Source organism: Loxodonta africana, chromosome 18 (assembly GCF_030014295.1).
Source record: "Loxodonta africana isolate mLoxAfr1 chromosome 18, mLoxAfr1.hap2, whole genome shotgun sequence".
Classification (NCBI taxonomy): domain Eukaryota; kingdom Metazoa; phylum Chordata; class Mammalia; order Proboscidea; family Elephantidae; genus Loxodonta; species Loxodonta africana.
Genome location: NC_087359.1, coordinates 61,808,686 through 62,352,659, shown reverse-complemented (window position 1 = coordinate 62,352,659; position 543,974 = coordinate 61,808,686). Strand labels below are relative to the sequence as shown.

Sequence of the window (543,974 nt, the reverse complement as noted above, 5' to 3'; positions counted from 1 at the left end):
CTATAGCCTGGCTCGGAATTGTGGGCATGTTCTCTGGGAGGGGGCAAATATTGGACATAGGCTTGAACGGTTGGCCTTTCATTGTGGCCACTGATCTACTGCTGAGTTATTACAGGTAGGTAGGCCTCACAGTGGTGTACTGGACTTTACCTCATGTTTTATTTTTATTTATTAACTGCACCCCCTCTTCTTTTAGCCAGTAAGTTGAGTAGAGAGGTACAAGGACTATGGGTAACCCTTGTCCTACATGCAAAGGGGAGTGTGAACAAATGCAGCGATTGTTAGCTCATGCAGTATGGTTTACAGCTACGTGGTACAACCTATTAAGAACAATGAAATCCCATCCAGCATTTACACATAGGGCAACTCCTAGGAATGACCACATCACCCTGTTCATAGTTAATTCTGCTCACTCAAAGGTCTACAGCGGTCTAACCTGTTCAAGTAGAGTATATAGATATATAACACAGAATACTAACACCAAGGTTAATGGCAGCGTTAAGAATCTTTGGGGGATAACATCCATGCAGGAGGGTGTCAGGAAAACAAGCACTTAAGGTCCTCGACTGGCTTACAAGTCCAGTGTGACGAGTTTGTTCCTTGGCATCCAGTGGGTTGGTTTTCTTTACTCGAGTATGGTGGATCCAAGTTTGACAGCCACTGGAGTAGCCAAGAGGACTTTAAAGGAGCTGATCTACTTCTGCTGAAGGGGGTTGGCTTTCCACACCTTGAGAAAATCCAAATCACCTGGCTGAAATGCATGGAGAGGCACCTCTGTAATATCTCAGGCAGACTCCTCAGGTGAGCATATCTGTGGAGAGAAGACTGAGCTGCCCAAACAGACTGCAAGTATTTAGTAACTTGAACATCTCCAACCTTGTGCAGGGTGGGAGGTTGGTCATTATTAAGGCAAGCTACATTTGTCATATTGGGGTTCTCTAATAACAAATGCCTGTATAATAGCTCAAATGGACTAAGTTTAAGTTTGCCTGTAGGGGTAGACCAAACTCTCAAGGAGGGCCATAGGCAGTGCCTTTGTCCATACCAACTTGGTCTCTTGGCACAGCTTTGCTAGGTGTCTGTTCAGAGTCTGGTTAGCCTGCTCTACTTTACCACTCGAATGGGGTCCCCAGGCTGTGTATAAGTCCCAATTAACGTCCAAGGTGATTGCCAGTGATTGCACCACCAAGGCCACAAAATGGAGCCCATTGCTCCTGCCAATGGAGATGGGAAGCCTGAATCAATGGATGATTTCATTCAGGAGGTGCTTCACAACCTCAATGGCCTTTTCAGTCCTGCAATGAAAAGCTTCAACCTACTTAGTGAAGGTGTCTATAAAGACTAGCAGATACTTGTAATTGCCAAGAACTAGAAACTTCTCAGTGAAATCCACCTGCCAGTCATTTCCAGGCATTCTGGACCCCTGGGGCTGCTTCAGCAGTGTTCTTGGGATTATTTTTCGCACAGGTGGGGTAGCTCTTTACCGCTGCCAGAATAGTGGCATGGATCTTTGGTCCAATTAAATGTCTCTTAACCCAATCATATAGTCCGTCGCATCCATAATGTGTGGAGTGGTGGTCTCTGTGTAGGATAGGGTGCCTGAGTTTTGATGGAATGAAAGTCTTTCCATGGGGGTTGTATTCCCATCCATCCTTGTTTACAGTGCCCCCCCCCCTCAGGTCTTGGCAATGTCTTTATCTTGTTAGGAATAGTCCGGGTGAAGGTCAGGTGGCGGTAACTCCAAGTAGGGAATTAGCGGAGCTACTATGATAGGTTTCTGTTGGATTGCAGCTTTCTTTGCTGCTGCATCTTCTTTGTAATTACCCATGGCCACTGTGGTGTCCCCTTTCTGATGCCATCTGCAGTGTACTACTGCTACTTGGGTGGGTAGGAGAATGGCTTGTACAAGTTGTAAGATCTCTTGAAAATATTTAATGTCCTTACCTCCTGCTGTTAGGAGCCATCTTTCCTTCCAGATTGCCCCATGTGCATGCAATACCCCAAATGTGTACTTGGAATCAATATAAATAGTTGCTCACTTACCTTTGGTGATTTTAAGGGCCTGCAGCATGGCAACGAGCTCAGCCTTCTGGGTGGAGGTAACTGGGGGAGGCACGTTAGCCTCTAGAACCTCCTCCAAAGTGACCACTGCATATCCAGCTTTCCTTTCTCCTTGTTTCATGGAACTGCTCCATCGGTAAACAGTTCACGGTTGAGGTTTTGGAGCAGCTGCTCAGCGAGGCCAGGCTGACTGGCATACACCAAGTCAATGGTCTTTAGGCAATCATGTTCCTTTTCTTGCTTTGGCAAGGTGGGCGGTAGGGTTGCCGGGTTTAAGCCAGTGGTTTCTTGTAGGGTGATGGCTGGGTCATCTAACACCACCACTTGGTACTGGGTGATGCCCCAAGGAGATCCAATGTGACCCTCTCTGCTCTAAGATGGTCAGAACCAAGTGGGGCATGGCCAGTTGGAGAGGTTGGCCAAGGATGAGTTTCCCAGCTTCCTTGATGAGTATGATGCTGCCACTACTGCCTGAGGGTACACTAGCCATCCTCCAGTGACCAGGTCTAGCTTCTTTGAGAGGTACGCCACCAGTCACTTCCAAGTCCCGAGAGTCTGGGTAAGTACCCTGGCTACCATTCTGGTGGGCTCATGTACAAACATGTCAAAGGGTTTGCTCATATCTGGGAGTCCTAAGGCTGGAGCCTTTATCAACTTTGTTTTAAAGGCATCAAAAGCCTGTTGCTCCATCTTGGTCCATTCAAAGGGGACTGTGTCTTCTCCATCTAAGGCACAATATAGAGGCTTGGCAATAAGTCCGAAATTTGGGATCCAGAGGGAGCAAAAACCACCCATTCCCAAAAAATCTCGGCACTGTCTTTGGTTGGTAGGGGCCACCAATCTGCAGATAGCAACTTTTCAAGCAAGGAGGAGCTTTTGCTGTCCCTGTCTGATTTTAAAATCCAGATAAATCACCTCTGTTTGGTTGATCTGAGCTTTTTTCTCCCAAGACCTGATACCCTGTGTTTTCCAGGAAGTTCAAAACTTCTGTGTTGATTTTGACTGAGTCATACTCACTGTGACTGGTGATGAACAGGTTGTCCACATATTGGAGGACACCATTGATCAGGGTCGGTTATCTCAGTTTTCAGCCAAAGCTGATCCAAAAAGAGTAGGACTGTTTTTAAAGCCCTGTGGGAGGACTTACAAGCACAACTGCTGTTTCTGTTGTGTTCCTGGGTCCTCCCACCTGAAGACAAAGATTTCCTGACTTTTCTCATCCACTGGGATGCAAAAGAAGGCATCCTTCAGGTCTAGCACAGAGAACCTGGAAAAGGTGGGTGACAAGGTCGACAACAGGGTAGATGGGTTGGAAACTAAAGAGTGGACCGTTGACTGTTACCTGGTTGACAGCTTGCAGATCTGAACAAACCAGTATTCTCCGTTTTTCTTCTTCACTGGCAGAGTAGGAGTGTTGAACTGACTGACACCATCTGAGCAATCCATGTTTCAGGTATCTGGCGATGATTTTGCCGAGTGCCTGTTGGGCCTCTGCCTGGATGGGGTATTGCTTAAGTCAGGATCGGGGAGACAGTGCTGGGTGGGAACTCAGCCGCCACCAGGCGAGCATTTTTGGCACATCCTGGCACCTTGTTGGCCCATAGCCACAGGACCCCTGCGTTCTTGATATCTGGCCCTACTGATCCCTGGTAGTATCCCCGCTATAACCGGTGAATGACTCAGTGGTAAGGGCCATCTGCAGTCACCATCCTTTCTATGGTGGTTCCTGCATCTGCATGGTCCCTTTATCAAAAGAAATTTGTGCTTGCAGTTTGCACAAGTCTCTTCCCAGCAAGGGAATGGGACAGTCAAACATGTAGAGAAAAGAATGTGTTAATGACATCCCTTGTATGGAGCAGGTTAGAAGCTGGAAGAAGGAAGGGTTCTCCCTCTTACCTGAGACTCCCATGACCCACACAGTTTGTTTCTTTGGGGCTGTCTTTTTTCTGGGTCAGGACAGAGTGGGTTGCCCCAGTACCCACTAGAAACTGTACAGGTCCCCCCTGCCCCCCACTTTCATTATAACCAAAGGCTCAGGTGGGTTACTTGCCTCCAGTCTTCCTCAATCTGAGTCTTCCACCATTGTCATCATGTGGCACTTGGCAGCCTCAGGCTCTTTCTTACCTCTGAGTAGGAATTTAGGGCACTTTCTCGTCCAATGTTCTCTCTCCTTGCACCAGGCACACTAATCTTGGCTTAATGGGGGTCGGAGCCTCCCACCTCCCTCTCTCCTCAGGGGCCTTCCTTTTCTTGGGCCACTGTGAGACGGATCATTTCCCCACAAGGCAGTGGCCAGGAATGTGCCCGTCTCTTCTAATTGGTGATATTTCTCTTTTCCTGTTCCTGGTCCCAGTTGGAATATACCTGGTAGGCAAGCTCAACAAGCTGTGAGAGCCCCAACTGTATACCTTCCTCAAGGTTCTGGAGTTTTCTCTGTATGTCCAGGGCACTATTCCCAAAAAAAAAAAAGAAATATTCACCATGCAAGCATTTTTGGGACTCTTAGTGTCCATGTCTGTCTAAAAGCCTTATAAATTCTTTCCAGAAACTTAGAGGGATCTTCAGTTGGTTCTTGCTTGATCTCATATATTTTGCTAAGGGTTTCTGTTTAGGCACCCCTTTCTTCAACCCTTCTAAAAGGTACTCCTTATGATAAGCAAGGTGGGTCCATCCCTCAGCCAAATTCTGATCCCAGTTGGAGTCCCTCATGGGAAAAGCCTCTACTCCTGATTGATTTACTGCCTGCACTTTGTGGTGCCTGTAGGCCTTGGCCCTAGCCTTTCCTAGGACCGTGCACCCTTTTTCTGGGATCAAGAGCACATCTAGCACCACCTGACAATCTGCCCAGTTAGGGTTATGAGTACAGAAGAGGGAGGCAAAAAGATCCTGCATTCTCTTAGGGTCTTGGTTTTTCCCGTTATAAAGATCACTTGTTGAGAAGAGTTGGTGAACCCAGACCATGCCAGCATCTCCTGCCGGGACTTGTTGGAGGCGGTGCATGCCCCTAGGTTCTGCTGTGCTATGGCTCTCCTGAGAACTGGTTGCTCTCGTGTTACTATCTTTCTCCCTAGTCAGTGAATTGGGGCACCCAAAGGCTGTTCTGCTCCTTGTATGGGGCAGCGAGCCCAATGCTGGAGTGGAAGGGCTTCGGAGGGGTGCATACAAAGGTGCTTAAAAGTTGGGGCTGGTGGCTCTATTGGGTAGAGGCAGGGTGTAGGGAAGGATCGGTGCTGGCACCAAAGCAGAAGGCAAGGGCAACAAGGATTCTTCCTCGGGGTCAGAGAGGAGGACTGACGGTCGCGATCCACTGACCTCCTTCTGGACTAGAATTTTACATTTCTTCTGCAATCCCTTGTCCTGAATCAGTCATGAAAGCTTCCACATAATACTTCTCATTCCACTGTCCCAATACCTCTCATTCCACTGTCCCTTGTGAGTACAGAAAAGGTCTAACTGAAGGATAGTGTTATAATTTAGGGACCCATTCTCTAGCCATTCCTCTCCATCTGCTGATTTATATTGTGGTGTGGCCAGGCAGTGTTGCAAAGGAAGATCATTCTGTTCTTTTTTCATGGGGCTTGGCCTGAAATATTTCCAATTCATAAGGATGCATCCTAAGGGGCTGCAATCAGGGGTCCCTTGAACGTTCCCCATTTTCCAGACACACACACACCTTACACACTCATACAGCACCATTTGGTGCACCAACTTGATAACAGATGCCTAGAGCCTTTAACGCCCTCAGTGGTCAATTCTTCCTGCTTCTTGGAACTCTTCTAAGACCTTACTTAGGAATTACCTTGTTATTTACTAAATAACCCCAGATGCCTAGAGCCTTTAATGACTTCAATGGTCAATTCTTCTTGCTTCTTGGGACCCTTCTAAGGCCCTACCTAGATACTTACCAAATAACCCAGGCATGTTTCATGTATCCCACAAAGACACCATTGGGTCTGAGTTGAATCAGCTTCTAGGGCTGCTCCAAGGTCTCTGGGAGAAATCTCCTGGTGGCGCCAGACATCAGGGCCAGTCTATTGTCTGACCTGCCTCTGAAACCAAGCAGATGTCTCCTAGCTGGCTCACCAGAAATGCTGAGTGAAAACCTCAGGTTTTGCTCCTTGGGACTTGTCTCAGTCAATAAATGAGAGATGGAGGTGGGAGATTAGAAAGGTGCCTTTATTTCGTTGCATAAGGAAAGGAACAGTTGGTGTTCCTTCCCTTACGCCTCCAAGACGGCTCATCTAGGGTGAGAGGAAAGGTTACTTTTATGGGATTTACAAGCAGGAAGTTCATACAAGTTACATCGGCAACATTCTTAAGCGTATTATGCAGGCACAATGGGGTTTACATATAACTTCATGCAACGTATGTTCGGAAAATGGTGGTTAAACTCCACACAGAGGTGGGGAAGGTACTACATATGAAGTACCTGAAGAGCTAAAAGGTTACGCAGAATGTCAACATGTCACCTAAACCAGTTTCTGCTGATTTCCTTTAGTTTTGGGCAGCAGTTAAGGAAATGGGAACCAGCATATTAGTGTGAAGCTACAGGGCATGTCAAGCAAGCTGCCTGAGGCAGAGGAATTTTCCACAGCCTGGGGACCTCTGTCTTAACCGTGTCAATCCTTCTCTTTGACGGTCTTCATATTTTTTGCTGACCCTCAACTTTACTACGCATGATGTCCTTCTCCAGGGACTGGTACCTCCTGACAACATGTCCAAAGTATGTGAGACAAAGTCTCACCATCTTGCTTCTGTGATCATTCTGGCTGTACTTCTTCCAAGACAGATTTGTTTGTTCATCTGGCAGTCCACAGTATATTCAATCTTCTCCACCTAAAGCCACAATTCAAAGGCAGCAGTTCTTCTTCCCTGTTCACTGCCCAGCTTTCATATGCATATGAGGTCATTGAAAATACCATAGCTTAGATCAGGTGTACCTTAGTCCTTAAAGTGACATCTTTGCTTTTCAACACTTTAAAGAGGTCTTTTTCAGAGATTTGCCCAATGTTCTAATTTTCTTCAACTTCAACTTGAACTTGCATATGAGCAATTGATGATTTGTTCTACAGTCAGCCCCTGGTCCTGTTCTGATTGATGATATTTCCATGGTCTCTTTCCACAGATGTAAGTTGATTTGATTCCTGGGTATTCCATCTGCCAAGGTCCATGTGTATAGTCACTGTTTACATTGTTGAAAAAAACGGTATTTGCAATGAAGTCCTTGGTCTTGCAAAATTCTATCATGTGATCTCCGGTGTCATTTCTATCACCCAGGCCATATTTTCCAACTACCAATCCTTCTTTGTTTCTAACTTTCATGTTCCCCTCTCCAGTAATTATTAATGCATCTTGGTTGCATGTTTGATCAATTTCAGACTGCAGAAGTTGGTAAAAATTCTTCAATTCATTTATCTTTGGCCTTAGTGGTTGGTGCGTAAATTTTAATAATAGTTGTTGTCTTAGGCTGGATTCTTTACAGAAGTAAACCAGTAAAGCATATAAATATATACATAGAGAGAGATTTATATCAAGGACTTGGTTCACACAGTTGTGGAAGCTGGAATGTCCCAAGTCCGTGGGTCAGGATAGAAGCTTCTCCTGATTCAAGTAGCTGAAGAGGCTGGCAAACCCAAGATCAGCAAGTCAGAGAGCATGACTCTTGCTCACAGCCTGTGAAGATCGACAAATCCCAATATAGGCAGGCAAGACCATAGGTAAGCTACTAGCTCAAGTCCCAAGAACTGGAGGTCAGACAAACAGGATCTAGAGCAAGCAAAAGCCCAGGAGCTTTGCTAGAATATCCGCTTATATTCAATGCAGGCCCACCCTCAAGGAAACTTCCTTTCAACTGATTGGTTACTCACAGCAGATCCCATCATGGAGGTGATCACATTATATCAAATCTCATTATGGAAGCGATCACAACATCATACCACTGCCAAACCACCTAGAATCATGGCCTAGCCAAGTTGACATATAATCTTAACCATCACAGTCATATTAATTTGTCTTACTTGCAGGCATATTGATATTATCCTATCATCAACAGGGAGGTACTTCAGGAAAGATCTTGAAATGTTCTTTTTGACAATGAATGCAAGGCCATTCCTTTTCAATTTGTCATTCCTGTGATAGTAGACCATATGATTGATTCAAAATGGCTAATACCAGCTCCATCTGCCACAGCCCTGCCACTTCATGTTCCCTGACCCCGTGCTCACCTGCCCATCTGCCTGCCCAACATCCCCATGGCACCTGGAGTCCCAACTGCATGGGGCCACTAGCTCCCTCAGCGTCCCCTCCCTGCCCTGGCTTGCCCCTTCTCCCGCAGTGCACACCCCAAGGGTTCCAGGTGCCCAGTTTTGGAGCTGGTGCCCCAGGCTGGTGGGGGGAGGGGAAGAGAGGTGACTGCAGGATCCCCTCCCGCCCACCAGGCCACCCCCAGGGACCCGGAGAAGATGTCTTCGCAGATAGTGCTGGCTCCAGGCAACCATCGGACTTCTGACAGGGAAGTCTTGGCCTCAAACTTCCCAAGCCCCACAGCCCAGTCACAGATTTCTAGGCTCTGGTCTACCTGACTCAAGGCCTCAGATTCCCTGTAGTGATTTTTCAGCTTCAGCATGGCATCTTGGGCAGTGGTTGCTCCTTAGACAAAGGGCTACCCTGGTCCAGTCACTCCCTGGGTGCCTCCTACCAGAACTCCATCACCTCCTGTCCCATGTGGGCAACTACTGCCTGCTGAGGATCATTGAGAAGGGCAACTTTGCCAAAGTCAAGCTGGCTTGGAACATCCTCACCAGCTGGGAAGTAGCCATCCAGATCATTGATAAAACCCAGCTGAACCTCAATAGCCTTTAGAAGCTGTTACAAGAAGTCTGTATCATGAAGGGTCTAAACCATCCCAACATCATGAAGCTCTTCGAGGTGATCAGAGACCGAGAAGATGCTATATCTGGTGATAGAATATGCAAGTGCGGGAAAAGTGTTTGACAATCTCAAGTTGCACAGCCCCATGAAGGAGAAGGAAGCTTCCCAGATTGTATCGGCTCTGTACTATTGTCACCAAAAAAACAATGCACGCAGGGACCTGAAGGTGCCCAATTCTGACTCATAGTAACCCTATGTACAACAGAAAGAAACCCTGCCTGGTCCTGCACCATCCTCACAATTGTTGCTATGTTTGAGCCCATTGTTGCAGCCACTGCATCAATCCTTCTAGTTGAGGGTCTTCCTCTTTTTCCCTGACCCTCTACTTTATGAAGCATGATGTCCTCCAGGGAATGGTCCCTCCTGACAACATATCCAAAGTGCGTGAGATGAATTCTCGCCATCCTTGCTTCTAAGGAGCATTCTGGCTGTACTTTTTCCAAGACGGATTTGCTTGTTCTTCCGGCAGTTCGTGGTATATTCAATATTCTTCACCAACACCGTAATTTAAGGGCATCAGTTTTTCTTCTCTCTTCCTTATTCATTGTCCAGCTTTCTCATGCGTACGAGGAAATTGAGACTGTCATGGCTTGAGTCAGGCACACCTTGGTCCTCAGGGTGACATCTTTGCTTTTCAACATTTTAAAGAGGTCTTCTGCAGCATACTTGCCCAGTGTAATATGTTGTTTTATTTCTTGACTGCTGCTTCCATGAACATTGATTGTGGATCCAAGCAGAATGAAATCCTTGACAATTTTAGTCTTTTCTCCATTTATCATGGTATTGCTTATTGGTCCAGTTATGAGGATTTATGTTTTCTTTATGTTGAGGTGTTATCCATATTGAAGGCTGTAGTCTTTGATCTTCCACAGATATAGGAGTGAGGATTTACAAACCATATCTACAAAAAACAAGTCAATCCATAAGAAGGAAAAACGACCATGGCTAATGCTTGCTAGAGGCCAGCCACCTATTGGGGTGTCTCCCGCCACCCAATTCAGGAGAACAGTACCTCTCAGGACTTCTTTTATACCAGAGAGGTAAACATTTGGTTCAAATAAAATTGGACTGTCATTTCTTGAGCGCCTACTGTGTACCAGGTCCTCTGCTAAGGACTTTAAGGAAGTGCTTCTCAAACTATCTGTAGTGAAGAACTAGGTTTATTTTATTGTTTTTGTTTTCCAGCCCATTGTGGACAGGCTGTTTTTAAAAATACAAACAAAAATGAATTGCAGGAAACGGGAGTCATTGTTTAGGAAGCACTGAGTTTCTGTTTACAGTGATGGGAACTGTGGCAATGAATATTGGTGATGGTTGTACAACACACTTAATGTAATTGGTGTCACTAAATTTTACACATGAGAAATGTTGAATTGGCAAATTTGTGTTATGTGTATATTTACAACAATTTTTAAAAGATATTTAAAAACTAAATTTCAGGAAAAATTAAATTAAAAAAAAAAAAAACCCGCTTCAGTCGAGTTGATTCCAGAAAAGACATAGAAAATATGAGCTCCATCAAATGGGCAACACCTGCCCAAAAGCAAAGACAAGAAGGCAAGGCAGGAAGGGACAGAAAACCTGGACAAATGGACATGGGGAACCTGGGGTGGAAAGGAAAAGGGGGAAAGTGCTGACACATTGCGGGGATTGTAACCAATGTCACAAAATAATTTGTGTATAAATTTTTGAAGGAGAAACTAATTTCCACTGTAAACTTTTACCTAAATCACAGTTTTTAAAAAAGCCAAAAGTAATAAGTCCAAATCTCTGAAGGAGAAAAAATGAAAAAGAAATGACCAATACAACTCCATTTCACCTAACTCATGCCTAAGGATATCAATGTTTATGCGTTCCATTTCATTTTTTTTTAATAATTTTTATTGAGCTTTAAGTGAACGTTTACAAATTAAGTCAGTCTCTCACACAAAAACCCATATACACCTTGCTACACACTCCCAATTACTCTCCCCCTAATGAGACAGCCTGCTCTCTCCCTCCACTCTCTCTTTTCATGTCCATTTCATCAGCTTCTAACCCACTCTACCCTCTCATCTCCCCTCCAGGCAGGAGATGCCAACACAGCCTCAAGTGTCCACCTGATCCAAGAAGTTCACTCCTCACCAGCATCCCTCTCCAACCCATTGTCCAGTCCAATCCACGTCTGAAGAGTTGGCTTTGGGAATGTTTCCTGTCCTGGGGCAACAGAAGGTCTAGGGGCCTTGACCACTGGGGTCCTTCCAGCCTCAGTCAGACCATTAAGTCTGGTCTTATGAGAATTTGGAGTCTGCATCCCACTGCTCTCCTGCTCCCTCAGGGATTCTCTGTTGTGTTCCCTGTCAGGGCAGTCATTAGTTGTAGCTGGGCACCATCTAGTTCTTCTGGTCTCAGGATGATGTAGTCGCTGGTTCATGTGGCCCTTTCTGTCTCTTGGGCTCGTAACCACCTTGTGTCCGTGGTGTTCTTCATTCTCCTTTGATCCAGGTGGTTTGAGACCAATTGATGCATCTGAGATGGCTGCTTACTAGCGTTTAAGACCCCAGATGCCACTCTTCAAAGTGGGATGCAGAATGTTTTGTTAATAGATTTTATTATGCCAATTGACTTAGATGTCCCCTGAAACCATGGTCCCCAGACCCCTGCCTCTGCTATGCTGGCCTTTGAAGCATTCAGTTCATTCAGGAAACTTCTTTGCTTTTGGTTTAGTCCAGTTGTGCTGACCTCCCCTGTATTGTGTGCTGTCTTTCCCATCACCTAAAGCAGTTCTTATCTACTATCTAATTAGTGAATACCTCTCTCCCACCTTCCCTCCCTCCCCACTCTCGTAACCACAAAAGAATGTTTTCTTCTCAGTTTCAACTATTTCTCAAGTTCTTTTAATAGTGGTCTTATACAATATTTGTCCTTTTGCAACTGACTAATTTCACTCAGCATAATGGCTTCCAGGTTCCTCCATGTGATGAAATGCTTCACAGATTCCTCACTATTCTTTATTGATGTGTATTATTCCATTGTGTGAATATACCATAATTTATTTATCCATTCATCAGTTAATGGGCACCTTGGTTGCTTCCACGTTTTTGCTATTGTAAACAGTGTTGCAATAAACATGGGCGTGCATGTATCTGTTCGTGTAAAGGCTCTTATTTCTCTAGGATATATTCCAAGGAGTGGGATTGCTGGATCCTATGGTAGTTCTATTTCTAACTTTTTAAGGAAACGCCAAATCGATTTCCAAAGTGGTTGTACCATTTTACATTCCCACCAGCAGTGTGGAAGTGTTCCAATCTCTCCACAGCCTCTCCAACATTTATTATTTTGTGTTTTTTGGATTAATGCCAGCCTTGTTGGAGTGAGATGAAATCTCATTGTAGTTTTGATCTGCATTTCTCTAATGGCTAATGATCGTGAACATTTCCTCATATATCTGTTAGCTACCTGAATGTCTTCTTTAGTGAAGTGTCTATTCATATCTTTTGCCCATTTTTTAGTTGGGTTATTTGTCTTTCTGCAGTTGAGTTTTTGCAGTATCATGTAGATTTTAGAGATCAGGCGCTGATCGGAAATGTCATAGCTAAAAACTTTTTCCCAGTCTGTAGGTAGTCTTTTACTCTTTTGGTGAAGTCTTTGGGTGAGCATAAGTGTTTGATTTTTAGGAGCTCCCAGTTATCTAGTTTTTCTTCTACGTTCCTTATGTTTTCTATAGTGTTTATGCCATGTATTAGGGCTCCTAACGTTGTCCCTATTTTTTCTTCCATGATCTTTATTGTTTTAGATTTTATATTTAGGTCTTTGATCCATTTTGAGTTAGTTTTTGTGCATGGAGTGAGGTATGGGTCTTGTTTCATTTTTTTTGCAGATGGATATCCAGTATGCCAGCACCATGTATTAAAAAGACTGTCTTTTCCCCCATTAAACTGTTTTGGGGCCTTTGTCAAATATCAGCTGCTCATATGTGGATGGATTTATGTCTGGATTCTCAATTCTGTTCCATTGGTCTATGTATCTGTTGTTGTACCAGTACCAGGCTGTTCTGACTACTGTGGCAGTATAATAGGTTCTAAAATCAGGTAAAGTAAGGCCTCCCACTTTGTTCTTCTTTTTCAGTAATGCCTTATTTATCCGGGGCCTCTTTCCCTTCCATAGGAAATTGGTGATTTGTTTCTCCATCTCATTAAAGAATGTCGTTGGGATTTGGATTGGAATTGCATTAAACGTATAGATCGCTTTTGGTAGAATAGACGTTTTTATAATGTTAAGTCTTCCTATCCATGAGCAAGGTATGTTCTTCCACTTATGTAAGTCTCTTTTGGTTTCTTGCAGAAGTGTACTGTAGTTTTCTTTGTATAAGTTTTACATCTGTGTTAAGATTTATTCCTAAGTGTTTTATCTTCGTGGGGGCTACTATAAATGGCATTGATTTGGTGATTTCCTCTTCTATGTTCTTTTTTTGGTGTAGAGGAATCCGACTGATTTTTGTATGTTTATCTTGTATCCTGATACTCTGCTGAACTCTTCTATTAGTTTCAGTAGTTTTCTGGAGGATTCCTTAGGGTTTTCTGTGTATAAGATCATGTCATCTGCAAATAGAGATACTTTTACTTCTTCCTTGCCAATCTGGATGCGCTTTATTTCTTTATCTAGCCTAATTGCTCTGGCTAGGACTTCCAGCACAATGTTGAATAAGAGTGGTGATAAAGGGCATCCTTGTCTGGTTCCCGATCTCAATGGGAATGCTTTCAGGCTCTCTCCATTTAGGGCTGTTGGCTTTGTATAAATGCCCTTTACTATGTTGAGAAATTTTCCTTCTATTCCTATTTTGCTGAGAGTTTTTATCATGAATGAATATTGAACTTTGTCAAATGCCTTTTCTGCATCAATTGATAAAATCATGTGATTCTTGTCTTTTATTTATGTGGTGGATTACATTAATTGTTTTTCTAATGTCGAACGATCCCTGCATACCTGGTACGAATCCCACTTGGTCATGGTGAATTATTTTTTTGATATGTTGTTGAATTCTTTTGGCTAGAACTTTGTTGAGGATTTTTGCATCTACATTCATGAGGGATATAGGTCTATAATTTTCTTTTCTTGTGGTGTCTTTACCTGGTTTTGATATCAGGGATATGGTGGCTTCATAGAAAGAATTTGGTAGTATTCCGTCCTTTTCTATGCTCTGAATTACCTTTAGTAGTAGTGGTGTTAACTCTTCTCTGAAAGTTTGGTAGAACTCTGCAGTGAAGCCATCCAGACCAGGGCTTTTTTTTTGGGGGGGGGGGTTTTGATTACCTTTTCAATCTCTTCTTTTGTTATGGGTCTATTTAGCTGTTCTACCTCTGTTTGTGTTAGTTTAGGTAGATAGCGTGTTTCTAGGAATTCATCCATTTCTTCTAGGTTTTCAAATTTGTTTGAGTATGGTTTTTCATAGTAATCTGATATGATTCTTTTAATTTCAGTTGGGTCTGTTGTAATATCGCCCATCTCATTTCTTATCCGGGTTATTTGCTTCCTCTCCTGTTTTTCTTTTGTCACTTTGGGCAATGGTTTATCAATTTTGTTGAGTTTTTCAAAAAAACAGCTTTTGGTCTTGTTAATTCTTTCAATTGTTTTTCTGTTTTCTATTTAGTTCAGCTCTAATTATTATTATTTTTTTTTCTTCTGGTGCCTGTGGGTTTCTTTCGTTGCTCCCTTTCTATTTGTTCAAGTTGTAGGGATAATTCTTTGATTTTGGCCCTTTCTTCTTTTTGGATGTGTGCATTTATTGATATAAATTGGCCTCTGAGCACCGCTTTTGCTGAGTCCCAAAGGTTCTAATAGGAAGTGTTTTCATCTCATTGGATTCTAAGAATTTCTTTATTCCATCCTTAATGTCTTCTATAATCCAGTCTTTTTTGAGCAGGGTATTGTTCAGTTTCCAAGTGTTTGATTTGTTTTCTCTGCTTTTCCTGTTACTGATTTCTGCTTTTATGGCCTTATGGTCAGAGAAGATGCTTTGTAATATTTCTATGTTTTGGATTCTGCTAAGGCTTGCTTTATGACCTAATATGTGGTCTGTTCTAGAGAATGTTCCATGTGCACTAGAAAAGAAAGTACAGTTGGTTGCTGTTGGGTGGAGTGTTCTGTATATGTCTATGAGGTCAAGTTGGTTGATTGTGGCATTTAGATCTTCTGTGTCTTTATTGAGCTTCTTTCTGGATGTCCTGTCCTTCACTGAAAGTGGTGTGTTGAAGTCTCCTACTATTGTTGTGGAGCTGTCTATCTCACTTTTCAATGCTGAGTTTGTTTTATGTATCTTGCAGCCCTGTCATTGGGTGCATAAATATTTAATATGGTTATATCTTCTTGGCGTATTGTCCCTTTAATCATTATATAGTGTTCTTCCTTATCCTTTCTGATGTAAATAGACTTTAAAGTCTATTTTGTTAGAAATTAATATTGCCACTCCTGCTCTTTTTTGATTGTTGTTTGCTTGATACATTTTTTTCCATTCTTTGAGTTTTAGTTTGTTTGTGTCTCTAAGTCTAAGGTGTGTCTCTTGTAGGCAGCATGTAGACAGATCTTGTTTTTTAATCCATTCTGCCACTCTCTGTCTCTTTGTTGGTGCATTTAGTCCATTTACATTCAGGGTAATTATGGATAGGTATGAATTTAGTGCTATCATTTTGATGTCTTTTTTTGTGTGTTGACAGCTTCTTTTTCCCACTTGATTTTATGTGCTGAGTAGATTTTCTTTATATATTGTCCTTTCCTCATATTTGTTGTTGTTGATTTTGTTTCTGCTGAGTCTGTATTTTTCCCTTGTATTTTATTTTGTTGAGTAAGATAGTTTGTCTCCTTTGTGGTTACCTTATTATTTACCCTTATTTTTCTAAATTTATAACTAACTTTTATTTCTTTGTACTGCCTTATCTTCCTCTCCGTATGGAAGGTGTATGATTACATTTCTTAGTCCCTGTTTATTATTTTAATGTTGTCTTCTTTTATATAATAACATCGCCGTTACCCTGTGTTGGGCTTTTTTTTTTTTTTTAGTCTTGCTTTGTTTTTTGTTTTTTTTTTTTGGATTTCCCTATCTGGGTTGACTTCTGGTTGCTCTGCCCAGTGTTCTAGTCTTGGGTCGATACCTGATATTATTGATTTTCTAGCCAAAGAACTCCCTTTAGTATTTCTTGTAGTTTTAGTTTGGTTTTTGCAAATTCCCTCAACTTGTGTTTATCTGGAAATGTCTTAATTTCACCTTCATATTTAAGAGACAGTTTTGCTGGATATATGTTTCTTGGCAGGCAATTTTTTCCTTCAATTTTTTAAATATGTCATCCCATTGCCTTCTTGCCTGCATGGTTTCTGCCAAGTAGTCCGAGCTTATTCTTATTGGGTCTCCCTTGTAGGTGACTTTTCTTTTATCCCTAGCTGCTCTTATAATTGTCTCTTTATCTTTGGTTTTGGCAAGCTTGATTATAATATGTCTTGGTGACTTTCTTTTAAGATCTACCTTATGTGGAGTTCGATGAGCATCTTGGATAGATATCTTCTCATCTTTCATAATATCTGGGAAGTTTTCTGCCAACAAATCCTCAACAATTTTCTCTGCATTTTCTGTTATCCCTCCCTGTTCTGGTACTCCAATCACTCGTAGGTTATTTCTCTTGATAGAGTCCCACATGATTCTTAAGTTTTCTTCATTTTTTAAAAAATTCTTTTACCTCATTTTTCTTCAAATATATTAGTGCCAAGTGATTTATCTTCAAGTTCAGAAATTCTAGCTTCTACTTGCTCAATTCTGCTCCTCTGGCTTTCTATTGAGTTATCTAATTCTGTAATTTTATTGTTAATCTTCTGAATTTCTGATTGCTGTCTGTCTATGGATTTTTCCAGCTTATTAAACTTTTCATTATGTTCCTGAATAATCTTTCTGAGTTCTTCAGTTGCTTTATCTGTGTGTTCCTTGGCTTGTTCTGCGTATTGCCTGATTTCCTTCCTGATGTCTTGAAGGGTTCTGTATATTAAACTTATGTATTCTGCATCTGGTAATCCAGGAGTGCACTTTCATCTAAAAGATCCCTGGATTCTTTGTTTTCAGAACCTGTTGAGGTGATCATGGCCTGTTTCTTTATGTGACTTGATATTCACTGTTGTCTCCGAGCCATCTGTAAGTTATTGTATTAGTTTATGCTTGCTTACTGTGTCATAGCTGCTTGCTTTGTTTTGTTTTGGTATACCCCTATGGGTTGCTTGAGTGAGCTAGCTTGATTATTTTCGCCTTTGGAGCTCTGGTGTCCTGTCTCCAGCTGGCTAGAGCTGTTATCAGGTATATCAGTCTAGGAGTCCATTCAGTTTTCTTGTATGAATTCAGCTCAGGTGTCCAGGTAGCTGATATTAAGTGTGTGGTACAGGCTCTGTCCTACAGTCTTAGAGGGGCAGGGGTGATTGGTATATATACCCGTATCTGATTACAGCAGGGGGTCATGCTCTGAACAAGCCAGGGGGCTGAGAACTGACCCCCAAGTGTCTCTGAGGAAAACGTGTCTCTGTTCCCTAGAGCATGCTGGTGGGTGGGCTCTGCAGAGGGACCATGGGCGCCCAAAGATTTTGTTGTAAGGACTGGGAGGTACGAGTTATCCCTGGGCCCCTGTCACAGGTGGCTGGGTGACCCAAGTGGAGCCACCAGACCATAGGTCCCTGTTGTGGGTAGGTGAGGACCTTGTTTAATAGGCAAACCAATGTCAAACGTCAAACACCCACCTCTCCACCGCACTGCTGAAATGGTTGCAGTTTGCCAACAAGGGCATATTCTCCCGAAATAGGCTCACACAGGTCCATGCAGAAGGGAAAGTTGCTCAAGGTCCACGGATGGTTTATGCCTGGACAGGAGCCACTTCTGTCCTGAGCTCCCCCTGTTAATAGAGCTAGCAAATTATCTTTTCCCCCCAGTTGGAAATTTTTTTCTTCCCCAAGGCTGGGAGGACGGCTCCAGGTGCTCACCAGGGTCTATCTCAGGCCTAGGGACTCAGCCGCTGAAGCTGGCTTGGGGGTGGGGGGGAGTGTGGCAAAATATATGGGAGTACTTAGCTTTTGCCCAGAGCACCCTTCTCCTCAGGTCCCGGAAGTGTGAGTGGGCTGTGTAGCTGCTGCTTCCCCCTGAGGAAACTGCGGCCGAGCGCTAGGACCAGCCCACCGCCACCGCCACAGCCGCTCTGGGAATGGTGCCTGAGGGCTCCCCACGATTCAGGTCCGGCAACTCCTCTCCGCTTCTGAACGGTCTCTTCCTTCCCCTGCCCCTCAGTTCATTGTCTAAGCTTCCCTTTGATGCTCAGGGCTCCCAGCTTGTCACAAATAACCTTGTTTCACTTGTTTTTTCAGGTCTTTGTTGTAAAGAGGGCTCGATGGAAGCGTCTGTCTATTCCGCCATCTTGGCTCTGCCTCTCCATTTTGTTTTTGACGACTTCCAATTTTCCTACATTCATGCTTCGTACATTCCACATTCTGATTATTAATGGATGTTTGCAGCCGTTTCTTCTCATTTTGAGTTGTACCACCTCAGCAAATGAAAGTCCCGAGAGCTTAGCTTCATTCATGTCATTAAGGTCTACTCTACTTTGAGGAGGCAGCTCTTCCCCAGTCGTTTTATATAATATATACCCTGGCCAGGGTTTTCAAAAGTCCCCCCTACCTCCTCATCTTCCATTTATGCTTCAAGCTACTATAGTCTGGTCTCTGTCTTACCATGATACCGTTTTTATAAGCGCAACATACACACGCATGCATACACACACGTATATATCGATGTAGATCTGTATATGTGTATATTTTGTGCCTATAAAAATGATAGCAAGGAAGAAATACTACTTTCCTTGTAAGGGAATATGCATTCTTTATACATTTCCCCCACCATGTGTCTGTCAGTTTGTCGTACTGTGGTGGCTTGTGTGTTGCAGCAGTATATTGACAGGGAACTACCAGAAATTCAAGCCAGATTCAGAAGAGGGTTTGGGACAAGGAGTATCATTTCTAATGCCAGATGGATCTTGGCTGAAAGCAGGAAATACTGAAAGATGTTTACTTGTGTTTTATTGACTATGCAAAGTCATTCGGCTGTGTGGCTCATAACAAAATATGGACAATATTGAGAAGAATGGGAATTCCAGAAAACTTAATTGTGCTCCTGCGGAACCTGTATGTAGACCAAAAGGCAGTTGTTCGAAGAGAACAAAGGAGTGCTGTGTGGTTTAAAATCCGGAAAGGTGTTCATCAGGGTTATATTCTTCCTGTATGCTGAGCAAATAATCCGAGAAGCTGGACTATATGAAGAAAAATGTGGCATCAGGATTGGAGGAAGACTCATTAACAACCTGCGATATACAGATGACACAACCTTGCTTGCTGAAAGCAAAGAGGACCTGAAGCACGCCTTCAGTATGGATTACACTTCAACATAAAGAAAACAAACATCCTCACAACTGGACCAATAAGAAACATCATGATAAAAGGAGAAAAGATTGAATTTGTCAAAAGTTTCATTTCACTTGGATACACAATCAACACCCTTGGAAGCAGCAGTCAAGAAATCAAAAGATGTATTGCATTGGGCAAACCTGCTGAAAAAGGCCTCTTTCAAGTGTTAAAAAGCAAAGATGTCACTTTGAGGACTAAGGTGTGCCTGACCCAAGCCATGATATTTTCAATCGCCTCATATGCATGCAAAAGCTGAACAATGAATAAGAAAGACTGAAGAATTGATGCCTTTGAATTATGGCATTGGCAAAGAATACTGAATACACTATGGACTGCCAGAAGAGCGAACAAGTCTGTCTTCGAAGAAATACAGAGTGCTCCTTGGAAGAGAGGATGGTGAGACTTCATCTCCTGTACTTTGGATGTTTTATCAGGAGACACCCAAAAACCAAACCCATTGCCGTCGAGTCAATTCCGACTCATACCAACTCTACAGGACAGAGTAGAACTGCCCCATAGAGTTTCCAAGGGGCGCCTGGTGGGTTTGAACTGCCAAACCTTTGGTTAGCTGCTGTAGCTCTTAACCACTACGTCACCAGCGTCCCTGGAAAAGGACATCATCCTTTGTAAAGTAGAGGGTCAGTGAAAAACAGGAAGACCCTTAACAAGAAGGACTGACACAGTGGCTACAACAATGGACTCAGACATAGCAATGATTTTGAGGATTGTTCTGTTGTACATAGGGTTGCTATGAGTCGGAACCAACTCGACGGCACCTAACAACAACAACACAACTTTATAAGGATGATTGTACTAGCTAGTTAATGTCAATTTTATAAAACAAATGTTTTTATATTGCCGTGGGTAAGACTTGCAAAAGAGGACTTATGGTTTTTGGCCTATGTATTTATCATTTTGTTGAGTAAGTGAAGGTATTACTGAATACATACCCAGTGTAGCTAAAGGGAAGAGTTTTAACTTAGAGCATCTGGGAGCTAGCATATACACATGACTGAGTGTCTGAGCTATGACTGTGGGAACAGGGGAGTTGCCGAGGCTAGCTGGAGATTATGATCTGTTTAGCAAGACTGGGCACGCGGAGAACCAGAGTACCAATCAAAACAAAACCAGCGCCTAGATTATAGGGCATTTTTAGAACCATCTGAGTATCAATCAGGTATAAATGCCTCAGAAATTTCAGGAATCAGGACAACAAATGAACCTGCTATCACGAAAAGCCGTGAACTAAAAACAGCCCCTTAAAAAAAAAAAACTGATTGTCACTAAGTGGATTCTGACTCATGGTGACCCCATGTATTGTAGGGTAGAACTATACTCCATAGGGTTTTCAAGGCTGTGTGAACTTTTGGAAGCAGATCACCAGAACTTGGCTTCTGAGGTGTCTCTGGGTGGGTTTCAACTGCCAACCTTTTGGTTAGTAATTGAGTGCTTAACTGTTTGCTCCACCCAGGGACTCCTAAAAAACAGTCCATAAAGGAACATCAAAAGAACAGTTCGAACAAGATTTCACATAGAAAATGAGCTACATTCCTCTACTACATGTTGGCCTGGGAGCTTTTGCCACCCATAGCCCTGCTGGCACAGTGGTTAAGAGCTCAGGCTGTTAATTAAAAGGTCAGCAGTTCAAATCTACCAGCCACTCCTTGGGAACCCTATGGGGCAGTTGTGTTCTGCCTATAGGGTCACTATGAGTCAGAATCGACTGGATGGCAAGGAATTTTTTGGTTTTTAAGTGACAATATGATCTAAGTGTGATTATGCTAGAGAGCCCTAGCGGGGATTTTGGGAAGTTTGTGGGGGTTGGTTAAGAGCTAGCTGCTAAGCAAAAGGCTGGCAGTTCGAATCCACCAGCAGCTCCTTCGAAACATTATGAGACAGTCCTACTCTGTCCTATAGGGTTGCTATGAGTCAGAATGGACTCACGGCAACGAGTTTGTTTTTGTTAATATTGGGGGAGAGGCCGTGCCGCTTGCATTTAGTGGTAAGAACCAGATAATTCAGACATCCTGCATCGTGCCAGGCAGTCCCCTACCACAAAGAAGTGTTTGCTGGGCATAAGCCACTTCAAGCATGTATTTGGTTTAGTACATAATTTTTATCTACCAAAAAGTTTTTACAAGAAGTTTCACAAAAAGCTCAGCTATTTAGGAGAAGGTCGTTATGGAGAGGGATGCTTAAATGGAATAAAGATTATCTGATCTTATAAAATAACACACTCTGTACTATGTCTACTCGATAGAACCATTCCCTCAAAATCAGTGAAACTGGACGCAAATATAACAGGATATTTGAGACTCCTTTTAACAGAGTTAGACAGAAATACTAAATTGACAGAGGCACGTGAAATTTAGACATCTCACTGGATTTCATTAACGAAGTCTCCTTTAAAATATATTTAATATTTCCATCCTATAGGCTCACAAAAAAAAAAAAAAACTTTTTTTTTTATTGGCTCACTTTTTTTTTTTTCACACAATGAGAAACTTTATGGAAATTCCTCATTGTGGGGTTACTGTTATGTTTCCATCTTACTCTGATGCTATTCTCAGAGATATACCACACAACTCCCCTACCACTTGCCTCATTTCCCAATCCATTGTTTTCCCATCATCTATTAAAGGGTATGGAGCCCTGGTGGTGCAGTGGTTGAGAACTCAGCTGCTAACCAAAAAGTCAGCAGTTCAAATTCACCAGCCGCTCCCTGGAAACCCTATGGAGCAATTCTACTCTGTCCTATAGGGTTGCTATGAGTTGGAATCAACTCCCCTGCGATGGCTTTGGTTTTGGGTTTATCAAAGGGTATAGAATCCCTAAGTGGTGCAAATGGTTTGCTCTCCCCTACTAACCTAAAGGTTGGTGATTCAAACCCACCTTTGGATACCACAGAAAAAAGGCCTGGCAATATCCTTCCTTTAAAATAACAGTCAAGAAAACCCTAGGGAGTAGTTCTACCCTTTAAGACATGGGGTCACCATGAGCCAGAATTGACTCAACAGCAACGGGTTTGATTTTGGATTATTAAAGGATATGGTCTCCAAGGGTTTTGTTTGTTTTTAGTATTAGAGACTGAATTTATGCCTCATGTGGGGAAATTTCAAGGTAGAAAATATATTTTCTGTGATACTTTATCATCATCTGTACAACATTCAACAGTATAACAGGAAATTATTTTTTAAAAGAAGCCCAGGTCATTTATGAAAATACCACGTTCTCGTTTTCATACCCAAATTTCTCATATCCACAAATGTCCATGTTTTATTCATCTTAAAAGTATCTAATCTGTTTTTCCATGTTTCTTCCCTTTATTAAGGGTATTTCCCTCTTTTGCTTATTATAAACAAATCAGTCTAGTCCGTAATTAGTTACCCTGGGTAGTACAAATGCTTAAGTGCTCAACAACTAACAAAAAGATTTGGTGGTTCGAAACCACCCAGAGATGCCTTGGAAGAAAGTCCTGGCATCCTGGTTCTGAACGGTCATAGCCTTGAAAACCCAATGGGATGGTTCTACTCTGCACACATGGGGTTGCCATGAGTTGGAATTGACTCATCTGCTATGTATATAACCAAACCCTTTGCCGTCGGGTTGCGTGTGTATATATATATATGGAAACCCTGGAGGCATAGTGGTTAAGTACTATGGCTGCTAATCAAAAGGTCAGCAGTTTGAACCTACCAGGTGCTCCTTGGAAACCCTGTGGGGCAGTTCTACTCTGTCCTATAGGGTTGCTGTGAGTCGGCATCGACTCGATGGCAACAGGTTTGGTTTTCTGGTTTATATATATATGTGTGTGTATATATATATATAAAACCAAACCCATTGCCGTTGAGCCGATTCCGATCCATAGCCCTTACAGGGCAGAGTAGAACTGTCCCATAGGGTTTCCAAGGAGCAGCTGGTGGATATATATATATATATGTGTATATATATATATATATGAAATATGCCGGTCTTGGTTATCTAGTGCTGCTAAAACAGAAATACCACAAGTGAATGGCTTTAACAAAGAAAAATGCATTCTTTTACAGTCTAGGAGGATTTAAGTCTGAATTCAGGGTGCCAGTTCCAGGGGAAGGCTTTCTCTCTGTGTCAGCTCTGGGGGAAAGTTCTTGGTATCAATGTTCCCCTGGTCTAGGAGCATCTTAGTGCAGGGACTCCAGGTCCAAAGGACATGATCCCCTCCTAGTTAATTCTTGGTGGTATGAGGTCCCCCTGTTTCTCTACTAAATTCTCTCCTTTATATCTCAAAACAGATTGACTCAAGATACAATCTAATCTTGTAGATTGAGTCCTGCTTCATTAACATAGCTGCCTCTAATCTTGCCTCATTAACATCACAAAGGCAGGATTCACAACACACAAGAAAATCACATCAGATGACAAAATTGTGGACAATCACACAATACTGGGAATCATGGCCTAGCCAAGTTGACACACATTTTGGGGGGACAAAATTCAATCCACAACAGTGTGGATACATGTATTACACAATCCTTCAAAGGTTTCCCATTCCTTCACGTGGCCTCCCAGACTCTGCACCTCTGGCACTTCCTATTTCTCTGGCCTCACCCTGTGTCATTCTCCACTTGGTTTTCAACGCTCCATCGCTCCAGACAATTTCTTTCTGCTTCATGGTCTTTGTACATACTGTACCTTTCATCTGTCATCCCGCTATCCCTATCCACTCTTTGTTTCTGCTTAAGAACATTTTTTTTCATTCTTTTAATTTTAAAATTGTTGTATGTGTGTAGGTGTGGGTGTGTGTATCTGCGCTTTAATTAGATGGGGGAGGGGGGTAAGAAATTGTAACAGGAGACAGGATTAATATTCCTAGGTAAAAACCAATTTTTTTGAGAGAAGCTTTTCCTGCCCCTCAGATCCAATCAGAACATTCTCTTAATACAGTCTCTAAACCTACACTTTACTGTCTTTCATCGGACCCGTCACAATTACATATTTATTTGTACAAACACTCTTTTCATGTCTGTATCTGTGGAGGCAGGGGCTTTGTCGATTTTGTTCAGTGCTGAATTTCCCAGCCCTAGCCTATTGCCTGTCACCAACAAGAACAGGTTTTTGACAGGCTTATTGAATGAGAATGGCAGGAAGATTTAGTTATAGGACCTCAGGCAAGTTTTTTATCCCCCCCCAATTAAATCTCTATTTCCTCATCTGTTAAATGGGGATAATAATAATACCTACTGTCTTAGTTATCCAGTGCTACTATCGCAGAAATACCACAACCTGATGGCTCTAACAAACAGAAATTTATTCTCTCACGTCTAGTAGGCTTTAAGTCTAAGCTCAAGGCATCAGCTTCAGGGCAAGGCTTTCTCTCTGTTGGCTCTTTCTCATCAATCTTCTCCTGTCCGAGGAGCTTCTTAGCGCACAGACCCTGGGTCCAAAGGACGGGCTATTCTCCTGGCTCTTGTTTCTTGGTCGTATGAGGTTCCCATGTGTCTCTGCTCAATTCTGTCTTTTATATCTCAAAAAAGATTGGTTTAAAGCACAACCTAATCTTTTAGGTTCAGTCCTGCCTCTAATCCTGCCTCATTAACATCATAGAGGTAGCATTTACAACGCAAAGGAAAATCACATCTGATGACAAAATGGTGAACAATCACACAATACTGGGAATCGTGGCTTAGCCAAGTTGACACACATTTTGGGGGACACAATTCAATCCATAACACCATGTCTGAGGCCATTTTTACAGCCACTGTGTCAGTTCATCTTTTTGAGGGTCTTCCTTTTTTTGGTGACCCTGTGCCAAACATGATGTCCTTCTCCAGGGACTGGTCCCTCCTGATAACATGTCTAAAGTACGGGAGATGAAATTTTGCCATCCTCGCTTCTAAGGAGCCTTCTGACTGCACTTCTTCTAAGACATCTCAGGATCTTTCCAATTCTTTTACTAATGTAATTATTCTCTTAGACCTCCAGAGTGGAAACCTTTAATTTATTCTCCATTTCTCTCTTTCTTTGCCCTCACTGCCCTTGCCTAAGCACAGTTATATGTTGGGCTTAAAGTTTAACATTTTATGGGCATATGTAGTAATCTACTACACTACATTATAGTGAATGGTCTTAGGGACAAATGACAACACAGCGCATTTAACTAGTACTTTATGCACGGTATAAGATTTTTCATACATTATTTCTTAGTCTTCACCATAGTGGTGCAAATGGTTAAGTGCTCAGCTACTAGCCAAAAGGTTGGTGGTTAGAACCCACCTAGAGGTGCCTCAGAATACAGGCCTGACAATCTGCCTCTGAAAGGTCATAGACTTGAAAATCCTCTGGAGAAGTTCTACTCTGCACACATGTGGTTCCCATGAGTTGGAATCGACTGGATGGCAGCTAACAACAACATAACATTCTTTACCGCAATTCTTAAAGTAGGTAGGACACTGGGTGAGGAGCCAAGGTCACATAGCCAAGTATCGTCCTGCTAGACTGATACCAAAGTCTCTTAAGTTCTAGTCCAGTGCTTTTGCTCTTATGCCTATCTATCTCCCCACGCTAGGGCCTGTTACAGTGTTACTTGAAAAATCCCAGCCATTGCTTTCTAAGACTTATGTGATGCTTTGACATTTTACAAGATGATGACACCAAAAGCGTGCTATGTGTATATTATCTTTTTAAAAATATTCATGTATCTTTCCAGGCAATATTCTTTTCTTGCTTCGCCATCAAATTTCTAACTATATTTCAAAATATTCACATGTTCATGGTACTGAGAAATGTACCACAGTGTGCAAAGAAGTTTAACAATTTAATGTGATCATTGTGTTTTTTTCTTTCTTTTATATTTATTTAATAAGCAATGAATTGTGATTGGAAAAACTCATACAAGACAGAAGTAAATAGAGGAAAATGTAAATGAGTTTTTAGTCAGCCCTCCCTATGTTCACATTTACAAAACCAATATACACACATATGCACACATGCACCCTTCTCCCCAGAGGTAACACTATTAGCACTTTGATGTTTTTCCTTCCAAACCTTTTCTTGTGTGATTATATAGCTACAAATGTGCCAATGAATTTTATGGCTTTTTTAATAATCATAAATTATGTCTCACTGTATTTATTGTTCAGTGATTTTTTTTTTCCCTTTAACAGTATGTTCTAGAGATCTTTCCCTGTGAATATGTCAACCTTTCTCCTTTTAATGGCTGTATGGTATTCCACAGTTTGAACATAACCTAAAATATTTACTTTATTACTGGATGTCTTAAGAGAGAAAAAGCTTTACCTCAAGGAAATGGCTCATGTGGTTGTAGAGGCTATCAAGTCCCAAGTCTGTGGGTCAGAATTCTCCTAACTCACGTATTCACAGGGGCTGACTAACCCAAGATTGGCAGATCAAATGGCAGGCCAGTGGCTCGTGGGCCTGACAAATCTAAGATTGGTGGTAAGATAGCAGGCTGCTGGCTCACAGGCTGCAGAGGCCAACAAATCCCAATATCAACAGGCAGTACAGCAGACTATTGGCTCAAATCACAAGAACCAGTGGCCAGAAATGACAAGCTGGGTGCAAGTTCCAGAGCAAGCAAAAGCCAGCAAGCTTTGCCAGAACATTCATATATACTGAATGCAGGCCACACGCTTGAGGAAACTCCCCTTACAACTGATTGGCTGATCGCATCAGATCACATCATGGAGGTGAGTACATTATATCACAAAATGGATGATAACTACATCATTACATAACTGCCAAATTACATCATAACATAACTCCAAACTACATCATTACATAAGTGCCAAACCACTGAGAATCATGGCTCAGCCAAGTTGACACACAACCTTAACCATCATAGTCCACTCCTTGTCAACTTGGCACCTGTACACATCTCCTTAAACCATACATAATCACTAAATAAAGACAATTACAAAGCTATACTTGTGCTTAATATGATACAACTAATGTGTGCAACAAAAACGCACTAGCCCCATTTACATCTTATATTTTATAAGTGAAGAAAATGAAAACATTTGATGCTTACCTACAAGGAAGGAATACTCACAGCAATCACAGTCCTCATTTCTGGAACTGGCCATGTGCTCGTAACTGGTATTTAGAACTACCTTCTTCCACTACCCATTCCGTATTCCCTTTGCCCTTGGGAAGCAACTCAGCTGGTTGTGATTCTTGGCCTGGTGGGGGTTAACCAAACCTTCATTCCTGAAGGGTCTGGGACATTAGCAGTCATGTTGGAATAGGGTTGCTGTAGTTTTTCATTGACTTTAATCACAGGGCATGGTAGTGCTTAGAGACATCCTAAGGGATCTCCTGTATTCCAGACATACGCTTCTTTGCCTCCATCATGTAATATCAATCCAGTTTCCTCTTGGTAATCAGGATCAATCACACCAGCCAATACAGTAACTCCCATCCTTTGCCTGTTGATCCACAGGCATGATGAGCCCAAAGTGGCCAGGTGGTATTTTTACCTTCTAGTTCAACGGAATCATTGTTGGGTCTCCTAGCGGGAACATTCCTTCCATTGAGACTAAGACCTCTAGACTCATGAAACATAGGGTTGAGGGACAGGAAGCAAAAATTGAGTGAGTGGGTTACTAGGGGTTATAGGAGTGGTGCCACTCCCATTTCCAACCCTTGATTCCTGGACCCATGAATTCTGGCTATGGGAGAAACAGCATCATATATTGGACACTGGTTTAGAGCACATACAGCCTCCTGGAGAACACTGCCACAACCCTGCAAGGTATTGCCACCTAGCTGGTACTCTAGTGGTGTCTTTAGATGGCCATTCCATCATTCTATCAAGCCGGCTACTTCAGGATGATGGGGAACATTGTAAGACCAGTGAATTCCATGAGCATAGGCCCATAGCCACACTTTTTTTGCTGTGAAGTGAGGTCCTTGATCTGAAGTGATGCTGTGTGGGACACCGTGATGGTGGATAAGGCATCATGTAAGTCCACAGATGGTGGTTTTGGGAGAATCACTGCATGCAGGGAAGGCAAATCTGTATCTGGAGTTAGTATCTATTCCAGTAAGAAAAAAATGCTGCTCTTTCCATGATGGAAGTGGTCCAATGTAATCAACATGCCATGAGGTTGTTGGCTGATGATCATCTTGAGGAATGGTACCATACCAGGGACTCAGTGTTGGTCTCTGCTGCTGATAGATTGGGCACTCAGCAGTGGCTGTAGCCAAGTTGGCCTTGGTGAGTGGAAGTTCATGTTGCTGAGCCCATGTATAACCTCCATCCCTGCCACCATGGCTACTTTGTTCATGAGCCCATTGAGAAGTGACAGGAGAGGCTGGGGAAAGAGAATGACTGGTTCCCAAAAAATGCATCACCCTATCCACTTAATTGTTAAAATTCTCCTCTGCCGAGGTTACCATTTCGTGAGAATTCACATGAAACACAAATATCTTTACTTCCGTGGCCCATTCAAAAAGGTTTATCCACATATCTCTTCCCCATACCTCCTTGTCTCCAATTTTCCAATCATGCTCCTTCAAAGTCCCCGACTATCCAGCCAAATCATTGGCCACAACCCATGAATCATTACACAATCACACATCTGGCCATTTTTCCTTCCATGCAAAGTAAACAACCAGGTGCACTGCTCAAAGTTCTGCCCATTGGGAGGATTTCCCTTCACCACTGTCCTTCAGGGAGGATCCAGAAAGGGGCTGTAGTGCTGCTGCTGTCTACTTTCGAGTGGTGTCTGCATATTGCACAGAACCATCTGTAAACCAGGCATGAGTTTTCTCTTCCTCAGTCAACTGATCATACAGAATTCCCTATGAGGCCATAGCTGCAGACTGGGAGAAGGCAGGTAATATGACAGGAGTGGAGACCATGGGCATTTGGACCACTTCCACATGCAACTTACTTTTGCTTTCATGTCCTGCTCAGGCCCGATCTCATGTATACCACTTCCATTTAATGATGAAGTGCTGCTGTGCACATTCAACTTTATGGCTCTGTGGGTCAGACAACAGTTCATGATGGGCAGCTGAGGCTGAATGGTGACTTGGTGTCTCATGATTAAGTGTTCGGTCTCTACTAAGGCCCAGCAACAAGCCAAAAGCTGTTCCTCAAAAGGAGTGTAGTTATCTGCAGAGGATGGCAGGGCTTTGCTCCAAAATACTAAGGGTCTGTGCTGTGATTCACCAACAGTGGCCCGCCAAAGAATCCAAATAGGATCTCTGCTTTCCTAGGTAGCATCTATCTTCCTAGGTAGGAGCAGTTCTAATGGCTTCCATTTTGCTTCTCCTACCATATTTCCCACCATAATAGCCCTTGCTCCCATTTGTCAGGGATGCAAAGTGTGGATTCTGCCAGTTGCTGAATATATCTATTCCAAATATGCATTCTGCAACTAGACCTACTGTGAGATGAACCTGAGCTAAGATTCCATTAATAACATGACCTCCATATGCCCCCACTGTGACTGGTGGGCCACAGTGATGTTTTGGGTCTTCTGGAATTAGTGTGAGTTCAGAGCTAGTATTCAGTAATCCCCAAAAGTCTGATTATTTCCTTTCCCCCATTGAACAGTCACTCTCATAAAAGGCCATAGATTCCTTTGGGTAAGGCTGGGAAAAAGATTAACAGTATAAATTTTTGACAGTGTAGTGGGATCCTTCTTCAAGGGGATCCAGTCTCCCTTCATTCAAGGGGTTGTGGGTCTGTAAACTGGCTCAAGTCTAGGAATTGATTGAGGAGCCATTACTCTCTATTCCGGCAATTTGAGTTAGACTGCCATTCACTTGACCTAGAATTCTTCTGCTTGTAGAGATCAAGCAAATATTTAGCAGATTTCCCATCTATTTAACTCCTAAGGACACCATGTCTAAGTAGCCAGTGCCATAAGTCCATACTAGTCAGACTATTCTGATTACTGCTTTGACTCTGCTGTCCATTATACTAACCACACCCACCTTGATTTCACTGATTGAGCTCTGTCACTTGGCACCTACCACTATGGTGTCCAATCAGCCCCATTACAGTTAGAGGTCTTAATTCAGTTAGGGCAGTTCCCACTGTCCAATCTGACTTACATAAAATAGCAATCACAGCAGTCTTCAAGGACGCTGGATTTCCCTTCACAAATCTGTTCCTCACTGTTGTGGTAAACAGTGTGTCCTCTGGGGACTCCATGTGTGCATCTATGGTTCCAACCTGATAAATCCACTCTAACATGCCAATTTCCCTAAATCTTCGGATATCTTCTACAGTATACCAAAGCAGATCTGGTACATCAACTTGACAGTGTAGGCCACATGTAATCCATACTTTAGCGACCCAACTGAATAAACTACTAGATCCTTTCGTAACCTCTTGAGCTCTGACATTGAATGAAGAATCTGTGCTTAGTGAGCCCATATCAATAAATGCAGACTGATCCAACTTTATGTTCCTTGCCCCATTATCCCACACTCTTAACAGCCATTTCCACACACATTCCCCAGGTTTCTGTTTGGACATATTAGAAAAGTCAAGCAGCTTTTTTGGAGTGTAGTGTACCTCCTCCTGGGTAACACTTTGTACTTCACCTTCTGGGGCTCACTGGGACTTAAGTCTAGTTATATGTCTAGAAGTAAAAATGGGTGGTGGGGATGTGTTCTGAGAACATTCAGCATTGTCTTTGAAGGCATCTGCCTCAGGCGATGCCCCAGGCAATAACTCAGACACTACCCCAGACAACAACTCAGACACAGGCTCTTCAGAAACAGCTGGGTTAATCTCACCAGATGGGGGTGGAGGGGCTAATGGTTTTACTGGGGAGGGTGGCTTAGTAGACAAAGATGGAGTAATCTTTTCAGATAGGAGTGAGAGGGCTGGTTCTGTTGGCAGGAGTGATTCAACGGAATATAGGCGCTCAGTGTTCCCAGTTTCCTGGTTATCGACCCATATGTCACCATCCCAAGTTTCAGGGTCCCATTTCTTCCCAAGCAGTGCCCTCACTTTAACTTCAGACACCATTTGAGGTTGGGAATTCAATTGTTGTAATTCAACCACTCTTACGATAAGTCTCTGGGTTTGGTTTTTGGCAATATTAGCTCTGTTATTACAAGAAATAAAGCTTGGAAAAAGTTTTTAGCTATGACATTTCTGATCAGCACCTGATCTCTAAAATCTACATGATACTGCAAAAACTCAACTGCAGTAAGACAAATAACCCAATTAAAAAAAGGGCAAAAGATATGAACAGACACTAAAGAAGATGTTCGGGTAGCTAACAGATACATAAGGAAATGCTTATGATCGTTAACCCTCAGAGAAATGCAAATCAAAACTACAATGAAAGTTCATCTCACTTCAACAAGGTTGGCATTAATCCGAAAAATACAAAACAATAAATATTGGAGAGGCTGTGGAGAGACTGGAACACTTCTACACTGCTGGTGGGAATGTCAAATGGTACAACCACTTTGGAAATCGATCTGGCAAAAAAAAAAAAAATTTTTTTTTTCACTTCCTTAAAAAGTTAGAAATAGAACTACCATACAATCCAGCAATCCCACTCCTTGGAATATATCCTAGAGAAATAAGAGCCTTTACACAAACAGATATATGCACACCCACGTTCATTGCAGCACTGTTTACAATAGCAAAAAGATGGAAGCAACCAAGGTGCCCATCAATGGATGAATGGATAAATAAATTATGGTATATTCACACAGTGGAATACTGCGCATCGATAAAGAACAGGGATGAATTTGTGAACCATTTCAAAACATGGAGGAATCTGGAAGGCATTATGCTGAGTGAAATTAGTCAGTTGCAAAAGGACAAATATTGTATAAGACCACTATTCTTAAGAACTTGAGAAATAGTTTAAACAGAGAAGAAAATATTCTTTGATGGTTATGAGAGGGGGAGGGGGTGGAAGAGGGGTATTCACTAACTAGATAGTAGATAAGAACTATTTTAGGTGACTGGAAAGACAACACACAATACAGGCGAGGTCAGCACAACTGGGTTAAACCAAAAGCAAAGAAGTTTCCTGAATAAACTGAATGCTTCGAAGGCTGGCGTAGCAGGGGCAGGGGTTTGGGGACCATGGTTTCAGGGGACATCTAAGTCAATTGGCATAATAAAATCTATTAACAAAACATTCTGCATCCCACTTTGAAGAGTGGCGTCTGGGGTCTTAAACGCTAGCAAGCAGCCATCTCAGATGCATCAATTGGTCTCAACCCACCTGGATCAAAGGAGAATGAAGAAAACCAAGGACACAAGGCGATTACGAGCCCAAGAGACAGAAAGGGCCACATGAACCAGAGACGACATCAGCCTGAGACCAGAAGAACTAGTTGGTGCCCGGCTACAACTGATGACTGCCCTGACAGGGAACACAACAGAGAACCCCTGAGGGAACAGGAGAGCAGTGGGATAGAAAATCCCAAATTCTCATAAAAAGACCAGACTTAATGGTCTGACTGAGACTAGAAGGACCCCGGTGGTCATGGCCCCCAGACCTTCTGTTGGCCCAGGACAGGAACCATTCCCAAAGCCAACTCTTCAGGCAGGGACTGGACTGGGCAATGGGTTGGAGAGGCATGCTGGTGAGGAGTGAGCTTCTTGGATCAGGTGGACACTTGAGACTATGTTGGCATCTCCTGCCTGGAGGGGAGATGAGAGGGGAAAGACGGTTAGAAACCGACGAAATGGACACAAAAAGAGAGAGTGGAGGGAGGGAATGGGCTGCCTCATTCGGGGGAGAGCAATTGGGAGTATGTAGCAAGGTGCATATAAGTTTTTGTGTGAGACACTGACTTGATTTGTAAACTTTCACTTAAAGCACACACACACAAAAAAAACCCTGCCACTGCAGAGTATAAAACAAAAAAACAAAAGAAACAAGGCTTTATTTCAGGGCACAAATCACAACTTTGAGGTCATTTATGTGGAGCTTGAGCTGTGACTCTGAAGCCCTGAGCTCATCTCCTTCTTTCACATCTTTGTCTAGTGAAAGTAGGAGTGTGATGGTTAAGATTGTGTATCAACTTGGCTGGGCCATGATTCTCAGTGTTTTGGCAGTTGTATAAAGTTGTGATCACTTTCCTGTTGAAATTTGATGTGTGATCACCCCCATGATGGAATCTGCTGAGTGGTACCGGCAGGGTGGGCCCTGTGGCAGCTCACCGCCCCCTTAGCCTTCATCTCTCTGTTTTCCACTGCCTACTTCCTTCCTGCTCACTTTGCAAAGGTTTTTGGCTTGTTCTGGATCCAGTAGCTCTCTCTTGTCTGACCTCTGGTTCTTGGGACTTGAGCTAGGAGCTTACTTGTCCATCTTGGAATTCACCAATTTTCACGGCCTCTGAGCAGAAGTCCTGCTTCCACACCTGCCTATCTTAGGTTCATGAGCCCCTGCAGCTAAGTGACTCAGGCGAAAACTTGTGGTCTTGCCTGCCGACCTTGGGGATTCCTCGACCGTCACAGCCTCTGAGCAGGATCCCTCCCCTCCAACCTGCTCATCTTGGGTTCACCAGCTTCTGTGGCTCTGTGAATTGGGAAAGGACTCTATGCTGATCCGAGGACTTGGGACGTTCCAACACCTACAATCATATGAGCTTTTTCCTTAATACAAATCACTCTCCATATATTTATGTACATTACTGGTTTTGCTTCCCTAGAGAACCCAGCCTAAGACAATTGGTACTTAGAGTGGTTCTAGGGAAACAAAATTGTAAGGATGAATATTCTAAATTGGTTCTCAAGTCTGGGTAGCCTTAAAGATGTTGATGACTCTGCCTCCAACAGTAAAGAGGGTACTGCTAATCGACGGGCTAAGGTGGCGATACATATAAGCAAAATATCACCACCAGCAGATCAGGCATTAGTGAAAGGCGAGGCTCTGGGTGAACACATGCGTGATATTTTTCTAAGAGTTTTGTCAGAATGAGAAGTATAAGGAAGCTGGTTGGTGGGTCCTACTTTCGCTAGACAAAGTGGTAAAAGAAGGAGATGTGCTCAGGGCTTCAGAATCAAAACTCAAGTGCCGCATAAATGACCTCAATGCTTCCACTTGTGCTTTGAAAGAAAGCCTTATTTCTTGTAGTGACAGAGCTGATATTGTCGAAAGCTAAACCCAGACTTTTATTGAAAGAGTGGCTGAATTTACAATACCAGGTCAATTGCCAACCTAGAGAGGTGTCTGAAGTTAAAGTGAGGGCATTGATTAGGAAGAAATAGGATCCTGAAACTTGGAATGGGGACATATGGGCAGATAATCAGGAAGCTGGAAACAGGGAGCCCCTAAATTCCATCGAAGTAGAATCACTCCTGCCAACAGAACCACTCCCATCTGAAGAGATTACTTCATGTTTGTCTGCTACACCACCCTGCCCAAAAAAACTGTCAGCCTCTCCACTCCCATCTAATGAGATTGGTGCTAGCCCAGCTGCCTCTAAAGAGTCCTTGCCGAAGTCATTGCCTGTGGCATCTCCTGAGGTAGATGTTTTAAAAGAGAATGCTGCATGTTCTCAAAACAATTCCACACTACTGATTCTGGCTTCTAGACCTATAACTAGACTTAAGTCCCAGCAAGCTCCAAAAGGTGAACTACAAAGTGTGACCCAGGAGGAGGTACACTACACTCCAAAAGAACTACTTGACTTTTCTAATATGTGCAAACAGAAACCTGGGGAATATGTGTGGGAATGGCTATTAAGGGTGTGAGATAATGGTGCAAGGAACATAAAGATGGATGAGTCTGAGTTTATTGATATGGGTCCACTAATCACAGATCCTTCATTCAATGTTTCAGCGCAAGAAGTTAGGAAAGGACCTAATTGTTTGGCTGGGTTGCTGAAGCATGGATTATACAGTGGCCTACACTAAACCAAGTTGAAGTACCAGACCTGCCTTGGTGTACCGTAGAAGAAGGTATCCAAAGGCTTAGAGAATTGGCATGCTAGAGTGGATTTATCAGGTTAGTCCCACAGACCCACACATGGAATGCCCAGAGGATGCTCCTTTTACCACAATTGTGAGGAACAAATTTGTGAAGGGAGATCCAGCATCCTTGAAGACTGCTGTTTTATGAAATCAGATTTGACAGAGGGAAAAGCCCTAACTGAACTAAAACACCTAGCTACAATGAGGCTGATTGGACCCCATAGTAGTAGTGGCCAAGTGGCTACACTCAATCAACAAAGACAAGGTGGGTGTGGTTACGGCAATAGCGAAGTCAAAACAGTAATCAGAATATTCTGACTCATATGGACTTACAGCTTTGGCTACTTAGTCATGATGTCCCTAGGAGTGAAATAGTTGGGAAACCTACTAAATATTTACTTGATTTGTACAAACAGATGAATTCTAGGTCAGGCAAACAGCAGTCTAATACAAATCACCAGAATAGAGAGTCATAGTCTCTCAATCAATTCCTAGACTCGAGAGAGTTTAAAGACCCACAACCCCTTGAACGAAGGTGAAGCCAGGTCCCCTTGAGGAAGGACTCCAATACTTTGCCAAAAGTTTATACTGTTGTTCCCTCTCCCAGCCTTCCTCAAAGGGATCTATGGCCGTTTACGAGAGTGACTGTTCATTGGGGAAAGGGAAATAATCAGACTTTTTGGGGATTACTGGATACTGGCTCTGAACTGACATTAATTCCGAGAGAACCAAAACACCACCAGAGTGGGGGTGTATGGGGGTCAGGTTATTAATGGAGTCTTGGCTCATGTCTGTCTCTCAGTAGGTCTAGTGGGTCCCTGAAGCCATCCTGTAGTGATTTCCCCAGTTTCAGAATGCATAATTTGAATATATATACTCAGCAACTGGCAGAACCCCCATATTGGATCCCTGACAAATGTAGTAAGGACTATTATGGTAGGAAAAGCCAAGTGGAAGCCATTAGAACTGCCCCTACCCAAGAAAATAGTAAACTAGAAGCAATATGGCATTCCTGGAGTGACCGCAGACATTACCGCCACCATCAAGGACTTGAAGGATGCAGGGGTGGTCATTCCCATCACATCCCCATTTAACTCTCCTATTTGGCCTGTGCAAAAAACAGATGGACAGTAGATTATTGAAAACTTATCCAGGTGGTGACTCTGATTGCAGCTGCTGTTCCAGGTTTGTTTCACTGCTTGAGCAAATGAATACATCACCTGGTACCTGGTAGGCAGCTATTGATCTGGCGAATGCCTTTTTCTCCATACCTGGTTCAAAGGACCACCAGAAGAAGTTTGCCTTCAGCTGGCAAGGCCAGCAATACACTTTCACTTGCCTCAGGGCTACATCAATTCTGCACCCCTACATCATAATTTAGTCTTCAGGGACCTAGATTGCCTCTCCCTTCCACAAAATGTCACACCGGTCCATTACATTGATGACATTATGCTTATTGGACCTAGTAAGGAAGAAGTGTCAATGACTCTGGACTTATTGGTAAAACATTTACGTGCTAGAGGGTGGGAAATTAATCCCACAAAAATTCAAGTGCCTTCTACCTCAGTGAAATTTCCAGGGGTCCACTGGTGTGGGGCATGTCAAGATATTCCTTCTAAAGTGAAGGATAAGTTATTGCATCTGGCTGCTCCCACAACTAAAAAGGAGGCATAGCGCCTATTGGGCCTCTTTGGATTTTGGAGGTAACATATTCCTCATTTGGGTGTGCTCCCCCGGCCTATTTATCAAGTTACTCGAAAAGCTGCTAGTTTTGAGTGGGGCCCAGAATGAGAGAAGACTCTACAACAGGCTCAGGCTGCTGTGCAAGCCACTCTGCCACTTGCGCCATATGACCCAGCTGATCCAATGGTGCTTGAAGTGTCCGTGGCAGATACAGATGCTGTTTGGAGTCTTTGGCAGGCCCCTATTGGTGAAGCACAGCATAGGCCCTTAGGGTTTTGGAGCAAAGCCCTCCCATCCTCTGCGGATAAGTACTCTCCTTTTGAGAAAGAGCTTTAAGCTTGTTATTGGGGCTTAGTATGGACTGAACATTTAACCATGGGCCACCAAGTCACCATGTGGCCTGAGCTGCCCATCATGAACTGGGTGTTGTCTGACCCACAGAGTCATAAAGTTGGACATGCACAGCGGCACTCCATCATTAAATGGAAGTGGTATATATGAGATCGGGCTCGAGCAGGACCTGAAGGCACAAGTAGGTTGTGTGAGGAAGTGGCCCAAATGCCTATGGTCTCCACTCCTGTCACATTACCTTCCATCTCCCAGTCTGCATCTATGGCCTCATGGGGAGTTCCTCATGACCAGTTGACTGAAGAAGAGAAAACTTGTACCTGGTTTACAGATGGTTCTGCGTGATATGTGGGCACCACTCGAAAGTGGACAGCAGCAGCACTACAGCCCCTTTCTGGGACCTCCCTGAAGGACAGTGGTGAAAGGAAATCCTCCCAATTGGCAGAACTTAGAGCAGTGCACGTGGTTGTTCATTTTGCTTGGAAGGAGAAATGGCCAGAAGTGCGATTGTATACTGATTCATGGGCTGTGGCCAATGGTTTGGCTGGATGGTCAGGGACTTGGAAGGAACATGATTGGAAAATTGGAGACAAGGATTTATGTGGAAGAGGTATGTGGATAGACCTCTCCGAATGGGCCAAAGATGTGAAGATATTTGTGTCTCATGGGAATGCTCACCAAAAGGTGACCCCAGCAGAGGATGATTTCAACAATCAAGTGGATTGGATGATGCATTCTGTGGAAACCACTAATCCTCTTTCCCCAGATACTCCCATCATTGCCCAATGGGCTCATGAACAAAGTGGCCATGGTGGCAGGGATGGAGGTTATGCATGGGCCCAGCAACATGGACTTCCACTCACCCAGGCCAACTTGGCTACAGCCGCTGCTGAGTGCCCAATCTGCCAGCAGCAGAGACTAACACGGAGTCCCCAATATGAAACCATCCCTCGAGGTGACCAGCCAGCAACCTAATGGCAGGTTGATCACATTGGACCACTTCCATCATGGAAAGGACAGCGTTTTGTCCCTACTGGAATAGACACTTACTTTGGATATGGATTTGCCTTCCCTGGATGCCATGCTTCTGCCAAAACTACCATTCATGGACTTATAGAATGCCTTATCCAGCGTCATAGTACCCCATACGGCATTGCCTCCGATCAAGGGACTCACTTCACAGCAAACAAGGTGTGGCAGTGGGCCCATGCTCATGGAATTCACTGGTCTTACAATGTTCCCTGTCATCCTGTAGCAGCTGGTTTGATAGAATGATGGAATGGTCTCCTAAAGACACAATTACGGTGCCAGCTAGGTGGCAATACCTTGCAGGGTTGAGGCAATGTTCTCCAGGAGGCTATATATACTCTAAACCAGCAACCAATATATGGTGTTGTTTCTCCCATAGCAATGATTCATGGGTCCAGGAATCAAGGGTTGGAAATGGGAGTGGCACCACTCATTATTACCCCTAGTGACCCACTTGCAAGGTTTTTGCTTCCTGCTCCTGTGACCTTATGCTCTGAAGGTCTAGAGGTCTTAGATCCAAAGGGAGTAATGCTTCCACCTGGAGACCATCACTGATTCCACTGAACTGGAAGCTAAGAATGCCACCTGGCCACTTTGGGCTCCTTATGCCTCTGGATCAACAGGCAAAGAAGGGAGTTACCATTCTGGTTGGTGTGATTGATCCAGACTACCAAGAGGAAATCAGATTGATATTACATAATGGAGGTAAAGAAGAGTATTCTGGAATGCAGGAGATCCTTTAGGGCATCTCTTAGTACCATGTTCTGTGATTAAAGTCAATGGAAAACTACACCAATCCAATTCTGACATGACTACTAATGGCCTGGACCCTTCGGAAATGAAGGTTTGGGTTACCCCACCAGGCAAAGAACCACGACCAGCTGAGGTGCTTGCTGAGGACAAAGGGAATACAGAATGGGTGGTGGAAGAAGGTAGTTCTAAATATCAGTTACACCCATGTGATTGGTTGCAGAAGCAAGGACTGTAACTGTTATTTCTGCTTTGTATGTGTGCATCAGGTACTTTTGTTTTCTTCACTTATAAAATATAAGATGTAAATGGGGTTAGTGCATTTTTGGTTTACATCTGTTAGTTGTATCATGTTAGGAGCGAGTATAACTTTGTAATTGTGTTTATTCAGAGATTATGTATGGTTTCGTGGGAGATGTGTACAGATGCCAGGTTGACAAGCGGTGGACTGTGATGGTTCAGATTGCGTGTCAACTTGGCTAGGCCATGATTCTCAGTGTTTTGGCAGATGTATAAAGTTGCGATCACTTTCCTGTTGAAATTTGATATGTGATCACCCCCATGATGGAATCTGCTGAGTGGTACTGGCAGGGTGGGCCCTGTGGCAGCTCACCGCCCCCTTAGCCTTCATCTCTCTGCTTTCCACACCCTACTTCCTTCCTGCTCACTTTGCAAAGGTTTTTGGCTTGTTCTGGATCCAGTAGCTCTCTCTTGTCTGACCTCTGGTTCTTGGGACTTGAGCTAGGAGCTTACTTGTCCATCTTGGAATTCACCAATTTTCACGGCCTCTGAGCAGAAGTCCTGCTTCCACACCTGGCTATCTTGGGTTCATGAGCCCCTGTAGCTAAGTGACTCAGGCGAAAACTTGTGGTCTTGCCTGCCGACCTTGGGGATTCCTCGACCGTCACAACCTCTGAGCAGGATCCCTCCCCTGCAACCTGTTCATCTTGGGTTCACCAGCTTCTGTGGCTCTGTGAATTGGGAAAGGACTCTCCTTGATCCAAGGACTTGGGATGTTCCAATGCCTACAATCGTGAGAGCTGTGTCCTTAATATAAATCTCTCTCTATGTATTTATACACATTACTGGTTTTGCTTCTCTAGAGAACCCAGCCTAAGACAAGGAGCAACCAACCAGCTTCCTTATACTTCTCATTATGACAAAACCATAGAAAAATATCAAACATGCGATCACCCAGAACCTTGGCTCTCACCAATATTTGACCTGTTGGTGATGATATTTTGTGTATTTCTATTGCCACCTCACACCATGGATTAGCAGTGCCCTCTTTACTACTGGAGGCAGAGTCATCGACATCTTTAAGACTAACCAGACTTGAGAACCAATTTAGGAAACTCATTCTTACAATTTTGTTTCTCTAGAACCACTCTTGGTACCAAATGTCTTAGGCTGGGTTCTCTAGAGAAGCAAAATCACGAGATGTACACACACACACACATACATAGACAGAGAGATTTATCTCAAGAAAATGGCTCATATGGTTATAAAAAAAACTAGTTTATAAAAAAAAAAAAATTATAGAGGCTGGCAAATCCCAAGTTCGTGGGTCAGTGTCAGGCTGGAGGCTTCTTTTGACTTATGTAGCTGCAGGAGCTGATGAACCCAAGATCAGCACATCAGATGGCAGGCCGCTGGCTCACAGACTGCGATGGCAGACAAATCCTAAAATTGGCAGGCAACATAGCAGGTCACTGGCTCAAGTCCCAAGAATCGGTAGTCAGATGATGATAAGCTGGATGCAGGATCCAGAGCAAGCAAATGCCAGCGAGCTTTGCCAGATTATCCATATATATTGGACACAATCCACACCCCCAAGTAAACTTCCCTTACAACTGATTGGCTGATCACATCAAATCACATCATGGAAGTGATTACTTATATCACAAAATGGAGGGTAACTACATCATTATGTAACTGCCAAATTACATCATTACATAATTGCCAAACTACATCATTACATAACTGCCCACCTACATCATTACATAACTGACAAACCACTGAGAATCATGGCCCAGCCAAGTTGACACACAACCTTAACCATCACACTGGATATTTAGATTGTTCCTACTGTTTTGCTATTACAAGCAAACAATACTATATCTTTGTCGATATGTATATCAGCACTTCTACAGCACTGTACAAAAGTGGCTATATCCTTGTATACACTGGGTATTACCAATCTTTTAAACATTTACTAGGCCATTACATTTCTTCTTCGTATTGCCAGTTTATATAATCTGATTCATTCTTTGGGGTCATTTGTGTACTTCTTAATTTATAGGTGCTCTTTTTTTTTTTCTTTGAATATACTGGATGTTAACCCTTTCTCTATTATATATACAACAAGTATTTCCTTCTAATCGATTACTGTCCTTTAACTTGTTAATAGTGCCTTTTGATGAGCAGGGATTCTGTTACATTTTAATGTACACAAATATGGTTTTATGCCTGCTAGACACTACACGTGGCCCTGGACAAATAGAATACAAAAGAATCAGATGGACTGCATCAGTGGAAAGAGATGATGGAAAAACTCAAAAAACTACCCCCACACATCTGTCAGTTTGTCATACTGTGGGGGCTTGCGTGTTGCAGTCATGCTGGAAGCTGTGCCACTGGTATTCAAATACCAGCAGCGTCACTCATGATGAACAGGTTTCAGCTGAGCTTCCAGACTAAGACAGACTAGGAAGAAGGGCCCAGCTAATTCTTCTGAAAAGAATTATTCAGTGGAAAGCTTAGGAACACCAGTGGAACATTGTCTGATATAGTGCTGGAAGATGAGCCCCTCAGGTTGGATGGCACTGAAAATACGACTGGGGAAGAGCTGCTTCCTCAAAATGGAGTCAGCCTTAATGACGTGGATACAGTCAAGCTTTTGGGACCTTCATTTGTTGATGTGGCAAGACTCAAAAGGAGAAGAAACAGCTGCAAACATCCATTAATAATTGAAACGTGGAATGTCTAAAGTGTGAATCTAGAAAAACTGGAAATTGTCAAAAATGAAATGGAACGCATAAACATCAATATCCTTGGCACTGGTGAGCTGAAATGACTGGTATTGGCCATTTTGAATTGGACAATTACATGGTCCACTCTGCCGGGAATGAAAACTTGAAGAGGAATGGCGTTGCATTCATCATCAAAAAAAGAATACTTTGAGATCTATCCTGAAGTACAATGCTGTCAGTGATAGGATAATATCCATACACGAACAAAGAAGACCAGTTAATATGATTATTATTCAAATTTACACATTAACCAGTAAGGCCAAAGATGAAAAAAATGAAGATTTTTACCAACTTCTGCAGTCTTAAATTGATTGAACATGCAATCAGAATGCACTGATGATTACTGGTGATTGGAATTCGAAAGTTAGAAATAAAGAAGGACTGTTAGTTGGAAAATATGATGATAGGAATGATGCTGGAGATTGCATGATAGAATTTTTCAAGACAAACAACTTATTCATTGCAAATACCTTTTTTCACCAACATAAATGGTGGCTATACACGTGGCCCTGGACAGATGGAATACAAAAGAATCAGATGGACTACACCAGTGGAAAGAGATGATGGAAAAACTCAATATCATCAATCAGAACAAGGCCAGAGGCCGACTGAGGAACAGACCATCAATTGCTCATATACAAGTTGAAGCTGCAACTGAAGAAAATTAGAACAAGTACATAAGAGCCAACCTACGTCCTTCAGTATATCTCACCTGGACTTAGACACCGTCTCAGAATAGATTTGATGGGTTGAACACTAATGACCAAAGATCAGAAGAGTTGTGGAATGATATCAAGGACATCATACGTGAAGAAAGCAAGGGGTCTTTAAAAAGACAGTAAAGAAAGAAAAGACCAAAATAGATGTCAAAAGAGACTCTGAAACTTGCTCTTGAACATCAAGTAGCTAAAGCTAATGGAAGAAACGATGAAGTAAAAGAGCTGAACAGACGATTTCAAAGGGTGACTCCAGAAGACAAAGTAAAGTATTATAATGACATGCAAAGATCTGGAGACAGAAAACCAAAAGGGAGGAACACGTTTGGTATTTCTCTAGCTGAAAAAACTTAGGAAAAAATGGAAGCCTCGAGTTGCAATATTGAAGGAGTCTATGGGGAAAGTATTAAATGATGCAGTAAGCATCTAAAAGAAGATGGAAGGAATACAGAGTCACAATACCAAAAAGAATTGGTCAATGTTCAACCATTTCTGGAGCTAGGATAGGATCTGGAACTGACGGTACTGAAGGAAGAAGTACGAGCCACACTGAAGGCACTGGTGAAAAACAAGGCTCCAGGAATTGATGGAATACAAATGGGTGCAGTGCTGGAAGTGCTCACTTGTCTCTACGCCAAGAAATTTGGAAGACAGCTATCTGGCCAACCAACTGGAAGAGATCCGTATTTATGCCTATTCCCAAGAAAGGTGATTCAAATGAATGTGAGAGGAAATTATTGAACAGTATCATTAAATTCACACTCAAGTAAAATTTTGCTGAAGCTCATTCAAAAGCAGCTGCAGCAGTACATGGAGACAGGGAACTGCCAGAAATTTAAGCTGGATTCAGAATAAGACATGGAACCAGGGATATCATTGCTGATGTTAAATGGAGCCTGGCTGAAAGCAGAGAATACCAGAAAGATGTTTACCTGTGTTTTGTTGACTATGCAAAGGCATTTGTGTGGATCCTAAAAAATTATGGATAACATTTCAAAGAATGGAAATTCCACAACACTTAATTGTACTGATGAGGAACCTTACATAGATCAAGAGACAGTCATTCAAACAGAACAAGGGGATACTGCATGGTTTAAAGTCAGGAAAGCTGTGCGTCAGGGTTGTATTCTTTCACCAAACCTATTCAATCTGTATGGTGAGCAAATAATCAGAGAAGCTGGACTATATGAAGAGGAGTGTGGCATCAGGATTGGAGGAAGACTCATTAACAACCTGAGTTATGCAATGACACAGCCTTGCTTGCCGAAAGCGAAGAGGACTTGAGGCACTCACTGATGAAGATCAAAGACCACAGCCTTCAGTGTAGATTACACCTCAGCATAAAGAAAACAAAAATCCTCACAACTGGACCAATAGGCAGCATCATGATAAACGGAGAAAAGATTGAAGTTGTCAAGGATTTCATTTTCCTTGGGATCCACAATCAACATCCATGTAAGCAGCAGTGAAGAAATCAAAAGACACATTGCATTGGGCAAATCTGCCGCAAAGGATCTCTTTATTTTACTTATTTTTTATTATTGTGGTTTTGATGAAGGGTTACAGAACTAGCTTCGCATTAAAAAATTAGTACACGTATTGTTTTGTGACATTGGTTGCCTTCCCAAGAAATGTCAACACTCTCCCTTTCTTGACCTTGGATCCTATTATCAGCTTTCCTGTCCTCTCCTACCTTCTAGTCCTTGCCCCTGGGCTGGTGTGCCCCTTTAGTCTCATTTTATGGGCCTGTCTAATCTTTGGCTGAAGGTTGAACTTCTGGAGTGACTTCAGTACTGAGCTAAAAGGGTGTCCAGGGGCCATACTCTTGGGCTTTCTTCAGTCTCTGTCAGGCCAGTAAGTCTGGTCTTGTGAGTTAGAATTTTATTCTACATTTTTCTCCAGCTTTGTCCAGGACCCTCTATTGTGATCCCTGTCAGAGCAGTCAGTGGTGGTACCTGGGCACCATCTAGTTGGGCTGGAGTCAGTCCGGTGGAGGCCATGGTAGTTGAGGTCCATTAGTTCTTTGGACTAATCTTTCCCTTGTGTGTTTGGTTTTCTTCATTCTCCCTTGCTCCCGAAGGGGTGAGACCAGTGGAGCAGCTTAGACAGTCACTCAGGAGCTTTTAAGAACCTAGATGCTACTCACCAAGGTAGAATGTAGAACATTTTCTTTATAATCTATGTTATGACAAGTGAACTAGATGTTCCCCGAGACCATGGTCCCCACAGCCCTCAGCCCAGTAATTTGGTCCCTCAGGGAGTTTGGATGTGTCTATGGAGCTCCCCTGACCTTACCTTGGTCAAGTTGTGCTAGCTTCCCCAGTATCGCGTGCTGTCTTACCTTTCACCGAAGTTACCACTTGTGTGTTGTCTATTTAGTGTTTTACCATCCCCTCCCCTCCCTTGTAACCATCAAAGCTTGTTTCTTTTTGTATGTAAACCTTTTCACGAGTTTTTATACTAGTGGTCTCATATAATACTTGTCCTTTTGTGATTGATGTATTTCACTCAGCATAATGCCCTCCAGATTCAACCATGTTGTGAGATGCTTCAAAGATTCATCATTGTTCTTTATCTTTGTGGAGTACTCCACTATGTATATGTACTATAATTTCTTTATGCATTCATCTGTTGATGGGCATCTAGGTTGTTTCCATCTTTTTGCTATTGTGAACAATGCTGCAATGAACATTGGTGTACATATGTCTATTCGTGTGACGGCTCTCATTTCACTAGGATATATTCCTAGGAGTAGAATTGCTGGATCATATGGTATTTCTATTTCTAGCTTTCTAAGGAAGTGCCACATCATTTTCCAAAATGGTTGTACCATTTTGCATTCCCATTAGCAGTGCATAAGAGTTTCAATCTCCTCACAGCCTCTCCAACATTTGTTATTTTCTGTTTTGATTTTTTTTTTTTAATTTTGATTTGTGCCAGTAATGCTGGGGTGAGATGGTATCTCATTGTGGTTTTGATTTGTATTTCTCTAATGGCTAGTGATCACAAGCATTTCCTCACATTTCTGTTAGCTGCTTGGATGTCTTCCTTGGTGAAGTGTCTGTTCATTTCCTTTGCCCATTTTTTTCTTTTTACAAAAGATCTCTTTAAAATGTTGAAAATCAAAGATGTCACCTTGAAGACTAAAGTGTGCCTGACCCAAGCTATGGTGTTTTCAATTGCCTTATATGCATGAGAAAGCTGGATGATGAATAAGAAAGACTGAAGAAAAATTGATGCCTCTGAATTGTGGTATTGGTGAAGAATATTGAATATACCATGGACTCCCAAAAGAATGAACAAATCTGTCTTGGAGGAAGTACAATCAGAATGCTCCTTAGAAGCAAGGATGGTGAGACTATGTCTCACACACTTTGGACATGTTATCAGGAGGGACCAGTCCCTGGAGAAGGACATCACACTTGGTAAAGTAGAGGGTTAATGTAAAAAAGGAAAACCCTCAACAAGATGGAATGACACAGTGACAGCAACAATAGGCTCAAGCATAACAACGATTTTGAGGATGGCACAGGACTGAGCAGTGTTTTGTTCTGTTGTACATAGGGTTGCTATGAGTCCGAACCAACTCGATGGCACCTAATCACAACAGAGGACACCAAGGTCTCTTAAGTTTCAGTCCAGTGCTTTTGATCTTAGGCCTAATTATCTCCCTAAGTCAGGTCCTGTTAGACTTTCTTCGGCCTATGCATTATAAAAATATTTTCCAAAATTTTCTTTTAATACATTTATAGTGTTGCTTTCTATGTTTCGATTTTGATATATCTGAGATTTATTTTCATGTTCAGTGTGTGGTAGGGCATAAAACTTCATGTTTTCCAAATGGAAGCCTAATGGTTTCTGCAGTTTTCTTAGATAGCCTTTCTTTTCCCCACAAATATGACACATTTGCCATAGTGATTCTGCTTCTGAACTCCATGTATCATTTCTTGATCTATTTGTTTCTTTAACACTGTTTAAATTACAATAGTTTATAGGATGTTTTGGTATATTATAGAGTAAATCTACCTTCACCCCCTCTCTCGGTGTTTTCTTTAAAAAAAAAAAATTCTTAGCCTTTTTTGCATGCTTCGTATAATTACATTAGCTTTAGAAAGAGCTTATCAAGTCCATTAAAAACATGTTGAGATTTTGATTGGGTTTGCATTAAATTTATAGATCAATGTAGATAAAATTAACGTTTATAATATTGAATCTTCCCTTCTAAGGCCATGTTCTCCATTTATTTGGGATTTTATATCTTTCAGTAAAGTTTATAGCTTTCTTCTCATAGGTCTTTTGTGTTTCTTGTTAGGCATAAATCTAGTAATTTTATAATTATTTTGTATTGTAAATTGTCCTTTTTTCTATTACATCTTCTAACCACTATATATTTACTGGGAACCCTGGCGGCATAGTGGTTAAAAGCCGCAGCTGCTAACCAAAAGGTTAGCAGTTTGAATCCACCAGGGGCTCCTTGGAAACCCTATGGGGCAGTTCTACTCTGTCCTATAGGGTCACTATGCATCAGAATCAACTCGACGGCAACAGGTTTTTTTTTTTTATGTATTTACTAGCTTATAGGAAAGTCATTTATTTTTGTATGCTGATCTTGTATCCATCCACCTTACCTAAATTATTTTATTCTGCTCTATTTCAGTTCATTTTCTTAGTTTTTTCTTGGTAAATTATTATGTTGTATAAAAATAGTAATACTTATTTTCTTTTCCAATGTTACCATCTCTTTTGGGGACTTATGTGTGTACTGTTGTCTTAGGATGGGTTATCTAGAGAAGCAAAATCAGTAAAGTGTATAAAGAGTGTATATATATATATAGAGAGAGAGAGATATTTATATCAAGGAAATGGCTCACTTGATTATAGAGGCTGGAACAACCCAAGTCTGTGGGTTGAGATAGAGGCTTCTCCTGATTCACTCAGCTGCAGGGGCTGGAGAACCCAAGATCAGCAGGTCAGACAGCAGGGTTCTTGCTCACAGGCTGCAAAGATCAATGAATCCTAAGATCAGCAGGCAAGATGGCAGATGGTCAGATGAACAGGAGCCATCTGCAGGATCCAGAGTGAGCAAAAGCCCATGAACCTTGCCAGAAAGTCATCTTATATTCAATCCATGCCACACCCCCAAGGAAACTCCATTTCAACTGACTGGGCACTCACAGTACAGACCCCGTCATGGAGGTGATCACATTATATCAAATCTCACCACGGAAGTAACCACATCATCATATGACTGCCAGGCTACATCATAACTGCCAAACTACTGAGAATCATGGCCCAGCCAAGTTGACACACAACCTTAACTATCACAATTGTTATATCGGCCAGAACCCCAAGAGTAGATTGTTAAACAGCAACAGAGAGAGTTGGCATGGTATTCACAACTTAAATAGAAGAAAGCTTATATAGCACATACCATTCAAGCCACAGATGATGCTACGTTTAATAATGGATCTGTAACACGTAAAAGAAGGAAGGTGGCAGCATCTGGACTAGTAAATATCCCTGTCCTTTATCCTTCTCTAAGATCATTTAAAACCTTCCAAATCCTCATAAGACCTATGCCAGGCAGCTCTATCGTGTTACCCGGCAATGTGGGAATTTGCTCTGTCTGCAGGGAAAAAAATCTTTCAGCTTGACTCATGACTCAAGAGTTCATTCAATCTTTAGACTGACCATCAATAGTCCCTGAGGTCCATCCAGAGTTTGTGCATGGTGCAACGTGCTAGGCTGCTAACCAGAGGCACCTCAAAAGAAAGCCCTGGCCATATACTTCCAAAATGTCAGCCATTAAAAACCCTATGGAGCACAGTTCTACTCTGATACACATGGGTCGCCATGAGTCAGAATCAACTTGTTGGCAAATGGTTTAGTTTTTTGGTTTTTGAGGTCCATCACAGACAAATAGTGACATTCGGCTGCCACACAAGCATGCACCAGTATGCTTGGAGCTGAGATTTTGTTGCCATGTATATATATATATTTTGTATATGTATGTATGTATATGTGTGTGTGTATATATATATATACACACACACATAGAAAATTTCCGCTGATCAAGGCATCAGAACAAGACTTTTAAGTTCTTATAAATAGTCTGCTTTCTCTGCATTGTATTTCAGTTTCTGGCCATTTGAGTTTTTACCTACAATCTTGTTGAGAAGTAATTAACTCTTGGGGTTGAAACTGGCTTTCTGTAGTAAAACCCACTACAAAGTTAACTTCACCAAGAATGGCTTTTCCTTCCTTCCTTTCTTCAACAAATAACAAGCACCTACATAAATGTGCTATTTACTAAAGAGATGGATAGAGCTCAGCCTCCATAAAGCAAAAACTAGATACTTAAATTGGAACTTGGGTTTCTATAGATATTAATTATGATGTCTACTTTAAAAACTGAAAAATTGAGTGCTAATAAGGGCAGGACTTGTGTTTTTAAAGTCGCCAGAAAAAGATGAAGGCCTTGGCTATGTTTGTGTGCCAAGGTGTGCCTACGAACACACAGAAGCCTACTCTTCCCCCAGTTAAAAATGTCTTTCAAGGCGGGGCCAAGATGGTGGAATAGCCAGACGCTTCTGGCAAGCCCTCATACAACAATGACCCAAAAAAACAAGTGAAACGAGTATATTTATGACAAGCTAGGAGCCCTTTTTTTTGGGGGGGGGGTTTAGGAGCCCTGAACATCAAAGGGAAGGTTGGAAAATGAACTGAGGGGCAGGGGGAGGAAGAGACAGTTCAGAAGCAGAGAGGACCTGAATTGCCGGGAATCCTCAGGCACCACTCCGGGGAGCAGCTGTGGCAGGCCGGTACTAGCGTTCGGCTGCAGTTTCATCACGGAGAAGCAGCCAGCCACACAGCGTACTCATACCTCTGGAACCAGAGAAGAACGGTGCTCTCGGCAAAAGCTAAGTACTTGCGTATATTTAACACCTCCTTCTGCCCCCTCCCCACTCCCAAGCCAGCTTCAGTGGCTGATTTCCCTGGGCCTGAGATAGGCCCTGTTGAGTGCCTAGAGCCATCCTCCCAGCCTTGGAGAAGGAATAAATTTGCAATTGGGGGAAAAGACAGTTTGCCAGCTCCACTAACTGGGGGAGCTCAGGACAGAAGCAGCTCCTGTCCAGGCATAAACTGTCGTGGACTTTGAGTACCTTTCCCCTCTGCAGGACCTGTGTGGGCCTATTTCAGAATAGGCCCTTGTTGGCTGACTGCAACTGTTTCAGCTGTGCAGTGGAGAGGTGGGTGTTTGATGTTTGACATTGCTTTGCCTATTAAACAGGATCCTCACCTACCCACACCAGGGGCCTAAGGACTGGTGGCTGCACTCAGGTCATCCAGCCACCTGCAACAGGGGTCCAAGGATAACTGGTATCTCCCACTCTTTACAACCAAAGACATTGGGTGTCCATGATCTGTCTGCAGAGTCCACCCACCTGTATCCTCTAGGGAACAGGGACACGCTTTCCTCACAGACACTTGGGGGATGATTCTCAGCCCCTTGCCTTGTTCAGAGCACGACCCCCTGCTGCAACCAGATACAGGTACCTACACCAATCACCCCCGCCCCTCTAAGACTATAGGACAGAGCCTGTACCACACACTTGATGATCACCTACCTGGGCACCTGAGCTGATGCATACAAGAAAAGTGAATGGACTCTTAGACTGATATACCTGATAACAGCTCTAGACATCTCAGGACAGGACGTCAGAGCTCCAAAGGCAAAAATAATCAAGCTACCTCACTCAAGCAACCCATTTGAGCATATCAAAACAAAACAAAGGAAGAAGCTATGACACAGTAAGCAAACATAAAATAAACTAATACAATAACTTATAGATGGCTCGGAGACAACAGTCAACATCAAGTCACATAAAGAAACAGACCATGATTACCTCAACAAGCTCTCAGAACAAAGAATCAATGGGATCTTCTAGATGAAAGTGCATTCCTGGAATTACCAGATGCAGAATACAAAAGATTAATATACAGAACCCTTCAAGACATCAGGAAGGAAATCAGGCAATATGCAGAACAAGCCAAGGAACACACAAATAAAGCAATTAAAGAAATTAAAAAGATTATTCAGGAACATAATCAAAAATTTAATAAGCTGGAAAAATCTATAGACAGACAGCAATCAGAAATTCAGAAGATTAACAATAAAATTACAGAAGTAGACAACTCAATAGAAAGTCAGAAGAACAGAACTGAGCAAGTTGAAGGCAGAATTTCTGAACTTGAAGATAAAGCACTAGGCACCAATATATTTAAAGAAAAATCAGATAAAAGAATTTAAAAAAATGAAGAAACCTTAAGAATCATGTGGGACTCTATCAAGAGAAATAACCTACGAGTGATTGCAGTACCAGAACAGGGAGGGATAACAGAAAATACAGAGAGAATTGTTGAAGATTTGTTGGCAGAAAACTTCCCTGATATTGTGAAAGATGAGAAGATATCTATCCAAGATGCTCATTGAACTCCACATAAGGTAGATCTTAAAAGAAAGTCCCCAAGACATATTACAATCAAACTTGCCAAAACCAAAGATAAATATAGAATTTTAGGAGCAGCTAGGGATAACAAAAAGTCACCTATAAAGGAAAGTCAGTAAGAATAAGCTTGGACTGCTCGGCAGAAACCATGCAGGCAAGAGGGCAATGGCAAGACTTATATGAAGTACTGAAGGAAAAAAATTGCCTGCCAAGAATCATATATCCAGCAAAACTGTCTCTCAGATATGAAGGTGAAATTAGGACATTTCCAGACAAACACAAGTTGAGGGAATTTGTAAAAACCAAACCAAAACTACCAGAAATACTAAAGGGAGTTCTTTGGTTAGAAAATCAATAATATCAGGTATCAATCCAAGACTAGAACACTGGGCAGAGCAATCAGAAGTCAACCCAGACAGGGGAATCACAAAAATAAGATTAAAAACCTCTCGAAACAGGGAAACAGGAATGTTATTACATAAAGGAAGACAACATTAAAACAATAAAGAAGGACTAAGAAATGTAGTCATAGATCTTTCATATGGAGAGGAAGACAAGGCGACACAAAGAAATGAAAGACAACAGTAGCAGCAGCAGCTGCCTTCTTGGACACCTTTCAAAAAAGTGGCTGACGTGGCTACCAACACACGTGCTGACTCTGCCTTTAATGACACATGTGCCGAAAAGAAGGGAAAACATCTTCCTGTTCTCATTTCGGTGGCTTCACTTTTTAGATGGTTCATTATAGAAAGTTTGCAGCACACAGGAAAGGAGACAGACTAGAATGATGCGTCCCATTTATCCATTGCCCAGCTTCAGCAACATCAGCTTTCTGCTATTCTTATCGTTTCATATGGCCCCGACCCCTTTTTTGTGTGCTGCAGTATTACAGAGCAAGCTGCAGGCATTATGTATTTCCACCCATATACACTTCAGCATGTGTTAGGAGTTTAAAAACAAAACAAACAAACAAAAAATCCCGTAGCTGGGAAGCCAACATAGCCTTGTACAAGGCAGGGCCATGGTAACTCCATAGACACATCCAAACTCCCTGAGGGACTGAATTGCTGGGTTGAGGGCTGTGGAGTCCATGGTCTCAGGGAACATCTGGCATAACAGAGTTTATAAAGAAAATGTTCTACGTTCTACTTTGGCGAGTAGCGTCTGGGGTCTTAAAAGCCTGTGAGTGGCCATCTAGGACACTCCACTGTTGTCACCCCTTTGGAAGCAAGGAAGAATGAAGAAAACTAAAGACACAAGGGAAAGATTAGTCCAAAGGGCTAATGGACCACATCTACCATGGCCTCCACCAAACTGAGTCCAGTACAACGAGATGGTGCCTGGCTACCACGACTGACTGCTCTGACAGGGATCACAACAGGGGGTCCTGGACATAGGTAGAGAAAAATGTAGAATAAAATTCTAACTCAGAAAGAAAGACCAGACTTGCTAACCTGACAGAGACTGGAGAAGCCCTGGGAGTATGGACCCCAGACACCCTTTTAGCTCAGTAATGAGGCCACTCCTGAGGTTCAGCCAAAGATTGAACAGGCCCATGGAACAAAACAAGACTAAAGGAACACACCAATCCTGGAGCAGGGACTGGAAAGTAGGAAGGAGCAGGACAGCTGGTAATCGGGAACCCAGGGTTGAGAAGGGAGAGTGTTGACATGTTGTGGGGTTGTTAACCAATGTCATACAACAATAGGTATACTAACTGTTTGATGAGAAACTAGTTCTGTAAACCTTTATCTAAAGTTCAATAATAGTAAAAAAAAAAAAACGTAAGAAAAATGTCTTCCCAAACCAGTGATAACCCACTTTGAAAGATAATCTGTAATGATGCAAATATCAAATTACTTCCAACTTATTAAAAGAAGTTTTTAAAAACATTGACAATGGGTGTAATATGGTCAAGTGAAATATTGGTATTCAAAATTTAATTTACAAATGCATAGAAAAAGGACCGGGAAGAATTAAAGCAAAATGTTAATAGTAGTATCTCTCAGTGATGGAATTACTTGGGATTATTATTGTCCCCGGCGGGCATGTTTTACTTTTTAATATGTTACTCTCATGATCAAAAAACTAAAAATCAAAAAGAATCATTCCAATTTTATTTGAGTAAGCAAAATAAACCCTTCAGGGAATTACTTCAGCCATGAAAATATTGAAAATTATTGATCTGATAACGAGGAAGGCAGTTAAGTTTGCTCACGGGGATTTGCTGGTTCCACCTAACTCATTTCCAAGGTAATTTCCTTTATAGTTTCTAAGGTCCTTGAATATTTTTTTAAGCTTGAGTTTAGAGCTGCTTACTTTTTAGTTAGTTGTGACTATCTGCAAAAAGGCCAGTTTTCACATTTATAGTAAAAGAAATGTCTATGTAAAAATGCTCTGAAAAATATAAAGCAAAACTGAAAAGCAGGCACTACAGAATCAGTTCTTTGTGTAAATTATGGCTTTTATTGACAGGGCTCATTATCAGTGTGTACAAGAGCAAAGGCTTCCCTGTGGTGTGCAGCTGTGGTCACTGTTTGTAGAAACCATGTGCTCGGGGTGTGACTGTGCCTCCTGGACTCACAGTCAGCTTTTGCAAACAGTCTAGGGTAAAACTGAGGAAGCTCTAGCCTGAAGGCTGGCAAAGGCTAGGCCTATAGTATCTTCAATCCAACAGACGCTTATTGAGAAACTTAACAGCAAGGAACTGTGCTGCAGGGATACTAAGACAAAGAATAATCCTTTGCCTGCACCCAGCATGTAGTTTACTGTGTATTTGCGCGTGTGTGTGTGCATGCGCGCACGCACCTGGGCTGGGACGTTCAGGAGGCGGGTTTGCAATGCTTTGAAGACGTGTAGTGTGAGGATTATAGTGCTGCCCTTTGTCTAAACTGTCTTTCTGTGTCTCCATCAGTGCACTTGCTTGTTTTTTTCTTTTTAATTGTGATGAAATTATACACATCCTGACATTTGCCAATTCAACAGTTTCTACATAGGAAATTCTGTGACATTGATTACAGTCTTCATATTGTCCAACATTATTATGATCTTTTTCCAAATTACTCCATCACCACTAACTCAAGGCCTCCTAAGCAAAGCCTCTCCTGTTCCCTCCCCCCTTCCCATCCCTGGTAACCACTAATAATCGTTATTTTCTATACACTTATCTACCTCACGTAAGTGGTATCATACAGTATTTGTCGTTCTGTGAACGATTTATTTCATTCCCTGCCATGTATTTGCGAAAATATTCTCTCACCTAATTCTCACAACCACCCTGTGAAATAGATGGAGGAATCCCAGTTTTACAGAGGAGGTTAAGTACTTTTTTCCATGTGTTATGGATTGAATTGTGTTCCCCCAAATATCTGTCAACTTGGCTAGGTCATGATTCCCAGTATTGAATGATTGTCTACCATTTTGTCATGTGATTTCCCTATGTGTTATGAATCCTATCACTATGATGTAATAAGATGGATTAGTGGCAGTTATATTGATGAGATCTACAAGATCAATACCCTAAGCCAGTCTCTTTTGAGATACAAGAGAAGTGAGCAGAGAAACATGGGGACCTCATGCCACCAAGAAAGCATTGCCAGGGGCAGAGAGCCTCCTTTGGACCTGAGGTTCCTGTGCTGAGATGTTCCCAGACCAAGGGAAGACTGATGCACCACAAGGAGCTTCCTCCAGAGCCGACAGAGGAAGAAAGCCTTCCCCTGGAGCCTGCACCCTGAATTCAGACTTCTAGCCTACTGGACTGTGAGAGAATAAACTCTCTTTATTAAAGCCATCCACGTGTGGTATTTCTGTTACAGCAGCACTAGATGACTAAGACACTGTGTCAGAATAGCAGGGCCAGGACTGGAATTCAGGTTCTCTGATCCTAATTCCAGTGCTGCCTGTCATGGCTGCTTCCCTAACAGACAGTGCCAACCCCTCGGGGGCATGCTGTCTAGTGGAGAAGCAAATATAGAGATAATAGTACAAGGCTGCATTGGACAAGTGTTCTTATAGTGTGCAATGTGGAGGAAAAATGAAGAGGAAGGCGAATAGCTGCTTCCTGGCCACACTATCATTCCTAAGAGCAAATCACCTCCTTATCTGCGCCATATTTCTTCAAATGCAACATGGCGTTTGTTGGCTGTACCTTAAAAGGAACGATGTATGAAATGCCTCACTTGCTTTTGCTTTGCCTTGGTATGCCTCATTCCATCTCTCCCTAGGTCTTCCGATCCTTTTTCTTTCCAGTTGTTGTGAATGCCACTCTCTGGATGTGAATTTCTATTTTCCTGTGTCTAAGGCGTTTCTTACAACTCGTTGCCATCGAGTCAATTCTGACTCACTCACACAAAACAAATCTGTCTTGGAAGAAGTACAACCAGAATGCTCCTTAGAAGCAAGGATGGCGAGACTACGCCTTACGTACTTAGGACATGTTGTCAGGAGAGATCAGTCCCTGGAGAAGGACATCATGCTTGGTAGATAGAGTACAGGGTCAATGAAAAAGAGGAAGACCATCAACGAGATGGATTGACACAGTGGCTGCAACAATGGGCTCACGCACAACACCAACCGTGGGCACGGTGCAGCACCAGGCACTGTTTCGTTCTGTTGTATGTGGGATCGCTATGAGTTGGAACCAACTTGATGGCACCTAACAATAACAACAAGAAGGTGTATCTTGCAGACCTGGTGGCAAAGTGTTTAAGCGCTCAGGCTGCTAACCAAAAAGTCGGCAGTTTGAATTTACCAGCTGCTCCTTAGAAACCCTGCGGGGCAGTTCTATGGTTTTATTTCTTTTTAAAGGTGTATCTGGACAGGTCCCTGGGTAGTGCAAAGGGCTGGCAGTTTGAACCTACCCAGTGGTGCTGCAGAAGAAAGTCCTGGCCCTCTGCTTCTGTAAAGATTATACCCAAGAAAATCCTTCGGAGCTCAGTTCTACTCTGTTACACGTGGGGGTCGCCATGGCTTAGAACCGACTTGATGGCAACTGGTTAAGGGGTGTCTTGGCCCTTTTACTCCTGTAACTGGATCTCTCTGTTTCTTCTGATGGATCTTTTTCCTGTGTTCTATCTTTCTCTGTCTCTTCTCATCACTTCATCTCTCCTTTTGTCCTTCTTCCTTCCCTGTCTCTGCTTCAACTGTCCCTAATGCAGAAATGAAGTGTGATTCTAAACCAAGTAACTTTTCAGGATAGAGTTTCATTTTCTCTGTTATAATGTTTAAAGCAGAGGTGTGGATGGAGACCTTCGGGTTCTCTTTCAATTCTGGGATTCAATATGAAGCTGTCTTATGTGTAAATCTCAATGGTTCTTCCTGTGGATTCATTTTCCTGGATAAGAAGAAAATATCCTTGATCAAGGGTAGTTGCCCACACATCACATATCTTATTGACATTCACTCTGCAATCTCAAAGTAGTCACAAGTAAATACGGTATTCTTAATTTAAGGCTGAGAAGTCCATTATCTCACAGTCCAGCAGGCTAGAAGTCTAAAATCAGGGAGACAATGACCAGGATTAGCCCAAACAGATTCCTGTTGGCTCCGGAGGAAGGTCCTTGTCATCAGTCTTCCCCTGGTCTGGAAGCATCCTAGACCAGGAACCTCAAGTCCAAAGGACACGCCCTATTCCATGCACTGCCTCTCTTGGTGGTATGAGGTCCCCAAGTCTCTCTGCTCCCTGCTCTCTTTTACATCTCTAAAGAGATTGGCTTAAGACACTATCTAATCTTGTAGATCTCATCAATATAACTGCCACTAATCCATCTCATTACATCATAGTGATAGGACTTACAACACATAGGAAAATCACATCAGATGACAAATGGTAGACAATCATACAATACTGGAAATCATGGCCTAACCAAGTTAACACATACTTCTGGGGGGCACAATTCAATCCATGACACCCTCCCATTAGGACCACGAACTGACCAATCCCCTCTCAGTAGGCCACAGTTACGTCATTTAAGTATATTGACCAGTCCCTGCAAGATGCATAAAATAGACCAATAACAGGGCAGGCTGCAGCCCAGGACCAGACAAAAAGTATCAAACCACCAAGTTGTTTATAGCTTACCCAGGAAATATCAACCAACCTAGACGAAATTAACAAACCCTCTAGGGTAGAAAACTAGGGTAAAGGTAACACCTCAGGGCTTAGGGGAGAAATTTCTCAAGCTGTATTTCCAAAGAATCCAGGCAAAAGGCCACATAAAGGAACTCATTTCACCACAGCCTGTATCCTACCCGTTATTGGCATCCAGAGTGGGGCCTAGGGACATGGGAGAGGATTGGGGTGGGGGAGGCGACAAAAAATGTTGGATCATATACCTCAGTGGCAGAAGAAACCACAGAGAAATCCCTTCCCATCTTTCCAAGATTGGGGGCTATCTTAGTTATCTAGTGTTGCTGTAACACGAATACTACAAGTGGGTGGCTTTAACAAACAGAGATTTATTCTCTCACAGACTAAGAGGCTAGAAGGGAAAGTCTTTTACTCTGTTAGCTCTGGAGGAAGGTCCTCATCATCAGTCTTACCCTGGTCTAGGAGCTTCTCAGTGCTGGAACCCGGGGTCCAAATGACACGAGCTCCCACTCTTCTTACTTGGTGGTATGAGGTCCTCCTGTCTCTCTGCTCCCTTCTCTCTTTTATATCTCAAAAGAGATTGACTCAAAATATAACCTAATCTTATATATCAAGTCCTGCCTCATTAACATAACTGCCTCTAATCCTGCCTCATTAACATCATAGAGGTAGGATTTACAACACATAGAAAAATCATATCAGATGACAAAATGGTGAACAATCACACAATACTGGGAATCATGGTCTAGCTAAGTTGACACACATTTCGGGGGGGACACAATTCGATCCATAACATTCTACCATTTTGCCCCCCAAAATTCATGTCATTGCCAAATGTAAAACACATTCACCCCTATCATATCACAGCAAAAGTCTTAAATCAACTCCAAGTCCAAAATCCCAAAATTCCTCTTCATCTCTGAAACCTAGAATACAAGTTATTGGCTTCCAAAGTACAATGGTGGAACAGGCACAAGGTAGACATTTCCATTACAAATGGGAGAAAATGGAGAGAAAGAAGGGATAACAGGGACCAAGCAAGTCATCAGAACATATTACATTAGCTCTCAATGTTTGAAAATAAACCTCTGTTCCCTGAGACCACTTAGGCAATGGCCCTGCACTCCAGACTCTGGGTGTTGGCCACACCCTCTGGATTCTGGGTGAAGGCCCCTCTGCCCCGGGCTTCAGCTCCACCTCCCAGGCCCATTGGGAGGGCAACTCTGCTCCCTTGGCTTTGGGTGGCCCCATTCTCCTAGTCCATCTGAGCAGCAACCCACTGCTTCGGCCCTGGTAGGCCATTATTCTGCCCATTGGGCATGGCAGCTCCATACCCTCAGCTGCTTGGGCAGCGGATCCAGCCCCATACTGCTGGCACTCATGAAAGGTAGCCCCACACTCCAGAACTGAGTTGGTGAAGATCTGACTCTCTGAACCCTAGGAGGCTGTGGCTCCACCCTTTGAAGCCCCAGAGGCCATGACTCCATGCTTTCAGACCCCAGAGGTCCGTGGCCCTACCCTTTGAGACTGAGGCAGCTCTGCTTCCTGTATTCCTTGTCCCTTCAGATTCTGCTTCCTGGTTCCTTGGCCTCTCTGCCCATGTCTGCCCTTCTGGGGCAAGTGTTCCAAAATTCTGTAGCTCCACCAATAAGTGTCCAGAGGCACGGCATCTGCCAGGAAACCTCCTGTGCAAAGGTACTCAGCTCTCTTGCTCTGAGTGTCGGCTCCAGTGCTCTCTCACACTGGTCGCCTGGTTCTGCTGCTGCCATTTCTGTGCTGCTGCTTCTTGCTGTCTGCTCTGTCTCCAGTATAACAGCTTTCCTCACTTCCCTCTGAGTCCTCACCAGAATTGTCCTTGACGTCCATAATTCCACCAAGTCTCTTCAAGGCAATCTAGGCTTTTACTATTAGCTACTTTAAAACTCTTCCAGCCTCCATCCATTCACAGTTTCAAAACTGCTTCCACATTTTAGGTATCTGTTAGAACAGCACCCCACTCCTGGTACCAAATTCTGTTTTAGTTATCTAGAGCTGTTATAACAGAAATACCACAAGTGGATGGCTTTAACAAACATATTTATTCTCTCACAGTTTAGGTGGCTAGAAGTCCAAATTCAGAGTGCCAGCTCCAGGGGAAGTCTTTCACTCTCTGTCAGTCTGGGGGAAGGTGCTTGTCATCAGTCTTCCTCTGGTATAGGGGCTTCTCAGTGCAGGAACCTCAGGTCCAAAGGACACGCACTCCCAGCTCTTATTCCTTGGTGGTAATGAGGTCCCTCTGTCTCTCTGCTCCCTTTTCTATCTCAAAAGAGATTGAGTCAAGATACAACCTAATCTTGTAGATTGAGTCCTACCTCATTAACATAACTGCCTCTTGCAGTTCGAATCCACCAGGCACTCCTGGGAAACTCTATGGGGCAGTTCTACTCTGTCCTATAGGGTCACTATGAGTGAGAATCAACTCAACGGCACTGGGTTTGGTTTTGTTTTTTTTTTTAATCCTACCTCATTAACATCAGAGAGGTAGGATTTACAACATATAGGAAAAAATGGTGGACAATTACCCAATACTGGGAATCACTGGTGGCGTAGTGGTGAAGTGCCACGGCTGCTAACCAAAAGGTCGGCAGTTCGGATCTACCAGGTGCTCCTTGGAAACTCTATAGAGCAGTTCTACTCTGTTGTATAGGGCCACTATGAGTCGGAATCGACTCGATGGTAGTGGGTTTAGTTTTTTTTTGCAGGTGGGAATCATGGACTAGCCAAGTTGACACACATTTTTGGGGGACACAATTCAATCCAGAACAGGGGTTTCATAAATTCCTCGTTCAAGGAGTGAGTCTCTGTTTTGGTCAATGAGTCTTACCTTGACATCTAGTAATCTAAGCTTTACTCCTGAAACCCACACAAGAAGCATAATTAAAAACTCCTTAAATCCCAACTGTACAGCATGAAGTAGTTGCAATTCCCTGAAATACGAATCAGAGGCCTCAGTTTCTACCTGGAGCCTCATCACTTTACAAGGTGACTTTGGGCAAGTCAGTTTATCATTCTGAGCCTAAGTTTCTTCATCTGTAAATTAGAAATAATGTTTCAGCCTACCTCACTGGGTTGTATTTAGAATCACGTGAGATAATACACATGAAAGTGCTTTGAAAAATTATAAAGTTACATATAAATATAAAATGATGTTAATAATAATTAACTATTATTAATAATAGCAGCAGCAGAGCCCATAAATTCCACCCAACATGTTTATATTTGTGAGTAAACAATCAGGAACAGTGGTTATTATTGATCAGAAACTAAATTATGAAAAATTACTCTCCCCTTGGTTATCCAGTTTGAGGGCAGTAAAAGTATGGTCATTAAGCACACTGACCTTGAAGGCAGAAAGAAATGAGTTGAAATTTCAACTCTGCCACCAGCAATGTGACCATGGTCAAATTTTTAATCTCTCTGAACCTCATTTTGCTCAAATATATGCATATGTACAGTGAAGACAATAGATTTGTTATGAGGATTCAGTGAGATAATGCCTGCAAAATGTTTGGCATGGTGCCTAGCACATAGTAAGTGCCCAATAAATACTAGTTTTAAAAAAGTATCATACGTTTATTGAGGCTTTGCAATGTGCCAGGTATAACTTGGGATACCAAATGAAAAGATATGACCCTTTGGAGTACTATGCAACGATAAAGAACAATGGTGAATAATCTGTGAAGCATCTCACAACATGGATGGATCTGGAGGGCATTATGCAGAGTGAAATAGTCACAAAAGGACAAATATTGTATGAGGCCACTACTATAAAAACTCATGAATAGGTTTACACGCAAAAAGAAACAATCTTTGATGGTTCCAAGACAGGGGAGGGGTGGGAATGGAAAAACACTAAATACACGATAGGTAAGTGGTAACTTTGGTGAAGGGTAAAACAGTACACAATACTGGGGAAGCTAGCACTACTTGTCCAAGGCAAGCTCATGGAAGCTCCATAGACTCATCCAAACTCCCTGAGGGACCGAACTACTGAGTTGAGAGCTGTGGGGGCCGTGGTCTTGGGGAACATCTAGCTCAACTGGCATAGATTATAAAGAAAATGTTCTATATTCTCCTTTGGTGAGTAGCATCTGGGGTCTTAAAAGCTTGTGAGTGGCCATTCAAGACACTCCACTGGTCTTACTCCATTTGGAGCAAAAGAGAATGAAGAAAACCAAAGATACAAGGGAAAGGTTAGTCCGAATGACAGATGGACCACAAGTACTACAGCCTCCACCAGACTAAGTCCAGCACAACTAGATGGTGCCTGGGCTACCACCACTGACTGCTCTGACAGGGATCACAATAGAGGGTCCTGGACAGAGCTGGAGAAAAATGTAGAACAAAATTCTAACTCACACAAAAAAGACCCGACTTACTGACCTGACAGAGACTGGAGAAACCCCAGAGTATGGCCCCCAGATACCCTTTTTAGCTCAGTACTGAAGTCACTCCCGAGTTTCACTCTTCAGGCAAAGATTAGACAGGCCCATAAATTGAAACAAGGCTCAAGGGGGCACAGCAGTCCAGGGGCAAGGACTAGAAGGCAGGAGGAAACAGGAAAGCTGGTAATAGGGAACCTAAGGTTGAGAAGGGGAAGAGTGTTGACATGTCGGGGGGTTGTTAACCAATGTCACAGAACGTGTACTAATTGTCTAATGAGAAGCTAGTTCGTTCTATAAACCTTCATCTGAAGTACAATAAAGAAAAAAAAAAAAAAGAAAAAGACATGACCCTTGCTTTCAAGGAGCTAACAGTCTGGTAGGGAAACACATGCAAATAAAATACAAGCTCACTACTCAAATGCAAAAGCAGTAGGAAATAACTTGTAAATCTGCCCGGAAGAGACACACAAGCCTCCTTAGATGAGGAAATATTTGATTCAAGACTTAAAGGGTGTGTAGACGTTTGTGTAAAAAAAAAAAAAAAAAAAAAAGAGGCTTGGAGCTTATTTGGTCTTATCCTTTGCCCACAGGGGTTTGATGACTTGAAAAGTCAAGGCTCAAGTTCACACTTGTTGACCTAATGGTGATTCAACCTAAACATCCTGGTGAACTCACTGAGCATGGTGCTGGAAATTGATTTTATGTGCTATTTTCCACACACGAAGTATCTGTTGTTTTGCTTTATTTCGTAAAGACTCCTTAAGAGCTGTGCATCCAACTTCTTGGGCTGGGGAGAAATGAGTTCCCCCAACTTAAAAGCGTAGGCACCTTTGGTTCATGTTGCTGATAACTTTAAAGAAGAAAAGAGGGGAGGGCTTGTAACCACCTGTCCCTCTCTGGAAAAGCTGGAGCTGAAGATGGCCACGATAAAAGGACAGGCAATAGAAAGTGGATGCCCAAGGGTTTCTTCTTCTGGAAAAATGGAAAGTTTACAGATAGCTGTCCTTTGTCCACAGGCAAATATGAAAATACATAAAGCTTTGTATTAGTCAGATGCCAAATTCAAGTGTCTTTTTCATTTCGCCAAGTATACTAGCAGCGAATCTGGGAGTTAGAGACATTGCCCTAAGTGGATAAAATTTCAGACTTTTCTTTGGGCTTTCAAGTCAGTTCGGACTCACGATGATCCCATGTGTGTCAGAGCAGAACTGTGCTCCATAGGGTTTTCGATGGCTGATTTTTCAGAAGTAGGTCACTGTCTTCATCATCTAGTGCTGCTGTAACAGAAATACCACAAGTGGATGGCTTTAACGAAGAGAAATTTATTTCTTCACAGTAAAACCAAACCAAAACCAAACTCACTGCTGTCGAGTTGATTCCGACTCATAGCAACCCTGCAGGACAGGGTAGAAGTGCCCCATAGAGTTTCCAAGGAGCGCCTGGTGGATTTCAACTGCTGACCTTTTGGTTAGCAGCCGTAGCACTTAACCACTACACCACCAGGGTTTCCCTTTACAGTAAAGTAGGCTAAAAGTCCAAATTCAAGGTGTCAGCTCCAGAGGATATCTTTCTCTGTTGGCCTTCTCGTCAATCTCCCCCCTGGCCCCCCAGACTAGGAGCTTCTCCACACAGGCACCCAGTGTCCAAAGGACACTCTCTGCTCCTGACACTGCTTTCTTGGTGGTATGAGGTCTCAAATTCTCTGCTTGCTTCCCTTTCCTTTTATTTCATGTAGGATAAAAGGTGCGCAGGCCATACCCCAGGGAAACTTCCTTACTTTGGCTCAGTGATGTGAACTTGGTAAGGGTGTTACAACCCCACCCTAATCCTCTTTAACATAAAATTACAATCACGAAATGGAGGACAGCCACACAATAGTGGGAATCATGGCCCAACCAAGGTGATAGACACATTTTTGGGGAGACATAATTCAGTCCATGACAATCATCATGCCTCTCCTCCAAGGCACCTCTGGGTGGACTGAAACTTCCAACCTTTTAGTTAGTAGCCAAGTGTGTTACCCATTTGTACCACCCAGGGTCTCTGCTACCTTAATGTTGGCTAAATCCCTCATTAGCTCACTGGAAAATGTAACAACGTTTAAAAAAAAAAAAAAAAAGTTGCCATGGAGTAGATTCTGACTCACAGGAAGACATTAAAACCGGTGTTCACTCTTATAAATTTCTACACCAGTAACAGCCACATTAATTTAATTGGCATCTAACAAAAATTATCTGTTACCTTATGAAAGTCATAGAACTGTAAGAATTTAGAGCTGGAAGAGCCTTGAAGAGCTTGTAATCCAGGCTCCTCCTTTCACAAATGAGGAAACAGTGGCTGTGAGAGGCTGAGCCCAGAGCTGAGCCCTTTCAGTCTTCTCATGGGACTTTTGACAGCATTTTGTATGATGGTGATTTGAAGAGACCCATATAGTTAGCACCTTTCGATTGCAGTAAGCCACACTTGAATTGTATTTTTTCCCACTTTTGTGATCTGAGGAAGGTAGAGACCAAAGAAAGGAAAACGTCGGGAAGTCCCAAGAGGGTGAGATGCCAGGGATGTTGGAGTTACCGTATTGGCGCATGTGATTGGTGCAGAGCGAAAATGGGTCAGATTCCAATCCATTCAAGTTTGGGGCATCTGGCCTGACAACATTTAAATAAGAACACGTTGTCAACAACAATTAAAAAACAACAACAACAACAACAAATAGTCACCAAGGCTCTGGATAGTATCTTGAGTGAAGGCCAAGAGGCAGTACTCTGTGCACAGCAAGTCCGCAGACTTGATATTCCACCTCGTGGTGTAGGGATGGAGGGGGAGATTGCTGGATTCTGCCGCAGGATTTTATGTTTTCTGGGAGACCGCCCCCTCCGGAGAGAGTGCCGCAGTCGCCAGAACGTGGAAAAGACATGTCTGGTCTGCAGAGAGAAGACCTTAGGACTCCCATTTGGAAGCAAGAGTGCTTGGTAGATGAGCCAGGCGGACAGATGGCCACAAGCCCACCCACCCACTCCCTTCTCCCAAAGAGAGATGCCCATCGCAACATCTGCACCGGGCAGTGCCCCTGCCCCGGGAGTTCGCCCTACCCAGGTGTTAGGGGGTCCCCAAAGCCTGCTTCTTCCTACCTGGCTTTCTCTCCTCCCCACCCATCTCACTCCCTTCTCCCCACCCATCTCACTCCCTTCCCCCCTCCCCGGGCTGGGGAGGAGAGGACTGGGGGCTGGTGCCGACCACTTCATCTGCCAGGCGGGTCCGCGGGAGGGGGGGGGCGGAGGAGGCGTCCGCGGTGACGGAACAGAAGCCCACGCACCGACAGCCCCTTGGCCGGGGCGCCCCGAGCCTCGGCCCTTCCCGCCACCGGTTCGGCCCCGCGGCCGCTCGGCAGGCGGCGGCAGCCACTCGCGCTCCAGCTTCTCCGGGGCTCCGCGAGCTCCAGACCCACTCGGCCGCGGCCCGGGCCCGGCATTCGGACGCCCGCGGCCGTCGCCCACCCGCCGGCCGACCCAGGAGCCGGGGGAACCCTCGGGGCCCAGGGGCGGCGGCGCCGAGACCCCGCCCCGCCCGGCCGGCCCGCGCCTATCGCCGCGGCCGGGCCTGGTCACGCGGGGAGCCGCGCTGCGGGCTCGGGGCCAGCGGCCGGCGGCTCCGGAGTCGCGGCGGGCCGGGCGGGGGTGGAGGGTGGAGGGAGAAATCGGGACGGGCGGGCCGCGCCAGTCGCCGAGCCGAGCCGAGCCGACCTGAGCCACGCCGAGCGGCGCCGAGCGAGGCGGCCGGATCCCTGAGCGCCCATGCTGCTGACGCTGGCCTGGGGGTCGCTCTTCTTCCCGGGGCTCTTCGCGCTCTCCACCTGGTGGCTGCGCCGCTCGCGGACCGCATGGACGGACAGCGACTGCGTGATGATCAGCACCAGGTACCGGGGCGAGGCCGGGGGTGCCGGCCGGGAACAGGGCGCTGCCCACCCCAGCCCGCCGCGCGCAGGCTGCACCCGCCCCCGGCGCTGAATGAGGGCGGAAAAGGGGGGCGGCAGGAAGCGAGGGGGCTGCCTCTTTGGCTTCCTCGCCCCCTCTTGGCCCCGCTTGGCAGAGTGTTCCGAAGACCCTGTGCGTGCTCCCCGGAGAGAGGAGGAGGGTGGAGGCTGCCCACGCTGGTCAGGATGGGGAGGGAAGTGTCTGTGCATCCCTTGGGGCCTGTGACCGACATCTGCCAGCTGCTTTGGGGGTCAAGAGGGCGGCGGCGGCTCTACCATTTTCCTCAAAGCACTGGCAGCCTAGGGAAAGGTCGTTCAGGTTGAAGATTTTTGGCTTTATCCTGTCCAGAGGACTGGCTTGAGCGCACTTTTTGTTCTTTCTTCTTTTCTGCCCCACGTTAGGCTGGTTTCTTCAGTGCAGGCTGTGCTGGCCACCGGGTCAGGGATCATCATTATTCGCTCCTGCAAAGACGTGGTCACCGACAGGTAACATCGAATGCCAGGTGAAAGGAACGCAAATAACAGGGTTGAGAACTTTTTCGAAGGTCCTACGTTTTATTGGCTCACAGGCGGTAGTTCTTTATCAGCACATGCGTTAGGTAGGTGATTAGTGGGAAAAACTTGGACACCGTAATGAGTCCCTTCCACCTGTCCTTAACCTCTTTAAGCATCCCCAGCTTAGCAGAAGGTAAACTGAAAGTAAACAGAAAAAATGATAGAAAATAACATTCTGTGTCTAATTTAAGGTGGCAGGTTGGAGGACGGTGTGGAAGTGCTTTGTGAGATAGATTAAGTGTGAAAATCATTCAGAAGTGGGTGTGTGGCTTTTGGTTCCTTTAAAGGATCTCACTGGGTTCCCACCCTGGAGATTTCATTGGCCGAGATCTGTCCAGTGTGGTTAACAGTGCCCTCCTAGTAACAGGAACAAAACCACCACCTCCCTGTAGTCCCCCTTCCTCCCCATGCTGCCCTTGTGTTTCTTTTGGATTTGGTTAAGGTGATGAAGAGGCTTCTGGTGCATTCAGAAAACTGACTTGTATGTGTATTAGCGCTCAGCCCAGAGGCGGGTCAGGAAATGGGCATTAGTCTGCAATTTCAGTGAAACAAATCATAAATTAACACCAGGATGGTCTGCTTTGTATATAAAACCAAAAAGCCAAACCCGTTGCCTTCGAGTCAATTCCAACTCTTAGTGACCCTAAAGGACAGAGTAGAGCTACTCCATCGGGTTTCCAAGGAGCGCCTGGTGGATTTGAACTGCTGACCTTTTGTTTAGCAGCTGTAGCTCTTAACCACTATGCCACCAGGGTTTCCACTTTGTATATAGACCTGGGCAGTGATGGTGGTCTTATTTTTCTTTCATGCCATTTTTTCTTTTTTTAATCTGTCTTCCTGGAACAACTCTCACTTTCTCCCTATTAAGGTGGAGAACAATAGTCAAACGTACAGAGAAAGTTTAACAGCCTTCCCTGAACCTTTCCTTGTGTGGACTCTGCTGAGTATCCTGCTTGTCACCTGTTGGCACTGGAGTGCCAGGGGAGCCCGAGTAGGGCACCTGTCTCACTGAAGTCTGCACGTTTGGTGCCTGGATCTTACTGGGGATTAACCCTGCTGTCCGGCATTCATGCCCTTTTTGTGCTATCCTCCTTTTCAGATAAAATCAGTTATTGGCAATGAATCGTAGCTGCTGAGAGAACATAGATCAAGTGACCTTGGATGTATGCACTGAAGGCTAACAGCGTTTGCTTGGCAGAGTCCAATTTTTATTAGAATGAGCATTTTCTGATCATGCAGCAAGCTCCCTCCTTGCTCCCAGTTTGTCAGATCAAACTTGAAACCAGCCTCCTTTCAAGGATTAAAACAAGACAAATGAGAACCCCCAGGACTAGCAGAGCTCACCTGAGGGCAAGCTGCCGGTGACCACTGCATGTTTCAGAAAGAGCTATTTGCACACAATTAACTCTCAGTTCCACAGCAGCATGTGTTATCTCCCACACAAGTATTTTAGTGGCTAGAGCATGGTGACAAACCTGAGTCTGGTTTTCAGGTTCTTCCTTTTATCTCTTTAGGCCTTAGAGTCTCTGTTTGCAAAATGGAAGCAGACACCATATTTTCGTGCCCTTTGCCTTTACACTGGTGTGGAAAGATGCTCTAAAGGTACCTGGATCATCTCCAAACAGAAGGTCTTTAGGGCTCACACTGTGAATCCAAATTATTTTTCTATTTTATGCCTTCTCATTTTATGCTTTTATATAGAGCATCTATATAAAGATGGAAAGGGGTTTGTGTAAATCCCCCAAAATTATCTGCAGAATTTGGTGTGGGATCAAGGATTTCATCAGATTGTTTAAAAGGTCCGAGCCCCTAGAAAGGTTAAGAGCCTTAGCTCTAGGCAATTTTCTCAATTTTAGCACTTGTATTTGTTATTGTTAGCTGTTGTGAAGTCGGCCGGCTTGTGGTGACTCTGTGTGTTACAGAATAGAACTACTCCACAGGGTTTTCTTGGCTGTAATCTTTACAGAAGCAGTTTGCCAGGTCTTTCTTCCATGGAGACGCTGGGTGTGTTTGAACCATCAACTTTTGGATTAGCAGCTGATCCCAGACCTCTTGAGCTATATGGCTCCTTCACTTATATTTAGATAGAGCTTTTTACACTTAATGAGTCACTGAGTGGTACAAATGGTTAAGTGCACAGCTGCTAACAAACAGAAAGGTTGATGGTTCAAATTTACCCAGAGGTGCCTCGGAAGAAGGGCCTGGCAATCTCCTTCCCACAAAATCATAGCCATTTAAAACCCTATGAAGCAGAGTTCTACCCTGAAATACATGGGGTTACTGTGAGTCGGAATTGACTTGATGGCAGCTGGTTTGGTTTGTGTTTTTTTTTACATTTAAAAACACTGTCACATTTTTAGCTTTTTAATCCTCACAGGGAAGTAACACAAGAGTTATTGTCCTCATTTTATAAAGAAATCTAAATCCCTGGTTACTGGTAGTTAAGAGTATAATCTAGATCTTTTGCTAATAATAACAAGTTTTCAAAGAATTCTACCTAAGACCCACAATTTCTGATCTTATTGAATTGGTACCATGTGCAAAATATTAAATCCTAGGGCTCTACTCAAAGGGAGAGGCCACTTATATCTCAGCCAAGGTTTTGGTACCACTGTGATATTTTGCTTGGAACTGCTTTAAGAAAGCAACTGAGACCATAGATGGGTAGTAGAATAAGTATTGCCACCTTTTTACCTAAATAAAATCTGGTTAATTAATTCATCTGCAAGTATATTTGGCACTACGTACTTGTTTGCCTTTATTTCATTGCTTATTCATTACTTAATTATGCTACGGCAAATGTGAACAGCAACTTTTTGGGAATAGAAACAGGGATGGTACCATGTGTAGAGAGCATGTTTCCAGTGTTGCAGTTCAGTGGGCTGGCTCCTTAGGAAGGCACCTGAAACATAGTTAAAAATACAGATTCGGGGGTCCTAGGTATACGCATTTAGAATATCTGGAACATGCACTTCGTAACAAGCCCTGAAGGTGATTCTGATGGTCAGATAGTTTGGGAACCGTAAAACTAAACTCTTTCTTCTCCCTAACATGTGGATACTCAAAAACAAAAACAAAAGCAAACAAATTGCCAGTTGAGTGAATCCAGTCCTTCCCAACATGGTACATGATTTCGACTTGTACGTTGCAGTGCAATGAATTACTTAGTATGGCCCTTCTACCCATAGTCTTTGTAACTCCCCTCCAAATAACTGGGCAGGATGATGCAAATGAGGTGCTTGTGGCCCACCAAGGGGATTGGGTAGCTTGCCAATATGTAAATAAGGTGCATGGCATCCTTGTATGGATGGGACCATTCAAATAAAGCGTCTGGAACCCTAACAAGGGGATTGGTCAGTTTTGCCATCCCACTAGGCTTAAGATAGACATCCCAGAGGCGGGAAGGGAGGATCTCACCACCACCAAGAAAGAAGAGCCAAGAGTGGAGCGCCTCCTTTGGACCTGGGATCCTTGCACTGGGAAGCTCCTGGAACTAGGAGACCAAGAGAGAGGGGCTGTAACATGGAAGACGGTGAGAAACGGTGACAGAGAAGCAGTGACAAGAGACCAGCAGGAGACTGGCAGGAGATGGTGCAGCGGGCTTCCCAGCCCTCAGAGCAAGAAAGCTGAGTGCCTTCAGGCCAAGGCTTACTGGCGGAGTAGGGTGCCTCTGGGCACTTATCGGCAGAGCTAAAAGAGCTTTGTAATACTTGCCAGAGCAGGGCAGAGGCCAAGGGGCCAGAAAGAGGCATGGCTGCGGGTATGGATGAAATGAAGCTGTCCCAATCAAAGAACTGTATCCTGAGCATTCCTGAACCTGCATTGTAACCTGTTACTTCCCTAATAAACCCCATAATCATGAGTATTGTCTGTGAGTTCTGTGTGGCCATTGCAATGAATTATCAAACTCAGCAGAGAAGTAGAGAGTGCCATGAGAGTGGCAGTTGATGTCAGAATTGGTAAAAAGGTTGGCCAGTGGAGGTATGTCTGACCTCCACCTCATAGGAATCAGCCTTGGGCTGTTGATCTTGATTCTCCCTCCTCCTTGTGAAGTTAGAGGTCAGACGCCCCCACCACACCATTTTTACAGATGTTTTTTCACATAAACTTTCTATAGAAGGTTCAGGAATGCTCAGGATACAGTTCTTTGATTGGGACAGCTTCATTTCATCCATACCCACAGGCATGCCTCTTTCTGGCCCCTTGGCCTCTGCTCTGCTTTGGCAAGTATTACAAAGCTCTTTTAGCTTTTTTTTATAGAAAGTTTATCATTTGGGAACAAAATTATATTAATTGTAGAGACTTCTAATATCTTCTATGACAGTAATAAACTATCATTTCAATTTAGCAAATATTGAGTCAGTCCCTTTGGATAGGATTGACACAGAGTGTTCATGCTTGGGTTTGGGAAAACCCATTGTGACAAGTAAATGGGATCACTGTCTTTTGTCCCAACTTCTTTCTTGGTATCTAACTGCTGTAAGGTAGTCCTTAAGCCCGGGCTCAGAGACAGACTTTTTTCAGTGAGTGGAATTGGGATTAGCCATAGAATTAAAAAGATTACAAAGAAAGTGGTCAGGGTTACCCCCAGATACTCCCTAGAGTGGCATTGCATGCAGGTGCAAAAGGAAACTTGTAGGGTCAAGAATTTCAGTGAGTAGACTCCCAACTGTTGAGCAACTGAGGGGAGTTAAACTGGAAATATTGGATTTGGGATTTGGGACACCTTCCAAACCAGTAACTTGGTGGGGCTGTTGAGTCATTTGTGTATGTATCTGTATCAAAGTCAGCTTATATCACAAAATGCCAGAAATTCTATTGCAAATAAGCCGCTAAATCCAGCAGAAAATGAAACAATGACAGCAAGTCTCTTAAACTTTGGGACTGAGTGAATCCCTGGGTTTCTGCCTTTTGACGCTGATGAATTTTGCCTGTAATTTAGAGAAAGTTGTTCACTCTCCTTGTTGATCAGTTTCAGCATCTTCATTCTAAAGTATTTGGAATAAAAACTAAGCTGAAGGGAATGTGTTTGAGAAGACGTCATTGATATTCATAATTATTTCATGGACGATTCATATACTTTCTTTCAGGCACTGGCTTGCTCGAGAATATGTCTGGTTTTTGATTCCATACATGATCTACGACTACTACGCCATGTACCTCTGTGAATGGTACAAAACCAAGGACAAGAGCCACAGACACTCCCTCACCGTTTTCCAAAACTTCCTAAGTCAGAACCGTCTCATGATCACACACCATGCGGTCATTCTCTTCGCCCTTGTGCCTGTTGCGCAGGTAAGGCCTCCCGGGACCAGCAGCCTTGGTCGTTCATTTTCTCCCATTGAGCTGAATATCCTGACCATTACTTAGGATCAGGATCGCCCGGCTTTTCTTTCCCTTTCCTGGTGCACCTACTGTCCTTGTGCCAGCTGCTTCTGCGTTAAACCCCCATGCAAATAGTGTGGAAAAAGAACAGTCTGAAATGTTTGTGAGCCTCCTTCCCAACATTGTTCTTTTTTTCCCCTCTAAATTGTATTTATTTTGTTGTTATTGTTGAATATACATACACCAATTCAACAGTTTCTACATGTAAAATTTAGTGACATTGATTACATTCGAGTTGTGCAACCATTCTCACCCTCTTTTTCTGAGTTGTCCCTCCCGTATTGACATAAACTCACTGCCCCCTAAGGTTCCTATCTAATCTTTCGAGTTTCTGTTGTCAATTTGATCCCTTATAGGTCGTTTTTAAAAGAGTATAATGCTCAACTTTTTTACTAGTTAAGCTAAACTATTGTTTGGTTTTAATATTTCAGATTTAAAATTTAATAATCCCTCGGGGATATTTTTGGTTTAAAGTTTAAAGATTATCTCAGGGCAATAGTTTTAGAGGTTCATCCACCCTGCCTAGCTCCAGAAAGTCTAGAGTCCATGAGAATTGAAATTCTGTTGTGCATTTTCCCGCTTTTGATCAGGATTCTTCTATGGAATCTTTGATCAAAATGTTCAGTAATGGTAGCTAGGCATGATCTGGTTTTTAGGGTCTCAGGGCAAAGGAGGCAGTAGTTCTGGAGGCAGTTAGCCACACAGTCCATATCCTCCTCCCACTCCTGACTCTCCTTCTTCCTCTGTTGCTCCAGGTGAATAGAGGACAATTGTTGTGCCTTGGATGGTCGCTTGCAAGCTTTTAAGATCCCAGGCACTACATGACAAACTAGGAGGTAGAACAGGAACACTGAGCACATTATTAGCCCAGTTAACTGGGATGTCCCAGGAAACCATGACCCTAAACCTCCAAACCAAGGAACCAAATCCCATGAGGTGTTTGGTTGTACATAAGCAGCCTCAGCAACTACTCTTTCTTTTTGTTGTTATAATCAACATCATTCTTTTTAGTAATCCCACAAACTCGTTGAAAAAAAACCCGTTGCCGTCAAGTCAGTTCTGACTCATAGCATTTGTTAAATGTTCTGTCTTTAGTTCATACAGTATAACATACAGAACAATATTTAAAAAAATGAGAGTAACTCAATCAACTGGCTATTTGCTCTAACAGTGCCAGAGAGTATTGTATGCATTATTTTGATGTCACAGAAAACATGCCCTCAAAGCAAATAGCCTCTTAATTTCTCACCAGACCCATTTTCCCATGAAAACCGACTCAACAAATCCCAAGAAATGGGAATGCAGAAGGGAAACGGATAATTTCTGAGTGTCTGCCATATGGCAGGTCCTCGATTTAAAAGCTCATAGCTTTCTAAATAGTAGAAATTATCAGCCCTATACCATAGATGAGGTCCCTGGGTGGCCCAAACAGTTTGCATTCAACTACTAGCCTAAAGGTTGGTGGTTCAGACCCACCCAGTGGCACCAAGGACGAAAGCCCTGGCGATCGGCTTCGGTAAAGATTATAGCCAAGGAAACCCTGTGGAGCAGTTCTACTGTGTGACACGTGGGGCTGCCGTGGGTCAGGATCCACTTGGCGGCAACAGGCTTGGTTCTTTGTTTTACAACACAGATGGAGAAATGGGGGTTCCATAAATTTATTTATCTCACTTAGTGGTAGTAAGTGGCAGAGCTGATATTTTGTGCTTCGCTGCCTTCTGGAAAGAGACAAAGGAGAGGCAGAGTGCATTACATTTTTTCAGAAGACTCTCTTGATTACGTTGGCACCCTAAGATCTAGTTCAGGGCCTGGCACATATTTTGTTGAACTGAACTGGTCCAGTGCCCTTGGCCTAAGTTAGGTACTCAGAGTAGGCTAAACCTCCTTCCTGCTTTCACTGACATGCGGAGAAAGTTTGGGGTGTGATGCCATCATCAGCCTATGTGAATTTCCCTCTGGGTCCTGGGCATCCAACCATCAAAGTGCTATAGCGGTGGAAGCAGCAGAATATTAACTGGGTCTCCACTTGCGCATTTAGTGTTTCCCTTGCTGTTCATGATCTCTCATGGTTACCCTTCTCAGTAGTCAGAATTTTCCTTCCGGTGGTCTCTTAACCTCCATTTCTTATTTCCCTTTTTCCTCTCTTCTTCTGCAGAGGCTTAGGGGAGACCTGGGGGACTTCTTTGTTGGCTGTATCTTTACGGCAGAGCTGAGTACTCCGTTTGTGTCGCTGGGCAGAGTTCTGATTCAGGCATGTATGAATGAAATGACAGGAATAGTTTGGGAGGGAACTGACTCTGCTTTTCCTTTGTGGTTTGTGGGTTTGGAGAAATCCCTAAGTGCTAGGAATAGTGGGATAGGAGAACTTTCAACAGACTGAAAGGTCGATAGGTCATCTGAGCCAGTGCGGAATGAAATCATAGGTTTAATCCAAGTTGCTACACCTCATTATATATTTTTTTCCTGGCCCCAGACTGTTTTCTCTAACCCACTGTTCTGTACTCCAGTTAGCTGAGTGGCTTAGGCAAATTCAGCATTACTGTTGGAAAAACTACAAGGCTATATGCCTGCATAAATATGGCAGTGCTCAGCAATCTTTTCCGCGAGTCTCAGAGAACTCAATGCATTTCGAGGTGTCAAAGAATTTAACGGTGGTAGAATGCTCACCGTCCATGCGGGAGACCTGGGTTCCATTCCTGGCCAGTGCACCTCACGTGCAGTCACCACCCGTAGGTCTGTGGAGGCTTGCATGTTGCTGTGATGCTGAACAGGTTTCAGCGGAGCTTGTACTCTAAGACAGACTAGGAGGAAAAGCCTGGCAGTCTACTACTGAAAATCAGCCAGTGAAAACTCTATGGATGACAATGGTCAGATACTGTTATGCATGGGGTCGCCATGAGTCAGGGTCAACTCAGCCACACCCTACAACCACAGGTCTTCATTAGTACTCGTTACCTGCTTGGCCTTGACTGTTGTGGAACTTGGGCAGAACAAGGAATGGCTAGTCGTTCCCCGATGCCCCAACCTTGTGGTGACTTTGCATCCTCCTTCCTTCTTCTTTTGCAGCTAAAGCAGCAGCACACCCTTCTGTACAAGGTGAATGGCGTCCTCACCCTGGCCACCTTCCTTTCCTGTCGGATCCTTCTTTTCCCCTTCATGTACTGGTCGTATGGCCAACAGCGGGGACTAAGCCTGTTCCAAGTGCCATTCCATATCCCTTTCCACTGCAATGTGGCCAATGCCTTCCTCATCGCTCCCCAGATCTACTGGTTCTCCTTGCTGTGCAGGAAGGCAGCCCGGCTCTTTGGTGCTCCCCAAGCCAAAAAGGATGGTTAAGTGCTCCCAGGAGTCAGGCAGTGACAGTGCCTCCTCACATTAGCTGCCTTCTCCACCCAGTATTCTGTGGACCAAATCGTGCCCTGGATGGCCTCAGCCTTTTGGTTATTCATAAGCAGATCGTTTGAGTTTTTCTAAGGAATGTTCATATTACTCCCCTGCTCTAACCTGCCCCTTTTGCAAGAGCACTTTCTTCTTAGTAACAACTATTAGATCCTGTCAGACCTCGACTGGCAGCAAGGTGGTTTTAGTGCAAACCTGAGGATTCTTCCTTGGGTCCTATCTCAAGGGCTCTGGGAGGCAGAAGCATGGAGCGTGGAGTAAGGGGACCAGGGTGTTAAGGATGTGGGCACCCACCTGGCCCTACATATTGGTGCCAGCCTCCCACCTATACGATCAACCTCTCAGGGCAAGGATCCACACATACTTACTAGGCCAGCAGAAGCAGCGATAACTTGGTTCTCGAAGTAATGTCTTCTTGCGACGTTGGCCTGGAAAAATCATAGTGGGTAGGTAGTTTTTATTGTTTACTACGGTGATGACCCATTGGTTCTTTGCCTAATCCTCTCATCCATGTGCCAACATTAGTCTCATGTCTACTGACTTCTAGTCAGAAGTCTTACTTGGGTGGAGGCGGTGGGTAGGCAGGCAGGGATGGGAACCTGAAGCACTTGATAGGTATAGATTCCAAATGGTCAGCACTACCTTTATGGGCTGACTTGGTAAGACGACCAGTGTCAAACTTGTGAGCTTGTTACAGTCACAAATACTCCTTTTTCAGCATGTCCCCTCAGGCCTGTTCTCCCCATATCCACGAGATTCATAAAAACGTCAGGGGCAGTGGAATGATGGCTTCAGTAGCTCCTTACTGAGTAATGCTACTCTTTGACACTGTCCTTTTCATATGAAATGGAAACAGACTTCTATACTCGACAATGAGATGTCTCATCAAGACTGCAGCGTGCTTTCCACGGTCTCCTGATAACCCAGAGCTTGTGATCCAAAGCCCATTCCTCTATGAGTGTACCTGCCTTCTTAACCACAGAAGGCTGGAGAGCAAGAGTGCACACAGCCCTGGCCAAAGTATGTCCTGTAGACAGACTCCTTCTTCCTAAGGGGTCACCTGTTGCCCTTCACCCACCATTTGCCAATAGGATTCTCTGGTGCCAACACTAATCATTCCTTATCAACTAGGATGGGTTTTAGAAACTGCTACCATGAAGTTTTTCAAGTAGAAGCGAAAACTAGAATTTTTAAACTGTCTTTTAATTCATTGTTGTCCATGAACTTTTAAAGTACTGAATATGTAACTGTCTCAGATTTTGACTTTCAGTTGTTAATGGGTGCCATTTAAAAAATGTAAAATGCTGTCATTTTTGTTTACTATCAGATCTTCATAAATCACCCCATGGTGATTAAATTGCACTAATTATTTCTGAACTTCCATTTGTCAAATACATCAATACCAGCCTCCTCTGAGAACCATCCTGTGACCTGACACAACCAGCTGCTCTATCTTCTGGTCTGTGTTTATGTCCATGAAACTGGCAGAGGTGGGGGAAGAGGAGGGTGCTTTCAGACTCTAGAAGGGCCAGACTCATAATCGAATGTTTTCAGTTCACGGTTCCAAGATTATACTGAAGGTCTGCAAAATTTAAGGCCAGGAGTTGGAAGGGTGAAAACCCAATAGTTGGCCATAGTCAGTCCACTTTAGGTGGGAGAGGGAACCTGAGTAATGCCCCATTTCAGATGAAGGTGTGAATTTGAAGAAGGTGATGGGGCATATCCTTTTCCCTCTCGTCTCCCAAAATAAACATCTTGCCAACGAGTTCTCAGAGTTCTGTAATCTACCCTGAATACCTTAAATTCATTTTTATGGTTCTGCAAACACCATTCTGTATTCCCACTTTCTTCAAAACCATGACAACCCCACCCAAGGCAGAGGATAATTACACCCATCCCTTAAACACATCTCAACTGTGTTTATCAGACCTAGTTTTAGGACAGCCCCTTCTGGATCTACAGAGTTAGACAGTATGCAGTTAGAAGTCCTCAATTCAGAAGACACCCATTTTCTAGAGGTTATTAATCTACCTCCTTAAGGCTCAGTTTTTCTTGGTCCAATCCTTATTTTACAATGGTGTTGGCCTCTTGGGTACAAAAATCACATGGCCAGTTGGTGCCAGAGCCAGGGCTAGAATAGAGCTCTTTTCCAAGTTGCTGCCGTTTCCAAGATACCGCATGAAAAATATTAAAATGTTGAAATGACCCTTGAAGGATTCAATGTACAAGAACACACATTCCCAGTAATTTTTTTCCCACTTGGGTGGTTTCACCTTTAGGCTTATTTGTCATATTCTAGGGTGCAAAAAGGTCCGGTGGTAGTGCAGATGATTTGCACTTGACAAAGTTTGATGGTTCAAACCCACCCAGTGGCACTGCAGAAGAAGGGCCTGGCAATCTGCTTCCATAAAGATTACAGCCAAAAAAACCCTATGGAGCAGTTCTACTCTGGAACACATGGGGTTGCCATGAGTTGGGATCGACTTGATAGCAAGGGGTAGGGCGAGACAAGATGAAACTCAAGAGAATTTTATTATAATTTGTATGTTACAAATCCCTAAGAAACTATTTTCTTTACACTGTTATTGCCATATACTTTTTATCTCGTATACAACGTCACACTGTAAAGTTTGTGCTTCTCAGCTCTAGCCCCTACAGACCCACCCTGTTGAGGCCCAGCTTTTTTCTGATCTGCAAAGATCAGAAGTTGTTGATTTTCTGTAGCAGGGTGTGACGCCGTTCCTCCGGGCTAATGTTCTCAGCGATGGACTTTAAGAAGCGCTGCTCATTCACCTTCTGGAGCAAAGAACTAATAGAAGGATTGGCCTTGCACAGGGTTTCATAGCAAGTGAGGATCTCCAAGGCTAGAACATAGAGTGGTTCACACACCTCTTGGTGGAGCATGGCCATGATGTGCAGAACATGACAGAATATCTGGGTATAAACAAACAAGGCTTCCTGGGTCAGGTCCTGTTCTTGTCCTTGGGTCCAAGGGCTCACTGACTGTATCAACCTAACCGAGTCCAGGAGGTTGGTCAGACTGCTACAGAGGAGCTTGACCACATGGCTCCAGCCGTCTAAAGGAAGCCAATTACGACAACTCTGGCTGCAGAGAAACTGGAAAACTCTCAGGAAGAGTACGGAGAGTTGGAGCTCCTGGGCGAAGGGCTTCAGGTTGAGCAGGGGGACAAACTGAATATATTCCAGGCTGTACGGGACATGTAGGAGCTGTTTCTCCAACAGTTTCCTGGTCAGCTGGTGAAGGTACTGCCACTCCTGGGGGCTGCACCAAGGCATGACTTGCACAAGGGCTACCAGAAAGCCCTTGCTGAACAGTCTGACCTCCTCTGGATTGCCCACATCTACCACCAAGAGGGAGAGCATCTGCTCACAGATGCTGCTGGAGATACAGCAGCACTCCATCCAAGCCAGAAGTCCTGTGCCTGGCCCGTACCCTGGGTGGGCCTGGGAGGTCCACTCACCCTCGGAAAGCTTACAGATCTCGAAAAGTGTGGCTGGCACCTCACACTTGAAGTGGCCCTCAAAGAAATTCTTCAGTCTCAGGCCCACAGTCCAGTCTAGCTGTTCCAACTTCCGGTGGAGCCAGGACAGGGACTTGGTCCAGGTGTCAGGGGAGAAGGTCTCTGCATTAGCTAACACAATCTCACAAAGGCGTGCCAGGATATGGATCACCAGATCCTTCCCCTCCAAAGAGAGGTACCGCTTTTCCTTGGGGAGCTGCCAGTATTTGCCGTAGCAATCCAGGAGCTGGCATAAGCTGAAAACCAGGGGGAACGGAGAGCAAGTCTGGAGCCAGTACTCGTCTAAGCCTGCGTTTGCTTCTAGAGTCTGGATGAAGATCTTCAGGCTGAGGTCGACCTCTTCAACATCCAGCATCAAGAAAGGCAGGACAAATTCCTTGAGCACCTCATCTGGCTCAAGAAGAGCAGCAACTGGAATCCCCTGGGGCTTCACAGGACTCATCAGGCAGCTGAGGAACTCCAAAAACTGCTTTTCTTCCTTGGATGTCGAGAACTTTCCCCACACAGTTTCTTTGAGGCATGACACCATGAATGTGGTGGCTGGGTTTGGCCCCTGCTCTTCTGCGAACCTGAGGGCGGGGAAGGCACTGAGAATCTGAGCCAGGAACTTGTGGGTGCCGAGATTGATGACAGCCATGCCACACATTTTCTTGACCGTGATTTCTGGGTGCAGTATCACCAGCCGGGCCACAGAAGCCACCGCTTTGGCCAAGCCCTGTTCAGAGGCACTCTGTGTGAGCTGGTTAAAAGTGGTATTGAGGTCTTCTTGGAAACCCTCTAAGTAAGCCAGCAACTTCTCTGAGAGGCCCTTTCGCCCCCAGGAATGCAGGATGCCTGAGAGGACTTTATTTTTATCTGGCAGCGAGAGGTCTGCATAGCATTCCAGGATCAAGTCAACCACTTGTTTGATCTGAGACTCGGGGATGACTCTGTCAGATGTGCTGACTTCCATCACTGTCTCCAACAGCTTTAACACCAAGCCTGGCTCTCGGAAGAGAGCCCTGTTATTAACCAGGCAGGCGAGCCACTCATCTGAGAAGGCCCACTTCTTCTCAGAGGCAAAAACATAGCACATTTCCATATGCCGGTCCATCTTCTTCTCAATAATGGCCATGGCAATGGAGGCAGTGATGTCCTTCTCCAGACCTCTGTTCTTCAGCACCCTGCTCGTTTTCTTCAGGAAGTCCTTGACACACTCTGCCAAGTCAGAGACCACCTCGCTCTCTTCCTTAGACAAGGTTGTGGTATCCAGGTAGAGCTTCAAGTTCTGGCTGAAGGAAGTCAGACTGTCACACAGCCGGTAGCTATCATAGCTTGTCCCCTGGCTGCTGTTGAGCATGGCCTGCAGCTCTTCTCCCCACTCCCGCAGCAGGCTGAGCATGTACTCAAACCCAACAAACAGCGTCTCAGTTGGGAGCCTGGCCAGCGAGTTCAGGCTGACATCCCGCTCTGCCTCCTTTACCTTCTCTGTCAGCGCCTGTTGGTGGTATGGCTTCTGGGTGTCTGAATTCCACACGGAAATGACGGTTGCCAGTTTGTCCAGATACACGGTGGCAGACACTTCCTGGGGGTCCTCCTCCACAAGGGCAAACACCGTCAGCATGTCGGCCAAGTTGGCCAATGCGCAGCACTTCATTCCAGGACACAGGATTTTATTCTGGATTTGCTTCAGCCCGTTGAGCAGCATGGCCAACAGGGGCATGGTGGGACACACATCTGGGTCTGACTTGAACCTCTTTGGAGGATGGCAGAAGTCATCTGAAGAAGACAAATACTTATGGGCCATTGTCCTAAACTGCGAGAGCAGAGGGTCCTGCTGATTGCCCTTGTGCTTCATCATTTCCCACCAGATGTCTAGGAAGAAGGCCACATCCTTTGAAGAAGTGTTAACAGTCATGTGTTCCAAAAAGCGCTCTAGCTCTACGCGGCAGATGGTGGTGGGCAGGGCCATCAGGAGCTGGATAAAGAGTCCAGAAGCTTCCAGGGACTTGAGCAGCTCAAAAAGGATTGTGTGATTGATAGTGGGAAGCATGTTGCCTACTGAGAAAAACACATCCTCCTGCCACCGGGTTTCAGTGTCAGAAGGGGTGGCAGGGTAGGGCTGAAGAACCTTGGCCCAGATAATGATCAGAGCTTTCTTCTTCCAGGCAAAGGGCTGGGAGCACGCTGTGGCCGAGATCTCTTTCAAGGCCTCCACAATGGGCTGCCCAACATGTTCCCAGTCAGACTTGGTCAATTCTGCCAGTGCTTTGGGGCGGAAAAGCTGCTCGGCCAGCAAGAAGCCCCCATGCAGAATAGTCATTTCTTCACAGATGTTCAAGGGGCCTGCGTGGAGAGAAGCCAAAGAAAGTGGTGAAAATTTTTCAATAAGTAAGCAGAAGTTAGAGGGAGAGACAGCACTTAGGCTGGCTGTCACTATCAGGGTTAGAGAGGACAAGGTTTTAGATGAGATCAGTGAGAAGGGGAGAGGAGGGATAGTTACAAAAGCCACTGCAGAGCTGGAGTGAGACTTAGCTGAGGAATAAAAAATGACTCACAAGTTCTCTAGCCTGGGAACTGGGAGGCTAAGGAGCACCATTAGAAACAGGTAACAGAGGAGAAGACAAGTTTGGTTTTGGTTGTTTGAAGTCTGAGGTAAAATGTTAAGATAGAGGTGTCCTCCAGCAACAGGAAATGCAGGTCTAAGGCTCAAGAAGAAAGTCAGCGCTGAAATGTGACTTTGGTAGCTGTCTGACCGGGGGGAGCCCTGAAACCAAGGCTCAGGATGTTCCGCCAGGGTCCCAAAGTATGGTCCCTATGATTCTGTAAATTTAATTTCATTGCTCTTTGAATTTACTTAGAGCTGATGTCTGGCTCCCAACACTCCTGCCTTCCAGAGACAACAGTATGTACATGTGCTACTTGAAGTAATAAGCCCCCAAGCAGTTAATAGCTGGGTAACTTCCAAGTGCTTTATGGCTAGCTGGTACTTGGGGGTACGCACCGTTTATTAACTGCTTACTCTATGTCAGGCACTGTGCCAAGCACACATACCAAAAAAAAAAAAAAAAAACAACCACTGACATCGAGTCAATTCCGACTCATAGTGCCCCTATAGATCTTTTAATCTTCAAAACAACTTTCTGGGGACGATGATTCCTGTTTTAGACACGGGAACATTGAGGCCCAGGAACACTTAATATGCTCAGAGTGTCACAACTACAAAGTGGTGGGACTCGGACAGAAACCACCACAGCTCCAGGGCTCCAAACTCTTCAAGCTCTGCCATTCTACCACTGGAGGGCTGAGGGGACAGGGCCCAGGACATTTCTCTATAGCTGACTAGGGTACCACCCCCTTAACAGCATAGCCAGCGAGGTGGGAGGCTTGAGAACGGGGGAGCAATTTATATACACTTCTCCCTCCGTTTTTCCAACCATGCCTAAGAGGACTCTGAATCAAGATGCCCGCAGGTTCAAAGGCACCATCTCAGCTGCAATCATTCCCACCAAACCCCAAAACCAAACCTATTACCATCGAGTCGATTCTGACTCCTAGCGACGCTATAGGAGAGTAGAACTGCCCTATAGAGTTTCCAAGAAGAACCTGGTGGATTTGAACTACCAACCTTTTGGTTGGCAGCCGTAGAACGTAACCACTAAGCCACCAGGGTTTCCAACCACTCCAACAACCGCCACAAATTCGACGGGCTTGCTGTGCGGTAGGCGCTGTACCCGACCCTGTCTGTATACACGTGAACTCAAAACTCTCAAAAGCTCTATGAAGTAGATACATTATCATTGCCCCCATTTTCATCGATGAGGAAACCTGATGAGGGTAAGAAACTTGCCCAAGAACTTAGTTCAATAAATGTGCCAGTTCAAGGCACCCCTGAGTTCCCCGGGGCCTCCGAGCCAGCCTTTTCCAAACCACGTGCACTAACCCTTCCCACTTTCAGAAAACCTAACTCCACATCCGCCTGGCTTTTCACCGGGAAAGGGGCCGGGAGAGGGCAAGAGGCGGTCAAGTAACAGCCAGCCAGGGGCTAGAGCCCGGCCTCTGGATCCTGGGTTTCCAAGGACATCCCCGCCCGCCAAAACCTCTGCCCGACCGGGAGGTGCTTTTTGGCCGGGGCCCTCCCGAGCGTGCGCAGCGGGAGTGGGAGGGCCGGGCAGAACCGCTCTAGTTCCCCGTTGCGGGACGTGGTCCGGGCTGGCCCGGGACTCGGGGACCGCGACACCCACCTAGGTCCATGGCGGCGGCGCTGCCGGCGGCGTGGGGCCGCCCCTCCCCCTCAGAGGCGGCGAGTGCGGCGCAGGCGCCACGCCACAATGGGCGGGGCAGGGGGAGGTACAATGGGCCGCGCCTCAGTCCCCGCCCACAGCCTCAACACTCGCTCCCTCCGGGACCGCGGCCCCGCTCCGCCGCTCAGCGCGCACGCGCAGCTCCTACCAACTAGCCCGCGGCGCCGAGCCCGCAGCGCCCCCTATCGGCCAGAGCCCTCCCGCCAGCCAACCAGCAGGTACCTGCACCTCCCTCCCGCGGCTGCGTGCCCCGCCCCGGCCCTCCCGCTCTCTAGTCCCCGTCCCGGCCTTGGCTCCAACCCCGGCCGCGCTCCCTTTCAAGGCTCTACTCAGCCACCCATCTGCCCAGTACCATTCCCAGATCAGCTTCCTGAATACCAGTCGGCCTACCCATTAGCCCCGTCCCTGGCCCCACACTCACCCCCACACACAGTTCACCCAAACGGAATGCCCCTCCGCAGGCTGCCCACTAACCCGCATAAACAGACACAACACACTGAGGGGCTTCCTGCCCCAGAGCAGGTCTCCCCGTCTGTCTCAGAAACACACATAGGCCCCCAGCGCTTCTCATCCCACACCGCCTCCCGTCAAAACCAAACCCGTTGCCGTCGAGTCGATTCCGACTCATAGCGACCCTATAGGGCAGAGGAGAACTGCCCCATAACGATTTCCAAGCAGGGCCTGGTGGATTTGAACTGCTGACCTTTTGGTCAGCAGCCTCGCTCTTAACCACTGCACCACCAGGGTTTCCAATTTTAGGTCCGGATGCCTAAATTGGAAGCCTAGTCCTCCCCGCAAAATGACTGTGCAAGCCAAAACAAAACAAAAAAACAAACGTGGGGCGGATCCAACCCAACATGCCACCAGTTTGCAATCTGTACTTCATAAAGGCACACATTTGATTTTTCACTGAGAAAACACATGGAAATATCCTGTGTTCTCCCCACACACGCCCCGGCTCCCTTTTCCCCTCTCTTCTTCTTTGAGCTAATCATCAGCCTCAAGTTGTTTCTCTCTACCCTCTGAATTTCCTAGCGCCAGATACCACCTAGAAAGGACAGAGGGGCCCGGCCTTAGTTACACCAATGGGCCAAGTGGAGTTTGAGCTAGCTTGTGCTGCTGTCAAGGAGCTGAAGGGTCCTGTGAGTGATCAAGAGAAACTCTTGGTATACAGCTTCTACAAACAGGCCACCCAGGGCGACTGCAACATCCCTGCCCCACCCTCCACAGATGTGAAAGCCAAGGCCAAATGGGAGGCATGGAACGAGAACAAAGGGATGACCAAGTTGGATGCCATGAGGATCTATATTGCCAAAGTGGAAGAGCTAAAGAAAAAGGAGGGTGGTTAGGTAGGACAGATTGGTGGACAGAAGAAAGTAGCACAGTTCCTCTGGTAGAGAAAGGACTCCTTAAGACCTGGAAAGACCTCGATGGCTGAAATGTCCTGAAGCGGTACCAATTTTAGCTGAGACATCAATAAATGACTTAAGCTGCATGAGAGCGATTGTCTGCAGTTGGGAAAGAGATAAACTCCAAGTGACTGGGAAAGTGTCCAAAATTTATAAGAAACATCTCTCTAGGTAAAATTGCGTACTATTGCCAGAGCATATGCAGATATTTGGCAGGAATAGAGGGGTGGGAGGAAGAGCAGTACAACGAAAATGCACAAAATTTGAGGTCATTAAAGCCATTCTCCAGGAATTCGATGGTTCCTTCTCTCCCAGGGGTTGTTGATCCACTACTAACTCAACAGTACGGAAGGGAATGGGGCTGTCTTCCAAAAACCTAGAGTCAAGTCCCCATTACCCAAAGCCCCCACTGGAACAGATCCCATCAAGTTAATGTTTGGAGGGAAGTCAAACTCCTTGTGACAATGTGGTGAAGTAACTGATGCATCACAACACAGCAGTTGAGAAACACTAGAGAAGATGGTTTCAAAACACCAGCCTCTGGAAGCCTCATCTAAAACCCAGTAACCTAAACTTTCTTTGGACTACTCCCTAACCCTGGTTTCTGCTTGGGGATGTTTGTGGGACAAGACAGCTACGCACACATGAGTAGGAACCCTAGTGGTGCAGTGGTTAATTGCTCTGCTGCTAATGGAACGATCGGCAGTTTCTCCCTGGGATAAAGATGAGGCAGTCTGTTTCCATAACTATTACAGCCTTGGAAACCCTATGGGGCAGTTATACTCTGTCCTATAGGGCTGCTATGAGTCGGAATCGACTCACCAGCACACAAAACATGTATAAGTAGACTTTGTTTTAGGACACAAGACACCCCTCATACTGCTGTGCAAGGGCCAAAGTGCTTGACCTCACTTCCTACTCTTGTTGGTGATTATCCTGGAGGTATCAGTGCACAAAGCACTGTATCTAGTGACTGGCATATGGAGCACTAAATGGTATTATTAAAGACATTTCGGATAAACAGGTCTGCTGTGGCATGGGATTTCCCTCAAAAACTGTTTTTATACATCATGACATTAGGTGAGCCCCAGTTCACGAGAACCATTACACAATAGAAACAACCACCATAAAGACTTCAGGCAACAAAGAAAACCAAGTGTCACCAGGTATCTTCAAGATCTCTGTCCATATATTTGCAAGAAGCTGCTACAGACAAGTAAACTAAGAATGAAGTACACCCAGAAGTCCACAGTGGCCAAAAAATTACTTCTTATGGCCTGTAAATGGGCAAGAGCCACACTGCAGAACAGCAGTGCTGTTCTCTGGGGGAATTATGAATACAATTTGATGCTGTTAGGGACAGGCGTCACATCAAATAATAATAAGCTTCTTAATACAAAATATGGTGTCAATTTAGAAGCTCTTGTTGTAGCTGTACCATTCTGGAAATCATTATGAAACCTGATAAAGTAAAAAATTGCCATAATTAGGAGGGCAGAGAACACTTGTGGTTTATCCCATGACTATATAAAAATGAATGCCTAAAAACAAAAACCTAACCCATCCTCCTCAGGCAACTGTCCTTCACGTACCCTCCTCTTCACTTTTAAAAACAAAATCTTGTTTATCAATATCCACCAGATTAACTACTATCTCGGGATAATTAGATAGTTATCACAAAGTGGAAGTCATTGAAAATAATTCCAGGATGTCTCAGTTCCACAGATGATGAATGGAAGAAATGAATGAGTTGACCATCTGAATCTAGAAGGAAAAGCAGTGGCCTCTATTCTAAGATTGGGTGTGTGAGAAAGCAATTCTGAAAAATACACAATTTTAATATGAAAAGCACAATTAGCAGTAAGGAAAAGAGGTGTACAATTATTCACCGTAGCATTGTAGCTTTGTTTGAATAACAAGACTGGAAACATCTGAAGCTTGCATTTGTAAAATATGACATCAATTTCCATAGAAGAAATTTTCTATATACTGAGAGGCAAGATCTCTAGGATATATTACTTAAAAAAAAAAAAAAAAAGGCAAGGTATAGTATACATAGTATGTTAAATCTTCTCTGTGTGGAGAAATTAGAATATATTTTGATTACCTACGGGGGGTCATTACGAGTTGGAACTGACTCGATGGCAACGGTTTGGTTTTTTGGTATGGGGGCAGGGGAAATGGGGTCAATGGGGATGGGTAGGAGCAAGACTTTTCAATGTATACCTTCTTACATTGTTTTGATTTTTGAACCATGTGCCTCTATTACCTAATAAAGAGATCTGAGGTCAGGTCACTTCCTTAACTGATCATTAAAGTCAGAGTAAATGTCCTGTTGATTTCTCACAGGGTAATGGTAAGAAATCTTAGACCAAAATGGGGAAACTTCCCGTTAACTCTCATCACTTTCAGTGGACAGGCTGGAGCTCTCCTGAAAACTGGCTGTTAAACCGCAATGGCACGTGTGGCAGGAGAGATGGGTAAAAGTGTCACAGAAAGGCGCACTGAATGTCCATGGGCTTTGCCACTCCTACCAAGCTGTCGGGCAGACGTGGCCTTCAGACAGCTAACTCTCTCAGGCCACCCTAGAACCCCTGCACCACTGCCGTTCTACATCTCTGGATTTCAACTCAAGGCACGCTTGAACTTACACTTAATATACTAGGACTTCAAAACCTCTCAATTAAAGTAACAAAATTACTACTCTGAAAATGTAACTCTAGAGAAACAAAAGAGCTTTCCAACTTCATCGGCTTAGAACAGTAGCCTGGGCAAAACCATCTTCTTATAACCTTTTCTAATTGATTACACCATCCCCAGAAGTGGGAAAGTAATTGTAACTTTTGCTTTAATAGCAGACGAACTGTGCAGAAGTCAAACTTCTGGATTCTTTGGTAAAAGTCCCAAGCTGTACACTAAATGGTTTTAGGAAGAATAAAATACTAAAGATTGCAACAAGGGAAGAAAAGGTGGGCAACGAGCTAAATAAAAGGAGGCTGATATCAAAAGACCAAAATGTGCCAGGTGGACAGTGGCATTAACTTCTATCATGCATGGTGCCCTCTATCATGTGTGGCTGGATATTTAGGAGAAAAAATTTTTTGGTGTGTTAAAATAAAAGATACGACAGATACAGAATTTAGTATGTGTTCTTTAGTCATTCAGTACTTACATAAACCACTTATTTTAACAAACTTACAAGTCCACATGACACAGTAGCGTAGTACATTGGAAAAATTTGTTTCCTTTTTTTTTCCCCCCATAAGGACAGTATTACTAGAGGTAAACCTCCAGCATTACTTAATCTAATAGAAAATCTGAGAATTCACAAATCATAGTATAAAGGAACACCAAGAAGCTTACCCGATTAGCCAAAATTCATATAATTTGCCCACGTATACAAAAGTGAACTAATTACTTAGAGGAGGGGCATATATAACTGGGTTTGGCTTCCTCCGAAACTCCTAACTGCTTCCCTTAGAGAATTTAAATTGAAGTTGAATGAGAAGTGTTTTGGAGCAGGATGAAGATTCTTTTCTCTCAGTGAAGGTACGGTTACTGTTATAACAAGGTGTGCTGAAACTCACCCAGAAATTTCCACGCCCTACCCTGCCAGCAAGGGAGAACTGCTGAAGCTAGGAGTAATTTTATGTTAGTCTGAAAGTTGTATCCTCTGGGTCAATTCTCTTCAGTTTTTTCCCTAAAATTGGAACCTGTTACCACTTTAAACAATAAGTCTCAAATTCTCAAAGACTGGTGTAACAGCTTGATACCAGAAGCACATACACAAAAAAATTTAATAATGGATATACTCAATATAATTGTTTTCAGGGATTAAAACCTACTTGTTCTAAAGAACCAAAGAGAAAACTACAAGAAAACATTAAAAGAAACTAACACAGAGCCAGAATGTGGCAACACTCAGCACATTAAACCCTTCCTGTCTGTCTTCTCTGTTTCCTCAAAATTTAAAATAGCAAGGATGATGACGAGGGTGCCAAGTAACCAAATCTTTTGGTCCATCCAAGGAACATTAACACTGTTTAAATGTCAAGACCTGACAGAGTAAGACACTGGGATGGCGTAATAGTAATGATTCCTTATCAGGTGCAGGGAATATTACTGTTACAAACGATTGATTAGAGTTTATTTGAGTAGTTGTGCTTTCATAAATTTTACACCACTCATAGGTCATCAAAATTCCCTCTATCCCCAACCAAGGGTAATATCCCATACAGCTGTCCCATATTGGGAAAAGAATTTGTTATTAATACAGTTGCACACAGAATGTGTCATTCCCGTGACAGAGCAGATTACAGCAAGAGTTCACCTCTACTTGGACCAATAATAACAGGATTTCATATCTGTAACATATCAGAGCTCTCAAAGATTAGAAATCACAAATCTTCATCACGCTGGCCTCCTAGCCTGTACAGGAAACAACCAAGTTGCAAGGGCGTTTATCATGAATGGACGCATCAGGCTCACGGGTGCTGAAGTCACAAATGCTTGTTTCCAAGTGAGGTCTTCCGTTAACCTGAAGCCTTTGGTATATTTCGTTTAGCAAACCACTCATCACTTTTATCTGCCGCCATTGCCTATAGAAAGAGAATTGGAATATATATTCTAAGTCTGTAAAGCAAAAGAGAATAGCCCACTTTATACCCAACTGCACTGTTCACAAGCAAGAAATGAACATTTCAAGAGTTCAACTGCTCTGATTGGCTAGAGCAGGGGCTCAGCATGCCAGGCTGTGGGGTTGTTGGTAGAACAGAAAATGCTGCCACCTGGCATCTCGGCAGGCTCTCCAGAATCTTCAGTACTCCTGAGACTCAGCCTGATGACACCAAATATGAAAAGCTATTTGACCTTTTGGCTCTTCGGCCTCCTCCCACCCCATTCCACTGATGTAAATACTGTTTGGTTAGTTTGACCCCATAATTAAAAACGAAGCCTTGTTAATAATAATATTTATTTTCCCACAAGAGTTATGTTACCCTATTATCCCATAGGGTTGAGTCCATGGAGAGGAGCTTGCAGAGGGCCCAGGCTTGGAACCTATGTGTCTTAAAACTTTCTGTCCAACACAACCAAAAAAAAAGCATATACTAAATAGCTCTTTGGGAAGGATAGCCATTCATTTGCCAAGTCAAAAAGCAAGTATAGGTACACTTAAAAAAACGAAAGTTTCCGTTATGAGCTAGGTACTAAGCTGGGTGCAGGTGTGCAGTAAAGATGTAGGCTGAAGCTTTGAGAAGTATATAGAGTAGCTGAGGACTCAGATGTGGAAACCACTACTTTGTGTGAGCGTCTACGTGTGTGCATCTTTGAGCATGTGCAAAACTAGAGCCGTGAACAAAGTGACATCAGGCTGAAAGGAAAGGAGCAAGTGACTGGGTTGGAGGACTAGTGTCAGAACACTTATCTACTTCCAGCCTGAAGTCAACAATGATGTCTGCAACTGAAAATCAGATAATGGCAATACATGTATATTTTATTTAGAAACAGTAAGGGAAATACCAGAAGAGACAGAGGAGCATGGTTACCTCTGGGCAGTGGGACTCAAAGATAGAGCGAGACAATGTTGTATTTCATTTCTATAAAAACTTAGTACTATCTAATTTTTTATTTTGATGAAAATAAAAGGCCTTTAAAAATCAAAGATAAGCTTAAAAAAAAAACACAAAAAACCCACCAAGATACAGATGTTTCTGTCTTTCAGGAGCCATAAAAAGAACTCTGGTTTGGAGAATTCAAAAAAGCTCCTGAATCTTGAAAGACAAGTTGCAGAAGAGGGGAGGAAAAAAAAATTTGGGTGGAGGCAGAAAGACATATTTTAGTTAACATAAACAGTTCACTGTTTCTATCACAGGATGGGGTGTGGGTTAAGTAGGAGAGGCAGCACAGAAGACTGGAGAGGAGGGAAGGAATACACATTTTACACTGCTCTGTCAAAGAGTTTGGAATAGATCTTGGAGGCAGTACAGAGCTATCACAGGATTAAACAGTTCTGAAAATTTCTGGATTTATGCTCTGGAAACCTAATGCTGGCAGCAGGGAGGGGGGCTGACTGGAAGGCGGCAGGGTGCTTTGCCACAGTATTACAGTTGATGGTGAGGGTCTAAAGGAAAGTAGAGAGACAGAAGAGATCTCGGAGGGAGAGCTCATAGCTCTTGGTGACTAAAAGCTAACAGAATTTAAGGATGAGGAGAAACTGCCTGTGTAACTTTAATTAAAACTATTCTAAAATTTAGAAGTATATTCAATGTTTTTTTTAAAAAAAAAAACTGACTCTGAGGATTCTGGCTTGAATGACTGGGTAACAGACATACTGCTTCACTGACTGATTCATTCCTTTAATTATTCAATGAAGTACTCAATGAATGCTTGCTACATGTTACATCAGTGCTGGAAGCTGGGGAGACAATAATAATAATAGCTTTGAAAGCTGCTAAAAAATCCAATTTGAGGAAAACAGAAAAGCAGTGGCTGGATTTGGCAAGACTTGAACAAGAGCCATTACACTGAGTGGCAGGAGCCAGTTGAGAAAAGGATGGAATGTAAATAGGAGGTAAGAAGTGGAAACAGGTGTGGAGACTGTTTTTGTTTTTGTTTTGAGAAATCTGGCTTTAAAGGTGAATGGAAAGGGGATGTGAAGTCAATAACAGGGTTTTAAAAGATGGGGAGATACTAGAGCTTGCTTGTGTACTGATGAGAACAGCTCACTGGAATGGGAGAGACTGATGCTGCAGAATGGAGACGAGAAAACCAAAGAGCTAAGGAAGTGAGGGGGGTGGGATCTAGGCATTTCCATTCACTGAGCAGAATAATGGTATATACAGGGGCAGTGGCTCCCCAGTGCAGCCTGTTGTAATGGGAAGGCACAAATGCTGAGCCCAGATAAGGGATCATATAGGTGGCAATGGAGACATAGGTCCCTGGCTCAAAAGTCACCCCAACAGCAAAAGCACATGGATCTGACGAGAACCTAGAATCTGTTGCTCTGGCCCTTCCCTGATGTAAATTTGGAAATGAGACTTACATCATCCAACAATTTGCTTCCCTCTGGATCCATCTTGGAAAGTTCTCGAAATGCTTCATCCCCCACAAAGCAAATTTCATGTCCATCCTATACCAACAGAGAAAAAAAATTTGGCAAAAAGACACCTCAGAAAGAAAGTCCCAGGGCAGCCTGTACTGGTCCTGAGTAATACTTACAGGGTCTGCCAGAATGACCACTTGTACTGTTGCTTTCCCTGGGGTATCCAGGCTCACCAGGGGAGTCAGAATCTTCTGGTTCTCCCTTTTCATCAAGTCTTCTATGTCTGGCAACTTGAGGAAAACATAAAAGCAAAGTGAGCTAAGGTCAGGCATGGTCCTCATTAGCCCTGAAGGAGTTATCAGCTCAAACAGAAAGAACCAAGGCACCACTTGTTTGATTTTATTATCTCAGCCACTCTCGGGACAACTACTGAACTTGATCCAAAGCCACAATCAGAATGAACCTGAAGAAGGGAGGGCCAAGGCTCTGAGCTGGGTTGAACTAGCTAGTCACAAAACTTAAAACAAAAGATCTAGTGGTAAACGTTACCTCTTTTTTGGGGCAAGAAAAGGCAATTCTTCCAAAAGCTGCTGCGTGATCAACCGTACCCTTGATACCCTGTAGCTCCAGCTTACACTGAAAGGAAATAAAGTGGGTTTATTTATTTATTTTTAATTTATATTTTGGGACAGGTTATACATGCATGTGAAACCCTGGTGGTGTACTGGTTAAGAGCTACAGCTGCTAGCCAGGTCAGCAGTTTGAAATCACCAGGTACTCCTTGGAACCTCTATTGGGCAGTTCTACTCTGTCCTATAGGGTGGCTATGAGTCAGAATTGACTCAAGGCAATGGGTTTTTCTTTTTCTTTTTTGGTATACATGCATGTGGTAAAAAAAAAAATCCAAGCAGTACTAAAGAAATAAAGTAAGCACTAAATCTCCCTCCTACTCTCAGGCCAGAGGTGACCAGTTGACAGTGTGTGTACCCTTCAAGACACATTCATATTCTCACTATCTCTCTCTCTCACACACACACATCATTTGTACATTATTCTGTCCTTCGTTTTTCTCCACTTAACATTTCCATATCAGTGTATAAAGTCTTTTCTCATTCTTTCTGACAGCATTCTATGAATCAGCTATAAACTATTTCTCTAATCCACAGGACACTAGGTTGTTTCTAATACTTGCTGTTACAAACAGTGCTGCCACAGGTAACTTCTGTACACATTTCTCTGTGCAGCACATGTACGAGTACGTCCATAAATACATTCCTTAGCACATGTACGAGTACGTCCATAAATACATTCCTTAGCACATGTACGAGTACGTCCATAAATACATTCCTTAGCACATGTACGAGTACGTCCATAAATACATTCCTTAGCACATGTACGAGTACGTCCATAAATACATTCCTTAGCACATGTACGAGTACGTCCATAAATACATTCCTTACCACATGTATGAGTATGTCCATAAATACATTCCTACGAGTAGAAGGGCTGGGTCAAAGTGGAAAGGCTAAATTGTGCTCAAATGCCAGGTTACATTTTTTTTTTTTAAATGATGAAATCACTACAGCATTAAATTTTGTCTATATCTGACTCTACAATTCAACTTCTGAAAGGATATATTCCCAAATACCAGTAATTTTTTATCTTTTTCTGTTTATCTGTATAAATATTGAGTCACTGTGAACAAACTATGGGAACGACCTTCATGTTAAGCTTACTTGTAAGTCAAACTCAAACCCACTGCTGTTGAGTCGATTCTGACTTACAGCAACCCTGTAGGACAGAGTAGAACTGTGCCATAGGGTTTCCAAGGCCGTGAATCTTTAGGGAAGCAGGCTGGCATATCTTTCTCCCACAGAGCGGCTGGTGGATTTGAACTGCTGATCTTTCAGCTGGCAGCTGACTGCTTAACCACTTCGCCACCAGGACTCCTTGTCAAACTCAAAGTTAATGAGTTATTTCTCTATAAGATTGCTTACTTGGTTGTCAGCATAGCCCAGCAAAGCCCTCTGCTTCTGTTCATCTTTTTCATAAATTTTCATTCCCAGTAGATTAGACCAGTAGTTCAACGACTTCTGAAGATCAGACACTGCTAGAGTTACCTTTAATACAGGATCTGCAGGGTAGTAAGACAGTCAGCACAATAGACAAGGTAGTTCAATGGGACAGAATAGAAAGTTCAGAATAGACTCAAGTGCACGTAAGAGCTTAGCTATGACAAGAAGGGGATTTTAAACCCGTAGGAAAGGGCACATTATTCAATAAATGACACTACAATAACCAACTAATCATTTGGTGCAAAAAGTTACATAAAAGGATTAAATTAAAAAAATTAAAACATGAAAACACTAAATTAACAGGTGGTTATTGATGTAATTTTGGGGTGGGGGAAAATTTTTCACTAAACCTGATTCCAAAGATAGAAAAACCATAAAGGATAAAAGTTTGCTAGGTTAAGTATACAAAATTGGAAACTCCTAGAGAACAACAACAAAAATTCAATTTATGAACTACAATTAAGGAGCAAACAACAAGGCAGGAAAATTTTTTTGCAACATATATGACAAAAAGTGACTGTCCTTAATATGCCTTTAAACGTTAATAGGAAAAAGACGGCTATCCTAGGAAAATAGGAAAAAGGCACAAAACAGTAATTCACAAAAGAAGAAATCGCAATAGTCAATGAAATATGAGAAAACATTAAACTCACAAATAATGGAAGAAAATTAGAATTCAAATGAAATGTTTTGTTATCTGGCGGGCAAACAATTTTAACAGTAACACAGTGTTAATGACAGTGCAGGGGACAAATCACAATCATATATAATCTATACAGTAAACCCAGACACAGTAGTAAAGTGTAAATCAGGACATTTCTGGGTAACGATTTCACAAAATGTATCAAAAGCCTTAAAAATGAATATCCCATGAAATTAATCACAAAAACAGATATTATATGACCTCATTTATATAAAAAGACAAGAAAAGGGAAATGTATACAGAACAAAGTTTATTAGTGGCTACCAGGGGCAGGAAAGAAGAGAAAGAGGTTAACAGTGATAGAAAAATTGCGTTGATTACAGGTAGGGTTGCACAGCTGATTACTGTAGTTGCTGCCAATAAATTGTACACCTGTAAAAAGTTGAATTGTCAAAACTGTGTGATAGATGTATTTACAACAATGACCAACAACAACAACAAAAAAAAACAGTAGCTGCCGAGATTGCTCATGTACAACCAAAAACCTCATGGGATTTGGTTTCATGGTTTGGAGGTTTAGGATCAATGGTTTCATGGGACATCCCAGTTAACTGGCCTACTAACATGTTTAGTGCTTCTGTTCTACCTCCTAGTTCGTTGCATAGTGCCTGGGGTCTTAAAAGCTTGCAAGTGGCCATCCAAGGATAATAACTGGTCTCTATTCACCTGGAGCAACAGAGGAAGAAGGAGAGTCAGGAAGAGGAAGAGGGTATGGAATGTGTGGCTAATTGCCTCCATGAACAACTGCCTCCTTTGCCATGAGACCATAAAAACTGGAACGTGCCCAGCTACCATTACTGAACATTTTAATCAAAGGTTCTAAAGAATCCTGATCAAAAAGGGGGAAATGCAGGACAGAATTTCAAATTCTCATGGACTCCAGGCTTTCTGGATCCATGAAGGTTAGATGAACCCCTGAAACTATTGCCCTGGGATAATCTTTAAACCTTAAACTGAAAATATCCCCTGAAGTCTTCTTAGAACCAAACAGTAGTTTAGCTTAACTAGTAAAAATTATCTGCCTTGAGCATTATGCTCTTTTAAGATCTATCTATATGGGATCAAATTAACAACAGCAACTCAAGAGATCAGAATGCAACCTTAGGAAGCAGTGAGTTTATGTTAATGGGGGAGGAACAACCCCAAAAAAGGGGGGTGAGGATAGTTGCACAACTCAAAGAATACGACCAATGTAACTGAATTGTACATGTAGAACCTGTTGAACTGGTGTACGGTTTGTTGTATATATTCTCAGCAACAACAAATGAAACTAAAAAAAAAAAAGAACGTTGCTTTTCAAAGAACAGTTAAAGAAATAACTAAAGTAATTAATGAAATAATTGTGGATACAGGAAGGGCTTTCATCACAAAGACATTCGTCACAGTTTTGTTCATAATAATGAAATACTAGAAAAACAGAACTATGCAACATGAGAGAATTGTTTACACTCCTATAAGGCAATACAACAGAATCTCTACAATGGAATATGAATATATTTATGTATTTATTTCTTTTGATAAAAGACAGAATAGATACACTCGACAATGTTAGCAGTGGTTATCTCTGGATACATGGGTGCTATTTTCTTTGCTTATCTATCTAGAAAAAAAATTAATTTTGTAAAAAGAAACCAAAACCAAACCCATTGCCATTGAGTCAATTCCAACTCAAAGCAACCCTATAGGACAGAGCAGAGCTGCCCCATAGGGTTTCCAAGGCCTGTGGATTCAAACTGCTGACCTTTGGGTTAGCAGCCGAGCTCCCAGCCACTGCGCCACCAAGACTCTGAAAAGAATAAAAGTTATATTAAAAACCCTTAACATTCTTGGAAACTTTTTATATTGTAAAAAGACTTTCTGAAGGCCTGTTCCAAACTTAAATCTGACAATTTGATAAATCTGATCTATTCATTTTTGAAGTTTCATTGCCTTGGTCTGTTTGCTGGAATAGCAGTGCCATGACTGAGGCAAGGTATTCCTCACAGGTGCCTGTGCCTGGCAGACTCAATTTTAGTTTTTCCCATTTCTTCCAAAAGCAACACTGGAGTGAATGATTCAAAGGAAGAATAGATGACAGCTGGAATGAAAGACCTGACTATGTTATTACTATTAAGAGATTACTGCCCATATGAAAGTATCATTCCTAAGGATGATAAAAGACAAGTTTGTAGGGCTCACTACTGTTTTAAGTATTAAAAAAAAATTTTATTGTAGTAAAATATATATAACAAAAAAAATTTCCCATTTTTAAGGGTACAATTCAATGACGTTAATCACATTCACTATGTTTTGCAACCATCACCACTATCTGTTTGCCAAAGTTTTTCACACCCCAAACAAAAACTCAGTACCCCTTAAGCAGTAACTCCCATGCCCTCCTCCTCTTTTAAGTATTTAAACACCAACTAGGGGGAAAAAAATACAGTGGAGTTAGTTGTAGGAGTCAAGTCTTAAAGTCAATATATAAAGCAATTATTACCCATGAACAAAAATAACCATAAAAATCCCTCAAATCGCTGGCAGAGTACAGAAATACCACCTGTCAGTAAGTCCCATGAAGCTCCCATACCGGAATGGATTGCCGTTTCTTTCGTTGAGCGTCAGATGAAAAAGATGTAGCAATAAGTTGGACTCAGCATGAGGGCCATTTGGGGCCTAGGCCAACCAGTGAAGGAAAGAGAACATGCATCTTCCACTTCAGGTCCACTTAGGGGCATGTGTTCACTGAAGAAGAAGGTGGGGAGAACTGCCCTCGCTATTCACCAGTATTTTTTCCTCTTCTTTCATTTTTGTTTTGGCAGGGCAGGCGGCAGAATTTGCGGGAATTAAATACACCTATGGCGAGGGTCCCTTGCAGTAAATAAAGCATGCAATGCCAAGCTGCCCGTTACCTGTGGCAGCCAGTGAGGCCTCCTGACTTCCCTTCCATCTCTCACTCTCTGAGTACCAGCACTGTTATTTGGGAAACTGACCTCAGCTCCAGGGGTGTGACTGACCGGTCTCAGAAGAATCCTAATTCTCTTGCCAGGGGTTGGTTCAGATGCAGGAAAGTGAATTGAATCTCACCTGGAAGTCTGGTAGAAGATTCTGGAAAGTTCTGTTCTGCTTTTACAAAGAGAGCAACAGGAAGCCAGTCTCTCTCTCTCCTACCAGATGAGAACGTGAGAGCATGCAGCCCTAACTGCTACTGGCAGGCCTCCTACGCCCACAAGGAATTAGCTCTAGGAACGTAGAAAGAAGATAAGGGCTCTTCATGTCACTGCTGAGTCAACTAACCTTGAGACCTTCGTACCACAGAATTCCTGACCTATGAGCTAATAAATTTTCTTACTGTTTAAACTAGTTTGAGTTGGGTTTTCTGTCACTCACAGTAGAAAGTACCCTAAACAGATACATTACCAGTAGAACCGTCTAGATGCCCTATAGTTATACACCAAAGTTCTGAGATGAGAATATCATGTCTCAGAGAACAGACAGAAACGCTGGCATTGGAAAGACATGTCATTTCAATATAAAAAGACTCTACAGGAGAAAAAAATCTGGCTCCCTCTCTCCTTCCAACAAAAATGCCTTTAGGCAAGTCTTCTACTAGTCCCAGTATAATTACCTGACTGAGGGAGATCGCGATTCTGCAAATAGAACTTATATCCTCCTGGGGCCTCGGTTTCAAAAACACCTTCTGCAACTTCGCTGAGCGGCCACTCCATGTTCCTGGCATTGCTGACAGCCTGGCTAGAAGCCAGGGTGATACCCTATGGCAGACAATAACATCACCGAGTGTTAGTGCATATAATCAGAGCAAGATGATGAAGCAAAACCCCACTGCCTTCAGCTCAATTCACCTAAATTTTCACTGGCATTCAAAATTTTCTTCTAGCGATTTTAAAATATGTGTTACACATTTTTTTGCCCACAAAGATCCAAACATTCATAAATCGTAGAAGAGAAATTAAAATGTCAGGGAAGTTTAATTTTATATCAAAGACAATCCCTTATTTTTAAAGGTCCAGCCAGAGAAATTCTGATCTTACATTGTCCAACTAAAGTCCATACTGTGAGATGTTCTGTTTTTATTTTTAAACAATTTCTGCTATCAAAATATTCTTTAAATTTAATCAAAGTACCTAAAAATATGTACTTATGCTTTCAAGTGATAAGGCCAGACTCATCTCTAGCTTGGAAAACAGTCTTTGTGCCTCCAGTCTTGCCAAAACATCATCCATGCTGCAGCCTGAGTCAACTCTCCGAAGGACACATGTGATCGCTTTATACCAGGCTTAAAAGTGTTTGATAGCTCTTCACTGACCTCTAGATAAATTCCAAACTCAACATACAAGACTCCTACAGACGTGGCTCTTACATACTTCTCTTTAGCCTGATTTTATACATCTCCCCACTTCAAACTCTAGGCCCCAGCCAGATGAACAGTTTTCAGGTTCCCTGTTCTTTTGCTTCCAGCCTTTTATACATGGTACTCCTCCTGCATCAAATAGTTCCCCCTGCACCTAACTAACTTCCACTCATCATTTGGGTCTTATCTTAGACTTTGGTTCCTCTGGGAACCTTCTCCACCAAGTCTTGGTTGAATTCTATTTCTGAGAGTTACCACAGCATAGACTTCTCCATATCAAAGCAATTTTTAAAATTCTACTTTTTTGGGGGTGGGTGGGTGGGTCTCTTAAAACAACATCCATTTATTAATTCACAGTTCTGCAGGTCAGAAGTCCAATGTGGCTCAACTGAGTTCTCTACACAGGGTTTCACAAGGCCAGAATCAAGACATCAGCCAGGAGGCTTTGGGGAAGGACTTCTGCTATTCCTTCAAAACTCATTCAGATTGTTGCCTCCATTGCCATAAGACCAGAACTGGATGGTGCCCAGCTACCATTACTAAACATTTTGATCAAAGATTCTATAGACAAATCCTGACCAAAAGGGGTAAAAGGCAGAACGGAATTTAAAATTCTCATGGAATCCAGACTTTCTAGAGCCATGGAGGCTGGATGAACCCCTGAAACTACTGCCCTGAGATAATCTTTAAACCTTAAATGAAAATTATCCCCTGAAGTCGTCTTAAAACCAAACAATAGTTTAGCTTAACTAGTAAAGAATGTCTGCCTTGAATATCATGCTCTTTTAAGATCTATCTATATGGGACTGAATTGACAACAGCAACTTGAAAGATTAGATAAGGACCTTACGGTTTTTATCTCAGCTATTAAACATCTAAACAGACATGTCTATTCTACCCAAAGTGATCTATAGATATAAGGCGATCCCGATCCAAATTCCAGTGGCATTTTTTAATGAAATGGAGAAACAAATCACCAACTTCATATGGAAAGGAAAGAGGCCCTGGATAAGTAAAGCATTACTGAAGAAGAAGAACAAAGTGGGAGCCTCATACTACCTGATTTTAGAAGCTATTATATCACCACAGTGGTCAAAACAGCCTGGAATTAGCACGACAACAGATACATAGACCAATGGAATTGAATTGAGAATCTAGACATAAATTCATCTACCTATGAGCAACTGATATTTGACAACAGCCTAAAGTCCATTAACTGGAGAAAAGACAGTCTTTAACAAACGGTGCTGGCAGAACTGGATATCCATCTGCAAAAAAATGAAACAAGACCCATACCTCACACCACGCCCAAAAACTAACTCAAAATGGATCAAAGACCTAAATATAAAATCTAAAACGATAAAGACCATGGAGAAAAAATAGGGACAATGCTAGTAGCCCTAATACTTGGCATAAACAGAATATAAAACATCACTACCAACGCACAAACGCCAGAAGAGAAACTAGATAACGGGGAGCTCCTAAAAATCAAACACTTATGGCTCATCCAAAGACTTCACTAAAAGAGTAAAAAGACAACCTACAGACTGGGAAAAAGTTTGTGGCTATGACAAATCCAATCAGCATTTAATCTCTAAAATCCACAAGATACTGCAAAACCTCAACAACAAAAAGACAAACAACCCAATTAAAAAATGGGCAAAAGATATGAATAGGCGCTTCACCAAAGAAGATATTCAGGCAGCTAACAGATACATGAGGAAATGTTCATGATCATTAGGCATTAGAGAAATGCAAATAAAAACTACAATGAGATAATTATCTTACCAACAAGGCTAGTATTAATCAAAAAAGCACAATAAATGTTGGAGAGGTTGTAGGCAGACTAGAACACTTATACACCGCTAAAGGTAATGTAAAATGGGACAACCATTTTGGAAATCAATTTGGAGCTTCCTTAAAAAGCTAGAAATAAAAGTACCATACAATCCACCAATCCCACTCTTTGGCATATATCCTAGAGAAATAAGGCCCATCACATAATATGCACACTCATATTCATTGCAGCACTGTTCACAACAGCAAAAAGTTGGAAACAACCTAGGTGCCCATCAATGGATGAGTGGATAAACAAATTATGGTATATTCGCACGATGGAATACTACACAACGATAAAGAACAATGATAAATCCACGAAACATCTCATAACATGGATGAATCTGGAAGGCATTATGCTGAGTGAAATTAGTCGGTCACAAAAGGACAACTATGGTACGAGATCACTATTACAAGAACTCAATAAAAGGTTTAAACACGGAAGAAAACATTCTTTGATGGTTATGAGGGTGGGGAGGGAGGGAGAGGGATATTCACTAACTCGATAGTAGACAAGACTTATCTTAGGTGAAGGGAAGGACAACACACAATACAGGGGAAGTCAGCACAACTGGACTAAACCAAAAGCTAAGAAGTTTCCTGAATACAACCAGTCTGAGGGACAGAGTAGCTGGGGCAAGGGTCTGGGGACCATGGTTTCAGGGGACATCTAGGTCAATTGGCATAACAAAGTTTATTAAGATATTGTTTTGCAATCCATTTTAGTGAGTGGCATCTGGGGTCTTAAACACTAGCAAGTGGGCATCTAAGATACATCAATTGGTCCAACCCACCTGGAGCAAAGGAGAATGAAGAACACCAAAGACATAAGGAAAATATTAGCCTAAGAGACAGAAAGGGCCACATAAACCAGAGACTCCATCAGCCTGAGACCAGAAGAACTAGACGGAGCCTGGCTACCACCAATGATAGGGTAGGGAACACGACAGTCCCTGACACGGCAGGAGAAAAGTGGGGTGCAGAACTCAAATTCAAGTAAAAAGACCTGATTAAATGGTCAGACTGAGACTGGAGGGACCCCAGAAGATGTGGCCCCCAAACTCTGTTAGCCCCAAACAAAAACCATTCCTAAAGCCAACTCTTCAGATAAAGATTAGACTGGACAATAAGACATAAAATGATACTTACGAAGTGTGTGCTTCTTAGCTCAAGTAGATACATGAGACCAAATGGGCAGCTCCTGTCTAGAGGCGAGATGAGAAGGCAGAAAGGGACAGGAGCTGGTTGAATGAACACGAGAAATACAGGGTGGATAAGGAGGAGTGTGCTACCACAGTACAGGGAGAGCAACTAGGGTCACATAACAATTTGTGTATAAATTTTTATATGAGAAACTAACTTGAACTATAAACTTTCACTTAAAGCACAATTAAAAAAAAAAAACTCAAATCACATAAAGAGGTAGACCACGATGGCTTCAGCAAGCACCCAAAACAAAGAATCAAGAAACCTTCTAAAGGAAGATAAGTTTTTGAAAATACTGGAGGTAGAATCAAAAGATTAATATACAGAGCTCTTCGAGAGATCAGGAAGGAGATCAGGCAAAATGCAGAACCAAGGAACACACAGATAACGCAATGGAGGAACTTAAGAAGGTTCTACAAGACCATAAGGACAAATTTAACAGGTTGCAAGAATCCATACAGAGACAGCAAACAGGAATTCAAAAGATTAACAATAAAATTTCCAAGTTAGACAACTCAATAGAAAGTCATTAGAGCAGAATTGAGGCAATGGGAGTCAGAATAAGTGAGATTGAGGATAAAGCACTTGACACCAACTGATTTGAGGAAAAATCAGATAAAAGAATTAAAAAAAAATGAAGACACCCTAAGAACTATGTTGGATTCTATCAAGAGGAATAACCTATGAGTGGTTGGAGTACCAGAAAGGGGGGAGGGGGACAGGTGTAATAGAAAACACAGAGAGAATTGTTGAAGATTTATTGGCAGAAAACTTCCCTGATGTCATGAAAGATGAGAAGATATCTATCCAAGAAGCTCATCGAGCCCCACACAAGGTAGATCCCAGAAGAAAGTCACTAAGACATTATAATAAAACTTGCCAAAATCAATGATAAAGAGGGGATTTTATGAGTGGCTAGGGATAAATGAAAAGTGATTTACAAAGGAGAGTCAATAAGACTAAGCTCTGACTACTCAGCAGAAACCATGCAGGCAAGAAGGCAGCGGGATGACATATATAGAAAGCCCTCAAGGAAAAAAATTGCCAGCCAAGAATTATACATCCAGCAAAACTGTCTCTCAAACATGATGGTGAAATTAGGGCATTTCCAGATAGAAGTCATTATCATTTTATAGATGAGGTAACAGGTATAAAAAAAAAAAAAATTTTTTTTTTTTTTACAGGGATAGAGAGGTCCAAATCACCCAAAGTAAAACATCTAGCATGTAGCAGATTTTACTCAGTAGATTCTGAGTAAAAATTAGTTACTCCTATCTCGCTAAGTACTTGGGCCTGGTGACCTTATACCTAGCACACAGTAACTGCTCAATAAATGATATTATTATTATTATTATAGGTGTACAATAACTTTTTAATGAATGAGTGCAATGCATATAATACCTTCGACTACTTTTTAGCCTTAAAACCTTCACAGACTTTTCTCTGGATGGGATTAGTCATAACAGCCCAGCCCAGGCATGTCATAACAGTCCACTAGAGAGAAAATATTCTCTGGATGGTGATCAGGACCTGAACACACCAACATCTCTGCACCCACCCCGACCCCCTTCCCACCCCCAGGAGTTCAGCCATTCCCCAAGAGGAATCTCATGTCCCTCAGCACTGTCGCCAAGGCTTACGCTTGACTCCATACATTGGGAGAAGACATTTCACCCTGACGTACTGAGCAAGGGACGCCCAGCAGCTAGGGATGCCCAGCAGTCCTTTTTTTCTAAGAGAAAACATTATAAAAACAATCACTAAACTGCACCAAAACACCATCAATTCAGTTGTCATCACACCTAACACTGTACCCGTCATCTCCACAGAAGGTATAGTCAAAAATCTGCTAGGACAAAATGATAGTCACCATGAAGTCATTGCCAAGTCTGTAGCCTCCGATGCCATAATTGTAAGTCAGCTCTGCGACAAAATGACCATCCTCAGGCCCAAATCCCACCATGGTTTTACTCCATTTCCCATCGTAAGGCCTAGAAGAATGAAAGCACCGTAAACGAACCCTGTGGCCACAGGCAGAATGTGCCTCAGGCCTCCCCCAAACAACTCTTGGCCACACAAACAGGCAGCCCCCCCCCCCATCCTCTGAGTCCCTGTAAGGATGAGATGACCTCAAATGGTGCCCACGGCAGCTGTGGACAGCGCTTCCTCTTAGTGCTTGTGGGTCCCCTCACTACAAGCTTCAAAGACCACCTGAGGGAACTTACTCCAGGTTTAGTTTCATTTACCTTTTCTTTTAAAAGAGCAAGAGACAAAATCCTATCAAGACAGTTCTCCAAACTGACCTTCGTTTATTTTTTTGGCTTATCAGTCAACACACCTGCAATTGCCTGGGAATTTTCCAGCCTGCCATGGCTACAAAACTTAAGAGATATTCAATAGACATTGTTTCATCCACAGCATGTTTTGTGTTCTTGAAGCCACCGCCCTAATTTATTGCTCCTCAGGATTCTACTGCCTTATACTCACTCTGAGAAACTGCCTTCTGATTCTCCAGGGTTATTCAGAGCCTAAAGGGGATTTTAAGAAACCAGGTGTCATACCCATTACAGGAAGCTTTGCAGCCTTCTTCAAATTCCTCATGCCGCAGAATCTGGAAAGGGAATTAGAATAAATTGTAAAGTTTTACTAGTGTTGCACACAGCATGTTCAGCACAAACTGAAATGTAAAAAACAGAGATCATCACTTGTAAGCTTCACTTATAAAATAAACAAACCAAAAGAAAATTAGCTTTATACCTTTCCCAGGCTAGAGGCAATAGAGGTAAGGAAGAACAGCTTGACACCAAGGGTCAGGCAATCAAGCAAGCTGTAAAATCTGTTTAGATGGAAGGCAGTGCTGTGTAGTAGGTCAAGCGTGGCCTTCGGCATCACAGAAATCTGATTTGGAATTCTGGCTGTCATTTAGTAGCTGTGTAACCCTGAGTAAGCTGCTTAGGATCTCAGTCTCAGTCTCAGTAATACGTTATGAAAACGGATAACTTAGTAAACCATCTGGAAACCCTGGGGGGGGGGCGGGGGGGGGTGTAGTGGTTAAGAGCTACAATTGCTAACCTAAAGGTCAGCAGTTTGAATCCACCAGGGGCTCCCTGGAAACCCTATGGGGCAGTTCTAGTCTGTCCTATAGGGTCGCTAGGAGTTGGAATCAACTCGATGGCAATGGGTTTTGTTTTTTTTTAAAGCATCTAAAACAGAACCTAGTATATAGTAGGCCTCTCAGTGTGTTAATTTCTGTTTTACCTTTTGATTCCCTCAGCTACTGCTCCAGTTCAAGCTCCCATCATTTCTCTCATAGACCATAAAACATCATCTTAACTGATCTCCTTCCTTAATACCATCATAGAATTATGTCCCTAAAATACAGCTCTGATTATATCACTGCCCTATTCGAAAACGTGGGAGAGCTCCTACTATGACATGAAATTCAAATTCCTTTACGTAGTATTCAAAATACTATCAGAATCGGTCTCAAACTACTTGTCTTGAAAATTTCACCTCCTCAACTTCAACTATACATGACCTAAGCTAAACCCAAAAAAACCCAGTGTCAATTCCGACTCATAGCGACCCTACAGGACAGAGTAGAACTGCCCCATAGAGTTTCCAAGGAGCACCTGGCGGATTTGAACTGCTGACCCCTTGCTTAGCAGCCGTAGCACTTAATCACTACGCCACCAGGGTTTCTGATCCAAGCTAAAGGCATATAAAACCAGTGGTGTTTCCCAAACATGTCTTATCTTTGCCTTGGCTATTCAGTTTTTCCTGTATAACTTCTCCCTCTAATCTTGGCTCCTGGAAATCCTACCTATCTTCAGAGATCTCCATAAATTATTTCCTGACTCTCCAGGTCACCCAAAACAGCCCCAGTAGAAGCAAACTTTGAATATGCAGATATCTAAATGTCTCTGCTATGTTTTTTTTTTTTTTAATAACACATTATATAACACTTACATAACACATTAAAAAACAAAGTTGCCTCATGTAGGTTGTGACTCATGACCCCATGTGTTTCAGAGTAGAACTGCACTCCATTGGGTTTTCAATGGCAATAATCTTTGGGAAATGGACTGCCAGGCCTTTCTTCTGAGGTGCCTCTGGGTGGGTTCAAACCACCAACCTTTGGTTAGTAGCCAAGCTCTTAACCATTTGCGCCACCCAGGGGCTCCCATATAACACATGACATGTGTCAAATACTGACTTTACTAGCACTTTACATATAAGAACTTGTTTAATCTTCACAATAACCCTTTGAACAAGGAGGAAACTGTAAGGGAGTGCTTTGTGGGTTTCTGGGTATCATCTATCAAATTCTGCCTTCCATAATGGTTACATACAAATCCAACTCCCACACCCATTTCGTCCCAGGCCATGAGATCTAATTGAGGACAGATATTTATTTTCACCTAGTTACTTAAAGAAAAAACAAGACCGATGAATTCAGATAACCCCTTTTGCACTCTCGATCTTCTAAACTAACTTGCACTCCTGCGCCTCTAATGTCTTTCTTTGTTGGTATGTTCCCTATCTCCCACCTGACCAGGGGCTCCCCAGAAGCCTTCACTTGCATTTTCCAGCTCAGGGGTCCCTGCAGACTCACAACTGGAGAGAGGCCGCTTCGGGAGGCTGGAGAGTGGGAGGGTGAATGGGTTCTGACCTCGTACTTAGATCTGAACTTTTGAGAGTCTGAGCCTGAGCGAACCTGAGTCATCCAAAAGAGACCTTTCAAACCAGCCCTGATAGAAGCTGAACTTTGAATAGTGGATTTCTAAAACCAAAGGCTCCAAACAGGAAAAGACTGAGCTACTGTTACTTAGAAGAGCCTTATATAACTTTTTGTCTACTGTCTTTCCCACTAGACTGTAAGTTCATCAGGGGCAGGAGCTCAATACGTATCTGTGAATATACTTGAATGAAAGAACGTGGGCGGGCATACAGTTAGCACCTAATAAAGGTTAGCCCCCTTTCAAAGGCCATGGAACTCAACCAGCGACTCGCAACGCTTCCTGACGCTAAAAACTCAAGGGGGCCAGGGGGGCGTCCTGTGCTAGAGTTCGGCCACGCTCTCCACACTGAGGCTCACGACACACCCATCTCTCCGCTCGCTCAGACAGCGGCCGCTCAGCCGCCGGGTCCCCAGAACGCGCCAGCCGCTTCCCGGCCCCCGTCCGCACCTTCATCCCAAGGACATCACGGTAGAAACGCGTCGTCTGGAAGCGGTTTCCCACTTTGAACACGAAGTGCAGCGCCCGGCGACCAGCCATGACTCCCTCCACCACACGTACAGCGCCGCACCGCTGGCGGATGACGCAGCCGGGCCTGTGATGTCACTGTGCGCCGCTGGCGCGCTCACATGACGCAGCGCCGGACCCAGTGGAAGATGGCGGCGCTGGTGAAGGGCGTGGGATGCGCCGTGCGGCCACTGCTGCCAGTGGTCCAGGCTTGGGACGTCGACGCTAGGCGCTGGGTCCGGGCACTGCGGAGGAGCCCGGTGAGAGTGGTGCTTCCAGGCGGACAGGTTGTAGAGCGGAAGCCGGGTCGGGGGCAGCAGCCCCGGAAGGCGGCACCTGAGGCCAGTCCCCAGGAACGGCAACAGCAGCCGCTTCAGGTGCCCTCGCATCCTACGCCCGGCTCCTGGGAAGAGTCGGGCCTTCGCTACGACAAAGCTTTTCCCGGGGACAAGAGGCTGAGGTGATGTGTTCCCAAAGCTTGCCAAGTATTCCCATTTCTCTTCCCGGCTCGGGCCGGACGTTAACCTCCTTGTCTTACTGATGGAGGAAAGCAGAGGTGTCTCTCTTGGAATTCGTTTGTTTCTGTTTTTGTGAAACTCTTTGTGACTGTTAGAGCTAGGTGACCCTTGATAACAAGAGTTAGTAATTACCCGTCTTTTTGTTTCCACCTATAGCAGTGTCATGACAATAGTTAAGTCCAGGCCGTTTCGGGAAAAGAAAGGGAAGATACTGCTGGAGGGTCGCAGGTTGATTGCCGATGCTCTCAAGGCCGGTGCTGTGCCAAAGACTTTCTTCTTTAGCCGTCTGGAATACATAAAGGAGCTGCCCGTGGATAAGCTGAAAAGTGTCAGCCTCATTAAGGTGAAATTTGAGGATATCAAGGACTGGTCCGACCTGGTCACGCCACAAGGAATAATGGGTCAGTGGTTACGCAGTGTGTCACTAGGAGTTAATGTTGTTAGTTGCCATGGAATTGGTTCCTATTCGTGGTGACTGTGTATAACAGAATGAAACACTGCCTGGTGTTCACAGTCTTTGGTATGTTTGAGTCCATTGTTGACCTACAATTATTTGACCTTGTCTTAAAAAACCAAAACCAACCCATTGCCGCCAAGTTGATTCCAACTCATAGCAATCCTATAGGACAGAGTAGAGCTGCCCCATAGGGTTTCTAAGGTGCAGCTGGTGGATTCAAACTGCTGACCTTTTGGTTAGCAGCCAATCTCTTAACCACTGCACCCATCAGGGCCTCTGATCTTGCCTTAGGGCAACAAATTTTATTTAAACTGAATTCAAGATATTATTGCCTATCCTTTTCTTAAGATACCGCCCCCCCCCCCCCCAAAAAATACGGTTCTCAAACGTACGCATGTTACAATACTTCCACTGGAAACTGAAGCCAGGTTTTGCCACCATTTGTATAATGGCTCTTTACAGTCACTAGAAATAACCACTTTTCTTCAGACTTTATGTTTTTAGGTCACTTCTTCAATCCCTTTTTTTTTTTTTATGATTTTTATTGTGCTCTAAGTGAAAGTTTACAAATCAAGTCAGTCTCTCACACAAAAACTTATATACACCTTGTGACATATTCCCAATTACTCTCCCCCTAATGAGACAGTTCGCTCCCTCCCTCCACTCTCTTCATGTCCATTTTACCAGCTTCTAATGCCCTCAACCCTCTCATCTCCTCTCCAGGCAGGAGATGCCAACATAGTTTCAAGTGTCCACCCGATCCAAGAAGCTCACTCCTTACCAGCATCCCTCTCCATCCCATTGTCCAGTCCAAACCCTGTCTGAAGAGTTGGCTTTGGGAACGGTTCCTGTTCTGGGCCAACGGAAGGTCTGGGGGCCATGACCACCGGGGTCCTTCCAGTCTCAGTCAGACCATAAGTCTGGTCTTTTTATGAGAATCTGGGGTCTGCATCCCACTGTTCTCCTGCTCCCTCAGGGGTTCTCTGTTGTGTTCCGTCAGGGCAGTCATCGGTTATAGCCGGGCACCATCTAGTTCTTCTTTCTTCAATCTTTAATGTCAAACAAAATTAAGAAAATGTTTACCAAAAGATTTAGCTCTCCATTTCCTTAAAACTCCTGCCAGGATATATAAAGAATAATAAATAAACAAAAAGTCAAATTACTCCCCATGCCCACATGAGACAAGTGAACCTCCTGTTTTGTTTTCTCAGGGATTTTTGCCAAGCCTGACTATGTTAAGATGACATATCCAGAAACTCAGCTTCATCATTCACTGCCCTTATTGTTGATTTGTGACAATCTCCGTGACCCTGGGAACCTGGGGACGATTCTGAGATCTGCTGCTGGGGCAGGCTGCAGCAAAGTATTACTCACCAAAGGTAAGGGCGCCTATTACTGGGTGGACTAGTTGGCCATTTCTAAGTGAGCTAGGACTCTGGGCAGACACACGTGGGTTCGAATCTTAGATCTGCCCTTTACTAGCTGTATGTCCATGAGCAATATTCTCAGTGTCAGTTTCCTCATCTGTAAAGTGGGAATAATAATGGAATTGATCTCATAGGGTTGTTTAGAGAATTAAGTGAGATGATGAACATAAAGTACTTAGCACTGTGTCTGGCACACAATAAATAATTCAGTAAATAACTGGTTTTTAAAATATATATTTTGGCACTTGCAAGGTTATTAAAGAATTTTAAATGAATCAAGAGAAAGTGATAGATGTCAATTTTAACACTCGGTTTCAGGTCTTTTATTTAATGAGCTTGAGTTCCCAAATTGTTGGGTATGTGAGACCTGCCTAACTCTTGACATTCTGTGAACCCTGTGAAAGGGAGGGTGTCGACAGAGTATGATTATGCAATTATGATACATTTCCCTTAGCCTTGGGATGGGTTACACCCGCACACACAAATTAGCCTCATTACAGTTCTCACTCCTCTCATCATAAAGGGGGGTTAATAGGCTTGGTTCTAAACAGACTTGCCCAACAGTTGGGACATGCCTACAGTGCCTATTACAGCTTGTGGGGAGGCTGGGAGGGAGAGTATCGTTCATCAGAAACACCCAAGTTACCATTAAATGTAAACATAGTGGCACCCATTGCTGAGACTTGCCTAAATTGCTCCTTTCAACTCTTACTCCATAGTCACACCTTGTTGGAGTGCATTTCTTTGCCAGCATGATAGCTGGGTGCTGGGGTTCCATCATCAGTGCCCACTTACATGTGCCCCATCTCCCGTTGTTGAGTACTCTGAGAGCATATGTAGTTTTGGAAGTGTTTTTATAATCCAGACTGGTTTTCACATCCATACTGGTGACCGGTATATAAGAGATAAGGAAGAAAGAGTAGAAAATATTTGGGGCAGTGCTTAGTATCAAGGTCATGAAGGTAAATCTCATCTTGTCTTACTCCCCACTGCGGCAGGGTCAGACTGGATAGTTCCCTTCGTGAGTCTGGGTCCCTCTCTGGTCTCTCTCCCCCACCTCCTGGCATACAGCCCTACTCCCACCTCTGGTTCCGTACAGTGTTTGGGAGAAGCCATGGTTGTGGTATGTATGGGCACAGCTCCACCTCTTGTCTTGTTTTCCCTTTAAACCTGGTTTGCCTAAGTTAAGCTAGCCTGAAGTTTGACAAATTAATTTTTAAAATAACTTATAGTGAGGAGACTCGTGCTAACAAGTCAGGGGAGGATGGTAGGTATGTGGTGCGGTCAGGGCAAGGTGCCAGGTAGTGCCTTCTCTCCCAGTCTGCCCTTGGTGGGCCCTGGGAAAGGCCAAGTGTCTGCCATTCTGCTAGTGCATAGAAGTGCTTGGATTTAGTGCACGACTATACTGTAAAGTCATAGGCTCTTCCGTGCGCCATTTCTTTCTAGCCTTCCTACTGTGGTGTGGGAGAGTGGGTATGTATGTGAACCACAAGACTGGTGTCTTGACTGATTCTCATCATTTCTCCTAGATTACTGCAGTTGCCTCTTAATTAATTTCCCCGTCTCTGCTGTGTTCCCTGCACCAATTCAGATTCAACATTAAAGCCAGATGGGTCTTTCTAAAACATAAATCAGATTCTGTCACTCCTTTACTTAAAATCTTTCCATGGAATTATATTGTCTTCGGAATAAAATCCAAAACCTCTCGGCCTAACATCCCCAGTCTCCTTTAAGTTGATCCCTGCCTGCCTCTCATCTGATCTCTACCACACTCCCACCTATTAATTGGCTTGGTCACCTTACTTGTAGTTCTTGGACTGTGGCAAGCTTTCCCTTTCTTAACTTTGTCCCCTGCCTGGATCTTTCTCCAACAAGCTCTTGCTGTTCTTCAAGATCCAGCAGTGTCAGGTTCTTGTAGCTGTCTTTGCTGCTTTGTACAAGGATTTTCTATTATCCTGTTCATGCTTCTTTTACATCAGTTATTACTGCTATTGTAGTCACCTGTTTCAATATCATTCCAAGCCTCACCGCGCACTGTACCATAAGCTTCTTGAGATTGGAGGCTTTAATTCTCTTTGCATACAACATCTGGCACATGTGCGTGGTAAATGTTGGAGGTATGAATAAAATCTGTTCTTAGCACTGGCAGAAATGAATTATTTAGTCCCTTTGCTGGACACTGCCATCATCAGTGAAGCAGAAGGTCTCAGCTTTCAGGAAGGCTCTGACAATAACCTTTTGTTTTATCTCCTGTACACAGAATTATTCCGACTTATTCCAAAGCTCTCTAGTCTGGAACAGGTTGTGCAATCTTGATTTGATCCTGTGTTTTTATTTTCTAGGCTGTGTGGATGTCTGGGAGCCCAAAGTGCTGCGGGCAGGTATGGGTGCGCATTTCCAGGTGCCCATTATCAACAATCTGGAATGGGAAGCAATTCCTAACTACCTGCCCACTGACACCCGGGTCTTTGTGGCTGACAACTGTGGCCTTTATGCTCAGGCCCAGCTGTCTAATAAAGCCAGCAACCACGGCTGGGTATGTGACCGACGATTCCTGAAATTTCACAAGTATGAGGAGGAGGAAGAAGATGATCTAGAAACCGGAGCCAAGAAAGACTGGATTCCTGACCTTGAGGTCCAGAGCTACGACTTGGACTGGACAGAGGCCCCAGCGGCAGTGGTAATAGGTGGGGAGACTCACGGAGTGAGCCTGGAGTCCCTAGAGCTGGCCGAGAGCACTGGGGGCAAGAGGCTGCTGATCCCTGTTGTGCCTGGTATGGACAGCCTGAACTCGGCCATGGCTGCCAGCATCTTGCTTTTCGAAGGAAAAAGACAACTGCGGGTCAGGGAGGAACACTTGAGCAGGGGCAGGAGTTCCCACTGAGGCGGGGACATGGACATCCTTTCTCAGTCTAAGGGACTCTCTAGCTTCTCCTACCTCTGGGAGAGTTGTTAGGTACATGTGGGATTGTTTGTACCTGGAGAGCAGTGTGTGAGCTGGGGAAGCCATTTTCCTCTCTCTGAGTATTTTCTCTGGGCTTCCCAGGCCATATTCAGGAGGCAAGAAGTAGGCATGATACCAATATATGGCTACTGGAAAAATAAGAAAGTCCACGAATTTCTGCATATCTCCAAAAATAACAAAGGTCAAGATCCTTCCCAGGAGCTCCCATCTCACTACCAATTTGGTGGTCACTGTTTTTACGCTGTTTCAGTCATGCTTTTTTTTTTTTTTTGTGACACCACAAACATACTCACACAGCCTAAGTGTGCATTACATGCTTTTAAAAGTGGTCCCCCAAGGAGCTTACTTGTGCCCAGAAAGTTACTGAAGGCGTCGTCTTGGGGAGGGAGGCCCATTTCCGTGACAGCTACCGGACGAGTTGCAGTCATCGAGTGCGGCTCATATGCCATGGCTAAGGCTGTGGTGCTGGTGGCCGAGTCACTCATTCCCACCATTGGTCCTGTGTGGAGCCAGCACATTATATTACAGCGTGTTTCATGGAGTAAGTGTTGCTGGTGGTCTCAGTGCCTGTTTTTCAACCTTTGGCCTAGTGATGAGGACATTGCTAAGAGATTAATAACTCAGGAAGTAAAGGGCTACCAGCCATAACCTTCAACAGCTAGCTGTTCTTTTGGGTTGGATATACCAATCTCACATTGTTTAGGCCCTTGATGTAAACAACCACCGTTTACTACATGTAAGGCAGTTTTTCCCCTTTTTGATGATCAGTAAAAGTAGCTTAATTCATCAGGTGGGTCATACCCTCTTAGCACCTCCGCAGCTATCTTTTTGAGGACTCTTTGTGCAGAGAAGGAGGCAACAGAGTTTTAAAATCTTCAGCTGAACCTTGCACCCCTCAGGTAAGCCGCACCGTTTACTCGCTCCCTGCTGCTAGTCCTGCTTCGTGTAAGTTTTAGTTAAAGATGACTCAGGTTACTTACTGACATTTAATTCCCCCTCCTGCATAGAGGAATCAAAGTGCTTGGGAAAATTCCAGTGCTGCTGGATGCCATGTGAGCAGAGGCCTCAGAGTGCTCCTGCAGGAGAGGTTGTGAGGATGAGAGCCCAGGGTGCTCTGGCCCACAACGCTGGCGTCTTATTTGGGTTGTTCTTCACGGCAGTACTGTAGCAGGACCCTGCTGCTCTTTTCACAAGCCCCTGGGACCAGGGCAAGCTAGATCCTTACCTGGTGCCTGCCAGGAGATAGATGCAGGCAGTAATCACCTGGTTTGTAACTGTGGGAAGGGGGTGGGTGGAACTGGAATGTGGGATTCCTGTCAAGCACCGCTTTGGCAACCACAAAGAACACAAGGATGAGGATGACACAGGCAGTGTGGTTTGACCACATTCCTTCTGCACAGGGGATCTGGCCATGGTTGGGAGCCCTTCAGCTGCTCATTCCAGGAGTGCCCAGGAGTTCCCTTGCCATGCCTGAGGAAAATGATCATGACCCAATAAAACTTCCTCTCTGGGGAGCCGAGTGATCCAGTGTGATCTGCGCCCCAGGTGGCAGGGTAGAATTGCTTCGGTGTGTCTGAGGTGAGAGGTGTTGGCAGGAACAGCCCTGCTTCGTTGGTTGTGCCCGCTCCAGCTGACTAGCCTGGGCTGCTTCTCTCCTGTCCTGCTCTGGTCTGGGCCTGCCCAGGGCTCCACACAAATGCCCGGTGCAAATGGAGTGCTGATAACTGCTGGGAAGAAGGGTTTGATGTGACTCAGCTTCTCTTCCCAAAATAGATATATCTAGTTGTGGGTTCAGAAAGGAGCTGTGGTGGCGCAGTGGCTAAGTGCTTGGCTGGTAACTAAAATGTCAGTGGTTAGGACCCACCAGTGGCTCCGAGGGAGAAAAGATCTGGAGACCTGCTCCTGTAAAGATTACAGCCTAGAAAACCCTATAGGACAGCTCCACTCTGTCCTACGGGGTCCCTGTGAGTTGAAATCAACTTGACAGCATACAACAACAGCTGTGGGGTCAAGCCCATGGATGGTTCTTGAGCCCCTCGACTCCAGTCAACTTTCAGAAAGTAGAAGAGCCTTCATACTGCAGTGCTCCCAGAAAGGCTGCAGGGAGCACCTTGCATGATCAGCAAACTTTACAAGTTTACGTAAGAATCGAAAGGGGTGCGTAGTCTGTGGCACCAGCAGCTGAGTATGGAAGGGATCCCAGAGAGGCTGTACCTCTGGCTGCTGTTTACATCTGGTCTCCTGCAATACCTTAGAAAGTGCTTTTAAGGGAACAGAAGTCGCTAAAAGGAAACTCACATCTCTCCAGCATTTTGTGTCCCTGGGTTTTTGTTCCTGCTGATCTTGGTTACAAAATAAAAGGGAAAGAACAAACTCTATACTTTGGAAAAACAGCAATGCAAAACACTAAACATGGCAAATAATTTTAAGCCCATTTTATTCTGGGTGTATGAGGGAAAAGAAATTTGCAGTCCATTCACATTCTAGTCAATGGCTTATGTACAATGGCTTATGAGTTCTTTTGTGTATTTGTGGGCATAATTTAGCCCAGGAAGGGGAGGAGGTGGGGGGAGAGGCAAATTTTCCTTTCTTTAAAATGGCAACAGAGGAAGCAAATGGTCGTTAATGGACTGAAACATTGATAACAATGAAAGCTCTTGTTTGCTGAGTGATACTGGAAAATCTAGAATTCTTTTTAGTTTTGAGGCCAACATTTGTTCTGTTACCATTTCCCCAGGAAATGGGAATAAAAACTGAGCGATATATGACAAGAAAAACACATTGCTTGGCTGAAAGATAAATATTGTCACAAGATTGGCCAAGCTCCCCACCTTTGCCTTTGTGTGGAGGCACAGCTGTAGTAGTGATTTCTGCCACAAGGTGGCAGGCCACATCTCTGAAACCACTCCCAAAGCTGAAGGGAAGGGTTGGGTGTCTTTCCTGGTTTTAAATTGTTGAAAAGGGGAAAGAAGAATGAAGTCAAAAGTCTCCCTCCACCTACAGAGGGCATTTTGCAAGCTATTTACGCATAGAGCTGGTGCTGTTAGGGTTGGAGAACCATCCAGGTAGTCACACACTGGATCTTGGCAGAAGAAAGAATCTAAAGCACACAAGGGTATTGGGAACAAAAGCTAAGAGGGAAGTGTACAGGGACGCGGCAGCAGCAGAGAAAACTAGCAGTTTTCCCTCCTGAACGGACCGGGAAAACACTGATGTCCTGATACCTGGAACTCACACTGGGGCCCCCCTGCAGCACCATTCAGTTAGCACCTCAGGGCAGGGAGAAGGCAGCTACGGCTGCTTGCTCCTGGTTAGAATCCTGGTCTTCAAGGCCCAGAGGATAAACAGACCTCTGGGGACTGGTTTCCACCAGTTTCGCTTCGGACCGTCTACCGCTCGTCCCAGGGTTAATAGCAACATCAGATGTCACTACCTCTTAGCTCCACTTCTCTTGCCTTTCCACCACAGAGACCCTGGAGGGTGCCCTTATCCAAAGTTCCTGTGGCCTCAGGCTACCCTCTTGGCCAACCTGTCTGCAGAAACAGACATGGAGGTGGCTCACTTTTTTTTTTCAAGGGAACACCTATATGGTGGGTAGCCACCTTTAAACTCCAAGATATTTCCTCTCTTCATTAGTGAACGCACAAAGATTAAGCTAGAAGCCAAATTAATGATTAAATTGATATATTGCCCTGGATGACATTAAAAGGTCTCTGAACTAGCGAACCATGCATGTTACATTCGAGGAGTTGAGGTAGCAGCTGCAACCTGAGTCATCCCCGAAAGCTTCAGGATGCTGGTGCTCCTGCTCAGTGGCCAAGCAGGACTGAAAAATTCTGGTGCCTGATGGCCGATTATCAAACCAAACTCGTTGTCTAGAATGGATTCTGACTCATAGCGACCCTATCGGACAGAGTAGAAATACCCATAGGGTTTTCAAGGCTGTAATCTTCAAGGAAGCAGACTGCCACGTCTTTTTCCTGTGGAACAGCTCGTTTCAAACCGCTGACCTTTTGGTTAGTAGCAGAGCACTTAACCACCATGTCACCAGGGCTCCTTCCACTGAACATCAAGGTTTCCCGATTGAAGCCTCAGATTTGGAGCAGGTCATTACTAAGGTGGCTGCTGCTTCAAAAAGCAAGAAGGAAACAAAAGTTGGGGAGCAGATGGCTGCAGCAGGGTCTGGTCGCCTGCCTCCCTTGCACCTCTGATGGGAAGGAAGCACATATGGACTAGGCCTGCAGTGTTGCTCCTGATTGGCTGGGGACTTCCATATCTTCTGATGTCCAAAGATTTATTTTTGTGGCCCAAGGTCCCAAGGTCATGTCTCCTTCTGTATCCTGGTTCTGTCACGTGTGGGTGGCTTATTTGAGTGAGGCACCAGCACCCAGAAATCCAGACTTGAGGCTGCCTCTGCTGACTTTGGCTGCACACTGGCCTACAGACCCAGAGACAGGCTGTCATGAGTTAGCACATTGTCGTTAGTTGCCCTCAGGCTGATTCTGACTCATGGTGACCTCATATGTGCAGAGAACGGCACACAATAGGGGTTTCAAGGCTGCAACTGTTCAGAAGCAGATCGCCAGGCCTTACTTTCACGGCACCTCTGGCTGGGTTTGAACAGCTGACCTTTTGGGTAATAGTCCAGCACTTAACTGTTTGTGCCACCCAGGGACTCCCAGTTAACACATTATTTCCTGGGAATCCAATAATCCCTCAGAACAAGTTCTACCCAAATCTAACGTATTTCCTGGCTTGGGAGGTACTCCAAAACGTCAAGGTGGTGGCACACACTTATGCCCTAAAAAATGAAGCCTGCTTTCATCTTCACGTGTTCACATATAAACATACATAGAACATCCTTATGTCCTATTTTCCCCCATTAGAGAGAGAAATCCCAGCCAGAAGACTCAAAGCAGATCCAATATAAAACTTTCCTACATAGAGCCTTTTGTTTCCTAGAAAATATTTCGCCCTACTCACACAACTCACAGACCAGTAGCACCAACGACAGCAGCCATTTGTCTGGAAGAATTTCCCCTCGGCCTGTTTGAAGGAAAGCTGGACATACTCTTGTCCCTCCTGGGATCAGCAACTCACGTAGCCAAGTGCTCACTTCTTCAATACAGCTGCTTCAGGACAGGGGTGCAAGATTCTCCTGAGCTCAGGGCCTCCAGGTCCGTCCTTGGTTTACACAGCAACACCCTGAGAATCAGAGGGCACTCCTGAACTTCCTTTGTCCTGTGTGTGTGCAAGGCTGCCCCACAATTTGTTCCCCACTGGTGTTCCAGACCTAATGGGCAAGCACGGGCCTGCCCAGGCTGGCAGGGGAAGGTGACGTGAACACATTGTGTGCACGCTTGCGCCTGCATGACCGGTGGGGACTGGGCCAGACACTGCTCAGGCCCCTTTAGCACTACGTATCCCAGGGTACGGCGTCCCTGCGCATGTCTACTTGCAAACATCTGGACTCTTCTGAAGCTAACCTGCAACAACTTTATTAGTTCCCGGGCCATATCCTGCTATGTCGTGATATCACTGCAGACTTGGAACAGGGCAACGAGAGGGGAGAACAGCTTTTTAGTTCTTTAATTAGACAACAGGGAAAAATAAAGTCTGGCTGAAAACCAAGAATTACCACTTGAAACTTGGCTGATGGCAGAGAGCAGTGCTGGCTCCCTAGGCTCAGGTGAGAGCCATTGATTCCAAGGATACACTTGGAAAAAATAAAATCACAATTGCACTTGCAGGAAGCCACATCACTCCTGGAAAAGAAGCTGGTTTTTGTTCACCTCCTGTATCCACATCTGTTCACTGCACACACCAATCCCAAACACATAACCTTTTTCTTAAACAGATTTTTATTGTTGGGGACAGTTAAGAAAATCTTACCTCTGTTGTGAAAATACGGAGAATCAGATCTGGAAGTCATTGTGGTCAACGGAATCTGGGGACCCTATGGTGGCATTTTTTTAGTTACCTTCCTGCCTCCACCTGAAGGCATGGTTTCCCTTGCTGCTGGCGGAAGTCCTTGAATATGTCACAACTGGAGTTTTAACCTGCTTCCAGTTAGTGACAAGAATTTTAGGGTATTTTGGGGCTGCTTGGTGGGAATTACTCATGCCCCCCACTTCATTTGGATCAGTAACCTCTCTCTCCGTATCGAGAAAGGGATTTTTTACTGGCATTGGTGAAGTGATCCTTGTGTGTTTTTCCCCAAAGTAGTCACCACGTAAAGCTAAAGCACCTTTTAAGTAAACCTTCCTCACTGATTTTTAACTAACCTACATATCCACTCTAAAAGATGACTTCTGGTGTCCACGATCCATCAGCTGGTATTACTGGCAGGTAGTACAGAGTCAGCCCTGGACAGGCCATCAACGTATCAGAGATGACCTTGACTTAGAGATGGCAGCGACTTAGAGCAACTCCTCACTAGGCTGTGTTCCTGCTGCCCCAAGATGATAAGTAGCTGCAGAGGCACACTAGCAACCTTGGTGGTGCAGTGGTTAAGAACTCAGCTGCTAACCAAAAGGTCAGCAGTTCGAATCCATCAGCCACTCCTTGGAAACCCTATGGGGGTCCTATGGGATTGCTATGAGTCAGAATCCAATCGATAGCAATGGGTTTAATTTTGGTTTTAAGGGGCTCTACCTGTACTACTACAAGGTAATCCTGACAGAGTATTGGCAGAAATCCCAGTCCATCTTCCAACAGAGGTCAACCCCACCTAGTACGTTCACCCACATCCCACGGGAGACATTGGCAAGGTTCCCAGAGAAGTCCTTCACCCTAGAACAGAGCTAGAGTTAAGGGTTTCAAACCATTGCCCATTCTTCACAAGAACGGTGTGTGATTCCATCTGTTTCCTCAACCAGCCTTCTCAGGCTTCAGAGCACTTGGCTCCCCTACAAGGAGGAACGAGCATGTCTGCGATGATGCTTATGCTACGAGCACTTGGCCTCCATCAAGGGCCAAGTCAAACCAGGAGAGTGGTGGTCAGAGCTACACGTGGGATCTGACTCTACTGTTCTAATTGAAACAAGCTTCCTGGCTTCTGGACACCAGGAGAATCTGATAGATGACCACGTTAGAGGGTTCTTGAAAATCCTGCACACAGCTACCAAGTGTCCAACGAGTCAGGAGGGTATCTATGTCTCACCCCCAACTCCCCAATCCTAATAGAGCACAGCATCACAGCAGAAACATAGCTAACAAATGGTGTCTGTGATTAAGGACAGGAACAGCTACGTGGTTAGTAACGTCCAGAGATGCCTGCTTTATTTCTTACTAGGTATTGTAGTGACATCCAGGCTGGTGACAATAACAATCTAATAACCAACTATCTTTGTACCTCTGAGCTACAAATAAACAATCCAATTCAGCAAGGAACAACAGTGTCAACAGTTTATAGGGGGCAGGGGGCTGAGATTTCAAATAAGTGGTCTTGGTTGGTAAGTGCTGAGAGTGGAGCCAGGGGTAAGGTTTAAAGAACACTTGACTGAGGTGGGCTAAGCCCTTGTGAATTCCCAGGCCAAGGCCCTCCATCCAGAATCCTAAGAACATGGCTGTTGTTGTTTTCCTTTTTGTGGCCATTTTTCAGCTCAAATAAGGGGCCAAGCTACCCTGGGCCTAGCACAGGGGACCCACAGCATACTATCTGTTGACATACCCTCTGCCCTCACTCCTGCCCTCGGGCACAGCTCCTTCTGCAGGTTCTTAGGAAAAACCTAGGTTTCTGGTAATTTCTTGCCTCTCTTTAGTTCTGCTTTGAAAAGAAAAGGGCATGACGGGGTGAGCACAGGTTGGCCCAAGCACCTGCACAGAGCTCCAGGGACCCCAGGCACAGAGTTGTGCTTAGAGGTCTGTGCTGGCTAGCCACGCTCCTCTAAGAACTCGGGACTGAGTTTCTTGGGAAGATGTCCAAGGGGAAGAATTCATTAACAAAAAGTCCACGATAGTAGGGGCTGGTCGTATGAAAAGGCAGAAACTTGGAGAAGGTCAAGATCAAGGGTAGGAAGAACTATAAGGAAGGAACCAGAAGCTCTCATCAGATGGTAGGAGCTCAATGAAAGTAAGCAATTACTATATGAATCATTATCTTAGCTACTCTCTTCTCAGCAGAAAACACACACACACACACACACACACGCACGCACACAAGCTTCCTTTAAAATCTGGAGATCCCCTGCCCAAGAGCTCACTGATAAGCTGCTGTTTTTCCTCAGAACAAGATGGACTAAGTCACTTAGAAGATGAGGTTCTCATCAACAGCTCCAAGCTGAGGCCCAATGAGGACGCGGCCCTTTCTCTGCTGTACCTGCACAGACAGGTATCAGTGAACAGCTCGCTTCTGGGGGTCTTAGGTTTTGTGTGGGTGTGCTGACACAAAAGTCAGAACGAACCAGGAACTAAGCCCTGTCCCTTGATGCTTACTCTGGAGAACACCCTGGCAAACATTTCATCACAAGCTAGTGACCCTTATACAGAGTGATGCAGTCCCAGTTCTGGCTGGGTTATGCCATCCTCATGAGGCCCAAGAAGAGTCTCCAAACATGGTGGTTCTTCGGCTGTTTAAAGGGTGCGCACCCCAGGGTGCTAGCTGAGGCGTTAACGCAGAAAACAAGGCACCACAGAGAGGTTGGACACTTGGGTTGTGCGACTCAGGACACGCTGGAAAAGTCCAAGGGCGGAGAGAAGGAAGGGAAGGAGGAGGAGAAGACTGAGTTTTAAATAACGTCTCATGAGGCTGGAGCCCACTAGATGGGCTCTGGTTTGAGCTTTTCTGCTAGGAAGTCATTCACAAAGGCCTCCACGATGGCGGGGGTGATCTCTTCCACATCCATCACGTACTTGGCTCGGGCTGACATGTCCAGAATGGTGAGCAAAGGGGCCGCCTCGGGCAGGTTGGTGTAATCTCGCAGGGAGTCAGTCATGTCATCCTGGAAGTCACCAGAAGGGAGAGAGAAACCTGTAAGTTTTAAAGAAAGAGAATACAGAAGCTCCTTGGACCCAGGTTCCCCAGCTGCCATGGGAATGGAATCCCTCCATCACCTTAGGAGCAGGCTCTCATCAAAGAAAGATGGGCCCTTGAAACAGGGAGCAGTGGGCCTGCCCTTCTAGGAGTGGTGGGGGCTGGTTGCTAAACTTCTCTCTCTGCATTAGCCCAATCCACCTTTCTTCATTAGAATGAAAACAAATTTAACCATGTATTTCGCATGACTTGCTTTAAAAAAATTGATGTCCTCTGATGCCTTTTGCAGCCAACTCTCAGTTATTTGCAGCCCCACTGTGGCTTTCTCTGTGGTCACTCTGGACCTCGACTCTGGATGGTTAAAGTGAAACAGCTCAGCGTGCCCTCTGGTTTCAGGGAGGGTGGACTTGCACAGCCAGCCAGCTCAGAAGCCAGTTCTACTCATCTCAGAAGGAAGCTGACACTTGGTCATACATTCCCAGTGGCTGTCTAGGTGAATATCTCTCGTATCAGATATCACCTTGTTCAAATATAAAGGCAAACACAGAAATCCAAAGACAAGGCAAAGGATGTGTAAGGTAGCAACATTTGCGATTATCTTTCACACTGCTGACCCCCCAGGAGGTAGATCATGGAAGATGGACTTTATACCCCCCATCCTGAGGTTGTTTGACTATAAAATGCATGATATTCTAAGCCAATGAAAAAACCTGAGCCACTCTACACAGAAAGGGCTTGGGGTCTTCTTGGCCCTAAACGATGCTGGGCAAGAGACGTGAAATTTACAGCTCACTGGTTTCTGGGACCAAAACGTTCCTTTCTCAGAGGGTAAATCTTTAGGAAGATTCTTGATGATGGTCTTTTTGTTTTTTTCTTTCCAGAAACAACACATACTCCCAGCAATGATGGGTGTCTTAGTAATCTGGTGTTGCTATAACAAAAATACCACGAGTGGATGGCTTTAACAAATGGAAATCATTTTCTCATACTTTAGGAGGCGAGAAGTCCAAAGTCAGAGCACTGGCTCTAAGGGAAGGCTTTCTCCCTCTGTCAGCTCTAGAGGAAGGTCCTTGTTTTTTCAGTTTCTGTTTCCTGGCTCCTTGGAGATCTCTCTGTGTCTTGGGATCTGTCTTACCCCATCTCTCCTCTGCTTGCTTGTTTAATCTCTTTTATATCTCAAAAGAAATTGACTCAAGTTATACCCTACACTAATCCTGCCTCATTCACATAACAAAGACAACCCATTCCCAAATGGGATTATAACCACAGATGTAGAGCCTAGGATTTACAACACAGAAATCTGGGGGACACAATTCAATCCATAACACTGGGTGATTCAACATCTCTGGCACTGTTCACCCAATGCAGGCCCTCCACTTGGGTTAATAAAAAATCTTCATGATGAACAGGGGAGAACCCAACCCACCGCCGTCGGGAGACACCTGGACAAATACTGTACTTCCAGTTCTCACTGGGAGGCCGAGACCAAGCCAAGTACCATCCTGCCTCCCCCACCCCTTGCCCTCTGAGCAAGCCATGGGGAGATGAAATTTCAATGTCCATTTAGGCTTCAGAAGGATTAACTCTTCTACCTGCCAGAGGGGACAGGACTGAGACAGAAACAACGGTCCCCCTCGGTCCTGCGTAGAATGTGAGGGGACTTGGACCAGGGTCCTTGGCTCCAGGAGGCTCAGTCAATGCCTCCTGTTTCAGTTTCCTGTGCCCAGCCCATTCCCGAGTGGTTTTGCTTCTGAGCACAAGACAGGGAATTAGACTGAGAAAGCTGCCAAGGTTGTGAGCCCAGGTGGAGCACACATGAGAGATGGACAGATGAGGGATGGAAGCTCAGGTTCCTGCCTCTAGCTCCCTGTACAGCTTTCTGGTCTGGGGTCCTCCCTCCTTTCCCAGCCCCTCTGAGTGGGTCTATCTGCTGGAACACAAGGGCAGAGGAGTAAGGGCACAGCTTCTAGAGTCTCACTGGCCTCACATTCAGTCCCCTCCCTCTCTGCCACCTATTTTCTCTGTGATTTCAGAAAGTCACTGCTCTGAGTCTAGGTCTCTTTGTCTGCACAATGGATTTAATGATGGTTCCTAACACACAGGGCTGATGTGAGGAACCAATGAGCCTGCCGGCAGTCCCAGGCCAGCCTGGGTCTGGAGCCTGGTCTCCACCTCCCAGCTGAACAACCTTGGAGAAGCCTCTCACCCTCCCTGAGCCTTGCTGACCTGTCTGTGAAACAGGATAATCCTCACGTTTCCAGCCCTGAGCTGGGAGGAACAGACGACATAATGCAGGTGAAGCACTTGGCACGGTGCCTGGTCTGGAGCAAACTGTCAATGCTCCTTTTCAGTCACATTTCTAAAGCGGTCACTGGAGCGCTCCAGCCCCTCTTGCCCCACGCCCAGCCCTTTCTGTTCTGTACCCATCTTTTCTCTCAGCCATTCTGAAGGGGCTACAGTTGAATGCATTCAGAGCAGTCTCCATGAGTGCTTTGTGTAGCACAGGCTGCTGTGGCCCCCAGGCAGGGCCTTGTGAACCTGCTTTGTTCCCCTCCACCCCGGGGCTGCACAGGGTGACTTCAGCTGCCTACGAGGGGCCCAGCAGGGCTTAGCAGAGCGGCTATTGAGGAGGTGATGAATGGGTGATTCAGGGTGTTTGCTGCTGCTGCCTCGTCCCCTCCACACCTCTCCTGGGAGCCAAACACAGCATGAAATGAGCAGGGGGTTCTGACCAACTGGAGGTCCAGGCGGGTGGACTAAAGGCATGGCAGCTTCAAAAAGTGTGCTCATCGATAACTGGTTTACGGAAGTGAAGAGAGAGGGAGGAGGGGGCAGTAGAGCCTGCGTCAAGGAGCTCTGGGGGCTGTGGGGTGGGGTAAAGCGCCTGTGCAGACCGCAGCCATTTTGCAGAGATTTCCCAGTCTCTGCAGGGTGGAGGAGGTGGCTCTGCATATGGGATCTGGTGTTCTCACCCTGTGGGAAGTCCTCTGCTTGTCCAGCATGGCTGGAGACCTCAAGGGACAGGCCTTGGGTGAAAATGATACGGAATGTCTACCATTTCCCACCTCACACTCTGCGTGAGTGCAGGCCAAGCTATGGCCCCCAGCCAGGATCCCTGTGATGGGAAAAGCCACTTAGCAGGGCAGTGTGGAGGAACTAAACAAGGGGACACCTTAAAAAGCATCAAGGGTCTGGTTCTGACTAAGCACCAAGAGAATAAGTGCTGACCATATGTGTGGCTGCTGCTCTTCCCAGAAGGTACCGGGGCCAGCTTGTGTGCGAAACTTGGGGAGGGCTCTCCCGGGGAGGGGTCCTGCTGCATGAGAAAGATAGATGGAGGAAGTAGCAGGGTAGGAACACCTTCCACGACTAATGGCACATCTTCCTCGCCACATTTGTCAGTGGCTCTCCTAGAAGCAGGTCAACTTGGACCCCAGGGACCCTTCAAGCATCCCCGTGAGCAAAGTCACTCCTGGCCTAACAGTCCGCGAAGCCCTCCCTCAGCACGCACCTCCCCGGCCACAAAGAATAGAAGTGGTGCCTCCTCTTCTTTGGCTTTGTACTTGGCGATGATTTTCTCAGCGATTGGCTGGATCAGCTGCTTGGCTGCCTCAGACTCCCCGTCGTCTTCAGAGTCTGTGATGGGAGAGAGAGATGTGAAGAACCATTGACTGGTCAAACGGACGGAGTGACTCCCACTGGGAGAGCCTGGGTCCAGCTGCTGTGCTGCAGAAACGCCGATCTGAGCAGCCCCTGAATGGAAATGAGCTTCCCCATGAAGCACCAGTCTCTCCTGGGTGCACACACCCACACGTACATACACATATACATACACACGGGCTGGCAGCAGAGCACACTCACACAGCACCCTCCTGCACCATGGTCACCCAGAATGACTCACCTCACTGAGTAGCACTAATGTCCCTTTTCCCAAAACCACCCTGGAGCTGAGTGTCTCCTAAGTCAGGACCTTAGGTCCCAGTAGTTTTCCTCTCAGTCACTGAATGAGAGGCCAGACCTTGGATCGCTGACTTCCTAATGAAAATGGCAGAAGAACTGGGGGTAAAGGGTCAGGACCGGGGTCCAACCTGCAGCTCTGATGGCAGTGGGTAGGAGCAGGCACCAAGGCCAATCCACAGCTGGCAGCTAGACTCACTTAGGAGGGGGTAGGCTGACGGCATGGGAGAACCTCCTGAGCAGGCTCCCCAAGCCCCTTGCAGACACCTCTTGCCTCTAGTGAAAACGCAGTATGGTCTCGGAGCTCCTTCCTGCTGGAGGAGCAGGGAGGGGAGAACAGGTTCAGGCAGAGGAATCTCACTCCAAAATGCCAAAGAGGCCCACAGTGTACGAGACTCGGTAGGGTACCCGCTGGCTCCACATCTAATCAGTTCTGTGATGCTGGGCAACTTGCTTCGTCTCTCTGGGCCTGTTTCCACATCTGCGGGTGGCCAGTGAGTTCCTAACTGTCCCTGGTTTCAGAACTGTTTCCCAGGATTTGGGGTGTGAGCCCTACAGTAGGAGGCAGGTAGCCCCATGGTGAAGGCTACCCAAGGCTACCTCTCCCTGGGGCCTTTGTTCCCTAAGCAAAGAAGCAGCCTGCAAGCGCGTTTGTTGACGAGCTCCCTTGGGAGTGAATATTGGTTTCCCTCCTGAGAGAACCCCCAGAGTAGACTTCCAAAGAATGAGGGAAGATGTTGCTCATACTCCCCGGCCCCCCTCAATGGAGCAGGTCTGTCCGCATCTCAGCCATGATCCTCGTGTCCAAAATGATTTTGAGTTGGAGCACAGCAGCAAGTCCCAAGGCAGAGGGCAAGGTGGCTCTGGACCACCAGCTGCTCGGTTTCCAAAAGGAACCGCGGTCATCCCACAGGGCTGCAGGGAGCCTGGGGCACATGTTCCTATATTCTCGTGTCCAGGCTGAGCATGACTTACTGAGGATGGGGGTGGGGGGCCAGGCAGAGGTGGGGAGGGGCAGCTGGCCACAGGGTGGATGACCCAGGGCTGGGCAGCTGGAGTAGCTCTGGAGCAGTTCATCAGAGCGCAGATGATCCAGAAGCAGCCTGGGGTGAGCCACAGCCTGGGGGGACTCAGCCACCTGCAGCCCCAGTGCCTGCAGCCCAGCTCCCTCCAACCATGGCCTGGAGTCCCCGGGCATCCTCAGGCCTGACCTTTTCTTCCCAGCTGGCAGCCAGAAGCAGCCCGGAAGGAAAGCACAGCAGTCGCTCCCAGAACACCTCCCACAGGGCAGGGCCATGAATAAATCATTGGGGTCAAAAGCAAGGCTGCTGGGGAGAGACAAAGGCCTGGGCTCTGCATTGTTAGTGACAGAAAGCAGCTGTAGGAACTGACACCTCCCAAGCAAGGTCCATCCGCCCAATTTCCCCACAGGGGCCCGTGAGCATCATACCTACAAAAAGGACGAGGCAGGGGCCCTCGTTGAGCTGCACGGCATTGGAGTCGGAGAGCTCCAGCACGGGCTTGGGGTGCCACGGGAACTCCCTGCAGTCCTCGTCATTCAGCACCTCCACCCGCCCCTGCCGTGTGATCACCTCGCCCTGTGGGTCCAGCACGATCAGCGTGGGGATGCCTGCAAGACAGGGGGATGCTTGACATCAGCCTGTGAACAGGGCAGTCTACCCAGGACTTGCAGGACGGGGCTAGGACCTGATGAAGAGTCGTGACCAAGTTCCCAGACCTGGAGTCAGAAAGCCCTGGCTTAGAATCCAGGCCTGGCCACTGAGTAGCCGAGTCACCTCGAGCAAGTCACATCACCAGTCTGTGGCTCAGTATCCTCAGCTGCAAAATGGTTAACGCACTGTAATTCCTGCCTTATGCTGCCGCGTAAAGATCAAATGAGATGATGCCTTTAAAGAACTTGGCACAGGGTCCTGATACCTAGAAACAGTCCATAAAGGGAGGCTATTCGATGGCAGCTGGTTTTTTTGTTATGTTTTGTTTGTTTTTATTGTTATTGCAAGGAGCCCTGGTTGCACAATTGTTAAGTACTTGGCTGCTAGCCAAAAGGTCGGCAGTTCAAATCCATCCAGTGGCTCCACAGGAGAGAGACCTGGCGATTTGCTCCTGTAAAGATTACAGGCTAGGAAACTCTATGGGGCAGTCCTACCCTGTCACATACAGTCGCTGTGAGTTGGAAATTGACTCAATGGTACCCATCAACAGTTACCACACGGCATCCTAAAGAGACCACAAGGAGACAAGAGCTCTCTCCTCTCTATGCTATTGTTGTTAGCCCCCAACTCATGGGGATACCAGGCGCAATGGATCGAAACGCTGCCTAGCCCGGTGCCATCACCGTGATTAGTTGTGGATCGGACCACTGTGATCCACAGGGTTTTCACTGGCTGATTTTCAGAAGTAGATCGACGGGCGTTTCTTCCTAGTCCATCTTAGTCTTGGAAACGCCGCTGAAACCTGTTCAGCATCATAGCAACACACAAGCCCTCACTGATACATGGGTGGTAGCGATCTATCTGCAAAAAAAAAAAAGAAACCAAACCTGTTGCTGTTGAGTTAGTTCTGAAGCACAGCGACCCTATACAGAGTAGAACTGCCCCACAGGGTTTCCAAGGAGCAGCTGCAGGATCCGAAGTGCTGACTTTTTGGTTAGCAGCTGAGCTCTTAACCCCTGTACCACCAGGGCTCCAATCTATCTGTAGTCAGCCTAAAACCTAACAAGGTGGTATAAAAGCATGCAGGGACACTCACAAGCATATACTTGCTGTGCCACACAAACCAGCACCACAGACATGATCGGAGTCCTCACACAGGCTCGGAGGACTGACCACAGGGAGCACTCTGGGGTCTGCGAGGGAGAGCGGGGGGCTGAGGCTGCAGCAGGAGAAGAGGACAGAGAACTGCCACTGAGTGGGCATGGCTTTTCTGCAGCCTCCACCCGACTGCCTGGGGAGGTTCCAATACCTCCTCTGAGGGGGGCAGTGCTCCCTCCTCATAGTCCCTGGAGGAAGCAGACCTCAACACTACCTACCAGCATGTTACAGAGTGTGGGCTAGCATAAAAAATATGACACAGAGCACTCCCATCAACCACACACCCCAAACAAAGGCCTCAAATGAAAAATCAAGGAAAACCCCAGCCCAGATTCTAGTTTCCTTTGGGCTTTCCTCCCCCTGCCCTTCTCCTCCTCCAGCCAGGGTTACCCCACCTCAACCTCAGCCACACTCAGCCACAGGGTTAGCCTTTGGGGACGCTTGTCTCCGAGAGCAGCCAGTTCCCTCCCCCTCGCACTCTCAGACATCCTTTCTCCCAGAGTTGCCCAGCGCCTGAATTTTATATGGGCCAATGAAAGCCCGAGCCATTTAATATTTATAGATTCCAAATCATTCAGTCGGTAATTTGCTCCACTGACATTTTATTTCTCTGTGGGGGGGACGCTGCAGTACTAGAAATATGGCTCCGGTGTCTGGTAACCTGCCGTGGCAGCCGGCACAGCGAGTATGGCCGTTGTGGGACGGTCTTCAAAAGGAATAACGAGTCCATTATGTTCACACCTATTAGGAGAGGTGGCCTGATGTGTGAGGAAACTGGTCCAGAGAGAATAGGTTCCCAAGGACTGCGTGTCCACCCTATCACGCACAAACATGAGCAGCTGAGACTGCTGGTGGGCTGAGGGAGGGGGGCGTTTTAACACACACTCAGCGCGGAACAGGGGCTTGTGAGAAGTTACCTATGCACTGGGTGGACAGGAGATTCCAGACGTTTCGAGCCTTGTCCTAACAGCTGCACTTTATCCTTGGGAGGCCTGGGGCCCACGTCAAGGGTGTCCCCATCCCTGTGGCTGGGAACCTGGGCTTCAGTCCCAACCTGAAGGGGGCCCGTCTCAGGACCAGCCAGCTGGGGATGAGCCCCTTTACATGGCGATGCCCCATCGGAGAAAAGCTTTGGCAAAGTTCTTTAATCAGAGAGTTGGTGTGTTTCTGAAATTGGACAATTACAGCTGTTAAGTTAAACCAGAGCATGCCCACTGCTATGATGAGACACACCGGCAGGCCTGTTTAGAGCCAGGACCTTGGATGGGAAGTTAGTCCATGGGGGACAGGTAGGCACAGAGAGTACACAGAAGGAAAAGGAAAACGTGAAGGCAAAGAATCCCAATTCCTGGTTTGATGCCTCAGCTTCTCTGAGAGACTACTCTCAGCGGCCTTCTTTGGTACCACGGCTACAGCCTCTTTCAAGTTCATACCTGTGAGGAGCCCCCAGCTCGCTGCTGAAGTCATCAGCTGTGTCCACCAAGGAACAAGCTGCTCTCTGCCTCAGGTCTTCGCCACGGCTACTCGAAAGCAATGCCCCCTCTTTAGTTGGTACACTGAGCACCAAAGCCCAGTGTCTAAGAGCCCAAGACAACCAGGTACACAGGGACATAGCCATGTTGGCACGTGACTATGGTGCATAAACCGCGTAAAATAACCACATCAGACTCCTACCCAGTGACATTTAAAAAAAAATTACAATGGTACTTTATTTTAAATCGTCACAAGATTTGACACTTAAAAAAAAAAAAGATACCACTAATAAATAACAAAAGTGGAAATGCTTATCAGAGTTACAACAGACACAATGTTTAGCTGAGAGTCACTTCAGAATAAGGCTCTGAAGATACCAGACAAACCAATACCTATTTGGAATACAATGTGCAACCTCCTGTCTGGGTTCACAGGAGAGGCACTAGTTCTACGCGGTCAGGCTTCTTTCTGGTCATAAAACCAGTTTGGGCACGGCTGTGCTTCAGACTAAATTCTCTCTAGTTGTAAGAGTCTACACAAGGTATTCTGGAATGTCCCCTGGAAAAAAATTAAAATTTGAAGACTTCTTTCTATAATTACCAGTAGCCAACATAGTCTTCCAGAAAACGGCAGGACTAAATTTAACAGGATGCTGGTATACATATCTGATGTACTCAGGTTTACTGTATGTCTGACAAGTCTCACTCCTCCCGTACAATGGGGTGTGCAGGTTCTGGAGTAGTTTCAATTTGTTCAAATGAGCACAGGTTTCTGGACACTACGGGCTGTAACCCTCAATTAACTCTTCACAGGGAATGCTTAAGCCATCAGAACTAAACCAGTAGGTTTTGTATTCAAATACTTTCCCCTACTAGTAACACTTTAGTCACTAAAAACAAAACGTGTTACCTACCTTGTAGAGGTACTATACATAAGAATAAACTGACAAACAGAACAAAAACAAATTATGAAAAATGCTAATCCCCTCAATGTGTCCTTGCCCATCCTTTGTGTTGACTTCATACATTCCACCCACCCACCCCCATCCAAAAAGGTTCAAATCATGCCCCAAAGTGACCTATTCCTGAATTCCTTTCAAAGGGACAGGTTGCTTTGTAGTGTGGAAGCTACTCAGATCTATATACTCTCGGACAGTACACTTGTCATCTTGGCTGTCAAATTTGGAAATCTGCTCAAGTTCAGATTCCCTTTAAGACTTTTCCCAATAAACAATTTGTGACCCCTAGACTCAAAGACGGTACAAGTGACAACAGGCTAATACATGAAACCACCTTCTTTTAGATTAAATAAAAGCCCCAGCATTCTCTATGGCTAAAAACTCAATCTGAATTATTTGTGTCTGGCATTGTATAAATATGTTTTTAAGTTCACTTCGCTGGACTTCATTAACCGCTTCAGGTTCTGCAGAACTCTTCTGAACTTTTGTCACAGCCAAGTTTATCCCATGGGTTAATCCCACTTGGGGGGTTATATTAGCAACCTGGACCATGGAACTCCTGAGCTTTGCAAAGGGGCAAACTGCTGCGCTGCTACTGCCTTCTGAAGGAGAAGGAGTTACATGAAGCCCTGTTTCAAGTTCAAAGCACAGTGGATCCAGAGCCTGGGGTCTTCTGAGATATGACTGAATGTACTAATTTAACTGCTTGAAACTGTGGACCTTTTGCTGAAAAAGACACGTCTAACTGAGATGGTCAAGAAGGTGTCTGCTCCATTACTTCTGGTTGGGCTTCTTTGTTAGAAGCTTGATTCGTCGCTTGATTTCCATCCTCAGTAGCCTGCTGAGAAACAGACCTGGTTACAGATGGCTGGGTCATTTTATTTTGTGCATCTCTGTGGCAATACATATCCACAGGCTTGGCAAAGCCAGTCAATATGTGTATGTATGGTCAGCAGAAGGACTTTCTTTCAGAGAAGACTTATGGCCTTTTCCAAGCCGACTTCCATGAGTGGCAGTACTCTCTGAGTGAACACGAATACTAATATCAGTGCTGCTTATAGACTGGGATCGACTGCCTAACCAAAGTGCTGAAGCGATAATACCACAACTGGGAAGAACTTAGTCTACTGGCCCTACATTCTCTAAGGAATTAGCCAGCTGCCTGTCTTCATCAGACTTGGAATTTGTTAGGAATTCATTGGAGTGGTACGAGTCATTATCGAAGACATCTCCCCATCAGACTCTGCCTGGTCTTTACTATCCATCACGCCTCTATTTTCCATGGTTTCAAGACTATACTATCTGATTTCCAAGGATTTACTTTTAAGTTTGGTTTTAGAAAGTTAACTTTCATTTCAGGTTTTGTAAAGTTTCCTAGCTTTCGTAGATTGCCAATATTTACACTGGATCTTGTCTGTTTTACTTTTTGATTCAGAGATGAAAATTTGCTCATCAAAAAATTCCTTCCTTGGGCCAAAGAGCCTTCGTTTCGAGATCTGATATCGATGATGTCTTCATGAGGTTTACTGCTCTTCCTTTCAAGTTGTTTTTCAACTCTAGGTACGGCCAATCCCATGGCCTGCTTGGCGACCTGCGGCATCTCTGCACTGCACTCAAGGGCATCTTTTCCATCCTCTTCTGGCTTGTGTGTCACAGCTCTCAGTGTGTGGACAGAGCCACTTTTCTTTGCACTGGAGCGCAACCACATGCAGGGGACCTTTGGCTTACCAAAAAGAGTGGGTTCAGGTCCCATTTCTATTCTTTCCAGGTCTTCCAGACTTAGTCGTTGATGTTGGTTTACTTGATCAACTTCATCACTGTCACAGGCCACGTAGTAGGCAAGTCAGAAGGCAGTAACAGCACATCCGTGTCTCTGTGAGGAGCACCAATGACAGAGCACCCTGAAAACTGTTGCTTGAGCCAGGCCACCATAAAAATTACGTCAGGACACATCTCTTGGTAGGAAATAATTAAATTCTACTAATTACAATGTTACTTTCACAAAACTAAACTTCCTATTTTGGCATGAATATTTACATCAGTCAAAAACATTAAGTCCCTAACAAAACGCACTGGGCACATTAACAGGTGGTTGCAAAAGGTCAGCCCCCTTCCCCCCATCTTTACTGAAGTTTTAGCTGCAATAAATACTGATGTCCCCCCCCATCCACCCTTTCCCTTTTTAAAGTTTTTTAATATGAATAAGAAAAGAAAAGAAAGACAACCCTTTGAGCCCTCCCACGCCCCCATGCCTGCAGCTCGGAGAAGCTGCTCTGCTGGATGAGATTTTGGAAGTGGAGTAATTTACAGGAAAAATATAGCGCCACAGGAACTTTGACTGAAAGTCCTGCAAAAGGGAGGAAAATCTTGAAAGTCATCGCTAGCACGCCTGGGCTTGGGCTAGGCAGGATGCGGGGCTGCCCGCAGAGACCTGTGGGAGTGTGGCATCTCGTCAGGCTGTTGGTCTGTCTGTCTGTCGATCTGTTGAAGCTCAGTCTGGAAGCCGCCCACACCCTGCCTCACGCCTGCAGTGAATGTGGCGAATGCGGCAACTGCAACATGGTGGTGCCAAGTCACGCCCAGGGCACACACATCAGTGACATTTTGAGCATTCATCTTTTCTAGATTTTGAGAGAAAGGGTGAAAGGGATTCTTGGGCACTGCTGTGGCCTGGCCCAGCTCCCCAGGACAGGGAACCAGACAGAATTTGGAGCTGTGGGGGGGTCCATGTCCACTGTGTCAAGGCCCCTCCCCATCACCTGATCATGGGCAAGCTTGGCCCTGGAGCCCTAAGTGAATGCCTCCCTCCAGTGATGAACCAGGGGGCCAAAACAAGGAAATCGGCATCCACCGTGGTGGAGCTGCTCAGTGCCAGCACAGCATGGATGCTGTCTCATGCAATCCTCATAACACATGGCTGTGGGAAGTACGATTCTCCTCATTTTACAGATGAAGTCACTGAGGCTCCGAGGTAAAGTGACCTACCCAAGGTCACCCAGCCAGTAGGTGGTCAGCTGGGACAAGAACCCTCGGCCTGCCTATGGTAAATGCTGCTGCTCTTTCTACCAGCCACCGGCTTTGTTGGGGACTCTCTTAACCAGGGTGAGGGAAGGCCCACTTACAGCAGCTTCCTGCACCCTCAGCTCCCTCTTCTCTCTTTCCCCAAAGCTATGGGGCAGAAGGCTGAGACTACAATCACCCCTTCTCTCCTCCCCACTCCCCACGGTGCATTCCCTTCTCCCCACCACCCTGAAGAAGGTTTTCTAAAGGAGACTTCTATCAGGAAAAGACGGCCAAGCTGCTAATGGGAAACTGGAAGAGAATGGAAAATGTCTAATAGATGCCTTTATACAAAGTAACTTCCACACCAGCAAGGAGCTTCTCTGGAGGGAATGAAAAAGGAGCAGCTCATCTCTGCCTGGCTTGAACTCATCTTTGGTTTTCTGAGCTTGGATGACTGGGAGGGGGGATACAGTTAGAATTCTAAGGAAGGCCCAGGCAAATCACTTAACTTCTTTGAGTCTCAGTTCCCAAACAGCTGTAAAACAGGGATAATAATGGTTTCCTACCCCTGGTGGCGTAGTGGTTAAGAACTTGGCAGCTAACCAAAAGGTCAGCAGTTCAAATCTACCAGCTGTTCCTTGGAAACCCTATAGGATGGTTCTACTTTGTCCCATAGGGTTGCTATGGGTCAGAATTGACTTGACAGCACCTAACAACAATAATCTTCTATGGTTTTTGTGAGGAGAAAACAAGATAATAAATGTAAAATGCTTCTTAGCAGAGTGTCTGGTATATAGTAACCACACCCAAAATTAAACCCGTTGCCATAGAGTTGATTCCGACTCATGGTGACCCCAGGAGTTTCGGGGTAGAACTGTACTCCACGGTGATTTCAATGGGTGGCACGAGTAGTTTGCAATTGGCTGCTAACCTAAAGGTTGGTGGTTCAAACCCACCTAGTGGCTCCATGGAAAAAAGCCCTGTCGAAATGCTTCTGTAAAGGTTACACACAAGAAAACCCTATGAAGAGTTCTACTCTGTAACACATGGCATTCCCGTGAGTTGAAATTGACTTGGTGGCAATGAGTTTGGTTTGTTTTTAATCTTATGGAACCAGATTGTCAAGCCTTTATCCCACAGCTCCACTAGATGGATTGAAACCACCTACCTTTTTGGTAACCATCTGTACCACCCAGGGACCTTAGTATATCATTAAGTACTCCATAAATATTATTATTTTTGTCATCACCAAGTTGATTATTTGGCTCATCAGAAGGCAGCAGTAACAACGGCTGATGCCTTGCTCTGGAAGGACAAACAGAAACCCCCACATTAGATGGAAGAAGCTAGCTAAGGAAACAGAACACAAAGACAATGTCAGTGTCACAGGGAGGGGTCTATGGACTTGCAGCAACAGTGTACCGTCCACAGTGTGGGCCTGGCACTCCTTTATTGCACCACCTCAGCCTTGACTGCTGGGCTTGGAACATATACTCTTTGTTCTAGAGGGGGCTTCAGCTCTAAATCCTGTCTGGTTCCCTGCCCTGAAGAGCTGGGTCAGGCCATAAGCAATGCCCGAGAATCCCCTTCACCTTTTCTCTCAAAACCTAGAGAAGAAGAAATAAGCTCCAAACAGCTCCAAACTGCTTCCTCCTGGGAGGAGCCTACTTAGGAGTATTTAAATTCATCTCAAAGCCATGCAGACTGAGACTGTCCGCATCACAGTTTGGTTGCTTTTCCACGGTCAAGGAGGCAGAGAGTTTTGAAGCAGGTGGAAGGCCTGGGGCAGAAAGGTACAAGCCTTCCAGGACCCTGGGGAGAGAGGGAAGGAGGGGCTGGCCAGGGTTGTAACCCAGATGGTTCTTTCTATATCTAGACTGCAGTGTGACCTAAGGATGCTGGGAATAATTACCCAAGAGAGCTGAGAGTTGGGAGGAGACATGGGAGGAAAGGCAGATCTTAGGACAGAAAGAGGGGCAGGAAGAAATATTATGCAATCATGAAAACGGTCACTATGAAGGTGTAGCAACATGGAAAATGTTTGCAATATATTGTTAAGTAGCAAACGCAGAATACATAGTGCTACGTATATAATATTTTGCTGAAGATCATTCAAAAATGGCTGTAGCAGTATATTGACAGGGAACTGCCAGAAATTCAGGCCAGTTTCAGAAGAGGACATGGAACCAGGTATATCATTGCTGATGTCAGATGGATCCTGGCTGAAAGCAGAGAATACCAGAAGGATGTTTACCTGTGTTTTATTGACTACGCAAAGGCATTCGACTGTGTGGATCATAACAAATTATGGATAACGTTGCGAAGAATGGGAATTCCAGGACACTTAATTGTGAGGAACCTTTACATAGATCAAGAGGTGGTTGTTCGGACACAACAAGGGGATACTGATTGGTTTAAAGTCAGGAAAGGTATGCGTCAGGGTTGTATTCTTTCACCATACCTATTCATTCTGTGTGCTGAGCAAATAATCCGAGAAGCTGGACTATATGAAGAAGAATGGGGCATCAAGATTGGAGCAAGACTCATTAACAACCTGCGTTATGCAGATGACACAACCTTGCTTGCTGAAAGTGAAGAGGACCTGAAGCACTTACTAATGAAGATCAAACACCACAGCTTTCAGTATGGATTACACTTCAACATAAAGAAAACAAACATCCTCACAACTGGACCAATTAGCAACATCATGATAAATGGAGAAAAGATTGAAGTTGTCAAGGATTTCATTTTACTTGGATCTACAATCAACAGCCATGGAAGCAGCAGCCAAGAAATCAAGAGATGCATTGCGTTGGGTAAATCTGCCGCACAAAAAAACCCCAGTAAGGACCTCTTTAAAGTGTTGAAGAGTAAAGACGTCACCTTGAAGACTGAGGTGTGCCTGACCCAAGCCATAGTATTTTCAATCTCATCATATGCATGTGAAAGCTGGACAATGAATAAGGAAGACTGAAGAAGAATTGATGCTTTTGAATTGTGGTGTTGGCGAAGAATATTGAATATACCTTGCACTGCCAAAAGAACGAACAAATCTGTCTTAGAAGAAGTACAGCCAGAATTCTCCTTAGAGGCAAGGATGGAAGACTAGGTCTTACATACTTTGGACATGTTGTCAGGAGGGATCAGTCCCTGGAGAAGGACATCACGCTTGGCAGAGTACAGGGTCAGTGGAAAAGAGGAAGACCCTCAACGAGGTGGATTGATACAGTGGCTGCAACAATGAGCTCAAGCATAACAACAATTTTAAGGATGGCTCAGGACCGGGCAGTGTTTCGTTCTGTTGTGCACAGGGTTACTATGTGTCAGAACCGGCTGGATGGCACCTAACAATAACATGTATGTAACACAGGGTTGCTATGAGTCGGAAATCGACTTGACAGCAATGGGTTTTTTTTTTTTTTTCTTCTTCTGGTGGTGCAGTAGTTAAGCACTTGGCTGCTAACCGAAAGGTCAGCAGTTTAAACCCACCAGCTGCTCCATGGGAGAAAGATGTGGCAGCCCGGCAGATTACAGCTTTGGAAACCCTATGGGGCAGTTCTACTCTGTCCTATAAAGGCGCTATGAGTCAGAATCTACTCTGGGCAATAGATTTTTGGGTATATATACAATGACTATGTAGCCCTGGTGGTACAGTGGTTAAGCACTCAGCTGCTAAGTGAAAGGTCAGGGGTTTGAACCTACCAGTGGCTCTGCATGAGAAAGATGTGGCAGTCTGCTTCCGTAAAGATTTACAGCCTTGGAAACCCTATGGGGCAATTCTACTCCGTCTTACAGGGTCGCTATGAGTTGGGACTGACTGGATGGCAACGGGTTTGTTTTTTTAATGCAACGATTACAACTACATGAAAGTATGTATACGTGTGGAGAGAGACCAAAGGGACTCAGAAAAGTAAAAACGGTTGTGCTGGTAAGGCAGGAATGTGGGTGAGACATATGTGTCTGTTTTCTTAAGTGACATTACAATACATGTATTAACGTCAAACAAAGAATCAAGCAAGAACTGAGGGGCAGTAGGGGTAGGGCAGGGATGACAAACAGGAATCATGACTTGGCTAAATCGACTGCTGGGTTCTGTTCATGGGATCCTCTTCTTACTCCCCCAAAATGTACCCTTGCTTAGAGAGCTGAGGGTGGGAAGAAGGCAGATGGTTTGGGTGGTGAAGTTCAGAGAAACCCAAAGGAAAAATGGGATGGGCCTGGCTGACGTGAACTTGGCCAGAAAGATATGCAGATTTGTGCATGTGTCTAGAGATGTGAACGAAGACAGTTATGACAAAGTTCTTGTAATATGGAAAAACCAGAAACCAACGAAGTGTCCATCCACAGTGGAACAGATAAACTGTGGTCCAGTCATACAATAAAACACTTTTTGGCACTGAAAACAAAGCAACTAGACATCAATATCAACGTGGACAAATCTTGAAAACATACCGTTAAGTCAAAAAGCACATTGCAGAGTGATATTATAGCAGGTCAGCATTTAAGCATGTGTCTAAAAAATACACAGAGCAATACTCTCTATTACTATACAGAGCAATGTTCTATATGACCACACAGAGCGACGCTCTATACAACCACACAGAGCGACGCTCTATACGACCGCAGAGAGCAACGCTCCATACGACCGCACAGAGCAACGCTCCATACGACCGCACAGAGCAACGCTCCATACGACCGCACAGAGCAACGCTCCATACGACCGCACAGAGCAACGCTCCATATGACCGCACAGGGCAGTGCTCCATATGACCGCACAGGGCAGTGCTCTATATGACCGCACAGGGCAGTGCTCTATATGACCGCACAGGGCAGTGCTCTATATGACCGCACAGGGCAGTGCTCTATATGACCGCACAGGGCAGTGCTCTATATGACCGCACAGGGCAGTGCTCTATATGACCGCACAGGGCAGTGCTCTATATGACCGCACAGGGCAGTGCTCTATATGACCGCACAGGGCAGTGCTCTATATGACCGCACAGGGCAGTGCTCTATATGACCGCACAGGGCAGTGCTCTATATGACCGCACAGGGCAGTGCTCTATATGACCACTCAGGGCAATACTCTATATGGCTACACAGAGCAATACTCTATATGGCTACACAGAGCAACAATCTATGCGAACACACGGAGCAACACTCTATACGACCACACGGAGCAACGCTCTATACGACCACACATAGCAACGCTCTATACGACCATGTGGAGCAACGCTCTGTACGACCACGTGGAGCAATGCTCTGTATGACCACACAGGGCGGTATTCTATAGGACCACACAGGGCAATACTCTATGACCACACAGGGCAATGCTCTATATGACCACGCAGAGCAATACTCTATACGACCACACAGAGCAATACTCTGTATGACCACACAGAGCAATACTCTGTATGACCACACAGAGCAATACTCTGTATGAGCACACAGGGCAATACTCTGTATGACCACACAGGGCAATGCTCTGTATGACCACACAGGGCAATGCTCTGTATGACCACACAGGGCAATGCTCTGTATGACCACACAGGGCAATGCTCTGTATGACCACAAAGGGCAATACTCTGTATGACTACACAGAGCACTCTGTATGACCACACAGGGCAATACTCTGTATGACTACACAGAGCAATACTCTGTATGACCACACAGGGCAATACTCTATATGACCACACAGAGCAATACTCTGTATGACCACACAGAGCAATACTCTATATGACTACACAGAGCAATGCTCTATATTACTCAGGGATTCATACATACGCAGTAAAAATGTGAAAACTGATTGTGAAGGTATGCATTAAATTTAGGGTGGTGTTTCTCCCCAGGGAGAAGGAAGGAGAACGGCACCTCAGAAGTATACAAGAACCTCAGCTTTGTTTATAAGCTCCCATTTGTTTACATTTTAAAAACTTGAAGCAAAAACGTCAGTTCTGGGTGGTGGTCACACAGGTGCTTATTACATTATTGTCTGCCTTTTCTGGTTTTCTTATTTTTCATGTTCTCAAAATGAAGCAAAACAGAACACCGAAGCTGCTCAGCAGCTGCTGAGGTGGCCCCCACCTGAGGAAAGGCCTTCCCCAGGCTGGTGGGGCCAGCCCCCGGGGCCCTACCAGCCTGCACCAGCCCTTTAAATACTGAAATCTGTCTATGCCAAAGCAGCAGAATTGGCCCCTTGCCTTCTACTGTCTGAAAAATACCATCTCCAAGTATCTCATTTTTATATAAATAGATTTTTATATAAAATAGCTTCTGTCTAGACAAATCCATTTTTTTGAAAGAGGGCAAAGGAAGGGAAGGAGGGCAGGGAAAGGAGGGAAATGGAATAGGAGAAAGGAAAGGTGGAAAGGAGAAGCAAAAGCAGAAGACTAGGGAAAGGTACAAGAGAGAAACAAGACAGACAGATTCTGACCGCCTCCAGACCACCAGCACCCAGCTGCCCTCCTCCCAGGGTGTTCCTATTCTCCATTATCCACCCCAGGCCCTACACAGTCCTTGGTCTCTGTGCCCTCCCCAGAGGTTGGGGTTGGGGGAGAAAGGAGCCAGGGCTCCTGACCCAAGAGAGAAGGGGCTCTAAGCCTCCCTGCAAAGAACACTGTGTTCTCTGACAGCCAAGGATTAGTTAGACAATTGCTAATGAGATTTGCCTTTGGCCAAGTGTGCCTAAACAGTTTTCTCAGAAAGGCATTTTTAAAAAGCTTATGAGGCAAATTAGCTATATGCATAAAGCGCTGGGAGTCAGGAGGCCATATGACTTGGGGTAACCCAGTTACTCCTACTAAACAAAGGAAATGGATGAAGGTCAAAGGCCAGGCACTGGGCATCGCAAGGTCCTTGGTGACTGGCCTCAGTCCCAGCACCCAGCCCTCCAGCAGCTGCAGGACCCTTGCCCTGGCCAGGCCAGAAAAAAATCATCAACAAGGCCTGCAGCAGGTCTTGCCATCCTGTGGAAGGGATAGCTCAAGGGACATGACCTCAACCTATCCCATCCCAACAGACATGTGCTCATAAGGACGCCCCACACCGTTGGCATTTTGCAAGGTCTCCTTCACTACGCTGGCACTGGCGATACTTGGAATTCAGGGAAGCTCAAGCCAAGATGCTCATAGGATTCCAGGCTCCTTTTGCATTACTTGTTTTCACCCAAGCCTCTCAAGATCACACTGGAAGCTCTGCCTTCATGTGCCTCAACATACAAAGTGATGTCAGATCAACATATTCCCTCACTATAAGGCAAAGAGACAGGCCAGGGTGGCGGTGGCTCTCCTTGGGTGCAGATAGGGAATGCTACCCGGTGCTGCTCTGTGGAAGAACCTTCATCAAAAAACTTCAGGATAAGACAGAAGGTGGACTGACAGCCCAGTACACATGGAGAGTCAACAGGGAACGTAAGCTCCCCCAGAAACAGCCCCACTGAATTTGCTGACGACCAGACACTCTTCAACATAAGAATACCTGCACTGACTGTATGTATATGTGTGTCTGTATACACACATACATGTTGTTGTTGGCTGCCATCAACTTGGCCCCCAGCTCATGGGGTCTCCACGGATAATAGGATGAAATGCTGCCTGGTCCCGTGCCAGCCCCGTGATCGGTTGTGGATCGGACCATTGAGATCCATACGGTTTTCACTGGCTGATTTTTAGAAGTTGATCACCAGGCATTTCTCCTAACCCGTCTTAGTCTGGAAGCTTTGTTGAAAGCTATTCAGCATCACAGCAACATGTGTTGACAGACGGGTGGTGGCTGCGCACAGGTGCCTTGGTGGGGAATCGAACTCAGGTCTCCTGAGTGGCAGGCTAGACTTCTACCACTGAGCCATCGCTACCCCAGATACACAAACGCCATACACATAAATATGTCAGTCAAATGACCTTGGAACTTGTAACCACAGAGTCACACAAAGCTCAGAACTATTCAGATGCAATACAAAAATGATTTTAAGAGTTTTGTGATGCTATCAAGAGTATGAAAGAATACACAATTCCTTCAAGTTCAAAGGAATTTAGAGCTAGATTAGAGACATTTAAAATTCCTCAGAGCCAAAGAAAAGCAGTCTGGGAAGTAGCTGATGGCTTCCAAGAGTAGAGAGAAGAATTGAGAGATGGTAGTGCTGAAACCAAGGGGCCCAGCAGTGCAGTGGTTAAGAGCTCGGCTGCTAACAGAAAGGTTGGCGGTTCAAACCTACCGGCGGCTCCACGGGAGAAAGATGTGGCAGTCTGCTTCATGAAGACTACAGCCTTGGAAACCCTGTAGGGCAGTTCTACTCTATCCTGTAATGTTGCTATGAACTGCAATCAACTCTGGCAAAGGTAGTGCTGAAACCAGGGACGTGGACTGCGAGGATTTGAAGGCGAAGAGGGCCATCTTATTTGGAGGGCAAGGACACAGCACTGTAAATAGGGCTATTATCTTGTGTGAAATGCCGGACAAATGTAAACTCAACAAGCTCAACAACTTCCAAAGTTTGCTTGCAATTACGTAATTATTTCCTTAATAAGAAAGTATATCTCAAACCTAGGATGATCGGAGTCCCTGTGGTGCAGGTGGTTAAGCGCTAGGCTGCTAACTGAAAAGTTAGAAGTTCGAGTCCACCCTGAACACCTCAGAAGAAAGGCCTGGTGATCTGCTTCCCCCAAAGCAGCCACTGAAAACACTATGGAGCACAGCTCTACTCTGACACACACGGGGTCACCAGGAATCAGGACTGACTTGATGGCAGCTGGCAGTAGTGGAGGAAGAAATGTGAGTCAAACCTGTAGTATTAATGTCTTAGTGTGTCAAAAAAAATCTGTGCATATTTGGTATTTAAGTTCAGTATTTGTATTCATTTAAGAAAATCTGGCCTATTAGAGTAACAGGTTGGCCTTGTGTAATTGAGAAATTGACTTAGACTTGTGACTTTTAAGTTGAAATCCTATAACAGTGCTGTCTTTAAAGAGAACTTAGGAACCAACATATTTATAAGTTTAATTTACTAGTTAATATACTTACTTAAGGACTTGGGAACACTCTGTTTGTGCTTCAGATAAATAAAGCATTTTAAAAGGTTTAAACCTACCAATTCAGTTTAAAATGTCTAAAGGCATTTAACTAAGTGGGTCCAAACATTAATCTCAAAGACCTCTAACAAGGAGCTACTAAAATTTCCCAGACGTATAAACAGAATTGCAAGATGCACAAAGCAATGTTAAATCAACATTAGAAGCTTTATTTGTATTTTAGTAAATCAAATATAAATTTTAAAACCAAAGTAAACCTCTGAATAATCTTTCCAGTTGACAACAGCCTCCCAAGAAACTCACCTTTGCCAACACTGACGCAGGCGATGCTGACTCGGGGTGAGGGGGCCAGGAGTGGGGAAAGCCACCCCAGGCTGATGTACCAGAGAGGTTGTGAGACAGCTGAGGGCAACCTTGGCAGCCCCAGAGCCCGATTCTGGACTGCTATGACATGGAGCGTGGAGGCCAGGAGCTGCCCGGCTTTCCTGCACAGGCTTCATAGACTCTAGATCAAAATCTTCCAATTCAGGAAGCCTGGAGGGTCCCTGAGGGTCCCCAGGCCAATCCTGTCCCTCTTCAGATGAGGAAACAGAGGCCCAAAGAGGGGAAGTGGCTCCTGTAGGGCCACACAGCTGCTCAGTGGCAGAGCTGAGGCTAGATGCCCTGTCACTGCTTTCTTCCTGGTCTGACCTTGCCATGGATTGGATTATATGTCTCCCCAAAAATGTGTGTATCTATTTGGCTGGGCCATGATTCCCAGTATTGTGTGATTTTCCTGTATGCTGTAAATTCTGTCTCTAGAATGTTAACGAGGGAGGATGGGCAGCAGTTGTGTTAGTGAGGCAGGACTCAATCTATGATATTGGACGGTGTCTTGAGGCAATCTCTTGAGATACAAAAAAGAGAAGCGAGCAGAGAGACAGGGGGACCTCATACCACCAAGAAAGCAGTGCTGGGAGCAGAGGGCCTCCTTCGGACCTGGGGTCCCTGAGTGCAGAAGCTCCTAGTCTGGGGGAACATGGATAAGAAGGCTGACAGAGAAAGAAAGCCTTCTCCTGGAGCTGATGCCCTGGATTTGGACTTTTAGCCTACTTCACTACGAAGAAATAAATTTCTCTTTGTTAAAGCCATCTACTTGTGTTATTTCTGTTACAGCAGCACTAGATGACCAAGACATACTTCTTCCCAGGAATAGGGCCCAGGGGGTGAGGGGGCTAGGAGAGCATCTGGGGGTGAAGGCACAGCCAGGTGGTCGGTACCTGCCCTGGGCACTCCTACCACCCCCTCTGCTTCCTGGGGCTTTCTCTATCCCCTGCCCAAGGGTCATCTTTACCCGTTAGCACCTGGCTCAATGCTAGACACATGGCAGATGCCCAGGAAGGTTCACTAAAGAAAAGCCCAACCAAATAAGAAAGGAAGAATGAACCAAAAAGGAAAGAAAGTGGGGAAGGTACACCCCATGAGGTCAGGGACCTTTGTCTTTTTAGTTTCATGAACAGACAAGTCCCTGGCATACAACAGGCACACAATGACATTTTGTTGAATACATACATGAGCAGGAGCCCCTGGTGACCTCTGAGAGGCTAGCTGCAGCTCAGTGCTGGGGCTGGAAGGAAAAGAGGCGAAGCAGCATCCATGAGCTTCGTGAGGGTAGGGACAGCGTCTGGGGTCCCCCACACCAGCACAAGGCCTAGTCATGGTAGGAGCACCGCTGGTGTTTGCTGAGTGATGAACGAGGAAACCAAGGCAGTGCAAGTGTTGTCTGAGGACTTGGATGCTTGGGAGAAAAACAGATGGGATGGTAGCTCGGGGCTGATGGAATTTTTTCATGGCTAAAAAAGCTGCTAACTGAAAGCTTGGCAGTTCGAACTCACCAGCAGCTCCATGGGAGAAAGATGCGGCCATCTGCTTCCATAAAGATTCCAAACCCAAACCTGTTGCCATCGAGTCAATTCCTACAGGAGAGAGTAAAACTGCCCCATGGGGTTTCAAAGGCCGTAATCTTTATGGAAGCAGACTGCCCATCCTTCCCCCTTGAAGTAGCTGGTGGGTTCCAACTGCCAACTTTTTGGTTAGCAGCCAAGTGCTTTAACCACTGAACCACCAGGGCTCCTTCCTGTAAAGATTATAGCCTTGGGAATCCCATGGAGGGCATTTTACTCTGTTCTATAGGGTTGGTATGAGTCAGAATAGACTCAACAGTAATGGGGTTTAAGAAAGATCTGAGATATCTTTAGGTGGAGAAGAAGGAGCTAATAAAGAGAGACAAGGATGCAAGAAATAGAAGGAAAAAAAAGGAAGAGGCAAGAACGAGACCCTAGAAGAACAAGGGTGGAGCATTTTGCAAACCAGAAAGAAGAATGGGGCTGGCGGAGACACAGACATTCTGAGTTATGGAGCCCAATGAAATAACAGGTGCCTCATGGTAAAGGAGGTGTTATGGATTGAATTGTGTCCCCCCAAAACATGCGTCAACTTGGCTAGGCCATGATTCCCAGTATTGTATGATTGTCCACCATTTTGTCATTGATGTGATATTCCCATGTGTTGTAAATCCTACCTCTATGACGTTAATGAGACAGAATTAGAGGCAGTTATGTTAATGAGGCAGGACTCAATCTACAAGATTAGGTTGTATCTTGAGTCAATCTCTTTTGAGATATAAAAGAGAGAAGTGAGCAGAGGGCGGAGGGTGGGGGGGATTCCCTCATACCACGAAGAAAGTAGTGGCAGGAGTGGAGTGAGTCCTTTGGACCCGGGGTCCCTGTGCTGAGAAGCTCAGGGGAAGAGTGATGACAAGGACCTTCCTCCAGAGTTGACAGAGAGAGAAAGCCCTCCCCTGGAGCTGGCACTTTGAATTCAGACTTCTAGCCTACTAGACTGTGAGAGAATAAATTTCTCTTTGTTAAAGCCATCCACTTGTGGTATTTCTGTTATAGCAGCACTAGATAACTAAGACAGGAGGGAAATGGAGGGAATTCAGGAGAGTTGGCCAGATTCCCACTAAAGCAGAAGGTCTGCAGAGGAGGGAGGTGGGATGTGATGGAGGCTGGAAGAGAAGTATGGAAAAGGGACGAGTTGGCCACTGTAGGAAAGGGCAACAGGGAGAAGACCTCAGCCCACTGTCATGGAATGAGGCCCCAGCCAGCCCCATCACTCCTGCTTTCTGTACGAGGCGTGTTCTCAGCAACCCTGCCTCTGCCCCCAAATAGGCTATGAATATTCTCTGCCTTCTATTTAGGCATAGGCAGTAGGATGCAAAAACTCATCTGATCTTGTATTTCTGAGAACAATGCTGCTGACTGGTCAGGACAATATAAAATGCTGCACAAAAACTTACCAAGAGCAAGTACCTCTACTACATCCAGACTCCTAATGCCTGTGGTGTGATGGATCACTTTTGCGTGGCCTTTCTTACCATAGTCGTAACTCTCCACCAAGTGATTGGGTGGGACTGTGCAAATAAGGTAGTTATGGCCCACCAAGGAGATCAGTCAGTTTTTCCATCCACTAGGCTTAGAATAGGAGCCCTGGTAGCACTTTGGTTAAGAGCTGTGGCTGCTAACCAAAACGTTAGCAGTTTGAATCTACCAGCCACTCCTTGGAAGCTGTATGGGGGCAGTTCTCCTCTGTCCTATAGGGTTGATGTAAGTTGGAATTGACTCGACAGCAACGAGTTAGGCGTAAAATGAGCCATCCCAGAGGTGGGAAGGAGAGGATCTCACAACCATCAAGGAAGAAGAGTCAAGAGTGGAGCGTGTTCTTTGGACCCAGGATCCCTGCACTGAGAAGCTCTTGGAACCAGAAGACCAAGAGAGAGACAGAATAGAAAGAGAAGAGAGAGAGAACTGTATCACTGAAGACGGTGAGAAGCTGTGGCACAGAAATGGGGGCAGGAGAAGACTGGCAGTAGATGGCGCGTTGGGCTTCCCAGCCCACGGAGCGAGAAAGCTGAGAGCCTTCAGGCAAAGGTTTACTGGTGGAGAGAGATGCCTCAGGGCACTTATCAGCAGAGCTAAAAGAGCTTTGTAACACTTACCTGAGCAGGGCAGAGGCCGAGGGGCCAGAGAGAGGAGTGCCTGCAGGCATGGCTGAGAAGAGGCTGTCCTGATGGAAGAACTGTATCCTGAGCACTCCTGAGCCTGAACTATAACCTATTACTTCCCTAATAAACCCCATAACTGTGAGTATGGTCTGTGAGTTGTGTGTGGCCACCGCAATGAATTATCAAACCCAGCAGAGAAGTACAGAGTACTGTGGGAGGGACGGCTGGTGTCAGAATTAGTAAAAATGGCAGAGAGAGAGGTATGCCTGACTTCCATTTCGTAGGAATCAGCCTTGGGCTGTTGATCTTGAGTCTCCTTCCTCCTTGTGAAGTTAGAGGAGGTCAGACGCTGCCCCCACGTCACTCTTACAATGCCCATGGATTACAGATCCTCCGAAAAATGACCTTAGCAGAAGATAAATGACCTGGCGAGGCTGGCGGGGGAGCAGAGGCAGGGAGACAGACACTGGGCTGCAGAGGCCGCTGGGCCAGCCTGAGGCCTGAGGCCTGGTCACAGTGCCTGCTCAATACGTCCATCAGAGGGAGACAGACACTGGACTGCAGAAGCTGCTGGGCCGGCCCGAGGCCTGAGGCCTGGTTGTAGTGCGTGCTCAATAAGTCCGTCAGAAATATCAGCAGACAACCTGCCTCTGGATTTCTCGTCCAGTCTGTTGCAGTCATCTAGTGCTGTTATAACAGAAATACCAAAAGAGGGTGGCTTTAACAAACAGAAATTTATTTTCTCACAGTTCAGGAGGTTAGTAGTATGAATTCAGGGCACCGGCTCTAGGGGATGTCTCTCTCTCTCTCTGTTCTGGGAGAAGCTCCTTGTCTCTTTTCAGCTTCTACTCCTAGGTTCCTTGGCGATCAGGTGGTGTGCATCTTCCCCTTCCTTTGTGCTTGCTTGATCTGCTCTTTTATATCTCTAAAGAGGTTAACTTAAAACATACCGTACACTAATGCTTTGTTATTAACATAATAAAGAAACCCCATTTCTAAATGGGACACAATTCAATCCATAACATAGTCTAACTTAAATGTCACTAATGCATTGACCTCCCCTTAATTCCTTAATCAAAACTTTCAAAAGGTTCCCAAAGTCTAAAGGATCAAGTCCAAGGACCTCACCATGGCCATCAAGGCCCTCTATGAAGTGGCATCACCAGCCTTACTGTCCATTCTGCTCCAAGAGCACACCACTGGCATTCCTACTCTGGCCCTCACCCTGAAATGCCCAACCCCTCTATTCAAACCCCGCCCATTCTTTAAGACCCAGCTCCAGAGCCACCTCCTTCAGGAAGCCTGTCTGGCTTGACAGCTCCAAGCCAGCATGTCCTCTGAACTTATACTATTCCACTGTGTGGCCCTTCTTTGAGACAGATCCTGTGTCGCTGTTCTGCGTTCTTATTTCACCATGTCTCAGTGTATCTCTGGCTTTATAGGACACAGGCAGACAGAATCAGGGCCAGCAGGCAGTGTCTGAGAGACTGCTTGCAACAATGAGTCCTGACACGTAGCCTAAGAGGCCAACGAGCAAGGAAGCAGTTGGCACAAAACACTGTGATAGGGAGAATCTGAGGAAGCACGAGATGGGGGCTGGAACAGTAGACAGAGCAGGGCACTAAGCTAAGAGAGCCTAGAACAGATGGGGTGGCATGTATACCATGGAGCCAGCAGATGCGGAGGCCCAGGTACAGGGCTGGGCCACAGAGGACTCTCACAGCCTAGTCTGGGTTCTGGATGAATCTCACATTCTGTTAGTGTAGCTTGGCTGGCGGGCTACCGCCCACCCAGGGACAGGGCCTCTGCAGATCAGCTTCTGGTCCTCAGCTGAGGACTCCTTGAAGCTGGGACCACATATGTACTCCTCGTCTCCACACAGCCCCTAAGAGGTTACGCCAAATGCACGAGTCTCTGAAAGCTCTTCGTTTTCTTGTTCCTCAGTTGTGGTTGCCCACTTTCTGGCTGCCTGGGCCACACCTAGCAACTGCAGCTCCTACAACTGTAATATTTATGTGTTTACGACTGGAGAATCAGAAAGCAGATTTTCTTTTTCTGCTTTCTAAAGGCAGGCATAAAACTACCATTTAAATTTTTTTGTGCCCTGCCAGTGTTTTACAGAAAGGCTGTCTCTAGTCTTCGCAGCAGGTGTCCAAAAATCGTGTTCAATTGTAGAGTTCTCTTGATCTCTCCTTATGGGATGGCTCTTCTCTGCCTCCTCCCCATCTCAGACTATCTCACAGCACAGCAAAGGCACAGACTGCCACCCCCAACTAGCTATGCGTTGTAAACATTGACCTTTGGTAATCTGTTAGTTTCAGGTGACCCCACGCCCTTGGCATTGACCACCAGGAACAATGCATCCCCAACCAAAGACTGTTGTTGTTAGCTGCTGTTGAGTCGATTTCTACTCATAACCAGTCTATGTTGGTGCAAAGGTTAAGCTACGGGAGGGTTGGTGGTTCGAACTTACCCAGCAACTCCACAGGAGTTCCTGTAAAGATTACAGCCTAGGAAACCCTATGGGGCAGTTCTACTTTGTCACACTGGGTCATTGTATGAATCGAAAATCGACTCAATGTCACCTAAAAACAGTGACACCCAGAGATGGGCAACTTCCTTACCTTGGAGAACAAAAGATTCTTGGCTGCATAGTGCTGGAAAAGAAAATGCCTCTCTCTGTGCGGAGAGGCTCCCCGATCGAGCAGAGGGTTGAGTGAGGCTGGGTACCAGGCTCCCCTCCCTGGGACAAGTGTTTTTTAAACACTCATACAAAAATGACATTTATTTGACCAGTACTTTTGAATTCCTACAGATGCCATCATACCCAGCTTTTTAGTTACTTCCCAATATAAACCTTATCCTGTGCACCCAAGGGCAGCACTAGGTGGCCTTTCTAGTTTCTTATTTCCCAGAGGGCTCAGCACGGTGAGCACTGAGCGGTTCGTTGGAGCTCCCGAATAGAATCCTATGCATTTAAATCTATTCCACCTTTTTGTCCAAGAAAGGCTTAAAGAGGCTTTAAAAAAAGATGCATGATAGAATCCAGTAAGAAAAGATGAAAATATGACCCTGAAGGGAAAACAAGGAAGGAAAGCTGGGGTCGAGGTCATGCACAGAAATGGCCAGCTCTGCAAAATTGCTAAAGGGAGTGACACATTCAGCTCTGAGCTTTCTAGTGGCTGAAGTAAAGAAAGGAATTGTGATGGCTGGTGAAATTCCAACGGTACCAAAGATTATAAACAAAACCCCACCACCTCCTCAAGGGGAGCTCAGCTTTTGCTGGGCACTCTAAGAGCATTTCTGGAGAAGAAACTCCTACAAGCAGGATTTCTAAGTTAAAAGTTTTTGTAGATTTTTAAGGCCTGTGCGGCATATTGCTAAAGCACTTCCCGGAAAGGCTGTGGTGATTTATAGTCCCCCCAGCAGTCTGCTCTCTTCCCCACACTGGGTATTACCTTTTTTGGGGGTGGAGGGATGGGGGTGGAGTTCTTTGCAAATGCAATAAACACAACTCCAGTGTTTTCACCTATAAATCATGAAAGTAAATTATGAAGACTGTCATCCATATCCACACTGATAACATCATCGTGGTTTTTTGGGAATTGCCTGCCTCTTATCTTGTACATGTTTTCTGTTAACTCGTTTTTCTCTCTCCCTCTTTTTTTAACTGATGCCTAAGGAGAGCTCAAGGAGCCCTGGTGGTACAAAGGTTCAGTGCTCGGCTGCTAACTGAAAGGTTGGTGGTTAGAACCTACCCGGTGGCTCTGTGGGAGAAAGACCTGGCAATCTGCTCCCATAAAGATCACAGCCTAGAAAACCCTACGTGACAGTTCCACCCTGTCATATGGGGTTGTTATGAGTCAAAATCGACTCGATGGCATGTAACAACAACAAGGATAGCTCTCTTCCTGTGAAAGATATTGAGTCTTTGCCAATCATGTGATTAATATTGTTGGTTGCCTTTGTTTATCTTTTTAATATCCAAGAGTTTATCTTTTTCAGGTAATAATTTTTTTCCCCTTTTCTGAGTTACTTGTCAGTAAACAAAGGTTTATTAAGCACCTACTCTATGCCTGACACTGTGCTGGGTGCTGGGTTATAGTGATGAACAAAACAGACTTGGTCCTCAGCTCTAAGTCAGCTAAGAGTCTGATGAGAAAGGCAGGAAAGAATAAATAAAGCAAGACATCACTAAAGAAAAACATAGTGCTTGCTAAGTGATACAACGAACTCTACCACCACCACCAACACTAACGGTTAACTAATACTTTCTGAATGGTTACAAGGTGTCAAGCACTGGGGGTAGGTGATGGGTACTGCCGAATAATTTCCTGAGAATAAATTCCTACAAGTGGGGAATTTGTAGGGACCCTGGATTTACAATAAGACTGTATATAAACAATCCCTTAATCCTCACAAACACCCTATGAAGTTGAAGCCTCCCAATGTTACTGAGAAAACGAAGGCTTAAGACAGGTTAAGTAGCCTGCTCAAGGCTACTCAGCAGGTGGTAGGGCCAGGGCTGCGGTGTTGGTGGCCTAGACTAGGGAGGTGGTATCAGTGAAGGTAGAAAGAAATCAGGCAGGAAGCAGTACCCCAGGCAAAGGTCCAGGGAGGCCAAAGCCCAGAACTGGTAGCACAGTTGACATTGTTCTTGGTCTGCACCTCTAAGACGCCTCCCAAGCCACTAGTGAGGCATGCTCCACAGCCCACAAAGTCATGCTGTGTGCAGATTCACATACACACACACACCCGCACGCACACGCGCACACACGCACGCACGCACACACACACATGGGCTGGCAGGGGAGATAGGAGGGGCCGGAGAATGATTGAGAAGCCTTGGTAAGGGGAGCCAGAGGGAGACACACAGCAAAGACATCTGCTGATGTGTAAGGAGGATTAGAGAAAACCCAGGAGAGTCCCAGTATTGCTAAAACGACCAAGATGGAAAACACATGCTTCTCGAAGAGGAAGGGCACGGCTGCACCTATTTGGGGCTGACCGGGATCTGGTACTCTTGATAGAAAAGGAACCAGGTTTAACTCACATAGGCCAGTTAAGTCTTCACCAAGGAAAACCTGGCTGGGTGAAGGCTGGGGAGAAGTATTCACACGATAAAGAATAGGAACATAGTTGGCCTAGTTAAGAATCATCCTTTCTGAAAAACACCATCGTTAGTATTTCAAGTTGTAGTTTCAAATCCCTTAGGAAATAAGTTTTCTCACCGGATACCCACTTAGCCCTCACTATTTGGCTTCAGGAACCGTGATAAGCACTTTACACGTATTATCCAGTGAATGCTCCCAGCAATTCTTGAGGCAGAGGTGTGTTATCCCCATTCTGCAGATGAGAAAACTGAGGCTCAAAGACTCTGAGTGATGGAGCCAAAGATCGATCTTAGGTCTGTTTGACAGTAAAAACCCTGGCGTGGGGCTCTGGCCTAAGATGCCCCCCAGGCCATTTGGGAGCGTGTGCTCTAGGGCCCCAACCACTTCAGCCTACTCTGCAGGGGGTAAGAAGTAGCTATCCTGCCAGGAAAAACAGCCTTATTGAAGTAAAAAGTACATACCATAAAATTCACCTCCAGTCATTTCTAAGATCTTGAGAAATATAAGCATTCATAGAATAAAGATGCTCTTTGCCCCCTAAAAGGAAGGTCAGAGATGCAGTGAGCCGAGACGAGCAGGTCTCCAAGCAGCCCCACGGAGTCGGGGCCCAGGAAGCCTACCTTGGATTCCATACAGCCGGTTGAGGCGCGACCGCCGGGCCTCGTCGGTGTAGGGGACAGCCAGCCAGGGCATCTCACTGAAGTACTGCTTGAAGGACTCCTCTGACCTACAGAGACAGCAGACACCCAGAGAACAAGGCTCTTTTACCCCCACTGCACCCCCACTGGGTTCCCCCGCCTTCCACTCAGCTGCATGCAGGCCTCTACAGATGCCGGGATTTCTAATGATCCTGCTCCTCAGGCCCCAGGCTACGGGAGTGCTCTAGTCCACCCATTCTGGTTTTCCTCGAGGAGCAAACACCTCCAAAGAAAGGGGGGCTCTCAAACTGAAATGCCCGGCTATTGCCACAGCCCTCTCTCCCGCATCCCACCAACTGAACTCACGCCCTGCTTTTCACTTTTCAACCTGGGCAGGCCTTCCTTAGCCTAGATGTGCACAAAGATACCACATTCCCTGTGGTACTTCTGATGTGGGTGCCTAACAACGAGGTGTGCCAAGACCACACATTTACACCAAACATAAACTGATTCCTCCTACAGAAACCTTTAACAAAGACAATCCAGTCTATTGAGTGAAAGCAGATCAGTGGTTGCCTGGCGTTTGGGGCCTGGGGGTAGGGAGTGACCAAGAAGGGATGCCATGGAATCTTCCAGTGAAGAGAATGTTCTCTATTTTGATTGTGGTGATGGTTACATGGGTGTGTGTGTGGGGTGGGGTGGGTATGTGTACATGTGTCAAAACTCACTGAACTGTACACCTAAAACTTATGCATTTTACTATACGTAAATTATGCCTCAATAAAGTTGACTTAAAAAAACTTCAAAAAGGGGCTACTCCACCCAGCATGCCTTCACACTTGCCCACTCTCGCGCCACTGTAATGGCAAAGCCATGGAGCAGTGAATCGGGACCACCCGCTCAGAAATGAGCCCGGGAAAGTACAGATGCCAAGAATACAACAATGCACAAAATGCCCTTAACATGCTGACATCTTAGAGACCCTTCTGTGACCAGAGGCAGAATCATAAGTGCCTGGTGTTGGGTCTGAACTGGGGATGGAGTTTTGAGATGAAGGAAGCTCACAGATGAGTAAAGCCAGCGAGAAGGCAAAAGATGGCGGAAACAAGTTGAAAGGACCTGACTTACTCCAGGAAGAATTTCCGCCCTTTTTGTTTTTGTGCTCCCTCTGCCCTGTACAATCTAGCAGCCCCCAGACAAAGTATTTGCCACACCAAAAAAAAAAAAACCAAACCCAGTGCCGTCGAGTCAATTCCGACTCATAGCGACCCTATAGGACAGAGTAGAACTGCTCCGTAGAGTTTCCGAGGAGCACCTGGTGGATGTGAACTGCCGACCCTTTGGTTAGCAGCTGTAGCACTTAACCACTACGCCACCAGGGTTTTTTGGTTTTTTTGGTATTGGCCATAGCTAAGAAAAAAGGGTTGCATAGCCAATCCCAAAACCAAAACCAAACCCACTGCCGCCGAGTTAATTTCAACTCATAGGGACCCTATAGGATAGAGTAGAATTGTCCCATAGGGTTTCCAAGGAGAGCCTGGTGGATTCGAACTGCCTACCTTTTGGTTAGCAGCCAAACTCTTAACCATTACGCCACCAGGGTATCCAATCCAAGGCAGGTGTCATAGTCCACTCATCTCTGGCTTTTTTTCCATCCTCCCCACCTCCTCATACTTTTAACACCACACAAAAAGCTGAACACATCAGAAAAATGCACTCTAATCCCAAATACCCCAGAACATACCCAAGTATCTACAGCAAGGGCAGGTTTCTCTTGGCTTCCCTTCAGAAAATGACATCACTGCATGTGAAATGTACCAGCCTCTCTGCCCAGAACCCTACCTATCTTCGGCCACCCCCATCTCCAAGCCCTGCAATAAAGACTTGAGAAGAGGGAGGAGAAAGAGATGGTCGTCAACCACTGACAGGAAAGGGAGGCCGCCCTTGCCGGCTTTACCAGCACACCTTACCTGTCTGCGCTCACAAAGATGATCTCAAATTTCTGGCCCGACTCCTTGATCTTCCGGTAGGATTCCACAAGCACCCGGGTGAGGCTCCGGCAGGGGGGACACTGAAGGAAAGAGTGGGACCCCTGCTGCGTTAAGCACCTTCTGCCCGCCCCCTTTCCTAGCCGTTTGCCATTAGGGACCGGGTGAACAAGACTCAAGTAGGATGGGGCAGCAAAACCCAGCTTACGAAAGAGGCAGAGACAAATCCTCCTCCCTTAATGGCAAGCATCCAGCATAGGTTCCTCCCCAAGCCAGACAGTTTGCCAGCAGGCAGCAGCTAAAACTATCCCCCTTAGGGACCATTAGAAGCTTCATCAAAAGGGGTTAGGGGAAATATCCTTTAGGCCAGCCAAAAAAGGTAATTTTCCTACTGCTGTTATCATTGATAAAAATAAGCACTTATGACGCCCATAGTGCACTGGGCCCAGCAGGAGGCAATTACGCCAGCACTGGGGCCCGGAAATTCCAGCCTGGGCAGTCACATCTCCAGAAGCTGACCACAGCTGGTCTTGGCAACAACATCACTGCTTCCATTGGTCTGGACACAAGAGGGACCCAACACTCACCCAGTGTGCAGAGAAATAGACTCCCACGTGAGACCCCTCCAGGCTGCTGCTCTCCAGGGACTGCCCGTTGTTTCGAAGCAAGGGCCCTGCAATGACTTCTCTGAAGGGTTTAGGCCCCCAAGGGAATTCCAGACCTGAAACAGGCGACAGATGGTGAGAATGTTAAGATGCTTCATCATGGTCTCTGACCCCGGAGGCCCCAGAGCTTCAGGGCACCACTGCTTTAGCCCTGGAAAGTATTTGTTAGCACATCTATTTAGCACGGTATTTAGCGCAGGATTTGCAGCTAAGACAAAGGGATACTAGCAGAACTCATCCACAGCAGAGTCCTGCTGCCACTCAAGGCCATTCCTCCCAAATCTGGATCATCATAGTGTGGTCATCCCCTGGGGTGCTTCTGTAACGTACACACGCCCAGGATGCACCCTGAGCCTTAGGCTTCAGGGTGCAGGGACACAGCTGAGGAAAACATTTTGATGGTTCCTCAAAAAGTTAAACACAGAATTATCATAGGACTCCACAATTCCACTCCTAGGTATACACCCAAATGAACTGAAAGCCGGGAATCAAACAGATATGTGTACACTAAAGTTCACTGCAGCGTCACTCACAACAGTCAAAAGGTAGAAGCAATCCAAGCGTTTATCAGCAGATGGTTGCAGAAACAAGATGTGGCTGAGGTGAAATCAGTTTCTTTGTGTGGCTTTTAGCCTCAGGTCTTCGGAAGCACAACTTGAGAGATTTTCCCCTACACCCTGAGGAGTTACCTTTGCCCTAGTTTTCTACCCCAGGGAGTTTGTTACTTTTGCCCAGGTAGATTGACATTTCCTGGGTAAACTGTAAACAATTGGTTTGATACTTTTTGTCTGGCCCTGGGCTGCAGCCTGCTCTGTGATTGGTCTATTTTATGCACCTTGCAAGGAGTGGTCAATGTACTTATGCAAATGAAGTGAATGTAGCCTATAGAGAGGGGATTGGTCAGTTCATGGCCCTAGTGGGAGGGAGTTTGCTTATATATGCAGCCAATCCCACAGAGGCTAGCAGAAAGAAAGCAGGAAGGAGAAAAGGAAAGAGAGGCAAGAAGCAAGAAGATGCCGAGAGAGAGGATGTGAAGAGCCTCCTAGAAGAACTGTAACCTGAGTCAAGGGCTATAACACTGAAGACACCTAGAGGCCTGAAGGAGCTCTGCGGCAGAGCCAGCAGCAATAGGCCCAGGAGAAGCTCTTCGGCACTGCTACGCTGGCTATGAGCTGGGGCAGTTGGCAGTGGAGAGGCCAAGGGCAGGGAGGCCAAAGGCAGAGAAGCCTGACCTTAGGGCTCTGCAAGGGAGTGTGCACAGCAGAGAGAAGGGCCTGCTTGCTTGCATAGCTGAGAAAGCTATCCTGCACTGAAGAAGCTAGACTTTGTCTAGATGCTTCGTGATACTGATTCTCAGTTGTAGCCTGTTACTTCCTTAATAAACCACTTAACCGTGAGCATGGTCTGTGAGTTCAGTGTGGCCACTGCAGTGGATTATCAACCCCAGCAGTGAAGTAGAGTGCCGTGGCGAGGATGGCTGGTATCAGAAATGGTGAAGAAGTCGGAGAGTCTGACCTCCACCTCAAAAGAAATTAGCTTTGTGCTGAAGGTGATTCTCCTCCTGAAGTTACAGCACTCCAGGTGCTACTAGACCCTTACAGTGGTATATCATACTATGGAATATTATTAAGCCATAAAAAGGAATGAAGTTCTGATATATGCTACAACATGAATCTTGAAAACATTATGTTAAGTGAAATAAGCCAGATACAAAGGACAAATATAGTATGATCCCACTTATATGAAAAGGCCAAACCAAACCCATTGCCCTTGAATCTATTCTGGCTCATAGCGACCCTATAGGACAGAGTAGAACTACCCCATAGCGTTTCCAAGGAGCACCTGGTGGATTCAAACTGCTGACCTTTTGGTTAGCAGCCGTAGCGCTTAACCACTATGCCACCAGGGTTTCCCCACTTATATGAGGTTCTTACAACAGGCAAATTCAAAGAGACAAAGTAGAATAGAGATTACCAGAGGCTGGGAGGAGGCAGAGAAAGAGGAGTAACTGCTTAGTGCATATGAGGTTTTCTTCTGTTGGGATGAAAATATTTTTATAACTAGATAGAGGTGATGTTTGTACAGCACTGAACATACTAAACGCCACTGAATTTTTCCCCCTTAAAATGGTTAATTTTTTATGATCTGAATATAATCTCCAAAAACCAAAACAAAAAAACCATCCCAGGTAACTCTGGTGATGGACCAGGTTCAAGAATCATAGCCTTGGGTATTCACCATGAGTTTATCAATTCCAGCCCTGGAAACTCAGTGGTTCCCACCTCTGAATGCCTTTTGGAATCAGCTGGGGAACTTGAAAATATGACGTCTGGGCTGATATTCTGATTCAGACATTCTGATTCAGTTGGTCTGGGTTGGGGCCCAGGGAACTAAGTAAGAATTTAAGACTAATACAAATCCACCCAACGCAGATGGTCAACATTCTGATGACACTTCAGCCCCAGGCAGGAAGAGTAAATAACAGGCTCCCAGCTCACAGGGTGGTCCACAGACCACCGCCTCAAAATCGCCTGGGGAGGGGGTGGAGGGAGAGAAGCACAGGGTGAAAAACGCAGGCGGCCAAGGCCACCCTGAAACAACAACGGAAGTCAAATTCTCTGGGGGTTAGGCCAGAGAATCTGCATTTTTTAATACACTTCAGAGTGATGTATTTTGTATGTGTATTTAAATTTGAGAAGAAAAAAGACCTGGTTCCACCATGCCTTGGTCTTTTACTGAGGCCAATTCTTTGAAGCGGGATGAAATTTTTACTGCAAAAAGTTTTGGCCAGAGTTGAATCCTCTAATTGGAACAATAAGTAAAAGAGAGATCTTACAACCCTTTCATCACTCTGGTGCAAGGGAAAAAGCAGCAGATGGTGACCAGGCACAGAGTAGGGGACCCCAGCAGCTCATGCCATGCATGGCCATGTCGCTGGTCAGTAAGGCCAAGGCCAGGACTCGGGCAGCACCGAGAAATGGGGGCTAGATTCACCGCTGAGGCCAGGAAAGCAAAACAGAGACTGCTGACCTTGTTATGGTAGTATTATTGTGAAAAAAATCACTTAGCCTGCCTTTAAGCTTGTTAAAGACTGAATGGTATCCCCCTAAAATATGTGGTGAAATCCTGTGTACCTGTAAATAGGACCTGTTTGGAAACAAGGGTGTCCTTTTGTTATGTTAATGAAGTCACACCTGAGTAGGGTGGGTACTAAACATTATCACTTCTGAGTTATAAAAAGAACAGAATAGACAGAGACACACCTAGGGAGAAGGCAGAAGCCAGAGAATGTCAAGGAACACCAAGGAAATCCTGGGGCTACTGACAAAAAAATGACCTTCCCCTAGAGACTGTGAGAAAATAAATTTCTCCTCTTTAAAGTCATCCACTTGTGGTATTTCTGTTACAGCAGCCGGAAATTAAGACAAATCTATTCAAAGGAACTAGAAGTCAGTATCTGGGCTATTAGGAGCCCTGGTGGTGCAGAGGTTAAGCGCTCACCTGTACCACAGAAGAAAGATGTGGCAGTCTGCTTCTGTAAAGATCACAGTCTTGGAAGCCCCATGGGGCAGTTCTACCCTGCCCCATAGGGTCGTCAGGAGTCGGAATCGACTCAACGGCAACGGAGTTTCTGGGCTCTTAGCTGCTTCATAACAGTTTCTTTACCCTTCAAAGCTGAACTTCCTTTTTCAGATTCCATCTCCTTTGGCCCATACGTAACAGCCCCCAGGGGAACATTTTCATTCTTTTAAAGATCTTAACCATGACCTAGAAAATACTATTATTTCAGCAAGACAAGAATACTCTCTACACAAGCAAACCCATGTACATTTACTTGATGTGTATGCTTTTACCGTGGGGAGGAGGTGGGGAAGGGGGTGTGTGGGGTAATCAGAGCAGAGGACGGACATGCCAAGGTTCTACCTTCCGGGTCATCGCGGATCACCAACAGCCCGTTCCTGCACACGACCTTCCCCGTGGTGGCGTCTAGGAATATTAGTGATGGAATGTTGGAAATTCGGTATTTGTTCCAAAGCTTAAGCTATAAGGAGAGAAGCAAAAGAAGGTGGTTAGTTCCAAATGATTAACTGCAGAGTTCTGTCAAGCTCCTCAGGCCTGAGGGTAGATAAACTGGACATTACTAAGTGCAGAAAGGAAGACTTTGATCCAAAGCAAGGGCCGGCTGGCCTGAAAGGGACTCAGTTATGCTTTGATCCCACCTGCTGTCTGTAACAGTGCTGGGGACCCTGAGTCCCACCCAGGCTCAAGCTGTGACAGAAGTTGATGGAGGACCTCTCTTGTCCTTATGGTTGTTACCTGCTGTTGAGTCGGCCCGACTCGCGGTGACCCCATGTGTAACGGGGTGAAATGCCACCCAGTCCTGCGCCATCCCCGTGGTCAGTTGCGGACTGGACCATTGTGATCCATGGGGTTTTCACTGGCTGATTTTTGGGAGTAGATTGCCAGGCCTTTCTTCCTAGTGTGTCTTAGTCTGGAAGCCCACTGAAACCAATTTAGCATCATAATAACATACAAGCCTCCACTGGCAGAGGGGTGGTGGCCGCACATGAGGTGCACTGGCTGGGTATTGAGCCCAGGTCTCCCGTGGAAAGTGAGAATTCCATCACTAACCCACCATTGCCTCTTGTTTATCCCAGGAAGTCTGTTCTCTCCTACTTCTCCCACTGGCACTTTCTCTAAACAGCATGAAGGTGGATTATGCATCTTTAGAACACAATCAGGCCCCTGCCAGGGGATTAAGGAGGGAAGGAAGGGCAGCTTTTCATTAGTGCCTCCCCACTCCTCCCATCTGTAGGCACCGGCAGCCAGTTGCTCCCCTGCTTCCTGCTCTGTGAGGAAGAAGGGACAGGGGTCCCAACAGAAGGCCAGGTAGTTAAAACCCACCCCTCTCATCACTTCACCAGGCGCCTGCACTTGGAACTCTGCAGTTGTGTTGTGTGTCTGCCATTCTACCTACCAAATACTGTTGTTGTTAGGTGCTGTTGAGTCAGTCCCCAACACACTGGAACGAAATGCCGCCCCGCCTGGTCCTGCACCATCCCCATGATCGGTGTGCATCAGACCATTGTGATCCACAGGGTTTTCACTGGCTGATTTCCAGAAGTAGATTACCAGTCAGAAGGTGCCACCGAATCTGTTTAGTGTCACAGCAACACAGCGACAGACGGGTGGTAGCTGCACATTACGTGCATTGGCTGAGAGCTGAACCTGGGTCTCCCGCACAGAAGGTAAGAATTCTACCACTGGACTACCACTGCCCTCTGCAAAACACTAGGGAAGTAATATTCTGAGCCATCCCCAACCCTCAGCGATTGGTGCCACTCAAAACAATCTACGGTCTATTAGCCGATTCTTGAGGCTGGCTGTGCCATCAGGCCCAGGCTCTAAGAGCAAGGAGGCTGAGAAAACATAGATGCAACAGCCCCAGGGCCATGAGCTCGGTATCTGCAGGCTCTTTTGCTCGCTCACTGCCAACAGGGTGAAAACTGTTGAGGTGTACCCCTGGGCTCTCTGGACTTAACTGTCAAGTCTACAAGGTTATGTAAATAACTGGAATGTCAAACAACCAATGCAGCTCCAGAAAAGAAAAAAAACAAAGGGAAGCTACAGAATGGCCCCCTGGTTAGGCCACTCAGCCATGGGCCTCACTTCTGCTGGTCCAGAAAGGGAGCTGAACGCCTGGGCACTGCCAGAATCAGACGTGGATGTGACAAGAACAGGCCTCGAAAGTCCAGCTCCATACAGCAGATGGAAAAGAAAGTGTGGTTGTGATTATTATTGTTTCTAATTCAATCCCAAGCAGTGAGGGAGTGGGGCAGGGTATCTGCCAGGAAATGTTAGGCTCCCCTGTCTGTGGAGACCTGGGTCTTGGCAGGAAGGGCTGTGGGACCCCACCTAAGATGGGTGGACCCTGCTGTAGCGCTGCATGTTTCTCCCAGCCCGGTGTTTCCTGTGGATTCACAGAACCAGCCCGGGACCTCAGAACAAGAGTGACTCTGAACACTCATTTTCCAGTGACCAATATTGCATCATTCCCAAGAAACCTAGTATGTAGTTCAGTTTAAACATTCTTCAGAGAAGGGGCTGGACAACAGAGTATGGCCATCCTGCTGCTGGGATCAGTTGCCCATGTTTGTGGGATCCAGCCAGGTTAAACAAACAAAGAAGAAGAAAAAAATTACTGTTTGTTTCTGGTTTAAAAACTAATTGTTGGCAAAAACTGGGAAGCATAGACAACCACAAAAATTGAGGTAAAAAATCACCCATGACTCATCACTTAGGAAAGCTTAGACCATTTTCTATTTCCACCAGCGGCAAATGAGAGCTCCCATTTTCCACCATCCTCACCAACACTATCACTAACATATTTTTTTTTCCAATTTGATAGGAAAAAATATCTCATTTTTGTTGCTTATCTTTTATTTACTGATGTTTATGATATACCTGTGTGTGTGTGTGTGTCTATCCGTGGTAAATACACTGTCACCTCCCCCCAGTATATTTTGTCACTGTTAAGTGTTGAAATTCATTCAACAAATATTAACTGAGCACCTACTACATGCCAGCCCTGTCCTAAGCTCAAGGGATACAGGGAAGAACAAGACAGACGAGGTCCCTGCCCTCATGGAGCTTCTATTCTAGTTGGGGAGACAGATAAGAAAAGTGTAAATAAATAATTTCAGCCACTTGTAAATAATAGGGGCAAAAACATACACACAGCAGGGTTAAGAGCAAAGGCATGGTGGGTGGAGGGTGGCACAATGTTTTAGAGTGGTCTGGAATCTCTGAAGAAAGGACATCAATAAGGAGATGGAATGAGCCTCATGCACATCAGGGAAGGCCACCTGAGGCCCAGGGGACCCCTGCAGAGGCTGTGATGATGGAGACTGGGGTGGATAGTGCCAGGGAGGGGGCCACGATGAGGTCAGAGAGGCACCCGAGACTAGATCTTTAAGGCCCTGCAGACTATGGAAAAAACATGGAATTTTATTCTAAGTGTAACAAGAAGCCACTGAAGGGTTTTAAGCGTGGGGAGTGATATGATCTGGTTTATGTTTTAGAGGACCACTTTGTATATGAGACTAATGGGCACATCAGCTCAAAAACAAAGACGAGAAGGCAGGAAGGGACAGAAAAACTGGACAAATGGAAACAGGGAACCTAGGGTAGACAAGGGCAGAGTGTTGACACATCACGGGGCTGGCAACCAATGTCATAAAACAATCTGTATATTAACTGTTTAATGAGAAACTACTTTGCTCTGTAAACTTCACCTAAAGCACAATAAAAAAAAAAAAATTAGAAAAAGACCACTTTAGCTGCTGAGAAGGAATAGACAGAAGGGTAGGACAAGTAAAGGGCAGGTGACTCATCAGGGAGGCTACTGCCAACAGGTGAGGCAGAAGCTGAGAGCGGCGAGGACTTGGGTTATCACAGTAGAGAGAGTTGTATTTTGAAGACAGAGCCAATAGGGTACATGGGTCAATAGGGTATGTTGATAGACTGAATATGTGGGAGCGGGAGGGGAAAGGGAAGGATAAGGATGAACTGTAGTTTCGGGACTTGAACAAAAAGTGTGTCATTCGAAAGGAGAGACTGGAAGGGCTGACTCATTAGGGGGAGAGCAAGTGGGAGCACGGAGTAAGAGGTATATAAACTTATATGTGACAGTCTGACTTGATTTGTAAACGTTCACTTGAAGCTCAATAAAAGTTAATAAAAAAAAAAAAAAGTGTGTCATTGAGTCCCATAAACCAAGAAGAGGACTAATAAAGGAGGAACAAGTTTGAGAGGGAAAAATCATGATGGCACAGCTGAAGTTTGAGGTGCCTATAAGATGACTGGCCCAATAGCTACAACTATGGCCTCAAACGTATCAACGATCATGATAACAGCACAGGGCTGGGCAACATTTTCTTCTGTTATATACAAGGTCACCATGAGTTGCAGCCGACTCAATGCCAACTTATAAGAGCAACCACCAGACATCCAAGTGGAGATTTCAAGCAGATAAAGACCCCTTGCCTTAAGAGTTCATTTTGGTGCGTGTCTTGATTCAACTGGGAGAACTACAATTTCGACCCATCTGTATCCGGCAATTAAAATTTCTTCCAATAATCTGAACACCTGCCTGAAACTTCAAATGATGCAACAGTGAGGAGTTGCTGATAAAAATCTTGCCATACTGCTGCTGCTGTTGCCCTCATTCAGAGCTGATTCTTGTGGCGTCCAACTCATTCCTCTGCCTTTGGGATGGCAGACATCGGCATCATCAGGACCGCAAGCTAACTGCACTTTTTTTTTTTTAAAGTATCCCCAAGAAATGAGTTCCTGTTCTTCCTTGGTGCTACATCAGAGCATTTAATCACAGTCAAAGGAGCTCTCGTGGCACAACAGTAAAGTGCTTGGCTGCCAACTGAAAGGATGGCGGTTTCAACATACCCAGCAGCTCTGTGGGAGAAAAGATCTAGCGATCTCCTCCCATAAAGATTATAGCCAAGAAAACCCTACGGGGCAGTTCTACTCCGTCACACAGGGTTGCTGTGAGTCGGAATCCACTCTAGGGCACCCAACGTCGACAACAATCACAGTCAGGAGCATAAGTGCTTTCTTGTCTTCTTAAAGTTCCTTCTTGGGAGGAAAAAGGGCTTCAGAGGGCCCAGGTTTATGTCCTGTCCCTGCCATCTTCTAAATGTTGGCAGGTAACATCGTACCAGAATTTGGGCAGGTCACACCCTCTCTCTTTGAACAGCAACATCGACGTCACACTCCTTGAATGAGGTGATGTGTGTGGAGACAGCGCAAACTCTAAAGCACCACACACATGGGACACATCGTTAATATTTGAATTAATTTATGCTGACTTCCCCCTAGTCTTGTCAGCATCCTTTTCCAAAAAAACATTTTCCTGTCAACTCTACTTTACAAAGCTAAATCAGTCAGTCCTATAGTGGGCTGTATATAAAACTACTCAGAGAACAGGGATTTCCTTCGGTAGCAAGTGTTATTTTTGCCATAAGCACCTTCTGCAAAACACACATACTTTTTGGCTTGTTTTATGTGGTCTATTTGCCATTTTTTTTCCCTTCCCTCCCCTTATTTATGATTCCTGATTTTAAAGGGGCATGTGGACCTTTTATCTTTTAACTCTGGCTCTATAGATTTTGCTTTTTTCTCTACTTAAAAAAAACGCTGACCCCACATCTGATTCTGGCAGGGATTCCTACTTTGTTTCTTCACCTTCTGGCTGGGATGACTAAAGTGTGAAATATAGTATAGTCTGGTCCAAAAGAATACAGAGGGGGAGACAGAGGTGAGTCAGGCAGTTCGGCTGCCTCGGTCCTATCCCAGTAGCCTGTGACCCAGGAGAGTTCACACGCCATTGGCCAACGGGTGACAAAGGGGCCAATGGCAACTTAAGCCCTTTAAAAGGGCTGCCTCTGACTAGCACTGCTGCAGTCTAGAAAGACCAAATGATATTTACATCCTGTTATAGATTGAATCATGTCCCCCCAAAACAATTATGTTGAAGTCCTAACTCCTGGTACTTGTGAATGTGACTGTCTGGCAATAGGGTCTCTGAAGATGTTATCAGTTAACATGAGGTCATCCCAGAGTAGGGTGGGTCCTAATCCAATCTTAGTTGTGTCCTGTGAAAGAAGAAAAAAGACAGACAGAAAAAGGAAAGATAGCACATGAAGATGCATCTACAAGCCAAGGAATGCCTGGGTCTACCAGGAGCTGGGAGAGAGAAGAACAGATCTTCCCCTAGAGACTTTGGAGGGAGCATGGTGCTGATTTGGACTTCTTGCCCCAGAACAGTGAGACAGTACATTTCTGTTGTTTAAAGCCACTCCCTTTGTAGTACTTTGTGACCACAGCCCTGGAAAAGGAATCCATATTAAAATGTTCTCTCTCTCCCCCATATGTCTCCCGGCAAAAAGCCCACTCAAAATTCATTTTTATGATATCTTCGACTTGGTGAATCACCTCCTTTTATTGATACCTGAAGGCCAGGTAACTCTAACAGAATATGTCCCCCAGCAAAACCCCAACGCCTAGAAATCTAAGTGTTTATGATTCGTTTACCAAGTTCAAAAGCAAAGCAACAAAAATGAAAGAGAACAAAAGAAAGAGGAGACAATGTTAGCTCAACTTGGCAAAAATGGAAAAGGATGACAAAACCGGCTATCGAGTTACTTGAACGCTCCCATTCGCGGCCCTGGCGGCTGGTTCTGGTTAAGGATTTCAGGGTTGTGGTTGGACTATCATCCTAGGAATGCCGACCACAAATGCTTTTACAGTGATCCACAAAATAATGAAGCAACTATCAAAAGTGACAGGATTGGGAACTGGTAAACTGTAAAAATCTATCACTCGTCTGTCAGTTTGTCATACTGTGGTGGCTTGTGTGTTACTGTGATGCTGGACTGCCAGAAGAATGAACAAATCCGTCTTAGAAGAAGTATAGCCAGAATGATCCTTAGAAGGGAGGATGGCAAGACTCTGTCTCATGTACTTTAGACATGTTCTTAGGAGGGACCAGTCCCTGGAGAAGGACACTATGCTTGGCAAAGTAGAAAGTTAGTGAAAAAGAACACCCTCAACAAGATGGATTGGCACAGTGGCTGTGACAATGGGCTCAAACACAGCAATGACTGTGAGGATGGTGCAGGACTGGGCAGTGTTTCATTCTGTTGTAAATGGGGTCACTATGAGTTGGAACCAACTCGATGGCGCCTGACAACAACAGACTGTAAAAATATAAAATATCAAGCCAAGTTAATGGGAAAAACTGGTGGGATTAGTCAGCACCCACAGATGCCATAGGAAAATGCAACCTTGCGATTTCTGAAAAGCCCCAGCTCCTGAAGGTGACACAGGATCTGCCGCTCATTTGGAGGGCTGGTCTTGCACTTGACTAGGGGTCTAAGCTCTTATTTCTCAACAGCTGCTGCAAATCTGTGGGATCACGCCAAAGCTAACACAGATGTGGGATTAATCAACAAACTCTTTGGCTACGTCAGCAGCAGGAGCCTTCTCAGGCAAAAAACTTGCCCCATCCTCCCACCAAACGTTGACCACAGTCAAGACTACCATCCCCTAATATCTTCCTTCTTTCCTTTTTTTTTTTAATTGTGGTAAATACATACATAACAAAACACTTTACATTTCAACATTCTTTACATGTACTGTGACATTAATTATGTTCATCACATTGTTCAGTCACCACCTATACCTGTCCCCAAATCATACAATCACCCTTAACAGAAGCTTGGTGTTCCCTAATCAGTTCCTCTTTCCTCCTCCCTCCCACCCTGGTAAGCACTAATAAACTTTGGTTGCTATACATTTGCCTATTCTAAATATTGTATATAAGTGAAATCATACAATAAATAACACCATTCTTTCTGTGAGTGGTAAAAGAGATCCTTAAGTGTCCCCACTCTGCCTAACCAAATATACACAGACTAAGACAAAAAATTCCCCTCATTCCACCCTCCAATGTCAAAGCAGTATATACACCAGAGGCTACTTAGAACAGGCTCTGGAGCCAGACAATCCAGACCTAACTCTGCTCTGGCCACTTACCAGTTGTGTAACCTTAGGCAAGCTAGCCAACCCCTCTCTGTTTCCTCATCTGTGAAATACGGTGTCATGCATTCAATTGTGTCCCCCCAAAATATCTGTCAACTTGGCTAGGCCGTGATTTCTGGTATTTTATGATTGTCCACCATTTTGTCATCTGATGTGATTTTCCTGTGTGTCGTAAATCCTATCTCTATGATGCAGTGAGGTGGGATTGGTGGCAGTTGTGTTGATGAGAATCTATAGGGTTGGATTGTGTCTTAAGCCAATCTCTTTTGAGATATAAAAGGGAGAAGCAAGCAGAGAGACGGGGGACCTCATACCATCAAGAAAGCAGCACCGGGAGCAGTGCACATCCTTTGGACCCAGGGTTCCTGCGCCTGAGAAGCTCCTCAACCAGGGGAAGATCGATGACAAGGACCTTTCTCCAGAGCCGACAGAGAGAGAAAGCTTTTCCCTAGAGCTGATGCCCTGAATTTGGATTTGTAGCCTACTAGACTGTGAGAGAATAAATTTCTCTTTGTTAAAGCCATCCACTTGTGGTATTCTGTTACAGCAGCACTAGATGACTAAGACACTAGATGACTACACTTCATAGGACTGCTGTGAAGATTAGATGAGTTACATAGAGCGCTTAGAATAGGACTGGCACAGATCAACCAGTAAAGAAGTTACCATCGAGTCCATTCTCACTCACGGCAACTCCATGTGTGTCAAAGCAGAACTGTGCTCCACAGGCTTTTTAATGGCTGATTTTTCAGAAGTTGATTACCAGGCCTTTCTTCGGGGTGCCTGTGGGTGGACTCAAACCTCCAACCTTTTGGCTAGCAGTTCACAATATTAATCACTTGCACTACTCACGAACTGCAGGCACACATTAGTTACTATATAAATGTTAGCTGCTGTTACTAATATCAGTTATTATCATTGTTGTTTTTGTTATCCCAGCACCATCTTCTAAATGTTCCAGCAGGGCCTTGTCCTCATGTCCCTAGAGCTGAGACTAAATCTTTGATACATTTGCTCCTGAGGCATGGTTTCCAGCATGTGATTTGATCTTAACTGAAATTTTCACAGCCTGGTATAGCTGTTGGCCAAATACAATGCTTGGCACATATTATATGTTCAATAAATTATGGGTGGGTGTCTTAATCATCCAGCAGTGCTATAACAGATATACCACAAGTGAATGGCTTTAACAAAGAGAAATTTATTCTCTCACAGTCTAGGAGGCTAGAAGTTCAAATTCAGGGAGCCAGCTCCAGAAGGCTTTCTCTCTCTTTGTCAGCTCTGGGGGAAGGTGCTTGTCATCAGTCTTTCCCTGGTCTACGAGCTTCTCAGCACAGTGACCCTGGGTCCAAAGGACGCACTCCCCTACTGGTTCTTCATTCCTGGTGGCATGAGGTCCCTCTGTCTCTCTGCTTGCTTTTCTTTTTTATATCTCAAAAGAGATTGGCCCAAGATGCAACCTAATTTTGTAGATTGAGTCCTGCCTCATTAACATAACTGCCTCCAATTGTGCCTCGTTAACACAATAAAGGCAGGATTTATAAAACGCAGGAAAATCACATCCGATGACAAAATGGTGGACAATCACACAATACTGGGAATCACAGCCTAGCCAAATTGACACACATTTTTGGGGAACACAATTCAATCCATAACAGTGGGCAAATGCAGGAATGAATGAATGGAAGGAAGGGAGAGATGAGGCATTGTTGCTAGGTCAGTCAGACCAGATTCATACCTGCGCGATCAAATTCAGCTATTTAAAGGACTTCTTTATGACCAACACTCCTCTGAGGTCCTTGGGATACTTGGGAGCCTACTGTGGGCCAGAATTTAAATTGCAGAATAAATTACCCAAAACAAGTGCTAGTGAAATACAGCTCTTTTCCCTTTATCCATAGTGCCTTGGATCCCTGTACCCCTCCTCGCCTCTCCAGCCTCGCCTTTACCTGGAGCTGACACAAAGAACTGACCAGCATGTGTCGGTGCTGTTGTTGCCGCTGAGTCGATTCTGGCTCTTAGCAACCCTGCGTGACGGAGTGGAGCTGCCCCATTGGGTTTTCTTGGCTGTCATATTTACAGAAGCAGATAGCCAGGTCTTTTGCCTGAGAAGCCACTGGGCAGGTCTGAACCACCAATCTTTCAGTTAGCAGCCAAACACTTAACCGTTGGGCCACCAAGGAAAAGATGGGGCTGGGCTGGGCCAGGCTGATCCGAACCATCACCAGCTGATGAGAAATCAAAGTCGACTTAGCAGATTTACAATTATGACATTAGAGTAATAATCAATCTTCCCTTTACTACAGTAAGTTCAAAGACTGGACTTCTGCCCAAAAGGTCACAAGAGTATGAGGTTTAGAAAATAACCTGTCCTGTCTTCTTCCTGTGGACAGAGGGACCGAGCACTGAAGAAGCTGTACACTCTCCTTCTGGGCCCGTCTCTGCTACTCTGCTCACTACTGTATCAAAAGAAAAAGTACAGACTGGGTAGATGGAACGTTAAAAATTTATTCTTCACTTCTCTGAAGTCCCGATACCTGCTACAACATGGAAGAACCTTGAAAACATCATGCTGAGAGAAATAAGTCTCTCAGAAAAGGACAGATATTGTATGCTTTCACTTATATGAAATCTCTACAATAGGCAAGGGTATAGAGACTGAAGTTTTATTGGTGCTTCCGGGGCAGGAGGGAGGGGGTAAAAAGGCAGTCACTGGTTAGGATGCAGTGGGTTTCTGTTTATGGTGATGGAAAATCTGGCAATGATTACAGATTTGTCACCACACGACTAATGTAATTGATATCACCAAATTATACATGTGAAAAACATTGAATTGGCAAATTGTTGTGTTACATAGGAGCCCTGGGTGGAGCAGTGGTTTAAGGGCTCACCTGCTAACCAAAAAGGTCAGCAGTTTGAATCTACCAGCCACTCCTTGGAAACCATATGGGGCAGTTCTACTCTGTCCTATAGAGTCACTAAGAGTCGGAATCGACTTCATGGCAATGGGTTTGGTTTTTGTGTTATAATTATCTTTACAACAATAAAAACAATTTTTTTTTCCTTCATTTCTCTAAATCTGTCCTCAGGGCAGTGACCTTTTCTAACTGGTGTATAACTGGCCTACCTGAGCTGTGCAATCCAACAAAGCTTTACTTGGCGCGAGTTATACAAAACATACTAATCAAGGTGCTCCAAAGGAAATGGCATTGAAGGGACACTGTCCCTTTAGGAAACTTACAGTTTAGAAGCAAAGCTCTGAATACATATGACTAGTTATAACATACAGCGGACCGTGCCAACGGCCAAGACAAAGGAGCAAAGAGGGAAACTGGTTTAGAGGATATGCCAGGAATGGCTCTATATGCTCAATCAAATCCACTTATCATTTCAAATATCCTCCACAGAACCGCTTTCGTTCCAAATGGGGCCGAGCACAAGAACCAATAGCTCGTGGCTGAGTCTGGTCCTCATTGGTCAGTCAAATCTTCAGTCAATACATTTTTTTTGGGTGGGGGGGGCATAGTATGATATAGATAATGGGGATATGAACATAGTTCTGGACCAAACTGCCCGGGCTCACAACCCAGCTGTACTACGTACTAGCTGGATGAACTTGGGCCGAGTTACTTCACCTCTCGAGCCTCAGTTTCCTCATCAATAAAATGAAGACAGGAGCTACAAGCAGTCTGTAATTCGTTGCTAACCCAAAGGTTGGCAGTTTGAATCCGCTCAATGTCTCTATAGAAAAGGCCTGGCAAACTGCTTCTGTAAAGATTGCCAAGAAAACCCTATGGAGCTCAGTTCTACTCTGCAAACACATAGGGTTGCTATAAGTCAGGGGCCAACTCAACGGCAGCTAACAATAGCAAAATGAAGATGATAACAATACCCACTGCCATCGAGTTGATTCTGACTCATAGGATAGAGTAGAAACGCCCCATGGAGTTTCCCAGGAGCAGCTAGTGGATTCAAACTGCCGACCTTTTGGTTAAACAGCCATAGCTCTTAACCACTGTGCCACCAGGGCTCCATAGTAACAATACTTCCTTCATATTTTTGTTGTGAGAACTAGCTGGAGTAATACACCCTCAACAGTTAGAACACTGGTACAGAGTAAGTGTTCGATAATTGTTAGAGAAGATGGTGAGGCTGACACCCGAAGAGAATCCTGCCATTGTCCCTAGGCCTTAAGCAGAGAAATGCGATGACTCCTGCAACCCCCACTTAGCACCATGCCAGCTGCAGGTGCCCACTTTGGTAGAGTAGACATAGAGGAAATGATTTCTTGGGCCCTGTACCAATTTGGGTGGCACTTATCTCCAGACAGAGGGTCCAGGTAAGGAGACAACCTTACATAGCAAATGCCAGTTACTTCCAGCCTGGTGGTGTAGGGACTTCTTAAGATCCTCGCTTTGCTTTTGCAAGATATTCTGTTACTATCTGGAAGGCATTATGCTGAGTGAAATTAGTCAGTCAGCCGTAAAAGGGCAAATATTGTCATGATATAACTATTACAAGAACTCAAGAAAAGGTTTAAACACAGAAGAAAACATTATTTGATGGTTACGAGGGTTGGGGGTAGGGAAAGGGAAATTCACTAACTAGATAAGGACAACACACAATACAGGGAAAGTCAGTACAACTGGATGAAACCAAAAGCTAAGAAGTTTTCTGAACATAACCAAACACTTCGAGGGACAGAGTAGCAGGGGCTGGGGTCTAGGGACCATGGTTTTAGGGGACACCTAGGTCAACTGGCATAACAAAGTTTATTAAGAAAATGTTCTGCATCCCACTTTGGTGACTGGCTTCTGGGGTATTAAAAGCTTGTGAGTGGCCATCTAAGATTCATCAATTGGTCTCAACCCACCTGAAGCAAAAGATAATGAAGAACACCTAAGACCCAAGGAAAATATTAGCCCAAGAGACAAAAGGGCCACATAAACCAGAAACTCCATCAACCTGAGACCAAAAGAACTAGATGGTGCCCGGCTACCACCAGTGACTGCCCCAACAGGGAACATAACAGAGAGTCCCTGACAGAGCAGGAGAAAAGTGTGCTGCAGAACTCAAATACATGTAAAAAGACCAGACTTAACGGTTTGACTGAGACTAGAGGAACCCTCGAAGACATGGCCCCTGGACTCTCTGTTAGCCCAGAACTAAGACCATTTCCAAAGCTAACTATTCACACAAAGGTTGGACTGGACTATAAAACATAAAGTAACACTCGTGAAGAGTGTGCTTCTTAGTTCAAGGAGATAAAAAAAATACAGGAGACTAAATGGGCATCTCATGTCTAGAGGCGGGATGAGAAGGCAGAAAGGGACGGGAGCTGGTTAGATGGACACGGGAAACCCAGGGTGGCAAGGGGGAGTGTGCTGTCACATTATAGAGGTTGCAACTAGTGTCACATACCAATATGTATAAAAATTTTTGAATGAGAAATTAACTTGAGCTGTAAACTTTCACCTAAAGCACGATAAAAAACAAAACAGATATTCTGTTACTATATTTCCTTTACAACAGAACTCACTTTGCTGCTAGTATGAGAGGCAGAGGATCTGATATGCCATTTTCCCCCTTTATCTCTTTATCCAAGAGACGTCTGTCTTCATCAGCAGCTGGCCTCCTACCACACACTTCTCCAGTTTACAACAATCTCATGGTAACTTGTCATTGCAAAGTGCTGTCAAACACACCTCAGATTCCCAGGATAAAGGGTGCCCACTATGCTTTTGTTGGGTGAAACACACAGCCACCACTGCCTTTTACTCATTTCTCTGAGGGGACCTCCATGTTCTGATAGCCCCCAACCCCCCACCTCCATCAAGGCAGGGAGCGGTATGTAGCAGGTAAGAGCACAGGCTCTGGGAGTCAGACTGCTTGGGTTTGGGTTCTGGCTCTGCCACCTTGGGCAAAGTACCTCACCTCCTTAGGTCTTGCTCTCTTCAATTGTAAAGTAGTATCACAGCACCACACCACTTATTTGTCTGTCGGTTTGACATACTGTGGTGGGTTGCATGGTGCTGTGATGCTAGAAGCTATGCCATCAGTATTTCAAATACCAGCAGGGTCAGCCATGGTGGACAGGTTTAAGCGGAGCTTCCACGCTACAACAGACTAGGAAGAAGGACCCGGTGATCTACTACTGAAAAAACTGGCCAGTGGAAAACCTTATGGATAGCGGTGGAACATTGTCTTGTACATTGCCAGAAGATGAGCCCCTCAAGTTGGGTGGCACTCAAAATGCGACTGGGGAAGAGCTGATTCCTCCGAGTCGACCTTAAAGACATGAATGGAGTAAAGTTGCCGGGACCTTCATTCGCTGATGCGGCACAACTCAAATAAGAAACAGCTGCAAACATCCATTAATAATTGGAATGTGGAATGTACAAAGTATGAATCTAAGAAAATTGGAAGTCGCCAAAAATGAAATGGAACACATAAAGATTGATATCCTAGGAAACCCTGGTGGCGTAGTAGTTAAGTGCTACGGTTGCCAACCAAAGGGCTGGCAGTTCGAATTCGCCAGGCCCTCCTTGGAAACTCTATGGGACAGTTCTACTCTGTCTTATAGGGTTGCTATGAGCCAGAATTGACTCAACGGCAATGGGTTTGGGTTTGGTTTTGGATCCTAGGCATTAGAGAGCTGTAATGGACTCGTATCGGCCATTCTGAATTGGATATCATATGGTCCACTATGCCCGGAATGACAAATTGAAAGGAATGACATCACATTCACCGTCAAAAAGAACATGTCAAGAATAGGCAGATAGGAACTCCCTGAGGAATGGAGTTACTGAGCTGAGTAAGAGACCCTTCTGACCTGGAAAAAGCCATTCCCAGAGACCAACTCTCAGCCTAGCAATAGACAAGCAGGTAAGATAAACAGTAACATACAAGAGAAAAGTACTCCTTAGAACAATCAATTATACAAGATCAAAAGGGTATTATGTGTCCAAAAGCAAAGACGAGAAGGCAGGAAAAGGTAGAAAATCATGACGAAAGAAAATGTGGAAACCAGGGTGGAAAAGGGACGAGTACTGACACACTGTGGAGAATGAAACCAAGGTCATGAAACAGTTTATGTACAAACTATTGAAACGGAAACTAATCTGCTATAAACCTTCACCTAAAGCACAATTTTTTTTTTTAAAGAACATTTCGAGATCTATCCTGAAGTAAAATGTTGTCAGTGATAGAATAATATCCATACATCTACAAGGAAGACCAGTTAATACAACAATTATTCAAATTTACACACCAACCACCAATGTCAAAGACGAAAAAATGGAATTTTTACCAACTACCGCAGTCCCAAATTGATCAAATATGCAATCAAGTTGCACTGATAATTACTGGTGACTGGAAAATATGGCCTTGGTGATAGAAATGACATCAGAGATCGAATGACAGAATTTTGCAAGACCAATGGCTTATTCATTGCAAATATCTTTTTTCAACAACATAAACTGCAACTATATACGTGGACCTTGCTGGATGGAATACACAGGAATCCAATTGACTACTTTGGCAGAAAGAGATGATGGAGATGGAGACGCTCAATATCACTGGTCAGAACAAGGCCAGGGGCCACCTGTGGAACAGATCATCAATTCCTCATATGCAAGATCAAGTTGAAGCTGAAGAAAATTAAAACAAGGCTGCAAGAACCAAAATACAACCTTGAGTATATCCCACCTGAATTTAGAGACCATCTGAAGAATAAATTTGACTCATTAAACATTAATGACCAAAGACCAGATGAATTGTGCAAGGACATCACACATGAAGAAAGCAAAAGGTTATTAAAAAGACAGGAATGAAAGAAAAGACCAAAATGTATGTCAGAAGAGATTCTGAAACTTGCTCTTGAACATACAGTAGCTAAAGAAAATGGAAGAAATGATGAAGTAAAAGAGCTGGATAGAAGATTTCAAAGGGTAGCTTGAGAAGACAATGTTAAGTATTATAATGAAATGTGCAACAATCTGGAGTTAGAAAACCAAAAGGGAAGAACACACTTGGCATTTCTCAAGCTGAAAGAACTCAATAAAAAATTCAAGCCTCGAGACGCAATACAGAAGGATTTTATAGGGTAGCTATGACTCTGAATTGACTCGACGACAAGAAGTTTTTATTGGCAAAATATTGAATGATGCAGGAAGCATCAAAGAGGATCCACAATCACTGCCCATAGAAGCAGCAGTCAAGAGATCAGACGACATTTTGCATTGGGCAAATCTGCTGCAAAAGACCACTTTAAAGCGTTAAAAAGGAAAGATTTCACTTTGAGGACTAAGGTGCGCCTGACCTAAGCCATGATATTTTCAATTGCCTCATATGCATGTGAAAGATAGACAACGAATAAGGAAGACCAAAGGAAAATTAATTCCTTTGAATTATAGTGTTGGCAAAGAATACTGAATATACCATAGTGTGCCAGAAGAACAAACAAACCTGTCTTGGAAGAACTTCAGCCAGAATGTTGCTTAGAAGCAAGGATGGTGAGTCTTCATCTCACGTACCTTGGACATGTTATCAGGAGGGGCTAGTCCCTGGAGAAGGACATCATGCTTGGCAAAGTAGAGGGTCAGTGAAAAAGAGGAAGACCCTCAAGGAGATGAATTGACACAGTGGCTGCAACAATGGACTCAAACATAGCAATGACTGTGAGAATGGCGCAGGATGGAGCAGTGTTTTGGTCTGTTATATATACGGGTTGCTATGAGTTGGAACCAACTTGATGGCACCTAACAACAATAACATCATCGCACCATCTCCTAAGGTTACCCTGAGGATGGATAATAGACACAAAGTGCTCAAAACCACCCCTGGTACACAAGACATACTCACATGAGAACACTCTAACGTGTGTCCTTCCAGATTTCAGATCAGAAAGACCATGTTAGCATAATGGGCCCTGCGTGGCCCTCAGATCACAATAAACTGTGTTTGCGATGGTGATCACAACATCATGGTACCACCAAACCCTGCCAGACATTCAAGGCTGGGGCCAGAATAATCTATACAAATAAATACAGAATGTTTTATAAGGGACCTTATAAAGGGTGAACAGACCGACTCTGACAAAGGCAAGGGGACAGCTAAGGAGTCTGTTTCCCTCTTATGGCTCTGGGTAGGGCAAAGGCACAAACTGGACAAAAATCGCAACTCTTCCAATTAACCCCACTTGACAAGCTCACTTCATCATGGAAATGAACGTAATTTCCAGACTAGCATCCAGTCTGCAGATGCTTCTTTCTCAAAACAGGGGAGTCAACAGAACGCAACTAAAAAATGGCCACTAGTTCTAACCACAACCACTGGAGACACAAGGGGCTGAGGAGGCCACCCAGGGAGCCTGAGAAGTTAAAAAAAAAAAAAAAAAAGTGCTCTCCGACAAAGTTACATGCTGTGCGATCCCAGCTACAGGACATTCTGGAAAGGGCAAAAACCAGAGAGAAAGTGAAAAAAATGAGCGGCTGCCAGGGGTTCAGGGGAAGCGGGGGACGGATGGACAGGCGCAGCACCAGGGATTTTCAGGGCAGTGAAACTCTTTGAATGCTACGTAATGGTAGACCCATGACATTACGCATTTGTCAAAACCCACTGGACCGTACAATACCAAGAGTGGACCCTAATGTAAACCATGGACTTTATTAATATATTAATATTGGTTCATCAGTTGTAACAAATGTACCACGTTAATACAAGACGTCAGAAGAGGAGAAACTGTGCAGGGGAGAAGGCAGCATGTGGGAGCTCTGTGCTTTCTGCACAATTTTTTTTATAAACCTAAAACTGCTTTAAAGTAAAAAGTGTACTAAAAAAAGGAAAATATTTTTTTAATTAAAAAAAAAAAAAAAGCGGGGCTCTGCGTGGCTCTTAGGCCTAGGTCTGGCTACCAGCCCTGGCAGTGTACTGCAGTTTGGTGATCCCGGTGGGGAAGGCAACAGTGGGCTACTGGCAGGGATGAAGGGTGAGCCAGGGAAAGAGGCTGTGTCCCATATACAAACTGGACAAGCTGGATCAGAAGGAACTAAAGAACATTCTAAGAAGCCAGTTGCCTCCTCCTCCTCCTCCACACCTCCTTGGCAGGTGTCATGGACCATATTCCCAGGCAACGTTGCTACCAAGCTTCCTTTCAGGGAACTTGTATCCTTGGACTGGCTTTGAAGAATCAAAAAAAAATTTTTTTTTAATGGGATAAAAAAATTATGGCCACAAATATAAAGAAAAAAGTCTAAATGTTTTCTTCCCACCCTTTCATAAGTGTTGAAATGCAAACTCTTTCTTAATTAGTCCGCTACTGGCTTGGACAGCCCCTTTCCCTAGCACTTGGAACTTGGTATCGTTTGTAACACCAATTAAGGAGGTTCATTGACTCTGCCATACAACTTCCTGCCCTAATGACTGAACAAACCGAGAGATGAGCAGTTTGTGGGGAACACAAAACGACATATGGCCGCCAGGTTCTCGCTGCCTGACACCACAGATGGAGAGGGAGGCCCTGCGTTTCTCCACACTGCAGTCCTCATAAGCTGACAGAAGGGATTTCCTAAAGCCCCCATCTGGTATGAAAAACCTCTACTGGGTAGAGTGGTTTGGAACAGTAAGGAGGTGGCTAGTAATAACAGACGAGGGCCAAATGCTATAAACAGAGAGCTGAAGAAGTGGCTGGAAGTTTTCATCTGAGATGAAGGGAGGAGGAGCCAGCACAGGGTCTGGAGTCTGAGAGCTGGTGTCCCAGCTCCAAAGGCAATCACTTCCTTGGGAGAAGAGGGTTTCTGTGGCTCGTGTCATTGTGGATCCTTCTGCTCATATTATGAGGAAAGATTTCAAGTTCGCCCACGGTCACTCTCAATAGTGTAATTTTACTCGAACACTGGGATCTTTGATCTACCTCCGCCTTTGAGAGACATGTCCGTCAAAGTTCAACACGGAATGTTAAGTTTACAGCAAAGAGAAACAAATTGGGTGTCTGCACACCACATCTTTATAGGGCCCATAAGGTTAAGGGGGGTGGGGGGGGGAGGAGAAAAGGAAGAAAGAAGCCCTTGGAAAAAGGACTACATGGAAGGAAGAAGCACCTTTCCTTACAGATCTGGGGATTCTGCCGGAGAAACACGCTTGTCAAGGCAGTAATACCTCCACCCCACCCACTCCTTAGTCGGAATGGGGTGTTGCTGTCGTTGTTCGTTGTTATAGAGTTGACTCCAACTCATGGCTACCTTATATCCCGCGCTGTCTTCATAATCATTGGTACGTCTGAGTCCACTGGTGCAGCTATTGGGTAGCCCCCCTTCCAACCTAGGGGGCTCATCTTCCAGCACCATACCTATCGGACGGTATTCTGCTGTGATACATAAGGTTTTCTTTTCTTTTATTGTACTTTAGATGAAGATTTACGGAACCAACTAGTTTCTCATTAAACAGTACACATATTATTTCATGACATTTGTTAACAACCCCACGACATGTCAGCATTCTCCCTTCTCGACCTTGGGTTCCCTATTACCGATTTCCTATCCCCTCCTGACTTCTAGTCCTTGTCCCTGGGCTGTGGTGCGCCTTTAGTCTCATTTTGTTTTATGGGTCTGTCTAATCTTTGGCCGAAGGGTGAACCTCGGAAGTGACTTCATTATTGAGCTAAAAGGTGTCCGAGGGCCATACTCTTGGGGTTTCTCCGGTCTCTGTCAAGACAGTAAGTCTGGTCTTCTTTTGTGAGTTAGAATTTTGTTCTACATTTTTCTCCAGCTCTGTTCAAGACCCTCTATTGTGATCCCTGTCAGAACAGTCAGTGGTGGTAGCCAGGCACCATCTAGCTATAATGGACTCAGTCTCGTGCACGCCATGGTAGATGTGGTCCATTAGTCCTTTGGACTAATCTTTCCCTCGTGTCTTTAGTTTTCTTCATTCTCCCTTGCTCCCGAAGGGGTGAGGCCAGTGGAGTATCTTAGATGGCCACTCACAGGCTTTTAAGACCCCAGATGCTACTCACCAAAGTAGAATGTAGAACATTTTCTTTATAAACCATGTTATGCCAGTTGAGCTAGATGTTCCCTGAGACCACGGTCCCCACAGCCCTCAGTCCAGCATATAAGGTTTTCCACTGGCTAATTTTCAGAAATAGATCACTAGGACTTTCTCCCTAGTCTGTCTTAGTCTGGAAGTTCCAGTGAAACCTGCCTACCATGGGTGACCCTGCTTGTATTTGAAATGCCAGTGGCATAGCTTTCAGCATTATAGCAACATATAAGCCACTCAGTACAACAAGCTCAACAATGGGTCAGTCTGAAATCTTATGAGGTAGATGCCATCAATTCACCCTCACCAATCCATCCCTCGTGGATCACTACACGGTGATGTAAGATCAAATTTGAGAAATGATCCCAGCCATGAAAGAAGCCTAGAAAAACATGGCAGCAGGGTTTTTTTTTTTTTTTTTGTATTAAAGAAAGATTCATACCAAGAAGCCGTCTTCATCTGAAAACAGACCTTCCCACAGCAGACAGTCTTAGTGCAGGTCCAGAGGACAGGCCAACATGGGCTCCCCACCTCCCCCCCGCCCATCCTCGATTCTGGCTGGGCTGATAAGCCATAACCTCGGAGCTTCAGGCTCTGATTTCCTACTAACTCACAAACTCAGCACTTGAATGACAGTCCGGCATGGATTTAATGCACGTGATAGAACTCCTAGGACCCCGTATGACAGTGAAAAGTGTCAATGAGAAATAGAGGTAGATTTAAAAAATATGGAAAGAAGGCAGTTTCAGATGTGAAGTGATCCACAAATCAATAGCAAGAGAGAACTCTATCCTTCTAGACTCCTACTGTTATCACTTTCACAGGTCTCGAATCCAAAGGACCATCTCACATCATCGTCATCAGACAAGCCCCTCTAGGGGGCTAAAACTTTGCTGCTTTGTATCGTATTCAGTGCCTTACATATATATTTTTTCTCTCTTTTTTTTATTCATTTGCCATTGAGTTGATTCTGACTCACAGTGACCCCATGTGTGTCAGAGTAACACTGTACTCCACAGGGTTTTCAATGGCTGATTTTTCTGAAGAAGATCACCAAGCCTTTCTTCTGAGGAGCCTCTGGGCGGACTCGAACCTCCAACCTTTCGCTTAGAAGGCACGTGCATTAACCCTCTGCACCGCCCAGGGACTCATAAATACGGTAGGTACTCAACGAAGATGATGACATTCAGGTCAATAAAAGAGTGCGCTACAAGCGTCTCACATTTTCTCAACGGAGGTGGCACGAAAAACAAGCAAGGTAATATTTCATTTTCACACATGCATCACGGGTTCCTCAACAGCTACTAAATAAGTTGCTATCCAAAAAGAAATCAGGCAAATAGTCTCAAAACTCTCTGCAGCTTCCAGTAGATTAGGAATGGGATTGCATAACGCCTGCTAACCCGAGCGCTATAAATTACCAGTCAGCAGGGTGAACGTTTCCACGTACACTTTCCAAAACGAAAATAAGAGCAGGAAGTGTGGTCTGTGAGAACTGCGGAGATGTTTATCATTTCAGCGCCCTCCGTACCTGCTCCACCGTGGAGCCATTAGCACTCAGCAGAGCACTCCTTTCAATTTCCTACTTGATTGTTATTTCATCAGGTTTTCTGAGGAATTTTTTTTTTTTTCATGCCCTGGCTGCACAGAAAACTTGGTTTCTTGGCAGACTTTCTGAGTGCCCAGTTATAAACCCCTTGTTACCACTTTCCTGCTTCAGGAAGTCCCCACTGAGCCCTAGCCAAATGACAAGGGGAGGAAAGGAAACATTTACAATGATGTGAGAAATTCCCAGTCTGGAAAAAAAAAGCTCGAAGACGACAGTCATAAGGGATCTTTCTGCATGGAGCCTGGCATGTGAAGGCCCGCCATAAATTGGGCTGGATTGGCCCCTGACAGCAACAGCATTACCTCACTGGGAACCCAGCGAGCCGGGCTCCTGTGAAGCAAGCAACAGCCACACTACTATCCGCCAGCCGCGTCCAGAGTGAAAGAATCACATTCTGTACTAAGACGCTGTGATCACCATGTCCCAAGATGCCTTTCTATAGAAAAGGGTTGTGGCTTGCATTGTTCCCCTCCACCAGCTCTTGAAATGAAAGGGTTCCACAGCACAATGAAATAAATAACAGCAGGGAGAAAGAAGGAGGGAGGTAAATTGTTTGGAAAGTAGAAGACAGGGTGGAAAAAATGAAATTCAAGACAGATGTGTGAGGCCCGCAAACATATGTCCCTGAATTTATGCATCCAGGTGATTCATGTAGAATAAGCGGGGCAGGGGGCGGGAGGGAACTACATGCTCAATATAGAAATATAGAATGAAGTATTACATTCCCCTATTCTTACAAACGAAAATCAGTTCACATCTCTCTTCTTGCTAAATAAAGCCATAAGGAAACAGCGCGAGGGAGGATCCAAGGTGAAACGTTATCAATTAAGCAGAGGTTCTCTGTGGTCTCGATCATTCTCAACATTCTCAAATTGTCCGCCACCAACAATTTATTTCCCATTACTGAATGTTTATTTCTTATCTCCCAAAGATACTGCTGCTGCTTAATGTCAGCTGAATTTTAAAAATAATAGCACTTGCCAGGTTAATGCCTGGCCACTAAGGAAAAAATAGAGCAGGAAATTTACATGGGTGTTTCCACAGAAAACACAAAAGTCCAAGACATTGGCCGGAAAGACATTTTTACAATGTAGTATTAGTGTGTGTTGTTTTACTTCTAAACAGCTAACGCAAAGGGGCCACCACACAATTGGTTCCAAATGCCTCATACTGAGAAAAAACACGGGCAGCCTGCCTCACTGGCTAACTTCTCTCAGCTTGAGATTTCAGATGCTAACAAGAAAGAGGAAAACAGCATGGATGCCCCTCGGCAGCATAATAGCCCTAGTTGCTATATGTGCTGGAGAAATGGGGTGAAGCAGGGGCCTAGGGTATAACCCTGGGGGTGGGGGAGATGACTGAGGTTTCCGGATAGGTCAAGGGCCAGACGGCAAGATGTTGCTCAGCAAAATAACAGGCCTACACCACACACATGCCTGGATGTTTATTCATGAATAGACATTTACTGAGCAACTAATCCACACCAAGTATTTGTGCCAGATGGTGTGGGGATTGAGAGATTAATGACAATGGTCTCTGCCTTAAAGGGAAGAAAAGAGCTTGACAGGTAAATGAACCACTTTGTCTTTGGACACTCTATGTCATGCCAGTCCTTCTGCCACCTGCAACCTCTGAGGGTGCTGAGCATAGGGCCATGTTTGGTCCATGGACTCTGAGTGATTACACCAGGAGTGGACATTTGGAGTAAGACCCATGACACTCTCTCCTGGGAATTTAGAAACTGGATACAAAGATAGATTCAGTAAGATCAGAGCTTCCTAACCATTTCTTAATATTCAGAAATATGCTATGAATGGGTTACAGAAGGGCGCCATATTGATCCTCTCAGCTCTGGCGACAGCTGGAGGCCCCCCTTCCAAGTCCTCAACTCTGATGGCAAGCAGCCTTGTCCTTTTATCCCAGCAGACAAACAATGATCACTGTCTAAGTGTGGCAGATGTGAAAAAAGTAGAGAAGTACTGGTTAGACAATGGTGAGAACTGAAAATTCATGTCAAGTGGAGGCACGGCCAGGCTTGTTGGGCCAAGGGCAAGCAGGTAGCTGACAGAGAAGGGGGGATAAACAAGGGACAGCAAGAAAGCCAGAAACCAGAGAGGCGGAGAAGAGAGAGAAGTAAATGAGAAAAATTGTGCCACCCCCCAAGGAGGGCGACAGGGACCTGTTTGTGAATTTCTTGTTCTGGTTCCTCTATCCCAGTTGAACTCTATTTCCTGAATCCAGATGCTCCCATGATTAAACACTGTATTCTGAGAGTCTAACCCCATCTACTTTTGCCAGTTTGAGTACATTTCTGTTCCTTGTAGACAATTGCTGCTACAGATATGTGTGCTGAGGACCCACATACAGTGTGAAATACTTGCTGCTTAAAACCACAGGGAAGAAGAAAAAATAATAATAATAAAGAAAAGTTACATCATACTCTTAACTCTTTCAAAGCCCATTCTTATGTATCATTTATCTACTCTCCCTACAGTGAGCCCTGGCGGTGGTTAAAGCCCTCGGCTGCCAACCAAAAGGTCCGAGGTTGGAACCCACCAGCAGCTTGGCGGAAGAGAGACGTGGCAGTCTGCTTCAGTAAAGATTACAGCCCTGGAAACCCTGTGGCCCAGTTCTATTCTATCCTGTAGGGTAGCTATGAATCAGAACTCACTCAAGGGCTGTGAGTTTGGGATTCTCCCCACAGAGCCCTGGGACACAGAGCCCATAACTCTGTGGTATGGATGTAGAGATAGGAGTAGGACGACATCTGAGATCACGGAGCTAATTAGTACCAGGGCCTCTCTTCCTTTCTGCCAGCCAGCAGCACTTGAATTACAGTACTCCCTAAATGTGAGTCCAAAACACAATGTACATTTCAAATACCATGTAAGAAAAATCAGCCTGCTTCTCTGACTTGTGGGCCAAAGGGAAGGAACGGACTTTCACAAAGTTGCAAAGAAAAGCCCTCCCCGCCCCATTTTTGAGTTTGCAAAAAGAGCTGTTTCTCACCCCAGGAAAGTACTGTACACTCTGTGGCTCCAGGGGGTGCTGCCCTGAGCTGAGTCAGAAGAAAGCCTGAGGTTTCTTCTATGGGCAAGAGGAATGGCTGCTTTTTAGAAAACCATGTCTTTTTACAACCCATCCCTAAGGCGCAATAGCATGGGTGATATTCAGAAACAGATCCAGTAAAACTCCACCAACTTTAGTTTAAAAAGACGGCTCAATGTGAAATCTCTAGAACTGGCCAGTGTATAGAGACCTAGGTTGATAAGTGGTTACCAAGGGCGGGAGGAAGGGGGAAAGGGAGTCTCATTGCTTAAGGGCCACGGAGCTTCTGTTCAGGGTAATGGGAAAAACTGGAGGCAGGTAACAGGACAACAGTTGCCCAATGTGACGGACACAGTTAATGTCACTGAATTGTACATGTGAAAATGTTGAGACGGCAAATGTTATGTTACATATATATGATACGTACTATGATAAAAAAAGGATATATGATGTTAAAAAAATATGCTGGGCCATTAACTAATACTATTAACAAATAAAAACATTCCAAATTGATTATAAAACCAAAAAAAACCAAACCCATTGCTGTCAAGTTGCTTCCGACTTATAGAAACCCTATAGGACAGAGCAGAACTGCCCCATAGAGTTTCCAAGGAGTGCCTGGAGGATTTGAACTGCCGACATTTTGGTTAGCAGCCATAGCACTTAGCCACTATGCCACCAGGGTCTCCAAATGGATTATGAAGCTAATAAATGAAAAGTTAAAGTCACCAGTGTATAACAGTGGTATAAGTCAATGTAGGAGAATATCCATGATCTTAAGGTCAGTACAGTTATTCTTTGTTTTTTTAATTTTTATTGTGCTTAAGTGAAAGTTTACAAATCAAGTCAGTCTCTCACACAAAAAACTTATATACACTGAAACCTTGGTGGCGCAGTGGTTAAGTGCTACAGCTGCTAATCAAAGGGTCTGCAGTTGGAACCCGCCAGGTGCTCCCTGGAAACTCTGTGGGGCAGTTCTCCTCTGTCCTATAGGGTCGCTATGAGTCAGAATTGACTTGATGGTACTGGGTTTGGTTTTTTTGTTTTTTTTTACATACTCCCAATTGCTCTCCCCCTAATGAGACAGCCCGTTCCCTCCCTCTCCTCTCTCTTTTCCTGTCCATTTCGCCAGCTTCTAACCCCCTCTACCCTCTCATCTCCCAGTAAAATCATTCTTTAATGAAAAAAAAAAAAAGACAGTTCTGTGAGGGGCTACTGTCGGCAGACACACCCAGGCCAGGTAAGCCAACATCTTCCTACAGGCTGGTAAAAGAAGTCACCAGTGGCACAGACCCAAAACGGGCAGGGAGTATAAAGTTTCTCAGGCAGTCAACTGGTTGCCTTCCTCCTCCAGAACAGAAATATCCCAGTGAATCAGACCTTGAATATGCCACTAATCACTTGCTTAGGAAATTTAAACTGCTGAGGCCTTCTGAATAGAAACCACACACAAATTGATTCTCCATAAGGAACATGGACTTTCTGGGACACGCTGACCAATTTTAAGAGCACATAATCCTGTCAACCTTTAGCAGAACCGAACTGTTAAACGTCAACAAGTTTCAAACTGGTCTCCGGACCACCCATAGAACAATGCGTGTCCCAAAGCAGGAAAATTCAGTCAATACACTGGACTCCAAAGCTCAAGCTCTTTGCTAGGCAACAATTAGACCAAAGGTGCCCTGTGTTGAAGCGAAGGGGGCCAGGACAAAGGGTGCAGCAAGCCCTTCTGCTGTCTTAAGAATAGCTTCCGGCTGCAGACAGAAAGGGAAAATGCTCAGAAAGCCCCGGACTGTGCAGGCAGAGTATGCTGAGGAGGTCACAGAAGAAATTTGAGGTCCTCTGCCTCCCCCAGTCACAGCCAAGACAAGGCTGAGAGAGCTAGGTGGCCAAGTCAGCCAGGCCCAGGCTGGGCAAACTACTTCACTTCTGAGAAAGTTACTTCCACCATAAACTGGGAAAATAATCGTTCTTGCCTCATAGGGTTGCTATGAGGATTAAAGGAGATGAGAAATCCAGATGGCTTCTCCTAGCGCCCATATTTCCCAAACTCAGTCGTCCACATACGTCATTTACAATCTGTGTCCCCCAACTCTCGCTTTTATTTACTTATTTGTTTTGCTATCAATAAACTCTTATTTTTCAAAGCACAAACTTATTTTGAAAGGACACTCTGTATTGCTATTGTAAATAGAAAACCTGTACCACTTACCATAAATAGAGGTGAAGTGTCAAAATAAAAACAACAAAATCCAAACAATTATTAAATTTGATCTGGACAATGAATAAGGAAGACCAAGAACCGATGCCTTTGAATTAATGGAGTTGGCAAAGAATATTGAATATACCATGGACTGGCAGAAGAGCAAACAAATCTGTCTTGGAAGAAGTGCAGCCAGAATGTTCCTTAGAAGCCAGGATGGCGAGACTTTGTCTCACGTACTTCGGACATATTATTAGGGGGTACCAATCCTTGGAGAAGGACATCATGCTTGGTAAGGTAGAGGATCAGCAAAAAAGAAGACCCTTAATGAGATGGACTGACACAGTGCAACAATGGGCTCAAACACAGCAACAATTGTGAGGATGATACTGGACCGGGCAGTGTTTTGTTCCATTGTACATAGGGTTGCTATGACTCAGAACCGGCTCGACAGCTCCTAGCAACAACAACAGATCCTCTTGCCTGCAGAAGGCTCTGGGGCCTGTTCTCTATACTGCAAATGAGATTAGCGAGTGTTCCACGGGAATGAAAACAGAGAGCCACATCAAGGCTTTGTTCTGATATAACCGGAAGGCTTGAAATGGAGAATGGAAAAAGCATGGTGTAGTTCAATCAGGACACAATTCCCAGGAACAGTCCTGTCCACCTTAAATTCCTTAGGGACAAGTGCCAGCGGAGGCGGTGGCGAAAATCTATCTGAAGGGCCCACAACCCTTCTCCTGGGAGGAAACCCTGTGGGCTCAGTCCTGCCATCTGGTGGCACCTCCATTTCTCCTCCCCATCAACCCCGTCACCAAGAACTGACCTTGTCCATGGCCAGCCGTGTCTCCATCAAGGAACCTCCTAAAACTCAGCGCTGACCAGGAAGCTGGCTGCACACTGCCCAGGATCTCTGCTGCTGAGAGCTATCTCTTGCTCCCCAAACTCACCCATTTTCTCTCTCCTTTCAGAAGGGAGTCAGCAGACTGCAGATGTAGGGGCCCCACCAGAGACCCACTGAATCTGCCTCTCTTGGGGTGAGACTGGAAACTGTAAATTTAAGGAAAGCTCGCAGGTAATTCTTATCGCCATTAAAGGTTAGTCATGCTATGAGATTCCACACAATGTTCCCTATGCTCTAGTATCTCCCCTTTGCTTAGGGCCCTTTTCCCCAGTTAATCCTTTTTTTTTTTTTTTAATTGTGCTTTAGATGAAGGTTTACAGAGCAAATTACTTTCTCATTGAACAATTAATACACGTGTTGTTTTGTTACATTGGTTGCCAACCCTGCAACATATCAACACTCTCCCCTTCTCGACCTTGGGCTCCCCATTTCCATTCGTCCAGCTTTCCTGTCCCCTCATCCTTGCCCTTGGGCTGGTGTGCCCATTTAGTCTCAGATACATGTGGTTGAGCTATGTGTATTATTGTTTGTTTTATGGGCCCGTTTAATCTTTGGCTGAAGTGTGAACCTCAGGAGTGACTTCAGTACTGAGTTAAGAGGGTGTCCGGGGGCCACACTCTTGGGGTTTCTCCAGTCTCTGTCAGACCAGTAAGTCTGGTCTTTTTTGTGACTTTGAGTTTTGTTCTATGTTTTTCTCCAGCTCTGTCCAGGACCTTCTACTGTGATCCCCATCAGAGCAGTCGGTGGTGGCAGCCGGGCACCATCTTGTTGTGGGCGAGGCTGTGGTAGCTGTGGTCTCTAGTCCTTTGGACTAATCTTTCACTGGTGTTTTTGGTTTTCTTCATTCTCCCTTGCTCCAGATGGGGTGGGACCAGTGGAGTATCTTAGACAGCTGCTAACAAGCTTTTAAGACCCTAGATGCTACTCACCAAAGTAGGATTTAGAACATTATAAACTATGTTATGCCAATTGAGCTAGATGTCCCCTGAGACCATGGTCTCCAGCCCTCAGTTCAGTAATTCGGTTCCTCAGGGAGTTTAGGTGTATTTATGAAGCTTCTATGACTTTGCCTTACTCAATCCCTAGTTAATTATTACTCATCCTATAGATCTTGGGGCAAACTGCAGATCGCCAGGTCTGTCTCCTGTGGAGTGGCTGAGTGGGCACGAAACACCAACCTTTAGGTTAACAATCCAACACTCAACTGTTTCGCCATCAGGGCTCCTTCCAGGACAGCTATGCCCAGGGCTAAAAGCAGAGCAAAGTAGGCACTTTCTACCTAATCTAAAAGATCTCCTCGAAGGCTAGTAAAAACTTGATTGCTACCCCAGGATCAGAATGTAGGTAAAATTTTCCCCCGCTTTATCCAATACATTCTATTCATGAATAAGTTTGTTGAGAAGTTTTGTTTGAATTAGAACAACTCTCTCTGAAAAATATGCCCCAGAAGGAAGCAACCCTCCTGTTCTTCAACAAGTATCAGCATGGCCTCATCTAATCCACCACCAGTTCTGGCTGCCAAATACCCACAAACGTTTAGCTTTGCCATGGGATATGTTGAATAAATTAAGTTGGGGGGAAAAAATCATAAAACAAGCGTCTAAGTCTAAAGAATCTGTGTACCTTGGCAGGGAGAATGTATGTGTTATAACAAATCCTATCTAGTGTGCCAGAGAACTCAATCAAAACCAGCAGAAAATGATTTCTGTCATTTGAGATAGGCAACTCAAAAGCAGTCCCCTCAGGGGGCTGGAGATAAGAGGGTCCCAATCTAGCCTTACATTTGCCAAAATTCTTTCCCATGATGGCTGAGGAGAAAAAAGGCCTATAACCCTGAATAAGCAAAGATGAACACTCTAAAATCCAGGCCTTTGCAAACACAAAACAAACATTACACCCTCAGAAGCTGAGGTCTTTACCTTTGGGACTCTGACTGCACTTGTCCCAGGTGAGGGAAGAATCAAGTTACTGTACGACATGCTCTAGGCTGGGAATCTACTTGGTCTTAAAATAAGGCTCCACTGTCTTGCTAAAGGAGTCCCACATTCAGCTGCTAACTGAAAGGCTGGTAGTTTAAGTCCACCCAGAGGTGCCTCAGAAGACAGGCCTGGCTATCTACTTCTGAAAAATCAGCCATTAAACCCCTATGGAGCACAGTTCTACTCTGACACATATGGGGTTGCCATGACTCAGAGTCCGCTTGACGGCAGCTGGTTTGGTTTTTGATGTTGGTCTTGTTAAATACTTGTCTTTCACTGGAGACTCCAATTTCCATGGCTGAGGCTGCCCTGCGTCTGGATGGCCAAGTTCATCCAGACCAAAACAGACTCTAGTTACATCAGCCACAGTGTAGCTGGATTTACTGGTGAGACTGACCCGTCCTCAGCAGAAGAGACAACAGACAGTACCAATGAATAGCTGTTTCTCAGCCCAATGTTTTATATGAGGAGCAGGCCACACCGTACCCTTGTTATACTTTTTTACCACTCTGTGGAGAAATCCACCAGGAACACATCAAATACCTGTGGTTTTTATGGACCTTTGCTTTTGCAGGTCGGAAAAGGTCATTCATAGGTCAAGGGCATGAGCTTAACTCTGGACTACTGGGGCTCATTAAGATTGTCTATTTTTTTTTGATGAGAGTCTCAGTCAGAAATGTTTTTCTGAGGCAGCATTTTCAAACAGATTAAAACTGATTCCCATTCTGGCCCGTTTTCTTTGTAACTTGTTTCTATGCTCTAATAAGATACACCTTTGGATGAGCTGGGCACAGTGCCTCTCTACAACAAAAATACAGCTACTCCTTCTTGGACCATATATGATGCAAGTTTATCATACTGAAGAACTGGGAGTAGCCTGAACAAACAACTGACCTTGCTATAATTACTGCCAGAAGGGCTAAACACCAAATAGTCTAAAGCTAGTGGTAGACCTGTCCCAGCTTTTAGTTGCTTCGTAATAAAATAGCAACCCCATATGACAAGCCACTTCATTTAGTTACCATCACAAATAATTTATGCGGGAAAATTCAACAGGAAGTAGTATTGATCAAAGGTAGGTAGCCTGTGAGAGATTTATTGAGGCTTTTTGGGGGGCCAAGATGACTGAAAGGTTTTATACATTTTAAAACCACACCCACCCATTTAATAGACCCTGGGGACTCAATCACCCACCTATCCGTCGGTGTGCTGAAACAGATTTAAAATGGTTTTCCGAGAGGAGTCCTGGCGCTCCCTGGCCAGTAGTCATCCCTGTTGAAGCCCAGAGTGGAAGTATAATGGTCTTCCACCTTGGTCCTTATTGGACTCTTCTGCTTTCACAAAAGGATGCCAGACTCCCCCAGCTCACTTTTGGAAGTACCATATTAAACTCACTGTCATTCTCCTGAGTAAGAGAACCCACATTCAAGAAAGGAATGTTTCAAGAATACTCTTCCAGATAATCTAAAATATGCCCCTAATTTAAGGCAGAGCAGTATGGAGCTGAACTTCATACTAACCACCCTAGGAGCTTTTTTTTTTTTAAAACTAAATCTCCCCTTGGTGGAATGCCATCAAAGTGTATCAATGGTTATCTTAAGAAAATTACAGATTTATAATAAGATACTGTTTAAAGGATCACTCAACAGACCACATCAATTGCTTTCTATGGGGGTTCCTGGAAGAAATAGCCATGTTTTTCTTAAGCAGCTTATTTTATTTTATCTCACAGACATTGAGATTTGTGGAACAGAGAAGGTTTCCCTTTTCTCACTGGCTGTTAGGAAGCTCATGCAAAATTTTACATTCACATATAGCAGGTGTACAAGTCACCATGATACACATTTTAGCCCCACTGCTTAATTCTATTTTGTCTTCTTCTTCCTTATTTCTCTTTATTTATTCTACTTCCGTTCTTACCTTATTTATCTTATTTCCTTACTTAACCTTATTTTGTCTCACTTTTAATTGAGTTTATTCTCCCACATTTTATGCTACCTCATAAGTCAACTTAAATCCTTTTTCGGACACGTACTAGAATACATACCTATGTATTCTGTTTCTAGAGGAAACCTCGGTGTCCTTGATCTGAAATTAGGTCTTTTTTAAGATACACATCAAACTACTGTGAAATCCCTCATTTTCAAGCATATTCTAAAAAGTCAAGCATAAAAGCAGTGGCTATCTGTGTCAATTGCTGTGACCTTCCCAAATACAACCAGGGCAGTTGGAACATGGCACTGGGCAACGTTTCTCTAAGTGGAATTCCCTACTTATACCCCTAATAAAGATCATTTTTAGGTGGACAAGTATTTCTCCCTAAATAACACTGAATCAAATAGTGAGACTGTTACCCACTTTTCAGTCCTCTTTCGGATCTTCCAGTTACTTGAGGAGAAAAGTCTTAGTTTGATGCCAATAGATTATTAACGTTTCTCCAACACCTGCCATCTCTCCTTTTTTAACAAAGACACAAATCTAAATTTTACAAGTGTGCAGATTTAAAGAAAAATATTAAGCAACTACTAGTACAATTGATACTCTAACACAAAAAACCCCACAAAGGTGGTACTGGAATGACAGAGATATGGAAACTCTCAGCACAGTGAAAACCTCCAGCTTCTTTCTCCACCCCATATCCAGATATCTACACGCTGCCCTCCCAGCCAAGAGCAGGCAATGGTTAATTTTCTGAATTTATTTACTCTACTTTGAGTGTTGACATGATTACAAAGGACATCATACTCCAAGGGAGAACCAAAAAAATGATTTTTTAAAAACTTGTACTTTAGATGAAGGTTTACAGAGCAAACTACTTTTGCATTAAACAGTTAGTACACATAATATTTTGTGACATTGGTTGCCAACCCCACAACACTCTCCCCTTCTCCACTTTAAGTTCCCCATTATCAGCTTTCCTGTCCCCTCCTGACTTCTCGTCCTTGCTCCTGGGCTGGTGTGCCCATTTAGTCTCATTTTGTTTTATGGGCCTATCCTATCTTTGGCTGAAGGATGAACCTCAGGAGGGACTTCAGTACTGAGCTGTAAGGGTGTCCGGGGGCCATACTCCTGGGGTTTCTCCAGTCTATGTCAGACCAGTAAGTCTGTTTTTTTTTTTTTTTTCCCAACAGAATGATTTAATATTGGGAAGATCTTATTCAAAGACCATCTCACCTCCACTGTCTGGGAGTTTCTTTACGTAAAAATTCATCATCCAAGAAAGGGGCCAAGTAAGTCCAGGAAATACTTTCAGATTCAGTTTCCTGTCCAGCTATAGTTTTAAGTCTCCTCAGTCTGACCCATTAAGCAATGTTTAATGGAATCTATTCCATGTGTTTACCCATATTTACCAATAGTTCAAAGTTGTCATTTGGAAGTGGGATAAAGAGTCACTCTCTAAATTCACCAAAGGAGTTCAGACCAGAAATACTGGCGAGATTCTTACTGAGGTCATTTGGAGTTTAGGGGAATTTTTGGTTTGGGTTTTCTCCTAGTTTTAATTGCTTATAAAAGTTCTTTTAATGTCAAGTAAGGAACAACAACAACAAATGTAAAACGTTAACTTTCCCCGATGTTTATCCTAAAGAAAAATTTGCTCCCTACAATTCTTATGCAGGAGGGGATTAAAGCTAGATAATATTGTATTAAAAGGAAGGGGAAACCCAAATTACTCAAGTACAAAACAACAGCTGCACTAAGAGGAGCAACTTATCTGCTTAGTCAAAATCTGTTTCATGGATCCCGGATCTGCTCCAGGGACACCAGAGTCAAGTCCCAATCCAGTCAGAAGCAATTAAATGGATCATCAAAACCAAACTCAGACATCTTCATTCTGTATGAAAGGCAGGCATCTCAGATCCTCCCAGTCAACCGTTAATTATCCTCCCACTAAACAGTCTGTCTTTTTCACAGATTATTAAGCCACAGACAAAACCAAGCAAATTAACTAAAGGAGGAAAGACAAGGAATTCCATATTCCATTCTGTTTCTCAAGTGTTCCTCTGGTCCTGCCTGACCCTGAGAACCAGTGCCTCAGACCACTCCCGTGTGCGCATAAAGGACAACTTCCAGTACAGATAGGTAGGTATTGGCTACTTTTACAGTAAGGAATACAGAAAGGATACATCGGAAACTACTAAAAATGGTTACCACCAGGCATGGAAGCAGACTTCTCTTAGGGTATTATTTTACGTAGTTTTGACTTTTGAAACATGTAAATGTTTTACTCATTGTCTTAGTCATCTAGTGCTGTTATAACAGAAATACCACAAGTGGATGGCTTTAACAAAGAGAAGTTTATTTCCTCACAGTAAAGTAGGCTACAAGTTCAAATTCAGGGCATCACCTCCAGGGGAAGGCTTTCTCTCTCTCATCAATCTTCCCCCAGACTAGGACCTCCTCCTCGCAGGGACCCTGGGTCCAAAGGATGCGCTCTGCTTCCGACACTGCTTTCTTTGCTCTATGAGGTCCTTACTCTCTGCTGGTTTCCCTTTTACCTCTTGTAAAATAAAAGGTGGTGCAGGCCACACCCCAGGGAAACTCCCTTTACATTGGATCAGGGATGTGACCTTAGGGTGTTACAATCCCACTGTAATCCTCTTTAACATAAAATTGCAATCACAAAATGGAAGACAACCACACAATACTGCGAATCATGGCCCATCCAAATTGATACATGCATTTGGGCGGGGGGGACATAATTCAATCCATAACACTTATTAAAAGAATAAAACCAAATAAAAAGTGTAAGGGGAAAAGCAAATTCTAGAGAGTTGAATATGAACAAACATATGAACCTGGCTATCATAATTATTACATATTGTTATTGTTGTGTGCTGCTGAGTTGATTCCAGCTCATAGCAACCCTACGGGACAGAGTAGAACTGTCCTATAGGGTTTCCAAGGCTGTGATCTTTACAGAAGCAGACTGCCACATCTTTTTACCTCAGAGTGGCTGGTGGATTTTCACTGCCAGCTTTTCAGTTAGCAGCTGAGCACTTAACCATGATGCCACCATGGCTCTTAATTATTACATATCTACCAAAAAAAGGATGCAATTCAAGTAAAGTTTGAACACAGTTCTCTGACTGTGCACCCTAACCTGGATGTAGTCTAAGGACAAAAGTTTGAAAAGAAATCTTGAACTTTGTATAGTAGGTTTGTGCTACAAATTTGGAATGAAGGTTCTCACTGAGGGTCAAGGGGGATACAAATATGGTATGGGAAAAGTGAGGAAGTGTCCCATAATTCTGATTCTGAATTAAACATATCCGTGTGAATTCAAGATTTTTAAAACTACTTAAATTCCCTAGCTTACTCTCTATTGAAAGTGCCTGGAAACTGTGATACACCTAGCAATGTGCACATTTCATGCTCAGATCTTGGTTTCTAAATGCCCTTTCTCCACCAAAAGGCAGAAAAAGGACAAGTGGAGCCTGGAGCGTCTTCTTGCACCAGAAAAGGAAGTACTCAAAGAATGTTTGGGGACGTATTAAAAAGACTCAAAGAGCATCTGCAAAAAGCTCCCACTTACCAAGTTTGAAAACAACTAAAGCATAAGAAGAAGGCTGAGATTTATGGACTACAGCAATTGAATTTCTAAAAAAAGTTTCATGAGTCTGAAGTAATACATAAAAAAAAAAAAAGTGGGGTAGAACGTGATAAATACAGAAGGAATGATGAATTTTTTTTAAACCACCATTTTGCATTGCAATGATCAATATCATGACAGATTCAAGCAAGGATTATCAGTGTACTCATGGGTGCTAAAGCCACTGGGTGACAGATTACTGGGAACAGAATATTCCTGTGGTCCTAAAGTATCACACAACTTATTTGCTCATTAATTACGAAGGGGAAAATACCTTTACAAGGGAGAGAAATCTGGTAGACATTACTATAACCAAGTGTTCAAACTCAGCATCACCAGTAATAGGACAAAATGATTTTATGCCCTTCCTGGGGAGATACATTAAGAAATACACATCGGCATCTCTGGAATATTCTCGACAAAAATGTCTAAGCTGAATCTAAACATGAGAACACAACTACACAAATGCAGATGTGGGCTGCATTCTTCATACACAATGCTAAATTTCTTGGGTGTGATAGTGGTATTGTTATTATGTAAAACATCATTGTTCTTAGAAAATACTTATTGAGTGTGTAGGAGTGAAATACCATGATGAAATACAACTTATTCACAAACAGTTCAGGAAAAAACAAGTATACCCATTTCACATATATACGCACGGATTTACATCACAGGTTTTAAAAGCAGACCACCACCAGCAGTAGCTTCCGGAAATTCAATGTGGCAAAATGCCTATAATTGGTAAATGCAGGTGAGAGGTAGATGGTGTGCCTTCATTGTACTATTTAAAGTTTCCCAAAATAAAAAAGTTGGAAGTAGGGAGAAGTCTTGATTTCCTTCTCAGGGAACTGAAACCAGGGTTCTTTCTCAAATTGTTGATTTCTGAATTTGCAAAAGTATAGGGGAAGGCTAAATTGGATTTATCTGTTTTTTTCTTGCTCCAAAGGGTGGGACTAAAATAGCAGTTTCAGAGGTATTAAGTCAGGGGGGCTGACTGTATGGAGGGAAACAAAATAGAGGAACAAATCAGGCTGTGCCCCCATTAACGGCTGCCTTTGTTGTGCAGGCCAATTTTATCTGATTAAGTGTTAGGCCAACAGGAGTGTGAGGTTTTGGAGAAACTCATCTTGTGTTTCTTTCCTCTCCAGACAATTCTGTAGTCCGAAATCCATCTCAGAAGACTTTTACCAGACTTCCAACCGGAGATCACTTCTAAGCTAATTGTATCGGAAACCATAATTACTCCATCCTTCAACGCTGAGGTCCTTCTAATTAAAGGGCCTCCTTAAGGAATAGATTTGGCTTTAAAGAAGCAAAGAGGGAGGATGCACAGTTAAGTCAGCTGCAATGAAATCTCCCGAAAATGCGGATGATCCAGGGGTTGTTCGGTCTGTCTGCTGCCCAGGGAAGGGCCAGATGCCCTGAAGCCTCCTCACTTCTCACAAGTGCTGGGGGAAGGTAAAGGAAATTGATGGGCTGATCCTGCCATTTTACCTCCTGCCTAAACGTCCTCCTGGAGTCCCTGGAAGGTGCAAATAGTTAACGTGCTTGGCTACTAATGGAAAGATTGGAGGTTCAAGTCCACTCAGAGGTACTCTGAAAGAAAGGCCTGGCAATCTACTTCCAAAAAATCAGCTACTGAAAACCTTATGGACCACAATTCTGTCCAACACACATGGTCACCATAAATTGGAATCAATTTGATGGCAACTGGTATTGCTGAGCCTTTCCCCAAAGCCAGCCTTCTGAATCTTCAGAAATAGACTCATACTTCAAAAAAAAAAAAAAAAACTCATTGCTGTCGAGTCGATTCTGACTCATAGTGACCCTACAGAGCAGAATAGAACTGGCCTATAGGGTTTCCAAGGATGGCTGGTGGATTTGAACTGCCGACTTTTTGGTTAGCAGCTGAGCTCTTAACCACTGTGCCACCAGGGCTCCACAGACAATCATGCATGGGACTAAACAGATCTTCCAGCCCACATTTATTGAGCAGATAAGAAAACTGAGGTCCCCAGAACTCGTCTGACTTATCAAATGTCCTTCATGCCCCTTGCCCACTGCGGCCTTACAGTTGTGATGCATTTGTGTGTATCTTTTATATTAGGGAGCAACATTTTCTGGGAGGAAGAGGCTATCAGCATTTTAAGCTAGCTGTCAGAAGCCAGGGCTAAACATTTTCTATAGAGGACCTTGGCAATGCCTACCAAAGTTAACAATGTACATATGCTTTGGCCTACCAATTCCAATTCTAGAAATGCATCCTACAGATATGCACAAATGCGTGTGTAGAGATGTATGCACAGGAATGTTCATCACAGCTTGATTTGAAATCACCAAAGACTGGGGGAGCAGTGAAACGTCCACATATTGGGGACTGAGTAGGTAAATGATGCTGTGTCCATATGATGGACTACAATGCTGGTGTTAAAAAGACTGAAACAGGTCAGCATGTGTGGACAGGGAAAGATCGGCAAGATATTTAAATTTTGAGAAATCAAGACAGACATCACCCATACATAACCCAAAAAACCCATACGTACATAAGTATATACGCATGTTTGTTAGAAGAGCCCTGTTGGTACAACAGTTAAGCACTCAGTGGCTAACCATAAGGTTGGCAGCTCAAACCCAGCCACTGGCTCCATGGGAGGAAGACCTGGTAATCTGCTCCTGCAAAGAATTCAGCCAAGAAAACCCTATGGGGGCAGTTCTACTCTGTCGTGTGGGGTCGCTATGAGTCAAAATCGACTCAACAGCACCTAACAGCAACAACATGCGTGTTTGTAAATCCACAAAGATGTGTGTGTGTGTGTATGTGTGTGTTTACACACACCAAAAGGATATTAAAAACCTTAACAGTGGTTGTATCTGAGGAATTATACCTCTGTTATAGCCTTCAGTACAGCTTAAATTTTTTAACCATACATATGTAGTCCTGCTTTTATAATTAATGAAAAAAAAAAGCGGAGGTCCTTTCTTTTAGGAGAAGTCCTGGCAGCCTCTGAGGTTGTTCAGTTTCAGCCCAGACCCTATCAAGAGAAGACTTTTTCACTGAATCAGCAATTAAACTGTTAGATGGGAGCTAATCCAGTTTGCTATCTTGAAATATATACTCTGAGTGAAACAATGATTTGAACATGGGTCAGGGCAAGGCCAACATTCAAATACTGCTTTGCTGCAAAATACAGCTGGTGCCAGCCTCAGACTGGCGTCAGAACATCTGAGTGGAAACATTTTACAGGACAGAAAACCAATGCCAGCTTGGTCAGCAAGTTCCCTAGGTTCTCCAGGGTATTCTTTCCAGGCCCTTAAGTTATGCTCATGGTAGGCTTGCAGTTACAAAAGGAAACTGTCCCTTTGTCGGAGCAAAAGTTCAGCAAAATTATACAGCGAAACAACATGAATGGCTTGTTTTCGAAACCTGGGAGAGCAGCAGTTTGACCCTCTAAATAATCCCAAACTTGTGATTAGTATGAGAAAAAAGGGGTTTAACACTTGGGAGATTCGAAAGCCTACACAAATGTATTAACAGCCAATTAACTTGCAAAGGAAGTTATGTATGGGTGATGTCTGTCTTGATTTCTCAAAATTTAATGCCAAACTTGTCCAAGTGGAAGGGAAGGTCCTGGATGAGGATTCTGCCTTGTCATTCCTAACTCAGAGTTACTGGAGCCTGACCATCGTAGGGGACAGGAAGGGGTTACATGTCATGTTGTAGGCAGAGCTTGGGGGCTTCCTGTGCATCATCCCTCGATGGACTCCTGCAACAGTGCCAGGGTGGTCTCCTTGTCTCCATCCTTGAGACCACTCACCCCCACCTTCTAACCATCGGCCATTCTGCAGCCTGTGCCATCTTACTAAAACAGCTGTCGAAAACCATCCCATTTCAAACCCTTCTAACACTTTCAGCCTAAGCCCCAAATCTTTACCACAGATGACCTTTTGCTCCTATTGCTCTTACCAACTGTTCATCTATACTGTATACATCAATATTCACAACTGTACCTTGGAGTCCCCTGAACTTACTTCTCCCTCTGTTCTTTGCCTATGCTATTCCCTGTATCTGAATTGCCCTTCCAGGTCCTGTTTATCTAACTCAACTTGATGGCAACTGGTAGTACTCGTTCTTCAAGGTGTGATTAGAATCTCGGGGAAATCAAAGATTTTATAGAAGCATTCCGATGAAAAGGGGGTAAAGTGCAGAACAGAATTTCAAATTCTCATGGAATTCAGACTTTCTGGGGCCATGGAAGCTGCATAAACTCCTGAAACTATGGCCCTGAGATAATCTTTAAACCTTAAACCAAAAATATCCCCCTGAAGTCTTCTTTAAACCAAACAATACTTAAGTTTAATTAGCAAAGATTAACTGACTTAAACGCATCGTACTCTTTTAAAGAACTACCTACATGGGATCAAATTGACAACAGCAACTCGAAAGGTTAGACAGGAGGTTTGGGAGGCCGTGAGTTTATATTAATGGGAGGGGAGAATAAATCAGAAAAGGAGGGTGAGAATGTTGGCACAGCTTAAAGAATGTAATCAATATCACTGAATTGTACATATAGAAACTGTTGCATTGGTATATGTTTAGCTGTGTATATTTTCAACAACAATGAAAAGATTTTTTTTTTTTTTAAAGGGAAATCTCCTTGGCCACGCCTCCCTTAAACTCTCAACCAGCCAGGAGAGTGAGGGAACCCCTCTGCACCCCCATGAGTATACTCAGTACCATGACATCAAATGTCACTCCATACCACAATTCTCTCTGGTCCCCACCAATGTCAAAGCTCTCCTCAAGAGCAGGAACCCTGTTCATTCACCTAGTGGCCCCAGTGCCAGCAAAGACCCTGTGTCAGGTTTACCATTCAGTACGTGTTAGTAGAAGGAGTGAATGAACAGAGACAAGAAAACACACAGGAAAGACCGAGAAGAAAGGATGCTTTCCTTTTAGCTCAGCAACCACTGGGGCAAGTGAAGGGTGCACGGCACACAGAAGCCCAAGCAGTTTGCTCTTCCCAGGCCCCGGGTTAGAAGGGCTTCCCAAGGCTGTCTCAGTCATCCCAGAAGTGAGGAAGTGGTGGCACTCCACCCCAAGTCGCAGGTCTTCATTAAGTTTGCTCCTTCTTACAGATCAACTTCTAGACTTGGGTGAACCCCACCAAACAAACCATTCTTTTTCTCTCATCTCTTTATATTTCGTTATTTGTTAACTTTTCAACACACACCTTTTTCTCTTTAAAGGGTAGGCAGTCAGGCAGTCATTGCACACACTAGGTTATATCAAAGGCTGGATGCCTTGGAGGAGACCATCTGGAACAGATGTTGGTGGCTGCTCCCGCAGCTCCTGCAGGTTGTGACACTGTCCCAGGAGTGTCCCAGCTTCTGACTCACCAGGCACCTGCTCGTCCTCTCTGATCAGGAAGCTCTAGGCAAGCGACTGCGGGTTCTAGGGGGCTGCCCAGTACATCTCCATTCTGATCCCACAAAGGGTGCTACCCTACATTGATTACAAGGTGGAGGGAGGTCTCTAATGGCCCCGAACTGCAAACCTTTTCAAGGCATATTAGCAGAAGCTCCTGTCCCTGTACTTCCATGTATTTTATCCCCTGGGTATTATTTCTACAGCATTTAAACTTAATACTTCAGAAATGTGCTGTCAAAACAGTTGGTCTGTGTAAGTTTCATTGGGAATACGGAGACATAGAGCTCTGCCCACTAAGGAAAGACTCCTCATTTCAAATACAGTACTCCGTTCTGTACATTACCCAAAGAAATGTGTGAAAAGGAAGGGGGAAATGTTAAATAGGTAAAATCTTGACATTATTTTATTTCCTCTACTCTTTTGTATTCCATAAGTCTTTGGGTGGTAACAAATAATGTTAACCAAAAGGCTGGATGTTCAAGTCCACCCAGAGGAACCTAGGAAGAAAGGCCTGGCAATCTATTTCCGAAAAAATCAGCCACTGAAAACCCTACAGAGCCCAGTTCTACTCTGAACCGTGGTGATGTCCTGAGACATTTTTGGTTGTCACAACTGGGGAGGGAAGGGGCTGCTGGCATCTAGTGGGCAGGGGCCAGGGATGCTATTAAATATCCTACAGTGCACAGGACAGCCCCTCACAACCAAGGATTACCTGGCCTAAAACACCAAGAGTGCCAAGGTTAAGAAACTCTGCTGGGATTCTTTTTTATGTTTATTTCTATTGCCCCCAAATTGCTTTCTAATGCCAATTCTCCAACACAGGAATAAAGGTAATGGGTCAGAGAAACTAAAGGAACGTTAGCTGAGCAAGGCACCGGTTCTGCTATATATTAGTAATGTGGAAAGCATATTGTATGAAAATTATTGTATAATTTGGAAGAGTCATACAATGGGCAGGCTTTAACAGTCTCCTTTTTATAATCTGGGAAGAGTCAGGAGGCCTCGAAGAACATCACAGGAACAGGAAGAGGCCTGGCAAACCAGATGAGGAATCCTATCCAGTCTTTCCTTCTGAGCAAATGGGTTGGAATCACCCAGACTTTTGAAGCTATATGCTTTGGTTTGCAAACATCAGTAACCAAAGGAGTATACACCTCTCAGGTACCCTGTAGCTCCAAAGTTAAAGACTAATCCGGTATGGTCGTCTCCATGATGATGGGGACAGCAAGTAATCTATCACTAATACCACTTAAAAGGAAGCTTTTCAATCGTTTATTTTTCAAATACAAATCAGAGCACATGCATTTGCATCTAATAAGCTCACTGGGGTAGAAAACGTTGACGTTACACTACATGTTTTATCCATTCCCATTCTAGCTCTGGCTCACCACTGATGAACACTTAATAGTTACTCCCCAGCTTGTAAAATGCTTTTATGAATAACATGTCACAGAGCATCGGTGCTACTAGCTTTATTTCCTGGGAAATTTGAGGGAGGAATTGCCAAAAATTGAACATGCCACAGAAGTACGTCATGCAAGGAATTTCATACACCATGTGTGCTGTGGCAAAAAAAAAAAAAAATGTTGAGGGCTGTGGCTCTAGGACAGAACAAAGAACGCAGGAAGTAAGTCCAGCTATAAATGCAAGGCCCAGGGAGGAAGGAGGGTTCTAGCATTGAATCCTGGCCTTTCAGCCAAGCTGCCAAACACAAGTCAAGATAATAAGTCACATCATTAAGAAAAAAGAGAGAGACAGAGGCCCCCAGACACCCTTTTAATTCAGTACTGAAGTCACCCCTCAAGTTCATCCTTCAGCCAAAGATTAGACGGGCCTATAAAACAAACAATAACACACGTAGTTCAACAACGTGTACGAGACTGAATGGGCACACCAGTCCCAAAGCAAAGATGAGAAGGCAGGCGGGGACAGGAAAACTGGGCAAATGGAAGTGCGAAACCCGAGGTTGAGCAGGGGAGAGTGTTGACACGTAGGTCGTGGAGCTGGCAACCAATGTCACAAAACAATACGTGTATTAATTGCTTAATGAGAAACTAATTTGCTCTGTAAACTTTCACCTAGAGCACAATTGAAAAAAGAGACGAAGTGCCCAAATCAACCATTTTTGTCGGTCAGAGAGATTCTACCACCCTTGAGATTATACATCAGGGAACATCAGTCTCTCACTGGAACCTTCTTTTTGCATCTGCTTACCCGAGACCTCCTAAGACCTTGGTGCTAGAAGGTCCTGGGGGAGTGACATTCTAGAAGCTTTGTTCATATAAACAATGATAATAATATCAAATGAGCTTGCAGAAAATTGCTCCTCCCTCTCCCAAAAAAAGAAATGCATCTTCTTATATCTGATTAAGGAAAAGTACTTAAACCATTTCATTGAAACCACTTCCCTGGGAGAAAAACAGGGGGAGTTAATAGTTTAATAAGTGGGACAATGAAAATGGGAGGGGGAAAACAAAAGTAAACTGGCATTTGGTGAGATAAACACTTCTCAGCTTCTTCCAATTTTCCAGCACCCACCTAAATCAGAATCATATTCTTCTCAGCACTGAGCTGTACTCCCAACCACAATGCCTTTATCGACAGACAAAGACAGTCATCATTACTGCAGGGAGAGTCCCGCATGAGTGAACCAGAACCATTCTAGACGAATAAATAAGTCAGTTGAGAACAAAAGACAAAAACGATGAGAAAAGAACCATTTTGAAGAAACATATCAACAGTGTAATTAACATAATGCAATGTATTCATTAAAAATAAAAATAATATTAGCTACCATATAGTGAGCACTTACTTTGCATCATGCACCATACTCTGTGTGTGTGTGTGTGTGTGTGTGTGTGTGTGTAACACTACCTCTTTAATCCTCAAAACACATCATCTGAGTTCTGTGCTAGTATTATCAACTCCATTTCACAGATAAGCAAACTAGGCTCATAAAGATAAGTCATGGGCTACAGGTCTAATGGCTAAGTCAACGGATAGTAAATGCAGTGTGGGGATTCACAACCAGGTCTATGATCTCAAAACTCTTAACTTGCCTCACTATACACTTAAGGGTTGAAGATCTAATTAGATTAAAGTGAAATGAAATAGTTTTGAGCAAGAGTTTTAACATATGAGAGGAGCATAGTCTAAGATGATGAGAAGGCATTATGATAAGTAAGCCAGCAAGTACAAAAACACGAAGGCAGCAAGAAGAACTTAAGTGTCAGGAATAACCATTGGGTGAGCTGGAGGGAAGCTGAGCCGCAGATGAGAGATACAGGCACCCAGATGAAAAGGCAGGCTCCTGATTCCACCTGAAGTGAATGCTAAGACACCTCAGGTGTGGTCAAGAGGGAGCTACTGAAGCGTCTGGGGTATTAAAAGCTCGTGAGCAGCTACCTAAGATACAACTATTGGTCTCTACTTGTCCGGAGTTAAGGAGAAAGAAGAAAACCAGAGACTCAAAGAAGAAACTGCTAAATTGGTACATGTTTTGCTGTGTATATTCTCAACAACAACAACAATAAGACAAATACTATGAAGGACCTTGCCCTCAAAGAAGTTCCAATCCCACAGGAAAGACGGGCACGTACATAAACTATTTGAATACAGGGTAATACAAGTACAACAATATTGGCGCATGAAGGAAATGAGTTAATATACGTACAATGCTTAGAACAGTGCCTAGGGCTTAGAGTTAGTGCCATATAAGTAGGAGCTTTTTTTTTTTTCACTATTTAATCTTGTTGCAATTTGGAGTAAGTATAGGGAAAGGAAGAAGCAACATTTAGGCTGCTTTCTGAAGAATGAACTGGATTTCACCAGGCTGGGCAGGGTACAGTGAGGGAAGGCATCCAACACAGAGCAAGAGGCAGGGTCAAGCCCAGTATATCCAGGGAACTGCATATTTTTCAATATCGTGGAGGAGAAAGCCTGGAGGCCATTAGGGAGGATGGGGAGCAGTGGGAGAATGGAGAGGCTGGAGGCTTAGGGACTAACAAGTGTGACTCTAATTTTGGCCATCATTAAAACAAACTATTGGACATGAGGTCAGACCTAGAAAACCTGGGCTGCACACGGGAGACAGTCCCGAGAGGGAGACAGACAAGAACCAACTTTATTACAGGTGATGGATGTCATAACAGAGCTCTCTACAGCCAAGTGATAGGACTTCGCGGTGGAGGAGCTATGAGGGAAGGGTCTTAGAGGAGGGGGCTTCCTAAGCGACAAATTACACAGCTTGCATGTGAGTACAACTTCACCAGATGAAGAAAAAGGGAAGAGCATCTCTGGAGGAGAAATCTGCATGCACAAAGGCTCAAAGGTGTGACAGTGGACGGTGTGTTTGGGGGCCTTTGGAGAGGATCGATGTGGCTGAGTGTACTGGGCAAGGGTGAGAGTGCAGGAGATGATGCTAGAAAGCTAGGTGGGGCTCAGTGCTGGGAGGTCTTGAAATCTATTAGTCAAACAATAAAGGTTTTTATGTAGGGCAGTGACATGAACAACTGGTATTACAGAAAGGTCCTTCTGGGAGCTCTGTAGACAGGTTGAGACTGAAGGTTGGTGGACTAGGTAAGAGACTGTTGAAACACTCATAATCTGATTAGATTCGGGGGCAGGGGGGAGCGAGCTGAGAAACGCCAAGGTCGATAGCTTGGGTAGTAAAGGCACCCGTGTGGCAATGTTATTAGAGTTTACAAGAGTCCAAAAAAGTTTGTAGAACCAATTAAAAGTTCAAATATCTGTTGAATGAATGAATTAATAAAAGAAAGGGTAGGTAGAGAGGAAAGGAGAAAGAGAGAAAAAAGTGGAAGAAAAACTGGTGGAGGTGGGGGGAATGAGTTTGGTTTTGACCCATGGAGCTTGACGTCTCTTTATAACAACCAGGTAAGCATACCACTGGTTAATCAAGCAGACGAGTACAAGATGTCCAACATGAAACCCTCAATTCAAGGGAACCCACTGACTCTTGGCTGGATTTCGTCTCTCCCCTCTGGGGATGCTACATCTTTACACAAAGAGCTAGTGGGAAGGAGCTTTTCTACAACGTCCCTTTTTGGCCTCCAGCAGGGGGCAGCAAAAAAAGACAGTTCCGAAGAAAGAACTTGGCGCCGCGTGTGTGTTTCAAGTCTAAAGTCTGAAGAAACTTCTCTCACAGGTATGGAATTCAACCACAATGCCCACTGTGGTGAAGCATTGTTTTGACCAAGAAAAAAAGTGACGAACAAAATGACGTCGGGATCAACTGATCTTGCAAGTTAAAATCCTTGATTCTTTGAGCTATGTTTTGTTTGGTTAAGAAAGGAAATTCCATTTTTATTCCAAACAATCTTCTAATGTTTCAAATTCAAGGGTAAGGTTTCACTCAAGGAATACGTACTTTTTTTTAAAAGTGAGATCGTAGTGATTTTTTAAAAAATCTTTCTTTTTGGGAGAAAACAGTGGTCTTATCCTTATTCAGGGCATAATTCCTAATCCTGGTCCCTGAAGACAGTACATGGCCTTAAGGAAATCACTCCTTTTTTGGGGGAGGGAGGGGGAAGTGGGGAAGGTGTTCTTTATTTCCTCATATGTAAAATGAAAGTATTTAATTAAATAATTTTAGATTAACTACCAGCATTGAGGAAACCCTGGTGGCGTGGTAGTTAAGTGCTACGGCTGCTAACCAAGAGGTTGGCAGTTCAGATCCGCCAGGCGCTCCTTGGAAACTCTATGGGGCAGTTCTACTCTGTCCTACAGGGTCGCTATGAGTCAGAATTGACTTGATGGCAGTGGGTTTGGTTTTTGGTTTTTACCAGCGTTGAGGTTTATAAGACTGTGATTACCTGTTGCCATGGAGTCTATTCTAACTCACAGCGACCCTATAGGACAGAGTAGAACTGCACCATGGGGCTTCCAGGGAGTGGCTGGTAGAGTGGAACTGCCGACCTTTTGGTTAGCAGCCGAGCTCTTAACCACTACGCCACCAGGGCTCCAAGATTGTGATTAGGGACACATAAAAGGAGAAATGTCTTAATAAGCGCTTCTTTGTTGCCTATTGGAACCTTTCTGAGTATACTAATAAGTTACACTTTTCCTGGGGAGAAAATCTTGGAAATGACCCATTTTTCCTAACAGGAAAACGTTTCCTGTAATTCACATGTTGTAGAGTTAAAAAAAGATCATTCGAAGCTACTTCAGATAGGTCAGGGAGAATATTCAAAACAAGCGTTTATTTTTCTAATGAAAACCAAACAATCAGACTCAAAACAGAGAGGCCGCAGAATCTTCCAAGTGGTCGTAAGCTGGGACACCCAAAGATGTACAAATGGAGCTGGAAGCAGAAAAAAAGAAGAGGCACTTCCCTCTGCCCTAAGGTGGCGGAGCTAGAGCTCTGTCAGCCAAATCCCTTACAAGTATTTAGAAATGGAAGATCCTTGTGGCCAAAACAATAAACTGCAAAAGGTAGCTACTCCAAACTGGAAATCAGTTAGCGCAGTTGGTCTCACAATCAGATATGCTATCTAAAATGAGGCCTGACTCTGCAAATCCAGACTGGATTCCCAAAGTCTGGGCTGGAGACCAAAAGGTGAGGACAGGCTGAGCAGACCAGTCCCTGGGTGGTACCCAGTGAAAACCTCCAGCCTCTTTCTCTATTCCATATCCAGGCATCTACCCACCCCAGCCAAAGGCAGGCAGTAGTCAATTTTCTGAATTGATTTACTCCACTTTCAGTACCCTGACATGGTCAAAACGCACATCAACCTTCAAGGGAGAACCGACAAAATGATTTAATACTGGAAGGATCTCCACTGTCTAGGAGAATTTCTTTACTGAGAACACTCACCACTCAAGAAAAAGGTCAACTCATTCCAGGAAAGACTTTCAAAGCCAGGTTCCTGTCTGGCTACAGTTTTAAGATTAAGTCTTTTCAACCTGACCCCAAAACCATGTTTAATGCAACCTATTAGATGTGCTTGAAGTCTCTGGTTCGTGCAGTTAACACACTTGGCTACTAATCAAAAGGATGGAGGTTCTAGTCTACCCAGAGGCACCTAAGAAGACCTGAAAATCTAATTCCAAAAAAATCAGCCTCTGAAAATGCTGTGGACCATCCAAGGTACAATAATTGGTCTCTATTTGCCTGGAACAACAGAGGAAGGAGAGTCAGGAATAGGATAAGGAAGTGGAATCTATGCCTAATTGACTCCATGAACAACTGTCTCCTTTGCCAGAGACCACAAGAACTGGATGGTGCCCAGCTACCATTACGAATGTTTTGATCAAAAATTCTATAGAAGAATACTGATCAAAAGGGAGAAAACGCAGAATAGAATTTCAAATTCTCAAGGAATCCAACCTTTCTGGAGTCACGGAGGCTGGAAGAACCCCTGAAACTACGGCCTTAAAAAATGTTTAAACCAAAGATATCCTCTGAAGTCCTCTTTAAACCAAACAATACCAAAAACAAACAAATAAACCCATTGCCATCAAGTTGATTCCGACAGAGTAGAAATACCCCATAGAGTTTCCAAGGAGCGCCTGGTGGATTCCAACTGCTGACCTTTTGGTTAGCAGTATTAGCACTTAACCACTGTGGCACCAGGGTTTCCAAACATGAAAAAAAAATAATAATTTTTTTTTTTTTTTTTTAGTTTAATTAGTCAAAACTGCTTTGAGCACTGTGCTCTTTTAAGAACTATCTCTATGGGATCAAAATGACAACAGCAACTTGAAAGATTAGAGAGGAAGCTGAGGGGGCAGTGAGCTTATGATAATGGGGAGGAATAGTTCGGAAAAGGAGGGTGAGGATGGCCGCACAAGTAGAAGAGTGTAATCAATGTCACTGAATTGTACTTGCAGAAATTGTTGAATTGGTGTATGTTCTGCTGCGTATATTCTCAACAATAAAAAATAAATTAAAAAAAAAAAAAGAAAACCCCACAGCGCACAGTTCTACTCTGCCACATATGGGGTCGCCAGGAATCAGGGTTGACAGGGTGAGTGAGCCCTGAGCTCTGTTTAGTGAGTACACACTCTGAACGATCAGAAACATCAGGCATCTCATTAGAAGGGAGGAGCTAGGACAAAGGGCAATCAGCTGGGGTTTGAATGACTGCTTAGCTTTAGATGGTTGTGGGACGTCTTCCTGAAAAAAGTTAGACTGGAAACTGGTCTGGGAAGTGAAAAGGAAGCAGGCAGCTGGGCTGAGAGAACATGGGAGTGTGCCCTAAAAACACATGACCCCGAGAACCAGCGTACAAAGGCAAGAAGAGCCAGTACGGAGAGACAGGGAGCAAGCTTGTCTGTCCGTGGTAATCAAAATTCAGACAAAGGTCATTCAAACAAACAGCATTATTAATTACCATTAAGTTTTAAGGTGTGATAATGGCATTTTGTCTGTGTATGTAGGAGTACTTATCTTTTAGAAAATACATACCAAAACAGTTACAATGAAACTGATATGATATCTGAGATTTAAAATAAAATGGGGAGAACTCACTGCCCATTGCTGTTGAGTCGATTCCAACTCACAGCGACCCTATAAGGCGGAGTACAACGGCCCCATAGGGTCTCCTTGGTCGTAATCTTTATGGAAGTAGGTCACCAGGTCTTTCTCTCCCAGAGCTGCTGGGTGGGTTTGAACCATCAACACGTCAGTTAGCAGTCAAGGGCTTAACCGTTTGCATCACCAGGGCTCTGTGATGAAACACTACTGTCTGTGAACTGTTGAGGCTGGGTAATGGGTACATGGAGGGTCATTCTAATATTCGACTTCGAAATCTTAAGTTTGAAATTTATTACTTTTTTTTTTTAAATCAGGCAAAAGAACACAATCTTGGAAGGATTCTAATATTGGTTTTCAACAGCTAGAGAAGGCACTTTCTTGGGAGATGGGCATGTTCTAAACCTCATTTTGGGTGAACACAGGTATCATAGTATCCAAACTCATCAAACACTTTTGAACGGAACATTTTTATCATTTGAATTATACCTCGAAACCAAACCAAACCTATAACAAAAAAGTTATGCCAAAAAGGAAAAAAAATTATTCTTCCGTCTCATCTAAAAAGCCAAACCAAAACCATTGCCGTCAAGAAAATTACAACTCATGGTGACTCCAGGTGTTACAGAGTAGAACTGAGCTCCATGGGGTTTTCTTAGCTGTAATCTTTACATAAGCAGATCACCAGGTCTTTCTTCCCCAGCACTGCTGGGTGGGTTTGAACCACCAACTTTCAGGTTCATGTGGTTATTGTTAAGTGCCGTTGAGTTGGCTCCGGCTCATAGCGGCTCTACGTACAACAGAACGAAACATTGCCCGGTCCTGTGCCGTCCTCACAATCGTTGCTACGTTCGAGCCCATTGTTGGGTTAGGTCTGCATCACTCACGGGCCACAGATAATTGAGGATTCCAGGCATGAACACATGGTGCCTGCCTACTGGGTGTCTTTCACTTTCCTGCCAGTGAAGGGCTCCCCCTCCCCTCTGTCCCTCTCTGCTGTTTTTCCTTGTCTCAGTGAATGGTACCAACCACCCTCTCTGCCCAGTCTCCCAAGCCAGAGTCATTTCACACTGCCTGGCTGGCTCCAGAATCTAGCCCTCACTCCTCTCCATCTCAACTGCCTCAGCAGTTTGGATCCGGGTTACTATAACTGCCTCCTGACCATTTCCAGTCTGGCTCCCTTCCAATCTGTCCTTACCCAAAAACAAAAGTCTCTGCTTAACAGCCTTCAATTGCTTTCTATGCCCCTGAGGATGAAGACCAAACTCCACAAGGCAAGCAAAGGCAGTCAGTTCCCTTCCTGTATCATGCGACTCTTTGCTCTGGCTGTTCCAGCTGCCTAGAGCACCCTCCCACCTCTCTCTTCCTTAACGCTCTCCTCCCGCCCTTATCTTCACACCTGTCCACCTGGTAAATCCCTAGTCTTCCTTTAGGCTCAGGTCAAGCATCACCAATCTTAGACGTCTTTCCCAGGCTGAGATAGGTGCTTTCCTCCTCTGCCCTCTACCTCCTGGCCTCCTCTTAAATTTATATGGGGCATACATACTTATGAGAGGCTTACTATGACGGGACCAGGCACCTAAGTGCTTTACATCTGTTAACTCATATTAGTAGCAATTATTACTCTGCACACTGGGGTCACCACGAGTCAGAATTGACAGCAACTAACATCAGTCTGCATGGAGTCCCCCACCCCACACACCCGTTGCCTTCGAGTCAATTCTGACTCATACTGACCTTATGGGACAGGGTAGAACTATCCCATAAGGTTTCCAAAGAGTGGCTGGTGGATTCAAACTGCTGACCTTTTGGTTAGCAGCTGAACTCTTAACCACTGGGCCACGAGGGCTCCATATGGAATCCCTGGGTGGTGTAAGTGGTTACTATGCACTAACCAAAAAGTTGGATGTTCGAGTCTACCCTGAGGCACTTCCGAAGAAAGACCTGGTGATCTACTCTCAGAAAAACTAGCCCTTAAAAACCCTGTGGAGTTACGAGCCCAAGAGACAGAAGGGGCCACGTGAACCAGAGACTACACCAGCCGGAGACCAGAAGGACTAGATGGTGCCTGGCCACAACCGACGACTGCCCTGCCAGGAGACCAGAAGAACTAGATGGTGCCTGGCCACGACTGACGACTGCCCTGACAGGAGACCAGAAGAACTAGATGGTGCCCGGCCACAACCGACGACTGCCCTGACAGGAGACCAGAAGAACTAGATGGTGCCCGGCCACGACCATGACTGCCCCGGCAGGGGGCACAACGGAGAACCCCTGGGGAGCAGGAAAGCAGTGGGACGCAGACCCCAAATTCTCGTAAAAAGACCAGACTTAATGGTCTGACTGAGACTAGAAGGACCTTCTGTTGGCCCAGGACAGGAACCATTCCCGAAGCCAACTCTTCAGACATAGATTGGACTGGACAATGGGTTGCAGAGGGATGCTGGTGGGGAGTGAGCTTCTTGGATCAGGTGGACACTTGAGACTATGTTGGCATCTCCTGTCTGAAGGGAAGATGAGAGGGTAGGGGGGTTAGAAGCTGGTGAAATGGACACAAAAAGAGAGAGTGGAGGGAGGGAGCGGACTGTCTCATTAGGGGGAGAGCAATTGGGAGTATGTGGCAAGGTGTATATAAGTTTTTGTATGAGAGACTGACTTGATTTGTAAACTTTCACGTAAAGCGCAATAAAAATTATTAAAAAAAAAAAAAACACCCTATGGAGCACAGTTCTACTCTGACATACATGGGGTCACTATGAGTTGCAATCAATTCAAAGGTAACTATACCTGGTATCTCCCTGCATAGTAATGGTTGGTTCTGTTTTGTCTCCATGACTAACCTGTAAATAGGGGCTATTTTGTTCAACTTTCTGTACCTATTTTCAGGCGCTAGGAAAATGTAGGTACTAGCTTAAGGAATATTTGCTGAATGAATGAATACCAACCACATGAAGGCACAAAATGGTTTGTATTTCGCTTTACTTCAACAAGCAAGGCGAACCACCTAGGTAGGCTAGATGCTGAGGTTTTTACCTGACTTGTTATGACAAAACCCAACTGCATCCTAAGCATTTCCTAGGGCTAGGTCATTGACCATAACCAATCCGGCAGGCTCAATTGGCTTCTCTAACTGTAAGCTCCTTACAGCTACCTCTTATGGATAGCCGAGTGTATACCCTGCATTGTCCTAGGCCTCTCACACACATAATCTCAATCTGTCCCCGCATCGCCCTGCAAGCTGGATGTTGTTATCACCCCCATGTTTACCCATGAGAAAATGGAGGTTCAGAGAGGTGAAGTAACTTTGTTGAAGGAGCCAGAGCCATTGAACGGTAAAGCTAGAACTGCAAGCAGCTCTCACATCCGAACCCCACATTCTTCCCACTCGCTACACCGCTTCCCAGGAAGCCAGAACCAAACCTTTGTTACTGCTTTGAGACCATGGTTTTATAGATGCACCCACTTTTTACAGAACGGGAAACAGACTCACTGTGACTCTCCTCTGTGGCTTTGCGGAGGCCACTGAAGAGCAAGGCCCTGAGGCAGGGGCGGGGCTGCATGGCCAGACAGCTGGCAAAGGACAGAGCTGCCAAACCCACTGAACAGAACGCCCCTCTGCTCTGCTCTGTTCACACCTCACTGTACACACTACACCTCCACCTGCTGGAATTCAGCCTGTGTTTGAGGGTTAAAGCGAATAACGAAGAACTGGGCTTCATGTTCAGAACTTCTAGAGAACTAGAGACTTGATCGTGGTATGTTTTCAGTCTCTAATACCAGTTGCTGTTGGAGCTGACTCCAACTCACGGCGACCCATGTGTGTCAGAGTCCAACTGTGTTCCATAAGGTTTTGGGCAGTAGATGGCCAGGCCTTCCTTCCGAGGCACCTCTGGGTTGACTTGAAGCTCCAACCTTTTGGTTCACAGCTGAGGACATTAACCATTTGCGTCACCCAGAGACTCCACAGTCTTTAATGGCTCTGGATTAAATAGCAAAATCTTTAAAACCAAACTCTTAGCACGTAGGTGAAGAAAACAGAACAGAGACAAAGAGGTTATGTGATTATTGCCTCAAGGGACAGTGGATGTGTTTGGAGGCAGTTCTGAGAAGAGAAGCTGTGGGACTTGATCTAGAAGACGTTGTGGGAAGCTGTCTGTTTCAGGCTCTCTTGACTCTATCAAGGAAACCCTGGTGGTGTCGTGGATAAGTGGTACAGATGCTAACTAAAAGGCCGACAGTTCAAATCCACCAGACGCTCCTTGGAAACCCTATGGGGCAGTTCTGCCCTGTCATATAGGGTCACTATGAGTCAGAATTGATTCGATGGCAATGGGTTTGGTTTTTTTTTTTTTTGGTTCTGACTCTATCGACAGTGAAGGGTGTGAGGAGGTGATCGGTGATCGAGGAGAGAGGTCTGAGCTGATAGAACTGTGATGACAATGAGAAAAGAACCTGTAGAACCCAAGAGAAAATGAGGAGAGTGAGCTGGACTCTGCCTGGGCATGTGGAACCATAGAAGCAAGCCAACAGGGTCCCCAAGGACCAGGCCATGAAGCAATAAGACTGATGGACGAGGGTCTATCTGTCCTGAAGAAGGGTGATATGAGAGAAAGATCTATATGGTGACCCAGCCTCTTCTCTATTATGTCCGAGACACCAGCCCACAGAATCGAAAACTTCCCATTTTAAAGTGGAACAAAAAAAAAAAGACTCCTGTCCATTTCTTTCTGTACACTAACGCGTGCAAGGACGGTGCCAGTTAAGTCTGGAAGGTAAAGACTGGAAGAAGAAAGCTGATTTGGATAAAGGAAGCTGCCTCTCTCCTATTAAATCTTCGTTTCTGAGACATGGAAATCCCCTGTTCACAGCCGAGGCCTCCCCTTTTCTTCCCCTGAACTCCCCCGGCAGAAGCTGCTCACTGGCTGTTGTAAAAGTAGTCTTTGTTCCTGGAGTTCAACCAACACAGGCCTCAAATTTCCATGACATCCACAGCTCAAACTCCTCCTATACCACCTTCACGACCTCAGGCTAAAGAAAGAAAAGGGCAGGCCATAAACATCCTCGGCTAAGAAACTAAAACCTCCTCTCAAGGGAGATTACCCAAGAGGAGACCCTCCGGGATCCTGGCCATTAAAGCCAAGTACAAAACTGGGAGAACCAGACATTCTCATAAAGATAAGCACCAAGGAAACCTCGTTTTGTAAAAATTTAAGGGGTCACTGTCCCATAAAGTTCAAAGTACAGAAATGGGGGCAGAAAAGCCACAAGACCCTGGCCTAGTCAGTGGAATGAACACATCTAAAGAAGGCCTCAGGGGGTGTTGTGGGTGGTGATGCTATAGCATGGCCTAAAATGAGCAGAGAAAATCAGGGTTCGGAAAGTTCTGGAAGTATGCCTGGTCCTGTCCAGGGGAGGGTCAACTCACGGGGGGAAGGAGGGGAGGAAAGAATTGCAGTGGTCACAGGGGAGGAGCTGGGTAGCGGACAGGCTAGGATGGACTATTCCTCCAAACTCTCCATTCACCTGCCTTTCTAGAAAACCTTCTGGTTCATAATTTGGTTTTCTAGCCACCTAGAAGGTCCCTGGGTGGTGCAAACAATTTGCACTCAGCTACTAACCAAAAGGTTGGTGGTTCAAACCATCCCATCGGTACTGCCAAAGAAGACTTGGTGGTCTGCTTCTGTAAAAATCAGTCAAGAAAATCCTGTGGGGCTCAGTTCTACTCTGTAACACATGGGGCAGTCATGAGATGCACTCAGTGGCAATGGCTTTGGTTCCACCACCTTGATAAGGGGAAAATGCGGGGTCCTGGACAAGGAATACAAACATCAGATACTAGAAATAGGATGGATGGCCCCCTTGTGAATTAATAACTAGCTTGAGCTGATGTTTGACCCCAAACGTCTGATCACCTCAGGACATCCTGGTAAAACCTGTTTCTGGAATGCGAACAGTTTTTAAGGATTTGTATTCCAATCACCAGTCTAGAGGCTAGAGAACCAGAGATTAAAAACAAGGTTTCCATACTCTCACATCTGATTAATTCCCCACAATAAAGTCACTCAGTGAGGCTCTTGGGAGAGAACTGGCTGACCTTATCTTGGTGACAGGCATCCACTGCTTGCCAAGGCTTCCCACACTCATAATTTCTATAGACACAATGAAAACAAAGTACTAAAACCCATCAATTTTTAAAAATCACTTTATTTATTTTAAGATATTTAGCTGGAAGAATGAGACAACGAGAATGACCAAGGTGTATACCAAAATGGGTCTGGCTAGGACCACCCTTTAAACCAGTTGCCATCCAGCTGACTCTGACCCCATGTGTGTCAGGGTAGAACTGTGCTCTATAGGGTTTTCAATGGCTGTTTTTTTTTTTTTTTTTAAATAGATTGCTAGGCCTTTCTTCCGAGGCACCTCTGAGTGGACTCAAACTTCCAACCTTTTGGTTAGTAGCCGAGGGAGTTAACCGCACTGTCCAGCGACTCCAAGGCCACCCTTTAGGATATCTACGACCAAGCAGTTCAGAGCCAGATCTCTTGAGTGAGATGAGAAGGAACAATGTGACAGTCCCAGGAAAAGGGTTTTGTTCAGGTTGACAGATCCCAGAAAGCTCAGGTGAGGTGTGAATGGAGACTGTATTAACAAGATGACGATGCATTTTTAAAGCAGGAAGTAGGTGCTCAAGAGTCCATCTCCTACTTCCCGTCTTCCATTTCTCCTGTTCATTTTCTTAGCTGCAAACTCTCTCTGGAAGTAAATGGCCTTGTCCTTTTCTGCACATGTCCCTTCTGAAGAAGGGCTTCTGTGCCCACCTGGGGACTGTGGTACTTGCTTTTGATGCCCCGTAGAAAATTCTAAAGAAGGGCTCCAAATACGGCTCAAAATCCTGGCACAGAACTGCACAAAAGGCAGAAAGAGATTGGTCGGGATGAGGTGGAGCTACAGGCTCTGAAGTTGGGACCCATGGTACTCTGATCAAGGGGCCAGATTCCTCAACCATAGCAGCTCCCAAGTCCCGAGTGTAAAGCGGGCTGGGTTTCTGTCAGGAAAACTCTGCAAGAGCGTGTTCTTGTCCAGAATCGCTCAAACATTATTCTTGGCTCCGCTAATATTGTTTTGGCTTTACAAAATCAATAAATAAAGAAGGCAGAAGGCCCTCTCACATCCAGGCTGGACTAAAGGGCTTTGCCCTCACCAAGCCAAAGGGAATATTGAGTCCAAGGAGCTATATTCTGCCAGGTACCTGACACTTTCACATGATTTTTCCTCGGAGGGCCAGCAGTGCACAGGGAGGCATTGCTAGAGGAGAATCAATGTTGCTAAGCTACCAGAAGTCGTTGTTCTAAAGGAACAGTCAGGGACTTCAGGAGGTGGGGGGAAGACAGCAGAAGAAAGGAACAAGGGAAAGGGACATTAAACAATGACTTCTAAAGCTCTGAAATTCTTGGGTCCCGAAAGTTTTTGTTCTAAATGGGGGACAAAAACCCTTTCCGATAATCCTGAAATGCTATGACATCAAGAAGGTTTAGAAGGAGGCCCTGGGTGGTGTGAACAGCTGAATTACTACTACCCGAAAGGCTGGCAGTGCAAACCCACCCAGAGGCACCTCAGAAGACAGGCCCGGCAATCTGCTTCTGAAAGGTCACAGCCTCGAAAACCCTATGGAACAGTTCTACTCTGATATACATGGGGTCACATGAGTAGGAATCAACTTGATGGCAACTACCAACAAAAACCAAATACGTACCTCATTTCACCAAATCTAAGATGCCATGGATTAGAAACAGCATCCTGGCTTCAGAGTTTTCAAATGCGGGAAAAAAAAAAAAACACACACACACACACTTAGAAGCTATGAAATATGGTGTCTGTAAGAAGGTCTAGAAATAGCATCTCATTATTCTGAATGCTTTACACCCTGGCCTAAACCCGAAGGAGCAATGCCTTGATCTCCTTCTAGTATTTATCCTAACATTTTTGCCTGACAATCTGGGTACAACAAACAAACTTTTATCTCCTGGGAGTTCAATAAATTCTTGTTAGTTGACTGGCCAGCACTCTTCCAGGGAAGAGACCACGGCGGTCAAGGGTCAACGGATGGGAAGAGGATACGTCCAAAGTTCCTCAGAAACACAGCAGGGTCTGATTCAAAGGGTGTGATCCAGGAAGACTCATGATCTTGTCACCAAAGTCAACAAGAATACCTTCTGCCTTGCATACTTGGAGATACTCCCAATCCCAGACATCCTCACCCCTTTCTTCTTTCAGCTAAGATCCCTCGGCTTACTTCTTCCAAGTGAAGAGCCTGAGAAAAGGATTCCTTTTATTTGTCAGAACAAGCCATAAGGTAAACAAATAAAAAGGAAGTGTGTGCTAACCAATTAAACAGGAATGCAGAGCTTGACAGCTACATGACCCAGTTTTTCCATTCACTCCATGTAAGTGCCCCACCCCCACCCCCCCAGCTTGCCTCTATGGCTTCAGGGAAAAAAAGAGAAAGGCTTTCCATGTGTTTCCATAAGCCCTCTCTACCGCCTTTTTCCTAAGAAAAAGCAAAATCCCATTAAGCCCAATTCCCATTCAACTAACAGGAAGTAGAGTAGAAAGAGCTCTGGCTTTGGTATCAGAGGGGTCTGGGTTTGCCTCCTTGGTTACAATCCGATAGTCACGAGGCCTAGAGCAAGTTTATTGACCCTCTCCAAGCCTCAGTTCCCTCATGTGTAAAACGGAGATGTCTGTAGCTATTATAAAGGCTGCTGAGACAACCAAAGGAGAAGAGCCGTGTTCAGGAAGTATCTGGTATGGAACATGTGCTCACTAAGTGTTCCCTTCCCTTCACTGGGTTCATGATACTCATAAGGGATGAGGTACAGGAACCACGGTAGGTGCAGAAAAGGTCAGAAAACTGGGCTTAAGGAGACTTTTTGCAATAAAAAGGATAATTTACATCTTACAACCTTGCTGGGGACAGTTCCTTTCTTTTTTTTTTACTTCAAAAAACTAGGGTGCTCTGAGGTCTTCAGATAATTGCTGTGATCAGTTGCCATGAAAAAACACAGCTGGGATGTCAGGGAACTTTCTAGATGCACTGGAACTCAAACAACCTCTGAGTGATCCACTCCAAAGCCCAGATTCAACAAAACAAGAACCAGAAAGTCGGGTATTCTAAGCCTGAGAACACAAAGAGAAAGGCACTGTAGCATTCTGGTAAAGACCTGGATTCTGGTCAGGAAACAGGTTCAAATCCCAGCTCACCACTCACCAGCTATGTGACCCTTGACTTAGCTGCCCAGTCCTGTACCATCCTCACGAGCAGCTGTGGATTGGACCATTATGTGATCCATAGGGTTTTCATTAGCCAATTTTCAGAAGTAGATCGCCAGGCCTTTCCTTCTAGACCGTCTTAATCTGGAAGCTACATTGAAACCTATTAAGCATTCTAGCAACATGCAAGCCCCCCCTGACAGACAGGTGGCAGCTGCGTATGAGGTGCATTGGCTGGGAATCAAACCCTGGTTTCCCACATGGAAGGTGAGAATTCTACAACTGAATGGCCAATGCCTCCCCTTGGCTTCTAAAAAAAAAAAAAAAAGAAGAGCCTTAAGCCCAGGCCCGTTCATGGTAAATCTTAATAAATGATGAAGTCACTGTTGTTGCAAATTACTGAAATGGTCTGAGCCTAATACCTGGAGCGGCTCTGTAATTCAAGGCAAAAAGAAGCCTGTAGATAGGGAGAGAGAAATGAGAAATGCAGACAGGTTAATTCCTGGGGGTTGCAGAATGCAAAATGACGGTGGAGTTTGGGGTCTCAGGTTTAAGGCCATGGACAGTTTGGAGCCCAGCGAGAAACCAGGCACCGGAATCCTTTGCCTTTGCTCTGCCAGGACAAGCCGTATAAAACATACCTCTGCTCACAAAGAGCATGGAGGAGCTACAGACAAAAACCCAACGACATCCTAAGGCCCAAACTTACAAAGACATTAAATCCAAAACAACAAAAGTCGACACCTCACATGTAAAGGCTCTTAATTAAACAGTGTCAAACATGCAAATGTCAACTGCATTGTCTGGACTCACTTATTATGAAATAAACTTGATTAAGAGCAAATTCCTTTTAAGAAGAGGAAAAAACCCAGCAACTCTCAGGCACATCAAATGCTGTTCTCAATTATTCCTTTTCCTCTGAACTTCGCAAAGTCCCAGCAGGTGGGAGATAATTAAAGTTTTAATAAAACTTGTTTGACATGCCTCGGTTGGAACCTTTTTGTTCTGCAAAGCTTTTCCCTCTCCAGCCCAAAGATGCTCTTTCAAAGGAAGAATTCCGCTCCCCCCGCCCCAACCTCAAAAGATCATTTTTCTGGTTACATTTGGGTTTTATGACTTCAGGCAGATGAGGGTGGAGGAGATAATTTATGAAAAGGCATATTTCTCTTTACCCATCTGTACATTCTGTGAGGGAGTGAGTTTGGCTTTTGGACTCTCCTCCCATGCATATCGGGGGAATAGAGTCCTTGCTCCCATTTGACAAAGATTTATGGGGCAATTAGGATTGACACTAGTTATGCCACCGGCTTCATGAGTATACAAGAAATTGCAAGAAGTGCTGACTTTTGGAAAGTCTGTGTTTTTCCTGTATACATCTCTCGTCTTTCAAAGTGGTCATCTTATAACTTACACCTCCCAACCCCAAACCTCAGCATCCTGATAAGCCTCTTCTAGCATAAACGTGGTACCCTCATCTTCTTAAGCTTTTTTTTTTTTTAATTGATTAGGTCTGTCTTGCTGACCACAACGCAACTGTGGCATCACAAACTCTAACAGGAGTACATTGCAGATATCAACTCTCCTGAAGACACTCTGTCCACATCTAGAGAAGGAGGACAACTCTCTCCCTTTTCAGAGAAGGAAACTGAGGCAGTGAGAAAATAACTATGTGTTTACATATAGGGGACCTGAACCTAAGACCTGGACTTTTAGCTTTAGATAGATCAGAGACTGTATTTAACTTGAGAGTAACCTAAGCTAACCCCACCATGCACAACTCAATAATTATATTTTTTGGCATTTTAAATTGGACTCAGACCTCAGGGTTTGAGTTTAAGAGGGTGAGAGTTAAAGGAATGTGTGTAGGGATTATGGTTGGAACGCTGCCTGCAAGCTACAATTCACTTTCTTGTCTGTACTTTCCAGATCCTTCCAGGTACCTCTTTTCTGCCACTGCACAGCCAGGCCTCCCATCATTCAAGCACCAGATTCCTGAGGTGGCCTTAACAGCAATGGAGCCTCACAACCCCCACTTGCATCCCCAAGAAACACACAACCACACCAGGACAGGTGTCTGTACAACAAGGTTTCTCAGCTTTGGCAATACTGATATTTGGGGCCAGATAATTCTTTGTTCTGAAGGAGTGTTCTCTGCATTATACAATATTCAGCAGCATCCCTGGACTCTCCCCCATTAGATGCCAGTAACACCTACATAGTTGTGACAACCAAAAATATCTCCGGACACTGCCAAATGTCCCCACAGGGCAAAACTGTCCCAGCTGGACAGAAGAAAACATTCTTTGATGGTTATGAGGGTGGGGAGGGAGCAACAGGGGTATTCACTAACTAGATAGTAAAAAAAAAAGAAAAAAAAACTAGATAGTAGACAAGAATTATTTTAGGTGAAGGGAAGGACAACACACGATACAGGGCATGTCAGCACAACTGGACTAAGCCAAAAGCTAAGAAGTTTCCTGAATACAACCAAACACTTTGAGGGACAGAGTAGCAGGGGTGGGGATCTGGAGACCATGGCTTCAGGGGACATCTAGGTCAACTGGCATAACAAAGTGTATTAAGAAAATGTTCTGCATCCCACTTTGGTGAGTGGCATCTAGGGTCTTAAGAGCTAACAAGCGGCCATTTAGGATGCATCAACTGGTCCCAACTTACCTGGAGCAAAGGAGAATGAAGAACACCAAAGGCATAAGGAAAATATGTGCCCGAGAGAGAAAGGGCCACATAAACCAGAGACTCCATCAGCCTGAGACAAGAAGAACTAGATGGTGCCTGGCTACCACCAATGACCACCCTTACAGGGAACACAACAGAGAGTCCCTGATGGAGTAGGAGAAAAGTGGGGTGCAGAATTCAAACTCTAGTAATAAAGACCAGACTTGATGGTCTGCTGAGACTGAAGGGGATCCAGAAGACACGGCCCCCAGATTCTCTGTTAGCCTAAAACTAAAACCATTCCCGAAACCAACTCTTAAGACAAAGACTGGACTGGACTCTAAGACATAAAATGATACTGGTGAAGAGTGTGCTTCTTGGATCAAATAGTTACACGAGACTAAATGGGCAGCTCCTGTCCAGAGGTGAGATGACGAGGCAGAAGGGGACAGAAGCTGGTTGAATGGACACGAGAAATACAGCGTGGAAAGAAGGAGTGTGCTGTCACATTATAGGGAGAGCAACTAGGGTCACATAACAATGTGTATATAAGTTTTTGTATCAGAAACTGACTTGAATTATAAACTTCCACTTAAAGCACTATTTAAAAAAAAAAAAAAGAAAGAAATACCCTGATTGAGACCCACTGCTGTAGAGGGCAGAGAGGCTACCTCCTCGTGACAATTCTTGGCAGTAACACTCCTCTCATTGCTTCTGGAATTAGCCATTACCGTTGTACAGGTCAAATTTCTGGGGGAAGGGTGAAAAAGGTGAGTTTTCTGAGATCACGTAGATTGCTGAGATGCCTCTTCAGGATAATCTTTTTAATGCAGGAAGTGGTGAGGAACCAAGTCTCATAGGAAATCCCAGGCAGAGGACAGCGGGTCCCAGCCTCCCATCCTGGCGTCTCAGCGCACAGACAGCATGCCAGACAACTTGCCAGGTAGCCCCTCTCCACCGCATGTAGTCTTTGCTAAGAACGCCCTCCTTGGTTTTTATTTTGTCAAGAACTAACTCTGTAGCCCAGAAGCCTGAGATAGGGAATGGAAAGAATTAGGCTTCATAAAGGTCAAAAGGAAATATCTAAACTCCCCACCAGAGGGTCCTCCTGGTGGCCACCTTTTGTGTTTCAATCTGTCTGTGGGCTCTGGCAGCATTATGATGGCGAGAGGGGCCCCATGTACACTACCCACAGCTGGAATATGGCTGGTGCTAACACTTCCTTCCGCCAGAGTGGATCACTGAGATGTGACAACGCAGAGAGTACTGCCCACACAGATCTGAAATGTGGGCAAATCCAGATGTCCCCTTGCAGCCACACAGGTCACCTGGGACTTTTCCTGAGTCCTGTGGTGCTCCTTTTTCCCTGTGGCATGCTTTCCTTTCTCCTTCCCCCCTTTCCTTTCACTGCTTTCCTTTATGGTTCATCTTCTCTAAAACAGAGAGGAAGAGGCTTGCCCAAAGAAGTAGGAAAAGGAGAGAGAAAACTACAGGAATCAGGAGGAAAACCTCTGGGGATCGCTACCGTGACAAAGCTGGGTATGGGGACAGAAGAGAATTAAATGCCACTCAAAAGCTTCAACAATAATACTGCCCAGCTCAAAAAGGCCTGATCTTTCCCAATATCATTCAATTTCTCTATCCAGTCAATTCTTCCAAGGTTGAGCCTTCTGGTCTAATAGGAACTGAGAATGGTTCCTACACTTCCCAGGGTTGTTGGGAGGATTAAATTGGATCCTGTATATGTAACAGCACTTAACATGGTGCCTGGCACACAGTACACGCTTAACAGCTGGCCTCAGCTATTATCTTTATTTGTAGTTCAACTTCGCTTTAAACCAAAATCTAAACAGTTATTCCACTATCCAGTCCCCCCACTTCTCCATCTCTCCAAGCCTCGCTCAGGGAATTTTCTGTGGAATTGGCATCTGTTTTTATAGGGAGAGCTGTTCCTGGTCATAGAACCTTCCTGACTCGTTCAAAGCTCCCTTAAACCCTCTACCGACAGACACTTCAATCTCTCCAGGTCTCCCAGACAATAAAAAAAGACCAAGGAGCCCTGGCCACTGAAATAGACCAAGGCTCGACCATTCGCACGGACTCATTCAACAACTCACCCCATTTCTCAAATTGCTTCAGATAGACTATTCTCTCTTTTTTTTCCCCAAAACCAGTCTCTTCATATGCCTTAGTGTTTAAATTACACTTCTCACAGGAAAGTCCCTGCAGCAGACAAACACAGGACCTGTAATGGGAACTCCAGTATGCCCAACAATAGTGCCACTGTCACACACGCATGAGCTTTCATGACAGCAAAGGATTGGCAACCCCAGGCTGCCATGCCCAGGAAAATTATTTCCTGTGGGAGAACAACCTTCAGCTCCTGGCAGGTCCCAGGCAAGCCCAAGCCAGGCTGATTGGAGAATGTGAATGCTCCGTCTTTGGAAAACAGAGGCAAAGGTAAGGGCTGTTCCCACCCTTGCATGCCCCAGTTGGAAAAGGCGTGAGAATCAAACCTGCAACATCAGGGCCTGGCTTTTTCCTAGCAGAGCGGAAACAAAGCCAACAAGGGCTGCCCAACACTGCTCAAAAAAAAAAAAAAATTTTTTTTTTTTTTGCTCAGGGGATAATTAATTAGCAAGAAGGATCATGTGGTCAAGAGAAAAAAAAAAAAACAAAACTCAATTTCTTTTTGAAAGCACCTTCCAGGGTCAGACGCATTTTTATCCCATACGTCAGATGTAGAAAGGCAATCGCTTAAATTTAATAAGAGACCAAAAAACGCTGGGCAGCCTCAGTGACATCCTGCATGTTCCACTGTTATTGAAAGGAAATAAGAAATTACAGGCAGCATAACCTATTAGCTTCATAATGCCAGTCCCACGGTGATCAGCAAAGACTTAATACACTGTAGCTCTTCAAGTTGGTGTTAAATGAATTCCTGGTTCAGTATTATTTAAGGATGACTTGACACTATGCACCTAGAAGCTCGCCACACACTGAGCCAGAGGGGCACTATTTAATTCTCAAATAATTTCCCATACATTGGTGAGCCTTTCTTCTCTCATGGCTATTCATCTTTGCTCCAGCCCAGGGTTTTCTCAGCATCAACAATATGGGGTCAGATGATGCTTCATTGAGGGGCTGTCCTTGGCACTGCAGGACGTTTAGCAGCACTCCTGGGCTCTACCCACCAGATGCCAGTAACATGCCCCCGCCCCCCACCTCCCGGCTGCCCTCAACTCCCCTGAAGGCAAAATCTCCCTCAGCTGAGAACCACTGTCCTAGTCTTGCTCGGTGGAAACCTTAGTCTGTTGGGAACAAGCTCCCCTTCACCTTCTGCTGCCTGGGGCATCTCTGGTTCCATCTTTACCTCCAAAAGGTCAGCAATTTGAATCCTCCAGCTGCTCCTTGGAAACCATATGGGCAATTCTACTCTGTCCTATAGGGTCGCTATGAGTTGGAATCTACTCGAAGGCAACGGGTTTTACCTCCTGACTCCTACTCTGCCAACAGGAACCAGTTTGGTTGTTACCTCCTCTGGAAAACTACTGACACCCTACCCCCCAAAGGGATTCCTCTTCTGTGCATCTACCTGGCCTGGTGCATGCTTTTAACACAGCGCCTATGTTATACAGTCCACCACCCATCTGTCAGTTTGTTGTACTATAGTGGCTTATGTGTTGCTATGATACTGGAAGCTCTGCCACTGGTATTTCAAATACCAGCAGGGTCACCCACAGTGGAAAAGTTTCAGCAGAGCTTTTATACTAAGATGGACCAGGAAGAAAGGCCTGGCAATCTACTTCCAAAAATTAGCCAGTGAAAACCTTATAATCACAACAGAATATTGTCCCATATAGTGCTGGAAGATGAGCCCCCTAGCTTGGAAGGCACTACGCTGTAGCCTTCCAACAATGAACTCAAACGTGCCAACGATCTCTAGATGACACACGACCAGGCAAGGTTTCATCCTGTTACATACAAGGTCTTCAGGAGGCGGAAGCGACTCAATGACAATGAACAATGACAACATGTTACAGTGCTGTCACAGTCTCCTACTTCATTAAATAACTCACCCATATATTAGTTAATTCACTGAACAAATATTCATTGAATGTCCACCGAGTGCCACACACCATGCTGGGTACAGGAGACTGTGGGTAAGACACTGAGCATTTCTGCTCTCATGGGGCTTATACTCTAGTGAGGGAACATAGTTAATAATCAATAACAAGCAAGAAAATGACAGGTATTAATAAGTTATAAAGAAAATATACCTTGCCCTTCTCTCCAAGTAGAGTTAACACTTTGAGGGCAAAGATGGCTTTACTCATTCCTGTATATCCAGGAATTAGCACTGAGAATACACAAAAAAACTTAGCACTTTCTCGCTTTCTCTCCAGGCTTTGTGTCCCTTTCTGCTCTCTGTTATGGAGATTTAGGTACAGGGGTTCTCTCCCAGAAGACAGTAAGCTTCTGGAAGGGAGGATCCTGCCAAACATATAAATTTTATAGAGAGAAAATCAGAAGGTTTCTGTTAAATTATTCTCTTCAAGCTATAATTTTTAACATTAAAATGTCACTTATGATAGAACTAAAAAGGTTATGAGGAGAGACAAGTACACCCCAGTGTCGGTGTTTATGTTTAGCACCAAGACATTCTTCTCCTCAGGAAAGTAATTTTGAGGTAATAAAGAGGACCATGGTGCTATAGGCCTGAGCGAGTACAATCATAACAGCCAACGACAAATCTCCAGTCTTCTTAACTTATGGATATTACCTCATTATCTTCACCTATAAGGGGGCAATGGTGGTTCAGTGGTAGAATTTTTGCCCTCCATGTGAGAGAACCAGGTTCAATTCCCGGCCACATGTACCTCATGACACAGCCACCACCTGTCAGCGGAGGCTTGTGCGTTGCTATGATGCCAGGTTTCAACGGAGCTTCCACACTAAAATAATCTGGGAAGAAAGACTGGAGATCCACCTTTGAAAATCAACCAATGAAAACCCTCTGGATTAAAAGGTAAGGGGACAGGGAAGCTAGATTAACGGAAACAGAACAACCAGAACAGAAATTATGAGACTGTTCACACATTGTGAAGAACGCAACCAATGTCACTGAACAATTTGTGTAGAAATTGTTGAATGGGAAAATAAACTGCTGTGTAAAGCTGCACCGAAAACACAATAAAATAGCATTAAAAAAAAAAAAAAAGAACCCTATGGATGACAGTGGTCCGATCCGATCCGCAACTGATGGTGGGGATGAGGCAGGGTAGGGTATATTTTGTTCTGTTGTACTTGAGGTCGCCGTGAGTCAGGGGCCGACTGGATGGCAGCTAACAACTACAACCTTCACTTATAGATATGACCTCATTAATCCCTCACAATCACCTGTAACGTAGGTACTATCATGTCTTCATTTTATAGGTGGGAAAATTGAGGCTCAGAAATGGCAAATGACCTACCCAAGGCCACGAAGGCTCCAGAACCCAGGCTCTTCTGCACCACATATTACCCTCTCCCTCTTGTCATGCACACGTTAGGTAAAAATGTCAGGAGGAAATCTCCTTCCTCACAGAAGGCTGTTGGCAAACTGTGACTAGCATTTAGGATCCTCTCTGGGCAGGAAGGGGAAGGCGATGAGTTTATTTACAGGCAAAATGAATCTGCCAGTTTGAGGAGAAAAAAAATGAAGGACATTAATTTTTCAAATTCCTACCACTGGGACCGAGCTTAAACTTCAGCGCTTTATTGGCAAGGCCAAAAATCACTCGAAAGCTAACGCCTACAAAGAAGGAGGCCAAAAAAACTTTTTTTTTTTTTTTTGAATGGAAGAAAGGTTTGTAATATTTAAAAGCTCAGGATTGTTTTGCACAGATGTTAAAACTGACCCAATCTGTTGGGCTGGAAGCATCTTCTGAGAGGCAGGGTGGTTCTAAAGGTCAAACACGGGCTTTAAGAATACAAAGATCTGAATTCAAATTTGCATCCATTTAACTACTCCAAGCCTCAATTTCACCATCCGTAAAATGCAGGGAGATTTGAGGGGATACTATCCAAACTGGAGTCCCCAGATGCTGTAAATGGTTAACGAGCTCAGCTGCTAACCGAAAGCTTAGAGGTCTGAGTCCACCCAGAAGCACGAAGAAGAAAGGCCTGGAGATCTACCTCCAAAAAAACCAGCCCTTGAAAACCTTAGAGGACACAGTTCTACTCTGACACACATGGGGTTGCCAAGAGTCAGAGGTGACTTGGCAGCAACTGGTAATATCTAAGTTAAATGGGGTAACAGTGCCTGGACACCTTATTAATGTTAGCTCCTTCCCTTTCTGCAGTATTTGCCAGTTTGGGAAACAGGAGACCTGGTTTCAAGGCCCAGCTCTGCCCCAGCTCCATATGTGACTCAAGCACTTCAACTGCCTTGACCTCTGCTTTGTTGCTAGTAAAATGGAGAACACAGTTCCCACTTCAGACAAGAGCCATCGGATTACAAGAAGCAGCGTAAGTTAAAACAATAACTCAATAAACGTTAGCTAAATCTTAATCGACTAGGTTTTGTCCTGCAAACCATTCATCATGAAAGTTCCCCCCTCAACTTGCTGTTTAAACATGGCCTAATTTTTTTTTTTTAATGCAGCTCCAAGGAGCCTTGGTGGTGCAGTGGTTAAGCGCTCAGCTGCTAACCAAAAGGTTGGTGCTAACAGCAATGGGTTTGGTTTGGTGATGCAGTTCCACCTGTCAGTTATCAGGACGGCGATACCAGCCAACAGTTCCAGCCCTCCACTGTCATGTCCCAAAAATACCCTCCCAGTGTTTGTCCCAGCTCGTGAGTCAAGACTGAACCTGAAGCCAAGAAAAAGTATCCCTACTATCCACCTACCTCTTACCAATCTTACCTATTATTCGCTGCTCCCAAGTGTTCAAAGAACAAAGAGCTACTACCATCCAGCCCCGGTAGAAATCATCTTCAGCTCTGTCATTCTTAGAAACCGTAACACCAAAACCAAATCCACTGCCTTTGAGTCGGTTCCAACTCACAGTGGTCCCACAGGGCAGAGCAGGGTTTCCAAGGCTGTAAATCTTTACGCAATCAGACCGCCACATCTTTCTCCCACGGAGCAGCTAGTGGGTTCGAACTGCCAGTCTTTAGGTGAGCAGTCAAGCACTTAACCATTGAGCACCCAGGGTTCCTCAGGAACCGTAGAAGGAATAATAACAATAATAAAAAAAAAAAATTAAAACTTCTACTATCAACCTCTATCAACCCGTAACATTCAAGCCAAAGGTATCAGAATATCTTTCTAAACCCCAAAAATCATGGTGAAGGTGCCAAGAATCCCTATATGGAGGCAGATTTGTTAGAGGGGAGAGTCATGAAGAAAAGATGCTGCCTAGATGGCCTGTCCTACCCTGACCCCACAGAGGGTGAGCCGAGAAGGCTATTTAAAGTTGAACTGTCATTTAGCGGCAATGCCACAGGCTCTCCAGGACTGCTTTTCTTTTTCCTAAACCTGTTGTTCACAAGTGGGAAACCCTGGTGGTGTAGTAGTTAAGGGCTACGGCCGCCGAATCCACCAGGCGCTCCTCGGAAACTCTACGGGGCAGTTCTACTCTGTCCTGTAGGGTCGCTGAGTCTGAATCGACTCAACGGCAATGGGTTTCGTTTGGTTTTTTTGGTTCACAAGTGAAGAGAAGCACATGACAAGAGTTACTATATTCCCTCTTCTCTCATTCTAAAGTACCGTGCTGCTATCTGAAATATTCTCAACACAACGAATAATGACCATCAAAATAGTAATAAAAGCAGCTAACTGTTGTTAGGTGCTCACCCCCTTCCATTCTGCTACCATGTTTTATATACTGATTTCGTCTCCACAACTCTTTGAGGTATTATTACAGCCATTTTCCAGATTATGCCCATTATTTCCATTTCCAGATGGAATACTGAGGTTCAGACAGGCTAAGGCACCTGCCTGAAGTTGTACAACCCCCAAGTGCTTGGCAGGATTTGAATCCAGTTTGTCTATCTCTTCTGCCAGAAGGCCTATCATATCTGCCTTAATTCAGAGAAGAGAGTAACTCCCTCCTAGAGTAACCCCTCAGAGACTCCCAAATAGGTTCTTAATAAAATTCATTCTCCTTTCTTTGTGGGAAGAGTCCACGGTATGTGGACAAGCAGGAGTTAAAGCCACATTTGCAAACTTGAAACTACCAAGTTTTCTCAGTTTTGTGGGCTGAAGTCAGACTTGTAGCATTCACTTCAATGTAAATTTTTTTGGAGGTGATTCATGTAGAATTCCTGCCAAGAATTTTAATAATTAGACTGAATTTGACCAAACTCTGTCTCTACATGCCTGACAACATCTGCTGATGTAACGGTTATCCTGGAAGCCCTACAAAGCCTGGGGAAGGGTCGGCAGAGCCAGGCCTAGATAACGCTCAGCCCGTGGTGGGGGGATTTTAGCAGAAAAGACCACGTGGGGTGGTGGCCCGGTGACTACAGCCAGTTAACTGGCCCCAGCTTTATAATATTCCACAGCCACCAGGGACTACAGGAAGGGACACGACACGTCAGAAAAGGCTCATAAAAGAAAAACCTTTCCCAACAGTCTCCTTTCTACCACAAACTGAGGGCTATAAAGCGTTTCTCTCTAATGTAGTGACTTTCAGCCTTTTCCCCTGCTCTGACTCAATATGCTCCCATCAGGAACAGGAACTTACCCACATGGAGGTGCTCCTTTAAGGGTGGGGGAAGAATCTAAATCTTTACTCCCCCACACAACCACAATCTTTAAGGGTCAGGACCTACACAGTCTGGCAAAGCCCCCTGGAGAATCTGTTTCCCATCTTTCTCTCTCCCTCTTTCCCCATCTCTCTCCCTTTCCTTCTCCCTCTCATTATTCATTCTCAAACACAACCCTAACACACAGTCCCCAAACAAAAACAAGTATAGCACCAATGAACCAAGGCTTGCCTGGAAGACAATGTCATTAAAACCACAGAAATTAAATTAAAGCCAGAAAATACAGAATATATAAGCTTCTTAAAGTAGTCTTCAAAATGAAAAGCGAAATTTAGTTCAACCTACCTCCCAAAACTGGGGGGCACTGTTAAAACCTAGGGAGCCCTGGTGGCGCAGTGCTTAAGAGCTACGGTTGCTAACCAAAAGGTTAGCAGTTCAAATCCACCAGCTGATCCTTGGAAACCCTATGGGACAGTTCTACTTTGTCCTATAGGGTCGTTATGAGTCGGAATTGACTCGATGGCAAAGGGTTTGGGTTACAAGCTAGAATGGCAGTAAAATATAAAGGCATATTACTTGTACAAAACACAAATTATGTAATTATAAACCAGGGAGGATGGTTCTAGGCCAGTGCTTTCCAAGAGATACACTGTGAGTCACACATATAATCTTAAATTTCCTAATGGTCACATTTAAAAAAAAAAGATGAAATTAATTTTAACATATTTTAATCTAATCTATCTAAAATATGATATTTCAACATGTAATTAGTATAAAAAGTTGTTGATAGGACATTTCCCATTCTCTTTTTTTTTTTAATACTTTGGCTATTGTTGTTTGCTACCGTCAAGTCAGCCCCCAACTCATGGAGGCCTCACACACAAGACAACAAAATGCCTGGTCCAGCGCCATCCCCTCGATCAGCTGTGGATCTGGCCATTGTGATCCATGGGGTTTTCACTGGCTGATTTTGGGGAGTAGATTGCCAGGCCTTTCTTCCTAGTCCATCTTAGTCTGGAAGCTCTGCTGAAACCTAGCCAGCATCATAGCAACACGCAAGTCTCCAATGACAGATGGGTGGTGACTGCGCATGAGCTGCACTGGCCAGAAGATGAACCTGGGTTTCCGGTATGGAGGGTGAGAATTCTACCAGTGAACCACCATCTCCCCTCCTCCAAATGCAACGTGTGTTTTGTACTTAGAGCACATCTCAATTTGGATTAGACACATTTCAGGGACCCAAAAGCCACAAGAAGCAGGTGGCTATCATATGAATCAAGCAGCTGTAGAAGGTGGGACAGTACCATTGAGAAAGTTCCAGGGTTCTGGCTGACTTTTAAACTGTGTATTTCTGAACCACTGGCCTGCATATAATGAAGACATGCTACGTTTGTAATCGGAAAGATTAAAAAAAAATGTAAGCTCATGCTTGTTTCATTTATACGGAAATGGCTCTAGACTTGAGGTTCAGTTTCATCAAAATGTATACAGAGATGAAAAAATACCAACACAACTTCCTTTATAGGGTTATTGTGAGGATGCACCCTAACGAACGTGCAAGCGTTTTGCACAGTTCTCTGCAAATGGTAACAATTGCCATCACAGCTCCTTTAAGAGAAGAAATCATTCTTAGGGCTCAACGGCATTCTTCCCTTCAGTCTACAAGCATTCCGCACACACCTGTTCTTTCTTCCCAGAGGCATAAAAACAGTAAGAAAGTTCCATCAACAACTCCCTAGGGCTGTGACCATATCAGAAGCTACAAATCAGCTTTAAAAGAAAAATCTCATCATAATTTCTAAGTGGTATGTACACTCTTTGGCTGAACAGAAATTTTGTTAAAATGAATACCTTGCTTTAATGAAAAACACATCACTGGTCAGCAAATTCCGGAGGAACCTAGCCTTGCCTCCAGGAGAAGAGCCGATGCAAAGAGCACGTTCTGATGGAGAAGAACATCCAGCCATCCTTGTCCCCTTTCCCCTAGCCTCATGGCTCTTTTTAGAGTTTTAGTGAATTATTTAGGAATTTAGCTGATTTTTTTTTCTTTGTCTGCAATGTTTTAGGATTGAGAAGTGAGCTCATGTCTAAATATCTTTCAACAGCAGAACAAAAGAACTGGTAGGTGTCCTCCCCCCTCAGTTATGATAATGGGATGATAATACAAGCCTTGAGTAATGAGAAAAAGTCCCTGGGTAATTCGAACAGTCAAGCCCTCTGCTACTAACCAAAACGATGGCGGTTCAAACCTACCCAGAGATGCCTCAGAAGAAAGGCCTGGCAATTCGCTTCTGAAAGGTCACAGCACAATTCTACTTGGACAAACATGGGGTCGCCATGAGTGGGAATCCACTTGACAGCAACCGGGTTTTGGGGTTTTGGTTTAGGGTGGTACACACAGTCAACATGTCTGGCTGTTAACTGAAAGACTGGAGGTTTGAGCCAACCTAAAAAGGAGCCTCAGAAGAAAGGTCTGGCGATTTATTTCCAGTAAATCAGACCTTGAAAACCCTACAGAGCACAGTTCTACTCTGACACATATGAGGTTGCTGTGAGCTGGAAAAGACTTGATAGCAACTGGTTTAATTATTTTATAGTGACTTATATAAAAAAAAAAAAAAAAAGAAAGGAAACCCTGGTGGCATAGTCGTTAAGTGCTGTGGCTGCTAACCGAAAGGGTGGAAGTTCAAATCCACCAGGCGCTCCTTGGAAACTCTATGGGGCAGTTCTGCTCTGTCCTATAGGGTCGCTATGAGTCGGAATCAACTTGACGGCAACGGGTTTTTTATATAAAGAAAAACCAGAGAAAGCTTTTGTGTTAGAAAATTAATTTTAGCCAGAGATCAAGTTCTTGTTTCCAAAGGCCATCAAAGGTACTTAATGTTAGCACCCTTCCGTAGTGACATGCAACGCTAACCTTGGAAGAGGTCATGACGCCCATTGATTACAGCAACCTCACTTACAGGTATGTCACAAGTCCATCAGGTTTCTGAAGTCTAGGGTGTATCTAAGATCAGGCTTTCTCAAAGTGTGTTCCACAGAACACTTGTTTCACAGGGTGTTTCCATGGATTTCATGAAAAGGGGGAGGAAACATGATCAAATGAGTTTTGGGAAATCCGGAATCAACACAAAGTTCATCAGGTTCTCCTAAAGCAGTATCGCTTAGAGCCTTTAATATGTTAATTTGAGGGGGAGGGGGATTTAATGATGGTTTTAACCTTTTTTTCAGATATCCAATTGGTAGTATTCTCAGGACGATACGGGCATATCTTCAGATATTTCCATGTACAGAAATGGCCATGAAATACACTGGAGGCAGAAAAAAATGCAGGTAGGTTCTTTGCTCTTCAAAGCAGTATATATGCCTTTGTTGTTTTCATTCCGGTTGAACTGCCCATCAAAGCACTGGACTCAGCACAGATGTAACAAGGTCAGACAGTAGCTTTGCCCATCTACCTGGGACTCCAAGGCTACTCCCAAGCTTCTCTCTCTGTAGATACCTGAGACCTCTATTGGTATCCTTGCTTTTCTACCTCAAGGCACCAATCTAAAAAGTGTCAGCATTCTGACACAAGATACAATCATAACATTTTATTGTCTTTACATAGCGTTCCCAGAGCTTCCTCAGAATAGGAATGTGCCACAAAGGAAGAGTGATTTATTCTGACCCCTGATTTTTCTTCTCTAGAACACAATTTGGCTACTTTGTTTTAAAAAACCATGTTCTGCTCCTTTGGATTAAAGCCATTATGTTTAATCTGAATAAGGTATGAAAGGGGTTCCCAAACACAGGCCAAGGGTTCCTTAGAGAGGGCCTCAGGGTTACTACAAAGGCGCTTCCAACCACACGAGCACTGAAAATGATCTGCCAGCTAGAGCTCAAAAGTACGACTGCCATTAGGTGAGGGACCCACAAAACCTTCTGATGTTAAAAGGACACCCTCCCTCATGCTTTTTTAAAAAAATAGAAGACTAGAGCAACTAAACCCTGGTGGCATAGTGGTTAAGTGCTACAGCTGCTAACCAAAGGGTCGGCAGTTCGAATCCACCAGGCACTCTTTGGAAACTCTATGGGGCAGTTCTACTCTGTCCTATAGGGTCTCTATGAGTCGGAATCAACTCAACGGCACTGGGTTTTTGAGTTCAGAGCATTTAATAAATATATTACTTGCCAGTACTCTGTTCTCTTAAGCAAGTGAAAAACATGTCTCAGCAACTCCTCTTAAGTTACCAAATGATGAATTAAATGATAAAAATCTTCGGTTTTGTTTCTGAGTTTTATTCTCATATGGAATGGCAAAATCTCTCAAATAGCAAATGCTCATGAACCCAAACATTACCCAACTGTCTTCCTTGAAACTCTACAATTTTCTACTCTTCAGCCTGGAACAGATTAGAAGATTCTGTATTTACTTTTCAGTGATCCCAAATAGAAGATGTTAGCGTGCCTTTAGAATAAAATCTCAATATAACATTTTGACACACCTGCACTGATTAGAAAAACAATAAAATCACCAAAAACCCTGGCCTCACCTTTGAGTATTCACAACAGACGGCATTTCTTTATTTCTGCTGATGTTTTTGCAAGGGATGAAAAAAATGGAGGTTTTATAGCCTTCTGTTACGAAGAAAGGAATCTTAAAGAACTACCGGGAGGGATGCTTAAGCTAGGCTATTGGAAACAAGGCTAATGGAAACGAGGCACAAAATAGATAATGTATGCCTTAAGAAACGTTAGCAAGTAACAACCTCCTTTAATATCTATATATTCCCTACAGATACTATAAAAGAATAATCATGAAATACTCCTAAAATATTTATTTGCAGTTTATCTGCCAAGAGAAAAATCTTAAAAGACATTTCACTTATTCACAGAGATTTCATAAAGTCCTGGAAAAAAAAAAAAAACCCAATTGTTGTTCTCCTAAGAGTTTTATCCTGTTCTAGGTTGGAATGGCATGTCACATCTCCTAAATCAAATAATCTATGGCTTAAATTCTCATCTTTATAACCAGCATAGAGAGATGATAAAATGTTTTCCAAATGCTGTGGGAAGTTTTCTTTTAAGCTCCCAATGCAGAATACTGTTTTGTTTTGTTTTTTTAAAGAATTTATCATCAGTTCCAAGATAGAGTTCAGTTGCTACAAATACTCAGAATTGATGTTTTTTTTTTTTAAACAACATACTTTTACATATAGCATTACTGCTTCGATGAATTAATGCCAACAAATGTGGCCAGTATTGTTTCCAGATTCTTCCAGCAACTGTACTTCTTATAACCGCCAACCCAATCCCGTCTGTCCTTGATTACTTCATTTGCCGTCATTTGCAAACTCAAAATGACTTTTCTAAAGTGAAAACATTGAAGCACCTGGGCCACGTTGTTTGGCAATAAAACAAGTAATGTGGGCACAGGTCACAGACTTTCTCACATATAGGTCTTCTCAATACAAAATCCATTGGAGAAAAAAAGAATTTCTTCCCTGGATGAAGAAGCCGTTGGGAAGACAGTTTCTTTTTTTTTTTTTTTTTGGAAAGAACGTGGACTTTAAGAAAGATTCTGTCTTGTTCTAGTTTATCTTTTTTAGCTTTTTTTTTTTTTAAGTATCCTTTGCTGATTAACTCCATTCTGCCTGTACTCTCAAAGGACTCCAAGTTCCCACAGTACATATGTATTCAATTTTATTGCTCTGCACTTGATATATTGCTTTGTAACTGTTCAAGGCATTTTTTGTGAACGTTATGTTTTTGTCTCTCAAACTATACTCTAAGCTTCTTAACGATAAAAACCATGCCCTGCCTCCCCCTTGGGATAGTTTTTCTTCTATGATTACATTAAACCTATAAATTAATTGTGAAGAAATGACATCTTTACAGTATTTCATATTTGCAGCTAGAATCAGTCTGTTTCTCTGTTAATGTAGCTTTTTTTTTTTTTTAAGTCTAACCAAAGTTCTGTAGTTGTCTCTATAAAAACAACACAAGTACATGGCAAAAATTTTCAAGTCTCTCTCCCTACCCAAATGTCAGTCTCACCCTCAGAGGTAACATCCTCAACAGTTTCTCATGTGGCCTCGCACAAGATGTTTTTGCATACGCATGTGTATGTGAGCATAAACATCACCCCGACTCATTTTTAATTGCCCAATTATCAACTTATTGCCACTTAGATGGCAAATGAAAACTATTCAAAGGGCACAGATCCATTTTCACAGATGAGACAACGAAAGATGAATCTGGAGTTGAGAGGTAATAAGCTGACAGCTAGTACCAAAAAAAAAAAAAAGTTAAACTTGCTGCTGTTGAGTCGACTCACAACGACAGTCATAGATTAAACTGTGTCCCCCCAAAATATCTGTCAACGTAGCTGGGCCATGAGTCCCGGTAGTGTGTGGATTGTCCACCATTTTATGTGCTTGCCCTATGTGTTGTAAATCCTATCACTATGATGAAATGAGATGGATTAGTGGCAGTTATATTGATGAGATATACAAGATTAGATAGTGTCTTAAGCCAGTCTCTTTGAGATATAAAGAGAGACGTAAGCAGAGAGAAAGAGGGGTGCCTCATATCACCAAGAAAGCAGTGCCAGAAGCAGAGTGCATCCTTTGGACCTGAAGTTCTTGCACTGAGATGCTCCCAGACCAAGGGAAGATTGAGGACAAGGACCTTCCTCCAGAGCTGACATAGAAAGAAAGCCTTCTCCTGGAGCTGATGCCCTGAATTTGGACTTTCAGCCTGCTAGACAGTGAGAGAATAAATTTCTCTTTGTTAAAGCCATCCACTTGTATTTCTGTTATAGCAGTACTAGATGACTAGGACAATGACCCTATAGGACAGAGCAGAACTGCCCTCTATGGTTTCGAAGGCTTGGCTGATGGATTCGAACTGCTGACCTTTTGGTGAACAGCCACAGCTCTTAACCACTGTGCTACCAGGGCTCGGTACAAAAGCTAAATACAAACACACTGTGCACTGGCACAAACTACAAATCTTTTTAATGGTTGAACAGTGTTCCATGTTGTGGATCCCTTATAACTCATCGAACCAGTCTTTTACTTGCAGATGCTTAGATTGTTTCACATTCTAACGGCAAATACCGCTACAAGGAACATCTTTGTACAGGCATCTTGTTTACATCTGCAAGATCTGTTGGATAAATTCCTAGCAATTGAATTGGTAGGTCAAAGATTACATACATTTTTAATTTTGAGTGACGCTACCAAGAAATTGCATCAGTTTATACTCCTTCCAACCACGTGTGAGTGCCTGTTTCCCCAACACCCTTGCCAACACTGTAAGTTATCAGGTGTTTTTTTTGCCAGTCTAACAGAGACATACCATTTTTCACACCAGTTACACTTCTTTAATTAGAAGTAGAACTGGGTATCTTTTCATCGTGTGACACATTTCCTTGTTTTGTTTGAAAAGTTCAGATGCTTGTCAGTTTTCCAGAGTGTGGCAACCCTCTTTGCCTCTAATAAAAGATGCCTTGGCTTTAGCTGTTTCAAAACAGAAGTGATTACAGATAAAGATTTGGGCCTTGACCTGCCACAGCAGAGGCTCTTCAGTATAACATCCAGGTCAATGGGCTAAGAAAGGAGATGTGGCCCATTTCCCAGAGATACTATGGCCCAACACAAGACCAAGGGAACAAATGATAATGAGCCAGGTTTCTCAAACTCCCCACTAAGTCCCCAGGCAATGAACGGATGACAGATATTCTCAGGAGACAATTTCTCTCCTTGTACCTTCTCCTCCTTATCCTTTCCAGTAAAAGAACAGAGAAAAACGAAGAAGAAAGAATGTAAAACCGTGACTTTTCTTTTCACCGACACTGACATAAAGCCACTTATGTTAGGGCAAGGTTATTAATCAATTACACTGGTGCTCTCCCAAATCCAAAGAAGAGTTGAACTACGTTCTGTTTGTTCTTGGTATTTGAACACGATGGTTACCAAACTATCTGCGGAAGTGGGATACCTAAAAAAAATAATCAATGTGCCACCACAACGATATAAAACCCAAAAACCAGACCGGTTGCCATCAAGTCAATTCCAACTCATAGCAACCCTATAGGACAGAGTAGAACTGCCCCCATACAGTTTCCAAGGAGCACCTGGTGGACTCGAACTGCCAACCTTTTGGTTAGCAGCTGTAGCTCTTAACCACTACACCACCAGGGTTTCCACAACAATATCCAAAAACAACCAAACCCAGTGCCGTCGAGTCGATTCCAACTCATAGCGACCCTATAGGACAGAGTAGAGCTGCCCCACAGAGTTTCCAAGGAGCACCTGGCGGGTTCGAACTGCCGACCCTTTGGTTAGCAGCCATAGCACTTAACCACTATGCCACAAGGGTTTCCCCACAACGATATAGAGGATACTAAATTATTTCTTTCACAAACATTTCTTGACTACCTGCCATGTATCCGAATCTTTAGGTATGGAGTCCTTGCCTTCCAGAAGTACACAGTCTAATAAGAGACTGAAACATACAAAACAATGATTGCAGCACTCTGTCTTAACTCTTTTCATGGAGGAATGCATTGAGTACTAAGGAAAAACTTACTAAAAGCCACAAGCAGAGTGTATGTGGACTACTCCAACAAGAAGCCTGGAAGCTCAAGGGTTCATTAAAGGAGAAGGAAGATTTTTTTAAGAAGGAGGGAGGTATACAATGCAACAGTAGAGGAAAGCTCAAAGACAAACACAGAGCTCAGAGCTCAAAAAGAGGAAGTTAATTGGTAGAGCAAGTAAGATCCCAGAGGAAACAGGAATATATTCAATTCAACAAATATTTGTTGACTGCTACCTTATACCTTATACCACGCATCGGGCCAGGTGAAGACAAAGATGAATAACAAAGACTTGGCTCTAACTCTCGAGGAGCTCACAGATCACTGAACGAGATGAATAACATGCAATTCCAATAGAGAGAGAGTGTTCTGGTATGGGAAGTACGAAGTTCTGTTAGGTACCATATTTGGAGGACTAGGGCTTTCTGGAAGAACTGATCATAAATTCATGGAATCACAAGCACAGGTAGAGGAAAGAAAGGAAACAGGATAAGTAAAAATACTAAGGGGGAAGGCAGAAAGGAAACTAGCGTTTTGTACTTGAGAATAAGTGGGATTACAACTAAGACCTTCAGTACTACGAGAAAAGTAAAATTCTGGATGAGCCCTTAGGAATTACTTCCAAAAAAGGAGTAAGTGAGAATGAATTAGTATATAGTGTGACATTCGCCAGCCCCGGTGCAGGGACAGAAACAGTACTGTTGTTGCGAGCTGCCATTGAGCTGGGCCCCAAAACATGAGGACCCCATACGCGACGGAACCAAACGCTGCCCAGTCTTGCACCATACCCCCATTGCCAATTGCAAATCAAACCATTGTGATCTATAAGGTTTTCACTGGCTGATTTTCAGATGTAGAACAACAGGCTTTTCTTCCTAGTCCTTCTTAGTCTGGAAGCTCTACACTGAAACCTGTTCAGAATCATAGCAACATGCAAGCCACCACTGACAGATGGGTGGTCATTGAGCAGGAAGGGCTGGGAATCGAACCCGGGTCTCCCACGTGCAAGGCAAGAATTCTACCGTCGAACCACCACTGCCCCCAGAAAAAGTATATACCGAGGATAACTTAGGGTTGGAAACTTGGTATAGCAGGGACCCAACAAGGCAAAGGGTGACATGTTCTCAAACACCAGGGAGCTCAACATAAAATGGATGGCCACATATAGGGTCAGATATAGAACTTCCAGTGTCTCTCCTCCCCCCCACCCCCACCCCCAGTTCTTTTCCCCTAGTCTCCAGAGTTTTGGACTCCAAGCAATCGGTTCTATGTTTTATTTCTATGCTCAGTCTTAAACCACATCTTGAAAAGGCACTTCTTGGAAGGCAACGATGGGAGAAAAATACTGAAGCTCTTAAGGACTCTTGTCTAGTTGCCAAAGCATTGTTTTAGTCAAATGTCAAATGAAAAAGGGAGAAACGGAATGATGATTTTATTTGAGTTGCTTCCAAGAAAAAGTAACCTCCAGCAAAACACTAGGCCCACTTTGCTGGAAATCCTGGCACGTCGACAACAGAAATGGAAGCAGAAAATCGCATCTTCCAGAAAGCACAGTATCAAACAGGAAAAACCACAGAGAGTGATATGCTTTAAGGTTCCTGTGGCTCAGGGTCCATTTTATCCTTTTTCTACCCCTTCCTTCTGAAAAATGAAATTACTTAAAACATAATTTTCTCTTGCAGGGGGCTTTGGAATTGATTAAAGGTCAGCTCCCTGTTTAATGAAAAATAAACATCTTAAAATGAAAGTTTACTGAAATAAGACAGAATAAAAATAAATACATCCCAAAGCTTTAAAAAATTAAGATTTCAGGATGCGATTAAATGACACTCCCTCCTAGTGAAGTGCGAAATTGCACCTGTCTATGTTAACCCGCTATGAGTCGGAATCGACTCGATGGCACTCGGTTTGGTTTTTTCTGGGATATTAACCCAGCCCATTGCCGTACACTCGATTCCAACTCACAGCCACCCTATAGGACTGAGTAGGACTGTCTTGTAGGGTTTCCAAGACTGTAATTTTTATGGAAGCAGACTGCCACATCCTTGTCCCACAGAGTAGCTGGTGGGTTCGAACTGCCTACCTTTTGGTTAACAGCCGAGTGCTTACCACAGCACCACCAGGGTTCCTAGCTATATTAACTACTATAAAAAGCCAAGGAATCAAACTGCCAAGTGTTCAGGAATCCCAAGTCTGATAAAAACAACCCCTGTAGCCCAGAGGTGAACAGTATGGACAAACGGGGGGAGGGAAGGAAGAAAAGATGAGGCAGAGATCTTGGAGTTATGAAACTCTCACAAAGTACTGAGAGTCTTAACCGTATACTCGTAAGTTCCAACAGTCAACGGGCCTCTAGGTTGGTCATCGCCTTAACCTCTTCCTTAGCAGAAGTTTTCAAATCAACTTGAAAGCTGGTATTTTCTGTGGGATTAGATCTTCATTCTTGAATCACATTTATTAGATACTCACTACGTGTCCTGTTCTTCGTTCTGGAGTTAAAAATCAAACCCAGACTTTGCTTCCAAGGGCGATTGCTTGTTCTTAATTGTGAGCACAGGAGTATAATGTTCTGTGTTTGCGTGTGACTCTGTCTTTACTCACGAAACTAGAGTCAAGCCATATGTGCCACATTGTCATTTGTGCAATTGTCCCAAATCTTCTTTGCTCTTTTTCAACCTGCTCCCACTCTCTGATCATGCACGCTGCCATCTCAATCTTGGCCTTTGCCTTATTTTTCATTTTTTATTTCAGGTCTACCCTTGAACTTTGCAATAGTATCTACAGGCTCCTTGGCTTGACTTTCAGCTCTCCCTCAAGGACTTGTCTCAGACTCACTTCACTATCTCATCCAACTCAGACCATTCATTCCAGGTAGGCCTTTCTACCCTAGCCAACTTCCTGAAAGTTAACCCCCGTTTCCAGCTCCACACCAGGCATGTACAAAATATATCACGGAAGCAATGGGAAGGAACAGCGAGTGCTATCTAGGAAGGCTCTGCATAGGAGGTAATGACTACACTGAGTCTCACAGGATGAGTGCAGTGGAGAAGGGTGGGAACAGCATTCCAAACAAAGAGGAGAGCACTCCGGTGAAGAAAAACAGCCTGCTATGTAGTCAGTTTTGTTGACAAGAACCCCCAAGGAATAATAATGAAATGTTTACTGAGCTTCTACTTTATGGAAGACACGTGGCTGGCCCAGTACAGGGCCTGGCACATAACAGAAACTCTTGCTCACTATTTGTAGAATAAACATCTGTTTCCTAAAAAATGGAAAGTTGTGTGGCCTAAATCAGAAAATAACCTAGAATACTCTCCTACTAGGAAGAAGAGGTACCAAAAAGAAAAACAGAAAATTCATATATCACCTCTACCCAGACAACAGAGCCTTTTCCTTCTTTAATGAAGATGACAAAGGAGGCTGTGCTGGGCCTTGTCCTTTGTGCCAGGAACAGAGCCATAGAACCCCGGCCCAAAAGAGATCTGGCCTGATTAAGGTTATTTTCCTCTGTAACATTCAGTTTGGAGGAAAAAGGAAGGAGGATCTAAAAGGAAACTAGAAGAATTCAAGAGGGATCAGTGAGTTTCATTACAGCATTTTATTTCCTTCATGAGCTGGACTCAACCCAAACCCACTGCCGCTGAGTTGATTTCGACTCATATTGCCCCTATAGGACAGCACAGAACTACCCCACAGGGTTTTCAAGGCTGTAAATCTTTATGGAACCAGACTGCCACATCTGTCTCCCGCAGAGTGGCTAGTGAGTTCTAACCGCTGACCTTTCGGTTAGCAGCCAAGCACTTAACCACTGCGCAAACTAGAAGACTCAAAACAAAAAAAAAAACCCAAACCCATTGCCATCAAGTCGATTCTGACTCATAGCAACCCTACAGGACAGAGTAGAACTGCCCCACAGAGTTTCCAAGGAGTGCCTGGTGGATTCGAACTGCCGACCTTTTGGTTAGCAGCTATAGCACTTAACCACTACGCCACCAGGGTTTCCACAGGAAGCCCATAATTCCAATATTCATTTAGCTACTAAGTCAATAATTAACACTGGTTGTAACCACCTCCTTAGTTTCTTAACTTAAAAAACGTTTGGTTGAACCCTTGGTGAATTTAAAGACTTAGTAAAAAAATAAGTTAAATCAAGTTTACAGAGCTTCTTTATTAAAAATGCTTCCGAGATGATTATTCCATTTTAAACAGCCTTTATTACAAGTCTCCTTCAATGTAGTGTGGTAATTCTTCAATTCTAAGATGCTATTAAATGTGAGTGGTGTTGAAACAGCCATGAAAAAGCCCTCTATTGGAAGTTAAATTAATGCTGCCAGTTTTGTGAAAATGAAGTCAAACCTCTTTCTATACCCCCTACTCTTATTATAGGTTACAGAATATATAGCCCCAGGCCTCACTCACTGAAATCCCTGCATCTGGCCTTCAAACAAGGTCTTTGGTTTAACAAGGGAGAGAAAAGAGCAGCCACCAACATTTATCAGGTAGTGCGCAGCTCTGAGGTAAGCAACAACTAGGGAAGTAACGTTGGAAAATAATCCCGAACATTCAATTAGATGCAAAGAAAACACCTGGGGACACCCTCCCTTCTGTCTGGGCAGGCCACACTGGTAATGCAAACTCACCTGACTATACCACCCTCTCTTTACAAATTTATATTCACTAACCTCCAGGCCATAAAAGAAAAATTTACCTCCAAACTCTCTGTCCCAACTCCTACTAGCATCCCAGGTGCCTTCATCACCCACCTAGATTGTCCACCCAGTTCCATAACCTCCTCCATGCTCAGGACCTTCACCTCCAACTCACTTTAGCATGGCAACACCCTGAATCTGTCACATCCAAATTCCCTCCAAATCCAACATTACAAATTCAGAAATCCTGCTTCCTGTCCTTTCATTTTTCCCAGCCAGCTATGCCTTTGGCCTTGAGGAACCGGGCAACATATTCTGATTGTTCAAATTCAGCCTAATGAGCCAACATGCTCACATGGCTATGTTCTCAGCTGGGAGTGCCTGAGGATACCCAGACTTCAAAAGTTCCTGGGCCTTGGTGCCTAGACTTGGCCTGGTGTCTTATCTTAGTTCCCTCAGTATTCCCAGTTCAAGTGTCCAGCTCCCTCTCCAAATGACCAGCTCTCACCAGCTCTCTCTAGATCTGTGGTGTTCTCTCAGGCTTTCAGCCCTTACCCAGATGCACTTACTATCTAGCCTATACCCCAGCATCAGTCTCATCATTTATGCTGTTGTTGGCAGCATCTACTCCACTCTCACCCCGCCCTTGAGAGGTAATCCATTCTCCAGTCTCTCATCTTCAAAGGCATCTGGACGATCCCACCTCCCAGGAATCCTTTCAGTGATTCTCTGTCAGCTCCCTCACTGGTGCCCCACAGCAGTTGTTTCAGAAGTTCACTTCTAGGTCTTCTACCTTGTCCTCATTCACCCTCAACAATATTGTCTCAGTTTTAACAAAAAAAAGGACATCAGTAAGGACTCTTTCAACCTTGCCCTTTTTTCCCTCCTCCTCTCCTTCCCCATTCTCAGAGAGTGGTATCCCATCACCCACAACTAACCCTGCCACCCGTCCTCTTGTTCATTCTCTTTTCTTCCTACTTCCTCTGAGATCTTTTTTTCTTTATTACACCAGCTCTACCACCATCCGTCAGGTTGTTGTACTGTGGTGGCTTGCATGTTACTACGATGCGGAAGCTATGCCACCAGTATTTCAGATACCAGCAGGGTCACCCATGGTGGACAGGTTTCAGAGCAGCTTCCAGACTAAGACAGACTAGAAAGGCCTGGTGATCTACTTCTGAAAACCTTACGGATCACAACAGAATATTATCTGATATAGTGCTGGAGGAGCCCTGGTGGCAAAGTGGTTAAGAGCTCAGCTGCTAAGCAAAAGGTTGGCAGTTTGAATCCACCAGCCACTCCTTAGAAACCCCATGGGGCAGTTTTACTCTGTCCTGTGGGGTCGCTATGAGTTGGAATTGACTCAACGGCAACTGGTTTGGTATTTTGATTTACAGAGCTTGAAGATACAGACTTGGCCTTGGGTTGGAAGGCACTCAAAATACACAGTGGCTGCAACAATGTGCTCAACCATACCAGCCATTGCGGAGATGGTACAGCACCAGGCAACATTTAGTTCTGTTGTACTCGGGGTCGCCATGAGTCCAAGCCAACTCGAGGCAGCTAACAACAACCACTTAAATGCTGTGCAATCTTCTAAAGCTGCTTAACAAATGTGACAGTTTTCTCATGTGTAAAATAAAAATAAATAAGAGAATCTAGCTCATGGATTTGTAGTAAAGATTAGATAAGACAACACACATAAAGTACTTGGAACAGAGACTGGCACATACGTGGCAGCTATCTTCCTTCATTGCGCCCTCTCCTTATCCTCAACTTACACAAAGTCAAGTCAAAACCACTCAAAACAATAACTGTTTATCCTCAAGTAATTACTTCCTTTTTCTCCATTAGCCCAAACCTCTTGACTGACCATACCTGCTTCCTTATCCCTGCTTACTCCTTGACTCCATGCAGGTTGGCTTCGACCCTCACAATCACACATACACACAAACACAAAAACTGTTGCTGTGGACATGATTCCAACTCATAGTGATCCTACAGGACAGAGCAGAACTGCCCCAGGAGGTTTCCAAGGAGCAGCTGGTGGATTCGAACTGTTGATCCTTTGGTTAGCAGCCAAGCTCTTAACCACTGCACCACGAGGGCTCCAGGGAAGTCACCAGTGACTTCTAATGGCAAATCCATTGACTTGTTTTCAATCTGCTTTTGCCATCTGAAACTATCGTCCTCCACCTCTTTCTCAAAACTCTTCAATCACCTTTCCTGACTCTTTTGCTTCTGTGGTTGAACTTCCTGGTTTCCTACACCAGCCCCTCTGCCTGCCCCTAAATGCTGGGGGGCTCCATTGGTTCCACCCATAGCCTTCTCCTCTCCCAGTGATCTCATCTTCTCCCACAACCTGGACAACTCCTGGCATGCCAGAGAGTCCCACATCTACATTTCTCAGCCAGCTTCCCGTTTAGGCTTTTTTGCCTGCTGTCTTCTCACTCAGAAAATGTACCGGGAACATTCACATCCTTGTTACACACGATGTACTTTAAAAAACAAAAATACTCTTTGAGTTCACATACTTGAAGGTGAGAAACTGTACATTGTTTTCTCATTCCATGAATGTTTTGGGAATTTTCATATGCTTGTTACCCATGATGTACCTTGAAAAACAAAAATACTCTTTTGAGTAAGCAAAACTGAAGTTATTGCTCTCTCCAAACATGCTTCTATTTCATACATAGGCTGATGACATCATTCTTAACTCTTGGCAGTGTGCTGGGAAACCCATCCTAGTGGGTACCTGTGACCTATTGGTAAACAGAAATGGGTTAGCCCTGTATCACTGGTAGGGATTCCAAGAACCATTAGTCAAAATAGGGGCAGAACCACAATAAAACCTAAGGGGTAAATTCCAAATGCAACTGCTGAACAAGACATCCAGGTAGCTCAAGGTATGGGGGTGGGGTGCTCAGGTTTGGGTTGAGAACAAGAGAGATGTCAGGAGGCAATGAAAGGCCGGGAGGGGGACCCACTCCCTGTTCTTACAAAGTGCTGTGTGTGACTTCCAACAGGGTGAGTTGGAAGCATGAGCATAATCCTCACCTGCTACCTCCCTCTCACTTCAAATCTTTCAATTCAACACTGTCACACGGACTTCATAGTTTTTCACCTTGAGGCACCCTCAAAACCAAATCCATTGCCACTGACTCAATTCCAACTCATAGCGACCCTATAAAACTACCCTATCCTCCCCTAAAAAGAACCACAACTACCTACTAACTTCCCAGTCCTGTGTCTCTCTCATCATTATCTTTCTAAACCATAATGGTGACCATATTATTTCTTGCCAAAAACTTCCAATAGCTCCAGACTGCCATTAGGAATGAGGACAAACTCTCCTGGCCTTCACAATCCAGCCCCAGCCTGACTTTCCAGTTCCCATTTGGCCTCACTACAGCTGCAACATGTGACTAGTACTCTTCGCTGTCCTGGAACACACTGTGCTCGGATTCTTTCGCCCACCACACACAGGGTATTTCTTCTGTTTGCAACACCCTTCCTTTCCTTACCAGCTCCCATAGCCAACTGGCATCACTTCTCTTTAACATGCAGCTGCAAATATCTCATCAGGTGTGAGGCTTCCTTCTCAGGCAGAGAGCTGTTCCTTCCTCCATCCTCCCATGGGATCAGAAGATCTCATTTAGTCTTTTATATTTGCTTATGTTCTGTCTTCCCATGACAAAATGGGCCTCTCAAGGGCAGGGTCCATGTCTCATTCATCCACTGTATATACCCAGAGGATGCCATTACTGTGCTTAGCACACAGAACAATCACAACTGTAACCATTTATTGAGTGCTAAGCCTTTACATGCACCATCTCATTTAATCCTCACAAGAATTCTGAGGTGGACACCAATGACCTCCACTTTACAGGTGAGTAACTAAGGCTAGCCAGCAGCTCAGAAATGTTCACTGATTGAAGAGGCTGACTTTATGTTGTGAATGGTTAGTTATTCAGCCTTTAAAGAGACTCTCAGTACTAGTACCTCTGCACTAGCTGCTGTAGGGTCAATTCTGACTCATGGCGACCCCATGTGTGTCAAACTGAACTGTGGTCCACAGGGTTTTCAATGGCTGATTTCTTGGAAGTAGATCTCGAGGTCTTTCTTTCAAGGTGCCCCTGGGTACACTTGAACCTTCAATCTTTCAACCGAGTGTGTTAACCATTTGCACCGCCCAAGGACAGTAAGGAATCTGACGATGTAATTAGGGAGACTAAAGCTTCCGGCCATTCCCATATACAACATAAAATCTTGAAATACGTTGACAACTTCTAAGAGATTCTCAGCTTCCTCTACGCAGTCAACTTAATATATCCCTAGACTGTGACACCCTCCCTCCCACCCAGGCTTCTTCATCATCAGATGCTCTGTTCTATCTAGTGACTACCATGCTAATTATTCCCTCACAGACTGGTAAAGGCTGAGTAACTGCTCACAAAATCTCTCCTCGGAATTCCACCAATTAAAAGCTCATCTGGATGGAATGAGTACTTTCATAAATAAATATAAAAGACCAAAACTAACTTTAAAAAGTAAAAAACTTAAATATAATCATCACAGGCTATAAATTTTTTGCCAAATTATCACCTGCCCAGAAAGGCTCAAATAGTTTCACAGGCAATTTCTCTCAAACCTCTAAGGAACTGATAATTACCATGTTACTTACATTGTTCCAGAGCCCAGGAAAAGGATTGTAGGTTATCTTTATTGTTCTTTATCCTTTGTTATGTTTTCTGAACAAGTATTACATGTATTACTGAGCATGTATTACTTTAATAATCAGAAACAGTCCATCTATTCAACTTACTGTAATTTTTAATAAGAAAATAATTCTGGATTTGTACAAAGATCTATATATAATACTATTCTATCTCAGCAAATGTTGGAACTGTGTGTGTTTCGCTAGCATGTTGTAGGTCTGAAAACAAACAGCGAGTGAATGAACACACATGCTAGAAAAACACACACAGTACCTGTCCTCATGGATATCAATCTCAAAAAATATATAATTGTCAATTTTGATAAATGGCATTAAAGAAATATATAGGATACAATGAAAGTCCATATGACACTGGGAAGATAATCTTATCTTGGGGTTAGGAATGATGGAATATCAAGCAACTGTTAAAACTAGTGATGTGTTCATCAATGTTTGATGACATAGGAGAATATTCATGACATAGTAAGTCAAAACTATAAAATAGTATGTGTAAAATTTAGCTCCACTTTTATAAATAATATATATATATTTACACAGAAAAAGACTAGAAGGATATGGAGCAAAATGTTAGCGGTAAGGGGATTTGTGACCCCTATTTTCTTCTGGGGAGTCCCTGGGTGGTGCAAATGATTAACATGCTCAGCTCCAAACTGAAAGGTTGTAGGTCTGAATTCACCCAGAGGCACCTTGAAAAAAAGGCCTGGCAATCTACTATGAAAAATCAGTCACTGAAAACCATGTGGAGCACAGCTTACTCTGACACACATAGAGTCGCCATGAGTCTCAACTGACTTAATGGTGTAAAAACGGCTTGCGGGCAGTGTCTGACCTCCTCTAACTTCACAAGAGGGAAGGAGAACCAAGATCAAAGCCCGAGGCTGATTCCTATGAGGTAATGTCAGACACATCTCCTCTCTCTGCCATCTTTACCAATTGTGACACCAGCTGTCACTCCCTCGGCACACACTACTTCTTTGCTGGGTTCGATAATTCATTGCAGTGGCCACACAGGACTCACAGACAATACTCACGATTATGGTTACAATTCAGGTTCAGGAATGCTCAGGGTACAGTCTCTCCCCAGTTGTGGCTCCAGGCACACCTCTCTCTGGCCCTCAGCCTCTGCCTTACTTGGGCAAGTGTTACAAAGCTCTTTTATCTCTGCCAATAAGTGTCCCAAGGCACCCCACTCCACCAGCAAGCCTCCTGCTCAAAGACACTCAGCATTCTTGCTCCGTGGCCTGGGAAGTCCATTGCACCATCTCCTGCTGGTCTTTCCTGACACCATTTCTCTACCACTGCTTCTCACTGTCTTCAGTGTTACAACTCTCTCTCTCTGTCTCCTGGTTCCAGGAGCTTCTCAGCACAAGGGTCCCTGGGTCCAAAAGACACACTCCGCTCTTGGCTCTCTTTCCTTGGTGGTGGCGGGATCCTCTCTCACTTCCCACCTCTGGGATGGCTCATTTTAAGCCTAGCAGGATGGTAAAACTGACCAATCTCTTTGGTGGGCCACAAGTACCTTATTTACACAGTCCCACACAATCACTTGGGTGGGAATTACAAGATCATGGTGAGAAAGGCCACACAAAAGCGATCCATTGCACCGCACACAGCAACTGGTAAATTTCTTGTGCTTTTCCGTATTTTCTAAATTGTCTACAAGATCTTGTATCACTTGTGTAATACCCTTTGAAATAAAACAGCGTTTGTGAAAGCTTCATTTGGTTTAAAAACGCAAACATCCAAAGACCAAGCCTCATTCACACCTTCGGTATAAATTGGATGCAACTGCCAAATTTCCATCCCTGAGAAAAGCACTGCCCAATAAGGCAGACAGGCGCTGGAGTTCTCTAGAGCTGGGCCTAGATGGTAGCACTGCCCAATAAGGCAGACAGGCGCTGGAGTTCTCTAGAGCTGGGCCTAGATGGTAGCACTACCCAAGTAAGGCAGACAGGCGCTGGAGTTCTCTAGAGCTGGGCCTAGATGGTAGCACTGCCCAATAAGGCAGACAGGCGCTGGAGTTCTCTAGAGCTGGGCCTAGATGGTAGCACTGCCCAATAAGGCAGACAGGCGCTGGAGTTCTCTAGAGCTGGGCCTAGATGGTAGCACTGCCCAATAAGGCAGACAGGCGCTGGAGTTCTCTAGAGCTGGGCCTAGATGGTAATTCTGGACAATCAAATCGGAGGTGAGTTCTAAGGAGAGAGGGAAGGCAAGGTAACTGCTTACTTTGAAGTCTGGTCCGGGGCCCTTGAAGCGGCGGGTGTATTCAGGTGTAAGGACTAGCCAGCCATAAACCTCCGCTTCTTTCAGTTCAATACTGATTGCCTCTTGCTGCTAAGAGGTCAGAAACGGGCGCGCGCACACGCGCACACACACACGCGACAGAAAGAAGGCTGATACAGAAGAGATACAGAAACTTAAACGTCAAGGAATCTGGCCTCCTGGAAACCCACTGCAGGAATTTCCTTACAATACTGACAGCTGGCCACACAGCACCTGCCTGAACATGTCCAATGACAGGGGTCCGACGGAGCCCTGACATTCCAGAGAAGTCATTCAGGCATCTTCATAAATCCCCAAACCCATAAATACAGAAAGGGTTATAGAGGCTTCTAGCTTTTTCCTGATTTTTTCTTTTTTTAATATCTCACCTCCCACTGCAAGTTAACCCCCTTTTCAACTTTCTCTCAAACTTTATCTCACTTGAACACATTTTGCCCTGGATCAAGCAGCTGCTAAAACTGCTATGAACCTTCTTGTTTCCCTATGGAGCATGTGGTGGGCTTATTCCCAGCCCAGCAAAATTCACTATTCTAGTCTTTAATTTATCCAAAACTTCTTTTTCCCCCGCTTCCTGGCTAAGACATGTCCCTTGTTTGGACATCCCTGCTTTTTCTTCCCTAACATCATTCAAACTAGCAGCTGATTTTCTTTTCAGAACCATTTTTCACAAAAAAAGTTTTAATTACTTATGAGTTACCATTGAGCTGCAATTTAAATCTGTGTCTCAGCAAAATTACCAATTACTGTATGTCAAGAGCTTTCGGGATTACCTGAAGCTCTCAGGAAGTCAAGACCTAGTTAGGTGTGCCAGCTCTAAGCACCTACTGTCTATGTGGATTTTTGCCTTCTCTGTACTTGGAAGGGAAACCCTGGTGGCGTACTGGTTAAGTGCTACAGCTGCTAACCAAAACGTCAGCAGTTCAAATCCACGATAGATGTTCCTTGGGAACTCTATAGGGCAATTCTACTCTGTCCTATAGGGTCGCTATGAGTTGGAATCGACTTGATGGCAACGGGTTTGGGTTTTCTGGTACTCGGAAGAAGTACAATCAGAATGCTCCTTAGAAGCAAGGATGGCAAGACTGTGTCTCACATACTTTGAACCTGTTATCAGGAAGGATCAGTCCCTGGGGAAGGACATCATGCTTGGTAAAATAGAGGGTCAGTGAAAAAGAGGAGGACTGTCAACGAGATGGACTGCCATAGTGGCTGCAATAATGGGCTCAAGCATAACAGCGATTGTGGGGTTGGCACAGGAGCAGACAGTGTTTCGTTCTGTTGTACACAGGTCGCAATGAGTCGGACCAACTCCGTGGCTTCTATCAATGACAACTCGTTATAAACAGCAGCATCCCACGCTATTCTTGGGATTCACAGAACATGGTTCTGGGTAATGAAAGAGCACATTATTAAATACTTTTGTCCATCTCCCCCGCCACCAATGGAGCCAGGAAAACTCTTTATCACCGCCCCTGAGAGCACCTGTGAATGAGTGATCTGAGGGAGGGCTGGAAGGAGTACAGGAATAGGCAGTAAAAGAAACAAAAGGTAATCAGGGAGTGTGGGGTGATGTGGCTGAAGGGCAGGGGTAGGGCTGCTTCCATACGAGGTTTTGCATATCACTCAGAGGGCACCAAGAGTCCTCGGGTGGCACAAATGGCTAAGCGCTGGACTATAGCCAAAAGGTTAGGGGTTTGAGCCCACCCAAAGATACCTTGGAAGACAGACTGGGATATCTGCTTCCAAAAGGTCACAGCCTTGAACACCCTAGGGAGCAGTGCTACTCTGCACACTTGGGGTCACCGTGAGTTGGAAAGGCAACTAACAACAGAGGGTACTGGGCTCCTGGGGGCAAAGAAGAGAAGGGCAGTAAAAGGAAAAAGGCTAAAAGGAAAAGGGGTGAAGCTAAGACATATCTCATTCCAAAATACTGCCAAGAGACAGCCCTGCCCACCCCCTCACCAGCTGTCCTTCAATTACCTAAGTCTGCATGTAATGTTCCTTACTTGATCTGGAATCTCACCAACCCGAGACACTTGAGTTAACAAAGTCGACTTCTCTGGGAAGCTGGGCTGGTGCTGATTTAAAAAGATGGGGGAGGATAATCAGCCATAGGTAAAGGAAAACCACAGAGTGTAAGCTCAAAGCAAAACCTGGCCAAGAGTCTGGAAGAATTACTTATTTCACTGTTGTAAGGAACTAATGAAAATTCAGGTGAAGGTGTTCTTAAATAAGGTGCCATATAAACGAGCTATCATTAAAGAGCTTGTTTATAAGCTCATAGTATAGGAATCAGTGATCTAAAAACCCAACACCAGTTCTTTAAAAAATTATATCCAGAGGAGGGGCCGAGATGGCAGAATAGCCAGATGCTTCTTGCCATCCCTCTTATAACAAAGACACAAAAAACAAGTGAAAGAACTATATTTATGACAAGCTGTTTTAGGAGCCCTGAACATCAAAGGCAACTTTAGAGAATGGACTGAGCGGCTGGGGGAGGGAGAGACGGTTCAGAAGCGGAGAGGAATTACTGGACCTGAATCGCCGGGAACCCTCAGGCACCATTCCCAGAAGCAGCTGCAGTGGGTTGGTGGTACCATTCGGCTGCAGTTTCCTCAGGGAGAAACAGCCAGCCTCACAGCCTACCCACACCTCCAAAACCAGAGATGAACAGCACTCTTGGCAAAAGCTAAGTACTTGCATATATTTTACTATGCCCCCCCACCCCCAAGCCAGCTTCAGCAGATGTTGATTTCCCTGGGCCTAAGATAGGCCCTACTGAGCACTCTGACCCATTCTCCCTGCCTTAGTGAAGAGATAAATTCACAGTTGGGGGAAATGATAATTTTCCAGCTCTGCTAACTTGGGGAACTCAGGACAGAAGCAGCTCCTGTCCAGGTATAAATGGTCCATGGACTTTGAATACCTTTCCCCCCTGTGTGGACCTGTGTAGGCCTGTTTCAGGAGAATAGGCCCTTGTTAGCAGACTGCAACTGTTTCAGCTGTGCGGTGGAGAGGTACGTGTTTGATGTTTGACACTGCTTTGCCTATTAAACAGGGTCCTCACCTACCCACATCAGGGCTTAAGGACTGGTGGCCCCACTCAGGTTACCCAGCCACTTGTGACAGGGGTCCAAGAACAACTGGTATCTCCCAGTCCTTACAACCAAAAGCACTGGGTGCCCATGGCCTATCTGCAGAACCCACCCACCTGTATGCTCTAGGGAACAGGGACAGGCTTTCATCACAGATACTCAGGGGATGGTTGTTAGCCCTCTGCTTGTTCAGAGCGTGGACCCCCTATCTACTGGTACCTACACCAATCACCCCTGCCCCTCTAAGACTGCAGGACAGAGCCTGTACCACACACTTGATTACCAGCTACTTGGACACCTGAGCTGAATCCACACAAGAAAAGTGAACGGACCCTAGGCTGATATACCTGATAACAGCTCTAGCAATCTGGTGACTGGACATCAGAGCTTCAAAGATGAAAACAATCAAGCTAGCTCATTCAAGAAACCCATTTGGGCATATAAAAATAAAGCAAGAAGCTAGGACACAGTAAGCAAACATAAAATAAACTAATACAATAACTTATAGATGGCTTGGAGACAACGGTCAATATCAAATCACATAAAGAAGCAGACCATGATCGCTTCAACAAGCTCTCAGAACAAAGAATCAAGGGATCGCCTGGATGAAGGTGCATTCCTGGAATTACTGGATGCAGAGTACAAAGATTAATATGCAGAACTTTTCAAGACACCAGGAATGAGATTAGGAAGGCGATCAGGCAATATCCAGAACAAGCCAAGGAAAACACAGATAACGCAGCTGAAGAAATTAAAAAGGTTATTCAAGAACATAATGAAAAATTTAATAAGCTGCAAGAATCCACAGAGAGACAGCAATCAGAAATTCAGAAGATCAGCAATAAAATTACAGAATTAGGCAACTCAACAGAAAGTCACAGAAGCAGAACTGAGCAAGTGGAAGGCAGAATTGATGAGACTGAAGATAAAGCACTTGGTACCAATATATCTGGAGAAAAATCAGATAAAAGAATATAAAAAAAAATGAAGAAACCTTAACAATCATGTGGACTCTATCAAGAGAAATAATAAGTGATTGGAGTATGAGAACAGGGAGGGGTAACAGAAAATACAGAGAGAATTGTTGAAGATTTGTTGGCAGAAAACTTCCCTGATATCATGAAAGATGAGAATATATCTATTCAAGATGCTCATCGAATTCCATATAAGCTAGATCTTAAAAGAAAGTAACCAAGACGTATTATCATCAAACTTGCCAAAACCAAATATAAAGAGAGAATTTTAAGAGCAGCTAGGGATAAATGAAAAGTCACCTACAAAAGGAGAGTCAATAAAAATCAGCTCAGAGTACTCAGCAGAAACCATGCAGGCAAGAATGCAACGGGATGACTTATATGAAGGAAGAAAATTGCCAGCCAAAAATCATATATCCAACAAAACTGTCTCTCAAATATGAAGGTGAAATTAGGACATTTCCAGATAAACAGAAGTTTAGGGAATTCATAAAAACCAAACCAAAACTATGAGAAAATACTAAAGGGAATTCTTTGGTTAGAAAATCAATATCCGGTATCAACCTAAGACTAGAACACTGGACAGAGCAATCAGATGTCAACCAAGACAGGGAAATCACAAAAATAAATCAAGATTAAAAAAACACTCAAAACAGGGAAACAGCAATGTTATTTATGTAAAGAAGACAACATTAAAACAATAAAGAGAGACTAAGAAATGTAGTCATAGATCTTTCATATGGAGAGGAAGACAAGGTGATATAAAGAAATAAAAGTTAGGTTTAAACATAGAAACATAAAGGTAAATCAATATATAAAGTACTCAGCACAAAAAATTAAGTGGGAAAAAGAAACAGTTAACAACACACAGAAAAAGACATCAAAATGACAGCACTAAATTCATACCTATCCATAATTACGCTGAATGTAAATGGGCTAAATGCACCAATAAAGAGACAGAGAGTGGCAGAATGGACTAAAAAACATGGCCTGTCTATACACTGCCTACAAGAGACACACCTTAGAGACACAAACTAACTAAAGCTCAAAGGACAGAAAAAAAATTTATCAAGCAAACAATAGTCAAAAAAGAACAGGAGTGGCAATATTAATTTCTGACAAAATAGACTTTAAAGTTAAATCTACCACAAAGGATAAGGAAGAACACTACATAATTATTAAAGGGACAATATACCAGGAGGATATAACTATATTAAATATTTATGCACTCAATGACAGGGCTGCAAGATATATAAAACAAACTCTAACAGCATTTAAAAGTGAGATAGTGCCAAAATTATAGTATGAGACTTCAACACACCACTTCCGGTGAAGGACAGAACATCCAGAAAGAAGCTCAATAAAGACATGGAAGATCTAAATGCCACTATCAGCCAGCTTGACCTCATAGACATATACAGAACACTCTACGCCACAGCAGCTAAGTATACTTTCTTTCCCAACGCACATGGAACATTCTCTAGAATAGGCCCCATATTAGGTCATAAAGCAAGCCTTAGCAGAATCCAAAACATCGAAATATTACAAAGCATCTTCTCTGACCATAAGGCCATAAAAACAGAAATCAATAACAGAAAAAGGAGGGAAAAGAAATCAAACATTTGGAAACTGAACAATACCCTGCTCAAAAACGACTGGGTTATAGAAGACATCAAGGATGGAATAAAGAAATTCATAGAATCCAATGAAAATGAAAACACTTCCTATCAGAACCTTTGGGATACAGTGAAAACAGTGCTCAGAGGTCAATTTATATTAATAAATGCACACATCCAAAAAGAAGAAAGGGCCAAAATCAAAGAATTAGCCCTACAACTTGAACAAATAGAGAGCAACAAAAGAAATCCTCAGGCACCAGAAGAAAGCAAATAATAAAAAATTAGAGCGGAATTAAATGAAATACAAAACAGAAAAACAACTGAAAGAGCTAACAAGACCAAAAGCTGGTTCTTTGAAAAAATTAACAAAATTGATAAACCATTGGGCAAACTAACAAAAGAAAACCAGGAGAGGAAGCAAATAACCCGAATGAGAAATGAGATGAGTGATATTACAGCAGACCCAACTGAAATTAAAAGAATCATACCAGATGACTACGAAAAACTATACTTTAACAAACTTGAAAACCTAGAAAAAAATGGATGAATTCCTAGAAACACATTACCTACCTAAACTAACACAAACAGAGGTGGAACAACTAAATAGACCCATAACAAAAGAAGAAATTGAAAAGGTAATCAAAAACCTCCCAACAAAAAAAAAAAAAACCCTGGCCCCGATGGCTTCACTGCAGAGTTCTACCAAACTTTCAGAGAAGACTTAACACCACTACTACTAAAGGTATTTCAAGCATAAAAAAGAATGGAATACTCCCAAACTCATTCTATGAAGCCAGCATATCCCTGATACCAAAACCAGGTAAAGATACCACAAAAAAAGAAAATTACAAACCTATATCCTTTATGAACTTAGATGTAAAAATCCTCAACAAAATTCTAGCCAATAGAATTCAACAACATATCAAAAAAATAATTCAACATGACCAAGTGGGTTTCATATCGGGTATGCAGGGATGGTTCAACATTAGAGAAACAATCAATGTAATCTATCATATAAATAAAACAAAAGACAAGAACCACATGATTTTATCAATTAATGCAGAAAAGGCATCTGACAAAGTTCAACACCCATGCATGATAAAAACTCTCAGCAAAATAGGAATAGAAGGAAAATTCCTCAACATAATAAAGGGCATTTATGTATAAAAAAATATATATATATATATTTTTTTTATACAAGGCCAACAGCCAACATCATCCTAAATGGAGAGAGTCTGAAAGCATTCCCCTTGAGAACAGGAACCAGATGTGGATGCCCGTTATCACCACTCTTATTCAACATTGTGCTGGAAGACCTAGCCAGAGCAATTAGGCTAGATAAAGAAACAAGGGGCATCCAGATTGGTAAGGAAGAAGTAAAAGTATCTCTACTTGCAGATGACATGAATTTATACACAGAAAACCCTAAGGAATCCTCAAGAAAACTACTGAAACTAATAGAAGAGCACAGCAAAGTTTCAAGATACAAGATAAATATACAAAAATCAGTTGGATTCCTCTACACCAACAAAAAGAACATCTAAGAGGAAATCACCAAATCAATACCATTTACAGTAGCCCCCAAGAAGATAAAATACTTAGGAATAAATCTTACCAGAGATGTAAAAGACCTACGCAAAGAAAGCTATAAGACACTAAAAGAGGCCTACAGAAGTGGAAAAACATACATTGCTCATGGACAGGAAGGCTTAACATTGTAAAAATGTCTATTCTACCAAAAGCCATCTATAGATAAAATGCAATTCCCACCCAAATTCCAACGACATTTTTTAATGAGATGGAGAAACAAATCACCAACTTCACGTGGAAGGGAAAGAGGCCTCGGATAAGTAAAGCATTACTGAAAAAGAACAACAAAGTGGGAGACCACTCTACCTAATTTTAGAAACTATTATACTGCCACAGTAGTCAAAACAGCCTGGTACTGGTACAACAACAGATACATAGACCAATGGAACAGAATTGAGAATCCAAACATAAATCCATCCACATTTATGAGCAGCTAATATTTTTTTAATATTTGACAAAGGCCCAAAGTCAGTTAAATGGGGAAAAGATAGTCTCTTTAATAAATGGTGCTGGCATAACTGGATATCCATCTGCAAAAAAAAAGAAACAAGACCCATGCCTCACACCATGCATAAAAATGAACTCAAAATGGATCAAAGACCTAAATATAAAATCTAAAATGATAAAGATCATGGAAGAAAAAATACGGACGACACTAGGAGCCCTAATACATGGCATAAACAGTATACAAAACATTACTAACAATGTAGAAGAAAAACTAGACAACTGGGAGCTCCTAAAAATCAAACACCTACGCTCATCCAAAGACTTCACCAAAAGAGTAAAAAGATTTCCTACAGACTGGGAAAAAGTTTTTAGCTATGACATTTCCAATCAGCATCTGATCTCTAAAATCTACATGATACTGCAAAAACTCAACTACAAAAAGACAAACAACCTAATGAAGGCTAAGGATATGAATAGGCACTTCACTAAAGAAGACATTCAGGTAGCTAACAGATACATGAGGAAATATTCATGATCATTAGCCATTATAGAAATGCAAATCAAAACTACAATGAGATTCCATCTCACTCCAACAAGGCTTGCATTAATCCAAAAAACACAAAATAATAAATGTTGGAGAGGCTGTGGAGAGACTGGAACACTTCTACACTGCTGGTGGGAATGTAAGATGGTACAACCACTTTGGAAATCAATTTGGCGCTTCCTTAAAAAGCTAGAAATAGAACTACCATAAGATCCAGCAATCCCACTCCTTGGAATATACCCTAGAGAAATAAGAGCCTTGACATGAACAGATATATATGCACACCCATGTTCACTGCAGCACTGTTCACAATAGCAAAAGATGGAAGCAACCAAGGTGCCCATCAACAGATGAATGGATAAATAAATTATGGTATATTCACATGCTGGAATACTACGCATTGATAAAGAACAATGATGAATCCATGAAACATTTCATAACATAGAGGGACCTAGAAGGCATTATGCTGAGTGAAATTTAGTCAGTTGCAAAAGGACAAATATTGTATGAGACCACTATTATAAGAACTTGAGAAATAGTTTAAACAGAGAAGAAAATATTCTTTGATAGTTACAAGAGTGGAGAGGAAGGGAGGGGCGGAGGGAGGGAGGGGGTTTTCACTAATTAGACAGTAGATAAGCACTATTTTAGGTAAAGGGAAAGACAACACACAATACAGGAGAGGTCAGCACAACAGGACTAAACCAAAAGCAAAGAAGTTTCCTGAATAAACTGAATGCTTCGAAGGCCAGCATAGCGGGGGCAGGGTTTTGGGGACCATGGTTTCAGGGGACATCTAAGTCAATTGGCATCATAAAATCTATTAAGAAAACATTTTGCATCCCACTTTGGAGAGTGGTGTCTGGGGTCTTAAACGCTAGCAACCGGCCATCTAAGATGCATCAATTGGTCTCAACCCACCTGGAGCAAAGGAGAATGAAGAACACCAAAGACACAAGGTAATTATGAGCCCAAGAGACAGAAAGGGCCACATAAACCAGAGGCTACATTAGCCTGAAACCAGAAGGACTAGAAGGTGCCCAGCTACAACTGATGACCACCCTGACAGGGAACACAACAGAGAACCCTGAGGGAGCAGGAGAGCAGTGGGATGCAGACCCCAAATTCTCATAAATGACCAGACTTAATGGTCTGACTCAGACTAGAGGGACTCTGGAGGTCATGGTCCCCAGATCTTCTTAGCCCAAGACAGGAACCATTCCCAAAGCCAACTTTTCAGATAGGGATTGGACTGGACTATGGGATAGATTATGATACCGGTGAAGAGTGAGCTTCTTGGATCAAGCAAACACATGGAGACTATGTGGGCATCTACATCTGGAGGGGAGATGAGAGGGCAGAGGGTGTAAGAAGCTGGCTGAATGGATATGAAAATAGGGAGTGGAGGAAAGGAGTGTGCTGTCTCATTACAGGGAGAGCAACTAGGAGTATATAGCAAGGTGTATACAAATTTTTGTATGAGAGACTTACATGATTTGTAAACTTTCACCATAAAAAAAAAATTATATCCAACTAACTTCATAGCTTACTTCAAAAGTAAGAATGGCAGTCTGGGGAAATCTGGTTCACCTAACAGATCGGAGTTCATAAGCAAAGCATTCAACAAAATTTCTCATGGAATCTTTGTAGAGAAGATGGATACCTGGGGTAGATAAAGTGACCTGGTAACTGGCTGAACTACCAGGTTTCCCAAAGTGCCGAGTATATAAACACTTTATACCAGCTGCCCTTAAGTCGTCTCCGACTCATGGTGATCACATGTGTCAGAGTAGAACTGTGCTGCATCGGTGTCTTAGTTATCTAGTGCTGCTATAACAGAAATAGCACAAGCAGATGGCTTTAATAAAGAGAAATTTCTTCTCTCACAGTCTAGGAGACTAGAAGTCTGAATTCAGGGCACCAGGTCTATGGTGAAGGTTTTCTCTCTCTTGTTGGCTCTAAAGGAACATCGTTGTCATCAATCTTCCCCTGGTCTAGGAGCTTCTCAGCTCAAGGACCCCAGGTCCGAAGGATGCACTACGCTCCCAGTGCTTCTTTCTTGGTGGTGAGGTCCCCCATCTCTATGCTCACTTCTCTCTTTTATATCTCAAAACGGATTGACTTAAAACACAATCTAATCTTGTAGATTGAGTTCTGCCTCATTAACATAACTGCCTCTAATCCGGCCTCATTAACATCATAGATAGGATTTACAACACACAGGAAAATCAGATGACAAAATGGTGGGAAATCACACAATACTGGAAATCATGGCCCAGCCAAGCAGACACACATTTTCTGGGGACACAATTCAATCCATGACAATCAGGTTTTTCCAGTGGCTGAGTTTCTGGAAGCAAATCACCAGGCCTTTCTTCTGAGGTACCTCAGGGTGGACTGGAACCTCCAACCTTTTGTTAGCAGCTGAGTGTGTTAACTGTTTGCACCACCTAAGGACTAAAGTACTGATTAATGGATAAATATTAACCTAGAGGGATGTCTCTCACTGTGTGCCCAAAGGGTTCCATCCTGGCCTTGTCCAGCTCAACATTTTTCCTAATTCTCTCGATAAATCCACCAGGAAATACTGTTCACATGTACAGATACCTCAAAACCAGGAGAAGAGAAAATAACTTAAACACTATAATCAGCTGTGTAAAAATCATATTCAGAATAACTGTTATGAACTGCTTATAATTTACACTTAATTCTCATACAGTAAAGCAGGGGCCTTAAACTGGTAAGCTTCATATGTGCTTTGTTTGGCTTGCCCAATGTTCAGAGAAAATTTAAGCTGGTTAACAGCACATAAAAATTCACGGATTCCACATAGGCCATTTTAAGCTTGAAAAATCAGAACCCTTGGCAACACTAGGCCCTCATTCCTGAATCAACAAGCAGCTGTAGTGAGTGGTAGCTTCCCCCTTTGGGTGGGCGGCAGCCCTCCCTTGTCTCTCTACCCCCAGTTCATTCACTTCACCTGCCTGGCCCCCATTCATATTTGAGTTGATGACCCCTGCGGTAAAGTGCCTGTTCACGTTACTCGATGTGTCTAATCAACTATAAATTTTATTTGATTGTGCACTAAATTCTAGCTCAATCTTCTCTCGCATCCAGCCTCACAGGTCTTGTTCTTGCAGCAAGACCCAACATCGAATCACAACTTCACAATGATAACCTATGTACTTAGAACATCCCAGTCTTTCACTGTGCCTTCCTATCCTTTGGTTTATTTGTCGTTGTTAGGTGCCATCACATCGATTTTAGACTCATAGCAACCCCATGTGACAAAGCAGAACTGCCCCATAGGGTTTTCTAGGCTGTAATCTTCATGGGAGCAGATTGCCAGGTCTTTCTCCTACAGAGCCACTGAGTGGGTTCGAATGGCCAGCCAACCTTTCATTAGCAGTTGAGTGCTTAACCTATACACCATCAGGAATCCTACTGCCAATACTCTAGAAAGGCTGGGCTTATTGACCATATGCTAAGGGAGATCAACTAGCAAAAGGGAATCAAAGCCAAAATTTTAACTCAGGTCTTTGGCTAAATCTTAATCTAGCACTTCCCAACCATGTCATACAACCCTCATCCCCTAGAGACAGCTCTGATTCCAGGCTGACTCAAGCATAAAAGTTTTAAATCCAGATTGCAAGGCAGCTGGGCTGCTGTGGGAAGAGCGGAGCGTCCGGAATCTTTGCTTTACATCCGCGTTTAATCTTCTAAAAAAAAAAAATTGTGTAGTGTTTAATCCAAAAACAGCTGATTCTCATTTACACTTAACCTGTATTGAACTCACATAATAAATTTCAAAGCTTGGCTCTTCAAAATGGATTTTGCTCTTTATGATCTCCTTGGTAACATTCTTAATTGGTATCTGAGCTACAAAAAAGTTTTGGAACCAGTCAATGACTGGAGCTGGAATAAAATCCAACTGAAAATCCAATTTAGGAAAGTTCCAGATGACAGCTGTATAGCAGACCAAGAGAACAACCTATCCGGAACGGAGCAGGATTGGAAAATCCCAAGAAAGGAGACTCTGCAAAGTAAAAAGGTGACTCAGTGGAATACCTCATTGAATTTGAAGATTTTGAGGGGGGGGGGGAATTTTTTTTTTTTTTTTGAGAATATAAGTCAAATAAAACATGGTAAAAAAGGCAATTAGAAACTCCAGGAAAAACACACACACACATACACACAAAGTACAAAAAATATAGTCAAACATACCACTTGAATTTGTATGAATATTTACAGATGCAATGATGCTACTACTGATTCATTGGTTGATTTTCAACTTTTAAAATCAACCTACGCACTAAGTATGAATCCTAGTTACACAATAGGATGTAAGTATCACCAGCCTGGACAACAAAAATGTTAATGTACAGAAAACAGAAGGGGAAAGGGGAGTGACAACTGAAGAGGAAGGTAGAGAGATATCAACATTTTCTACTTATTAAAAACCTTATTGACAGGCAAAGATTAAAGGCATAAACATTATTTAAAGCTAAAAGTATAACCAAGAGAACCAAAACTGGTGATGTAAAACAGCAAAAAGATGGAAACGACCTAAGTGCCCATCAACAGATAAATGGATAAACAAACTATGGTAGATACACACAATGGAATACTATGCAACAATAGAGAACAACGATGAATCTGCGAAACATCTCACGGCATGGATGAATCTGGAGGCCATTATACTCAGTGAAATAAGTCAATCACAAAAGGACAAATACTGTATGAGACCACTATCATAAAAACTCATGATAAGGTTTACACACAAAAAGTAACAATCTTTGATGGTTACGAGGGAGGAGAGGGGTGGGGAGGGAAAAACACTAACTAGACAATAGGTAAGTGGTAATTCTGGTGAAGGGTAAGACGGTACACAATACTGGGGAAGTCAGCACAACTTGACCAAGGCAAAGTCACAGAAGCTTCACAGATACATCCAAACTCCCTGAGGGACCAAATTACTGGGTTGAGGGTTGGGGACCATGGTCTTGGGGGACATCTAGCTCAACTGGCATAACACAGTTTATAAAGAAAATGTTCTACATCTGACTGTGGTGAGGAGTATCTGGGGTCTTACAAGCTTCTGAGTGGCCATCTAAGATACGTTACTGGTCCTATCCTGTCCAGAGCAAGGGAGAATGAAGAAAACCAAAGACACTAGGGCAAGATTAATCCAAAGGACCGACAGACTACAACTACCAAAGTCTCCATCAGACTGAGTCCAGCACAATTAGATGGTGCCCAGCTACCACCGACTGCTGTGACAGGGGTCACAATAGAGGGTCAGCACAGAGCTGGAGAAAAATGTAGAACAAAATTCTAACTCACAAACGAAGACCAGCCTTACCGGCCTGACAGAGACTGGAGAAACCCCAAGAGTATAGCCCCTGGACACTCTTTTAACTCAGTACTGAAGTCACTCTTCAGCCAACGATCAGACAGGCCCATAAAACAAACAACAATACACGTAACTCAACCACGTATATCTACGAGACTAAATGGGCACACCAGCTCAACGACAAGGACGAGATGGCAGGAAGGGACAGGTAAGCCAGATGAATGGAAGTGGGTCCCCAAGGTTGAGAACGGGAGCGTTGGCACGTGGAGGAGTTGGCAGCCAATGTCACAAAACAAAGTGCATATTAATTGCTTGATGAAAAACTAATTTGTTCTGTAAACCTTCATCTAAAATACAATAATAAGTAAGTAATAAAAATAATGCTGCTCTAGATATATCAAGAGGACAAAGAAAGTGGGAGGGGCTGGCTGACATAAGCTAGTCATCTATCCTGGTAGAAAAGCAATAGATAGTGTTGAAAAATACTGAGAAATAGCAGCAGGAGCGCATTGTTTAGAAATAGGAACATAATTATAAAAATTTAAAAAGAAAAAAGCTACAACATTTAAAAGTGGCAGTTTCTAGGAAAAGGAAGAAATAGACAAAGGAAAGATCACTTTTTATTATAAGGCTTTGTATACTATTGATTTATTTTTAGCCATAAGCATGTTGTTGTTTTTAGGTGCCATCAAGTCGATTTCAACTCATAGCAACCCCACGTAAAACAAACACTGCCCGGTCCTGTGCCATCCTCACAATCATTGCTATGTTTGAGCCCATGGTTGTAGCCACTGTGTCAATCCATCTCGTTGACGTCTTCCTCTTTTTCATGGACCCTCTACTTTACCAAGCATGATGTCCTTCTCCAGGGACTGGTCCCTCCTGATAACATGTCCAAAGTATATGAGACAAAGTCTCGCCGTTCTTGTCTCTAAGGAACATTCTGGCTATACTTCCAAGACAGATTTGTTCATTCTTCTGGCAGTGCATGCTATTTTCAATATTATTCACCAACACCATAATTCAAAGGCATCAATTCTTCTTTGGTCTTCCTTATTCATTGTCCAGCTTTCACATGCATATGAGGTGACTGAAAACACCACGGCTTGGGTCAGGTGGACCTTAATACTCAAAATGACATCTTAGATTTTAACACTTGAAAGAGATCTTTTGCAACAGATTTGCCCAATGCAATACGTCATTTGATTTCCTGACTGCTGCTTCCATGGGTGTTGATTGTGAATCCAAGTAACATGAAATCCTTGACAACTTCGATCTTTTCTCCATTTATCCTGATGTTGCTTATTGGTCCAGTTGTGAGGATTTTTGTTTTCTTTATGTTGAGGTGTAATCCATACTGAAGACTGTGGTGTTTGATCTTCATCAGTAAGTGCTCCAAGTCCTCTTCACTTTCAGCAAGCAAGGTTGTGTCATCTGCATAACGCAGGTTGTTAATAAGTCTTCCTCCAATCCTGATGACACATTCTTCCTCATATAGTCCAGCTTGTTGGATTATTTGCTCAGCTTACAGGCTGAATAAGTATGGTTAAAGGACACAACCCTGATGCACACCCTTCCTGATATGAAACCATATAGTATCCCCTTGTTCTGTTCAAACAGCTGCCTCTTGGTCTGTACAGGTTCCACATGAGCACAATTAAGCGTTTTAGAATTCCCATTCTTCATAATGTTATGCATAATTTGTTACGATCCACATGGTCGAATGCCATTGCATAGTCAATAACACAGGTAAACATCTTTCTGGCATTCTCTTTCAGCCAAGATCCATCTGACATGAGCAACGATATCCCTCATTCCACATCCTCTTCTGAATCTGGCTTGAATTTCTGACAGTTCCTTATCAATGTACTGCTGCAACCGTTTTTGAATTATCTTCAGCAAAATTTTACGTGTGTGTGATACTAATGATATTGTTTGATATTTTCTGCATTCTGCTGGATCACCTTTCTTTGGAATGGGCACAAATATGGATCTCTTCCAGTCGGTTGCCCAGGTAGTTACCTTCTAAATTTCTTGGCACAGAGGAGCAAGCTAAAGTGAATGGAAGAAATGACCACATAAAAGAGCTGAACAGAAAATTTCAAAGGGCAGCTCAAGAACACAAAGTAAGGTATTATAATGAAATGTGCAAAGACCTAGAGTTAGAAAACCAAAAAGGAAGAACACACTTGGCATTTCTCAAGCTGAAAGAACTAAAGAAAAAATTCAAGCCTCAAGCTGCAATATCGAAGGGTTCAATGAGCAAAATACTATATGACGCAAGAAGCATCAAAAGCAGATGGAAGGAATACACAGCCACTGTACCGAAAAGAATTGGTCAACGTTCAACCATTTCAAGAGGAAGCATATGATCAAAAACTGATGGTACTGAAGGAAGACTACGCTGAAGGCATTGGTGAAAAACAAGGCCATAAGCATATTTATTTAATTTTAAAAATATATTTTATCTATTTCGAAGCCTAGGAAAAAGCTAAGGCAAAGATCATTTGAAAAGTCTGTCCACCTACCTGGCTACCAACCAATGTTACATGGCTTTGGACTGCGGTAAAAAAAAAAAGCTGCTGGTTGTCAAGTCGCTTCTGACTCATGGCAACTCCATGTGTGTCAGCAAAGAATTGTGATGCATTAGGTTTTCAATAGCTGATTTTCTGGAATTAGATAGCCTGACCTTTCTTCTCAGGTACCTCTGGGTGGACTCAAATCACCAACAGTAGCCAAACATGTTAACTATTTGCACCACACAGGGGCTCCATAAAAACCACACGCCATCCAGTCGATTCTGACTCATAAAGACCCTACAGGGCAGAGTACAACTGCCCCATATGGTTTCCATGGATATAATCCTTACAGAAGCAGATTGCCACATCTTTCTTCCTGCAGAGCAGCTGGTGGGTTCAAACTGTTGACCTTTTGGTTCGCAGCTGAGTTCTTAACCACTGCACCTTCAGGTCTCCACCAGAGCTCCAGGGGCTCCATAAACCCAAAAACCAAACCTACTGCCGTCAAGTCGATTTTGACTCATAGCGACCCTATAGAACAGAGTAGAACTGCCCCACAGGGTTTCCAAGGTTGTAATCTCTATGGAAGCAGACTGCCACATCTTTCTTCCAGAGAATGGCTGGTGGGTTCAAACCGTGGACCTTTTGGTTAGCAGTCGAAAGCTTAACCACCGCACCACCAGGGCTCCAATGAGTCAGAAACTCTTGGGGCGGAACCCAGCGCCTGCATTTTAACAAACCCATCAGGTGATTCTGATGCTTGCTCCAGTTTGAAAATCACACATCTTGAGCAAAACAAAACTCTAAGGCAGTTCTTGGTGCTCTCAACCTCTCCTCAGTGAAAGTGGTAACTATCCATTAAGGCTACTTCAGATGAAGGTCGCAGCCCCTTCTAAGAAAATAGGCACTTGAAAGGAATTTCTAGAGCTGGTGGGCTGGAGAGAGAGGCTGCTCCTGCCCTGTATGTTTTTTGGTGGGATCCAGCAGTAAAGGCCTGTCACAGGAAGACATTTTTGGGAGGTAGTTATTTTCCACAGCTACCCATGGGCATAGCAGGCAGTCAGCTGGTGAGTGGGCTGGGTGAGCCCCTGGGCAAGCAGCTGAGTAGGTTGGGAGTACCTTGCTGTGGCTGACTTTGCGTAAGTCATCTGCTATTGTAGGAAGCAAGAAGCACTTCATTTCTGGTTCCTGACACTCTGAACATAGCTCTCAGATATCCTTGGGCTATTTCTGACTTAAAATAGACCAAGATGGGAGTGGTGGAAGAATATTTTGCACCCTATGTCCACTCTGATGATGGGTTCCAGAGTACATGCTTTGCCAGCTTCTCATTTCTGCTTTTACCTTTTTGGAGGGTGTGCGCACCAAGAGAAGCAGCCTCATGTTGGGCCGTGACACCACCATTTCCTTCTACAGAGCCTTTAGCAGACATGGCAATTGAACAAAGCCTCTGAATCCTTCTCAACACTCAGCTCGAGGAGCCACTATTAATCAGTGTTGGCAGGCAAGATGAAATTTATCAGACCTGGTGTCAGTACACCTGAGTATTCTGTCTTCAACAGACGCCCCAAAGGATGAGACCCTAGCAATGCTTAGTAGCAACAGGTGATTGTCATTAATGATTTATAATTTTTTGGTATATTTTCCTTCTTAGGGTCATGAAGTTTATTACTGGCTACATGAAATAGGACTTCCTTTCATTTCTTCTAAGCAGCCTTGCTAGAATTTAGGTCCAGAGGTTGGTGGGCTCATCTGTGGACATAACCATCCTTCATAAAGGAAATTAAAGTCTGAAACCAATTTAGAACTGTCCTGAGGTCTGAGGCTCACCTGAACGTAAACAGAGCAATCTGTATTTTCAGTCCTAATCTCTTCTGTTATGGATTGAACTGTGTCTCCACAAAATATGTGTTGGAATCCTAACTCCTAAAGTATGGAAGGAATTCCATTTAGGAATTGGAGGGGAGAGGGTGTTTCTTTGTTATGCTAATGAGGCCATATCAGTGTAGGGCGTGGCTTAACTCTAATCACTTCTGTGATACAGAAGAGCAGACTGGGCACAGACACAAGCAAGCACAGCTGGTGGAAACGTGGACGCCTTGAGGAGGTCGCCAAGAAACAGAGGAACGTCGGGACTAGAGAAGCTGAACAGACAGAGAAGAGAGAGCCTTTCCTGAGAGCCAGTGCCCTGAATTCGGGCTTCTAGCCTCCCAGACTTCAAGAAAATAAAGTTTTGTTCGTTAAAGCCACCCACTTGTGGTATTTCTGTTACAGAAGCTCTAAGAAACGAAGATACTTCTTTTCCAAGTACTTATAGTGCAGGTTGGAAAGCAAAATGAAAAATACCAATCAACGTAAGTGCCAAATTGCCAAGGAGAAAGTAACAGCAATTTCCAAAAAGGGAAAATCCGAGAGAGGTGAAGACAACTTCAGGGAGGTCAGAGTTGGATTTGGCTGGGCAGGGCACAGAAGGGAAGCCACTCCAGGGGAGAGAAACAACCTGTGCAAAGGGAAGAAAATGGGACGGAGCCTGCTGTGTGGGGTCTATGAGGAGACAGGCTTGCCTGCCAGAGGATTCCTGCTGGAGAGACGTTTTTGAAAAAGAAAACAGGGCGTGGGCAGCACGGAGTGACATCCAGCTTCGAGGGGCTTGGCATACCAGGCAGCTAAGAATGGCTGTTGTAACAAGTCTGTTAGTGAGAACAGTGTTTAGGAAAGATTGGTGCCAAAGCGCAAGAGGTGACCTGCAGCTTGGGAAGGTACAACAGAAGATACTGCTCTATCCGTGTTCTACTTTCTTGAGGACACTGAGGAGTGTGTTGTCTCTCACTGCTGGCCATCCACAAGTCAATAATTCAGGCCAACCTCTTGCCACTTCCTCCTGCTGCCCTTGCCGCCAGTCCAAACAACTCTTATCAATCCTGTTAATCCTGGTCTTCTGGTCTTGCCATTGCGCCCAGCACCATAAGGCAGCCAGAAGCTCCTCTAACTGGTTAGCTGAACTAACCGGTTGCCGTCAAGTCAATTTCAACTCATGGTGCCACTGTGTACGAGGGTAGAATTGTGCTCCGTAGTGTTTTTTCAGACGTAGGCTGCCAGGCCTTTCTTCTCAGGTGCCTCTGGGCAGATTCGAACCTCCAATCTTTCAGTTAGCAGCTGAGTATGTTAACTGTTTGCACCACCCAGGGACTACCTGAGGGCTGGTAAATTGCTGAGGGGTTAATTTTAATCTAAATATGATTCACTTCATAATAAGTAAATTGAAGTGCAGTGGGATAGAGTGGTAAAGAGCCTGGGCTTGGAATCAGCCTACCTGGATTTGAATCCCAGCCACACCACTTACCAATTTATGATCTTATGCAAGTTACCTAACTTCTCTGTGCCTCAGTTTCCCCATCTAAAAAACAGGCTAATAATAGCACTTAACGTTATAGGGTTATGTAGGTTAAATCAAAAGAGCCCTGGTGGCAGTGGTTAAGCACTGGGCTGCTAATTGAAAGGTCAGTGGTTCAAACCCACCAGCTGCTCCTTGGGAGAAAGATGTGACAGTCTGCTTCCATAAGGATTACAACCTTGGAAATCCTATGGGACAGTTCTACTCTGTCCTGTAGGGTCTCTATGAGTTGGAATTGACTTGACTGCAACAGATTTGGATTAAATCAACTAACACATGTAAGAATTAGAATCATTCTGACAATTGTATGTCGTTCCACACTGCCCACGCCTTGCTCCCTTTTTCAAAAAAAGTCTCTCCCGCAGGAGTCCTCTGGCAGCAGAGTCTGTCTCCTCTGTGTCCCCACACAGCAGGCTCAGACCCGTTGTCTTTTGTTGTCTTTCTTTTGCTGGAGTGGCTTCCCTCCTGTGCTCTCAACAGAGTAAGTGTTCATTAAATGTAGTTATTACCAGTTGTATCATTATCCCAGAATTAACTATACTGGCTCTAAGATTATTTCTATGGATTATTTATTTTATTTATGATCAACCAGTTCACTGGTTTCTTGGAAAATGTAAACATTTTTCAGTTGGATCTGAATCTATGTAACCACCTGATTCTCACACAAAATTTTAGAACTGGAGGAAATTTAGGAATTGTCTAACCCAGCTCCTTCTTTTTAACTCCTTCTGAGACCCAGAAAGGCTATTTGTCAGTGCTCAATAAAAAACGTACTTTCAATTGATCTGCATTGTCCCAGGCCATAAAGGAAATCTGAGGTGAAGCATTTAAGCCCTCCTCTTTGATCCTGCTTGATTTCAATCTCTGGGGCCACTTTTAACAGTTCCTTCCTACTAACTTTAATATTTACAAACGGAATCCCCATGAAACCCAAAACAAATCCATGGCCATTCAGTCAATTCTGACTCATGGCAACCCCATATGTTACAGAGTAGAACTGAGCTCCACAGGGTTTCTTTGGCTATAATCCTTACGGAAGCAGATCACCAGGCCTTTTCTTCCAAGACACTGCTGGGTGGGTTTGAACTGCCAACCTTACGGTTAGTAGGCGAGTGCAAACCATTTGTGCCACCCAGAATCCCCCAAGAAGTCTAAAAATTCACCAGTTTCCAAATCCTCAAAGGTTCCAAAAGGCAGGGTAATTTAGTCTCCTTCCTGGGACCAAAGAAACAATATGACCAGCCACATAATAGGTATTGTGTTTCTGATCTGATTCCGTACTTCAGGTTACAGAAGCCACAGTCTACCCCTCAAGCCCAGAAACCATTCTGACTGATGAGTATGTATCATAAGACCAGGGAAAGGCCTTTGGGAGCAGAGCTTGGCCAAGGGAGAAAATCTGATTAATAAAAAGATAAGCAGCCAAGAAAAAAATTAAATGACTGCTCACGGAGAGAGCACAAAAGGAAAGAGGGGGGTGAGACTTCACGTACACATCGTGAAAGGGACAGAAAGGCTTTAAGGATAAGGATAGGGGAAGGATGAGAACAGATTTTCTAATATTAGACCTGCCACGGGCTCCATGCCCAAATCCCAGCCAAAATGAGGGCCCCTGTATTGCCCATGTGTCTCGGGCAGCCTTCTGCTTCGGTGTGCTTTTTGCAACTGGACTCTGCACGAATGCTAAAGCCAGTGTCCGCCCCTTGCTGCAACACAAAATTACTCACAGGGCTTATCTTGAAATTTCTCTCCTTTCATCATCGCCTTCCACTAACTTTGAAACAATGCAGTCAAAAAAATATTCAAAACCCCTACAGTAAATCCACGTCCCTATTATTCTCTGTGGGCAGTTCTACTCTGTCCTATAGGGTCGCTATGAGTCGGAATCGACTCGGCGGCACTGGGTTTTATTATTCACAAAGCGTTTACCAGAAATGCTGTTTATCCCATGCTCTGTCTGCGTGGCCAGTTTTGGAAACACGCCTTCATTTAAGCTGCTTTTTATAAAATAAATAAAAACCTTCATGAATACCAGAATACTATCAATTTGGACCAAATTCACAGATTTCAGTACAAGCAGCCAAGGTCCTAAAGCCTCAAGCACAAACATCCTTTTGCCCTTTATTAATTGAAAAACAAACAGATGGGAGAGATGCAAGTGCGTGCCTCACATGACACAATGTTCTCTAACTGCCATTTATTTATCTTTTTTTTTTTTAAATATATTTTTTTATTGTGATCAGTATAGGGGTAACAGAAACAACTTCCATTTCAACCATCTTCCCACATACAGTTCAGGGACATTAAATATATTCTTTTTTTTTAAGTTAGCATTTTATTCTTAACTTTTTGATTATTAAACTAGTAAATGCTGACTACAGAAAATCTAGGAAGTACAATAAGAAGAAAGCCGAGGGGTCACTTCTGAAAAAAAGTGCTTGAATGGGTGACTTATGGTCAATAAAATCCCTTGTCTGGCCCAATTCCAACCCAAGCAATAACATTCCCCTAACCCGATTCCAAGCTGCCTTTACAAGTTGGACCAAGTATTCATTTGCTGCCACTCATCCAGGCATCATTTTGCTGTGCTTGTTAAAACAACCAAACTCCACCCCAATTCCAAAGTTTCTGGGGCGTCTCTGGCAAAATGTCACCACCTCTCCTTTGTCATGTGGTCTATGTGACAGCCAAAAATTCCCTTAGCTTAAGAATACTGAGAGAAGTGAGGGCTACCACCGGATCACTATGGTGACAAGGCATGGAGAAACCAGAGGCTATTTTGTGGATAGCCAACTAAGCAATGAGGTTTGGGAACGGGCAATCCTTGGAAACTGACAGCTATGAAACTGGATTGGGGTGTGGCCTGAAGAAAGCTTGGAAAGCCCTGGAACCTTCTGACTAAGGCAGGGTAATGAGGAATCCAGAAAAGAAGGGATAATGTTTAAAGATCTGATAAGGCCATGGGGGCGTCGGTGGTTCAGCGGTAGGATTCTCACCTTCCACGGGGGAGACTCAGGTTTGAGTCCTGGTCGATGAGCCTCACGCATAGCCACACCCATCTGTCAGTAGAGGTCTGTGTGTTTTTATGACGCTGAACAGGTTTCAGAGGAGCTTCCAGACTAAGACAGACTAGGAAGAAAGGCCTGGTGATCTACTTCCAAAAATCAGTCAGTGAAAACCCTGTGGATCACAACAGTCCAATCCAGTTGTGCATGGGCCAACCCCAGGGTAGCTAACAACAAAGGCCATGTGGAAAGGACAAGACACAGCTTTAGGAACTGTCAGGGGTTGTAATAAATAAGTATTCTGTTCAATGAGCTAATGTTCTGATTCATTCGATACATATTTATTGAGTACCTACTATGTATAAGACCCTGCAGAACCAAAAAAAAAAAAAAAAACCAAACCCACTTCCATCAAGTCGATTCCGACTCATAGCAACCCTGTAGGATAGAGTAGAACTGTCCCCATATGGTTTTCCAAGGCTGTAATCTTTACAGAAGCGGACTGCCACCTCTTTCTCCCGCAGAGCGACTGGTGGGTTCAAACCACCAACCTTTTGGTTAGCAGCCAAGTGCTTAACCACTGCGCAAGCAGGGTTCCTTCTCTACAGAACATGACCGTGAATAACAGAAGGAGCTTACGCTGATAAATCTCCGAGAGAAACTATTAACAGGGTATTGATTGTTGCAGTCCTTCAGAGAACAAAGCCCCCTTTCATACCATGCTGCAATCTACCGTGCCAGCCGGACTCGAGGGTCTGCTTAACATCCTTCAGACTTACCCCAAACAAAGCCTGCAGCCCTGCTGCCATGGGGCTACATGATCCTCAGTCTCCCTTCTGCTTACAACAACTGTCCTTCAAAGGATGGTTGGGGTCTCCCTGTATCACTACCTTGTCACTCATAATCAACCTGTGTACTGAAGGCATACAAAGAAGCCTCAACACAGTGTAAACACTATTCACCAGCCAGCTTGTCCAAAGCTGTCTTCTTTCATTAGACAAAAATTTTTCTCTATGACAAAAACCTTTGGGTTTTGTATTACCTTTTTGCTCCCATGAAGTCAAAGAGCCCCCCTTTGTCTGAGGCACTGCAGCTGTTTGTTCCTGGGAGAGTGACAGCATGGCAGGTGCCTCCCTTACGAGCTCCACGCACAAGACCAGGACCAGCACTCGGCCCAGGTAAAGCCTCTTCCGTAAACAAACATGGAATGCGCTGCCGGGGCACTGCCCAGCAATTCTTTCCCTCTGTGCCTTTCGGCCCTCAAAAGCAACCTGAGAACTGAGAGGCTTGGAAAAGCCAAGGCATTCATTTTTGGTTTTCCAAAGTGCTGCCCTATGTGTGAATGAAGAAATGAATCTTGATAGTCTTGTTGTTATTAGTTGCCATCGAGTCAACCCCCAACTCTTGGCAACCCCACGCACAATGAAACAGAACACCGCCAGGCCTGCACCATCCTCACGATCGGTTACAGATCGGACCAACTGTAGATCCATAGGGTTCTCACCGGCTGATTTTCAGTCAGAAGTAGATTGCCAGTCCATCTTAGTCGGGAAGGTCCACTGAAACCTGCTCAGCGTCATAGCAACATGCAACCCTCCACTGACAGAGGAGTGGTGGCTGCACCTGAGGTGCACTGGCCGGGAACTGAACCGGGGTCTCTTGCGTGAAAGGTGAGCATTCTACCACTGAACCACCACTAACCCTATCTGATAATCTTAGCAGTTCAATAAAAGCAGCCTGGAGACAAGATGCTACTGCAGGAAAACGCACCTGGATGAAAGGCACTGAGGTGGAGAGAAGCAGGTAGAGAACGTGGAGTGTGTGGGCCGGGCTCCTGTTCTGGGATGCCAAATCCTGGCCGTGAGAACAACAGGGAGAGGAAGGGTGCTAAGGATACCTGACTGGAGGTGTCAGAGCTGTCGGCTGAACCAGCTGAACCAGTTTTCAGAATACGGGGTCTCACAGTAGACTTTCTTTCTAACTTGCAAATACATGTGAAACACTTTACAAAGGCCGAACAGTTAAATCACATTTATAAACTCACCTTTATTGAAAAAGTCGAAATAATGTAAAACTGCAAGTATCCAAGAAAAAGGAGGCCATGTGTTCACCGTCACAATCCCTACTGATGTAAGACAGAGGAAAATCCTGTCCCTCTGATACATATAAGCTAATCATCAGAGTTGTTATGAGAATTAAACGAGCTAATATTTATAAGCACTTAGAACAAAGCGTAGTACATAGTGAGTGCTATTTACGTTTCTTAAAGAAGGTAAAGAGAATGACATTTAAAAATGCTATGGCTATGACATAGCATATTTAACTAGAATTTGTTGTGATCTCAGAGGCTCGAAGTTGATGGGAAAACTGTCCACAGCCTCCAGAGGCTCCCAGCCCAGAGGGCCAGAAGGGGTTCGTGCCCAGAGCTCCAGCCACAGGGTTGTCTGGCTGGGAGGGTTTGCAGCATGGGGGGCCACCTTCTGGGGTGAGAGTCTGCCTTAGGTCCTTTGATATTTGTGTAGCTGGTCAAGCATAGATGGACTGCCTGTCACTGAATTCCGCTTTGCTAGATTGTGTAGCGGTTAAATTTAATTGCAGCTTTCTAGGCCTGTAGCTGGGTAAAAACTTAAATGAAAGAAAGCTTGAGGCTAATCAACATATAGATGAAAATTTGAAATCTGACTCTTAAGTGTATATATATATATATACACACACACACATACATACATATGTATACATACACATATGTGTACGTGTGTGTACATATATATATAGTTGTTGTTAGGTGCCATTGAGTCGATTTTTGACTCATAGCAACCCTATATGACAGAATAAACTGCCCCACAACTACAATCTTTATGGGAGCAGAACACCAGGTCTTTCTCTTGTGGAGACTCTGGGTGGGTCAAACTGCCAAGCACTTAACCACTACACCACCAGGGCTCGTGTGTGCGTGCATGCGGAGAGAGAGAGAGTGTGATATGTGGAGAGACAGAGAGTGTGATATATGTAAAGAGTGAGTGTGATAATGGTATTTTTTTCAAATCCTTACCTTTTATAGACATACATTTAAATATTTACAAATGAATGATATGATGTCTGGGATTTGCTTCACTTGGGGAGGGGATAGATGGAAAAAAGACTGACACAGAGCTGATAGCTGCTAAAGCTGCTTGAGGCGTATATGGGAGTTCGTGATATTATTCTGTCTACTTTTGTATATATTTGAAATTCTCCATAACAAGAAAACATTTTTTTCATTGTTTTTTTAAAGGAAAAAAAAAAGGGGGTGAGGCTTGGTTAAAAAAAGAAGACTCCAGGCATTCCAGAGAGGGAGAACTGCCAGAGAGGGAATCCAGTTCCAACACCCGCCCCCATGCCTGCTTTGAAGAACTCAGGAAACAACTAAGACCTCACAAAGATCACTAGGCGATGATCATTACACGTCAAATAAGAAAGCAGCAGTTTAAGGGAAAACTTGGTGGGGTGAAAGGGAAAGAAAGACTGAAGAGTCTCCATAATCAAGAGCGTATGCAGGGTTATTGCCAGTTAAACCTCATTTCCTTCAGAACACATACCCAAAGTTACCGGGGCCTCCCCCAACACACACACACACACACACACACACACACACACACACACACACCCCAGACAATTCTGTTCTTCTCTGTACAGATTCCAGGGAGGTTTCCTGGAGACAGACATCAAAGGAATTAGAGCTGGCAGCCCAGAACAGGTCGTGCCGTCAGAGGGAGGCGAGGAACCACATGAAAAGCAGAGAATTCACAGGGCGTTTTATTAGTAGTAGTAGTATTTTTTAAAGAGCTCAGAAATGTCTTTCTTTTGAGTTTTAGTTTAAGGACAGCTACCTCTCGAGGGATGGCTTTGAGGTCACATAACCCCTAGCAGCACTCAGAGGCAGGCCAGCAAGGGAAGAAAAACGCTGCGCCCAGCAGAAAAGGGTAGAGGGATCCACACTGGTTTATGGGTTAGTCTCTCTTCATGAAAAGATAACCCAGAAGATTTATGCTTGTCATAAATCTTGGGATATGAAGGACATGAAGGAAGGGAAAGGAATTGGTGCTAGGTAAAAAGAGGGTAGCCGGGACCAGATTAAAAAGGCCACCAAGACGTAGTTAATGTCACTGAATTGTACACGTAAAAATGGTTGAAATGGCAAATGTTTTGTTATATATATTTTACCACAACAAAATAAAAACGGGGGAGGTGATGACCAAGGCCAAACTTGCAATTCCTGTCCTGAGCAGCAGCAGCAGCAGCAGCAGCAGAATCTGAAAGTTAAATGAAAGAGACCCTACTGGGACCCCACTGATGTCCCTATTTGGAGGGGCAAGTGCTGGAGGACAACAGCGGCCTGAGAAGAAGAATAAGCATTTTGCTTGGGCTGTTTTACTGCTCTGTTGTTGTTGTTAGCTGTCATCGATGTGGACCCCGACTCATGGCTACCCCAAGCACAATGGGATTGGACCATTGTGATCTGTAGGGCTGCCACTGGCTGACTGTCAGCAGTAGATTGCCAGGCCATTCTTCCTAGTCCATCTTAGTCTAGAAGCTCCAGTTAAACTTGTTCAGCATCATAGCAACATGCAAGGCTTCAGTGGCAGAAGCATGGTGGCTGCACATGAGGTCCACTGGCCGGGAATCGGACCCAGGTCCCCTGCACGAACAGGAGAATTCTACCACTGATCCACCACTGCCCTCTTTACTGCTCTAGAAAGCAGTATTTGAAAAGAGTGGCATGGGAAGTCTGAGGGCCGTGGTGTGACATCTACAGGGCAGCAGGTGCTGGCCCCAGTGACAGACAGGAGGCTGGCCACAGTCACAGCTTACAGCTAGCATGAAGGCTGAACTAAAGAAAAAGCCCAGAGCGTTAAGCTGGCCCCATCTCAGCAGTATCAACAACACAGAAGAAAAGAAGAGAGAAGTTCCCAGCTAGGTATACTTATATGTCCAGCACCTTCCTCACTCCCATTAGGAGACTGAAGAACTAAAATGGTGACATAAGTTTATATCAACAAACTCAAGACCTGAAAGGAGATTCTGGAGGGAACAAGGCAGTCAGAGGGGAACCAGGTAGAAAGTACACGCCTTGTCTACGGGCAGATCCATGACCTGACTAAACCATCTACACTCCTGGACAAGTGCACAGCATTCTATGCCACTGCCAGAAATATGCAACACAAGGACAATATGTTGCGTTTAAGATACAAAGAAGAGACCACTGGAAACAGAGGAAAAATATTATGCATGGGAAAGCTGGACAATGAAAAAGTAAGACAGAAGAACTGATGTATTCTAATTGTGGTGTTGTCAAAGAATACCGAACATACCATGGATTACCAGAAGAACAAACAAATCAGTCTTAGAAGAAATACAACCAGAATGCTCCCTAGAAGTGAGGATGAGGAGTCTTCTTGCTTACTTTGGACACATCATTAAGAAAGACCGATTGCTGAAAAGAACATCATTTTTGGTCAAGTAGAGGGTCATCAAACACAAGGGAAACCCGCAATGAGACAGACTGACCCAAAAATGGACTCAAACACACCAAGATGAAGCTGTCACAGTACCAGGCAACATTTCATTCATACATAAGGTCACCATGAATCTGAGCTGATTCGATGGCAACCAATTACAGCAACACGCTTGTTCTTATACCTAGATGTTAAAAAAAAAAAGTAAGCAAAAGATAAAAAGAGCTGGATAAAGAAAGAAACATTATAAAGACATTTAAAGACAATAAAAAGCAGAACCAATGTTGCAGAATTGGGAGGAATAATAAAAGGAAAACAGAAAAAGTCAAAGGAAATTAAGACAATAAAAAAGATGAAATTGAGGACAGAACAAATGGAAGGCAAACAATAACTAAAAACAGAATCTTTGGCCCAGCAGTTCTTTCTCTGAAAATGGGCCCCAAGAAAACAAGCAAAAAAAAAAAAAAAAAAGGCGGGCACAAAGATGTATATAAAAAGAAATTTATAGCAGCACTATTACAGCAAAAATTTGGAACTGGCCTGCATTTCCCATAATAAGGAATTGTTAAATAAATTAAAAAGACATGTATATAGTGGAATAACATGTAGCTATTTTTTTTTTATTAGAGATGAAATTTTAGGAGAATATATTCTTATATGGAAATATACTCAAAATATGCTTATTACCTTATAAGGCACACATGTATGTGCTACATGGAAAAAGAAAAGACTGCCTTGTGACATGAGGACATCAGTTACCTCTTGGGCGGGGGGTCTACAGGTGATTTTTCCCCCTATATACTTTTAAGGGCGCAGTGGTGGTGAAGTGGTAGAACTGACTTCCAGGCTAGAGACTTGGGTTCAATCCCTGGTCAGTGCATCTAAAGCACAGCCACCGCTCATCTGTCTGTGGAGGCTGGCATGTTGTTGTAATATTGAGCAGGATTCAGAGAAGCTTGCAGACTAAGACAGACTAGGAAGAAAGGCCTGGTGATCTATTTCTGAAAAATCAGCCAATGAAAACCATATGGATCACAATGGTCTGATCCCGTTGCGCAGGTATCAGGAGCCAACTCGACAAAAGCTGACAACAACATATACCAAAAAAACCAAACCTGTTGCTGCTGAGTCTATTCCGACTCATAGCGACCCTACAGGACAGAGTAGAACTGCCCCATAGAGTTTCCAAGGAGCACCTGGTGGATTCGAACGGCCAACCTTTTGGTTAGCAGCTGTAGCACTGAACCAGTACACCATCAGGGTTTCCGACAACATATACTCTTGTGTATTTTCTAAAATGATCCTGTATTATTTTTAAAGGAGAAAGATATCCCAAAAAACATTTTGATAAAAAGAACGCTGGCCAACTTCAAAATGCAACAACAGGTCTGCCAAAAAACAATTCTGCTGAGGTCAAAGGCAGCTCTCATTAGGAAGACATCTGCCCAGACAAGTCTCCTCACCACTCAGGACTGGCATCTTTCAGCTCATTTTACAACAACCCTACAGCCTTGCAGACTTTCCAGAACCCTCAAAAAAAAAAAAAAAGACTGCACTGCACAGACTCTCAGCACGTGCTCGCCTCCTCAGATTTACCACAGAGTAGACAGGTGTTAGACACCAGCCTCCCTGGCTACGCCAACATACTTCACTATTTTAAAATAACCTGTCCATTTCTGAAGGTAAATATTAGGGCTATCTCCTTCTCAGGCATCATAATTCTCTCTTGCAGAAAATGTTTGTGCATTTTTAAATCTCTCAACTGAGGTCCTTATCCTGCATGAAGTCACCCTGTGAAGAAAGACAACTGACTCCCAGCTCTGTGTTAACTATCCTAGTTCAATGACCTCCACAGAAAAGTCACAGACAGAGGGTCCTTGGAGAGCTACTGGCCTGAGGGTCTTAAGACCACAACAGAAAGAAGGAAAGGATTCCCCGGCAAGACCCCAAGCATTGACCCCCAGGTGGGTCTGTTTGCCATACCTTTTATACTTTCTAAATTACTTTCTTCCAGCCTTCGGACATTGAAAAGAAGTCCCACCATATAATTAAACCGTATATCTTTCTTCAAAATGCTGTTACTAGAAAATCCAAATTAATTCCTTTCAAAGAATCTATAATTGCCGGTTCTATTTTATGAACAGAAAAAAAAAATGAGGTTACAAAAGGAAAATTAGAGATGAGTAAAATCACAAAGTTGGAAACCTTAAAAGTCACTTAGCTTCACAACTTTTCCCCTTTAAAAAAAAAAAATCACCTACTACATAACTTGTTTTTAAGCTTCTATAAAGAGAACTTATAATCTAAGCAATTTGTGTTCCTATCTCATCCACTGCTGTTGGCATTACTTGCTACTTGCCCTCAAGTCAATTCCGACTCATGGGGACCCCATGGGTGCAGAGTACAACCGCTCCAGAGGGTTTTCAAGGCTGGGACATTTCAAAAGCATATCACCAGGCCTGTCTTCCAAGGTGCCTCTGGGTGGGTTCAAACCACCAACCTTTTGGGTAGCAGTTGAGCACTTAACTGTTTGCACCACCCAAGGATGCCTGTCTCGACCATATTACCCCCAAACTCCAAGGAAATCAAATATACTAATATACTTCTGACTCTGAAAGCTTAAAGTCTATACAGATACTCCCTATCCCTAGGTGGAGACTTTCTCCAAAAGAAAAGTTATTTTCCAGTCAGCTGCCAAGGCCCTCCATGGCGCTCACGTGGTAGTTTCTCTCACCTGTTAACTTGGCTTCAATAATCACCCTTGGAGCAATCGGAGGGCTCCTTCAGTTGAACAGATGGCAAAGCGCCAAAAGCGTGGTAGGTTTTGTTTGTTTAAAATAGCTGAAAGTGACCGGAGCTTTTTTCTTTCATCTCTGGCAAATCATCCAACTCTGAAAATGTCCGTCCTCTGCAAGCAAGCCAGTTGGTGGGTGAGGGTGGAAAGGAAGCCCCTTCCCTCACTTCCACCTTGAAAACACCAAGCACTGTTTTGGGATTACCAGAGAGTTCATATTCCTCACTCTTAGAAACTAAATAGAAAAATCCAGAAAAGCTTAGGCAGAGGTCAAAATTTAAGTTGTGGCCAATGAATTTGGTTTTTTTTTCAGACAAGGGCCGCACTGGGGAAAATTCAAAAACCAACAATAACAAACCACCTACCCACTGTGAAACACATTGAGACGAGAAAATTGGGTGTAAAATGGAAAGGGAGTTTTCTGAGATGTAGTCAGATGCTCAAAGGGCCCACCAGAGGAGAGCTCCAGGAAAGGCTACCTCCTCAGCAATCAATAATGTACTAGTGGTTTGTATGGAGAACAGTGATGATTTCTCTTTAAAATGCCACAGTGTTCATGGAAGTGCCATACAGAGGCTGAAAGCAGCTTCCTCAAACTTGAGGTCCTGTCCCCAGGACAAGCCCTGCCCTCTGTCACACCCTGACCCACCCCATCTCATTAGCCTCATAAGCCAGTGTTTCCCAACCTAGTTCATCCAACAAAGCTGTACCAGAATAACTTCCCTGAAACGCCACCATGATCATCATCTCATTCCTCTGCTCAAAACCGTCTATAATGGCTGCTTAAATCATCATGGAGCCCTGGTTGCCCAGTGGTTAAAGAGCTTGGCTGCTAACCAAAATGGTGGCAGCTTGAATCTACCATCTGCTCCTTGGAAACCCTACGGGGCAGTTCTACTGTCCTATAGGAACGCTGTGAGACAGAATCAACTCGACGGCAGTGGGTTTGGTTCAGTGCAAACTTTCTGGCCAGCTTTCAAGATTCTCCATAATCTAGTCCTACCCTCAATGCAGACTCCTAACAACAACCTCCATCCTGGGCCCTTACAAGATCTGGCTTTCGAGTACCAGGTCTGCCCTTTTATGGCTGTGGGGTCTAGAACACTTTTGAGGAGGAAGGAGGCTAGGTTTTGGAGACAGACCTGGGCTTGAATCCCACCTCTGTCACTTGCTAGTTTGCATGACTTGGATAAGGCACTTTACTTCTCTAAGCTTCAGTTTCCTCACTGGGCAAATGGCAACGAAAACCATCCACCTCACAGGACTGTTTACAGGATTGTATGGAACAAAGTCTGTAAAGCGCCTGGCACAGTGCTCAGTGCCTGACAGTTTTCCTCAGTCCCTTCACACAGCAGTTCCCTCATCTCCCAGCTTGTGGTCAGGAGTAAAGACCGAGAAAAGTGCTGTTAACAGTAAAGAAACTGAGGCCCGGTTTGACATAAGTCTTTGTAAACCCCCTTTATGAAAATGGAGCCCTGGAGGCGCAGTGGTTAAGAGGATAGATGTTCCCAGAAAAAATGGGGAGCATGTTTTGTTGCAGAAGGAAAGATTATCCCTATATATTTAATAAGCACACAGAGAAGGTCTGTGTAGAATTACCCAGGGTCTTCAGGCATTTTGAGTCCCTGGGTCATACAACCAAAAGGTTCCTATAGGGTCACTATAAGTTGGAATTCACTCGATGGCAATGTTTGCTTGTTTTTAATGAAAAGACAGTTAACTAATACCTAGTTCAGACTTTGTCTAATGCAAAGAATGCAACTTTAGGTGATTTCCCTTGCGTCCCTAGAGAGATAACCCTTGGCATTCCCTGAATACTTGAGGTACCTTTTATCATTTTAAAACCTCCAGACAACACTGAGAAAGATTTGTGCAAATGAATGGGGGGGAGGCGGGCAGGGAGTCAGGTCAGAGATCACCTAGTAAACAGATGCCAGCTGATTTCAATAAAGGGGAAACACGGTTTAATAGATGTAAAGATTAGCCAATGGCTGATTTTCTGTTCTACTCTCTTCTCTTTAAAAGCGTCATTGTAACTAGCCTTCGAGCCATTTGTTTTTGGAGAAACAGGACGGTCTTCCTAGATGCACGTAGAATAATGGTCGAATAAACCCTATGTTTTCATTATTTTTTAACAGTGCTTTGAAAACAGTCATGTGCAACATAAATAGTATGTTATCATGCTGACTGTTATTCCCATCACTTCTGCACTCACATGGGGACATTTTCAAAAAATGTTCTTTCTCCCCTCTGCTTCCAGGTCCAAAGCAAGTCCTGCCCCCTCAGTGGGGGTCTTCTCTGACATCTCTAGGGGGTCCTGGCCTCACCTTCAAGGCCATCTCCTCTTTTTCTTTATTGTTCCCCTGACCCAGGTGCGGTGTTTTCTAAGAAAATTACGAACTCCCTCGACACCATGCACTCCACACTTTTGACCACTCCCCAGTGCACCACAGTGCAGAGCTCACCTCCCGTGGCCCACAGATGTTCAGATGGCCGGGTGCCAACAAAGCACAGCACTGGGAGTTGGTAGTCTGGTTGTGCACAGGCAGCCCTGCCTGCAGAAATCACCAAGAGGCCACCTAAAGGTCAAATCAATCCGACCCATGGAGGTATAATTTCGCTCAAACGATGCTTTAAATTTGATTTGCTGATGACACTTAGAAATCAGATTTTACGTTTCTTTAAAAATTTTGGAAGATTTGACCAGCCAGGTCTGCATTCCAGCATGGCTACCCCCTTCACCAGTTTGCCCCAGACCTGCCACTCCCTATTGTCTAACACTTAAGTCCAGCGTCCCTCACCATTTACCATTCCACTGCTGGTTTACACACGGTAAAGCTAAGCAAAAGTAAATTGTTTTTTGCTCCTAAGTCCCTATCAAAGATTAGAAAATAAAAATACACTGAAAAGGATAGATGTTCCCAGAAAAAATGGGGAGCATGTTTCATTGCAGAAGGAAAGATTATCCCTACATGTTTAATAAGCACACAGAGAAGGTCTGTGTAGAAATTACCCAGGGGCTTTAGGCATTTTGAATCCCTGGGTCATACAACCAAAAGGTTGGAGGTTCAAGTTCACCCAGAGGTGCCTCGGAAGGCCTGGAAATATAGTTCCAAAAAAATCAACCATTAAAAACCCCATGGAGTACAATTCTATTCTGACATACTTGGGGTCACCAGGAGTTGGAGTCGATTCAGTGGCAACCAGTTTTGTTTTGTTTTCACGTATTTAGGTTATAGGATGCATCTGAGGCAGATACCAGAGTTACACTGAAAATTCAGTGGCTATTAAGGGTATGAACGTTTTCATCTCCTTATCCCCAACATAATGAATAGTGGGGTCCAGTGTCAGTGCCTAAATATAGACCACTGGGACAACAGGGCACACAGCCATCCCAACACTTCTCACCATCAGGGTGTCTGTGGCTCCCCTCTCCCGCCTGCTGGGGCTACTTACCTCTGCCTCTTTCTCTTGAATCTTTTCACAGAAAGGCTCATCTTTCAGGGACTATCAGCCAATCAAGAGGCTCCTTTAGGTGAGGTCAGCTAACCACAGGCTGGAAATGTCCTTCGGGTCTTGGGACCTTGGCTGTTTTTACCCTGTTGACTGCTCAAAGGGCTCTTTCTTTGCTGCCAGAGACACCCTTCCCTGGGGTAGGGAGGAGGGAGGGAAAGATTGATTGTGTGTATATCTGTGTGTGTGTGCGTGTGTGTGTGTTGGGAAAGCTGTGTTAAAGAAGACAAGGGGTTGATGGATTCTAGGTGCTCGAAGGTTTAGGGGGCCATCTTCTGAGATGAGAACTGAGGTTTTTAAACCACTTTCCAGAACTAACTTTCCAAGAGTCTGTGGTTGGTGTGCTCAAGTCCCAAGCTTGCCTGATCCTCAGTAATACCTTGGCTGAGAAATTCCTACCAAAAGACAGGCCATTTTTACTTCCTAAATGTGCCTAACACTATGGTCCCCATCAGAAACAGTAGGGCACAGGGGAAAATAATATGCTTTGGAGGGAAGATCAACTTAACCAATAGTAAGATTCTACCACTTACTATCTCTATGGGCATATCTCTTAATAAGACAGAGGTCCCCAGGCTGCGGAAAATTCCACTGCCTCAAGCAGCTTGCTTCACACGCCCATAGCTTTACATTAACATCCTGGTTCTCTCCTTAACTGCTGCCAAAAACTAGAAGAAATTGGTGGAAACCTGTTTAGATGCCATGCTGACATTCAAGATGACCTTTTAGCTCATTAAATACCTCATGCATAGTAATCTCCCCACCTCTGGGTGGAGCTTAACCACCATTTTCTGAACATGCAATATATGAAGTTATACATAAACCCTATTGCACCTGCATAATATGATTAGGAATCATAACATGATTAAGAATCAACTTGTATGAACTTCCTTCTTGTAAACCCCTTAAAAGTAACCTTCCCCTTTACCCTCACTGAGCAGTCTTGGAGGTAACAGCCGTGACTGTGCCTTTCCTTGTGCAACGAAACAAAGGAGCCTTTCTCCTCTCCCACTTCAGTCTCTTGTTTATTGGTTGAGACAAGTTGTACCAAGCAGAACCTGGGGTTTCCACTCAGCAACATTAATCTCTCTGGGCCTCTGTTTCTTCATCTGTAAAATGGGGATAATAATATCTACTTTATAGGGCTCTTTTGAGAATTCAATGAGGCAGCATATGTAAAGTATCTCCTACCACGGTGCCCAGCACATGAAAGACACCTCTTTAAATGACAGCCTTGGCCAGTTATTAGGCAGTTCAGCAAAGCGGATGAGGGCACAGCTCCAGGTTCAGGCTCTGGAGCCAGACTGCTGGATTTCAAATTCTGGCTCTAATGTTTGTCAGCAGTGCAACTGGGCAAACTACTCAGAGCAATAGGGCCACATCAAAGGGTTGTGTGAGGATTAGATAGATAAGTACAAAGCACTTCAAACCAAAAAGCCAAACCCATTGCTGTCAAGTCAATTCCGACTCATAGCAACCCTACAGGATAGAGTAGAACTGCCCCATAAGGTTTCCAAGAAGTAGCTGCTGGATTCCAACTGCTGGCCTTTTGGACAGCAGCCGAGCTATTAACCACTACAGTGCTAAAAAAAACAAACCAAACCCAGTGCCGTCGAGTCAATTCCGACTCATAGCGACCCTATAGGACAGAGTAGAACTGTCCCATAGAGTTTTCAAGGAGCGCCTGGCAGATTCGAACTGCTGACCCTTTGGTATGCAGCCGCAGCACTTAACCACTACACCACCAGGGTTGCCACTACAGCACTAGGGCTCCACCAAACATTTAGGCCAAAGTACACACCCAATTGATGAAAGCTGTCATTCTCACCTTTACTCTTGTTATGATTATTTATTCTCAGCTTTCTCCTAATTTGTGTGTCCCATCCCAGATCACAATACACTAGATGCCTAGATGCCTGAGTGTAGGATGACTTAACCCAAAAACCAGTTGCTGTTGCCGAGTCCACTCTGACTCAGGGCAACCCCGTGTTGTCAGAGTAAAACTGTGTTCCTCAGGGCTTTCAGTGGTTGAGTTTTCAGAAGCAGGTCGCCAGGCATTCCTTCTGAGGCACCGCTGAGTGGACTCGAACCTCCAACCTTTCGCTTAGCAGCTGAGTGTGTTAACTACTTGCACCACCCAGGGACTCCACAGTATGACTTACTGGTACATTAACACAAATAATCAGAAGGATGTTTGGAGCTCACAGGGGGAAGCTATCATTTCCCAGATGCTGGTGACAGTTTCCACAAGGTCACCCCCACTGCCCAGCATAAAGTCCCTCCCGGTGCACTGCTCTTCCCTCTGCCCACGGGGTCTTCAGAATTACTCAGTCCCCCTCCCTAGACCCTCTGAACAACCTCTTCCACAGTGGCCTGGGAATCTGCATTTTAAAACGCTCTATCAGCCAGGGTTAAAAAAATTATCACTTGATGTTTCACTTGGAACAAGCTCCTGGGGTAAACGTCATAGAAGTGGGTACCAACACCCATCCCTGACTCTCCCTCCTGAGCTGTGAGGCTGAGAACTGTATTCCCTACAATAATATTTAATCCTTTCTTCAGAACTTGAGACTACAGCAAGAGCAGGGAACAAGTCTCCTCTTCCCTCCCCTGGCCTCCTGTATGACAGTCCCACCTCCCCATCCTCAACTGAGAGCACCCACCACCCTCCCCAAAGCCTCCCTCAGGTGAGCCTCCCTACTGAGCCTGGAACCAGAGCTGGGGCTGGTGCAGGCAGACATTACCCATCCTGCAGGCCAGCCCTCGGTGGGACAACTTATGATAACAGCCATTTGGCCAGCAGCTTCTGGAGGTAATGATGCTCAAGGCAAAACAGCTCAACAGCCAGAAGTCATCTGCCCCAAGTATTGGCCCTGCATGGAAGTAAAACCATTAGTAGGTGGATGACAGCCTGATGCTTGAGAAAGCATTTTTTAAAAAGGGGGGAATAAAAAGATTGCTTAAAAGCCCTTTAACTCAGAAGGCAGTTCCATCCACCTTACAAATTCGATGCCCTCTGAACACACATCCATCCGCCACAGCAGGGAACCTTTTAACTAGCAAAAGAGCAAGAGAAGGAATTCAGATCAACATCACTGACTGCGGCAATAAAACCAGTGCCCATTCACCCCTTCCCCGAGGCAGGAAAGAATCAAGGAAGAATTTCAAAATCTTTTTATACGATTAAAGAAAGGGATCCGGTGGGGGAAGGGAGAGGGTGCAGAGATCAAGGAGTCTGAGGTTCGCTATTTTCAGCTCAAATACAAATCATAAGAAAGGCCTAGAAGACTTGATTTTAAGATCTTATCTAAGGCAGGACCTTATCTGGTGTTTGGGGGGAGGGGGAGATTGTCAGGCTAGCAGAAGTCTTTTTACTCCTCATCCAGCCTGCAAAAGAAGCCCCAGAGTTTGTCACCTGCTTCCAGATTTTTACAATCTTGAATTACAGCTTTAAAATAATTCAGATGCCACTACAACAAATCTCAGAGACACCATTAATTAGATGGGAGGCAGACTAGCAAAATGTCCCAAGAATTGTCCCCAACATGGTAGCAGGAAAAAAACTCAACTGGCGTCAAGGATTGAATTGTGTCCCCCCAAAAATATGCGTCAACTTGGTTAGGCCATGATTCCCAGTATTGTGTGGTTGTCCTCCATTTTGTGATTCTAATTTTATGTTGAAAGGATTAGGGTGGGATTGTAACACCAGCCTTACTCAGGTTACCTCCCTAATCCAAGGTAAAGGGAGTTTCCCTGGGGTGTGGCCTGCACCACCTTTTATCTCTCAAGAGACAAAAGGAAAGGGAAGCAAGCAGAGAGTTGGGGACCTCATAAAAAAGAAAAAACAAACCCAATGTGATTCATACCACCAAGAAAGCAGCACCAGGAGCAGAGCACGTCCTTTGGACACGGGATCCCTGCACCTGAGAAGCTCCTCGACCAGGGGAAGATTAAGGATAAGGACCTTCCTCCAGAGCCTACAAAGAGAGAAAGCCCTCCCCTGGAGCCGACGTCCTGAATTTGGACTTGCAACCTTTTTTTTTTTTTTTTCTACTAGACTGTGAGAAAATAAATTTCTCTTTGTTAAAGCCATCCACTTGTGGTATTTCTGTTATGGCAGCACTAAATGACTAAGACAATTGATATGGTAAAGAATTTACCACGAGATGACCAGTAAATGACACTCCTGTCATTACGTGCAATGGAGTCAGCTCCGTCTCATGGCGATCCCACGTACAACAGAATGAAATGCTACCTCGTCCTGTGCCAACCCCATAATCGGTTACAGGTCAGACTGTTGTGATCCATCGGGTTTAAACTGATTTGCAGAAGATCTCCAGGCCTTTCTTCCTAGTCTGTCTTAGTCTGGAAGTTCTACTGAAACTTGTTCAGCATCACAGCAACACCACAAGCCTCCACTGACAAGACGGATGGTGGATACGCATGCAGGGCACTGGCTGGGAATCGAACTGTCTTCCACATGGAAGGTGAGAATTCTACCACTGAACCTCCATTGCCTTGGAAATTACATACCAAACAGTAAAAGATGGCTCTGTGAGGAATACACATTCGTCCTTTCTCAAAACAACTTTAGAAACGCACTGGTGCCAAACATTACTTTTTAGAAGTCTAACTTCCACAAGTACCAATACTTGATCGTTTATGGAACAAAAACGAGTAGGACTCTAGTACTGTATATTATAAAAAGCATTTCCTTGAGAGAACTCAGAAAAATCCTTAATCCACTCTGTGCCTCAGTTTCTGCATCTGTAAATAGCTTCTTGACAATTTTAAGGTCCAAGCCTGCTGTGATTTCACCCCAGAGAATCAGGTAACTAAACAACTCAGGTGCGAGTTGGTTTTACCACTTTGTTTCCTCAAAGCACTTCTATATATTTTGGCTTGGCCTCCTCAGATTTTCTTTTCTTTCTCTCAAATCAGTGAGAAAAGTTTACGCATATGTATATACACACACACACATATTATTTATAAGGTGTTTCACTTTCCCCTAAAGGTCTGTTTACCTCTGTTGATTTAACAGCTTATCACTAACACCAAGAGGACTTTCTAACAAATAAACACGAAGTGGAACACAAGTGTCGTAACCGTGACATTCAGATTTAGAGCCTAGGCTGCAATTTTTACTGTGGAGATGCCGGAGTTTTGTTTTTGTAGGCACGTGTGGTTAAGTTCAGGGACTTTTTCAATAAATACATTTTAAAAATGTAAGCCAGTGGGTGTCTGTCAGCTGTGGGGAAACAGACCTCCTGACAGAACCGCTCTCGGGGCAGAAGCTGGCAAAGCCTCACTTCCATGTATGGAAGTAAACGAAAGCACTAAAACCTCAGGCATGAGTCTGGGCAGGGCTGGGGTGGGGGCCAGCATTCCTCAAGTTAAAGCCAAGTCCTGGCCCAGAGAGATGGACAACAGGAGCCCTTCCACCCTGCCCTCTGCCTGGAGTCCCCTGGAATCTCTGGTGAAATGGCCACACTGGCACAAACTGCGGAAGCAGCGAAGCCATTGGTAGAGCATGCTCAGTAGCCAGGAAGGCAGCCAGGAAGTGGAGCTTGTCCAGTCCAAGACCACGGACAGAAGTGCAGTCTGAGGAGGCCAATGACTGAGCCCTAGAAATTGGTACCACGCAGCGCAAGCACACCGCTGACATCAGTCTCACTGGAATGCGGAACTGCCATCACCATTGGTCCTTCAAGGCCAGCGCTAAAAGAGGGGTAGATTTCCACCCTTTTTGTGTGGCCTGAGAGACTCATGGCTGAGGCTGAAGGGACAGTTACCCATTTGTTGCCAGGGCAAGTCTAAGAATTGCAGAAGAGTTCAAGTCCAAGTGTGGGGATTGGATCCCTACAGGTGCCATTTACTACATGACTCTGGGCAGATTACTGCACCACTCTGTGCGTCAGTTTCTGCATCTGTAAAAAGGGGATAATAACAGTAGGTTCCCTGGCCCCCCAACCAGGGCTGTTGAGTGAAGCCTGGAGCACTGTGCTTGGCACAAAGTACATGCTGTACAACGTTAAGTATTATTATTATCAATAATAAAGTATAGAATTTGCCTACAAAATAAAACCAAACCCACTGCCGTTGAGTCAATTCCGACTCATAACCAAAAAAAAACCAAACCCAGTGCCGTCGAGTCAATTCCAACTCATAGCGACCCTAAATTGCCTAAGAAAGATGAATATAACCAGTTGCCATCAATTCAATTCTGATCTTGGCAGCCCCATACCTGTCAGAGCAGAACTGCATTCCATAGGGTTTTCAATGGTTGATTTCAGAAGGAGATCACCAGGCCTTTCTTCCAAGACACCTCTGGGTGAACTTGAACCACCAACCTTTCAGTTACCAGCTGAGTGCCATTTGCACCGCCCAGGATGAATTGTTCTTGGTAGTTGCCATCAACCTTATATATAACAGAATGAAACATGGCCTCGTTCTGTGCCCATCTTCATGACTGGTATGTTCGAGTCCATTCCAAGATGAATATCACCCCCCCAAACTGACAAAAGAGTTCCCTAGTGGTGCAGTGGTTAAAGTGCTCAGCTCCTAACCAAAAGGTCAGCAGCTTCAATCCACTAGTCGCTCCGCAGGAGAAAGATGTGGCAGTCTGCTTCCATCAAAATTACAACCTTGGAAACCCTGTGGGGCAGTCCTACTCTGTCCTATAGGGTCGTTGTGAGTCGGAATTGATTGGACGTCAACGGGTTTTTGAAACTGACAAATCCAAGTGATACTTTTCAAAGTTTTCTTCCACTGTATGTTCTTGCTGTAGTTGATCCGTCTCTGAAGCACTTTCCCTCAGCCCGGATGATTCCCCTCAGGCCCAATCTTGGCTCCTGAGCTGTCCCATTTGTTCTCAGGCTCCTGTTCCCCTTGCTCTCTCTCACAGGCGCTCCCAGCGTTTTCCCCCTGGTGGGGAGTGGGCCCTAAAGTCAAGCTGTATTAAAATACAGAGGTTGGTCTGCACGCTGAGCATAAGACTTTGGGAAAACAATACTTCGATTTTACAGATCGTACCATGTGGACGACCAGAGGAAATAATAGAGAGAAGTTCGCACAGTCTGGGTGTAGTACTGAGCCCAGATCTGCCACTGATAGCACAAGGGAGAAAACCCAGAGTCAAGTACCAAGCCTGGAAGCCCAGCTGTGGAAATGCTTCCACCCTAGAGCAAAGCAAATGAGGCCTGGTGGCACAATGGTCAAGTGCTCGGCAGCTAACTGAAAGGTCTGTGGCTCAAGCCCACTCAGAGGTTTCACAGGAGAAAAGGCCTGGGTATCTGATCCCATAAACATTACAGCCTAGGAAACCCTCTGGGGCAGTTCTACTCTGTCACATTGGGTCGCTATGAGTCAGAATCAACTCGATGGCACACACCAACAACCACCAGACACGAGTCGGTATGAGTCAGAGTCGGCTTGACAACTTAACAGCAACAACAGACCAAAGCTGCTGAGGGCTGGAAACCAGCACACCTTGAGACGTGGAGGGGTTAAGGGACAGGCTCTGGAGCCTGCTGGCTCTGGGAGAAGATCCCAGCTCCACACCTAGAGAAAATTACTTAACCTCTTCAAGGCCAAAGTGTCCTTGCATACAAATAAGGACAATAAAGAGTACCCTTCTCATGGACTGTCATGAAGATTCACTGAGATCATACATGAAAAGCACTTCACACCGTTTTTGGCATTTGGTAAGCGGTCAAGAAATAGAAATAATTTTTAATGATAATGGTAGGCAACCCTCTTCCAGCTCGCAGCTCCCTAAAGTCCAAATGAAGGAACTCTACCACCCTCCCCGCCCAAAAGAGCAGAACAAGTTACCCCAAATCCAGCATACCACTCCCTCTGCTGCCCCTGGGTACCAATTCTAATGAACGTGCAAAAGGCAAAAGTGATCGATGTTTCGCTAAATCTCATCCCACCCAGCAGTAAGTCTGCTGGGACTCTCCATGGAGCCAGGTGCAATCTGATTGGCCTATACTGAACTCAGACTTTAGTCTAATGAGTTGCAATTATCAGTCCAATAAATAGAGACCACTCTAAAGGACTGGAGGGACGACATCCAAAATGGAGTAAAAGACTCACACTGCATCTCCGTTCTGTACAGCCAACTGCAAATCACAGCTCCAGGGAGACTTGTGCTGGCTTTCAGAAAGTATTTTAAAGCATGCCAAGATGATTCATTAATAAGAACGGGTTAAAAAACCATTCCCATACCTAACTTTCAGAACACCTAAATTCCCCCTCTAGTAAAACAGCAGGTCAGACCCAGCAGCTCCTTTCCAAGCCCTCCATCCCAGGAAGAATGTTGTGTCCAAGCCTGCCCCGCATCAGCTTTCCTTTTCTCAAACTCTGGTTTCTCTTTTCTTGCTCAGGTTGGAACGACCTCCTCAAAGCAGTGGGGCAAATTCCCGTGACCCCAGGCTCCAGGGCCGAGTGCCAAGGGCTCAGGTCATGGCTGTCCCTCAACACGGGAAGCAAGCTGGACAGGCCCCAGGATAGCGTGCCTCCTCTCCCTTCCCCGCTAGGCCAACAGGAAAAAATACTGCGGCTGCGAGTCATCTGAATGGAATTTCTCCTTCACACTTAGGAGCCTCATCAGCCTATACACAGGAATTGAAGCACCTGGCTCTTCTTAAATTCCTTTCTTTACATTTCACATATTTCAGCCCTGGTAATCCCCTTCTTAAGAGCTCGGTGCTGTTGTTTAGTGAGGTAGCACGTTTGTTTTTTCAGCGACCGAGTTACAACCACTTGAGGCTTTCCACACAGGAGGTCTGACCAGCGTCCCGGGCCTGACCCTGGCCCTTCCACAGGAAAACTGCTCTGCTCTCGGGAACAGGCTCCTGGGACTAGGAAAATGCTTACTAGAGTCCAGGACACATAAAACAACTCGGGAAAACAGGGCTGTGACAATTCCTGTGTTCAGAATGCTTCTCTCTCTTTCCTAGGTGCAAAATTTGCCAAAGTCTTACAGACATTGGTTGGCCTTTTTTTTTTTTAAGGGCTACTAGGGAAGAATACCAAGGAATACCACTGACTGAGCAATAAGGAGACATGCGAGCCATTGGCTGGTCAGCCACGTGGCTGCCTCCTCTCTGAGCCTCATTTTCCTCATCTATAAAGGAAGGGGGTTGCTACATAATCCCCAACATCCTTTGTAGTTTAACATTCAGTGACCACATTGCCCAATATATTGGTAATAAGGACATTTGTTTAATTATGATTATAATACAAATACACTGTTTCACTTTGAGGCTCACCTTTATGCTTAGAATTCCATTTCTCTTTCTACCTGAATCCTGCCAACTCTTCAAATCTCAGTCCATGCCATTCTTTCTTTCAATAAATATTTGCTCAGCACCTAAGATGTGCCCAGCATGTGTGTGTGAGGGACACAACAATGAAGAGCACATAGTTCCTGCCCTCAAGGAACTTTCTGGCCTGGTGGGAACAGAATAACAGTCTCCAACTCCTGACCAATTACTATGTACCAGGCACTAAGCTAAGAGTTTTTAATATTATTCATATCTCAAACCTCCACAACCCTACAAGATAGGTACTACCATCATTCCCATTTTACAGATGGGAAAACTGAGGCTCAGAAACATTAAAGTAACTTGCCCAAGCTCACAAAGCTAGAGAGTGGGAGAGATGGACCTGAACCAGGTCATCCACTTAGAAGGATCTCAGGCTGCTGTCTGACCAAGTCACGCCACTTGGTTTTCAAAGCTCCGATTGGCAACCCTATCCTTATTAAAACCAATACACCAATACAATTAATGAATCATCTTGGCATGATTTAAAATACTTTCCGATACCTACATCATCCAATAGAGACTCTAAATATATATCTCTGACCATATATATATATATCTCATGCCTTATCTATCTAGCTAAATTATAAATGCCTTTGACAGCAAGGACTTTGTCATTTATATCTCTGCACCCCGACTCTGCCTAAGGCAAACTGAGGTACTCAATAACCTTGTGACTGAGTCTGGCACTCCCAATACAAAGCAGTGAAAACTGCAAACTTGATTTTTGTTATAACAGCACATGAGTGAGAAATCCAGTTAGGGAACTTCTTAGTCGCTGCCACTGCTTCTCTCCACCCCATGCCAATACTGTATGTTGTGGTCAGGTGCCATCGAGTCGATTTCAACTCAAAGCGACCCTAGGTGATACAGTAGAGCTGCCCCACAGTTTTCTTGACTGTAATCTTTGTGGAAGCAGATTGCCAGGTTTTTCTCCTGTTAGCAGCCCAGCACTTAACCATTCGCGTCACCAGGGCTCCTTCCAATACTATATAAACCAAACCTAACCTGTTGCTGACTCATAGCAACCTTATAGGACAGAGTAGAACTGCCCTATAGGGTTTCCAAGGAGCAGCTGGTGGATTCGAACTGCCAACCTTTTGATTAGCAGAGAAACTTTTGGTTAGCAGCCCTAGCTCTTAATTACTGTGCCACCAGGTACAGTAGTGGAAAATTCCTACAAGAATTTTCTTTTCTTTAACCCTTTCATGACCCAATTATTTTTTCCTTTTAATTTTTTGTTGATGCTATGAGTTTTCAGTAGTGGAGGGCATGCCAAATCATTGAGTGTGTCTGAATTTTTGGTAGGTCATATGGTTTTTGTTTCATGCCTCATTCCACAAATCGTACCCTCGGAGTCCAGAAGTACATATGTGTGCTTCTTGTGAACACAAATTTTACCACCAGGGTCCAGAGGTACATATGTATACCAAACAAGAATTTTCAAAATTCATGTTTTCCCTACCAAAAATTCACTGATTCAGCACTACCTCATAGAATACCCTGTAAAAACAGTAATTTGTAGCATATGCCTGTTTTTTCCATTTCAAACTGGTATCACGTACTATCAGTGGGACAGCAGATTCCCAATGGACCCCAGGGGTACAAAAAGTAAGTGGTAGCTATTCATCCTGCCAGCCCTAAAAGCGATGCTTAACAAACAGAAGCCGTTAACCCAGAGTATCTTCTTTCTTATAGCTTCTGAGGAAGCTTACAGAAAATTTCTGTACTCTGGCCCAGGATAAGGCTCTTTGGTTTGAGTTTGGCCTCCTTGGGTACAAAAAACATCTGTTTCTTACTCTGTGGCATGTCTGGAATTCAGAGCTTCTTTCTCATTCCAAGCCCAAACCCCTGACAGAGGCCACTATCACCTTGAAAACAGGCTACCGCGGTCTGCTTCCCAGAGTCTTCGTGTACAAACTAGGACCTCCAAATCAGCATCACCTGAAACATACTTTCCTGATCATCTGCCAAGAGAACTTTGTTTTCCTTATAAAAGGTAAAAATGTTGACACTGAAAACAGGCAGCCTCCATCACTCATCGGCTTCCAAACACACAGCGTCTCTCCCTGTCCCATACTTACTCTCTTCAGCGGGATCAAATGAGCTTGCTGCTTCTCAACTTTCCCCTTCATTCCCACACGGTTATTTATACCTGGAACATCTTTCTTTCTTAATCCGTTGGACTTCTCTCCCCCTTATTTTAAAAGGGCACTTTCAAGTTATTCTTTCTAGAAAGCTTCCTTCGAGTAGGTGGCTACAAGCTGACTGTTTTCTTTTCCCCAATGTTCTGCTTGATACGACACGGTGATAAGCAAGGTTACTCAGCTCTTGAAAATGCTACTAAACTGCTAACTAGATGGGAAAGCAAAAATCTACACTAAAACAAAGCATTCAAAAATTAGATGCTAGCTTTCTCAGGCAAGAGTCATATTATTTTCTTTACATAGATTTTAGATGTACATTACAAAAGTGATTACATCCAGCAATTTGAAAATCAGAGACCCATCACCCTTACTTAGATGCCATCACCCTAACGTAACAATAGCAATTTGGAAAAAGAAAAAAAAAGAGATAAAATAACAGAAGCTTTCTTATAGGCCACCCAAAAAGAATAATAATAAGCAATTTGGGTATTTGCTTCCAATCTTTCTACTTACACATCTAATTCAGTGTTGCAATCACGGTATATATATATATATAGAAACTCTGGTGGCGTACTGGTTACATGCTACGGCTGCTAACCAAAGGGTCGGCAGTTCAAATCCACCAGGCACTCCTTGGAAACTCAATGGGGTAAGTAGTTCTACTCTGTCCTATAGGGTCGCTATGAGGCGGAATTGACTCAATGGCACAGGGTTTGGTTTTGGTTTGGATATATATATAAAATTTGGAATCATGCTTCTTTGGATGCAATACCTAACTGTGGCTCTACGTTCCCAGCAAAGACCATTAACTCCATTTGTAATAGCTGTTCAACGCGATTCTGAGCACTGTAACTTCCTTAACCACGCCATGACTGTTAGGCAGTCCCATGGTCCTTCTATTCTATGCAGTTATAAAGAAAACCTTCACGAAATTCACATCTTTATATTTTGATTCTAACCTACAGGGCGAGGTAAGCTTTGTATATTTGATCTGCATTTATAACTAATGGTTCAGAAAACACCTTCACTTTGACAACGACACTAAATCCTTTTCCACTCTTAAACCAAGGACCCTTTTAAGGTTCACTAGGGCTTTGCAAAGTTTGCCTTTCATAATTTCCATTATCTATTTAATAAATATTTGACTTTTCATGAGCAACTTGTCTATATGAGCCTGCAGCCAAATGATTTGTAAGTAGTTTTCTCAGCTGTCTCATATAAGAAAAAACAAAGGAACGTTGATGGAAAAAGAAAAGGAAAGGTCAGCAGTTTGAATCCACCAGGTGCTCCTTGGAAACTCTACGGGGCAGTTGTACTCTGTCCTGTAGGGTCGCTATGAGTCAGAATTGACTCGACGGCAATGGGTTTGGGTTGGGTTATGTGTGATATTGGCTACCAAGATCTTTAATGTAATATCTGTACATTTTTCTCAAAGCAACAGATGTATCCTTAAGAAGGTGAGTTTTTCTAAGTGGAAGGAATCACATTTTGAACACTTCTTAAGTGCTCACAATTGAAAACAATTTGACATACTGCCTAATAAACTGAAGATCCTTCTATAATGAAAATAATAGTCCCTTAATTTATCTACCTCATAACTTTGAATTTTGGGGGTGGTGGATGTTCTAAAAATGCGGAACGCTTTATTAAACAAAAACCTGTATTAAATACAATTTGCCTAATACGAGTCATCACAAAGGCATTGCATACATAGTACAAGTGCACTGGCCTGGGGAACTCTTTTCTCCCTTTATAAACCCAAAGCCTCCTGGAAGGGAAAACTGACAGCCACAGAGAATGAACCTCTTAATTTATCCAAACAGCAGGGCACAGCAATGGGAACTTCTCAGCCACTGTCTTCTCATTGCTTTATGTCAGTCCTACAGGAGGCCCTCTCTGAAGACAGGGAAACTGCTTTCCAAGGTCTCCTGCGTCAGTCCTACTCAGTGAGCACATCAGACCAAGCCATTTTTCTTCTAAGGAGAGTGGTGGTTTGGACATGTCGTTCCTTGTCTCTGCATTGGGTTCATTACCAAGGCAGACATCACACAAAGTTATCACCGGGCTATGCAGTGACAGGAAACCCTGGTGGCATAGTGGTAAAGTGCTAGGGCTGCTAACCAAGAGGTCAGCAGTTCGAATCCGCCAGGCACTCCTTGGAAACTCTATCGGGCAGTGCCACTCTGTCCTATAGGGTCACTATGAGTCGGAATCGACTCGATGGTAGTGGGTTTTTGGATGCAGTCTTTACCCACCTGAGACAGGAAAATCAGTACCTGTCAGGGCAGCCAAGGATATGAGCAAGACCCATTTAAAAGACGTGTTTAAATTAAAAAAAAAAAAGTATGTGTATATTGGGGCATGCACACAGGAGTGCTCACGCGCACACATGCACACTTATACATGTACAGAATATCTTTGGAATACAAGATATTCCACGGTAGTTGCTTCAAGAGGCAAGCTACTATCAGCAGTGGGAGTGAGATTTACTTTTCCCTTCATTTTATTTCCAATTTTGGGAGAATAAAAATTAAAATGCTCTATCCATTTGTATAAAAAATATTTATGTGATCATATACATTTACATATGCAGGACTGCATTTTTTTTTCTGGAAGAGCATACCCATTACCCGTTGCCACTGAGTCGATTCCAACTCATAGCGACCTTATGGGACAGAGCAGAACTGCCCCACAGAGTTTCCAAGGAGCGCCTGGTGGATTCGAACTGCCGACCTTCTGGTTAACAGCCATAGCACTTAATCACTATACTACCAGGGTTTCTGGAAGAGCATACAAGACACTATTAACAGTGGTTATCTTTGGAAAGAGAATTATTTTTTAAATTCAAAAAATGAAACGCTGGCTTTCTCTCGCAAACGGAAAAAAGGTAGTAACCGGGAAAACATGTATTAAATACACGCTTGCAAAAGAATGTAAATACCTCTTTAACGTAAAGAGCAGTAAAACCATAGTCCACACTGTATCTGCACACAGACAAACCAACCCCTCCCTCAGTGAACAGGCATGCCACGTTCTGTTCAAGGAATCTGTGTTTGCCCGGAAACAACTGGCTCTGTGGCAGTTATCAACGGAAACACAGACTCAGATGATCTCAGAAAGTCATTAACTGAGCCTTCGCAGGAAGGCAGTGCTGCAAAAAGGGCTTCAACACCAGAAGATTCTGCAACAGTCCCTGCAAATTAATGCTGTCCACAAATCCAAGTGGAAAGGAATATGTCAGTTGGTATTAAGCAGCGTTTCACTCTTAAGAACATTTGTAAAAGCTCAGAGCAACGCATCCAAAGGATGAAGCCACGGACCTTCAAATTTAGGGAAGTGATTCTCCCCCACCCCAGAAAGTGTTTTAAGGCATTTAGTTCCAACTCATCCTCATGCCTACCATTCAAACTGTCAGAATCCTTATGTGTCAAACAGCAAAATGGGTAACAGATTCATGCATAATCATAAATGAGCAAACACACTTCTTGCACAAGAAAACAAATCCATTTCCAATTAAGGGAAATTTTTCAAAATAAAAACTGGACTGATTTGTCCTAAAAAGTCAAATATGAAGAAAAATACATCTATCCACACAAGGTTAATGGATAGCTTTGTAGCCAGTTACTGTCTATTGGATTAAAATACCACACTTAATTAGCCAGCCAATTTTCATCCTGTGAGTGATGGGGGAAATGCTATTAAGAAAAAGACTCCCCCAGGCTCTATTACTGCCCTAATGAGACAGCAGGGAAGGCAGGTGTTGGGATGGGGGACCAAGGCCATCATTATGGCCACAAAAAAACAAGGCCCTCAAAAAGAGCACGATCTGGGCTTTCTGGGTAAATGGGGTGCCTTCCACTTCCTGCTGCTGGTCAGGGTGGATCTGGCCATAGCTATTCCTTGCAGAGTTCTCTTTAGAAAACAAATGTACTAACGTGCCACACACCCCCAGCATAATACTGATACAGCAACTCTTTTCCTTTAAGGTACGAATGATATCCAAGAGGGAAAAAATGTGCCCATAAGATCACCTAACCACTGCCAGTGATTTCCTCACTGGGAACCAAATGATTTTCAAAAGGGCAAAAAGGGGGAAATTCTGCAAATTACAGATTCATGAACTTGACTTCAACCCTTAGCCAGAGCCTACAGCTTATTATAGCTATTAAAGACACAGTGAGAAAAGAAGCAATCAGTTAGGAGCAAGCATGGGTTCACTTTCCTTGGAAGGGAAGCAATAAATATCTAAATTACCTGCTAAAATACATGTTAAGGTTCCCTACGATAAACATGTTAGCCAAATGGAGAAATGTGGGCTGTAGGATAATAGAATTAGGAGAACTTGAAATTGGCTGGATTTGAATTTCATTGAACAAGTGACTAATGGACCACTATTACCTAGGAGGAGTCCCTGGGTGGTACAAATGGTTAACACGTTCAGCTGCTAACCAAAAGGTTGGAGGTTGGAAGAAAGGCCTGGCAATCTAATTCTGGAAAACCAGTCATTGAAAACCCTAAGGACCACAGTCCTACTCTGACACACATGTGGGGTTGCCATGAGTTGGAATCAACTGGTTTATTAGCCTGGAGGAGGTCCCTAGCATTTTTATAAACTGCTTGGATAAAGATCTGGAAGGGATCATAATTCAAAGCTAGGAAAGAGCTATGATTATTGTGGATGACCGCCATCAGCATACAAAATAGTCTTCAACAGAGCTATAAAAACGGATCAAATCTAAATAAATTGATTCTTAAAAATAATAGATATAAGATTTTGGACTCTGTTCTCATTTGTTCAGGTATAAGATTGGTGAAAAAAACTTTGGGGTTTTGGTTGACCAAAACATCAGTGAGTCAACAGAGTGCAACGTGACTGTCAGAAAAGCTAATGCAATCCTAGGCTATGATAATATAAGTCTAGATAATATCTAGAATCCAAGAGGTGCTAAGTGAACCCTTTGTGGTTGGGGCGGACCACGCTGGAGTTATGTGTTCAGGTATGGGGCTACCCTTTAAAGGGGTCCCAGACAAATGCAGAGAGGGCTCAGAAATGAATGGCCAGAAAACATGAGCCCGTGTCACATGAGAAATGGTCAAAGGACCAAGGGAATGTTTCACCTAGTTCTTTAAAGGCCAGCCAGTCACATTGGAGGGGATGGCTGAAGTCAGAATGGACTTCCTCAGTACATGGCGAGCTGTGGTTACTAGAAATGCTCCAGCAGGGACTGTATGACCACCTGCCAGGTATGCCGTCACAGAGTTGGCCTTGATGACTCTAGCGGGCATCTAGTTTTGCTTGCCCAGCTTCCATGTCCCCTCCTCTGGTAACACATCCTGATTTTCATAGGTGAGTGCTCCCTTCTCAATGCTCAGGCCACCTGTTCATGATCCCACCCTCTGGTCACACAGGTCTGGATGTGACTCAGGTTTGGCCAATCACAGTATTACACATCCTGGCCATGGTGACCGGCTCTGGGAAGGGCATAGCATCCAAGCTGGCTTCTTCTGCTGGATTCTGGGAGAAAAGGAAGCAAACCCAGAGCTTCTGGTGGCCCTCCTGCCACTCTAGAGAAACAGCTTTCAAAGGTCAAGGCCCACAAAGAGATGAACAGAGTGCAGAGATGGGGAAGGGTGACTGTCCTGAGATCTAAACCAGGGCCTAAAACCTACCCCCGAACTTCTCAGCTACAGGAGGCTAGGGCCCTTTCTAGTCCAGGACACAATACAGACCTAAAGAAAGGGGGAAATAGGGGTAAGAAGGGGTTGGAAATGCGGCAAGGAGTTAGGCACAGAGAAATTTTAAATTGAAGGAAACAACAAATAAATTGTAAAGAAAAGAAGAAAATTTCTTTTCTTAAAGAAGGCTGTAAATTAAAAAAGACTTAAAAGGCATAGCCACCAAATGTAACACACAATCTTATTATTTAGGATTTAACAGTTAAAAAAAATTATGAGACAATCAGAGAAATCTGAACACTGACAGGATATTTGCCAATGGTAACGTATGATATGATATTGCACTTATGTTTTTAAGAGTCCTCCTCTTTTACAGCTACTTAGTGAAATGTTTATGAAAGAAATGATATGGTGTCTGGGATTGGCTTCCAAAAAGTCCAGTGGCGGGAGGGGAGGTACTGATGAACAAAAGTGTTGGTGAGTTGATGACTATTGTAGCTGGGTGTTGGGTACACGGGGATTCACTATATAATTTTCCCCAACTGTGTGATGTTCGAAGTTTAAACAGAAAGGGAAATACGCACAGACCAGTGTCTCTCCCCTACCCTCTCCTGGCCTGGCTCAAAAGAGAAAATAGAATCCACTCCATAAAACTGAGCACTGGATTAGTCAAAGAGATGGCCTAGAATTATACCCATATGTAAATCAATTATCATGTTCCTAGTAAGAAGCTGAAGAGAAACTCGAGTAGGTGATAAGCCACTAGTCGCAGGGAATTAGGTGCTGGGGGTGAGGGGTGGGGAGGAGGAGCACAGAGAAGTAAAAAGGCCATGAATTCCTCTCCAATATGAATAACCATAAAATGTGATGTCAACTACCCAAATCCCTGGAGTAAATATTTAAATAGCACTTAACTACGTGCCAGGCATTGTTCTAGGTACTCTTCAAATGTTAACTCATTTAATTCTTAACAACAACCCTATCGGGTAGGTACTAACTAACTAGCTGACCAGCTGCCGTTGAGGCGATTCTGCCTCATGGCAACCCATGTGTATCAGAGCAGAACTATGCTCCATGGGTTTTCAGTAGCTGATTCTTCGGAAGCAGACTGCCAGGCCTTGCTTCTGACACACCTCTGGGGAGAGTCAAACATCCAACCTTTCGATAAGCAGCTGAACTTGTTAACTGTTTGCATCACCCAAGGACTGCACACGTAAGTACTATTATCCCCATTTTACTGACCAGGAAATCAGAGACACAGAAGTAACTTGCCCCATGATCACAGCAATAGAAAGCAACAAAACCAGGATTTGCCTATCCACTATGCAATGTATTTTCTTTATTTATTTTAATAATTTTTATTGTGCTTTAAGTCAAAGTTTACAAATCAAGTCAGTCTCTCACACAAAAACCCATATACACCTTGCTACACACTCCCAATTACTCTCCCCCTAACAAGACAGCCCGCTCTCTCCCTCCACTCTCCCTTTTCGTGTCCTTTTCACCAGCTTCTAACCCCCTCCACCCTCTCATCTCCCCTCCACGCAGGAGATGCCAACATAGTCTCAAGTGTCCACCTGATCCAAGAAGTTCACTCCCCACCAGCATGCCTCTCCAACCCATCGTCCAGTCCAAGCCATGTCTGAAGAGTTGGCTTTGGGAATGGCTCCTGTCCTGGGGCAACAGAAGGTTTGGGGGCCATGACCACTGGGGTCCTTCCAGTCTCAGTCAGATCATTATGTCTGGTCTTATGAGATTTGGGGGTCTGCATCCCACTGCTCTCCTGCTCCCTCAGGGGTTCTCTGTTGTGTTCCCTGTCAGGGCAGTCATGGGTTGTAGCTGGGCACCATCTAGTTCTTCTGGTCTCAGGATGATGTAGTCTTTGGTTCATGTGGCCCTTTCTGTCTGTTGGGCTCATAATCACCTTGTGTCCTTGGTGTTCTTCATTCTCCTTTGATCCAGGTGGGTTGAGACCAATTGATGCATCTTAGATGGCTGCTTGCTAGCGTTTAAGACCCCAGACACCACTCTTCAAAGTGGGATGCAGAATGTTTTGTTAATAGATTTTATTATGCCCATTGACTTAGATGTCCCCTGAAACCATGGTCCCCAGACCCCTTACGCAATGTATTTTAAATAGTCACTAATAAAAATGGAGTTTTTTTTTAAGGTCCATGGGTATAAACGATTTTTTTAAGTTGCAGCCAAGTGCATCCCCAAAGCTGAAAACACTGCACTCACACCCACATTCGTAGCCATCGGGGCTTGGAGGGTGACACTGCGACTTTTTCAGGACTTCCACTCAAGTTCCTTCTGGTTCGAACCCCTGCTGAGCATTTGTATTTCCAACAAGTTCCCAGGCGCAGCTAACGCTGCTGGTTAGGGACCAATTCTGAGAAACACCAGTAGAGCCAAAAAAACCAAACCCAGTGCCATCAAGTCGATTCCGACTCATAGCGACCCTATAGGTCAGAGTAGAAACTAGTAGAGCAGTGGGTCTCAAATTTTATTATTCATAAGAATCACCTGGCGATCTTGTTAAACTGTAGATTCTGATTCAGTATATCTGGGGGTAGAAAGGCAAATTCTCAGAAGGGGTTCCAACCGAAACGAAGCCCCGGATTTTCCTCTGCTGCACGCTGCTCCGTCCAATCTTTATATTTCCCATCAAACTCTGAAAAATGAGTAACAGATGAGTTGGCTGTGCTGTGAGCCACCATGATCAAAAGAAAACTGTCCCGACCTGATCACACTTAAAGGGACAACAACAGGCCCTGATTTAAAATCTTCTGATTTTAAACAGACTAAACCCATGCAGATTTTTATCCCGGGGATAATGACCAAAAGAGACAAATAAAAAACGAGAACCGATTCATCTGGATAAAATTCTCCTAGGAAAACGAAGGGGAAACCCTATCCCTGGAAGAGTAAAACTCACCCCACCCTGTTTCATGACTTTTCAGCAATGATCCAAGATAAAAGTATCATTAACTGCAGAAATATTACTCGAACTGACCTGTAATCGATGTTTACATCAAAACGTATCCTCCAAAAGTTGTGACCGAAAGGAATGCTGAACTTTTCAGCCTCAGGTTGTTTTGCAGAAAGGATTTTCTGACGCGTAGTTTCATACAAAAATACATTGTATATCTGGTCCAAGAGTTATGGCCAGAAAGCAGCAGAAAATTTATGTTTGCTTTTAATCACAGATGCCACAGAACGAAAGTTTCCATTACAGGGTTCACTCCAGAATAACAGCGCTCAAGCAACTTTCAATTACTATACTTCTTCCTTGTCATAAAGCAGAAAGCACATGTTTGAGATTTCACTGGAAGTTGGAACAGCGGTTTCTGAAAACCTCATAAAAGGGAGGACTGATTTAGTCCTGGGATCTCGGCAGGATACCTGAAATTCAATTTTGTCTCTGAACAAAAGCACTAAAGCAGCCCGCAGGCTTCCCATACGATGAAGGGGAGTTGGGGGCACTTTACTGGCTGAACTAAAAAAAGCCCAAATCATTAAAAGGCCCTTAGAAATCCCCACTGCGGAAAGGCAGCCACAGCAAAGACCTTTTGGCTCTCCTGTCTTCCAAGCAACATCAAATGTTTTAAACAGTTCAGCTACCTCTATCTTATTTCAGAGTATTCTCTGCATACCTAGTGTGAATCCATACCAAAATCCATTGGTCGGAAAGAGAACTTTCCACTCTCCTCTTCTGTGGAGAATGTTTGATGTGACCATTTTTAAAGATCTAATTTCATGAACAGAAAGAACCGAGTTGCAAATAAGAGAGTTCAGCTCAGCTCTTTCATCCTACACAGTGACCTTGATCTAATAATCGGTCTTCTTTGCTTCAATTCTCCAACTCTAACATATTTTGAAAAGTCAAAGAGCTTAATATCTATTGATTACTAGTTGTTGCATGAAGTAATATGCATGCATTTTGAGCTCTTTGGAAGAAAGACGCTAGAGAAACACACAATATTTATAAAATATTAACACATGGAATGATAGGTCTGAAGACAGACTATTTTAATGGACTGAGATTTTTTGATGTTTCAAAAATGGAGAGCTAAGCCTTTTCCTATTTTGGGGCACAGAATTCCAGGGCAATGAATTTGCAGAAGTGCCTGGGACTCTCCCAGCTGGGCCATCAATTTGCTCATTTAAGTGCTCTTTAAAGTACTCATTAAGAAACAAACCAATCAAAAACACCCACCTACTGTATAGAGGATATACAATTACACAGCTCAACCAAGGCCCACCTCTAATCATATTAAACGTTAAAATCAAGCTAACTAATAGGGGAACATATATACATTAGAATTCACATGATGTGGAAATGACCATGTTTTCAAGGTATCAATCTACCAGTCATAAGCCTGTTTTCCATGATCAGATTATCTAATCCTAGGCACCTTAACATAAAAACCAGAAACCAAACCCACTGCCGTGGAGTCAATTCCAACTCATGGCAATCCTATAGGACAGAGTAGAACTGCCCCATGGAGTTTCCAAGAAGTGCCTGGTGGATTCAAACTGCCGACCTTTTGGTTAGCAGCCAAGGTTAGCAGCCGCCTTACCACTTAACCACTACGCCACCAGGGTTTCCACCTTAACATAATCATCTTCCAGTTAACCCCTTGGTTGGCTCCTGTCCTCAAGGAGTTTACAGTCTAGTGGAAAAGGCAAAAAACATTACAAAAGGCCAAGCGCTAGGACAGAGGTAAGTCAGGATCTGTGCAAGCTCGGCGGAGGAAGTCCCATCTTGGGGAGGAGGGGATGGAGGGAGATGAGAGAGGGACAGCAGGGACACCAGAGCTAAACTTGGAAGTTTCAAACCCAGCCAGATGGAAGAAAAAGAGAAAAAAAAGACATTCCAGAAATGCAAATCCAATAGAGTTCAGCAACAGAGGTGAGATGAAGCTAGAGGAGAGTTGGGGACCATGCTCTAGAGTTGGGACTTGACTTCAAAGGCTCTAAAAAACTACTGAAGAATTTTTAAGCAGGAGAATGCCATGATCCGCAGCGTGTTTTTGGACTTGTCATTCCTTTCTGGAAATGGTCTAGAGGAGTGCTCTTCAAGGCGGGTCTGCAGGCCACTGTCTGCCCATGAGTTGTTTGTTACCGGTCCACCACAAGGTAAGGACAGAAATCGGGAGTTCAGCATTTAGAAAACTTTACGGCAGCAGAAACGTTATAGCAACGTCTAAGCTTGCACTCAATGAAATCGCCTTGTTGCGTAGAATACAAACCAGTCCACATGTTGTCAACTCACATGGTGAGTTGCATGTGGCTTAAGATGCATACTAGTCATGTATAGTGGAGCCACATACCAGTGTGTGACTGGTTGGAAATTAAAAAACAAAAACAAAGGAAAAAAAAAAACCCGATCCTTGACCACAAATAGTTTGAGAGGCTCTGCCCTAGAGAACCATTTCAGGGGCTCAGGATGAAAGGCAGGGAGCCTCAGGAGAAGGCTGTTGGTAGGTAGTGGCCCAGACAAAACCTGAGCTCAAGCAGTGATGATGGAGAGAAAGGGACAGAGTTGTGCGCTATCATAGAGGTCAATTAACAAGACTCAAATTGGTGCCCATTTGGATGTGAGGGGCGGGGGGGAGGAGAATCAAGGATGAATCCTGGGACTTGAGAACTCCTAATTACTTTTAAAATAATTAAGAAAAAAAATATATATATATTTTTTACTTTTTTCTTAATTACTTTTAAAATAATGGCAAGATATGAAACAACAGTATGAAAGAGCTTTGTGAAAGTTAGGTTTAGCAAAAAGGTTATAAATTCATAGCCATATCTTTGAGTGTCTTTAAATAAACACAATGGTAAATTAATGAAATACGAAAAACTAAGCACTCTGGAGGTTAACACTGGGCACCACTGGGAATTTAGAACGTGAGGAAAGAAAACGCATCTTACACCAAACCTACACTCGGCTGCTCCACCATCCACCCCACTGTTTTTAAGCTATAGGAGTGTCCATTCTGGAGTCCCTGGGTGATGTAAATGGTTAATGCAATCACCTGTTAACTGAAAGCTTGGCAGTTGCAGCCTACCCAGAGGTGCCTAGGAAGAATGGCCTGGTGATCTTCTGAAAAAATCAGCCACTGAAAATCTCATGGAACACGTTCCTACTCTGACACACATGGGGCCACCATGAGTCAGAATCAACCAGACAGCAAATGCATTAGTGTCCACTTGCCCCATGAAGCAAAATCATGCAGTAAGGAGCCCAATCTAGTTCAGAACGGGGGCAGCTGAAGACCCAAGCACTATCAGAAAAAAAAAAAAAAAAAAGACTCCCAAGGGAGTCATTTTCCCCTTCCTGCATACAACCCAAAACCTTTTTTCTCAAATTTGTGCAGATACTAAAACAAGGCCTCCCAGAAAAAGGAAGAGTGATATAAAGAGGGTAGAAAGAAAGGGTAGAATTCAATCAATGACCCTAACCTCACCAAAAAAAAAAAAAAAACAGAGCGCTGGCAGTACAGAGGTTAACCAGTCAGCTGTTAACCACAAGGCTGGCGGATTTCAGCGTCCCGGGGACAAAGAAGTGACAGTCTACCTCCATAAAGATTTACAGCCTTGGAAACCCTACGCGGCAGTTCTACTTTGTCCTACGGGGACATTATGAGTCAGAATCCACTCCACAGCAATAGGTTGTTAACCTCAAAAAAGGAGCCCTGGTGGCTGCAGTGAAGGTTGGTGGTTCGAAGTCACCAGCTGCCCCGTGGGAGAGAGATGTGGCAGTATGCTTCTGTAAAGATTACAGCCTTGGAAACCCTATGGGGCTGTTCTCTGTTCTACAGGGTCAGAACGGACGGCAACAGCGGTTTTTTAAACCTCAAAACTCACTGCTTCCCTGTGTTCTCTGGATCACACTGCAACCTATATCAGAAGACAAATCAGTTAGCAAAAGCTGTAGCCAGGTAGTCAGAATCAGGCCCGAGCTGCTAACTGAAGCGGAGTATTAAACCCACAATGGCTTCCTATCTAGGCAAACCTATCCTGCAGCATTCCAGAGCTCAGAAGGGAGGCGGCTCTGTTTTCAGAGGTGGGGTTTCTAGTACTCTGTTCATTTCCCTCTTCTAAACAATTCAGCAACCTCCACACTGTCCAGATTCAATTAGCCAGGGTTAGGGAAAGACACACTCAACAGCTTTGGCAAATCACAAAATGAACGCCGCATATATAATTAATCTCTCCCCAGAAGGGTGTCTGATCTTCTTAAAGTTGTTACCCTTCATTGCACCTAGACCTCACTGACCATCACTCTTCAGTTTTGTCGGTTACATCCCAGAATTATTATTTTACGTTCATTTGCTTTTGTCGCTTCACTCTTCTTTGTCCTCAAATTCTAATCTCTTCTAGGGCAACCCTTTCAACTCCTTCACCACATTCTCCAGTGTGCGTATAAAAATATTGTTTGAAAAGGTTAAAAAAAAAAATACACCTCATAACCATTTTACCATGTGATGCACGCTAAAGGCTCAAAATGTGAAATGGGTTACTAAATGGTGTGATAATTCATTAACAAATAATAACAGCTCATCAGCATTTAGTGAGCACTGCCAGGCACTGCTCTAAACTCTACTAGTTGCCGTTGAGTCGATTCCAACTCATGGTGACTCCATGAGTGTCAACGTAGAATTTTGCTCCATAGGGTTCTTTCTCAACGGCTGATTTTTCAGACGTAGATCACCAGGCCTTTCTTCTGAGGTACCTTTGGGTGGACTGAACTTCCAACCTTTAGGTTGGCAACTGACCAGTTAGAACAACCAGGGGCATTTTGAACTCTACTGCTGTTGGCTGGCTGACGTCGAGTCAGCCCCTGACTCTCTAAACTCTATACGTGTGTATTATCTCATGTAATCTTTACAACAGTCCTATAAGGGAGGTGCTACTATCATCTCTAAAGAGCCCTGGTGGCACAATGGTTAAGCTACTAGCCTAAAGTCACTGGTTCAAATCTACCAGCCACTCCAAGGGAGCTAAGACCTTAATCCACTCCCATAAAGATTATAGCCTAAGCGTCTGGGGTCTTAAATGCTAACAAGCGGCCATCTAATAAGATGCATCAATTGGTCTCAAGGCATCTGGATCAAAGGAGAATGAAGAATACCAAGGTCACACAATAGCTATGAACCCGAGACAGAAAGGGCCACATGAACTAGAGACTTACATCATCCTGAGACCAGAAGAAATAGATGGTGCCCAGCCACAACTGAAGACTGCCCTGACAGGGAACACAACAAAGAACCCCTGAGGGAGCAGGAGAACAGTGGGATGCAGACCCCAAATTCTCATAAAAAGACCAGACTTAACGGTCTGACTGAGACTAGAAGAATCCCGGCGGTCATGGTCCCCAAACCTTCTGTGGCCCAGGACAAGAACCATTCCCGAAGACAACTCATCAGACATGGAAGGGACTGGACAATGGGCTGGAGAGAGATGCTGATGAAGAGTGAGCTACTTGTATCAGGTGGACACTTAAGACCGTACTGGCATCTCCTGTCTGGAGGGGACATGGGAGGGTAGAGAGGGTTAGAAACTGGCGAAAGGGTCACGAAAGGAGAGACTGGAAGGGAGTTGGCTGACTCTTTAGGGGGAGAGTAAATGGGAGTATGTAGTAAAGTGTACATAAGCTTACATGTGACAGACTGACTTGATTTGTAAACTTTCACTTAAAGCACAAGAAAAATTATTTAAAAAAAAAAAAAGATTATAGCCTAAGAAACCCTATGGGGTAGTTTTACTTTGTCATAAAGGGTCGCGAGGAGTCGGAATCAACTCAGTGACATGCAACAACAACATTACCATCTCCATTTTCCAGATGAGGAGCCTGTACTACAGAGATACAAAGCAACTCCCTCAAGGTCACACAGCTAGTAAGTGACGGAGCTAGGATACAAACTCAGGCAGGTGGACAAAAGAGACCATGTCTTTAGCTGCACATTAGACTGTCCCATTATGTGGATAAGAAACATGAGATTAAAAAATACATTACAGCCCTGACAGGGAACAAAACAGAGAACCCCTGAGGGAGCAGGAGAGCAGTGGGATGCAGACTCCAAATTCTCATAAAAAGACCAGACTTAATGGTCTGACTGAGACTAGAAGGACCCTGGTGGTCATGGATCCCAGACTTTCTGTTAGCCCAAGACAGGAACCATTCCCAAAGCCAACTCTTCAGACAGGGATTGGACTGGACAATGGGATTGAAAAAGATGCTGGTGAAGAATGAGCTTCTTGAATCAAGTAGACACTTGAGGTTATGTTGGGATCTCCTATCTGGAGGGGAGATGACAGGGCAGAGGGGTCAGGAACTGGCAGAATGGACATGAAAAGGGAGAGTGGAAGGAAGGAGCAGGCTGTCTCATTAGGGAGAGAGCAATTAGGAGTATATAAAAAATCAAGGTGTATATGAATTTTTGTATGAGAGACTGACTTGATTTGTAAACTTTCACTTAAAGCACAATAAAAATTAAAAAAGAAAAAAAATACATTACAAATAATAAGAAGGAAAAAAGCCTCTGAAGGAAAATCACTCTTACTACTTGAATCGGACTGTTGTTTCTTATTAGACTGATGCAAGTCCCAGAAACACAGTCATCAGTGTGAACCTGTCCTGACTGGTCCAGACTCCTTGGGTGGTTGTTGCTGTTAGGTGCCGACTCATAGCAACCCTACGTATAGGAGAACGAAACACTGCCCAGGGTCCTGTGCCATCTTTACAATCGTCATTATGCTTGAGCCCACTGTTGCAGCCACTGTGTAAATCCATCTCGTTGAGGGTCTTCCTCTTTTTCACTGACCCTCTACTTTACCAAGCATGATGCCCTTCTCCAGGAACTGATCCCTCCTGATAACATGTCCAAAGCATGTGAGACATAGTCTCACCATCCTTGCTTCTAAGGAGCATTCTGGCTGTATTTCTTGCAAGACTCCTTAGGAGGAAGACAGAAAAGCCCAATTTTCAAAGCCATGCCTTTTCGCCATCTTTTACCACCTTGGAAGTGAATAAGAAGAAAAGACAGTGATCTACCAGTGTCCTAGAAACTGTTCTCTCAGTGGGTACGGTATGTGGATTTGAGGAAGGAAGAGCTGAAAGAGATGGAGGCATAAGACCGCTCAATGCTGTTTGGACTGATACCAAATCTTGCCCCATGCAAAAAGCTGAGGCGATTCAGACAAATTCTAGGCCAAAACTCTGATTTGGTCTGAGCCCTCCTGACCCACCGAGAGCAGCCACAGCAAACATCCTGCCACAGGACAGCAGGAGGATGGGTCCGCTGCCCCTGGCTGGAGCAGGTAGACCAGGGAGGCTGGACCAGAGCCCCCTGACTCTGCACCTTGCCCATCCAGACTTTCTCTTTCCCTTTCTGTAGGGCTGGGGTGAGGAGGGAGTTCTGAGACTAAGCCAGAGCCCAACAAACCTGTCCAGACAGAAGCCAGTGGTCCTGCACCCCTTGGTATCAGCACACCCACAATGATCCAATGTTTTCCTGTAGTTTTAAAACCCAAACCAACACTCACTTCTACCACGCTGACGTGGACCTGCCATTCTCCAGTTATGACAACTGAGGAACTCATCCTAATTTAAAGGGAAAGACCAAGACACAAAAGTCCAGATCTTTCCAACCTTCCAACAAGGCATCCCATTCTCTTTTTCAGAAATCTGAAAAATGTCTACCAAAAATAAATAAATAACCAAAAGTGCTTATTAAAACAAGTCCAACTGCCTTAACATCAGGTTGACAGGTTTCCTAACAAAACTGCTCTTATAAACGCACTCCAAGTTCTATTATCATCTAATTATAATTTCTATATAATAAGCATGGGTTTTGGAAGCCCAAACACTGAAGCGTCAATGACTTTTGTACCTACCCCTAAAACAAGCAGAAGCAGGACAACCTTCAGAAATAATTAAACGACAACAACACAAAAGATGCTGGAATCCCTTTATTTGGGTGTTTTCTCACAGCTCCAAACAAGGTGAGAAAAGCCAGGTAAAACACAGGCTTAACATCCATGGTCATCTCCAGACTTTCTTACTATATAAAGGGGAAATTCATGAAAGCAGAAAAAAAGAAACACCACATAGCATTTTCTTTCTCCACCATCATTTTTCAATTTTCTTTAGAGAAATGCCATCCAATAACTAATTAGAACCATAATCCTTAGTTATCCCAATGGGCAGAAGTCTACGAATGATTTTAAAGAACAAATGTTACTAGGAACTTCAAAAAAAATCAGTAATCCGGAACTTTGGTTTCCCTTCAGTGTAAAACAAAATTCCCTTCTTTAGAGCTATTTTTATAGTTGGTGAAACAACCCAGAGTCTGTTCACCAGGGGTTAAGAGCCCACCCATCCAAGCACCTTGTACTGGGTGTGCCACTGTTCTTGTGGATTTGGAGTCCCTGGGTGACATCAAGAGTGAATGGTCTCTGCTGCTAACTGAAGGGTTGGAGGCTCTGTTCGTCTTGAGGTGCCGCAGAAGAAAAGGCTGGCGATTTACTGCTGAAAATTCAGCTAATAAAATTCCTATGGAGCACAGTTCTACTCTGACACACATGGGGTCGCCATGAGTCAGAATCGACCAGGTGACAACTGGGTGGAATTAGCACCACAGCTCATAAGACTGTGCCGGAACTCCCAGACATCTAAGCACCCCAATATCAAACAGGAAAGGCAATAACTCAAAGTTACAGAGAAGGAATTTGTTCCAGAGCTGTTCAATTTTAAGGGGGGAAACCACTCCTTTCCAAGTGAGTAACTTTTGTAATTCCCAAGAATATGTTCTCCACAGGAAACACCTCTAGTCTTTTGACCTAGTGTCTCATCACCAATAAGGTTTCTGGGATGAGATCCTGAGTTGCCTACTCATGAACATGAAGGGGCAAAAACTACCTCCTCGGAAACCTGGCTGGTTTAGAGAACAATGTGAACTATAGGGTATGAGTCTGAAAAACTCCCAACAACAACAAAAAAAAATTTAAATGAAAAGCCGCTATCGTTTGGATACATCCAGCACTCTGAACTGTATTTTCATGAGGAGAGTTTGTCCTGTGTCACTGAGACCCTCATCGTGGTGGAATGAGGTCTGGGCTGGGGCCACAGGACACTTTTCAGTGTGCAGAAGGACTGGCCAGACCACAGAGAGCCAGGCACGGCCCAAGTCTATCAAACACGCTCCTTTTTTAAGAAAAGAGTTTTAAACATTTGCAAAACATCTCAATTTGCTCCATGTTTTTACTATGCAGCAAATCTATCTCCCCTACTGTGAAAACATAAACAATAGCCTTGGGTCTGTAACATTTTACCATCATCATATGTTTTCAAGATCTAGAAATCACTTGTATTGTCCAACCAGGACATTATTTTAAACAGACTTTGGTCTACAATAGAAACTCGCCATAACAATGAAAACGTTTTTTAGTAAATCATTTTCTGAACATTATTTTTCCTGAAAAGGATCGCAAAAGCCACCACCCAGGGAAAAAAAGAATTCCCATATTTTAAGCAAAAAGTCCTGGTCATGCATATTCGTGTCCTACCAATCACACAAATCAAATCTGAGCAAAAAATAAACTTTAAACATGGGTAAAAGGCCAAGTTTTGCCTCGAAGCGGTTAGTGAGCCCATGTTTCTTGAATGTTAAGTTTACAAACTATTTGCTGAACTGTATTTCATACTTTAAATCCCAAATCTGTACCTTATCCTGCTTAGGAATGGATGATTTACTCAAGACATTTGGGGTCACAGTATAAGCCTTTTGCTCTCACTAAATCTAAATCACGGTTTTCAACAAGATACTGCACACATAAAAGAAACACATGGCATATGTTACCATCTTCCCTCCCTGGAGGAACCCAAACCCCTCAGAACAGCCCTTCTCCAGTCCACTCTGTAAACTAAGATTCTCCTGAGGGAAGAGACTGAACTCACTGCTGCGACAGGCACGCTAATTAGGCAAGAGTGCTTCAAAACTTTTTGTCTCCTCTCACTAAGAAATTTCCTGGATTTGTTTTACTAAAATAGACATCTTTACCGGACAGATATACTCAGATACCCAAATTAATTTTATTTCTCGGAGAAATGAAAAGTTGACAGCAAGGTATAAATTTCCCCAAATCCTAGTTCTTCCAGTCCATCCGCATCTATGGGATCAGTTCTGCATTTGGCTCTAAGTGTGCCAAGGCAACAGTGGCCCACCCGCAATTAGAGTTCTGCAAGGCGGGGCTGTTCCTGTGTCTGGGAGGCATCTGGGGAGGATAGCTGGACAACTAGACAATGAAAAGCTTCCCGGTGGCCACCAATTCAGCCAGGGAAAGGGGGTGTGAGGGGTAAGAGGGGACTGGAGTAAGCTCCCTTCTCGTCCAAAGCCACGGTCAGCGGTGGGCTCCCCCGGGCGCGGGCTGGACTCGGCCCCCAAGTCCCCTGGTCACAGGGGGAGGGGAGCAGCTGCCTCAGGAACAGATCTCTCTCGGAAAGAAAGGAAATTTCCTGGTTTGGGCATAATGGGCTAGCACCCTCCCCCGCTGACTACAGGTATCCGCAGGGTGTCAAGTGGCTGAAGGAAGGAAACGGCTCTTCCTGGCACCTATATGGCCGGGGGCGGCAACCGTGGGGGAGGGGGGTGCGGTCACCAAGTCGGGGCCCCCTGATTGCCACCAGCCCCTACGCGAGTCTCCACACATGTGGGGATGGAGGGCTGGGCGCCGAGCACCCCGCAGGGTTCTCGACCCCTCAGGACACAAGCCGGGGTCCAGGAAACCAAGGGGTGTCAAACTTCCCACCGTGGGCGCAGCCTGGCACTGGCACGGCAGGAGTAGCCGCGACCGGGAGCCCCAAACTGGCGGAGTCCTGGGACAGGAGTGTGAGCATGGAAAGGAAAGGGGGACCCGGAGGGGCAGGAGGGGGAGAGCGAGCCAAGATGGAGAAGGGGGACAGGGAGCCGCGGGGATGGTGGGCGGGGGGCTGCGAGGAGCGGGCTCCGGGGAACGCGCGGCAGCGCACGGAGGCCGGGGGCGCCGCCGAGGCCCGCCGCTCACCTTCCTGTGCTTCTCCTTGTAGGGCAGCGCCAGCCACGGCATGTCCCGCACGAAGTCCTGCCACTGGCGCTGGTCCTGGTCCGAGGACACGAAGACGATCTCCAGGCGGCGCCGCGGCTCTGGCTCGGCGGCCGCCCCGGCCCCGGCCCCGGCCCCGGCCCCGGCCCCCGGCGCGGCCCCGGCCCCCGGCCCGGCCGCCGCGTCCCCCAGCAGGCGGCCGTAGAAGGCGGCCAGGCTGGCGCTGAGCTGCGCGCAGGGGGCGCTCAGGCTGCAGCCGAAGTAGAGCCCGAGCAGCGAGATGCCGCGGGCGCCGAGCGAGTGCACGTCCACCTCCTCGCCGCCGCCCGTCACCAGCTTTTCGCCGAGCAGCTCCTCCAGGAAGCCCGACATCCTGGCCCACCGCAGCCCGGGCACGCGGGCGGGCAGGCGGCGGCGACCCCGCTCCCTCTGTCCGCGCGGCTGGCTGAGGCGGCGACGGCGGCAGGCGCGGGGGAGAGGAGAGCCCCGCCCACGCCGGGCCCGGCCTCGGCCCGCCCACGCCACGCCCACGCCACGCCCCCCGGCCCGCCCGCGCCACGCCCCCTCCGTGGCCGTCAGGGTTCGCGCCGCCGGGGCCCGCGCCGTCCGCCTGGGCACCGTCCGCAGCAACGCGCGCCGGGTGTCAGGGTGCGCGGGAAACAGCCCTGGCGATAAATCTGGCCGGAAACGCTCCCCTCTCAGGGGTGCTCGGAACCTGAGTGAAGAAAGAAGGGTCCTCGGAGCCGGCGCGTGCTGGCGCTGCAGCGGGTCTGAGCTGGACTTGGCCGCCCCCCCCCATTTCGCCTCTCCTCCGGCATTGTAAAGCCGCTTTCTCCGGGCTTCTCAAAGACCCCCCACACCCTCGCCCCTCCTTATCGCACCCCCTTTCTCCCCCCGACTCAAAGCCTAGCCCTTAGGCCACTTCAGACCCCGCTGACCTCTCTTTTCGTGCTTATGGCACTTACTGTCTTCGCCACACAATTAGCACTTTATCAGGCTAGGTCTTGCTTGGCAGTTATTTCTCTGTGTGTTTTGTGGGCTCTGTTACAAAGTCCTGGTGGCGCAGTGGTTAAGAGCTCGGCTGCTAACCAAAAGGTCGGCAGTTCGAATCCCCCAGCCGCTCCTTAAAAGCCCAACGGGGGCAGTTCCACTCTGTCCTACAGGGTCTCTATGAGTCCGAATCGACTCCACGGCAACGGGTATGATAAGCACTTGGAGGACGTCCCCTCTTATATTTCTGGTGTAGCTTCTGATAAGGTGCTAGGCACCCAAGAGGAACTCAGTCCGTGGGGGCTGATTGCAGATACCGCGCGGGATTTCAGTTCACAGGTCGCAGCGGCCGTTCCCCACCAGCGAGTGACTCTCTTCCATCTCAACAAATGTATGCGATGCAACAGATGCCGCGACACCTCTAAATCAATGCTGGCTGCTCTCCTGAGTCGGTTATATGGCTTACAGCGAGGCTGTCGATAGTTGAGAAAAACTGCGGGGATTTTTTTTTTTTTTTGTCAGCTGCCAAGATGTTACCGGATCTTTAAGGAAATCTTAACAGGTGGTCTGTGACCAACCTTCCGCGCCCCACCCCACAGAAACAAAGTGTATACCATGCCCACCCGGAAAAGAGGGCCTTGGGGGAATCCGCTGAGCTACCAATAACGCAGTGAAAGCAAAAAAACGCCTCTTGCAGCGTCCTCAACCGCCCCCTTTGGAAGTTATTTCTTGGGCGTGTACTGCCATCTACTGGAAAGACTCAAAAACAAAACGAGGTCTACCAGAGCCCAGTATGTGAAGAGATACCGAAAAGCGAAGTAGGGTACTTTTGTTTTTCTATATATAGCAGCTTTCAAAATAGATTTTTTTTTTTTTTTAGCAGCGGCTTTCAAAAACAAAACATAAGTTACCGGAGTTAATTTAAACCTCAAAACATAACAGCAAGCTTTTGGCACAAATACGAACTACCAGGGCAAACATTCTCAATGCTTCTAGGGGAAAACACAGAATTGTGCTGGTTTTCAGATCAGTGAAAAGTGACCATATAAACCAGTAAAGAGGCCCAAGTGGATGCCAAAAGTGGGTTGACAATCTCTACAAATGATGTCCGTTTTCTTAGTAACCGCCTAATGTTGCCGCTGGTTTCACAAGTAGGCTCTCTGGATTGAGGACTGTTTCTAAGCAGGCAAAACTCTGCCACAGAAGCAGAAGGGCATAACGGTTCCATGTGCGTTTGTAGGGAGAGTGTCATGCCAAAATTCCTGGCTACTGCAGGGGTGGTATTATTATAAAACATACAGAAAGCATCACTTTTTAGTAAAAATATGTTAAAACTCCTAACATAACAGATATTAAATTATTAAATATCTTTTTTAAAATACTGTAAATAGCCTAAAATGCTTCATCTTCTCATCCAAAGCCTATTAGAAATACCCACGGGCGGGCTGTGTTATGCCGTTATTGTTGTTAGTGGCCATTCAATCAGCCAGAACTCATGGCAACCCCACACATAACAGAACAAAAGTTGCCTGGTCCTGTGCTGTCCCCTTAATGAGTTGCAGGTCAGATCACTGTGTCTCAAAGAGTTTTCATTGGGTGATTTTTGGAAGTAGCTCACCAAGCCTTTCTTCGAAGGCACTTCTGGGCAGACTCAAACTTCTAACCTTTTGGTTAGCAGTCTATTGAGTGTTAACCATTGGCATCATGTTAAACACAGAGATTCCTACACTTTGAAGTTTTCAAATGAACACTGAAGAAACATAGAGGACTATAAGCATTTATATCCTATGGAAGCCAAAGGACAAAACATTGGACATGGAGATAGGTGAAGTGGGAGTTTGGGAAATGCAAATTTGGGAAAATAGTGAAGTCATTATTACTTACTTTGGACTAGTAGGTGCAAGTCTGATCTGAAGAGACAGCTTGTTCAGTATTTTACTTTTATTATTTTACAGGAAAGCACTTTCCACTGGAATGTGTCCAAACCAGCATCTGGCACCTGGGAAAGTGAGAGTTTGAACATACTGCACATGAAATAAATATAAAATTTAGAAGATTGTTGGTACAGCAGGCCTTGGTTGGAAGCCAGATATCACAGCTGCCTTTTAAAGGGCTGTGGAAAGAGGGGATTTGCAATGGAAATGATTCCAAAATCATAATTCTGGTGGGCGTTTGTTATAAAAAGAAGTCCAATGAGACTCATTTGGCTTTCTCTAAAGAAGAGTCAATGTCCTTTGGCCTTTGGAAAGTATATTCTCTGCTTATGGCAGGACAAGAGACCCACTTAAAGAGAATCTCCCTGTTGGTATGTAGCTAGTTATGTTATGTGAATTGATTGGCTCTCCCAAAAATTACTGTTGTTTTGAAATATGTATTAAGGGGATACAACACCCCTGACATTGTACCAAACATAAATATTACCCCGTTTTCCTTTTGGAAAATTGCATGCTAAAGCACATAGGTCATATAAAACACACAGAGCAAATATACACTTGTCACTTTTCAGACCCATAAACCACAAATACCTTGGTCTTCAGGTACACTAGCACACGTGAACAAGGATATATGTGTACGGACATTTATTGCTTCACTGGTGAAATTAGAAAAAGATGGGAAAGAGCCTAATTGTATATCAGTGAGGATGATTACATTGTGGCACATCCATCTACTAGAATACAACCTGATTCCTGAAAAGAATGAAGGAGCTGTATATGTGCACTGCTTAAGGTAAGGTGCAGGATAGGACATACTAAGCTACCACTTGTAATCTTCTAAGTGGGAAAAATAAACATACACACAAATATAATGCTTATAAATTCATGAAATATACCTGGAAGGACATTTAAGAAATAGTAGCAGGTTGCTTAGGGAAGGGAATTGAGGGGCTGGGAATACATGTGGGAATACTATGGAAGGTATTATTCTAGTTCAACAAGAAAACGCATTGAATTTTTTTTAAAATAAGAATTAGATCAGAGAATAAGTGGGAAAAGAAATATTTAAAGTACAGCAGGACATGTCAGGATAAAAGGGAGAAATGTCTTACAAACAACAATTCAAATTCTATTATAACAATCTGTTACTATAAAATGAACATTTTGATGATAAAAATGTTCCCAGCCCAGACTTCTCAGACAGGGATCACAGTAGACAGTTCTGGACAGAGCTACAGAAAAATGTAGAGCAAAACTCTAACTCAGAAAAAAAAGACCAGACTTACTGGTCTGACAGAGACTGGAGAAAACCAGAGAGAATGGCCCCCAGACACCATTTTAACTCAGTACGTAAGTCACTCCCGAAGTTCACCCTTCAGCCAAAGATTAGACAGGCCTATAAAACAAACAATAACACATGTAGTTCAGCCATGTATATGAGATGAAATGGGCCCACCAGCTCAAAAGCAAAGATGAGAAGGCAGGAAGGGACAGGAAGGCTGGACGAATGGAAATGGGGAAAACGAGGTTGAGAAGGAGAGAGTGTTGACACATCGTGGGGTTGGCGACTGATGTCACAAAACAGTATGTGTATTGATTGTTTAATGAGAAACTAATTTGCACTGTAAACTTTCACCTAAAGCTCAACAAAAAAAAAGGAGGAAAATTAATTTTGGTGCTCAACTTAAAAAAAAAAGTTCCCAGTCCACATATTTCAAGTGATAATTGATTTGAGGAAATTTCTGTTCAAAGAGAAAATTGATCCCATTTATGAGGAGTTCACTCTAAAGGATTTTACCCATAGGTTAATACTATATTACAGTTTTTACACCTGTGTTTTCTTTTCCTTTTTAGAAGCTGAAGTTTTGGAGCAGATCCACTGAGGAAGGAAATTGCTTCCTAGAGAGGTGAGTGAAATAAAATACGCAGGTGAGATTTTTTTATTATAAATTTTACTTATTTTGTTGTTGAGAATTATGCAGCAAAACATATACCAATTCAACAGTTTCTACATGTACAATTCAGTGCCATTCATTACATTCTTTGAGATGTACAACCATTCTCACCCTCCTCTTCTGGATTGTTCCTTTCCACTAACATAAACTATCTGCCCCCTAAGTTTCCTATCTAATCTTTCAAGCAGTTGTTGTCAGTTTGATCCCATATAGATAGACCTTGAAAGAGCATAATGCTCAAGGCAGACAATTTTTCCTAGCTAAGCCAAACTATTGTTTGGTGTTAAGAAGATTTCAGGGGGTATTTTTGGTTTAAGATTTAAAGATTATCTCAGGGCAATAGTTTCAGGGGTTCATCCAGCCTCCATGGCTCCAGGAAATCTGGAGTCCATTAGAATTTGAAATTCTGTTCTGCATTTCCCCCCCTTTCATCAGGATTCTTCTACAGAATCTTTGATCAAAATGTTCAGTAAGGTAGCCAGGGATGGAGGTGAGATTTGAGAAGGATCAAGATGAAGGAAGGGGAAAAAGGGTGTTGTACTTGATGGTTATAGCAGAAGTGGTTCTTATCTTTCTGGCACCAACTTGATATATAACTTTGGAAAGTCACCGTAATTGTTCTGCTTCATTTTATCCTACAGCAAGCAGGGTGAGTCTGGCCTCTAGTTCTTGAAACCTCCCAGCTCTTTTCTGAGCCAGAATGCAAGATGCTAAAAAAACATTATACACATTTCTATTTGCCTCCAATACTTTTCAGATCAAATCTCAGAGGTTAGATCTATTTTAGGTATGCACCTTGTGCCTGAACCTCCCAATGGTCATGGACGTGACTCCAAGGCAGATATAGCCAAAGCATATGATTCATTAACTGAGTCTGAAGTAAATCCTAAAAATCCACCAGACTGGCAGTCGGGGTGCCAAACTTCCAACAGTTTTTTTTTTTTTTTTTCTTGTAAGCAAAGCCAAAGCCAAAGTACAAGAGATAGTAAGCAAATCTGGATTGTTGGATGTCAGTGTGTAAATAAACCTCCAAACAATTATGCTGTGGAAGAAATCTGTCCAGAACATTACCATCACCCACCAGAAGCTGGCTTGAATATAAGGAGATGTCACTGGAAATAATACAGGATGCCTTGGCTCTCACCATGGTTATCATAAGTCAAAGTCAATTAAGAAATTATAATAGTAAATATTTTCTAATATTTTACACTTGCCTGAGGACAATGCACAAGTGAAAGAATCAGCCAAAAAGTCCAGATTGAGCTCTCAAACACTAAAGAACACAAACTCTTAATGATTCAGAGTCACTATAGTACTTCTAGATCCAAAAAGAACGTCGAAAGCACACACCTGGGAATGGAGATGTTTGAATAAGAATTTAAACTTGGACTGAAGCACATTTTTTCTGGGGCGCCAGTTGTAAAAGCAACAATTCAGTTTAAATTTTATCCTGGCACGAAGAAGAATTATGAGTTGGGGACGTGATCCAATTTGTGTGTTGAAAGATCATTCTGTGGATGGTTTGGAGAGCAGCAAGGTAGAAGACCTGAAGACTAAAACCAAAAAACCAAACCCAACTCATAGTGACCCTATAGGACAGAGCAGATCTGCTCCACAGGGTTTCCAAGGAGCGGCTGGTGGATTTGAACTGCCAAACTTTTGATTAGCAGCTGAGCTCTTTAACTGCTGCACCACCAGAGTGGCTATAAATCAGTAATAACAAGAGCCCAAACTGTGGCATGGCAATGAGTATGAAAAGGAAGGGGTGGGTTTTAAAGATATTTAGAAAGTATGGGAGGGGAGTGCTATAGGAAGCAAGGGGTCTACGAAGATTAATCAAGTACATGGGAGCACCATTCACCCAGGAGGAAGATAAGTGGTTAAGTAAGTTCTAATCTAAGCCCACCTGAACATCTTAGCTCCAGAACAACGTCCACATCCTCAACAAAAAGCCACATCCTCACAGGTGAGCCCTCTAGTCTGCCCCTCAAACTCACTTGCCTGACCTTAGCTGGGAGACTGATTTGGGGTCTGATCTTTGTTAACTGCCCCCTTGATGAATTCATGCTACCCCTTGCTTTCTAAGGCTTCCTGTAATGGGGCTTGAGGCTTCAGTGTCCTTTGCTCCCAGTTTGAGTCCAGAGTATCTCCTACCAACCCCACACTGGGGCAGTCAGGATAGACGGATGGGAGTTTTGCCCTAAAACCCAGGTTGTCCTCAGCATCCTGAGTCCTGGTCCTACTCTCAATCCTACAAACTCTTTTCATCCATATGAGGCAGTGAGGCCCAAGGTACTCAATGTCAGGCTCTTATTCTGGCATCTAACAAGAGAACAACCAGTGTTCCCTGCAGACTAACAGTGCCTCAGCTGTGGCTAGCTAAAGAAGTTAGAACCAAAAAACACAGAATTCACTGCCACAGCAAAACTGCACCCCTGCTGTGCTGGCACCACTCCTAGAGAAGTTCCTTCTTAACCCAGAGGAGCACCGGGTCCTTCTCATTCAGCTCTGACAGTAATAACAGGTCACAGAAGCTCTGGGTTTGGGTAGAATTGTAAGTGGGTAGAGGGTACACCGATAGTTTTCTGCCTCCAGGGAAAAGCAGAGCAACAAATTCATCTAGGTCCAGGTCTTCTACTCTGCAAACACCCCTGAGGCCTCGCAAGGAATCCAGCTCGAAGTCCGGTCCCCAGTTGGCAGGAGATGGCCATCTGTGCTGTGGCCAGGCCACTGTAGGAACTGTGAAGTTGAGCTCCTCACTTTGGAGCTAAATGGATGGCCAGATAGGAATCGGTGGCTTTTTTTTCGACGATTAATTAGCCCAAACTCTTTAACTCCAGTCCTTTGAGCAAGGAAAAGTTGCTTTAAAGATAAAGATGAAACTGGCAGGGTGCTACCTACCTTCATTGCCAATTTTTTTTTTCCTGGTCTGTAGGTTCTCTTTTTACTCTTTGGAAAAGTCTTTTGATTCAGGCAAGTGTTTAATTTTTAGGAGGTTCCTGTTGTCTAGTTTATCTTCTGCTGCTTGTGCATTTTTAATTATGTTTAATAGTCTATTTATGCCGTGAATTAGGGCCCCTAGGTTTGCTTCCATGATCTTTATAGTTTTAGGTTTTACATTAAGGTCTTTGATCCATCTTGAGTTGGTTTTTTTGTGTATGGTGTGAGGTATGGATCCTATTTCATTTTTCTGCAAATGGATATCCAGTTTTGCCAGCACCATTTGTTAAAGAGACTATCTCTTCCCCATTAAATGGATTTCAGCCCTTTGTCAAAGATCAGCTGTCCATAGGTAGACACGGCTCCTTTTATACTTCCAATAAACCTCCCTTTTTGTGCGAGCTGGCTAAGGTTGATTTCTGTTGCTTTCCCAACCCTTCACAGATGAAGGAAGGACTGATTGTCTCATGACAAATAACCAGGAACTTTGCTAGTACACATTTGTCACAATGGGCTGCTGGCATACCACTGTGCTTCTCAAATTCCAACCAGTTACCTTGCATGCCAGAGTTTACATGGATCTGAGTAATCCATTTTTCTCCAAATACTTCAAGTTTACCAGTCAAACTTTCTGGGAAGAAACCTAGAGGACCAAGTGAAATGGAAATGACCCTAACCTGGGATCCTCACCTGGAAAATCTGGCTGCTGTATGGGTGCCTGACCCGTAATTCCTTCCTAGCCAATCACTCCGGTCAACTTTTGGTAGCCCTGTGATAGAACGAACACCCTGCCTCATGCCAGCACGTGTGGAGGCAGTCCAAACATTGTACCAACTCTTGATTCCTAAATGCCCTGGATTTCCCCTCTGACCTACACTCCTCACATGAACATGAAGCCATCCTGGTGATGGTGGTAGATATAGTCACCACCTTGACATATATCAGCTCGTGCGACAGCCCAGCTACCAAACCAAAACCAAACCCAGTGCCGTCGAGTCGATTCTGACTCATAGCTACCCTATAGGACAGAGCAGAACTTGCCCCATAGAGTTTCCAAGGAGCGCCTGGCGGATTCGAACTGCCAACCCTTTGGTTAGCAGCTGTAGCACTTAACCACTATACCACCAGGGTTTCCCAGCCCAGCTACAGGCACTTATTAATATCTTCTTCTTCCATAAGTTTCTCGGCCATCATGTTTCCATCCTCAGCTCCTAGCTATCTTCTGGTTTTGGCAGCATTGGTCAAAGCCCTCCTATGTGGTCATACCTCTAACAGCAAGAAGATTATTCAAACAAATCAGTGTTACCAAATTCATGTGCAACTCACTGCACTGCATTTCTCACCTTGGTCCTCCCCATTCTATCCCAGCTCGTGCTACTTCTTTTACTCCTGGGCTCCAGTGACAAGCCAGCAGTCAGGCAGTGCCCGACAGAACTTCAGGCTGCCTGGGGTTTCCTGGACACCTGGGTGAGAGACAATCAAGTTCCCTCCAGTTCAACACACTACCCATCTGTGCTGCTACCTGGAGTCCTTCAAGTGATTGATCATCAACTCAGAGTCTTCTGACTCTTCCTACAACCTTCCCTGTGAATCTAACTCATCTTTAACTGTTCCCTGCTCTCTGTGACCCTCTGAGATACTGCCCCAAGCCTGTATCCTTATGATCAGTCCAGACAACCTGGGGTGGGGAACCAAACTGTAACTTGAGAGGTGGTAGACTCCCAATGATGCCATGGCCAGATAGGGTCCCTAGGCTACTGGCAAAGGTTCAGCCCAGAGAAAGAGACATGGGAAACCACTTCTCATTTTCAGAATATACTTGAGGAGGTTCAAGTTTTCCATCAGGTGAAACTTGTTCCACTGATGGAAGGAGATGGGGGTGGGGTGGAGGTACCAGATCAGTGTAACTGTTCCCTCTCTACCTATGATTTCATGTACCTTTGCCACAGGGAATTTCTCCACGTGCTGACTTGGATCTTGCCTGAATTCTGATGCAGATCCTTCATTTTGGGTTTCGTTATTGCTCTCTAACTATTCCCATGGACTAGCTGTTTAGACTAGTCCTTTCTTCCCAACGCCCCTTGCCTAGGACTTGGTCGAGGGCCTGTCCCAATTTCTCTCAGATCTGACACTGGCTCTTAAGACCTTAAGCATGACTATTAAGCCTAAATCTGAGCCCTGGGACTCTCATTCATCTGCTAGGGGAGGGTGGTTCGCAGACTGTGTTGAGTTAGAGGTGCCTGTGAGAAATGTCTCGTTCTTGTACTTACGAGAAAGGTCTAAGCTGCAGATAAAGATTTAGGAGTCACCAATGCGTTCGAGATGATTGTAGAAGCCATGAATGTTGATGAGTTTGCTCAGGTAGAGTGAGCTGCATAAAGAGACCAAAATAGAGGATGAAGCCCTGAGAGGTCCAGCAGGAAAGGGTCAGGCAGTGGTGCCTGCAAAGAAGTCTGGGAAGGAGCAACTGGAGAGACTGTAGCAAAACTAGGAGAGAGAGGCTCCACTGAAACTGTGAAGAAATTTCTAAGAAGAAGGGAGTAGTCAACAATGTCAAATGCAGCTGAGAAGCCTGGTAAAATGAGATGTGAATTAGATATGACAACTGGGAAGTCACTGGGAACCTTACTCAGTGGCCTGATGGAAACAAGCAGGGTGAATCATATGCTCTCTTTGGTTGACAACAACATAGAGAAAGAACTTTGACTACAAAAGACGCATCTTCTCTGTCTAAGTTGACTAGCTATCCTCACCACCTTCTAAGTTAACGGATATTGCAAACCGTTAACACGCATGCCTGCTTACCCAACGGTTGGAATTTGAGTCCATCCAGATGCACCTTAGAAGAAAGGCCTCGTGATCTCCCTGAAAAATCAGCCATTGAAAATTCAAAGGAGCACAGTTCTACTCTGACACACAGGGGTCGCCATGACTCAGGATCCACTCCACGGCAACTGGTTTGGTTTATTTACAAAGCACCTTCAATCATTTACATCTCAACACCCCCAAGGAATATAGGACACAGTCTCATCACCCCAATTATTAGGCCGGAGGCCTCCCGCGGCACCTGACGACGCCCCAGGGCGCTGCAGCCTCGAGGGTGCCCACCCGTTCCTCAACCGCCTGTCACGGGCACTAATGCATTCTTAATAATGCCGGAGCGCGAGTGCCCACGCGAGGCTTTCTGGGAAATGTAGTTGGATGACTAGGTAAGAACTACAAATCCCGGCACCACTGCGTAGCAGCCCCGAAGATAGGGGCGCTTTCTGGGGAATCTGAATCTTGATTGTCCGTGCCGTTGGTGATGCTGAACAAACCTGATTAAATTTTTATAAGGGGCTTTTGGGAAATACGATAGCTCTCCTGCCGTGTGTACAAGAATTAACTTTGTCTTTCGCAGTTTCCTCGGGTAGTTTTTCATTGTGGCGAATCTGCCCTTGCGATACAGTGACTAGGCGCTCAGGGGCCAGACGTAAGGCTCGAGGATTCTGCTGTGAGAAGGACGTGAGGGTTGCTTGGTAGCTACTGTCATGGCGGCCGCCAGCCCCAATGCTGGGGCGTCCGCTCCTGAGGCAGCGGGTGCCCACGAACCCCCGCTACAGTACAGCGTTCTTTTGCAATACTTGGTGGGTGACAAGCGCCAGCCCCGGATCCTGGAGCCTGGTAGCCTGGGCGGGATCCCTAGTCCGGCCAAGAGCGAGGAGCAGAAGATGATTGAGAAGGCGATGGAAAGCTGCGCCTTCAAGGCAGCGCTGGCCTGCGTGGGAGGTGAGGCGAGGCGAGTGGGACCCGTGGGAGGCTGAGGGCTTGGACGGCGGCGGGGGCCTCTGCCAAGAAGACCACGCGCGCCTGGGAGGCGAGGCAACTCTGGGCTTCGACCAGTTCGGTGAACTCTGGCAACGCCTCTCCTGTCCCTGAGGTTAGCTTTCACCTATGGAAATTGGGTCAGAGAATCGGATACTGCCGTCTGGGCATAGAGATTATAAAGTGGTTGACTTCATTCGCCCGTTGGTTCATTAATTTAAATAACAATTCAGTCCATAAGTTGTTACTGAGCAACTATCTTGTGTTAGACGGTGAGGAGAGTGAGTGAAAGAGACCAGAGCCTTGTTCTTACGAAGCTAACGTTTTAACATATGGAGAGAATAATGTTGAGAAGAACCCTGCAGAGAAGTGCTGCAGGCATAGAGAACAGCAAATACAAAGGACCCTAAGGCAGAAATTGGCTTAAAGTTTCAAAAACAGAAAAAGGTCTGTGTGACTAGATAGCATTGAGCAAGAGGGAAAGAAGGCTGGACCTGGTTTATTTATTTATTTATTTATTTTAAAACCTTTTGAGGATTGAGAGAGTACAGTATTTCTCCAGTGTACAGGGTAGTTTGACCACTTTTGCAGATGAGTTTAAGTCTCATTGAGAGTGAAGGACATTTAAGAAGTGAATGTATTGAGGGTGCAGAGTTGAAGTGTAAAAAATCTGTTGCCTGGAGTCAATTCCAACTTTTTTAGTGACCATATAGGACAAAGTAGAACTGCCCCATAGGGCTTCCAAGGAGCAGCCGGTAGACTTGATCTGCCAAACTTTTGGTTAGCAGCTTGAGCTCTTAACCACTGTTCCACGAGGGCTCCATTTGAGGTATAGTAGGAAGAAAAAAGATCTTTTTGATTAGGGAAGGACTGAGACTAGAGGTGAGACTAGAGCTATATCTTGAAGGAATAAGAAAACGTAGGTAGGCGAAAAGGAAGATAAGCGTCATTTCAAGTTGGGGGTGGAGTGTTTTTCTCCCGTAGAACCACTGGGTGAGTTTGAACTGCCAACCTTTCCGTTAGCAGCCAAGTACTTAACTATTGAGCTGTCAGGGCTTTTTTTTTAGGAGAGTAACAAGTAGCAATGAGTATGATGAATCAGGATGGAATGTGATGAAAGAAAGAACAGCATAGGGAGGCTATACAGGAAGTTTGCTAGACTGGAGCTCCATGAAGGCCGGGACTGGGTCTTTGTTTATCCTTGTGTCTGACCTTAACAAATCACTTACATATTTGTTGAAATGATGGAGTCTTTGTAGTACTCCAGAGTTGAAGTGATAAAGTGCCTAGACTAGGATGATAATTGTGAACATAGACAGGGATGAACATATTTGAAAATCTAGGAAGAACGATTTTTCCCTATTTGGTGACCGACTGCTTGTAGAGGGAAGCAAAGAAGCAATCAGATATGCCCCTGCAGTTTGGACCTGGAGTGACTGGGAAGAGGGAGCCATACACAGAAAAGTCTAGAGAGGCGGTGCCCATGATTTCATTGAACGTACATTGACCTTGAGGTGATGAAGGGACATCCACATGAAAATGTCCTGCAGGTTCAGAAAGGTAAGATGTGGACAGTAGTGTGGGCTTTGCCATTTGATAGCATTTGACCTTGGAGAAGTTACTTAACCTCTCTGTACTTTGGTTTCTTCATCTATAATATAGAAAGGAGAGGATAATAGTATTTACCTCACATGATTCTTGTGAGGAATAAATGAGGCAGTGGCTATAAAGCACCAGAGGGCCTGGCACATGGTGTTTACTAAACGACTGTTATGACTGTCACCATTGGCAAGGTAGTTATTTGCAAAAGTTGATAGCTGACCTTGAGAGTGGCTGAGTTACATATGAGAGAGTGTAGAGAGAGAACAGAGAGTTAAAGACTTGAATCTTAGGAATGTCAAGAAATGAAAGAAAAAAAGAAAATTCAAGAGGAGACAGAGAAGATAGATCCAGGATTTTATAACTTGGAAATCAGGAGAGAGGAGAGTTTGAGTGGCAGGAGGGAGGGTGTCAGTTATGTTTCACTAATGGCCGCCAAAAAGGTGTTCAAGTATGACCCCGATACATAACCCAGAAAACAAGCCAAAGAAATCTTCATCTCTGTGGTTTTTCTTAGGATTCGTCTTGGGAGGTGCATTTGGGGTGTTCACTGCCGGCATCGACACCAATGTGGGCTTTGACCCTAAGGATCCTTACCGAACACCGACTGCAAAAGAAGTTCTTAAAGACATGGGGCAGAGAGGAATGTCCTACGCCAAAAACTTTGCCATTGTGGGCGCCATGTTTTCTTGCACTGAGTGTTTGGTGGAATCTGTAAGTGTCTCTGCTACCTGTGAAATCCTTGACTGCTGACACCTCACTCCTTTTAAAAGGAAATGCTCTTAACGTCATTATTAGAAAGCAGATCAGAAATGTCAGATACTTGCTAGATTGAATTTCCATTCAATAATCCCTAGTGTAAACTTTTTTGGTGAGTTTATGATGTGGGCTGTGATTTTAAACGTTGGACTTACTGGGCTACCTGAGAAGAGACTGATTCCTTCCCAAATGCGGCACTTGGTGTCAGTGCTCTGGTGCCACCTGCAGGAAGCATCTCTAAACACATTCAAATTTCAGGAACTACACTTTGGAAAGAGAAAGTTTCTTTAGGTGCAGGACTAAATTAGCAAACCAGAAACCCTGTGTGTTTTTCCCTTAATCATTTTGTCTCGCTTGCTTCTTTGGCTCTAAACTGCACTTCTCAACCCACAGTACCGGGGAAAATCGGATTGGAAGAACAGTGTCATCAGTGGCTGCATCACCGGAGGAGCCATTGGTTTCAGAGGTTAGTGAACGACTGTCGGATGGTTTTTCTTTGTGGCCTTGGACAGCATGTTGAAGTTGACATTTCCAAACTTAGGAATGTTCCAGGGACAGCCCAAGGCATATGTGGACACTTGATATCCTTCCCTTCTGACAAATTAATCATATTTGCTTCTGTGTTAACTCAGTTTTGGAAACTTGCTAGTATCTAGATCAAGGTTTCTTATCCTTAGCACTACTGATTTTTGGACTGGTTAATTCTTTGTTGTGGGGGGCTGTTCTGTGCATTGTAGGATGTTTGGCAGCATCCCTGGTCTCTACCCACCAGATACCGGTAGCACTGTTTCAGTTGTAACAGCTGAAAATGTCTCCAGTCATTGTCAGAGGTCCTCTGGTGGGCAAAATTGCCCCCAGCTTAGAACCACTGATCTACATCTATCTTAAAAAGAGCTGTTGCCATTTTGAAAATATAGAAGACATAAGAACTTCCACCCAATAAGTAAGCACTGGAGTAGTTGCTCGCTAGGATATCACAGAAGCATAGCCAGGGCCCAGGCAGCCCTGTACATCTCATTTGTCCTCATACCAGGGCCTGTTGGACTTTCAGCTCCATGTATTCCAAGTGCTTAGACATTTTTCTTAACAATACTGTGCAACTGTCAGTTTTAGTTTTGTGTGTAAATTACCACAGTGATGCTTTTCTGTAGTTGGAGATCCTTAAAATTCTACTCATTGAAAATCAAATGTAAGTATTCTAGAAATGTTAGATTATCAGTTGTTAACAACAAAGAAGCCGACCAGTTCCCAGCCACATCTCCATGTTGGCATGTTCATCATGAGTTTGTTGTGTTGGGCTAGTGACTTGACTTTCCCTAGAAGTAATCTCCATTGCTGGGCCGCTCACCATCTGTTGTGCCCTGACTTACCCAGAGCCAAGAGAGTGTTTGTTTCTCATCTTCTGAGAGCCAGGATGATCTGTTGTCATTAAAACCTGCTTTGGGTCCTCAAAAAAAACCATTTGTGATTTATAGAGTAACTTCTCCTTTGGTCTTCCCATCACTCAGCTTTGTCAGGGCTTCTTTGAGAAGCTTAGCTCCCTGCAGTACTGCTTTGATCACCTTCCCAGGAATTTATTCCATAAACAAATCAGGGTAAAAGGCCATATGCTTTCACTTGATTCCAAGGGCTGGTTCTCTTAACCAGTTTCCTGCCTGTAAGGGGCTATTTCCATAAGACTGGAAATATTAATTCTTGGGGATGAGAAAAGTTAAACGAATGTACAGTTAGATAAAGCACATTGGATTAGGTTGAGTACACAGACTCTTGAAGTCTCACAGATCTATAATAGTTGGGATGACTTAGAACACTTTAGCTGGCTTCCCTGCATCTGAGGTATGCAAACTTTTTGTAAAGCAGCCTGACCCGGCATCTGTCTCCACGGTAATAAATCATTTCTGTTTGCTTTACAGCTGGTTTAAAGGCTGGAGTGATTGGTTGTGGCGGTTTTGCAGCTTTCTCGGCTGCGATCGATTATTACCTACGGTGAGAGCAATTCCCCATGGAAGACGCCAGCACTAGCTCAGCATCAGAGCTATTCAGAGGAAGACGGTTTTTGCACCACTCCAGGGTACTGGTGTGAGAGACTGAAGACATTTACTGCTTTTCCTCATATAGTTGGTGTTGTGAAGGAGCTGCCTGGCTGAGCTCTGTGCTGCTTTCTGAGCAGCAACACTGCTGTTCCTGGAGTCCAGCAGGGCTTAACGGAGGATGTTCTGTGTCAAGTTCCCCCCTGAGAGCAGATCCAGAGGTAATGCTTCGAGTTTGAGGAATTAATCTCCACCAGGTTTCAGTGCTGACCACAGCTGGTCCTTTGGTCGTTTGGTACCGTGGGAGCACATACGTTCTTTACACACACCCAGGGAGCTCTTCCACCTTGGCGCTCCACACGGCTGTCCCTCTTGCACATCAGGGCAGGGCACAGTCGGTCCAGGCTGCCCAACCAATTATGTCATTCTGTTTAGCCTCTGCCATCCTTTTGTAAAAAATACATATTTATATTACAGTTTAAAAGCTTGGTATATTTTTATTTCCAAATTCCACAATTCCCAAAAAAAAGGTGCCAAGTGGCCCAGAGATTGAACATCTAAAGGGTAAGAGTGAGAAAGATTTGAGGAGTCTGGGGAGACTGCTATACTGGCCAGGCCTCACACATACACCCCCCAAGGAGCCCAGCCTAGCTACTCTCTTGGCTGTGTTGGAATTCCATGTATAAGCCTGCTTGGAGTCTTCTAACAGTCCTCCTGGGGGTTGGCTGCTAGGCCTGCCTGCAGTGTACAGAACCGTGTTGGTGTCATGATCTGACTGCTGGACCAGGCCTGGCCCAAGGACATGGGTGAAGGGCCCTGATGTGGTCATCCTGATGACCAGACCACCATAGCTATTGCTTGTTTAATATTAGCGTTTCTGACTTGACCTTGTAGCCTTTTTCTGACAATAGTAGCTCAGCCTAATTTTGTGCCACAAGCCTTTTGTAAGTGGGATCTGCCACTGGGGCTTTCTGACTTGGTGCTCTGGTGCAGAAATGAAACTGATGGCCTCAGGCTTTTGCTCCTGGTGGGGCAGGCAGGCCTGGCAGGACCAGATAATTCTGGCCATCTCCAGCTAGTGGTGATGTTTCCCCCTTTTTCCTACCGTGTGATAATTCTTCTGCCTTTTGTTGCTTTCTTCCCACTTTAATCTGCTATGTCTTCTACCCCACCCACCCTTAACTACAATCCAAAGACTCAGCTTAAATGTGCAGGCATCCCGAGTGTGTATTTCTATGTGAGTGATGATGTCAAACACAGCTGGTAACACTTTCCTCTGGCCATGTCTGCTGTTTATTTTGGAATGTGAGCTAGCACCCAGGGCTCATGCCCTTTTATGGTGAAGTCTATGTAATGCCCGTTCCAGCCTCCTCACTGCCAGGCTGGTTGGGGCAACCCCAGAGCTCTAACAACAAATTCAGAAGTGTTTCCTGTACTGTCCCTAAATTACTATAAGCACTTTGAGAGCAAGGACATACTTGCACGTGGCATTTGTCAAAGTGCCAGGGTGCCCAGGATTCTGCCAGTCTGTCTAAACATGGGACCAAGCATACTGAGCAAAGGACTACAGGGACTGCTGCCGTTCGCTCCTGCCTTGGAAAAGATGAGCCCTGGGGCTGTCAGGAGCCATCAGTTCAATAAACCAAGCATTGTCCACTTTGACTATTCAATCAAGAGGGAAGATGAATAGTTTCCTGTTTTAGATGGCTAGGGAGCCCGTATGAGCTAATAAACCAAACACCAGTTCTCACAGACATCTGTTCCTCACCTCTAGAGTAAACAGTGTCCAATGCCTTCAGCTAGTGTGAGCCTGCATTAACCCCACTGGCTCTCCTAAAGGGAGGCTGGGGTCCAACATCTCCACAAGTGGATTAGACCAAAGGCTGCCCCAAAGACATGCCACTTTGAAGGGAAACATTAAGAAAACTGGGGAGTTTACATAAAATAAGAAGCCTCTTTAATGGACAACTTCCTGGCATCTCACTGAGGCACAGACATGGCCAGGTCCCTCGTGGAGCATCGGCATTTCATGAGAGAACTAGCAGCAGAGGCCAGAAACAGCCTGGCTGGTGGTTAACCTGGAGGCCTTTGGGAAGAGCAGAAGGACTGGGCTCACCTCCCCCTCAGCTCTCCCACTCCCCATAGGCCAAAGGGAAGGCTCAGGGGGAGTTAACTAGGTAAATAGATTCCTGGAAACACATCTGGATACAGCTGGAAGAGTTAAATATTTAGATTGGTGGTCTTCCCTGGACTACTGAGAATACAAACATCCACACCACAGGGCTGGGTTTTGTGCAAATGTTGGGACTTTGCATTTTTTTTATTAACATTTTCCTCTCACATGGTTTACATCAATTTATAATAATTACATAAGTTGAAACAGAACGTAGACAAAAAAAATATATCCTTACCAACTTATGAAAGTCAAATATTAATGAAGGGTCCCATCCTATCTGTATTAGCAAATACTCCTGGCAGCCCTTAGCCACTGCCCGGCGAGGACAAGGCCCACCTGCATTCCTGTCACCCGTCTGCTGCACTCCTGACGGCACAGTCTGTTACCGGGCACGTGGCTGCAGGGGGTCTGGGCTGCAGCCCCTGACTCAGGAGAACCCACAAGGCATTTCCTCAGTGCAGCTTAGTCCAGGTCTGGTACCTGCCCCTTTCCACTCTGGGTGGAATTTATAAATATGAGCCTTTTGGATTTCTCAGCCTTCTAGCCTTCCTCCTGCTGTCACATTGCCTAAGTGAGCCTCGGGGCTGTGGTAGCTATCTGATGCTGAGAAGCAAACATTTCCTTTTTCCGTTGGTTTTTGTAAGGAGAGAGGCACCCATTTTTGTCTGCAACCAGCTCCAGTTGGGCCTCCAGTCCACTGGTGTCAATCACTTTGGAAGCAGGTAAGAGCTTCCATGCTACACACCCAACCCTTGAGGGCCAGGCAGAGGTTCCAGGGAGTCACTCGCCGGCATCTTCAGGCTCCAGCCGTGCACTTTCTCCACCTCCTGTCCCAGAGGGCAGGGGTCCTTGCTAAGCTGCTAACAGGCAGTGGGGTGGTCAGCATTTCTCTCTTCTTGGGCATGTCTTTGCTTCAACATGGACAGAATGTGTACCATTCTGCCCAAGATCTGGGCAACAGGCGTAAGCAAGGATCATACAGGATCCTGTCTCGTACTGAGCAAGTGCTTCGGCCTTAGGGCCAGCAAACCCTTCTTTAAGACAGCCCTGAGCACAAACTATGGCAGCTGCTCTCCCCAATCCTGAGGACCAAGAACCTTCCCTCTTCCAAACAGGAGAGCCAGGGAGCTGAGTGCTACCACTCAGGCTCCTGCAGCCACGGAGTCCCTGCCCTCCCAGGCCAACTGCCACAGGCTAGCGGCCACTGCTCTAGGGAAAACTGCATTTTGGGACACATCTCACTCCTTTCCAGGACTGAGCAGTGGGTCTCAAAGTTGGGAATGCAATCTGCCGATCCTTACTGTGGCGTGTCAAGGAGACCCCCAACAAAGCCCAGTCCCATGAGAGGCAGGTGCTTGGGCTTCTTTACTCCTCCCCAGCATCTGGAGTTTCCCCGAGTTCACTCACAGGGCTGCATCTAGGAGCCAGGGGTGGGGCGGCACCATGGCGCTGGCCACTGCCAGACTGTGCCTTTTTTCCTCAGTCCCTGGAGCCCACGTGGTCGTGGGCTACCCCGTGGCAGTGCTTGGCTGTGGAGAATGTGTGTAAAATCTAAGGCAAAAGTACCGTGAGGTACATGAGGTGCCGGGGAAGGACTAGCCTCCTGGATGAAGCCTGCCTGTGTCCGGACACCTACTTCAGCCATGCTAGTTGCCCTCCAGGAAGCCTGGCTCCCTTAGAAAAGCCATAGCACCTCCTTGCTCCCAAGGGCTGCTTCCCCCACAACGCAGACACCCATGCTGCATGGCATTGCTCTGACTGTCTAGCCTCTCTCTTTCCTCAGCCGCCCGACTCCTCACCTCCCGCCAGATTCTTTCCTGACCCTCTGGCTATCTTGATAGCAGGTCACTTGTAACTCTTTACACTCAAAGGAAACAGACCACCAGGGGAAAGGGAACTGAAAAGCAGTAGAAGAAAAAAAGAGTCAAAGATGCCTTACTGGAAGGCAGGAGACAGAACAGATAAACCCCAGAATTGGAGATTCTCAAATGGAAAATTCCAGAAATTTGCTCTCCAGCTCTGTGCTAAGCTGGGGATTAGTGTGGTCCTATCTCCTTGTCCAACATTTGCACAGGCAGCAAGGCAAAGCAGGTGTGCTTCCACAGGCGGAGGGTGAGGAGAGGGCTGGCGGCAGCGATGGCAGGATTGGACCCGCCGCTCCACTGCCACCCAGGGCCTCCTCAGAACTTCCAAAGTGATGGAGCGGAAACTGAGGCCTCACATGCACACGGGCGGGCTGGGCGGGTGGAGCGGGCAGGGAAAACTGAGGGGAGGCTGCCAGGAGACTGTAATCTGGGAGCAGGGCCAAGAGAGGATAAGCTGGCAGCAGCTACACACAGCAAAATAAAAGCCCTTGCACTGGACTCAGAAGGAAAGAAAGTATTGGAGGAAATGAAAAAACAAAGTAGGCTCTCTGTGTGCCCAGACCGGGTCAGTCACTACCTTTTCTGCATGACAAATATACATAAAATGATTCCTGAACAGCACGGAGCATTAGACACAACTAGAGATACGGAGGGCAGGAGCCGGGGGCGTGGTGGTGAGGGCTGGGGGCTGGGTCATCTGGCTTTGTACAAGGTGGCACAAAAGATGCACATTTTCCAGTTCTCGGAAATCTGCTTCCCTGTAGTCTGGAGTGCTGGGTCTGGGAGTTTTCTATTGCAGTCTTTCAAGTCTCTGTTGGGCCTCCCAGCTGGAGGGGCTGGCTCTGGCCACCCCCCCACAGCTGCCCCAGCCTCAGGCTACACGTCAGTGGAGAAGTACAGTGTGTTCCGCTTCAGTTCTGCGAAGGAAATGGGGGGGTGCTGCAGGTAGTAGAGGAGGACCTGGACCTGTTGGAAAAGAGACAAGACTGAGGCTGGAGTCCTTGGCCCTCTTCATCTGGCCACCGCCCCTTTCTTGGAAGCCCAGGTATGTTTGCCTATCTTCAGCAGTAGAGGGCGCTGCAAGGCAGAGGGGAGCCTGGGGCAACTTCCAACTCCCTACCTGACCTGAGGTTGGCTTTGGCTTGGCAGCGCTGTCTCAGACTGGCCCTGTCTCTGGTTTTACAGGGATTCCAGAGAAGCTTCCTGGCCCTGGAGCAGTCCCAGAGCTTCCATGCATGAGGACAAAGCCCAGGCTTTTCCCTCCATCCCCAAGCTTGCTTTCTGAGACCGAGGTACTCGGGGATGCAGTCAGCTCCTGAGGCAGACATTCCCCAAGTGTCTGGTCTGGGAGAGACAAGACTGTCCATAGCCCTGCCTCCCTGGTGATATCCTACACATCAGCTACCAGCAGCCTGTGTAGGGGGAGAGGGAGGGCGTGGGGACTTGGAGCTGCAGGCCTGGGCAGTGCTGGCGGTACCTGGGCCATGACATCATGGGACCAGATGTCTGCAGCCGACGTGAGGTGTGCTTTGCTCTCCACTTCTGAGGGTCTCAGTAACGTGGGACCAAACACGGTAGCCAGGTTGTGAAGGGACATTTTGTTGATGGGTTCCTTTTCAGCAACCCTGAAAGGGAGGGAGGGGAGAAGAGAAATCATTTCTCAGCAGCCACTCTGCGCTCCAGGGCCCCTGGCCTTAACAAGAATTCCCAGAAGATGCTCACTAAGCTCCCCTCTCCTCAGGCTGAGACCTCCTGGTGGGCCTGGCCAGGCTTGGCCCAGCTGGAACAAATGTTCTCGCTCTTGTCCCAGTACATTCCTATAACATATTCCTAGCTCCTGGGCCACCCCTTGAAGGATCCACAGATAACATCAAATCAAACTTCTTTGTCTCAGGTATAATGTTACTGTCCTAAGAGCTTTCCCTGTAACAGCTCATCCTTATCACAGTCTTTGAGGCAGGTATGATTATTATCACCATCCATATTTTACAGATGAAGAAATCAGAGTGCACAGAGGTCAAATAACTTGCCCAAAGCCAAGCAGCAGTAAGTAGTACAGCTGAGATTTGAACCAGGCGGTCTGCTGCCAGGGCCCACGCTCTCACTGCTCTGCTCTTCACCCTTGGTCAAACAGTTCAGTTGTGGTAAGCAGCCCGTAGGAAGCGTCAGACTGAGTGAGGCTGGGGCGCGGGGACAAAGGCCAGAGGGCCTGGAGCCTCAGCAACAGTTACTAACTAGATCTGAGTCTCTCCTTAATCTCAGCGGGAGCCCAAGGGCTGTCCTCCCATGCCTTTCCAGAAAGGTCTGCCTCATGGGACCCCAGAGTTGCCTCCTTTTGGGTACCCCCCTTCTCTTACGTAACAGCCAGATGCTCTATAGATAGTTCCCCGGAGTGACAGGCAGGAGCTGCCACCTGTGGCTGGTGTCCCGGGAGGCCCAGTATCACCACACATCAGGCCTCCCCCAGTTAAGAGGAAAGGTTTCTGGAGCTGAGACCCCCTTGCTCCGAGCAGCACCCCTCAGCCCATTCCCTAGGATATCATCAATTGCCATCCTCTGGACGAGCCACGGATGTGCCCTCTGGCTGCTTAGGAAACAGGCAGACAAACATTGCCATGCCAGGAGGCAGCTGCACAGTTTGCTGGCCCAGCCCCTCACTACACACACGCACGCATGCACACACACACACAGATCCTGGGCCAGGGGCCCAGATGTGGGAACAGACTGTGCCTGGGTCCCAGTTCCCAGGGTAAAAAACCTAATGAATTTTCCCTTCCCGCTTCTCTCCTGTGCTTCTCCCAGCACTAGCCAAATTATTTGGGAACTGGTTGGGCTTTGGTCCTGGCCAAACCAGAGGGAAAAGTGTCTCATAATGGAGAAAACAAGACACCAGCGCCAGTGGTTTCCAGGTCTCTGATCTCCTCCCGAGTCGGCCTGGCTGAAGCCTCAGGGAGGAACTGGCCCACAAGAGCAGCCTCCTCTCCTCCTCATGGCCCCCTCTCGGGGGCTCCCTGGTCCCCTCATCCTGGGTGACACAGATGTAAGGGGTACCCCATGATTTTTCGTACCCACTCATGCCCAGGACCAGCCTGTGCTCAAAAGAGAGGGACGAAGACATGGATGAACCTTGGAAACACGCTGAATGAAACTTATTGTTAGGTGCTGTCAAGCTGGTTTCGACTCACAGCGGCGCAATGTAAAACAGAACGAAACCGCCTGGTCCTGCGCCGTTCTCACAATCATTGCTATGTCTGCACCCACGGTTGCGGCCACTGTGTCAAATCAGTCAGGCACAAAAGTACAAACACTGTGTGATCCCATTTATATGAAATTATCTACAACAGGCAGATGTATAGAGACCAGAGTTTATGGATGGTTACCATAGGCTGAGCACAGAAGCGGAAACTTAGTGCTTAGGAGCACTGAGCTCCTGTTTAGGGGGATGAAAAACACTTGGAAATGGACGGTGGTGATGGCTGCGTAACATGGTGACTGTATTAATGTCACTGAATTGTACATGTAAAATCATTCAAATGTAAATGTTTGGTTATATATACTTTATCACCAAAAAAAAAAATAAAAAGGGACGAAGACACTTTCAGGGCTAGCTTCAGTTCTGAACTTGACCGCAGGCCTCAACTTAGCAGCTCTTGGTTGACCCAGTGTATGTGTGGGGGAAGCGGTGAGAAGGGCCTTAGTTTAGGACTTGGGAGATGTGGGTTCTAGGGGCAGATCCACTGCTAACTCAAGGAAGTTTCTGCTGCTATTGGGGACTCAGTTTTCCTATCTGATAAGCGAGATGTGGGTCTAGACCAGCGGGTTTCAAGCTTTTTTGACTATGATCCACGATAACAAACACATTTTACAGTGTACTCCAGTTGCTGTTGTTGCTAGTTGCCATCGAGTTGATTCTGACTCACGGCGATCCCATGTGTGCAGAGCAGAACAGTCCATAGGGTTTTTATGGCTGTGCCCTTTCAGAAGCAGATTGCCAGGCCTGTCTTCTGAGGCACCTCTGGGTGGGTTGGAACTGCCAACATTTTGGCTAGCAGTTGAGGGCTTAACTGTTTACATCATCTAGGGCCTCCTATACCCCAGTACATGTGTCTATGCCTAACTGAACAAAACGGCAGCGCTGACACTTCCCGCTTCTGTTCCTCCGTTTCATTTCAGAAATGCTCCTTTGACTGAACGAACCACGGATAGGTTGGGGCCCCCTGACTGTAAAATCCGTTTACAACCCTTGGCTCTAGCCCTGCTGTTGTCGCAAACCCAAATATTTCTCAAAACAGAAGAATGTGAGTGCAAGCATTTGAAAAGCAAACTCTCACCCTGCTGTGGTTGGCCCAACAGAGGCCACCGGCCATGGGGGAGGGGAGGAGGTGGGTCCCTGCTTTCCCCTGAGCTGGGCCCCATTACCTTTTCAAGTGTTCCAACAGGAAGAGGAAGGTGATGAGGTTGGGGTCGGGCAGGGAGCGGAGCAGGTGCATCATGCAGTTCTCCTTGGCAGCAGGGTCTGACAGGGCTGGGGGGACACAAGGGGGTAGATGGCGCTGGGCTCGGCTCCCAGGGTGGGTAGGGCTCTGTAGCCCTAGGGAGAGCTCCCATGGTCGTGAGGCTGAGGGACCCAGCGGGAGAGCCCAGGCTGCCCATGCTTAGGGAACAGACCCGGCAGGGAAGGACCTGGCGTCTGGGTGGGCTTTTACCAGCTGGTTCCTACCAGAGGCCCTCCACGACTGCTAAGTCAGAATGAAGGCAGGCTGGTAGGCTGGGGGGAGCAGACTCCCTTCCTTCTCCTCACTGCCCAGGTCTTTATCATTGCTGCCTGTCTTCACCCTCTGTCTGTAAGGCTGTATTTAAGTCAAAAGTGGCATTTGCTGCCAATGGCGTGAATGTCTTTCTCTTTCAACCACCTCTGATGCTGAAGTGTCGGGGAGCAGCCTTCCATGGGCTCCTTATTCCCCGCAGGACGGAGCCCTGATCTGAGCCAGGAGGGATATCCCGACTGGCTTGCATTTGGCCCAGGTAGGTGGAGGCAGGAGGCCTGCTGACTGGAACCCTCTGCTCCCTCCCCCACCTATGGCGAAAGGTGAGGAGACGAGAGGGCGGCCATGCTGGAAGGCTCAGCACAAGCCATGTCACATGCACTCTGGCTCTAACCAGGCTCCTCCTTCGCTCTGGGGTGCCAGTCCCTGCCACCCACCTCAGGGCAGTTTTTCCTAGCCACCTGAGTTTCCAAGCATGGAGTTCAGTGTCCAAGTAGGAAGCCCAGAGGGCAGGCCATGGGACAGTGAGGGGAGACAGGTGAGAGAGGGTCCAGCTCTGGATTAGGTCTCAGCAGACCACACGGTGCCCTCCGGCCATCCTGCCATGTGGCCCTGGTACCCTGGGAAGCATCAATGGGCAAGGGGAGCCACAGTCTTTACTTTGCTGGTCAGAGAGGCCTGGCTCAGCCCAGCCCTCAGGACCCCCGGGAGCCTCACCAATGCCCTCCATGAAGGCTGGGTAGAGTCGGTCTGTGAGGAGGGGCTCGGGCAGCTCCCGGAAGTACAGCTTGAGGGTGCCCGCGATAGCGTTGATGTCCATGTCACTCAGCATCAGCAGGATGTCCTTGTTGTCTGTGGACGAAGGTGCGAGGTCAGGAGCACAGCTGGCCTCACAGTCACCCATCTCCCATGCAGCCCTCAGCTGGGCAGGCAGCCCTGTTCCAGCCCCCATATACATCCTGAGACAGCTCAGCCAGGAATACCCCCACCCACCCCACTTCTGGTTCTGGTCTTCCCCAGAAAGGCAGAATGTAGTAGTGCCCACAGGTTGTATCTCAGCTCTGTTGGGGTGGGGCTCAGGAGGCTGAGAGAGACAGGCTGGAGTCTGGTCTGCTCTGGCCCCCAGGGACAGGGAGGCATGTCACCCAGAGTTCTGGAGTCACATTCACACCATGTGGCATGAACCCTCCTCCCAACTGGAATCTCCCCATCGCCAAGTTCCTCTCTGGAAGGCACTGCACATTTTTTACACCTAAAATCATGTTCCAGCAAAGCCTCAGCTTCCAGGCACACACGGGAGCCATGTGCCAGCATGTCCCCAACCCTTTCCTCTGCCCCAAGCTCCCCCACCATGTCTGCTTGGCAGCTGCCCGGGAACACCCACCGGGGCCACTGGTCAGTCCCCCCATGGAATCATCACTGCCTGGCCATTCAGGCTCTCTGACTACTGGGTCTCCCTGCTGCTGCTGCAGCCTAAACCAGCAGGGTTGGGGAGAAGAAACCAGAATGGGAAGGCCTCCCATTGAGGAGTTCACAGCCAATGCTAGAGGAAGAACTGACCCTCCCAAAGGGTACTCAGGGCCCTGGAGATGCCAGAGAGAAGCCAAGCCAGCAGGCCCAGGCTCAAAACCCTTTAATTTCCCCTAAACCCACAAGGCACCCAGGAGGTAAGAAGGGAGCCATGAACAGGGACTCTGGAGTCAGAAAGATCTGTGTTTAAATCCAGGTACAAAGCCTACAGGCTGGATGGGCACATGACCTGGGCCTCTCTGAGACTCAGTTTCCTCATCTGTAGCCGTGGATGAGAGGTTGGAGGGGAAGGGGACGACATGAGAAACTCAGGATAAGCTCTCATCACAGGGACTCAGAAGGGCCCATCCCATGCCACGCTGGACTGCAGGCTGGAGACTAGGGTGCCTCTGCCATTGGCTAGTCCAGGCCTCCTGGTTCCACTGAGCTGTCCACCAGCCCTACAAACATGCTGGGGCACCCCCTGTCCCCGCCACCCCAGCTGGGCCTCCTGGACTCACTGGCATCAAAGACAGCCTTCAGTGCCTGGATGTCCGTGGCCACCCCAGATATCCGGTAGATGCCGACCTCCTCAATGCCCCTCTTCTCCACCTCCTCCACACACTGCCGGACGATGTAGGGCACCTTGGAGCGCTCCCGCCTGCGGGGGCAGGGGCGTCAGGGGAGGGTCTCCCGATGACATTTGTACTGTAGCCACTCCCCATCAACACATCCTTGCCTTGGAGAGCTCTAGACTAGGATCAGGAAGGTGGGGCAGAAAAGGCTGAGAGAGCCCATACACCCCTATCCCACCCGAGGCCTGCCTGCTGATGGCCAGTCAGGGCCCGGGGCACAGGTAGCAGATAAGCCCCAAGACTCTGGGGAAAGAATGTTCCCCTACAGCAGAGGTCTTAGATTCAAATGCTTTATGGGGCCCGTGGCAGGTACCCCATGAGTGAGATCGTGGGGAACCGAGGCCCAGGCCTCCGCACTTGGATTCCAGCCCACTGCTCCCAGCCAAAATGTGGGCTGCAGTCGTCAGCTCTTCCTATTTGTCATAAGAAGCTGGCCATCAGGGCTTTCCATGAAACCCTGAGATGGCTCAGTGTTGGCTTGTTTATTCCTCAAGTATCGTGGGAGCCAGAGAACGCTCCTCCAAACTGGCCGTGTGTGATGACCAAACTGATGGCAACTGATTAGGTCCCAGGCATGGCAGAGATGGCTGGAAGGCAGGGGCTGGCAGGACCCAGGGTGCTGATCCCTGCGCCAGAGCCCAGAAGCAGCACCTACTTCGTCACCACGCTGATCTTCACACCAAAGACGCCCGTCTGCTTCTTGGATGGGGTCCTCTTCAGGCTCATATCTCGGCTGGTGAACTTCATGGAGAATTCCACTTTGATCTGGTTGGGGGTGAGAAAGGAACGAGGCCCCCAGGGCATGAGTGCCTGAGAAGTGTCCCCCAAAACACAGGAGCCCCTCCGCAGGAGTACAGACACTCAGGGCTCCCTGAAACGGGATGGGGTGGGGAAAAGGCAGGGGAGGGGAGGGAAGAAGGACTGGGCTTGGCGGGGGGGTAAAGGCAGCACAGCATCTGAGGAAAAGCCCAGGGGCAGGGGGCTGGGGGTAGCTGGCAGGGAAGGGCCACTCTCCCACTGCACAGACACTTCCTTTCTCCCCCTGCTCACCCCGTTCATCTCAATCACGTCCGTGTGCCAGTTTTTCGTTTCTACAGTTTGTGGATCCAACTGCAGAGAAAGAGAGAATGTGAGTGAGAGAGATGCCAGCTCTTGGAGACCCAGCCAGAGCTCCCCCTGCTGGTCAGTGGCTGCTCACAGGTGAATGTCTACTTTGTGGGCTAAAAGGCCAGGAAGGTGGAGGCAGGGCTCCATGCTCTTCTTGAAACCAACCTTTCAGGAGCCTCTGTTTCCAGAACAGGAACTGTCCGGGCCCTCCCAGACCCCTGTGATGGATGGGCAGGGCACACTCGGTTAGGTTTTTCTGCCTATGTCACCTCCTGGACCCCTGACCATCTCATGAGACAGGTATTATCACCCGTTTTACAGATGCAGAAACTGAGGTTCACAAAAGATAATCCACTTGCTCAACCACAAAACTGGAGCTGTCAGGAGGGCACGCCAGCACCATGCTAGACATGTGGAAGGTGTTGAAGGGGAGGCAGCGTGAGGTAAATGTTAAGAACCCATTCTCAGGAGTCAGGCAGCCTGGGTTTGAGTCCTGGCTCTGCCTCGTCCAGCTGTGTGACCTCGGGCACATTTTAACCTCTCTCAGCCTCAGTTTCCTCATCTGGAAAACACAGCCAGTGACAGAACCTGCCTCCACGGACTGGTGTAAGGATGTAATGGGATAACCTGGGTTGAGTGGGTGGTCCCCAGATAAGCAAATGCTCTACAGGGGAGGCCCCCACGCTTTGGCTGGAGCCTTGAGGAGGGAGCACAACAGGGAGGGCCAGAGACATCCCTCACATGGGACCGTACAGGACTCGGTCTCTAACTCAGCGGCCTTCAAGTTGTTTTGCTGGTGTGCCCACAGAATAATTCTGAAAAACCATGCAATCCTTGGCACATTTTTAAGTTGACATCTGAACATTTCCATGGCAAGTCTAAGCAGTTGCAAAGAATATCACTTCCAAAACGATGTAAATATTGACATCTTAAAATAAACCTGTTACATCATTCCTTCAAGTCTCTTCAGTGGAACCTCAGTGCCATAGTGATTTGATATCTACCATCATACATTTAAAAAATGCATGAACCAGCTCCTCTTTTCCTTGCATCAGTCCCTTTTCTTCTTGAATTTATACTTTTATCCCATTTCTCCCCAAGAATTTTGTCCTAGTTTATATTTTAGAAGTCTTTTATTTATCACCTTATTCTATTTTGCTTCCGCAAAAATTATCTGTATAAACTGATGTTTAAAATTTCCTGAGACCACAAGGTTCTGAGTATGCAAGACACGTTTTGGATTAGTTATTACAATGATTGTTGTCGTCGTTGTTAGTTGCCATGGATTGGCCCCTGAGTCATGGTGTCCCCGTACACAATGAAACAAAAAGCTGCCTGGTCCTTTGCCATCCCTGTGAGAAGTTGTGGATCAGACCATTGTGATCCATAGGTTGTCACTGGCAAGCTTCTACTGACAGACGGGTGGGTGGTGGCTGCGCATGAGGTACACTGGCTGGGAATTGAACCCAGGTCTCCTGCATGGATGGCAAGAATTCTACCACAGAACCACCACTGCCCCATTATAATGATCGTTGTTGCGTGTTGTTGAGTCGATTCCAACTCACAGTGACCCTATGTGACAGGCTAGACTGCCCCGTAGGGTTTCCTAGGCTGTAATCTTTATGGGGAAACCCTGGTGGTATAGTAATTAAGCACTATGGCTGCTAACCAAAAGGTCTGCAGTTTGAACCCACCAGCTGCTCCTTGAGAAACTCTGTGGGGCAGTTCTATTCTGTCTTATAGGGTCACTATGAGTTGGAATCAATTCGATTGCAATGGGTTTTTTTTTTTTAAATCTCTGTGGGAGAAGACTGCCAGGGCTTTTCTCCTGTGGAGTGGCTGGTACATTCGAACCAGGGACCTTTTAGTTAGCAACCAAGTGCTTAACCATTGCATCACCCAGGGCTCCTTATTACAATGATTACCAGTACACAATTCAAAAATAAACCAGCACATTACAAACTTTAGTAAGGATTAAACAGCAAAGTACCATTTTATTGGAATCTCTTGAGATGGTGAGAGCGTTTTTCCTTTCTCCTTCATGTATAGATATGATTATTATTTTCTGCTAGACGGAAACAAGGTTCAGCATTGATACCATTCATAAAAAATATGGGGGCTGAAAAGTGTTTCATTACAACAATGCTACGCAATTCTTTAAACTCTTTCCACATTATTTGCCTTAAATAACATACACAGCTATCATAAAAATTATTTGAAATGACCTCTCAGCTGACCATCAGGTCCTCCATCAGTCTTGTGGAACGCAAAGAAATGGAAACCATTTGACTTGTGGGAGTATTGGTAACCCGGTCATTAGAGTCTTTTACTTTCTCAACACCTACGCCAACATTTCAGACAGGCCCTCTTTCTGGCACCCAGGAGGTCTTGGCGCCCTGGGCCAGAGCCCCACAGAGAGCCTGGGGCCCTTCCTCTGTACAGGGAGAGAGGGGTGGGGAGAGGCCTGTTTTCAGGTGAGTCAGTTTTTGGCAGCAGCATCTATGGGAGTTCATGATCTGTAAACTGATGCCCTTAAAACATTCCCTGCCCATGGACCCCTTGGCAAGTCTGTGCACCTCCAGGAGCATGTGTACCATGGTTTGAGCACTGTTGCTCTAACTGCCACGGTCTCACTGCAGAGGGAAAACCAGATCTGGGTCAGCCCAGGGCTTCTACAACATGAGATGGGTCCTTCTGATACCTTCTACCACCCACACAGCCTGGCTGGAGATGGGGCACCCAATCTGCTGATGGGGTCTGGTCTGTCCCTAGCTCACTCTAGCTCTGCACCTGGGCAGCTCTGGCCTGGGCCCAGCCTTCAGCAGTCAGCTCCTGGCCTGGAGGAGGCATGGAGAATAGTATGGAGACAAACCCCCACCTGCAGTACCACCTCAAACATGCACGGGAGGTGTACGGGAGCCACCAGCCTGGGCACCGTCTCTGGTGGATTTGAGAGTAGGCACTCAGGTTTGGGGAGGTGTGCAGAATTAGCCACGGGCTGGGCTCTCTATTCCAGAAGGCTCTGAGGCCCTTGCCCTACTGGGTCCCCAAGGACTCACTTTCCTGAAGCCTCCCTCCCCTCTAAACTTCTATATGCCCTAAGCCCTCACTGGGCCCATGGCACAGGCTACAGTAGTCCCTTCACCCCAACCTGACCACGGGTCTTAGACGCAGGGCCTGAGTCTGCCCTTGGCTCTGTCCCCCAGCAGTAACCACACAGATTCACACACAGGGTTATTGTTGTTAGCTGCCATTGACTGGCCTCTGACTCATGGTGCCCCCATGCACAACTGAACAAAACATTGCCCAGTCCTGCGCCATCCCCTTGATCACTCATGGATCAGACTGTTGTGATCCATAGGGTTTTCACTGGCTTATTTTTGGAAATAGATTACCAGGCCTTTCTTCCTATCCTATCTCAGTCTGGAAGCTCCGCTGAAACCTGTTCAGCATCATAGCAACATGCAGGCCTACACCCAAAGACGGGTGGTGGCTGTGCATGAGATGCGTTGGCTGAGAATGGAACCTAGGTCTCCTGCGTGGAAGGGGAGAATTCTACCACTGAATCACCACTCCTCCAGACACAGGGTAAAACCAAAAAACCAAATGCACTGCCACTGAGTTGATTCAGGCTCACAGCAACCCTATAAGTAAGAGTAGAACTGCTCCATATGGTTTCCAAGGCTGTAAATCTTTATGGAAGCAGACTACCACATCTTTATCCTGCAGAGCGGCTGGTGAGTTCGAACTGCCGACCTTTCAGTTAGCAACTGAGTGTTTAACCACTGTGCCACCAGGGCTCCTTGGACACAGGATAGAGAGATCTTAATTGCTCTATGTCGACTAAGGCAGATGCTACTTGGGAGACACATTCCGGAGAGACCAACCCCTTTTAAAGCTGGTCTCTCCAGGTATTGGCATAAGCCCCATGCCCTGGTATCTGGCAGGATCCATCTAAAGCCCACCCCATCCCTTCTTCCCATATACTGGCACCTCCTGGCATCTGTCACAGACTGAGTTGATGGTTCCTTCCTGGGTCTAGGCATGGGGTCTGAACACAGGTCCTGAGCGGGGAAGGATTGGGAGTCAGAGAGACCTGGGCCCACAGGTTCGCTCTTCCATTCGCTGATCAAGCCATGTCATCTCCTTCAATGTCCCACCTCCTAGAGGCACACACACCTACCTGACATGGTTGTCATGGGAGAGAGTAACAGAAACCGACATTACTTTGAGCACTTCCTATAAGCTGGACACTGTGACAAACCCTAAATGTCCAGCATCTCCATCCATCATCATCACAAACCTGTGAGGTTTATGCCTTTCTACCTGCTCCTGTTTGACAGATGAGGGCACTGAGGCTACCGGGAACGAGGAGCCTGCCCAGAGCCACACACTTGGGAGGTGAGAGCTGAATACAAAATCAGGTCTCCCTGCCTCACCTGCTTTGCTGAAACTGCAAGACAATGTGTAAAGTACCAGCCTGGTGCCTGCACCTCTCCGCTGCCATTGTTATTTACTTAGAAAGGAGATATCGGGCTTCCTGGTGGTTTGGCACTGCGGGGAGACCTGGGTGCTGGCAGGCTGCCTCCTGTTCAACTCTTCCGTCCCTCCTCCCCATCGCTTCTGTTCCAGCTGACAAGAAGCAACCCTGCGTTTCCTGGGAGCATCTGAGCTTGGAAAAGCTACTCCTGTGTCTAAGGCTCAGTTCTCACTCGCCTCTTCGTGATAGTCTTCCTGGATCACCCCAAGCCACAGGAATCTTCTCTTCCTGCCTGCCTTCCTGCCGCATGAAACTCCTGCCCCCTGCAGACTGCGAAACACCACTTGCTCTCTGTCCAAGGCCAGACCTGGATCAGGTGGAGCTGCCATCTTCCTGGTCCCTGCTGCAGGTGTGGCCCTGGTGCTCCCTCTGGGAGGCCTGCCCAGCCCCCCAACACCCCAACAATGGAGCTCTGTCTCCCAGGAGGCCAGGAGCCTCCAGAAACCAAGTCTATTTCAGGATGTCATTTAAATACAGAGAAGGGCGGGTGAGGAGTAGAGAGAGACATGGGCACATTTTCCAGAGAAATGATGCTGCCTGAATAGCTGCGGCTATTTATAACCCCTGGGAAATGTGGACTCTGCTATTTCCTGATTAAATTAGTGCTCGGGGTGAGGAGCCAGCCCCTGGGACGTCAGTGGAGGGGACACCTGACAGCTCACCCTCCGGTCCCAGCAGACAGGCGCCATCTGCAGGGCCTGGAGAGCAGTACCTGGGGGAAATCTGATCACCTGAGGGAGGGGGACAGGTGGGCTTGCAAAGGGCCAGGCTAGGGGAGACATACAGAGGGAATCTCCTTCACATTCCAGATAACACACTAGGGTCCCCCATGCTGAGGCCCAGGCAGGAGAAGGAAACAGGGCCACAAAGCATCTTGGAGAAAGCTATTAATGAGTGGGCCATAAACAGCCACTAAGAGCCACTCAACAGTTTCTTTTTTGTCTATGCATTTCGACACGGTCAAGTCACAGCTCCACATTCAGGCCTCTCCCAAAGGGAAATGGCTGACCTCTGGGGTGATGTCTGGGAGAGGATCAGGTCCTCTCGCAATGAAGTCCTGAGCCTGCTGGGAATTCTGCATTCCCACGTAAGGTGAAAACAGATTCTCAGGGACAGCCCAGGTGGGTGGTTGGGGGGCCACCTCCCCTGGCCCCAGTGGCTCCACATTTAGGACAGGAAGCACCACAGCGGTCTTCAGGCGGGCTGAGAGGGTGTGGGAATCACCTAGATGTTGGGTATGGCCTTAGATTCAGGAATCTCCTTAGGAATCCCTTCTGAGAGGTCCAAACCCCAGGCCTGAGGCATCTTCCTCCTGGCCCCAGCTCTCACCAGCCTGAGGCAGATGACCCCAGCAAGTGACTTCCTTTGTTCTGACTTTAGTGCCGTTCCCGGCTGTCTCCCAGTGTCTGGGATTTAGGAGGTACCCAGTAAGCCTGGGCCACCCTCAACACTGGGGCCCCCATTCCTCTTCCCAAGTAGGTAACAGAGCCCAGACTCAAGCCCAGGTCCTTCTGACTGCTAGGCCACACTTTCCACTATGACACACTCCCTCAACCATGGCAACTTGTCTGCAAGTTTCCTAGTGATCATCTCTGCTGCAGCCCCCTCCTGCAGCCCTTACATTCACCAACTGGTTGCCCTGAGTTGATTCCAACTCATGGTGAGAGAAGAACTGCACGTCAGAGTAGCAGTGTGCTCCACAGAGCTCTCCAGGACTGATTCCTCAGAAGTAGGTCACCAGGCCTTTCTTCCAAGGAGTCTCTGGATGGGCTCGAACTTCTGACCTTTCCGTTAGCAACAAGTGCATTAACTGTTTGCACCACCCATAGACTCCAGGCCCTTTCATGGGCTTCTTTAATCTACAACAGGCCTGTGGCGGCCCTGGCTGTGGGCTGCTCGGGACAGACAGTCAGGAGTAGCCACTGACAGGCTCAGTACAAGGGGGGGCCCAGGTGCACTGCAGACTTCAGCAAAGATGACTTCAGGATGCAATACAGGGGCTCACTTGTGGACAGAGACACATGAAGACAAACTTCATCAGGAGCCCCAAGGGGTCTCAGGTCCTCCACCTCCCTCCTCACAGTCCCTTGGCCCCACGCCTGAAAGCCTGAAACACCCTCTTCCCACTGGAACCTCCCTCTGTCACTTCCACACCCCAGGGATCAGAGGTTGGAGGAGCCTTGGCCCTGGGCACCACCCCCAACCCTTGTATCCCTCTGGGCCCTTTTTCTTACTCCAGGTACTCCTCTCCTCCCTGGCTCCCTGGGCCTGGCATGCTGCCCTGTCCTGGGATGGGTGCGGACTTCCTGTGAAGCCCAGAGTCGATTCTGACTCACAGCGACCCTATAGAACAGAGTATAACTACCCGCATGGTTTCCAAGGAGTGGCTGTGGATTTGAACTACCGACCTTTTGGTTAGCAGCCATAGCTCTTAACCACTGCGCCATCAGGGGTCCTAGAGTTGGCTTGAGGGCCACTACAAGCTAAGTGCTTTCTTGATAGCAATGGCAGTAAAACCTGTATACTGAAGTTGTCACCCCAAGATGCAGGACAGGAACACTAGGAAATTATTCAAGAACGACCTCCATGAAATCGGCCCGTGTGTGGGGTACCAAACAGAAGGCTGAGATGCTGGGGCTGTCCCTAGGCATGCCTGCCAGAGACCAAGTGGAGCCAGGCCCTGGATCGGGTGTCACTTCTAGTGACAGTCCACTTCCTGGGGCTCCCAGGCCAGTGGCCACGGTGGCGGTCCTGGCTGGCTCTCCACTGCCCTCCCCCAACAAGTGCATCCACATACTCAGGGCTGGGTCCCCTTGGGACACCAGAGCCAGGCTGTCATTGAGACAAACCACAGGCGTGAGAGGCATGGTGGGGCTGGCGAGGGGGGATGGGGAGCTGCGAAGAGCCTGCCTCTCCTCCCTCGGGGCGGGTACTGGAGGAGGGTGCTGGAGGATTCCATCAACGTGGGTGCCCTGAGAGGAATTCAGAGGAGACAGTGCAGACAGGGAAGAGGCCGCCAGGGCCTCTATCCCAGCTTCCAGCACAGCAGTTGGGTTGGGGGCAACCAGGGCTGGCTCAGGAAACTATCGCCCCATCTTCCCAGCAACCTGGGCCTTCCTACCACAAGGTCTAGCAAGCTCTGCTCCTCTGGCCCTCACCCTGCAGGGGTGGCCTGGCCAGGCCCCCGGGACTCCCCTTAGGACGCCCTGCAGCCATGGTTTGCCCACCCACTCTCACCCCAAGCCAGCCCCACAACAGGCTTGCCCTAGCTCTCCATTCTAAGACACAGAGGAGGCCCCTTCTCCTCAGCTTGCCTCCCCTTCCCCTCCCAAGAACTTTGAAGTCCCTGAGGCCTGCATATGGAAGGGGTTTAGCAGCTCTGAATGAGCTTTTATTGAAGCCAGGTTAGGCCTGTGGCACCCACTGCGACCTGCCTTCCCCAGCGCTCCACATTCCAGAGGCTCAGCCTGCCTTGGCTCAGCCTGGCCTGTTCCAGGAGGTCCCCACAATCGGGCACATCCCTCCCACAGCCCTGGGGCCCTGGTGCTTTTTCAGAGCTGGCCCACCCATCCCAGCCCTCCTTGGCCCAAGGAGCCTGAAGACTTCACCCCAGGACTAGGCCTCAAACCAATAGCAGGGAATTGGCCCTACCTTAGCCCAGGGCCATGCTGGGAGCACCAGGGTAGCAAAGGCAGGGGCAGTGGGCAGCTCCTAAGAAAAGACACTTGGTCAGGGCCAAAGCAATGTAGCGGCAGCCCTCAGCAGCCCTGTCCCCAAAGCGAGGAGGTCCAAGTCTAAGGCAAGAGGTTAACTGGGGTGCTGATTGGGAAATTTCATGCTAATTGCCACAGTAAGACCTTTAAGACCACTCTGGCCTCTCATCTTGGAGTGGTTTGGTAAGAAATACAAGTCTTTCTTCGAAATTGATTCCACCCTCCCTGCCCAGGCCAGGAGTCCTTTCTGGACATGGAGCCTGCTGTTAGTGAGGTGGGGGTACTGGCACTTCCATCGCCCGTTCCAGCACTAAGAAGCCTCTCAGGTGGACTCTCCCCATGCCCCATATCTGCTTTGAGTCTCACCTTCACGAGGCATCATCAGAAGTAACTGGTGTGCCTATTACCTCTATGCACAGCGTGCTAGGCTGGGTCCCACACGCAGCAAGGCTGTCGGGAGAGGCTCCTGCTTCCAGAGAACCCCATCCGGGGCATGCAACCACATCCCAACTGGCCCCAAGACCACCCAGACAGCTGGACAACTGAGAAGCAGTCACAGGGCCAGCACGGGCTCTGGACCTTCTCCTTGGAGGCCTCGTAAAGCACAGAGGTGCCATGGCTAAGAGCCTGTGCTCTGGGTTTGAGCTCTGGCTCCGCCCACTAACCCACTCGTGGGATCTTGTCTAGATCACTCCCTGAGCCTCAGTTTCCTCATATGTAAAACGGAGTGGATAATAACAATACTGACCTTGTAGGTCATCAGAAGTATTACGTCACCTAACTCAGGTCAGGAACATGAATGCTGCCTGGTACTTAGTATGTGGTCAAAACGTATGGTCACCACTAAAGGTGTGTTTCACCCCCAAGTAGCTTCCCACAGCACTTACAGGGAGTGCGGAATTTCCCGTCATGGCCAAGGCCCTGTGTGGTCTGGCTGCTGCCCACCTCGTCCAGCATCATCTCCTGCCGCTGTCCACACGGCCTCCGTGTGCACTCAACTCAAACATGCCACAGCCACCCCTGCTTGCGGTCCCGACCTTGCCGGCTCCTGTCCTGCAACGCGCTGTCCCCAGATCTTTCATGGCTGAATCTTTCTTGTCATTTAAATCTCAGCTCAAGAATCATCTCCTTAAGCAAGGACCCCCTTCCCGCCCCATCAGTCTCTCATCCATCACCCAATTTTATTCTCTTCACAGCACTTATTTATCGTCCGACTCCTCCTATAGAGAGAAAGTGCCATGAGAGCAGGACCTTGCCTGTGTTGGGCACCTCAATATTCCCAGTGCCTGAGTGCCCCCCACATGAAGGGTACCCCATCAACATCAATGGACCACATGAATGAGCTGGGATGTGGGGGATGGAGGAAGCAATGCCCTTCTGCCAGGGTTCCTTTAGGAAAAGGGTCAAGGAGCGCCACGTTCCTGTTTGCCTCCCTTCTGCCATGTGTGGTGAATGGCTGGCCTCGGCCCAGGGGCAGCCTTGTGACCTCTCCAACCCAGACTTTCCCAGCATGTTGAGAGTTTAAGGCTTAGAAATAGGAATCTTGAGACATGGCCAAGATCATCACATGAACTGGATCTAGGAGATCATCCTGTGCAGCTTGCTCATTGGACTGATGCCAAAGAACCAGAAGGGTGAAGACATTTGCCCAAGGTCACACAGCAAGTTAAAACAGGAGACCCAAGACTAGAAAAATGAGGCCCCTTGATTCCTACCACCCGGTGCCCTGCCCTACCTGGCACTCTATACCATACGAGCCTGAGGGGAAGGGGTGCTCCAAAGAGACCTCCTGGAGCAGATTTGGGGCACGCAGGCATCTCATGGGAAGGGGGCTGTGGATGTCATTGCTCTGTTTGTGCCCATCTGAGGCAGTGACCCAGGGCTGGGGCCACCGTCCAGGATAGAGAGGGTTCTGGCTTCTGGCTCAGGAGCAAGTTCCACTTTCTCCCAGCTGAAGCAGGGGGCAGAGGATCACTGTGGGGATATGGGAGGCCTCCCAGCCTCTCTGCAGGAGAATCCCAAGGGCCGCTTCCCACCTCTGCAGGGCCCATCCTGGGGAAGCAAGGACAACAGGGCCTTCATCTAAGACTCACTGGGATCCAGGACCATAGTGGCTTTCTCCTGGGGAGTAGGCGGGCAGACCCCGGGAGCATGGGCTGTGTATTCCTCTAGGGTGCTAGGGAGCCCTCAGAACAAAACACCCTTCCTGCCTCCAGCATGATTTGGTGAGGGAGAGGAAGCCAGAACAGCACCTGGTGGTGAGCTCCCAACAGTCTGGGCAGCTGGCAAGGCTACTCAGCAGACAACTAGGCCCTTCCAGACTATAGCTCCCTGACCAATGCCCACCAACTCCCCCAACCTGGCACCTGTAGAAGCTTCTGGGCTCTTTCCAAAACACCTGCCAGCCTGGGCCTGGGCCTCTGAAGACTCCTGCAACACTGGACCCAGGCAGCTTTGTCCTTTCAGGAACAGCCTGTTGGCAGGCTCAGCTCTCCCTGGTCGAGGGCCATCCAAAAGCTGGGGCACCAAGCCCAGCCTGGCTGACTAGCCAAGCCACCCGTGGGTCGCAGAGATGTTAGTGAGGGCCCAGGCCTCTTCTCCCCTCCCCAAGTGCCAAGAACCAGCACCTTGCCAAGTTCATTTAGAGTGGGGCTCCTACCTTGGGGTCAGTGCCCACCCTGAAATGGCACATAATTTGTACATACGAGTGGCTCTGTGGGTGAGTGGGGGCCCTATGACCTTCATCAGATTCTCAAAGTCAAGGACTCCTGCTCTAAGGAATGTAAGAGGCCTCTCAGGGGCCACTATGGTGGGAAGGCAGTGGCACTGGGGGTTGAGGGACCACTTCTGTGTGGTCCCAGGAGTCAAGTCTCCTCACAGGCAGCTCGAGGCATGGGGAAGTGCTGTGAGAAGCATAATCCCTGCAGGAATCACAGGAATCCCTCCAACCCTCCATCCAACCTGCCAGTGGCCTGGCCACAATCCTGGCCCACACAAAGACCCAGGGGGAAACAGGCTGGTGGCAGGGGTCTCCGGCCCAAGGGAGAGGCGCTGCTGTCCCTGCTCTGCGGCTGAGGTATCAGTACAGGGTGTGAGAAGGGAAGACACGGGATGCGGGTTCCTTCCGTCAGCAGATGAGGAGGGCAGGGCAGAGGGGCACGCAGTCAGGGCTAGGATAGATCTTTAAAATATAGGCTCCAAATCTCTTCTTGATGCCCAGACACAGATTACAAAATAAAGTCACTGAGTCAGAGACATGTCCGGATCTCGTATCACAGCACCCAGCTCACTGCCTGGGATGGCCCATCACTGGCTCAATTAACCAGGTCATGTGCACATGGGCTGCCTACCTGGTGCTATCTGTCAGGAATAATTTTCAAGTTAAATGACAGAATCTGGGAGGGGTGCTGCTGCCCTGTGATGACCTTCAAGGAAGTAAAGACTCTCTGAACCCAAAGATTCCCCAGACAAGTGGCCCAAAGGGGGATCCCCCTCCCTGTTCTTCCTCAGGTAATACCACTGGTCCTCTCTAGAAGTAGGATGAGGTAGACCCCTTCTCAGAACAAGCTGGCTCGCTTGGGGCTCAGCAGGAAACCCTTCCGTCCACCTTGTCAGTCTCCAGCTTTTTGAGAGAAGCTCTTTGGAGGCTGAGAAGACTCATGTGGCAGCCCCTGGAAGCAGAGACATCATCAGGAATAGCCCTCAACTCTCCCCTCACTCCTCTAGACCTGCCGTTCTGTAGCCACCATCTGGCCTGTCTGGGTCAGGAGCATCCCAGCCTCAGTTGCAGGGATACTAGGAGCCTTGATTTCCCCACCAGACATATGCTTCTGACCTAGCCTGACTTGGGGCCCTACAAACCATTTTAGGACTCCCACAAGCCACTTCACTAAAGCCTTTGGATAGTGCAGTGGGTGGGGAGTGGGGGTTCTCCATCAGCCACTCCCCCTCAAAGTTCAACCTTCTGATGATGTCCTAGGGATCTAAAGGCAGGCAGATGGGAGGAAGAGCAAGGCACTGAGCCTGGTCTACTTGAGTGTGATTTGAGACAAAAAAAAAAAAAGAAAAGGAAAGTAGAAATGTGAAGTTAAGCGCCAAGAGGACTGGCAGAACCCACAAACTCAAATGCCACGTGTCTCCTCTGCTAAATGCTTGCACAACAAACCAACTGCCAAGTCAGAGGCCAGAACGAGGCTTCAGCCCCAGAATTCTTCATGAGGTCAAGAAGAAACCAACCATAGCCCCTCTGGAAGCCAAAGGAGAGCCCCTGGCCCCCTGCCCCGGCAACTGGAGACTCCTAAGGGCAGAAGACCCACAGGTATTTCAGTGGCTCAGTTTTAATGGTGGGACTTTTCCATCTGAACAGATTGTTCATCTCCAGCCTGGGTCCCCAGATGAGTCATCCCTCCCTCCAGCCTTTGCCAAGCCTTTAGTTAAGTGGGAGCAGGAGGGCCACAGGTGTCTCCAGCATCCACAGCACCACATCCTCAGGGCACAGTTAATGAGGAGTCAATGAAGCAACCCCTGCTGCCAGGCAGGGCAGTCCCTGGCACCCTTCCCCCACCCCACCTAAGCTGCTGTCTCATCCCAGCCCCATCGGGAGGCTGCTGCACTGAAGAAATAGGTTAATGCGGCTGGGGAAAGAAGAAACGTGGGCAGCAGGCCTGGCTCCACAAGCCCACCTGCTCATCTACCATCCTGGGCAGACAGGCAGGCACAGCAGTGACCCTCTGCTGCCCACAGGGAAGACCCCTTGTGTTCATGACACTGACACACTTTGTCACACAGCATGCGCCAGGGCACTCAATCGCCCGCCACATAGAGCACCCCAGTGCCAGAGCCACCCTGCAGATGCACAGCCGCCAACCAGACAAGCAGCCCTGCGCCAGCCTGGTCCACCACCCTTGACCAGAGAAGCACAATCAGACACGGAGCCAACATCCCGCTGCACCCTGGATGCAAATCCAGATGAGGAATTCCTGAAGTGGCTTCTTGGTTTTGCCAGCCACAAATGGATAGAGAAAGGAAAAGTGAAAGCCTAGGGATTGAGGGTTTAAAACTGCCCTCTACCTACTGTGCACCTCCCCAGGGGGCAAGCACACTGGGAGGGCTCTGTTTGGCTGGCACTGGGCCAGGAGCCTGCTGTATCAGGGGCTAGGGGAGAGGGTGGAGGGTGGGAGCGAATGGCTCCGTGCTGCCGGGCACAGACAGCTGCCTCAGCACCAAGGGGCTCTGGCAGTGGCTGGGGCCATTAGGGCTCTGCTAGCCTGGTCCCTGGGGAGGCTGCAGGTGACACAGGGGCCATTGTAGGACAGCTCAAGTTGCTGCCTTGCCCAGCACTTTCCAGGACTAATGTCACCTCTGGGAGGGTCAAGTGTGCCCCACTGGCAGAGGATGGAACTAAACAAGGAGCCAAGAACATTTCCTCTTGGCAGGTGTCAGGGGCCTCTAAGCTGGCCGACAGCGCGGGCTGGCTCAGCTCAGTGGGTCCCCTTCTGAGTTACAGGAGGGCTGGCAAATCCCCATCTACCACACAGACTTGCCAAGCCAGGACTGGCACCCTGTGGCATCTTACTTAGGCTGTCCTTTAGTCTGCAGAGTTATCAAGCGCTTATTGTGCACTTGGCACTGGGTCTGGCCTTCCTCGGATGCCCAATGCTAGGGCCCAAAGCCAGTCCTGAGACAGCCCACCCAGCTGCAGGACAGTTGGCTTCTATCTCAGATTTTATCCCCACCCAGGTCTGGGCCAGCAGAGTGCTCTGGGGCAGCCTGGGCTGAGCGGCCCGCTGGGTCAGGGAGCCCCTGGCACTGGGCCAGTCTTCACCTGAGTGGCCCCTAAAGAGGCAACTGACAGCTCTCAGCCTCAGTAGAGCCACTACCACCCCATAACTCTCCCCGCTCCTCCTGGTGGGGAACGAGCCCCACAACCCCACACAAAGAAACCCACATCACACGCAGATGGGGCGGAGGTGCCTCTGCAGCCTGCAAGAGTGCTCCTCAGGAAAGGGACATCAACCAGTGCCCACTGGACACTGGAGGGTGGAGCCAGGGCTGGGTGCTGGGGAGAACAGAGACCCAGGAGCCCTTTCTAAAGTCTGTTCATCGTCTGGCCTGTAGAGACTCAGAGAAGCCCACCTTTTCCTGAAACCAGCACAGAAGCAGAGAAAGCAGCCAGGGTCGGGGTGGAGGTAGCAACCAGTCCTACTCACCAAATTAAGGCTATTTAGAGACCCACACACTTCCCGGCCTCGGTCCCAGGACTCCAAGGGCCAGGCAGGAGCTGTGCTTGAGCTTAAAGGGGAGCGCAGGTCAGGAAGGGGCAAGGCTGCCCGGTGGCCCAACCTCACCTCCAGCCACCCCCTCCCACTCAGTACCCCGCTGGCACCTTTTGGCGGAGCAGCTTGCTGCGCACCCGGCCCCAGAGCCGGGCGCCTGTGTTGGGCGGCCGCTTGCTCCCGGGGTCCTCCAGCTGATCCAGGCAGCAGCGCTCCAGAGGTTCGCACACCGCCGTCAGGCTGCAGTCCGGCTGAGGCAGGACGTCGGTCATGCTGGCGGCAGCGACGAGGCCCAGCCGCTATAGCGGCGGCCGGGCCTCGGGGGCCAGCTCCCGGCAGGCAGCAGAGGCGCTGGCAGCGCTGCCGGGATCCTGCCGGCAACGCGGGGAGAAAGGGGAGCCGTGCGGAGCGCTGAGCCCACGAAGCCTGCCTGGAGCTGTTCCCCGAGCCGGGCAGAGGAGCGCACGATGCGCGCTCAGCTTCCTCCTCCCCTCTGCAGCCCTCCCTTCCCGGAGACTGCAGCCCGCAGATGAGAAGAGGGCCCGAGACCGAAGCCGCTGGCCCACCAGCACCTCACTCCAGCCTCGGGGCCTCGTCTCCGCCTGCGGGTCCCAGCTCGCAGGACCGCTGAGTGTGTGCGCCCCAGCCAGAGGCTGCCGTGCGGGAGCGCCCCCGCCCCCACTGAAGGAAGTGACTCAAAGGAGGCGCTGGAGGCTGCCCCCTCCAAAAATCCCAACCTCCTGGCTTTAACTCTTGGCAAGCTGGGGCACCCGCTCACCGACTCTGAGTCCCTCCCTCCCTCCCTCCAGCCCCTACTAAATAAAGTTTGACAAGCAGCTAAACACAATCCGATCCCTTCCCCTCTAGATCCCTGTGTTAACTCCTTCCCCACTGGTCTACCCCAAGCCCTGTGGCCCTGCGGGGGTCTGAGGTATCAGAGAGAGGCTTGGGGGGAGGTTAGGGGGAGTCTGTAGGGGCCAGGGCTCAGCAGGGAGAGCTAGACTTGGGCCATAAATAGCTGCCTTCCTCCCCTTGCAAAGGTCTCCCACTGCCCTGAAGTTCTGCTTCCTGAACCTCAAAGGCCCCCAGGACTGACTCTCCCACCAACTCCTGCACCAAGGCACTTCCCTCAATGCCAACTTGGTGACAGGGCCAGACACGTGTGGATGGGCACTCACAAAGCTCCTCTTGTGGAAAATGTAAAGAAGAAAGAAAATCCCTACTGTGTAGCCTCCCAGCTCAACCCTTTGGCAGTCCCAGGAGGAACTGGACACCTGCGGGCCTTCTCCAGGGACATGGGCAAAGGCCAAGGACAACACTGGTCATAGGTGTTCTGCAAGAACTACTCCCCCCCACAGCCCCTTCTAACCATGCCCCTGAGCACCTCACCAGAAAAGCACAAAAGCAGGGCCAGAGGATGCCGGCTAGCAAAGGAGCAATCAGTCACATTTTGTGCTGAGCACCTCGTGGCATACAGAAGTAAGAACTTGCTCTTGATCCTCAAGCTAGTGAATGCTAACCGAAAAAGAGTGAGAAGTAAATAACTTTGCAAGTTAGAGTAGGGTGTTCAGAGAAAAACAAAGGCCTGAACTCAAAATGGTCAGGCCACACGAAAGCCAGCGGTGTCCAGGATGGCACACCTTGGCAGAGCTTGGCACAGGCTAGGAAGGAAGCCCATGTTTTCATAGTGCCAACTGTGAGCCAGGTCCCATGCAAGGGGCTTTCTAATATCTGATTGCATTGAAGCCTCACAACTTTTGTGAAGTTGGTGAGAGTGTCCTGTTTTACAGTCATGAGAAGTGGGCTGCAAGGAGGTAGTGTCCTTGCCTGACGTCATTTATGTGGGGGGTGGCAGGTCCCTTCACAGCCCTTGCGTGCTTACAACTGCTGTACCTCTCTGAAGGTGTGGGTGGTTCCCTGGACTCAGGAAAAAGAGCTAGGTTAGGACATTTCTTGGCCAATCTCCAGTGCTGGTGCGTCAGGGGACAGAGATCAGCTCTTGGCATCCAGAATGCTCCTGCTGGGTTTCAACCAGCAGACAGATCTCAGGGCTTTACATCAGAGCACTTAGAGTTTTTTGAGAAAGAGGCAGTTTTACTGCACAGATAGCCAAGAACCGGTCATAATAGTTATTTTTAGCTACTGTCAAGTTGACCCCCAACTCATGGTGACCCCATGCATAACAGAACATAACACTGTCCAGTCCTGTGCCATCCTTGTGATTCACTGGAGTTCAGACCATTGTGATCCACAGGGCTTTCAGTGGCTGACTTTTGGGATTAGGTCATTAGGCCTTTCTTCCTAGTCCATCTCAGTCTGGAAGCTCCACTGAAACCTGTTCAGCATCATAACAACATGCAAGCCTCCACTGACACAGGGGTGGTGGCTGTGCCTAAGATGCACTGGCTGAGAATCAAACCTGGGTCTCCTGGACGAAAGGTGAGAATTTTTCCACTGAACCACCATTGCCCCCCAACATAATAAAACCAAAAAACCAAACCCACTGCCATCGAGTCAATTCCGACTCACAATGACCCTATAGGACAGAGCAGAACTGCCCCATAGAGTTTCCAAGGAGCGCCTGGCAGATTTGAACTGCTGACCTTTTGGTTAGCAGCCATAGCACTTAACCACTACGCCACCAGGGTTTCCAATATAGCTGTCATTTATTGACAGTTTATTATGTGATGGGTACCAGGCTAAACCTCTATGTGGATTAACTCAGTCCTCCCACAACTGTATGAAGTACTAGCACCCCCAGTTTACATTTGAGGAAGCTAAGGACATTGAGAAGCTGAGCAACTTGCCCAAGGTCATGCAGCACCTAAGCAGCTGGCAGGATGACCCGAGGTCTGGCTAGCCCTAAAGCCCACAGCCGTCCCCACTCTGACATCCCAGCGTGGCGGGCTCTGGTCCTGCACCGCCTTCTGCCTCCCTGGTGGAGACAGGGCCCTGGGACTATAGCTGGCTCTGGGCTCAGGTCCCTGCAGGGCAGCCGGGTCAGCCCCCCTTTCTCCAGGGCTCCACACTCCGCACCCCCTTCGGCACACTGCACACGGGGCTGGGTCACAGCATCTTCAGCTGGGCTGCTAAGGCCGTACAGACCCTCTTCATGGCCTGAATGGAAGCTGCCAAAAGCCACTGCAGCTAAACCAGGGTGGAGCCATTACAGCTTTCCCAGTACCCCCGGAGGGGCAGGTGGAGAGACTGACAGACACAGAGACACCTGTGCCCCTTGCCCGGCTGAAGCCTGAGCCAGCCATCCTGACCCATCCCTCATCTGCCTCTCCCAGGGCACCTGGGTGCCACCTCTAAAGACAGTCTCCCTTCAGCAACTTGAGGGACCAGGCAGCTCCCTCACCATGGCTGCTACACAACCTGCTCCTCCAGGAAGCTTCATTCATCCCTTCAGTCTTCATTTCTTCATACATCCATTTCATTCAAGAGGCACTGACTGAAGGCCTGGCTGTGTGCCCGACCCTGGGGTAGGGGCTGAGGAATCACAGAAATGAATCCAAAGCCTGCGCTTGACAAAACTGACAGCTCAAGACAGGAGATGAGACGTGGACTTAAACACCTCTTAACAGGAGGCAGAAATTTCACACGTGCATTCGACATGTATCAAGTGCCTACCTACAGTGCACCATAAAGACGTGAACAAAGCATCGTCTTTGTCCTTAGAAATTCAGTCTGATCCCATAAGAACAGCACAGAAAAAGTGCCAAGGAAGTTTAGAGGAAGGAGAGAAACGTTCCAGACAGAGGGTATCAGGAAGGCCCCATGGAGGAGGAGGGGCTGACATGGGGCCTGCAAGAGCTGTGGGGAAAGGCCATCACCCCAACTGGACCCCATCTTTACTCTGTATCCCTTCAGCAAATGGGCACTCGGCTGGTGGTGTAACTGGCTGATAAGGAACCATTACAGATGCTCACATGTTCACTTGCTGCGACACAGGGCTGGCACTTGGCACCAGCTGGTTAACTCCAGAACTGGCCCCCGCTGGGTTTCTAAGGTTCTCTTCCCTCTAGCTGGGTCACTGCCACAGTGGGAGTTTGCAAGGTGTCCCCCTCCCCCACCCAGTATGTGGGAGAAGGGGGGCAGATCCTGTTCCCAAAACCCTACACTTGTCTGTCTTAGGAACCCCAGGCTCAACACTTGTCTGGGTAAGGCAAGCTCTGATTGGAGGAAAGATGGCCAACTGGTCTCCATGGTGACATAAGCGCCTTAGCAGATGGGGAGCTGAGTTGGGAGGCTCTTCCCTTGAGATGCTCATCTTTCCCTTCCTCCCCATGGACTGGGGGCTCTCTTCAGGGACAGCATGGATTTGCCTTCTCTTCCCCAAGCCTGACTCATTCTTTCCGGAATCAATGGTCCAGGAGCAGGGTGGGGGAGGGCTTGTACAAGACAAAAGTTCCTCAAAAGCCAGTCTGAATTCTCATCCTTCCAGCCCACTGCAGACCCATCCTCATCTCTCCTGGCTGAGGTGGCCCAGGCTCTCCTGGCCACCCAGGAAGTTCCTTCCCTCCTTTGCCCTCTGTCCATCCCTTCCATCCAGCCACACCTGGCAGGACCCAGCTCTGAAGACAGGCAAGGGCCCCCTCTCTGGATAAACAGAGCCTGGGCGGTAAGGCCCACACGAACAGATGTCACTGCCTTTGGAATGAAAAACATTCCTAGTGGCCTGTCCCATCCTCCCACGTCAGCTCCCCAGGCTCTCTGCCAGAGGAACGAGTGGGGCCGACCCCAGGGAGATGCCCCTGGGAGGGGGACCCGCCACCCAGCATGGCTGTGACTGAGGCAAAATCCGGTTAAAGTGATCGGCAGTGGCATCGCTGAGAAAAAAAGTCAACAGGGAAAAATACTCAGCCCAAGATGTGTGGGCGGGAGAACAGAGATGGCCACCGGTGCTGTCTTGGTGACAGTGGGGGTGGGGACAGCTTCCAGCCAAATGATCCAGCCTGTGAACACGAGGAAGACGAGGACAGCGTCTTTCTTAGAACCCTAGGATGCTGCTGCCACTTTTCTGATGTGACCTCTTTTTCCCCATTGGAATGACTTTCATCTTCCCCCAGCGCAGGTTGGAACCCTGATCTCTGTCTCTGTTTTCTAGCTCAAACACCTCTAAGCTAGGAAAGGGAGTTTCTGAGCAGCCAGCTATACCAAGGCCACAGGCACCCCAGCAAGGACCTCCTGGGAGCAAGGGGGAGGGAAGAGCCACAACCGGCCACCCATGAGTCCCGGTGTTGGAGCTGGGAGCCCAAGACAAGCCTGAGAGGAGCCTGAGGGTGAAGAGCAGGAGGGGCACACTCTGGGGTCGGCTGAGAGCTCTCTTTCTGGGCCCCAGAGAACAGCATGGGCCAGGCCCTGAAGGGGCAGCACTGCTGGCAGAGCCTGAGGCTGTGAGGGCTGGCAGGAATCGCTGACCCAAGACAGGCATGGGAGTCCAGCCTGCTAGAGATGGGAGAAGGGAGGTGTCAGAGACCAGGGCTCATGTACAGAGTTGGGGGGAGGGTGGCGCATCACAGGGAAAACTGTGGGAAAATGGGGCCAGGGGATGGGAGTGTCCCCCTAATGTTAATGGCACTGTAGTCCCTGTATTCCTTCACATTTAGGATTGGAAGGGCTTGGTTCCCCATTCAGAGGGAGAAACTGAGACCCATTTATTTGTTTTTCTGTCTATCCATCCAATACTTTCTGCATATCTACCAAGTTCAAGGCCTGCATTAGGCCCAGAAATGGGATACTTTACTCAAGGTCACTGAGCAGCCAGCCAACGTGAGAGCTGAGCCTAGGCGCTACATTTTCATTCATTCATTCAACATTGAATGAATACCCACTGTGTGCCTGGCAGAGAGGTGCTTAAGGAACTCACAGTCTCTAACACAGCACTCGGCCAAACAGAGCTCTCTTCACCCCCACCACTGACCCGCCCCTCCAAGAAAATAACCAGTCAGCAATTGGGGGTCCTTTCAGGCAGTTCAGTCCTGAGTCCCCAGAGCTCGCCAGGGGGCTGGTCCCTCTTGTTAAACTGTTACGCATGGGCTGGCAGCTCTTTGAGCTCTCAAATTCAGCTCTTTGTAGATAAATAGCTACTGATGGCAGCAGACAGGCACCCAGGGTGGGGGCCCCAGGGTGGGCTCCAGGTTTAAGATGTGCATGGTATAAGGGAAGGGGGCAGCTAGCATGAAAAGCAAGTCGCTCTGCAGCCCAGACCAAGCCTGCCCGAGTTACACCGCTCCCCTCCCACTCACCAAAGACCTGCGCTGGCTCCCAGGACAGTACAAAACAAGCACTATTTCCTATACAGCTTCACTGTCCCCTCAACCTGGCCACCCCAGGCTGGGTGTCTCAGGAGGGTGCTTGGCAGTATGAGGTGATGGGAGAGGCTGAAAGAGCCCAAGAATCTGTCCACTGCAGAAAATATGTCCTGACGGCGTGTTCCTGGCAGCCCCCAGTAATTCTCACGGCACATTTGGTCATGGAGCAAAGGGTGGAAAATCCACTTGAGCCTTTGGGAACATCTTGCTTGCCTAAAACAAACCCACCCAGGGACCCAGCGGGCAGAGCACCCACCACACATCCATCTGCTCCATCCCATCCCAGGACACAAGCTGTGGCCAGGACCAATGCCCGGATCCCCCTGGCCACTTGCCTGCTCCTTCTCACAGGAAGGAGGTGTTGTGGCTGGTTCCCCCCAGGGGGTGTGCTCTTGACACATGAGGCCTCTCAGGCCACACGCTAAAGGAAGCATAACAGCGTTAGGCAGAAGGTTTGAAGCCAAAAAGTAGGTCTGGTCTGCGGAGCCTCCACGATCTCTTATCTTTCTCTATTAAGTAACTGCCTTCCATACAACCCTGAGCTCAAAGAACCAGAGGAAGCCTGTGGGAGCCAGGTAGCCTGGGTGCAGGTCCTGCCTGGCTACTGCAAACTCAGAACCTCACTTTCTCTTTCTGGACTCAGTCTCCACACCTGTTAGATCAGGAGCTTGGACCAGACAGTCTTCACCTTTCTTTTTTTAAACTAAGGATCCCCTTTATTTTTTCAAATCTTAGGTCCAAACCTCCCCACCCCAATCAGACAAAAGCCAAAGCACCTTGGCTGAAGTGGGGATATGGGGCCTTCCCTATTTGTTCACATCTCCTTGTCCACTGTCCCACTGGGGGCACTGGAAGTCCCTCCCAGGAAGGCCTAAGCTCTGCAGGGCACATTTGAAGCCCCTGGCCCCCTTTCAAGGGGACAGGCTGGGGTGGTGATGGGCCCAGACCTTAAGTTCTGTGGGTGGGCTCTGAGCAGCTCTGACAGATGGTTCTCGCAAGAACCACTGTTCTTCCTGACCATGGCATTGGTCCTCCTGCTCCCTCAGGGAGGGGCAGGTATGGAGGCCAGGAAATTAGAGGCTTTTTAAGGAACTTCTGGGTCAGGGTCCTGAATTTAAAGTTCACGTCTTTCCCTCACTTCTCTCTCTGCTTTGGGAAAGCTCTGGGCCCTGGCATTGCTGGGTGCAGGTTCCACTCAGTGGCCTTTACAACAAGATAACACTTATCTAGTCAGCCACACTGGTGTTTCTGGGTCACCCTGGCCCCAAAGTCACTTTGGGGTCTGCCCTGAAGCCAGTGCAGCTCAGCTCTTACCTTCATGCGTGTGAGCAGGCTGCTGCCAGCCCTCCTGTTCCCCGTCCATGGGATGCCGGCTGGGCCTGTGGTTAGACCCCACCCAGCCAGTGGGCTCTGCAGGAGCCACGGGCTTGCAGGAGGCTGCTGAGCCCGCCTGAAGCGTTGGCATTCACACCAAGCCACCGCCCTAATTCAGGGAGTTCCCTGGCAATTCTCTGCTAAGTGTTTTCCTCAAAGGTTCTGAAAATAAGTCAAAGTGGGGCCACCTTAGGGACTGGCTTTTTGGATTCCTGGACAAGTTAGCCGCCTCCAGCTGCCAGGAGGTTAGCTCCTCCCTGAGAGGAGCATGCTGGGCACTCTTTTCCATGAACTCACTTGACACCCACCCAGGCTAGTGAGGGTGGGCTCAGAGAGATCACCTGAGGTCACCCTGCTAGCAAGTGGTGAAGCTGGGATCAAACCCAGAGCTTCTGCCTCGACGTCTGGGAGCCTCCTAATCTCAGAGCTGTAGAGGGCAGCACTCTTCTTTTGGTTTATTGAGAGGCTGGGTGCTGTCAGGGCCTGAATGTGTCAGTTTCCAAAGTCCTCTCTGTCTGGGTCAGCTCCTCTGCATATTGCCCAACCCCAGGAGGCAGACCTGGGGGAGCAGGCACCAAGCTTGCCTGCCATGGCGGCCTTCCCCAATGGGGGAGGGGAGAGAGGTTGACTCAAGCTCCATCTGCTTCCTATTGAATGCTTCCTGTCTCCAGAATCCCATAGCAAAGTCCAGGCGCCCCCAAATCAGGAACACCTGGGAGACGGAGAAGGCTGAGCAGGGGTGAGGGGAAGAGAGGTTTGTGTTACAAGTTTGGAAAAGCCTTTGGACAGCGGGGCTGGCGCCGTCACAGGATCCTGCCTGACTTCTCCCCAGCTGAGGACAAGCTTGCTGCAGCCTGCTCTGCAATTGTAATGGAGGTGTCCAGACCTGTCTTGAAGAGGGGCAGCAGGTGGGGTGCTGGAGAACTAATAGGCCTGAAACAGCTAGGTGGGGCGGGGCTGAGGCAGGACAATGGCTTCCATCAGCAGGGCTGTTGGAAGGAGTGGGGACATGGAGCAGAACCAGACCTGGTGCACAACCTCCTCCAGCCCACATGCCTCTGGGGCTGGCACAGTGGTGGTGATGGTGGCAAAGGGAGCCCCTGCATGGGCCCAGGTAGGCAGCAGGGATAGGAAACAGGAAATCCAGAGGCAGATACTTCCTCTGGCCTACGCTGGGGGCAGGAACGGGCCCCATCTTCCAGGAAAGAGGCTGGAAAGCACACCCAGGCTGGCCGCAGCAGAGGCCAGGGTAGGAGCTGCTGTGAAGTGTGCAAGGCTAGGGAAAGAGGTAGGGCAAGAAAGCAAAAAGCTCTCTGTCCAGCAGCCCGCCCTGCTCTCTGTCCCAGCAAAACAAGACCTCCTCCAGGGGCCAGGGGCCCAGTCCTGGCCAGTGTGTTCCATAAGCCAGGGCCTGAAGGACCATATTAATGTCCCTCTGTCAGAGGACTTGCCCAGCCCAGGGAGGGGCCCAGGTACTCTCCTGGTACCAGCCGTGAGGACCAGAGTGGGCCAGAGCTGGAAAGGGCTCTGGGTCAACCAGGCCAACCCCCAGAGCCCAGGCTCCCAGGGCAACACTGCTGGTGTGTTCAACACTTGGGCAGTCAAAGAGGGACAAGAGACCCCTCAGGGGCCAGATGGAGGGAGCTGGGGTGGGGAGTCATTGCCTTCTGCCCTAGCAGGCTCCTGACCCACGCTCACTCCAAGTCCCTCCTGCTCTGCAGAGTAATTGAAACCAGAAGCAGTTACCAGGCTGACAAAGGCCCCTTGTTCCCAGATCCTCATTCAGTCTGTACTCTGAGCCTGGGCGGGGCTGCACCACACCAAGCTGAGAGCTGCTCCAAGGGGGTATGCTGGAGCTGCTGAGCCCTAGGGTCAAAGCAATCCCTTCTCCAGGCCTCCAGGCAGGGAAATCTCAGCCAGGGCCCCAGCCTTGACTTCTCTGCCCACTCAGAGGTCAGTGCATCAAAGCCAGGTCTGATTCCAACAGCTTAAGAAAACATGTTACCAAAAGTCAGCCAGAGGCCCCACCACAGGGGGCACGCTCAGGTGACAGCCCTCAGAAAGGGAGCTGCTTGACAAGCTACACCCAGAATCCCTGCAGGAACCGGGAAGGACAGGGTACCTAGACCTGGGACACCAGGCCGGCCATCACCATTGGCCAAGTATGGACTCTATGCCAGGCCCTGTGCCAAGGGCTTCATGCACTTTCACATTTAATCCTCATTCAAGCCCATTTTACAGGTAGGGAAACTAAGGCTCAGAGAGGTAAAGTAACTCATCCTATTCTCACAACTAATAAGTGAAGGAAGAGAGACTCTGAACCCCAGATCTGCCTGGCCTCAAAGTCCCTTCGACATTGGCTGAAAGATCAAAATTCTCTACTGCTTTCTCTCCGAGATGAAGGGGCCCTGTTCATTCCTTCTGTCCACAGCACAGTGCCTGCCACTTAGAAGGTACTCAATAAACACAAGGCATGAGGAAACCAGGAAACCATGGAGGTACACATCTCAGCTCTGACCAGCTCTCTCAGGTACATTCCTTCCTTTCAGCCTCAAAACAAGCTGGTGATGAAGGCAGAGTGGGAATGGTTATCCCCATTTAATAGATGAGGAAACTGAGACCCCAAGAGGTCAAGAGACCAGGACCCGGGGCTTCTGACTCAGTGCTCTGCCCAGGACAATCAGGGCAACCACACTCAACACATCTAAATCATTGACCAAGGGGTAGACCAACAGACCTCTGAGGAAAGAAGGGCCAAGGAGCTGGGATGCCTAACCTGGGGGAGAGAAGGCCAGGGGTGGCTTAGCTGCTTTCTTCAACCCTAAGAGGCTAATGGTGACCATTATGCTCTAGGGTCGTGGGCCCTGCTCTCTCACTGTAGCTGGACGGAGATGAGCACATCAGAAGAAAAACCCCTGGGTCAGGGGAGGAGGAGAAATGAAATCTCCATTCCCAGAGACCAGGCTCTTGTTCTCACCTGAAAGAAAGAAGGTCTACATTTTGTCAGATTTGCCAGCCTGGGATCTGTGGACACTCCCAAAGGCAGGGTCTGGCCCTCGTGATCTCCTCCTGAGTGCCATTTATAACAGTCCTGACCCCTCACAAGCTACCAAGGGGTCAGGTCCAGAGGTAAAAAAAATTACCCTTTTTTTTTTCTCTTTGGACATAGGCTCCAAGCTTCGGAAGGGGAGAGGAGGGAGGGTGAGGCATCCCATCATGCTTGAACTTGCCCATTGGGGGCAAAGGGGAATGGCCACACTAGGCATAGGTCAGCTGAAGCTTTCTTCATGGTCTGAAACCCTGCCCCTCCCTGCCCCCTGGGTGTTAGGCCACCCCTGGCAGGCTCATGGGAGAGTGAAGCTGCCTCCCACCCAGAGGAGCAGAGCCCAGGGGGAACCTTCATCCTCTGGCTCATGGCTGAGCTAGGGAATGGGGGAGCAGGGGAAGGGAGGCAACGGTACAGAGAGGGCTCCACTGGCTTGGGTAGCTCCTTGGTCTCAAACCCCTTTCCAGTCTAGGGTCAGCGGCAGGAATGGAGCTGTGGGGCTCTCAGAGAGAGTTCTTCCCTCTGGCCCAGCCAGCCAAAAAGGGCTGGACCCTGGGAACATGCTAATCAGCCGGGGGCTAGGTCCCAGTTGGGGACAGCACATCTGGAGCCTAGAGCAGCATGGCTGGAAATAGACTGGGACAAACAAACGGGAGTCCCCTGGGGCCAGGAGGCCAAGGCAGACTGCATAGAGAGCCCTCCTGGCTGAGCTGTTACCCGGATGGGGGCAGCAAGAGGGGCTGGGCCTGGATGGAGAACCTGGGGGTAATTTCCCTGAGGTCTGGGAAAGAAAGGGAGGATTCCTGAGCCTGGAGGAGAAATGGACCAAGCTGGGGGGGTCTCTGGCTTAATTTAGTGACAGAGGACAAGACCCCTGAAAGCCACAGATGGACATCCAAGCCCCCCTCCCCCCCATCTCTGGGTACCTTCATTTACTCATTTGCCCAGCAGCTAACCAAGCATGATCATTCTGGGCTGGGACACCAAATTGTGAGCCCTTGGTCAACCACTAACGAGCTATGTGATCGTGGCCATGTCGTTTACCCTTTCTGGTCTCACCTTCTTTCTCCCTACAAGAACAGGTTCACTCTAGGATCCTTTCTGGAGTCCCTGGGCAGCGCTTATGGTTAAGCACTTGGCTGCCAACCAAAAGGTTGGTGGTTTGAACCTACCCAGAGGTGCCTCAGAAGAAAGGCCTGGGATTTGCTTCCAAAAGGTCACAGTCGTAAAAACCCTGTGGAGCACAGTTCTACGCTGCACACATGGGGTCCCCATGAGTCAGAATCAACTTGACGGCAGTTTTTTTTTTTTTAGAATCCCTTCTGGCCTAAAACACTATGGCTCCTCTTCTTTTTCTATTTAACATTTTATTGTGAAAAATTTCAAACAGACTCAAGAGCAGACAAAACAACATAATGAAAACCCCTGTACCCATCACCCAGCCCCCACAATTATCAACTCATGGCCACTCTTGTTTCACTGTTTCCCCTGTATACCTTCTCCCTTCCCAAATCCCAGACATAGTGTAATTGATTCTATTAATACTTCAGTTTCTATCTCTTTAAGGACTATTAAAAATACATAACCAACATACATTATCGTATACAAAAAAATCAGTAATAATCCTTTTAAAATCATCAAACAGCCAGTCAGTGCTCATATGCCTAGTTGCCTTGTAAATATATGATTTTTTTGAGAGTTCATTTGATTGAATCAGAATCTAAAGTCCACACGTTCCAACTGATTGATATGTCTTATTCTGACTCATAGCGACCCTATAGGACAGGGCAGAACCGCTCCATAGGGCTTCCAAGGCTGTGATCTTTACAGAAGCAGATTGTCACACCTTTCTCCCATGGAGCGGCTGGTGAGTTCAAGCCACTGACCTTCTGCTTAGCAGCTGAGCATTTCATCACTGTGCCGCCAGGGCTCCTATGTCTTAACCAGTTACTGCCACGTCAATCCTGACTTACGGCGACCCCATGTGTTGCAGAATAGAACTGCTCCATAGAGTTTTCAAGGCTGTGGCCTTTCGGAAGCAGACTGCCAGGACTTTCTTCTAAGGTATCTCTGGGCGGGTTTGAACTGCCAACTTTTTGGTTTTTAGTTGAGTGTTCAACTGCACTACCCAGGGACTCCCGAAATTTTTTAGTCTCTTTTAATCTATGGATCTCCTCTCCAACTCTTTATTTATTTTTTTTAAATGCATTAGGTGAAAGTTTACGGAGCAAATTAGATTTCCATTTGATAGTTTAACTGTTTCCTGGCCTTGGTTTCATTTCCCGCAATGTGTCAGCGCTCTCCCCATTTCTGCCCTGGTTCACCCCGTTACCTTTTGTTCTGATTTTTTACCCCTTCCTGCCTTCTCATCTTTGCTTTTGGACAAATATCACCCTTTTGATCTTGTGTAATTGTTTCTCCCAGTGGTTACTATTTATTTTATGAGCTTGTCTACTGTTTGGCTGGAAGGTGGTCTCTGGGAATGGCTTCAGTTCCAGGCCAGAAGGGTGTCTTAGGGCCACAGTATCGGGGATTTCTCCAGTCTCTCTCAGACCAGTTGGCTGGGTCCATTTTATGAATTTGATTTTTTGTTTTACATTTTTCTCCCGCTCTGTCCAGGACCCTCTGTTGTGACCCCAGTCAGAGTGGTCAGTAGTGGTAGCCAGGCACCACCTAGTTTTTCTGGTCTAGGGGGTTGTGTCAGCTGCGGTTCATGGGGCCCCTTAGCCCTTTGGACTAATTAATGGCTCCTTTTCTTACATTCATTCCTTCAACCTTCCTCCTGCTTGCGTTGCTCGCCGCCCCTCCTGCCCAGCCGCTCTGCCCTGGGACACTCCCTGAACGTTCCTGCCTCCGTACCCCTGGCCATGCCCGTCCTGCCCCCAGAATGCCACCCCACTCCTTTCTGCTGATTCACAGCCTGCCCACCTTTCTAGAATAACAAAGAGCCTTAAAATGGCAATTAATGTGTTGGCCATTACATTTACATAAAGTATCTAAAGTATTTTTAATAACACATCCAAAAAAGGTAATTATAAAGACTACTTACAGTCCTAGGAAAAAAATGGGATTTATGGTAATAAATAATAAATAAATACACGCTATGTGGACTATGATTAAAACTATTTTAAATTTTGTTACACTTGAGAAACGGAAAAGGCACAAATAAAATGGTTGTTCCAGGCGAGTAGGAGTAGGGATAGTTTGTGATTATTTTTCAAGTCGCTTTACTAGTACGGCAATTTTGTTTCTAATATAAACACCGCTTTGGAATTTAAAACAAAGCCTTCTCGCTCCACCGCCTCCTTGAAGCCTGCCTAACTCCAGCCCACGACGTCGTTCCTGCTTGGACTCCTACGGCACAAGTTTCTCCCTTATTATTTACAAAACTGTGGAAGGCAGCAGAGCTTCTAGAGGGCAGGGCAGGGCATGGGCTCTGGAGGTAGCCGCCAGCCCTGGGGTTCAAATCCCAGCTCTCCTGCTCCCTGGCTGCCAGTCCTGGACAGGTTACTTGAATCCTTCAGTGCCTCAGTTTTCTCATCTGTGAAATGGTGATAGCATTCCTACCCCATAGAGCACAATGAATAAGGAAGACCAAAGAGAACTGACACCTTTGAATTATGGTGTTGGCAAAGAATATTGAATGTGCCACAGACTGCCAGAAGAACGAACATACCTGTCTTGGAAGTACAGCCAGGATGCTCCTCAGAGGCAAGGATGGCGAGACTGTATCTCAAGTACTATGGACATGTTATCAGGACTAGAGAAGGACAGCATGCTTGGTAAAGTGGAGCGGCAGCAAAAAAGAGGAAGACCCTCAATAAGACGGACTGACACAGTGCCTGCAACAATGGGCTCAAGCATCACAATGATTATGAGGATGGCGCAGGACTGAGCAGTGTTTTGTTCTGTTGTACATAGGGTCGTTATGAGTCGCAACTGACTCGACGGCACCTAACAACAACGATAACAACAGGGCACTGGGAAAATCCCAATAATAGAAGCATTTAGCACAAGGCTGGGCTCATCACTGTTCTCCAGTGGCTTGTAGCTGTTGTTAGCTGCCATTGAATTGGCTCGGACTCACGGCGGCTCCACGTAGAACAGAATGAAACGCTGCCCTGTCTTGCACCGTCTTCATGATCATTAGTACGCTCAAGTCCTTTGATGCAGCCACTGTGCATTTTGAGTATTTTCCAGCACTATATTGGACAATATTTTGTTGTGATCCTTTCTCCTTGCCCTCTTGCACACTGGGTTTTCATTGGTGAATTTGCAAAAGTAGATTGCCAGGGCTTTCTTCCTAGTCTGGAAGCTCCATTGAAACCTGTTCACCATGGATGATCCTGCTAATACTTGAAGTACCAATGGAATAGCTTCTAGCACCACAGCAACACGCAAACCTCCACAGTACAGCCAAACTGACTAGTGGCTTGGCACGTCAATACACTATACAATACACATGCACGTTATCCGTGTACGATCTAACGGTAATATGCTATACGCTTCCAATCTAACAGTAAGTTTGAGGCTAGGCTCCTCCACCTCTTGGAGTAGCCAGCCCCATGCTGGGCACACCATGGTCCTTCTCCCCTTGCTGTCTTGCACACATGTTCATTCTGCATCCCTTAGGTACACCAGGCAGCTATAACCCTGCCCAGAGGTAAGAGGACTCCAGACAAAGGAAGCCTGAGGCTCACCTTACGCCACAAAGTGGGACACTAGGGAAGAATATCACCCTGGCTCCTTCTCCAGGCCATTAGCCATGCTAGGGCCCTTCACCCAGGCTGGGAGACTCCTGGTAAGAGGCCTGGGACATGGGGACACAGTACAGAGAAGAGAGTACTGCCCTTGCCTGCACACTGTCAGCAGGGGTACCTTGGCCAAGGTACTTCCCCCCTCAATGTCTCAGTGTCTTCATCTGTGAAATGGGGAAAATACAATTATCATTTTCCTCACCAGACTGCTGACATGAGATCATGTTTAGGAACTGGCTTCCAAGAGCACACGTGCCAGACACACATGTTGGTGGTCAGTGCTTCCAGTTGTCTGTCACTAAATGCTGCCCTCTCCCATCTCACTCTACCCTCCCTGCCCCCACTGCCAGAGCAAATGCCTAGTGCTTAGGAAACAGGTCCCCTGGAGGGTCTCTGGGTGGGCTGCGTGGGAAGGGCTCAGAAAGGCCAGAGGGCAACAGATGGAGCCTTCCTCCCCCTGCCTTTCCTTTAGGCCACTGGAACATCCCCAAGGCCTGGGGCCCTACCACAGGGACACCTTCGGGTCCCACCTCGGCACCTACGAAGGGGAGTAGGACCAGGTACCAGTGGCTGGCACCAATCCCCTTCCATGTACACAAGGAAGGAGGGAGAAAGCTGGAGGAACCGGCCGTTCTGTGGCTCGGTGGGGCCTGGCCAGGTGGGAATTGCTTGGTGCAGGCCCTCCCCCACAGCCTGGCCATCCTCGGTGGCTCTGAAGGCAGTTACGGGGTGAGCCAGACATTATCAGCCACCCCACGCCCCTGGATGGGACACCCTGGTAGGGAAGACCCCTTCCTCTCCCAATCCATAGGAAGGCTGGTAGATGGTGCCGTGGCTCCTTTAGGGAGACAAGTCCTGAGACAACCTCACAGTCCCCAGAGGCCTCTGACTCGGAGCTGCCAGCTCACAGGCCCAGGTCAGCCGGCAGCAGAAAGGTTTGCGTTTCTTTTAATACCCACTCTCAGGCATTTAACATTCCTCGAAGCTTAAACACAGAAACATTTTCCTTACCAAACTGTGCTTTCTGCTCTGCCAAACATAACCTGGCTCCCTCCCCCTCCCCTACCACCTCCATCTGCTCCTGTCTCCAAGATGGGATGATTTATGATGTGCCTTTCCCCGGGCTGTGCGGCTGGCCAGAGACAGAAGCGGGGAAGCGACAGAGTGAGAAGTCCAGGTGGGGAGAACAACGGCCCCTGAAATTGGAGTTCCGGAGGTCGGGGTCCACAGCGCCCACTATGCTGGCTGCCCTGGGCACCCCTTTTAACTCCTTCTATTCCACAGGCACCAAATGGCACAGGGAGCGTAGCAGCCAGTTGTGTCTCCTGGCTGGGACTCTCCTGGAACTGGGTGGGCCCCAGCCCCGAAACCTCCCCTGCCCATCCCTCTGCCCAGCCCAGATGTGGAGATGGGGCTCTCATCCCTGCAGAAATCAGGTTGCAGGGACTGAATTTAGAGAGCTCTTTCTCATCAGCCCCCATTTCCTAAATAATGAAGGACTGGCTTGTGGTTACCTAGTAACACTGTCTCCCTGGCGACAGTGCTGAGGAGCAGGGTACAGGTCCCACAGCGTCAGGAAGGGGCGTGCTCAGGAAGGTGGGGTGATGTGAGGCAGATGGCCAGCCCCCCCACCCCGCCAACAGTGCCATCCTCCCTGTTCAAACACTGGAGCCTGAGACAGGTGTGGGGAGCAGGAGGCCCACACGGATCCCCAAGGGGCAATGCCATTAAAGACACCTGTTAAGAGCCAGATACCAAACTGCAGCCTCACCAATGCCTCAGAGGAGGAATGCTTCCTGTGAAAGGGCAACATCCAGGCCCCTGCAGCTGGAGCAATCCAGCCACATCCAGGTCACCCCTGGTGCGACTGCTAAGAAGCCCCGAGCTAATGCCTGTGGCTCAATTCCAGTATGGGCGAGGTTTTGCTTTCCTTGATTTCCTTGTTATAGAATCCTCTCCCAAGCCAGGCCACTCGCGTCACAAGCATGAGGCCACAGAAGATGCCGGACAGAATTGTGGATGGTTCCATACCCAATGCCACCCCACCCTGCAGGCCTATGCCCTCTTGACAAGTAAGTGAATAGCAGCCATCTTCAAAGCTGGAAGCCTGCCCCAGAGATGCAGGCTGCAAAGAACGCCCTTTTTTCCACATATATTCGCACAGGAGACATAGCTGAGGCAGGTACACTCTTAACCTGAGGACCTGCAGCCATGATAGCCTGAGAATCCACCCTAACCCAATGAACCCCAACAGAGATGAGTAAGGCCGACTGCAACCCTCCTAGCAAGTCAAGGATCAGTGCCCCAAGGTCCCTGCCTGATTCTAACCCATTCCAGATGAATGGCAAAGCCTTGGGACCCGTACCTCATTCCTCATCCCATGCCCATGGCAGACATCGCTAATCAAACGCAGCACTTTTCTCTCCTGGTCATGGATACAGCCTCAGATCCTTCTCAACACAGTGTTCAAGAAAATATCACCAACCAAGCAGGCATGTGGAAACAAAGGCAGCCGTCCTCCCTCCAGTCCATCCTGCAGGAGTGTGGATGAGCCACCTGGGGCCAGGCACACACGAGCCTCTGGCCTATCTCCAGCACAGGAGAACCGCTAGTCTGGGGAACTTTTCTTAAACCAGCTTTAAACCAAAGTCACAAGGGGCCAAGCACCATTTTCCAAGATGATGGGTGATGCCAGGGAAGGACTCTTTCTCAACTGGCACCACCTCCTAGCAGCAACCCCAGCCTCACCTTGGTGCCTGGCTGCACCTGGACCCTCACCTGGATCTGCCCTTTGCCCATGATTTTGTCCACAATCTCGTTGTTGTCCTTGTTGACCTTGGTCTTGTCATAGCACTTCTCATAGCACAGGATCCTCAGGGACTGAGAGCCCTCCAACTCAATCTCAAACTCCTGCAGAAAGATGGGAACAAAGGGCCCTGAATCTGAGGCTGGAAGACATGGGTTCCTGGCAGGTGTGGACTGCCACTCTGCAGGGGCAGGGTAAGAAGGGCCTGTGAGGACCATCCATAAGACGGGGAGGAGCTTCCAGAGGCCTCCAGTCACTGAGGAGGTACAGTTTGGGAGCCTGAGCTGGCACCATGTCTGCCTCCGATCAACATGAGCACTGTCATCAGAAGCCAGAGGAGCAGGGAGTAGAGGGCACAGGGGTTAGAGGGACAGGGCTGGCCCAACCAGCAGGTTTGGACACCCTCAGCAGGCAGGACATGAGCATAGGGAGGGGTGGGCATGGTCTCTGAGGGACACCAGGCCCCTACACTCACCTCGTCCCACTTGGGCTCTGTCGTGTCCCGGAACACCCTGGTTTTGGCTTTGCTGACAAAATAGCCAAAGGAATCCACCTCCAGGGTACAGTACAGGTCTGCAGGAGGAAGGGCAGGCAGAGACACACCGAGTGAGGCCCAGAGGCTCAGGAAGGAAGTGGGGACAGTGCACCTGTTCTTCCCAGGATCCCCATGGGGGTGGCATCTTAGCATTCTCCTCCCACAGCCCTGTGTGTTTTGGCCCCTTCCTGCTCTCTGCCCTCTGCTTGGATGGCTCTGCCCCTCCGCATCTCATTTGCTACCCTCCGCCCTTACTGGCCTGCTCCACCTTGGGGCCCTTGCACTTGCTGTCCCTTGTCCTTGACCTCTGCTTGGCTGCCTCCTCCCCACTGAGGCCTCATCTCAAGACCTTCACTGACATATAACTAAAGGACCTTCTTGCCCGTGGATCTCAGGGTTTCTCAACAGGATGCCACTGGCGTTTGAGGTGGACAACACTAGAGGGCATTTAGCAGCCTTGGCCTCTGGGCTGAGTAATCCCGAATCATTGTGAAAACCAAAAATTCCCCCCACATTTCAAAGCTCCCCTCCGATTTGTTGCTTTTTCCTTTCGTAGCAAGTAGCTTTAACTGAAACTCTCTGTGGTCGTTGTCTCTCTTTCCCCAACAATGTAAACACCACGCAGGTAGCAGCCTTGTCTTCTTATCCACTGGCGTGTCCTCTGTGCCACACAAAATGCTTGGCACACAGTAGGAATGAGTGAACAAGGGACTCATCACTGCCCAAGAGCTTCTGGCAATGAAGTGGTGCAGGTGTGTGGTGGTGGGGCTTTCCCCACTGTCTCCATCTCACACTGCAGCCTTTAAGGCTGAACATTTTCTCTTCTCTACCCTGAGACCCCACGATGGGTCACAGGACTGGGTGGTCACCGTGGGAATGCTGCAATTCTGCACTCCCCCTGGGGATATGACCCTGCAGCCCTCCCACCTCCATGGGAGCTGCCATGGTTGTTTCCAAGGGTTAAGGTGGGGCAGGGGTGAATCTGAGGCACCACAGGCTACCCTTTTCAGCGCGATTCAAGGGGACAAGGGGACGGAGGTCAGAGAGTAGACATAAGGCTCAGGCTGCCCACTCTGCTCAGGCCCAGGAGTCACCCAGCTCCCATCCTATCACAGAGACGCTCTGGGTTGCTTTCCACATGAAGGGAGAGTGGAGCTGACCCCTGAGGAGTCTCTAGCTGGGGGCAAAGCAAAGTAGATACAACTGGGTATTGAAACACATGGGATACAGGCGCAAATTAACGTGAACAATGCGAGAGGCCCAACGCTCTTGCCTCTGCCGGGCAGGACGTGGATCTGTGAGGTTGGGAGATGGCGGGAGTGAAGTGAAGTGTGGTCATCATTTTGTTATCTTAGTGTGAGTGAAACTCCCATCTGGGCTAGGCAGTAGCTCATGGGATTAAAGTGAGGGCTTTGGAGTCAGACTGTCTGGGTCCAAAATCTGGTTCTGCTGCTTAACCAGGGAACCATGTGCAAGTTATGTAACTTCTCTACCTCGGTTACATTCATCTGTGAAGGCCTGGGCCTGACTGTGCAGATTTAATGAGTTTACTAGGACAAGAAGACATGGTTGAAGATCCTCTACCCAGCTGGGCTTGAGCTGAGTCAGAATGAACTCCTGAGAGGGTCAGGGGCTGGGGTGGGAGGGCGAAGACAATCCAGAGGTAAGGAAGATGTCATAGCAGCCTTGGGGGGCACTCACCCCGTTTCTAACCACCCGACCCAGTTTGGGAGATGGAACACCTGCTCTGGGGGAGTGGCCTGCTCCTAGATGGGCCTGCGGCCTGAGGGCTGTCCCCAGCCAACCGGAAGCAGGGGGCCAGAGGAGGGGCGGGACCTTTGGCACCATGGAGATGGGAGGCACCTGGTCCCATGAGCTGGGCCGCAGACGTAGGTGTGTGTAACAGCCCTCGCAAACTTATTAACCAGCACATTCCTAGGCAACTCCCCTCCCCGACCCCAAGAAGGGAATTCTCTGGGTCTGGGGAGGGCCCAGGAAGCTGAGGTGTTCACAAACGCCCCAAGTGATCAGTACAGGTGGTCCTGGCCACAATTTCTAAAGGAAAGGCCTTGGGCTTTGGTGTCGGAAGATGTGGGTTTTAGTTCTACTCTACCATCTGTGTGAGCCTGGGAAAATCACTTGAGTGCTCTGAGCCTCAGTATTCTCACATGTAAAATGGGAATGGTAACAGTGACCTCAGAGGGATGCCAGGAGGACTAGAGAAGATAATGAACCTGAAACGACTTTGAATATGCCAAGGCCTTGTCCACACGCTGGCCATGTTCCCATTTTCTCCAGCACCCAGTAAGGTACCTAGGTACACAGTAGGGCCTCTGTAAATGAACTACTTCATTCAGCATTTCTGAGCTCCTGTACATGTTCATGCAAGGATAAAGGAGACATGGTCCCACCCTCAAAGAACTCACAGCTGGGAGACAAATCATAAATGGCAAAACAGCACAGCAGGTGCTGGAACCCTGGTTTGCCCAGGTGTGATGGGAACAGAGAGGAGCCCAGGGAGGCGTCCCAGTAAATGTTTATTGAATGACTGTGTGTGGGTCAATGGCATAACTTCTTTTCAGTATGCTGCAGGGAGAGAGGCCAAGCGCAGATCTCACCTGCCAGAAAGGAAAAGAAGGGAGTGGGAAGGGGCAGGCTAAAAGGATAGGAGTCAGATCCTGCATAATATTAAGTCCTTGCATCAATCTGTGACTCAGTGTCCTCATCTGGCAAGTGGGTAGAAACTATTCCCTGTTTAACCTAGTCTTAAGTCCCTATGTGGATAAAAAATAGATAATAAGTATAATCATACAGAGTCGCTATGAGTCGGCATCAATGGCAGCGGGTTTGGTTTTTCAGTGTAAGTAAAATCATATACTTGTTACATATACATGTAACACTCAAAATGATACAGATTTAGTAGATGATAATGAAGGGAAGAGAAATGAATGTGTGTGGCTATGTGCTGGAGTTGCACATATATTGGCATATTTAAGTCTGCTTTCAGGTCAGTGTTAGCAAGTGTGACTGCCTTGTATGGAGAAGAAAGCTGAGGCTCAGAGAGGTTAAAAAACTTGGCCAAGGTCATACAGCTTGTAACTGGCAGACGTGGGGTTGGAGCCCAGACACCTGGGGATGGGAGGGGGCTGGGAGGAGTGCAGATTTGGAGATAATAAGCAAGGAAGATCCCCCTGCCAAGAGGTACTGTTTCCTGGCCTTCAGGGATGTGTTCCATATAGCAAGGAGTGCTGGGAAGAGCAGAGCAGAGCAGAGCACAGCAGGTGGGCAGCGAGAGACCCCATGCAATGGGTCCATGGGGACTTTTGTGTGAGGGGATGAACAACGAATGGCCCACCCAACCTCTCCCTAGGGCTGGTGGTCAAGGGTCACTTACTGGCTGACTGTTTAAACCCCTTGGCAGAGTGGACAATGACATGAAGGAAGCCATAGAGTCCTGGAGACTCGTCGTCTGCAAGAAAGAAAACCCCCCAGGGTAGGGGTGGTGAGGGGCTCCTTTTGGCTTCATCCCACCTCCAGCCCAGGATGATGGGGAGAAGACAATCTGACAGCACCACCTGGTGGCCAGATGAAAAAGTCTCCAAAGCCTATTGGTTCCTGGAATATGAGCAGTGCCCAAAGGTGCTGGTGCTCCTTCTCCCCAGCACTTAACCTGGGAGACCACCCACACCTGTCCTCCTGGGCCAGAGATTTCATGCCATCCCCCAGGGACACTTTCCCTCCCCCTCTGAATCCTGCTTAGTCCTTGGCTGCCCTCCCTGGTCTAACCTTTCAAAGTCAAAATTAACCAGTAGGATAACTCACTCTGTGCTAATGGAAGAGAGCCAGTCCTGCTCTGCCCCCTGCTTGGGACACGGGAGGCTCTCTATCACCCCCATACGCCAGGGAGAGCCTGCCTTCAAGATCCCTTCTGGAGAGTGGGTCTCTCCCCAGTACCCATGGGCTACTAGAATCTACTCACTCTGGGCCAGTTACCAGCCCTGAACACAACTCCCCCTTGCTCAGAAACACCATAGGCTCTTTGGCTTACAGCAAAAACTTCAAACTCCCTTGCTTGGCATTCAGGGCCTTCCAAGATCTCATGCCTGGAAACTTGCCGCCCTATTTCTCACACACTACTCTAACCCATCCACCCTCACCCCACTGCCCCATCCCACAGAAGCAGAAGGCTTTTATTATCTGACTACCTTATAACGTACGAACAGGATCCTAGTCCACCAGGATGTTAGATTCTTCTCTCTAAGCCAAAGGGGGCTAGGAGAAGTCGGGGGCCACGTGGGGGGCTCATATCTCACTGTGAGAATGACCCCTATTCAAGCTTTCTGTATATCTGACAACTGAGTCATCCCAGCCCAGTTGAGCAGAGATTAGCCATTTCTAGCCAGGTGACTGGTCGGGTCCTTATGGAAGGCTCCAGCAAGGCCCTGGGGGCTTCAACCAGCTAGTTGAGCAACGTTGGGTTCCAGATCTTACCATCTTTATTGCTGGTGACAGGAATGTTGTGCACAGTCCTAAGTTTGAAGCAGGATCCCGTGAGCACCTGGAGCTCCACCGAGCTCAGGACAAAGGCCTGGAGATCTGCAGAAGGAGCCAAAGAAATCATCATAGGTCCACTAGGACCTGCTGCTCTTCTTTGGGGTCTGCTACAGGAACACAGCTTGGCTCTAGGGGAAGAGTTTGTCCTTGGAGGAGGTGAAAGACCTGTAGACACTCACAAGGGACAATTGTGAATATTCTCAGGGGGGTGAAGGTGGGTGGATTAGAGCAGTGCAGGAGAATGACCGAAGTTTGAGCATGAGAGTGACTGAAGAGGCTCGCCTATGTGTCCAGTCCTATTGCTAATTCACAGCATGCCTTAAACCAAACACTTTATTTATTTGTGCCTTAGTTGATGGGTAACATCAATTAAGTGTCACCTGCCCTGACACCTTCTGAGGGGATTGTGAGGATGGAAGATCAAATGCTGGTCATCAAAGTGCTTAGAAATACAAAGGCCCATCATGGCCAGGGACCCCACCAGGGTGGTGCAGGGCGGGGCAGGACTTTACCCTTCTTCTGTAGTTTCTGAATTGCTTCTCTCCACTCTGACCTCTCGTAGTCCGAGGACAGTAAGAACAAGTAGCTCTGAAGAGAGGAGATAATAATTTAGTGGGGTGACCATGGTCAGGCCAAACATATTCCCAGATTCCGTCCTCTGCCTTAACACAGCTGCTTATCACCCAGTCACCTGTAGGCTTAGAGGAGGCAGCTGGGAGGGGGCCTCCTTCCCTAGGAAGTTGGGTGCCAAAAATGGCAGTGCCAGGGATAGCCAGCAGAGGGCACTGGCTCCACACCAAGGGGGAGAAGGAGTCCAGAGCTGGACCCTTGGCAGCCACATTGGGAAGTTGGGGCCTGAGGCCCACAGTCAGGGTCAGAAGCCACTGAGACGTCAGGCCTGGACCAAAGAAAGGGGCTGCCTTTGTCCCCCCCACCCCCCCATTCCTGACCTTTCCATTCCGATTGTGGATCCGAAAAGGGATTGTGGGGGAATTAAGCAGCAACAAGAATTCATTCTCAAACATCTTCTTTTTTAGGCGCTCGATGGCCCGGCTCTGCCCTTTGTTGGCCTTCTGCAGAGGAGGGAAGGTAGAGATGGGTTTTCTCACACTCAGACTCCACTGCTCATTTGCCAGCTCTAAGCACACCACTCCCCTGCTTAAAGCCCCGGTGCCTGGCCTGGCAGACGTGGTCTCCCTGGGCTGGGTCCAAGCGTCCTCTCTGCCCAGCCTGATACCTCACCACCCCGCCCTGCCCTGCACCGCCACGCACCCTCTGCCACTCCCTCAGGGTACTATTCCCTCTCTGCTGGGGTACCACTCTTCCAATTTTCCAAGTATGTATGTACGTTTTTTTATTGTGGTGATACATATATACATACACACACACACACACACAGTCGGCCCTCCGTATCCATGGGTTCCACGTCTGCAGATTCAACCAACCGCAAATCAAAAAAATCCACGTATTTAGTGTGTGTGTGTGGAGGGGGAAGTTCCAAAAAGCACCAAGCACTATGCTGAGGCCACGCGAACGAAGGCATGTGCAGGCATACCCTGCTGCAGCCTTCCACCGCGTCACAGATCTCAGTCTCTCCCCAGCACTGTCGTCTCGCGCACCCTTGGGTCTGCTATTTACATAGCATTTACATTGTATCAGGTATTATAAGTCATCTAGAGATAATTTAAAGTATACGGGAGGATATGTGTAGGTTATATGCAAATACTATGCCATTTTATATAAGGGATTTGAGTATCTTCACATTTTGGTATCTGTGGGGTGTCCTGGAACCAATCCCCCTCAGATGCCGAGGGAAGACCGTATAACAAAATATTTGCCATTTCAGCTGTTTTTACGTGCACGATTCAGTGACATTAATTACATTCATCATGTTGCACAATAATCAGTTTCCAATTTTTTCATCACCCTTAAAAACTCAGTATCCCTTAAGCAAACCCCCCTGGTAGCCCCTGATAAACTTTGGTCTCTATGCATATGATATTTCACATAAGTGGGACCACTATTCAATGTTTGTCCTTTTATGTCCGACTTTTATCTCACTCAGCATCAGGTTTTCAAGGTTCATCCATGTCATAGCACATGTCAGAACTTCATTTGTCTTTACGATGTGTAACACTCCACTGTATAGATATACCACATTTTCTTTACCCATTCATGTGTCCATGGACACTTGAGTTGTTTCCACCTTTTAACTACTGTGAAGTGTTACAACAAACACTGGTATACCAGTATCTGTCTGAGTCTTTGCTCTCAATTCTTTTGGGTATATGCCTAAGAGTGGAATTGCTGAGTCAAGGTCAAGTTTATATTTTAAAAAGACCCCCTCCCTATTATTAACGGATATCATCCTGCAAGTCTCCGTTCTAATGCCATCCTCAAGCTCCTCAGTCAGAATTCATCTCTGCAGCATTTCTTACCCACTATACTGGCAAAATTGTACCCATTACTCATTGTCAGTGTTGTAACAGTGTGGGCGAACAGTCACTGTCACAGTCTGCTGGGGAAACATAGCCTGATGCAACCTTTTCCAAGGTTAACCTGGCAGTTCACTGCACAAATCCTTCGCCCCAGCCATCCCACTTGTAGGGAGTCTATCGCAGAGACATATAAATGCAGTAATGTTTACTGTCGACTGGCCTGTTAGGAGTTAACGAACCAGAAACAATCTAAATATCCAAATACATTATTGTGCAGTCCAGCAGTAAAATAAGATGCAGCTGCTAGAAAGAATCAGCCAGGTCCAGAGTGCTCAGGTGCACTGTTAAGTGGTGGGTTTAAATTGCAAATTAGCACATGTAGTTTGGTCTCGTTATTTTTTAAGTATACGTTAAAAAAAAAAAAAAAAAAAACCCAACCCATTGCCATCGAGTTGATTCTAACTCATAGCAACCCTATAGGACAGAGTAGAATTGCCCCATAGGGTTTCCAAGGAGCAGCTGGTGGATTCGAACTGCTGACCTTTGGGTTAACAGCCAAGCTCTTAACCACTGCGCCACAGTATACATGCACCAGCATGAGCATAGAGTCCCTGGCTGATGCAATCGGGAAAGGTGCTTGGGTGCTAAACGAAAGGCTAGAAGTTCGAGTCCATCCAGGGGCACCTCAAAGAAAGGCCTGGTGACCTACTTCCAAAAAATCAGCCACCAAAACCCCTATGGAACACAGTTTTACCCTGATACACACGGAGCCGCCATGAGTCAGAGTTGATTGACTGATGACAACTGGTGGATACGCATAGAAGAGCCTAGAAGAACACACCCAAACTGTTCACAATGGGAGGTGGATGACAACCACGGTTGCGAGCATTTTTTGTTACGACAAGCCAATGTCACACTGGCAATTGGAAAAAAAAAAAAAATTAAAGTTTTTTTTTTTAAACCGAAAGAGCAAATCACTCCTTCTTCCATGACTCAGAGAACCTTTGTACCTCTCCAGCGACTCTGTGGTCAGGGGCGGATTCTCCAATAAGCAAGGTTAGCACGGTGCTTACCATGCTTACCAGATCATTTAGAGTGAACAATTTCACAACTATTCATCACATCAAATACTCTGCTTCTAGGTATGGCTGGCGTCTATCTCTCTACCAACCCCACAGCACCTTCCTACAGAATCAAAGCCTCTTTTCAAATTTACAATCCCTGACAGGGACAGATTACCCAGTAAGGGAGGAAAGCACAGGTTTATTTGTGCTTACTTACTAATCTGTGGTGCACAATTTCAATCTTGGATATGGTGAAAAACACGAAATTGTGCACTACAGATTAGTAAGTAAGCACAAATACGCTCATGCTTACCGGGTAATCCATCTCTGTCTGTGGTCAGTAACAAGCAGGTCTGGCTTTTCCACTGGACAAGGAACTCCAGAGGCACTGGCACACCTCTTGCAGCTAGCAGCCAGTGGAACTCAGTAGGCACTGATTTGGCTGAACAGAGGCCACGTCTGCACACCGAGGGTAGGATAGCATGTTCAGTACATCTGGCCTTCTGTTCAGCACAAAGCCCACTGACCTCAGGACTGAATGAGAAGCAGGAATGTGGGAGGTCCCAGGGAATGGGGTCGAGGGCAGAGGCCAGACAGACAAAGAGGCTCACTGAGGCAGGCTGGGGCCTGGCCGTTCAGTAGGCAGACGCCTGTGCCAGTCAGGGAGCTCCCTCTGGACAGACATTCCCCCAGTCAGACCCTCTGTCCTAGGGGCATCCCCTGGAGTTACAATGTGGTCCTCCTCTCCTCTCTTCAGAGAAGGACATTCTCTCTGAGTTGAAAGAGATCCTTAGAAGGCATGTGGTTCATTAACTTCTCAACAACTGTTCATTAAGCACCTATTTATTATGTGCTAAGTACTAGGGACATTGAACTGAAGAAAATAGCTCCCTCACTGGAGTTCACATTGCACTGGGGAAGAGAGAAAGCTGAACACGTAATTATAATTCAGTACAATTAAACCAAAGCCAGAGGCAAACAGGGAATCCAGAAAAGGGCATCTAACCCAGAGTGGGAAAGAAGGAGTGTCAACAAAGGCTTCCCAGGGAGGACCAGGCCAAAGTGAAGTCTAGACAGGTAAGGAAGAGAGACTCAGGCCAATCAAGCCGTTCATTCTACTCACAGGAAAGGCTCCTGCTGGGGTGCTTTCCTCTAGCCACTGTTTTCAAGTATATGAATTTAAGGCTATACATGTTCCTCGAAGTACACCTTTGGTTATATTCCATGGATTTTGATATGTAGAGCTCTCATTTCCATGCAGTTCTGAAACAGTCTACAGTTTCCATTTTGATTGCTTCTCTACCTTTCAGGAGTATCCTTAACAAAATTATAGTTGTTGATTCTAATTTCATTGCACTGTGGTCTGTCAACATGACTATGATGCTATCAATTTTTTGAAAAAAATTAAGATTTCCTTTGTGGCCTGATACCTGATAAATATTTGTGAATGTTGTATGTATGTTTGATGAAAATGTCAGTACTGTTAGGGCACAAGCTTCTATGTATTTTTAGATCAGGTGTGTTAAGTATGAAATTCAAGTCCCCTCTCTCACTTATTTGCCTACTTGATATGACATTTCCTGAAAGGTCTTCTGGGTCCTTCTCTAGAATGCATCCCATTTTTCCATGAGAAGGTCTTCTTCTCTTGCTCCCCTTTTCTACAGTGTTCAACCTATACTGTTCTCCAGGAAACTTGCCATAATGAACCCCACCGAATTCTGAGCACTGCCTCTTTGGCCCTCCATCTGCTCAGTGCGAATCTGCCATGAGGAGGGTCTTCCATTTCAGCACATCAATGCTGGAGACCTTCCACTCTTGCATCCTGCCTCCCTCATCAGACTTGCAAACCTTACATTTTCCCCTCCCTCTACCTCCTCTGGCACACCCAGGCCAAAAGGACACAGTAAACACAGCCTGACTCCCCTGTCCCAGGCTCAGACGCCAGGCTCTACTCACCTCCTTCTGGATTTCATTTTTGAGGGCAGAGATCTTCATTTTCATATCCTCCAGCTCGTGGTCTGGGAAGGGGTGTACCTGGGGGCTGGCCTCAGACTCCTCAGGAGATGGAAACACTAGGTCGGCCAGGGGGATGTACCATTTGCAGTCATATTGCTGGTGTTTCCTGCAAAACAGCCAGAGAGACATGAACCAAAGAGAACTTGGCTCTTCAAACCACTACTGCCAGGCTTGAAGTCACCTGAAAGGGATTTACTGAGAGCTTGTCACAGGCAAGAGCAGTCCTTGTCTTTGAGGAGCCAGATGAGGACACATACACATGAAGTCATCATAATCAACCATGATGTCAGATGGTCAAGAACTAAATCGCGTGGGTCAGAGTAGGTGCTGTTGGAATTCACAGAATGACCCCCTTGCCCTGAAGATGTCCTGAAAAGAACATCAAGCAGGTTCTAGGGTCAGTCAGCAGTGAGGGCAATGGACCTTGGCCTTGCCAGTCTTCTGGCACAGTACTACTGATGTCTTTAAACATCCCAAACCACTTGAGTATCAGAAGAGTGACAGCTTCTTTGTTGGGCTCTCTCTTTCCTATTCCCCATACCACACCCTTCTGTTCCTTCTAGCCTATTCATACTTAGCTCACATCCATCATCTTTTGTGCTAGAGACAACACAGATGTTATTTTGAACGCAAACTCTGATCAACAGAGGTTACATGGAGTATTGGGTTGAGGATTATAAAGCCGTATCCAAGTCTAGCCGGAAAGAGTGCCGTGATTGATTAGCAATGTCGGCCACGGGCAAAGGACTGAAGGCAGAGGCATGTATGCTTATCTTTGCCATCCCTGCTTTAGACCTATCTCAAATCTGATCTAGTTGCAGGGAGTCCTCCCTTTATTGTAGGTCATAATTATCTCTCCACCTCTGACCTCATTCAGGACTTAGCTTTGTACCTCCCATTCTGGCCCCTTAGTGTGGCACTGAGTCTCCCCCTAGATTGTAAGGTAATGTTCTCGGCACATAGTAGGTGGTAAGTAAATGTAGATGGAGGAATGTGTGAATGAATACTGAATAACCTTTTCTACTCATGGCACAGGGTGGGCCCACAGTGCTGGGTATAAAGATGAAGGTGAAAAGGAGCTTTCAAATGAGACAAAGTAGGGTTCACATTCCATCTCCTGCACTTTCTAGCTGTGTCACCTTGAGCAACTTATTTAACTTCTCTAAAGCTCTTCTCTCGTCTGTGAGATGGAAATGTTAATACCTACTTTGTGTCATTGTTGGGAAGCTTACAAATTATATATTTAAACCATTTGTCATGGCACCTGGTATGGGATATATACTCAATAAATGGTAGCAGTAGATTTAATGAATATTCACTGAAGTGTAGTTAGCAAAAATTTGGAAATATCTATTACAAGGAGAATGTTAAGTAAATTAAGACATATACACTTGCAATATCACACAGTAAAGTAAAAGGATGATTATGGAGATTAGGCTGCAACAGGGAAAATGCTTATGACATGAAATGGAAAAAGCAGAGGCCAAAATTGGTATTCGTTCTGATTACAACTACATGAAAAAACACAAGAACATTAAAAGAACTGCAAGGAAATATAGCAGCAGGAGACTGGTGCTTATGTTCAGGCAGGTGATGGTTTTTGCTGAAATGTAGTTATATCATCATTATAATTAAAAACATGATTTACGTAAGATAAAGGCTGTGTAGTGATATAAAATTATTTTTTAAAAAGGAAACAAAAATATGGATTGCCTCAGGTTGCTGAGAGGCAGTACAAGGGGCAGGGTCCGGTTCCCCTAACTCCCATCCCTTTGTACCCTGGACTTCCGTACACTCACCCCGCAGATGTCTTCTTCAGCTTGGCGCACAGTAGGACATCTGTAAAGAGGAAGACGTGCCGCAGCTTCCGGGAGCCCTCCGACACTTCCACCAGGAAGCCATCCTTCACCAGCTGCCGCGTCTGAGGGAGATGCACAACCACCCCAGCCTGCTCAGAGAGGAGGGCAGCCCAGGGAACCCCATCTAGCTGGGGAGGGATGAAGAAAGGGACCGTGTTGCCTGGTGGTTAAGAGCACTGGCTTTGGAGTCACATGAACCTGGGTTTCAGTCCAGGCTCTGCCACTCCTCAGCTGTGATCTTGGGCAAATTCCCTGACCTCTCTGTGTTTCAGATTTACCCTCTGTTTTAAAATAGGGATCATGAGGTAGGTTTCTAAGGTAGGGTTCCTCATGATGGTATGTATAAACACTTAGCACAGTGCCTGGCATGTGATAAGTGATCAAGAAATGGTAGCTTTACACTTCCCTGTAGCTCCCGCCTGGATGGACTCGGGTCCAAGATGGCCTGGTTCCCTCACCCTGGGACACGAACCCTCCTGGGGATTTTCCCAGCTGAGCCTAAGAAGTCGATCTAGCTTCAGCTCAATCTCAGGCCTGCAGATCCACTCAGGTCTGTTTATGCTACTTCTGAGTGTATCCTTCAACCACCGGAAGCTCGATAGGAACACTGGGTTACCCTCAGGGGGCCGCAGCAGTGTCCTGGGGAGACCTGCAGCCACCTCTAACCTAGGCTCGGGTTGGTCAGGAATATTCTGCTCCATGTAGACCTTCCAGAGTCTCCTCTCTGCTCCTCAGAGCCAGTGGGCTTCTCTGCAGCTCACAACCTTCCGCAGCTTTCTCTGTGTATGGTATACCATGCGGCCTACATATACTCCCTGTGTGCATCATAGACGTGCGACCTACATATGCAGCCATATGTAGGTGAGCATTGATGGTAGACAATTAAAACCACCAGGAAGCGGTGGTGCTCTAAGCCCTCTGCAGACTGTTCAGCTATCCCTGGAGTAAAACCATTCCAGGGTGTTGCAAATCAGGGCTGAGACTCCACAAAGAGACAGCTCTCCGTGCCCCATTAGCCACTCTCCAGGCCTGTCCCTCATTACTTCCCTCCCCAGGAGACACTGGAGCCTTGAAAATGTAACAAAGGAGCATAAACTCAGTCAGCCTTCACTCCCAAATGCCACTTAATTACCTCTATTGTATCTGGGCCAGGCTGCTGACTCCCTCGGGTAACTGTCCCTCTGATTCTTCAAACGACCTCCCTTCACTGGAGTGCCCCCCACCCTTCCACCAAGAAGGGCCCCCAGGGAACTGGAGCTGCTGTACCATAGCCAGGTGCCCACATCGGACATTCCAGCAACCTGGGAGGTCCCAGCCACCTCCAGTGCCAGCCTTTCCTGCAGGCAGGCTCACTCCCCAGCTCCTGCCCTCCTGCCTGCTCGGGCTGATTGGAAGCAGCTCAGAGGCCCCCTCTTCCGGCTCAGCCAGCCATTATCTTTCAGAGGGCCCATGGGGGTACCATACTGGCCAGAGGAGGGTGTTTGCATTCAAGAATGAAGCACCCAGAGCCCCCAGATCCCCTGGTATGGTGGACAATGCCTGGGGCCTGCGGGCAGTTATATCCAGGTAAAGAATCCAGTTCTGATGCTTATGGCTGAGAGACCTCCTGCCTGAGAGACCTTCTGCCAGTCACCAAGCATCTCCAGACCTCGGTTTCCTCTTCTGCCTCACTGAATTATTATGAGGATTCAGGGGACCCTGGACTGAAAGTTCTCATCCCAGGGCGACTGAAGATTGAAGACCTCTCCTTGGCCGGGAAAACCCCTGGCAGGTGGGGGATCAGGGCTGGAGGGCAAGGGCACAGGGCAGTGATACCCATGCGTGAAGGAGTGCAGAGGTGGGGAGTCTGGTCCACTGCCACTCCTCACATAGGCCCCAGAAGTCCTGGGTGCAAGGCTGTGCTGGACCCCAAGCTCACCTCGCCCTTGGGGGTCGTGACTGCAGTCCGGCGGGGGTCAATGTCCTCATTGATGCTGGAGAGGAAGTTCTGAGAGATGCGGAGGGCATCCTGGAGCAGTGGGTAGTCTGGGTGGTCCACGGGTGTGTGCTTCAGGAGGTCCTGGGGAGGGGCGGGTGGTGAGCGGGGGGGTAGTGCTGGGACTCAGTGACGAGACAGTGGGGAGATGGGTGGACCGGGAGTACCCAGCCCTCACTGAAAGAATTTCAAAGGTAGCACTCAGGGACCCACACTTGAGTCTGGTCATGCTGCAGAGTCTGAACTAAGCATGAGGGTCAGGGCAGCAAAGTGAGGGCAGCGCCCCCTTTTCCTGCTGCAGCCATTATTCCTTCTCCTGGCAGGGTAGTCAGGTAGAGCCTCTCCCTACAACAGCTGGGGGACAGGCACTCTGCTCCCACCCCACACCTGCTCCGAGGCCAGAGGAGAACAGAGGCAGAGGCTGGGGAAGAAGTGCCTGCCTCCTCGGGAGCATTTGGCCAAATGTCAAGCTTGGTAGCCAAGCTATATTTAGGCCCTGGCCCCGTTGGCATGGTTACCGCAGACCAGACAGGCACAGCCAGGGCCCAAGGACCCTCTGCCCAATTCCCCACAGCGGCTGTTCTCAGTGGCTCCAGCACCTTCCCATCCTGAGCTCAGTCTCCTGCTCAACTCCTAACCCCTCCCTGGCCATCGGGGGGGGGGGGGCCTGGCACTCACGTGTAGGACCAGGGTGCTCCGAGTGACTCGATCGATGGGCTTGTAGAGCAGAGCTGTTGGGGAAGCAGGGAGAAGGAGATGGGGAGGATGAAATACAGGAGCAACTTCAGGCCTTGGAGACCAGCCTGACTCCCCCTCCACCCTCTGCCTTGCTCCTCCATATGAACTCCCACTTGCAAGAAGCCGAAGTGGGTCCCCCAGCCGCATCCACCTCCACTCACCCCAGAGCAGACTAGACAACACAGACAGACTGACTTGCAGCCAGGGCAGCCCCGGCTCCTCCCTGCCCCTGCCTTCTCCTCACATCTCCCCTCAGACGTGATTTCTTGGAGGGCTGCCCCCAGGCCTGTCCTGGCTCACAGCAGGTGCAGAGGCTCCCCTGGACTCCACCTGGAATCAAGCAGCCACACTAGCCATCCTCCCACAGGCCTACAGCACACCCAGGGTCACAGCCAGGACCCCAGGATGGAGAAGGAGACCCATGGTTTTTCCAGGGAGGGCAGCTTCGCCTGCCCACTCAGCTCATACCCCTCCTATCCGAGGCCTGGCACCGTCTGCCGGAAACAGCACACTTTGTTCTGACTCACACAACCGGCCTCAGCTCTATGGGGAAGACCCCTCTACACTCCATCAAACCCCCAGAACAGGACGGGCTGGGAGCCAAGGAGGCTGGCCAGGGCACCACAGAAAGGCTCCACTCTCAAGCAAGTGGTGGCCCGAGGGGGCAAAACCTTCCTAAAGAAAGCCAGGTCGGACCTCTGTGTGGGAGCCCTGATGAAGCTGGGAAAATGCAAGCTTGGCTGACCCCAATTCACCACACCCCTCTGTAACCTCCGCAACCCGGACACCAAGTGAGCATGGCTGGGATTCAACAGGGACAGGTGGGGTGGCAGCTGGTGGACCAACACTTCCAAAAATCCTTCCCTGCAAGCAGCTGTGCAGTGCCCCACCCCACACGGGTGGCTCAGCTTCAGTCCTGCACCTGGACGCTTCTTTGCCTGGGGTCAGGACCTCTGGCTTCCTGCCCCAGGAGTCATAAGACGCAGGATGCTGGTCTGAGAAGAAGGACCCTGGAGTGGGTGTCCCATAGGACTGGATGTGACAGGTGCCCAGAACCAAAAAGCATGCCCTAGGTAACCCCCAAACCAGAGTTCCCAGAAGCCTTGGACACAAATACCCCACATGTTGCTAAGCAGACACCTCAGGGAACAATCTCCTGGTTCCCCAGATAAGACGAAGTTCTCCATGGTGTGCCACAAGCCTCATCTGTAATCTTTACTCAGGTGCCCATTAGGATTACTGGGGAAGCTCTTAAAAGTCACATCTGCCTGCCCTGCCCACACCCATCAACCAAATCCTAACCGCTGGGTGGGGGGACCTGGGTATCAGCAATTTTTAAAGTTCTCCTGATGATTCTGATATATAAGCATGGGCTGAAAACCACTGCTGTATGCAAACACACTATGGCTTTATCTGTAGCCTTTTCTTAGCAGTTTCTAGAGACTCTCCCCATGGGCTGTGGGAGTGCTAATGGGGAGGTGGCAGGACCAGGCTTGGGGTGTCCGGGGACAGTGAGGGTGGAGCTCAGTCACCGGCCTAGAAGACACCCATTTCTGAGGCTCTTTCAGGCCTCACCTGTGGCTCAGCCCTTCTTCGGGAGGAAACACACCCAGAGAACCCCAGAGACCCAAGAGAAGAGGGCAAGTTTAGCAGACACCTGCCAGGGTGGGCCTCGAGCCCGAGCCTCAGCCCCAGGGAATGCTGACATGGCACTGTCAGCTCCCCATTCCCTCCCGGTCCCAGGAGGGAGAGGTTTCTAACTAATCTCAGAGGTCTGCACAAATGGTGAGTTGGGTTTCAGAGGGTTATTAATATGCCCGCAGTCACCTCGAGAATCCACCTGCCTGGGGCCGTGGAATGTGTCCTGCAGCCTTGCTGGGTGGGATGTGGACAGCTGCGGGGGAGATGGGAAGGGAGGAAGTGCAGGGGGAGAGACCAGAGGCCCAGCTCTGTGTCCACAGTCACATATGGAAGAAACCAGGGGAGGAAGAACAAGCCCAGTGTTGGTGCTCCCCATGGCCCCTGCTTCCCGCTTCCACTCAGAATTCAGGGTGAAGAGCCCCCTCCCCCAGGGACCCCTGCCCTTCTACCTGCTCCATGGCTCTCGCAGGCCAACCTGCCTCCCTCCAGTCCCTGCTTCACTCTCTTCCCACCCCTTACCAGGCTGTTTCCGGCCTGCCTGGGATACCTACCACTCACCACATTGCAATGCCTGCCTCTCCCAGTCCTCCAGGAAGCCTTCCCTGACCACGACCTTTGTAAATTGCACCTATTCCATCTACAAGTCAGATCACTGACAAGAGCAAGCTGGTCCCTATCTAGTTTACTGGGTATTTCCTCTGCCCAAAGGCACTGAGTTAACTGCTTTATGTGCATTATCTCCTGGGATTAAAAAAAGGAAGCAATTATCATTAGCACCGTTTTACAGATGAGGAAACTGAGGCACAGAGAAGTGATATCGCTAGCTCACAATCACACAGTTGTGAGTGGTGGCCCCTAACTTTGAGCAGCTTCCTCCACAGGGGAAGGCAGCACCTGTAAAGGCTCAGGGAACCTCAGGGAGAGGAGGGGATCACAGTGACTCCGCTGTGAGGTGTCCACAGCCCTGGCATGGAGCTCTACAGGTAGGTGCTCAATAAGTGCCAGTGAGCTCCGGGTGGCCTGGTCACTGCGGGACCTCCAGAACCGGCACCCCTCAGAAGGCTGAGAAGATTCTAACCTCCACGGATCAGCAGGGGACCATTCACTTCTCACTCCCCACTCTGAAGCTAACTTCAAAGACAGTGTTGCACAGACCAAAGAAATCCTGAACTCTAGGTCCTAGGCCTGTTTCACTATGCCCCAAGCTTCCTTTTGGGGAGAGAAGAGGAAGCAGAGTCTACCCTTTTTCTTTTTTAGGAAGGCAGGGTTGAGACTTGGCTGGCTCCTGGGCCAAATCAAAACGAGCATTTCCCCTCTGATCTTCAGCAGGCCAATTTCAAGTCCAGCTCTCCTTCTGACCCCAGGCTAACAGAATCTGAACCTAGGGGCAGGTGTCAGGCCACACACAGCCCCTCCAGCACAGTGACCTCCGGGAGACAGCCCAGGAAATCGCATCATCTCTTCCAGCAGCCTGCCACTCCCCTCAATTCAGCCTTCCACAAGGAACTCGGGGTTACCACGGAGATATGAAAGCAAAATGACTGAGAAGGGTGCATAGACAAAATGCCTGGTGGGAGGGAAGAGGAAGGTCCTAGAAACAGCCGCCCGCCACTCCAATCCACAGGGGCCCAGAGCAGCTGCCTACAGGCAACGCTTGCCCCCCGCAGCCCTGCCAAAGGCAGCTGGCCTCACCTCTAAGGCCCTTCTTGCCTCAGAGAGCAGGGCGCACCAAATTCCAGGCAGCACCCTGCCCAGACCTGCTCCAAGCCCTACCAGCAACGACCCGGCTGACAGTGTGTGCCTGTCCCAGGACTCCCCTGCCGAGGGAGTAGCAAGGAGGATGCTCTGGGTCCCTACCACGGTAGGGTGGGTGTGTGACCTTCACAAAGCAACAGCTGGCCACACTCCCCTCTTCTGCTGGCCGCCTGCTAAATGCCAAGCCCTTGGCTTCTCTTACTGCAGCTCAAGGGTCTCCACTGGCTAGAAACAAACATCCCTGGAGCAGCCCAAGCCCTCTCTGCTCTCCCAGCCGGATCCACGTTCTCCCAGTGCTGAGGAAGGGAGGCAGCGAAGACAGCGTGTGCACTCCGCCCACAATACCCTGGCCGCAACCTCCTCTCCTCTCTCTGGGAACAAAGAAACTCCCAACTTTGCCCTCCAGCCCAGGCTGGCACCCATTTGGTTCAAGGCATTGCTGTCCAAACCATCTGTCACTCTCTGACTGGCCATTGCTGACCCCTCTGTCCGGCTTAACCCAGGGTTACCATGTCTGCAGGTACATCCTTGTCACTTTCTTTCCTTACCAGCCTCTCCAGAAGTCAGCCAAACCTCCCAATTGCCCACAGATCCTCGGTGGTACCTCTATCTTTCTAGCCTCGTCTTTCCATTTCAAATCACGCTGCCCGGAGCAGCCCCCAGGCTCTTCGAGTCCAGGCTGGAAGCTAGCAAGGATGGGGGTAAACACATATCCAGCCCCTTGCCAACTCTCCCTTCCCTGCTGCCCCCCAGACCTTGACAGTCACATTGAAGCCCACTCCAGCCAGCTCCGGGAGGCGGGAAAGCACCCCACCTCCCAGGGCTGGGGGGCCGGGGTTACCATAGGTGCAGTTACAGCAGAAGCGAACGATGAGGAGGACTTCCATGGCAGCCTGCGTCCCCGCGGCAGGAGCACGCGGCCATCGCTCCCGGCTCCCCGGCTCCCATCAGCAGCCTGGCCACTCAGCCACCTTGCTGCCTGCTGCACAGCCTCCAGAATAGGGCTGCTTCCGAGTGCTCCTCCAGCAAGGGGGAGGGGGAGAGGAACGGAGCGGAGCGGAGAGGCGGGAGGAGGGGAAGGGAGGGGGAGGAGGAGGGGAGCAGAGTGAGGAGCCTGCTGGCATCCTAAGGAGGAGCACGTTTGTAGCTGGCCGGTTGCCTGGGGACGTGTGAAGCTGGATTCCTCGCGTACGTACACATGCTCACACACACACACAAGCTCACACACACACATGCGCATGCGCACGCACGTACTCACACGCACACGCCAGCAGGGAGGGCACCACATTCACACACTTAGTCCACAAAGCCAGACAAAGGAAGGTGACTGCTATGCAGCCCATTCCCCGAAGTACCTTCCATGGTGACTGACGTGTGGCTGTCCTTGGAGTCCTTGGGACCTTTCACTTTGAGCTCCTGCCAATGGGAAGAGAAGAATCACTACCTGGTCTGTGCCCTGCCTCTCCCACACCCCATTGTAAGCATGGCAGGAAGAAGACAGAGGACACGAATGAACACGCGTCTCCCTCTGTCTCGGCACCGACAGAACCCCTGTGCCCACCACCCATGCTCTCCTGGAGCCCCATGGATTCCAGTGGTTCTGGTGGGATCAAGAAGGAGGGGACTCTAGAGAGGATGGCGAAAATGGGGGGGCTCCTTAGATCCATCCCCTAAAGCCCCTCCCCACCAACACTGAGGGTCTTTCAGACAACAGGCAGTGGCAAGAGCTGGTCTCCACCCCCCTGTACCCAGCAGCCACTACTCAGGGATCTGTACACATCAGCCCAGAGCAGGCAGGGTTTGAGTCAACAAGTACCAGGTGTACCAGCTGATCCTTGGGCACAGCAGCCCTTGTGATACACAGTAAGTGGTCACCTGCATGGGGGGGAGAATGGGGGGGAGCAGGGAGATGGGGAAGAGATACTGTGCCACTCACGGCAGTCCAAGTTACATCCCAGCCATACCCACTGCCACTGAGTCAATAATGGCTCATGGTGACCCCACGTGTTGCACAGTAGAGCTACTCCACAGAGTTTTCTTGGCCATAATCTTTATGGAAGATCGCCAGGTCTTTCTCCCACAGCACCACTGGGTGGGTTAGTAGTAGTTGAGCGCAAGCTATTTTCGATACCCAGGGACATTCAATGAGGAGGCAATCACCTAGCCTCCAGCTCGCCTGGCATTCCCCATCCACCGGTGCCTATGCTGGGTATCAGAAAGGAAGCTGCAGGGAGGAGAGAGCCAACCCCCCTCTGGACCCCATACAAAGCAAGCAGGTAGTGAGAGCTGGCAGTGAGATAAGCCAGGGAGGGCTTATCTGATCCAAACCTCCTTTCTTAGCCTTAGAGAAGAGAGGCTCCAGCCCAGCCCTGGCTAGCGGGGCAGTGCGCCTGCAATGGGAGCTGTAATGCAATCCCTGCTGGGTGGCTCAGTGCACAAGGCCTCCAATGGGGGTGGCAGCGGGAAGGCAGGGGGCAAGGTGAGGACAAGGTCAAGTATTAGGTAAGGTTGCTTGCTCTGCCAGGAAGGGAGGAAATGCTCAGACAGCAAGAGTCCCACATTTGCTACTCCTGCCTCATGCCATCTCCAGACAGAGAAAACCACAAGGGACGAAGCATAGAAGTGTGTGTGTGTGTGTGTGTGCGCGTGTGTGTGTGTGTGGTAGGGGCGGGGGTGCTTGGCTTTTCCAGGCCATGTCTCTGCCTGGTGCCTGGATTCCCAGCTTTAGGGAATTTTTCTGCACACCTCCCTCCAGTGAAGCCTAGAGGTATGAAATCACCCCGCTGCAGAGAAGGACCTAATTGCGGTAATTAAGTGGCAGCGCCAGCAGGAAGCAACAGCGTCAGCATGTGAGTCAGGATGAGAAGCCACCTGGCAAGAGGCCATGGGCCTGCTCTGCCTCTGGGAGCCGGAGGACTTGCAAGGGCCTCAGGATGGGTGCAGGGGCTTCTGCCCATCAAGGGTAACAGGCACTCCACCCAGGCTAGGAGGGGCCCTGCATTGTGGCCAGCCAGCAGCCTGTGCAGGGCCACTCTGAACACCCGCCAGAGAGGCTAGCTTGCTCCCAGGGAGGCTGGGAACCTTGAGGGGAAGCCCCATTCCTCCAGCCTCCTGATGCCACATAGAAGGACTTCCCCACCCCTCACTCGCCCTCCCTGCCTGGTAGGGTGACTCACTGGTTCCATGCATTTGGGAGAAAACTGAGCTCAGCCCCTCCTCCCTACCTGCTTGGGTGGTTGCACCCTAGTTAGAGGGGCAGGTGCTGCCTTCATCAGGGAGGTCTGTCTGGTTTCCCATCCCTGCTGGAAACTGCATACATACGTTTAATTCTGGAGGTGAATGTGAGCAAGCCCAGTGTGGCTACAGACAAAAGTCCACACTTTCCAACCCGCCTTTGACTAGTAATAATGCCAACGTTTTGATCTCCATCTGTGCGACTCTTGTGTTGCCTCTTGGATGGTTCCAACTTGGGCATAAGCTGTGACCCCGTAGTTTCAGGAAAACTCTCCTACATCTCACTGCCTTTTCTAGTTAGAGCCGATATGGGGAAAGCAAAGGGCCAAGAGGGTCTTTAAGGCAGGACTCGGAAAACTGCAGGAGTAGCTTCACCTCCCAGACCCAGAGGTTCTCCTGCCCCAGGCCTGGAGCTGGGTGCTCTGACTGCAAGGCCAGTGGCTTCAGGGTGTCACTGGAAGATTTCTGGATAAAGAGGTGAGCTGGGCTACGGTCCTAAAGGATCCCAGAGCAACCATCCCCTCCACACCACATTCTGGATAGACGTGTCAATGGCAGATAAGGCCACACATCTGCCCTGCAGAGGAGCATGAAGAGAGGGCTTAGATGCAGTGGCAGGGACAGGCATGTCCACAACCCGAAGGCTTAGGGGTTCTTCTCCACTTAAGAGTTACACTTGCCCCCTCTGTCTTCCCCTGCTTATGGGATTGCAGAACCTTAGAATTGGCAAGGATCTTAAAAGACTATCTAGTCCAGGCTTCCTGAAATTTTCCTGATCATGAAAATCACTTAGGGAGCTGGTTATAAATACAGATTCCTGGGCCCTGCCTCAGAACTTTCTGAATCAGAAGCCGCAGGGAAGGTGCCTGGAAATCTGCATTTCAAACTGGTGATTCTTATCAAGCAAGTCTGGGGTAAGGAGTCCAGACACTTCACGCTACAGAAGAGGAAACAATGGCCAAGAGAAGGGAAGTGACTTGCTCAAGGTCATCAAAGAGGGGGGAAAATACGGCTTTTTATTTTATCTCCCCTGTTCCTCTCTCTAACCTAAAATAGAATAATCATAATAAAAAAAAAAATCAAACAAACTGATATTCTTACATTAAAAGGGAAAATGTCAGGTGCAAGAAAGCAAATGTCAGGTGAAGTGTTACCCAGCAGGGGAACCACTTCCCTAACTGGCATGCAGCGGGCACGCGGCCCAGATGCTGGATGGCTCTGAGCTGCCCCAAGTCCAGCGTTGTTGTTCGTTGGGGTGGCTGTGTGAGGGAGCAGCCCACCTCTGAGATCTTTTGGAACTGGTTGTTGGACTGGCTGCACTTCTCAGCTGTCTCCAGAGCGACTTTATAGTTATCCACAAACGCTTTGTACACACCAAGCTGGCTGGCCTGCGGGGAAGAGACAGGGAATGGAGAGAGAGGAGGATGGGAGGGGATGGGGAGAGAGGATTAATGAATGGATGAAAGCTTAACCAGGGCACCTGAAGCCTCCCTTAGATCTCAGAACCTCTAACTCAGCTCCAAAGGGTTAGATGGGAACAGAGGAGGGAAGGCAGAGATGTACATATTACAGTATCCCTTTGAACTTGGCAGTTTCCATGGAAACAGGCTCAGCCAATAAGGTTAACATGGGGGTAGTTGGGGGGAGCAGCACAGGGCCTTCGGTGGCGTGCTAGGAATTCAACTCATCACAGCGTTGGGCTCTGTTTGGCATTGTCAAGATCTCACAGGGTTTGAGCCCCTTAATGCCTGACACCTCTTTCACATCCTGGAATTAGATGGAGGGGGGAGGGACAGATAGACGGGGAGAGGGGTGGGCACCTGTGGCCTGCTCAGCCCTGAAGCCCCCATGTTGAGGCTGGGGCACAGCATTTAAAGACACAGTCTCCAGCTCCCTGGGCCTCCAGGTCCCCACCTCCTCTGGCCTACAAGGAGGTGAAGCTCCTGCCTGACCACACATTTGCACATCACTCTCAACCTTACACAAAGCTTTCTGGTCTAGGAGCCCACGGGCCCTGGCCTCCTGTGGGAGGCAGAACAGATCCCACCATTCCTTTCTGCAAAGGGGAAAATGAGGCTCATTAATCCAATTCCTCAAATATTTATGGAAAGCCTGCTCTGTGCTGGGCATATGCATTTTCTCGGACAGGAACAAAGGATGGAATTCAAATTAAAACCACAATGAGATACCATTTCGCACCCATCAGACTGGCCAAAATTTAAAAGTCTAATTATATCAAGGGTCAGCAAAAATGTAGGGAAATATGAGCACACAGACTGCCTGTGAGGGTATAAATTAGGACAATCATTTGGAGAGCAACTGGCACTAATAAGGCTGACTGCCACCCATCTGCCTGTTTGTTGTGCTGTGGTGGCTTGTGAGTTGCTGTGATGCTCCAAGCTATGCCACCACTATTTCAAATACCAGCAGAATCACCCATGGTGAACAGGTTTTAGCAAAGGTTTCAGATTAAGACAGATGTGGAACAAAGACCTGGTAATCCGTTTCTGAAAACCAGCCAGTGAAAATCACATGGATCACAATAGAACATTACCCAACTACCTTGCTTTAAACATGTCATTAAAAACCAAGTCAATCCCATTGCCACTGAGTCAATTCCAACTCATAGCGACCCTATAAGATAGGGAGAACTGCCCCATTGGATTTTCAGGGCTGTCCCCGGGAGTGGCTGGTGGAACTGCCAATCTTCTGGAGAGCAGCTGAGAGCTTAACCACTGTGCCACCAGGACTCCTGGGACTTGCCATTAGGAGGGATCCATTGCTGGAAGAGGACATCATGTTTGGTGAAGCAGAGGGCCAGTGAGGGTGAGGGAGACCCTCAGCGAGATGAGCTGGCACAACAGCTGCAACAATGGACTTGAACATGCCAGTGACTGTGAGGATGATACAGGACCAGGCGATGTTTCGTTCCGTTGTACACGAGGCCACCGCGAGCCACAGTCAACTCCAGGGCAGCTAGCGAGCTACCTAATAAAGCTGAAAATGTGCACAGCCTCTGGCTTAGCAAATGTATGTCTACGTGCAAATCCTGGACCTGTGCTGTCCAATACAGTAGCCACTGGCCACACGTGGCTACTGAGCACCTGAAACATGGCTGGTCTGAATTAAGACGTGCTGTAACTGTGAAGCACACGCAGGATTTCGAGGGCTTGATATGAAAAAGGAGAATGTTAAATATCTCAGTGATCATTTTTAACATATGTATTACATGTTGAAGAGATAATATTTTGGATCTATTGGGCTACATAAAGTATATTCAAATGAATTTCACCTGTTTATTTTTCCTTACAGATGTGGCTCGCATTATATTTTATCAGATAGCGCTGCTCTAGAGAAACATTCATGTGTACCCAAGGAGACTCTTCCTTCTAGTGGAAGGACCAGAAACAAATGCTCGCCAACCAGGAAACCCACACAACACACAGCAGTTAAAATGAATGAGCTAAATATATGTGGAGCAACACCGGCAAGCTTCAAAACCAAAGTTGAATGAGTTGCAAAATACAGAAGATAGGACACATACATACACTCCTATACATTTTAAGGAAACCCTGGTGATGTAGTGGTTAAGTGCTACGGCTGCTAACCAAAGGGTCGGCACTTTGAATCCACCGGGTGCTCCCTGGAAACTCTATGGGGCAGCTGTACTCTGTCCTATAGGGTCGCTATGAGTCGGAATCGACTCGACGGCACTGGTTATACATTTTAGAAGTACATGCAATGCCATAAAAACACAGAGATATGTAGTAAAACTATAAACTGCAGCCCAGAAGTCTATATATATACACATCAAATGTATTCCAGTAGCTGCTTCCAGGGAAACTGGAAGGGCAGGCGGGAAGGTGAAGGGAAGAGAGATTTCAGTTTCATCTCTCAGGTTTTACTTCCTTGATTAAGGAAAGTTTTGCTACATATTTTCTGAGCTTAACATATGTTAATTCTGGGAGGCGAGCACCCAGTTGTCTGCTGCATTATTCTCCAGATTTTCTGGTCTAGATTGTTTTTTTCCAATGAAGTAGGAAGGGAATTGAGCTGCTGCAGTGCTTCTGCTTCCCCACCCAGCTGCCAGGGTGCCCCTTAGCCCCACCCCAGAAGACCACTCTGCTTTTTGCAGAATCTTTGTGCTCCTCGAGGACCCAAACAGGCTACACAGGGGCAAGACGGTGACCACAGCATCAGCCAGGCCTGGAGCCTCCCGGGGCAGCTGACCGGTGGGTCTAACGAAGCCAGAGAGGAGGAAAACTAGATGCTTGGGGAGCAGCCAAGACCAGAGGGTGCAGGTCTCAGGGCCAACAGAGCCAGACTTTTCAAAAAGAAAAATCTTGTAAGAGTTGCAGGAAGAGATGGGTTTGTCTGCTTTTCCAGAGGGAGTATAGGCCCATTGGTGCCCTCAAGCTACAAGAGGTTTGCAAGATAGTCATTACCTAAACCAAAGCGAAAATCATGGATATTCTTCTTCCAGGAGAGGCCTCTCCCTGGCCCCTGTGTCCATGGGAAGGATAAGGCCTGGGTGCCCAAGTCAGAACACTACCCACCCCCCTCCTGCCTAAGGGAGCAGCAGCAGGTGAGCCAAGGGCAGGGACCACCTGGGCAGAAGGTGTATGTGCAGGACTCATGGGCCATCCCAGCCACTGCCATCTCCATGGCGCACTCCCGGCTGCAGGGCTCAACACCCAGGGTCATTAACCGGGGAAGTGGAGGTTGCCTGGAAACATCAGCTTGGCACTGGGGTGATCTCATAAAACAAACAGCAGGGATGCTAATTCCCCTCTCTCAGTAATGAATAATCAAATATCCGGAGGCTTCAGCTGAAAATAAACTGTCTCCAGATGCCCAGCCTGCCTGGCTCCACCCAGGCCTCCCAGGCCTGCAGCCCTAGGTGCCTGAGACATCAGGCCTGAGCCTGGTGGAGCAGGCGGCCCTGGTGGGAGTGGGGTGCAAGTGATGAAGGTAAACTGGGACAGCCTTTCCACTGTGCTGCAGGCAACCCATTCTCCTGCCCCTGGGCTTGCTCCCTTCCGTCCTCCTGAGGGCCGAGAAGAGACCACTACCCCCACCCCCTCCCCGGCTCAGGCTCCTGGAACTAGGCTGGGAGTGATGGCTGGGTGTCCACCATCTCTGAGCTGGGGAAGCACTCTGGGGCTGCTGGAGGCAAAGGTGTGAAATTTCCTTGTAACAATGTCTTCTGGAGTGCCACTTTCTAATAATAATGATAATAATAATACTAGTAGTAATGATAGTACTAACAGTAGTAATAATGGCTAACTGTACTAAGTATTTACTACGTGCCATGCTGTGTTGAGAAACCCGGGTGGTGTAGTGGTTCTTTCTGTCTGTGTCACTGGGTCTTTGTCTTTCTTTTACTTCTCTCTGTGCCTCTCCTGGAAACCCTGGTGGCGTAGTAGTTAAGCGCTACGGCTGCTAACCAAAAGGTTGGCAGTTCGAATCCACCAGGTGCTCTTTGGAAACTCCATCGGGCAGTTCTACTTTGTCCTACAGGGTCACTATGAGTTGGAATTGACTTGATGGCAATGGGTTTTTTTTTTTAATGCTGTGTTCTAAGCACTTTTCATGTATTAAACTAATTCTTACAACAATCCAAAGAAGATTACTAATAATACTAACATAATAATAATATAAAGATAGAATAATGATGTCCTCGGGAGAAGTTAGGTGAGTTGCCCAAAGTCACAGATTTAATCTGCGGCAGAGCTGGGATTCACGCCCCACTGCAATCTAGTTCCAGAAGCTGTATTGAGCACTGGGCTGGGTCTGGGGGTCTGATAATGAAGAAAGTCTGTCCTCCCAGAGCTCATGGCTTTGGGGAGACAGGCAGCTATAGATGCTCCAATGAGGGGATGAGCATAGGGGCTGCATTTGAGGGGCTGGGTAAGGCTTCTTTGAGGAGGTTATTTCTACCTGAGAACTGACCAGAAGAAGCGAGACAAGAGGGGGAAGGATACTGAAGACACAGTCACAAGTACAGAGAGATCAGAAAGTACCTCAAGTGTGACCTGAGAACAGAAAGTTCAGTGTGGGGGACAGAAGGGGTGGGGGAGATAGCACTAAGGGGTGGGCAGAGGCTAGGATGTGAAGGGTCTCATAAGCCATTGTCTGGAGCCTGGACTTTATCCAATGGGCACAGGGAGCTACTGAAGCAGGGCAGAAGCAAGGTCTAATCATTGGTTCTGACAGATATCTCCAGCTGCTGGGTAGAGGTGGGAGGTGAGATGGGAAGCAGGCCCAGAGGCAGGAACTACTCATGAGGTGATGGCAGTAATCCAGGTGAGGGACAATGGTGGCCAAGACGAGAGCCAGTAGAGGGAGTGGAGAGGAGGTGGCTATTAGTGACATCAAAGAAGTGGACTTCATGGACGCAGGGGTGAAGGAGTAGGTGAGGGAGGGGAAGGTGCCAAGGATGAGTCCAAGGTCTCCAGCTCAGGAGATGGAAGGATGGTGGTAGCAGCAACTGAGATCAAGACAGGAAGGAGAGCAGACAACTTCTGAGACAATGAGTTCAGTGTGGAACATGCTGAGCTTGAGGCTCTTGGAGGGTCCAAGCCAGGGTTGTCTCCAGTCTTAGAAAAGGAAAGCCCTGGCCATTCAGCTAGTCCCAGGGCAGGGCAGAAAAAGGAGGCGCCTGGTCCCTGTCTCCTGCCTCCTCCCACCATTTACACCAAAGCAGGAATCACCATTGTTCCCAGTCTACTTCTGCCTGCTGGGCTATCAGAAGTTATGGTGGGAAAGCCCAGGGGAGAGCCAGGTGGCTGGGAGGAGCCCACAGGTCTGACCTCAACTCCTCCAGGGGACACAGCCAGAACTAGTGGAGAGGGTGTCATGGAAGCCCTCAGAAATAGAAGACCCCTGTGAGCATTTCCCAACAGTAAGTCTGTATGTCAATTTTACCTCCTCATTCATTTCCCTCCTCTGCAATGGTGGGTGGGGCTGCACTCTTAGTGCTTTCTGCTCCCAGGATCTCAGGAGATCAGTAGCTGATGAGGCCTCCGATCCAACTGTCTTGTTTTACAGAGGGTACCTGGGGTCTCAGGAGAGCAGCACCACCCATCCCCTTCTCTCAGCTGAGGGACAGGGGACCTGAAGGCCAGCAGGGGAACCTCCATTCCAGCCCTGGCTCCATAGAGCCCTCTGAGAGAACTGACACTCTGCCGGAAGCATCCATGCACATGGCCTGTCTCAGCATCCCGGGGAACACTCCCAGGGCTTCACAGGGCAACCTGGAGTCAAGGCACCAAGCCCAAGCTTTCCTCCAGGACACAGAAATGACCCACGCCTTCAAGGAGGCCAAGGCATGAGAGCGCTGGGGCTGACCAGTTCTCTCCCAACACCAGTAGCTCTACTGAGGCTCTGGATGAAGACCCTCCAACAACGGGAAACTCACCAGCTTCTGGAAGAGGTGGCCCATGGTGACCTGGCTGTCCCACTGCTGCACCTTGGGACAGAGGTTGTCATAGAACTCCTTGTGGATCTCATAGATGTCCTGGATCTTGTAGAAGATGGTTTCAATCTGCTGGATGGTGAGCACGGGCTGGGAGGTGGTAGCTGTGGCCTTCAGGGGTTTCATGGGCTGGGTGAGGGAGAGGAAGGAAGAGCGGAGGTCAGGGGTACATAAACCGACTGTCAGCAGGCTCAGGACAGATTGTGGCACTGACTGGCCCATCCTACTGCCAGAGTCCTGCCTAGACAAGGCCACCTGCCTTCAGGGCAGGGCATCTAAAGCATGGTTTGTATCAAGAAGTTGATGTCACAGGCCCTAAGAAGCCACACTCCACTGCAAGGAGAAGGAGCCTGGCCCAGTAGCCCTGCCAGACCCAAAGGGTAGAGCCAGGGCATACTCCCACTACCCTCGTCTGGGTCCTACCGCACCCAGCACCCACCCTGTACTGGATCTGCTTGTCAATTTAACAGGATCCATGTCCTACTCCCACCATGGCCTCATGCCCTTAGTCATAAGCTTCCTGGTCCCACTTCAATGGAAATGGAGGGCTGAGTGGGAACTTAACCCTTAGCCATTTCCTTCTAAGACAAACAGCATGGTTCTAGGACTCTGGAGGTAGAGTCTCGAAAAGACCCACTACCAGGCTACAACATGTTCCCGTCACTTAGTACAGGAAGAGGGACCAGGTGGCACACATGTCCCCCTCCCATCTCCTGCACTCGTGTCATACATCTCTAAGCGATCACAACGATCTTTCCCACCACACCAGGTTGTGGTCTCAGCCTCTTTCTCAATGTTGGGCAGTTATTCTGTCATCCCTGTCTACCCCAAGATGCTCCAGGGCCTGCAAGTGGAAAGGGGAAGTGACAGTAACTCAGGGCCCACTCCCCTCCCACATACACTGGCTGGGATCTGAAGCCATTAACTTAATGCCCAACAGTAGAACTGTGGGTTCATGGGGGGGGGGGGGCGGCATTTTCTTCAGCATACTTTTCTGTATTTTCTATATCATCTACAATGAGTAAATAAGTTTTAAATGCCATTGAAAATTCACAGTTTAAACAAACTGATACTAATGTGATACAATAGTGATACTCCTCCTTGGCTGACCCAAAAGCTCCAAAGGCCCCCATACTTCAGCCCAAAGGCCCTCCAAGGAATGGAGAGAGCATGTTTACCAAGAGAGAAGCATGAGTTAGATATGGTGATGTTCTTCATCTACTGAAGTACTATGTGGAAAGAGGCCTTAGACTTAGTCCGGGTTACTATGGAGATGCAGGGGCAGTAGGGAGAGGTTCCAGGGAAAGGTGAGGGGTCACCAGAGCTCTCCATCTTTGTTCTCTGAGACTTGGTAGTGAGCCTTCTGACAAGTGAAGCATTCTAGCAGAGAATGGGCCACTCAACTGCTGAAAATCCTGCACTGGAGGGAGACGTACATTGAGGAAGACCAAAGCTATTGCTGGCTCCCTCCGGGAGATGAGCACCAGCCTGAGCCATCACAGCAGCTTAACTCCAGCCAAGCTTCACTCCATCCTCCCGTCTGCCGCCTCACCCTGAGAGTGGCAGAGCTCATGTTAGTCCACGAGAAGTCCTGTCTACTCAAATACCCAGACAATGTTCCAACTTCTGGTTCTCTGAGCTCTAAAAAGCCCAGACACGATGATGAAGGCAGGAAAAGGCTGGACGTCCTCCTTACCCTCTCAGCACTGGAATCAACTGGCCCTCAGTGTCCAGTCCGTGCTAGGAAAGCAAGATGGGGCTCAACCTGGTGCACGCCAGGCAGCATGGGTTTGAATCCCAACTTGGCCACTTAATAGCTGCGGGCAAGACACCTACCATTCTGTGGGTCTCAATGGCCTCATTTGTAAAACTGGGATAATATTATCTTCTTCAAAGGACTACTGAGAAGATGAAAAGCCGTAATTTCGATAGAACACTTAATATGTCCCTGGCATGCAGAAGGTAATCAATAAATGTTAACTGCTACTAATATTACTACTCATCCCACAAATCTGTACCAAGTGCTTAATGTGAGGCCAGGCCAGAGGCGATGAACAAAACACACACGATCCCTGCCCTCATGGAACTTCCAGTCTAGTAGGGTCTCTAGGGCTTAGGAAAGAGAAAGAATTAGCAACAAAGCTAAACGAACACCAAACACAGAACTACACAGTATTGAGTGCAAAGAAGGATATGAAGAAGGGGGAGTCTTCCGAGACTGGATGGTGAAGGACAGCTTCTCCAAAGAGGGGACGTTTGCCTTGAAGTGGAAGCATAGTGGGAAGGGAGAAGAGAAGTCCAGGCAAAATTCCTCAATGCCTGGCCCTGCGGTGGGAACGGGCTTGGTGAAAGAGGAGCAGAAAGAAAGCCAGTGTGCCTGCAGTATGGTGGGCAAGGCAGGGGGGTGGGACCTAAGGCAAGGCTGGAGGAGTGGGCAGGGGCCAGATCACACAGGGCCTTGAAGGCCAGAGGAAGGAGTGCAGCTTTTAGCCCATGCCATGATTGACAGGGCAATTGGAGTTTTTAAACAGGGGAATGATGGGATCCAATTTTCTTTTCAGGAGATTATTTTCAGGACTCACGATCTCTACCCTAGAGATCTATTGGGGTAAACTGGACCAACACAAATGAGACACTTAGTGGACAATACCAGCTGTTGTAGAGTCGATTCTGACTCATGGTGACCTCAGGTGTTACAGAGTGGACAATGTAGGATAGGATATTACCCGATTAAGACTGTAAATACCAACCAAGTGATCCCAAGGCTGTGCTGGAGCACTTCACAGAAGAGGTGACAGGAACAAGGTCTCAAAGGAAGATGGGAAGATCTGAGTAGGTGGAAGGGTGAGGTCTGGGTAAGCATACCAGTCAGGGAAACAGAAGTAACTAGGAGCCAGAGGAGAACCCCAGATGGGTGTCCAGGCTCAGCTTCATGGACTCCCAACACTCCTTGAAGGATATACATCTTGGCTTCAGGATCAACATGTTTATCCTTTTCACCTCTTCCCAGGATCCAGTGGAGGAGCCCAAGTCACCACAGAGTCCCAGAACCACTAATCCTTGTCCCCACTAAGGAGGGAATAAGTGAAATTGGGAGGAAGAAGTCCAGGGAAGGGAAAGTGGGCAAATTTCTCAGAAGTTGCTGGCGAAGCATCATCTCTGGCCTACACAAAGAAGAAGACCCAACACTCTGCTTCCTCTTGAACTTCCCACTGTCTATAAAAGGGGAAGAAATGGTCGGTCAGTGGCAGGTCACATGTTCTCACAATACCAGAGACCTTTGTTCTTTAGCCTGATTTCACTTAGGGCAAGGAAAAAGGGCTGGGTGTGTGCCCTTGGATGGGGGATGACCATGACTCTTGAAGGCAATTACTCTTATCAGGTGAAGCCCTGCATACAGGCCTGGGGGTGGGAGGGACAGATGAAAGACAAATGTAACCCAATCCTGAGCTTTGATACAGCATGGCCATTTTGCCAAAGTGCCCTCATCCCAGTTACCTCATCTCTCCCCAGTCCTCTGCAGAGGGCAGGGGTGGGACCTGTCTCTCCATTTTATCAGGGGAGAGATGGATTCTTAGAAAGGATTCCAGAGTGACCTCAGCATCAAACCTGGCTTGTGATTTCCCAGCCAGACTGCTGACTCACCATGGAGCTTCAGGCAGCCATTTTTCTGCTCTGTCCCCAAGCCTGCCTTTCTAAGAACCAGGGGCAAGAAGTCTGCCTGTTTCCTCTACCTCCTACTGAGAAGCCTGGAGGCTGCCAGGCTTGTTTGCTAATCTATCAGCAAGCCCAGGAAGGAAAGTATCATTAACCTACTTTACAGATAAGAATCCTGAGACTCAGCGGGACTCAAACCACAAAGCCAACTGCTGAATGAGAGTTAAAGAGAGAAGGGCCAGCTGTGGCCATGGGTGGGCAACAGTCCCACACGCAGGGCCTAAGCAAACTCTTTCTCTTCCCTGAAACCTGGGAGCTGTGGAATTACATGCATTTCGTTTTGTCTCTCTTCCTCCACCTCAGCCCAGGCTCCCAGGCCCACTTCATTTGTAATCTGAACCCACCAGGAACCTAGAGGTTTCCAGAAGATTACCAACCCTTGGCCCCTGCCAGCAAGCCCGCGGGCAGGAACAGAGGCTCCTCTGTGGTGTCCCTGTCAGTGCCTATGTGTGTACACAGTCCTAGGTACACACTCCCAGCCGTTTGCGTATCAGGAAGTGTTAAGCTGAGAACAGTCAAACCTGTTAGCAGCAGAGCTGAGGGAATGGGGGTGGGGTGATGAGAAGGCAGGGAAACCGGCAGAGAGAGAACAAATTTTCTCCTCTGAGCCAGCCCCTTTTGTCAGACCACTCCAAGAACAGAGGGCTTAGCTCACTGGCAGCTGAGAAGGGAGGGCTTTGGCTCAAGGTGGCGTGGAGAGCACTTGATTCCTTATCATCTGGGTCTGCGGCAGTGGAGGGTCCTGCCCCCTCTTTCTGAGCCTCCAGCCACAGAGCTGGCCTCCCAGCTGAGGCTTCCCCACTCCCTCAGGGCTCTGCTCAATAAAGAACCAACTGGAGCCCAAAAAGAGCCAGTGCTGGGAGGGGAAGGGCCTGCCCAGGCACCTGAGGAGAGGGGGCGCCAGTCTCACAGTCTTTGTTTTAGGGGCAAGAACCCTTAGAAAGTCAAGGGCGGGGGGAGGGGTGTCTGGGGCCTTGAATCTGTTATCTTTGTCCAGACAAATGGAAACAAAGAGGCCCAATGATAAGCTGGAACCTAAAAGTGACATACTTCTGCAGAGGACATGGGCCTCCCCCTCCTTCAGGGAAAGGGCTGCTGTCAGAAACAAATAAGTCCTAACCTGTCTTATCTCCTAGCACTGCAGAAAATAACAGCCGATAACATAGTGGTGGGAGGCACTGGTGGATCAGTGGTAGAATTCTCTCTTTCCATGTGGGATACCTGAGTTCGATTCCTGGCCAACGTACCTCAGGCATGGCCACCATCCCTCTGTCGTTGGAGACTTACGTGTTGTTATGATGTTGAACAGGTTTCAGCAGAGCTTCCAGGCTAAGATGGACTAGGAAGAAAGGCCTGGAGATCTACTTCTAAAAAGCAGCCCATGAAAATGGTCCACAACCAATCATGGGGATGGCACAGGATTGGGCAGCGTTTTGTCCCGATGTGCATGGGATGCCCATGAGTAGGTGGCCGTAAGTGCCACGCTCTGTTCTGAGAGCTTTCCATAACCCTCACAACAACCCTATGAGGAGAGTATTATTAGTACACCCATTTCACAGATGGAGAAAATGTGGCAGAAAGGGTCATTAGACTGCTGAAGTTATATATAAGCAATTAAGTGGTTGAACTGGAATTCAAAGCCAGGCAATCTGGCTCCATTGTTTAAACTCCTTTCAAATATGCATCCTGTTAATAATGACAACTGTGACACTTGATCTGGGTATAGCACAGTTTACAACGTTATTTCACAAATGTCTTACTGGTTGCCTGCCTGTCCTCCTTCCTTCAGCAAATAATCTGAGTACCTAGGCACCTGGCATTGTAGTAGGTACCAAAAGGATCACCTGATCTTGTTCTCACCCCTATGAGGAAGAGAGAGAAGGTAATGGTATTATTCTCATCTTCAGACGAGGAACTGGGGCTAAAGGAGTTTCCACATGGCTGGCCCTAATAGTGCTTTTCAAAGCCACGACCCATATAAGAAATAATGGGACCTAGTACATACATGTTGTGTGCAAAGTACATACATACATATACACACATATAACAGCCAAAAGTTTCATGAAATAGTGCTTATCTGTTGAGGTATGCTGATAGTCTCTTCATCTATTTAAAAATGCTGGCCCAGCCCCAACACTGATTTTACAACCCGCCAATGGGTCCTGATGCACCATTTGAAGTCTTACTTCAGTTCTGGCCCCCGATCAGAGTTCTAGTCTACCCACCACACTATCCCTCACTTGGAAGACAAACTTGTGAGAATCTAACACAAACTCAGTTCTGCCTGTTCCAAAGTGTCCACACCTTTTGATAAAGTTATTCTTTGGGTAATAAATGCCAAGTCCCCCTGGGACACTGGGTGGCTCTAGCTCACATCATAGCAAGCCCATAAATGTATATCTTAACTCACAATTCTTGCATAAGAATGAGTTTCTACTGATCTATCTCTACATTTCCTCCCCTCCTTCTTCTGGTATCACCTTATGTCTCAGACTGTAAAACACCCAAAGGGAAAGAACTTTTATGTTTCAATCACTCTGCATATATCCAGATGCATCTAATAAGCACTTTCTTCAAAGGCGAAAACACCTCACATCTGCAAAGTACTTTTACCCTTTGAAAACGTTTTAATATTCACCTCCCAATTTGACTCTCACAACCCTTAGAAATGTATGGAGCAGGTGTCTTCACCCCATTTTATGGATGAGGAAACTGAGTGACCTTTACAGAGAGCTGAGTTTTATCTAATGGCAGAGCTAAGATGCTTCTCGAAACAACACAGACAGCCCTCTGACCTCACATTTCCTAGCACAGAGCTTCGGGATGCTGCAGATGGTGCTATTGGTTCAGTTGCCCAGGGAGGAGTAAGGACTTGGATCAGAGCAGAGCAGCGGGAATGGGGGTGGGGTGACGAGAAGAAGATCTGAGGTGGGAGGGGGAAGCCGGCAGAGAGAGAACAAATTTTCTCTCAGTAGGGCTAGGGCTCCACCTGGACTGAGAACTGTGATCGGTTAGTAACTGTCATGGATTGAATTATGTCCCCCCAAAAATGTGTGTATCAATTTGTCTGGGCCATGATTCCCAGTATTGTGTGGTGGTCCTCCATTATGTGATTGTAACTTTATGTTAAAGAGGATTGGGGTGGGATCATAACACCCTTACTAAGGTCACACCCCTGATCCAACATAAAGGGAGTTTCCCTGGGATGTGGCCTGCACCACCTTTGATCTTACAAGAGATAAAAGGAAAGGAAAGCAAGCAGAGAGTTGGAGACCAAGAAAGCAGTGCCAAGACATAATAAAATTTATAAAGAAAACGTTCTGCATCCCACTTTAGAGAGTGGTGTCTGGGGTCTTAAACGCTAGCAAGCGGCCATGTAAGATGCATCATTTGGTCTCAACCCACCTGGACCAAAGGAGAATGAAGAACACAACAGACACAAGGTAATTATGAGCCCGAGAGACAGAAAGGGCCACATAAACCAGAGACTGCATCCTCCTGAGACCAGAAGAACTAGATGGTGCCCGGCTACAGCTGATGGCTGCACTGATAGGGAACACGACAGAGAACCCCTGAGAGAAAAGGAGAGCAGTGGGATGCAGACCTCAAATTCTCGTAAAAAGACCAGACTTAATGGTCTGACTGAGACTAGAAGGACCCCAGAGGTCATGGTCCCCAGACCTTCTGTTGGCCCAAGACAGGAACCATTCCCAAAGCCAACTCTTCAGACAGGGATTGGACTGAGCTATAGGATAAAAAATGATGCTGGTGAGGAGTGAGCTTCTTGGATCAAGTAGACACATGAGACTATGTGGGCAGCTCCTGTCTGGAGGGGAGATGAGAAGGCAGAGGAGGTCAGAAGCTGACTGAATGGACATGAAAATAGACAGTGGAAAGAAAGTGTGCTGTCTCATTAAGGGGAGAGCAACTAGGAGTACACAGCAAGGTGTATATAAATTCTTTTATGACAGACTGACTTGATTTGTAAACTTTCACTTAAAGCACAATAAAAATTAAAAAAAGAAAGCAGTGCCAGGAGCAGAGCGTATCCTTTGGACCTGAGGTTCCAGTGCTGAGATGCTCCCAGGCCAAGGGAAGACTGATAACAAGTACCTTCCTTCAGGGCCGACAGAGAGAGAGAAAGCCTTCCCTGGAGCCAGTGCCCTGAATTCAGACTTCTAGCCTACTGGACTGTGAGAGAATAAATGTTTCGTTGTTAAAACCATCCACTATGGTATTTCTGTTATAGCAGCACTAGATGAGTAAGACAGTAATGTTTACACCATGGTCATGGCAGTGGGAGCAGTAGCGCTGCCTCGTGTTTGTCATTCCTACCCTGGTTGTGCTTCTCCTCCTGCCTTTCCCAGAACAGGGAATGAGAGGCACAGGCCTTTCTGGCAATGGCTCCGGCTACCTGAGGCCAAGCTGTAAGCTGAGTAGCACCGCAGGTTCTGCCCACAGGGAAGGACTGATCCAGGTCCCCTTCCTCTTCAACTCCAAAATCAGTTTTAGAGCACAACTTTGTCCAACAGGGGAACCAGAAGTCACCAGAGCAAATAGATACTCACCAGCAACAGGGCTTCCAGCTGGTTAATATAGATCTCTTCGCTGGCCAGGAACCCCGAGAGAACCAGCTTCCGCATCTCCAGGCCTTTGCCCGCTTCCACCTGCAGATAAGCAAACCAAAAGTCAACCAACCGCTCATGAGAAAGGAGGCCAAAATTCTGAGTGACCTGTCTTCTTGCCTTTCTTCTCTTCTTTTAACTAATGCTTTCATAGGTGATAAAACCCAGATATACTCATCATAAAAATTCTGGAAAATGGAAATATAAAATGAAAAATAATCACTCACACTCCCACCATTAACATCTTGCTTTCCCATTTTTTTCATTATTTGGTTCTTTCGTAGTCATCCATCCACCCAACTGTCAGCTTATCTACCCTCCCAACAGACAGCAAGATAACACAGGACTTGCCCTCATGTCTGGTGGGCAGTTTAATGGGGAGATACAGTTAAGTCAACAGGTGGTACAAACAGTTAATGTCCTCGACTGCTAACCAAAATTTTGGAGGTTCAAGTCCACCCAGAGGCACCTCTACTTCTGAAAAATTAGCCATTGAAAACCCTATGGAGCACAGATGTACTCTGACACACAGACGTACTCTCACGTACATGAGGTCATCATGAGTTGGAGTGTATTCTATGGCAACTAGTTCAAGTTACAGACAGTTAAGAGAAATCTGTATCAGGACAAAGGGAGGGCATGGTCACAAGAGAGGACACAGCATGGGCCAGAATCTAAGTCTGGGAACTGAGGAGGCTTCCACGAAGCTGAAGAGTTGGGGTGGGGACGGAAGTTGGCCTGGGGGTCCACAGCCTTGTGGCCTTCCAGCTACACTTCTGACTGTATCACCCTGTCCCTGGGGGCTCAATCCCACAGCAGAAAGTGCTGGCTGTAGGGCCCTCAACTTTAGCCCCTGCACTGCACCTCAGTGTTCCCTGACCACCTCCCCGTTAAGGCCCAGACACAAAGTAGCCTTCTCCTCCCTCCAGAATTGCTGCTCTTCCAGGGCCAAGGTCATGCCCTCCTTAGCCTTCAATGCCCTCCGTTAGCACGGTGCCCAGCAGAGAAGGTGCTCAATAGTTTTTTGAGTAAAAAACCCCACAATTGTCCCTGTCATCTAGGATCCCCAAGAGTCTTCCTGGTCCCCTCTTCAGCTCTCTCTCCCTCTCCCACAGTCAGCCCCCAAGCCCTTGGATGCTTCCTTGATAATCTCTTACACCACTCTTCCCACCTGTTCCATCCCTCCCCTCTGCTGTGGTTGAAGTGACCTGACCGTACCCCACTCTGCTGCCCCAGTTCTTCTAAGTGACCAGTCTCTCCTGAGCCTGCCTCCTGTCCACATACCAGAGCCAGATCACAGTCTTCTGAGAATGCCGCCTTATATCTGACATTTGGCAAAGAGTTGCTGTCAATATTGCAAAATGTGATTATTTGGGGATTCATTTAGGTTATTCATTCAACAACTATTTACTGAATGCCTACCAGGCCCTATGGACACCATGAGAAACAATCAGACAATAGCTCCTGCTCTCATGTGACTTATAATCTAGTGGGAGAGAAAAACATTAAAACAGGAAATGAGTAATTATAGAACTAGGAACTGTGATAGGTTCCATTGTTGTGAGCTGCCCTCGAGTTGGCCCCTGACGCATGGTGGTTCCCATGTACAATGGAATGAGACACTACCCAGTCCTACACTATCCCATGATTGATTGCTGACTGGACCACTATGATCCATAGGGATTTCATTGGCTGATTTTTGGGATTACCAGGCCTTTCTTCCTAGTCTACTTAGTCTAGAAGCTCTGCTGAAATCTGTTCAGTATCATAGCAACACACAGCCTCCACTGACAGATGGGTGTGCAAGAGGTACATTGGGCTGGGAATGGAAACCGGGTCTCCCACGTGGAAGGTGAGAATTCTACCACGGAACTATGGGTCTAGCATATCCTTAGGTAAAGTACCTTCGGTGGTCCCCAGTCCCTGTCCTTCCAATCTCCCCTACAGCCTTCCAGCCTCTGAACCTCAGTTCTTGCTATTTCTGCTGCCTGAAATGCCCTCTCCCACCCTGACTCTTATTGTCCAAACCCTACCTCTCCTGGAAGGCACAGCTGAAATCTCGCCTCCTCTTCAAGTCTCCTGGATCACCCTGGCCTGTAGCATCAGCTCTCTGTTGGAGTGTGCGACACTGACCATCAGCACCTTGAGGAGCTGCCTATATTGTTACCTGCCCCCATGATTTTATAGGGCCTCTGAAGCACCTGCATCATATCCCTGAAGCTCAGCACCATGCAATACACCCAACATTTATTAAGCTTTATACATCCTTTCAAGGTCCCAAGGTGGCACATTCAACTGCTAACCTAAAGGTTGTCGGTTCAAACCCACCCAGCAGTACTGCAGAAGAAATGGCCTGGCAATATGCTTCCATTAAAATTACAGCCAAGAAAACTCTATGGAGCAGCTCTACTCTGTAACACACGGGGTCGCCATGAACTGGAATGGACTCAATGACAACTAACTACAACAAAAGTCATTTCACTCCCTCATTTAGACCTCAAACACCCCAGTGATGTGGGTACTATATTAATCCATTATACACAAATGAAAAAGGGAAGGGAATGCCCAGGGTCAGCAGCCAGGAAGTGGCAGTGCTAGGATTCTACCCCAGGGCTCCCAACACCAAATTCCGTGCTCTTCCACTGCGCTAACGATTTCCTGACTCTTGTGCTCCTTTTTCAAGCATGGGACACTTATCCTGCATCTCAAACAGATCCCTTTCTGGGCATTAAATGGGTTGGGACACTGTATGATAAAGTTATCAGAAAGTGCGTAAGTGCTGAGAACAGCTGCTGTCCCCCAGCTGGGCCACCTGCCCCAGCACATTCTCATAGGCTTTTCTACCCTTTCCAGGCCAGGGGTTTAATCCTTTGCCTCCCATCATCAACTCAGTTAGCAGATTTGTGCTGGAGGCTGCTGTCCCTAAAGTCTCTGAAATGCTATCTGACCTTGTGGTAGACAGAATAATGGTCCCCCAAAGGTGTCCACATCCTAATCCCCGAAACCTGTGAATATATGACCTCACATGGCAAAGGGACTTTGCAGATGTAATTAAGTTAAAGATTTTGAGACAAGGAGAGTAGCCTGGATTGTCCAGGTGGGCCCTATATAATCACAAGGGCCCTTATAAGAGGGAGGCAGGAAGGCTAGAGTCAGAAAAAAGGTGATGTGATGACAGCAGAGACAGAAAGATATGAAGATGCTCTGCTCTGCTACTGGTTTTAAAGATGAAGGATGAGGCCACAAGCCAACAAGGGCAGGTGGCCTCTAGAAGCTGAAAAAAAGCAAGGGAGATTCTGCCCTAGAGGTTCTAGAAGGAAGGCAGCCCTGCTAACCCATTTCAGACTTTTGACCTCCAGAACTATGTCATCATGATTGTGTGCCGTTGAGTCAATTCTAACTCATAGCAACTCTCTAGGACAGAGCAGAACTGCCCCATAGGGTTTCCTAGGCCGTAAGCTTTACTAGAGCAGATTGCCAGATCTTTTCTCCCGCAGAGTGGCTCGTAGATTCGAACCCCTGACCTTTTGGTTAGCAGCTGAGCCACTGCACCACCAGGGCTCCTTTTCCAGAACATTAAGAGAATATATTTGTATTGTTTTAAGCCACTAGGTTTGTGGTAACTTGTTTCAGCGGCTGTAGGAAACCAATATTAACCCCAGGCTTTGGGAAAGGGCAATAAATTAATGGCTTCATGTGTAGCAGGAACTGTTCTAAGAGCTTTACGTGGATGAACTCGCTTGAGCCTCACAATCGGGCAGGTGCTATTATTATCCCATTTATTGGAAACTGAGGCACAGAGATTGGAAACTGCCATTGCCTCAAACTGTCTGCATTGCAAGGCAGGCAGTACACCCTCTCAGCACACACCCAGAACCCAGCGGGCAAACTGCCTAGTTCTCTAAACAGCGCAGGGTGTCCTACAGCCCATCTCCCTGGAACAGGATCAGAGCTGGAAGCAGGGTCCCAGGCCCAGATCCTCAAGGTTAGACCCAAGGCAGCCCCCTGCACATCTCATAAACCCTGCAGCTTCCCGAGTCTGACAAATAGGGCACCCCCACTCTCCTCCTGTTCCCTGGCAACCACGGATTTGCCCCAGGGCCTGCAGACACCCTCTAAGGAAATTACCTGGGGCTCACTGTGAGCTGTAGAGCTGGTCGGGCTAGGACAGGGTAAGGAGCCTGTGATTTTCAGCCCCAGCCCCAATCAAGCCTTCATCCACTTTCGCACAAGCACAGACCCCCTCGGCCCCAGAAGGGTCCATTTAAGCAAGACACTATCTCAAGAGACCCCCATCTCATAGTTAAGTCCTTAAAAAGACTGGTTTTGAGAAGACAGCTTAGGAAGTCCCACCTCCAAAAGGCAATAAATAGTCCCTCTCTCCCAAGAGTCCCCACTCTGGGCCACGTCATTCTCAGGCTTTGGCTGGGATGGGGTGGAGGGGATGGAGAGCTTTGGGATGGGAAATTAAATCCTGTACATTTTACCAAGAGGAGGCAAAAAGAAAAAATCCAAACCAGTTGTCATGTAGTCAATTCTGACTCATGGTGACCCCATGTGTCTCAGAATAGAACTGTGCCACAGGGTTTGCAAGGTGGTGACCTTTTAGACACAGATGACCAGGTTTCTTCTGAGGCACTCCTGGGTGGGTTGAAACTGCCAACCTTTCAGTTAGCAGCCGAGTGCTGTCTGTCTGTGCCACCCATGGAATCCTGGTCTGTTGCTCAGTCACCACCAGGATATCACCCATCTTCGCTTTCCCTCCCCCATGAGTCCCTGGTTTAGAATTGTCTGGAAATTCACAATTATTTCTTCAACCCCTGTGGGGCTCTTCTTGTTTTTTAAAACACCAGGGCACAACTTTCATTCATTCCCTACTTCATGCCAGGAGTAGGGGGAAGGAGACAGTCTCTGTCCCCAAAGAGCTCTCCAGAGGTACCCACACTCCCAGAGCCCCCTGGGCGGCTGCCCAGTTCTCTGAAGAGTGCAGGGCCTCCTACCGCCCATCTCCAAGCTGCTTGTCAGTCCCCCAGCACAGGGAAGCTGCCTTCTGAAGTGACGCTGCCCTCACTTCCGCCAAGCAGAGCTTATGAAATGCAGCCACAGGGGGGTTGTTTGTTCCCAGCACTTTACATAACCTGTTAGGCTGAAGGTTTGTCAGTTTGAGACCCCCAAATCCAAGATGTCAGATCACTCTGGCTGGGACAGTGTCTATAGGTAGGACTTGGCCAGCTCTGCAGAGTTGAGAGCTAAATAAAGCCTTCAAAGGCTTGGCTCTAGGCCAAGCCAAGACAATCTCTCCAGGAGCCTTGATCTCCTTCAACACAACTGTGAGGACCAGGCAGGCAGGGCCAGCACTCTGGCTCCATTCAATGCCTTAGGCCGAGGCAAGGGGCTCAGCCTCCGCAAGCAGCGGAATTCAGTCCATGGGCTACCCCAGGTTACAAGGAGCACACAGCAGGATCTGCTGCACTGGATCCTGGGGGCTGTACCCAGGCCAAGTCTCAGCCTCAGCACAACTGACTCCTCTTTGAGCTGAGATAGTGGAGGGACCCGCCAGCCATTCTCTCCTCCACCTAGCGCTGAGCAACTCTCAAAGCACTGGGGGGGCAGGGGTATCTCTTCAGCTACTTCCTCAACAGAATTTACAGCAGGCAGGACCGGAACAGCTGCGGGGGGATGCAGACCAAATTCAGCTGCCCCACTCTCCCAAACGATGGGTCCCCATATCCCAGGGCTCCCTGTATCTGGAGTTTCATGCAGGCCCCATGGGATCAGGGCAGGGATTCACAAACTTGATTCACGCATATTCCACCTCCACAGTTTTTTGTCATCTGCGCTCTTATTTACATAGTATTTTTCTTTACAACAACTGACTTTTAAAAGCACAGCCTGATTCCAAGCATTATATCTGAAATCCTAGTAAAGTTGTGCAAATCATATTTTTTCTACTATATATTAAAATATATACCTAACAACTAAAATACAAAATAGATATCCAGGTGCCACCTAAAATCATCTTTCTTTCCAGTCAGCACATATGTGGCCCACACTCTGGGAAACACCCAAGTGTGGGACATAGGTATGGCCATCAGTGCAGAAGAGGCAGAATAGACCTCGGCAGGAAACAGAAATACAGGCATCTCAGACAATCCATTAATGACTGGCACAGAATAACATATGAAGGGTTAATTTGCATTACAAAGGAATTTTTATTCCTGATAAATGAGTTCCTTTAAATAGCAGATCCTACAAGGCCCCTCTCAGCCTCCCGAACCTCTTAATAGAATCACATGGAAGATTTGGGGGAAGTACACCTTACGGATGGGAGGTGATGGCGTTACCAGTATTCTCATTATTATTAGTTTATAGGTATCAACTCCTAAAAGGGAGGCCTGGGTTGAGAGAAGCAGCAACCTCGAGCTACAGCTCTGGAGAAAAACTCTGCCAACTTTGCAGCTGTCCGGTAGGAAGATGAAGCATCTCCAAAATTACACAGCAAAGAGGACTGATTGATAGGACTGGCATTTGGACACAACTGCTGTTTAAGGTAAGTAGCCCTGAGGTGAAGTAATAGCAATGAGAGAATTGCCTTGGACTCTTACCAGCTGCAGTGAAGCGCTTACAACACAGGGGTGTGCCAGGACCGTCCACAGCCCAGGACAGGTGTTCACGCTCCAAAATGCCCCTTGACCACCTATGTGCACACACACACACACACACACGCATGCACACATGTCATTTCCTCCTCTAAATTTGGTAACATTTGATCAGAACTCTTCTCATGACCTTGACCACTTTCTCACTATAGTCCCGTTCCCTGTGCACTCGATCTGTGAACTCTGTGAGAAAGGACCATGTTTTGCTCAAATGTGTCTCCTCTGTGGTGCCAGGCAGGGTGCTTTGAATAGAACAAGCAACACAAGTGTTTGTTGCTACCTTGCTTGTCTTCTCTCTCTCTAGATGGTCAAGCCTGGCTGAGGAGGAGGGCATTCTGGAGGGGTTCAGACTGAGGCGGGGAGCCTGGAACTTCCCAGCCCTCATGAAGATCCCCCACCCCCGTGCTGGAGACACCGTGGCAGCAAGGTAGACAGGAAGACTATCCCAGGTGCTCACAGCGACCTGGAGTGGAGCAGGATCCTTGGGTGTGATGAGTGTCCAGGTCTCCTTGGCATTCACGTACCACCTCTTTCAGACACCTGTGAGATGGAACAATGCCGAGAACCTGGCATACCCTTCATGGACCACATCAAGCCTCACTCATTCCACAAATTCTCACTGGGCACCAACCACATACCAAGCACCATGCAGGGTTCAGCAATGAATACAATATGGTTCTTGCCCTCAGGGGGGCAGATGGATATACGATTACCTAGAATTCCAAAATAAGCCAGAATGCAGGGTGAGGGGGTAGGTCCAGGCCCATGAAGGGAATGTATGAGTGGGGGGCCCAAGAAGCAGTGCCATGCCTCTGTGCTCCAAGCTGGCTCACCTGGTTCATAATCAGACATTTTCCCATCCCATCCCTGGTGGGGAGGCTTGTCAGACCCTAAGCACCAAGGCCTTGTGGGCCCAATGAGACATGACTTCCCCCCCAGTGCTCTGGGCCAGTGCCAGAGTAGAGAACAAGGGGTGGGGTGCCAGCTATAGTCAGCTTCCTATTCTAGCTCCTCTGCTCCCCACCCAAGCCTGCAGTCACTGCTCCACCCAGACTCCGCACATCAGCCTTTCACCACATGGGCCTGCGGTCTATTTTTACCTCTATTAGCTCCTCCTCAGAGCCACACTGAGGTGTGGGCAGGGCAGGACTATGATCCCCATCTTACAGCAGGTGACAGCGGGCCCAGACGGGTTCAATGACAGCGTCCTGCCCCAGCAATGCTCTGTGCACCACGCCCTCCAGTGTGCACACCGGCCTGGGCAGCCAGGCCCACAGTCCCACATGTGGGCACTCTCTGTTTGGCAGTCTGGCTTTGCAGTCTGCTAACTCCCTGCCAGATGTCCTTGCTGGCTCTGCCTTCCAGCCACAGAACAGAATGGAGCTGAGCAAAAGGCTAAAGCTAGAGCTCTTAGAGGTGGGCCCAGGCGGAAGGACCACTGCAGCCATAACCAGCTCAGGCAGAGCTGATAAAGTATATACTATGGGTGGCTCAAGCAGTTTGCTACCCGCTGCTAACCTAAAGGTTGGTGAGTCGAACCCACCCAGTGGTGCTGTGGAAGAAAGGCCTGGCAATCTGTTTTCCATAAAGACTACAACCAAGAAAATCCTATGGAGCAGTTCTACTCTGTAACGGATGGGGTCACCCTGAGTCAGCAATGACTCAATGGCAACACGTTTTATATAGTATAAATAGGGAATCAGGAGGGGGCAGACAAGAAGGGAATGGGGTCGCTGTGACCACTCCCCTCCTGTTCCACACCATTCTCTGGCAGCTGGGAGGCACTGCTGCTGAGGATGCCTGCATCCCTTGAGAGAGTGGCTGGGGTCCAACAGACCATCACGGCTATGCTCACCTTGGGAAGAGCGCCTACCCACCTGGGTCCTGCCACAAAGCCAGCTGCTACCGCCCCCTCTTCAGCTGATCCAATTCTTTTCCTTCGAGGAAACTCAGTGACCTCTGGCTCTTGACCTCTCCAAAGACTCCCTTGTCCCAGTCCAGATGCACCGAGTCCCCAATCTCCTGGCTGGCCCCCTTGGCCCGCACTTCATGCGCTTATCCTACTGTTGCCATGGAAACAATGAATTATTGCCTCCCGTTTCAAGTCAGCCAGCTCCTCTAGGGCAGCAGGCTTACACCACCGCCGTGCCCACCAGGTGACTCATGTCACTGCCAGAGAAAGCCCCCAGCACAGCTGGCTTGGGGAAAGGCAGCAGCCACTCCCCCTGAGGACAACTGGTTTGGCAGGAGGCAGGCAGTGCACCTCGCCCCCAGGAACAGCTGCAGGGAGAGCACGGCCCCCCTGTCCCCTGGCAGGCAGGCAAGCTCTGCCCCTCTCAGACTGAGTGAGGTGCTTCTACCCAGCCACGAGGTTTGTGCACAAATCAGCCATTTCTACCCGCAAGGCTTCGGCAGTTAAGAGCTGCCGGCCCTGCCCCCTCCCACAAACATCCAGGGCGTGTCACATTCCCACCTTCACAGCCACCAAGAAGGGGGACCCTGAGCCCGGGCTGGTCGGGGTTCCCAGCTCACACTCCTCCAGAAGAAACACGTCTTCATCCTCCAGAACCTTGTCCAACAAGCCTATTGCCTCCTCTTCCTCTTCCATGGCAGCCGAGCCCGCGGAGGGCAAACAGGAAGCAGGGTCCACGCAGCAGCAGAGGCAGCGGCAGCCGTCCGGGGAGGGAGGGGAAGAGCGTGCAGGGCAGGCCTAAACCAGCATGCTGGCCTCCCCGGAGTCGGTCCTGGCACCTGGCCACAGGCTCCCCATGAAAGGCTCCATTATGAACCTTTTCCTGCTGCAGCTCTCCAGCCCTCCGGTGCGCCCGGGCTTGCGGGCCCGCCTCCCGCACGTCCCCGCCCTGCGAAAGGGGAAGCGAGTCCTTCAGGGCAGCCTGTGCTGGCCTCGGCCGGCTCTGCGTGGGGCGCTCCTCCGCCGCTGCCGCCGAAATTTCAGGGCTATCGCTGGAGAGAAACCGGCTCCCAGTGGAGGAAGAGGAAACCCCCGGCGCCGGCCGGAGCGCGGGCCGGGCCGCGGGCCGCCGCTCTGCTCCTCCGCGCGGGCCGGCTCTCCACCTCTTTCCAGGGCGCCCGCCGCAGCGGCCCGGCCCCACAAAGCCCGCCCTTTCTGGACTCCGAGGTTTGCGTTTGCTATTAATACACAGGAAATGCACGTCTTGACTTGCGAGGTGGAGCCGTTCCCTCTCTGTGGTCACCGGGCAAGCCGGCTGGCTGAGGCTGCTGGAGAGCGGAGGAGGAGGGAGACCGCAGACAGGCCAGGCGCAGGGGGGAGGTCTGCTTCCCAGAGACAGACTTTATTTACAACCCCTCTCCAGAGCCCAGGCAGCGGCGAGGGGAGGAGCAGCTTCTCCGCACAGCCACTCTGGACGACCGGGACTAAGCCCAGAGACTCCGGTAGGGCCTCAGAGGCTAAGCTGCCTTCTCACTTCTGACCTCAGGCTCCGACACCTTTGCAGAGGTGATAGCAAGGCGCAGTGAGAAACCAGTTTCCATCCCCATCATGGTTGGTGAACAAGGCTTTGTGAAAAAGGCCCTGACCTGCCTCAACATAGCAGGACCCCAAGTGCCGTGCTCCTGTGTATCTGCAGCCTGGCCACCTTGGACAGCTGGAGGTGGCTACAATCCCCACTGACAGATGCTGCTGAGACTAGCAATACCACTTCCTTGGAGCTCTTGCCCTTCTAGAGGGGCTTCAGCCCCACAGGGAAGGGCGTGCATAACCCTGCCCCTCCCAGCCTGCTTCCTTTATATCTTCAAAGGTTCTCATTAGCTGCCAGGAGTTGGCCCCAACTCATGGCAACCCCAAGCACGACAGAATGAAATCCTGCCTGGTCCTGAGCCATCCTCACTGTCTGCTGTGGATCAGACTACTGCGATCTACAGGGTTTTCATTGGCTGATTTTTGGAAGCAGATCTCCAGGCCTTTTTTCCTAGTTAGTCTAAATCTGGAATTTCCGATGAAACCCGTTCAGCATCATAGCGACACGCAAGCTTCCACTGACAGACGGGTAGTGGCAGTGGATGAGGTACATTGGCTGGGAATCAAACCCAGGTTTCCCACATGGAAGGTGAGAACTCTACCACTGAACCACCACCGGCCCCTCTTCAAAGGTTGTTGTTGTTATCAGTTGTTGTCAAGTCGACTCCAGCTACAGAAGCGAAATACATTCTCTGGTTTCCTAGCCCTGATCCCTGAGATGCATAAATACTCTCACAGAGAAGTGTTTAGTGGCAGTACCCAGGAAAAGCTCTTGCACAACACAAGATCTAGGAGAGGGGTTCAAACTTCAGCACCAGTGAGGGTAAGGTAGATTAGTGAAGTGAACCAGGTAGGGCCAGGGTGGGCTGAAGAACCACCACTCAGCTCCAGCTAACAGTTAGTTGCCAAAGGGAATGCAGGCTCAAAGTTGCACCATTTTGGGTTGTTCAAGAGAAGCTGGAAATCTGGATTCTTAGGTGAAATCTCCTGATTTTAAGGCAATGGCAAATCATTTACGTTTTTTAAAAACATGGTGCAGGACAAAGGAAATATGTTTGTGTACTGAATTCGGCCCATAGACCGGGTTGCTGCCTTTCTTCCGGAAGTTGGTTGGTTGGTTGCGGCTAGGGTGAGAGTCGTGTGTGTGTTGGTGGGGGGAGAGTTCCCTAAATATCTCTCCTTATCCCATATCCACATTAGACCTGGCATCCTGGAATCAAATTTGGCTTCACACACTCCCATCTCATCACTTATCTTTGTAAACTTGCATGACAGGTGTCACCAATTGGGTAGATCAAGTAAAAACTCAGGATTCTGGGTGGTGAGCCCTAAAGCTCCAGCCGCACTCAACCTAATCCCCCATCTCTCATCAGCCTCCCAACCTCATCTCCAGCCAGAGATTCCCTCAAAATTTTCCTGATGCTTCCAGCCCACAAAGCTCCCTCTTTTATCTAAGCTCCCACTACACTGTTGCCAGGACCAGCCAGTGTGAATTTTAGCGACGTCCAGGCTGCCCATCAACAATTGCCTCATGTGTCTATGACTGGCCTCTCTTATGCATCTTTCACATTACCCGTCAGGTGGCAACTTTCTGGTCACAAGGTGAAGAGTCTTATCTGTTGAGGCCATTTGCAAAGGATGGTCAACCATGCACCATCCTGGGCCCACCTGGGCTCAGCACCACCTCAGCTGAGAACCAAGCCCTGCTTCCAAGCTGAGAGGTGGGCGGGGAGAAGGAAGGAGAAGGGTGAACATGAGGTTTCTTACTCCCACCCCACCCCCTAAAAAGGACTGTGGAAGCTCTGAGCTCTAGGTGTGGCTCCTGCCATTCTATTAGCAGAGAACCTGCCCTTGTTGGACACAGGCTCCTCCCAGTTACCTAAGGGGAGATACAGGCTGAGGGATTTGAGGTGGGCTCTCTGTGGCCCCAGGACTGAAGGCCCTTGGTCAAGGCCTGTTCCATCAGGGTCTGGTGAACTCTCATCCCACCTACATCCCAAGCGCTCCCTCCAATCCCTGGATTTTTTTCTGTCCCTCCCTAGGCTGGGTTATAAATAGCTGGGGCACATCTGAAGGGCCCTTTCAGCCACAATTCCTCATTTGGTTTGGGTGGATGAGGCTGTTCCCAGGGCTTGGGAACGACTGAGCCTGGCATTCCCCAGGACATGTGTGCCAGCTCAGGGCCCTGCACCAGTGTCTGTCTCCTGCTCTGGCAGGCTCCAAGTGCCTTGCGCGGACTGTCCCCATGGGTAAGACAAGCAGCCAGCATAGAAGATGGACCTAAAAGCACCAGGGCCCCTCCTGTGTCCTTTCTGCCACCCATGGGAGCCTGAGGTACCCTTGAAGTTTCCTAGAGTATCCCCAACTCCACCCTCACCCTCTTAACCAGCACAGTGGGATCAACACCTGCTTCTTCCCTAAAACCCAAAACCCCACAGAAGTTGCTCCCTGGACATCCCAAGGCATCTCTACCCACGCCCTACCCCAGTTGCCTGGAAATTCCATTGAGTAACTAGACACAGAATGCCCCTTCCATTGGGCACACAGACACCACTCAGAGGACCTCGGTCCTCCCAGTGGGGGGGAAGTGACTCACAAGTCCCAAGCGTGCTCCTTCCCTTTCCCTTACAAATGCCCGAGCCAGCTGTGCCCACGCCCTGGACCTGAGCTCCTTCCTCCCTGTTTCCACACTCTGCCTGCTTCAGCCTAGCTCCTGATCCTGCTCTCCAAAAGCCATGCTCCAAAGGCCCCCTGTTTGCCTTACTCCGAAGCCAAAGGCCTCCCTCCTCTCCTCCTTGGCTTGCAGTCTGGACTTTCTCAAATTTCTCAGCTCCCAGTGACCATGCCAGTGCCACCACTGACCACTCCTCGTTCTCCTAGGCTAGTCCTTCTTTCTCCTGCCTCCTATAAATCTGAAATCACCCACCCCAGACCCAGGCGTCAGCCCTCTGCTCTCTACCCTTGGAGAACTCATCCCTTCTCAACGTTAGAGCCACCACTTCCTAGGCCAACAATACCCATTCCCATTTCCAGTCCCAGAGTCTTGCTCGGCTCCTGGTTTGACACTTGCAATGTCAGCTGGACCTCCGTACTTGGAAGTACCCTCAATGGCCCCTCAACTCTAACAGATTCAGAACTAAATGACCCTCTTCCTCTCTAAACTAGCTTCCCCTTTTGGCTTCTCCACTTCTCTTGGCAGTGCTGCCATCTTGTCACTCTTCCTTCCCTCAGACCCCACATCCCTTTTACTTAGTCCCTTTGGTTCTTCCTTCCTTTCCTTTCCCAAAGCCACCACCCCAACCAAGGTTTACAGCATCTTACCCCTACCTGACTGCAATAATGATCTTGTCCATCCATCTATCTGTTTGTTCATTCATTTATTCATACCCAGAGATAGCCTTCCAGGTACCGTCTCTGGGCCCAACATTACAGACACACAAATCAGTGAGACATGGCCCTTGCCATCAGAGTGCTTGATCTATGGGAGGTGAAGGCCGTGTGAACAAACAAGGTCGTGTTCTTATTTCCCAGGCACTGTGGGGACGGAGGATGGAGGCTCTAACCCCACCTGAGACGAAAAGCTTCGTAGGAGAGGTGGCTTCTGAGTAGCATCTTAAAGGATCAGCATAAGTCCAAGAAAGGGGGAACCCACATAAGGGTTTCCAGGCAGAGGGGAGAGCTTGCGCCAAGGGGGGAAGGCCTGAGGGGAAAGCTTTCTTAAGGAACCCTATGAAGCCTGGCTGGAGGACAGAGGAGAAGAGGGCCTGGAGACAAACCTGGAGAAGTAGGCTGGGGCCACACCATGGAAGGTAGGGGCATGGACTCCCCCATGGGTAATGGGGCACTGACTGAGATTTCTGATACTTGCTAAGTTCACACTCTGAAAGCCACTGATGGTTTATTCCCCCTAAACCCAAAGGCTTCCTCTCAGGCTCATTTTCCATCCCCTCCATCCCTTATCCATTCAATCAACAAGTATTTATTAATTGTCCACTGTGCCCAGGGACCATGCTAGCATACAGAATACAGCCACAAGTGGGACACTCTGTCTGGCTTCAGGGAGCTTATGGTCTCAGGCAGACTGACCTTTGTGAGCCAAGGCAATGCCAGGGGAAGGGTAGTGCAGAGGTTGGGAGGGTGTTAGTGCCAGGGGAGGGACAGTGGCAGGGCAAGGGCAGTACTAGGGGGGTAGTATTATCTCAGAACTATGGGGACTGAGATATAACTCTTCTGGAAAGGATAACATGAAAATATCTATTTTTATTTTAAGTGTTCATACCCTATGATTCAGCAATTCCACTTTAAGGAATTTTTCAGCAAAAACATTTCTACCAGGGCACAAAGATATAGGTACAAAGATGTTCACTGAATTGATGTTTATACCAGTGAAAGATTAGAAAAAGCCCAAATGTCTACCAGAAGAAGACCGGCTAAACGAATTACGGCACATCCATAAAATGAAATACTAAATACAGTCACAAATAGGAACAAAGTAGATCTTTATATACTGATATGTAAGATGTCAAAGGCTCATTAAGTAAAATAACAAAAGCAACTTGCGTAATTGTACAGGATTATGCAGTAATGATAATTTAATGGGGTCCCATTAAAACATATGTAATTTATGCATTAAAAATAAGGAGGAACATACAACCAACTCTTAACATAGGTTCTGTCTGCAGGATGAGACTTAAGGAGACTTTCACTTTTTATATTACATATTTCTGTAAAATCAGAAGTTTTAGTGATGTAATCAATGAAAATAAAGAAGTTAAAAAAAGAAGTGTGCCAAGAGACAGAAAGGGCCACATGAACCAGCGACTATATTGTCCTGAGACCAGAAGAACTGGATGGTGCCTGGCTACACTGATGACCGCCCTGACAGGGAACACAAGGGCGAACCCCTGAGGGAGCAGGAGAGCAGTGGGATGCAGACCCCAAATTCTCATAAGACCAGACTTAATGGTCTGACTGAGACTGGAAGGACCCCGGTGGTCATGGCCCCCAGACCTTCTGTTGCCCCAGGACAGGAACCATTCCTGAAGCCAACTCTTCAGACATGGCTTGGACTGGACAATGGGTTGGAGAGGGATGCTGGTAGGGGGTGAGCTTCTTGGATCAGGTGGACACTTGAGACTATGTTGGCATCTCCCGCCTGGAGGAGAGATGAGAGGGTGGAGGGGGTTAGAAGCTGGTGAAAAGGACACGAAAAGAGAGAGTGGAGGGAGAGAGCAGGCTGTCTCATTAGGGGGAGAGTAATTGGGAGTGTGTAGCAAGGTGTCTATGGGTTTTTGTGTGAGAGACTGACTTGATTTGTAAACTTTCACTTAAAGCACAATAAAAATTATTTATAAAAAAAAAAAAGTGTGGCAAGTGCTGTGATTGGGAAGTACAGTAAACTCTGGGAGACACAAGGTGGATGTATCTGAACCAGCCAGGAGAGTCACGAAGGCTCTCTTGAGGAGGTAACATTAAAATAATCTAAGACCAAGTACCCAGCTACCATTGTTGAACAATTTGATCAAAGATTCTATAGAAGAACCATGATCAAAATGGGGGCAAATGTAGTACAGAATTTCAAAAATTCCCATGGAATCCAGACTTCCTGGAGCTATTGAGGCTGGATGACACCCTCCTAAACTATGGCCCTATGATAATCTTTAAACCGAAACCATTCCTGAAGTCATCATTAGACCAAACAATACACAAACCAAACCAAACCCAGTGCCGTCGAGTTGATTCCGACTCATAGTGACCCTATAGGACAGAGTAGAACTGTCCCATAGAGTTTCCAAGGAGCGCCTGGCGGATTCAAACTGCCGACCCCTTGATTAGCAGCCGTAGCACTTAACCACTATGCCACCAGAGTTTCCAGACCAAACAATAGTTTAGATTAATTAAAAAAGAATGTCTGCCTTAAGCATTGTGTTCTTTTAAAGAATTATTTATATGGGATAAACTGACAAAAGCAACTCAAAAGATTAGATGAGAAGCTTAGGGGGCAGTGAGTTTATCTTAATGGTGATAGAATAATTTGAAAAAGATAATGAGAAGAGTTGCACAACTTGAAGGACCTAGTCAATGTCACTGAATTGTACATGTAAAAATTGTTGAACTGGTTTATGTTTTGCTGTGTATATTTTCACCAAACAAACAAATGAAAGACCTAAAAATGAATAGGTGTCAGCTACGCCAGTGGGGGTTGGAGACAGAAAGGGAGAAAGCTGAGTGAGGCACAATGAAATGAGTTCAGTCTGGCCGGAGGGCAGAGAGTGTTCATTCATTCATTCAACCAATATTTACTGAGTACCTACTATATACCAGGCACAGTTCTAGGCACTGGGGACTGCAATGAACAAAAGTTTCATTATAAAACTGACAAAAATCTCTCCCTTATGGAACTCACATTCTAGTCTAAAAAAAAAAAAAACCCAAACCCATTGCCATTGAGTCAGTTCTGACTCACAGTGACCCTAAAGGACAGAGTAGAACTGCTCCATAGGGTTTTCAAGGAGCACCTGGTGGATTCAAACTGCTGACCTTTTGGTTAGCAGCTGTAGCACTTAACCAGTACACCACCAGGGATTCTATATTCTAGTTAGAGGGTTGGTAATAAGATAGACATCAAGGGGTCAGGTCTGGCAGGGCCTTAAAAGTTATGCTAAGGGTTGGATTTTACTATCAGGGCAAAGGAAAGCATTGTAGGGTTTTAAGCAGGGAGTGACATGACTATCTTCAATGCACCCTCCCACTGACATCAGATTACTCTTTCTAAAAGATTGCTCACTCTGTGCCTTGCGGGAAGCCACCAAGTCAGCCCAAACAAGGACTGTGGGGCCCTTGCTGATGACTCAACCCATCAAACTGTCGACAACTTTATAACATAACAACCTCTGCTTCTCACTGTTCCAGAAAGGGCCAGGCACATTCTTACCTTCAGGCCTTTGCCAGTGCAGTTTCCTCAGCTTGAAGCCCTTTCTCCCTCCTCTCTGCCTGTCCCACTTCAGGAGGATTCTGGGGGAGCTCAGGACATACTGGGCCAATGAGGACTGAGCCCACAGGTTGGGCCAGGGCAGCGGCGCCACTACAGCCCAGTCACAGATGAAATCAGATCCCTCATCTTCCCTGATAACCCCGCTCCCCCTCTGGCTTCCCTCCCGTTATAGAAGTCAGTCAAAAATCATATATTGAGTTCAATTACATAAAGCAAATGTTGGGTATGAGCTGGTACATGATAGTGATTGTATGGTAAAACAAACAACCAGAAACACCACCCTCCCCCTCTGGATTCTGGATTGGAATCCTAGTTCTGGCTCTCGCCAGCTGTGTGACCTTGGCCAAGTGATTTATGCTCCCTGTGCCTCAGTTTCCTCACCTGTACAGTGAGGCTAATTCTAGCACCAATCCTAGGGTTGCTATGAGGACTAAATGAGTTAGGATACGTAGGGCAGTGCCTGGCACGTGTTAAGTCTTCAGTAAAAACCAGTTGCCATCAAGTTGATTCTGACTCATGGTGACCTCATGTGTGTCAGAGTAGAACTGTGTTCCATAGGGTTTTCAAGAGCTGTAGATTTGGGTAGATTTGAAATGCCAGCCTTTTGGTTAGTAACCTAGATCTCAACCATTTGCGTCATGCAGGGACTTAAGCCCTTGGTAAAAACAAAAACAAATCTATTGTCATTGTGTTGACTCTGACTCGTGGCAACCCCATGTGTTAGAGCAGAACTGAGGCCCACAAGGTTTTCTCAGCTGTAATCTTTACAGAAACAATTGCCAGGCCTTTCTTCCATGGCACTGTGGATGGATTCAAACCACCAGCCTTTTGGTTAGTAACGGAGCGCAAACTGTTTCCGTCACCCAGGGACCTAAGCCCTCAGTATGCACCGGTTACTTCTCCTATTCTTTGGCTGTGCAGTGTAGGGTGGCCCAGAGGGGAGCCCTAGCCCACTCCAGCCTGACCTTGCACTTCTTCCAATAAACCCAGTGCCCTGGCCACACCAGAACATTCACCTTCTCTCAAACCTCCCAGGGCTTTCCCATGTCTTGGTACTTGCACAGCCCCCTTTACCCAGAATGTCCTTCCTGACCTGTGCCAGAACGGAATGCTACCCTCTCTCTGAGACTCTACCATTTCCCTACCCCTCCCTGATTCCAGCCCCCAGGTCACATGACACCCCCCCTTGGTCCAGTGTACATCTCTCAAGACCATTGTTACTGATGGCATTGAAAGAAAAGAAATGGATTGTACGGGGCGGGGTGTGGGGGGGAGCAACACCTTGTTCATATTAACTTCGCATAGCACCCAGATCAACAGCTTGTAAAAAGTAGGTGCTCAGAAAACAGTGAGTGGGAATGGCCCGAGAAGGCTGACATGGCAAGGTGAGGGGTCTCCAAGGGAAGCTAAATCAAAGGGTTCAGGTTAGATGGATGGTTCCCACGGCTCCTGTGAAACCTGGTTTTATGATGTAGGGTCCTAGGGCAAAGGGACACAGTCACCCAGTCCTACCAATGAAGGAACCGCCTCTCCAATTTTAACCACCAGCCTCTGCGAGTCCTTCCAAGAACAGGAAGCTCATTACCTGACTCACTGCCACACAGTCCTAATGACTGAAATAGCCTTCTTAATATTTACTCAAAGGTTACCTCACGGTAACTCCATTCTCATCCTGTCCTCCAGGACAACATAAAAGAGCCTTTCTTTCCTCTTCCTTGGTTAACGCTTTCACAACATTCAAAATGCAAAGAGTAAAGGTCCCTTGGTGGCATAAACGGTTTGCACTCAACTGGTAACCAAAAGGTTGGGAGTTCGAACCCACCCTGCAGCACTGTGGAAGAGACAGGCCTGGCGATCTGCTCCCGTAAAGATTATAGCCAAGAAAACCCCGTATAGTTCTTCTACTCTGTCACACATGGGGTCTCCACAGTCACAAATCAACAACAAAAACAAAGCCAGCAACAAAATGCAGAGTATAGAAGGCACCCAGGAAGCAGCCACCCTCCCTGGAAGCCTATTGTCTTGCTAGGACTTGGATCCTTCTGAATATAACCAGCTTTCACAGGAACGGTGCACCAACCTGAACCTCTTGATTAATTTTCCCTGAGAACCTCTGGCCTTGTCCTGTCAGCCTCCCGGGCCCACTTATACACACTAAGCGTTCTCAGACCACCCACTTCTTACCACTTAGTGGGTGTCAAAGGAAGTTATTGGGTGATGCTAACAGTCAATCTACTCAGCTGTTAACTGAAAGGTCGGAGGTTCAAGTCTACCCAGAAGAAAAGCCTGATAAGCTACTGAAAAATCAGCCATTGGAAATCCTGTGGAGTACAGTCTATTCTGACACACATGGGTCACCATGAGTCAGAGTGGATTCCATCATGACTACAAATGTCAAATATCCCCTAGGGACAAAAATCCTTCCACACCTGCACTGAGAATCACTATTCTAGACTCCTCTTTCTTCTAGTCTCCCTCTGGACCAGTGGTTCTCACTGGGGTGATTTTGCCCCCCCGCCAGGAGACATTTGGCAACGTCTGGGGACATTTTTGGTTGTCACAGCTGGGGTAGAGAGACGAGGGGGGATGCTGGTAAACATCCTACAATGCACGGAATAGCCCCACACCACAAATAACTGTCTGACCCAAAATTGTCAACAGGGCCCAGGTAGAGAAGCCCTGCTCTAAACATACTCAGAGGCAGAAACGAGGCTCTAAGGAGGGGAGGAAGGGTGAGCGTTTACTAGCTCAGGACACAGAGGGCTTAACACCATTTTATCTGTATTTCCTGCCATTTCCCTCCTTCCTCAGCCCCATAAACCCCTGCGAGTGGGTCAGTACCCAGCAAGGTAGGCTCAGGACTTTAAGGGGAAACCCTCATGTCAAAGGGTAGGGGTAGGCACACGGCAAAATGGGAAATGGCCCAAAGCAAGTCTAAACCTCTTTCTCAGCAATAGGTTCTCCTCTTTGTGCCTCTCTTCCTCCTAAACACCCCCCAGTGTCGGCCCTCAGGAGCTGCCTTCACCCGTCAGGAATGGTGTCACCCAGTGAGGTAACTCATGGTGTCACACACCCTATCCCATGGGCCTCCTCCCGTACCAGGCCATATAGAATCCTTAGTAATGTTTTTTGTATTAACGTTACTGGTGAATTGTAATTCCTGTATAACACTGAATGTAGAAAACAAGAAAAGGTAAAACGTAAATCTATTGGATATGTTAGTTTTAGCAAATGTAAATTTTAATATGTCACTATTTTTTAAACCATAATTCAAACTTAAACCCCGAAAATTTCATTAAAATCAAATATATATTTGTAAGACGGTGATGTTTTTAAAGAAAATTTTTAAGACTAAAATTTTTTAAAAATTAAGATTTAAGTTATATTTCTAAATGGGTATCAAAAGAAACCTAACATTTCCCCCACTTCATGTTTTAAACTGTCAATTTCTCTAGTTATCAAAGTTGTATAATCAGTAATTGTTAGACATGTAAGTTTATTACCAATTTTAATCGTAGAATATGTGATAAATAGTTTTAGTTGCTTAAATATAACATTTCTTAGATTACACGAACACTAACAACAAAATTGTTCTGTAAAATCCACACTGAATTGCAACGTTATTAGTAACTGTGCGGAAGCCTTTTTTTATTTTTCTCCTTTTCCTTTAATTACTACTTCGTTCTCTAAAAAAGTTATTGATATAGGTTCCCAAATACTAATTACCACCATGTTGTAGCTAAAACACCAGAAAATTTGACAAAATCAGTGATTATAAAACTGCCAGCAGCAAAGAAACAGCGCGCACAGAGGAAACCACGTGATTTGAAGCGCCATTGTAATTGGATAATACAAACAGTTCTGACCGGAGCACCTTAGAAGGCTCAAAAAGTAAATCAGGATAGAGCTTGGGCCTTGTAGGTGTACTGACCCGTGTAAGCTGGGCTTATAAAAAAATGTTTTTTGTTGTTGTGACTACAGGGATATTTTCATACAAAATAATAAATTTCTGGTGAAATGCTGCACAAAAATTATATACGCAGTCATTTTGGTGTCCCCCCACCCGTGTCACCTGGTGCAGCCTTCGCACCCCTAGTGACACCACTGATTCACACCATTTACAGCTTAGGGGACTGAGGCTCAACAGGTTGCCCAAAGAGTAAAGGAAGGACGCTAAGGCTCATGTTCTAGAGAGAGAGCAAAAGTAGCAGTTACAAGTTCCCCGCCTACGAGCTGTGTGGCCTTAGGTGAGTTAAGTCATTTTCTCTGCACCTCAGTTTCCACATCTGTAAAATGGGAGCAATAATGTTGCCTGTCTCACAGGGTGGTGGTGAGAACTACATGAGTTAATATTTACAAAGTGCAGTAACAGTGACTGGCACTTAGTAAGCACTATGAAAGTGTTTCTATTCTTTCTCCCCTTCTTTCTGCCATGTAGGCAGGAGGTTGAAGGCTCTGTGTGGCCCTCCAGATGGAAGTGACTAGCTGGGAGGAAAGTCAACAAGGGCATCACCTAGGTGAAGGAAAACTCTGGCCTCACTAGCACCCACTAGTGGAGAAACTAGGTGCAGATGAAGGAAAACAGTCCATGGGGCCTGTAGATAGATGCTCTTGGCTGCCCTTCTGTACCCTGGGAGAGCCCAAAGCCCAGGGGCCGCACAGCTCTGTCCACAAGGGGTTCACTTCTGCCTGGCATGCAGGCAGGGTGAGGACACTCATAGTGGCTTTCACAGCACTTGTTTTGGGGGCAAGGCAACACCTGATGGTGTGATTATTTGGGTTAGCTGGCCTCCTGGCCCCCTCCTCAAAGACTCCAGGGCCTGGAGGATCGAGATTGGGTCTGGTTCTGCTCACGATCATATCCATAGTGCCTGGGACCTGTAGGAGAGCAATTCACCTTTATTGAATCCACGTTACTTTGTGAGTAGCCTTATTGGCATATGTGAAATACATTAATGGACTATGACCCCAGCACACTAGCAGGGAGAAGGAGGCTCCCAGACAGGAGGTGAGAGCAACAAGGGAAGAGCCAGGTTGACCAGGTGCAGGTAATCAGGGCAGACAGTATGGAGGGGTGAGACCAAGTGCCCAGTCAGGTGTGAAAGCAGGGCCTGGACCAGGCCAGCAGAGGGGATGCCGAGGGCCTGCTATGGAGGGAACTGAGGGCCACAACCAAGGCACTAAGTCTGGTGGGGGCTAGGGGTGTGGGGAGGGATGGCAAAAACCACTGGGCTGAGATCTTGGCTCCACTGCTTACCTACTTCCCAACTGGGACAAGCCAAGGAGCCACCCTGAGCCTTTAGTTCCCTCATCCGTACAATGGGAGTATTCCCTTGTGGTTGCAGGGGTTAAGTAGCAACGAAGCCTGTGGGCTCTGGCACAGCACCTGGCACCGAGGAGGAGCCAGGTAGTCTGCTTCCCTTTGTACCAAGAACCAAGGATCCAGAAAGGGGAGAGATGAAGAGCAAGGCTGCTGTGACCAGGAGGCTGGCAGCAAGGAAGAGCATAATACCAGCGGCCCTGGAAGCTCCTGAGAGGCATAAGGACCACAGGCAGCCATTCACCCACTTCACCCAGGTCCCACATGCAGTGTGAAGGGATGAGCCACAATCGCAGAAGCTCCTGGCTCCCCACGTGGCCCCTCCATTGCCCAGAAGCAACATCTTTGCTTTGCAACCCCAAGCCCAAGCCTTCAGGCCTGATCCCTGTTATCCTCAATGTGTATCGACTTCACAGTGTACAAAGTGCTCCGCCTAACACGGAAACCCTGGTGGCATGGTGGTTAAGAGCTAACCAAAGGGTTGGCAGTTCGAATCCACCAGGCGCTCCTTGGAAACCCTATGGGGCAGTTCTACTCTGTCTTATAGGGTTGCTATGAGTCAGAATCGACTTGATGGCAGCAGGTTTTGGTTTTTTCTGCCTAACACCACCATCTCATGGAAGACACACAACAGCTGTGTAAGGTCAGGAACGAAGAATTCTCAGTGTCTTCACTTTACACATGAGCAAACTGGAGCTCATAGAGGGTGAGTGACATCCCTCAGGTCACATAGCTAGAAAGTGGTAAAGCTGGGACAAAACCCAGATCTTCCTCTTTACTTCGGGGCCCCTTTTTACTGCACTCCTGGGAGGGGAGATGGAGAAGTCTATGGCCTGTGGAGAGCAGACTTTTCCCCAAGACCATAGTCCTGGCTGAGAAAACTGTGCCCCCCACCTGCCAGCTGAGATCAAGAGTCCCAACCCTTCCTTCCCAGGGTGACACCAGGGACACTCAGTTGAATTCAGTCACAGAAGTCAGTGGCCCTGGCCCTGCCAGAGCAACCTGCTCAGCCTGGGCTTGGGGACAGTGAGGGGTGTGTGGGGTGGAGGCTTATAGCACCTTGCCTCCCTGAGCTGCATACCTCTGGGGCACAAACTGGGACAAGAGCAGCAGGACAAGGCTGTAGAGGGACATGCTGAGAGTGAGGAGCATGTGTCCCAGCCAAAACCACAAGTCTCAGCTTCATCTGGGGCTGATACTATTATAGGGCCAACCCAACCCCAGAACAGAGGTTGCAGAAGTAGCAGGTTCTTTCATTACCTGCAAATGCCGATTAGACTGGGTCCTTGCAATGCTCCGTGCCCCCACCCCTTTAAATGCAAATGAGAAAAGTCTTGTGGGCCTCAGTCACCAAGGACCAGCACCCACAGGGAGCCCGGCCCTGCACTACAGGTCTCGCTTGAGCTCCCCCAGTCCATCCTCCATCAGGGCTGTTGTTGTTAGCCGTTGTCGAGTTGGTCCCAACTCATGGCAACCCACGCACGACGGAACAAAACGCAGCCCATTACCGTGCCATTTCCATGATCCGCGGCTGGTTAGATCATTGTGATCCATAGGGTTTTCACTGGCTGATTTTCAGTAGTAGATTGCCAGGCCTTTCTTCCTAGTCCCTTAGTCTGGAAGCGCCACTGAAACCTATTCAGCATCATAGCAACATGCTATGATGGTGGTGGCTGCACTGGCCAGGAATCAAAACCTGGATCTCCTGACTCGGGGGTAAGACTTCCACCACTGATTCACTAACTCTCCTTCAGGATAGTTAGTTCTACTTAGAGCCGAGGAAACTAAGGCTCAGGAGGGCTATGACACTCCTCCAATGTCTCACAGCTAGAAAGTGGTAACTTAGTCATTCTCTGGGTTGCTGGGAGGGTAAGACCAAACCTTAGACTTCTAGGCAGCAGTTGCCTGCAAATCTGGGTGTGGAAGGCCCAGCTGCCAGGCCATACCAGAGGCCGGATATCTAAATACCTAGAACAATCGTCTGATTTGATCCAAAAACCCCTATGTTCCCAAGGTCTCAACAGGAAGCCTGGCAAGGGTGGAGTCCTGCCTGGCCAGACGAGCAGAGCCAAGTAGCAGAAACCTTGGCCTTTTTAAGCAAAATAGCCCCCAAGCACTCATCTGTTAACTCTCTCCAGGCACCCCAGATGTAAATAGCAATACCTGCAGAGCCCACTAGATGGGGCCAGTGGTACAGCAGAAAGGGCAGAAATGCCACTTCAGGAGGGAAGGCGGAGCAGCAGGGGAGAAATGGGCTGGAATCTTCTCTAGGATCCCAGGCTGGATAAGTGTTCCCCACCCCCAGTTCCTGCGTGGCTTCCAGTCAACAGTATAAAAGTGAATTCTGGAGCCCCCAAGCTCTCTGGGAGCCTGCTTCTGTCCTTAGTAGGTTAAGTTACTCCGTAGCATCTCTAGATTTCAAAGTCCTTAAACAAGTTCCTCTCTCATGAGCCACAGAGCGAAGCCACTGCCCCAAAGGCCCGAAACTCCAGGTCCGTTTCTGCTATGCCTGCAGCCTGCTCCACTGGAGAAAGCTCCGGACGGTACCTGTCAACAGGGAATCTAAATTGATAGACAAGCGTCTCAGCAAGGTGGCCAGGTGATGAGGAATGCCTGGCCCAAAGGAAATGGGGACAGGAGGCAAGGAGGAAGGCAGAGCGAGGAGAAGGAAATGGCAAAGACCTTTGTCTCTCCAGCAAGCCACTGCATTTGGCCACACGTTCTCAACTCTCAGCCAGCCTTCCTGGCCCCGTGTTGGATTCTGCCGCAAATCTTTCCATACCTACTCACAATGGGGTGACAGCTGAGTCCCCAAGGGGCCCTTTGAGCCCTGCTGTGGCTGAGACCTAAGGTCAGAGATGGAAGCAGGAGTTTTCTCCTTGTTTTCCCTAGGTTGGCTTCAGTTCAGGTTCAGGAACAAAACCCATCCCTGCATGTCCAAGATCGCTGTCTCTAACCTGCCACCCTTCTTAGGATGACAAGGGCAACCCCCAAAATGCTGGCCGTGGGGGGCCTGAACCTGACCAACACCCTCGCCATCCCCTCTACCTCCCACCTACCCCCCACCATCCCTTTCCAAACTTGCACTGCCTGGCAGCTGCTCTGCCTCGACCTCTGTTGCCATGGCAACACTGTGGCTTCCCCCAAGTGGGAAGCCGGTTGCCAAGGCCCTTGTTGCCAAAGACTATAACAGCCATCATCCACCACCCCAGTGTGTGAAGAGGGGGTGAGAGCTCTGTGAGGGGTGGAGGGTAGGCAATGAGGCTGGGGAGGGAAGGAAGCAGGGGGGTCAGAAATGGTGGGGTCCAGGAAGGCTCCAAGCTGGAATGGGGAGGTGCTAGGTCCCTGCAGGAGAGGAAAAGCATCTCACAGCATCTCAGGGACAGCTCCTCTGGGGGTCTTGGAGAGAAGAAAGAGGACCCCACAAAACATACCTGGGCAAGCCCTCTATCAAGCAGGACTGGGTGCTCCAAGTCCCCTGCCCCAGTACACACACCCTCAAGGAGGAAAAGCTTTGGTTCTTCTTCCCAAGTACAGAAAAACAGCCCCCAGGAATCTCTCCGTCTTGCTTGCTCCTGAGTCTCAGACATGCACGCACACCCAAGCTGGGCCCAGACAGAGCCAGGCCCCACTGCCAGGAACCAGCATTAATTACAAGGGTTGTAAACCCTCTGTATGTTCCAATCCCTTGGCCTGTCTCAGAGCACATACTTAATAAACCAAAAAAACCAAACCCAGTGCCATCATGTCAATTCTGACTCATAGCGACCCTATACTTAATAAAAAATACTTAATAGTCCTTGTCAAATGCATCTCTGTGGAGCAGGGCTCCCATTTCTGCAGACAAGAGAGGTGGGTACTATCAGGGCTAAGTCCCCTCCAGAGGCAGCAGAGCGGGGCTGAGCCAGACCCTCAGTCCTCAGGGATGCTACAGAGCTGCTCATTCCACCTGCAGGCAGCACAAGGCCAGCCTAGGCTTCTCGGGGGCCAGCACTAGACAGTAACAGCCCACATATCCCAATGCAGTCACTGCCCAGCCCGGGCACCAGAGGGAAGAACCTGGTCCCTGCCGAGCACCCGCATCCTGCTGAGAAGAGGTATTGAAGGGAAGAGCCGAGAGAGAAGGTAAGGGCATCCAGGAGGCATGGGGAGCAGATGGGTGGAGAGGAGGGAGAGATGGTGCAGGGGCAGAGTGAGCAGCAGGAGGCAGAAGAGGGGAGCCTGAGCCCCTAAGCCTGCCAGGAGCCCAGGACTGGGATGAGACGCACCAAGAGCAGCCAGGTCCCAATTTCCCCAGGTACGTTCCCTCCCACACAGCTTCCCAAATAGGCCGGCACCCAATACCTATGTTACTTTACCCACCTTCCAACGATGTCCCCTTGCCCCAAGCCCAGAAGGCATAACAGGTGTACCTACCCCAGGTGCCAGCCCCTCAGGTGGGGTGGGGGAGATGCTGTCCCCGACGCTCTGGCTGCGGGCGCTGAGCTGGGGCGACATGGTGGGCGACTCGTCGATGTACGGCATGGTCTCTGAGCCCTCTGGGGGCCCCTTCTGCTCCTCATTCCCCTCTCCGTCGTAGTCCTCTGCCCCGTAGCTGAAGTCTGAGACAAGGAACAAGAAAGGCCACTGAGAATCCTCCACGAGGGCTGCCAGGGACTGGTAGCGCAGTGGGCGCCGGCGGCGGCCCCCGGCTGCCATGGCCCTGGCCGCAGCATCCACAGCCGGCCCAGGCAGGAGCTACACGGGGGCTCGGGCCTCGGGCAGGGCTGGGGAGCACCCGCAGGCGCCAGGCTCTGCACGTTCAGAGGCTGCTGGGAGTCGGGGAGGAGCACGCTGCTGTCGCCACGCGCTTAATAGCATGTCAGCCACGTCTTCTGAGCTGCTGTTTCCTTTGCCTCTTGCTTAATTCCAAGTCTAAAAATTAACAGTGGGAGCAGGAGGCAGGACGCTTCCAACTCTCCTCTCTGAGTCACCATTTTGCTTTTTATAGGGAACAAGGAGGTGGGGGCGGGCCAAGCGATGTCACTTCCTGAGCCCCTCCTCCTTGGGTACCATTTGTACACACAGCCCAATCCCTGCAGGGGGGCTAGAGCAGGTTTTGGGGTGGGGGTTGAGAGACTGCACCCAAGGGAGCCCTGAGCTCTTCCAACAAGGCCCTGTGCAGGACGAAGCACGAGGCTGGCGGAGCGTGGGCACAGAGGCCGGCCGAGGCTTGGCAGGGACACAGTGGAACAGCAGACTCCTGAGAAGCCGGCACTTATTTCTATAATTTCAATGTAGGCTTCCTTCAGAGAAGGAGGGAAGAGAAGGCAACAGGGACCCACCACCTCCATGCTTCCAGCACCGCTCAGCCTCTAGAGCCCACGCACAGATACCCCCTGCCAGGGGGCAGCAGGCTGGGCTCTGGAGCGGGATGCAGAGGGAGCACCTCATCCCTGAAAGGCCCTGTGTCAAGCCCCCAGGCAGCAGCATAGCGACCTGACCATTCCCCACCCACCCCATGGCCTGTTAGCTTCCACCAGCCATGATGGGCAGTGGCCAGGGATGGAAGGCATGGCAGTACCGTTTCCAGGGGGCTGGTGACTCCTCTCATGTCCACTCATCCCTGAGCGGAGTTTAGCGTGAGCAGGTACCATAAGGGGTACTGCAGACACACTGGTCACAAGACCAGCCTGCTGGGCCCCACTACAGCCTGGTGCGGGCAGCGGCAGTCCTGTAGTCCCTGCATTGCCCAGCAGCCACGCCTACTTGTTAAATATCCCGAGCATCTTCTGGGCATCAGGCCCTGGGCTGGGCCTCTCGGGAGCTTGCCCCGTATGATGGAGCAGGCCGGCTGGGTCCAGCCCAAACACACACTTATCTGCCTGTTTCATCATCTGCTTAGACACCACCTCCTCCAGGTTGTTCTCCCTGAGGTTGAACCAAGTCAGGTGCCCAGGCTCAGAACCCCTACCGCCCACTGTATATGGCCTCCTGGTGCCCTTGCCGATCTGTTCTTTTGTCCCTGAGTCCTAGGGCAGGAATGGGGTGTCTCTGTCATCACCGTGTGCCCAGCACCCACGGGCCTGGCGTGTTCTCTGCAACGCGTGTGGAGTGAATGAGCAAGCAGAGGAGTGCACGGTCAGGCTCAGGTCTGAGATGAGCCAGGCCCCATAGAGCCAAGTTCTCTGCGAGGGCCTGGCTCCTCCTCCAATACACACATCAGCCCCCGGGCAGCCAGCAGCCTGAGAATGGTGTCAGCAGGTCACCAGGGCGCCCGGCCATGGCCTCGCTCAGGCCAATCTGGCCCTTTGGCAGCCGAGAGCCTCCACTGGCTTCACTGCACCTGCTCCTGGTGACTTCCTCTCTGAGGCCCTGGCTAATGCCCCTTTAAGCTGTCAGGGGATGTGGGCTGCTTTTTTTCCTCAAAACAGGCATGCAGAAAAGAACCGCAGGACCTATGGACCCCCTAGCCACTGGGATGTGCGTGTGCCATGCACCCTGGAAACAGGGCCACTGTCCTAGGCCACCGGGCCTGCGACTGGGGCTGGCAGGGGCTGGGCCATTTCTGGCATCCCAGGCAGCAGGAGGAACAGGAGCTGCAGCGCCTGGCTCACCAAGTCTGGCACCAGGAGAGGCTTCGCTGCTTGGTGACCCTACTCCCTTGGGAAGGAGCCTGGGTGGAGCAAACGTTTTGCACTCAGATGTTAACCCAAAGGTTGATGGTTCGAACCCACCCAGTGGAGCGGCAGAAGACAGGCCTGACAATCTGCTTCCATAAAGATGATAGCCAGGAAAACCCTATGGAGCTCATGGGGTCATCACGACTCAGAATCGACTCAACAGCAAGAGGTTTGTTTTATTTATTTATTTATTTTGGTTTCACTCACTTGGGAGAAGCACAAGGAGGGAACTGAGACATCACAGTAACCTACTATCTCCCCTCCAGGTGGAACACCTGAGATCAAGACCAACACCTGGGGTCAAAACCCAGGAATAAGCTATGGTGGACCCTGACCTGGCTAACAGTTCAGATTCCAGCAGGCCACGCCGAGTCTCTCATACGCTGACCAAGCCCCAGGAGTCAAAGACCCAGAACACTCCCTCTTGAGACATTTCCCAAGTGCAGGGGCAGAAGGGACGACAGGAAGGGTGGTGTGGTTCTCCTCCCTGCAGAGCCTGGCAGGGCCAGGACACGGCAGGGCGGTCAGGGTCTGCCACGCTTTCCCCACACTTGCCCACTTCATCCTTACCCAGGAACAGACCATAGACCCGCACCTCCTGCTCCTCTTAACCTAACTACATCCCTGCGAGGCAGTTCTTATACCACCATTTTACAGACCAGGCCACTGAGTCTCAGTAAGATTTGCCTAAGGTCACTGAAAGGCTCTGAACCCAGGTTTGTCTGTCTGTTTGTCTGTCTCCAAATGCCATCCTTTTCCCTCTGAATCTCCCTAGCCCTCCAGAGAAATCTCCTTCTACAGCCCTCCTTGTCAAGGGAGGCTGACTAAGGAGGGAAGAGACGGGTGCCTGAGGTGAGGGCTGGCCACAGAATGAGAGACTCAGCCTCCAGGAGTCACTCCTTCTCAGGGGGAAAGTGCCCACAGGGCTGTCTGCAAATGTTCCTAGATACTGTGCTGTAGTATCTTCACTTAAGCCCCCTGTCAAACCTTGAAAGTCAAGGAAGCCAGTCAGAGGCCCAGGAGATGCCTATAAAGAAATGAGATTCAAAAGAAGATGAAAAACCAACCTTCAGAGAAATGAGGAACCCTGGTGGCTCAGGAGAATGGAAAGCTTACCAAGCACAGCTATCAGCCTACAAAAGGCCACATAGAGGAAGGCTGGGTAGACTGTGGCTTGGCCACAGGGTCTCAAGAGAAAGAATGCACAGGAGGCTATTGGCAGCCAGTGTCCATATCCCCTTCTAGTAACAGAAATCCCATTCTATTTTGGGGTGGCAGTACTCCCAGGCTGCTATAAGAGAATGATTTGGCTGGAAGGTATATACTTTTTTCCCTCCCTCTACATATTTCCTCCTCTTGTTGTCAATTTGGAAAGCAAATGAAATGGCTGGAGCTTCAGCAACAATTTTGAACCATGAGGTGACCCTGAGGATAGAATCCAGGGCTGAAGATGGCTGAACAGAAAGCTAGGGCCCTGGGTCTGATGGAACCATGAAGCCACCATACCATCTCCAGGACTGTCTACCTCTGGACTTTTTTACACAAGAGGAAAAAATTCCTATATTATTTAAGCTCCTTTTAGTTTTTATGTTATATGCATTCGAACTTAATTATAGCTGATCTAGATGGCTTCCCTAACATCTCTGTCTGGGTACTTTTCCTACTGCCTTCACTGTCCCTTCTCAGTCTGCTTGGTGGGCTCCTCTTTCTCTGCCCACCCCTTAACACAATCAGTGTTCCTTATACATTCACACAATGGGATACTGCTCAGAAATAAAAAGGAACAAACTACTGAAAAAGGCAACATCAAGAATGAGCCTCACAAACAGTATAAAGAAGCCAGACACAAAAGAGAACATCCTGCATGATTCCACTTATATGAAATTCTAGAACAGACAAGTCTAATTTATGACTGTAAAAAAAAAAAAAAAGTGGCTGGCTCTGAGGATGGGATGGGGACAGAGATTAACTAGAATGGGCATAAGCGAGCGAACTTTCTGGGGTGATGGAAATGTTCTGTATGTTGATGAGGATTTGGGTTACATAGGTGTATGTATTGATCAAAATGGTACCTTTAAGATTTGTGCATTTTACTAAATATCAAGCTCTAGTTAATGATATACGGAGTCCCTGGGTGGCGCAAATGGTTAAGCGCTTGACTACTAACTGAAAGGCTGGAGGCTCAAGCGCACCCAGGGGCACCTTGGAAGACAGTCCCAGGGATCTGCTTCTGAAAGGTTACCGCCTTGAAAACCTACAGAGACATTCTACTCTGCACATGTGGGGTCACCACGAGTCAGAATTGACTCAACAGTAACTAACTACAGTTAATAATATGCATGCTGCAGTGTCGAGGTGAAGTGTACTGATGTCTGCAACTTACTCTGAAACACATAATAAATAAGAGATTGACGATGGAGAGAGAGGGTAGACATGCAATAAGACAAGCATCATAAAATGATAATTATACGCTTTAGATGGTGGGTAAATGGTGTTCACTGTACAATCCCCTCAACTTTTCTGAATGTTTGAAAAATTCATAATAAAAAGAGGAGAAAATATTGGCATTCCCCAGACTTCTGTCATCCCCACACTACTGCCTCTCCCAAATCTTATTTACACTTCAGGGAGGCAGCTGGGCTACAGACCCGTCTCTCTGATCAGTCCCTGGACATTTCCATTGACGGCCCTCAGGAACCTCAAACCCAACCTTTTCCTGAAATTTATATACCAGATCATACAAGTCAGAAACCTAGGGGTCATTCTAGGTTCCTCCTTCCCCCTGCCTCTTATCCCTTATGCCCTAAAATTTCCCCAACCCCCCTCAGCTCCCCACCCTCAACAATTCCAACAGTCTCCCCACACACACAGCAGCCAGAGTGCAAATCTGATCATGTCTCTTGATCATGTCTGTTCAAAATCCAACAGTTTTCCTTTCACTTCAAGGATATAGTCCAAATGTTTCACTACCCACCGCCACCTTTACAGGGTCATATTCTGCAGCCCCGTAATATCAGGCTTCTCCTAGGTCCCTGTAGTGTGCTAAATAGTGGCCCTCAAAATGACATGTCCAAATTCTTATTCCCAGCATCTATGAATGTGATCTTATTTGGAAAAAAGGATCTTTGTAGACATACTTAAGTAAAGGATCTTAAAATGAATCATCCTGGATTATTCAGGTGAGCCCTGAATCAATGACACCCGTCCTTATACGAGACAGAGACAGAGAAGAGAAGACAGACGCAGAGAAGACAGCCATGTGAAGATGCAGGCAAGAGACTGGAGTGGTGCTGCCACAAGCCAAGGGACACCTGGAGCCTCCAGAAGCTGCAAGAGACGAGGACACTCCCCTAGAGACTCCAGAGGGAGTGCGGCCCTGCTGACACCTTCGTTTTGGGCTTCTAACCTCCAGAACTGTGAGAATAGATTTCTGTTATTTTAAGCCACTGAGTTTGTAGTAATTTGTTACGGCCACCCTAGAATATTAATACAGATACAGTGCTGTTTTCCACCTCTGGGCCTTTGCACACGCTGTTCCTGTGCCTGGAATACCCTCCCTCACTCTTTGTCCGCCTGGTGAAATCCTATTTAGCCTTCAAACTCAGCTTCGATGTCCTCTCACCTATAAACTTCCCTGTCTCCCTCATATTATGGCAACATCTGAGTACATAAAGCACTTTTTACAAACCAATAAGAGCATTTCAGTTTTTAAAATGACTAAAAGAAATGAAGAAAATTTTTAAAAGAAAGACAAATGCCCAGTGTACATATGAAAAATAAATGTTAACCTTGCTTTTAATCAAGAAAATGCAAGCTCCGTTTTTTCTTTCTTTTTGCAATTCTTCCTGTCAAACTGGCAAGGATTAAATAATAGTAATATCTAGAGTTTTCAGGGAATAGGTACTCCCCAAAACTCTCAGTGGGTTTATAGAGGTAGCATGACTTTTTTGGAATCAGTTTGGTAACTGGGACCAAAAGCTTCAATAGTTGGTAGAGTTGGTCTGGAAACCCTGGTGGCGTAGTGGTTAAGTGCTACGGCTGCTAACCAAAAGTTGGCAGTTCGAATCCACCAGGCGCTCCTTGGAAATTCTATGGGGCAGTTCTACTCTGTCCTATGGGTCGCTATAAGTTAGAATTGACTCGACAGCAGTGGGTTTGGTTTGGTTGGTAGTGTTGGTCTGGCTTTTAACCCAGCATAATTTAAGAATATGTCTTAAGAAATGAATTCTAAATGTAAATAAAAATAAAGTTACAAGGTTATTAATCACAGGGCTATTTATGACTGTGAAATATTAACAACAACCTGAAAGATTAATTACAGGGGGCTGGTTGGGTAAATTATGACATTTCTACAAGACGGACTACTATATAGCCATTAACAATTATATGGATGATGTATGTTATCTTACTAAGTGAAAAAGGAGATTAATAACAGTATGTACAGTATACCATCATGTTTATGTGTAGAATAAATTCTGGAAAGCTACAACATAAAACTATTATAGAACGTTCAGATTCTGGGAATTTGGGAGAAATTAATTCATGGTCCCTGCTGTCTAGGACACTAGCAGATACTGCTGTTTTCTACCCAATATCCATCTTCCCTTCTTACATCACCCTGGTTTTATGTGCGGTGGCAATGAGCAGTCCCAGGCAAGATACCTACTTTCTCAGCCTCTCTTACAATTAGAAGTGGCCATTTTGAATAGTTCTGGCCAATGAGACACAAGTGAAGTATTCTGGGGTCTCTGGCAAAGCTTTAACTTTGATGATAAAAAAATGGACTTCTTGCCTTGAACTCAGATGTGATGACTGGAGCCACAATAGCCGTATTGCTGCCATGAGGAAGAAAGTCAGAAAAGGGCAGAGAAATTTCTCTGTTACTGTCGAGCTGCTGAACCACACTACCAATAACTCACTTCACTTCCTGATAAGTGAGAAATAAAAGCCTCTATATGTTAAGTTTTCTGCTACATAAATTTAAGCACATTCCTAAATGATATTTTATAGCCACTCGGCAGCGGGTATTTTTTAGCAGGAGCCATTTAGAGGAAGGCAACCAATAAACAATAAAACATCTGGGATGCTATGCCAGAAGCACCTCACAGGCACAGCGAAGCAGAGAAGAGGGAGTAGGCAACAACTGGGGTGCAGGGATGGCTGCAAGGCTAAGAGCAAGAACTCTGAAGTTGGACGGCCTCTGTCACTTAAATCCAGACTCGGTCACTTCCTAACCTCTCTGTGCCTCAGATGAGTGCCTGGCACAAGGCAGCCACTGTGAATAGATCTTGGTTGAATAAGTGAATGTCAAAGGGGATGGACAAAGGGACTTAGCTCATGGGGCTGCTGTGAGGATTAAATTGGATAACACACGTAAAGCACTTAGCACATAGTAAGCACCCAATAAATCTGAGCTGCTATTATTACTACTATTAATTGAATCTTGAAAGATGAGTGGGTGCTTGCCAGGCGGACAAGGGGCGGAAGCGGAGTTCTAGGCAGAGAAAAGAGGCTTGGCAAAGTCACAAACTGTGGAACAGCAGGGACCCTTCAGGGAACTATAAATAGCCTGGCATGGCTACAACACTGAGTTAGCAGGGTAAGGTGACAAATAGTGCCAGAGAAGTGGGCCCAGACCAGCTCACCAAGGCCTTCGTAAACTGTGCTGAGTTAGGCAAGACTCAGAGGGGACAGCTAATCTAGCCTGTTACCCTCTGTGAGGTCTTGCCAGCCACCATGCTGGTGGATATCACTAACTTTAGATAATTCCTCCTTTGCTGAGTTATATCGCTAGCAGAAGTCCCGTAATCTCCCAGATTTCCTAGGAACTACCCAGATAAGGGACCACGTGGGAATACAGGGCAACCTATTCTAAGCTTGGAGTTCCTGGGTGGTGCAAAGCGTTAGGCATTCGACTACTAACTGAAAGACTGGAGGTTCGAATCCACCCAGAGGCACCTTGGAAGAAAGACCTGGCAATCTTCTTCTGAAAAATCGGCCACTGAAAGACTATGGAGCACAGTTCTACTCCGACACACATGGGGAGCTGGCATCGACTCGACACCAACTGGTTTTTTTCAAGCCTATAATGGAGCCCGTATCCTTGGGGTGGCCAGAGGGCTCCAACAGACCACTGGACATGAGCACTCCTGCCCCAGGATCCAGTGACAGAAAAGCCTCCAGGACCTCAGATATGCTCTTTTTCAGCAATGCAGAGGTGTCTGTGGGAGATGGGCTCAAACTCAAATGACAAGCCCTCATCTATCACCTTAAGCTCTGGTATGTGTCAGGGGGAAAAGAGGCATCTAGATGGCAGGAGGTACAGAGCAATCAAGCTGTCTACAACTTTCCCCTGATACCACCCAGCACCAACAACCAATGGACAGCTGAGAATACAGCCTGGTGTCCCCAACCCCCAAAACACACTGAGGGAACGTCTGGGGGCCCTTCCTACCTTTTCCTGGACACTCTAAGAACCTGTGGATACAGGACAAGTTATGTTCCAGGTGTGGAATGGTCCTGCCCTCCCAGCAGGGATGGCACTAAGGCTGATATTAGGTGACAAGTTTGTTTTCTGCCTCTGGCATTGCGCGGGGGGTGGGGTGGGATGCAGGGGGAGGGAGGTGAACCTTGGGAGAACAGCCGAGGGAAGCACAGTCCTGACTCCCCAGCTTTCACCAACATACCCACTTGTTACGGCTTGAATTGTGTTCCCCAAAAAGATATGTTGAAGTCCTATCCCTCAGTACGTGTGAATGTGACCTTGTTGGGAAACAGGGTCTTTGAAGATGTTTTCAGTTAACATGTTTTCAATTAACAGCTGGAACCTGTGTTAAGGTGGAAATCTGTCAGAGAAGGAAAAGTCATATTTTCTACGAATACAGAGCGATTACCTGTTGCAGTCAAGTCAGTTCCAATTCATAGTGACCCTACAGGACAGAGCAGAACTACCCCACTGTGTTTCCAAGGCTATAAATCTTTATGGAAGCACACTGCCACATCTTTCTCCCACGGAGCAGGTGGCGGGTTCAAACTGCCAACCTTTCAGTTAGCAGCTATGCACTTAACCACTGAGCCACCACGGTTCCTTATAGAGAGGTAAGACTACACCCTGACAAAGGAGGAAAATCTGTGAGACCCGGAAAAACAAGGCAGTCCTGTCAAGTTCCGGCTCTCACAGGTTTCGCTGTATATATTTTACCACAAAAAAAAATTTTTTTTTTTTTAAACCAAAACAGCAACAACGATGAATGGATGCTGATAGGAGACCACAATAGTTGATTACCTGGCAGTGGACTGTCGGGCGTCAGTGGGTGTTGACTGGGAGTGGGCACAAGGAAACTTTCCAGGGTGCTAGAAATGTTCTATATCTTGGTCTGAGTGGTAGGTATACAAGTACACACACATGAAAGTTCATTGAGCTGTATACTTTCAAAAGTTTTTAAAATTTTAAAACCAAGTAAGTAGTACCATTATGAGCCTCATTTACAATGGAGGAAATTAAGGCTCAGGGAGTTAAGTTACTGGTATAAAGTTTAACGGCTGTTAAGTGGAAAACTGGATTAAAACACAGTCTGACTCCAGTACCTGTGCTCTTAACCATTATGATACGTAGGGTCCATACAAAAAACAGAACAATGTGGGCTGGCTACTCTCAAGGGCTGGCGAGTGGACGAAACTTGGAAGGAAGAGGTTTGTTCAGAGAAGGGTCTGATTGTACATTGACAGACGTGAGAAAAGGGATGAAGGAGGCATTCCCAGTAAGGGAAGAGTGCCGCAGAGACCCGGGGGCAGGACTGCACACGGGTTTGTTCAGGACACCCATGAACAGACAGTGTAGCTGAAGCTGAGGTCTGGTGGGATCAGAGGGTGGAGCTTCTGGAACACTGGGCTAAGGAGACAGATTTCACTGGGAGCCACTGAAGCTAAAACAGCAAGGTGCCTTTAGGAAAATTAGGTCAACCATGGTATATAGTATATGGGATGATTTGGAGTAGGGCAAACAGCCCTCATATGGGATGTCAGGGATGGAAATGGTGGTAACGGAAAGACCGGATGTGGAAGAGTTTACAGACCGCGCAGCTGAGGAAGAGGGTCCACTGGGCTTGGGTGACTGAGGTGCTGTGGACAGAAAGGGTAAGTTTAATGACACTGAATTCAGTTTAGACATGTTTGGATTGAGAAGAGGCAACGCCATCCCTTTGGGGAGGTCCAACAGTCAGTTGGAGAGCTGAGTCTGGTCTGGAAATATAGATGTGGGAGCTGACAGAATCTGGCAGATCCTGGGTCATGGAACCAGCCAACAGAAGCTCTGTTGCCACTGCTCAGAGGCCACCTGTTTCAGACCATGCTCTGTAGGCTGATAGGAGCAGGAATGATGTATCTGATACAAATAACCATTCCACCTACAACAATGATGCCACTATCTTCAATACCACTTAAAAAGGGTGACTTTATCACCTGGACCAGGTGTTTATAGAATAAGAGTTGGAGAATGGGTAGAAACCAAAATGCAGTATTACTCAGAGTCACCCCCTACCCCCTCTCCCCACCAGTGCCTGGGGGAGTGATATGGTCAGAACCATGAATCACCATTCAAGGCACCATTCAGCCCTCATACCCAACACCTCATACCCAACACCTGCCCTCATACCCAACACCCGCAGTGTGTCCACTGCAGAGTCTTCTAGTCAAAGCACAGTAAACTCTCAGTCCTGACTTATTAGCAGCATTCAAGATGGTGGATCACCCCCTCCTCCCACAAACTTAGTTCACTTGTCTTCCAAGACACCACACTCCACTGGTTTTTTTGGTTTTTAAAAATAATTTTTATTGTGCTTTAAGCGAAAGTTTACAGATCAAGTCAGTCTCTCACACAAAAAAACACATATACACCTTGCTACACACTCCCAATTACTCTCCCCCTAATGAGACAGCCTGCTCTCGCTCCCTCCACTCTCTTTTCGCATCCATTTCGCCAGCTTCTAACCTCCTCCACCCTCTCATCTCCCCTCTAACTCCATTGGTTTTTCTTGTCCTTCAACTAACACTTCATCTCAGCCTCCTTTGTTGGTTCTTCCTGGTCTCCTCAATCTTTTAACGTTGAGGTACCCCAGGACTCGGAGCTTGGACCTCTTCCCTATCTTCTCCCACCCTCTCAATGATCTCATTCATTCTTGTGGTTTTAAATACCATCTACATGCTGATTTATATACTGCCAGCTCACACCTCTCTTCTGAACTCCAGACTTGTTGATCCAACTGCCTACTCAACTTGGATATCTAATTGGCATCCCAGAAGTAACATGTCTAACCAAAGTCCTGATTCACCCTCAAGCCTACTCCTCCACAGCCGTCCCAGCTCAGGTAATGACAACCTCGTGCCCCAGATGCTCAGGACCATCTTTGGGCCCTCTGTCTCTCACACCCCACATTCGATCCATCAGAAATTCTTGATGGCTCTACCTTTGGAATATATCCAGCACTCAATCACTTCTTATCTCCACTGCTACCACCTGGTCCGAGCCACATAAATTCTTCCCTGGATTAATGAAAGATCCTCCTATCTGGTCTCTCTGCTTCTTCCCTTCCTTCTACAATGTATCCTTAGCACATCAGCCAGTGTGGTCCTTTTAAAACATAAGATCACGACTCCTCTGCTCAAAACCCTCCAAAAGCTCGATCTGAGAGTTAATGCCTGCCATGGCTATAGGGGCCCTCCATGACCCACCCTTCCATGCGCCCCATACCACCTCAACTCCTACCGTTCTTCCTCTGATCATTTCACTCCACCCCAGTGGCCTCCTTGCAGTGCCTCAGATCCTTCAGGCACATTCCCCTTACACACAGCACTGGCTGTTCCCACTGCTTTCAACTCACCTCCCCTGATACCCTCAAGGCCAACCATCTCACCTTCTCCAAATCTTTGCCAAGAGTTAGTTCGCAATGCTTCTTCCAAGAGGGTTCTGGGGTTGGGATCCCCGCTGGGCCTTCTCAGGGTCTCTCCTCAGGAAACCAGGTCTTTTGGGAGAGTAAGCTTCCCATGCCACCTCCATTTTCTCCTCTGAGGCCTGCACTGACCCTGCTGTGACCTGCGCACACTTGGTTTCTTGCTGCTACCCCCTCCACTGAGAGGTGCAGATCTGCCTTGTTTTCCTCAAATTCCTGAAACTCCCCCAAACTCCTCCTTAAACTAAGCTGGGTCTTCACATCCCCAGCAGGCCTGGACACTAGTCAGACTCAACAGTTCAGGTCACTTCTGAGGCCGGTAACACCTGTCAAACCAAAAAAACCAAACCTGTTGCCATCGAGTGGATTCTGACTCATAGCAACCCTACAGGACAGAAAACTGCCCCATAGGGTTTCTAAGGAGCACCTGGTGGATTCGAACTGCCAGGCTTTTGGTTAGTAGACCTAGATCTTAACCACTACACCACCGGGGTTTCCCAATAACACCTACGGTGACCCTTATTTCCTTTACACACACAAGCCAATGTCATAGCCCCCGTGGCCCCCTCAGCTATCTGACCATCCTTGGCATTAGTGAAAACCAAGACTGCAAGGCAGACTTGGAGTCCAGGGCCTTCTCCTCTGTGCCAGAGCTGAGCTGCCCCAGAGTTGGAGAACTGGACTTGAACCCCAGCTCTGCAGATTATTAACTCTCTGGCTTTGGGCAAGTCACAGCTTCTCTGAACTTCAGTTTCTCATCTGTAAAGCAGGGATTATAATACTCATATCCCAAGGTGGTTGTGAGCATGACATTAAATAACATAGTGTAGGCTAAAGAACTTGGCACAGGATCTGGGGCAGAGCTGTCCTCAGTAGAGGTCAGCTAAATCTGAACTGGAGCCATGAGGGACCAGGTGAGTGGGGTGGATACCTTCAGGCCCAGGTGAGCCCAAATGACCCAATATCTTTGTGAGTTCCTCAGTTGTGGTCCCACACCAAGGTGAACTGTCCGGCATCTTTCCTGTGAGGCAAGCCCCTCCTCCTCAGGGTACTATGCTCTAAAGTGAATGGAAGACGGGGGTAGGGAGCCAGGACAACAAGCAGTGGTTAAGGACTGTAGGGTAATGCTATTCAGCTATACGCCATCCCCTCCTAATGGAATCAGCTTTTCTCTTCCCTGAAGCATGCTGGGGATGAATTCGGGATGGAATCGGGCTAAGGTACAAGACCGAGGAATGCCTTAGCAACAGGAAGGAAAACATCTGGGCCTGGACGTGAAGTCCCTGGGAACACTGACTGCCCGAGGACGTGGGAGAAAAACAATGAGCGTTGGTCCGAGCTGGAATGGTACATAAGCTTAAGTCCCTTGCTGGGTGGTTGCGGAGCGCTAAACTGGTCCAGCCGCCGCCCTGGGCCACGGTCCTGTAAGTAAGCTTCCCAAATAAACCATATGTCATGATCGCTGGTTCCGGAGTCTTTCTTTGGTATCTTGGAGATGCGGCTGACCTTGGGTTCAGGTGCTGCGGGCTTGTTACCCAACAAGGGCTTTGATGTCAGACTCAAGTTCCAATTCCAGTATTCCACTCAATAGCCATGTGACCTTGGGCAAGCTGCATAACCTTTCAGAGCCTCAGTTTCCTCATCTGCAGGATGGGGATAACTGTGTATACCTCACTAGGTTTTTGTGGGGTTGCAATGAGGGAATATATGCAAGGCAAGCTACGTGGCCCAGGACAAGTGCTACATGAACAGTAGCATTTAGTGGCATTATCGGTCCTGCCCTGTCTCCTTCTGGAGTAGTACCCTCAGGGACCTCCTACTCCTTAAAAAAACAAACCCAGGGCTTCCCCAACTTACAACTGGGTGAGGCTACCTTGGGGCTCTGACCATCTGCTGAGGGGAGTGCTAACCAGTCGGCCTACATTCAATAGGCTCAGTATTGAGCAAGGTATCCTGGACCATCAGAGTAGTTTAATCTGAAACTTTAAGACACCAGTTCCATCCTCGGCTGCATGCTAGGATCACCTGGGTTGTCTGGAAACTACTGATGCCTGGCTCCCACCCCCAGATACTCACACTGAATTAGTATGAATTGAGGCCTGGGCATCAGAGCTATTAAAAACTTTCCAAGTAATTTAATCTATAGTAAGATAGAGAACCACCTGTTAAAGACAAAGATGCTGAGGTCATATCCCTTAAAGTCCAATAGAACACACACCCTGAGACAGGTCTCTGAAGCCAGGTGTTAGGAGTTAATAAATTCAGTTGAAATTCTGGTGGTGCAGTGGTTAAGAGCTACAGCTGCTAACCAAAATGTCAGCAGTTCAAATCCACCAGGTGCTCCTTGGGAACCCTATGAGGCAGTTCTACTCTGTCCTGTAGGGTCGCTATAAGTCAGAATTGACTTGATGTCAACAGGTGAAGTACTGGAAGTTTCCTTGTAAGAGGTGGGGCATGAACTAAGTCTTGAGGGACTGTGGGCTTTGCCTGGGAAGAGAGGGTAAGGAGGCAGCACTTAGTGTCAAGACTGGGCACCTGGGTAGCCCCGGCTTTGCTTTGGTCTCGAGTGTACACTGTGGGCAGGCAGGGAGGCAGCCCCTGTCTAGCTCACATAGTGCCCAGCCTTGGCCTGCGGCAGCCCATTGCACCATAAGATGGCCTGGAGCTGGGGCACTAACCCAGCAAAGGGGCCGCTGGAAGACAGGGCAGTTGCTATCAGGCAGCTCTTTCCTGGAGGTGCAGCCAATTTAGCAGTTCTTGCTCTGGCTCCGCCCACGCTGCTGGGAACAGACTCAAGGCCCCCAGCGGGGGTGCGGCAAGGCCTCTCTGGTTGCCATGGAGACGCGATCTGATCCTCCACCTCCAAGCTCCCTGGGGGGCCTGGGTGGGGGGGAGGTAGGGAGGAAGAAAGCAGAGACCGTGGCTGCCCAGAGAAGCCGAGGGCTCCGAAACCTGAAACAAAGGAACTGTAGGTCTTGGGCACTCATAGAGGGGGCAGAGGGGCGGAGGGCAAGGGGATGGGGGCCTGCCAACAGGCCCCTGGGCAGAGAAGGGACAGCGGCCTCACCAGTCTCCAGGCTCTGAGAGATGCTATTATCTGCACCATGTTTTACAGTGTACACAGCAAGCCCACAGCCGTGATCTCATTTTATCCTCACAGCCTAGGGAGGTTGTCAGGCAGAGAGAAATTACTCTCCCATTTCACACAGGGGAAACTGAGGCTCAAAGAGGTTCCAGGTCACACTCCAAGTCATCTGGCTAAGCTACCACTTGAAGCCTGTCCTTTGATCAAGTTCATTGCTCTTTGTATATATATTTAAATTATATTAAAATAGATACAACATAAAACTTGCCTTTGTAGCGATTTTTAAGTGTATGATTCAGTGACATTAATTATATTTACCACGTTGTGCAAACATCACCATTATTTCTAAAACTTATTCATCCCCTAAGCAGTAAGTCAGTACCCATTAAGCAATAATTCCCTTCAGCCCATGATAACCACTACTCTCCTTTCCATTGCCACATATTTCCCTGTTCTAGATATTTCACGTAAGTAGGATGGTACAATGTTTGTCCTTTTGTGTCTGGCTTGTTTCGCTCTGCATAATGTCTTCAAGGTTCATCCGCGTTGTAGCATAGATCGGCACTTCATTTCTCTTTACGGCTGAATATTGTTCTTTGTATTTTGACCTAATTCCCTACCACAGGTCTTAATCACTTGGAAGAAAGGCAGTTATATACCCATTTAACATGTAATGGTTATATGTTGGAAACCCTGGTGGCGTAGTGGTTAAATGCTACGTGGTTAAGGCCCGCAGTTTGAATCCACCAGGTGCTCCTTGGAAACTCTATGCGGCAGTTCTACTCTGTCTTACAGGGTCACTATGAGTCAGAATTGACTGGGTGGCAATGGGTTTTTGGTTTGGCTATATGTTAATTTAATTGATTATATTATTAATGGAATAATGGTTTGCAATGGCCAGATGATCTTGCCAAAATGGAGAGCAGAGTCTGGAAAAGCTGACTGCATATGTAAAATAGCAATAGTCATTCAACAAACATCTCCTAAGTTACTAGGTACCAGACACAGGGGCAGGAACTGACCCAAACAGGACTGGGCGGTCTCACTCTATTACCAGTAGCCTGTCAGCCAATCAGTGTGGTATAATGAGGTAAGCTCTGGGTCAGGAGTCGGATCTGGGTGCTGATCCCAGCTCTACAAGACTTGCAGCAAGTTGCTCATTGTCTTTGAGCCTCCACTTCTTCATCTGTGAAATAGGGATGACAAACCTGTCCCGTCCACTTCACAGGGCTGCTCTGAGGAGCAATGAGAGATGCCACAAAAAATGCATTTCGTAAACAGTAAAGCATTCCATCAGACAAAAAAAGAAAGCTCTACAAATAAACTCGAGTTGTATTCATTTGGGTATGTGTCTATTCTGGTTTCTCCACTAGGTGGCAGGAGCCTGGAGGGCTATTTCCTTCCTATTATTTCTGGCACCTAGAACAGTACGGGCGTATAGCAGACGGGATAATGGCTGCCTGGCTGGCTGCCACCGTCCCCTAAAAATCCTCCCAACCTCTTCCCGTAACAACGAACTCAATTATTTAGGATCTGGGGCTCAGCAGGTCACTGACAAATCCTCCAGAAGTTTCATCCCTCCTTAGAGTTAACAGCTTTGACCTGCTTCCTGCTTCCTCTCTGAACCAAGAATTGACAACAAGTAACGATCCTGGACTGATTTGATTTAAGCCTCTGCTCTCCCCTCCCCGCTCACATGCTGGGGTGAGCGGCTAGGAGGCTACTCAGGAGAATCAAGGGACCATTATGACGATAACTGTCGAATCCAACCACATTATCACCCGCCTGGGATGGCCTCCTCAGAACCCATCTTCCACATATGGTTTCATGAGTCCTTAGGGTATTTATGAAAAATTAAATGACTCTCAATCTAGTGCTGAGAAGTAGGAAGGGACAGCTCAGAGGACAGATGCAGATGAGACATAATACAAGGTCCAGTGGTTAGCAAGACCCTCAAAGCCACCTTGCAAGTTGGTAGCAGCCAGGATCAGAATCTCGGACAACTAACTTCCACACCAGGGGCACCCTTCAATCCCAGAGTGGATGGCTCCAGGCTCCCGCGTCTCTGCACAGAAGTCAGCCAAGACAGTCCCAACTTGCATACACTTGCACACACTTACACACACGCTCACCGAAACACCCCACGCCTTGCTCATTCTGCCAGCAGGCCAGGTTCTCTGGCATCCCGCTCAAGTTGCTGGCTCTTCACTCAGAGCCTCCCTGGACATTAAAAATAACTCCACTGTTGAATGGGGCCATAAGCGGGTACCTTAAAATTCACCCCCTACTTCCCTTCTTCAGCTCTGAGTACCAGTGATTCTGCCTGTTCCAACCTGCTCGTGTAACCCATTGAGGTGAATAATGTCTCCCAAAGCCCAATGGGCTCTTCCTCAGACACCAACATCACCTTTCAGTCCAGACAAAGCAAAGCCAGGTGAGAGCTGAGCTGGAGAAGGGCAACTTGGTTCACCCAGTGAGTTTATCAGCTCATTCCTGCTCTCTTGACTGTGTGCTCATGCGCATACAGGCCCCCAGCTCCTTATTTATGGCCATGCCACCTCTAACTCCCTCTGCTCAGCTCCTGCCTCTCCATTGGCACAGGCCCCCAGACCTGGCAAGCTCAGATCAAGACCATCGTGGTCTTGGGCGAGTGTGTGGCCCTGAGCTTGTGGTTTCCTCCCATGTAAAATGGGAATAAGAATAGGGTCGTTGTGAGGACATGATGAGGTAAATAGCACACAAAGAAGATGATGACCCCACCACTTCTCCTGGAAGTCAGTGACACACAAACACCCACAATGCCCCAAAGTCACCATTAGACCCTGTCACTATACCACCAACCTCCTGGCCCCCAGCACAGGCTCCTCAAGGGCCTCCTTCATATAAACCAGTTGCCTCCATGTGGCCAACTTTACCAGTGCTCGACATACCCTGTTTTCCTCTCCCTCTGGGCACACCAATGACTACACTGTTCAGCCGCTTTGCAGTTGGGCAAGACCATATAATTCATTCCGGCCAACAAAATGTAAGTGGACATGACGTGCGTCATTCCCTGGCTGAGGCAGTGAAAAACCCTGCACCATTCTCCATCCTCCCTCTTCTTTGCTGCAGGGACCATGGAGGCCATGGGTTCCAGATGGTGCAGCCTCCGTCAGGCTGGGCTCCTGAGTGACCACATGGAGCAGAGGCCCCTGTCTGCCTGCAATGGACCAGTGTGAGCAATAAACCTTGTTTGTGTTAACCAGTTGCCATTGAGCCAATTCCCATTCATTGCGACCCCATGTGTGTCAGAGTAGAACTAGGCTCCACAGGGTTTTCAATGGCTGATTTTTTGGAAGTAGAGTGCCAGAACTTCCTTCAGAGGTGTCTCTGGGTGGACTCGAACTACAAACCTTTCTGTTAGCAGCCAAACGTGTTAACCATTTGCATCACCCAGGGACTACTGTTTGTGTCAAGTCCTGGGGATTTCAGGATTAATTTGTTTCCACAGAATAGCCAGCCTATCCTAACACACCCCCAGCTCTCCATGTAAGTTCAGCAAGTCAAGTCCAGTGTCAAAGAAGCTTCACCTGTGCTCCCCAAAGCCCATGAAGGAGCTGATAGTCTCTCCTACTACCGCCATGCTGGCCTCATGGTAAGCCACAGCCACCCTCTTCCTGTTCCGAAGAGAACCAGGAATACAGCACACTCTTCTAGGGGCAGAGAGGATGGAAATCTGGAATCTCCCCAAGCAAGCAGGTTGGTGCCAGGCACTCTAACAACTCAGCGTTAGGTAGAAGGTGGCACTAGAAGGCCAGAAGGCCTCCCCTACCAACTTGGTGATGCACCCTGTCTTAGGCTGGGTTCTCTAGAAAAGCAAAACCAGTGAAGCATGTGTATATACATAGTCCCAAATCTGTGGGTCAGGCATCAGGCTGGAGGCTTCTCCTAACTCACATAGCTGCAGCGGCAGACAAACCCAAGATCAGCACATAAAACAGCAGGCTACTGGTTCACAGGCTGCAGATGCCAGTGAATCCCAAGATCAGTAGGCAATACAGCAAGCCAACGGCTCAAGTCCTAAGAACTAGAGGTCAGATGATGACAAGTTAGATGCAGGATCTAGAGCAAACAAAAACCATCGAGCTTTGCCAGAATGTCCATATATATTGGATGCAGGCCACACTCCTGAGGGAACTCCCCTTACAAACTGATTGGCTGATCATATCAGATCACATCATGAAGATGATTACATTATATCACAAAACAGAGGATAACTACATCATTACATAATTGCCAAACTATATCATTAAATAACTGCCAGACCACTGAGAATCATAGCCCAATCCAAGTTGATACACAACTTTAACCATCACATACCCACTTGACCCAGGACTGAGTCAATGGGCCCATCCCAGACGAAGCCCCAAAGCTGGCCCATTGCTGATGTGTGAAGCAGGCCCAAAAGCAAACAGGGGAGGATCCATGCCAGAGACAGAGAACCTTTATGAGGTGAGCAGGGAGTAAGGGGGTTGAATCAGGGTCCACAGCCTACTCAGCTTCCAAAGAGGGCTTTGGAGTCACCTTCTGAATTACAAAGGCAGGTCTCATCTCCAGAGCACCCTTCTGTGGTGCTGCCAACTCCCTGGCAGAAGACAAGCCTGGCTCAGCTGTAGGCAAGGGCTGCCAGGCATTTGCCGGCTCCAAATGCAATACTCCTCCCTCTGATCAGACAGCACCTGGGCACCCACTCCAGGGTTCGACCTGGCCCTACACCCAACCAATGCCAGTTGGCAATGGCTTAGGGAGCATGCAGAACAACCCCAGAGGTCATGGCTGGAAATAAACTTTCCCTGGTTCTGCCCCTACTCCTCTCTCACCTCCCAAGTCCCCCATCCAGATCTGCTGCAGCACCATCCTCCCCCCGGCAGTGAGAGATGCCAGCCTTACCGCCCTCAGGAAGGAAGCCTCTTCCAAGAACCACGCTCAGGAGCAGGCACGGCCCAGGGGCTGGCAGGGGATGTCGGTAGAAAGGAAAAGCTGATGTCTCAACTTGGCCCTCCTAACAAGAGTGGTTGTGGCTCCCAGGTCAGAGCGGACAGGCCAAGGGAGACAGGCACTGGGGCCCACGATGCTGGCAGCCTCTACCCTGCCCAGGTGTTTATGCTGGGACCATCTGCAGACAGGCAGACTGGCGGGATGTGGCCAGAGCAGCAATGGTGCATGGATCAATGACCTCTGCTCCCAGGAGAGCTCCTGAAAATGTCTCCTCCACGCAGGTAAGCATGAAGGGAGAGAAAGACGGGGTACAGCTTTCACACAAGCCAGGGCTGATGTCAGAGGCCACATTTCATCCACAGAACCTGTGGACAGGCAAGTGGGCACATCCCTGTCTCCCAGAAAAAATGAAATCAGGATTCTGAATTGGTGGCAAAAGGAAGGTTTCCAGTTCTGGAGGCTTCCTCCAGGATCCGTGAGTACAGTATTTCAGTAGCACTGGCTGTGGAGCTAGTCTGCCCAAATTCAGATCCCAGTTTTAGCTGTGTGACCTTAAGCAAGCTACTTAACCTCTCTGTGCCTTAGTTTCTTCACTATAAAATGAAGGTAATAATGATAATGGCATCCCTGGGTGGCCCAAACTGTTAAGCTCCGCACTCCTAGCAGGAAGACTGATGGTCTGAACCCACCCAGAGGTACCTGGCCATCTGCTCCTGAAAGGCACAGGCTTGAAAACCCTCAGGAGCAGTTCTACTCTGCACATATGGGGTCAACAATAATCACATCTATTCATAGAGCTTTTGTGACAGTTAAAGTAGTTCAAGTAAAGCCCTCAGAACAGTGCCTGGCACGTAGTCAGCACCGTTAATGGCTGTTATTGTTGTCACTGACTTTATCAGTATTGTATTATTTATGTTATCATTGTTGTTGTTGTGTGCCATCAAGGCAATTCCGACACATAGCAACCCTATATGACAGAGTAAAACTACCTCATAAGGTTTCCTAGGCTGTAATCTTCAGCGGAGCAGATCTCCAGGTCTTTTTTCCCACAATCTGCTGTCATAGCAGGTTCAAACCACCAACCTTTCATTTAACAACAGTGCGCTTAACCATTGCGCCACCAGGGTTACCGTGTTTTATACTTATATATATATATATAAAACTCAAACCTTTTACCATTGAGTCGATTCCAACTCATAGCAACCCTACAGGACAGAGTAGAACTGCCCCACAGGGTTTCCAAGGAGTCATTGGTGGATTCAAACTGCCAACCGTTTGGTTAACAGCCAAGCCCTTAAGCACCGTGCCACCAAGGCTCCAGCATATATAATACATATTGTATAAATATAAATATAATTATATACTTCCATATTTGTGTATGTCATATTATTTATATATTATGACACTATTGTTATTTCTTCCACAGTCTGGCTCTTGGAAAGACACTGAGAGGAAGGAAGCCCAGCTTGTGGGTGTCTTCTCAGGGGCTGGAAGCAGCTGCACCTTGTGTAAATAGCGCACAGTTGCCCAAGCACCGAAAGAGAAACAAGAGAACAGTCTACACACCATGGCACCCATGCTTCCACTTTTACTGCTTGATCCTCCTGTGGTCGCTATCTACTCTCAGCCCTAGATCTGAGCTCCTTCCTAGGAGGCCAGAGTCCATCAACAGGGTTGGGCAAGCAATCCAGTTACAGGGCCGACAGCCATATCCTCCACATCTCTTAGCCAGAGGTGGCAGAGGGCCCAGCCTCCTGGGAGCCACAGGGGGAGGCGGGCAGGCAGGCAGGGGAGAAGGAGAAGTACTCACACACCCAGGCAGAGGGCTCCCTGGGCTCGTACAAATGCACAGGGCTTCAGCCATCAGCACATAGAAGCTCATGAGTGCAGTCTCGAGCCCCTCTCCTGCTGCCTGTGCACAGCATACGTGTGTGCATGTGTGTACATACCTGCACATACACACATGTCTCAGTGGCAGTCATGCAAGCTAATTCACTACCATCCTTCCAGAAGGCAAGAGTGGTGGCAGTAGGCCATTTGGGTTAGGAGCTGTGTTCTGGAGCCAGACTGCCTGGGCTTGTATCCCATCTCCACCCCTTTCCAGCTATGTGACCTTAAGCAAGTCACTTAGCCTCTCTGTACCTCCGTGTTCTCATCTTTAAAACGAGATAATAACAGCACCCAAACACACAGGGTTTCTGTAAGGATGAAATGAGTAAATATATTGAAAGTGTTTAGAAGATGCTTGTTGTTAGCTGTGGTTGAGTCAGCCCCCAACTCTTGCCAACTTCATGCACAACAGGATAGCACCATTGAGATCCAATGGGTTTTCACTGAATGATTTTTTGGAGGTAGATTGCCTGGTCTTTCTTCCTAGTCTCTCTTATTCTGGAAGCCTGTTCAGCATCACAGCAACACACAAGCCCCCGCTGACAGACGAATGATGGCTACACTTGAGGTACATTGGCCAGGAATCAAACCTGGGTCTCCTGTATGGAAAGTAAGAATTCCATCACTGAACCACCACTGCCCCCAGAAGAGTGCTAAGACTATGGAAACATTAACTACCATTATTATGTCTTGTAAGTTCAACTGAATCACATCTCAGTACTTGCCAGGCTTTCGAGAGGTCCCAGTTCTCTGATTCTGTATCTTATTTACCCGGGACCAGTTCACTGAACTTGCCTCTGTTGAGAATTCATCTGACAATTAGTCCTAATTCCCAGAGGACCTCAAGCAGAAATCCCAAACTCAGTCTATGGACCAAGTCTGGCTGGGATTTGTCAGTGTCCCACTTGACCTCGAGGCCCTGGTGGCACAGTGGTTAAGGCATTTGGCTGCTAACCAAAAGGTCGGCAGTTTGAATCCACCAGCTGCTCCATAGGAGAAAGATGTAGCAGTCTGCTTCTGTACAGATTTATGGCCTTGGAAACCCTATGGGGCAATTCTATTCTATCCTATAGCATCGCTATGAGTCGGAATTGACTCGACGGCAAACGGGTTTGGCTTTTGGTTTTTTCCACTTGACCTCACCAACTGCTTCCTGAGTCTTCGTCTGCCTGCACGCTACACCATCAGTTCCCTATACCTCTCATTCTTCCCTTTCAGAAATCAGAAAGTCTCAGTCAACCATTCCCCATTTGGAAGCTGTGTTCTTCCCTGGGGCGAGACTGCTGTGATTTTTTCCCACTAGATGTATGGGGCGCACCTTTACCGGACATTCTTAGAATTCCTGATTCCAGGGGCACCTGGAATCCAAAAGAACACGGGACACAGAGCCCAAAGATGCAGGTTTAATTCCTTAGACAAGTCACTGAAACTCTCTGGATCTGAGTTTGCTCCTCTGTAAAATGGAGACAGCATTACCTATTCCCCAGGGTAGAGGTAAGGCTACAATAAAACGACCTGACAGTGTCTACTGCAATGCCTGGCATACAGCAGGTGCCCGAGGCACTGGAACACAGACTTTTTAACCTCCTTCCCTCCTGAAGATGAGAGAAGAAATCTGAACCAAGGTCTTCTGCTGGCTTGGCCAAGGAGTCTGTTGTCTAGCAAGATGATGAGCCTTGTCAAATGCTTAAGCAGTAAGTTCATGGCACAGCCTGGGCAGGTTGTATTGGGTGGGATTCAGAGGAGCCATCTATTCTGGGTGACGGGCTTCATGCTGGACCCCTCTCTTCCCCTAGAATCTGGTTTACTTGCTTATATGCCCCCCAGCTCCAGAACTAGGCAGAAGCGCCAAGGGAGACCCCTGGTACCAAGTGCACCACACAGGCCTGGTGTGGCGGCTTGTGTCCTGCAGTCACACATGCGGACCCTGGCCAACGCCGCATGGCTTTGAGAGCAGCTGCCCCAGCATGCCCACCTAAGCAGATGGTACATCTCCCATGGAAAGGCTGAGAATACAGGTCTGCCAGAGCATGTGCCTATCATGTGACAGTGCAACAAGGCAAGAAAACCACACCCTGAGACTAACTCGTCCTTCTCACTGGTTTGAAGCCCGGTGGTCACCATGGCAACAGGCTCCCGCTCCAGCCTGCCAGGCGGGGCTGATGCAATTCTCAGACAGTGTGCAGCTCCAATTCAGCTCACCCAGCTCTGTTCCCACTCAGGGGGCCAGCAAGTGAGGGAGAACAAATAGAGAGGGAAGAGATGGGCATACTGCCTACAGAAATCATTGCTCTGCCCCCCAAGTTCTACTCCCGTGGATCTGAGGGATGTGGGCCCCGAAATGAGGAATGGATCCCCCTCCCATCTCCCTAACGAAGGAGTTCTTGCTATAGTGAGTGGTTGACACTTCTGGAAGATTCATCTCCAAGGCCTTGGGAGATCTGGGGGAGGGGGAGACAAACTGCACCACGGGCCTCTACAACCACGTGGCTCCTTCTGTGACTGAGCTGCACCCCACCTTCCCCCAGCTCACAGGCAGCTCAGCTCTCAGAATTCAACAGGTGCAGCTTCCCAGTTCTCTGTTTAATTGTGCGCTCTGCCTTCATTGCATTAAAGAGTCATAAATCCCTGGAAGTTAAAATATCCCCATGATATTACTGAGCCCCATCCTCTCAGGTCTCCAGCCCACTCTGCAAGGTTCTCTGGCTGCTCTGGGGAATCTTATTCACTGGTTGGGGTAGGTGAGACAAGAGTCCTACAGAGATGATATCAGCCAAAATCCACCCCCACCTTCATGTTCCCCAACCTCATAGAATAAAAAAAATGCACTCAGAAAGGAGAGGGGCAAGCCACCTATTCCCACCACCATGTTCCCCAACCTCATAGAATAAAAAAATGCACTCAGAAAGGAGAGGGGCAAGCCACCTACTCCCACCACCCACCCACCCTCTGTACACACCCTAAGGGAACAGGGCAGGAAGCCATGCTGGGACCTGAGCCTGCAGTGCTAGTGTCCCTCTACAGCCTCCCGGCGCCTACCCATGGCTGCAGGGCTCTCCCTCCCAAGGCTGCTGTCCTGGTGAAGATTCCTCCAGTGCCAGGAATGTTTCCCTCCTGCAGGTCCCGCTCCCTGCTCCACCCCCGCAGCCACTTTCACCACCACATCAAAGGAATCCACCCAATCAGGAGCTGGGCCTCTGCACAAACAGCAGCTGCCCTGGGACCTTGCACCCTGCTGTGGAGACCTGCACTGGGAAGAGGTGATGTGCCTGCGCATGTGAGGTGTGCAGGTGGAGGGAGGGAAAGCACCCCTCTGAGGCTCCCTCCCCTGGGGGCCCTTGGGGAGCAGTCACATTGGGTTCTCCCAATGGTCACTCTGACAGATGTGGGAAATGATGAAATCTAAGGGCCACTTGAGAGGTGGTGTTCAGCTGTGGGATGTCCCAGTAACGCGTCCTGAGGGAGCCTTCAGGACAGCCAAGAGAAGATGGCACAGGTGGTAAACTGTTAGAGCTGCAGGTGGCTTCCCAGCCATATAGATCAACGGACTAGAATTGAGAGGCCAGAAGTAAACCCATACCGCTAAGGTCAACTGATTTTCAACAAGGGTATTAAGACCATTTGATGGGGGAAAGAATAGTCTTTCCAAGAAATGGTGCTGGGACAACTGGATAGCCACATACAAAACAATGAAGTTGGACCCCTACCTCACATCATATACAAAAATCAGCTCAAATGGATCAGAGACCCAAATGTAAGAGCTACAATTACAAAACTCTTAGAAGAGCATTGTTTAATGAGTACTGGGTTTCTGTTTGGGGTGATGAAAAACTTTTGGAGATGGGTAGTGGGGACGGTTGCACAGCCTGGTGAATGTGATTAATGTCACTGAATTGTACACTTAACTGGTTGCAACTGCAAATTTTTTGTAATACATATTTTACCAAAATAATTTTTTAAAAAATAGAAAAGAACAGGAAAAAAAAAACTTAGAATACATAGGGATAAATGTTTATGACCTTGGATTTGGCAAGATTCTTAGCTATGGCACCAAAAACACCAGCATCCAAAAAAAAAAAAGATAAATTGGCCTTTGTCAAAGTGAAAAACTTTTGTGCTTCCAAGGACACCATCAAGAAAGTGCAAAGACATCCAGAACAACTAGATGGTGCCCGGCTACCATCATGGACTGCCCTGACAGGGATCACAATGGAAGGTCCCAGACAGAGCTGGAGAATAATGGAGAACAAAATTCTCACTGAAAAAGAAACACCAGGCTTACTGGCCTAACAGAGACTGGAGAAGCCCTGGGAGTATGGCCCCCAGACACCCTTTCAGCTCAGTAACAAACTCATTCTTGAGGTTCACCCTTCAGCCAAATATTGGACAGGCCCATAAAACAAAACGAGACTAAAAGGGTACACCAGCCCAGGGGCAAGGACTAGAAGGCAGGAGGGGACAGGAAAACCTGTAATAGGGAACCCAAGTTTGAGAAGGGAAAGTGTTGACAAGTCGTAGAGTTGTTAACCAATGTCATAAAAAAACAATATGTGTACTAACTGTTTAATGAGAAACTAGTTGTAAACCTTCATCTAAAGTACAATTTATTAAAAATTTCTTTAAAGTAAAAGAAAAAAAGTGCAAAGACAACCCACAGAATGGGAGAAAATATTTGTAAATCATAATATTCACATAACCCCAGATAAGAGACTTGAATCTAGAATACATAAAGAACTCTCACAATTCAACAATGGGTAAAGGATCTGAATAGATATTTCTCCAAGGAAGACAAATGTGGTTCCCCTTCATTTAATTGACAGATATCCAGTGTGCACCTACTATGTGTCCAGGCACTGTGCCAGGCAACAGAAGCATAACTGGAAGAGCAAGTGATACAGCCTCTGCCCTCATGGGGCTTACATCAATGCACAGATAATGAATAGATTTCCTATGTGCCCTGTACACATATTAACTCAGTCCTCACAACAAAGCAGGTACTCCTAGAGCCCCCATTTTACAGATGATGAAACTGAGGCAGAGAGAGATCAAGTAACTAGCCCAAGAGCACACGGCTATTAAGTGGTGGGCCAAGAATCCCACCCAGGGCAGCCTTCTAGAAACTGTGCTCTGAATGACTAACGTGACACTGAGAGCATTATCAGAAGTAATGCATTCTACTGGGAGTCATGGAGGGCTGCTTGAGGGAGGTGATGGTGAGCTGGATTTGAAGGATGTCATCAGGCAAATGAAAAGGGAAGGAGGCTTGCAGAGGCCTGGGGCAAGAATCGACAGGGTGTTTGCGGAATGCTGAGGGGTCAGTTCCTAGAGCAGAAGATGTAAGTGGAAGGGGGTCAAGGGGAGGAAATGACCCTGCTGGAGAAGCCAGCAAGCCAGGCCCTCCAGGGTCTGAAGGCTATTCGAATCAGCAGGACTCTTCCCAGAGGGTAACGGGGAGCCATGGAAGGGTTTTAAGCAGGAGGGAGGCTTGATCTGATTTGGTTTTAGGGAAGCCCTAAGATAGCTGGAAGGGACTGCTGTGGGTCTGAGACTGGTGGTTCTGACTGACCAGATGTGGAGCAGGGAGGGGTGAGAGAAGAAGGCCCGGGGGCTTGTGGTGGACAGCAGTGCCCTGGGGAACACCTCATACCGTCGCCCTCCTTATTGGTGCCTTGTCTATAACAAGAATGGGGTAGGTTAGGTGTGCCATCAGATGCCGCTGGCCATCAAGGGACAGAAGGAAAAGGCGTTCATTAGAGGCATCGCATGCCTGGTCCCTGCATGACCCCCAGGCAAGACAAGAACCTGGTGGGGCCCAAATGAAGACACTCTTCCCCACCACCCTATGCCAGTGGGAAGGCACGTGTTGCAGGGTGCTGGCCATTGCCGAGAACTCCGTGTGGGAGTGTCTGGGCCTCTGACTGCAGCGGGCTCATGAATGGGGCAGTTCTAGGAATCGCACCTTGGAGCAGAAACCTGTTTCTGTCACAGGGGTAACAGTGTCCTGTGAGAAAATAAATGTTTCACGTTTTTCTTTTTTTTTTTAAAAAAAGGTCTTCTCAAGTTTCTGGCTGGGCAAGCAGGTGAAACGTGGGGCCAGATGCTGTGTAAAAAGCTTTGGTGAATTACATTATTTTTATTCTTCTCAACTACGGGATAGGTTTTATTATTATCCCCATTTTACGGATGAGTAAACTGAGGCACAGGGAGGTTAAATAACTTGCCCATGGCCATGTAAGTAATCAATGGGGTAGCAGGGACCTGACTCCAAAACCAGCACTTTATCTACCTCCAACTTCCTTTGAGTCTTTCGACCACTTACCAACATAGCCATCACGTCCAGAGACAGTAGCAAACTTAAGATAGAGTTCAGGCCCTCACGCACAGCCTGGCTTAGTAATAATAACAGCCTACACTTACATAATAAATTAACTCATTTTATCCTTACCCTATCCCATTATTTTTTTTTATGATTATCTCCATTTTACAGACAAGGAAATTAAGGCACAGAAGAGGTCAAAAGTCTTGCCCAAGGTCACATAGCTGCTGAGTGGTCAGGCTTAGAACCCAGGCAATCTGGCCCCAGACACTACCCTCTCCTTCTTGCTCCCTGACTAAATCAGGGAAGTTACAATACACATAGTTCTAACACGCCCTGGTCTGGTCTTCCAGGCCACAGCCCATGAAGTGCAGCAACTACAAGGACAAAGCCACAGCTAGAACGCAGCCCAGCAGGAGGAGGGAGACACCGACAATTGGGACAGATGGTAGGATGAGAACCGGCAGGCACAGTGGCCTCGAGCCACTGGGTGCACGGGCAGACGGTCCTGGTGTGAGCAGCAGCACCTGCCTGCCGGACCCAGAACCACAGGGCTACAGAGCTGGGCACACACTGGGGTGCGTTCACCCTTGTGTTATTTTAAATTGCAGGTCGGCCCCTTCATAGGTCATGGAATCAATATGGCAGGTCACCTTTTGGAACGGATTGGAAACGGATATTTTATCTACCGAGAGTAAGTCTTGTTTTATGAAGCTTTGTTTCACACACTCATACAGATTTGCCTACTGTGTTGCAGTGTAAACTGAATTTTGTCCACAAATGTAGGAGTAACATCATTGTTGCTAAGTAAGTTGTAGTTTATTCCTACAATGGAATTGTATGGGGCTTTGACAGCAAACAGGCTATGACTATAGGCAAGAACACAGAGGAGCCTCAAAAACATAATTTTAAGCAGAAATAAAGCAAGTCACAGAAAAATACTTATACTATGATTCTATTTATATAAGTTGCGGGCAAAGCCACACAGTTGTGTTATTTAGGAATACATCCACATGTAGTAAAACCCTAAAGGAGGAAATAATTAACACAAAATTCAAGGCAGTGGCTACCTGTGTCTGCAGGGGCGGTGGATACAGTGAGGCAGAAGTCCTCACTGGTTTCTCTCAGGCACCGAAAATTGTTCTCTTTATGCTTAAACCAAAAAAAAACCCAAACCCGTTGCCGTCAAGTGTGACTCATAGCAACCCTATAGGACAGAACGGAACTGCCCCATAGGGTTTCCAAAGAGACTGGTGGATTCAGACTGCCAAGCTTTTGGTTACTGTGCCACCAGGAAAAAAAAAAAAATCTGTTGCCATTGAGTGGGTTCATAGGTCAAGGGATCAAACTGGCAGGTTACCTGTTAGCCACCACGCCAATAGGGCTTCCTCCTGCTTTGTGCTTAATAGAAGGCAAAAGGATGTTCCTCTTGTTATTCTTGAAACTAAACCTAGACATTTTGTATATTCTTTTATGTGATCTGCTGCCTAAGTGGTGCAATTGGTGAAGCACTCGGCTGCTAGCCAAAAGGTTGGTGGTTTGAATCCACCCAGAGGTACTTAGGAAGAAAGGCCTGGCAATCTACTTTTGAAAGGCCACAACAAAAAAAAAAACAAAACCCACTGCCGTCGAGCTGATTCTGACCCTATAGGACAGAGTAGAACTGGCCCACTGGGTTTCCAAGGGGTAGCTGGTGGACTGGAACTGCCAACCTTTTGGTTAGCAGCTGAGCTCTTTAACCACTGGGCCACCAGGGCTCCCTCCCTCTTTATGCTTAATGAAGGACAAATGATGTTCCTCGTTAGTCTTCCAAAAGGTCAGAGCCATTGAAAATTCTTTGGAGCGCAATTCCATTCTGAAACACATGGGGTCGCCGTGAGTCAGAATTGACTCAACAGCAACCGGAATATGAATGAACGAGTAGGCCAACCCTTATGTTTTACAGATCAGAGCGCTTGAGGACCGGCCTAAGGTTCCCCAGACAGGGAGTGGTTACTTAGAATAAGAACCCAGATTTCCTGCCTCCTGGTTCAATGAAGGTCACCTTCATGGCCATGGCCCTGAGTTGCCCAGAAAAGGCCGAATTCTGTTCTGAGTATAGGGAACCAGGAACTCACAGTCCTCTGGGGAACAGCAGGGACCCTTTGTTTTTTTGTACCTCGGACCTGGACCCATGACAGTCCGGAGAAGCCAACAGACCCTTCTCTGAAGAATGTTTATAATGCATCAAAATACAAAGGAAACCAATTATACTAAAATGCTATTCTAGCCATGGGCTGAGTCCAAGAGAATTAAGCAAGCACTCCATAAAAGTCAGTGAGGGTTATTACCATTATTAGATGTTATTATTAGATGGTACTTGTATGTCCTTGGCCAGGGGTTAATGATGGTGATGAGGGCGACCCAGGGCCCACGCCTCGGAGTCTGGCCTTGTGGGAGCCATTCCAGGGCCTGGCTCAGCTGAGGGCAGGGCTCCTGTGGGCTGGTATCAAGGGGTACTGCCCCTGACCTGCAGGCTCCCATGAGCGCTGCTGCTGAGGGGCCGAAGTAGGGAAGGGGGCTGTCTAGAGAGGAGAGGTCCCTGGGGCTGAAAGGAGAGGGACTGCAGTAGGCCTGGCCTGGAGACAAGGAGGGAGCCTCAGTGGAGAACACAAACACCTCCCGGAACACAGCCCTGGTGTCCTGGGTCCATGCTGCCTCAGGTATTGTGAATTGCCAAAAGGCAGAAAGTAACATTTAATGGGTGCTTGTTATGGACCAGGCACTCTCCACATATACAGGATTTAATCAACTGTCAGCTTCCCAGTTACACCAAACCAAAACAAACAAACCAAACCTGTTGCCATTGAGACAATTCCAACTCATGGAGACCTCCATGTGTGCAGAGTACAAGTGTTCCATAGGGTTTTCAAGGCTGTGACCTTTTGGAAGCAGATTGTCAAGGCCTTTCTTCCAAGGTGCCTCCACATGGGTGCGAACCACCAACCTTTCAGTTAGTAGCCGAGCACTTAACCATTTGCACCACCTAGGGACTCCCCCATTGTTAAACCAAAAAAAAAAAACCCCACTGCCATCTAGTCAGTTCTGACTCATAGGACAAAGTAGAACTGTCCAAGGCTGCATATCTTTACAGAAGCAGGCTGCTATATCTTTCTCCCGCGATGCAGCTGCTGAGTTCATACTGTCGACTTTTCAGTTAGCAGCGGAGCACTTTAACCACTGCACCACCAGGGCTCCTTCCCATTACTCAATTCTCCCCCAAACTCCCCAGTCTGAGCATGGTGTCTGTTTCCTGCCAGACCCTGCCTGATGTAGCAGGAAGTAACCAAGTCAGGGACTCTGGTCTCCTAATGGATGAACCAGGGCCTCTCTCCCAGTAGCCTCCTAACAGGGTCTAAGGAGCAGCAACCCTTGGGGACTTGGGTGGAGGGGATGGGAAAAAAGGAAGATGGCAGAGAACTGAAAGGAGCTGGTAACAGGGGCAACAGGCAAAGCTCCTCGTCTCAGTTATCTCTTTGAATTAACCCGAGTTAACCTCAGGAAAGTGGAAAAGGGCCATAACACTGAGAAACTCGCCTGGGGGAGGCCTGTGGTGAGCAGAGGTGGGAAGATTTGCAATCTGGGCTTCAGGCCAAGCGGGGCTGCTGGTGTTATGCACATGAGCATTCTGGAAACTCTGACCTCTCTAGTCACAAGCCCTGGTCACCAGGGAAGCCCCTTGTGACAACAGGCTCTTGGATAGCTGCTGTTTCAGGGAACAGAGCTGGGATGGGGGGAGGTCAGCATGAGATGGCCTTGAGAGAGGGGGGCAGCCAAGACTTTGGGGAAGGGGCAAGGCCACCTGCTAATTTCCCAACATTCTCCCCCATTTATGTGCTCCTTGGCACAGGCATTGGGATTGGTGCTGAGACAGGGCTATTCAAGGTTTCCAGCTACTCTGGCCTCCACCCTCACCTCTGCTAGGAGTACGCAGTGGGGCAGCATGGCCAGACCCTGGGTGGCCAAGAGGAGCAAAGAAGTCTTCTCAGGGGGTGGGTCAGTGGCACATGGGTTTTCTTCCTTCTACTTTTATGTATTCTAATCCTCAATAACACAGTGCCTTCGTTTTATAAAAGAGATTCAACTCTGGGGAAATCACAAAGATTCCCAAGGAGAAGGAAGATGTCACATTGTGGCATGATGATTTGTGATTTAGTACGTCTTGGATGGACCAGGAATTAGGACTTGTAGGTGTGGACCTCACACAGGCCTGGACCCCAAGCCCATCGAGGGATGCTCACTTTATACAGTATCTCAGCAAACAGGAAGGTGCTGGGGTCGCTTGCACCTGGTGACATACTGGTCTCCACAAGTCAGGGGTGTGGACAGGAAGATATAACCCCAGTGTGAGCTTCTATGCCTGGCTGAACCCTGTCTCCATGCAAGGATCTCAGGGAAGTCAGGAAGGCACAGCTTCTGCTTTGTGAAACCATCCCTGTAGGTTTCCATGTCCTTGACCTTAAAGAAACTTTACATTCATTCATTTACTGTGGCAGTTGGTAGGCAAGTTGCAGTATAGTGTCTTGGTTAAGAGCAAGATGCAGGGGCCAAATTTGCCTGCGTTCAAATCTCAGCTTTGTCACTTCCTAGTCATGTGTCCTTGTGCAAATTACTTACCTAATCTGTGTCTCAGCGTTCTCATCTGTAAAGTAGGGATACTAAGTGTCTTCTCAGTGTTGTGAAGAATAGGGGAGTTAATCTATACAAAGTACCTGAACAGTGAGGGACACACAGCAAATATGAGGTAGGCACTAGTATTACCACTGACATCTTTCCATGAATCACGTCATAATTTCTGGTGCCAAATGTATAAAAATAATCTCAATATTTCTGTGACACCACTTAATCTTAAAATGTCTTTATTCAGCTTGGCCTCTGGTGACCAGGGGGTGGCACAGAAGAGAGAGAGAAGGAATGAAATGGGCATGGAACATCTAGCTGGGTCCCTTGCAAAGTGTTACAGACAAACCATTTAATCCGGTGGTAGGGATGCCAGATAAAATGCAGGACACCCAGTTAAATGTGAACTTCGGATAAGCAACAAATAAGTTTTTAGAATAAGTATATCCCAAATACTGCATGGGATGTACTTGTGCTAAAATAGATATTTGTCGTTAACCTAAAATTCAAATTTAACCATTTTTATTTGTTAAATCTGGCAACCCTATCAGTGGGATTGGTATGGTTGTTTCCATTTTATAGATGAGGAAAATGAAGCTCAAAGAGTCTGGGTACATTGCCTGAGATTACTGTCCCAGCAGGTACTCAAAGGCCATATTCATTGTCAGCAGCATGCTGCCTCCCTCAAGCTGCACTCCTGCCTTCAGGAGAGTGGTGCCAGGTCCGGGGTCTTGGGTCTCAGCCACCTGCCTGTACATGCTTCTCAGGGCCTGGTGAAGAGAGCCTGCACACAGAAGAGCCAGAGAGAGGGAGCTATAGCTCCCCAAAGCAGCACACCAGGGAGCCTTCCTGTGGGAGAGTGTGGGCGGCCAGGCAGGGGGAAGACTTGCCAGTGGAGGCTGCAATCAGCCAGGGCGGCACCCACAACCCTTCCGGGAGCCACCCCTGCCTGGGGCTGGGACCTGAAGCTGGAGGCAGAAAACCCAGGAAAAAACTCAGGAAGCAAAAGAGGAAACCCCTCAGGAAGTCCTGAAATATTTCTACAGAGAGAGAAACCATTAAAGTGAGCACAGCTCTCAGAGTACTCACTGGGGGGGGGGGGGGAGGCAGGGGGACCCCTCTGAGTGCAGGGCCCCGACCACAGCACCCCAGCAGCCCTGGCCTGGCTCACCAGGCCCCCTCCCCAGAGCTCAGGCAGGAGGGTCTCAGGCAGGAAGGTCTCAGGCCTCCCCAGAGTACCCCGCACACAGCTCTCCTGGGAAGGGCCTCCACCACTACTCTCCCCAGCTCCAAGGGAGAATTTCACTTCAGTCATTCTCAGCTCTTTTTTTACTCAGAGGTGCCAAGTCACCTGATTCCACACCTCTGCAAAGCCAGGGACCATGGCTGACCTAGGCTGTGAGCAGAGCCAGGGAAGCCATCCAGAAATCTCTGGAGGGTTTCTCTCCATGGCCAAGACTCTAGGTCTACAGCCGATTCCCCAGTCTGAGATTTCCCACGGAGGCAACATTCAGCCTCATCCTCACCTATGGTGTCTGGGGACCTGTGAAGACATCGGTGTGCCCAGATGGTTGGAGTGTGTTTGGGAGTGTCAGGAAGTGAGGAAGGAGGGGGGTTGGAGCCAATCTAAGGCTTCCAGGCTTTCTAAGGAGTTTAGATTTCACCCTGTGGGCAGTAGGGAGGGAGGTGCTAGACTGGTGAGTGAGTAACTCAGTCAGACCCTTCTGGATGATGGGTGTTATAGGAGTCTCATCCTTGCTAGTCAATGGCTCTTAGAGGCCCAGAATCTGAGGCCTCGCCCAGATTACAAGATGCCTCAGGCAAGGCCCTGAGTTATGGCTGGGGCAGAGGGAAGATGCCTCAGGTGAGGCCCGTTACGGCTGGGGCAGAGGGGATGACGGATTTGATCTCCCCAACATCCTTTTCTGGATCTCCTTCTACCCTCCTCATGCACAGTGCCACCTTCCCTCTCATCCCCCACCCCGCCGTCTGATTCTTCTAGGTGACCCTCAGAAGTCTTCCTTTTCTCACATCCCCTCAACCAATCACAAAGTATTTGTAGAGCTCCCAGGGGCTCAGTATTGGACTGGGTGTTCTGGGAAAGGATGACGTAGGTAAGGTGGCCAAACTGGACTTGGCAAGCTTTTCAAAAATGCAGATGCCCGGGCCCTACTCCCAGAGGATCTTCTTCAGAAAGCCCTTCTGATGAAGAGCTCAGGCAAAGAGTTCAAGCATCCAGACAGATCTAGCGTTAGAGCTCAGCTCTGTCCCTTAAAAGGTTGCATAAACTTAGGAAAGCTTTTTAAACTCTAAAACAAAAACAGCTGTCCAATCAACTCCAACTCATGCCAAGCCCATGTGTGTCAGAGTAGAACTGTTCTCCACAGGGTTTTCAGTGGCTGGGGTTTCGGAAGTAGATCAGGCCTTTCTTCAGGTACCCCTGGGGTAGACTCAAACCTTCAACCTTTTGTTAGCAGCCCAGAGTGTTAACCCTTTGCAACTTAACCTTGCTAGAGTCTTGAAAAAAAGGTTTCCTCCACCAGAAAAATTAGGATAATAATAGCTGGGACCTCAGTGGGTGGTGGAAGATTAAATGGGATATTGTTTGTAAAGTGCTTAAGACAGTGTCTGGCACCCTATAAATGGCAGCCTTTGTTATTCTTAATGCCTCTAAGGAGTTTAGAATCTGGCAGGGAAGAAAAGGCAACGAGCTTCAAATACAATGTAGGTAAACACAATAAAACAATAGAAAAAAAGTGCTGAATGCTGTAGCCCAGAGCAAGCAGCGTTAAGAGTTCTGAGCTGGGGGGAGGGGGCATCTCCCTGGGGGAGTTATAATCAAGCCTGTTAAGCTTCCTAAAGAGGTGGTGATATTTAAGCTGAGCCTTGAAGCCAGGCAGTTCACCAGAGCAGAGGTTTGCTGTAGAACTGCGAGGAGTCGTGCTGGCTAGAGCAGGGTGAATATGGGATGCTGGGAAATCAGAACGGAGAGTGAGAGGGTCACAGAGCATGGAGGATTTTGAAGGTAGTTTGGGTGGGATGTGTTGGGAAAGAAAACCTCCCACAGAAGGTTCTGGATAAGGCAGAGGCTAATGGAAGTGGGTTTGGTGTATCCACAGCCCACTGGAAAGGAAATGGTGCCTCCTGTTGGGTAAGAGACTTGAGGATATTGCAGGCAGGCACTACAGGCACAAGAGCCTGGCTGTGGGAGTAGCTGACCTGACACCACAGGGTCCCCAGGCCAGAGACTGCTCTTTTGACATCAAATTTGTGTCCCATCCTTCCTTTGCAGGGAGCTTTGGTTTCATAAGGCTTCTACACCAAAAGATGGCATATAGTGCCCAGTGGCCCATCTAAGTGGGCACCATCCAGGCCTCCCAAAGGGGAAATGTTTGGTCAGGAGCTGCCATGGGGTCTGCAAAATGCTTGTCGGCCTAAATCAAGGGAAAGCAGCCTCTTCCACATGGCTGGGTGCCACACCAGCTGGTCTCTCATTAACCCTATCAATGATGCACTAGAAAATTAACAACCAAGGGGTTCTGCTCCATTAACACGAAAGCTGGCCCTTCAGGGGGTGAGGTGGTTTTGTCTAGACACATTCACCAAGACCATATGTCTGGCATGCCCCACATAGAGGAAGTCACCATCGAAGACCAATTACATGCCCACTCCCTCTCCTCATTCTTAAAATGAGGATAACAACTTTTCACAGGTTTACTGTGAGGATATAAGATCATGAACATGAGAAAACTAGCTCAAATCTGGTACCCATCAGGTTTCCAATCAATTGGTTTGCAATTTTTACTTTTACTGGGAAATGGGTTCAGAAGAGGTGTGGCCAGAATCTAGAACTACACAAGGGCCTGACTTGGTTTGGGGTCCACCGTCAGTCTTCTATGAGTGGCTGCTGGGGCCTGCTACCCAAAGGGTGGTCTCTGAAGCTGCAGCATCTGGGAGCTTGCTATAAATGCAGAATCTTGGGCCCACCCTACTAACAAGATCCCCAGGCTATTCAAATGCACATTAGAGCTTGAGAAGCACCACTCTAGTATACTTGGCTCTAGGAGAAAGCCACCACGTCCTTTCCTCTCCCTACCTCCACCACAGGAAACAAGAGGCTCGGGATTCTGCGTAGATGCAGGCCCCTGATTCCTTTGATTAGCACCTGCCTGCTTACCATACTACATTAAATTAAACTCAATCACATGTCGAGAAAAGTATTCTACATTCCTTTCAATCTTTCCTATTACTGATGAAGCAAGAAAAGTCTCTGGTATTCTTGTTAGCTGCCATGGAGTCAGCCCTGGACTCATGGCTACCCACTTCCAACTCAGGCAACCCCAAGCACAAGGGAACTAAACACTGCCTGGGCCTCCACCAGCCCCATGATTGGTTTCAGATTGGATCGTTGTGATCCATAGGGTTTTCACTGATTTTTGGAAGTAGATCATCAGGCCTTCGTAATTCCCCTATCCTCCATCTTCCCCCACCTCTTTGTAATTTTTTTTTTAATTGGGTACCTTTTTTTATTTGGGTAAAATAGATATAACAACACACTTGCCATTTCATCTAATTTTACATGTACAACTCAGTGACATTAATTACATCCACCATGCTGTGCAACCATTTCCACTAAATTTTTTCATCACCCACAACAGAAACTCAATACCCCTTAAGCAATAACTCCCCATTTCCTCCTCCCACCCACCCGTGGTAGCCACTAATGAACTTTGCTCTCTATGCATTTGCCTAATACTATATATTTCCTGTATGTGGAATTATACAATGTTTGTCCTTTTGTATCTGACTTCTTTCACTCAACATAATGTTTTCAAGGTTTAGCATACATGCCACAGCACGCATCAGAATGCCATTTCTCTTTATGACTGAATACTATTCCACTGTATGGCTATACCACATTTTGTTTATACATTCTTGTAGACAAGTGAAGGGACACTTGACTCTGTAAGAAGGAAACAGGAGGCTCAGGCTTAGAGCTTTCCAAGGGCAACAGTGTATAAGAATTTAATAACTCTGCATAGTTTTCACTGCAGTCAACTGGAAGGTAACTATTTATTACAAATGATACAGTTTTCCATTAGTTTCCTTTCTAAATAAGTTATATTTTAAACAACCAGTCAATTGGAAGAAAAACATTAAGTCCATAATAACAGAAGTGTGTGAATATGGCAGAAGTCCTAACAGTGCTACATTAATGACTGCAGTTCGGTAAATTCTATTCCCTACAGCTTACCCTTTGAGATCATCTTGTCCAGCATTTTTCTTATTGCAGGTCATGAAATCACTGTTGAAGGTCATGACGGGCCCTTTTTTTTCTAATGGAGTGGACTGGAACAGAAGGCTATAAACCTATGAGTGCATCGCACACATTATAGGGTAAATATTGTTTTAGGAAATGTGTTTCAGTTCTGCCCGTCCTGGCTTACAATGTAAATGTATTTCTTACTGAGGCACAGCAAACACTGGAAGAGGGAGGGGGCTGGGACGGCAGATTCCAGAACTGAAATTCCACATTTGCCCCTCACCCCCAGCCCCACACACATACAGGAAGATAAGGGACTGAAGGGGACGGCTAATGGGTCCCTACACCCAGTCAAGCCGGAGTTCCTAAAAATGCCCACAGACTCAGCAAATGATGTAAGCACCCACTGAAATTTTAAGTGGCAAGGAGAAAGGAAGAGAATGGAGTTGGGGAGCTCCCCTTCTCCCCACCTTTACCTTCTGCTTTAGTTCTCAGCACAGGGCAGTTTTTCACACCCCCCCCCCCCCCCACTATCATGTCCCAAAAAATTCTTTGTGCAAGGAGTCCTCCAATCTTGTTCTGGCCTTTCTGGCCTCAGCCAAAGGGTAGTGGTGGCGGTATCTGCTGAGCCATATGCCCCAAGCACAGGCATCCCCAGGAGGACTGGCCTCCAAGCAGGGCTCTTTGGGGTCAGGTCCTAGTGGGTGTGAAGAGTGAGCTACCTCGTCATTAACATGCTGTGCGTGGGTGAGTTCAAACACAGCAGCCGGATCTGTAGCCCGACCTGCCCTGGGCCTCGGCAAAGGACCTTGGTGTTCGGTGGCCTGATTTATGGCTGAGGGCTCTATTTTCCTTTTGAAACCATAGAGGTGAATTCAAAAAAAGCCCCAAGAGCTGGGCCAGCACTCTTTGGCTCTGCCAAATTCTCTCTTCCTCTCCGTCCAACTTCCTTGTCCTCTGGCCCTGTTCTGCTCTGGAAACATGCCTCTTGCTGCCACCCTCCCCCCACCCCCAAGGTCTATTCTCTCTCCTTCCCCTTCCCTTTTTTTTTTAAAATAACCATCCCTTCTTGCCAATAATCCCAGGGGCAAGGTAATGCTGGGTCATGGGCCTCCAAGTGCCATGGGGAGGATTCCCTTGGCCCTACCCCTTGGGATGAGGCAACCCAGTTTTTTGTTTTGTTTTAATATTGTGCTTTAAGTGAAAGTTCACAAATCAAGTCAGTCTCTCATACAAAAATTTATATACACCTTGCTATATACTCCTAGTTGCTCTCCCCCTAATAAGACAGCACACTCCTCTCTACCCTGTATTCCCTGTGTCCATTCAGCCAGCTTCTGTCCCCCTCTGCCTTCTCATCTCCCCTCCGGATAGGAGCTGCCCACATAGTCTCATGTGTCTACTTGAGCCAAGAAGCTCACTCCTCACCAGTATCATTTTCTATCCCATAAAAAAAAAACATAGTTCAGTCCAAATCCCTGTCTGAAGAGTTGGCTTCAGGAATGGTTCCAGTCTTGAAAGGCAACCCAGTTGTGGTGAGCACTTTCAGTGCACTGCATGCCTTGGGAGGAACCAAGACACAGTCTTCACAGTTGTCATTCTAACTAGAGATGAAGGAGATCAGTCAACCTCTGGGAAACACTGGCTGCCAAGGGGCCTTTGCTGGCACTGCTGTGAAAGGCAAGGGGGGCGGAGTGTGGGAGAAGCGGCACAGTCTAGAGTAAGGCCAACCTTGTGTTTAATCTGGGCTGTACTCTACCTCCACGACCCTGAATGAATTACTTAACTTCCTTGAGCCCCAGTTTCCTCCCTATAAAACAGTAATGATAATTCCTGTCTCATAAGCTAGGGGCTGTTGAGGATTGGTGACAACATAATGCAAAGTAACTAGCACATGTTGACACACAGTAGGGCATCGTCCAGTATTGATTATAAACACTATTGCTGTTGGCAGCTGAATGGGCTATAGAGTCAGAGATATCTGAGATGAGATTCAGCTTAAACTGGAAAACCTTCAGCAATGCCTTAAGCTCTGTGGCCTTGGTTTCATTATCTGTAAAACAGGGATGAGAGCAGGTACCCTTGCTGAGTTATGATAATCAGGGAAAGCATCTAGCCCAGCGTGTGGCACAGAGTAGTATTGGTTCAATGTTAAGTTCTCTCCTGGTCTTCCTAGACTAAATGGAAAAATCTAGTTCCTAAGAACCTAGCAGGACCAATAGGCCTTCTTTTCTTTCTGAGAGGCCCATGGATGGGGTTTCTATGAATCTCTGCAGAACTCAGACACATTTCCTAAACAGGGCTCCACTGCACAACTCCTGGGGGTGCTATCACATAGAACACACTGCCACCCTGGCCCCAAAACTCTCAGAAAGGGGTATTTCTCCTAAAACTGGACCTTCAAGGGAGAGACTCACTGAAAAAAGATGGCCCATAGGCTCTTTAGTCTCTGAGTAACACGTAGCTGAACAAGTGACCACACATGAGGAAATCAATTGCTGCTGCAGGAAGTACACGTTCCCCAGCTAGGGAAATAACTGGGCTTAATTACACAGCATCTTTGGTCTCCATAATCTTGATCCATTAAACACTTATGGCTGCCCAGGAGGCAATGCCCAGGAGGAAGGGGTTAGCCCAGCATGCTAATAGGATCAGCCCTTCAGTCCCATGAAGGTAATTATGGCCTCATCCTTCCCCAACAGCCCTGAGTAAACCCACAGCTCCCTAGTAAACCTTGGGTTTTTCTAGGCAATGCCAGCTCTACCCATACCCCAGAGAGGCAAGGACTCTGAGTTCCACTGACACTGGTCCACCTGAGGCCTCCCTGCCACTCAGTCAATGCCTTCTGGGGACCTTGTTCACCTTCAGCAAATGCTTGACCACATCTGCCATGTCCACCTGTGGTCCAGGGGGAATGAGGGCATAGGATATGAGGTGGAGAGAAGGAAGAGGGGAATGGTACCTGACCAGTTAGGTCACCACAGAGCCCACCCTACCTACTGGCCTCACTTCTTGAGACCAGGCTAACCCTATTATTTCCTATATAGCCAGTAAATCTGTATTCCTCTCCTGTTCTGGTGGTGAGAAAGGAAGGGGCAGTAGGCAACGGCAGGAATAAAACACGGAGGCAGGGAATTGGGTCTGAATGTGAGGACAGAGAACTCGCTGCCCCATCCACAAATGGCCACAATACTAGTTAGTCCCTCCTCAAAGGGCTCTTTGCCAAATGCCTTCTGCAGTAGCGCAGGGGCTAGGGTTGGGCATCTATAAAAACCCCCATGCAGGTACATTCAGTAGTCTGCCTTTTGCTCAGATTTCCCCCTTCTGCAGGTCTGAAATGGGTTCTCACCAAGCTTCAGGGACCACCAGAACATCCTAGCTGCCAGCCAGGGACCATGGCTTCACCTGACCACATACATCCTGCCCTGAGAAATGCAAGCTAAGGCCAGTAAAGACCATAAATTAAAAAGAGCCTCCCCATCCCAGCTCCGGAGCCAGCTAAGCCTGCAGACCTAGCCCACTGGTATTAACAATCACTCAGAGGCAAGTGCCAAGACCCTGTAGGTAGAATGTGGTGGGTACTTGAACCCCTGCAGGTCACCTCAGCCTACCACAGTCAGGAGCCTGGTGAGTAGCAAAGAATACAGAGTTGTCCTGAAGCTGCCTGGTTCCTGGTCTGCCCCAACAGCTCAAGCTGAGCCAAACAGCTGCAGCACACACACTGGCAGTGAAGTCTTCCAATCAGAAGCTCTCGCAATCTGTGGGACTCCCTTGGGGGGTCTCCTACTCCAGCACAAGCTACTACAATTACCAAATCCACACACCGTGAAAGTTGTGAATGGGCCAGCTAGTAGATTTCTGGTGGAGGAGGAAGTTAAAGGAGCCAAGAGCCCGTAAGTTTTTTTCTCTTTCTCATATTCACTTACACGATCAAAAATTATCAAGGGCTTATTATGCATAAGACATCAGGCTAGGTACCATCTAAAAACGTGTCACAGTCCCACACTCTCTCCCTTCCAGTCCCCTGGTCAAGTGTCCAACCCTTACTAAATTCATCTGCAAGCCTTTCACAGATCGCTGTTCAATCGTGAGGACCGTGACAAGCTAGACAGCCGAGCTGCTCAATAGCACTCATCATCTTCAAAGCACTTTATAAAGATTAACTAATTAATCCACACGGCACCCACGAGAGACATCACAGTGTCACTTTACAGAGGGCTGCACGCAAGAAACATACCAGAGATGTCCTCTGTCCGAGGACAGACCAAATCTTCCATCCTACCCCAACCAGTGAGGCAGAATGCATGTTTCTCACCATTTCTCCATCTTTACCCACCTGACAGTATCTTCTAGCTAATTCTCCAGCAATGTTCCTGTCATTTCTTCCTTTCTCCAAAGAACAGCAGCAAACGACAATCACAACAAACTAAGTTTCTCTGCATGTATGACTTAATTCCTCTGAAACGATTACGGACTGGTGTTGACAGGAAGGATTACTGTGGTTATTCAGCCCTGGTGGCACAGTGGTTAAGGGCTCAGCTGTGCAAACCCACCAGCAGCTTCACAGAAGACGGTTGTGGCAATCTGCTGTCATAAAGATTACAGCCTTGGAAATCCTATAGAGCAGTTCTACTCTGTCCTATAGGGTCGTGACTCATCAGTAGCAGGCTTCTTTTTTTCTGGTATTCAGAGAACAAGAAGGCATCAAGGGCAAGTGTTCACTAGCACATCAGGGGTGGTATGACACAGCCTGGGTGAAAGACCTGCTCTGATCCAACTCACAAAGTTGCTGGGACAGTAGTATTGGTCTTTGGTATGGCTAATATAGGAATAAGATGGTAGGCTGAGGCAGGTTCATGATCATACGGGAGATGAGTTTGAGCCCCACAGCCCTGAATGTTTTCCTGGCCCTTGGAAGGAGCACTGAGTCTATAAAAAAAACCTGTTGCTTTCCAGTCAATTTCGACGCATAACAACCATATAAGACAGACTAGAACTGCCCCACAGAGTTTCCAAGGAGCAGCTGGTGGATTTACACTGGTGGATTTGAACTGCTGACCTTTTGGTTAGCAGTGGAGTACTTAACCACTGTACCACCAGGGCTCCACTGAGCCTATAAGGGGCATGAATAGAACACAAGAGATTAAAATATCCCTTGGAAATGCTGCTTGGGTAAGGGAAGTGAGCTCCGAAAGACAAGTTCTAGTAACAATAGATGGTCATCTTCTGCCTTCTGTGAGGTCCAAGTAGCTGCAGACTTTTGCTTGGCTCACTATAGTAGGTACATTTGGGGTTAGAGCTGAATTGCTAAGGATAAAACAGGCAGTAATGGCAGAGGAAGAGACCTCGAATGCAGCCTCAGCCTCTCTTCCAAATAAGTACTGAACATATATTTAAAGAATTTCCATTTGAAGAGGTGCCAAATTACTAGCTGCCTCGGGCACTCAATCCAGATCCGCTTGGAAGGCTGTCTCCACTCAGTGAGACAGAGAAAGTTTCAGTGCACCCCTCCCCGATTGTGGGGGGAATTTCATTTAATCCTACTTAATCCCATGATACGGAAACCCTGGCGGCATAGTGGTTAAGTGCTCCAGCTGCAAACCAAAAAGGTGGGCAGTTTGAATTCACCAGGTGCTCCTTGGAAACTCTATGGGGCAGTTCTACTCTGTCCTATGGGGTCACTATGAGTTGGAATCGACTCGATGGCAATGGGTTTTGGAATCCCATGACTTAGAAGAAAACAAAGAGAAGGTGGTAGGTGTTAGTAAAAAGCGTGGTAAAGAAAGACATAGAGGAGGTAGGATGAAGAAGACAACAGCCTCACAGAGAGTATCGCACCAGCCCCAAAGAAAGCATCTACACAAGGCATCAAAGGGCGAAGCTGACATTGTTACATGAATGTAGGAAAATGAGTGGTACAGAGCAGAAGTATAAAATGGCTGGAACCTTCACCCGCCGCTTCAGTTTATTAGGGACAAAGGACCCTGCTCCATTCAGCCCAGATCAAACTGGCTGCTGGGACCCAACTCATCTCTTTCGAGTCAGACAAATCACCGTCACCCCAGCCCCTCAGGACTTCTGCCATAGGGGAGAAAGGGAATCTGCTGCCCATCCCTCATGAAATGGCCCTCACCCTGCAATGGAAGTGGCACAGCTGCTGAAGCCAGAACGAATGAGCTGACAACTCCAGACGCAAGGGGCGTGTGAAGGGAAGGGCTGCTTGGCAGTCTGACACTAACCCATTGCTGTTGTGTCAATTCTGACCCATAGCAACCCTATAGGACAAAGTAGACCTGCAACACAGAGTTTCCAAGGAGCAACTGATAGATTCAAACTGCCCATCTTTTGGTTAGAAGCCATAACTCTGAACCACTGTGCCACCAGGGCTCCTTTGGGCACTTTAGGAAGAGAGAATCCCTGGCCTCAGTGGGCTCAGACAGAACCTCACCCATCCCTACCTTGGCTCCAGGATCAGTCCCAGTTCTGCAAGAGGCACAAGGATTACATAGACAGGTTGGGGTCAGAGCCATTGGGGCCACTTATGCTCCTGGCTCATTTCAGAGTCAACTCTGGGACAGAGAACCAAAGGGACAAATGTCCTCATTCCATAACATTCCAAAGCCTTGAATCTGTTCACACATACCCAGGTGACATTCAGAGTCCTCACTGTCTTAGGGTATGATCTGAATTCTAGCTCTGTCACTCAACGGTTATGGGGCCTCATGTAAATGAGGTAAGCTTAGGGAGCCTCTTTCTCCTAATTTGTAAAATGGAGATCAGACCACCTATTTTGCAATGGAGTTGGAAAATAATGAACAAAAAGTACCTAGCACAGTGCCTGGCACATAGTAGGTATTCAGGAGATGCTATTATCACTGTTACCAAGAGCTGCTTAGGAGAAGCCTCTATCCCTGGGTCACTCACATGCTAAGAAGTCACACTGGCCGCCCTGTGCACTGGGTAAATTACCTTTACAATTCCTGATGGATTTGGCTTTTGTGGGGACTTGCCACCCCAGGATTGTGAGCCTTGTAAGCAAACAGCTTCCTGGGAGACAGAGGGACTTCCTCTGGGAGCCACAAAACCATGCTGCCAGGCAAGTGACAGCCTGGGTATTTGTTTTAATTTAGGCTCTTGTCAAGAGGAAACTTCATGGCTAACAGCCCAAACATGACTGTACAGCACCTCCCCAGGAAGCCTCATGCTATGGCTCTCAAATAAGCCATTTTGGAGAGGAAGGCAGGGACTATTCACAGTGCTGCCAAGTCCCCCTCCCCCACCCAATCCAGCTGCCCCAGGAGCACAGAGGCCAGGGCAGCTGCACCAGGGTAGACAGGTCAGATGCCAGCCTGCCTGAGTCAGGGCTGGTTAATGGGCACCCCCAAAGGGGCCCTTGGCCTAATTCCCTTTTCTGGTCCTGCCTTCCTTCTGATCAGGAATTTCCAAGGCCGCCTCAGGCAATTTTGTTTCCCAGCTCCTGAAGAAGGGGTTGGGGGAGAGAATAGAAAAACTCAGAAGTGATGGGGCAGGGAGTGGGGGGCAGAGGTGGTTGTTTTCAGGCCAATGGAGAGAAAGCCAGAGACAAGTTTCTATGATTCCATGCTTTGGGACATAGGGAAACCAGGACCAGGTTTTGCAAACAGCCAGGAGTATTCAGGAACATAAGCGGCATGTGAACATCAAGCACTGTTATGACTGTTATTTATTTGCCAGAGCACAGTTAAGAGGAGGTCACTAATCCTTCCTAGGGTCAGGAGATGATCTGCAGCAGGGCCCTGAACAGATGTGCACCCCCATTCACACAGACACACGTGCACACACATGCAACACAGCCGTGGGCCCGACCTTCACCCAATGGTGCTGGCCTCTGCCGGGAGAGGAGCAGATGGAGTGGCTGGGCTTGGCGCAGGACCAAAGCCCAGGGGATCTGGCTTTGCCCCTTTGATGTTGAAAAACCAAAGCAGAATGAGCCATCACAAGGAAAGCTCCTGAGGGAGGAGGAGGAGGGGAGGAGGAGGAGAGGGATGATGGGGACCCAAGGGGATGCAGAGGTCAGAGGCTGGGTGCTGGGTACTGCAAAGCCTCCAGGGCAAGAACTCAGGTAAGACATCATACTTGTTCAAGCCCCCACCCCACTCCCAATATGACTGTTACCAAGGATCTTGAACCAGGCTGACCCTTAGGAATGCCCCTGTCCCATAGGGACCGGTGTCCAGAACCAGAGCCTAGCTCCTCTTGCCTCCCCAAGCCCTGCTTCAGAGGCATTGCAAGTGAGTGGGACCGACAAGTGGATAGGGAGGGCCAACTCACTTCATATTTTCCTCAGGAGCCAGGAGGACCCTCTTCCCATATCCCTCAAAGTGCCTGGTGAAAGTGTCTCAAGGGAGGGGTGGGGAGGTTTAGCCACCTAAGCCAGGGTGTGTGTGTGGGCAGGGGGCTCACAGCTTGGCGCAAGCTCCCAGGAAGTACCAGCGATCATTTAGGCATTCCCAGCGGGCGGCGATGCAAAAGCCACCACGTGACCGCGGCAGATTTGGGAGCGAGGGGGCGGAGAACCCGAGAAGGTTTTTTCCTTTTTGGGGGGGAAGGTTGAAGGTGGGGGTGGTGATGAAGGCTGGCAGGAGAGACTGCCGAGCCAGGGATTTTCAGCTCCATCCAAATGGCCCCCACAGAGATCTGCACCTACAGTCTTCCCTTCCCAACCGATCCGCCCCCACCCTGTAACACACAACGGCCTCAGGATGTCCTGAGGTGATCAATTCGGGAACCAAGGACTTGCCCCAAAATGATTTTTTCTGCTTCAGCGTGGACAGAGGAAGCCGCCAGTCGGGGAGCCGAGGCAGCACCCTAAAAAGGGCTCTCCCTCTACTCCTGAGGGGTGAGGAGTGCTAGATTACACAACAGGTTGGAAGGGGTGACAGCCCTCCTGGCCCCTCCAGTCCACTCTCACTCTCTCGGAGTCCGCTCCGGGAACCTCATCTGCGGCCGGTCGCTGGGGGCCCACACCGTTCCCCGCACCCTCGCCTCCCGGCCCCCCGCGCACCGGGCCGGCCGTGCCCGAAGCCCCCCGCCCGCGCCGGGTTCCCCAAACACCCCGGGCCCCAGAGCCGTCGGGGCGCGCGCGGGGCCCGGGGGTCCGTTCCCGCCCGTCCTCCCCGGCCCGCGCGCACACGTACTGCTGTAGAGGGTGTCGATCCAGGAAAGGCGCGGCAGGCCCCGGTGGCTGAGCGGCTCCATGCCCGCGGCTCCGCGCGGCGGCGGCGGCGGCGGGTCAGTCAGATAGGAAACCCGACCCTCATCGCACAACAAAGGAGGGAGGGCGCGGGCGGCGGGCGGGCGGGCCGGCGGGGAGCCGGGAGGAGAGGCCAGCCCCGGAGGCCGAAGTTGCCGAGCGCCGGGTGGCGGCGGGGGCAGCCAGGGAAACAGGTAGCAGGGAGGAGCGAGCCGGGAGAGGAGGGGAGAGCAGGCGAGGGGAGGCGAGCGCCCCCGGGGACCCTTCGGGCCACTGCGGCCGCTGCGAGCTCCGCCGCGGATCCCGGAGCAGCAGCCGCGCAGCCTGCCCGCCAACTAGCAACTTCCCGGGGGCTGCGCCGCGCTCCAGGGGCGGGGGGCGGGGGCCGCGACCAATCGGCGCGAGGCTCCGCCGCTCCCACCACCCCCCGCCCCGCGGCAGCACGCCTCCGGACCCTGGTGGGGGTGTGGGGAGCAACCCAGGTCCCCACGGACGCGCAGGCTAGAGGAGCTCCAGCCGGTGCCGGAGGAGTAGTCCCGTGAGGGTCTCCGGGCGGTGGCGCAGGCCCGGGCTTCTCCTCCCCTCACCCGGCTCAGCAGAATTCGGGCAACCGCAGACTAGGTGCTGCGGGGAGACCTATGAGCCCGCAGGCGTGACCTATGAGCCCGCAGGCGTGACATCACCTGCCACCCCAGGATCTCTAAGCGCAGTTTCGGGGGCTGGTGCGGCTGCCAGGCCCCTCCCCTAGACGAGCCTGGGGGCGGCGCCGATAGGGTTAATGTCCTGAGAGCCCGCGGGAAGGCTCCGCCGGCCTCAGTCCTTCCTTCCAAACCTTAAGAGAGCCTCACCTACTTAAACACCCCTGACCTAAGGGCGGAGCACTTCCTGCCCTACACACCAGGGGACGGCGGCTGGACACAGGGGAGAGGTGGTCAACGAGAGTCTGCGGAAGGAGTAAAAGCTCTCAGATGGGCCCCTCGGCCGGAAGGACAACTGGTGTGCAGGCAGCTTCCAAGGTATCCCAGGTTCCTGAGGAATCTTTAAAGCCCCAAACGAAAGCCAAACCAGCTGCGGTTGAGTGGATTCCGACTCATAGCGACCCTATAGGACAGAGTAGAACTGCCCCATAGGGTTTCCAAGGAGCGCCTGATGGATTCAAACTGCTGACCTTTTAGTTAGCAGCCGTAGCTCTTAAGCAGTGTGCCACCAGGGTTTCCATAATGTATGGATAATCATATACAAGTAGAGGGAAGTCCTGGGAACAGACCTTTAAAAACAAAATTCCTTTTAACAAAAACACCCCAAGAGCACTGAAGAAATTGGGGGAGGGGGCCTCATGCCTGCCCTGAGTCCCTGCTCTTTAGGAGCTAAGACCATTCTTCCTCTGATTCCTACAGGCCTCCTCCAGCCACCGGCTTTGGAGAAGGGACTGGGGGGGAAGGGGGCGGGGAAGGTCGGGAAGGGGCCAGGCTAGAGTGGTCCAGGACAGCAGGGGCTGAAGCCCTTTTCCTGAAAGCAAGAAAACCCTGCACTGGGCCTTTTATGCTGGTTTTACCTGGGTAGTGAAGTTTCTGATAATGGAGCAGTCCCCACCCCTCACCCCACCCCCAAGCCGCTTAAAGGCAAAGCCTGCCTGGGATCTAGGTCTACAGACCATGCTTACAAGGTGAAGCTCACCCTGGCCTTGTGGAGGGTGGTGTTGTCTGCATCCACAGAGTAGTGGGGGTGGGGGCTCCTTATCATTCTAAACAACAGATCTAGTTCTTCTTAAGGGGAGAATGGACCATCAACCATGATGGTGAGAGGAAGCCTGCACCCAGCCCCAAGCTGAGCAGCCAGAGCTGCCCAAGAGAATGGGGTGAGCTCATGTCAAGTCCCGGTGAGCCCTGGGAAGGGGCAAGGGAAGATGCTCTGCGGTGTGGAAAGCTTCCACGGGTGGCCGCAGCAGATATTTTTCAACCATGAGGCCATGGCAGCCCCTCCCGGCATTCCCTCCGCTCCCCTCCATGCCAGCCAGCCTGGAGCGGTATCTGGCTCTGTCTTTTGCTCCCCCTCCCTGCTCAGCTGTCACCCTCCCACCCGTCTTCGACTTGCACACAAGATTGGGAGGGCCAGGCAGGCACCTGGAGCTTGGCAGGGAGGGGGGCGTGCATCTCCAATGAGCCGCTCTAGAAATAGAGCCGGGATAGAAGCGGGACAAGCTGGTTCTTGGAGGAACCAGAGGGCGGGTGGCACAAGGGTAGGAGCAGAGAGGGGCCAAGGGCCTCTTCTTCCCACGTGGAACTCTGAAGGCACAGAGCCCAGGAGAAAGGAGGAGATAGGAGCAAGAGCTGCGCTTACCAGCTCAAAGAAGCCACAGCGCTGCCTGCCCCCTACCCAACAACAGCACGGGGGCAGCCTGGGCCCTCTGACCACACCATGGGGAGTTTTCTAATGTCCTCATCCGGTGCCGACTTTGAAGAGGCCATGGATTTGTGTGTGTGTGTGTGTGTGTCACATACATTTGCATACATTTTACATTTTTATCTACAAAAGCTTGAACAAGCTATTTTCAGCATTTTTTCAAGCTAAAATGTTGCAGTTGCTCTCCTTAGCATTGCCATAGTTTGCTTTTTCCTAAATTCTGATCTGATCCTCCCACTTTGGGACACATTATAGGGAAGACAGATAAGCACAAATCTCAGAGGCTCTGAAGGGGCGGGGGCGGGGGGTGGTCATGTCCAATAACTAACAGTGAATCCCTACTGTGCCCTTGGTTCGGATCTTAGTTCTTTGTTTGCAAAGATTATCTCACTGTGAGCTCATTGTTATCTCACTGTTTTCCCCTATTTCCCAGCTGAGAAAACTGAGGCACTGAGCGGCTAGGTAACCTACAGAGTCAGCAAGTAGGGGACTGGGACTTGAACCCTGGCAGGCTGTTTGCTCTTAACCACCATGATGCTGCCCCACCTCTGCTGACCGGTTAAAAAGTGGGTGGTAAAGGCTGTTGGAAATTTTTGCTGGTCCACGGGCTAGAGACCACCTTCCAGGGTACCCTTCCAGCCCTCTTCCATCTCCACACACCTGCCTTGGACATACCTGTCTTGGAAAAGGACAGTTACTTTAAGATTCCCTTGATGCCTTTATTGAGTGGTCTCTAATAGATGTTAACACCACCAGGCCTGACTCTAACCTTGGCTACAGAGACAAGTGTTTGAATCTTTGAGTGCAAGGGTGATTTGGGATTGGAACAGAAGCCTCCAGATTCTTGACACTGAGGGCGGGGAGGGAGGAATTTGGAGAGCCCCAACACCACATCCTGGGAAGGAAGGAGTTAAGAAGTCAATCTCATCTGCATTTTGCCAAAGGAAATACTACCCTGAAATGCTTTCACCATCAACCCCAATCTGTCAGAGCAGCAGGAGGCCTTCATGTGGACAGATGCCCTGATTCAGCTAAGCGTGGACCTGCCCCTGCACCCCAAGGCACTGAATCAGCACCATCCCACCGCCTTCTCCAAGCCCTTGCTAATCATTCGCTATCCAGTCCACTGGGCCAACACTCTCCCGCTTCCCTGGCTCTCCCTCCAGCCTATGCACCCCCACTGTGGAGACCTGCCTGCTTCAGCCTCAGGACCCAGATTTAAAGGCCAGCTGCAGTGTGAGGGGCCAAGTGGGCAGGAGACACATCCCGTTCTGAAGACCAGTGGCCCTGCCCTTCATTCCCAGGGGTTTGCAACTCTTCTACCAGCTACAGGGTCAGAATGAAAAAAGCATGACTGCTTAGAACCACAACTGGGTATCTCCACTTTTCTTGCCTCCTCCCTGTTAACAATCCAGCTCCACTGCTTTTGTGATCACTCAGAGGTCACTGCTGGCCAAAGGATGTCCATTCACATCTCCCCACGCTGGGGCTGGGCAGGAACACCAGTGCATACAGAGTCTAGGTGCACACGTGCTGAGGGAGGCAGGGCCTTCCACATTCGAATTCAAATAAAAAACAAAAACAGACTGTGATGGCCAAAAACCTCTAGTTTGCATCCCCCCTGGCGAATAAATAGGTCCTTTAAAAGCTGGGACTGCATCTTTATCACCGAAACATGCCCAGCACTCAGCCCAGTGGGTGAATGAGGTCCAGGTAGGCCTCCAAAGCTGCCATAACCATACCATGCCCCTACATTCAGCCTCTGCCAAAAGCCCCACTGACTGGCATTCAATAAATGTGTGCTGCGTAAATCAAATTAACGATACTTAATATTTATTGAATGCTTCTTAAGTGCCAAGCACCGTTCCATGTGCTTCACATGGATTATCTCACTTGCTCCTCACAATAAACCAATGAGATAAGTACTATTATTATCTTCAAGGAGTCCTGGTGGCACAGCAGTTAAGAGCTCGGCTTCTAACCGAAAGGTCGGTGGTTCAAACCCACCAGCTGCTCCATGGGAGAAAGATGTGGCAATCTGCTTCTGTGAAGATTACAGCCTTGGAAATCCTAAGGAGCCCTGGTGGTACAGTGGTTAAGCACTCAGCTGTTAACCAAAAGTTTGGTGGTTTGAACCCACCAGCTGGTCCACAGGAGAAAGATGTGGCAGTCTACTTCCATAAAGATTTACAGCCTTGGGAACCCTATAGTGCTGTTCTACCCTGTCCTACAGGGTTGCTGGGAGTTGGAATCGACTTGATGGCATATAACAACAAAACGATTATTATCTCCATTACACAGAAGAAGAAATTGAGTCATAGAAAGGTTAACCCACTTGCCCAGGTAATAGCTGATGACTACTGGAAATGAACCCAGAGAATCTGACTCCAGGTTCTACATGTATAATCTCTGTATGGGCTGCAATGAGTGAACAAACACATAAACAGAATGAAATTCAACTCAGGGAGGAAGAAATCGGAGCTACAGGAGGAATGCAAGGCAGTGTTATTTCAGAAAACCCCAGGGCCAATGATTGAGCAGAGAGAGAATTGGTTCCCACCCAAAGTAAACCACATCTACTACAACCCAGTAGATGACCTTACAGACAAGCTGAACACAATCCAGTGACAGACTCCTGAAATCCAGTCCCTGCCAAACCCTACTACCTCCGTGCCTCAGCCCTGTCTCTAAGCTTTCTGGCCTGTTTCCACATCTGCAGAGGGAGGGCGCACAGCTAGACCAGCGAGATGGCCTCCAGGCCTCCTGTCAGCCCTAATCAGTTGCCATGGAGTTGATTCTGACTCAAGGCGACCCCATGTGTGTCAGAGTAGAACTGTGCTCCATAGGGTTTTCAATGGCTGACTTTTCAGAAGTAGATCTTCAGGCCTTTCTTCCAACGTGGTTCTGAGTGGGCTCGAGCTTCCAACCCTTCAGTTAGCAGCCGAACATGTTAGCTGTTTGCACTACCCAGTCACTCCCTATCAGCCCTTGTGGGCTATAAACTTTAGCTTCTAGTAGACCCCGTTTTTCACCCTAACTTCATTTCCCTTTTCCTCACTGTTTAAAGCAGCATTTACAGTCCTAAGATTCACCCTACACCCTCAGGCCTAGAAAGAAGCTAATTTCTCTCCACTGACTCACCACTTAGGGAGAAGGCTCAGTTTAACACTGTCCTTTTCCCCTCTTCCCACCTGCCTTTTCCCAGCCTCCTTACTTTTTCAGCAGACAGTTAAGGACTAGCAAGCAGCCGAGATGAACTTGACCTTCCAAGTATTCATTTCTCCACCTAAGTTTTGTGTCAGCATGGGAAAGACCTGCAGCCCTGGCAATATGGTAAACCTGACCCCCAGAGAACTTCATTCACCCCCTTGTCGCCTCCCTTGGCAGCATTGCCAGGAGAAAGCACAGTGCCACGCAGGGTCCTGTTGCTATGAAGCTCCCCACACATGCATTGCCCTGCCCCAGGGCCTGTGCTGACACCCCTTTCCATGGCAGGGCCCACAGCCAGGCCAGCATCCCCAGCAGAGTAGCTGCCTTAGATTATCCTAACCAGGCTGCAATTCCAGGAGCGTCTCACACCAAGGCCAAGCTAAAGTCGCTCTCAGCTGACACTGCTCAGGGGCCACCACCCGGGGGTCAACACCAGAGTATTCCTAAATCGTCAGTCAGAGAGCTCAGCAGCAGGGTCTGGAGCCTCCTTTTTGATTTACTTACCGCGCAGTCCCCATTAGCGTTTGGAAAGGTGCCAGCAGAAGAGGAGGCAGAAAGGGTCTCCAAGCCCCTAAAACCCAGAGACCAATGGCTCCAACTTTATCAGCTCCAAGGGCAGCAGGGGCATGTCCAGCAAGGGTTGGAGCTCACACACTGGCCCTCTGCCCTCCCGTGGCCACTGTTCCCCTGAGGCTGGCTGCGCTCCTCGCTCTCTCAGCCAGAGCTCTGCAGATGCAGCCCAGCCCTGCGCGGCTCTGCCAGGAGCTCTGACGCCACCGGCCTGGCTGGCCCTGTCCCCGACAGAATCAGGAGTGGCCGCATGGACTGAGGGTTGGCTGTCAAGGAGACCAGCCCCAAGAGGCTGCAGCTCAACCCTCAAAAGGGTGAGGAAAACAGAGCACCTGAGCCTAGTCAGTGATGCTTGTCATCAGTGGGGTCTTGCTTTGGGGCTATCTTTCAAGTTTGCTGGTGTGTGGCCTTGTCTCTTTAAGGACCAGGCCTGCTTAAGTCAAGTTCCCTCTGCAGTCAACTCCTGCCGCCACTGGCCCTGCGGCAGAGGCAGGAACTCCCGAGTGCCATCTGGTGGCCCAACAGCGGTGCCGCAGCCACCAGAGGCATTGATGTCACCCTGGCCACATTCCAGCCAAGTGGCCTGGAAATGTCTGCACTAAAATCTCAGTTTTGCCCACCAGACCCCACACAGGGCTACGGATTACCACTGCATGCAACGAGGCTAGAGAAACCAAAGAAGAATTCTGTTTGGGGTCAAGAGACAGAAAGGCACCTCAAGAGTAGCCTGGAGAGAGTGACCATCCCACTGGACAAGACCTTCACTAACGTCTCCCCAAATGGAGAGATTTCCCCAGAGATTTTGCCAGCTGCAGGGACCTGAAGCACAGTTGTACATACACTGTCCCTTAAACACTGGGACCGTGTTTTTCAATTACAGGCGGAGGGTATTTGAAACCATGTGAGAACATTTTAGCCTGCCGCAATGACTGTTGTCGCTGTATGCCATTGAGTCGATTCCAACTTATAGAAGCCCTATAGGACAGAGTAGAACTGCCTCATAGGTTCCTAGGCTGTACATCTTTGTGGGAGGAGATCGCCAGGTCTTTTCTCCCACAGAACTGCTGGTGAGTTCAAACTGCCAACCTTTCAGTTAGCAGCCAAGCACTTAACCATTGTGCCACCAGGGTTCCTTGTCAAGATGACTATAGGGAGCTACTGGCATTGAGTGGACAGAAGCCAGAGATGCTGAACTGTCCCAAAGAAAGTCTGTCCCCAAATGCTAATCGTGTTGCAAATACCACTTGGTTGAGGGCAGACCGAGGATGGTTCCTTGACAAGCTCATACTCCTGTTCTTTTCCCCCATCAGTGCTGCCTTTGGTGTTTGTCCTAACTAAACTCTGACTTTATAAACTTAGGGGTGGGGAGAGGGGTGTTCTGGCCCAGGCTACCTTCACAAGGGATGCTCGTGTCCCTGATGGTCCCTCCCCAGAAGCGAGGCACATATACCTGCATCCAGCCTGCATTGAATCATCAGGACTCTTGGAAGGAAGAGGCAGACAAGCTGGCAGGCTGACTCAGTCATGTTAGGAACCAGTAGGTGGTCTTAGAGAAGAAATCATAGAAGACCAGTCCCCCGCCACCCAGAACCCACCCCCGCCAGCAAGGGACCACTCGCGCCTTTCTTCCTTCCTGATTGACTCAACCCACCTCTGCTTTCTGATCCTGAGCTGTCCCGGGACGTGTGTGTTTTACATAAGGCCCTTTCTGTTTCTGATCATGAAACCCCATGACTCTTACTTTCCCTTTCTGCAAGCTCCCTGCATCCTGTCCTGGGCTCGTCAGCTCAGTCGCATGAATGTGGTCTGGTGCCAGGGGTGGACACGAGAAATCAGCACTTATGATAAATGCTAATGTGCCCTGAAAGAGTGGAAAAGGATGAGACTGAGCCCACGGTGCTCAGTGAAACTACACAGCAGTCACACTGCAGCTGGGCCCCTTGGTTTGTGCAGTCCTAGGCTCACGAGGCCAACAGAGGTCAATTAGAGAAAAAAAGTTTCCCAGCATCCCAAAGCAACACCAGAGCACTTTTTTTTTTATTAACATTTATTAAGCTTCAAGTGAACGTTTACAAATCCAATCAGTCTGTCACATATAAGTTTACATACATCTTACTCCGTACTCCCACTTGCTCTCTCCCTATTGAGTCAGCCCTTTCAGTCTCTCCTTTCGTGACAATTTTGCCAGCTTCCCTCTCTCTCTATCCTCCCATCAGAGCACTTTTTAAAACAAATCTGACCTGTTACTCCTCTTTTACTAAGACCCATCAATAGCTTCCCACAGTCATCAGGATAAAGACCCACATCCTTTCTGTGGTCTGCAAAGCCCTGAGGCCTGGCCCCTGCATCCCTTTCCGGCTTTATCCAGCACTTTCTCTCTCTTGCTCTCTGTCTTCCACTCTCACCTATTTCTTCTAAGTCATCCAATGAATCCTCCTTCTTCCTGCCTCAGAGCTTTTGCCTGGGCTGACATCTCTAAAATGTTCTACCCCTACTCTGCCTCAGTATCTCCTACTCACCTTCTGGCTTTCACATAACTCTCACTTCTAGGAAGCTTTCCCTAGTCGCCAGACCAGGGAGGTCTGCATCTCTCCTTCAGAAGACTCAGTGCTCTGGCTAGTCATTCAATCCCTGTCTCCTCTGCTAGACTGAGAAAGGGAGGCAGGAACCACGATTCTCTTGTTCACCACTAACCTAGCACAAACAGTGGCTTCAATGAATGAACGAGCAAATATGTTCCAGGTCACAAAGAGCCTGAAACGAGGGAGCATGGATGCTCCAGACAGCCCATCGCCACCAAATGGAAAAGAATTGTCTGGGCTGCCTGGGGTGTCATCTCTAGAGCAGCCGCGCCATGTTCTCTGGAAAAAACAACAGGACCCCAGGATCAGGTTCGGGGCAGGAGAATTGATGCTCCGGTTAATTCTCTAACTGCTTACACGAAACCCCAGGGAAAAATTCCCAAATGTACAGAGCTCTCTTGCTAAGCAGCCAGCACTTGACGCTGCACTCTTTTTCACCCAATCAGACTCCAACGTGGAAATGAAATAGAAACCCAGAAACAGTGCAGCCCACTATGGGAACTTCCGTCTCAAATCTGAGTCCTTCCTCTAGGCTTGTCCCAAATTTGCAATTAAATTTGTTTTTAGAGGAAGGGGGGCAAACTGTAGTTCTTTTCTGGCCAAAAGCAGCCCAGGCTGCCTGCCTATCCTTTCTGTCCTCTTGCTGTCTGCTAAGATGCAGAGGTTGGGAGCCTGAGAAAGAAGATGCTTGTTGCCTGGGGTGATGAACTCCTCTGCCCAGGGGGCTGCAGGCTAGAGCCATCACTCAGTGGCTCCCAGTGATGGCTTTGATGCACCCCACTGCCAACCAACTTTCCAGCCAGGCAGACTAAGTCTTGTTTTCCTTTCAGAAATGGGAGAGGTATGAGGGAAACTAATGCTGCCCACCCAACTCCCCCAGGGACTTAGCTTGAGAGCTTCTGCAGGCTGTATGACAGATGGACAGACAGACAGATACCTTGCAGTGAGTCATGGTGGCCACTGCGCAGACCTGAGAGCCCAGGAGGGCAAGCGCCAGACTTACTGGGTCTGCTGGGCACCTGGTAAAAGGGAATATGGTTCCTTTTCATTTCACCTTCACTGATATGAAGAGACAGATGGAACAACCAATTTTTAGTCAAGGTCTGCGTTGTTGGGCCTTGGGTCTGTAATGGTCAAGAACATGGCCCTAGGCCACTAGGGTCAGTAAGCCAGATGGTTAGTCTTAAAAGCTGCCTACTACCTGCTGCTGACTAAGGATGTCCTGGTGCATTAAATGCTCTCAAGGCTCTTCCCTCACCTGAAATGGGGGTACTGGTGGGAGGAGGTACTGGGTATCAGTGAAGGACAGAGGAACAATAATGAAGGCAAGAGCAACAAACCCTTATATAGCACCCACTGTGCCAGTGCTGATCTAGGCACTTTGCAAGTAATAGATCATTCAAAATTATCACAACAATCCACGACTACTCCAGAATCCAGGTCTTAGTCCCTCTATACTCTCCTGCCTCTCTCCAGCAGAAGGGAAAGAACACTTAACTGAGTACACCCTGCATCCGGGTCCTGGCTTTGCCACTAACTTGCTATGTGACCTTGGGGAACACTCTTTCCCTCTCTGAGCCTTGGATTCCTCACCTGGACATGAAGGGATGTAGGTCATCCTGCCTTTGATTCCCTTGAGAGATACATGACCAGGAAGTAACTGATAATAGAGGGGAAGAACTTTCTTCTTCCCCGCTTTCCTTTCCCCCACTGTTTCAGGAAGTTGAATGTATTTTGAAGAAAAGAAATTTTATTCATTAGCTCCTGGGATATTTCCTGAACCCTATGCAAGGCAGGATTCCTCTGTCTAGGATCCCTTGATGGCGAATTTGGGACATGCCCAGAAATCACCAAGAGGCAAGGCAGTGCCTAGTGGGTCCAGAAAGTGGGCTGGACAACATCTTATGGAGGGAAGTGGAGGTCACCACTTAGAACTATCTTGATAACTAAAGGCTTCTCGGAGGAAGTAGCATTTGAACTGGGACCTGGAAGGACATCTAGTACTGCATTTGCAAAAAATAGTGAAGTCTTCTTAAGACCAAACAATAGTTTAGCTTAACTGGTACAGAATGTCTGCCTTGAGCATTGTGCTCTTTTAAGAACTATCTAAATGGGATCAAACTGACAAGAGCAACTTGAAAGATTCGATAGGAAACTTAGGGGGCAGTGAGTTTATGTTAAGGAGGGAGGAACAATTTGGAAAAGAAGGGTGAGAATGGTTACACAACTTGAAGAATGTAATCCGTGTCACTGAATTGTACGTGGAGAAACTGTTGACTTTGGTACGTGTTCTGCTGTGTATATTCTAACAACAACAAATAAATTAAAAAGAATAGTAGGGAGGGGAGACAGCATTCTGGGGGGAGAGGGGAGAGGAAAAGCATAAGCGATTGCACAGAGGCAAAACAGGGAGGGAAAGTGCAACTAGAAAGGATGATTGGAGGAGAAGTTTCTTTTGGGGACTGGAGGAGAATATGAAGGTTGTCACTACTATAATGTGTAGTGCCAGCATGAATTCAGGGTCAAAACAGAATTTTGCAGCTTTTCTTAGGCTTATCTATATAAAGAAGGTTTTCTGGGACACCCTCTGTCTCCCAATACACACAAAGGTTTAGGACCCACTTCCTGTCCCTGCTGCGGTGACTAAAAGCCCTTCTTCAGTCAGTACATCCCTTGCTTTGCCAATATTTGTGTTCTAGACACTGTGTGTTAAGCACGTTACTTTAACATTTAATACTCAACACCTCCAGGAGGAAGGCAGAATCATTATTTTATAGAAAGGCCCAAGGTCATACTTTAGTAAATGGTGCAACCAAGTTCAACTCAGGTCTGGCTGGGTCTGAAGCCAAGTGCCTGCCCACCAATCATGAAGCTGCAGAAAACACCCTAACCAGATGCCCCCTGGGCACCTCAAAGTTCTTCACTGGTGAGGGTACTGAGTTCCTGGGCATGCCAGGCAGCCTGGCACCTGAAGTTAATAGGAATTTATCAGCAAAGCTCTTACCAGCTACTCTCCAGGGGGATGGGCAGAGCAAAAGAGACACAAAGACCCACCTTCCCCCCAACTGAAGTCTGACAAGCCTTTGGGTCTTTTGGCTACTCCTTGGGTGTGAGGCCTGTACCTGAAGCATCCCTGGGGGTGGGGGCAGTAAGGTCATTTTCCAGTGCTATAGAGGTTATTTAATCCCTGGGGCATGTCACGGAGGCAGTCCCCAAACCCCGCCTGGTTCAGCCTCAGCTGAGTATTGTAAGGAGCATTTTAAGGAAAATTACCCCTTAGTTAACCTCTCAAGGGAATAAAGGAGAAAACTGGGGTATCAGCTCTAGTTCTGCTTCACCCAAGCCCCTTCCTCAATTTCCATGTCTCTGCTGCCTTGGACATAAAGAAGAACACCAGCACACCCGGAACTTTTCTGGAAAATTCTCTGTTCAGTGTTCTGAACAGAGTTAGAGGCCCTGGAGAAGATACCACCACCATGGTGAGACACAAAAGATGCACTTTCCTAAGGAAGGACTCTGTGCATCTGAGAAGTACCATCCCACAGAACCTCAAAGAGCAAAGACAGGCTCTGGGGGATTTCAGTTCCCTTGCAATGCCACCTGGGTAAAAGCACTTTCCAATGCTGCAACAACCACAAACAACCAGCTGCTGCCAAATCCATTCCCATGCATAGCGACCCCGTATGTTAGAGAGTAGAACTGTGGTGCATAGTTCCAAAGGGCTTTCATGGCTGTGACCTTTTGGAAGCAGATTGCCAAGGCTTTCTTCCAAAGCACCTCTGGGTGGGTTTGAACCACCAAACTTTTGGTTGGCAACTGAGTGCTTAAGCATTTGCACCATCCAGGGACTCCTTCCAATGTGGCAGAGGTTATCTTTTTGGCATGTATACAATCTCACAAAGGTAGCCTTCAGCTCTGCCCTGCCTGACTGGGCGGAGTATTCTAAGGGTCTCTTTAAAGAAAATCATCTCTATTCTGGAACTGCCAGGAAACGAGGTCCTGATCTCATGGTCTGGGGCGGGATCCTGGGGTACAGAGGGGAACGTCAGGGGTCTCAAGCTGCAGCAGCTTCAGCTTCACGCTGAATGATTTCATACCTCTGGCTCTGCCCACCCCTCCCAGGGTCAACTCAATGACCAATTTCTAGTGTGACAGGCTGGAGACGGAAGTCACCATCCCTTTGCCTCCTGATCCCTCTGAAGTCTCAAGTTCTAGGGGCCTTCTGAGATCTTGGTTATGACTCAATTGTAATGCGTTTCCTCACCCTGGCCCCTTCTCATAACCCAAAACCTTCCAGACAACTGATTGCCTAATGCCCTACATGGCCACTGAGTTATTTTCCAGGTTCCCATTTCTGTCTGATTGTGCAAGTCTCATTCCTCCCCAAAAGGAATATGCTGATCACATGAGGGTAGCCACAGGTCGCCCACAGCGGGGAAGGGTGATTGGAAGATCTCAGGGTGGTTCCCATAGCTTCGGGTTCCCACCCTTCCCCTAGGGCCAGCATCAGAGGGAGCCTGGACCACCTGGGGGAGAAAACCAGCACAGGACTAAACGAGATCATGACTTGGTTTTCAGTTTTCCCAGAGAGCAGTTCCTTTGGCAGGGGGCCCCTAGACATGGCTCTGTGCCAGGTATCCCTCAGTAGAAGGCAGTAGCAGCCACCGGTAGGGGCAGGATAGGCCTGGAGCCTCTTTCTTATACCAGCTTGACCTGGGCTCCCGAACTCCTCTGCCCTGTGCCTCTCTGGCCCTTGGGGCAAATGCACTGTGCGGATCAAAGCCTGAGACAGGAGCCTTTGGTGCTGCTGCTGCTGCTGCAGCTGGCCAGCCAGAGCTTCAGCACTGAGGGTTAGTTCTTTGAGGGCTGTGGGCTCCTCCCTTAGGGAAGCCTGAGCTGTTTTTTTCTGGAAGGTAAAAGGGCTGCCTTAGTAAAAGAAACCCTTCCACCACAACTAACTACAGATGAGGAAGCTGTCACGGAGAAGCTCGGCCCCCAGGGCTCCTGGTTCCCCACTGATTGCTCACGGAGGCCACACGTGGGACACACTCCTTTCCAGGCCAACAAGGAACCTTGACTTCCCGCGAAGACCACGAGCGCCAACACTAGTACATCTACCCAAGGCAGAGCTTCTGCTGATTTCTAGTGTGGCTTTTGGGACCAAAAAGGAGAAATTCCACCTGGAGAAGTAGAGCACTGCCCGAGGCACCAACGGAAGCTTACTTCCCATTTGGCCAACTGTATCCTACAAGCACAGGTATCTGGTTCCTTGCATAATGCACTATCTCCCACCAGATCCTTGCTCTTCTGTGGGAACTGGAAAAGGTGCGGAAGCTTTGGTTAGGAGCAGACTGGGTCACAGACAACTAATTCTCAAAAACAAAACTCTCTAGCTCCACAGGTAGCAGGGAAAACTGGGGAAATGGAGATCCACAGAGGTCCTGCTATGAAGAACATCCAAGCTGTTGGCTCAGGAGCCACACTACAAGTTGCACCATGTCATTTGCTCATTTGTCTGCATTTTGTATGACGTCAAAAGACTGTGTGGAAGGTGTGAAGCATACAGGCTGTTTTGTTTTGTTTTTCAACTATACATTTATTCAGATTTTCTGTTGTAAAAGTAATAAAGCCATGATAAAAATATTTTTCGACAATAAAAGAGTAAAAAGTGACGCATAAAGGCACCACCCCAATTAGCATTTTTATATATTTCTTTCCAGCCCTTTCTGGTATGCTTACAATCAGGGTCTTTACATGGTTTTATCAGAGCGGCTTTTCAGATGGCACACAGGAATTTCTCAGCCATGATTCTTGGCCAGTCTAACCTTCATTTTTTCCCCCTGTCCTGGTACATCAAGAAGGGAAAATCCTGCCTAGATGAACTACTGACTCACTTTGCTCAGGACCTCCTTGGTCACAAAGATGAGCCCCAGTGTGGAAACTCTAATTCATCGTCTGTCTTAGTCATCTAGTGCTGCTACAACAGAAATAGCACAAGTGGATGGCTTTAACAAAGAGAAATATATTCTCTCACAGTCTAGGAAACTAGAAGTCTGAATTCAGGGTGCTAGCTCCAAGAAAGTCTTTCTCTTTCTGTTGGCTCTGGGGGAAGGTCCTTGTCATCAATCTTCCCCTGGTCTAGGAACTACTCAGCACAGGGACCCCAGGTCCAAAGAATGCACTCCTCTCCTGTTTCTTCATTCTTGGTGATATGAGGTCCCCCTGTATCTCTGCTCACCTCTCTCTTTTATATCTCAAAACACAACCTAATCTTATAGAGTCCTGCCTCATTAATATAACTGCCTCAAATCCCACCTCATTAACATCATAGAGGTAGGATTTACAACACATAGGAAAATCACAACAGATGACAAAATGGTGGACAACCACACAATACTGGGAATCATGGCCTAGATAAGTTGACACACATTTTAGGGGACACAATTCAATCCATGACATTCCACCCTTTGGCCCCCCAAAATTCATGTCTTTGCCACGTGTAAAACACATTCACCCCATCATACCTAGACATTGCCATTACAAATGGGAGAAATTGGAGGGAAAAAAAGGACAACACGCACCAAGCAAGTCAGCAGAACACATCACATCAGCCCTCAAGGCTTGAAAATAATTCTCTGTTCTCTGGGATCGTTTAGGCAATGCCCTGCCCTCCAGACTCTGGGTGTTGGCCACATTGTCTAGATTCTGGGTAGAAGCCCCTCTACCCTGGGCTTCAGGTACACTTTCCAGGCCAACTGAGACAGAAAATTTGCTCCCTCAGCTTTAGGTAGCCCAACTCTCCTAGTCCAGCTGATTGGCAACTCCACCCTTTCAGACCCCAGAGATGGTGGCCCTACATTTTGAAACGGAGGCAGCTCTGCTTCCCATGATCCTTGACTCTGTAACTTCTGCTCCCTGGTTCCTTGGCCTTTCAGCCTTCAGGCCTCACCTCCTGCATCTGCCGTGCTCCAGCAAGTATTTCAAAGCTTTTTAGCTCCACTGATAAGTACCTGGAGGCATCTCACTCCTTCAATAAACTTTGGCCCGAAGGCACTCAGCTCTCTTGCTCTGTGGGTCGGCAAGCCTAGCCCCACTGATAAGTGCTCAGAGCCACCTCACTCCACCAGGAAGCCTCCTGCTCAAAGACACTCAGCTCTCTTGCTCCATGGGCAAGGCGCTGGTCTCCTTGTTCTGCTGCTGCTGCTTCTCACCATCTGCACCATCTCCATTGTAACAGCTCTCCTCACGTCTTTCTGAGTCCTCACCAGAATTGTCTTTGATGTCCATAATTCCACCAACAGTCTCTTCAACGCAATCTTAAAACTCTTCCAACCTCTACCCATTCACAGTTTCAAAACTGCTTCCACATTTTAGACATCTGTTAAAGCGGCACGTACTCTTGGAACCAAATTCTTAGTCATCTTGCACTGCTATAACAGAGATACCGCAAGTGGATGGCTTTAACAAAGAGAAATTTATTCTCTCAATTTAGGAGGCTAGAAGTCCAAATTCAGGATGCCAGCTCCAGGTTAAGACTTTCTCTTTTTGTCAGCTCTGGGGGAAGGTCCTTGTCATCAATCTTTCCATGGTCTAGGAGCTTCTCAGCACAGGGACCTCAAGTCCAAAGGACGCACCCCTCTCCTGGTTCTTCATTCTTGGTGGTATGAGGTCCCCCTGCCTCTCTGCTTGCTTCTCTCTTTTATATCTCAAAAGAGATTGATTTAAAATACAACCTAATCTTAGATATTGAGTCCTGCCTCATTAACATAACTCTGTCTAATCCCACCTCATTAATATCATAGAGATACAATTACAACACATAGGAAAATCACATCAGATGACAAAATAGTGGACAATCACACAATACTGGGAATCATGGCCTAGCCAAGTTGGCACACACTTTTGAGGGATACAATTCAATGCATAACATCATCCAAGTTTGTTCCCAATGCAAGTGAGGTGTCTATGGTTACCTGGGGAAGGTGGAACATCGCCTGGGCTGTCAGTACCATCCAGAGACACCAGAGATAAGGTTTCATCTGTAGTGTCCCTCAGTAGGAAGCTGAGAACTGCTCCTGACAGGGCCTGAGTCTCTTCCTTCTTCCGGGCTGGGTGACAGCTTTGAGATTGGAAGGAGGTCATAGGGTTGGCCAAGGCTACCCACCTAGAGTAAAACCCAGTGCCATCGAGTTGATTCCGACTCATAGCGACCCTATAAGACAGAGTAGAACTGCCCCGTAGAGTTTCCAAGGAGCGCCTGATGGATTCAAACTGCCGACCCTTTGGTTGCCAGCCATAGCACTTAACCACTACGCCACCAGGGTTTCCCCCACCTAAAGTAGGGAAGGATATATTAGTGGCATCAGCCCTTCAGCAGTGGAAAATGAGGAGAAAGGAGCTGCAGGGAGAACTGTAAGAAGAAAATTAGATTTGGATTCACCACCCAAACCCCAACCCCCAACAGGAACAAAGCAGGCGGAAGGCTGGGTTTGCCACTCATTCCAAGCACCTGAGAAGGAAGTGCTTTCCAAACTTTTTCGTATCATGGTACATGCTGGAAATGAAATATCTGCACAGGACACTGAGGTAAAGACAAAGCTATTAGTGGTTAGAAGTGGCAGGGTGGGAGTGCCCCAGGGTCTGCCCTGCCACCCCGAAGCTGAGATGATCAATATTTTCCCACATTTTCAACCCACTCTACACATACTTATTGGAAGCGCTGGGAATGGGGGCAGGGAGAGATGGCCTTCTACTTGTAGCAAACCTTCTTCAAATTTCTCTTTGTTAAAACCATCTACTTGCGGTATTTCTGTTATAGTAGCAAACCTCCTAGGTGGCTACAGGGTTTACAAGCACTTCGGATTTTAGGAGCTCCCACACTGCCAATATAATATCAGTGCAACCCTCTCGAAGGCAGCAGTCCCAGCCCCTACAGCAGATGAAAGGAGGCAACATCCAGGTGAATTCACCTGCACACTTAGACAGTGGGACTTAGGGACCCTTCCTGGGAGGACACCCTATCTGCGGGGCATGGCTGCTGATAACGCAGAGTCAATAGCCTGGAAGAGAATGCCATGGCTTGGGCCAGACATCTGGTTATGGCAATCTCATCAAAAGGTTTGCTTCCCAGCTCAGGAGCACATAGGCCTGAGGGCCAAAGCGCAGACTGATATTGACTTTTGCAAAAGCAGAAGTGTCAACACAGTAGTTGCTCTTCTCCAATGCTCCCTGCCTGGGTTGGCTAATCTTCCCATCCCAGGTGCCTGGTGGAGGGGCACCCACAAAGTCCCCTGGGCATTGCTGCCAGGGGCTTCAGCCCCCTGCATGCAGGGGCATCACTCAAGGCTATTCACATCAGTGGTAGTTTCCAGGGGTCAATTTCTGGGCTGCTGCTGTTCCAGTTGCAGAGCATAATTGTGTCAATAAGGATGTGGGTCTGGAGAGAGAAGAGATCTGGGTTCAAGACCTGATTTAAGTGACTTAACCTCTCTGAGCCTCAGTTTCTTTCATCGTAATATGAGGATAAAAATGGGAGCTGCCTCAGCTGAGACAGCTGAGGATTGAATGAGATATGGATGTAAGACATTCAGTCAGTACCTTCTTCATGGTAAGCACTCAGACATTGTTAGCTGTTTTTATTATGTTGGTTGAGTTTTGCGGGCGCGCACACACACGCACACATAATATACCTCTCTCCTAAGGGTAAAAACAAGGCAAAAAGTGAAAAAGCCTTCTGAAAAGATTATAGCAACCCTAGTGAAGAAATGTATTGAGTCATGGCTGATGTCACCAAACCCAAACCACACTTTATTTTCCGTGGTTGTCTCATTGTTACTGCAGTGTTTACTCATAAGACTTTTAACAGAGTTAATGTTACTTAGTTTCTCATAAATGTGTCCCCTCCAGGCCTGACTATTCAATAGCAGCTAGAACAAGAGTGAGAGATCCATCTAGAAAAACACAATCCCTTCACCTTAAACTTTGGGCTGTCATGTTTGAAAGAGACAAGAGCTTCGAACTTGTTAAAGGTCCTCAAAAGATTTCAAGGACATCAAAGGAGAATGAAGGACACCAAGGACACAAGATGATTACAAGCCCAAGAGACAGAAAGGGACACATGAACCAGAGACTACATCATCCTGAGACCAGAAGAACTAGATATATGCCCGGCTACAACCGATGACTGCCCTGACAGGGAACACAACAGAGAACCCAGAGCAGTGGGATGCAGACCCCAAATTCTCATAAGACCAGACTTAATGGTCTGACTGAGACTGGAAGGACCCCGGTGGTCATGGCCCCCAGACCTTCTGTTGCCCCAGGACAGGAACCATTCCCGAAGCCAATTCTTCAGACATGGATTGGACTGGACAATGCGTTGGAGAGGGATGCTGGTGAGGAGTGAGCTTCTAGGATCAGATGGACACTTGAGACTATGTTGGCATCTCCTGCGTGGAGGGGAGATGAGAGGGTAGAGGGGGTTAGAAGCTGGTGAAAAGGACACGAAAAGAGAGAGTTCAGGAAGAGAGCAGGCTGTCTCATTAAAAGGGGGAGAGTAATTGGGAGTGTGTAGCAAGGTGTATATGGGCTTCTGAGTGAGAGACTGACTTTATTTGTAAACTTTCACTTAAAGCACAATAAAAATTACTTAAAAAAAAAGATTTCAAGGAAAATGAACGTTGGAAAGTTACGTATGGTATAAAATTTCTTGATACAAAATTTTCTCTAGAGACCAAGGTAGAGCCACTTCCTTGAGCAAAAAGGAAGTGGAGGTCTGACGAGTCTTAAGTGTCCAGGAGTATTTGAAGAAGAAAAAAAAGGATAGATGGGTAATTTTATATTAAAATGGCAAATCTTGGATTATCACAGGTAAACACTAAATCAAAACACCAGATCAAGAAAAAGATTTCCTAGAATCTGAAATTAGCGCATGTACATACACACACACTATACACACATATCTGCACACAAATAAATTTAGGATACATATGAGTGTTTTAACAGGAACATGCTGAGATCCAGAAGGGCCTCTTTATAATTACAGATTCAGCTATCCAAGAGCCCCGCAGCTCATGTTAAAAACAGTCCCCAGTCTATTTCTACTACTCATCTTGGACTTCAATGTGATCGCTCGTTTTAAATTGCAAATTGAAAGGTTATCCCTGCTGTCTTTTCACATGCTCTTCAGCAAAGGAAGACATGCCTTGAGCACTCAGGCGCACACACACACCCACACCCACCCACCCATGTCCCCCACACTCACACCCACCTACCCATGAAGCCACATTTAAAGACATTTCCCCTGTGGCGGAAGAGGCACAGCTTCCAGCCCTCTCCTGAGGCACCCCACCTATCCTGCAGCCATCAGTGTTTATAACGCACTTTTCATGTTTCTGCGCATTAACCCGTGGTAAATATTGCATGAAATTTGATGATCCTGTTAGGGAAGGGAAGATTATTCATAATCATCTATTCCTAATCCGCAGACCCTTGATGACAGCCTGCCTAGGTTTAGGGTTTAGAAGCACCCTGGCTAAACAGTTGGCTTGCAGAAAAATGACTCTCTCATTTCGATAGAGGCCTCAGCTGTCGCAAAAATGGGACTTTCAGCTCTCCCTGTCCCCCACCAGTTTCTCCCTTAGTTTGCATAAACAGCGGATCCTCAGAAGCCCCCTTGATGGGGCTTCAGACCCCAGCAGGGCTCCCTCGCAGCATCAGGGGAGGGCGGGGACGGATGGTCACGTGACGGGGCGCTGCAGCATTTAAACGTCAAATGGAACACTGGCAGCCAAACCTCGCGGGCAACCAGAGGGGCCTCCGACTGCACGCATGATCAATCCCACATCAAATCGGAAGCCCCGTCGCGGCCCGCTGCTGCTCGGAGCCCGGCGTGGGAGGTAGCGTTGGTTTCTGAGGTTTTAAGCTGTTATTGCCTTGCAAATACATTCAGGGCCTGGGGCCTTGTTTCTCTCACTCGTGCAGCAGGCAGCTGCAGCAGCTCTCCTGGGGTCTGTCTGCACCGTCGGCACCTTGCGGGTGAAGGCAGGCCCAGGCTCTCCCAATGACCAGCAGGAAGCGGCAGACTTTCCGGGAGCAGCAGATAAAAACCCGGTGCGGGAGGTGAAACCAGCTGCAACTCTTTATTCTCACTTGAAAATAAACAAATAGCTCAAAGAGTTTCCGTTTCCCGGCTACACTGAGTGCTGCCGTAGGCCGGCTGTTGCCGGGTCCACTGGGGAAATCCCTGGAACCGATAGAAGAGGAGCGAGAAAGCCCAGGACCACCTGCCGGTGGAGCCCACTTTCTCTCGGTTTCTCCTGCAGCTCGTCCAGGCAGAAGCCACTGCCAGGGTCGGGCTGATTTCCCCCAGGTGCCCTTAGGGCAACAGTTAGGGTCCTGGAGCACCTGAAAACCTTACCTGGAGGCATTTACAGAGATGTCTTTTCCCAGGGCTTCAGCTGCCCTAGCAAAAGAGCAAATCTGAAAGTCAAATGAGGGTCATTTAAGATTCAAATGATCAGGCAAGGGCTTGCCCAACTCAGGTTTCCGGAAGGACAGCTGCTGAAGGACAGGATGCAGCAGTGGTATCTGTCACGGGGGGGTCCGGGGGTGCAGACGGTTCTGGGTGACACTGTCAGAGGGGTGACACCAAAATGACTGTCTATAAAATTTTTGTGCAGTACTTCAGCAGAAATTTATTATTTTGTATAAAAATATCCCTGCAGTTATAACGACCATTTCTCCTACGAGGCTAAAACCCTATGCTAATTTACTTTTCGAACTTTCCAATAAGCTCTGGTCAGAGCTGTCATTATTACCCAATTACAAGGATGTTTTGAATCACATGGTTTTGTCTGTGTTACATGAAGAGGCTATTGTTTCCGTTGCTGCTGGTGTTTTTTTATAGTCATTGATTTTGTCAAATTTTCTGGCGTTTTAGCTACAATATTGTGGTAATTAGTATTTATGAACCTATATCAATAACTTTTTTGAGAATAAAGTAGTAATTAAAGGAAAAGAAGGAGTGGTATATGGGAATTACGATTTTAAGAATAACATTAGTACAAAAAAATTACTAAGGATTCTGAATGGTCTGGTATGGGAGGAGGTCCATGGGGGGTGGGGGAGTGACACCACGTTACCATACTGGGTATCACCAACCCTAGTGACACCCCTGGGTTACAGACAAGCTGAGAGACTGTGGTTACTCAGCTCTAAGTCTCCCCTGGAACTCCCTCAGACCATTCTTGGTTTACAAGAATATACCACCGAGCAAGGGTCTTTTATTTTTTTCAAGACTGATGACTGGATCTCTTGAAAAAGAGGTTCTGATTCTTTTAAAAATAAGAAACATGGGTTCAAACTAATTAGCAGTGGGTCCTTAGGCGTGTTACCCAAACTTCCTTGTTGTTTTTGTTAGGTACCATGGTTGATTACAACTCATAGTGATCCCACGTGACAGAATAGAGCTGCCCCGTAGGGTTTTCCAGGTGGTAATCTTTTTTTTACAGAGGCAGATCACCAGGTAACCAACAATCTTTCAGTCAGCACCCGAGCACTTAACCGTTGCGCCAACAGATGTCTCTCTCTCGCTTTCTTTCCCTCTCTCTCTGTAATGTATGAAAACAAAACCCTTAAGAGCCCTGGAAAATGAGACCAGGTGCTCTCAAGGACCACGGATTCTAAGGAGTCGCTTGAAGATGGGGGCAGATGGGATCAGATTTAAGGAGGAAACCGCAGCCCGGAGTATACAGACGAAATGACTGCTGGCAATGCAGGGAAGGGGAGACAAGTGGGCAAAGCATCAGATCCCGGCCAGAAAGTATCCCGGGGCTGCAATCTGAGACTAGCTGAGAGGAAGCAGGAGGAGCACCGAGACGCTCCTCCCATCCACCTCCTCTTCCCCAACCCAGAGACCAACAGGCTGTGGCTTCGTCCCCATTTTTACACTGTGGCTTCTGTTCCAGTTCTGGCTCATGGAGATGCATATGTTATTTTTGAGAACAGCCATACCTTTTAAATTTTTTTTTTTAATGCTTTATCTGTCATGGTTTTGTTGCGAGCAGAGAGGGGGAGCTTAAAGCATGAATTCGCAGCATGAACTTGGTCAAAAGTTTGAAGTGATCAATTTCCCTGGAAAATATAAAGCTAAAAAAATTGGTTCAAGAAGAAAACCTGAACGGAAAAAAAAAAAAGGAAAAGTAGGCAAAGATCTAGATACTAGACACAGCTGGTTATAAAGACAAGGGCTGCCAAACCTTTACAAACAGAAGGTACCCATGTTATTTAAGCTGTTTCAGGGCATAGAAACAGATGGGAAGCTAGCCGGCTACTTTCATACCACTGTCGTCATCCTGGCACTAAAACTGGGTAAGGGAAGTGACAGGGGAAAAAACAAAACAAAACAAACTATAGGTCAGCCTTTCCTATGAGAATATATGCAATGGACCTTAGTTACGATAAGCATCCAACAATTTTTTTTTTTTAAATAGTATGTCTCAGGGCCACTATGCATGGTTGTGCATGTTGTGAACTACACAACTTGCTGCTATGTAAATGGGTTGCTTAGTGCACAATTGAACAGCTCATGACCCTGTCTATCATCACCAAATAGGGTTTATCCCAGGAATATAAACCTAGTTCAACATTAGAAAATCTATACATTCAGGAAGAAAAAAGGCATATAATCTTAATAGATTTGGGGGAAAGCATTTGTTAGAAGTTAACGCTTATTCCTGTTCATAAAGGACAGAAAAAAAATATGCCTGGAAACTAGAAATCAAAAGGACAAGACACTTCCTTAACTAAATTAAGTGAATGTGTAATTAGCATACTAATCAATGGTGAAGGATCAAACATATTCACATTAAATCTGAAAATGGGCAAAGGATATTACAAAGAAGAAATTTTAAAAAGCCACAGAACATAAGATACTCAACGTTGACAGTAATCAGGGTCATATGTCTACTGAGATGTCATTTTTTTTGGCTATTAGACTGGCACAAATGAAAAATAATAACAAATTTTGGTGAGAGTGTGAAGAGCTTCTCTCCAAAAGTGTGAGAATGTAAAATGAAACAACCTTTTTGGAGGACAATTTGACAATAGCTTTTTATATTTAGCAGCCCCTGGGAGGTGCAAATGATTAATGCACTCAGCTGCTAAGTGAAAAGTTGGCAGTTCGAGTCCACGCAGAGGTGCCTTGAGAAAGGCCTGGCAATCTATTTCCGAAAACTGAGCCATTGAAAACGCTATGGAGCACAGTTCTGCTCTGACACACACGGGGTTGCCGTGAGTCGGAGTCAACTCCACAGCAACTGGTGTTATTAATATTTAAAACGCACAAATTTAACTTCGTGATTCCATGTCTAGCTACTGTCTAGAGAGATATTCACACATGTGCACACGGGTCATGTCCTGACCGTGGTTGTTCATTGCAGCATTGTTTGTAGGAGCAAAAATTGGGATATCCTGCCAGGGATTAGATTTGTCCTTTTCTCCTCTTCTCTGGCAAGAGAAGTGCCAAAAAATGACCTTGGAACTACAGAATTTACAACCTTGTAATTTCTTGGGAAGCCCCTTTTAGAGTATCAACCACTTTGGAGCCACTGACATCACAGGTAGACTTCCTTCTAGTGTCTAGGGAGGAGGGCGTAAGCAGACCCACTGAGTTCTGAGGGTTTAAAAAGAGAAGTTGCCAGATTCCCAGATGGATCGCTGGAGATGGAAAGGAGTTGGTGGTTGTGGTAGTTAATATTATGTGTCAACTTGGCTAGGCCATGATTCCCAGTATTATGTAATTATCCTCCATGTTGTGATCTGAGGTAATTATCCTCCATTTTGTGATATAATGTAATCATCTCCATGATGTGAGCTGACGTGATCACCCAATCAGTTGTAAGAGGCATTTCCTCGGGGGTGTGGCCTGCACCTAACATATATATATACACATATGGACATCTGGCCAATCTTGCTTGCTTGCTCTGGATGCTGTTTCCAGCTCATCATCATCTGGCCTCCGGTTCTTGAGACTTGAGCTAGCAGCTTGTCACCTGACCTGCTGACTTTGGGGTTTGCCAGCTCTATAACCCTGTGAGCCAGCAGCCTACTGTCTGACCTGCTGACTCTGGATCTGTCAGCCCCTGCAGCCCCCAGCCCATGCCTGATCCTAGGATTTGGGACTTGCCAGCCTCCACAACACAGTGAACCATTTCCTTGAATTAAATAGCTCTCTCTCTCTATATATATATATGCTTCTCTGGTTTGGCTTCTCTCGAGAACCCAGCCTAAGACAGTGGTGGATGCTAGCTAGCACTTATCCTGCCCAGCCTTCCTGGGCAGGCTGACACTTGGGAGGTAGCTCTGTCTGCAACCTGAAGGAACTGGGTATCCAGGGCAGCAGCTTAGAGTGACCAAGTGTGAGGTGCCCTCAGCCAAGCTGGCACCAAGGGATTGGTAGTGCCCTCACTCCAAGAATAGCAGCAGCCTGTGTTGAGTCTTGACTAGTACACTCCACACCACCATCTCTTACCGGAATCATTCGTCAAGCTGTGCAGGACCAGTCTAAGAGCCACACCCATGACAGCAAGAAGGCCCTTCTGCTAAGACTCAAGCTCTCTGCCAACTTGAGTGCACAGCTGCGCTGACGACTGGCCCCATTCTGACTCTCTAGGGGATAACTTCAGGAGGAAGCTGCTGCACTTTCGCTGGGAGGCGTGTGGGCACTGGAGCTGAAGAAATGAGAAAAAGTGACAGTGGATGTGCACTTCAGGTTGTGGGGCGGGTACTGCCACTTACTTACCTCCTGGTCAGCCAGCAAAGAGGTGGTTGTTACTGTATTTGGAGAATTAATTTCACCAGCAGTGGTTGCCCACAGTTTATGTCTTGCAACCTTGTGTCTTGCAAGCCAATTAAAGATGGCAACCCCTTAGCATGGGTCTCTATTGAACATACATTTACCCAGTAAATACCTGTTTACTAGCCTGTTCCTGAGGGGAGTGGTGGTCCAGTGATAGAATTCTTGCTTTCCATGCAAGAAACCTTGGTTCGATTCCTGGCCAATGCACTAGTCTGTCATTGGAGGCTTGCATACTGCTATGGTGCTGAACAGGCTTCAGCAGGTCTTCCAGACTAAGATGAACTAGGAAGAAAGGCCTGGTAATCTACTTCCAAAAACCAGCCAACGAAAATTCTATGGACCACAACAGCCCGCTGTGCATGGGGTGGCCATGAGTCTGGGGCCTACTCAACAGCAGCCAAAGCAACAGAACCTGGCTCCACAGTTAGGCTGAAGGCTCTCTCAGGGCAGTTTTGAACCCTTTCCCCTAGCACACTACTTGGCACAATTCAGGTGTCAATAAAAGTTGCTTTAATCGTGTCTACCTCCCTTTCTCCTAGATAGGAGTTTATAGTCACCCGGAATTTCTCTCTCACGGTCATAAAATCAAGCACACCATGTTTTTTCTCTGGAACCTGCTTTGAAGTAGGGGGTATTTTATTGTCCCTGTCCTTCTCTTTAAACCTTCTAATACTCGCTTAGTGATTTAGATACTCCGTAAACAATGACAATTATAGTAAAGGTATTCCTGTTGACCTTTTTTATTGATTGGTTTGGAGATTATAAGCAATACACGCTCTCTGTGGTGATTTTAAGGAGCCCTGGTGGTGCAGTGGTTAAAGCAATCAACTGCTAACCGAGAGGTTGGCGGTTCGAAACCACCAGCAGTTCCACAGGAGAAAGATGTAGCAGTCTGCTTCCATAGAGATTTACAGCCTTGGAAACCCTATGGGGTCGCTATGAGTCGGAACTGACTTGACAGCAGTGAGTGGATGGTGCAGTGGTTAAGCACTCTGCTGCTAACTGAAAGGTGGGCCGTTCAAACCTACCAGGCGCTCTGTGGGAGAAAGATGTAGCAGTCAGCGTCTGTAAAGATTTACAGCCTAGGGGCGGTTCTACTCTGTCCTATAGTGTTGCTATGAGTCATAATCAACTCGATGGAAATGGGTTTTGGTTTCGGTAGTGACTTAAAAATAAGAGGAAGAGTTCCATTCATCAAAGTCCAGCAGGTTCGCCTGACTATTTACAAGCTCAACAAATTTATGAATTGCAGCAAAGCTATCATCTTAACTCCACATTGATCTCTGCTCCCCAAGAAAGCACAGGCACATTTTTCATGCCGACATCTAAATTGGGGAAGGTTGATTTCTCGGAGAGAGACTAAGTAAAGGCAGAAAGGGATGGAATACGGAGAGGCGGATGCTTAGCCCAACTGTGCTGGGACTCTGAGGCCATGGTTTGCCACCTGGGGACAAAGAGCTGAACTCACCTGATGCCCTCCTTTCTGGAGCTCAGCAAGGGGAAGGAATGTGGATAATCATTCATAAGTGAGACCTGGTACCTTCAAACACTATGATGGCTATCTGGGGGCAGCAAGAGGGTCACCTACATGATTCAAAGGACAACCAGCCAACTGTTTCAAAATGCAGACAGATCTCAATGGGCTTCTCTGTATCCTCGTCCAAGTGTGTCTTGGCTTTCTGTTGTTTTGATTGCTCTCAAGCCAAAGGTCACTTTGGCTTGCTTCCTCTCTCTGACTGCTTTCTGGCTAACACAAATAAATGGATTACTTTGTCAACTGCCTGGCAACTCCTTATCTACTCAACACAAACACAAAAGGGCTTTCCCCTTCACCTTTTATCTAGAAACACCTGAAGTTCTTAGGTAAATTGGGTTGTTTTGTTTTGTTTTGATTTTGCTTCTTTTTAATGTCAACCCTGCCACTATATGAGCTGAAAGGACTGTATTTAAAACTCACCAGACATTTTCACCACATCACAGCAAGCACTCAGCAGTGCTTGCCAAACTATGGGGTGCTGGGCTAGCTCCTAAGAATCCCCTGGGCTTGTTAAAAATAACAGATTCCAGGTTTTGCCCAGACCCACTGGGATTAAAAATAACAGATTCCAGGTTTTGCCCAGACCCACTGGGATTCCACTTCAGTGGGGTGGGGCCCTGGAATCCATCTTCACCATGTTCCCACAGATGATTCAGACTTACTGTCAGTTCTTTATCTAGGTTATTCCAGAAGTGGAGGAATAATAGTTTAGTAATTTCCTCAAGCATTTTCAGGTTAATCAGCAGACATTTAGCAAGCAGGTGGGATAAGTAAGGCACTGTGGCAGATGCTAGGAAACCAGAGAGCGAAGATAATATGAGTTCAGTTAGTGAATATTCGCTATGTGTCAGACACTGTGCTAAGTGCTTAAGGTGGATTACCTCATTTAGTCCTCACAATTCCAGGAGGCAGATGCTATTAATACACCCGTTTTTCAGATGAGAAAACTGAAGGACAGTGAGGCAAAATAACTTTTTGAAAATCTCACAGCTAGTAAAGGGTAAGACTGAGGTTCCAACCCAGGCAGTCTGGCTCCACAGCCCGAATCCTTAACCACTATAAACTAGTCCCTGCCTTCAGGGAGTCTAGTGAGGTGACGTAACATCTAATATGAGGTGGGGATAATGTCTAAATTATGATAACAACCGACAGAATGAAACTAGTGTTAAATTGAGATACAAAGAAAAGTGCTGGAGGAGGAGACAACCTGGGGTAGGAATTTGGACTCACAAGAGATTTTCCACCTTTTTGCCAAACAGCTAAGGGAGTGTGAGATTCTCCCAGCAAATCCTTGAATAGAGCCACAAATCACCAGTCAGTGAGTCAACCCACCTGACCACAAGCACAGATCCACAGAGTCTGGTCTGAAAATGATCTTTCTCTAAGACATGGCGCTAAACAAGCTACAGTCTAGGAACGGAGGGAGAAAGTTGGCTATTCCTATTTTTCAGTTTCTAAAACCTTTTGAATTTGGAATGTGCTCAGAATGGGAGTCAAGTCAGGCTGGGAAGTGGGGCGAGGAAGAGGTCAGAGGTGAAATTATGGATTCCAGGTTTTCCTTCTAAACACTATGACTGTGATTGACTCTCCTAAAAATGTGATTTGGAGGACAGAGAAAGCCGTCAGTCAATTTGGGACCCAAATGGTCAGCCAATGTGGGACACAACTAAGAGGAATCTAAGAGCAGGGAGCTGAGCATATTTTAGGTGACTAACACTGGTTGGTGCAGTGGTTAAGAGCTACAGCTGCTAATCAAAGGTGGGCAGTTCAAATCCACCAGGAGCTCCTTGGAAACCCTATGGGGCAGTTCTACTCTGTTCTACAGGCTTGCTATGAGTCGGAATCAACCTTCCCCCAATACCACGAAAGCTGAGGACTACCAAGGCCTAGAGGAGGGTAGAGCCACAGGAGTGCAGGAGCCTGGGTTATGAATGACCATAGGAACGTGGACTGTTACATGAACCAGAAAAAAATTTACTGTGTTAACACTGTATTTACAACACTAAAATGCTGGAGTGTGTTTATTACAGCCAGTAGCATTACTCTAACTTAATTGTTATATTCCAAGGTACTGAATAAGGAGAAAAAGCTTACTAATGAGGTAAGAGACACACTAGGAAAGAAATAACCTTTTCTTCTATGAGAAACTCATTAATTCAGGGAATATAATCTCAAATGCCTATAGAAATTAAGCAGGTAGTGTAATACTGTTGTCCCTTGGTATCTGTGGGGGACTGGTTCCAGGACCCCTGTGGATACCAAAGTCCCTGGATGCTCAAGTCCTTATATAAAGTGGTGTAGTAATTACATATAACCTACACACATGCTCCCGTATACTTTAAATCATCCCTAGATTACTTGGAAACCCTGGGGGTGTAGTAGCTAAGTGCTATGGCTGCTAACCAAAGGGTCGGCAGTTTGAATCCACCAGGCACTCCTTGGAAACTCTATGGAGCAGTACTACTCTGTCCTACAGGGTCGCTATAAGTCGGAATCGACTCAAGGGCACTGGGTTTGGTTTTTTGGTTTGTTTCTAGATTACTTGTAACACCTAATGCAATGTAAATGCTATGTAAATAGTTGTTATACAGTGTCGTTTAGGGAATAATGGCAAGGCACGAGGTGAATAATGCTGAAACAAGGAGTGTTGGAGAGAGACTGAGGAGACTGGGAGGCTACAGCAGGGTATAGCTTACACGTCATTTCATTCGCTTAGATTCAGCGTAGTGCTCAGCGCAGCAAATTCAAGTTTTGCTTTTTGGAATTTTCTTTTTTTCCCCCAAATATTTTCAATCTGCAGTTGGTTGAATCCACGGATGTGGAACCTGAATATACAGAGGACCAACTGGACTGTTGTTGCTGTTGTTAGTTGCCACAGAGTCAATTCTGACTCGTGGTGACCCCACGAGTACAGGGATTTCAAGGCTGTGACTTTTCCAAAGCTGATCACCAGGCCTGTCTTCCAAGGCAACTCTGTACTTTAGATGAAGGTTTACAGAGCAAATTAGTTTCTCATTAAACAATTAATACACATACTGTTTTGTGACATTGGTTGCCAACCCCACAACATGTCAACCTTCTCCCTCTCTCGACCTTGGAGCCCCCAACCTTTTAGTTATTAGTTGACTGCTTAACCATTTGTACCACCCAGGGATGACAGACAGATAGATACTTATTTAGTTCCCACAAATCTGTATTGTAAAGCAGGTAAATTATTATAATTCCATTTTGCAGATGAGGAAACTGAGGCCCACAAGGGTTAAGTAACGTGCCTAAGGTCGCACAGCTAGGAAGTGTCAGAGACAGGATGGAAAGCCAGGCAATCCAGCTCTAGAGTCTTGCTTTGTTCACTACACTAAATTACACACCTCTCATAATGTGAGATGATAAAGGGACCAGTCTAAAGGGCCAGGTACTCAGTTGTAGCTGGTGATTTCCATATGTATGGTAGATCTTTCCCATCTTTCAAGAAAAGCCAGAAATCCAGATTTTTATGTCAAACCTCCCCATTTTAAATGGATTCAATTTTATTTTAACCCTCTGCAACTCAAGCAAACTGTGTCCACCAAAGGCTCACAGCCTGGGCTGGCCATTGGCCATGCCTGCTTTCAGAGCAGCTGTCTCCAAGAGCAGCCCTATCTTCTGTCTGTCCAAAGGCCTCGGGGAATTCTGGGTTTGGTGGCCAGAAGGGGAATCACTTCGGTGAAAACAGCTCCTTCACGCCCACTGATATGAATAATTAATTTGTTTTCTCACTGCCTGTCCACAAAGGTTACCAAGAAGTTCACATTCAGGAAGGCACTGACTCCTTTTGAGTCAGTGAGGACAGGCAGGTGGCAGGATCGGGGCCTGGGGTGCCCTGGAGCCTGTGGCCTGGATGAGCTCCCTGTCTCACCGGCTGGGTGGGGCCCTAAGAGCATCAACGAGGCTCATTAGAGAAGTGACCTGCTGAGGCTTTCGCCGCTATCAGCGGGTAGCGGGCTCTGAATTCCTCAAGACATTTTAAAACGAAACAAAAAGGCACAATTATGCAGCCAAACCGAAGGCCAGGCAGCAGCATACCAAGCAGGGCTTTCTCTGTAATAGGACCACAAGCCCAGCTCCAGGGTGGGAGGGCTCACCTTCCTACCCAGGCTGCAGCTGTGAGGTATCTGTAATTGGATGCTCCACTGCACAGGCTCTTGGATTATTCAAACAGCAAGATTTCCAGAAGCCTGGGGTTTCAGCTAAGGATATGACCAGACAACAGGAAGGGCAACAGACCATTTTTCAACCTTACAGTCTATTTCGGCAAGACACATGGCCAAGCTTGTACTGACTGACGATGATAATGATAAAATTAACCAACACATATTGCCAGCTTACTATGTGGCAGGCACTGTTTTAAGCGCTTGAGATGTATTATTATATTTAATCTTCATGCCAACTTAATTTGGTATTGTTATACCATTATTACCAACCCTAGTCTACAGATGTGGAAACCAAGACACGAAAAGGTTAAGTAACTTGCTCAAGGTCACATAGCAGTTAAGTGGCAGAGCTGGGATTCCAGCCCAAGCAATGTGGTCCTAAGCAGAGTGCACTAGACCATCATACCAGTGGCTGTTCACATGTATAGAGCTTGCTGTATGCCAGGCCCTGGGCTACATGTTTTCTGTACATTATTTTATTTTATTTACAAGAACCTGGTGAGGTATAATCATCCCCATTGTACAGAAGAGAAAATAGGTTTACACAGAGGTGATGTAACTTGGTTAAGGGCACAAAATAACAAGTAGCCCACAGCCTTATCCAAACCCAGGTCCCTCTAACTGAAACCCAGGCTCTTAACCACTACTTCACACAGAGTCCCAGCTAATCTAATTTACTGGGTTCATAAAATTTAGAGCTGGAAAACCACTTAGTCCAATCATCCACTTTTAGAGGTGAGAAACTGCAGCCTGAAGAGGTTAGAGTTTGTGGTGAGATGCAATAGAGTGAGCACAAACTTTGGCTCCTGAAAAAGTGGGGTTCCAAACCCGGCTCTGTCTTTATTAGCTGTGTGACTCTGGGCAAGTGACTCAATGTCTCTAGATGTATTAGTGTGGAATGGAAACGATAATACTTAGCCTCATGGAACAGTACTGAGAATTAAAGCGAAATATGGGACTTCTTACCCTGGGAGGCACAAACAGTTAACACATTAGGCTGCTAACCAAAAGGTTGGTGGTTCGAGTCTACCCAGAGGTACCTCAGAAGAAAGGCCTGGCAATCAATCCACTTCCAAAAACTCTGCCACTGAAAACACTATGGAGCACAGTTCTACTCTGACAGACTTGAGGTCTCCATGAGTCAGAATTGACTCGATGGCAACTTTTTCTTTTCCTCTTATGTATGTAATACATACATGACATCTAATAAAACGTCTGGTCAATGGATGCACACGTGTGCCCAGGGTTATAGCCCAGTTAGCAGTCCAGCCAGGTCTAGAACCCAGGTGACAATCTTTCCTAATCTGGGGGTCAGTATGATGGGTGTGAATCCGTAAAATTACATGTAAAATTCTGTAATTAAGTGCGTTTGTGGGGAGGGTTCACAGCTTTCATCAAATTTTCAAGGGGATCTGACTCAAAAAAGGTAAAGAACACCATATGCCCTTGATCTTCCTCCTGTACGTTAATGTATCATTCCTGCTTAAAATATACCAAGCAAAGCACTTTTTAAACAGAAAGGTGAATGAGAAACTTGGAGACCGACTTGTTTGCCTACAAACAAACCCTGAGAGGCAGGATGGCCTGAATTTATATTCCAGCTTGGGCAAGTCAGTGAACCCTCTCTGTATTTCAGTTTCTTTATCTGAAGAATGAGAGCAACAAAAGCACCTCTCTCATAGGGTTGCTGTAAGGATTAAAATGGATAAAAAAAAAACCTGTTACCATCTAGTCAATTTTGACTCATGGCAACCCCATGGGCTTCAGAGTAGAACTGTGCTCCATACGGTGTTCTTGGCTGTAATCTTACAGAAGCAAATCACCAGGGCTTTTCCTCTGAACTGATGCTGGGGAAACCTCTCACATGGAATAATCCACATAAAATGCTTAAAATAATGTCTGGCATATCATAAGTAAGGAGACCTGGTGATCCAACAGTTAAAGTAAGGAGCCCTGGTGACCCAACAGTTAAGTGTTCTGCTGCTAACGGAGAGGTTGTTGGTTTGAACCCACCCAGGCGCTCCACAGGAGAAAGATCTAGTGATCTGCTTCCATAAAGATTACAGCCAAGAAACCCTATGGGGCAGTTCTACTCTGTCACATGGAGTCACTGTGAGTTGGAATCGACTCAACAGCACCTAAGAACAACATATCATAGGTGCTCAACAAATGTTAACCATTATTATTACTGCTACAATAATGACAAGGCTACCCTCCCACCGAAGAAGCCCTGGTTCTGCAATGGCTAAGCGCTTGGCTGCTAACCAAGAGGTTGGTAGTTCAAACCCATCAGCTGCTCCAAGAGAGAAAGATGTGGCAGTCTGCTTCTGTAAAGATTACAGCTTTGGAAACTGTACGGGGCAGTTCTACTCGGTCCTATAGGGTCACTATGAGTTGGAATCGACTTGACGGCATTGAGTTTGGTTTTTTATTTTTTGGTTTGACTCTCCCATCACTTCTCTCAGTGGGAGTAGGGGTCAGTCAAGCACCCAGCTGAATGACTCAGTTAGATGCCTTTTTTGTTTTTTGGAAGTAACTTTTTTCTCTGAATGTATTTTTATTAATGAAATGTGTTAAAAAGAGAAAAGCATAAAGAAGATAATGACAACCACCTGTGATCCTACCTCCCAGAGACAGTTGCTGTCCCCACCTCCCCATCTGCCCTCTGTGCTTAGAAACATATACGCGTGTGGTCCTGAAATATAACTGAACATCACAAACACTCTCTTGTACAGTAAGTGCTCTACTACGACATGACGTTTGTGGCATAGTTTTTCTTCTTGTGGATGTACTGTAATTCATTTAATAGAGTCCCAGTTTTTGTTAATGCATGTCTTCTTTGTGTGTTTTTGTTTGTTTGTTTTGTTTCAAGGGTTTGAGAGGCAATTGGGTCAGGCTGCAAATCTAAAAAAATGAAGTGAAGTAGAAACTACCGTTTTTCCATTACCCATTCAGGCTGTTAAAGCCATCACAAATATAGGCAGATGTCCCCAAACTACAAATTGATGGTTTCAAACTTTGGCTTACAAGTATGTTCTTTATGATCTGGAATAATGCAGTAAATGGTGAGTGAGCTGTCAGAACTGCCCCTGAAGTCTAAGTAACAGGCGAAGACCTTGGACATTTGCATTGTACTTATGGAACTTTCTCTGAGTGTCATGCACATTTCAATTGTGTAAAATCCCCAAAGAAATCCCACTTTTCTGAAAATTGGGCAGCCTGGCATTTAGGCTTTCCATCCTCACAAATAGAGTTAATACGCTAGAAGATCAACAACATCGTGGGCAAAGTAAGTTTCCATGGCTTTTAATTCTAGTATCCTTTTTACTCCACTAGTGATTGATGATTGTGTTATATAAATCTGGAGCAATGGACAACCCTATACTGGCTTGTCAGATTCTTTCACATCAACAAGATTGATGATGTGCACCTGGTTTCATTGTTGGGGTCCTGATTTTCAATATCCATGTCTGGTTGTATAACAGGAGATGCCTATGTGACGAACCCCCCCTGTAAAAGTATTGGACACTGAGATGCAAACAGGCTTCCCTGGGCAGACATTACACATATGTCTGTGCAGTTTGCTGCTAGAGGGAGAGAGAGTGAGCGCCCTTCTATACAGGCTCAGGTGAAGGAGGGCATTGGGAGCCTGTGCGGGACCTCTCTTGAGTCTGTTGATGTATATCTTTTTGCTGCTGCTACATTTGCTCTAGTGGAGCCCGTTGGTGGTGTAAACAGTTAATGCACTTGGCCGTTAACCAAAAAGTTGACAGTCTGATTCTACCCAGAGGCACCTCGGAAGAAAGACCTGGCAATCCACTTCTGAAAAAAAGCCATTGACAACCCTATGGAGCACAGTTCTACTCTGACACACATGGGGTTGCCATGAGTCAGAATTGACTTGATGGTAACTTTTTTTTTTTTTGCTGTGGTATCCTCTATAAAACAGCTGTGAGTATATAACCTGATATTAAGTCTTGTGAGTCATTGTGGGGAGGTACCAAATGCAACAGTTGAACCATTTCTAAACTTTTTTTTTTTTTGCCTTTTTGAGATCTATCCCTTTGTATACACACACAAACAGCTGTGGTTACTACTTGCGCTTATTGAGAAGGAAAGTTGGAGGTTTTAAGGAAAATTCCTTGATTTCTGAGGCTCAGAGAGCCATTTTTCTGTACAAAATAACTGTAAGTCTGTATTAGTCAGGATAACCCAGGTAATGCTGCAGTAACAAGCAGCACCAAACATTTCACTGGCTTCAGATAATAATGGTTTACTTCTTGCTCATGCTGCATGTCCATTGAGTGTTGGCTGGGAGCTCTTCTCTGCATTGTTCTCCCTCCAGGTCCCAGGCTGACAGAGCAGCTACCACCTGGAACATTGCGTGTTATTGTAGCAGAGGGAGAAGAGAGTTCTGAGGGTCTCATACAAGCATTAAATGCTCTGGCCCAGAAGTTGCACACATTACTTCCATTCAAACTCTTTGGTTAGAACAAGACAAATGGCTCCACCTAATTATAAGAAAGTGAGGAACATAATCTTACCCACCATGTGCCCAGAAAGCAAGTGGGGAACAAAATACTTGGTTTACAGTCCTAATACTAACACAGGTCTCCATTAGTTGAGGAGGGTCTCTTTGGGCTCACTCAGATAATTCAGGCTTGGCACATCAGTCTTTTTCTGCATGGTACACCTTCAGGAAACAACGCTCTTCCGTTGGGAAGACGGGCGCAAAATGGCAGGAATTCTCAACCCATGATGGATGGACGTGGCAGTAGGCTGGAAGGGCACATCAAAATCTCCTTGGGGGCAGATGAAGTTTGTAACAGCATTAATAAAGAAAAAGCCACGATAGCCCTTAAGAATCATAGCTCTAGAGTGCGTTCTATCAATTAGTCTTACTGGTTAGAAACAAAAAGAACATCTCTAAATGCTTAAGAGACTCCAGCATTGTGCCCAAGTATTCCAAATCCCACAAAACGCTCCCTTGAAAATGTACAATCATGCTTTTATTTGTTTGACAAATACAGTATGCCAGGATTGTGCTAAATGCAAGAATATTCAAATTAAAAGAAGTGGCCCCCCTGCAACACACACACACACTTCATGGGCTTAGAATCCAGCAGGAAAACAGAGAGGCAAACTACCTTAAGACCGGTTCACAATTGTTTGAATGGGTGAATATGAATATGCAAAGTTCAGGGAAAGATAGTAGGGGAGATACTGGGCAGGTTTTCCAAAAGCCAGTCACAGCTGCTTTCTCCCTTAACATCCTTTCCTATAGAACTGAAAAGCAAAACCCCTAATCCCCCAGCATTCCTTGCAGCTGAAGATGGCCATGTGGCCCAGTTGTGGTCAATCACACAAGCCCTAGGTAGACTTCCAGGAAAGCTTTTTTAAAGGGACAGTCATCCAGCTCCTCACTTTAACCACTTAACAAACTTCTTCCTCCCTCAGACACCAGCTCCCACCTGGTGATGGAGCAGATTTTTTTTTTTTTTTTTTTAAACCATGAGGCAATAAGCAAGAGATCAAACGTCAGCCTGCTCATAATGGAGACAGTCTGAGTCCCTGCGGGCATTGCTGAGCCTTCAAACCAGCTCTGGACCAGGTACCTCTGGAATTCTTTTTATATGAGGAACACAAACCCCTATCTGGTTAAGCCTTTGTATTAGTTTCCTGTTGCTGCGGTAAAAAAAAAAAACAAAAACAAAAAACCACAAATTTAGTGACTTAAAACAACACAAATTTATTATCTTCCAGTTCTGTGGCACAGTGGTTAAAGCACTCGGCTGCCAACCGAAAAGCCGGGGAGGTTCAAATCTACCAGTGCCTCCGGGGGAAAAAGATGTGGCAGTCTGCTTCCATAAAGATTACAGCCTTGGAAACCTCATGGGGCAGTTCTGTCCTACAGGGTCGCCATGAGTCGGAATTGACTGCAACGGGTTTAGTTTTTCGTTACAGATCTCCAGGTCAGAAGTTCAAAATGGGTCTCCGTGCACCAACGTCAAGGTTTTGGCAAGGCTGTGTTCCTTCTGGATGATCTAGGGGAACACTGATTTCCTTGCTTCTTCTAGCTTCTAGAGTTCCCACAGCAATCCTTGGCTCATAGCTTCTTCCTCTGTCTTCAAAGCCAGCAACAGCGGGTAGAGTCCTTTTCACACTATAGCTCTTCTAACTTCTTCCACCTCCCTCTTTCATTTTAAGATTTTTGTGATTACAAAGGACCCACTCAGATAATTCAGGATAATCTCCTCATCTCACGGTCCTTAACTTAATTACACCTGCAAAGTCCCTTTTGCCATGTAAAGTAACACAATTCCTGGAGATTAAGAAGTAGACATCTTTGGGAAGCTCTGCTGTAGGGTTTCCTGTTATTTGCAGCAAAATGCACACCTGAGACCTAATTCCTAGGTCTACCTAGGAAGGCTTCACAGAGGAGGCATCCTCCTAAGACCTGAAGGACGAATAGGAGTTTGTCATAAGGACAAGTACAGAGAAGGCATTCCAGGGAAAGGGAGTAACACACGCAGAGGAAAGAGTGTACAAACTACAAGTAGCACAGTATTGTGGGAGCATAAAATGTAGGTACGTGTGGGTGGGGGAGGACATGAGGGTAGGTTAGATCACAGAGGGCCTGGCGCTTGTGCCATCTAAGGAGCTCAGATTTTACTTCATAGGTGACAGGGGGTGCCTAATTAGATTTAGGTGCTGAAGCGCTCACTTTGGCTTTAATGTGGAAGATAACTAGGGGCTGGAGGAGAAAGGCTAAAGGCAGAACAATTGGTTTCTGCAGTGGTTTAGATGAGGGGTGATGAAATGAATGTGCAGATATTCATAAATATTTATGGGGCACCTCCTATATGCCAAGCAGGCAGTATGAAATTCTGGGAGTACAAAGACAAATAGGACACAGGCCAGGAAAAGGGCCCTCTCACCATGTCAACCACAACCTGTCTTAGTCATGTAGTGCTGTTATAACAGAAATACCACAAGTGGATAGCTTTAACAAAGAGAAATTTATTTTCTTATAGTCTAGTAGGCTAGAAGTACAAATTTAGGATGTCAGCTCCAGGGGAAGTGCTTTCTCTCTCTGTCAGCTCTGGAGGAAGGTCCTTCTCATCAATCTTCGCCTAGACTAGGAGTTTCTCCTTGCAGGAACCCTGGGTCCAAAGGATGCGCTCTGTTCCCTGCACTGCTTTCTTGGTGGTATGAGGTCCCCCAATCTCTGCTCGCTTCCTTTTCCTTTTATCTCTTGTAAGATAAAAGGTGGTGCAGGCCACACCCCAGGGAAACTCCCCTCACATTGGATCGGGGAGGCAACTGGAGCAAGGGTGTTACATGCCACCCTAAGCCTCCTTAACATAATCTAACCTTGCCTCATTAACCACAGGCAGAGTTTAGGATTTACAACACAGGAAAATCACATCAGGTGACAGAATGGTGGACAATCACACAATACTAGGAATCATTGCCTAGCCAAATTGATACACATATTTTTGGGGGACACAATTCAATCCATGACACAGCCCCAGGGCAGGAATGAGGAGTGCTCACAGAACCTCAGATTTGGAATGTTCTATTCTGCTCCCCCTAAAATCCAGGAAACACAAACAGGGTGTTGCTGGGGAGTGGGGCCAAAAGGAATTAAGGGCTCCCCAGCAATTCAAAGGGGATGGTACCAGAACCAGTGCAGTGACAGAAAAGCCACCAAAGAAGCTGACGGCCCATTTATTTATGTACATACCTTACCCAAACAAGCCCCAAGGGTCCCCAAACCCAGTTTTGTTATTTTTAATTAGGTTCTGTACAAAATTAGAAATGGGGATGGACATTGTAGTAGAAGGGGCCTAGACACAAAAATAACCCCACCTGATGAAAACGATCTAGAATTAGATAGCAGTGATGTTTGTACAGGGAGTACCTGGGCAGTATAAATGGTCAATGCATTCAGTTGCTGACCGAAAGGTTGGAAGTTTGAATCCACCCAGAGGTGCTTTCAAAGAAAGTCCTGGCAATCTACTTCCAAAAAATCAGCCATTGAAAATCCCACAGGGCACAGTTCTATTCTGACATACACAAGGGGGCCACTAGTCGGAATCGACTTACCGGCAACTGGTTTTAACTGGATGGTTGCACAATGTCTTGAATATATTAAAATCCACTGAATTGTACACTTTAAAAGGGTGGCTTTTATAGCACGTAAATTACATATCAATTTAAAAAAAACTCATTTTTTTAAACAGGGAAAAAAAACCCCACCACTTAGCACTAAGCAGTTTGCAAATTGTGCTTATTAGTTAACGGTTCACAGCCTGTTTCCACATCTGTAAAACGAGAATTGTAGTATTTAGCTCACAAGACTGTTCTGAATATTAAATGCTATAATGTAGGTAAAGCACTTAACATAATGCTTTGCATGTAGTAGGTGCTAAATATATTCTAGTTCCTTCCCTTCCAGGTGCCAGTAAAATTAAAAAAAAAAAAAAAATCATTTTCCCCGCAGACGCAGAATGTGGCATAAGCTCCAGGCAACCTCCCTTCAGACAGTCTTGTCTCTGGCAGACAGACAACAGCAAGGATCAAATGGAAAGACAGGAACATGAACTGAAGCAGACTCTCGCTGCAGAAAGACTGCAGATTTACTCGGCAGGCAGCTACGCAGTGCAGAAACAAGGCAGAGTCTCGTGGTGTAAATACAACTTCCCAGACGGAGCGGTGGTCAAGAAAGTCAGGTGGGCCCAGAGATTTCTGTTTATAATTCCAGTGCGGTTTATGAACAGGGTCCAATTTCCAAAACAGCCAAATCTGCCCCAACACCTGGACAAATCCATGCAGCTACAAAGCAGCCCTATGTTTACAGACAGCCCACACCCACCCTCCTGGCTATGGTTCCTCAAAACCAGAGTGAACCAAATACAAACCCTACACAACTGGAAATTTCTAGCATGGTAAGTACCACAGCGGGGAATTTCCTTTTTCATTGAACTTCTCATTCGTGACTATTCCAAAATCAGCCAGGTCCTTATCAAGGGCCTGCCTGCCGTGTGCCCAAATCTGTGAAAGACGTTATTGTCAGAGAGAAAGCACAAGCCTCGGTCCCTGCTCTCAAGGAGCCAGCCAACCTCTTAGTTTGAGAGCCATGCTTCACAGTAAACATGTGAAAGTCATCGTGCCTTGCACAGAGCAGTGGTTGAACCATTATTTGTTCATTGGGTCAATGAATTAGTAATAGATAGCACAATAATAAGACAATTGTGCAAGTGTGGGGCTCACTCTAGGAACCACAAGATGGATTGGAGTAGTTGGAAAGGGCTTGTGCCAGAGGCTGCTAGTTGCCTATCCAATATCAATTCTTCCATTTTCTCCTTATAACAGAGCCTCTATTTTATTTGAGGTGGCCATATGCCCAGCTAAAATATTACATTTTCCCAGCCTCTTTTGTAGCTAGAGGTGGCTAAGAAGATATAAACAGAAATTGTCAGGAGAGGTTTCCAGGAAAGTGCCTTAAATGGCAGACCAACAGCTGTTGCTGGCTCTTGTGCCCTTCCTCCGTTTTTTCTAATTCCTGCCTGAAACATGAATGTGATGGCTGGACCTCTAGCAGTCATTGTGGACCATGAGGCAAACTTAAGGTCAGAAAAACAGAAGAATAAGTCTGAATTCCTGATAATGATGGAGTCACCTTACTCACCCTGGACTGCTTACTTCTGGAATTCTTTTATAAGAGAGAGGTACACCTCTCTTGTCTGAGCCATTTATTTTGAGTTTTATCATATGCAGCAAACCCAAATTTTAACCAACACAAGATTCCATTTTGGAAAAGCCAGGTCTTAAAGGAAGGGTTGGCTCTGGGATTGGGGAAATGGAGGCGGGAGGGTACCTTAAATGCCAAGAAGAACAAAGGAAAAGACACTGGCAAAATGTGTATTGGCTGAAAGCAGTGGATAACAACAACAAAAAAAAAAACCCACTGCCGTCAAGTCGATTCCGACTCACAGTGACCCTATAGGACAGAGTAGAACTGCCCCATAGAGTTTCCAAGGAACGCCTAGTGGATTCACCAAGGAGCACCTTTTGGTCAGCAGCCATAGCTCTTAACCACACGTCACCAGGGTTTCCGAAAGCAGTGGCTAGAGAGTGGGAAATAAGGAGAAGCCAGATCGTGGTTTTGCAGATGGCAAGCGAGTCAGGGCTTGATTAGGGAAGGACCAGCAACCACAAAGAACTATAAAAACCCATCTCATCCCCAGCAAAGGAGCAAAACTCCCCAGAATCTTGAAGGAAGGTAAGAGAGGAGTGAAAGAGGCAGACTAAGAGGTTTAGGGAAACAGGAAAAGATGTGAGTATGAGTAGGGGGCCTGGTTCAGCCAATTGAAAATTCTTGGGCTTAAAAGAGTAACAAAAATACCATTTAAGATTTACTAAATACTTAAGTGCCCAGTCCTGTGCTATACACTGTACATACAATATCTTATTTAAGCTTCACAACACCTCTATGAAATAGTCCTATTATCCTTACCCATTTTGTAGACGAACCTGAGGCTTAGTCAGGTCAGTAACTCGCCCAACGTAATCCTCACATCCCTGCAAACTGGCTAATAGCATCCAGTTTTCAGACGAGGAAAGTGTACTGTGATTTCAAAACCAGGAAAAACTATGAAGATCCCGACTTTAAAACATAACAATTCAGAGTCAAATATGTAAGTAGTGCTTTATAAATAGTGTCTTAACAGGCAGAAACACAGATAGACCAGAGGATTCGGAAAATTTCAGGTTTGGTTGAGTTTACTATTTGTACAGGAGGAAGGAATTGTTACACAAATACACCTGGCATTCTCTGGTGGCTGGTAGAGAGTTCTTGAGGTGTAGAGGGTGCTAAGATGGGGGGTGGGTAGACAGAGGCAAGCACTGAGGAGCCCAGCTAACAGTGACGCCAATACCAACTCTGGTAACAGATGTATCACGGCAAACCACCAGCTCGTATGCCTCAAAGAGTTTTTTTAATACCTCTCTACAACCCCCCAAAAAACTCAAACCCACTGCCCTCGAGTCGATTCCGACTCCTAGCGACCCTATAGGACAGAGCAGAACTGCCCCATAGAGTTTCCAAAGAGCGCCTGGCGGATTTGAACTGCCGACCTCTTGGTTAGCAGCCGTAGCACTTAACCACTACACCACCAGGGTTTCCTCTCTACAACACGGATCAGAAAAAAAAAAAAAAAAATTACTGCATCACAGCTAAGGCTGAAAATTCATTACTTAAAGTTATTCGGACATGTCCACTGAATACAAGGAATTCTTCCTGGACCAACAATCTCATTAGTCCCTAACGGAAAGGGGAAAAAATCCCATCAGGTTACAGATGAACTAGGTCACACGAGTATCTAATAGGGAATGCATTTCTCATGAAGATTAAAAATAAAAAATACTCTCCATTGGGCAGACCGGTAGAATCTGAAGTTAGAGAGGCATAGTCTCCCAAGTAGAGAAATCTGGAATCTTACGGCTGGCTCAGAGTGGCATTACAGCTGGGAAGTTAAGAGTGTCAGCTTCGTAGACTGACCCAAATTCAAATCCTGATTCTACTACATGCTGGCTGTGTGACTCTGGGTAAGTTCCTTGACCTGTCTGAGTCTCAGCACCATCACCTCTAAAATAGGGCTAATAATTTCTACCTACTGAGATGGCTATGAGGCTAGATGAGATGGTTGGCTGCTCCTGTTGCTCTGATTTCGACAGGACTCACATCTTTATTGTTCTCTGTCTAAAATTCTAGGAAAACAGAGGCTGCAGGATACCATGGGCTTCGACAGCTGCCTTGAGGGTCAAAAGCATGTGAACTTGAGGCGGATGCATTACTCTTGGGGTCCAGAACCTCATTTCTGGAGAGAGCCTGTCATAGATATTCTCTAAAGTCCCTTCTCATTCTAGGCTCTTGAATATTGCTGAGGTTCTAAATACCCTGCCTTGGTCACCCATTTCAGCTGGAAAGTTTCTTCTTTATTTAAAAACCTACAATTTCTACCACAGGATCCAACAAACCAGTTAGCGCCTTGAGGGTAGGTGAATCACCGGTCTTTGCCGTGTCAGTCCTTAACACAAGGCCTGGCATGAAGACCTTGACAAATGCTTGTTGAGTGGAATGAATGAATGAAGCCCAAGAACCAGCAAAAATAAAGAGCTCTGAACCTCTGATCTGAGCCAAGTCTAATGCAAGGAGAAAATGCCACCAATTTAAAATGTTAACAATATTTACTTGGTCATCTTAACCAATAAGCTGAGATCAGAATATCAGATGAACAGTATATGCCAGTCAACAGTTTGCCCCGACTCTGAAAAGCCACTTGTGGGTTTTGCTAGAAGAATGTAAGAGTCCCTGGGTGGTGCAAAAGGTTAAGTGCTTGACTACTAGCCAAAAGGTTGGTGGTTCAAAACCACCCAGAGGTGCCTCGGAAGAAAGACCTGGAGATCTGCTTCTGAAAGGTCACAGCCTGGAAAACCCTCTGGTTTTCTGCTCTGCAGCAGTTCTACCCTGCACATGTGGGGTCGCCGTGAGTTGAAAAGTGTACTTTTTTTGGTCCACAGGGAGCATACACTCACAGGGCCGGCGTATTGCAGAAGAGATGCATAAAGCCCAAGAAGGAAAATACCACTTGAGCCCTATGGGAGGGGTGGCACAGAAGTGTGCCGACATAAAAGGGAAATGCCAGGGCCTCTGCACAGGAGTGCAGTTGTGTCTGCTAAAGGGTGCCCAGCTGAGGAGGGAGGTCTGAAGCTCAGCAGGTGGTCTGCTCATCTATGGGGCTGACTCCATCCAGGAGCCCCATGGGTAGGTGGCAGTCCTGGTGATTGATTATAGCAGCAGATGTACTGGGGTCTGCTGGGGACTTCAGTGATAAAATCATAGTAAAGTACACACACACACACACATGCACATATGTTATGTGCACTTCATGGTCACTGTGCACCAGGTGCTCTGCTAAATTCTTTAAATAATTTATTGTATTTACCCTTCACAACTATCTTGAGAGGCACCCGTTACCAGCTGCCATCGAGTCGACCCTGACTCATGGCAGCTTCCAAGTGTGTCAGAGTAGAACTGTGTTCCATAGGGTTTTCAATGGCTGATTTTTGGGGGAAGCAGATCACCAGGCGCCTCTGGGTGGACCTGAATCTCCAACCTTTGGGTTGGCAGCTTAGGACTCCCTCCTGAGAGGTGGGTACTGCTATTTGAATCAGTACAGCTTGGTGTTTCATCACAAGGATACTGGAGCCAGATTGTTGGGTTCAAATTCTAAATGCTGCTTATTAGCTGGGTGACCTTGGGCAGGGTTGTTGAAGCTCTCCAGGTCTTGGGGGTCTCATAGGTACAATGGAAAGAAGAATAATCTTTGTCTCAGAAAGTTGTCCTGTGATAGAAATAAGTTAAGACGTGTCAAGTGCTGAGAACAGGAGCTGGCACAAAGCAAGCCGCAGTAAGAGTTTGCTTTTCTTGTTATTCCTGTCTCATAGGGACTAAGTTGCGGGGGTAAGTGGTGTGCCCACAGTCTCACACCTAGTGAGAGGGCAGAACCAGGGCTCAGACCCAGCCTACTTTACAGCACACGCAACCTACCGCTGCTCATTCTGGCTCTGCCCCACATTTACCCCTCCCTCCCCCATTCACACCACCACGCTTGTCCCCCACTCCTCACCACACCAACATGGCCTAGTCTCTCCTGGTACCCACCAGGTCCGCAAGATGCTGAAAGGAAGACACTAAAAGAACTGGCATTCTACCTTATTTAAACTCTGATTTTGCTACTATGTGTATAAAAGAAACAAATGCATTTTGATTTGGAGATATGACCCTCCTCTAAGAGAAGACGGTCCTTTCCCAAGGCAAGGAGCACCTATACCTCTCGGGGCCTTTTTATATGTGACCTCATGGGCTCCCTCTCCCTGGAACCCTGAAACTAATGCAAAGCCTGGATTGCCCAATTAAACCGATCTTTGGTTAAGCACCTCTGCATACAGATATCTGGTGTGATTGCCAGTGGGGAGACAGAAATAACATCAGGGCCAACCTAGCTAGAGAATGGATGGGCCAGGATTACAGGTATTCCCTGCTTTTCCGAAGTTCACTTTACGCCACTTAGCTTTTACAAGAGACCTATGTTTTATCTGTTTTTGTTAACCGAAAGAAATCCTATAAGGATTTTCGCTTTTACGAAAAATGGTGAAAAGCGGAAATAGCCGTCAGCGTTTATTTTGCAGCCAGCCATTAAAAAGTCAGCAAGCACCTCAAGCAGCGAGAGGCCAGAGTGGCATCGCCAAGCTCCTTCCCCAGAAACTACACCCAGCATCTCTGCATCAAGCCGCCAGAGCTCTGAACTGTATATACGCCATGTCTACTTTATACAGGCTGTGTATTAATCACATCACTCCTGCTTTTACTATGTGTTAGTGTTATTTTAGGTCTTATGTGTTATTGGGTAGGTTATTTTTGGGATCTGAGAATGCTCAAAAGATTTTCCCATATAAATTAGTGGTAATTGCTTCTTTGCTTCACGTCATTTTGGCTTAAGAAAGGTTTCATAGGAATGCTCTACTTTTGGATAGCAGGGGGCACCTGTACTATACTATCCCAGGTTCCACCCTGCTGCCTAGAAGATTCTAAAAAGCCAGAGCCATGCTAGAAAAAGTACATGTATCATGGAAAGCCAAATATCTATGATCCAGAATGATCTGGGAGTGGGAAGTTTTGAAGGGTTAAAGAAAAAAGACCTATAGCGGTGGTAATAATAATAACAGCTAATAATGAGCCAAAATCAGTTCAAAGCCTTTTAGAAATAGTATGCCATTTATTCCTTGTGAGATAAGCAGTATCTCCCTGCCCTCATGGAGCTTGCATTTTACTGGGGAGAGACAGACAGTGCCTAAGATCCACATGTAAAATCAGATCATCTGAGGGATTTTTGTTCCTTTTATTCACTGACGTAGCCCCATGGCCTAGAACACTAACACCTAGAAAGCGTTCCGTAAGTATTTGCCAATGTTTTAAAAACATGGGATAGAACAGAAAACATCACAGTGCATTGCACATGGGAAAGGTGAAACTTCTGTTTAAAAACCTTGTTTCAGTTATATATAAAGGTGTGTGTGTACTAGGTTGTGAGGTAGAATGTATTTCTTGCTGTAGGTTGGTCAAAAGTTTTGAAAATGCTGATTAAGAGCATGGGCTCTGAAGTTGGACTGCTTGTGTGGCCTTGGGAGAAGTTATTTGAACTTTTTGTGCCTCAGTCTCTTTATCTGTAAAATGGGGGTAATCTCATACCGTTGATACGAGGAATAAATGGCATATTATTTCAAAAAGGCTTTGAACTGATTTTGGCTTATGGTGACTGGAATCCCTGGTGGCGTAGTGGTTAAAAGCTACCGCTGCTAACCAAAAGTTTGACTCCACCAGGCGCTCCTTGGAAACCCTCTGGGGCAGTTCTACTCTGTTCTCTAGGGTCACTATAAGTCGGAATCGACTCCAGGGCAATGGGTTGAGGTGGTGATTGGTGAGTGCCATGGAGAAAAATAAAGCAGAGAAGGGAGCTGGAGAGTGTATGAAGGATGACATTGTGCTTCTTAAACAGGTTGGCCAAGGAAGGCCTCAAGATGCTATCACACCCTTCTACACTGATTTCAGTGGGCTGCTACTCACCACGTGAAAATTCCTGCCTTTAATCACTGCACACAACCCAAGGCACAGTCTCCTAGGCAGTGTGCACATGAGTGAGCATGTGGCGATGCACCCCACACGCTCACAAACTGGGGAGGCTTTGGAGAGAGGAGGCAGGGTCCCTACGTGCAGCTGTTCACAGGCTTTCTACACAAGCTTGCCCTGCAGAGGGGCCAGAATGGGGACTGACATACAGCCCAGGCACCACTAGTCAAGACTGTGAGTGCCAGATGCATGCCCTGGCTGGGGGTCTTCAGTCCAGAGGGAAGAGAGCCTTTTTGTCACTGGTCTATCCAGAGGGAACATCTTTTGCAATTCATTGGCCCAGAGGGAGCACTGATTTCTAATTTGCATAAAGGTGCCCTATGCGCTAGCGCCTCTCCCAAGGGAAAATTCAGTGCAGTGGGCACACCTGGCAGGGTGATTGATGTGGGCCTGAAGCGAGATGGGATTGGAGCCAGCCCTGAAGCAGCTGGGGCCACTTGGGTAACCTCCACTGAGGGCATTTGGAACTTGGCACTAGAGTGAAATCTTTAGGCTTTTCCTTTAAGTTAAAGGGGCACATTAAAATGTTACTAGCATGAGCGGCAAAAACATTACCTATGGGAAAAGCAGTCAATCTCTGCTAATGAATAAGTGTAATTGATCAAAACAGATGACTTGATGGACCTTCCAAATGTGCTTTTAGCAAAGTGGGCAGTTTTTCACTCAAATGCAAACTCAGCCAGATAGGAGGTAATAATGGAGATGTTGGAACAGCCCCAGCGTCAGCAATTGTTTTGGTTCTCCTTCACTGAGCAGGAAGGCACCTTAAGTTCCTGGTCACAGCTTGACCCAAAGAGACACCAATTTATGCTTTCCCTGTGGTTGAGGGGACCTTGACAGTCCCTGGGAGCAGCAAGATGACAGTCACAGGTGACAGCACACCCCTATCTGTACTTTTTGCCCTTAGCCCCATTCCCACTCCCCGACCTATGAGGATTGGGTGGCTGGGAGACATGCAATTCAATGCATCCATCCACTCATGCAATAAACATTCGTTGAGCACCTACTGTATGCAAGGCACTGTGCTGGGCACCACAAGAAGATTCAAAGATGACTAAGGCCAGGCTCCCTCCCCAGGGGAGAGGGGTAAAGAGCCCACGGTAGGAAGCATCAACTCTTTCTGAGCTTCAGTTTCCTCCTTCATCAAATGAAGGCCCTAGACTAGACATGATCTCTATGCACCAGGCCAACTCAAAAAGTCTAGGCTTCTAGGCCTTCTCTTCCAGCTCAGGCTGGTAGGAAGCTGACAGATGATGGTGCAGCCTTCTAAGGAAGGGGGGAGAGTCAGCAAAAGGGGGGTAAGGATTATGTACCTTCTCAGAGTGTGAGGCTGGTTCAGTTTGGTCAGAGCACAAGGTGCAGGCAGGAGGAGCCCTTAGATAAAAAAAAAAATTCAGAAAATTCAGTGGAGCCTTAGACTTCCACACCAAGGAATCTGGGGGAAATGGGGAACCATTGAAGTCTGTGAAAAGGATAAGATCAGTGCGGTGCAAAGGAACCTGGCAGCGCTATGGAGGGTGGCCTGGCACCGTGAGTGGAGAGTGATGCTGCAGTAGTCAGAGCAAAAGGGCTGAGGCCTGAAAAGAAAGATTCTTCCCATGGTCTGGCGAAGTGGACCATTCCGTCACTCCCTGCCATCCCCCTCCCTGACTCATTGCTCATTTTCGTAAACTCGCACAAGTCAAAATTACTTTGCACTGTCTTTTTTTTTTTTTTTTAATTCCACAAGTTGCTTCAAGGTAAACAGGTAAATTTTATTCCCTTTCTTCCCAGGAGCCTCCAGTCAACTAAGGAGGGGTGTAGGCGGTGGCGGCAGCCCCCAGAACGCGCGGGCCGGAGATCTAGAGACGGGTGCGCCTACCTGCAGAGGAGACGTCCTCGTGGTCGGAGCTGTTGTGGCTGCAGTCGCTGACCCTCTCGGGTGAGCTGTGGTAGGGCGAGTCCCGCTCCGGCACCCGCAGAAACCTCTTGCGCCGCCACTGGGGGAGGTGCTCGCGGGCCCCGCGCCGGGGGTGCTCCTCCGAGGCGGAGTGCCCGTCCTTGCCCTCGGCCTCCAGCTGCTCCAGGTCCCGGCTCCGGGGCCGATGTTGCCGCCGGCCCCCGGGCAACAGGCGCAGCCAGCGATGGGGGCTGCACGCCCGCGCGGGTCTGTCGGTCTCATCGCCGGTCCCGAACTGGTAGGGGGTCGTGAGCGAGTGGCTGAAGATGAATTTCTCGTTCAATTCCACCATCTCGAAGTCGTGGTCACTGCTGTCGCCCCCATCGTCCGCGCCGGAGGCATCCGGCTCGCCCTCCTCGGAGCCCCGCCCCGTGCCAGTTCCCGAGGCCGGCTCCTCTGCCCGAGCGCTGGGAGCAAGGCCATCATGACCGGGGGGCACGCAGTCCTCCCGGGGCCTGAAGAGGAGGCTAGGCTGCAGCACTTGCTGGTGGATGGCGGCTGCCCAGCTGCGCACCGCGCTCCCTGCCCCCTCGACCCCCGGCCAGGCGGGAAGGTCCAGGCACACGTAGGAAGGGGACTCGCTCTTTGCTGCCACCTCCGGGTCTTTGCGCCCAGGGTTCGGGGGATCTCCGCTGCCGTCCGCTGCGTCCTCCTCCTCGCATGGTGGCGGCGCCTGCTCCGGCCCGGTCGGCGCCGGCCCCTGCTCGGAGGTTCCCCCGCTGCCGCCGTCTCCTTCCAGGCGCCCGCAGCCGAGGTCCGGCTTCTCCCGGGCCAGGGCCGCCTGCAGGTAGAAGACTTTGAACTTCTCCTCAGCCAGCACCTGTTGCAGCCGCTTCAGGTTGAGTTTGCAGCGCTCCAGTTCCTGCTCTATGTCCAGCACCGAGTCCAGCCGCATGACCGGAGCCTCCTCCCCCGGGAACTCCGCCTGCCAGTGGCGCTCAAACTCCTGCGGGTCCCACATACCGGGCGCCCTGTTCTGGCCTCCCGGGCCGGGCTCCTCCGTGCCGCAGCGGACTGAGGTCGCTCCCGGCTCTTTACCGGAAACCCGCGCTGGCGCAATCGCCTGCCCTTCACTTCAGCCCCAGAAATGAAAAAGAGAAAAAAATAAAGTTTTTCCCCTTCCGCCTTCGTGCCTTTTCTTCTTCTCCTGGGTTTCGCCTCCCTGACGTAAGCGGCCACCCGCAGCGGAGGCGGGCGCTTGGGGGCCCTGGGCCCGCCCCGGGCAGGACTCGCCGAGCCCGCAGTCTGCCACCCCAGCCGCCGGGCTGGGCGCCCCGTGGGCTCGGGCGCCGAGAGAGCCGCCGTGGGGTTGGCGGCGCCGGGCCAGGCCCAGCTGGCGCGCCTCGGAGCTGCGCGGGTGGCGGGGCGGCCGGGAAAGGGTCGAGGCGAGGCGCGGCGGGCCTGCGTGCCGCCCGCCCCGGAGGCGCCGCGGACGCCCGGAGCTGGCCGCGCACCTTTCCAGCCGCGTCCGCTTGCGCAGCTCTGGCCGCCGCGGACGGCCTGAGCTGGCTCCTCACATCCAAGCGCGGGGCCGCGCGGCCGGCGGGAGGCGGGAGCTCGGGTGAGGGAGCGCGCGGGGCGCCCTGGGCACCCAGCCAACTTCCCGCAGCCCCGCTCACCGCAGCCTTGTCTGCCCAGAATCAGGGCGGCGCCTCGGACCCAAAAGCAGAAGCTGGGGGGAAAGGCAGTGTGGTGCGGCGGCGAGTGCAGGTGTCAAACGGCGCAGTCTGCCAGCTGGCTGGTTTTCCCTCCGCGGGGTTTTTTTGAGCGCCTTAAGGAACGTGTCCGAGATCACAGAGCAGTTTAATTGGAAACTGGAAATAAAACCTCGGTTTTTTTGAGTCCCTTTTGTCGTTCTCTCCACTGCCCACTAGAGCTTTTCTGGGAAACAAATGGGCAAAGATGACAGCTCTATGTGGCTCCGCCGGAGACTCCCCTGACTTCAAAGCTGAGAGTGCTCCCTTGTGACCGAATGGAACCATGACCTAGACCTGGTAGGGGACCCTTGTCGTTAGTCGCCATCTAGAGGATTCCGACTCATGGTGACCCTATGTATGGGCTGAGTAGAACTGCTCCATGGGTTTTCAAGGCTGTGACCTGTTAGAAGCACAACGCCAGGCTTTAAGCCCGAGGTGCCTCTGGGTGGGTTTGACTGTCTACCTTTGGGCTAGTTGGCTAGTTATCAAGTGTTTAACTGTTCGCGCCACCCAGCGACTCTGTAGAGGACCCCAGTGGGCATCTAAGAGACCCCTCCACTCCACCTCCTCCTTGTGGCCTCCGACAAGAAACGAAGAGCTGGTGAGAGGCCCTGGGCTCGCACTCGCGGTGGGGAGCAGGTGGGGGCTCCCACTCCTTCCTTCGCTCCACATCTGGCCGCACCATACTTTCCCTTTCCTATTTTTCAGGTTTCTTGGTGATGTCCCAATGTCTACCCAAAGGAAAAAAAAAAAAATTTTTTTTTTCCCCTGATAAATTGTCTCATGCTTGCCGGGTGGGGGACCTTATCAGTGATTCATGTTTCCTTCATTTTGAAGATGAGAAAATTGATACTCGAAGGAGCTAAGTGACTTGGCAGCTGCAAATTCCTCTTCCCCCCATTCTCCTTTGGAGACAGGAGCTAAGCTCAGCACCCCTTCTCTCCAGGTCCCTGCCATTCACCTTTCCCCTGAACTATGGAAATAGATTATCCCTGCTCCCACTTTTCAATCCTCTTCAACCCATCCTGCAAAGCTACCAGGAAGATATTTCTTAACCGTAAATGAGACAGTGCCATGATTTTGCTCAGAATCCCTCAGTGACTTGCCATCACTTACAGGATGGAGTCCTTTGCAGGATGCACAAGGCCCTCCCACATTTGGTCTCTGCCTACCTGGCTCTCTGCCATCCTCTCATGCTTTAGCCTTATCAACTCCATGCTGTCCACAAAGACTTCCCAAATGGACACATGCATTTTTTCTCTTCCCTGGAACTCTTGTTACCTGTACACACACACACACACACACACACACATACACACACACACACCCCTCCCTGCTGCCTGAGAAACTCCAGCCCTCCTTTGAGGCCCTGCTAATGGGTCTCCACACTGAGAAGCCTTTTCTGACTCTTCTTTGCGTCACCACTCTTGGACAGGCTTTTTTCTTTGCACTCGTCCAATTTTATCCCAATTATTAGTGACAGCTTTTGTTTTCCCTACTCTCAGGATCCCTTGAGGGCAGAGGTTGCTGCTTCTTGCACAGGGGTGATTAGAGGTAATAAATCATTGTTGAATAAAATGAACGAGTGAATGGACAAACAGACGGATGAATCCCACCTGGCTGTTCTGCTCAGCTTCTCCGGTCGTGAATCACTTTGGACCAGGAGCAAATGTGCTTCCCACAGAGGCTTCTCGACTCTGGAATGTCCTTCCTTGCCAAACTCTGTGTTTACTCATTTTTCCAGTTTCCCTTTTTCCTTCTTTCATTTTTTTAGTTTGGTGCCCCACTGGTATGAATCATCACCATGTCTCTGTGCCAGACTGCTATGCGGGAATGGATACATCTGAAAACACACTGATAGGGTATTTCCCCGTTTGAGTGGCTTCTCAATCCTTCACCTAGTTCCTCAAACTATTTTCCCTTTCACCTTAGCTTCATACTTTGAGGAGACTATCCCTGCCTCCCCAGAGGCAGCCAAAATCACCTTTGTCCACTGGGGAGGACTAAGTGCTCCTCGCACCTCCAGCCAGCCAGTGCAGGGGCCTTCTATCAAATGGAGCCCATAAACATCTTGGCCTCTGTAAGGATTTCAGAATGAAATACAGCACAGCAGTGATGAACGATCCCAGTCAACAGCATATTGATTGGAAGATGTTTCTATGTGTATATTTAAATGCACAAAGAAAAAAAAAAGTTACTATAAACATCCATTTCTGAATCTGTAAGCTTCCTGGGAGGATAGTTTCAACTCTGCCCTTTAATTAAAGCAGTGGTATGACTCCCTTTTGGTACAAGGAAATTGTTACCAATACCACTAATTTTTTCCACAAGGACCAATATAGCTGGAAAGGCCAGCATCAGTCTTCTGTAAACAGATCCCAGGAGCAGGCTGCATTGTCTCTAGTTGGTGGATAGTTCAGCTTTATTACTTGCCTTCGGGTCATCACTGGGGCAGGGGCAAGGGGGATGACATTTATTGAGCCCACACTCTGATTGTTTTACATCTTCGATCTCATCTAATTCCTCACAGCAATCCTGTGAAGAAAGTATCCTTATCACCACTTGGAAAAGGGAGAAATGGAAGGTCAGAAAGATTAAAGGTTACACAGCAAGTCAGCTGGATTCCAAAGCCCAGCTGCCTTGTGTGGCCTTGGTCCACATGTGTCTGTTATTAGTATTCATTTATTCAACAAATATTTGTGGAGTCCCAGGGTGGTACAACAGTTAACACTCTTGGCTATTAACTGAAAGGTTGGAGATTCCAGTCCAACAAGAGGCACCTTGGAAGAAAGACCATGAGTCAGAGTCAACTTGAAGGCAATTGGTGCTACGATGTGCCGGCGCTGGCAAATAAAGTTTAGACTTTGTAGCCTGGTATGTCAGACCCTTCACAATGGGTCCTCTGAACTCAGCCTACTTTTCTAACCCCATTTCCTGAATTCTTTCACCTGCTCCATCCACTTATGCCCCCCTCCAACCTGTGTCATCTTCTGTAGCAGACGTTTTTCATGGCCAGGACACCTCCCCGTTGGTCCATCTCGGATTTCTGCTGCATCTGCAGTGGACTGCCAGGGTCTCACCTCAAGCACCCACCCCCACTATGCTCCACTTTTCTGCCTTAAGGCCTTTTTCAAAGTCTTGAAGCTGTACAGGTAGCCTAGAAGGAAGCTTCCGTTGGAGAAGTTAACATCCTCAAAGGCATCCCATGACCAGTGGAAAAGGAAGTTGGTTAATAAATGCCTCAGGCTTCTATCTTTTTTTTTTTTTTTTTCTATCTTGGGAGGGCAGTGCTGAGGCATACTCTAGGTGGTTCTTTAGGCCCCAGTTGCTCACAATGGTAATCAATAATGAGCCCTCTATTAGCTTTCCCTTCTTCTCTGTCTCACTCTCCTTCTCCCTCACTCCTGCTTCCCGGGATGGCCTTCCAAATAAAATACCTGCCCCAGGTCCTTGTCTCAGACTCTGCTTTCTCCCATTTGGCTCCTCCAACCAAGATGCCCTCCAGCCTCCCCATGCCCTCTCTAATACAGCCACCCCAGGTAATTCACCACCCCTCCCATCTCTTCTTTGGTCACTCATGCCTTCTGTCTCAGTCATCTAGTGCTGCTATAACAGAAATACCACAAGTGAATGACTTTAACACAGAGAAATTTATTCTCTCCCTGTCTAGTAGGCTGTAAGTCTGAATTCAGCTGGTCACCTCTAGGGGAAGTCTTTCTCTCTCTGTCGGCTCTGGAGGAAGGTCCTCATCATCAGTCTTCCCTTGGTCTGGGAGCGTCTCAGCGCAGGAATCTCAGGTCCAAAGGACGCGCTCTGCTCCTGGCGCTGCTTTCTTGGTAGTATGAGGTTCCCATATCTCTCTGCTCCCTTCTCTCTTTTATATCTCAGAAGAGATTGGCTTAAGACACTACCTAATCTTGTAGCCCCATTGATATAACTGCTGCTAATCCATCTTATTACATCACAGTGATAGGATTTACAACATATAGGAAAGTCACATAACATGGTGGACAATCACATAATACTGAGAATCATGGTCCAGCTAAATTGACAGATATTTTGGGGGGACACAACTCAATCCATGACACCTTCCTTCTCAATGCTGCTCCCTCCTCTACCTGGGAGACCTTTTTTCATCTGTCAAAGCCCAGCTCACCTGTCTATTTCCCTTTGAGGTCTTTGCTTTCCCAGGCAAGAGTGTCTGTAGAGGGACTTACCTCAGTTCCAGCTCTGGTCACACCACACAGTAATTTACTTCACAGCTCCTTCAGTAAATCAGACACTCCTGGCCAGCTGGCACCTCTTATTCCCAACACGATACCAACAGAGTCAGGGCCTAGTATATGCCTGCTCAGTCAATGAACGATGAGTGAGTGAGTGAGTGAATGATGGGTACTCCACCTGGGCTATTTAGACCTCCTGCCATTTTAAAGCAGGTCCACCCTTACGCATAGGCAGAGTAGGAAGATATCTCTGAGAGTCATGCTCAAGGAACTCCACCTTTTAAAAAAATTCCTTTGCAGAGTGGATGGTGGATTAGAACTGTTGACCTTTTGGTTGGCAGCTGAGTTCTTAACCATGGCTCCACCAATGCCCCATGACAGCCAAGAAAACCCTATGAGGCAGTTCTACTCTGTCACATGGAGTTGCTGTGAATTGAAATTGACTCAACAGCACCCAACAACAACAACAATAGTATCTACTAAACCTGAAAATGTTCACATCGATAACCCAGCATTTACTCCTAGGGATGTAGCCAAAGAAATGCAGTGTGATGGTCATAAAATGACATGTACACAGATGTTCCTAGGACCACTATGCATGATACCCCAAACCTGGAAACAGCTCAGATATCCATCAAGTGTAGATTATATCAACTGTGGTCATTTATACAATAAGGAGCCCTGGTGGTGCAGCAGTTAAAGCCTTCAGCTGCCAGTTCAAGGGTCTGCGGTTCAAACCTATCAGCCACTCTATGGAAGATGTGGCAGCCTCCTTCTGTAAAGATTTACAGCCTTGGAAACCCGATGGGGCCATTCTATTCTGTCCTATAGGGTCGCTATGAGTCGGAATAGACTGGACAGCAGTGGGTTTGGTTTTGGTATACAGTAGAATGAATCACACAAACATAATGTTAAAAAAAAGAAACCAAATATAAAAGAGTACATACTGAATGATTTTATTCATATAAAAGTGTGATGAATCATATGATGACTCAGGCAAAATGAATTTGTGGTGTTAGGAGAATGGTTACCCTTGTGGGGGCAGTAACAGGAAAGGGATACAAGGGGGCTTTCTAAATGCTGGTAATATTCTAATTCTTAATCCAAGTGCACTTTACATGAGTATGTTTCTTTTTGTGAGAAGTCCTAAACTATACCTTTATATGTGTACTTTTTTGTATCAATAAAATTTTAATTATTAACAACAACAAAAAAATTCCTTTGGAGAAACAAGCAGCCTCTATGCAAATACAAATTCTAGCTATCAGTCATTCACACTTTAGTATGAATTGCCTCCTCCCTTGCTTTCTTCATGGGTTGTATCTGAGATTAATATGAAAGAGTTAGGAGTTTGGATGGGGAGAAGAATGGAAGCAGAGTGTAGCCAGAAAGTGGAGGATAGCTGGGGAGGAGCTAGGCTGGAGTAGGACCTGCATCTTTGAGTGATGGAGGTACAAATACAGAAAAAAGGCCTCTCCTTTTGAGTTATCTTCTCTACCCAGCTTATTTCCTCTAATGAACGGGCTCTCCTGGCTACAAATTAGAATATCCTGGGG

At 46.7% G+C, this 543,974-nt stretch overlaps 7 protein-coding genes and 2 pseudogenes across 11 annotated transcripts; 4 read left to right on the top strand and 5 right to left on the bottom strand.

Moving 5' to 3' along the window:
• Positions 1-65,678: 65,678 nt before the first annotated feature.
• TLCD3A (TLC domain containing 3A) lies at positions 65,679-77,394 on the top strand. Its single transcript, XM_003416804.4, has 5 exons — positions 65,679-65,852; positions 66,312-66,395; positions 71,555-71,759; positions 74,005-74,100; positions 74,916-77,394. The coding sequence occupies exons 1-5, from the start codon at positions 65,731-65,733 to the stop codon at positions 75,183-75,185; spliced, it is 777 nt and encodes a 258-aa protein (XP_003416852.1). The 5' UTR covers positions 65,679-65,730; the 3' UTR covers positions 75,186-77,394.
• GEMIN4 (gem nuclear organelle associated protein 4) lies at positions 76,957-83,061 on the bottom strand. The gene is made up of 2 exons (XM_003416970.4): positions 83,014-83,061; positions 76,957-81,115 (listed from the first exon to the last, which is right to left on the bottom strand). The coding sequence occupies exons 1-2, from the start codon at positions 83,021-83,023 to the stop codon at positions 77,949-77,951; spliced, it is 3,177 nt and encodes a 1,058-aa protein (XP_003417018.1). The 5' UTR covers positions 83,024-83,061; the 3' UTR covers positions 76,957-77,948.
• Positions 83,062-87,615: 4,554 nt separating this feature from the next.
• GLOD4 (glyoxalase domain containing 4) lies at positions 87,616-107,813 on the bottom strand. Its single transcript, XM_003416803.4, is given in 15 exon segments — positions 87,616-89,080; positions 91,525-91,611; positions 91,701-91,814; positions 92,074-92,160; positions 93,522-93,658; positions 97,910-98,054; positions 103,566-103,686; positions 104,257-104,306; positions 106,885-106,962; positions 106,964-106,985; positions 106,987-107,084; positions 107,086-107,163; positions 107,165-107,266; positions 107,268-107,396; positions 107,610-107,813. Coding segments are annotated over 15 exon segments (1,503 nt in total). The 5' UTR covers positions 107,799-107,813; the 3' UTR covers positions 87,616-89,014.
• MRM3 (mitochondrial rRNA methyltransferase 3) lies at positions 107,690-119,484 on the top strand. Its single transcript, XM_023556241.2, has 3 exons — positions 107,690-107,802; positions 109,128-109,295; positions 111,686-119,484. Exons 2-3 carry the CDS (start codon positions 109,157-109,159, stop codon positions 112,225-112,227), a joined length of 681 nt encoding a protein of 226 aa, XP_023412009.1. The 5' UTR covers positions 107,690-107,802; positions 109,128-109,156; the 3' UTR covers positions 112,228-119,484.
• Positions 119,485-119,560: 76 nt separating this feature from the next.
• NXN (nucleoredoxin) lies at positions 119,561-314,852 on the bottom strand. The gene is made up of 8 exons (XM_064271506.1): positions 314,407-314,852; positions 158,905-159,022; positions 154,903-155,036; positions 154,298-154,398; positions 152,310-152,416; positions 126,690-126,869; positions 124,794-124,918; positions 119,561-121,250 (listed from the first exon to the last, which is right to left on the bottom strand). Exons 1-8 carry the CDS (start codon positions 314,794-314,796, stop codon positions 121,068-121,070), a joined length of 1,338 nt encoding a protein of 445 aa, XP_064127576.1. The 5' UTR covers positions 314,797-314,852; the 3' UTR covers positions 119,561-121,067.
• Positions 129,852-132,735, bottom strand: LOC104846519 (phosphatidylinositide phosphatase SAC2-like; annotated as a pseudogene).
• A 10,687-nt stretch (positions 314,853-325,539) lies between the features above and the next one.
• On the top strand, positions 325,540-330,919 carry TIMM22 (translocase of inner mitochondrial membrane 22). Its single transcript, XM_064271505.1, has 4 exons — positions 325,540-326,011; positions 328,164-328,360; positions 328,799-328,871; positions 330,319-330,919. Exons 1-4 carry the CDS (start codon positions 325,774-325,776, stop codon positions 330,393-330,395), a joined length of 585 nt encoding a protein of 194 aa, XP_064127575.1. The 5' UTR covers positions 325,540-325,773; the 3' UTR covers positions 330,396-330,919.
• Positions 330,920-332,764: 1,845 nt separating this feature from the next.
• On the bottom strand, positions 332,765-537,638 carry ABR (ABR activator of RhoGEF and GTPase). 5 transcript variants are annotated; one of them, XM_064271499.1, is made up of 24 exons: positions 536,421-537,634; positions 439,838-440,022; positions 412,893-412,991; positions 404,551-404,736; positions 398,411-398,518; positions 395,252-395,312; positions 390,441-390,493; positions 389,706-389,846; positions 387,728-387,849; positions 385,869-386,034; positions 381,361-381,483; positions 380,923-380,998; positions 380,348-380,452; positions 379,251-379,325; positions 375,797-375,894; positions 375,294-375,425; positions 350,685-350,744; positions 342,437-342,496; positions 342,042-342,151; positions 341,273-341,412; positions 339,960-340,094; positions 338,896-339,001; positions 335,954-336,101; positions 332,765-335,442 (listed from the first exon to the last, which is right to left on the bottom strand). In XM_064271499.1, exons 1-24 carry the CDS (start codon positions 537,457-537,459, stop codon positions 335,353-335,355), a joined length of 3,618 nt encoding a protein of 1,205 aa, XP_064127569.1. In that variant the 5' UTR covers positions 537,460-537,634; the 3' UTR covers positions 332,765-335,352. The 5 variants fall into 5 exon arrangements, with proteins under 5 accessions (XP_064127569.1, XP_064127572.1, XP_064127570.1 ...); XM_064271502.1 differs by lacking the exon at positions 398,411-398,518 and having other exon boundaries at positions 536,421-537,638; XM_064271500.1 differs by lacking the exon at positions 350,685-350,744 and having other exon boundaries at positions 536,421-537,629.
• On the top strand, positions 467,169-467,910 carry LOC111752524 (large ribosomal subunit protein uL14m-like; annotated as a pseudogene).
• Positions 537,639-543,974: the final 6,336 nt, after the last annotated feature.

What these genes read in the sequence shown, in the direction of transcription:
- NXN (XM_064271506.1), bottom strand. Translation starts at nt 314,796, where the DNA reads ATGTCGGGCTTCCTGGAGGAGCTGCTCGGCGAAAAGCTGGTGACGGGC. An exon ending in ACAAGGAGAAGCACAGGAAG is followed by an intron (nt 159,023 to 314,406) that starts GTGAGCGGCGGG and finishes CTCTCCTTATAG; the next exon opens with CTTAAGCTTTGGAACAAATA. An exon ending in TATTCTTTGTGGCCGGGGAG is followed by an intron (nt 121,251 to 124,793) that starts GTGCGTGCTGAG and finishes GGTGACTTCCAG; the next exon opens with GATGACATGACTGACTCCCT.
- TLCD3A (XM_003416804.4), top strand. Translation starts at nt 65,731, where the DNA reads ATGCTGCTGACGCTGGCCTGGGGGTCGCTCTTCTTCCCGGGGCTCTTC. An exon ending in TGCGTGATGATCAGCACCAG is followed by an intron (nt 65,853 to 66,311) that starts GTACCGGGGCGA and finishes GCCCCACGTTAG; the next exon opens with GCTGGTTTCTTCAGTGCAGG. An exon ending in AAAGACGTGGTCACCGACAG is followed by an intron (nt 66,396 to 71,554) that starts GTAACATCGAAT and finishes ACTTTCTTTCAG; the next exon opens with GCACTGGCTTGCTCGAGAAT.
- ABR (XM_064271499.1), bottom strand. Translation starts at nt 537,459, where the DNA reads ATGTGGGACCCGCAGGAGTTTGAGCGCCACTGGCAGGCGGAGTTCCCG. An exon ending in GCCACCTCTTCCAGAAGCTG is followed by an intron (nt 398,519 to 404,550) that starts GTGAGTTTCCCG and finishes TCTTCCCCGCAG; the next exon opens with GCCAGCCAGCTTGGTGTGTA. An exon ending in CTGAAGAAGACATCTGCGGG is followed by an intron (nt 386,035 to 387,727) that starts GTGAGTGTACGG and finishes GCTGTTTTGCAG; the next exon opens with GAAACACCAGCAATATGACT.
- MRM3 (XM_023556241.2), top strand. Translation starts at nt 109,157, where the DNA reads ATGACATATCCAGAAACTCAGCTTCATCATTCACTGCCCTTATTGTTG. An exon ending in CAAAGTATTACTCACCAAAG is followed by an intron (nt 109,296 to 111,685) that starts GTAAGGGCGCCT and finishes TTTATTTTCTAG; the next exon opens with GCTGTGTGGATGTCTGGGAG.
- TIMM22 (XM_064271505.1), top strand. Translation starts at nt 325,774, where the DNA reads ATGGCGGCCGCCAGCCCCAATGCTGGGGCGTCCGCTCCTGAGGCAGCG. An exon ending in CTGAGTGTTTGGTGGAATCT is followed by an intron (nt 328,361 to 328,798) that starts GTAAGTGTCTCT and finishes CTCAACCCACAG; the next exon opens with TACCGGGGAAAATCGGATTG. An exon ending in AGGAGCCATTGGTTTCAGAG is followed by an intron (nt 328,872 to 330,318) that starts GTTAGTGAACGA and finishes TTTGCTTTACAG; the next exon opens with CTGGTTTAAAGGCTGGAGTG.